The sequence below is a fragment of the Cheilinus undulatus genome, linkage group 4 (assembly GCF_018320785.1).
Source record: "Cheilinus undulatus linkage group 4, ASM1832078v1, whole genome shotgun sequence".
Classification (NCBI taxonomy): Eukaryota; Metazoa; Chordata; class Actinopteri; order Labriformes; family Labridae; genus Cheilinus; species Cheilinus undulatus.
In genome coordinates, this window is record NC_054868.1 from 9,298,183 (window position 1) to 9,842,903 (window position 544,721).

Sequence of the window (544,721 nt, forward strand, 5' to 3'; positions counted from 1 at the left end):
CATAGCAGCCAATGACAGAGAGGGATTCTTTGCAGCATGAGATGGTGCATTGTCATGCATGAAGGAAATTTTGCTACAGAAGGCACTGCTCTTTTTTTTGTACAGTGGAAGAAAGTGGTCAGTCAGAAACTCTATATACTTTGCTGAGGTCATTTTCACACCTTCAGGGACCCTAAAGGGGCCTACCCTCATGAGCTCTCTCCTCATGAATCCGGCCCAGAACATGACTACGCCACCCCCTTGCTGAAGTCACAGCATTATTGGGACATGGTGGCCATCCACCAACCATCCTCTACTCCTCCATCTGGACCATCCAGGGTTGCACTGCACTCATCAGTAAAAAAGACAGTTTGAAAAGGAGTCTTCATGTTATTCTGGGCCCACTGCAACCGTTTGACACCTGTGGACTAGAGGATCTCTTCATTCAATTATTGAAAATAATCTGTTAAAGGCCTCTGTTCTGTACCATACAGTGTTATAAGAGCATTGTAAGGTTTATACTGTACTTAGGTAACAATGCCGCTTACCGCTTCTTTAGTCTCCTGAGAACTGAGCTCTGGTTTGAATGCATTTTTACTTTCTCCCACGTAGTTGGGATCAGTAGGACCTGATAAGTGTGCAAGCTCAATCCTGTCTTCGAACAGGAATTCGTTTTTACTAAAAATGATATGCACAAATCTCCTGAAGGTCCTGTAAGCAACTAGGTCACATTTAGAGGATATGCTTTAGCTGTGTGTTGGTCAGGTGATCAGTTGTTGGGGGTCCTCAATCAGTAAGGTGTCAGTCACTGAAAAAGTATGGTAGAGGGATTTTTACAACAAGGACTTGTTAAGGCCAGGCATCAACAATATTTCCACAGTCAATTTTGAAAAACTGTTGAAAAGTCCCTTTTCTAAATCCACACATGCCATAACATTTCAAAGAGAATTCTTAAATATAGCTTTAATTTATCCCATAAAAAGTTCCCCAGTTTTTTTTCACATATTCCCCGAATGACACAGGGAAACTTTATCATAAAGCCTAAACATCCTAAAAATAGTTATCAAAAACTCCACCAAGATTATTCCCCCATAAATTTCAGATTCCCCAAAATTTAAAAATACATTCTACAAATATTCTGTGAAACTGACAGAAAATGACCATTAACAACCCTCAACTTTCAACTTTTTTAAGCATGAATATTTGAAACCTTTCAGCAGATTTGGACTCACTACATATGTAGCACGTCAAAGTAAATGTATTCACTGAAGAGTGAAGCTATTTGGTAGAATTCACTCAGATTTCCCAGTCAATACTGCAAGTAAGGACAAATGAGTTAATGATATCAGCTTGAAATTCAATGAACATTTGTAAGTTTGTATGTTGTGAAGTTTCATACCTTGCACTGAAGTCGCTGCACTGCTTTGTCCTCACTGCTGCTGTTTTCCAGCTCCTCAACACCAACAACAGAGAAGTTGAAAATGAGAAAAACAAGTTAAAACAAAATTAACACAAGAAAATATATATTCAGCTGGCATTCACTATACTCATTGGGAGGACAAAACAGAAAGGGATATTTGGGCAAATGTAAATTTGCAAAGAAGTATGAAAATAAGCAACAAATAATACGAAACTCACTGTCAGAAAGAGATCCAGCCAAAATACTGGACTCTGCTGGTTCTGGCAATCCAGAATATTTTCCCTTGTGCGGTGTCGATGAAACAGTGTTCTCGTCATAGCTGCAAGACACAGATATACAATGCAGTTATAGCTTTCCCAACACAAACATCACTGCAAATAAACAGAGTTACTGTATGTCTGTGATGGTTACCCTCGGCCAACCCCAACAGTGAACATTTGGCTGTATTTTGCATGCAGTAAAACTATGCTCAGCACTGCCACAAATCATCGGCTTTCACATCAAAAATTCTTACATAAAAATGCAAAGAAAATATCAGGACAATACAATTCCATAAAATAAATGCAAGAGTGAAAAGAAAAACACACGCTGGCTGGGTGACGATCAACCATGCCACAGCTTTTATGCCAAACAACTTCGAACAACAGCACAGTCACACACCGCCGACTTACATGCTTCAATCTCTTGACAAACCTGAACATCTTTGGTTTGGAGGCGCGGCATCTGCCAGAAAAGCCACACCTCTGCACGGTTCATGAATGTTTATATTCTTGCAGCACTTATTCTCTGGAAGTAAAACCCTAAAACAAAGATAGATTAAATAATGAATATGTTTTGTTTTAACTTTATACAGGATGATATAATCTTACAGAATTTCAGCCTCACTAAGGCAGAAGTTTGTTTATTGTTCCTATTTAACTGAAAAAATCAACAAACTCACAGAGCTCTGTGGTGGATTATTGATCAGATTACAGATTATGTGAAAGAGAGCCTCAGTCATCAGCTAATGAAAATGGATCTGTAGGCTAGATAGATGAGGATGTTAACAATGATTCAATGGTTGAGTTTATAAACCAAAAACATTCTACTGATAATCAGATATGTAATATAAAGATTGCTTTTCTTAATACATTTTATTGCTGATTTTTTCCATTTTATGGTGAGTCATCGAAAAAGTTTCTGAAATTATGAGTCTGCTAATGTTCGGGCTATGAGGGTGAATCAGCTGATCATCCCATCATCAGTAGCTGACGTCGCTCAGACTGACGCTGTGAAGTGAAGGACTTCTCATTCACCAAGTTGTGCCTCCTCTCTCCTCCTCTCCCTTCCTCGCATCTCTCTTTCAATTCCTCGCTGGGTGGAGCTAAGACGCGAGGAAACGACGCGGAGGAAGGAAGGAAGGATACCAAAATATGAAATGAGAAGCACCCTGTGTAGATGGATGATAGTTCAGCTGTACCACCCAGCTTAAAAGAAAAAAAAGTTTTTTTAAGAAATCTATTTTAAAAAATCAATGTTTGAATTGTAAATGTTTCAAAATTAAGAACACTCAATTCTCAAACCATGTGGAAACAATGTATAATTAAAATTAAAATTTGCAATTTGCATTGAGTTCCTGAAAGTCATCTGAACAGAAACATGATGTATTTCTCCGAATTGGTGAGATGCATTAGTTTCATGAAAACGTTCAGTGGTCAACAGATCTATATATATATATATATATATATATATATATATATATATATATATATATATATATATAAAACCTCCATGTAACTCATAGTTCAGAAAAAAAACAAGGCAAATATCATTTGCTAAAATAAACAAAACAAACAAGGTGAGAACTGGGCAAACGAAGCTCGCTGGTTTGCACGACATCACTCTGCCTTTTACATTTAGAAAAAACAAAACAAAACAAAAAAAACATTGTATTGCCAATCCCAAAGTGGCCTGGCGGAGGCTGCTCACAACTCAGCTTCACACTTTTCACCAAACAAGGCTACACTGTCACTGAGCACACATTAAAGGCGTTTCAACAATCCTACTCAGTCTCACTCATTCTCTTTTGGGTTTTTTAATCAGTGGCCACTCTCAGAACTACCTGAGAACACAGCATGGCTATTTTACAATTCTCTCAGACATATCTTCACATTGAATTTGAACACATCTATGTAGAGCAGTGTTACACAACCCTACTCAACCAAAGAGCCAAACTGTTGAAAAATACCCTCAAATAGCCACAATTTGAGTGATGAAACGTGGCAACAAGGGATGTAAGTGGCAATAAAAATAAGTTCAAGGTGGCAAAATGGCCAAAAATGGGGGGAAAGGGGAAAAATAGGCATAAAAAGGCAACAACGACAAGAAAACCTGGAAAAAATGGCTAAGAAGTGACAGCAAATGAGTTACAGGTGACAAAAATGGTCAAAAAGCAGCAAAAATGAGTGAAAAGTGGCCACACTGTGGAGGACCAAAAATGACAAAAGTGAAAATCAATCAATCAGTGTTGAAATAAATACACAGTAATTATGGATAGAAATAAATGAATGAATGAATAAATGCAGGAATGTCGAAATATTTATCTATTTGTCTTTTTTGACCTTTCATGACTCATTTATTTATTCATATGCTTATACATTAGTTTATTTTCATATTTCCCTATTTATTTTTTCATTTTTACTTTTAAGTCTATGTATTTATTTACATATGTGTACATCTCTTGAAACTGCACTTTATTTAAATTAACAAGTTTGTTAAAAAGTCTTTGAACATGTTAAAGTTGTTTTTTGTGTAAATTCATGTGTATTTTATAAAAGGAAAAGTCAGTGAATGAAGCAATGTGTTGAGCTAATATGTTATACTCAGTTTGTCCAGGAGATGGTGCTCTGCACACACAGTGACAAGAAGTCTTGCTCTGGCTGAGGGGAAAAGAGCCAGGAAGCGATGAAAACGTCAGAACAATTTTGATTTTGTTTTTTTTAAACCTTATTTGTGAATACAAATCTTACAAGCAGATTAATTTCCAAAGACAATCACTTTTGAGACTGAGCAGAACAATTTAGTGAACAAACATCAAAAGGAAAAAAAAACAAAACAAAACAAAAAACAACCATAGATGGTCAGTTAAAGGGAGAAAGAAAAAAGCTAATCCCTGAAGAAAAAAAAAAAAACCTATTCTAATTTCAGTTTCCTGAGGTCTGATCAAAGGAGAAGACTAACAGATGCTCAAAAAGACACTGTGCATTTTTAGCTTTGATACCTTTTAAAGTATTTTAAAAAATAGAAAGCCCTTTCAAAAAGGCCAGGAAGTATAAATCAACATTCATAAACTTACATTTATGAATAAAATGTTTTGCAAGAATTAATAGTTTATTTAACAGAAGTTCCAACTTGGAATCCTCCAAAAGTACACCAAGTCTTACATTATTATGTTGACAAAGGCAAGTTATGGTTAGAAAGCCATTTCTGAAACTTTTTCAAAAATAAATCAGAAGGATTACAAGAAAAGAAAAGGTGTTCCTGAGTTTCAATACCATTTTTGCAGAATGTACATTCATTTGAATGGATATTAAACTTAAAGTGCATAAAATCTCTACATGGATACATCTCATTCATTGTTTTAAAGTGCACTACTTTGGCTTTAGGTGGAATAGAAATTTTTAAATAGTTACATCTGATTTTTCTAGAGGTGAAAACAAAATTTGAGTATGCTTCTAACAAAAACCTCCTTTTTAAGGGTGAGGGGAAACTCTCTTGAAGGTAATGATCTTAGAAATGTGTTTTAGCTCCATTTTTCATCTGAAAAAAGACTGTCTCGAATAAACAGAGGGTGCAGATGGGGAACTGTTGATCCATAAAATAAGTATCCTTTGACTGTAGTTACAAGAGCTCTTGGAACTGCATTAACTACAACATTATATTGTTTTTGGGTGCAGTTGAAGTTGTATTTATTACAGAATTCTGTAAAATCTAAAATATTGCCTCTGTCATCCATTAAATGTAAAATAGACCAAATTCCTTGATCAAACCACTCTTTAAAATAGAAAGATTTTTTTTTTTGGGGGGGGGGGGGGGGGGTTAATTTACATCTATTGTTCCAAATTGGTGTGTTGTGGGGAGAGAAATGATGTTTAAATATGAGTTTCCAGTAATGGAGGACCTGTTGGTGGAATTTTAAAAGTTTGACTGGCTGTTTACAAATTTCAAAATCACATTTAATCAAATTTCTATACCCCCAAAATCCCCCCAAAAAATTGTAGTGGAAAGTTTAAAGCAAAAATTTGTTGTGTGCTTTTCCAAAACTGTCACTGAACACCCTGAAGATGTGAGGAAAGTACTTTGTAGAATGCGTGAACATGGAATTGAACTAAGGAGTGTGAACTATTCAAAGGTCAAATCAGACATGTTGGCACAGTGGTGTCTGGAGATGGCATTGGTGTTGATCCAAAAGATCTTGAAGCTGTTGTGAAACTGAAAGAGAGAGAACCAAAAACAGTGAGAACCCTACTGGACTTTCTAAGCTACTACAGGTCTTTCATTTAGGACTTTTCACACTTAGCAAGACCCTTGTTTGAACTATTGCAGAGTCCAACATCATGCACTGAAACATCTTCAGCTAAACACACAAAAAAGGACAAGATCAGGAAAAAAGTGGACCAAGGGCAGTTGTCATCAGAAACAGCGATAAAGTGGACCTCAGAACACCAGGCCATCGTTTGGAGGTTTGTGGACATGCTCACTAATCCACCATTCCTGGCATACCCAGACTTGGACCTCCCCTTTGTGTTACATACAGATGCTTTCAGTGAAGGTCTTGGTGCTGTACTGTATCACCATCAGGGTGGGAAGTTGCGTGTCATAGCTTACAGATCCAGAACTCTTACTCCAGCAGAGCATGATTACCACCTGCACTCTGGGAATCTTGAGTTTCTTGCACTCATGGGCAATCTGTGATAAGTTCAGGGACTACGTTTACTATGCACCAACATCCACAGTATTTACCCACAGCAACCCACTTACTTGCATCTTAAGTACAGCCAGACTGAATGCAGCTGGACATGGCTGGGTGGGGGAATTGTCAGATTTTTATTTTGGCATCTGTTTCAGGCCAGGTAAACCTAACGCAGACGCAGACACCCTGTCCAGGTATCCCGTTGACATTGCAGATGGCCTAGATCAGGGGTGTCAAACTCAATCACAGCAGGGGCCGGATTCTGGATTCAGGACTAACCTGAGGGCCTAACAGGGTCACCCTTTTAACCATAAACTATCAACCTTGTTTCACTGGTAATAAAATATGAAAAAAAGGTAGCACTGATGATAAACGATTTGACATTTGAAAAGGTAAAAAGATAAGTTTAAAGGCTCACCATCTGAGAAAAGTCAATTTATTAGTTCAAAAAGGTCAAAACATGACACTGAAATTGAAAAATAATGTTTATTTGAAAGGCATATATATTAGAAGGAAAGTCAAAATCATGAAATTAAAAGTCAAAATATGATTCAAAATTTTAAATTGTGAGCAAGGTCACACTATGGGATTATGAGGTCAAAGTCTGGAGTTGAAAATATGAGGTAAAATACAAAATAATTTGTCAAAAAGGTCCAAATATCACTTAAACATTAGAATAATGAATCTTAAAGCTCAAAATATTATATGAGATGTGAAAAGTGTGCTCAAAGTATGAAAATAAAAATAAAAATCTTAAGTTTGAGTCCTAATTGTGAGATGCTAAATTGAAAATGCGCAATTAAAAGACAAATGATTTTCTTTTCCCACATTCCTGACTTCTTATCTAAATATTTTTACTCCTTACTTTTTCAGATTTTATGACTTAACAAGGATTCTTAAATCATCAAGGATAAGTTCACATATTTATACTTTAATCTGCAGACCTCATACTGATGGGCCAGTTATAACAGAAATATGAGATCATCTTGCAGGCTGGATTTGGCCCCCTTGTGAGCATTGGATAGGGCGGCTGAATAGTAGGTTTATGCACGACTGCAAGCCTCTGGAGGATCCTACACCTTGAGGTTGGTGGGACCAGCAGCTTCAAATATCTGTTTGCTGCTTTCTAATGACATTTTAGCATCTGCTCTCTTAATCTGATGAATTTGTCTGGCAGAAACCTTCTCATTATGCCTTTATCTGCATGAACCCGTCTGTGCTCTGAATCAGCCACAGATTTCTTCTGTTAACATGTAACTTTGCCTGTTAAGATGTGTTTGATTAAAATAGCTTTTGATTTCAATAAATATGACCTCCAAATTCAGTGAATGACCATTTTCAATTCTTTACAACCTATAAAATCTTTTAAAACTCTGTTTTGCATAATAATGTGGACCAGTGCATTTCGAGGTTTTTATTTAAAAAATAAAAAATAAAATAATGGTTATCATTATGAAGTTTGTTCAAAACATTTGAATTATGCTCAAATGGCTGATGACTTGAAAAATATTCTATCATTTGCATTATTATTTAGGAAAATAAGAGAAAAATGTCCTTTGCATAATAATGTGGAAAGCGGTGTAGAACCACTAGGAACTTTCACAGCCAATCAGTGGAGATCAGTCAACAAAATGAAAAAGTGACATCACAGCTTCTGACCAATGAGTAATGGCCGAGAGCGTCTCTCACTTCCTGTTTCCTCATTGGTGAGAAACACATGAAGTGAAAAGATATTCAGTTTTAATTATCAGGCAGTGAAAAATAAACTCTCAGCCCACCAGAGCCGTGAAATTCACGCTGAAATCTGCTCCTTCAATCAAGAATGGAGTTTGTCATACATCTAATTTGCTAATAATGCTTAATAATAGTTGGATTTTTGAAAAACTGATCAAACAATAAACTGATCTTTTAAAAAATGTTTCAGTGTCACCCATTTTTGGAGTTACTTAAACATCTGTAGGGATCATAAAAGAAAGATACCAAAACACAGATAGATATTTATTTTTCCCCAATCCTTTTTCTGAATGAAATCAAGCTTCTGGGGCTGGATGGGAAGCTTTGGGGGCCTCTAGTTGATGATCAGTGCTCTATAGTGTAGGTCAATGTTAAAAAATTAGAGTTGTATGTTAAATTTTGTTCTTTTTAGAAATTTTCAAGATATAAATAGTTAAACTGGTGTGATTTTTGGTCACTTTCATAACCTTATTCTTGTCATGCTTATGTTGTTTTTTTTAAATAAGTTTTTATTTCTACAGTGCATCTTATTACACTGCTGGAATTCATGTAGTAATTCAATACTCGTGATTTTTTGATTTTCTGATGGAATTCAAAGAACAATTAAATATAAATACTGAAATATGTTTAATTATAGGAAGTTTTTCAACAGTGTAACAGTTTCATTATTCTTAAATGGCATACATTAGTTGTTCTTTTTACTGTGAGCCTTCATACTGCTTAAATGCCTGCATGTCTGCTTAGACATTCAATATTTGTGATTTTTGTCAAGGTTTCCTGTTGGATTTGTGAGGAAAAATAAATTTTATAAATAGTAAAATAAATGTAATTTAAATCAGTTGTAAAACAACTTAACAGCTTTATTAAATTTAAATTGCATAAATCTGTGTAAAGTTTAACTGCAGCTCCATTACTGCTTAATTTCACTAAGTAATTCAAGGTTTGTGATTTTTGTTAAGGTTTTCTGTTGGATTTATAAGGAAAAATAAAGTATAAATAGTGAAATAAATGTAATTTAAATCTATTGTACAACAGCATAACAGTTTTATGCTACTTAAACTGCATAAATCTGATTTAATTATTACCGAAGCTGCTAAATTTCCCTTATTAATTCAAGATTTGGGATTTTTAAAGGTCTCCAGTTAGTTAAGAGACAAATTTACAGATGCCCGTGGCCGGTGAGGAGACTCTGCAGCCCTGTCAGACAGGGACGTGCACAGACATTTTGAGGGGCAGGGGCTCAAGTGAGAAAAATGACACTTATCTTCATAAAAATGTTCAAAGAAAGTAAAATATATTAGCTCACCTCTGACTAAACCAATCAACAATTTATTTTAATACCCTTATATTAAGTTGATGACTACTCAACAGATTTGTAGAAAATAAATCAATCACACAAAGACAATGTCTTCTTTAGTTTTCACAAGAGTAAGCAAGAACACAATAAGCTGTGACACCATGTTCATGTAGTCTATGCTGCTAGTCTCTACTAAATATTTAGAATAACTGACTGTAGCCACTATGGAGAGGGACATGGTGAAGTAAGATTTTTCAAGAAAAGAAAAAAAAATGCACTAATAATTTGTTAATTTTTGCACAAGATAATACATTATTTGAATTATTTAGGTTTCATTCAAATTAAAAAGTACTTCAAAATAAACATAATCTTCACAGTGAACTGAAAAAGATTGTTTTCTACATAGATGAGCAAACCAAACTACCCTCTAATCTGCAATCAGGCCAATGATTAGTTGCAACAATAAGGCTTAGTGCATTTGCACTCCTCTGCTGCTCACTAACGATCCATTATCACTATTTATGTCATTATCATTGTTATTATTACTATTACTATCATTATTATTAATATTATCATTATCATTCCCTCTACAAACAAGCACATACTAACTGGGGTTAGTATGTGTTTCAGTTATATGGGTTATATGGTTATATGGGTTTCAGTGACGTCACATGAAACCCATGAATACAAGAAATATTTGGTATCTAAATGTGAAACCACATGCTCATTTGACGTTATATGTGTTGATTTTTCCATAATTTGCATTTCATTTTATTCTGCATACACCCTTTGAGTTTTTTCTTTTTAATTTTATCCATAAACGGACAAGGAACCATGTATGTTCATTTTATTTAACCTTAAATTTTCACCATAAAAATTAAAAAGAAAAACAAACAAACAAAAAAACAGGTGCATCTAAATAATTAAAATATCATGATAAAGTTTTTTTCTGTGATTTAATTCAACAAGAGAAACTTCCGTATATTCTAGATTTATATTATATTCTCATACATTGTGAAATATGTTCATTAATGATATTTCCAAGTTGTTCAACGAGTGCCCTATAAAGGATTAACGGGGCCAAACGTTTTAAATGAACGTTTTGTTTAACAGCATTAGGTTATTCGTGACATTTACAACAGCATAAAAACTGAAGTTGAAGATCTCCACCACTCCCCCCGCTGAACAGACAGAGGCGTCAGATTACCCCAAGCTCTCCTCCTCCTCCTCTTTTCCTTCCTCCTCCTCCTCCTCCTGGTCTCAAACACCTCTGTGCTGGGATTCAAATCTCTGCCGGACTTTAAACCATGTAACCGGCCGAGCTCGGGGACAATGAGGATCCTCGGTGTCACTCAAGAATCAACAAAACAAACGACAAAGCAATGCAGCGGCCATGACTTCACTTCATGATGGAGAACAAGGGGAGAGAAAGAGCGCGTGAGCTGGAAACGTCTTTGAGGTGAGAAACTTGTTTTCTTTCAGCAGCAGAAGACCCAGAGACTGTAGCTCCAGGATTCTATAAGCTGCAGCTCTCCAACTTTTATAGCAGGAAATGTCGACTACTTTTAGACATACCGGTTATTGCTCGAAGTTTCCTACATGAACTAGACTGAGGGGGTTTTCGTCTAGCATGTTGTGTCATGTAAGACAGCTATAACCTGTTCAAAGAGAAAATATAAAACTAATAACACATGCTCAGGAGGCAAATAGGTTGCAACACCTTTTAAGGCAACATTGAACTACATAGAATTAAATTTTAAAATGTCCTCTAAATGTGTTGTTTTACACGTTAAACGGCTTTTCATACTGCTAAAACACTGAAAAAGTTGTATTTTGTGTGCTGGGATGTATATTTAGAGTTTCTAGGTGAAGCTCTGTGCATAGATGCTGTGGTGATGAACCTCCTTAGTGTTTGACAGTCTTGTACATGCACTTGGCTTGAAAATGCCCCACATTTTTTAAGGTTGAAAAGGTCAAGGTGGCCCAAATACCACAAGGATTAACTGATAATTGTAAGCTGCAAAAAAAGAGCAAGTAGAGGTTCACTGCTGTAAACTGCAAACTTTTTGACAGGAGCTTCGTAAAATCCTCAGATAGAAAAAACTCCAGGCCTAATGGCGTTCTTTCTTACCTCAGAGACTCATCTGTGCCTGGGGTTTACTCTTTCAGAGCAGAAAGACTACATTCATGTACTTCACGCTGCTCCAGGGCTTTCCACTGACATTTGGAGCAGTCAGCCTGTTCTCCATACAGAGAGTGACACAAGTCATAGAAAGGTGTTTGGGTGTCAGGAACTCTTGAGCTTAGTGGAGGTGTTACACCTAAAGATGTCCTGAAAAACACCTCTCCACAACTGGTCTTTGCAATCAGCTAAATTGGTGATTTTAAGCATGGGTATCAGCCCTCAACTCTGTGCATCTTTAGTTCAGTGCTAATGTCAATGCCATGAAAGAATCGTGTTTATTGCTCTAAATTAGCTCTAAATGTAGACTTTAAATCTTAAAACCTGTCACAAACCTTACATAGAGCCAAACACAAAATATAAAAAGAGCAAATTAATCTTTATTTTATTTTGAGATTTAATTGCTCAAATTATAAATCCTTTCTTTCCTTATGGAACGATAGTTTTCACTTATTGAATGACTTTTATTTGTTGAATGTATCCTAATATTTGGACTCACAATAAAATAAAAATTTCAAAAAATCTTTATTTTATTTTGAAGCAGGAAAGAAAAATGTTAGATCCAAAATAATTTCTACACTGTTGAAATGGATCAAACATGTACCAGAAATCCAGTCAGAACTAGTTCAATCAGGAAAGACATATTGTATAGAAAAAAGAATTGTTTAATAATGAGTGACATGGAAATGAAATTAACTTGACAGAATTTCTTTGGTGCATAGACTCTATGGGGAGTTTCTGAGACCGAGGACTGACTGGTCCGAGCAGCAGCGGAATAAATCCCCCCATGGAGTCCGGATACTGGTGGTGGAAGCTTGAGGGATTGCAGATGTTTAGGACTTGATGGCTCTTGATTCTGCAGACTGGCGATGATTGGGGTGGTGGAGGGTCAAGCCAAACGTCAGCATGAGAGAACTAGGGGAGAGAGAGAGGCATATTTAAAAAGGAGAGCAGAGCGATGATTGGCTAACGATGAGGGAGAGGTGTCATGCAATTGGCTAGATAAGACTGTGTGATGAGACAGCTGATTTCCCGTGACATCCCACAGACAATTAAAACCCACAATGACATCCCCTTGCGAGGCAGATTCAGCAATTAATAGCAGACAATAAATAGTGGCGTGAGAGTGTAATTATTAAAGAGAACTTTGACTGAAAATGTGAATCCATAGTCTTCCTGACTGAACTTACACTAGAGCTTCATTTAGTGAAATTATTTCATTCTGTCAGCAGTAGAAGAAAAGTATCTGCTGTAATGAAGTGAGTAGTCAGCTGTTTGGCAGACAGCTGGGGCTTATGGAAAACCCCACTTTTCTTTTTTTAAACCCATCTTTATTTGTTCTGTTTTTCATTACTAAAGAAGTTTATTGTTGTTATTTATAACATTATTACTTCCCAGGTTACTACATAGTATTTGAAATTATTACTAGTTTTGCTAGTACTTTTATAACATTTTAGAACATAATAGAAATGTGTGGAAAGTCATTTTGAATGTAAAGGAAGCGTTTCTCCTTTGATAACATAGCTGGATTTACATTTTCAACTACTGCTTTGACTCACTTGGTGTACGAGCAATGAAAAAAAATTATGTAATTTAAAAAAAAAATCTATGATTAACAAATACCAATCAACTCTAGTTAGAACATGTGTGAGAGAAAGCACATGTGGGTGTGGGTGTGCAGGTGTCTTTCTCATGTGCAGCCAACAGTGTTGGTTTTACACTCATTTTAGGGGCAGAACTGAAATCTCCTCGTTCATGCCCCAACTTGAGCAGCTGCACCCTTAAGGCTTTTGATTTGCACACCAGACGTGCTTTATTTGTGTGATTAATTCATACGTAATAATTGCTTGTTAGAACCTGTGGCCAGTCAGCCACTCACTGCAGAATGAAAGAAAACCAAATTATGGCACTTATCTTTGTTGGACCATGAATGATTTTTCCAGAGTTTTGCCTTTAATGAGCAGACAATTAAAATGCTCATTGTTTCCCCACAGTAGAAGGAGGCAGAAGTAAAAGAGGGGAAAAGACCTCCTCCTTGCTATAACACTTACCTTAATGTTTATAACCAGGCCTTTTCACCCATGGTAATATGCCCTGTGACCACCAGCTGTTCTAGGATAACCACAGTACATCCAGGGGCTTATGCCAACCCTACTACCAGCCCAGACATTACACTAGGCTGTGCTTACTTGTAAAGTTGTTCCAGCTCCAACACCGGCATCAGAAGTACTTCTGATACTGCCTAAAATACAGGTATTGGTATCATCCAGTACACAAGTTCATGCACCGATGCAATTTACTTTATATTTTCCTTCATTTAGCCATGGTAAATGTTAGTATTTAAACCAGAAATAAATTCTTCTTCACTGCTAGAAAACACTGCATCCACGAGCAGCAAAGAGGAACCAAAGGATCCACTGCAGCAGCAAAGTTTGGAGGCTGTGTGAGATTTATTCTCTGTAGGTGTTTGTTAAAAAAAACCTTCCAGACCAGCGTTGTTGTAAGCAACAAGAAGTGACACAGTTTATTAAAAGTTAAATAACTTTTGAACCGTGAATCGTAGCCTCTTGCATGTTTTTCCTCTTGAAACTAGCTATTGTGTCATCCCATTGGCATTATCCATGCCTTTTAATCCCTTACAGAATTGTCCTAATGAGCCTGAACTCGGGTGACTTTTCGGGACTAAGATTAAATCCACACCAAAAAAAAAAAAAAACCCTAACAATATTCAGTGTGTTTTTTTATCCATTTTAATTCATTTTCAGTCATTAGTACCATTCCCTTTGTGATGGCAGGTCAGCTGTTCCATCATCATGTCATGCTGCCTGGATAGAGCATAATGGAGAGAAAGAGAGATAGATCCTGTGATCCTGTGTTTTTATTTAAGTATTTAGCAGTAAAACTCACAATACTCAGCAGGAAAACAACTTTAATGGTCACAGATAGGCTGTAAATTCTGAGTCTATGTGTTTGAGCCATGTTCTGAGTCAAATTTAGGCCAAAAATTCTTTGTTAGTCTTCACAGTACAGCCAGTCCATAAAGTTTACCCTTGTATTAGATTGGTACTCGGTGTTGGTTGATACCCAATGCTCTGGTATCTGAACCAGTTTCGGAAGGAAAAAATGGTATTGGAGAATCTCTTCTTATTTGCCACATCCACCCTTTAGTCTACCCTTAAGGTGTGGACTTTGTCATCCTAAAGTCCTGCAAAGAACTGTATATCCAGAAAGTTGAATCATTTATTTATTTGCTGCTGTTAAAAATGGAAATGGGTCACATTTGATCCTCAAGGGTGTTAAAGAACAGTAACATGTCTCACGAAAAACATGAAGTAAATTAAAATAACTACTTCTGCCAGTGAAGTGCACATTAAAAGCATCATTTTAATGTAGCAGTCTATTTATGCAAGACTCTTTTACCAAGATTGAACTAAAACTGCTGCTCATTTTCTGAGAAATTAATTTTAGATAAATGCAGAACTGCTGCAGATGGCCTGGAGCAATGAAATACCAGAAAACAATCCAGTTTAAATTTGACCTGCACCAAAGACGAGATTAGTCTAATGTAGGTTGTTAGTTCAATTCATTAGTAGATCAAGTAATAAACATGGTTTATTTATTTTTCTTACGTTCATTTCTTATAGTGGGGGTATTATGCCTTTTTTCAAGGCTTTACACCATCTTTCTGATACCCACGTAGTAGCTTTACATGGTTTACAGCTCAAAAAACTCCTCATGTTTCTCACACTGGCGTCCTGAAAAACTTTTATTTTAACCTCCATCTGAAACGCTTTGTTTTCGTTGCTGTCTCTTTAACACCCCTGCTCCACGGACCTGCTTTCCTCCGATTGGCCAATTTTCTGGAGGCTGGCCGGTGGCAGGACTCAATGTTTTGTGCCCGCCCCCTCTAATGTGGCTAATGTTGTTATGCTAGTACTTGTAAACTTTGAATGAACCGGTCTGACTAAGTAAAATATGGCGAATTTTGATATATGTCGGTACATGTTAGACCCGGAGTCTGATCCTGATAGTTTGGAGAGAGAGGGGAAGAAAACCAGCAGCAGTGAAGGATAGAGCAGGACGTATCTGTTTGGTAAGTGTTTACTTACTGTGTTTCAATGGCTAAATGGCTAAGAGGCCTTGTGGGGGTGGTCTGTTCTCAGTAGATAATATTGTGATGACCTCATCAGTTTGCTCCCTGTTCGCTCCATCGAAATCTCGTCTCGGGAGAATCTCAGAGAGATTTTCAACAATTCTGAACTACTATTCAAAGACACTTACTTTCAAACTACGCAGTCATTCATTTTCATAACATTTAGTATTTTAAGTAAAGCAGAGAGCTGAGCTGCAGATGTCAAACAGTTGTAGGAATTTTTTATTGGACCAACCAAAGAAGTCTTGGTCCACAAAGACCTTTCTTGTCTTCCAAAGGTTCATCAACTTATTTCCAGGCTCTTACTTTGAAATTCACCTGGTATGACATTATGCAGCAGCAGCATGTTCCAGCTTCTCCCCCTTACCTGGCTGTAGGATCTTTTTCGTCAAAAGCATGTAAGGCCTGTCTGAACCTGACTACATGACTTAAATCGCCCTCTTCTGCAGCCTCATTCTAATTTTCCCAACAGATTGATTTAAACTACCAATTAGCTGATGTTTATTAGTTTAATGAAAGGGACCGATTTCCTTATTTAAGCTTCTTTGGAATCTGTCAGACAGATTAACTTCACTGCCAAACTGAGGGTTTTTGGCACTAAGAGCCGTAGTTAGGCTTCATACTGCTGTGGGGAAATGAATAAGCAGAAAGGTATTTCAATGAAAAATAACTTGAAGCTTGTCAGAGCCTGATCTGGGTTGAGATGATTATGTCTCTATAAACAAAAACCTTAAGAAGATGGCACTGCAGCAATCTGTTTTTGTGGCTGTGGGGTAGGATCGTCTTTTGAGACTTTCTTGTCTCTTATTTGTCTCTAACCTTTCTCATTCTAGATTTCTCAGTAAATTCACAACAATCTGGGTCTCTTTGAGCACAAGGCATGACCAGAGACTCCAAATGTGAATAACATGTGAGATCATCTTTGCTGGACATGGAGGAAGCTGCTCAAGTTACCTGTGTGAGAATAAACCGTCCCTGTGGGGGAAGTTGACTCTGAGCTCCTGCAGAAGAACTTCTGATGTCTACTGCAGGTGTAGTAAATGAAGTCAAACACAGTGATGTCAGATTTTGTGAGTTTACAGTGCTGTGAAGAAGTATTTGCCCCCTCCTGATTTCTTGTTTTTGCATATTATTACTGTTAATGTTTCAGATCATCAAACAATTGTTGCTATCAGCCAGGGGTAACCTGAGTTGATACAAAATGCAGTTTTTAAATGATGATTTCATTTATTAAGGGGAGTAAGCCAGTAAGCCCTACTGTATGTGACACGTAATTTCCCCCTGAACATAATAACTGGTTGTGCCACAACCGCAAAAAAGTGTTGGGAGAACTTGCAGTGAGTCTTTTACATTGCTGTGGAGGAATTTTGGCCCACTCTTTGCAGAATTGTTTTAATTCATCCACATTTGAGGGTTGTCCAGCATGAACTGCCTTTTTAAAGTCATACCACAGCATCTCAATCGAATGCAAAAAGTCAGGGCGTTGACTAGGCCACTCCAAAACCTCCATCTTTCTTTCAAGCCATTCAGAGGTGGACTTGCTGGTGTGTTTCACATCACTGTCCTGCTGCAGATACGGTAATTCACTTTTTAAGCTAATGTCTGCCAATAAGGATATCATACCAATGACATTGAGCATCCTTGGTTAAAGGTGTGTTTTAACTGTTTACTTCCTTGTTTAAAGTCAAAAATAATTGAAGGTCACATATTTTACCCCTTTAAAGGCAAGTTTATATTGGTCTCAGAGGTCCCCAAAACATGCCTGTGAAGCTTGTTGCTTGAAAAAAAAACACTCCAGTACTGAACCCTCTGCTTCAGCCCTGGTTAGAACGAGCTGTGTCTGTAGCTTTAATTGTTACTGAGCTGCCTGACTCCGCCCCTCTCAGGAAATGGATGTGGCTTAATCATCGACTGTAGAAAGAATTGGACAAAGCCTGTGTGACGTCAGCCGTCTGCTTACAATAGGTGGACTCAAACTGCTTTTGAAGTCCATCCGCGGCAGCTTCCATATTGAAATCGCGGTCTCAACTGAACTTTGGATCAACCTTACTGCCCGCCCACTGAGCTTGACTTCCTGTCAGCTAGCATTCTGGTTGATAGAAACGTAGCTTCTGCCTGTCAATCAAGTGAGACGTGCCAATCAGTGCGCAGTGAGGTTCTTCCTGAATATTATCTAAACCATTGTGGTACAATGAATGTGAATTGTGTATACACACTGTCCCTTATTTAATTATTTTGAGCTTTTATTTAGTTACTGTTAAGGTTGGTGTGTGGTGGACCTAGAATGCAGACCAAAGTTGCAAAAGGTTTAACAGATTTATTGATAGTAGTGCAGTAGAGGAGGGGGGAATACACTGGTCCAGGGGGGAGGAGATCCACTAGAGGAGTGAGAGTCAGTGAGAGGCTTCCTGAGAGAGTGTTGGGTTTTAGGGCTGACGTGAGATGTGGAGGGAGGCACTGGAAGAAAAGGAGGGACAAAAATGGTCAAAAGCGAGTTCAAAGGCACAGGAGAATTTGCGATCTTATGAAAGGGTTTCCCTGGAAAATCTCTGGAGAGCCGTAGTACCGCTGAGCGAGGCAAACAATACTCTGGCGCTGAGGCATCAGTCTGCTGCAGTGAAGTAGTGTGCTTGATTGTGGAGCAGCTACAGGTGCGGTCAATCAGCCTCAGTGCCGTGGGGGAAGGGGAAGCCTCTGGGAAAAGCAAAGTGAACACAAAGCAGCAAAAACCGGAAACAAGTTTGCAAAATCCTCACAGTTATATTGTTCAGTTCTTTTGTATTTTTACCACCTGTGTTGCTGCATACCAGAATTTCCCCTCTGGGGATCAATAAACTCTTATCTTATCTTATCTTACAAAAAATTAACCCCCGTACAGTGAGAGCATATGAAGACATTAGCTAATGAGATGCGTTTGTTTTTTTTGAACCAGGCTGTAAACCAGTTTATTTAATTTAGTTCACTTAATTCGATGATAACACATTATCTCTGACAAGTTCTCCACAATAAAAGTCCATGCTTGCTTTAATATGGTATTTGATTGGACTCTGCTTGGAAACTTGGATATGGCAGTTTTTGAGGTGATAGGAGACGTTTATTGCCTTGCAACTCATCTTGCTGAGTCCAACTTATGGTCATCCGTAAGGCATGCCATTGCAGACTATTTGTTGACTTGATTCTAAAGATTTCCACCATTTATTGGGAAAAAATGTTAATCTAGGACTAGGCTCCCAGTGTGAAAGTCATCTGAGACTGAGGTCATGTGTGCTTCCAGTGTAAAGGAAGAAAAAGGATGTGAACTGATGGTTCTGTTTATTTTAACGCCATGTCAGGCATGTTCCAAAGAAATGTTTCTATTTTCTTCAGAAAAAGAGCTTGAATTGATCCCCCACATGGGAGAAATAATCTTCTACCCTAAACTGTGTCTTCTACCAGTATGGCTGAAGTGCCTGGCCATCAGCTTTTTTGTTATGAGTGGCTTATTTTTAATTCCACAAATGTATTGCTGTAGCACCATGATTGCATGCAACCTTAGGACTGTGGATTAATCAGCCTGCTTGTTAATTTAGTCAAAGTCACTTAAGAGCTGAAGTAATTTCTCTTTCCTGTGTTTGTTTATGCTCCACTCGTCCTCCATATTTCCTCCATGACTCAAAATGGTAATTAGAATCTTTTCTGCTTGTGGTCCCGCCCTGTGTCCTCCTTCCTCCCTCTCTAGATTCTAAATCTGAAGAAGTGGAGAGTAGACATCCCCCACCTTTATCAGATCTCTGACTTGGTTTGATCCAGCTCTCCTGGTACCAATTTAAAGGGGAGTATCCCAGAGGAAACAGTCCAGACTTTTCTCGACTGACCTTAAGTATGGAAAGTTGTGACTGGGTGGTGCTGGTGTCTGACACAGTTTCTCTCCATGATTCAGTCCTGTTGTCCTGTTATTTTGAGTGAAGTTTGATTTGTTGATGGTTATTTTCAGCTTTTGCATGTTGTTATTGGGAGACAGTAAAAGCTGTGATTAGAGGTCAGGTTGGTGTTTTACTGGCTGATTAAACATTTAGAGGAAAAACTGAGAAGAACTGAGCCTTCTCTCCTTGAGTGAAGAGTGGAAGGATTCCTGCGTATTATAAAAGACTGAGACTTCACTCTCTAACAAGCATGGCACGGGCCAGTCGGTTCAGCTGAGCTCACACTGACCTCGATTCTGCTCTGTGGCTGTATACTCACAAATACACAAACATAAATATGCACACGGACACACTTGTTTTGAAGAAATTGCCAGCAGGTCCCATTTATTCTAAGCCAGATATCAAAGACACATGCAAATGTGCTGATTTTTTTTTTTTTTTCATTATTTTTCAGTCAGGTTGAGACTTTTTACCTCTTTAACCTCTGAAATTAAAAAAAAAATCCCCAGAGCTACATTTTTTGTCTGAAAACAGGTCACAATCACAGCTTTTACTACACTTAATGCTTTGTACCACCATGTTGTATCTTTGAGGTTGGGGTACTATTTGAAAGAACGAGTTTACAATGACGCAAGGAACACAGCATTAATGCCTTGAGAAAAACTAAAAGACTAAATTATGAGGAGTTTTTATGGCCCAAATCTGGACAAAAAAAGTTTTGGAGTTTACCTCAACTAAACTATAAAGAGTAGAAATGAATAAACATGACTAAAACATAGAGGCAAATGATCTAAAGACTAAGACTGAAACTCAAATTAAAAATAGCTGTCAAAATTGACACTGCCTCTGCTACAGGAAATACCATGCCGCAAACAGAGAAGTGGCTCTTTGCTGCTATTTACTGCAGTGAAGGTGCAGAAGTCGTATTTTATTTACAACCTGACTACAATACGAATTACAAAACAAATCAGTGTTAGGAGTTGAAAAATACAGATCATATCAGGGATCAAAGTATCTCGATATATTGCTGTATCAATACTTTTTCACACTGCTAGTGTGTTTTAAGGACTTTGAAATGTAGCTTTTTGAAAACTCCTTCCAGGGAGAAGACTTTTAGAAACTCTATTTTCAGCATTGGAAAAACAAAGTTTTGTTATTGTATTGCTGGTTTCATGTCAGTGATGTAAGCACAAAAACAGTGCAGCGCAATGTTAATTTCGGCGACTTAAACTATGACTAAAACTATTTGTCGACACCCTTTTTTTCCATGACAAAAACTAGACTAAGACTTACAAAAATAGATCTGTGATGACTAAAACTGACAAAAGGTAAGTTAAGTTTTTGTCAAAATGACTAAAACTAGACTAAAATGTAATTTAGTTTTGGTTGGACATTCAAAACCTGTGATATTTCTCCACTGTGGGTAAATCTGTCAAAGTGCAATGCAACTAGCTATTCTGCCTCCCAGCTGTAGAAAGCAGGGACCCCAGGTTTAGCAGGCTGCAGAGAACACACTATCATGATTTGGTACCAGATTTAGGCAAGAAAATAAATGATTGGACGAAAAGTAAAGACTAAAGTGTGAGGACATTTTATGACATTTTAAAACTATACTAAAATGTTTTGGGTTTTCGTCAACTAAACCTAGACTTAAACTAAAATGCATTTCATTTGAAAACTAAACTTAAACTAAAATAAAAAATAGCTGCCAAAATTAACACTGGTGCAGCGGGAGCTTCATAGAATGGGTGTCCATGGCTGAGCAGCTGCATGCAAGTCCACTGTGGAGTGTCTGATGAAGTGATGTAAATTAGAGCTGGGCAATTAATCACAAATAAGATTAAATCGCAATATGGCATGCTGCAATTTGCAAATCGCAGACATTGATATAGGTCAAATTACCAGTTTAATAAATGCATTTTTTGTAGCTGCATTGATTTTATGCACATTTTGCAAACATTCAACTAGGGCTACAACTAATTATTATTTTTTATGTCGACTGATCTATCAATAAATTTCCCAATTAGTTGACTAATCGTGGCCATTTTGCATGCTGTTTTGGGTCCTCATTTTATATAAATAGTAGCAATTTAAATAGTAGCAGTTCACCTGCCTTGCAGGTTACAATAACTAAAGGATGGCTTTCTTTAAAGTGACTGGTATGTCCATAAAAGTAAATAAAGCAAGTAGCCCATCCAAAGTCCAGAAGTACAAATAAAGCTTAATGTAAACAAATCAAACTTCCAGCCCAAGTGACTGAACAATAGATTAGAATTTCTTTAAACTGCAGTGCAGGAACAACATGTCACCATGTTCTGGTGTGAGGCTGGCTCTCTTCTTTGAGTAGTGAACTGCAAGTCCAGATTAGATTTTACAGGCCGATATTTGATTTTACTAATATCAAAAACAATAATATTTTTATAGTCGACATAATCGATTATGGTGACTAATCGTTGCAGCCCTACATTCAACTGTCATTCTTTATAAAATGATTGACAAAATGATTGCCAAAAATTGTTCATTTTGTGTTTTATGTACATCTGTCTTAATTAAAACAAGTGACATAAAAACAATAATCCCCATTCAATAAAGCAATTTCTGTCAAATTTGCAACAACAATTGCAATTAGATATATTTTTTAATCATTATGCCCTAGTTCAATTTATCAAATATTGATAAAGCTTAGCGTTAGTTCACATAAGTCATATACCTAGTTGCAATTGGCTGATTACCAGCTGACATGGATTATTGCCTCCCAGCTCCCACAGCCAATCACAGCGCTTTCTCTCAATGCAGCAGTCCATTTAAAGATGACATGCTGCTCACTAATCCCTGCCTGCATTAATGCTGATGCTCCACACTGCTGCTGGCAAAGCTTCACCTCCTCCACCCCAGCCTCCTCCTTTACAGCTTAAAGCTTGTTGCACCCTCTTATTCAGATTCTGCTACTATTAATTAATTGCTTCTGAATAATTTCATTGTATTCAACGCACATAATCATAAATGCATCTATCCATATTGGGGTTTGTCTGCATGCACTCCCTGAAAAGTCAAAACATAGTCCTTGACTAAGTGTCGGTTATAATATAGAATGATCTGTTGCTTGAAATTGTTGAAAATACACAAGATGAGGTACCTAGTAACAATCGCATATCAAATAGCAATTACAATACTGGGGAAAAAATTGCAATTAGACTATTTTTGTGAATCACTGGACTGTGGAGCAGTGGAAAGGTGGAGTGATGAATCACACTTCTCTGTTTGGCAGTTAGATGGGTGAGTCTAGGTTTGGCGGGAGAATGTTACCTGCCTGACTGCACTATACCAGCTGTGAAGTTAGATTGAGGAGAGATAACAGTATTCTTTATGGCTTGGAACGCTAAGCACAATCTTAATGCTTCAGCATACTAAGACATTTTTGCTATGTTTCCAACTTTGTGGCAACAGTTTGGGGAAGACCCTGTTCAGTTCCAACTGCACACCAGAGCACAAAGCAATGACTGTAAAGGAACTACTATTAAAGTGCATGAAACAATGACATTATAATCCCTGTTAGTGTAATAGTCAGGTGGCCAAATACTTTTGTCCTTATAGGGTAGAACTTACTGACCATCTGCTAAAGCAAAGAGATCATACTTTTTCTTTTCCATAAATTTACACTTGATTCTCCTATTACAGGTTCAGTTCAGTGGCTTAAACAATGACCTCCATCCATCTCAATAAGTACACAGTTAGATTTCACCATCAACATACTTCGCTTTTATCCCTTATCCTTCTGTCCTACTGACACACACACTATATTTACACACTCACATAGCATCATCTGGTTTGTCTCAGGGCAATAACATGGGCCATGTGTGGGAGTTTGTTTTCTCCGTTGGGTCTATGCAGCTGCTTTTAGCCCCCTCCTCATGCTCTGCTGCCCTGGACTAATTTCAGATAAGCAGTGAAATAGTTTCCTTTCCTTTGTGCTGTTTAAAAAAATAATCAAGAAAATTATCATGCATTTTAAATAATCATTTCCTGAAGTGCAAGGGCTGTCAACATTTTTGTTACTTGGACGCATTTCATTTGCACATTTAAAAATGGCTTAATGTCTTATTTTAATCAATGTTGATTAATGATACGGAACTGTAGCAAACTTCACATCTGCTTCATAAAATGGATGCTCAGGAAAGAACTGAATCCATCAAATTTGCAGAAAAACCCTGCCTGCACACTGCATGAAAATATTGGCAACATTTCTGTACCGAAACCGGGCCAACATATTTTTAGGATTTAGAGTTGGTCCGCAACTTTTGGTAATTAAAAACAAACATTGCCTTAGAGGCCTTGGATTTCTATATTTGCTGCTATTATATTGTGAAGAATATCAGTGTTGTCTGATTTTACTAGAATCATATCAAAGTTTAAAGTAATGAAATGTAACTTTTTCAACTTAAAAAGTAGTTTTGAGGCTGTCTAAAAGTACAATGACTTTCAACAAAGAGAATGGCATCTATATAACACTGGGCTGCAGAAAATATACTAACCCAAGTTACACTATATGGACAAAAGTATTTGGCTGCCTGACTATTACACCAACAGAGACTGTGATGAACTTTATTATAGAGTTGGCCTCCCTTTTACAGCTATAACAGCCTCCACTCTTCTTGGAAGGCTTTCCACAAGATTTTGGAGTGCTTTTGTAGGAATTTTTGCTCATTCATTTTGTAGAGTATGAGGTCAGGCACTATTGTTGGTTGAGAAGGTCTGGGTCACAATCTCCGTTCCAGTTCATTCCAAAGGGTTATGATGAGGTTGAGGTCAGGGCTCTGGGATGGTGTTCAAGTTCTTCCCCACTGAACTCATCAAACCATGTCTTCATAGTCCTTACTTTGTGCACAGGGGCACAGTCATGTTGGAATAGAAAAGGGACTTCCCCTGAACTGTTACCAACCAGTTGGAAGTAGGGCTGAATGATTTGGGAAAATACTCTAACTGCGATTTTTTTTTAACATATATTGCGATTGCGATTTGCTATGTGATCATTTCTTACACTCCTCATCTCATGCATTTTTCTTACAAAAACAAGCAATATTTCATTCTAAACTATAACCAACACATATAAGATTAAACTAGGGCTGAACAGTTTTGAAAAAATATCTACTTGTGATGATTTTAATTCATTTTGCAAATTGGATATGAATGGTTGTAATAAAGGAATGAGATTTTTTATGTAATTCTCATATCTAACACGAAAAAAAATTTAAAAAATGAAGAAAATGGGATTTTTTTGGTAGACTATTCTAAAAACATGCCTGTAGCGCCGCATTGTGTAATAACACCGCATTATGTAATAAGGTAATACATTTTCCATCCATCATGTAACGCTGCATTTTCTAAGCCACTAAGCAGTTAGGGTTAGGGCAGGGTAGTAGGATAGGTGTTTAGTCTAGAGCCCTGAAGGGGGGTTAGGTTTAGGCATAAGTCACTAAGCAGTTAGAGTTAGGGCAAGGTAGTTGGGTAGGGCATACCTTGGAGCCCACACTAAGTCCTATGGTAAGGGTTATTACATAATGCGGTGTTATTACATAATGTGGCTTTACAATGCCACTAGAATGTTTGCATGATATGTAATGCATAACATCTCTGCTGCAAAAAAGTCTTAAACTAGTATTTTCACACAAATTTCAGGTTAAAGAAATATTGCACCTGCTGCAATTTTCAAATTGCAGCAGGTCATATTGTGATTTAATCTAATTTGCGATTAATTTCCCAGCCCTAGTTGGAAGCATAGCATTGTCCAAAACGTCTTGGTATGCTGAAGTATTAAGATTAGCCTTCTCTGGAGATAAGGGGCCTAGCCCAGACCCTGAAAAACAGCCTTACATCATTATCCCTCTTCCACCAAATCTCACAGTTGCACAATGCAGTCAGGGAGCTAACGCATCTGCCAAACCCAGACTCTTGCCATCGGACTTGGTGATGTGAGGCTTGCATGCAGCTGCTCGGCCGTTGAAACCCATTCCATCGAGCTCCTGCTGACAGATTTTATGCTAACATTAATGCCAGTGGAAGTTCTGGGCTCTCCAACCATAGAATCAGCAGAGCGGTGGTGACTTTTATGCACCATGCGCTTTAGCAGTTGTGAGCCTGCTCTGTTTATGTGGTCTTCTGCTTCATGGCTGAGCTGCTGTTGTCCTGGGATGTTTACACTTTCTAATGAAAAAGGTGGCATCAATCACTGAGCTCTTCAGAATGACCCATTTTGTATCACAAGTGTTTACAAATGGAGACTGCATGGCTAGGTGCTTGATTTCATACACCTGTGACATTGGGTCTGATTGAAACACCTGAATTCAATGATTAACAGGTGTGGCCAAATACTTTTGTCAACAATGATATAGCCAGTTAACCCCAGCTAAGCGCCAAATGCAGGCAAACTTTTCCATTCACAGAGTAAGAGTATCAAAATAATCTGACATGAGTTTAAAGAGGGTTTAACCTTACTGGCCATTGTCATCTAACGTGATAAATAATGTAGCCATTTTGTCATGGACAAGACATAAAAAATTGACTTAACTGTGTGCAAATACTAACTCCAGAATGAATGCAAAACAAGGGGCTAGAAACATTAGCAGAGTCATATTTAGTGATACTCTATCTCATCAGTCAGTATGGTTCTTTGGATTCTTTGCCTGCTTCTCTCTCCTCAGTTTATCAACAAATGCTTGTTTTCTATGAGGTAGGGTATCAGCGCTGTGGTTTTTTTTATGACAGAACAGTTGCCATCAAAGACCTTCAGTGGGAAACAAAGCACTCCAGACCAATCTCCTACATATTGTTGCCTTAAAAGTCTGGTTTGTGACAGCCCTGAAACCACAAATACCACAAGTCTGTATTCACCATCAAATACTGGAGCTATTCATTAATGGTGATACAGCACAGCCTCGCAGCTAACATGACACCCACTGAGAGGAAATTAGGGTCCTGCCACCAGAATGGGTGTACAAACAAAAACCCCACAGAGCATAATTTACTTCTTCTGCTGTTGTTTTTATGTTGCTTTAAGTTTTATTATGTTAAGCTAAACATACTCCGCATACTGGGGTTTCCACATAAAGCAGAGAATTTGTGAATGCTTGAGGGGATATTTAACTTAGTCTATAAATAATAACGCTATTTTCTTCTGTGTATTTACCTTCTGAACAGAGCCTCTATATGCTGCAGAGCTGGGGGGATGCACTGTTAAAATAGTAGAGGCACACACTCCATACAGCTGGTGCAGATGGTACTAAAAGAGCAACACAGCTGCACAGAACCTGCATGTTGTGGACTTAGCTGAACGAAATGGAAACTGTCACGCAAGAGGACAGGTATTTTATAAACCTGCTGTGGCTTATATACCAGGGTGACTTGTATTCTAAATTTTTGGGGTGCATCTGGATTTGCCCAACATTTCTGGCTTTTGGTTGTCCCATTTTACACTCAAAATGCACAAATGGGAAACAGGTCTGGACTGCATGCACATCAGTCTAGTACCTGCACTCTTTTACTGTGAAGCCATGCTGTTGTAATTCATGCAGAATGTGGCTTGCCATTGTGTCGCTGAAATCAGCAGGGACATCCCTGTAGAAGACATCACCTGCATAGAAGCATAAGTTGCTCCTAAATCAGTATCTCAGTATTAATGTTGCCTTTACATATGTGCAAGTTATCCATTACATTGTGCACTAATACACCCCCATACCATCACAGATGCTGGCTTTTGAACTCTGCATTGATAATCTAAATGGTTCTTTTTCCTTTTTAGCCCAGGCTGAGCAGACATTTTTTCCAAAAACAATTTGAAATGTGGCACATTTTTTTCACTTTAGGTCAGTCCATCACAGACGAGCTCAGGCCCAGAGAAGCTGGCAGCTCTTCTGGTTGTTATTGATACATGGCTTTGGCTTTACAAGATAGATTCATAAATGAAGCTGAGCATTAGTTCATGCAGGACATGGAAGTCATACGCCCAGCCATGATCAGCTGATGGCCAGCTGATTCCAATTATTGCCTTTCAGCTCCCACAGCCAATCACATCAATCTCTCTCAACAAGGCGATCCATTTCATAAGACGTCCTTCTCACTTATCCCTGCTTACATCAGTGCTGATGCACCACACTGCTGCTGCTGGCAAAGCTTCACCTCCTCCACCCCAGCCACCTCCTTTATAGCATAAAGCCTGTTCCACCCTCATATTCAGTTCATGCTACTGCTGATTCATTGCTTCTGAACTAATTTGTTTGTATTCAGCATGAACTGCCATAAACATATCTATCTTCTGGGGGTTTGTAGCTACGTGCTTCATGGAAAGTCAAAGCATGCTGCTTGACTAACTGAGGGGAGCATCCATGAGCAGAACATTCTCTGCCAAGTAAGACTGTAGATCAATTTTGCAATAAAGTCATTTAATGTATGACAAGAGTGTCCCTGATTGAACTTACATTTGCAGATAGAGAGAGACATATTGTCAGTTGGACAATGGTTTCCAAAGTGTTCCTGAGCCTACATGGTCATATTCATCACAAAATGAAGCACGGTTTTAATGCAGTGCCACTTGAGAGGTCAAAGGTCACAAGGGCTCAGTGTTGGTTCTCAGCCATGCCCCTTACTTATTGAGATTTTTCTGGATTCTCTGATATTTTTAATGATCTGTCTATTGAACATGTCTTATTTATTGTGACATGCACTGCTGACCTGTTGGCCAGGTCACCCCTGTGAAACAGATCTCGATCTCAGTGGGTCCTCATCTGGTTGAATAAGGTTGAACAAATGAAAAAAAAGTTTATGGGCTGCAGATGGAGAAATCTCTAAATTCATTGAAGCTGCATGTTAAGGAACATTCATACCAGTTTATACCCAATCATTGTAATCTCACCTGTTAACAGTTAACATGCTTACCTGTAGAATCTTACTGGTGTTTTTGGGATTGCCACTACTTTTCTAGACTCCTCTTATCCCGTTTTTTGAAATGTTTTGCAGGCATCAAATTCAGAATGTTTGTATATTAAAAAAGAAGGTTGTGAGTTAAAATATCTTATCTTTGTGCTATCTTCAACTGAATAAAGGTCATATGATCAAAGATCATACCATCTTTTTTGGAACTAGGGTTTGCACATGCACAGTTCATGAACTGAGTAGAAACTTGTTGCACTAGTTGAGGGTTTGATCTGAGTGTTTTGGTTGTGGTGGGATGATTCAGAACATTCTCACAGATGGTTTTGCCTTAAAAAGCTGAAAATAGTCATCTTGATACCTTTAATACCCAGCATGCTCTCTGGTTCATTGTAGGTTCAGCAGTTTGTGCATGGTGAAACAGAGCTTTCCTTGGCACCGTTACAGTTTCAGATCTTGTTTTGATAAACAGAAGAAGAATCATCACAAACTGATTTCCAGGAAATTTCCACAGCAGGAATTTTAAGTGATTTTTTTCCCATTCCCCTCCCTGTTGTTGTTGTTGGGGATTTGGTCAGTTTTCCCTGTATGTGGAAATGAAACCACCAGACTATCAGCTCTTGTTTGAGACAGCTGGGTAACGGTTCAGTGTTTGTTTAACTGAAGCCTGGCACACTAAAAGACAATTCAAATCACAGCCAGTTTTTTGATGTGAGAGACCCTACACATGGCAACATAGCCTTATGACAGATAAAACTGTTCCGTTATTACAGTGCGAGCAGAGGCTTTACAGTCACACAAGTTAATACAGGTGTGCATTTATAATATGCATATCTGTATGTGAAAAGTTTCCCTCTGACTTGTGTCAACATGGAGGTAAACTTAATGGCCCAAAGCTGTCAGAGGCTTGTCAATAAAAAGAACCACTCTCAGTTTGTCTGCATTCAAACTAACATTGTTAGATGTCATTTTTTAAGAGGAGCCAGTAATTCACTGATCTGGACGGTCAGCTGCAGGGTTTGCGCTGCAAAAACTGTCAGACCGCTGTCTATCATTGCTTTTGTCATATTTTAGCATTTTCTCTAACAGCACCATCCACTTCAGACTTGTCTATTTTCCATGTTTGACAAACATTGGTAACTGTTATCAACATGTATGACTTTTTGTAGAAGTGATTTTTTTGCCAGTGGGTTGATGGTGGCCTCACAGAGCCACCATTGACTGATGTTCCACCGATGCATTGGTGCATTACTAGTAGGGATGTTCTGATACCATTTTTCCTTCCCGATACGATTCTGATAGCAAGGTGTTCGGTATCGGCTGATACCGAGTAGGCTACTGATCCGATACCGGTGTGAACTTTCTAGTCTGACTGTGCAGATTAGCAAATTATTTTAGACCTATATTTGACTCAGAACATGGCTCAACGAATGCAATCATAATGTACAGCATCTCTGAGACCCTAAAGTTGTTTTCCTGCTGATTGAGTTTTCCTCTTAAAATAACAGCAGGGAGCTGCATCAGAGGTTCTCTCTTTCTCTCTCCATTATGCTCTATTCAGTCAGCATGACGTGATTACGGTACCAGCCTGCCTTTAGCTGACACACCCTCACAAAGGGTAAACAATATAGCGGTTGGCATTCAAGCTAGGGTAATAAATAAATTGGATTAATTTGGTGTGAATTTAATCATTAAAGTCCCAAAAAGTCGGATTCAAAAGGCATCAATAGCGTCAATGGGAAGACACAACGGCTAGCTTCAACAGGAAAAACAAGAAAGAGGCAGCGATGTTTGGTTCTAAAGTTGAAGTTATTTAACTTTTGAGAAACTGTGTCACTTGTCGTGCACGACAGCGCTGGTGTGGAAGGCATTTTAACGATCACATTCAGAGAAAAAATGTCACACAGCCACAATTTTTTACTGCTGCAGTGGATGCTTTGCTTCTAAAGCAGTAGCTCGTGCATGCAGTGTTTTCCGGCAGTGAAGAAGAATAGATTTCCGGTTTATAGCGCTAACATTTAGCATAGCTAAACGAAGCAAAATAAGAAGTTAAACCAAACCGTATTGGATCGGTGCATAAACTCGTGTACTCGCCAATCTAATACCTGCATTTCAGGCAGTATTGGATGTATTTCTGATACTGGTATTGGAATCTGAACAACTCTAATCACTAGTATTGACACTCCATTTGTTATGATTTTGCCAGCTTCAACTTGCTTAAGGTAGCTTATAGGAAGTCATGTTCTAGTAGATGGCATGCTAAAACCAGCAGACATGGCCTCAATATGCTCTTTATTCTGTCCTTCTAACACCTCCTGTGATGGGCAGTTTTGAAGTTTTCTTGTTTTCACGTTAATGTTTAGAAACAGTTTCACATTCATTTGTCTGGAAGTACATTACCCTGACCTGACCCTCTGGCCCCCCTGGACCCCCCCCCCCCGTTCAGTGCAAGGGAGTGGATAGCTTCCTTCCTCTCTGTGAGATAAAAGTGTGATAAATGTGGGGACTGGCAGACAAACAGAGCTTCTTGTTCTGTGGGAAACGTGGCTGAAAAAAATGAAGGGAAGGGACTGAAAAATCACAAGATGACAAAATAGAAGCTGCGGTAGATTTAGGAGACAGAAACAAAAAAAAAGAACAGGGAAAATTTGGCCTACATAAATTTAGCAAAGATGTCAGATTGTTCAGGTTGTTTTTATACCACCACACTTGTACTAGAAAGTTTATTACTGAAATAGCACAACTAAAACTGTCGGCTGTGATGGATGTAAACGAGGGCAGCTGTGCTGGAACGGAGGCCCTCCACAAAGGAAAAATTAATTGTGTATGTATGAGGACATGGGAACAAGATAGAGAGGAAAAGCAGAGGTAAAACAGAAGAAACAGAAGAAACAGGTAATAAGAGGACAGCAGTCCAGGCCAGAAATAAGCCGGGGTTTGGAACGAGATGAAAAGGCCTGAGCAATTATCTGAGGGGATGTGGAGAAAACAGGCAGGGAAGTGAAAGGAGAAAAAAGGTGAATGTGTCCAAGGATGAAGAGAGGAGACAGACCGAGAGTCACAATGAGCCTCGTTCCAGTCAACCAGCACCTCTGTAATACTGCTTGTGGCCAAAGCAGGAATTTCCTCTGGCTGCAGCTGCACCACAGTAAAAGTGTGTTTTTGACCCACAGAGCTTTGGCCCTCAGAGACGCCGTCCCAGACGTAACGACACACCCAGACGTGAGAGTTAACCAGTCCTGTGGTCAGGGGGAAAACATGGCTGCCAGCCCACTGCCAGGGACTCCCCCCAGTGGTCTCACAAACAGGAGTGGGAGCTTCTTTAAAGTAAGGAGTGATTCATGCATGGACTTTCTCCTAAATTATGTAATTAAAAATGATGGATGTTATTTCCAAACCCACTCAAAAGGGTCACAATAAAAATAAAGACAATGTAGCAGAATTAGAGGTGTCTTGTGGGCACATCTACCCTTTGTATGCATTTTCTTATTTATATGTGTCGCTTAAGGATGTCACATTAGTTGGATACATTTCATAGACTCCAGCTTAGAGACTGTTTTGTTGTTTCTGCATGCTTTTGTCATATTTTGTCATATTTTTATCTGTGTACATGTTAAGTATGATGATCGCACTTTTAACCAATAGATAGAATATATGGACAAAAGTATTCAGTCGCCTTATCATTACACTAACAGGGACTGTTATGGCGTTATATTCAAATACATGTACCTTAGTATAGTGTTAGCCCCTTTTGCAGCTATAACAGCCTCCACTCTTCTTGAAAGGCTTTCCACAAGATTTGGAATGTTTTTGTGGGAATTTGAGCCCATTCATTCTGTGGAGCATTTATGAGGTCAGGCTCTGATGTTGGATGAGGAGGTCTGGCTCACAATCTCCATCTCAGTTCATCCCACTTTCCCAGTTACTCTAGTTAAAAATGACTAAAGTGAAAGTAAAAGTACAGGTAATTTAACGATTACTTAAAATTCTGAGTAGCTACTGAGGAGTTTTACAGTAAAATATGATATCTCCTTATTGGCAGGAACAACAAGAGAATAGATCTCCAACCAGGTTGTTAAGGTAAAGCCACCCCTCTTTAACAAGGTATAATACAACTGTGGCAATAGGTCTGATTGAAGCACCTGAAATCAGTTTTTAACAGGTGTGGCCAAATACTTTTGTTCATATAATGTAATTTCTGTCACTATCTGAATGACAATACATTTTCTTGGATATTGAAATATCTATAGGTATGAGAAAGTTTCAGAGTTTGGTCATTTAAGAGCCTTTTAGATGTATGATATTGTAGGATGAATGAAGGATATGTTCACTGGCCACTTCTTTATTGTTCTCTGCTAAGTGGGTTCAAATTCCTCACAAATGGACTATGAGTTACATCTTGGTTAGTTAGCTTGACATGTTATAAAAATGGCCTAAACAGGCTGAGGCCGGAGATATACTTGCTGTAAACAATGTGGACACATGATGGCTGCCATGTGTCCCCAGCGAGTCCACGATTCTGTACTTCAGGATGAACACATCTGTCAGACTAGCCTAGACGGATGGACTGTTATAGAAAGTGTTACTGTACTGTCCCATGTACAGAGGTAAGACTTCTAGGCCTGAGGCCCAAAAATAAATCCTGCAAAGGAGGGAGGGAGTACTGCAGCAGTTGTAGCTTTATTAATGAAATTATTTCATTAAAAACAGTTTCGCATTATTACAGTCACCTGTTTTGACATTGATAAAAACAGCCAAGTCCTGTCTGTCAAATCTCATTCATTCATAAGAGACTTTATAGAATCATGCTTTATTTATATCACGTCAAGTTTCACATTTGCCACAAATCTTAATCCTGAACTTTTTCTCAGGCACTGTAAAGGATAATTGATCGATGAAACATAAAAGTAGAGTTGTCTTTGTACAGTCCCCCTCTCTCTCCTCCATGTATCGATGGAAAGCTGGAAGTGAAGAATGCCAGCTGCACATGTTGGCGAGATGACAAACACTCAGAAGAGTAATAAAACTCTCTCTCTGAGTATCACTCTATCCATTTGCACTTTACTTTTCATCTTTCAGTCCGTTGTTCTGGAATAACTCTCTCCAGCACTTCTTTTCGTGCTGTCTCAGATGTAATATTCTTGTCTTATTCAAACAATCTGTCAGCTTTATCCTGGAAGGCTCTCTGTTTCTGTGGAAATAACAGGCTAAATCTGTTTCCCTTCTGCTGCTGCTGTCTAAAATATCCTTATTAAAAATTTTATTCAGTGTTTTTCAAATGCAATACCTTGACTCTGAACATAATCGCTTAATGTATGATTGGATGGACAGTATTTGCATGCACACTGGAAACTGAAATAATGTAAGTCAGCATAAACAGTCACCAACAAAAATATGATGCACAGTTTTGGCGTATGAAAAAGTTTCAGGGTTAATAATGTGAAAGAAGCTTTGTAAAATTTCATTGCTTATTTAATAAGGCCCCATTTGTTAAATAATAAAACTTTTATTTTCAGACTGTAAAACTAAAAACTTCTCGTGACTGTATTTCATTATGATTTTACAGAAGTGAAGAGCTACTGGTCAGGGAAGTTTTTAAGATATATTGATATATATTCAAACAAGATAAAGGGTAAAAGTTTAATTCATATCAGTGTACACTATATGGACAAAAATATGTGGTCACACCTGTTAACTATTGAATTCAGGTGGTTCAATCAGACTGTATTCATATGATACATGGACAAAAGCTTGCATTATGTGGACAATATTTCTTTCATTTTTTTGTCATCTTAGCAAACAAGCAAACATGAGCTGCATGCTATGTCCAGGTTCACAGTTTTACCCTGGCAGCTTCTTCAGACAGTTTCCTATAGCTAAAAACAAGAAAAAAAAGACCAGGATCAATGATGTAATCATGAGCAAACTCTTAAAACCACTGGCAGTTTTTCCTCGCTCACCCTGTGAAAGAGCCTGCTGTACGTGTTAAGACATAGTTTCCCATTGACTGCATGCATGACTTTAGTAGCAGTCCATGCAGAGAATCACTTACCTCCAGACGCATGAAAAAAAACACACAAAATGTAAAAGCAACTAAAGAGAAAAAACTGTGCTTCAGTTTGTAGTCTGTAGTCCATGTGCTGTGCAGAGTAGGGTTAGGTCAGTATAAAAGGGAAAATAAAACAATGTGGACAAACTTGAGAGGATTATAAAGTGAAGCAGACTTTAGTTTTTGTTGAGCGCTCTGTCTGGATGCTATTCCTTTTCCCCAGAAACCATCCGTCTGAAATAATCACCACTGAAGCTCCATGCACAGGCACATTGCCAAAGCACAATCACTCAGTAACCCTCATGTTCACTGACCTTCATTTCATGGCTCAGGAATTTCCCATGTCTTCTTCTCTGCTCCATTCCCCAGTTTCATTTCACTCAGTACCTACTACTAACTTAAAAAAGTTTTTAATAGGACTAAAATGAGCCTCTTCCTTCTTTAATTCAGTAGGCTGTAGAAAAGAGTAGACTTCACTTTAAGACCTTCAAACTAAAAGCAAATGTAATTCTACCAAGAGCTTGCATTTTTAATAGTCTGCAGGACTTCATTTTTACAGTTAAGACTGCAGATTGTTAACCTTGCAAAGCAGATGGATCGGCCAGATTCCCCGTCCGTCATCAGGCAAATTCATCTTGCAAAGCTCCACTCTGAAATGATCGTGCCAGGTCTGAGAACAGATCCGACCAACTGGTGTCATTTGAGGAGAAAGAGGCGGCAACTACGTGTGATTTTTAGTTGTACTGGAAACCAAGAGTAATGGCTGCTACCAGTGTAGCATTTAGCTTGGATGTAGCTATGGTATGGGGGTAGTTTTATTGGAACTGGACCACAATTCTTTATTAAAAGAGCAGAAAACCCCACCAAATGTCTACTATGTCTTCTACTTTATTTTGCCTTGTCTCTCTGATTGGCCAGAATAAATGTGACCGGCAAAACATTCCTCCAATAACCTGATGAGAATTTTTTCAAAAGTCCTGTCCTTCCCATCTGGGAGGTTTCCCAGATGAATGTGAAATATATCTGTGCAATGGATGTATGAAACAGTCTATAAGGCATGTCAGGTTACAAAGCAAGAGGAAGGATGGATTTAAACCAAACCAAGCAACAATTTCTGTGCAGACACACCAACATGATTTAAAAAAGAAAATACTTTTTTGGTCCACAAACTTAGGTGCCACCCACTGTTTCACGGTAGTATAACATTGATGTAGAAAAACATTCTGCTCCAACATGCAAAGTCAGCTGCTGGGACACAGCCTAGTGGTTAGGTTGCACCTCATGTATGCATGTTAATGCATCTGTTGTACAATATTACAAACATAAAACACACCAATGTACACTATACCTGCGCAAAAAGACATGCATAAACACATCTGTACTGTATATATGCAAGCTATGTGCCATCAACCTGCTGGGGACTACGGATGGAAATTAGCCTTTGGCTACAATCTGGCATATTCTCATCAATGTGCACTGTACCTGTAAATTAATAAATACATGTAAGTCAAGTATGTGGCTCCTTTAACTGCTTGCCATTTCCCACTCTCTCTCTTCCCTGTTTCTGACACTGCTCTGTCATTGAAGGCATTGAGAAGGGAATAAGACAGCTCTTAGCATATAACCTTGGGCATTTGGACTCACTTTGTTTTGAGGAGTCAAAACTACTTCTGTAAGTTGTTTAATGGTCATGGCCCTTTAAGGCAACATAACAGAGTTTTTCAATTATTTGAAATAGGGCTGAATGATTTGGGAAAATAATCTAATTGCGAATTTTTTCCTCCAACATTGCGAATGGGATTTCAAATGCAATTATTTCTAAAGTTCCTCATCCTATGTATTTTTTAACAAACGCAATAAATCACTCTGTTATAACCAACACAATATAAGATAAACAAGGGCTAAATAATTTTGATCCAATTTTATATCAAATTGTCATCATTTTGACTCATATTGCAAATCAGACATGAATTATTGTATTGAAGGGGGTGATAATTTTGATGTCATTCTCATTTTCAGTTAGAAAAACTTAAAAAATGAAAAATGTAGGATTTTTTTGTAGACTATTCTTTAGAAAATGGCACTTGAATGATTGCATGACATGTAATGCATAACATCTTTGCTGCAAAAAAAATGTGTTAAATTGGTATTTCGACACAAATTTCAGGTTAAAGAAATATTCCACCTTCTGCAATCTGAAAATTGCAGAGGTCAATATTGTGATTTAATCTAATTTGTGATTAAATGCCCAGCCCTAATTTGAAATAGTGCACAAAGTAATATATATCCCAATATCAGTAAAAAAAAAAATTCATGATTATGAATCTGTAGAGATTTTAGGGGCTTTTATTGAGACAGGACAGCTGAAAAGAGATAGGAAATATGGGGGGGGGGAGAGCAGGGGAGAAGACATGCTCCAAACAGCCCTGAGACTGGGATTTAATGCTGTGAAGAGTGCGTTGAGGACTGCAGCCTCTGTAGATGGGCACCTGCTGTACTCAAGAGTTAAACTGGTGCCCTTGACTAAGATTTTTATCACAACCAAGCAGCCCTTACGGTGGCCCATCTAAATTATTTTATTATGCTAACGGTAATTAGACAGGATTGTTCTGTTGGCCAGCATGGCTGATAGAAGTCAGCATGCTTAAGTCTGACACACTGAGCACTGTGTAAAATTGTACTGAAATAAAATCAAATAAGCTATGTATAAACCAAAACACAATGGTCATCATCTTCTCAGCTGTTTTTTTTTTTGTTTGTTTTTTTGTGGGTTAAAACCACTGAACTGATTCTGGAGTTGAAATGAAGACTTTGGCTGTGAGCAGTGTCTGCTTTTACACTTCTCACTGCTTTGGCAGTTTTAATGACACATTACTGAGTGAGAGCTGCTCTCTCTCCAGCTCTCCTCATCTGTCCACACACAAACAGCTCTCTCTGTCTACATAAGGGTCCAAACAGAGAGTCCTCGGTCTGTGTTAACCAACAGTTTAGATTGCTCCAGAAACACTGCCTCAAACTCTTGGACTCATGTTGTAAGCTAAAGTTTAGACCTGACACAAAACCCAGGGGAGTATGAGGCTCTAGCAGAGCTGGCTCCACTCGGTCCTGTGAGGGGGGAATTAGAGAGGCCTGTGGTGTCTGCGGTCTGGACTCAAGCCCAGCTGCCATAGGAAAGATTGGAACAGAGCGCCCTCTACTGGTTAAAATTTATGATGTCAGCAGAGAGTCTTATTAAAGACGATATATCTGTGGTATTCTTCTTGTTTACACTGCATGGGTGGAGTTACAAAATTGCACTTTCATATTTTGATGGCAAGCGCATTTTTTGAATTAGATCAAATTTCTGTGTTGAAGAAATCAGGCTCAGTGGCCTGCAGATGCGTCATAAAAAAAGGCCTAAAAAAAGCCATCTTACTTGCACTATTTGACCCAGTTTGTTGGTTTACAGCATCCAGATTTGAAAATTGGCTCAATATGTCTGAGGAGGCTCTGGAGGGATAGAAACAAGCAAAACAACATGAAAGTTATTAGATTTTCTTTTTATGAAGCGGAGCTGTTTACATCCTTATATTAAGTTGATCTTTTATGGTGGATTAATTGCATGTAACCGCTGATTTTAGGATAAATTCAGCTTCTTATGTAGAATCATTTTTCTTTAATTTAGACAAAAATTCTTCAATTTGAAGGGTTGTCTTTAAGGAGTGATGAGAGGCAAAGATGTTCCATGGGGTGCACTCTTTTAAACAGAGATTTGTGAGCAAGTGGGCTCTTATTCATTTCACACTAAGGAGAGGCTTCTATCTACCTGCTCTGCCATAAAGCCCAGATCTGTGGAGGGATGCAGTGATAGTTGTCCTTCTGGAACTTTGTCCCGTCTCCACACAGGATCTCTGGAGCTCAGAATGACCGTCAGGTTCTTGGCCACCTCTCTTCTCCCCTTGCTCAGTTTGGTTGGGTGGCCAGCTCTTGGAAGAGTCCTGATCGTGCTAGACCTCTTCCATTTGAGAACTATGGAGGCCGCTGTGCTCTTGGGAGCCTTTTTGTAGTCCTCCCCAGATATGTGCCTTCCATTGATCCTGTTTCTGAGCTCTGCAGGTAGTTCCTTTGACCTCGTGGCTTGGTGTTTGCTCTGATATGCATTGTCAGCTGTGAGGCCATCTATAGAGAGGTGTGTGCCTTTCCAAATCATGTCTAATCAGTTTAATTTACCTAATGTGGACTCCAGTGAAGGTATAGAAACCTCTCTGCAATGATCAAGAGAAATGAGAGGAACCTGAGCTGATGGAGTCCTGAGTGTACATAAATGAGAATAAAAATGAATGTTTTAAACTGTCACATCAGGCTGCAATATGACAAAATTGCAAAAATTGAAGAGAGTCTGAATACGCTGACACACATAACAGACAATATCATTACCTATCATGTACATTGTCAACAACTATTTATTTTTCTTTTCAATATCAAAGGAAAATTAAACTTGAAACTATGGAGAGAATATGTCACAAAAATCATTAAGTCTACTGTAGTCTAAAAATTACGTAGTGATCCAGTGAGTGTTTCAAACAGGAACTAGTAAATGTTAACTCAGCAAAAAGTTTAGTTTTACGTCTACTTCCTTTTTAAATGGAAAGAAGAGGGGCCTTTGGATTTGTTTTGTAAGAAAAGAAAGTAAATGTCTTCTAACAGGGTGAAATGGGGTTTCTTCTATCGAAATGTTTTCTTTACAGGAAGAATCTTCTTCGGACAACGTTTCTCTGGGTAACTATTTCAGATATTCTTTATATGCTGCATCTTCCTCATTCAAAATGTTGTAGTCATTGAACCGTGTAACCGCACAGTCTGTGTCTGGTCTGGGTTTTTGCAAACATCATTGTATATCTTATATGAGACAGTTGGTTGATCTTGCTTTTACAGCAGAAGGAAGGAATCTCTGGTATATTATTTTCTGTAAGATGGTGAACCGCCTTCTCATTTGTCTTCTCTACTGGCTCTAAAAACTGTCGGTGGCTGTAACCGTCATAGATTCATCATATGTGAAACTCCTGGAACTCACACTGTCTTTGGTAAAATAGCTTTTAATCTTTTTGCTCATTATGTTTCACTCCTGGATGCTGCTGATTTGTTAATTGAGGCAGTCTTTTGTATAACAGTCTGTTTTTTATTATGTGTGGAACTTCTTATGCTGCTGCTATGCTGGGTCTTCTGTAAGAGTAGTTTGACTAGAAATTAAACTAATTCCTTTGCTTGAATTGATGTTTTTGCAGTACATGCCATAAAAGCTTGTCTACAATATTATACTGTATGTACTCCATATTGCCAAGACCAGATTCATTCATTCATTTTCATTTAACCTTTATTTAAATCTTAAGCAATCATTGAGAGCAGCCCTCATTGAGCTCTCACAGGTTGAGAGCACAAAAGCAAGATAAACTGCACATTATGCTCTTACGAAGTACAAGACAACAGTCACAACACAGTTAAAAGAACTCACACACAAAGGAAGAATAATTTAAAAATCATTGTTACAAGTTGTATGTTTACAAGATAAACATACAATATTTCTCAAAAGATTTTAAGTTGGGAAAACACACTTTAGAGGAGACTCCAGCTAAACTATATAATTTACATTGCAATCCCTAGAGCTAACTTTAAACTACATTATGAAAACTTCCCTACATTTAAAAATCTTGTTCAATCCTACTCAAAACATGTTAAGGTACCTTTATAAAACATCTTCCCATGTTTTTATCACTTTAATCTTGAACATTTATGCCAAACAATGTACGCAAACTTTAGTGATTACAAGTGTCAATTACCAAATGATGCACACTGTACCAGAAATTCCCCTTCTATCCGTGTACCACCCATTGTGTACTGTGGTTCCTCCCCCCACGTGAGACTTCTCTAACCTGGTGGATTTGTTTCACACATTCATCTGGAGAAACTCCCATAGACAGCGTTTGGGAAAGGGCAGAGCCTTTGAAGAGAAACTCAGAGAGTGACTGGATGAACGTTCTGTCTCATCTTTACGGGCCAATCAGAGCAACATGTGACGTCGTAGCCCCTGCCGAGTTGTAAATTCCATAAAGAGCGGCATAACGTGAACCATGGCGACTGTAGACATGTCAGTACATCACTTTTGTCGTTTTTGAAAAGAACTCAATGCTTTTCTTTGTTATTTTAAAAAAGAAATGTCATCAAGTTCTGATAAAACTGATGCTTTTGCCGCATCTCGCTAATCTCTCTCCAATTGCGGGTCCAAACAGTTCAGAAGGAAGCTTTGCAAGATAGATTCACCAGTGAGAAACGGGAGTATCCATCTGCTTTGAGAGGTTAGGGCTTCTCTAACTAAGTCAATCATGGTGCAAAAGTGTCAAATGCCCAAAGGCATTCTGGGAAAACTCTGGAGATTAAGGAATGATTGACAAATAATTTGAGTACATGTACAAAAAATACTTCAAACGATTGGGTCCTGTTTACTCAAGCTGAAAAATATGTTCTATAAATAAGGAATGTTCTATAAATAAGGAATTAATTTTTGAAAAAAATCTTCCACATAGTTTAGTTATTCATCCTGTCCTGTTAAGGACGGACCCCACAGTCAGGACTTCTGCAACTGAGTCAGTAACACTCATGGTTCAACAGTGTTTAATGCCCAAAGGCATTCTGGGAAAACTGCAGATTAAAGGATGGCTGTCAAATAATTTTAGTACTATGACAAAAAATACTGCAAGTGATTGAGAACTGTTTACTTAAAACTAAATATGTGATCAATAAACTCAGAAAATTAGTGCTGAAATAGCTGTTTTTGATTTTTTCAATTTTCTAAACAACCTTTAACTCTTTAGTCTTAAAATGTGTGTGAAGTTTGAATGTTCGTTGTAAAGTGCTCCATGTGAACACAGCAGAAAAGCTAAAGCAGTTTTTCCAAATGAAGTGCTGGACTGATTTAACAAAGATGTGATATTTATTGGCATTTTGCCAATCAGATCTTTTTGAATACATTAAGGTCAGTGCCTGTCTCATATTACAGCTAGCAGTGCCCAGCACACCTTTTCATATAAAATGTAGTAGAGTAACTGTCACTAGTAATAATAGGGCCAAGGCATTCCTGTGAATAATGTCAGCACAGTCTTGGGTGGATAAAAAGACAGCTTCAATTATGCATTTTCCGTTGAGCATCAGGAAATGAGAATAGTTTCTGTGAAGGAATTTGATTTTTTTATGCAGCTTGTTGGCGAGTGTATCACTGTGGAATATGAGTTTTTGTTCAAGCCAGATACAAACATATCTGTACTCAGAAACTCTTTTCCTGTCAAAGTGGTGATGTGAAAGTTATGTAGGTTGACAGCAAGGTCTCTGGTTCTGTATGACATATTTTTGGATTTGTTAGGGTTGAGGACCAGGTTCAAATTAAACAGAGCACGTTGCAGGGACTTGCTGGAGGTTGAATGTTCTCTGTTACTGAAGCTATATAAAACTGTGTTGTCTGCATAAAGATGGATGTTACAATTTGTAATAGCTGATATATAATGTAAATAAAACAGGACCCAGTATTGAACCTTGTGGGACTCCCTTTGACAGCGGTAGAAACACAGAACGCTCTTTTTTTTCTGAGTCCTCATGGATTTGTCAGACTGTGCTCCATTGTGTGAAGATAGATATAGATAAAAGATTTTTCATTCACCTTTTCTTGTCACCTGTCTCTACATTTAGGTTCTTGATCCCTGATCCCTTGCATTTCTTAAAGAAGGGTCTTAAGCAAGTCTCCTATCAGTAACAAAGACTCTATGTACAAACCCCCTCATCTCTGATGTGGGAGATAAAGTCTTTCAAGCCCCCTGCACAGATGTTTACCCACAGCTGTAGAAATGACATTTTCAGTTAGAGAACACTGGGAAAGCTCTGTGTGTTGCTGTTTGTCTCACGGAAGTCTTCAGGCACACTCTGGATTTTAATGTGATTTTTTTTTTAAATGCTTTGTTTCCACGTTTCCTGTGTGTAGGAAATAAGGTCCACAGGAAAAATGACTAACAGCTTCCCTGCTTTTTGTTTTGACGTGAACTGGGCAAACCCCTCGTCTCAGTTTCATGCTTCCTTACTAATGTTTAAGGATTACTATTGGTTTTGTTTACACTTTGCCTCCTCCTCTTCTCCTTTGTGGTTCCCTCATCAGTCAAAACCTCTCTCTCTGTCTCCCTCCAGCTGATTGACACTTTTGCGTTGGAGATCGGGGAGCTGAAGAAGGAAATGGTCCAGATCTCTCCAACAGCTGATAAGGAGGCCGTGGACCTACAGGGGTAAGACTGTTTTCCTCAAATTTTCTAAAAAACCTCAACAACCTGACTAGTCCTTTTTAGGTTCCAGGAATTACATTGAAATACAGAATTGATCAGTAGTGATTTGGCATTTTTATTGTGATTTAAACCTCCCATTATCATAGAATCAGGACACTGAAGATCAAACTATTGCATGATGCATTTGTTTTGTCCAAAGGTTTTTGCCATGTGTGGTTTTACAGTGCAGCACGTGCCCCTCCTACCAAACAGCTCTTGCTTTTAGTGAGGAGCAGAGAGTCACAGCACACACTATGGTTAAAGGAGAGAGCAAAACTTGATGACAGAAAGGCCATTGGTTCACAAAATTCAAACAACCAAGGCCACATGAACTACTTTGGTTTAAGTGAGTTAGACCTAAAATAATGCAAAAAAAACTTTCAGAATTTGTTTCACAATTATGGCCACCCCTCAAGCTAGATAATAAGGTCATTTAAAACTCATGTTGTAAAAATCTACGAGTAATCAAGTTTAAAACTCTGAAATCTGGATTGTAAGTCATCCTGGTATGTAAGCAGCGGTATGTTTTTTGGGATCTTCCAAAGGGATAAAATGTTTAAACTTTCCTCTGTTTCATTTAGTAAAGTCCATGACATACAGTTTCTGAGCAGCTGTCTCATGATTGCAACATCTTTTGTTTTTGATGTTCAGAGTTTGCACATCAACTAGTTAAATTGTGGTAGTTGACCTCTCAGCCTGAGGTCTGCGTTCAGTCAAACCAGCACTCCACAAAGTTTATTTACTTACTAGTTTACTCCCTGCTTTCTTTATATGCAGGATTATAATAACCTGGCATGCCAGGCTCTAAAACAGCTCCATCTCATAATGTTCCATGGTTATTTCATAGTGTGGTGAATGTGCAGGTCACAACTTGTCCACAAGAGCGTTTTGGAGTTGTTGGGTTGTGTATTTGATGAGTTTGATGAGGGAAAGCCAGAAATACCATATGTCTCTGTAGCATTGGCAGAGCAGCTGGCATCTCAGCCCCGCAGATCTAAAAATAGCTTGCACCAACAACTAAAGGTAACGAACCTATTAGTAAGACTATAGGGATTATGGCAATGGGCGAATTTGCCAAAATTGTTGAAGTATCCCTTTCAGGAATTCATTACAACCACGCATGCATTAAACAGCACTGTTGTCATGGCTGTAATTAAAGAAATGCCGTGGCTAACCGGGGATACGGTTTTACCAAATTACCACTCAGTCCTACTTGCAGCTGCTAGCAATCCACATCGAATGTGGTAAGTTTTTAATTGCTCAGGACTTGTGTGGTGTGCAGCAGTGACAGCTGCATGCATTTAACGCTAAAGATGACTTGTATCTCAGCACCTTGTACTGGCATTCTGGTCTTGTTGATTTAGGATGCAGCCATCCTTCATTTCTAGGTGAAAAATTGGTATTAAAAGTGCACCTTATAGATCTGATTTTGCAGTAATTCTGATTTCAGTATCAAGCAAAATAATTGCTGTTTTGCAAAAGCAAACAACACATCTTCCTCAGTATTTTTGGTACCATTATACTTTTTATTATCATGTTCTGAAATGCCACAATCTCAATTATTATAATGATCAGTATGATAGAAGTAGTGAAGCTTTTAATAAACAATCCAATTCATATAATAAGGGATGCACAGATGCATCTGTTTCACATCCTTTTGGCCGGTATCAGCCCTTTTGACAAACACCAGCCATTGGCAAATAGTTTTGGCAGGAACTCATGTTCAGTAGCTTTTTTGTGTCAGATAAATTAAATGTTTGCAATTAGCACACCAAATAACTGATCTGGGGAAAAGATTTATTAGTGGGCAGAAGAAGTGACCTTTCAGTCAGACTCTGACCTGTTTTTCTGGTCAAACATGAGAGGAAATGTTGGCATAGTAGAAGTCTTACACCAGAAGAAGTAATGAAACAAGCATTGGCCCTGATTTTTACAAAATCAGCATCTCTGATTTCAATATGTTGGCAAATGTTTAGTTTTAAGACAGTGAGCAGTCATTTTTCTTTGACAACAAGGGATTATCAAATAATTTGTATCCATGTATCAAAACAGGTTTCAGTAGTGTTTGTTTGTTATCAGTTTCATAAGTTTAAATTTTCTTTTACTGAGACAACACTCTGTCATATTGTTCTGCATTGTTCTACATTCTGGTTGTCTCTTCCAATATGTCGGTACTCATCCACACCAGCAGATGGCAGAAGCGTTTAACTCTTTGTCTCTCTGTCTCTCAGGATGGAGAGTGAATTGAGTGGCGCTTACCTGCAGTCCCCACCTTTTGATGGTGTTGGGGGTGAAAGGGATTCTGGGTACGACTCCTTACGGAGGAGGATGAGCGTGTTGGATCGGCTGACTCAGACCCATCAAGTTTGGCTTCTGCTGGCAGTCAGTGAGGAGGAGGCTGATCGCATACTTCACAACCAGCCTCCAGGGGTGAGCGGGTGGGGGTGGGAGTTACCCACCTGGGTAATCTACCTTAAACTGAGTCACTTTTACTTTAGTGCGTTACATTGCGTGATTTCTGTGTTGTAGGTGTTCCTGGTCAGGAGGTCAGCCCCTCTGCAGAGAAAAGTGCTGTCTGTGCGCATAAAAGAGGATCAGTCAGGATCTCCCATCAGCCATTTCTCTGTCAGAGAAAGCCAGTACAGTAAGTGTCATGTTTAAGCTAAGCCTCAGGTCTCTGAGGCTGTAGCCCCCCAGTGCGTAATATGTATCAAGGTTATATAGTTAAACAAAACTAACTAAATAAATAAAACAAACAAGTAAAAATGATTTTAGTTAAGTGAAACTAAAGAAAAACTAAACTTTACAAGAAAAACGAAAACTAACTAAATCTTGATTCTGTGCTGACAAAACTAACCATATTCAACAAAATTAGAGGCAAACTCTGCTTTGTTTTAGTCTTGAGACATGAGCACCCAGGTCAGAAGAGAGTAAAGCGGCCTAATTCATTGGTTCCCAACCTGGGGTCCGGGACCCCACAGGGGGGCACCAAAGGCTTTGGCTGCTCTGAGGCTGCCAAAAATAAATGTGCAAATATTGACTAAAACCATGATACAGCATTTATAAAGTAGTTTATACAAAGGTCTTTTGCTGAGAAAAGCATGCATAGGCCTTTTCTAGGGTTTTATCAGTGACACGTTTAAAATCCATGGTAGTGTATCACTTTTTCTTCTCTTTTGGGTCCTGGGGGTCCCTGCTTTTGTTAGGTACTTAAAGGGAGGGCTCCAAGGAAAAATGGTTGGGAAACACTGGCCTAATTCATTCATTCACACAATGTTTAATTTTAGGTCTTGAGTTTTTCTAACATAAAAATTGAAGAAATAAAAGTAAAAAGGAAGAGCCCTTGATGATGTCACTTAAATGTTTAAAAAAAACAGAAGAACAACCATAAATCATTTCGGCTACTAAAATTTGTTAGACTGCTAAACAATCCAGCCCTGAGCCGACCATGTCGTGCAAAATTTTCATTTTATACTGTTTTAAAATAACTTTTTAAGGTAACTTGTCATTTACTCAGAAGTTAAACTGACCTGAGAGCTCACTTTGTGATCTTTCGTTTTTTTTTCAGTTTCTTCTGAGTATGTCGTGTCAAACCTTAGAGGGTCACACAGTTAAAGATATCATTTCCTGTCTAGCTCCGCACATTGTGTTTAAAGATAAACCATGACGCAATGACAAATGAGAGTGTGTGGCCAGCAGTGTGGTTAAAGTAGTTAAAGCTATCTTTTGAAATCGCTGCTGTAAAGCAATAAAGCATGAGATGAGGCTGCAGTTACATTTATTTTATTATTTTATTCAACCTCTATTTAACCAGGCATATTCCCATTGAGATACAAATATCTCTTTTACAAGGGAGTCCTGGCCACCACAGCAGCATGAGTTTCACATATATGACATTAAACAAGACATAAAAACAAGGTTACATCAATCAAACAATCATAACATATCACACAATTCCTTCTGTTTATTTGCTCTGAAAGTATGAAAGTGTTAATGGTGATTAGGGTCTCATCAACATGTCCACCACCAATCATGAACTGTAGAGTCAGGATGCTTGTTCTCACAGCCTGAACAGGGACATAGGCGAGGTAGCATGCAGCAGGTTGGTCTGAGTGTAGGTGAGTATAGCTTATATAACTTTTTATTTAGAATGAGGATAAAAAAAATCTAGACATTTAGAGTTTTACAGTAACTTCTATTACTACAATAAAAGGTCCCATGTTGAAGCCCAGTGGCTGAGTCATAGAGCTGGGACAGCACCAAAGTGTGTTGACATACCATCTGTGGATTTTCCCGGCACACATGGGAAGGAGGGGGGCACCTTTGGCCTGGTTTGTCTCAATGTGGGTCAGCTGCTCTCAACATTGGCCTCTTCTCCTACCAGTGCTGCTTTACCTTTGTGCATAACTGTTTGGACTCGGCTTTAAAACAACACCTGCAGTGCATTTTAAAGGTTAATCCAGGAATGGCTTCCAGGGTCATAGTTTTCCATGGTTTAAACTCTGAATGAATACTTATAGAGAGAGTTGTATTAGACTGCTTCAGCCTGCAGCCATCAGAAAGGCTCTAGTGTTTGTCATTTAATCCTTGGGGCAAAAGCAGCCTATGAAAGTAAATCCTGTAATAGAGTCTGTTAATATACTGACAGGCTCATATTGCTCTTCCAGGCATCAACATGATTATCACAATGAAATACAGTTTAAAAAGAAATAAGTGTAAAATGTTCACTTAATATTTGTCTGTAGTGTAGTAATTACATTAAAAAAACAACATAAAAGACACCTCATCTCATGGAATATGGCCATCATCATAAGCCCCCACAAATGTCAAATATTTACTCCATTTTCTCATGTACACCTCTAGCTTTGAACATGTTAACATGTTTTAAAACTGAGTCGTCACCTAATACAAATATTCTGGGACAAAAAGGGATTTGAGTCCTTGTAACCTCACTAGTATTATCATGTATTCTGTCCCAAAACTCCTGTCTTTTTTGATGAAAGAGGGGGACTCAATGATGCACATGGACCCTAAAATGAATTATTCCATACCCCCTCAATACCACAACAATATAAAAGCACTTAGCACCAAGTCTTCACACAGTTTGATTGCTGATGTATGTGCCGTCATTGGAAATATACAGCCAACCAAATGCTGCCAGCCATGGTTGCAGATGGGTTTTTACTTCTTCATCTCCCACACCGTTGTGTCAGGGTGCAGGCTATGCACTGGAGAGATTGTGTGGGTGAACCCAGCACAGCAGGAAATAACATTTTATCCTGCTGAAAGTGTGTTTAAACCAATTTCTCGGTTTTCTGAAGTCTGATGAAAAGAAGCAGGCTGTGCCTGTGGGTCTTTCAAAGCATCTTCTTGGTTTTTGTTCACACTCAATCTGCCAATTCCTATTTGTAATGTCAGACTGAAATGGTGATTAAAGATTTTACAAAAAAGGGGTGGAAAATGTCCTCCTGTGAATCTTTGGATATGTAGAACCATGGAGGATCCTCTGTTGGACCTGGCTAGAATTCTGGGTTTGTCAGCTGCAATTTTCAGGAGCTGACCATCAAAATGGGACGGCCTCTGACATTATCAGCTTTTAACTGCTTCAGACCCTTAAATGGGACATACATGTCATCACAGGAACAAAAATCATAGAAAGTTATAGCATTTTATAAACTTACTACATAAGTACTTTTCCTCAGTACCCTCAGTACAAACCATTTTGCTCACGTAGACCTGATATTTAAAATAAATGTGAACATCTTTCACCTTATAATAATTATGTGTATCCTTCCAATATCTTTATCTGTATTTATATATCTCTTGATTGTATAAGATATAATTCCTCCCTTTTTTGTTTGGATATAATCACACATAAGGATGCAAACAATTTTGATGTGGAACAGAATTGCTCCATATAAAAATACTCAAAATAAACATAAAGTATTACATAGATTTTGAGGACTGCTCCAGTTAGATACAGCAATGAACCTGGGACTCAATCCTGCAACCAGTGCTTTGAGGACTATAGCCTCAGTACATGGGCTCCTGCCCTACCAACTGAGCCAATCTGGCTCCCAAGCATCTAAGATTTATTTCATGAACTGTAGTTTAATAATGTATTTCATTTCTTTCAGCCTTTTCTCTTGAAGGATCTGGGATCAGCTTTGCAGACCTGTTCCGCCTGGTGGCTTTCTACTGTATTAGCAGGTAAACCACTAACTTTCTTTCTCTCTACCACTTCCACAGCTTCTCTTTATTTTGCTCTGTGATGATTAGAGGGTGATCTGATGATGGAAACTCCATGGATGTTGATAATTTTGTCGAGTAAGCAGCAGTCAGCTCAGCATGCCCAGCGCTCTCACTTCTTGTTTTAGCTCGTGCCAGCTCTGGAGACACAGATGGACGCAGGGGTTGAAAAAAAAAACACAAACAGGAAATTGTACTGTGTGCAATAAAAGCCGTGGATCTACCTGGAAAAAAATCCTCACATCAGACAGGCCTCCTACCCCAACAAATGCATTCATGTTTTTAGCTGAACATCAATGCAGTTAAAATCCCAGATTCTATGTTTAATACTATTTACTGTATTTCCACATCAACAGATGAACTGTAGTTGAGCTTGTAATGGAAACAAAGCACCTGTCAGCAAGTTTTTAATATGATGATTAAATGTGTTTTCACTTCTCCGTATGCCAGTGTGTCCATTTGTGTTGCCATCTAAAGTTGTAGCTTCATCATTTTTTTGAGAATATCGCTGTCCAGCTAAGGACAACTCACTTTGAAAGCCTGAACATGTAGCTTTAAAAGAAGCAGGAAAGTTCTGACTCTATTCATTACATAACTCAGCTAACATTGGCGATATCATTTGATTTCTGCAGTGTTTCCCATTGTTTGAAGCATCTTCATGTAGATCAGTGTTTCTCAACTGGTGGGTCGGGACCCAAAAGTGAGTCACGAAGCCCTTTTCAGTGGGTCACGGATGTGTGTCTGGGAAAAACATTGTGCCAAATTGTCCATGACTCTTTAAAACATGCATGTTTCGTCCTGTTTCATTGTTTTGTTACACCTTTTGTACTGTCTTAGGCCTGAGCTCTGTTTGTTGTATGTATGTATGTATGTTTTTGCTGCTCAGCATAGAATAGGCAAGCTGCTTGCAAACTTTAAAGCAAAATCAACTGCTGTAAGTTCCAGTAGTAAGTAGCTGTAAGAGAATGTATCTAGCCCAGTGGAGTAAGATATACTTCCCTCAGTAAATCGTTTTGCTCTCTGTGCTTGTATGGTGGGACGAGGAAGTCTATTAAATGTCCCAAAGTACGTGTAAAAGCAGCTCAACTTAACTGTGCATGTACTGAATGTCTAGTTCTGTTGCATATATTAATTGTGTCCATCTTTCACTTAGGGATGTCCTGCCTTTCACACTTAAACTCCCAGAAGCCATTGCATCTGCAAAGACTCAGAAAGAACTGGAGGAGGTGGCTCAGCTTGGAGCAGGTAGCCCTCATGTATTCTCTGGTTTCTAACAATGGCAGAACTGCTGGTTTGGCAAGTCATGGGGAAAAAAGTAGTTAACAACAATGTTTTTAGTTCTCACACTACTGTAGATTCTGTATCTATTTTTCCTTCAAGGGCTGAGCAGTCTTTAGGGGAATTAAGAAAATGATGTCTTTTTAATTTTTGTTTTCTCCTGTAAGACTTTGTTTTCAAGCATACTAGTTTTTTTCAAGATTTCTTTTTGGGCATTTTTGTGCCTTTATTTGATAGATGAGGATAGTGCATAGAGTCAGAAACAGGGACGAGACCAGGGGAGAGACGTGCAGTAAAGGGCCTCAGGACAGATTCAAACCCGAGCCATCTGCATACATGGGGCACGCCTTAACCTCTAGGCCACCTGCACCCCAAGCATACTAGTTTGAAAAAAAAAAAAAAAAAAAAAAAAAAAAAGGATGGTGAAGTATTTTCATCCCTGTGTCATCAAAAAATTTTTTAGAGTCCAACCCAACCCTGGAAAGTTCATTTTATTAGTATTTTTTAATGATAATTGAGGGCTGTTAGCATTAATCACCATTTGAGTAAGATCTAAAATAGGGCATTAATTCCTTTTAATTGTATTTATCCAGCTTTATTTTCCCTTTCAGCACACTTTGGTTAAGCCACTGCAGCATCTCCCTGCAGCCAGAGTGAAGTAAAATACACTATGTGGGCAAAAGTATTCAGCCACCTGACCATTACATGACATTGTTTTCAAATTCATGTATTTTTATACAGAGTTGGCTGCCCTTTTGCAGCTATAACATCCTCCACTTATCTTGAAAGGCTTTCCACAAGATTTTGGAGCATTTCTCTGGGAATTGGTGCCCATTCATTCCATAGAGCATTTATGAGGTCAGGAAATGATGATGGACGAGAAGGCCTGCCTGCAATCTCTGTTCAAGTTCATCCTAAAGGTGCTAGATGGGGTTGAGGTCAGTCAAGTTCTTCCACACTGAACTTATCAAACCGTGTCTGTATAGGCCTTGGTTTGTGCGCTGGGGCACAGTCAGATTGGAATAGAAACAAGCTTTCCCCTAACTGTTGCCACAAACTTGGAAGCATTCATTCAAAATGTCTTGGTATGCTGAAGCATTAAGATTGGCCTTCACTGGAGATAAGGGGCCTAGCCCAAATCCTGAAAAACAGCCCCACGCTTTTATCCCTCCTCCACCAAACTTCATAATAGGCACAATGCAGAGAGCCACATTTAACTCACAGAACACATTTCAGCTCCTACACAGTCCAGCGTTGGTGTGCTTTACATCCCCCATCTGATTCTTGGGATTGGACTTGGTGATGTGAGGCTTGCATTCAACTGCTCAGCCATGGAAGCCCGTTCCAGCTCTGTTTTTGTGATACATTAATTCCAGTTGGAGTTCAGAATTCTTCAGCTATGGAATCAGCTGAGCACTGGCGACTTTTACTCACCATGCAGCTTAGCAATCATTGACCCCGCTCTGTGATTTTACATGGTCTTCATCTTTGTGGCTGAGTTGCTGTTGTTCCTAAATGCCTCCATTTTCTAATAACAGTTGACTGTGGAATATCCAGCAGGAATGAAACTTCACAAACCTTCCTATTACAAAGGTGGAATCCATCACAGCACATGCTTAAAGTCACTGAGTTCTTTAGAATGAACCATACTGTATGAAAAATGTTTGCAAATGGAGACTGCATGGCATGGTACTTGATGTTACACACTTGTGGCATTGGTTTTAATTAAACACCTGAATTCAAGGTGCTTGATTTTATATATTATACAATTCAATAATCAACAGGTCAAATACTTTTGTCCACATAGTGCAAGTCTGCCTCTGCTCCTTAATGTCTCATTTCCCTTTAGAAAACTCACAGACAGCTCAGTGGACAAGTCAAAATTCATCTACACCTTGTCTTATCAAGCATTACCTTTTTACTGCTCCCTTATTTCCGTTTTCAGTCCATAGCAAGTTCCTTTTCCATGTTTTTCATGCCATAATCTTCCATCTGTGTGAAGTTCCTTATTTTCTTTCAAAATAAAACATTGTCAGCCCTAAGATTATTCTGAAACTAGTTTGTACATTTGGTATGTATTGGAAAAAGTAAAGAAGTGTCAAGCTATAGGGCTCCAGAGTTATAAAAGCACTATTTTACATTAATATTCCACTTTCACCTCTAGTGGAGCCAGGTTTCCTCCCTGAAAGTGTAATACCAACTGTAATACCTCATTAACTTAAACAGCCAGCCTTTTGTGTGCAGAGAATTCTATTTATTTCTTTTTTAATTCACCCTGAATGCTGGAAGGGTTTCACAGCAGCTTCAGTCACTTCATCTCTGTGGAGTTATTTAAGGCTCAGCTGCTGTGAAACTGCAGTGAGTCAGCGTCCTACAGTAGAAGTAGACGACATAACTCAGAGCTTAGTGTGGGGAGGGAAGGGAGTGGTGAGTGGAAAGCTTTAGTGCTGTCTAAACACACACATACCATCACACCACATTCAAATATGTATGAAAACACACAAGGCTCGCAAGCATTAGTGCTAACGTAACGTAGCAGCAAACTGTGTCATAACTTCTACAAACATGAAAAACTGCTTTTGTATTTGAGTGTTGGAATTCCTGTGAATGGACGTGGGTGTAAGCCTGCGCTGAAATGCTTTCTGCGTGGCCGTTTTTGTATTTGATGTGAAGTGGGAGAGGTTGAAAGGCCTTTTTAAGTGTGGGCCAGCTTCAGCTTTTCTTAGCCAGCCCATATGGTCATTAAGGGAAACTCCCCCTCTACACTGTGAAGCTATTTAAAGATAAAAAGCAAGCTGCCATATTTCATGTTGTGGAAACTGAGCGTGCACATGTGAAGCACAAACACAGAGTCAAACCCTCAACTACTGCAGTATTTCAATGACTGATTATTACCAGAGGGCATGGAAGTTGAAGCTACAAAGTCAGGTAAAGTAAGTCAGTACTGTGATGGATGCCACCTTTGCAATAAGATGGTTCATAAATTTCATCACTGCTGGATATTCCACAGTCAGCTGTAAGTGGTGTTATTAGAAAGTTGACACGTTTAGGAACAACAGCAACTCAGCCATGAACGGAGGACTGCTAAAAACACAGATTCGTCAACTGCTAAGGCACATGGTGCAAAGGACTCACTAACGCTCTGCTGTTTCCTTTTTCCTTTTTCTGATTTCCTTTTTCCTTTGCGGAAGAGTTCCAGGAGAACGTTACCTGCCTGACTGCATTGTGCCAACTGTGGAGTTTGGTGGAAGAGGGATAATGGTATTGGGCTGTTTTTCAGGGTTTGGGCTAAGCCCCTTAACTCCAGTGAAGGCCAATCTTAATGCTTCAGCATACCAAGACATTTTGAATGAATGCTTCCAAGTTTGTGGCAACAGTTTGGGGAAAGCTTGTTTCTATTCCAACATGACTATGCCTGAGTACACAGAGCAAGTCCTATAAAGACATGGGCTGTGTCCGAAACCACTCACTCATTCCCTACTTCCTATCCACTATATAGTGAACAGCGTAAAGTGAACTTTATAGTGGACTCAACTGCAAAACACAAAAATGATTTCGGACACTACTCTAGCCACAGGCAATGACGTCATCACCGTCTCAAAATTCAATTGTTTAGCAACAACAGCTCGTAGATTTCCATGACAACGGCTGAGGATTGAAATTAATAGTAAAATTTCAATGAAACTGATACTGAATGTAATACATTTTCACAAAGAAATAAAAATAGTAAGACATAAAAAAGTTCCATGTCTTAAATGTGAAAATACTAAACATTTTTGTGTGTATTAAAACTTATTTTTATATTAAGATGATGGTCTCATGTCTTGTAACCCTTATAGGTGGAAAAAAGTTACTAATTTTGAACATTTTGAATCCTTAACATTTTCTGACATATACTTTGGTTAAAACCACCAAACAGAGAAGCATTTTAAAAAGTTTTTAAATGTGTTCCTGTGCTCCTCTCGTTCGTCTGTCATATTTGAGAGCAGCAGCTGCGATGCATGATGGTAAATATTGTTGGGCTAGTGACCATCAGTCGTTCACTACTTTTCACAGTGCATTGTTGGATAAAATGGGTGCACTATATAGTAAATAACAGTACTCACTCAGAATTTTGACACCACTACAAAATGGCGTATTCACTATATAGTGCACTATATAGTGAATATGGTGTGATTTTGGACACAGCCATTGTTTTATGAGTTCATTGGGGAGCTTGACTGGTCCAAACAGAACCCTGACCTTAACCTTATTGAGCATGTTTGGGATCAGCATGAACTCATTGGGTCAGTGACTCGCGGACCAGGGTGATCTTGGTCCAACAAAAGCTTTTTGACCAAATAAGTGACCAATCAAATGGACGCTGTCAGCCCTAATACATACTATTGCATAAGATGAAGGTAAAAACTATTTCATGAAACACAAAAACATTTAATGTAACACAAACCACCTAGAGTAATAGACTGTGTTAGATTAAGATTTTTTTCTGTTTCATAAAATATTTTTGCTTTTATTAAAAAGGTTTTTGCTTCTTTAAACATTTTGGGTATCTTCGCAGCATTTTATGAACATTTTTGCAACATTTTTGCCTTTCATTACATCAGTGAAATGTTTTCTGTGTTAAATGGAATGATTGCACAGTTGACCCTCAGGGCCACCGTAGGGGCAGGCCGTAGCGGCTGAGGTTCAAAAGCAGAGGTGTCAATCTTGAGCCAATCCAAAAGCAGCAATACTGTTTGAATCTGCCAATCAGGAGCAACACCTTCATGTGTGTATGATTTACAGACACACACCTTCAGACACTTTCTCCCAGATACACACCCACACAGCGCAGGGGAGGAGAATAAGCGGCGCATATCACAGTAAACATGATCAAAACAAGCATGACCCAAGGTTAAGTTGAATAAATATTCTCATAGACGGGCTCTAGCATTGACGAAATTAGAGGTGTATTCCTGTTTTATTCCCCCTTATTTTTGTTTACACTGTTGGCTTGTATTCATGGCAAGCAAGATTTGATCTCATCAGAGACTCATTCTTTTCTTTTCACTCATTGCAGATATAAAAAACAATATCTTGGAAAAGATAAAGTGGGCTTAAATGTGTTATCTGGAGTGGGCTGCCTGTTGCTGCCTTGCCCTGCAGACAGACTCAGCTGTGTCCCATAGTCATTGCTCACATGGACAAGTGAGAATTCCATAATCAGATTTCAGTCTCCAGACACTGAGGTAATAAAGGACATATGAAGCTGCTCCATCAGCTGTGGCATGCTTCTTTGCTGCTCCAGGAAAGGCAGAGTTAACATTTCCATTTTTAGCCCGCAGGAACTATCACTGCTTGACTTTTGCTGCTGTCACTGCAGAGATATTTTTAAGTAGCTTGTGTCCTCTTCAGTGTGGCTACATGAATGTTTCAGCCATGTGTTTTAGGCTAAGATTGGTTCTTTCTTTTCATGCTGTTTTGAAAGCTGAGTGTGTTTGCATGAGAATTGTCTAGGGGTGAATAGCTAAAAACAAAGGGATGATTCATTTGAAAGGCACACATGACATCCATAAGGAAGCATGTGTTCCCCACTGTCACCGGAAACTTGTTAATAAAGAAAAGAGGCAGAACATCACACGAATAAGGTTTGTTCACAGTAAAAGATTCATTAGAGAACAGAAAAGCAGTTTAAAACCACTCTCTGAGTGCAGCAGAAGACTTTAAAGAGAGGAAAAGAGAGCAAGAGGAAGGAGGAACTTGAACTGTGTGTTGGGTTTTGAGCCCTCCTACTCTGTCATTAGCATGGGCGACTCCCTCTCTGTGTGTTTGCTGGTTGTGTATCGACACCGAGGGAATCAGAGCTGAGAGACACGGGGGTGAACACTCAAGACGGGAAAGTTACAACCAGGCTGAGAGAAATGCAGAAAGAAAGCGTAGGGGGACCCTGAGGATAAATTTCACTGATAGGTAAGGATTAAATGCTGTATTTCTTTTTTTCATTGTCTTATTTCCCTTACATATTTTTTCTGTATCTTACATTTTAGTGACGATCCCAGTTACTGTCACAGAATTTTTCCCTCACGAGAACTTGGGCTCGAGTTTCAAGATTCATTGGTATATTTAAAACAAAAAATAGGGCAGGACAATGTTGTTAAATGGATATAGTTGATGTTGGTTTAAAAAATTCCCAGTAATACTCAGTGGAAAGATCGTCAACTATAAGATCCTCTGACAGTAACATGCTTCTTGATCAAAAGACTATCTACTGAAATGTTGCGTCTAAATGGGGAATTATTTAATTGAGTGTATTTTATTTAGCAGCATTTATATTTCTGAAAAAAATAGTGATACCTGTTTGATACAGGGTCAACAAAAAGAGAAGTCCTAGACACCCTTTGGGTAATTTATTTATCATTTTAATGATCAAAAGTTGATGGCAAATTCCTGCACACTGTCTAAAAAGCGACATCTGAAAAAGCAGGTGGAAGTGGCAAGGAATGAGGGAAATCCTCACTCCTCGCCGCTTCCACCCACTCTACCAAACTTTGCCAACATATTTATGCAAGTACACAGAGCTCTTTCTCTTTTGGTTAAAATGGGACTGAATATCATTAAGATTCTAACATTTTTTATACAACAGATAGTTAAAATGATGATGGAGATTTGATCATTCTAAGAGTACTGAAAATTTTGACAACTTCAGTTTAGGTTGCTTTCATGTTAGGGAACTTGGCAAGGATCTGAGTACACTTGAGCCAAGAGTCTGGTTTAGTTTGGTCAGTGTGAAGTAGGGCTGGGCAGTTAATCGGAAATTACATTAAATTGCAATATGACCTGCTTCAATTTTCAAGTTGCAGACAGTGCAATATTTTTTATCCTGGAATGTGTCCAAAACACCAATTTGATATCTTTTTTTGCAGCAGAGATTTCATGCTCTACACATTGTGCATATGTACAAGTGTCTTTTTCGAAATACTTACTGAAATCCAACTTCTCCCGATCATGTATATGATTGTCTTAATCAAAATGAGAATAGCATAAAAACTTATTATCCCTTCAGTATAGCACTTGATGTCAAATTTGCCAAATGAGCCAAAATCCCAATTAGATATTTTTTTTCAAGTCTTTTATCCCTAGTTTAATTTATGTAATATTGTATTGGTTATAATATAGAATGATTTATTGCTTATGTTTCTCTAATGATACATAAGATGAGGAACCTAAAAATAATTGCATATTAAATCGCAATCACAATATTGGGGGGGGGGAACGCAATTAGATTATTTTCTCAAATTGTTCAGCCCTAGTGTGAAGAAAAACACACTTGCACCCCTGCATGGAGTAAGGTTACATTTGGGGAGGTGATTCATATGGACTGCATCATGGTATACAAGACCATGTAAATGAAACCATGCCCCAACAAGAGACAGAGAGTTGCAGCAGCTATATGACATCATTACAGCAGCAAATCTTCATTCACCAGTTCAGCAGTTTGTCCACACTTTTCTGAGTGCTCTGTGAGAATCATTAGAATCTAGACAAAGATGGTCTGATATGACTTAACTTACAGATGACCACATGTTGTAGCCAGCAAGGAGAGTTGTTGTCTCCTGTCTCTTCAAAAACTTTCATATCCACGCAGCAAAGACCCATTTAGATGTGGGAAGAGTATCATTGTTACATTCTTAAATTTAATCCAAAAAACATCCATAGTAGCAGATTGGACTCCATTGCCAGCATAAAATATAAACAATAGTCGCTTAGGCCGGCCACACACCACAGGATTTTAAGCAAGATTTGACCCCCCTGACGATCGTGGGGGCGTATACCGACTGGAGCCTTGTCGCAAACGATTGTTTGTCTGAGTAGTCTGCATGTGTGTGGTGTCAACACGACTAATTTACTGCTCCAAATCGCGTTGTAGCCTCCCAGACCCTGAATCATAAGTAATAAACATGTTTGATATTTACGATTCTAGGTCGTAGTGCCGCTGACAAAGTACCCACAACAACCAATGAGAGCGAGCACACTGGGTAGTGTCACCAGAAGGATCATACTTACTTTCACTGCTCACAACCATAAACACAACTTTCCTGTCCTGAGTCTTTCCCTTGTTGTATGCTTTTTGCTGCACCTATAGCGCATGCAGGACAGCCTGTTGTGGAGAGACAGCAAGACGATATCGACAGACATCCATGTTTGTTTTTTCTGAAGTCACGTGATCACGCAAGGTTGTAGGCAAGTCAGCAGGTGTGTGGTCTCCAGTGATCTGACAATCTGGCTGAGTCGTCTTGTGTGTGCGTTCAGAGGATTAAAGATGAAAAATCTTTGGAAATTGTCCTGAAGTCTGTGGTCTCCCACATTTTTAAAATCGTTTCAGATCAAAAAGTCGTCTAGTGTGTGGCCGGCCTTAGTTGATGACGCAAGTGGTTGTGATAGTTGCTTCTTCTTTCTTCTTCTTGGTGGATTTGCAAAGCAGCTCCATGCATACTGCCAACTGCTGTATCAGACTGTGTACAGACACAAGTGTGCCTGGGCACAGAGCCATGTTACTATTATGAAAGCAGGCCTGCGGGGTGAGGGTTGGCAATCGCACCAGGGTGGGGTGCGAAACAATCATGTTTAATGTGAAAGTAGAAAGTTGTTGAAAGTCGTCAGCGTTTTTTTATAGATGGGTGTAGAAGTTTTTCTGCAATTGTTGATTACAGACAATCAAAAATACCCTATATTAAGTGTCTTAGGGGCAGATCCACTTAAGAATGCTGCAGCTTTTTGCACATTTTTTTGCTGTGCAAATAGCAAAGTAGATAGGGTTGGATCCATGGAACAAGTGTAAAGGGGAAATCCATGCTAGCTGCACAAAAACAAATGCACAAAAACTGCTCAGCCACGAAAACAGCACCCTGTCCAATTTACACTTACAGCATTCAAACAAGGGAATATTCAAAATTTTTGTGCAAATTTTCATCATATGCAACATGTGAACATAAGCCTTATTATATACAGCAACTAATCAACAAAGGCCAGCACAAGTTTATAACTGTGAGAACAATTTGTTTGTCTTTACAGAAAAAAAAAATCAAAATAAATATTAATGAAGTACTGCAATTTGGTAAAAAATCTCAGTAAATGATGTTTGGTCCATATCGCCCAGCCCTAGCAAGAACTTTTAATTACCCAAGAAGAAGAGTGTGCCAGGTGTAAGGATAGTTAAAGTTTGCCTCTGAGAGCTTTTGTGTCTGTGTTTTTACAGGCTTCTGGGACTCTGCTCTGGGAAGCCAGCATCGCAGTCCTCCTCGTCCCCGTCGTCCTCTGAGCCGAACCCTTAGCCCCCAGCGGACCAACAAGAACAAGGAGGGAGAGCAAGGAGGGAGAACAGGGTCACAGCAGAGAAATACTGGGGGTCAGTGTGACAGTGCTCCACCAACACTGCGCTCCTGTGCCTCTCCACCTTCCCTTTATCTGGAGAGAAGACATTCCAGTGGTCCTCTGTGCTTCGTCACGCCTTTGTTCCTCCAGACTCACCAGCACCGTCACAGCCGTGGCGACGGTCATCCACCTCCAAATGCTGTGAAGTCCAAAAACCTGGAGAATGCAGAGAAAGCGTCCATGAAGTCACTAGGTAGCAGTAATCAAGTCAGTGAGCAGAACAACATCAAACTGAACGGTAAATCCAAGCAAGCTCCCCCTCGTCCCCCTCCTCCCCGCTCCATGTCACGCCGACGGCCTGCTCCACCCCCACCTGGACCTCCAGCAAATACCACCAGACCAAAGAGCATGCCAGTGGCTGTTTCTTTGTCCGCAAGGCATCAGCAGGCCCCCAGCAAGCGCCCAGCTCCCCCACCACCACAGATGGGTGCCAAGCACAGCAGCCTGTCCAAAACCACCAGCTCACCAACCCGTGTGCCTTCAAACCCACCGCCGCCAAGACCTAAGAAACCTGATCTGGAGGCTCACCGCTGCCACATTGCCTTGGACGATGAGACCATCGCTAAGGCTCTGTCCCGTGCCAAGCTTCCCTCCCCGTGCCAGTCTCCTACTGCTGCTCCTGCTGATGAGAACAACACAGGCAGCCCGTCTACTCAAAATAAAAGAGAACGCCAACGTCTGAGTGACATGAGCATGTCAACTTCCTCCTCTGACTCACTGGAATACTCACAGGCTCCTGGATTCTCCCTTGGTCTATCCCCCAGCCCTAGACACCTGAATCATCAAGACCCAGTGGAGGACAGCAGTGACGAAGATGAAGACGGGGAAGAAGAAGAGGAGGAGGATTATGGGGTAAGCCTGGAGACTGACCTGGAAATGCGCCTCCGTCCATCCTTCAAAGCCCGGCGACCGAGGGTTGGCGTGAGCCTGAGCGGTGGTTCTTTTGTCATCCCTCGGGCCTTAAAGGGACGTTTCCGTAAGGTGAGTGGCATGCTCAGCTCTCTCATGACCCCAGAGAGACGGGCGGTGAAAAAGATCGCTGAGCTGTCCAGAGACAAGAGTTCCTATTTTGGCTCCCTGGTTCAGGACTATATCAGCTTTGTTCAGGAGAACCGTGGCTGTCACACTTCAGGGATGGATTTTCTGCAGACTCTCAGACAGTTTATGACACAAATGAAGGCTTACCTACGGCAGAGCTCTGAGCTGGACCCCCCTCTAGAGTCTCTCATACCTGAGGAGCAGATCGGTAAGTCACTGAACAGCTTTAAGACCATCATGTTTGATGTACGTACTTAGATTTGTTGTTGGCATCATTAATTGTATCTTTGTGGAACACTTCCTCGTGCAAGTGTGGGCACAATTGTGTGATATTTAGTCATATCCCATTTTGACGACAGTGTTTCCCATGTTTTCCATCCGGCATACTGTGGGAAGTAAAACCTCTTTTAGTGCTTTTTTCATTCAAAATGTAAAATGAACAGCCAGGCTTTTACAGATTTTCTCAGTTGCTTTGGTACATTTCTCAGATCAGAATAAAAATTCTCAAAACTACTTGTTCAATCTTCACATCATTGTGTCACTTGTGCACATCAAAAAAGCAGTTTCTCATTTCTTTGATCAAGTTGCAAATGCTTTGGTACATCCATGCAAATGATTCTGTACAATTCTCTGCGGTTTCCTACATTATCAGTTGCTCATGTCATGTTGATCAAAATGTATTATAATGGGTCTCTGTTGAATAGTCTCACCCCCTACAACATTTAGGCATTAGTTCATCGCATAAGTCTTTACATGCCAAATGGTTGAACATCTTGTCATGAAATGTCAAGCATATTTCTATGCTTTTCCAATAGACTTCTTTTTTTCCTAAATCTGTCCTGAATTTGTAAATTGCACCCAGGTGAATCTTGACTTTCTCTAACGAAGGGAAATGTGTGAAGCATTTGATCAACCAATGATCAAGGAATTTGATTGAGGAGAAGTTGATGATTGAGGAATTTTCTCAGCATGGAGATGGAAAGTATATGATCGGGTTAGGGTTAGCCACATACACAGACGACCCTTCTGGCTGCCATGGATGCAGCGTGTGGTGACATCACAGCAGATACCTGCAGAGGCTGGATAAGACACTCTAAAAGATTCTTTCCATGCTGCATCACAAAAGAGAAGACATTCGTTGTGATGTGGATGAGATTTTGTGGCCCAACAGACAGGAACATCAGGAGGTGTAGGAAGACGGCACTGTAATTCCTACAGCACTGCATGTACAGTTTTTCCTAAGAATACTGTCCTATGTTCACATTTCTACTTTTGGTTTTTTGGTTTCTTTGTGCTATGCAGTGCTGTCTTTTCTTTTCTGTATTGCAATGACATGGTCTGTCAACAAATTACAGTACAAACCGTAATAGCAGAAATATGAATCTTGTCCAGTCTCTTGCAATCAATATCCCACTTACACTAAGGTGTAATTTACAATTTACAATAATTGTCATCAAAACTTTATCCATAGTTTACATCAGAACGTTCCTCCAGAGTACACTCTTATACTGACAACATGACTAAGCAATTTGACTGTCTTATCCGTACACAATGACACAAGGACTTATCATTCTGATGGCACTGACTCGTTCATTGACACAGATATGTACTTTTGAGAGATGAACTAAGGATTTTGAGCAAGAGACCGGCTTTTGCAGGTAATCCATGGTATTTTGCTATTTGTACGAATTATTTGAGCAACGCACTTACTGTTTTGCAAATGTCGAGGATGATTTGAGAAATGTACCAAAGCAACTGAGAAAAACTGTAAATCAGACATCCTAGGTGAAATACTCCATATTAGTCTGCTTTATTTCAGGTGTTGTGTTACAGAAATGCCAGCTGCTGTGGCCTAATGAGTTATTCTTGGTTGATGTTTGTTGGTTTGAGTTCACAGAGCATTCAGGCTCCTTTAAAATTAGAGCCAGACTGATATCCAGGTCAGTCAGTATATTTTAGATCCCATATGTATATCTAATGAGAATCAATCATATTATCTGTTATATATGAAAGACATAAAAAAGGCAGAGCAGTTCAGGCTGTCTGTGGCACCTTAAATAGACTGTTTTACATATCCTATATCATAGCCTGTGTTTGGAAAGGTCACAAGCTTTTAAAACATTCTCAGAGGCTGAATGGATGAATGTCTGCCTGTCACATTCATCACAGGCCAATCAGAGCAACAAAATATCTGACTTTCAGACTGGGCCTACGGTGGTTGCTTCTTGGCATGGTCTAAGCATGATTTTCATTTCAGCTGCATGTTTACAAGTGATGGCTTTCAGACTGCCAGCATGAGCGCCGCGTCTTACGTTACGTGCGTCTCACACGTGGAGAATCTAGAAATAGAAGGCTTGTCTATCTTTCTGCAAGCTGCACGTGTCTCTCAGCTGAAATAGGGACAAATTATAAATACAGATCCATATTTACCTTGTTTACAGTTTTTCTCAGTCGCTTTGGTACATTTCTTAGATCAGAATTAAAATTCTCATAACTACTTGTTCAATCTTCGCATCATTGTGTCACTTGTGCACGCACAAAAAAGCAGTTTCTCATTTTTTTGAACAAGTTGCAAATGTTTTGGTACATCCATGTAAATGATTCTGTACAATGTTCTGCGGTTTCCTACATTATCAGTTGCTCATTTTATGTTGATCAAAATGTATTATAATGGGTCTCTGTTGAATAGTCTCCCCCCCCACAACATTTAGGCATTAGTTCATTGCATAAGTCTTTACATGCCAAATGGTTGAACATCTTGTCATGAAATGTCAAGCATATTTCTATGCTTTTCCAATAGACTTCTTTTTTTCCTAAATCTGTCCTGAATTTGTAAATTGCACCCAGGTGAATCTTGACTTTCTCTAACGAAGGGAAATGTGTGAAGCATTTGATCAACCAATGATCAAGGAATTTGATTGAGGAGAAGTTGATGATTGAGGAATTTTCTCAGCATGAAGATGGAAAGTAGGTAGCTATATGATCGCCAGCCACATACACAGATGACCCTTCTGGCTGCCATGGATACAGCATGTGATGACATCACAGCAGATACCTGCAGAGGTTGGATAAGACACTCCAAAAGATTCTCTCCATGCTGCATCACAAGAGAAGACATTCGTTGTGATGTGGATGAGAATTTGTGGCCCAACAGACAGGAACATCAGGAGGTGTAGGAAGACGACACTGTAATTCCTACAGCACTGCATGTACAGTTTTTCCTAAGAATACTGTCCTATGTTCACATTTCTCCTTTTTTTTTTTTTTTTGTTTCTTTGTGCTATGCAGTGCTGTCTTCTTTTCTGTATTGCAATGACATGGTCTGTCAACAAATTACAGTACAAACAGTAATAGCAGAAATGTGAATCTTGTCCAGTCTCTTGCAATCAATATCCCACTTACACTAAGGTGTAATTTACAATTTACAATAATTGTCATCAAAACTTTATCCATAGTTTACATCAGAACGTTCCTCCAGAGTACACTGTTATATTGACAACATGACTAAGCAATTTGACTGTCTTATCCCTACACAATGACACAAGGACTTATCTTTCTGATGGCACTGACTCGTTCATTGACACAGATATGTACTTTTGAGAGATGAACTAAGGATTTTGAGCAAGAGACCGGCTTTTGCAGGTAATCCATGGTGTTTTGCTATTTGTATGAATTGTTTGAGAAACGCACTTACTGTTTTGCAAATGTGATGATTCAAGAAATATACCAAAGCGACTGAGAAAAAATGTAAACATATATGAATGTCAACAGTGGTAGAATATATTTACTGTGTCTGTCTTGATGACCCAGATGAAGGCAACAGGCTGTTCACTAGCTTCAGCTATTGTTGAAGCTTTCTTTTTCCATGTCAGTGAAATACAACACAGGATCAACACAGAAGGATCCATCCATCTATAACTGTTACTAGTGTCAAACACCTCTGAGCAGTTAGGCACTATGTTTAATAGCAGAAATTCTATTTAACTTTATTCCTGTCTGGAGCCTCAGTTTGGTATCTACAGAAAATCAACATTCAAAAGCAGTGTATCCTGTATTAAATAAGATGAAGGGGGTTATGTTGGGAAAAAAAAATACATTTTTGTACTGAAATTTGCACCTTTTGAGGTCATGGTGATTGTTAAAGCAATGTTTTAGGCTTTAGCAGCTCCATCAAAAAGCTGCTTTATTCCAGCCTGATTATTGTGAACTTGACTTTTTGCATGAATATGTTAGTATGTCCGTCTGCACTCGTCTGACGTCCCTTGTTCATTGTAAACAACAACAGCGAAGCTTTGTTCAGAGACAGAGAAGTGATCCACTCTGGTTGTGCTAACAGACCACAGATACGCACATAAGGACTTTCTCTAATGTTCCCTTTGAGAGGGTAAATGTGAGGAAATATTTTCTGTTTTAGCCACAAAAATAAGCAGGAGTTAAAAAGCTTTATCCTAATTATAGCAGAAGTTATTTTAGAGACTCTCTAAGTGAGGGATATATTTGATTGTAATAGATGGGTCAAAACTGCTTATCATTTTACTCTGAAATACCAACAAAGCTTCCAGAGAGCGTCGTTTGGGTTTCTGGTAGATTTACCAGCTATCTAGTGTTTGTCCAGGGAGGTTGTATGACATATAACACACCCAGCTTAAAGCGTACAAAGACGGTCATAAATAAGAAGGAAGGGCCATTATCTATGGGTTGTAAACCAGAAATCAACAAAACTTGTAAATCTATGATTTTACTTGAAAGTTCTAGTACTTGTCAGTGTTTATGTTTTAAGTTTCTCTGTAAACTTTTGAAATAAACTGTCTTTTAGTTGTGCCTGAGCACAGGAAATAGCCACAGGCACAGTTGTAACCTTGCAAAGCAGGTGGAATGGCCAGATTCCATGTCTGCCATCAGAAAAATCCATCTTGCAAAGCTTCAGTTTGAAACGATTGTTCTAAGTCTGCAAATGGACCAAACCAGTCAGCATCTGTTGAGGAGAATGAGCTCTGACTGGCCCATCATAAATGTGACAGATCATTTGCCCAAACACCATCTGTGAGTTTTTGGAAAAGTCCTGCCCTTCCCAAAAGCTTTGTAAGAAAGGTTTCCCAGATGAATGTGAAATTTAGCTACCATTGTATGAAACAGTTGATCTGGTGTGTCAGGTTAGCATACATCAGGGATTTTCACCAAATTTGTCAACTCTGATTCAAAGTTTTTGAGTTTGGAGGTCATAGGTCAAAGGCAATTGACATTGTCATTTTCTTCAAACCTTGCACAAACTTAGTCCACTTTGACTTAAAGATAAACTGAACACATGGTCAAGATTGAAAGCCACCCAGTCCTTCTTACTGACCCATCACTGTACTTTCACTATCCTGCATTTGTAAACCTCAAAGGGGCCAATAACCACCAGGAGGAAGTTCTGTTTCACTGATATTTGGGGGAAACCTTTGAACAGGTTGTAGTCCAGATAAGGCCCAGTAACAAACATTACTCAGTAAACAAAGGAAACGCGCCTTCCTGAAGGGAACCAGGAAGCTTTCAGTGACAAATCTATGTGGGTGTGTGCCTGCTTAATCTAACTACAGTGAGTCCTATAATATCGTCCAGTAGTAATCTCTGTACCTCTCCTTGTGTACACACGGTGATTTGACAGACTTATCAAGCCTTAGTGAACACCCCTGACCGCTGTTGTTCATAACTTTAGATTTATTTGACTTAGAGCTGCTAAATTCTTACCTCAAGCACGTGACTTTTGACAGTTTTCAGGTGTGCGTTGCAGTGAGGGGAGTGGTGTAAACCCATGCAATTCAGGTCACTTGACACAAAGGCAGACAATTCTCCGTAAACACTCATTTCTGCTTACCTGTTTATGTGAGCTACAAAACTGAAATCCATGATTTGCCTCATTTCTAGTCAGAAATGTCTGAAAAGCAAATTCACTCAACAAGTTCAGATAAACGTCCTATTTGAAGATATCAAAAGCCAAAAGGCCTGCATTGCTAGTTAAAAATTTTTTAAAAATCAAGAAAATTTTACTCAAGTGTCCGTAAATGATATGTAATATCTAATTAAGAAAGTACATTTTATTGTAAGACACTCAAGTAAAATTTTCTTAGTGCTTTGATAGATTTTTCTTAATATTTTATTTAAGTTGGTCTTATTTATTACATTTATATGGACTTTTTAATTGAATGTGACTTTAAATGTGTAATGACATATTTTGACAAGAAATTTGGAAACCGTTGCTTAGTTTTGAGCTTTTCTGCACTAAAACAAGCTTTGGCTTCATGCAGCAGTAAACCCTCAGAACTGTCCCAGTTTAAAAGTTGTTTTATATTTTTAGTTTTTATATCTGTGCCTGCTGGTGCAAGTTTTCTGTGTGTTACAGTCAGTGTTGGTGGTAAAGTGTTGTACTCAAAGTCGTCCATTAGAGTACTCAGTACTCAGATTCTTTTGTAGTTAGGTGTAAAACGCAGTAGTTTTGCAATGCATGTAATCTGTAAGTCACTTTAATATAAATGTAAGTTGTTATTATAAAGACTATTCGCCATGCTTCCCTTACCTTGTGTTGCAAAAACAAAATTGAAAGGAAGAGACTCGAGCATCATTTTATTACAATGTGAAACACCTTAGTCTAAGAACATTTTCACATTGTTCAAAATTGTTTTGCTATCCTGCTTTTCTGCTTTTACAGTAGTAAAAACACTCCATTCCCAAGGACAGCTGCCTTTTAGCTCAACCAGGAAGATGGCCAACAGTCAGGTCAACATTTATTCTCTGTGTTGACAATGGTGTCCATCCTCCAGGTTGCTATAAAAGTTTTTGTTTATTGCTTTTAAGACACCAACAACAACCGTTTTTCTCCTTCCACATCTGCCATCACAGTTCAAAGAATTAAATGAGTCTGTTTTGTACAGATATGACTTTTATGAGGAGACAGGAGAATCAGTGTTGGGATAGTTATTCAAAAAAGTAATCCATTACACCTAACTAGTTCATGGTTTAGAAAAGTAACAAGTTGCATTACTTAGTTATTCACAGCTAAAAGTAACTAGTTACATTAGAACTAGTGTAACTAGTTACACTAGTTAGAAAAAAAGATCTAAAACTAACATATTCCCACATTGGTGTAATGTAATGTAATGGCACTACTTAATGCAGTAAAAAGTGTAAGTGATGTCAGCACAAGAAGTGATGTTAAATGGCAGGACTTTGTGTATATTTGACCTACGAGAGGTTAGTCAGCAGTCGAGTCCATCTGTCATGTGTTATGTTCAGTAAAGTCATGTTAAAAAAGTCAATAAAAGACTGTCACTGCCTCCTGATAATTCTACATAGCACTAGAATTAGCACAAATCTTTCTTCTAACAAGGACATTAACAAGATATTTCCTTCCTGCTCTTGAATACATAAAAAGTGACAGCAAAGCTGTGAAAATCAGACCAGAACAGCACCTCGCAGAAGAATAGGAAGACAGACAAAGCCACAGAAGATAACGGACTTGCTGCCACAAGTCTGTTTATCTCAGCTTTTGTGGTTACCTGTTGCTGAAGTTAAAAATTGACCTCTGGTATAGTGCTGGGTTACGTCATGCTTATTGTCACACTGATCAAATGAATTGGACTTTGGGGTCAGTTGCACTCAGGGCGCTTGTCCCTAACTGTGTGCTTCTGCATAGTTCATTGTAAGATTGTGAGCATCATAGTTACAGATTATGTGCCATAAACCAAGCTGTTGACTGACAGTAGAGTTCAGAGGCAGATACAGTAGGCTATATGCCACTGAGATGAGGGGGTTTTATACTTTTCAGACTGCAACCCCCAAAATAAGAGACTTATAGATGAAAAACTTTCTCAATCTCCAAAGGATATGAGCTCTTTTACAGGAAACCAGGAAGCTTTTGGGGAGGTGGGAGTGTGCACATTCATTGTTTAACTATATGGATTCCAGTAATACTACGATAACATAATAATGCCTTTAATGGGGTCTGTTCCCCTCCTTGTGTACACATGATTTTCTGATGGACTTATCCAGTCTGAACAAACACATCTGGTGCCTTGGTGTTTATTCCTTTTAGATTTATTTGACGGTGTTCAATAAATAAATGCTTGAGCCTAACCTCAAGTGACCGTCAACATCTTAACAACATCTCCTCATAATCGCCTCTTTATGTAAGTTGAAAAACATGAGTTTGGCTCTGTGCAGCAGCTACATAAGCATGCTGTAAACACTGACTGAAGGCTGGACATGCTTATGCATGAATCAGTAGTCAGTACTACCAGAGGACAATAAGACACAATTGTTTAAATGTGACATGCTGTACATAGCTGGGGTAGGCAGGGAGTTCTTCGAAGCCTATGTACGTAGGTCTGAGGTACAGACGGAGCCATTGTAGACGTTCAAGAGCGGCTGAATGAATGATATAATTATGATGAGTGTTGAGTTTCATGTAGGGGTTTTAAGGGTCATATTTATAACTGAAGCTTCTACAAACTGCTGCTATCAAAGTCTTGAAAGAGAAACCATGTTCTCCTTTTTTATCAGACTTCATCTACTTTCAGTCCTTCCAGTCTTTCGAGTGTCAACATTCGAGTTAAGAGATGGAACAGCTTTGTCACTGTGATAAGAAAAGATTTCAGTTTATATTTCTCGTAAAATGCTGTAGCATTAAAGTATCTAGGACATAGTACACATTCCCAGAAAAAAAAATAGATAATACTGTCAATATTTATTTCAAAGGGTTAAACTGACCCATTTTCAAAAATATACTACTGCAGTATTAATGAATGGGGCTGGCTGTGATCAATTATGATGTCGCTAGCTAACTAGGGCTGTACAATTAATCCCAAATTTATTAGTATCCTATTATAAACATTTACACCAAACACATTGCCATAAATACAAAAAAGTTCTTTTAAAGTGAATGTCTAATCATTTTAAGTTCAAGGTAGCTCTCAGCTACCTCTCAGATAAATTTCTGCCAATTTAGAGGTTAAAATAGTTTGTTTATCGTCATTGTTTTGATCATGCGATTTTACTTTTGCCACATTAAGTACAAAAAACAGCTACTAGTACTACCAGTTAGATTAAAACAACTACTAGTACCACTAGTAGACTGTTACTTCCAGTAATTGTACTCAAAATTTGAGTACTAGTAGCGCTATACAATGGTTGATTTCACTGATATCAAATATATGATGAAATGGCTTTCCATATAAGCAAGAGTTAAAACCATCATCACAGCTAACAGAAGCTACTAAAGTGGAACAGATGTATTGGAAAAAGCACAGAATTTAACGCAAGTGTTGATAATGTTAATGTTACTAAAAACTTGCATGTAGTAGTATATTACTGTTAATTTTTTGTGTCAGAGCAGCAACTTTTATTATTATTCTCTTGAGGAGTTGGCAGCAATAATTGAAAGTTTGGACCATCTCATTCAAACTACAGAGCTAAGTGTTTTCTTTAAATTTTCATGGTTTAGGCACAACTAAAACCCCTCAGTTACAATTTCATGTCTTTGTTATTTAATTCAGAACTGGGATTTGAAGTACTCATAAGCTGAACACCAAAGAAAACATATTCAGTCAGCGGCAGGTCTGTTACTGAGGTGTTTGTTTTTATGGTAAATTCAAATTAGCGAGAACTCAAGCATTTGTTCATAAGGTGGTGCGAGTGTTCGACTATTGAAATGACTATGAAGTCCCATCCCTAGCCGACATGAGTGGTGTTATTGTACATCAGAATTCTTTCTTATATCATGCAGGCAGAAGAAAATAGACTTAAAGTCCAAAATATTTTACATTTTGATTATGACTCAAAGGTTAATTTAAGCCTACATAAAGTCACTATTTCCTGTATTTTTTCATATTGCACTATATCTATTGCAGAAAGTACAGACATCCCAGTTTTTAAAATCATTCAGCCCAAATAGCTGCCATTTAAGTAAAGGAGGTCTTTTAACAAGGCCTTTTAGTCCTTAGATGCAAAGAAGGCCTTTGACTTGAGCTGAGTGGGAGCGTCTGTTTGAAGTGTTGAAAAGGTCTGGAAAACTGAATCCTCTCTTTAATGGACCAGGATAAAATTTAGGAGCCTGACAGCCGAAGAAGAGCCACATATTTCATCTGCAGCCTGAACATGAAGCCAGCTTATGAACATGACTGGAGAAGAGCAGACAAAATGATCTCATGAGTGCAAAGAAAAGGCCCTGTCTCTGAGCTGTAAGACCTTTATTACTACTCCAACTCATTTTGGACTTTTTGTCTTTGCTGGTACATATCCTCTGTGCGTATTTCTGAGACATAAACTGAATATTAACAGACTTTCATTCTGTTTCCTCCTGATGTTCATGTAGATTTCAGTTTCAGTTAAGAATACAAAGGAAATGAGGCTTTCTGAAGGGAACTAGGAAACTTTCCATGCAGTGATGCAGGTTTGTACCTGTACTGTCACGCTATTTCCTTAATAAGCCATGTAACCCTGTTGTGTACAGATAAGAATCTGATGGATTTATCCAGTCTTAATGAACAACTCAGGGCCCCTGCTGTTTATTGTAAGACTCAAGGGACCCCCATGGCCTAGCTCCTACAGTGTTCAGGCTTGTGTTGAAGAGAAATGTTTTCACTCCACTCCTCAGGTGACTTGGCTTCAATACAGAAACTTCTCCCAAGGAAAAGAGCAGCTTATGTCCCACTGAAGCCATGAGAGTATCCACAAACACAGCATACACTTGTACTGCATAGTGCTTGTGTTAAGGACTTTAATATAGATTAAGAGCCTTATCCTGGATTTGATTTTATTTAGGATTAACCCTGCTAATGAATACATATGATAAATACTCCTATTCCTGTATCTTATTTTTTAGTTTAATTTCTATTTTTTGCAAGACACATCACTGTAATTTTACAATCTAAGAAAAAGGAAATCACTGTGGCTTATTGTAGGCTTTAAAACTAATATGGGGAAGAGGTGGCAGTAATTATTATACACGCCTTCACCTAGACAAAGCATTTAAATACTTTCTCCCATTTGAATTTACAATTATATTTATATCATTATCAAAGGAAAAAATATTTTATTTGTCACTCATTAAATACAAGGCACTAAGGTCGCCTTATGTTCACTGTCTTGTGCTGTTGATTGTTTATGAAAAGAGGCTGACTCTTTCACCCTAAACTAAATCTGCCTATGGGGATAAATGACCTTATCTTACCTAGTGTTTATTGCCCGTTGAGTTTGTATGATTAGAAAAAAATCTAGTTTCAGCATGCCGTTAATCTATGTTATGTCCTTCTGCTTAAGTATGGTTTTACAGTCAGATTACATAGTTGATTTGAAATACATCATAATTTATCAGTCCATCTGTCAGTAGTGTTTAAATATACAATACATGAACAAAATTATCCAGCCATCCAGCCATTACACCAATAGGGGCTGCTTTAATATGGAGTTGGTCCCTCTTTTGCAGCTATAACAGCCTGCACTCTTCCTGGAAGGCTTTTCACAAATGTTGGAGTGTTTCTGTGGGAATTTGTGGCCATTCACTCTGTAGAGCATTTATGAGGTCAGGCACTGATGTTGGACAAGAAGGCCTGGCTCGCAATCTCTGTTTCAGTTCATCCAAAAGGTGCTCGATGGGGTTGAGGTCAGGGCTCTGTCTGGGCCCGTCAAGTTCTTCCACACTGAACTCATCAAACCATGTCTTAATAGTCTTGCTTTGTGCACTAGGACACTGTCATGTTGGAATTAGAAAAAGGCCTTTCCCAAACTGTTGCCACACAGTTGGAAGCATAGCATTGTTTAAAATGTCTTGGTATGCTGAAGCATTAAGACTGACCTTCACTGGAGATAAGAGGACTAGCCCAGACCCTGAAAAACAGCCCCATACCATTATCCCTCTGCATCCGCCAAACCTAGACTCACCCATCAGACTGCCAAACAGAAGCCAAATTCATCACTCCAGAGAGCAAGTTTCCACTACTCAAAAGTCCAGTGTTTGTGTTCTTTACAGCTCTCCATCCAAAGCATGGCATTGGACTTGGTGATGTGAGGCTTGCATGCAGTTGCTTGGTTATGGAAACCCATTCATGAAGCTCCTGCAGTTTTTGTGCTTACATCAATGCCAGTGGCAACAGGTCTGATCCAGCAGCTGACTTTAATCATTTGCAGCTCTGGCCATATACTTTTGTCCATATTGTGTATTTATACACTTAAACAGAAAATTTAGAAGGCATAGTTAGTTAACATACAAACGTATGAATGGCCAAATAAGGTAGCTTATCTTATCTTAGCTTGTTCAGTCACTCATACATCTTTTAAATGAAGCATTTCACACAAAAAAATGCCACCTTCCCAGCAGGCCAACTCCTTCAATTATTTCTTGACATGTAGTTTTTGTCTTTGTAATTCTCCAAACACACATTCCAACTACTTAATGGTAAAAATAAATAAATAAATAACCCAGACGAAACCATCCTCTCCCTCATGGCTACAGGTAGTTTCTATCAGGTCTCTATCTATCTGCACTCTCTCAGATTTTTGAGGTATCATCTGTAGATTTATGGATATCATTCACATTCATAAGTGGAAATGAGGTGTTCAGTCTAATGAGGCATGAAATCATGTTTCATAGAGAGAGAGAGAGAGATCTCATAGAGATGTTTACATGCCCAAATACAAAACAAATACTTGAAACACCCAATCAAACCTGGATACTCAGGTTCTAAACACATTTATTGCCTTACATGTAGGACCTCTTCTAGTGTTCTTCTTCTACCTGTCTGCAGAAATCCATAGCTAACTTTCAGTTAAGAAACTTTGACCTACTTCTCCACACAGGGGGCATGCTGCCTGATATCAGTACACTTAGTCATTGTCGAGTAACCCTACCTCACACAATCCCACACTCAATAATCCACGGTATTCCCTTTGCCTCACCAAGGGTTTCTGATTTTGCCTGCCTCTAGGACCTTCTTACCTTTTCTCCCATGTACTCTCTTGACCTCTTCTTATTTTCCAGGTTCAGTTTGTTCTGAATAAATCTGGACAGTTGTGTTTCCAGAGTTAAATGCTGTTTTCTTTTCATTACATAAAGCTTTCAGGGATTTTGTGATCTAGAACTTGTTGTTCTAAAATACCTTGAATGATTTGATGGGAACAATATCTCCATGCAAAAAGGGGATGGTGTGAGCCAGCGTCAGTGGCCTGCACTGATCCGCTCCCATGAGTTTGAACCTTCCACTCTATACCGGCAAAGCAGCCTTGTTATATCTGGCTTTGCATTATTGAACAAAGCTTTGACAGAGAAATTCTTTTATCCTCCCTGCTTGTCCATCTCACATTCTGCTGGTACTTTAAGAGCATCTTGTACAGCCTACAGAAATTAAAATGGGATACACCTTGACCTCAGCTCACTTCTGAAGTTTAAATTACTGGCTTGTTAAGTTAAGCTTCTCAATACTGAATCTTATTGTAGGTTTTTTCAGCCTTATGGTTTGGGTTTTATGTCATTTTTTGTGTCTTAAAGTGGTTGCAGAGTACTATCCAGAGAAGCACATGATCCATAGTTAAAAGCAAAGTTAGGCCCTTAGAGCTGAGCTTACTGAACAGTTTTGGCTTAGTGAGGTGAATCCTCATTGAGTTACACAACAGGCAATGATGCGCTTCCAGTTGTAAAATATGACTCATTTGTTTGCTTTAGGATTGGGTTTTACTAGTGATGTGTAAATTGTCAAAAAAAAAAGTGCAGTCTCTATTTACTGAAGACTTGTTTAAATGTCTGTGTGTTGTTGTCGTCCTCTACAGACCAGGTGCTGGAGAAGGCCATGCACAAGTGTGTCCTGAAGCCTCTGAAGAGCGTGATCGAGGTGGCTCTACACGACTTCCAGGTAAGGCAAAAGTGAATTCTGTAAAGCCAGATGGACTGGTTTGCCAATATTATTGGCTGATACTATCCTATCACTGATGTTGGTATCAACTTGAATTATATTTTTGGTTTTTATAGAATCTGATATGGATTATTTTTGTGCAAAATAAATCATGATTTTGGGTAATTAGACAATGTTTAGAAATTAAGATATGACTGAACTTTAAATGTTACTCAATATTAAAGACAACAATGTGTGTGTTGTGTCATGCTGTGCCATGTAAATCCTCCGCTCAATGCTAGACTATGGTCCCCCTGCCACATTTCCTGCTTGTTTGTGTGTAAGGAACCATAGAAAGCGAATCAGAGCTTCATATGTTTGGCGTCTGGGTTCGAATTCCACCTGTGGCACTTTCCCGCATGTCTCGCCCCTGTTTCTGATTCTGTCCACTGTCCTCCTCTTTCAATAAAGGCATAGAAAGCCCAAAAATAACTCTTTAGAATGCCTGTACAGATAACTTAATGATTGGTGTGACTCCTTGCTTCCCAGTAAATCAATCATAGTGCTTGTCAGTCTGCATCATTTCAACAAGTAGTGACATTTTAGAGGAGGTGCACACTAGTTACAGCACATGCTTTGGTATTGCTTTGAAGCAGAAGCATGAATCAGGCTTAAAGGCTGTCAAAAAATTGTGGTTTTTTAATATCTGGTATTCCTTGGCATCGTGACAGTCCTTTAACCTGTGGATTGTGTATTGTTCCCCCAAATATTGATATCATCACATCGGTATTACATCCTATTGTGTTGGGTCACACCGTCCCTTTCCTATTCCTTTGCATCATATATCACAGCTTTATCATGAGTTGAAGGAAGTAGATGTAACACTGGAACCAAATACTGTTACATGCTGTTGCACAATATCATAAGAATGATTTAGAGGAAAAAAAAAACTACACCAACAAAGCAGTCGAGTAGAGACCATTACCATAATACCAAGTGTTTATGTACACATTACAAAAATGATCCTTAATCAATCTTTGTTGGCTGTGCGAGTTAAAATTCCCCTTTGCTGTGTTTTTCATCCTCTTCAGGTTAGTAGTGGATCTTGGCAGCAGCTAAAGGAGAACCTGGCCCTGGCCAAGGCAAAGAAACCCCACGAGCTTGGGGTGGACGGAGCCGTTCCCCCTGACGCCATGGCTATTGAGAAAATCCGCCACAAGCTCCTCAACATGAGGAAAATGTACTCTCCGGAGAAAAAGGTGTCACTGCTGCTGCGTGTGTGTAAACTCATTTACACCATCATGCAAGATAACTCAGGTATGGAGAAGGTTCCACAACTTTGTTTTTTAAAGAGTGAGGCCGATGTGTAGGAACAGAACGAGTAAGAATAACAGAATGCAATGGTCAGAGAAATTTCTCTTTTGACTGTTCATTTCATTTTGTGTTACTTTCAGATAGCAGTTTAGTGTTTTGCAATTGGCTCTTTAATTTATTTAAATGGTGTTCCAACTTCTTTGGAAAATGGGATGTTCACATTAAAATTATTGGACCAATAAATTACCTTCAGGCTGATTTCTCTCTCAGTGATGTCCAGTCTTTGGGTTTATATGAAATGTTGAAACTTCAGTCTGTCTGTACCTTTGTCCTCTGTCCGACCTGTGCGACCACCACACCTACCTGAGTCTTTGCTTCCTTTCAGGGAGGATGTACGGTGCCGATGACTTCCTGCCCATGCTGACTTATGTGGTAGCTCAGTGTGACATGCCTCAGCTGGACACGGAGATCCAGTACATGATGGAGCTGCTGGACCCTTCTCTGCTGCAAGGAGAGGGTACGTCATGCTGTTTCACTCCCTTACAGTGATAAATGAACACAAAACAGTGAAGTGAAAAAGGTAAAAAGAAATGGATATTATGCTTTACTAACCTGACATGCCAGATAGACTGTTTCATATCTATTGCATGGATATATTTCACATTCATCTGGGAAACTTCAAAAAGCTATGCTTTTCCTTTACCTTGTGTAAATTCTTGGTGTGACTTCCAGTGACTACTGTCACTGACTAAGGAGTCCTGGTGTCTTGCATGGTGAGTGAGGCGCTAATCCTGATATGCAATTCAGGGATATAAAATTGTATAAATGTTATCTGTTACACCTAAAACAGGACATGTGATTATTCATTTGCTTTCTACTATGAAGAAATGAGAGGACAATATGAAGAAATGGCCACAAATACCTTATCAAGCTCATTTTATTAAGTCTGTGTCAGTATTTACACAGTAATAAGTTTGCATTTTTTTAAACTAGCTGTAATTCGACCTTGTTTACTATAAAAGGAGATATAGAGCCCAGTCAGAGCCTTTACATCTCACATCATAAAAGTACCACTTTAGAAGCAATCAAACAAAATCAGTCTCCTTCCTGTAAGTTTGTGCAGAAGTGTCAACTTGTTTCTAAGTGTACAACTGCTGTGAAACAATCAGAAAATAACATTTTATTTGTCATTATCATCAGTTGTTTGTAACGCCTCTTACAGCAACTTTGTAGATCAGTGTTCTTCTGGATGGTTGAATAACTGTTTTTGTTAATGGAGTCTGGTAGCTTTGAAAGAGTGATGTTAAAAAAAGTATCATATAAAATCTCTTTCTTTACTGATCTTTGATGTAATGTTTGCCTGCAAGTGGCAAAACATGCCCCTACTTTAAGCTAATGAAAAATCCCTTTGACCACTTTGTTGCAGCTTTTATAGCTCATGCAACAGCTGGCTGGCTCAACCTACTGAGGCATCTAGGTATCAAAACATTGAAAAGGGGGCTCCAATTAAAAAAGGTATAGATGTTTGATCTTCTGTATGAAAAGGGGATTAAGTCATATCACTTAAGTTTTGTTGTTCTTTTTGTTAACACTCTTTAACCCAGGTATTTTAGCTGGACCTTCCCCACTTGGTAGAGTTTATCAGGAAGGTCCATTGATAAGACTTCAGAAACATGAGTTTAGGAAGGAAAGTCCTTACAACATTAAGAGGAAATTCCAGTTGATGTTTGATCTGAATGGAACAGGTTCCAGGAGGGAAAAGAAAGCCTGACCCTCCCTCAATGAAATATTTTCCTGTGAACGTCAACCTGTCTGGAACGTAAGCTTATTGTAGAACAGTTAAGTGTTGGTGGTGTATGTTCTCATGCTTTGATTTATTCTTTAGACCAAAAACGCTGTTCTTATTCAACCACAAAGAAGAAAGTGTTTGCCTCTTTTCCTTTTGTTTCACATGACTTAATGATCTCAGAAAGTTTTGTGTCTTTCGCTCTGTATTTATTTCTTTTACAAGGCTAGATGTGTGTCACTTCTGTTTTTTTTTATCCTCCATAAATCCTCCAACAACTTCTCTGTCTCTTTCTCTGTACCCATAGGTGGTTACTATCTGACCAGTGCATATGGAGCCATGTCGCTCATCAAGAACTTCCAGGAGGAGCAGGCAGCCCGGGTGCTGAGCTCAGAGACCAAGACCACTCTGCACCAGTGGCACCGACGTCGCACTGCTCAGCGTTCAGTGCCGTCTGTGGACGACTTTCAGGTATCACGCCTGACCTGAACCCACCTTGAACATCCAGGCAGTGAGTCTAAGTTGTACCAATTCCAAATTACATCCAAACTCAACTTTGGAAAGGTGCATGAAAGGTGTTCATTCACGGAAAGGAATACACTCACATTTTCTTCTAACATCACAGCATGTGGATCTTGGGGTCTGTTCGATTAGTCCTTCTTGGTTAGGAAGGCTCCTAACTGAGTGAAATGATCCTCAAGTATTGAAGTGTCAGCCATGATGGAGTTGTTTCACTGAAAGAAGCATCTTGCTTTTGTGTTGGTTCCTTCCGCCTAGCATGCACTGGACCAGGGGGACAAGGAGAAATGAAAATATGACTCCCATTTCTTGCCTAACCTTTATTTAAATGACTGCCACCCACCTGTTCATGACAGTAGGTGATCTGCATGATCATAATAGACTTAAATGAGGACTTCACTGAATTATGAAATAAGGACCACTATTTATTTACATCACTTTTCTGCCCTGAAACTGGCCACAACTTTCAGTTAGCATTTACTGCTGCTAGGTCACAAAAGTCGGCTTGTTTTTTCCTTGATAGTGACCATTAGGTCTGCTTTAAATACGCTAACCCAGTAGGCTTAATATTTTTTGTTCTTCAAAGAAAATATTCTAAAGAGTACTGAAAATTTTACCCATGAAAGTCAGGTCCACTTTTGTTGTTGACAAAGTTGATATCAGAAGTCCCGTCCCCTTGATTTTGATTGGTAGGTGAGAGAGAAGTCACATTGATAAGCATGATAGTGTTCCCCAAAAAATTGGGTGAGTTTTAGCTCAGGACATTGAGCCCTTAAAATTCAGTGCTGTAGTGGTTTTGTTTAGAAATGGATGCTGCTAATACAGAATGTTTTTGGACATTAGACCTAATTCCCATTCAGTCAAACTGCTTTTTTATACATTAAGTTAACAGGGTTTTATACCTGTTAGGGGCATTTGAATGCTATGTGTTAATCCTTAAACCTTTGTATGCACTTTCCTCAGTGTGCATATGATCTGGGATGCCTTCATCCAGACAGGGTCGAAGACCACCCCCGTCGACTGACGTCATCTAAATGAAGCAAAATGTAAAGTTAAATAAAACTGTATCAGTTGTGCATAAGCGCGTGTACTGGCCAATACCAATACCTGCATTTTCAGCAGTATCAGAAGATTTGCATTACTGGCACTATCACTTGGTATCCTAATGCTGAAATGCATTGTTAATGTAAAATGTAGAAGAGGTAAAACTATTCATTTATGTTACTATTTTTAGATCATAGAGATAGGTATGTGTAGTACACCCAAATCACATCTGTAACATTCTCCCAGTGTAAATGCGGTCGCATTCTCTTTATCATTGCAGTTTCAGGGGTTAATTTTTAGACTTTTTTAGCTGACCCTGGATCCGTGCATTATTTTTTTTTGGTAGAGAGCGCCCTCTTGTGGTTCTTTTAACATCTGCATGTCAGTTCTCCCTGCAGCTATAACCTGCCTGCTTGACTCATAATTCTCAAATACTTCCATCATTTTCTGTGGAGATTTATGTCTACACTGAGTGTTAACACGCCTTTTTCTGTCTCCCTCTGTAGAACTATCTCCGTGTAGCCCTGCAGGAAATAGACACAGGTTGCACAGCCAAAACCCTTCTTGTTCAACCGTACACGACCACGGAGGAGGTCTGCTCGCTCTGCGCTTACAAGTTCAAGATCCTTGACCCTGAGAACTATGCACTGTTTCTGGTCACTGAGGAAACGAGTCAGCAGCTCGCCCCGGATACACACCCACAGCGGATCAAAGCCGAGCTCCACAGCCGGCCTCGGACACAGATCTTCCACTTTGTCTACAGGAAGGTGCCCAGCCTGAACCTCTGTATCCCTGCCGTCATGCACAATGGAAACTGCCTTCAAGTAGAATAGTGGAGAATGCAACAGCTTCCTGCACTTGATCACTGTTAATAATTCTGATGTGTTGTATTCTGGTGCTTGTAGATGTTTGTTTCTGTAGATGGATTAGAGGATGTCTGAATAGAAAGCAGCCTGTATGTTGGCATATTGTTGCAGATATAAAGAGTCTTGGGTGAAATATGATGCCATGACAAGGAAAACCAAGGGGAATTATTTTTAGGATTAAACCACCTTGAAATAGAATGGACATGGAAAGTGTTTCACTTTGACACTCAACACTTTAAATTTTATTTAAAGTTGATTTTTGTACTTTTTTTTTTTTTGCAGGTTTAGTTTTGGTTATAAAGAATAGTTTTGCAAGCCCTTCTAATGTTTATTGAACAGATCATTAGTTGCAGTTCAGTTCTCACTTTGGAAATAACATTACAACATGTCAATATATCATTTTTGACCAGTGATGGTGTAATATAGGACATCTTTTAAAATGTTTTGACATGTTACTAAAATATCTTTAATTCTATGAATTAAATTACAACCTCAAAAAAATTATGACAACTTCCCTTGCTCTCCCAAAGCCACTATTTGCAGTAATGTGCAACTGAATTTAAAATGTTAAAATAGGATTACAACTATGGGGATTATAACTACACAATTTAGATATAAACAGCAATTCTGATATGTCTGACTTTTAACAAAACATGCATCCAGAAAAAAACAAACATAGACAACATTATTGTCTGGAAGTGTGCAAAAGTCATTTAAAAGCACTATCATCCTTGTTTTGACATCTGTCAACATAAAAATATATACTTGCCAACCACTTTATTAAGTATACCTGTTAAGCTGCTCGTTAATGCAAAGTACAGCTAATGAGGCTACATATCGGGAGTATACCCACTTATTTTTTTAGTTCCTTTAGAGTTTATATACTTCTAAATATCCCTTTAATTCTCATAGTTCAGAAGTATGCTGCCGTTTTTTTCCTGGGATGGCAAACACATGACCCATCTAAGTCTCACTCACATTGGCTCATAGTTCCCTGCGTGCATTGGTTGGGTAAGAGCAGATCATGCTTAATGTTTTTTTTTGGAATATCTAGGAACTAAAATGGAGCTGGCCGCTCTTCTTTCTATCATCTTGTTTCCCTCATCATAATTTCATAATGAACCTCACCAGGTGAAGTCAAGCAGCAGAAGTTGGTGATCAATGTTCCAATACAAAAGGCCTATTCAAAAAGGCAGGCTATAACACAGGCTGTTCATACCTTGCTGAATTGGTTGCTAAAGAAATGTTAGGTAAAGACCCTCTTCTGCAAGTACCACTACACTACTGCTTGGGGCCACACAGGTGCAAGGGCCCAGAAAAATTGCTAATTAAAATTTACTTCCAAGGGAAAAAGGTTTTGACTCCTATCTGCCCATATAAAAAATGTATTTATTACATCAGCACCTGATTGGTTAGATATAATATACCATATTTAGCCTACTAAACAGCAACTGGCCTCTTGCCCCCATGTTCATTCAGTCAGTTCTGTTTTCTGATTTCACTGCTTCCACAGTGGCAAAATTTCAGAGAAAGAAATTGAAAATGCTGAAAGGTGTTACCAGCAAATGGAATATGAATGGCTTTTCCCCTGTAGCTGTGCTGTTTATAATAAAGGTTACTATGATAAATATGCAGTGTATGCCAGTGCACCCCAGAGTGTGATGCCATGTAATGTACCAAGTAGGATTTTATGTACAGTGATCTTTTCTTGGTAAAGCATGATGAGCAAGGTGGGCCCCACAAAAGGACTAATGGCCACTGACCATCTTAACTTCAAACCATTTTGAAATGCAAAACAATGACATTGTAAACATGTTTCATAATGATATTTATTGATATAAACTACTGGAATTAAAAATGAATAATCTAAAAGCCCATTTTAAAGTGTGACTAGAGAGAAAAGATCTCTTCACATTTATTTAGATCTACCAGTCAAAATTCAGTGTTTTCATGTTGGCTTATCAGTCAAATAAGCCAAAAATCAATCATTGACATCAAAAGTTGCTTCTGCTGTTCATGAATATCAAAAGGGCTTGCTGAACTCTTAACCATTTATAGTCCGTTTGAGCCTGCTGAACTGAGCAGAAGTCGATTGTGATGTTTGTGAAAGCTGGTTTATAGAATTGTCTGCATTTAAGAAGGGAGTTGAGAAGTTTTTCAGACTATTTTACACATATCTGTAAATTAAAGGGCATACAGCTGAAAACTTGCCTTTAATGTTACTAACATTTGCCTTAACTACTGTTATCCTAAGTGCCTTTATGAGAAATTAAACATGATGTTTATTAGCAAGAGCTTTAAGCTTTTTAAGCAGCAATTAGCTAGCTTCATGTTAAAGTTCTGATTTAATAGGTAAGAATTTTAAAGTAATAATTGCTCTTATTTTTATTTCTACAGTTGCTGGTCAACTGTAGCCTGTATGTCTGTGTAGAAATAGTTTTATATCCAAATGTTCCTTTTTTGTTTCATAAGAGATCAAAATTTGTCATGGAAATGGATTCTATGCCAGTTATTTCTCAACTGTCTATTTCACACAACACTGTTTTTACTGTTATGGAAACTTAGAGATGACTGTGGAAATATATAAAATTTTCTTCCAAGTGAGGCTCTTTGTTGACTCTATTGTTTTTTTAACAAGTGAATTTGGCTTCATTAATTTGAGAAAAAGTGTCATTTATTCAGTATGATGTCGTTGTGGTACATGATTACCTGAAAGCACAAAACTAGATATAAGCCAGGTTATGAATATGTCTCAGCTAGATTAAAAAAACACTGCCGGACAGTACAGTGGTGTGTCAGGAAGAAAGTCTGATGGTAGTGGGATTTTTAGCAATCTAATAAGGAAGGGATGAACATGAGGTCCCATAACCTTGACTTGTGACCTGTGAACTACATCTGCTAACGTGCATACAGTCATCTATTTGCCCATAACCATAGAGCAGCCCTCATTTATCTATTTCTGGTGAATCTCTGATCAACAGTAAAGCACATGTTACACTGCAACTGTCTTTGGACTCACTCCAGTGGTATGAGCCTGAAAAAGAAAATTATTTTATTGTGATTTATTCAAACATACAAAAGTCAATTTTGTCACTGTGCAGGTGTGAAAAGTAAATAGCCAAGTGTTGTCAGATATATTTTGTAGAGAATAAAATACATTTCCAAATGTTTGTTGAATCTGATAGATCACTTCTGATAAACTTCAAGAAACGGATCCAACTTAGACGTAACTGAAAGGGATCAGTGGCTTAAAATGAGAGTCCCAATTCCAAAAAAGTTGGGACACTGTGAAAGTGTAAATAAAAGCACAATGAAATGATTTGCTTATGTCAAACCTATATTGTATTCACAATATTCTCAAAGAACAAAACAGATGTTGAAACTGAGACATTTAACCAATTCCTGAAAAATATTAGCACAACTTGAATTTGATGGCAGCAACACATTTTTTAAGAATTAGGGGCAGGGCAACAAAAGGCTGGAAAAGGAAGTGATACTTATGAAAACCAGCTGGAGGAGCATTTTGCAACTTTAGTTAATCAGCAACAAGTTAGTGACATGACTGGTTATAAGAGGACCATTTTAGCGAGGCAGAGTACCTCCAGATAAATCAGTTTCAGAAAAATGTTCCTCAAAGGTATCTCGATCTTCAGGGCCTCAGGCAGCCCTGAAGCAAAAACAGGCATAATTCTGTATGGGAGATCATTACATGGGATCAGGAATACTTAAAGAAATTATTGTCTGTCAGCACAGTTGGCCATGGCATGCACAAATGAATATTAAAGCTGTATCATGTAACAAAGAAACCATATGTGAACACATTGCTGTATTCTCAGTGTGTCCTTCCAAAAGAGGTGAGGGACCATCATTTTGCTCTCAGCGCACAGTTCAAAAGCCTGCATCTCTGATGATATGGGGTTGCACTGAAATTCACATATCTTGAGATTTGCTGAGGGTAATGTTTGTGATTTTTGCACGTAGTCAGAAGATGCCATAATCCACTTATTCTATGAATGTCCCGTGACAAAAAATATTCAGGAGAACTGTTGAAAGTTAAATTGCTTATTATTTGAAATGCTTAAGAAATTTCATAATTAAAGATATCATTTTACAACATGAAAACAACAACAATAAGTACAACAAACAACATCCTGGTACTACTTGGTAATTTTGATATCCACAAGTCAAAATCCCAAACTAAACCCACACCATTACTTTCACCCTTAAATGTAAACCCTTAATTGAGACCATTAAAATGATTATAGGAAAGCTATATATACTTTAAACCTGATTAAAGTGTTATTTAAATATTAGAAACAATAATTACCCCTTACTCTTTGGTAAATTTTGATATGTTTGATTTTTTACTTCTTCTTCTTTGCTCTTTATTTTCTAACAGTGTGTTTTGTAAATACGTTCGATGAGATTAACTTTATACATCTGTGTGAAATATAATTTGAACTGCGTTGCCAAGTTTAATTGTTAGTCTTGATATCTTTTGGAATAAAGTTCTGAAAAAAAATCTGACCATTAGGGGGAAGCACTCAGAAAAGTGCATGGACGTTTTTATTTGAATGTATGTCGACGCACTCATTCCTCTTCCGGGGTCAGGTCGTAGATATGTTCAGCCTATTCGAACTGCATAGACTGTGGAGTTTAAAATATTGTTTTTACCCGCACTAAACCAGCGAACTTAATGGGTCAGACATTTTCCTATTATTATTTGTGTTGATATTTCGCTACACTCCCTCGTCTCAAACTCTGCACAGGAAGGACTGGAGTGTTAATAAATACTACTGTGTTTTGGTAAGCTGCCTTCTGGATGTGAGTGAATGAATGAATACATAAATAAAAGGAAATGCTTTCCTATCTATTAACAACACCTACAGGTACGTTAGCTTACCTGTTTTGAAAACCGTTCAGTTCGTGTAGCTTTAGCGTCAGCCGTTGGCTGTCTTTGCAGCGTAACTTTTCAAGAACGATGCTTTAGCCTCACTGTTGCTAAAGCTCAGTTTTATTCCCTGAAATAAAGAAAAATCTGTCTAGTACACTGGTACGTTTCAACCAAGTATCTAAATAAAGATTAAACGTGTATAACTGTTTTGTCCAAGCAGAGCTACTATCCTCGTCCCTGTAAACATAAGCTTAAACGTAACGGCTGTATGGCACAGGAAACGGAGTTAGTATTTCTTGTCATAATTTCTCTATTTTCAAACAGAGCTCGACACAAATCACGTAGTTTGTTGTTAAACATACGGTTATTGCTGCTCTTTTCTAATTCCAAGCTTAAACGCCTTACAAAACGTAAAAAAAACGAGCTACACGTGTTTACTTGATGAAGCTTCATTATCCAGAAACTTCGAGAAAGAGCGGGCGTGGTGGCCTAAAACTAATATCGCGATGTTTTGTAACCTCCTGTTAAATGTTAAATCCGGCAATTTGATGCTTAAAACAACACCTGAATGATGATTAAGTAGACCCTCATATTTGATTTTTCTTTTAAATTTGTAAGCAAGAAGTGATGAAATTGGTATCAAGTTAGATTTAACTCTTTTTAAAGACCTTCACAAGCTTTTATGAATACAGGTGAATAATGTTGTAACAGGCTATCAGCTAAAAACATGAAATATTTTCAGTCTTTTATTGTGTATGGAAAGTTATGAAATGTATGTTTGTTGATATTGATTATAAAATTTCTGTTTTCCTTATTAAGGGTGAAGCAAACTTAGATTTAAACTCACCAGCCACAAGATGCACCCGATGGCCAAACCACTGCAGTCTAAGTCCACCCATTCAGATGCACAACTTTGATTACATTGGTCCTTTATCAGGGCTGATGCACACTGGAGGTTTCATGACATTAGAGAATCCCTCAGACCTTGAGCAAGAAATTCACCTGTGTGATGAGGAGAAAAGCTTGTTTGGAGGCACAGACTTTATAACTCTTAGTTGTCCATACAATGTACTGTTAGGCTGTGACCACAGATCCGTAATTGTGGAGAAATGGTCACATTTGTTAGCTGCTGGGCCACCTTTTCTTTTACTGACATGGACAACTCTGGCAGAGAGGTTTTTGGTCTGATTTGTAGACCACAGGAAAAAATTAAGCTTATTTTGCATTTTTTTTGTATATAATTTATATACAAACTGGGAACCTTACTGGTTACTTACTAAGTGCCACAAATTGATTTTTTTCTTTCTAATGCTGTTCTCTGATGAAGTAAGCCCCCACATCAAAAAAAACTTTTATATTTATATCTAACCACTAAGTTGTGAACTCAGTACTTACATTCATAATCTTTCTTTATTTTTCAGAAGCAACTGCCTCTGAGATGGAACTCCAAACATGTCTGAAAACAACACTGAAGAACAAATATCAGAAACTGAACAAAGCTTATGCTGACAAGTCCTTACTTCCTCCAAATCTTGGTTATCGGGATATACAGAATAACTACCCCTTGCCTAATTTGCTCCAGCATGAATTGAGATTTGTTGACAGATCTGACCAAAATCTTGGAGATACTTTTGAAACTGAGCCGCTTTCTAATATTTTAAAATGTGACTGCAAACACAACAGCAGCAAGAGAACGGTCATCTCCATAGGAGTTTGTGGAGTTGGGAAAACAACAACAGTGCAGACTTGTGCCTTGGCATGGGCTGAAGGGAAAGGGTACCAAAACATCCGCCTCCTGTTCCCTCTTTCATTCTGGGAGTTGGATTTAATCAAACGTAAAGTGAGCCTAATTGAACTGCTCCAGACTTTTTACCCTGAGCTGAAGGAGCTTGATTCTTCCAACCTGAATGAAAACAACGTGTGGTTTGTCCTTGACGGACTTGATGAGTTTCGTCACCAGCTTAACTTCAGCTGTCCAACTGTGAGTGATGTTTCTGAGGCATTCAAAGTCGATATTTTAGTGACCAACCTGATCAGGGGAAGTCTACTTCCCAATGCTCATGTGTGGATAACAACCCGTTATTCAGCAGCTATACAAATCCCTGTTTGTCACTTGCTGAAAGAGACTGAGGTTAAAGGATTCAGCGATAGACAAAAGGAGCAGCACTTCAGAAATATAATTGGTCATGGAGCTCTTGCCAACAAAGCCATGGACCATGTGAAAATATCAAGAAGTCTGGGTTACCTCTGCCAGATACCTCCTATCTGCACTGTCATGGCAAATGTTTTGAAGAATCATGTAAAAGCAGTTGATGAGTTTAAAATCAACCGTTTGAATCTGACCCAAATTTACTTGAAGTTGCTTGAAAGTTCAGACTCAGATTTTATCGCCAAGCTGAAGCAGCTTGCACTGCATCGGTTGGGGGAGAATAACGTGATCTATGAAGCTGAGCTTACACAGAAGGACATAAGTGTTAGGGAAGCCTCTGCTTTCTCTAAAAGGAACCCACTTGTTTTGAGAGAAGAGAAGGGACTGCACAACACCACAGTGTTTCGCTTCAACCACTCAACCATTCAGGACTTCTTGGCTGCATCAGCTAAATTGGACAACATCCAGGCAAGTCATACGGTGTCTGACCAGGTCCAGAGTCTTGTGGACTGGCAGATGCACCTCAGGGATGGAAACTTTGATATCTTGCACCGCTTTATCTTTGGGCTCATAAAGGAACGTGATGTATTGCCACCAAACGATCCGCTGTTTGACTACACCAAGCAGAAAATCCTGCTGGAAATTGTGTCTTACAACGCCATCGGTCTGTTCCACGCTCTGCGAGAGTACGACAGCCAGGCCTTTCTGAATGAAGTCAGGTTCTTTCTGAAGGTCGGCTTCTCTCCAGTCCAGGGTATCACACCTATGCAATGGACATTCATGATCCAACGGGCCAAAAATTTTGAAGGGATGAGAGAGATCTTTGAGTTGCAATTGGGTGAGAGAAGTGATGAAAATCTCCTCAAGCAGTTGACAGTTATTTTGAAATCCAGGAGGGCCTTGTAAGTATATGCTCAGTGTTCACGCTATCATTGATGCACACACCAAGGGATGTTAGATCCTTCTTTTTTGTTTTAGCTTAATGTTCAGGCAAATAAATTTAAAGTATTTACTAGTTAGGGTGGACTTGTCCAAATCAAAAAGAGCAAAAGATTTTGGTAATCAGTTTAGTATGCATGTCAAGACAGATGTCTGGCAATAATACTACTGCCAAATTTTCACTTTTTTCTGTGTTGTTTAGTTGCAGCCTGATGCTTACAGTCTTTTAAAATTTTCCCCCATATAATGACAATGTGAAAACATAATTTCAGAACCTTTGTACATTTATGGAAAATAAAAACTGAAATATCTCGCTGACAGGAATATTCAGACCCTTTGCAAGAACAGTTGAAATGTCGCTCAGGTTCCTCCTGTTTCTGAGATTTTGCTGAGATGTTTCTACATCTTGATTGGAGTCCAAATGTGGTAAATTAAGTTGATTGGACATGATTTGGAAAGGCACACACCTCTCTTTAGAAGGCCTCACAGCTGACAATGCTGACAATCTGGGAAGGCTACAGAAAAATATGCTTAGCACTGAAGGTTCCCAAGAGCACAGTGGCCTCCATAAATCTCAAATGGAAGATGTTTGGCACAACTGAGACTCTTCCAAAAGCTGTTCACCCAGCCAAACTGAGCAATCAGGGGAGAAGGGCCTTAGTAAGAGAGGTGACCAAGAACCCAATGGTCACTGACTAGGCTCCAAAGATCCTGTGTGGAGATGGAATTTAGGGCCAATCCCATTTCTACCCCTTAACCCTTACCGTTCATCTACCCCTTCCCCTAGCCACTCAAAACAGAGTGGTAAGGGGTAGCGATGAAAACCTCCCCTTAAGAAATGAGACGCCACTTGATTGCTGTTCATCATGACACATTGCTGATAAACAGTGTATTCAGAGGTGACAATAAAGGTTTGACCATCTCGTTCAAACTACGTATCTCTGTTGATCTTCTCCATAAGTTAATAGCCCTTGTTTACACGTGTACATACCAAAAATGCAATAAACTCCCATACCTAGTAGCTAAAGATTGAATATATGAGAAAACACCAACTGTTGTATTTTCAATAATCAATACTGAAAATATTTATATTTAAGTGCCGTCAGTTGTGCCATTTTGCAAGTGAACGTAGTGTATGGTGGGAAAGTCATCATACCCCTTAATTCCTTAAGCCATTGATTCAAAAGAGAATTTGGATACCCCTTCACTTGACGTGAATGCACAAAATCAGGGGGGCGGGGGAAGATACGGGCTAAGGGGTAGAAATGGGATTGACCCTAAGCTTCAGAAGAACAACCATCATTGCTGCCCTCCACTGAGCTCTGCTTTATAGCAGAAAGCAAACTTTGCTTCATGCGTTTTGCACTGTGGAGAGAAATCTGTGGCTTCCAACTAGCCACTTTGCTGTAAAGCCCAGATCGGTGGGGGGCTACAGAGATGGTTGTCCTCCTGGAACATAATCCCATTGCCACATAGGGGCCACTATGCTCTTGGGAACCTTCAGTGCAGCAGAAATAGTTTTGTAGCCTTCCCAAGAACTGTGCCTTGACAAAAACCTGCCTCTGAGCTCTGCAGGCAGTTCCTCTGACCATAGTGCTCGTTTCTTTTTTATTGTTTTGTTTTTGTTTTTGCAATGTCAGCTGTGAGGCCTTCAATAGAGAGGTGTGTGCCTTTCCAAATCATGCCCAATTTATTTAACACAGTTGGGCTCCAATCAAGGTGTAGAAACATCTCAGCAATGATCCAGAAAACAGGAAGGCTAAATATAAAGTGTTTCTGGAAAGGGGTCTGAATACTTACGTCAATGGCCCAGTCTCAATGTCCACACTCGCAAACTCACTGACTTTGAGGTGCCTGAGAGCTTAGGACTGTCCTACTGTTATATTGTTAAATGCATGAGGGATCGTTGGCAGACTTTTTTAGTCTTTTAAGCATCCTTTCCATGAGTGGGCATATCTGCAGACTTAGTGTGAGGGAATTACCCATAGTTCATTGCATTGTGGAGTATGACGGATTCCCTGGGGAAGCCCACTAGTGAATGTTATTAAAGCAAAGGAAAAGGACTGAAATGGTAAATAAAAAACATGGGCGGTGCAATCAGTGTTGATGCCACAAGAAGTTTCCTTGTATATTATGTAAAACAGCCTTTGTCTATGGAAGAAATAGGCCTATAGGTGAGGCACGCTTGTTTTTATCTCTGTGGGAAAAGCAATAAATAACAATTAATTAATCGAAATCAATATTTTTAATTAAGGAAATATTTTGCCTCTTAAATATGGTGGACTAAAGTTATATGCAAGTGTTTATAAAGTACCGGTCAAGTACCTTACCTTTAAGCAGTTTACATCAGCTCTATAATGTTATGTCAACAATGAAAAACAAAAAACACCAGTCTGAAATTGTTTATTCATCAGGTTAAATCATGAACCAGCTCAAGACGTTTTCTAACACACTCAACACATTATAAGAGACTCAACAGTAGAAACCAGACAACATTAGCTGTGTCCTAATAAATTGTTGCAAAACCCACTGATTTACACCACAGGCTGACGTTGGCGGTGAAACACAGTTCACTATTGGTGCATTTTCTACGACTAAATGTGAGACTGGACAGACTTGTTATTGTAGAAACTGTGCAGACGATTGTGGTGTTTTTGGAACTTTAGCATGGAGGATTGTAATTTTTTTTAACTTAAGAAAAAAAACACTATATTTCTTTGTGTGCATGACACAACAAAGACTTGGCTTGGTTTTTCAGTGTGCTCGTATTACATGCCAGGTGTGTGGGTGGGACACGGGTGAGAGTGTGAGTGAAGAAGTGAACCAGAGGAAAATACACTGATGCAGAAGAGCCAAAGTACCAAAGTCTTAAATTTACTGATAATATTGATTATTAGTAGAATAAAAGCCAATAATGATTGTCTGCAAAAATCAAATATTAGTGGCATTTAATGGCCAGACCGATTATTGGTCAACTCTTAGTCTGAATACTTTCTGATACACTGTACTTCAATGAAAATGTGGTGTTATGGTTCCAAAGGCATGATTTTGGCATATTTACTGCTATATCCTTGATTTTTTTAAGTTGTAGGAGACTGTATTTGGTTGACAGGGTAGTAACACATAGCTCTGACAAACTGATTTAGATAGCCCTTCAAATTTCAGACACTTCAGTAAACGTTTCTCTCCTCATTAGCAGTTCAGGGCTTACCATATGGTTTTTTGTGTGTTTTGAAAATCTGTGTTTTAACTAGACTCGTCAGTTAAATTTGGCTGAAAATAAGTGTAATGAAATAGATTTGACTAGCAATGAGACAAGTGTACTTGCTAAGATTTGACTTTTGCAGTGTATTAGAAAGAATTGTCTTAAATTATGATTTTCATAACTGAAAGAAGTGATGTGTTTTTCTCCTGATGACAAAAAAGTCATATCGCAGTCATGTTTAATGTTGACAAAAAACTTCCAAGTTGTGACACTGCAAATTTGTAACATGTTGTGAATTTCCTTGTCCTTGCAGGCTGCGCTTCTGTCACCTGACTGATAAGAGTTGTCCATTCTTAACAGCAGTCCTCAGCACAAGAGAGTCGTATGTCCGGGAGTTGGACCTGGGATACAACTGCTTCACACACACTGGTGTCGAAAGGCTGGTGGAGGGGTTGAGTGATGAGAACTGCAGGCTGAAAAAGCTCAGGCTGCAGAGCTGTGGTTTGAGCGCTCAGTCATGTAAACACCTGACCAAAGCCCTGAAAGAGGCCCCAAAACTGACAGAGTTGGATCTCAGCATGAATGAAATAGGAAATGAAGGAGCACAGCATCTTGCAGGTGGTTTGAGATCTTGTCAATGCCTGCTAGAAACACTTCGGTAAGTTTGTGGTACTACACTATAACAACTTCTTGATACTTTTCAGAGATTTACCAGTTAACCAAAACTTGAAATTACTTCTGATTGGCACCTCAAATTAGCTTCATAAACTTTATAAACTTGTCTCCTGTCAGCATATTTTAGACCTGATACCAAGAACCTTGAGGGGATTTTTAAATCTCCGTTTTAACTTTTAAAGCAAATAAAGCCTTTAGTTTGGGTTTCTACTCTCTCAGACTAAGGTCCCTGACAAAGTAAAGCAAATTTTAACATCACAAGATGCTGAAAAGCATTCTTTCATTCTTTCCATTCTTTCATCACATATCAACTGGACTACCGTAATTTCCTCATAGGGTAGTTAGTCCATCCGTGCACAATGCTACTGCCAGACTCTGTGGAGCACACCACCCCTGGACATGCCTCCCTCTCATAGTTCCTTGGATTAATTTTTTAAAGAATTATTTACTTTTTAGTAGCAATGCAGATCGGCTCCTTTCTATTTATCCTTCAATTCTTTGATGATAAGAGCAGTAAAATGTCACTTCTTGCTTCCAGACTGACCACGCCCATGTCTGGGTGAAAACAAGCCCATAGACTGAGGGTGCACTGACACAAGGCCATCCGTACTGTGCTGTATTCTAACCATGCTGAAGCCCATTTGACCCCCTCCCCTGTCCCCCTTTTGGCCTGCACTCACACTACTCAATGCATCCAGGTCTGAGCATGGATACGTCACACGCCAGCGTCATCACACGAAGCATCCACTGTTGATGAATTTGTACATGTTGATGACTCAGTATACATAAGTGTAGTTTTTAGGCTGTAAAATAGCAACAGATTTAAACGAAATCTGATCTGACATCGGAGTTATTCCAGCAGATCTAGGATCAGTAAGTGACGTTAACAATACAGAGCCCAGTAAGGAGAGAGAAAGCGGTTCATAGCAGAGTTATTGCTCACAGCATATAATCTGGAGCCTGATCAGAGTTCCAAGCACTTCTGCTGAATGAAACCTGGACTTTTCAACTCGTATGTGCCCCTACAGCAGGGGTCATCAAGTACATTTGCACAAGGGCCAGATTTAGTCTCGACAGAAACTCTGGGGGCCAGACTTTCAAATACACAAAAATTAAATAAATATTTTGGTCTGATTTAAATATTATTGTAGTAGTATATGTATTTTCTTTCAAAACGCAGGACATTTTTAGGCATTACCAGTGAGATCTATCCCTAGTATCTATAATGCAGCAGGCTACAAGGAGAGAGGTCCCGGCCCCTGAAAATCTCAGAGAATGGGCCCTCCACAATTGTGATTTAGCACCAGTATTAACCCATTTTTGACACGTTTAACCTCTTTTTGATACTTTTTGCCCCTTTAAAACATTTTTTGCAAGATTTTAACCCCTTTTAACCCACTTTTGCTGCATGTTTCATCCGCTTTGTGCCACTCTTATCCATTTTTGCTACTTTTCTTCTATTTTTAAACCCCTTTTCATTACATTTTTTCAGCAATTTTTGCAAATTTAAAACCAGTTTTTGCCACTTTTAACCCATTTTTAAAACTTTTTGCCTCTGTAACACAATTTTTGACATTCTTAACCCATTTAAACCACATTCCTGTATGTTTGGTCGCCTTTGTGCCACTCTTTTATCCATTTTTGCCACTTTTCTTCTATTTTTGCCACTCTTTAACCCCTTTTCATCACTTTTTTTGCACTATTTTTTTGTCATTTGTATCCAATTTTTGATACTTTTTGCCCCTTTTTTCCTCTGTTACCATTTTTTTTCCACATTGTAACCTCTTTTCACAACGTATTCTACCAATTTTTGTCCCTTTGTGCCACTCCACAACCCATTTTGGCACTTAGCACCCAATTTTGCTACTCTTTAACCCCTTTTTACCATTTTATCTGGTCATTTTTGCTGCACTTCTGCTAACTTTAACCCTTTTTTAAATATCTACTAATTATGACAGTAAATTTCTGTAAAAACAGATCAAATGTTAAGACATTCCACAACTATTTCAATATTAATTCTTTTGTTGGTGGATTTAACAGCTGCGGACATTTAATGTCAAAGGATACTCTTAAAACCACAACATCATCTTTTCCTTCTTTTCTGAATTGAATGATCTTTCGGGGGCTGCACAGGAAGCTTTGGGGGGCCTAATATGGCTGCCAGTTGATTATCAGTGCCTTACAGTCATTACTCTGCATGTTCGTGTACTATCTGAATCCCCCTGGCATTCCTTTATGCGTCATAAACTGTGCCATCCCTCTGCATAATTTTGGATGACTTTCAGTGCTGCACCAATCAAGCTCTCAAGCCATAGGACAGCCTGTGTCTGGAGCAGGATTGAATGTTCAGTTAAAATATTTTTTACCGTGGCGAGAGCAGTTTTTACCATCTGACTAGAGCTGGAACTGAATACGCCACAGGAGTAATAAACAATGTTCCGTTCAAACGTCAGCAATCAAGATCACAATTTCACTGCTTGATAACATGAAATAGAATTAAAAGGTAAATTGACTCAGTGAATAATAGTATGGCATTATAATTTTAAAATAAGAGATGTTAAATCAGCCATGTGATTAACCCTGGCACACACTTGTCCGCATATTTGGCCGACTCTCCTTTACGCACGGAGGATGAAAGGTGTTTGTTATCCTGTGAGCCACTGTTTGTGGCTAAAAACAAGGGAAGAAACTTTATTTCACAAACCAAAAACAACTTACAGTACTTAAAGCCTGACTTTGCAAGAAACTGGTCAGAAATATGGCCAGGACTGGGACCAATTAGAACGAGGAGCCCTACACATTCCTGTGTGGGCCTCCTTCATTTGCATGCGTTCAATGCCTAGCCCCACCTCGTCCTTCCATGCCAGGCCGAAGCACGGAACAATTGCACTCACACTGGCCAAACGTACCAGACTTTAAGCTGAAACAGGCCCAGGCACAGTATGGATGGCCTAGTGAGAGTGTGCCCTGAATGACAGTAGAATAGTGCTTCAGACAATTGAAAAGTCGTAATGTACTACATGTTTTTATCCTCTAGTTACAAAGGAGTTTAAAAGAAGAGCTCTGTGGGGTGTGCCAGTAGTCAAGTGGTTAAGGTGCACGCCATGTATGCAGGCGACCCGGGTTCAAATCCACCTCATGGCACCGTTTCCTGCATGTCTCTCCCCGACTCTAGCCACTGTCCTATTGTGAAAAGGCCAAAAATAAATTTAAAACAAAAAAGAAGAGCTCTGTGACTTTTGGTCTAAACTGGAGGAGTAAAGTGGTCAAATGTGGGACCAGTGTTGAGTTCCTACCAACTTTAAACCGGTGATAACTCTGACAGCAGGAGCTGTAGTCTGCCTGTCTCTTAACAGATTTTTCACACATTTGCTAACGTATCAACAGCATTTTAAAAGTCAAGCTCAAACACATTCAACATGATTGAATTACACACATAAGATATGTGGTGTCAGTTTGTGACTTCTCTGATCATAGTCTCAACAGACATCCATATTCTATTCTATTATATATTCTATTATATATGTATTATTCTATTCTATTATTTGACAGTTACTGCGATAAAGATTTACATACCCTAATAGAGCTCATCTTGTCCACATTTTAATGTTCATTGCAAGATGAAGCATATTTGATTGTTGTCAAAATATTTTTGTAAATATCTCTCTGTTTTTCGTAGGCTTTCACAGTGCAACATTGAGCAGTCAGGCTGCTCTTATCTGGCTGCAGCCTTGCAGAAGAACTCTGAACACCTCAAAGAGTTGGATCTGAGCATCAACAAGATTGGAGACGATGGGGCCAATGAGCTTTTTAGAAAAGTTGATATAACAAAGCTGACAAAGCTAGAGTGAGTATGACTTGGGTCAAACATTTTTTACATGGCATGTGCTGTGAAAAGTATTTGCCCCCTTTCTGATTCCTGATTTTTTTGGGATATTTATCACGCTTAAATGTTTCAGTTCATCAAACCACTTTTTATATCTCACAGAGACAAGCCAAGTAAATACAAAATGCAGTTTCTAAATGATGATTTTATTCATTAAGGGAAAAAATGCTAAACCTATCTGGCCCCTTTATGAAAAAGTAATTATCCCCCTTGTTAAATCATGAGTTAACTGTGATTCTTGGAAAGCTGAGTTCAGTTTCACTGGCCACACCCAGGCCTGATCACCTCTGAATGGGTTGGAAAAAAACAAACAAAATTAAGGTTTTGGAGTGGCCAAGTCAAAGTCCAGACTTAAATCTGATGAGATGCTGTGGTGTGATCTTAAACGGGCACTTCATGTTGGAAAACCCTCCAGTATGACTGAGTTAAAACAGTTCTACGAAGAAGAGTGGATCAAAATTCCTCCACAGCGAAACGAAATACTCATCACCAGTTATCACAAACGCTTCATTTCAGTTATTGCTGCCAAAGAAGGCACAACCAGTTATAAGGTTCAGGGGGCAATTACTTTTTCACATAGGGCCAGGTAGGTTTGGCAGGTTTTTTTCACTTAAAAAATAAAATCGTCATTTAGAAACTGCATTTTGTATTTCCTTGGCTTGTCTTTGTGAGATATTAAAATTGGTTTGATGATCCAAAACATTTAAGTGTGATAAATTTGCAAAAGAATCAGGAATCAAAAAGGAGGCAAATACTTTTCACGTCACTGTAGGTATGTGTAGATATTCTTTAAAGGGATACTTCAACATTTTGGCAAATTCCCCCATTGCCATAATTCCTATAGTCTTAGTAATAGGTTCGTTACCTTCAGTTGTCAGTGCAAGCTATTTTTAGATCACCGCTGCCGAGTTCGGACCTGCTGTGCCAACTCAATTTAAGCAGACATTATTCCAGCTTTCCCTCATCAAACTCATCACATACACAATCCAGCAACTCCAAAACGCTCTCGTGGACACGTTGTGACCTGCACATTCACCACGCTATGAAATAATCATGGAATATTACGAGACGAAGATGTTTTTAAGCTAAATGCAAAGCCGGAACTACACTCCAGACATGGCTGCTGCACTGTGTCACTCCGCCCAGTGGTTTACTCAAGAAATAGTCCCGAGTATTTGCTACATGTGTCGTAATGTTACGTAAGTATACGTTATTATTTCATAGCGTGGTGAATGTGCAGGTCACAACGTGTCAACGAGAGCGTTTTTGAGTTGTTGGATTTGTGTATTTGATGAGTTTGATGAGGGAAAGCTGGAATACTGTCTGCTTAAATTGAGTTGGCACAGCAGGTCCGAACTCGACAGCAATGATCTAAAAACAGTTTGCACCGACAACTGAAGGTAAGGAACCTATTATTAAGACCATAGGAACTATGGCAATGGGCAAATTTGCCAAAATGTTGAAGTATCCCTTTAACCAGGAGTCTGCTTCCATTTTGCAGAATGTATCACTGTGGCCTCACCATGTTAAGCTGTGCAAAGATTGGAGATGCTCTGAAGTCTGAGGCTAGTTCTCTGGTTGAACTTAATCTCAGCAGCAACAACTTGGAGGATGCAGGATTTGCTCTCCTCTGTGACGGCATGTATGCATGGTGTGCTCTGGAAAAACTCAAGTAAGAGAGCCTTGGTCTTGAATGTTTTCTCCCTTTGCCAACTGGCTAAATTATGAATGAGTGAGGAGAGAAATTTAGTTTCAATGCTTTTTTTTGCTTTTTTATCATATTTTCTTACATGCATGAATTTTGCATGTGTACTCTGCAAAATTACAGCACACAGAAATAAGAAAGAAAAGTCATACAATTCGAAATATAACGTAAAACAAATCAGATGATCTGCTAACAGAACATAAAGAATGGCCTGATGTGATTTTTTTGTTTGTTTGTTTGTAAATATCTTTTGAAAGAAACACAGAAACAATGCATTCAGGAAGTATTCAGGCCCCCCTCACATTTTTCAATTTGTCACTGCATTCCTCCACCACTCTGGGCTCTACAGCAGAGTGGAAAGCCCACTTGACTTTATTTGGAGTATTTTGCAAACTGCAAGTGGTGGAGGGCTGCAGTGATGTTTGCCCCTCTGGAATTTTTTTTGTTGCATCTCCACACAGGATCTCAGGAGCTCAGTTATGTTCATTGAGTTCACCTCTCTTACTAAGGCCCTTGTCCCCCAATCGCTCAGTTTCGCCGGGCAATCATCTGTTAGAAGATTCTTGGTTGCGCTGAACTTCTTCTGTTTAAGAAATATAGAGGCCACTGTGCTCTAGGGAACCTTCAGTGTAGCAGAAAATTTTTGTAGCCAGTTGTCATTAATAAAAACACAAATGCCACTGCCCTTACCTTTACCCGACGCTTCAGTTCTGTCCGAGCAGATTAAAGAAAACTCATCCACCTCCCACAAAGAATCCAGAATATCTCTGTCAAGCCAAGTCTCCATGAACACCAAAATTGAAGAGTCATGGTACTCCTGGCAGGCCCTGGCGTTGATCCGCAGCTTGTCCATTTTATTCCTTAGTGATCTGACATTGCTGAGGATCACTGATGGCAATGGTGGCCTGTTACCTCGCTGTCGCTGTCTCTTTCCCCTTATCCTGAGGTGTCTCCTCAGGTTTGCAGGTTGCCGTATATCCTCAGGTAAGCCCGGGGGTGGCGAGGCTCCCATAGCTCAGAGAGAAAATAGCGCGTCTCTCGTATACGGGGACGCCAGGTTGTTTCCCTCCTGTGCAGGTAGGGTTTGGCACTGTAAAAGCAACGTGAGGATAAAAGGTGCCAATAAAAGTTTGCCAATGGTTGCCGTCATGCTGTACAGTTCAGAGTCAACTTAAAATCAAGTAAAACTAGTAAAAACTAATAAAACAACTTAAACACACAAACAAGCACAGGACAGAGTCCGTGTCACAGCAGTACCCCGCAATAAACCCAGCAGATCAAGAGAAATGGAAGGAACCTGAGCTAAATTTCAAGTGTTGTTGCAAAGGGTTTGAATTTTAATGTCAATGTATGCCTCAGTTTTTTATTTTTAACAAATTTGCCAATAAATAAATAAAACTCTGTTTTCACTTAGCCATGATGGGGTACTGAATGTAGAAAAATGAAAATAAAAATGATATATTTTTGGATTGTAGCATCAGGCTGCAACACAACAAAACTGAAAAAAGTCAAGGGGTCTGAATACTTTCTGAATGTACTGTATATCAGCACTTGTGAGACAACAAATGAGATTCTATGATACATGAATGGAATTGCAAGATACTTCTCTATTTAAGACCTATGGTTATGGTCTTTGAATAAGCATATTTTTGGGGGGGAGAACTATATATCTTGTTTTTATAAAGCTACACATATGCATACTTAAACATGAATACAGTTGTGTTTTTGTGGAACAAAAGATTTGACCATTAATTTCTCAATATGTGAGAAAATGCAGCAGCCTTTGCCATCTAATGCTCCGTCAAGGTTAATGAACTCAGACCACATGCCTTGTAATACAGAGGCAGCATTTTGTGTTTAAAACAAGGACAGCTGTTAATGAATTACTCTGAATCTAGTGTGATCCTTATCCATTTGTAGAAAGTGATGACAATACAAGTATTGTAAATGAAACAGCTTTCTGGCTGTTTATTGTTATTTCAGGCTATAAATTAATCTGAACTCAGAATAAAATCTTAGCAACAGATGTATGAACATAAGTAAGTCTTTTTTCTTTTCATCATTTCATAAAAAAGCATATTTTGACTACTGAAAATATTTTATTTTGCTTGGATAAACACTTTGCTAAACATTTCCTGTTCATTGATTAGTCCTTTTTTGTTCGTTTGTCATCAGTGTTTCAAGATGTGGAATCACGAGCGTCGGCTGCAGTTATATGGCGAAAGTGCTGTGTTCAGTCTCGCAGCTGTACAGCGGGTGGCTGCAGAAATCCAACTGGCAGGCCGTTGAGCTGAAAGAGCTTGACCTCAGCATGAACTGGCTCAGAGACCAGGGAGTCAAAGAAATTTCAATTGGACTGAAAAACCCCTGCACCCATCTGAGAGCCCTCAAGTAGATCAATTTCAAATCATCATTTTTCATCATACAAATGTAGCTATGTCAGCGGTAATATGCTCTAACATGATTGTATAAATTCTTTTAGCCTCAGTCACTGTGGCCTGACTGATGCCTGCTGTTCAGAGCTGGCAATTGGTTTGGCATCAAGTGAGAATGTTGTCAGTGAGATTGACCTGTCGGGCAATGAACTTCAAGACAGAGGAGTGAAGAAACTCTGCATGGGAATCAAGAGTACCCACTGCAAACTGGAGAAAATATCGTAAGTGCTTGTTTCTTCCTTATTTCTTTATTATACAGCTGAATTTACCAGTTATGCATAGGACTGATCTGTTATTCTTTAGTAGAAAATCTTTACTATGAAAAACAGACCAAGCTAAGGATGCAGCTCCAATCACAGACATCAGAGGACCAACTTATCAACCTGCAGAAAGTGGTCATGTTGATTTGACACTGATCTTTGTACAGTAAAAAATAGGGTGGAAATGAATTGGAAAAAGATAAAGATGCATAAAAACTGTAATCCAGCATGTAATTGAGGATGGCAAATGAAGTTAATGTATTATTGAACATGCTTTGGGATAGAGCAGGGGTCTTAAATGTGCAGTATGTTAATTTTGCTGCCAGGTATCCCTACATAACATCAATGCACTGGTCACAGGATTGAAACCTGATCCTGGCACGTGTTTAGTGCATGTCTTTCCCCACTCTCTTCCCATATTACCTTTCTTTCTTCAGCCATATTGTAAACTTTGAATCGAGTGGTTTAACTCTCACATCATTAACAACAACATGAGGGTAGCTCATGCTAGAGACAGAGCAGAACCAAGGTGTGCCATCTCTCTCAGACTTATCCATGCATCCATTACCTTCTGTTTGGACTACTGCAATGGAGTCCTGTCTAGGATACCCTGCAAAGCCTTGAACAATCTCAAGTATGTCTAAAATTCCACTGCCAGGGTTCTCACATGCACAAGACCCTGGCAGTACATCACAGCAGCCCTTTTTCACCTTTAGTGGCTCCCGATTAAATTCCACATCAAGTAAGATGCTCTTTCTCACCGAAAAATCTCTCCATGCTTTGCTTCTCAGTATCGCTAAAACTCCTTCCCCCTTACCCCCCTGCTCTGGAACCTCTGGTGTTTAGATACACTGACCTGCTCTCTATTCCCATGATCAGACCTCGTACCCACAGAAACAGAGCCATCAGCTCTCTCTTTCATGAATGCCCTGCTAAACTGTCTGTCCAACAAAAAGATCTCATAGGTATTTGTACACACAGTTTTGAGTATTTAAAATATCAGATTTCAATCCAATATTAATTTAAGATCTCCCTCTTTTTCTTTGAATTTTTCTTCTTTTTTGTTTTTTGTTCAATAATTAACCCCTGACAAAACATCCACCCATCCATACACTCACTGGCCACTTTATTAGGTACACCTGTACAGTGGCTTAACATAAATGGCTAATCAGCCAATCATGTGGCAGCAACTCAATGCATTCAGGCATGTAGACATGGTCAAGACAACTTGCTTATGTTCAAACTGAGCATCAGAAGGGGGGGGAGAAAGGGGATTTAAGTGACTTTGAATATGGCGTGGCTGTTGGTGTCAGACGAGCTGGTTTGAGTATTTCAGAAACTGCTCATCCAGGATTTTCAAGCACAGACATGTCTAGGGCTTACAAAGACTGGGCCGAAAAAGGGAAAATATCCAGTGAGCAGTTGTATGGATAAAAATGCCTTGTTGATGTCAGAGGTGAATAGGCAGACTGGTTCAAGATGACAGAAAGGCATCAGTAACTCAAATAACCACTCGTTACAACCAAGGTATGCAGAATACCATCTCTGTACACACAGCACGTCAAACTTTGAAGCAGATTGGCTACATTAGCAGAAGACCACAATGAGTAACACTCCGGTTCAGAACAGGAAATTGGGGCCACAGTTTGCACAAGCTTACCAAAATTGGACAATAGAAGACTGGGAAAATGTTGCCTGGTCTGATAAATCCAGATTTCAGCTGCAATTTCTTGGTACACTTTGGGCCCCTTAGTACCAATGAGTACGTTTAAACGACACAGCCTACCTGAGTATTGTTGCTGACCATATCCATCCCTTTATGATCACAGTGTACTCATTTTCTGATGGCTTAATGCACCATGTCGCAAAGCTCAGATAATCTCAAACTGATTTCTTGAATATGACAATGAGCTAACTATACTCAAGTGTAATCCAGTGGCCTCCACAGTCACCAGATTTAAATCCAGTAGAGCATCTTTGGGATGTGGTGGAATGGGAGGTTCACATTATGGATGTGCAGCCAACAAACCTGCAGTAACTGTGATGCTATCATGTCAAAATGGACCAAAATCTGAGTTTTTCCAACACCTCGTTGAAACTATACCACAAAGAATCAAGGCAGGTCTGAAGGCAAAAGAGGGTCCAACCCAGTACTAATAAGGTGTACCTAATAAAGTGACCAGTGAGTGTATATGTATGTGTATCTGGGGTTAAATGGTGTGTTTCTGTTCCTCTCCAGGCTGAAGAGCTGTGGTCTGAGCTCCAAGAGCGTTCAGTTTCTGATGACTGCCCTGAAGTCAAACCCTCAACATCTGGCAGAGCTGCTCCTGATGGGCAACAACTTGGAAGACTCATCAATCCGAGTGCTCTGTGAACTCACAAAGAACCACAAATACACCTTACGGACACTGGAGTGAGTGCTGCTTTCATTTCCGTTTAGTTATGCTCACCCCTTCTCCTTTATCCTAGTCATTATAATACAGTAAACAAACTGATTTTCCCACTCATTTTAAATTACCATAATAACCCTGCCTGCTATTAAATGTTACCCATTTTAAACAGAATTTTAAAGGCATTCATGTGTCCTCTGCTTTATTTTATCTTTCAGTATCTCGCTAAACTGAGGAAAAAGACTGGAAATCCACCCAATGAAAAAATAGTGCCTGAAGGAGCTCACATTATTTTGGTATACAAGTGATGTTGAGTCCAATTTGACTTCACTTATTCAGCTTTAGCTTCACAGTTATGAGATTATTTTACAAACTATGTTGAATTACTGCAAGAAGTGATTAAGTATGGAATTGTTGCTCATTAGAAATTACTGTAAGCTTTCTTTTTCTACTTTTATATGATTTTATGTAGTGCCTTAGTTTTACAGTACATGTTTTCAAATGTTTGCATTGCACAGATGCTTGTATGTAGTTTTGTCTTTCTTATAAACTATGCTCCTACAGCATAAGTAAACATGTACAGTCATTAACATTTGCTTTGTAAGTGACAAACAGCAGGTTTGTTCGTCAGGATTTTCTTTATAACCCCTGTCCTTTTAATCCTTTCACTGCTGAACACTCGGGGAATCATCTCATAGAGCCTATAAGATATAAGGCCTCTTATTTTGAATTGAACCCAGGACTGATTAGACTGATTTTTGCATGTGTCCCTGACTCTCTTTTTCCCCTGGATTCCTTTTCCATCATTAGCCATCTTTCAATGAAGGCAAACTATATCCTTTAAAAAAGCTTACCGTATCCTCTCTGTGTAAGTGTATGGACTTAAAGGTTCATGAACTGTCTAACAATCTGAATGGTCTAAGGTCTAATTTGATTTACTCTTGCAGTATAAGGCATCCTCACCACTCAGCTGATGAGCAAAGGGATTTTAGGTTACTTTGAAATTAGCTTTTTTAATTTCATTTGCCTTTTTTATTAAACACTTAAGTTTTATATCTTTTCATCATTCTGATTAAACTGCTTATAGTCTTGTTCTAAAAGTATTTTGATGCCTCTGTAAAATAAACCAAATGCCTTGTCTCTGTTTTATTCATGCAAACCTGCCTATTCATCTTTGTTTTGCACCTACGTTAGAATCTAGAGCAGCATTTAAATTAAATGTCTTTACTGTGAACGGTCTTTTAAGTGCAGATTGCTGTTAATTTCATGTTTTGTTTATTGTAGACTATAATAAAGCAGCATAGAAACCAAACATAAAGGAACAAAGTTGTCAGATATCTGTTCAGTGTCAAAACAAATGTAAGCTGTGCCTTGTCAGTAAGAATAGGAAAAAAATTATGATTTAAAAATATTTTTTGTCTAGAAAAACATTTAGAAGTCGGTATTTGCAGCTATCTTGGCTGTACTAAGGATTATTGTTTAGATGCTGATTATTTAAAAGTTATTTAATAAATCTGTTAAGTCATTCATTAAAACCAGTCCAAACTAAAAGGGTCTAGTGTTAAATCCTTAGAGTGCTAACTTTGTCAAAACAACAATTCATAACTGGAGACTGAATGTTGCAAAATCTTAGAATAGATGATCTGATACCAGTCAGTTAATGGCTTTTTTGCATCTGCAATTGTTCATCAAGGTATTAAGCATTTTTCTTTTATTAATTGTGTGGTTGCTGCTCTAGCAACTGTGTGATTATGTGTTATTTGATTATATGCATGTGAATTTTCCAACACTCTTATTTCTGGGTTATTATCAGGCAGCATGTTATGCTTGATCACCTTCTCAAAAGTTTATTTTTTTGTGTGTGATCATTCGGCTCACAGAAACATAAATGGAGTAGAAAGCCTGTCAAAACAAATATTGATTGATTGATTGATTTATATATTTGGCTTTCTGAGTCTATATGGCAGGAGCCCTGTTGTCATTTAATGTGCCCTGAGAGTCATTTTCAGTTATGGGTAAATAACAGGATGGGAAACTTGTCAGCCGCCACCAGCCAAATGTGGATTTTTTTCAGAAAGTATCTGGTGATTTTTTCTCAACCTACCAGCCACTGGGGGAGGTAAACGGAAATAACTGGACAGAGTGATTTTGTGACAGTAAACGGCATAAACGAAATCCTGTCTTATGCTTATTACTACTGGCTTTATGAGCAGAGCCAAGCAGACTTACATACTCTCTGACCAAAGAGCCCTATCTATTGTTAACATTACTGTGAGAAACTATTATTTAGTGTTGACTTTAGTTAGCCCTGTAAATAAAATGGTACATCTATTTTCTCTCTGATGTTGTTTGGCAAGTAGGACTAAGATCGCCTGCTGTCTTTAGACAGGGAACATAAGGAAATATTCTATGTGACAGCAAAATAATACACTTTCTAGCATAACCTTTATCATTATAGTAACTCACCTGAAATAATTACTTTATATTTCAAAATAACATAAAAAGTCAACTGTTTAAGAACAAAACAAGGAGGTTGACAGTATTTTCTTTGAGTTGAAAGGTTTCCATATATTAACCTAGAACTTGAGTACTTCAGGCCTTTTCTATCATTCTACGTCTCATTTCTTTATGCTGTTTTTACAGAATAAAGTAGTGGACAAAAATGTACAAATAAAATTATAAGTAGTGCTGTCACAAAGGAACTTTTTCCTCTCTTGCTAAAAAACAAGAAACCTTGTACAAAAGTTCTCAGAGGGTCAGTTTAGAAGAATTAGAACTAGATACCTTTCTCTCCCAGTTTCTCTTAAAGCTAAATAAACTCATATTAAGACAATAAATGACATTTACCCCTGCAATGATTTTCTTGGACAAAGATTTAATGTTGAAAAAAAACTATTGTACATTTTGTGAATCTCAAATTGAAACCTTAGAACATCTATTTTTTTGATTGTGAATACATGAGATCCTTCTGGGGGTGTTTTCAAAACTGGGTATCTGAAAGAGACTCAGATTCACCCTATCTAATTTATGATATAATTAAGTTCGGTGTTTTAATGGAGGATGGATAAAGGGAAAACATTTATAATACCATTATTATTCTGGCCAAACAATACATACACAAATGTTGTTTTATAAAAATGAGACCTTTATTTTGTGTCTTCATAAATGAGTTCACAAGCTTCAAAAAAATCACTGAAATTTATTAAAACTACACAAGCACTGGATGTAGATGATTCTATAGATGCTTTAACCCAGGACTAGACCTCTGTTTTTTGTTTATTTTTATTTTTTCTCCTTCTCTTCTTTCGTGTGTTTTCTGTTCTGTGTATGAAATGTTTGCAATGTGTTTTGTCATCTGAGTGGCTGGTAGATTTTTGAATCCACCAGCCATTGGGGAAGGCAGGTGAAAAAAATTATTTCCAACCCGGGTAGGTGTAAGGAATAAGAAAAAGATGACAAAATCTGCAGAGAAGCATTTCAACTGGTTTTGCCAAAACAACATAATGCAAAAAGACTAAACTATCAGAACATGAAAACATACTGTATCTCCATATTGACTACTTGTATATTCTCTGTTCTTTGAAAGAAAGTATAAATGTAATTGGCTGTATTGATAAAATGAATCATTACTAAAGGCATTGGAAATAATAGTAAATACCATGCCCATCACAATAAGACGACCCTAAACTGGCTTTAACTTTGTATTCAGTTAAAGTGAGCTTCATATTTAACCCCTGTGCTATCTTAGGGTCAAAAATGACCCATCTCAGTCATAATGTTCTCCATGGTTTTGTCTGGAATCTTTTATCTTATTTGTTCTTATCTACTGTATTTTTGTTGCTTCTCAAAGGTTGGGTTCTGAAATGGGAGAAGACTAGTGTTTTAATTGTTGTACACTTAATATGAATACACAGTACCACTATGTTTACACAAAAAGCTTGTGTTCCCTTTTGTAAAATGGATTCAAAGCTAAGTCTGTTATTTTTTTGGGCTGCGCAAGTAGAAAAAACCCCACATAGTTAAGTTTACACTTATACAATAACCTAAACAATAACAATGACAATCATAAAGCCACTGATTTAGTAAAGAGATGCCTGTGAATGTGTTACCACAAAAAACAAATGATGTCCAGTGATTAAAAGCAGTCTTTCTGCACTGTGAAGAGGGACTCCCCCCATACTATGTAAGTTTGTGATGAGAGACAGGCTATTTCTTCATAAAAATAGACAGAATAAGTGGCTTTCTTTCACAACTTAGGGAAGGTAGGGTATTTTTGAGGGGGTTAAACTGGAGTTTCAAATAAAAATATTGGTATGAAAATTTCTGATGAAAGTTATATTCAGTATGTACAACAAAGTACCCTTGTAACGTGGGTGAAATTAACCAAAAGTGCCCATCTCAGCTCTGCATTTCCGTCTCTGCCTGTGATGTCCTCTGTGAGCAGCACTCCACCAAGTGGTCAAACCTTGTAACTTCAGGCAATGACGCGTTTGACGCCAGTTGACACAGCGTTATCTGCTGCTGCGTCTGTCAGTGCAGCACAGCAGGCAGCATCTCCTGTGTCATCGCCGTGAACACACGAGTGAATAAAAGGTAAGTTACGGGACATTTTACAGTGTAATAACAATAACATCCAGCATGCTTCCTGGCAGTGCGCTGGAGTAACTCTGTTGTAAAGGTGTGTTTATCCCAGGCACGTTTGTTACCGCTGTTATGTAAGCTCATCATAGTGTGGATGGAAATTGATAGTTGAGTGCTGTGTGGTTTTGATGTCATGATAATTTGATTAATGCCGGCGGTGCCAAAGAAACGAGGAGGGGTGGGGATTGGCATCGTAGCTGACTGTTGGCTGGCAAGGCCTGTATGGCGCAGTTTCTGCGGATAAATATTCAACCTGAAAGTCAAGGGGATTCTTCCCGTCGATCATTGTGCTGCTGCTGCTGCGGCCACAGGAAGATAAATAGTACTTTCATCAGCCTGCAAGGTGGATGCTGAGGCATGCAGACATTTTAAAAACGCCCTCGGCTCTGCAGTGTATGCCTATTGCGGCACTGTGTCATGTAAATACCTATTCCAGACAGTTTTGAGACATGCAGACATATTCTAAAAAGATATTTATAAGAACTAACATAATTCATTATGTACTGAACAGTCATTCATTTTGTGCTGACATGCGTTATTAAAACCCACTGCCATTAAGAGAATAGCAGGTGAATGGGCTATTGTCTTGATATGTTAATTATTGTGAACAGTTGTTGACGACAATACAGCAAATTTGCTGTATTGTCTTTTTGATTGACACATGGTGACTTTTTCGGTTAAAATCATGGAGCCTTAGTGTACTGACTAAGATAAAATACTGTCTACACAGTTTGATAAAGTTCAGCATGTTTAAAATGCTGACCAAGCAGACAGCGCGTGCACGCGCTGTGCACGCGCGCCACTGTGGGCGGGTGACGACTGACGTCGGTTGATTCAACCGGCATAAAAACTCTAACAGCTAGCTAACTTTATCATCCAGTTGTCTTCGAAAGCAAGTAGACGGTAAGAAGGAATTGATTCAACTAATACAATGCATGATTTTAAAACTGCTGGGCTTTCTCTTAAGTGAAATTTGTATTTTGATTTCCTTGTTTTTTTAAATCGACATTTAGGGTCTTAAAAATGAAGTGCAAAATAATAGGCTTAACGTTAGCTTTGACTAGAATAGCACAACACAAAATCAAAGGCATACTTATCGTAAATTATGTTTTTGAACTTCTTTTAATAACTTTAGTTTACATATTACAAACCTTACTCTGCTGCCTTTTCTAGGCCTTTCTGTCTTGCACTGTCATTTTGCATTAGCTTCTGTATGTCAGAGTCTATGGTCTAAATCAGCGGTTCTAAAATGGTGTGGTAAGGCACACCAGGCAAGTTTGGGTGTGGGCTTGGAATTTGTACAACCATATGTTATTACTACAGCTGAAAACAAACTTAAGATGATTTAACACATGTTAAAGAGGCTATTTTGCATAGATATGAGCATGGTGTCCCTCCAGATTTTGGCTTGATCTTAGGTGTGCCATTGTAAAATAAAATGTGAAAACCACTGGTCTGGATTGTGGCGCAGGTGTCAATTAACAGATCTGGAAAATTAAATTCAGTTCAGCTTTATTTGTAAAGCACATTTCATACAAATATAGACTCAATGTGCTTTACACAAGATAAAAACAAACAGTAAAAGCAATAAAAACCATGATTTAACTATGGAAAATGGTTTGATACAGTGGTTCGCAACCTTTTTTTCCCCCACCTGCTCATATCTATAAAAAGCTTAGCCCTCCTAGGACCCACATGGAAAATTAAACAATTGTTTCTTTGACAAAATCCTAACATTAAAGGCCTACACACACTTGAGATCTATGTATAAATCATCTATAACAATGACGATGTAGGTTGCCACTCTAGAAAAAAAAACGCTATGTTAATTTGCAGGAAGGATCTGTTAGTTTTCAAGATAAAACTCAAAATTCTTGGGTTAAAAGAAAGTTGTTAATCTACAAGAAAATTTTAAAAAGATTATTTACTTTAAAGGTCATTTTTGCACATGAACCAAAAGTCCAAAGGCTGAAAATCCAACCACTGTTTTTGTTAGATTACTGTTTTTTTTAGACTGTTATAAATGTATGACTTTAAAAACGTACAAATAACTTATAAATAACTTAGAATCTCACCCCCCTACACACACACACCCACACACACACACACATATTTTGACTTTTTTTTCTTAAAAATAAACAGATTATCTTTTTTCACCTAATGCCCTTGTATATTATATTATTAATAATGTTCGTCCTCTGCAACTATGGCAGCTAGCTCTAAGGTGTTGATGGATAGATTATTGTTTAAATATATAAATTGGAAATCGTGTAAATTTTTTTAATGGCTGACAGGGCTCTGTACTGATCTTACTTAATGCATACTTTTTATTTTCTCTGCTGCTACCTTCTAGAATCCTCCAGGGCGGGCCAATATGGGGAAGGAGAAACTCCACATAAACATTGTGGTAATAGGACATGTCGACTCAGGCAAGTCCACCACTACAGGCCACCTCATCTACAAGTGTGGGGGCATTGATAAGAGAACTATTGAGAAGTTTGAGAAGGAGGCTGCTGAGGTATGTGACTCATGCTGTTCTTACTTGAGTTTATAACACGATTTGTCATGCTTGTCTGTGTAGGTGAAGTTTGTTATAGCAAAACTGTGTTTGTTCTATTGAAATGGACTTCTTGTCTTAGACATATTGTGTCTATTCCTGTCAGTGCCCTACTTTTATTTACTGAAGCTTACACAGCCTGTAGCTACATTGTCCTTATAAGAAAAATTCATACTATAGGAAGTAATTCACCAATTATAAGGCTGGAAATCAGTCACTTTGACTCAGTGTGTGTTCCATAAAATCAAGTTCATAAAAAGTGCTTACAATAACTTTGTTTTTCATCTGAAATGTTGGCTGTATCTTACTGTATATACCAGGCGACCTATATAACAATATAAAACAGTGCCAGATTTCGTCAAATATCAGTACAAGTGACTATCTGCTCTTGTAAGGCCATCCAGTGGGAGTATTTCTACAAGAAGAGATGGTTTTTAAAAAAGGAGTTGATGCAAGCAGTTAGTTGGATTTAAGTTGTGGTACATTTTCCCCCTCTGGTGTTTAAAAGCAGCAGGTTTGCACTCTGTTGCTGCAGAAGGTTTGCAATTACTACGGTAGTTATAAATACATAGAATTATTGGGGATTATTTAAAATTAGCTAATATTGTAACAGTAGACGTAATGCATCAGTGACACAGGGATGTAAAGTTCATGTTATGTTTCTTTTTCTTTCCTCCCTTTCATATCGTCTAGATGGGGAAAGGTTCCTTCAAATACGCATGGGTTTTGGACAAGCTAAAAGCAGAGCGTGAGCGCGGCATCACTATTGACATCTCTCTTTGGAAGTTTGAGACCAGCAAGTACTACGTTACCATCATTGATGCTCCTGGACACAGGGACTTCATTAAGAACATGATCACTGGGACTTCTCAGGTAAATGAGAAGAGTGTGAAAAAAATGCATAGTAGAAATTTTAAAATTCGTTAGGAGACTATTTCATCTCTGTTTTTCTTCCTTCATCAGGCCGACTGTGCCGTACTGATCGTAGCTGCAGGTGTTGGTGAGTTTGAAGCTGGCATCTCTAAAAACGGGCAGACTCGTGAACACGCCCTTCTTGCCTACACCCTGGGAGTGAAGCAGCTCATTGTGGGCATTAACAAGATGGATTCCACTGAGCCTAACTATAGCCAGAAGCGCTATGAGGAGATTGTGAAGGAAGTCAGCACTTACATCAAGAAGATTGGCTATAACCCTGACACTGTGGCTTTTGTGCCCATCTCTGGCTGGAATGGAGACAACATGCTGGAGCCCAGCCCTAATGTGAGTATTTACAGACAAGTCAGGGACAAGGAAAGTTTGTCTTGAAGTAAACCCACATATTAAGGAAAAAAAAAACTTTGATAAAACAGGGTGAAACCTCATGGAGATATCTGTCTTCTTTTGCTTTTTTTGCACAAATTCACTTGTACTCAAATAAGGCAGAATACAATTTGTGCAAGAAGCCCACTTGTAAATGGGTTTGGGCATTGTATAGTTCTTACAAGATGATACAGTACTCAGTTTGCCAGCTTCTTTGGCCAGTTTCTTCCTTTTCTCATTACCATTAATTATTTCATAACTCCCACTGTGAGATATCAGGATGAAGTGACATTGTGAGTTTAATTCACAGGGGATTTAGAGCACCACGCTATTCTTTCTCTTTTATTAAATAATTTATTTTCCTTTATTGCTGTATCAGTTTTCGACCCTCTTAAGCTGTCACTCTCCTCTCCTCTGCTCTGTGCGTGCGAAATACACAAAGGAATACCCAAAAAGCAGTGTAACTGGATGACTCAGGAGCTTGAGCATTCTGCTGTGTCATGGGTAGTTCGGCAGATGACACAGCAGAAAGGATTTACAAACAAAAAAGTTAACGTAGCTGTAGATACAGTCAAATACGTTTGAGCACCTTCCTGCAAACTTGTGAATTGTTTTGGATATGTTTGGGCTTTGAGTGTATGAAATTTAAGATTAATTAGGATTTTACCTCTTTTATGAATCACTTGCCAGTTCTATGCCTTTCATCAGGCAAATCCATCTGTCAAAACTCTGAAACAATTATGCCATCAGCAACATTTGAGGAGAACAAGGTGGTAGCTTAGGGTGAGTTTTAGTTGTACCGGAAGGTGGTAGCAGTGGCTGCCACCAGTGTATATACTAGCTTTTAACATAGGTGTTACTTTCATAAAGTGGCAGTTCTATCAGAACTCGAGCACATTTATTTATAAGATTAAGAGCAAGAAGAGCACTAAAGGATTTCCATGAAAGGAAGGATATTTTTGCTCTTTACCTAACCTGCTTTGGCATGAGTTTGCTATAGTCACAGGCAGGGTTTAGTTGTACTGTAAGTTGGTATATACACTGTCTGCACTGGTGTAGTGCTTAGCTCAGATGTAGCTATAGAATATGGCATTTTTTTATCAGAACTGGGCCACATTTCTTTATTAAAACAAGAGCAAAGAGCCACACTGAAAACTTCATCTTGGTGAAGAAGATGTTTTTGCACATCTTCCGACCGGCCTCAGCATGAGTTTCATCCACCAACAGTCTCCTCTGTTCTTACATTGCCACCCTGCCGAGTTCAGATTACTACAAGAACTGCACAGGCCTACTGTGTGATTGGCCCATAATGAATTTGAAAGCTAAAATGTTTGACAATCACCTGTTGAGAACTTCTTGAAACCTCCTTCCCTTCCAAAGGGCTTTGTCTGGGAGGTTTACCATTTAAATGTGAAATATATCCATGCACTGGATAATTGAAACAGTCTATGCGGCATGTTCTACCTAATTATTTATTTTATGTATCTTTATTTAGACTCAAAAATCATTGAAGGAGAGCCCTTATTTACACTGACTTCGAGCATATAAAGAATGAAAATGCATAAAATCAAACATATTAATAATATAAGATATATATGATAATATAAAGATATAAAGTACATTAACAACTGAAAAAACAACATATGCTTCAAATTTTCTGAGGACAACAAAGTTACTAAGTTGTTAAATATACAGCTGAAAAACTGACATTGCAATTATTTTCTGTGCTTTTTACCTTTATTGGATAGGACAGCTGAAGAGAGACAGGAAAAATAGGGAAAAAGAGTGGGGGAAGACATGTCCCAACATGCACTGAGACCAGGAATCATGCCTGTGACCAGTGTCGAGGACTATAGCTTCAGCATATGGGCGCCTACTCAACCAACTGAGCTAAACTGCACCCTGCACCCTGTAGTACGGTTTTATTTAAATAAAAAAGGAATCTATCACAGACTAGATCAGCCCTCAGACATGTTTCTGACACACATGTAGGAGGGGGTAAAATCAGAGAGGAGGAAAAGATGGGAGCAACACACTTCTACATAAACTTTACAAATAAAACTGTTACTTGATGTGTTACTTAAACGATGATATTCAAAGCTACGTTTAGTCTACCTCATCAGTTCTGTTAGTGTTACTGTTGTTTAAAGTCTCAGTAAGCAGCTGAGACTGTCACATACTGTGGTGCACATCTAGAGCTTTAAAGTAAACTATTAGCAGGTGTGTGCCATTACCTGTCTGTGTATAAGAAAGAACTGGGACAAGATAATGGGGAGATTCTCACTTTAGATTGGCCTGGTTTACTTCAGCATTCGCCTGTGTAATTCCAGTGTATCTGTAACGGCAGCAGCATCAGCATCCCCTGTAGTCAAGACATGAAGGTGACACAGACTCTGCGTGCACAGTTCTCAGTTCTTTAACTGCTGATGGTCATATCAGATGGCCTTTTATTGTATATTTATCATACATCTCACATCCTGGGACGTGACTATTATGCATGCACACATCGCCATTGTGGTTGTAAAAACAATATAAGGCCCAAAGACAATGATAGTTTTGGACATTTACACTTTTGTTTTTTAATTTAAGTTTAGATTTAATTAGTTTTTCATGCTGGTTTGTTACTTTAGTCTTAATTTTGCAAAAATTGCTTTGTTTTAGTATAGTTTAAGTAGTTTTAGTCTTAATTTTTTTCCAGTAAAATGGGGAACTTTTCAGGGGTGAGACCCAAAAAGGGCCAGAAAAAGTAAACATACAGTTTTGAAAATATTTTTTAATAGGTTACACTTCACTTTTTATTTATTTATCCAACTTCCAATACAACTCAGGACCTAAACTGACATTTTGTGAAGTCTTGACCAATCAGACAATTTTACACCCCCCAGGCTTGGGTGTTTTGACTGTGAGGCTTTGAGAAGCCCAGGCAGCCTGTCCTGCTGCTACCTATGCAAAATACACTCTATCCACACTCACTCCGTACTCCATTTACAGGATGTATGCAGGATCTTCAAGTATTAGAACTTGATAAATTAATTTAGCATTAAAAAGTATCAAAACCTCTTATATACAGAGCATAAGGTCTTAGTTTTTCTGCTTTGGTTTTTACATTTAGTTTTAATCATAAGTTAGATTCTGATGGAACTCTACCAGATCTAACGTCAGTCTGCATGCTTTTTCTAGCCTGTTGAGCCTTCAGTGCATCCTTAAAGCTCAGCTGTGTCTCTCTAGTTAGCAAGTTACCTATGTGATTGAGTGATGTGTGCATGCTGGGGATGGGAACAATTAATCGATGATCGATTAATTGGTCGTTAAGAATTTGGTCGCTCACGGGGAATTTAGTCGATCTGATGTTGGCATTTAATAAACAGACTAAACACGTCTTACCCTGCACTGCAGAACAGTATCTACTGTCATGACATTGTGAGTGGGACCATGCCTTGTTTATGTTTAAGAGCCCTAGGCTTTCGAAGGGTGAAAATAAATAAATAATTGAGAAACACATTCATTAGTTACCTGTTTTTGTTATATAGGGCAATATATATATATATATATATATATGCCCATGTATGTATGTTTTTAAACATACATAACGATTAATGAAATAATTGATCATTAACATTATAGATGCTCAAGTTGGCAGGTTTCTTCCAAACGCCCATTCCTAGTGCATGCTGATGAGGGGTAAATGCAAGTTCTCTGTTGGATGTTGAATGTTGGAGCTGAGGCTGGGGTTGATACTTGTTAACAAATTTCAGGATTTTGCAAGTCAAAAGCAGCTTTTTACTAGTGTAATTCCATCAGAGTCTAGCAATGTTAATCTTTCAGGTGTCTCAGAGAAGGCGCTATTTGCATACTACTGTATCAAATAGTATCTGCATTTTCTTGACCGTGTTGTACCATTTTTATCTTACAATCTGCACAAAGCAGGTATAGAACTGCGTCACTAATGTAACTGTTCATCCATCCATTTTCTATACTGCTTATCCCGTTGGGGGTCGCAGGGGGCTGGGGCCTATTCCATCTGTCATTGGGCAAGAGGCAGGGTACATCCTGGACTGATTGCCATTCAATTACAGGGCTGACATATAGAGACAGACGACCAGGCACTCTCACATTCACACCTACGGCCAATTAAGAGTCGCCAATTAACCTAATGAGCATGTTTTTTGGTGGTGGGAGGAAGCCGGAGTATTCGGAGAGAACCCATGCATGCACAGGTAGAATATGCAAACTGCTGACTAGGAAGCAAACCAGGAACCTTCTTGCTGTGAGGCAACAGCGCTAACCCCTACACTGCCATGTAGGCCCCAGTGTACCTAGTAAAAATGAAAAATGCTGTGAGGTCTTAAAATAAATTGATTGAGTCTTGAAAATGGTCTTAAAAAGCATGAAATTTAATGTAATGTTTAAAAATATACTCAGATTAATGCTGGGGGTTTCCAGCGATGACAGCAACTTCTCACTGGCTGATGTCAGCTCTAAAGAAAAGAGTGATTATTTTGAAACTTAAATATACTGTACATGTGCACATCTTGTTCTCTCTAATCATTGACTTAAACTTTAAGCTGTCACAGTAAACCTTTCTCTCCACAGATGACCTGGTTCAAAGGCTGGAAGATCAACCGTAAAGATGGTAATGCCTCAGGCACCACGCTGCTGGAGGCTTTGGATGCCATCCAGCCTCCTACCCGCCCCACTGACAAGCCTCTCCGTCTGCCTCTACAGGACGTCTACAAAATTGGAGGTGAGACCGTGTTGGTGTGGGTGTCTTTCATGTTTAATTTGTCTTTGGTTGTGGGTAGATCAATCAACTGGCTGTTTATATTCTGATGTTGGCCATACCTTTATCAGAGAACTTTTAAATGAAGATGGGATTAATATTAACAACACAAAAGTTTTAGAGTTGATCATCTTTCTGTCAGGCATTGGGACCGTACCTGTCGGCCGAGTGGAGACGGGGATCTTAAAACCTGGAATGGTGGTGACCTTTGCCCCAGTCAACGTGACCACTGAAGTCAAGTCTGTGGAAATGCACCATGAGGCCCTGACTGAAGCACTACCTGGTGACAATGTGGGTTTTAATGTCAAGAATGTGTCCGTTAAGGATATCCGCCGTGGCAATGTGGCCGGTGACAGCAGGAACGATCCACCACAGGAGGCAGCTGGTTTCACCTCTCAGGTCTGACAGAGTTAGCTTCAATTCTTGCTGCAATGTCTCTGTGTTTAGTATCTACATGCTTATCTGCCTTTGATTCATGTCCAGGTGATTATCCTGAACCACCCTGGCCAGATCAGTGCTGGTTATGCCCCGGTGCTGGACTGCCACACTGCGCACATCGCATGTAAGTTTGCAGAGCTTAAGGAAAAGATCGACCGTCGCTCTGGCAAGAAGCTTGAAGACAATCCCAAATTTCTGAAATCTGGAGATGCCGCCATTGTAGACATGATCCCTGGCAAGCCCATGTGTGTGGAGAGCTTCTCCGAGTACCCACCACTGGGTAAGCTATCTGCCCTGAGAGGTGTTTCTGCATGTGGCTCAAGAAGTAATGTTTGTATGAAGCCGAGGTCAGACTACACACTTCTTTTTCAGTTACAATGGTCACAGTATCAGAGTAGGTGATCAAAGAGCCATAAATTCATGCTGTGATATGACGGACAGACTTGACAGACTACATGGAGGGACGCGATCAGTCTTTGCGGCCAATGTTATGGCATTGAAGAGAAGAGAGGCTTCATTACACTGGGGAATGGGACTGTAAAAATACCTGTTAAAAATTGTGATGAATGATACTAGCTTGATGCTAATGCTAATGGGAGTGTCTAACTGAGTTGCTGAAGTCTACTGTAGTCGTTCCTCTACAACACATCATAAAGGCAGTAATGTTGTTTCAAGAGCTTGACATTCTGTTTCCCCATATGCCATTTGTTTTGTTTACATTTGTGACTGCTGTGCGTGCAGAGCATTCTGTGCTCTCATTGGACAGCATTGCTGACATCACAGAACAAATCATAGAAGGCAGGACTAAAAGCAAACATGCTAGACTTTCTGTTGGGAGGTCATGAGGTGTCTCAGGTGCATTTTTGTTTGTTCACTGTGAAAGACTACATGACAGATATTCACAGCCAGAGGACCTGAAACACTTTTGATCGTTGAGCTGGGCTATAATCCTCCTGAAATCTTGTAGTCTGACCTCAGCTTTACTACTTGTCATGTTTTTGTCTTCTTTTATTACTTATCTCAAGATAAATGAGGGTGAAAACAATCTGAATGCAGTTTGGAAGAAGCAGAAAACTTTGGTCAATCCTCCACTCAAGTAAAAGCACTCTAGAAAAATAACAACTAATGACTTTTATAGTGAAGGGTTTTAATGGCAAAAGAGACCTGTTACTCATTTAATGCTAGTACTAAATAACTACTGCTCTTGACTAGTTTCCCTGTGGTAATGTTTGTCAAGCACATTTTATATATCAGAAACCTGCCGATCATTTTATGACTCATAATGCAGCTTTTTCAATTGCAACATCTCATCTGCAACAGAGGCACTGAATGGGATAGCACTAACATTAGCAAGCACCAGTATTAACACTGCTTTCACTACACGTGCACGAGACACACATTTTGGCTGCAACAAGGCTTGATTTTCATTTTGTTTGAATGTTAACAAGTCAGGGTTTTCAGATTGCCTTGGTGAGACCTGCACCGTCTCATGCACCTAATATGCATGTCTCACATGTGGAGAATCTAGAGAGTAGATGGTTTGCCTAATTTTTCTGCATGCGGTTCCTAACCAAAATAGTTAAATGGTAGACAGAGAGCCATTTTTAACTTGTTGTAGCAAATATGTATGTCAAAATTGGCAGACTATCAGGGTCTTGAAAATTATTAAAAGTTGATAAATCAATTCAGCCAAAATTAAGGCTTTTAAATTGTTGTTTAAAAGTCTCAAATGCATGAATTTAAGGCCTTAAATTTTGTGTGTTTTTTTAAATTATTTTTATAGCCTATTCATCTGAAGAGGCAAGTTTTTTGCTTTAGTTTTTTATATTTAGATTTAATCACATGAAACAAAGCTTGCGAGTTCTGTCAATAATCGAGGGCAATTATTTGCACCTGGCATGCATCTTAATCAAACTACATGACTCACGTCCTCCTAAATTAGTGGACTATTTAAGCTGCAAGATTTCCGGTCTCTTCCTCTGCTTCAATCTCTGCACCTGGATCAACTCTGTGCTCTCGCCTTCAGCCCACCTCCACCCCATCATCCACCTGTTGGCTCTGAATGGGGGTTTAAGCTGTTATCACTCCTCAAATTCTGTATGTAAAATCTGTGAGGAATGATTAAGTCGGAGCCTTTCGCCACACATATTATGTTACATGATAAATGCTTAAACAAACTACAACGTGAGAGTATTGGCTGAAATGTGGGTTTCTGAAACTCTGCCAGGTCTGACCTGAATTCTTCTCAGACATATGGAGATAAATAATTAAAAAAGTACAAGCCAGATATAATGAGCTATGGCTGATCAGCTGCAACAGTAAAGTGATTACTGACTCATCAATGCTTTCAAATCAGAATGAATAATTATAAGCATCCTGAATGATAATTACACCTTCCTTGTTTCTTAATACCTAATTGTAGGCTTTTATTTTTTGGTTTTAAAGGCAGTGCATTTAAATAGGTACTTCCATACCTCATAATTACAATGAGACCTCCCATTCAGCTACCTTATGGTATGTTGTTCTTTTTTTCCCCCTCTAATCTCAAAATGCTCCAAGAAAGCGTAATTTCCATACTAGAATGAAAAATGCGACTGGCATTTTCTTTCTTTTATTTACATTCTTGTCTTACTATCGGCACAAAACATATATGCCTATATGACTATGACTTTAATGCAACTGGTTAGAAACTGAAGATGCAGATTTATTTGTGTGGATAGAAGTAAGGCGCTAATATGCTCTAAGGTCCCCCGCCTGTGTTCGAAGAAACTTTTTCAGTCCACTCTTCATCACTTTCTTTGATGATGTGAATTACTTATGTCTGGGAGTTACTGAAATTTGTGTAAAGTAGGCTTAGTTATTTTTTATTACTTTCTCTTACTTTTATTTCTCTCAGATACACCTGGTATGTAATTTTTAGCTAAAATGCGTAGTAGCCTCAGGTAACACACCGGCACTTCCATCGTCCACTGTGGTGAGTGACGTCGTAGAAGTGATATGTCTGCAAAAGTCTATAGCAGGGCTATTCTATTAGTTTGGACAGGGAGCCACTTCCTAAAAAAGGATCCCATATGAAGGTAGAGGCATTGCTTGGCTCACAGCATCTGTGAGCTAATTTTTATTGCTTCCAGCAAGCAATCAGTTTTGGATTTTCTCATCTGTAACAATCTCTTCAGTTGACACAAGCATACATGCCTCGACAGTTTTTGCTGTAGGAAGACATTTTCTTTTTGCCTAAAATCCATACCACTAGTCGTGATACTGAATTAACTCAATCTTGAGTAAGCCCAGAGGCCTTGCATAAACGCATTACAACACATTCTTCTCTGCATTCACAGCTAAACTGTCTGCTCTCTGCATCTGTTTTTGTTTTTAAGTAAAATGGGACATGTTGTCTGGCTTACTGGCACCTTAATGTGTGCATTGAGACTGTGGAGAGGAGAGCAGTGCATGTGTTGGCAGGAATGAGAAAACATGGTATAACGACAACAGCAGCATCATAAGGTGGAACAAACAAACTTGGAAATAATGTTATGATGATCATACAAATATAACAAACTAACATTTTTTTTTTTTTTTAAACTTGTGTGGATCAGCCAGCAAGAAATCAATAACAAGGAAATGGCTTAAGAGGGAACCACCGACAGTGAGAGAGTGGACAGCCACTGTAAAAGAAATATACGAAATGGAAATGCTGACCTTCTCCCTAAGATTCTATGGTCATAAAGCCCAGAAGTATTGGTCGAAGTGGTTATCATATGTAAAGGAGAAAATGGTATAGAATAAGGCCTTTTTTGTTTTTCATGTATCTACTCTCTATGCTATGACTGAAGTTTAATGCCAACTAGTGTTTTAAGACTGACAATAAGTCACTCTGGCACTGGGAACTCCCTTTTTGATACCATTGTTCACAAACCTTTCAACAATTTTCGTTCCTCTATCATATTTGTGCCTTATGGTCCTGTCCGAAAAGACAACTTCCCCATTCCCTTAAGTGGACTGGATGGACTTTCACTGGAGAGACTCCCACTCAGGCCTGGCCGGCTCACAAAACTTGTGTGGATCATCTTAAAGTATTAGTAGTTCACTAAAAGGGACGCTAAAAATGACCTCCAGTCAAATAGCCTGGGTCTACAGTCAGTAAAATCTTGAGCCAAAACAAGACTTTTTTCGATGTAATCATACTGACAATAAAGAAAAAAAATGTTTTGTCCCTTTTCCCTCCACAGGGAGATTTGCAGTCCGTGACATGCGTCAGACGGTGGCGGTGGGAGTGATCAAAGGCGTGGAAAAGAAGGCCCCCACCAGCGGTAAGATCACCAAGTCTGCACAGAAGGCACAGAAGACCAAATGAACGTTGTGCTGGGCTGCTGCCCCGAACGCTCACCGTGGCCGAAGACGCACTCGCACCCTGCACCTTCTGCACACCATCGTCAGCGTCTGGTCTATTATCACAATGCATCGCAAAAGCAGACGTAGGAAAAAAAATAACTTGCACACTGTTAGTGATTAACATGTTATCACTGTTCAATGTAGGTTTTATTGTCACACAGTCTGTGGCGAAACACATTTGCATCGTTGCTCTCTTGTTGTGTGCTAATGTAGTTTGAATTTTGCTGCTCATTGATCTGTCCAAACTTCCTGCTTAGCTCAAGTAACAAGACAGAAATGTTTGTTCAAGTAATGCTCTGTGTTCTAGCGTTAAAGAGATATGCTAACTAGCCAGAGGTAGATTGGCTTCTTGCATGTTTGCACCTTAGAGGAACAAGCTTCTGAGATCCTGAGATCTTCATGCCTAGCACTTTGCTTGACTTAAACTTCCTTGCAGTAGCACTGTTAATGTTACTGTTAAGTTCATGCACCTTACTCATTAATTGTAAGCATATGTTCAAACAAGTAAAAAAGTTGAAACTGTACGACTTTGTTGCTGGAATTATTGCCAAGCAAAACCACCAATTAAACCCACAGCTTGATTGAACAAAAACAAACTCTTCATAGAATTTCCTTTATTGATGAATGAGAATAAAAGTTCACTTGCATTTTCATAACATTACAGGCTTCATAAATCTAACTGAGATTATTACTAGTGTGTAAATATGTGCACATAATTTAAATAAATTAAATGAGACAATGTTAACACGTCAAAGGCCCATTTATGCCCTGTAGAAAAACATCACTGAATCAAAGAAAAACAAACAAAAAAAATCAAGTCAGATCTACGTTTAAAAGACAAACGAAAGACAGTGCAACCGTTTCTGTTCAGATGATTCTAATGCACTTCTCAGGAAATTGTTGATATGGAGATGATTATGTACCACAAGAGCAAGGCACCAATATAATGTACGTACTAGGTATTTCATAGACTTCATATCAAAGCTGAGGTTTTTTTCTCCACTTTTGATGCATCAGTTTAAACCATAAAGAACTGTTTGCCTCAGTGACATGGCTTTCATTCTTAGTTATTGATAGATTTGGATATGGAAACCTCTTCATGCAAAATATGTTTAAATAACTTGTTGACTTCAAAATGACCCCAAGCTTCCTTCAGGTTTATTCTCAATATTGAAATGGGTTTTCAGATTGCATTGAGGTACTGCAAGCTAAAAATGATTCCTTACCACTGAGGCTTCAGGTGATTTTTGTGTAATATCTACCTTCAGCTAGAGAAGCTGATCCCCTTTATCTGTACCATGCAACAGGAATACATTCTGCATAAAGTCCTCTTCAACGGAGGAAACATAATCCCACGTTACATTGAATGAATACAGCAAAAGTTGCCCGAGATTAAAACAAAACAATTTTCCTTTCATGTAAAAACAGAGCAGCAAAATGCCAAATACAATACAAAGTAAGATTTATCTCAGTGTATCTGTTCTGAATCAAAACAAAGTGCTTTGCTAAAACACAAATTTTGACATCACAACAAACCTAGAAATGACATTCAAGATGAGTTTAAATGCACGGCTAATATCAGGTAAGAAAACCATTTGACTTGTGCATTATTGATCTGAAAATTAGCAGTGGTTTGTTTCTTCTCTCTAGACTGTCCCATTGACCCCTCCCTAATAAACAGGTTGCAGCTGGCTGTTTATGTAAATCAGCATTGTTGTGTGCGTATACAGGCATGCCAATGAGCAAAAGTGCATCTTGTACTATAGATATCTGTGACATTGATAAGTGTTCTTTTCCATTTTTTTAAAACAACATTGACATTTCGCTCTTCTGCCAGGCTTACCCGCGGCACTTCTTTGTGAAAGGTCCTGTTTTTTAAAGAGTTTTGAGGTAATACAAGTGTATCTCAAAAAATTAGAATATCAAGTAAAAGTTTGTCTTGTCCCGTGATTTACTTAATAAAAGTAAATTTCCATATATTCTAGATTCATCTCAAACAAAGTGAAACATTTGAAGACATTTTTGTTTTAATAATGATGACTCTAGTGTAAAGCTCATGAAAATCAAAAATCCACTTTCTCAAAATGCTTGAATATTGTGAAAAAGTCCATTTTGCAAAGGTTTCCTGAGCTGTAATTCTCTCATTCTGGTTCAGTGCACACAACCACAATCATGTGGAAGACTGCTGACTTGACTCTTGTCCAGAGGACAATCATTGCATTCCTCCACATGTAGGGTAAGCCACAGAAAGTCACTGCTGAAAGCGAGGCTGTTATCAGAGGCTGTATCAAAGCATATTCATGGAAAGTTGACTGGAAGGGAAAGTGTGGGGATGAGTGCAGCCTTAAGAGGATTGTCAAACAAAGCAGATTCAAGAACTTATAGGAGCTTCACAAGGAGTAGACTGAGGCTGAGGTCAGTGGATCAAGAGCTGCCACACACAGATGGGTCCAGGAAATTGGCCACAAGCATTGTGTCCCAAGTGTTGAGCCACTCTTGAACCACAGACGTCATCAGCGTCTCACCTGGGTTAAGGAGAAAAAGAACTGGACCATTGCTCAGTGGTCCAAAGTCCTGTTTTAGATGAAAGTAAAGAGTCTGGAGGAAGATCAGAGAGGAATCCAACAGAATCCAAGGTTCTTGAAGTCCAGTGTTTTCAGTCCAGAGTCAACGCTGTCAGCAGTCTACCAGGAAATTTTAGAGCTCTTCATGCTTCCATCTAATAAGAATCTTTATGGAGAGAACTGATTTCCCTTTCCAGCAGGACCTGACACCTGTCCACAGTGAAGCCAGAACCACTAGAAACTGGTTTGCTGACCATGGTGTTACTGTGTTTGACTGACCAGTCAACAGGCCTGACCTGTAGCGTGGAGGGAATCTCTGAGGAAACGTCAAGAGGAAGATGAGAGACACCAGACTCAACAATACAGATAAGATGAAGGCTGCTATCAGAGCAACCTGGGCTTCGTAACACCCCAACAGTGCCATGGACTGATTGGCTCCGGGCCATGTGGCATAGAAGCAGTAATTTGTGTTAAAGGAGCTCCAACTAAGTACTGTGTGCATACATTCGCGTAATTTTCCAAAAGGTCAGCGTTACTCTTTTTCTTTGAGAGAGTGGATTTTTGATTTTCATGAGCTGTAAGCTGTAATCGTCAAGATTTAAACAAAAAATGTCTTGAAATATTGCACTTTGTTTTTAGTTGAACCTGAATTAAATCACAGCGAAAAAAATGAACTTTCTCATGGTATTCTTTCTTTTCAGATGGACCTGTACAACATTTAATCAAGACTATTTTAGGAACTGAAATATATTATGTCTTGATTTGTTAGCAGCACAGTATGGACATCGTTTTGTGACTTTCTTACTTATTTATGTCATATAATGCTAGTCATTTTTAGACCTTAACTGACATATTGCTTTTCTATTAATGTGTAAGATATGGGCCAATATTGCCGAAAAGCAATTTATTTTGATTTTGAATGGGTCTTAATCCACTTAAAGTGTTCTATTTTGAACTTGGGCCCAGATATTCACTTTTTGACTGCCTTGTAGGGTAGGTAATCAGTAAATGACAGTGCATTTTTGTCCTATAAAACCATTAGGGACGCACAGATGCATCTGTATAACATCAGTACTGGGCGATATCAGCCCTGTTGACAAACACCAGCCATAATAAAATAATGTGGCATGAACAGATATCAGTAGCCAATGTTTATCTGTTGTGTCCAATCACTTTAATACTGCCATGATGCAAAACACACGGTTGAATCAAATCAAGCCGAGGTCAGACTACATTATTCTTTTTTAAAAATCTGTTACCACAATGGTCACTGACAAACATGACAGACTACATGGAGGGACGTAGTCATTGTTAACAATGGTATTACTATGATTGTGCTGAAACATGCAATCTTGGCTCAGTTTAACAAATTTTTATTGAGTAGGAGAAGTCACCTATTGGGCAAACTCTGAATGCTTTCCATGGTCAAATGCAAGAGAAAACTTTAGCATTATTGGAATCTTACACCAAAAGAAGTGCTTATGAATCAATGACATTGGTCCCTGTAATCTCATAAATGTAGGATCTGATATTTTATTTATTTATTTATTTAGCAGTAAATGCATCAGAAAGGTGGCTTTTCAGAGTTCCAAAGTTTTTTTTAGTTATATGGGGCAAACTGTAACAGATTTCATTTTAAGTGATTCTGTAAATCAATCACAATTCAAGTCTGCTAACTGAATTTGTATAACTATAGAAAAAAACATGCAGAGAATTTGTATTGGCCACAATGACAGCAATCATCAAAAAGGTAAGCATTGGAGTCCTGCAGCTAAGTTGCATATTAACTGTAATTATACTTGTGTGTGGTATATTTGACAAGATTTTGGAAAGCCAAACTAACAAGTAGAGGATTGCAATCATTCACATAATTAAGGATCCAAGCTTCAAGCTTTTCAAGTTTCCTATTATGAACAGAACATCCTGGGTCTAAAATTAAAATGATGGCACAAAAAGAGAATGTAAAGTCTGGCATCTGTGGAGTAACATTCACTTCATTATAGAAGCCAGTCAGGTGGCTGGATTATTATATTATGATGCTACACTGCCCAGCCTTGTCAGTTTTGCCCTGGAGTAATTTATAGTAAACATAACTATGGCTGCAGATTTTGTCTGGCTTTTGTTGTTATAAGTAGAACAGACCTTGTCAGGCAAAAAGAGGAATTAGCAGTTTGCCATGATGCAATCCCAGACTTTATATTAATCTCTTTAAACCGAAATCTTCATTTGAATGCGATCTGGTTGTGCAACTATGTATATGTTTAACTCCTTTATCATTCTCATGTATCTATTTTCCGGTCAAACCGTTTCAAGTGTCTTGATATGGCTTATCAATTTTTCGGTATTTCACAAGTTTCACTGGACGCCTTGACGTATCAAACATTAGCCCAAAGGGCTTTAATATCCATGGTTGCAGAGATTGCCTGCAGCCTAAAAACAATGTCTTTGATATTTAGCATTTTTAAGAGTCCTTGGTAAAACTACAGACAGGAAAATTTTCTAGTTAGAATCTTTATTCCATTAAGGTTTTATATTTGTAAAACTTTAAGCTGAGCGAAGCCTTTTAATTAACCATCATGCAATCAGAAAGTAGAGCCAGTTGACCAAGCATGAACGCTAAGCCTGGGCTGGTGGGAGTAGCTCTACTCTGAATAATTAATAGGCACCATAGTTAGGAAGCTAATCCAGGAACTAGAGAGTTGATTTCTGCCAATAAGCAAGCAGATCAACTCTTTGACAGATGCCTTTTTTGGGCCTGATACTGAAGTCTTAATGCATCCATTGTGACCACATCAGAATATTCTATCCACCCTAAACAAAAGATGCAATCATATGGTCAGAGTGTCCATGCCTTTAATTTAGTCAAGTGTAAACTTTCTTGCTTAAATCAGTACCTTTGACTGAAAACATGCAATGCTCATGCTGCGTCTCGATCTCACACAACCAACCGTCTCTACGGCCAAAATATCTTTGGCAGCCAGGTTTGGGTTTTCTGTGTTCATTATAAAAGCCTTCATCTTTTATTTTGGATTCGTCAATCATACTTCGAAACAAAGAGTAACTCATGCAACGATATGCCACATATGATCAGCCTGTATGAAAATACTGTGATTTTTATCAAATGGATCAACATAAAAGTAAACAAAATAAGCCCCCCTGTGAAACACCCGTCCTCCCGCTCCCCTCCAAAAAGGATAAAAATTGTCTTTCTGAGGTGAGATATCCGTGCCTTCTTAACTTGTAGGCAAGTTTATTTTAGCCGCACATGCGGCATGTTCAGCAATTCGGTGCTGCCAGCAGAAGGTGGAGATGCATGGCCACTGGCCAGGCTACTGTTAGAACCTCGGGACCCTGCCCCTGATCTGCTCCCTGTCCTCTGGAGCTCTAAGGAGTAGGAGGGGGTCTCAGCAGCCCCCAACGACAGGAAGTCAAATCCCTGCGTCTCTATCTCCCTGTCACTGATAAAGAGGTCCTCCTCACCCCATCCAACTCCACCGCTCCTGCTTACATTACTCCCACCACCCCCTCCTCCCCCGGGGTCTTGGCTGCCGCTGTGGAAGCCAACAGGGGAGTCACTGCTTGTACTTGGGCTTGGAGATGACAGACTGTGGCTGTGGTGGGTGTCCTGGACAGTTCCTGGAGCTGTCTTCATCAGGTCCTGCACTGACATGGACTTGCCCATGCCACAGTCCATCTTGTTGGGGCCAGAGCAGCAGCCCAGGACTGGTGGCACCAGGGGCTGCCCACTACGGTTGGGAGGGGGTGGTGGTGGAAGTCTCGCTAGAAGAGGAAATCCTCCATCGGCAACTCCACCGCCGCCACTGCTAACGCTGTTTGGAGTGAGGAGCGGTGAAGCGCTACCCACAGCCTCATCAGTACCGCTTTCAGGTGTGGTGGCTTGAGCCTGGCTGTGATGATGGCGAGGATAATGTGGATGATGGTGGTGGTGATGATGGTGAGGCAGCGGTGATGGGCTGAAAGAAGAGGATGCAAGGTTGGAGGGAGGCGTTGAGGAAGAGGCATTGAGATTGAGGTTGAGCTCATTTGGCGGTGCAAGGATTAGATGAAGTCCTCCCTTGGAGAGATGGGAGTTGGTAGAGGAGCGTGAGACACAGCCACTAGGGGGAGGCACTCCACTGCTGCTAACCTGGGTGGAGCAGGACAGGTCCTTGCTAAAGACGGGGGAGTGGTAGTCAGAAGTCTGTTCCAGCTCGAAAAGGGGCAGAGAGGAGAGCGTGAGGGCTGAAGATGAACCTTTACGTAAAACCTGACGGTAAATGTCGAGCAGGGAGTCCAGCTTTGACTCAATCGACTGGACCTGTTCGGAGAGAAAGGAAGGAGTGAAGACAAATGAGGGTTTGAAATGTTGGTTAGTAATTCCTTTATTAGCTACTAAATGTAGAAGTTTTTTGTGGAATGACGTTAACGACCACCTCAAGCTGAGCTGCAACTAACTGTAACTCGATCTGATTTACATTTGTGATCCTGACATTAAAAACAGGCTGCAAAAACATCTTAAGCTGCAGATGTGCTTTCGGCCCTACTTACTGTAGATTCCTTGGAGTCGAGAAAATGTGGCAACTTCTTCTACGAAAAATTTTCCTTGTTTTGGTGCATTTGTGTGAAGATTTACAATAACTTTCTTCCAGGAGACCAAGGAGTCTTCCATATGTCTTTAGGGGATTTCTGATCAAGATTTGAAAGAGATTTTTTCAACAGTGGCTTTCTCTCCGCAACTCTTCCGTAAAGCTTTGACTAATGAAAAACTGGGCCACAGTTGTTTGCAGTATTTCCCATCTCAGCTGCTGAAGCTTGTAAGTCCTTCAGAGTCATAGGAGTTTGGTGGCCTCTCTCACACGTCTCCTTCATGCATGGTCACTCAGTTTGTGAGGACGGCCTGATCTAGATCTAGGCAGATTTACACATGTACAATATTCCTTCCATTTCCTGATGATGGATTTCACTGAGCTCTGAGGGATGTTTAGTGCCTTGGGCATTTTTTTGTATACATCTCCTGACATACTTTTCAATAACCATTTGTCTGAGTTGCATTGGGTGTTCTTTTGTCTTCACGATGTAATGGTAGCCAGGAATACTGATTATCCAGTGACTGGACCTTCCAGACACAGGTGTCTTTATACTGCAATCATCCGAGACACATTCACTGCACTCAGGTGGTCCGCATTTAACTAATTACGAGACTACTAGCACAAATTGGCTGGACCTCTGTTGAATTAGGTCAGTCACTTATTTTACCTTAAAAATTTTTGTAGAAATCTGTTTTCAGCCTTTAAAAGCAGGTGAACACTTTTTATAGGCACTGTATCAACTGCTTGATGTTTTGCATTCGTAGGACAAGTTGGTATGCTAGAATCAGGTTTTTTTTATGAGATTTCTACAGCTTCTCACTGACAAAGAAATGATTAAGACATTCCAAGAATATAACAAAACATAAAAAAAATTGGAGCACAGACCTGCCGTTCCACTTTACAGACACGACCCAGCATGCTCATATCCTCCAAAATATCTCCATCAGACAGCAGCTTCTCTCGAATCTTCTTATCCAGAGGGATCTGGCCTCTCCCGAGGATTTGGTCCACCCTGCAGAACACACACCATACAAGCATACGAGAGCACACACAAGCACATGCAAACAAAAGAAGACATTAATGAACGGTCGAAGAGAAAGCATCAAAGAAGAGATCGACCTGGCAGCCCACGGAAAGGAGGAAAGCTTCAAACTGAAACAGAATAATAGATCACGAAAAGAAGCAAGAGGTTATTCTTTCTAACTGGATTTTTAAAAGTGTACCATAAGTAGGGATGGGTACCAAATTTGGTACTTTTATAGGTACCAACCGAATTCCATCAGTACTCCCGAATACCAACTAACGTAAAATCAAAGGCTACCATGTTTTGGTACCTAAACAAATCCTTCTGACTGCAAGAGAGTGGAAGAGTAGTCAATTTTCCTTGCAAACGCAGCATTGTACGCACTAGAGTAAAGTGATTTTATTGATTAAAGATCAAATATGTAGAATGGGATTCCTACATTAATCTAAAATAAATAAACCTATGTTAAATGTAGTTTCTATGGTACAGTGATAGAATGAGAGTATTACAGTTCGGAATTATTTAAAAAAGGCCAGCTGATATTAAAAAAAGATTTTAAAAGGTTTGATATAGCGTTTCTATCAAATCCCCATATCTGATCTTTTGTGTACTGCAGTTCTATCATCAGTCCCTGCAGCAGAGGTCAGTATAACTGCAGCACTCACTGGTGCTATCATCTAAGTGTGTTAGTAGAAGTTAGTGCTACATGACATATTTCTAATTGATTATTGAGCCTAAATGATTTCAATGAAGATCCCAAAATTGTTAAAATAGACTGTATGTAAGAAGTGGACCAAGTCTGTGACACTGTCATTGGTCTGTGAACGATTACAGCTATGACTTTATCACTTTGCTGTTAAAACTTTGGTTTTGTAGAGGAAAAAGAGACTCTTGGTTGGAAGGATGCATCTCCACTTTGGAGCAAATATAGGCTTATGAGAAACAAGCTGTATAAATATTTTTAACCAAAAATAACACTGTCCTTAGTGCATTCGATATTTGTCAGGTTGTTATGTCTAATCAAAATTATGAGCTCATTATAAAATTGATTCTAGTGAGAAGAAGGGTCATTTTCTTACAGATTTTGTCCAAATTAGCTTTCTAAGTGCACTTGTGGTCCCCTGCTATAAATCAGAGAGAATGATGGTTTAGCTTCTTTGTTTTTAAGTTTTCGACTCAAAGGATAAGTCAACTTCTTATATACAGTCTAAGATTTTTCACCTGATAAAAACAGCACATACCAAAACCAAAGTCAGGATATTGAAGAGCTTTGTTAGTCTTTGGTTAAGGATGAATGTTACCCGGAGAGAAGCAAGTTATAACACAGCAATGCATGACAGACATGCTTAAATTAAGGTTTCATTTCACTTTCAGATCAGTCGATTCAAAGAAGTTTGAATTTAACTTGTTTATCTTTGCTTTGTTATTTGCATGACAGCCAGCCTCTGAATCAACTGAAAGACAAAGCAAACTGAAGCCTCTTATGTAGTTAAAGACATGGGGGCTATTCTGACCCCTGTGTGGAGTTCTTTCTGCCCTGGTTGTAATAAACAGGCAGGGAGGGGGTAGAGAACGTCTTGGCTCGGCTGCTCAGGGTCTGTGGGCCTACTATCATGTCCAGTCTGTGAGGGAAGAAAGGAAACACGCACACAGATGCAAGTGCATGGGCATACACATACATCAATACATAATCACAAAATGTAAAAGATATACACATGTTTTAAAAACACACACAAATACACCCATACAGTACATGCACAAGGTTTGCACACACACAAACACATAAGCAGATAAGCTACAGTGTGGTCAAACAGCGCTCATCCAGTTACACATTGATAAATACCACTATATAATTACCATCATTAATAAACAGTACAATAATTGTTAATTTGTTTTAATTAAAGCTTAAGCCCTCAACAGAATGACTGTCTACATATTACTGGTTATGAAACAGATTATCTTTTTTTTTTTGTTTTAGTAGAGACAGAAAAATTTGTATAGCACTTGGAGTTTAAGACAAATTTCCCTATGGCAATACTGATGTGAATCCAGCTGAACCGTGCCATAACCTATCATGGTGGATTGTATGAAACGTGTCTAAAAATAATCAATGTATAAATTTTACTTGGTTGCATGACAGACTGTAAAGGTCACGTTCTGAGTATTGTCAAAGCACCTGCCATTCTTAGTCACTTCTTGCAGTTTGTAACTGAACGAAACAGGCAAGAATGAACCTATGTAGATTGAACATGCACTGTAAGATGATATGGACTGTATTGTCAAAAAGTATTGGGACACCTGACCATTACACCAAGGGGGACTGCAATGACTTCTTGGAAGACTTTCCATCTGAGCATTTTTTGTGGAAATTTGAGCTCATTTCTTCTGTAGAGCATTTATGAGGTCAGGCACTGATGTTGGACAAAAGGCCTGACTCGCAACCTCCCTTCCGGTTAATCCCAAAGGTGCTTGATGGGGTTGAAGTCAGGGCTCTGTGTCAAGTTCTCCCACACCAAAGTCAAACCATGCCTCTCTATCAGACGGGGAAAGGGTCAAACTTTTGTTATTAATAGGTGCAATCCTTGATCTGCGCCTAGTCCTTTCTAGATCTAATTTGTCAGTATGAGCACAAAAATCTCAAGTTTTGGTTTTGTTTCATAAATGTTTAAGTCATGCAGCGAATGCTGACATTAGAACACCACTGTAACAGAGTTATGGACAGCAGAAGCAGAGGCAGGCATGAAACATATCTCCCTGTCTATATATTTATCCATATTGTGTTACTTCACATATTCTATATATATTTTTTGCTAATATTTTATGAAGAATATAAGAATTTGATTTATCAATATATATGAATATTCTATCAATATTCATCGTTGGTACACTAGTTGGTAAACTGCTTTTTCAAAGGTCATATATTGTGCAAAATACGCTTCTGCAGGCTTTTCTAATAAAAATATGTGCCCCTGGCCTGTCCAGAATCCCCCCAAGATTCAGAAAGGTTTGGTTGACCCTCCCCACTTGGAAGTAAGTTCCACCCTCCTCTCCTGAGCTGAGAGGAGGATCAAGAGAGCCACATCCATTAAGCCACATCCATTTCCTGGGAAGGGTGTGGTCAGGGGCGGAGTCAGACAGCACATTTACATTTACAGCCACAGACACAGAAACAGCTTGTTCTGAGCAGGCTGAAACAGAGGATTTTTAGACATACAAAAATCCAATACTGGAGTGTTTTTTCACCAACAGACTTCACAGGCATGATTTGGGAACCTCTGAGACCAATATAAACTTGTCTTAAAAGGGTAAATTATGTGACCTTTAAGATATTAGAGCAACATTATGGAAAATCTGTTTGGTGTGCTGAAGTGCCCGTAGAAGGTTTCTAAATGCAACTGCACTGTTATAAAGCACATAGTGCTGTTACTGATTTAACCAGAATGCTGTTTTAATTGTCTGTTATCGACCATGACACAACATATGCATAAACCACTAACTAATAAAAAATATAACTTGTAAAGCACGTTGAATGAATCTTTAAGTTAAGTAAACAGTCCTCTTTTATTAATGATGGTCATTATTATTAAGTAATCCCAACATTGTTAGCTGATGTTATCATGCACTGTGTTGTCATGCTGACCTGGTCTGAAGGCTCTTGATTCGACACAGCATGTCCAGGTGACCGGCAGAGTACTGCTCGATCACGTCTTTGACATCATAAGGACGCAGCGTCTCCTTAAACTTCTTCTTGGCCACATGAAACTTCATTATCCTGCACAAAAAATGCAAAAGTTGTTCATAAATCCGGCACAAGGGGGAGCCCTTACACAGCCGTGCTCATCATCAACACCCAGTAGCAGTCATTTTTCATAGAAAGCATCAAGTGAAAACAAACATTCCCTGTATTTCCTGTGTTTTAAATGCACTTGAAGTGGGACATTTTGTTCCAGTGACCTTTCCTCTCCAAACCAAAGAAGCACTTGAGAATGTCTGTATGATCTCTTCTTTGCCAGTTACAAAAACTTCCAAAGAGCTTGGGGCTTCTTATTCAAACAATGTCTGTGTAAAGGAATCACTTCAGCTCTTTGAATGTCCCACCTGTACAACTTCAAAGAGCTGAAGTGTCAGAGCTGGCAGAAAGTGTGAGTTTTTGAGATGAGAAGAAAGGATCATCAAGGATTAACAATAAAACTTTAGGTGGAGGTGAAACAGTGAAGCTAAAGGATTGTATCGCTCTCTTAGGTAGCCTCTTAGATCTGAGATAAATTAAACAACACTGGAAACCAGAATTGAATAAGTATCTCCAGTCTTGTACAGCACTGGTTGTCAAATGGAGGGGCAAGGCACACCAGTGTGCCTTGAGGCATGCCTTTGTGTGCCCTGGGAATTTGTACAACCATGCTTGATTACTACAATTAATACAAAAACTTAAGATTCTATTACATGTGTTTTCATGGGTGTTTTTGATAATATAATACTGCAATATCACATAATATCAATATATAAAAAACTTGACCAACCTCTTTCAATTTTTTTCTTGCTTGATTTCTGGTATTCTCTAACTATGCTTTTGATTCATAAGTACATATTAAAGATAATTTAGTGTGAAAATGAAAAATAACAGGTACAAAAAGTTTTGAATTTGCTACGGCAGTTTTCTTTAATCAGTAACTGTATATAGGCCGACACAGCTGAAATGTATGCTGAAAAAACTGAAATTTTAGCATGTATTTATGTAAATCTGTTGTTCCCAAATGGGATTAGGCATGTCCAAATGTGCATTTTTTAATTTGATCAAGGATGCATTATTACTACAACTAAACACCAGGTAAATATGATACGTTAAAGAGGTGATTTTCCATGGATTTAAGCATGGTGTGTGTGCCTTGACTAAAAAAGTTTGAAACTCACTACACAGTATATGAGCTGCTGTGCTCTGCTAGACATTTCAATGACTTAATCTGTCACTTCTTTGGCATTTTTTCTTTATTAGGTTATTTAGTAAAGACTTCCATTTTGCTGCCTCTTGAAAGTAGCAGGAAATCTAGACCAACAACAGAAGAGGCTTGTGAACTGGTTCACATTATCTGCTGCTATTAAGTCCTAAATGTGGCAGAATAATCACTATGACTTAGAGGGCTGCAAGACATTATATATAAATATAATATTTTAATCCAAACCTCAGCCTTTGCTTGTTTAAAAGAATATAAGCCTCTCAGTAACACAGTGTGCTGACATCAAGTTCATGCTTCCTCTGAATCCTGGGAGACAGCACTTATTAGCTGTTGATAATTTATGCAATGAGATTCCTGTCTGCATGACTAAGGTGAGAAAACCACCACTGAAAGCTTAGTTTTCACCAAACATCAGGTTGAGAAAGGACAACAAAAATTCAAGTTTTACCAAGTGTTTCACTCTGACGTTTTTTTTATAGCACATTCACCCAAAAAAGTCAAAATAAATATCTAATTTCAAGATAAAAAAGCAAAAACAAAAAATGAAGGCCTGCATTGAAAGCTGTGGGAAAAAACTGCCAAAGATAAAGACAAAATTGACTTAAGAGTCTAGAAAGTGAAGCCTTACCTAGACTAGAGAAGGATGGATTTCCAGATGGATTTGTTTCACTCATCCATCTGGAAAACCTCCCATAGACTTCATTCGGGAAAGGGCAGAGCCTTTGAAAAAAACTTGAAGGGTGATTGGATGAACGTTCTGTCTGTCACATCTTTACAGCCTAACCAGAGCAACAAAATGTGATGTAGCCGCTACCGGGAAGTAATTTTAGAGAGCAGCATAAAGTGAACCATGGTGACTGTAGACATGTCAATACATGACTTTTGTTGTTTTTGAAAAGAAAACAACTCACTGCTGTTCTTTGTTCTTCTTTTAACGAAGAAATGTCATCAAGTTCTGATAAAACTTCTGCTTTAGCAGCATCGACGCTAATCTCTTCTTCCATTAATTGCACCGGCCTCTTGTTGCTGCTTGTTTACATCACTACTCTTCCGCGCCCAAAGATATTACCTCTTACTCCTGATTGGTCCTTTTACTTCTAACAGGACCAAACATTTCAGATGGGAGCTTTGCAGGATGGATTCGCCAGTAAGAAACATGGAAATGGGCATATCCATCTGCTTTGCAAGGTTGAGAGTATGCAGTTTCTGAAGAGATTGCGCTGAGAATGCTGAAAGTTAAATGGCAGACAGCCAACTGCTAATGCTGTGTCTGAAAAAATCTGGGTGATTTAATGTTATTTAAGAAGCTAAACCTTTTATTAAATGTAAGTATTGTCTGACTGCTAATACTGTGTCTAAAAAATCTAAATGATGCTATCTGTGTAAGAAGCCCAACTGCAATTGCTGCAACTGAAAATAGTTTAATACATTTTCTCTTGATTATAAAGCTGATGCTAAACTTGCTGCTATTTTTAGGTCATCTTTGGTTCATGATTGGAGTTGTGCAGAGCCGTGTAGCATGATTATGTTACAACAATACACTTTATGTCAAATCCTAAGTTGTTATTGAGCAATGTCACCACAGAATTCAAGGGTTTAAGATCTGCACCAGGGGTCATCAACTCCAGTCACACAAGGGCCTGCTTCTTCCTGACAGACACTTTGGGGGCCGGATATTGAAATACACTACATCAAAATCAATCTTTTGGTCAAATTAACATATTCTTATCAAAATATTTCTGTCTTTTAGCATCACACAGCCAGACTAAATAATGAAAAATCTTATGGTCATTTGAACAAACAGGACCAATCAGCAGAGGTATTAAGGCAGGGCTGTAATCAGAAGTAGTTTGCATGCAGCCACAGCACAGGAAAAACATACTTTGATTAAAGGAGGAAGTCTCATTTCCTCTGCCTCACCTGACGGCTCTAATGACAGATTTGACTGATGGCAGCAGGTCCTCCACTGAGATCTCACAGTGACATCCCTTCTCATCAAAAGCATCATCATTGGCCATGTTGGAGTCTGCTGCTGGGGACAAAGGACAAAGACATATTAACAATTTAGACGCTGTTTATTTACACGTGTTGCAATTGTTTTATCAATCTACTCACAGTGATATTTTTCATTTGTAATATCATTATTACACATACAAATTACAACCCCAGCCCAAGTTTTAGTACTACAGTCAAGCAACAACCTACAACATTAAAAAAAGGTGACAGTGTGCAAGTGCAAAAACTGTAGTTCCTCAAGTGTCCACTTGAGGCTGGCTCCAAAAGCCTTGGAAGACCCATACCTACCCATTCTGAAACTCCCAACAGCAGAAATAAACATGTTCATAACCTGGTACAAAATGATTGTGGTCTAAATAGTTCATGTCTTTACTGGCACGCAATATGCAGAGAATGAATTTATTATGACTCATCCATTTTTATTTAATGAAGAATTAAAGTTATGCATAGTTGGGGATGTGACTGTTAGCTGGCTCTCTGTAGCCGTTTGCCTGCACCAGCTGGTTGTATGCCTGGGGGTAGTGTTATGTCTGACTCAGAGCTGAAAGTTACAACTGATTTAAGAAGAAAGTCAAATTTAAACAATGTGATATAAATGGCAAAGGAAAGCTGGTAAACCTAAAAGGAAAACCTGATGGCAGTGCATCTTGCTTGCAGACTGATCAAGGAAAAGGCTAACCTTGCAAAGCAGATGTATACGCCCCTTTACATGTTTCTCACTGGCGAATCCATCTTGCAAAGCTCCCGTCTCAACCATTTCGGGCACGGCAGAGTAGTGATGTAAACAAGCAGCAACAAGAGACCAGTGCAATTATGGTGGAAGACACTTGTGTGGATGCTGCTAAAGCGTGAGTTTTATCAGAACTTGACGAAATTTCTTCGTTAAAAGAAGAACAAAGAACAGCAGTGAGTTGTTTTCTTTTCAAGAACGACAAAAGTCGTGTACTGACATGTCTACAGTCGCCATGGTTCGCGTTATGCAGCTCTAATGGAGTTTACTCCTTCGGTAGGGGCACAACCCGCTGGCGGCTACATCACGTGTTTTGTTGCACTGACTGGCCCATAAAGATGTGACCAACAGAACGTTCATCCAATCACCCTTCAAGTTTTTTTCAAAGGCTCTGCCCTTTCCCAAACGCTGTGTATGAGTGATTTCCCAGATGGATGTGGGAATACATCCATCTGGTGTACCAGGTCATGAAAAGGCATGGTTATCATGCATAACTAAAATGAAATACATGGATGTATTTTCGCTTGGTGATGGTGTTCATTTCAAATTCATTAATTTTGCAGGAGAAATAAGTGCCATCCTCTAACAGTTCAGCTAGCCAACATGGCAGTGACAGGGAACAATCAGATGGAGCAGAGCTTAAAATTCAGTCAAGTTTTGGAAGGCTTGGCTATTAAATCCTCTCCTCCAGCAGGCCTTGGCCAGCATACCCAATCTCACCACCCCCACCTTCCATTAATCTATCAGTCCCACCACAAACGCTACCTGGCTGCTACCCAGGAGGGCCTGCCATGACAGTAATTCTAGGCCAAAGGCAGAAAGTGAAAATGACCAAAAATATTAAAGTCCTCAGTTATCTAAATAAATGGGACAAAACAATTCTGGTAAGTGGGCTTGGCGACTGCAAGTAAGAAAGGATACAAAGGACAGCAGCAGAAATGTATAACATTCTTCCTGCTGAAGGCATTGAGCAATTACATCTACTTTGAAACTAGTATTTACTAGAAGGAAAGTTAAATGCTGATACTTTAAAGGTCATATAAAAATACACATTTTCATGATTTTTCTAAAATAAATACGTGCAAAGTGGTCAGAAAAAAACTAATGCTCTTATACACAATAGAAAATACAATGCAATACAAATGTCACATGCAACAGTCTCATTTACATATCCAAAAAGGAGTGGGACAAAGTGCACACTTATTTAATCCCCCACCTCCCGATAGGATTTTGCAGTTAACAATCAAATTTCAAGGTTGGCAGCGCTCTTCCCCAGTAAAGAGAAGTCTTTTAGTGATAACTTATCATGGGTCACTTTAAGTGAAGGTCTGAGCCTGTCGATGTCTCACTCGCTTTTTTATATTATATATTTTCATGCAATACTTTTGCAACCTGAGTTATCAAACAGGAATTTAAAGTTTTGCTGTTATCAACATATACAGGAGTGATTCCAAAACTTTTTTCATTTTTAGAAATATATCCTGAAATACATCCATTGCATGAATTATCTGGGAAACCTCCATTACAAATTGTTTGGGAAGAACAGGATTTTAAAAAAAAATCTTGGAAGGAGATTGGACAAACATTCTGCCTGTCATACTCATTAAAAAATTAGCTAGTAGACATCCAGCACTAACCTGTGCTTGATGGGCAAACGCTGCAGTAGTATATGAACAGAGGAGCTTGATGTGGATAAAACTCAGGAGAAGAGCAAAAACGTCACGAAAGTGAGAAAATCTTTCAGAGTGGTTCTTTGCTCTTGTTTTAACAAAGAAATGTGGCACAATTCTGTTAAAACTACTACGATACTGCAGCTACATCCAATCAAATTCACTTCACTAGCAGTTTTTGTGTATATAGGCTTACAAATAAACCTGCCTGTAACTACCACAAACTCATGCCAAAGCAGCTCAGGAACAGAGCAGAAACATCTACTCTGTCATGAAAAGCTTTCAGCACTCTTCTTTGCCCTTTGATAAGAAAAGTGGTCCATTTCTGATAAAAAAAATGCCACTATACAATAGCTACACCCAAGCTGGTGGCAGCTATTGCCATCGTCTTCCAGAACAACTAAACCCCTCCTGTAACTACCTTGTTCTCCTTAAATGACACTGATAGGTTTGGTCCGTTATTCAGATACGGCACAAATGTTTCAGATTTGAACTTTGCAAGATGGATTTGCCTGATGACAGACATGGAAACTCTCCAATCCATCTGCTTTGAAAGGTTAGTAAAACAGACTCTTTGTAAAAGTTATAATTGTGTGGTTTACCTTTAAAACATACTGTGTGATGAAGTTACCAATGGGGCAACACCACAAGACAAATGTATGTTTGAGAGGTGCTGTTGCTATGGATGTTTGCCTGTAACTGAGCTCAAGTTTTCTTTTTTTGACTTTCAACTCAACAGTAATGTGAAGATTCTCATGACTGCTGCTTTGCTTGTGCATGTTAAAACAGTGGACCCAAACTGTTCCACTTTGCTTTATATAAAATTAGAAAGGTAAGTCTAACAAGGTCAGAAGGTCTTATAACAAGACAGAATCACTCACCATCAGTTGTGGAGCGCGACTGGCTCTTAAGGCGGAGTGAGGGTCTGAAGCGCGTGCGGTCATTGAAGCTCCAACTCTTCTGTACCTTGGCAGGACTGGTTCCCTCCGTCCCACCCTCAGCCACAGGAGAGCGCCGGTCATTCACAGAGGCTGTCTGCCTGTTCTTGATGCTCTGACCCCTTGGGCTTGCCAACCTCACCCGCTCCTTGAAGCTCAACTTCTGACTGTGCGTTAAAACAGAGATGAACAGTGACACAGAGTAGAAGGAAGAAGAGGGAAAAGATGGTGTGAGGTGGAATGACACACAGAAAAGACACGTCAACTATGAGTGGACATAAGGACATCATCACTTATCCAAGACCCAAAATGCTGTTCCTTTTCACAGTCCTTTGGCAGTCATCATTCACAGCTTCATTGACTATTTCAACTGTAAACAACTGTAGGAGAAGATGAAGAAAGCGGGCATGCATTGCAGCATTGCATCAGGTGCCTCACACAAAATGCCAAGTCAGGTTAGACGTAATCCCTTAACTTTGCATTATTTGAGCCTTGATTTGTTAATGTTACATTAAATCCAAACCCCTGCGTCAGCCTTATTATAGTATAATTCATGACCAATCACCATGCACCATGTGGTGGATTAGACATAATATAAGGTAACGTTGATATAACATTAAAAAGTTTGTTCTTATGGAAGAAAGTTAATGAAAGGTACTTGTGGGAAATGAATGAAAACGGACAATGACACAGAGAAAAGGTAATGGAATAACATGGGTAAGGTAAGTAGAATGGCTAACTTGGAATTTGTGAACTTATAGATAATGACTTCATGCAAAGGCAGTGCACAAGCGTCAGGCATTGAGCATTGGGAAGTTACTGTTGTGTAGTTGTGGATCAAAGGCTAAGACTTGTATCATAATCTTTATGTCAGGAGTTAAACTAAAAAAATGTAACTATATAGTTTTTGGCAGGATCAAGTCTATTTTTTTGGTAATTATTCAACTGACTTTGACTAAAGCATGAATATACACGGCCTTAAATGTGTTACACAAAAATTGGCATAGTATCAAATAAGTAACTTACTGTTAGATAACCAAGGAATGAATGCTCAAGTGCTGAATACAGACTCAGTATGGCTGTCCACTTTTCAATAGGGTGGGACTAAAATATGCAAAATGAATAACTAATTGATCAGCAGTGAATCCTTACTGAGTGCTAACCCAGTATGATGATCAGCTTAAAGTAAGAAGTAACTTTATAATATTTGAGGAATCACTTTCTACCTGTCAATGAATGCTTAACAAGCAGTTTGTTTCTTAATAATTACACAAGAGTATCTTTCACATCCTCACCTCCTTCATCCCAGTCTAGTACGCTGCAGCCACAATGCAGGACAGGAACAGGCTGCAGCATATCATCTAGTCTGCAGAGAGGGTGGTTGGCCGCAATCTACCATCTCTCCATGACCTGTTCGCCTCCAGGACGATGAAGCGTGCAGGCTAAATCGCGGCCGACCCCTCTCACCCTAGACATGAACTTTTTGAGGCCCTCCACTCTAGCAGGAGTCTGAGGTCAATCAGGACCAAAACTTCCACGAGAACAGTTCCTTCCCCTCTGCTGTCAGTCTCATGAACAGTACTCTGGACCTCCCCCTCCCCCTAAAAACTCTCAATGAACCCCAGAACCAGCAGAGAGAATAATGCATGTTTATACAGACTTACTGTATGTGTTACATTAATACTCACTGGATTTATCGCTGCTGTCTATAACTGCACACTGTGAGTGCTCTACTCATTAAAAAAATGCACTATAAGCTATTCACCAGTAAACTTGTTCATCTGTACGGTCTCTCCTTTTTGAACCTTTGTACGTACATACTTTGTGCTGTTTAGATTGTATTTTAGATTTTTACATTGCCACTATATTTATATATTTTTTTCTGTAACAATCTATATTAGTCTAGCCCTTTATATATTCAGCCTCCTAATATTCTTCTTCTTCTTCTAAGTCTTAGTCCTTGTAGGTGAAAATGTTCTTGGGAATATACTCATTCTGATTCTGATTGTTGTCTATTTCAGAATCATTAAGTACACAATAAATTTGAAGAGGAGCTACTCATCTACAGCAATACCTGTGGTTTCAATTAACTATATCAGTTAATTGCACATTTGGTGTGTTCTTAATTGCATACTTCTGTACTAAATACTTAATAGTTTGAGTACATAAGTGTGCAAAATGCAGAAAGTATACTTAAAAATAGTGTACTATTGGCACACTCAAACCATTCAAAAATTGAGTTTGAAAAGATGGACACAACACACCCTTAATAACCGCCATATTGGTGATGTAGCTGATATTGTAATGTTAGCAAGCCAGCACGCTAGCCAATGTAAGCATCTGCTTGCTAATGTGTTATTAGCAATCGCAGCATATTTAAACCAGAAAAAGGCATTCAGGGCAAAATAAATAAATTTTCTTTAAGGGAATAATTTTATATGAAAAACAATTTACATGAATAAAATAGTGAGTGACTATAGCCACAAATTTTTTATTTTGATTGCCTAATGTGTGATCACAACTTGCTGTTACAAAAGACGTAGAAGCAGGAAACAGGCAGTTAAACCATCGTCACTTCCTGTATGAACAAAATAACAGTGTGGGATATGGGACACTGTTGAGCCTGTTTCAGACTGGGAGCGTGTTTTGCTGCTTGCATGTGTCTCGTGTGTCTGCTCTGGCTCCTGCCGCATCTCCCTGCTCTCAAAGCCCTGTCCTTCTTCATAAGTTTTACCTGAATATCCCCCTACAAGCTACTTGATTCAGTGTATAGAGCAAGTATATCAGGAACTACTGAAAACAAAAGCATTCTGTACAAGTGAAAGGAGTTTCCCTACAGAAATGCTAAAGCGGGCTTTTAATTTGAAAAGCACAAACCAGAAAAGCAGTGTATCTTTCCTGTGACATATTTTACCAGTGTGGAGACAGAAGGTTTCACTAATAGTAGATCTTTAGAGACCAACTTTATTAAAAAGGCGCATTTAGGCGCCTGTGGCCTTCCTCAGGGTTATAAGGAAACACACTGTAAACATATTTTATGTGCATATTTGCCATAACAATGTAAATATGGCTCTTCATTTATTATTTTCCTGTCTAATATGGTCCATAGCTGTACGCAGTGCGCGGAGAAAATAGGCCAGACTTAGAATCTCTAAACTCTTGTGCGCCTGAGCCGCGCATATCAGGCGTGCCAGACGTGGCGCATGCAGGCAGTCTGAAAGCCCTGACTTGTTGACATGCAATCAATCTGAAAATCCAGGAGTGTTGCAGTCGAGACACGTGTGTCATGCTCCCAGTCTGAAACGGGCTTTAGCCCTCTGTGATTACATGCTCTGTACTGAATTTAAGTATACTGAAATAAAACCCTAAAAACATACTAACAGTATGCAATCTGGAACACAGTGATTTGCTCGCCTTTAGCCAAACATTTTTCCCTGGTTGGCGTGCAGTTATCTAAACATTTGATTCCTGATTAACTAGCAGTTAGCAACACATTTGTTACCCTGTTAGCTATCAGCAACTGTTCGCTAGCAGTGAGCTAAACATTTCCTTCACATTTAGTTGGCAGTGTAAACATTTCTTACCTTAGCAGTCAGTTAAATGTTCATTCCCTGGTTAACTAACAGTTAGTTGGCTGCATATTTTTGTCCCTAATTGGGTAGAAGTCACACATTTTTTCCCTGGTTAACTAGCAGTTTACATATTTGTTTTCAAGTTTACCAGCAGTCAGTTACAATTTTTTATCTTGTTTAGTTGCAGTTATTTACTCTAACTATGCCAATTCTTGTGTACCGTACTTTAGAGAGTTACTGTATTCATTTTGTTGTTAATAAAAGTTGTGAAGTGTTTATTATGGTTCTTAACAGCTTCAATCAAACTAACGGTTCAAAATCCAATATTTTTTCTTTTTAGAAAAAAACTCTACAAAAACATTTACAGATTAATCAGTATTTCAGGTTATTAATTGATTAATTTGTGTTTATGTAAATGTCTGACCTTTTGCATGGCTAATTGTCTCATACTTCAGAGCTTGGCCTTTAAGGACTCGGTGCAAATACAGCTGTTATTGTCTTAAAGGGCAAATGTTTTTCTTGATGAGGTGAACACTACATTTTATAAAATAATTCTCGAATGATAAAAAGGGGCACCTCTATGGGACTATTTTCATCTGTGGATTAATGGAAAATTGGGTTACTTTACTCAGAAATACAATGTTCTTATTTCTGTAATTATTATCTAAAAGAACTTTGATGTGTGTGGTCATGGAAATGAAGGAAAAAGTGTTGCTCACTGATGCTTTTTATAGTCTGGACAATGTTGGAGGAAGAGGAAGATGATACATCAGGGTTTTCCTGCACTATGAGATCAGGGAAAAGGAGCATTATATGTAGTTTAGAAGCAACACCAGGAGCTCCACATGAGGAAAAATTATGATGGAAATAAACTCAGGATAAGGCTCACTAATCATGTCACAGGATATTCTGCAGAGACTATGACTTGTTTTAAATAATCTAAACAAATGCAGTCAAACCCAGAGTCACAACAGGCAGAAGTATTGCGCATTGCTCAGGCAAAGATCAAACAAATGCAGACAGTGTTTCACTATAAAGGCGACTGATTTCTCCCTGCAACATCTCTGCACTCTCTCTGCCTCCTACAGACCCATGCACCAAGAATTAGTCAGCATTCCCAAATAAAAACGTCACGTAACCGGAGCAGAAATGCCGTGTACCTATGTTTCCGAGTTGTACGCCTCCTCAGTAGCTTCTGTTTATTACTAAGAATTTTACTAAAAAACCAAAAGGAGATAGACAAACGGTGATGTGTTACATGATGCAGAACTGGAGGAGGGAAAATATTTACCTCTGAATGTCTTACAAGGTGAAACATGCTGCAGCTTAACCTTTTGTTTCCTTCTTCTTCTTTCTACTTTGGTTTTCAACTTGATGGCTTTGAGCATCACAATAAATTCATGAAGCCCTTGAAGGTTCACCTGAGAAATAAAGCTGTGTGTAAATCTGAACTCATGCACCTAAAATCTGTGGTCATGCTTCGGTGAAGCGTATATTGGATACTTGTTTTTTGAGGTTATGGGTTGAGCTTCTATTGTCTTGTAGAAAATGTATTTCTTGCTGAGTGTTGGAGGTAAATAATACTGTACGTTAGCGTACTCAGATTAATTTTTTGTTGTAATGACAATATAGTTTGTTGTTTTTGCAATTCAAGTAATCCAGTAGAGGGTACCTTTTCATGAAAGTGATTTGTTCCTGAAAAAGCTGCCCTATTGTCCATTATCTTTTGTGGCCTGAAAAAAGTGTTCACTTTTTGGTTCGAAACTCAGTTTTGGGGTCATGGTTTGTTTCACTGGGACAGCAGCTACAGATGCAACAGTTTCCCTCATTCATTCATTTCTACAGATAGAAGTGAAGCGTACAGTTTATTCTGTTATTCAGAACTAGATGTGATAGCTGGTAAAGCCTGTGGTGTTAAACACAAACCAAAATGAGGAAAGCTAGAAAAAGAAAAGAAAAAGACAGAAAATGCAAATTTAAATAATAACACATAAATGGAGAGCCTCACATCTCCTGATTTGAATAGATAAATAAAATTAAAAAAGCAAATGAAATATGGGCATCTTAGAACAAACATTGTATCTATGATATATGACGTGTACTGCAATATCATTATAGTTGGTAGTAAATGGCCGGTGCAAAATCACCACTCATGTAAAGTGCTGTGCAGAACTCTGCAAAACTGCATCATAATCTGCCTAACCCTGGGTGTCTGTATGCCCTTTTGTGGGCACCATGGGTTGGGAAGGAAGATTGACACAAACTCTGTAGTTCTCTGGATTTCTTTGCATAATACCAGAGGCATGGGAAAAAAGATATGTTGAAAGTCAAGTCAGGCTTGACCTTGGCAGCCAGGTTACACATATATGTCGACATGTGTGGAGCTTGACTCTGCCCCCCACCCCTCCTCTCTTGTGCCACATCAGGTGAATCCTTAGCACCCCACATATCTAAATCTTATGCACATGACTGTACGTCAGTGAAGGACCCCAGACCAGCTTATGTAAACATGGGATAAGATGTCATATATGTAATGGGGCCTGAGTGGAGCACCCAAATACCAGTTTGTAGCTGGTGTTCGCTACTTCTGCATATTTGCATCAAGCCTTCAAGATTATTCAGCATCTGCTTTCATGTTCAGAAGCACTTTAAAAATATCCAGGAGTTGAGGAAAGAGATAAAAAGCTGTTAGGTTTTGTAGCTCTGCTCTACCTTTACTTCTTCCTGTATTTTGTTGTGCTTACTTCTTCCTCTTCTTAGTTAGTTTTTTAACAGTTGTGAACATTACAGCCACAGGGTTTTGCATGTAAATAGTTGCCTTTTTCCAATCGGACGTATTCACAATGTGACTACATGCACTGAACTGTGACCAAAGTACAAATATCATTAAACCCCTTAAAGCATCTGCCTTATTTTAGTCTCAGTCCTATTAGCTCACTGGTGCATAGCTACATGCCAGTGGAGGATAAACAGCTGTGTCAGTGCTCGTGGCTAGTTTATTGAGAAATTAAGATGGCAGAGAGCACGTCATTACACAGTGGAATTATTCCCATCATATTTACTCATAAAGATGAGAAGGATAAGAGATTCTTCATGGTGAAACAAACGTTCTAAAGCTCATGTTGAATGTTTTTTTTTGCAGCTATGCAGCCATTCTAATGTGGCATACAGTATTACGCACAGCCTGTTTGGAACACTGTATGCCTCTTGCCCAGGTGTCTGTTTGTGAGCATATTAAAGAACTGCAAAGGTTTCAACATCTGTTAATGATGTTACAAGGCTGCAGAGTTACATACTATGGGCCATAAGCTAAGCTGTAGTTTAAGTATGTTCCCACACATTAAAGTCAGATTGCCAGTTACCTTTATGTCATTTTTATAACTGACAAGTGGAATTAGAAGTGAACTGATTTAGATTTTGGTAACATTAAAGTACTCTAACATGGTACTTTTCTCAGTAAGTTATGCAGTCATGTAACCAGTTCATATTAAAAGTAGTGCTACCCAACTCTGGTTACCAGGTTGGAAGTGAGCCAACTTCATAACAAAAAACTCTGATTTTAGGGTCAACAGGCAAGGATGTAATTCTGTGATCTCACTTCAAACGTCACACCACATGCAAGGAAAGAAAATTTGTAATCAATATACTGTATGTACAAAGAAGAAAGCTTTAACTGTGACACTCCTTGATAAAGTGAATAATGAAAACAGTAAGGTTTAAATGCCAGCAAATGCAGAGATCCTCTGTGAGGCTGTGTGCAGGCTGTGGAGTATAAAAGCAGCACAGTTTCTGTCGCACTTCAAACTGTCGACCACTGACATTTAGAAGCGGCAGAACAGAGGCAATTGAGCTTAGGAGAGGAAAATGAACAACAGCAGCAGCATCTGAAAAAGGCAGCAATTTGGTGACTCAGTACTTTCTGTCGATATCCTTCATTTAACTATGTGGATTCAGCTCAACCATGGCAACAAGTGACTGAGTCACAGTGAAGCTGGCCTTCAGACAGACACTGGACGGTTCACAGAGGGCATCATGATGGACACCTTTCCTCATTTGTTTCACTATCTGCAACTTTGCATATATGTTACTTCCAACATTAATAATAAATCTTGCTTATCAATTAAGTTAAGCCATCACATTAGATACTGTGTGATTTTTGGGGGGACTCCCAGAATCCCAAAAAGTTTATACTGTCTTCCAGCATAAAGGCTTCTATTGAATTCTGCAGAGTTCACAACATGCAGTTTCTGTGCAGCTACTGTAGCATGACATTTTACCATGTTGTCTTTGCAAGCCTGCTAGCTAAAAGTAGTTTAGCTCTCAGCCTATGATGCAAGACAAGAGTAATTTCCTGCAAAGGATTAATAAAGTTTATATTTATCTATCTAAGTTGTGAAGTACAGACCCATAGCTTCAATTGGGTTGAGCTGGCTGCCCAACTCCTTTTGTAACTTGTAAATCAAACTGACCCCCCATGATGTTTAATCACTACCAGTTTAACCCCATATTCTTTAAAAAGCCCAATGATGGGAAAAAATACATAAAAAGTAAAACTGGCTGCAAGGCTGGCATTTTTAAAGTGCCTATAAAAAGTGTTCTCCCCTTTGGATGTTTTACCCTTCATTTGATTTTAGGAATCAGTCATGGGTGATACAATTTGGCATATAAAAACCCCTATAACCTCTTAAATTTCAAAGTGAGACCAGATTGCTACAAAGTGATGTCAATTAAATAAAATATCTCTGGTGACTGCTTTAATATTCACCCCTTCAAATCAGTATTTAGTAGATGCACCTTCTGCTGCAATCACAGCACTGAGTCTGTGTGGATAAGTCTCAGTCAGACTTGCACATCAGGACACTACAATTTTACTCCTTTCTTCTTTGCAAAACTGCTCAACCCCTGACAGGTTGTAAAGGTTTGGGTGTGAACAGCCTTTTCAAGTCCAGCCACAAATTCTCTGTTGGACTGAGGTCTGGAATTTGACTCAGCCACTCCAGAACATTCACCTTATTGTAATTAAAATATTTCAGTGTAACTTTCGCTGTATCATACAGGTCACTGTCTTTCTGGAAAATAAATCTTCTCCCAAGCTGTAGTTCTCTTACAGATTGAATAAGATTGTCCTCTAGGATTTTCCTTTATTTCGCCGCATTTATTTTACCCTCTACGTTAGCAGGCTTTACACGGCCGGCTGCTGAGAAGGATTCCCACAGCATGATGCTGCCACCACTGTGCTTTACAGTGAGGTTGATGTGTTTGTGGTGATGTGTGTCTTGTCTGTTGGCTTTTTAAAAAGCACTATTTTGGTCTCATCAGACCAAAGAACTTTCTTCCACTTGATCATGGAGTCTCCAACAAGCCTTTTGTTGAACTCTACCTGAGTCTACCTCTAATCTGAGTTTTCTTCAACAGTGTATTTCTCTTTGCCACTCTCCCATTTAGCTTTGACTGGTGAAAACCCGGGCAACAGTTGTTGAATGCAATCTCTCCCATCTCAGGTAGTGAAGCTTGTAACTCCTTCAGAGCAGTCATACATGTCTTAGTGGCCTCTCTCACTAGTCTCTTTCTTACACAGTCACTCAGTTTGTGAGGATGGCCTGATCTAGGCAGACTTACACATGTGCCTTTATAATGATGGATTTCACTGAACTCCAGGGGATGTTAAGTGCCATGGAGATTTTTTGTTCTCTTATACTCTTAACAACCACTTTTACGAGTTGCTTGGAGTGTTCTTTTGTCTTCATGGTCTAATGGTTGCGTGGCATACTGATTAACCAGGGACTGGACCTTCTAGACACAAGCGACACATTTAATGTACTCCCCAGCTCAGGAATTGTGAGACTACTAGCACCAGTTGGGTGGACAAATGTTGAATAAGAGGATGAATATCTATGCAGTCATTTATTTTACCTTACATATTTTGGTTTAATTGGCATTACTTTATAGAAATTTGTTTGTACTGTGACATTAAAGAGTTGTGGGTTTTTCCCTCTAAAAGCCAAATTATCTTCAACATCATTGATGCATAAAATCAATAAAAGGGTCAAACACCCAAGGGGTGAATACTTTTTTAACAGGCACTGTATATCTCAACATGAAACGTAGTTGTACGAAAAACACAAAAATTCGGGGAAATTTCATCAGGTTACATGCAGTGCATGATAGTGGACGCTACACTTGTAATAAGATGACCCATCTTAGCATTTTATACTGGTATATTGGTTGCACTGGTATTAAGGACAGCCAACTGTGTATCAACACTGTATCTAATAGACAGGATTTTGTGGTGAGTAAGCTAGAGTTGCACCACAGCAGTCTTAACCTCCTTTAGCCTCTGCAGCAGAAATGTGTAGAAATGTAAATTTAGAAGTTGGGGGTTTGAAAAATAAAACACCACCCCCATAGGTTGAGCCTCACCTCTCTAGCTGATAAGAGATGCTTTAGACTGTGTGGGATGACTTTTGTTGTTGCAGGCAGGCTGGCTGTCTATATTTCCATCTGCTTGAGATGGATACTTCACTGACTTCACTTTCTTTTGCTTACTTTGCATTATGGATAAGTTTTAGTGTGGTTTCACAACAAATTCTGCTTTAAAACTTCAGTTTTACTATCAAGCAAAGATAGGCAACTGCCCTGGGCCTGATGCTCTTTGTGGCCTTAAGATATAATCATCATAAGTGTACAAATAGCCTACAATTACTTTTAATGATTAAGACATGTATTTGAAGAGTAAATAAGGGGGTGAGAGTGAATAAAATAGTATCAAATACATTTTGATTATCCAAATGGGTGGACTCTTGGTCCAAGTACCCAGTCCAAGCCCCTTAAAAAGCCAAAAAAAAAAAAAGTCTTTATATCAAGCTAATTATTATAAGGTAAATCCCTACAGACATCATGAAACAAGGAATAGGTGGGTAATTGTGTGGTAAACTCACATGCCATAAATAAAAATGTATGATTTGGGGCGGTAAAAAGATTATTGTGGTGTTTGATTTGTGATGCTCTGATGGAATACTGTTTGCTATTTGAGTATCTACAGTTTACCTTTGGGTATGTCGAATAGTTCTCTGGCTTTGTTGTTAGTTTGAAAATATTTTGCTCAGCTGCTGTGACTGCTTTTAGCTAAATGAAGAAGGGTCTTTGCTTGGGCCTCATTATTTCTAGAAACACCCCTGTACCCACTGCCAAAAGAGTCAGCTAGGAGAGGCTTCAAAGTTCTTATTACCTCCGCCAAGGAGGTTATGTGATTGGGTGGGTTTGTTCATTGGTTAGTGTGTTAGTTAGTTAGTTTGTTTGTTAGCAACATAACTCAAAAAGTTGTGGATGGACTTTGATGAAATTTTCAGGAAATGTCAGAAATGGCATAAGGAAGAACTGATTAGATTTTGGGAGTGATCCGGATCACCGTCTGGATCCAGGAATTTTTTAAAGGATTCTGTACCATTGGGAGATAGGGCTAATGGTGGAGGTCTGTGCTGCCACCACTTCACACCAGGAGATGGCAGACATGAGTAACTTCAATCACAGCAGCATTTTTGGCGGTGTTTCTATTCAAAGTTTTGGAGTTTATAGAGTTTGAAAGACGCACGCCCGGTCAAGGAGACGAGTCATAGCGTAACAGAGAGAAAGACAGCGAATTGTAGCCAGAAATACTCACAATGCTGGGAGGAATAGAGGAATATTCACCCTCTGCCATGACTTCCAGTCATCTGGTGAGACCATGGGTGCATCTGTTGGCACCCATGGTGAAGCCAATGCTTTGCCTCACCGTGTTTCCATGGTGTAATCACGAATGCCGTGGTGAGGGGCACATGGGGATGGATGCAGGAATTTTTGAAAGAATTCTTCACTACTGGGAGATAGGGCTAATGGCGGAGGTCTGCGCTCACCGAGTGCTTTTCTAGTTCTGAACTGCATGGGGGCACATGTACACAATGACTCACTGAAGTCCAATAATCCTTGGTTAATGTGAAAGAATTTACAATTTACAGGAGTTCCAGTTAAGTAGCTTCTTCTGAGTAAGTAACCAGGTTAAGGTAAACATTCAGTTGTTATTTGTTATGCTTTTACTTTACGGTTTGTTCAGTTTTCTGGTACAGCCCTTTTGAAAGTGTCCAAACTGGGCAGCGACCATTCATTATGTCCTGTACACCTCCGGTGCTTTTTATTAAATTAAGGAATCTTTTAACAAATGTTCACTCTGTTTATTTACTGATAAATAAATTTCACACACTGAAAGAAAGAAGCTGTTTTAGAGTTGCTGACATCTTGCAGCATGGTGCCGCAAACAGATATCTGCTATAGGGAAAGCATTCTGGAAGCATGCGGCAACACGCTGAAATCTTTTCTCCCTCAATTTGAAAATGAATCTGTGAAACAGAAATGTTGGTTTACTGTTCAATATGGGCGTAATAGTATTTGTAACCATCACTGTTGGGGAGTCGCAGTTCGGTGCAAACAAATGTGACAGTATGTACCTGCCAATCAAGGCCCACTGGCCTCTTCTCCCTCTCCTCATCCATGCACTGTCTTTAAAAGGCCTCGGATGTAAAAGGAGAGGTGTAACTGAAACCACCACTACTGCTACAACTTATGGAGGTCAGTTTTTATTGAAAAGCTTTCTCAATTAAAAAGCAAGAAAGCAACAGAGGTGGACCAACCTGAAGGCTTTGTCATTGTGTGGCTTGGATGCTTTCAGTTGGAAAGTATCAATAAGCTAAAAGTACTTAAATTCCTGGTCAATTAAAAACTGCTTTAAAAAAAAAAAGAAAATAAGGAACTTACAAATGCAGGCATTGGCATTGCCTCAAACATGTTAAAAGACCTTACAGTGTATAGAAAAATCAATTAAAGCTAGTAAAGAGATGAGGGAAAATGCATACTACTTTTGACCTGTCCACTGATCTGTCTGTGATTATTTTAAAAACAAAATATGAAATTCAAAGAAGTGGTTGTGTTGTCATTTTAACAGAGAGATGATAGTGAATGTCATCCAGCAGCTGCAACATTGGGTAGTTTAACTACCATGCAGCTAAAATGACAAAATATTCCACAATCAGTGCTTTAAAACTGAATTTGTTAATATTTGGCCTTAATCTCATTGTGATAAATGTGTTCATGGCAACAGCCCTACATCCTTCTTAAAGATTAAAGAAAAAAGATCCAAACTGACTTTCATTTGTCATTGCTGCTGTGGTCGTGTTGTATCATTTCAAACAATTCTGATTCACCACCACTGAACAGGGTGTAGAGAGGTTGAGAACATTTCAGGTATTTCTGTAAAACCAGGTTACATAATTTAACTTCTCCACCAGGAACCAGGCAGAAACAGAGTGTCAGTGTTCAGGTTTGCAGCGGCGTTTTGAAGACAAACATTTACTCAGTTTCATAACTGCAAACACAACATCTTACATCACTCATCTCTCACTGCCCCGCATGCTGTCCTCCTTTAGTGATTTGAAAAAGTGTTAGCAAACAAAACAACATGAGGAAAAGTGATAGCATAAGAAAATAAAACTAAAATGCCATCTCTCATAACAGAAGAAAGTATACGTGATGCAAGAGGATGGGTAGAAATAGCATGTTTATATGCATGTGCACTGACTGCTTGCATCTGAGTGCATAAGAATGTGCATGTTAATGCAGGTCAAAAGAAAATGTTATAAAAACAAGGTAGAGAATTATGACAAACATAAAGATGCAACAGTGAATGTAGAGTTACTTTTAGTTTTGTGTCTAAATTTAACTTCAAATGGCCTCAAAACCTTGACTGTGCAATTCAAACTGAAGTGGAAAAAAACCTTACCCTCAAGGTATTTTTTATCAATAAAGCGAGTGAATGTTTGCTTTAGTTAGAACATGCAGTCTATTTATGTCAGAGATGGTAAAAAAGGCAATGTGTGATACGAAAGCCAAACCCCTCAGACAGTTATCATGACCTGTGCTCTGTATAGTTCAGCGGATCGGCCTCTTCTGAACTGAAGTGAGCTGTGGTCCAATCTGAGATCTGAAAACTTTTTGGGGCCCGACAAAAGCTTCCTTCAACCAAAAAAATGAGACTCAGAGTCTTTAACTTCATATTTCTGTTTCACAAACAGAAAGTCTTGTGTTTAGGTTAATGCCTGGTTTGGTCTAGTTATTGAAATAACTTTAAACACCTTTTTTGACACTCATTTACCGATGTTAAGAATTTATCACTGCCTTCACAGACATTTGTAGAATCACAGTGTACAATTAAGGAGCCAACACAGCTTCTATATTTTTGGTCAGTAATCTGCAAAGTCAGTGATATTTTCTCCAATAATTGTCTGTAAAAAAAACGTTATGAGTCCATAACTTCTTTCCTTTATGCCGGCCTTACACCAGAGGACTTTGCTAAAACTCTTGAAAAACTCTAAAAGACATCCGAGACCCTCTCACATCTAAAGACAATTTGTCAGCAAGCTGTTGAGTTTTTAGTATCAGACTAAGATTTTGCAGACTGTCGGTCACTAACTACAAGAATATTCCTTTTGAGAGTATATCCCATCATGCATCGGGTGAAAATTCACAACATTTTTTTTGGCAGAGAACAAGATATAGAAGAAGATGTAGAGTGACTTATTATCTCTTGTAATCCGAAGTTTTTGAATAATTTACATCGAGTAGTAATCAATGGAAAGTTAAACACTGAAGCAACTTTGCATGTTACTGCAACAACGGGGGAGCTTTCCCAGAAACACTTCAGAAAAAAAGCACCGTGTGAAAACGCGAGTCCTCCCACCACAGAAACAAACTGATCAGGCGTTTACTTTGAAAATCCCAGTGGCACTTTACTGTGCCTGTCAGGTTACCTGGAATGAACTGATCCACAAAACACACAAACACACAGGAGCAGAGATCTGACTGCAGCTCTGAGCGGAAACGTTTTTCAATGTCTTGAATTCTGAGTGGACATTCAGGGCTCTAGATTGATCTACGCGCATGTTTGTATTTTGAAGAATGAAGTGAATTAATGTGCTTAAGCACAACACCGGCTCCCATAGGTTGTAGACAACGGTTGTGTCACTGAGAAAAACAATTCACATACGACCAAACCGAAGACTTAACGATAATATCAAACACGTTTGATTTTATCGCAATGCAAAGACTGAAGAAAGACCACCTTAAAACGGCTAAAATCGAGTCCTATGATCACATTACACCTGACGACTGAGACAAATCGAGCTGTGCACTGCGACTTTAGCAAGACTCCCATGATTTTACTTGGACTTTGGAATTTTGTCTGTGACTTTGAAATTGGAGGCAAAGTCATTTGGTGTAAGGCTTCCTTTGATTGTTAAAGTCCCCAAGAGAAATAATAAATCCTTACAGTTATGAAAAGTGTGGCACCGTAGAATTTTAAACAGGGTCACCAGTGTATTCAACACCAGTTAAACAATGACTCTGGTTCTGAAGATAAGACCAAAAAAATGATAAAAAGGTGACATGTATTTTCAGAGGTCCAAGGTAAGACTCCACAATTATTCGGCTGTCACACTGGTCGCTGTGTCAGATCAGGCGATCACAGAGCCATAACCTCCTGCCAGACAGGTCAGACTACACAAAGGTGTGCCATCCATCATTGTGAGCGATGTGTAACAAATACTGTAAATCCTCAAATAAAGACTGACGGGTAGGAAGAACCTAAGGAAAAAAGGTTCGGAACTACTGCCCTAAGTCATAAATCCACTCTGTTACCTTGATGAGCACAAAACAGCAGAAATACAAAATCTGAAACTAAAGGAAACTCTCCAGTTAAGAATGCATTTTAAAGAGAAAATGAAACAATTAAAATTTATATTTCTTCTTTTCTGCAAGCAGATATTCAGAAAAAAACCCCACAGGATTAACATATGACATCATTCAATGACTATATTATAAGCTTTGTACTCCATATCAGGACAAAAACACATTAAAGCATTATTACTTTTTCATACACTGCTCTATAATTAAACTACTTGAAGACAACATGAAGGTGCGTGTGTGTGTGTGTGTGTGTGAAAGATGAATGTCACAAACCTGGTGGTGGACTCTCCCTGCTCCTTCCTAAAGTTGACAGATGAGGAGGAGAAAAGAGAAATGTTTGAGAAACAAATCAATATTAGCACTATTTAATCAGTTTTTCTGCTTGCTTAAGCCCATTTATGATCACAGAGACTTCTAATCACAGTTTTCAATGCATTTTTATCTAAATCAAAAAATCACTTGCTAAATTTGAGGCAAGTCAAGTTTAGTGAGAGATGACCCTGGCATTAGGTTAAGCTAAAACAAACTTTGTGTTATATGTTTACAGTGCAGATATCTTACACATACAGTATAACTGACAGATTTGTCCAGAATGCCCTTTCATTTCTTTTTATACTCAGACAAACTAGTTAAGAATGCTGCAGGAGTGATATTTTACAACAAGGTCATCAATCATGTCAGGTTAATTCAGCTTTAAAAAAAAAAGAATTCAAATAACTAATTACAAATAAATACTAATAAATCAAAGTGATTGTTGTATGAGACCTATACTGTAGCCAATCAACAGAGGGAATGCGGAATATTCTCTAGACATTTGATGCTCTGTCCATCTTAATATATAATAATCAAAACAAATAGTTAACATTAATAAAATAAAAGTCTTAGAGGTAAAAGGGCTTAAACAAGCACATCAAACATGCATGTCTACGCAGACTAAAAAGGCAAACTAAAGAAGCAACTTGCAACAAGAAGGAAGGTGAAGTGGCTGACTGATCTGTTTATTTAATGGGTAAGCAGTTAATTATGACTGTTTAACTGTACAGCTATGCTTTGGTTTTTTTCTAATAGTCTATTTCCAGGCTCCAAAGATGAGATTATGTGTGATATTATAGTTACATAAACATACACAATGGCAGGGCTGAGCAATTAATTGCAAATTACATTAAATTGCAATATGGCCTGCTGCAATTTTCAAATTGCAGAATGTGCAATATTTCTTTTACCTGAAATTTGTATCAAAGTATCAGTTTAAAACTTTTTTTGCAGCAGAGACGTTGTGCATTATTTATCATGCAATCATTCTAGTGGCATATTTTTAGAATAGTGAAAAAAAAAATCCTATTTTCTGCATTTTTGTATGTTTTACTTGTTAAATATGAGAAATATATTAAAAAAATCATTCCCTTTAATACAAAAGTTCATAACAAATTGGCAAAATGAGTCAAAATCATCATGGATATTTTTATAAATTTGTTCAGCCCTATTTTAATTGAATATTGTGCTGGCTATGGTAGAATGAATTATTGTTCATTTTTTTCAAAAAAATACATGAGATGAGGAACTTAAAAAATAATTGCATACTAATTAACAATTGCAATACTGTGAAAAAAAAAATCGCAATTCAATTATTTTCCCAAATTGTTCAGCCCTACACAGTGGTGATGTAGAAAACACAAGCCAAATTAATGCTTATTGGGAAAAGAGATGGCGTCTCCTCTTTGTCCCTTTCTAGGTTGATCTAAAGTTATGTTAAGACTACATTTTCAACATGGCCACTACAGTAGATCGGCTTCAAACGCCTCCCTCAGTAACCAAATGGCTGGCATCACTGCAGGTAATAACCCAGTGGACCATGAAGTGGTCACTTGGTGGTTCAGTTAGTAAAGTCTCAGCCTGCCATGCTTCTCTGTGTTTGACTCAAACACCAAATGACTCAGAACTTCATTCTCCAGTAGTCACAGTTTCAGTGACTGCAAAAGTAGTTCTGCAGATCTGATTGGCTCATCAGGGCCAAAATTGTCATCATGAATATAACAGCCAAAAACAGTGAATGATGAAAATGCTGCATCAATGTCTCTTTGCAGTGAAAGTCTCTGAACCACTGAGCACAGTGCTCTATCTCAGAGTGAAGAGTTACATTTTCATTTAGTTTACAGGAGCAAGAAACTAGAATGGTTTATAAGCTATGCTATATGGACAAAAGTATTTGGCCACCTGACCATTACACCAACAGGGACTGTAATGACATTGTATTCATATACAGTGCTTAACAAATGTATTAGGCCACCCTAACCCTAACCAAAGAAAGGTTTATGCCACAGCTGCCCTAAATTAACAACATTGGTAATTACCAAAATCCTTTATGTTTCTGCAATGGTTAATAAACCAATATGTCGAAGCTCTTTAACCCAAATCATATTTTTAATGCTGAAATAAAATTACTATTGTTATCCATGAATTTTCAAATTCACTGATTTACAAAAAAACTGAAAAAATAGTAAAGCACATTAATATTTCTTGGTGAATATGTCAAATTATAGTTTATTATAGCAATCCCCGTTCCAGTTCATCCCAAAGGTGCTCGATAGGGATGAGGTCAGGGCTCTGTGTGGGCTAGTCAAGTTCTTCCATACCAAACTCATCAAACCATGTCTTTATAGTCCTTGCTTTGTGCACTGGGGCACAGTCATGCTGGAAGAGAAAAAGGCCTTCCACAAACTGTTGCCACAAAGGTGGAAGCATAGCATTGTCCAAGATGTCTTGGTATGCTGAAGCATTTAGATTAGCCTTAACTGGAGATAAGGGGCCTAGCCCAGACCCTGAAAAACAAGCCCCATACCATTATCCCTGCTCCAAACTTCACAGTTGGCACAATGCAGTCAGGCAGGTAACGTTCTCCCGGCATCTGTCTGCCAAACAGAGAATTGGGATTTGCCCACAGAACACGTTTCCACAGCTCCATGGTCAGTGTCAGTGTGCTTTACACCTCTCCATCTGACACTTGGCATTGGACTTGGTGATGTCAGGCTTGCATGCAGTTGCTCGTCCATGGAAACCCATTCCATGAACCTTAGCAGTTGTTAATCCCACTGTGATTTTATGTGGACTTCCCCTTTGCAGTGAGTTGCTGCTGCTCCTAAATGCTTCCGCTTTCTAATAACATCACTTACAGTTGATTGTGGAATAATCCAGCCGGGATGTAATGTCATGAACCGTCTTGTTGCAAAGGTGGCATCCCTCACGGTACCATGCTTGAAGTCATTGAGCTATTCAGAACGACCTATTTTGTATCACAAATGTTTGCAAATTGAGACTGTATGGCTACGTGGTTGTTTTTTATACACCTGTGGCAATGAGTCAGACTCAAACAGCTGAATTTAGTAATATACAGGTATTGAAAAATACTTTTGTCCATGTAGTGTAGTTCGTTGAGTCAGGTTTTTCTGTTTATTTTGTTCTATCAAGCTGAAATCGAAGTAGCCTGGAAACTTTGTTATTTAAAGGGTTGGGAGGTTATTTTCTTAAAAGACGGAGCTAAATAAATGAGTTTCTTCATCATTGATTTATCAGAGAAGGCAAGTTATATAACCGTAAGATAGACAAGAAAAGCAAAAAACACAAAAAAGATACAAAGTAAAAAAGTACATTACTGAGAAACAGAAAAGATGGCTAGTGAGTTGCACAGACACTGAGTACAGACACCAGCTGCCATAGTTGTACCTACTTTGTAGGGCTGCAGGTATGCAACGCCTTCAAGTGAGGCTTCCAGGTAGCAATGGAAACCGAGTTCTCATCAGCCGCATAACTACGCCAAACACACTGCATGCAGAATACACAAAACCAGGAGGAAGAAAAAGAAAAAAGAGGATAACCCCCCCACCCAAAAGAAAAAACAATGCAGGGGAGGGAGTCAGAAGGGGATAGGGGAGTAAAAAAAAAAAGAACACAAATCAAAAAGCAGATTAGTGAAACAAAAACAGGTGTGTCACACGTCTGTGGTTGGGCGGAGGTCAGGCATGGATACATGCCTGTGGGAAGGCAGGAGGCTCTCATAGTGCCGCCACGTGGCGTCCAGGTAGGGCCTGGAGCTGTCAGTGGAGTAATAACGCCACGCAGCCTGGTACAACATGGGGACGTAGAGGATGAAAAGGAGGAAGACATAAGATGGATGGAAGTCAGGAAGTGGGGAGATTGAAGCAAGAATAAGAATAGAAGAGGTAAGAGGATGAGGAAGAAGAAGAAAGGAAGAAGAAAATGAAGATGTATGTGGGAGAATGCAGGTAAAAAGCAGGAGAAAAAGGGGAGTATAGGTGTAGAAATACAGGAGAAGGACAGAGAGGAACTCTAGAGTGAGCTTCAGGCCACGCTTACATTAAAATGATTCACTTTCAATAGAACCTTTTTTGTTTTGTTTAAAAAAAAACTTCACATTTAAATGACATTTTGATAATAACTGCTGTGCATAAAGATCCTCAAAATGACAGAAAAGGCTCTAATGCACATGCCAGGTCTATAGGTTACAACGTGACTTTGAAATTAAGTGACATGCACATGTACTCTCCTTTCTACAGAGCAGTCAGATGTAAGTGTACAAAAATGGCTACAGCATAAATGCATTCATGGGGTATGGGTCGATCCAATCCTAGTTTAAGATATTGGTGTAATCCAGACTCATTCAGCTTCAACAGGTTTGTACTGATCCATGGGGCTGACACTTCTGGCAGATCTATTCATCTCATTATTATGTCGCTGCCGAGTTCTCAAGTCGGCCAGTACCCAGCATGTCAGAAAAAAACAACAAAGGATAACTAATTTGAATGTTTGTTTTTTTTTTTTTTTTACAATACAAGTTGGGGGCACTCCAAGGAAAAGGTTGCCTTAATTCAGCCTAAATTTTTGGCCCCAACATGCCCAAAAGTCCTCCACAGTACTGTACGTCTATAATTATTTTCAATGATTAAGATGTGTAATTTGGAGGTCAATAAGGGGCCAAAAGGGACACAAATCTTCATATCAAGCAAATTATAGTTAGGTAGATCCCTACAGACATACTGAAAACAGGAACTGGCAGATAACACTGTGGTAAAATCACATGCAGTAAGTAAGAGTGTCTGATTTGAGGCAGTAGAACAAGTTTTGCATGTAAGATGTAAGATCCACGTGGCCTAGACATGTGACAATGTGGTAAGTTGGAGCTATAATGCTCTTCTAAAAGCTGATAAAAGAACTGTTGGATATTTGTATTTTAAATTTGGGTAGACCTGTAGTTCTTTGGCTTTGTTACTAAAAGCGAGACGTATCATAATACTTGCTATGATTTCATTTAGCTAAATAGAGAAGGAAGTGTGGAGCCTCCACACTGCTAAAATCACTCCTGACCTGGCCTCTAGAAGAACGAATGAGAACGTTATTGGCAGATATAATGAAAGTAAAAGCAATTAGCTTTTACATCAGATATCTGGAGCTTTGACATTATTGTATAGAGTGGTGCTAAAGGCTGAAAACTTCCACATATAGCACACAAGCAACTTAACTCCTATCAAGAAAAAATGCTTGGTCAGTTTGCATGACTTTTATTTGTTTGGTTCATCCAGACAAGCTCAGTGAGGGTTTACTTTGACAGCAGAGGGTGAGTGATGACTATTAAGTTAGGAAAACCTTAATTCTGATCATAAATTATTGACAGTCTCTTCCCACAATAAGAAAAATTGGTTGTCATTTTAACACTGGTAGTGAATGAGTATCAGTAGACACCCAAAACCAGGCATCAGACTGGTATCTGAGCTTCAAAGCTGGATTGGTACAACAGTAGTTTCTGTGGACAGATGATAAGGTGGAGTAGAAACTCCAAGTGATACCTAACATACAAAATGAGTAAAATGCAGGAAATGTCAACTAGGAGTACGCAGCAACAAAACCCCGGAGTCCTCCATTGTTGTTGTAGTCCACCTACTACTACTAGTGAACATGTTTAGAAGGTCTCCATTTTCAGGGGACAACTGAATATTACAAGTTTATAAGAGGACAGAGATGAAGATATTTAAGAGTTTGCACTCTGGAACCTGTTTTAAAAACTTTACATTGTCAGGCATCCAACTGCTGTGTAAACTAACAACCATGTGTAGCATAAGGCTACTGTTTTGGGCTGAAACTGTTTTCGCGTAAATGTGGCCTCAGAATGAAACAAAGGTGTAAAGATCAGGCTGGAAGAGGGGGAAGTTGTGAAGATGAAGAAATGGGGAGGTAGGGACGGCTTTTCCTTTTGTTTTTCTGACCTGAAACATTGTACAAGTAGCAAAAAACCTTCTAAGTATTAGAGAGCTTTTCTGCAGAGTGTGGGGCACAGAGAAGCTACATGCTATGAGCTTCTTATCAGGTAGTCACAGGGATTTAGCAAAGTCCATGGAGGAACAAAGGAGAAACTGGAGAATAATAAATCCATAAACATTTAAACAATGTTACATACGGCAGACAATCAGTTTATCTCTCTTTAAGATGAGGACGAAATTTATACCTGCCCCCCCATGAAAATTTAATTCTTTTAAGCAAGTGCCACCAAACAGAGCAAAGCATTTTTAGCGCAGCTTTCCAACCATCATAGTTTTATTTTGGATGCTTACATGATTTTACTTTGGACACAGAAACAAAATTATTTCAGAAAAAAACAAAAACTACCAGGGTCTGAATTATTAGCCTCCCTTATACTAATAGTCAGTTGTGTCTCCTTTTTCCTTTCTTTTGTAATGGTTCTCAACAAGTCTGACACATCTCCTGAGGAATCCCAGCCCATTCTTCTGTGGCCAATCTCTCAAGCTCCTCCACATCTGATGGTCTTCTGGCATGGACCTTCATCTTCACCCCTCAGATTTTAAATGGGATTTAAGTCAGGGCTTTGTTCAGGCCAGTCAATGAAGTTCACGTTGGTCGTCTGGAGGTAGTTCTTCACCAGGAGCCATGTATATTTTGGGTAGTTGTTTTGTTGGAAGACAAAGCAAAACCAAGATCTAGTTTGCAGGCTGCTTGAGGTTTTCTTTCAAAATCTTCACATATCTTTTTTTCTTCATGGTTGCTTCCACCTGTACAAAATTCCCAGTTCCTGACACAATGGAGAGTTCCGGAAACACAATACCCTACTGCCATGTTTTACTGTGAGGATGGCGTTCTCCTGGTTATACTTCTCTCCTTTGCTTCTCCAAACACAAGATTCATCTCTATGGCTAAAGAGCCCTAGTTTGGTCTCTTTGACCAAAGGATATACTTCCAGTATGCAGAACCTTTTCCAGCTTGTCTTTAGCATATTTCCCCCTGTCTTGAAGGTGTCTCTTCTGAAGTAGAAGTGGACTTTGTCTTGGTCTGTACCCTTTCAGTCCATTCCTGTGCAGGGCTCTAGTGATGGTCTTCTTTGAGACGACAGTTCCTGACTTGGTTAAGTCCTTCACAAGTGTCTTGGCAGTTGTTCTGGGGTCTTTAAACACATCTCTCACTAGTTTTATACTGTGTGGCTCTCTTTTAATTTCTTGATGATCCTTCTCATTCAAGTTCTTGACACTTGGAAAGGCTGTTATAACTTTGTAAATCCTTCTGCTTTGTGAGCATCAACAATTCTTTAGTCTAAACTGATTTCTTTTGTTTTTGCCATGATGCTTTCTCAGTGACAGCTCAAACCCTTACTGGAGTTTTTATAAAGTGTGGAAAATAACCCTAAAATTTATGTGCTATTTGTGCTATTGCTCATCAAAAAGATCAGTTCTAAAGGGGGCTGCTAGTTTAGATCCTGGTAGTTTTTTTGTGAAACAATTTTGTTTATGTTTGTAATTTTTTTTTTTTGTAAACTAGTACATTTACAAAAGCTGCATTAGACATTCCTTGGGAAAAAAATGCCATTTTCACAGGGGGTAATCATTCCATCCTCATCTGTATGTGTCATATTTTTGAAATAAAAACAACACAGTCATTATCATAAACATTTAATTTGAAGCCCAAACACAGCGGGAGAAGAGACATTCTGTCTTACCTGGATGAGGTAGGCTGCTGGGTTTCTTCTTTTCTCAAAGTGCTTCTGTCTGTGCTGCTCCTGAACCTTCAGGGCAAAACCTGAGCCCAGAATACCCTGGTGTGATATAAATGGAAATAAGCACTGGATGCATGTGCACAGATAAGACTCTAATGTAGCATTACACACAAAAACACTGGGAAACTGGCTCAATGCAAAGTGACATGACATGTAAAATAAAAACATCCATTCTTTTAACTTTTTTTTTTAGGAAATTCTGCAAACTTAAAGAGGCAACCCCTCAAAAAACATTCTTGTTTTGTTTTTTGTCAGTCTGATCCTGATAGACTGCTTTAAGGCATGATAGCCACAGAACTTTATTTTAACCTTACTGAAACAAAATACCAAATGAAAAATTTGTGGGGTAATATCTCTTCAAATTCAGTACAACAGTTTTAGGAGCTGTCCGTGTAGGCCCTGGTCATCTTAGAGCTGAAAGAGCCTTTAGGAGGAGAGGCAAAATTTCTTCAAGAACCTGTAATCAAGTCCAGGGGACAACTGGACTTGATTGAGGGAGATTTGGATGTTAGGTTGGAGATCTTCTTCCTGTTAACTTGTATGAGTGCACACAATGGCTGCCACGTGCCTCCTGCATTGGTCTGGTGTGTTGGCTATGCATACACTCTAAAGTTAATGCAAGCAAATCCTAGATGTGGTACTACACACATGTCTGGTCAGAGGAGTGGGTTGACAGGGATTTAGATGCGAAAATCACAGTGGAAGTAACAATAGCAGATAGTTGTAAGGAGCTGAAAGACCAGTCACCCTCATGTGAACAATGTGTTCTTGTTCCCGCACAGCCATAAATACTTTTCTCAAACAGGGCAGGACAGATCAATTCTGATTTAAAGGTCGAGATCTTGAATTTCTGACTTACTGCTGGCAAGGCAAAGAAGGAGATGCCCAGGAGAGCAAACCCTGCAGAGAGCATCCGTCCTGTCCATGTCTTTGGTGTTTTGTCTCCGTAGCCAATCGTTGTCAGAGTGATCTGTGGAGAAAGTACTGTATGCTTTAGTCCAGAGGTCCTCAATTCCTTCTTCCTGGGGGCCAACATTTTTCAAGGACAGAAAGCTGAGGGCCAGACATGATTTCTTGGATGTTCATATATATATATATATATATACATATATATATAGATATATATATATATATATATATATATATATACACATACCCTCACACAGAGTATGGCTTAGACAGAGGATTTATTTGCAAGTAATCTAAACAGGTCAGTCATGCTGTCCTTGTATCAGGTGGCATTTTTTTTCACATTTTTTATATTTTTAAAACCCACTGATGCTAAATTTACAAGACTGGAATATTCATTTTAAACATTCATTCAGCATGACTGTTCATGGCTTTAAAATGGCAACCTGTTGTCCACAATATCTGATCAGACCCTGAGATTATTTCAGCCAACCTGGGATCAGTGCAGAGTCCAGAGAGAGTGTAAATAACCAAACTTAGTGCAAATGTTGAACCTTAAGCATTTCTACAGATATAGCCTTTTGTAATGGTTTATTTTGTAAGTTTTGTATTGATTTAAGCTGAGGTAACTTTACTTCCTGTTTAACAGTAGCAGACTTTTATTCTAAAAGCGCCAGAAAGGAATTGACTGAAGTAATACATGGTAACTTGATTACGATGAGAAAAGTTAGTGGAGCAACGTAAACAAAGAGAGCTACAGTAGAAAGTGAAAACTTAGCACCCCCTTAAGCTCTTATGGTGAATTTTTATGCTTTTGGGACCTCTGCAACTACAGTTTGTTGACTTTGTCCAGTGAAAATAAACTGCGAAAACCATCAGTACGAGAGTCAACCGTCATTCAGTCAGGAGGGATGCTACAAAGAGAGTGAGAGTAGGATCCTGCTGAGATGTTTCCCTGACTGCTGCTCTATTACTGCTCAAAGAGCTATAAACCCTCACCTACTGAGTGATTATTTTACCCAACCTAGGATGAGTGCAGAGTCCAGAAAGAGAGTCCTCACTTCACCTGCTGAGTGAAAACTTCACTTATAAGTACACGTCTGAGCCACGACAGTCGTTCTTCTGCATGTCCGTTCTCTCTGAGTCCCCCTGACTTCCCTGCGTGCATCATGAAGTGGCGCATCTCCATGCGTAATTATGTCAAAAATGCCGATCTCTCATGTCATAGGACAGCCTGTGTCCAGGTTAGGAATACATTTTCAGTTATAAACAATTTGTTTTATTATTTTGAGAGTAAGTTTTACAATTTTTTGTTTGCATGAGTTGAGGTGAGGAAGCAGTCTGTCGTGCATGACGCACGGTGCTTTTTTTTACGATGCTCCTCCCTGCTCTAAAGAGAGTTCAATGTATCTAACTCATTTATTGCATAGTAGTATGACCTTTCCTTGTTATAACTATAGAAAAATCATGATAAATGAGTGAAAAATTGTATTTTAAACACCTAAGAGGGTAAAAATTAAAAATTAATATATCTTTTAAAATTTCAATCTTTTTTCCCAAATGTCTCATGGGCCAGATGACACCTGCAGGCGGGCCGGAAGTGGCCCACGGGCTGCCATTTGAGGACCCCTGCTTTAGTCCTTTATAAGGCTCATTTTAAGACTCACAATGCAACAAGATTATAAGAGCATTGCAGAGGACATTTGCAGCTTTGTGAAATGAGCTACTGCAGGCCTACTGACTTTTTTTTTTGGATGCAAAGGTACGTTATGTGTTTGAACAGACAGCAAGTCCTTCAGAGCCCCAAGGAAATTGGCTGATCACACCAGTGTCAAAGTGGCAAACATTATCATCAGCTGTTCCCCTGGTGAAATACAGTTTCTGTAGTAAGCATTTACTCTGCTCATTAGAGCTGACACCTTACCTCTAAACGATGAAACTGCTTCAGGGGAGAAATTGAGAGAAGATGAGACATCTTCAGCCTTAATCTCACGGCCTCATTAGTTAAAACTGTCAGGGTCCCTTAAAGCACCCATGGCTGGCTCAAAAGTCTGAATCTGTTTGTTTTATGCTTTTGGTTTGTTTTTTTTTTCCCAAGAAATCATTGTGAGTAAGTCACTATCATTGTCCTCCATCATATCTTTTGCTGCAGTTTAATTCAGCTGCAAGACAGATATAAAAAGTGGGAGTGTAAACTGAAACACAGAGAGCCGTTGCAAAGGAAACAAAACATCGTTCCTCCAGTTGCAGCAGTGTAAACTGATATGCTTTCAAACTAATGCAGAGTAGCCCATTGCAAGCATTTGCAAGTTTCAACCATAGACTGTAGAAAGAATTGGACAAAGCCTGTGTGACGTCAGCCGTCTGCTTACAATAGGTGGACTTAAACAGCTTTTGAAGCTGTTTAAGTCGAACTTTGAACTTTGGATCAACCCAACAACCCGCCTACTAACTCAACTTCCTGTCAGCTAGCCAGCTAGCATTCTGGTTAAAAGACAGGTAGCTTCTGCCTGTCAAGCTATCTGTCAATAAATGAGATGCACCAATCAGTGCGCAGTGAGGATTTTCCTCGATATAACAGAAATGATTGTGGTACAAAAAAATTCACCCCTGTACAGTGAGCGTACATGAAGACATTAGCTAATGAGAAACATTTGTTTGTTTTTTTTCTGTATACTGATGCACTTGAGAAAACATTAAGAGGAAATATTTAAGTTACTTGCAAATATTTAAGTTACTTGTAGAGTTCACTAAAACATGTCTGCTGGTCACTCAGAAGCTGGTTTGATGTGTCAGGATTTTTAATGAATGGAACAAATAACTGCTATAGCTAATCTAATATTCTCAGGATTTATTTTTATTCCTTTTAACAGCTCTGAGTTGATGGCAGCTTGGTGTAACACTGCATTGAGTTAAGCCACACAAAGTCATTTGAAAAGATGCCTTTAGGGAGAGCGATCATCAGAGAGATCAGATCTGTGTGAGGGTTTCACATGAACGAGTCTGTGTGGCCTTGGTTTTAAACACATCGATGAACGCCTTTGGCTTTAGTTAGTATTTCAGTTAGAGTAAAGGTATTTTGAAGCACAGTGATGTTTTTGTAATCTTCTTTATATAACAAGTCCCAAGACATATGTGGTTTAAGACCCATTTTGGGAGAGCCAGAGCATCCCTACATGTCATCTTAGCACCCCTAAAAAATGCTAATAAGAGCAAGTGTCCCATCACCAGTCAATTTAATGTAAGAGGAATACTGCAAATACTGAGCATATTGCATTAGTCAAGGAAGGTCAGGGTGTTAAGCACTGCCATTTTATTGAGATCAGTTGATCTCAACCTCGTCAGCCGACTGCCAGCTGATTCATACTAGGCTTTCTATTGGCTAAATACACTCATGCTGCCATTATTAAGCTGCTCCAGCCTACCTACTCTTTGCTAGTCCCTCTGGAAGCTGCTTTTGAAACCCTCCTCCACCCCAGCTCCTCCATTAAATTACATCTGATTTAATCATGCCATGCTGTTGTCAATGATGCCTGTCCTACTCTGGGTTTTTTGCTGCTTCTCTCCCTGCCTCAGACTTTCCTTGTACGTGCAGGAAAGGCAGGAGTGTGTGCTGTTCCTGCTTGATGCTTTCCACATAAGCTTGTGGAAAGGTAGAGGATCCCAGAACAGCCATACCACCAAATATAAATAATGGCATTAAATGAGTGTTATAATGAGTGCTGCTGTTGTTGTAAAAGGTGTTCCTAATATTTGGACCCTCTGGTGTGTGAGTGGGGATGGAAAAATATCAAAGATTCCTCAATATGATGCTCCTTACACCAGCACCCACTACTACCTCAAAAAGAAGCAAACAGAAGAATTGTAAGCCTTCTGACAGTCAAGTTGTTTGTTTAATTATATGTAAAAACTTTATCGGCTGATATTTTGGTTATCAGAATTTTGTATTCCCTAAAATCGGTATCAACCCCAAAAAATCCTTATCAATTGAGCCCTGCCAATGACGTCTGTTACTATAGCCACAGTATCAAATCAGGTATTGATACTGTTTGATTTTCACCAGAATAATACCATAGTAAAAAAAAAAATCTGGCACTGACAACCCTAGAGCCTATCACATCTAAATATAACCAATAAATGGAGCTTCTCATGTTCTTATTAGAAGCCTAAAAAAGAAGCATCAGTGGAGGGTATTCCGATTTATTATACAAACAAATTAATTTGTGTAAAATGAAATCAACACTGCTGACTGTTGTTTTTTTTTGTCTGTCTTTCTCCATCCATCTTTCTCTGTGTGTGTTTTCTGCAGACTGATCTCTGTGCATTCTGTTTCATCCATACTCTGATCGAGTTGCTCGACAAAGCTGGCTGCAGCCGAGTGGTATGATTATGATTTTTGAGCTGGTATGAAAATGATGTTTAATGAACCCTAATGTTTATGGATGAGCTGTCAAAGCTCAGAGGCAATAACAAACTGATGTGTGCAAAGATGCAAAGTGTTCTTTTTTTAATGCAGGAGAGAAGAGGGATCAGCCAGGTGAAAATCTTCATCTGATGCAAAGATTGCAAGTTTGTGGGGTTTTTTTCACCTTAAAGCAAACTATGGTCAAGTCAATATACTGGACAGGTAGCTACAGACAACAAAAGAAATAAACTGTGGGGCAAGCTATCATTTACATTCAGGTATTTATTTTACCATAAACTGTATATAAGAAGCTGATGTAGCTCCTAGGACCTCATCGTTCGTAGACAACAGTTTAGAAACAGGGACGTTATTTTGGGGGGGGAACAGGGGGGACATGTCCCCTGCACTTTTTAAAAAGGCAGTTTTGGTCCCCTGCAGTTTTTACCATCCAAAAACAATGTTACACTATATTAAATGGAGACAGATTGAGCACTGGGACCAAGCGGAAAACGGCTGCTCAAGCTGAAGCCTGTTTCTCTTTAGACCGCCCACTGGCCCACAAGCTCATCGATTGGCTGTGCCGTTTCTTGCTAACGTGTGATTGGCCGTCCCTGCTGTCACTCCATCTGGTTGTAAACAGCGCCTGGACTATAGCACATGAGCACACCGGTGTTTAGCTAGTTGGACATGAGTCCACGTTCATCTGTAAGTTGTTAACATGTTGGGCGTTTGTTCTGCCTGTGTCACGTCAGCTAGACGGATTTTAATATCAGAGGTTTCGTTTACATTAACATTGAATGTGTGTCTGTGTGTGTGCGTGCATGTGAATGTGTGTTTGCTAATTAGGCGCAGCCAGGTGGCAAGATGTCGAAAAAAGAGAACTGGATACAAGAGACTTCTTTAGAAGTGAAAGTGTAAGTTACTCAGAGGAACACATTACACCACAAACTCCTCCCCCTCATCCATCAGAAACTCAGGCTCTCTCCCCTCCTATTATTATTATTATTATTATTATTATTATTACTGTAGAGCCTCAACAACACAGAGATTTTTAAAAAGCGTATATTTAAAGCCAAAGAGATACACTTTTTGATTTTTTTTCATGTATTATTTGTGTTTTGAAAGGCAGCCACTGTTTAAAAACACTAACAATGAAAGTTTGTGGGAAAAATAAAATAAAACCTTGGATTATAAATGTGATTTTATACATCCATATTGTTTGTGAATAAATTAGACATAATAACTGAGAAACTGAGTTTTTTCTTCAGACTATACCATCAAAATCAATGATTGTTGCATACCAAATTGTCCCACTGTTCATATGTCATCCAGCAATATATTTTTGTCAGGTGACAGATAATAGAAATCCAGAAGAAGATACAGGAGGAGGTAGAGCAAGAGAGGCTGGAGGAGGTAGAGGAGGAGAGACTGGAGGAGGTAGAGGAGGAGAGACTGGAGGCTCACAGGTGAGGCTGAAAGAATAAAGATATGTTATTCATGAGATTGAGCATTGTGACAAATGTTAGAGTGATGATAATCTTATTTTTATATCTTACTATAGCTTATTATAGCTTATTTTTACTCAAAAATTAGGTATAATTTTATGTAAATGAGGCCTATTGACCATACCCCCCGTACTCAAACCAGTTGTATCCTCCCTACCTCTGAAATCAAAATTTCGTCCATGTTTAGAAACCTAAGAGTTTAGCACTTTGGCTGTCTGCATCTGTCTACATCTGTTGTGGCAGTTTGCATAACTTTCAGTTAGATTTATTTTAAAGACACATAATGCACATTATGCATATTACACTGAAATATCTACGTACATTAATTTCAAATGAAACCATCCCTGTGTATACATTTCTTTAAAGTGTTTATGACAGTTTCCAAAAATTATTCCTAAAGTTTACGAAGACAGAGCCATTTTATAACTGTAAGGAGACATTTCTTTTTCAAGTTCAATTGCCGAAATTCACCTCTGTAACACGAAACACGCCAAACTTGGCATTTCCAGCAAGTCAAGAACAGAACCACTCAGCATTGCCCACCTATGTGGCCTCCTTCTCAACACTACAGCTTGATTTAAATTGAAGACTCAGTTAAATAAAAATAGCATATAATAAGAAAACCAACATTTTATTTTCATGAATAAATTTCTAGAGGAATCTTGAGAGGAATGAGGAGAAATGCATTCAAAAGTGCACTTCTGTATTCACATTGGAAGTGGTCCCAGTATGTGCCTGGCTCTAGCATCGCTCCCAGAGCAGCCTGTGGTGAGCTAATACATATCCTAATACCTCTGAAATATGTTTTCACTAAAACTACCACCATCCCCGGCACTCTAAAGAAATCAAATGCCTCCAGATCAGACTATTAGGTACTGACCCTAACACATTTGCTAGATCAAAAATATCACATTTAAATCCCTATTCTCTTCCTTAGCTGCCTGAATCTGGTGCCAAATCATGTTTGGGATCCCTGCTTTCTGCACTGAAGTATCTATAAACCCATTAATTGTAAGTAACTAGATAACTTCACTGTCATGATATTTAAGAAAAATTTCCCCTCCACATTAAGGGGTGAAATAATTCAGAGCTGCCTTAGATAAGTGGACTCCTTCTCCTTGGGAATCAGTATTCCCACCACACTACACCACGCTCCTGGGATAGACTGTTTCTCCCATATTAACCTCAGTAACCACCACAGAAATCTAAGGACGTATGGTGCGCTTTTATAAACCTGGCTCATTTCATAACTTTCGTATTTTAAACTTATTTTTTTAAGGAGAAATCGCCCTCTGTTGTAAACAACGAAGATGCATTTTAATAGCATATCAGCATCAGATAGTCTTTGTTTTTTCTTAATCTTGTAAATCTAAGCAGCAGATATTTTTCTTCACTCACCGTGCCCCACCACAAGGCATCAGCGTAGGTTGCAAAGTCCTTGTTGAACTTGTTCTCCACAAGGTAGACAAGGAACGAAGAGAAGATGAGGACCAAAAAGCCGATGTACCAGGCGGTCACCAGCTCCTGCAGGCAGAGGTCAAATATTACTGTCAGAATGTAATCATGACGAAGGAGAATTCATGTGATGCAAAACCACTTTAGTGAATTAATATTCACTTAATCCGCTTATCCATAAACTCTTAGGGTATATGAAAACTTTCAATGAAATCACAGACCATGTGGTACATTTTACTAAGCCTGTCATTAAATCAACTTTGGCCTTTTTCAGGTTAATTTATAAAATGACAATATAGAACAAAGTGCAGACAGGCAGGTGTAAATATTGTAAAGGTTATTAGGCTGGTATTTAAACCATTTTTACTCTTGTTAATGTCATCTTCTAAGAAAAATCATTCTGGTTCTTCAGTATCACAGAGAGTTTGGGGGAGGCAATGAAGGAAGTTGATCCGAGTGACCATTTATGGTTCCTTGCCCCATAAAGGGTTAACAATTAAGCTAAGAGACTCTCTGCATTTATACTGTCTTAAGCTAAGGGTAATTTTCTTTTATTTGTAGAGTGTAAAAGGAGGTTCTGATCACAAATTAAAAAAAACATGGTTAGTATTGTTAACAAAGCAGATCTTTTTATGTCTTTGCTTTTTCCCTCTGTACCTGTGCAGGTTGTGTTTTTAACAGTGAAATGTATGAAATGCTCTGAATATTTGGAGTTGAAAATGCTTAAAAAAATTAAAACATGATAAATCCCTGATTGTCAGATTTGCTTTTTTCTGTCAAAGACTCATCACCATGAATTTCTGTGTTGTACTCCTCACAGGGGTTTTAAGAGACAGCAGAGTATTTACAGTATAAACTCTACAGCTTGGAGGAGCAGGTCACACTGTGTATACTTATCTTCCGCTCACCTTGCTATGTGCGTAGACCACCGAGCCCAGCAGCTTCCAGGTTCCTCCTCTTCGGTCCATCCGCACCATGCGGAGGATCTGCAGGAAACGAAGGCTCCGCAGGACTGAGGTGGCGAAGATGTTGCCCTGGCTACCAGCTGACACCACGGCAACTGACGCTATCAGCACAATGATGTCTGAGGGGCAGAGATACAAGGACTCCATATCAAAAATATGCACCAAAATAATTCAGTCTAACAACCCTAAAGACAGAGAACCAAACGTCATCTCTTTATTCTTAAGCTTTAACCAATGCAGAAATATCTTTATTTATATTCACTGAATTTAATCATTAACTCTGAACATGGTTTTCATGCCTTTCAAAGTTGTTTTTATTTTTTAAAATAAGATAGACTGGGCATTCTGTTGTTTTAAACCCCACATTTTTTAAACATAATCTCTCTGTTTAAAATAATAGTTAATTCTAATGGGAAATGTGTGAATTAATAATTGCCATCCAAAAAAGTTTAGAATATATCATCATTCTACTACCAACTTAACACACAGAAAACATACAATAGTATGTTCTGTAATAAAAAATCGGTGCGCACATAAAAGTAAGATACATTTGTTTTCTCTCTTTTTCATGACATTTGATTAAATCTGATCATAGAATTCAGGAAAAACTCTGCAAAGCTATTGTGATGCATTTTATTTTGACTGGATCATTAAAGATGAAAATACATTTAAAAAAACTGTTTCCTTACTAATTTAAGTTCTTATCTTTTCAGATCCACCACCCTGAAAAATCCAGACTAAAAACTATCAATCTTTTATTTGTTATATTAACATTTATAAGAAATTCAACATCTTGTATTTCCTTTTAACAAAGTTCAAACATCAATTATGAAGACTAAGGATATTATTAATGGATGAAATGTTCCTCCTCTGTCTTCTTTACAAAACAGTCAGTGCTGAACATGATAAAAAAAAAATCTTTTACTGCAGTCTATTGTGAATCCAGTGGAACAATCTGATCATCTTTTAAAAAAATCAAATACAATGAGAGTTTGCAGATTTGATAAGTCAGAAAACAGTTCTCAAGGATTCTCACTGATCTCCTGAACATCCTGCATGTTCATGATCATGGCCTGAAACGAGAGGACATTCAACATAAATAAAAATATTAGTGCTGCCAAATCACTAAAAAACTAGTTTAATTTTTAATTGATACAGGCATTGTGATGAATTACTCATAATGAATCACTGCATATAGAAAGAAAGAGAGGAAGTGGCACCCTTACTGCATTATACACTATAATAAATAGCTCATTTTAACTTCTACATCTTACCCTATTTGTCACCTTAACCACAAAGATACAGCCCACTTTAACCTGAACTTGCTGCTTGCCTTAATAATATTGATCTCTTGGATAGATAAAATAGAAGAAAATTAAAAGCCAATGAGATTTGGGCATTTTCCCCGCTATGTTACCATAGCTGCTGCGGATGGTTAAATATATATATATATATATATATATATATATATATATATATATATATATATATATATGAGTTATATATATGAGTTAAATAAGTATATATATATATATATATATATATACTTATTTAACTCATATATATATATGAGTTAAATAAGTGTAAATAAATGTTTCAGGATGTGGGTGATGTGTTCAGACCTTGTCAGTGTTCTGTTATGTAGAGGTCTCTTTGTTTGTTTGTGTGTTTTATGTTTATCTAGTTGTATGTATTGTCAAATTGGGATGGAGTGGAGTCCTGGAAGAATAGCCGCTGCTATGCAAAAGCCAATGGGGATCTAGATAAATTAAACTTAACAGAGCAGGGTCAATGACTGCTAAAGCGCATGGTGCATAAAAGCTGCCAATGCTCTGCTGATTCCACAGCTGAAGAGTTCTGAACTTCCACTGAAATTAAGGTAAACATAAAAACTGTGCAGTGGGAGCTTTATGGAATGAGTTTCCATTGCCAAGCATCTGCATGTAAGCCTCACATCACCAAGTCCAATACCAAATGCTTGATGGAGTGGTGTGAAGCATGCCGACACTGGGCTGTGGAGCAGTGGAATTGTGTTTCTGTGGCAGTTAGATGGGCGAGTCTGGGTTTGGCGGATCCCAGGAGAAGGTTACCTGACTGCATTGTGCCAGCTATGAAGTTTGGTGGAGGAAGAATAATAGTAATGGGCTATTTTTTCAGGGTTTGAACTAGGCTCCTTACCTCCAGTGAAGGTCAGTCTTAATGCTCCAGCACACAAAGACCTTTAGGACAATGCTATGCTTCCAATGTTGTGGCAACAGTTTGGGGGAGGCCTTTTTCTATTCCAACATGACTGTGCCCCAGTGCACAAAACAAGGACTACTAGACACTAGGGCTGGGAATCACTACAATATTATCATGATACTTGGGTCACGATTCGATATTATTATGATTTTAAACATTTTGCAGTACAGTGAGTATTGCATTACCTTATATTGTGATATATTGCGATCTGTACCATTTTTTCAACTGTTTAGCTGATTTTATTTTCATGTAGCACTTCTTGAAAACCTTTGTGACCATCACCTCTTCTGACCTCATTGGACAAACAATTGTCCAAATAATTGATTTTGTTTTTCCATTATCATAGACTTCAGTCCATATTACCAATTAATTTGAAAAAATGGATACTTGGTAGAAGAGTCGATACGGTATATCACCACACAAGATATCGCGATACTATGCTATATTGAGTTTTTCTCCTACCCCTAACAGACATGGTTTGATGAGTTTGGTGTGGAAGAACTTGACTGGCCTGCAGAACCCTGACCCATCAAGCACCTTTGGGGTGAACTGGAATGGGGATTGCGAGCCAAGCCTTTTTGTTAAACATCAGTGCCTGGCCTCAAAAATGCTCTACAGATTGAATGGGCACAAATTCCCACAGAAACACTCCAAAATCTTGTGGAAACCCTTCCAATCATAGTGAAGGCTGTTTTAATTGCAAAAGGGGGGCAACTCCATATTAAAGTATGCATTAATTTGAATATGCCATTGCAGTCCCAGTTGGTGTAATGGGTAGCTGGCCAAATACTTTTGTCCATATATTGTAAGCGCTTCCTGTACATGCATGGATTCTCTCCATGTTATCGTTTCCTCCCACAGACTAAAAGATGCTTGCCCAAGACAGCTGAGTTTAGCTCCAAACAGGATAAGCCATGAAGATAATGGAGAAATTATTTTGGTTAGTGCTGATGTAGCAGAAGTTTTTTGGTCAGATCAAATTAAAAAAAATGAGAAATAATGATGCCAAAATGGCCTACTAAAGACACACTACTGAAGACATCCAGTAAAACCTAAAAACATCAGTGTGTTGGTCACCGTGACATTTACTTCACATTTTCAATTTACTTCATTTCATCCTGAAACTACAAAATGATCAGACCTACTGGGTCTCAGGAGAAAAAAACACTACAGCCCCTCGAACACACTGAAAAATGCTTAACTGCTATGATCATAAAGGTTTCCAGTCTCCTGATATAAAAGCATGTAAAAGAAAAGATGCATTACCCTGATTTAAAGGTCTAAAGGTAACATGTTTTCACCTCTCTTCAGCTAAGTCTAAATATGACTGCAGCAGATGTAGTGTGTCATGGACATGAACAGAACAATAATGTAGTGTTTACTCTCCTATATACTCTATGTTTGTACATCGATCTGCTGGAATCAATGCTGCACGAAGGAGACTGCACACAGTCGATGTGAAATGATCAAAATCTCTGTGCTGCATGTCACTGAGCATCTCTGAGCATGCTCTGTGGGCTTCACTTTGTTTTACTCTTTATTTTCCAGTGAGCACATTTAAGTGCAGGCCAGCTTTATTATGGCATAGGCTGCAAATCATGATGGACAGAAACACAAATATCAACAAACAGAGGCAGATGTGCAGAAGCCTGCTCAGAGCAAGTTCACACAGAAACTACTCTGAACAACTGAATAACATCAAACCCACAAAGTAATAAGCTCCTTTGACAACAGAAATAACAAACTTCCTCTTCTTTCCCCGATCAATCCTCTCTCAAAGATCTTCCACCTCAGTGACGCACCATGTGAAACTCTAGCCTTATTTAGTTCTCTCTGTGCGGGAGGTTTTCCCTCATAATTAGCCACCACTTCCACTCCTGTCCTCATGCCGAACCCACTTCTTTAGAGAAAACGCTGACCAAGATGTGGCTAATGGCTCCTGTTCTCAACCACAGACCAGTTGACCCATACTGGGAATGGAGAGACGGGGAAAAGTCAGGAGCAGCATGAAATATACATAAATGACACCCAGGAGAGGAGAGTCTCAGAGGGGTGACAGCAGGTTTACTCCACCTGTGAAGGTGCAGAGAGGAAAATGTGTTCAGAGTGAATGACAGGAGGATTGTGTGGTTGTGATATGTTGCTATGTCAGTGAGAGTGCACATACAGGCCAACAAGCTAGCAGTCAAAATGTGAAAATAGGGCTGCTTTCATGTAGATGTGACATCAAATCAGGCCCATATCAAATAATCAGATTATAGAAATGTTAAAACATGCTTTTTTTATGGGATGTATGGATAGAGCCTCGAGATCAAGTCTGAAAATTCTAGCCTGATCTTACCTAAGCCAGTGCACATCCTCTCAGAGCCCAGCCTGCCTCATTTACCATCTTTACTACAATTCAATTGTTTTAATGACAGAAATCTGTTCAGATGAGATAATAATGAGTGCAACACAGAAGCATGATTACAGATGTGGCCTATTCATTGTTTATAATAAACAAAGCAGTGAGGATAAAGAGCAGACACAGACACATCAATGTGTACTGAGCATGCTCCTCCTTCCTCTACCTGTGTGTAAATTTTGCTCCGTGCTCTTTCTCTTCTTTGCTTGCCTTCCACTTCGCTTTGTCACTGTGTTTGCAGAGACGATCAGGCTGGCAGCGCTACTGAAAGCCTTGACTTTAGTCAACAGGCCGTGTCGTGCCAAGGATATGTGTCAAGTCTTATACAGGCTTTAGGCTAAGACAAGAAAAGATGGGCCTCACCAATATCTTCTTAAGATTTGTCATAAATGTTTTCTTAAGAAAGTTTCTAAGAGAATGTTAAGTGAGATTCATGATGTCTTCTTAAATTGCTAAATTATGCTCCTGTGGTCTAAAATCAGTGAATGCCAGATGTTCATCAGCTGGAGGCTTGTGCACATTTCTCTTCATCAGCATGGACTAGGGCTGAATGATTTGGGAAAATAATCTAATTGCAATTTTTTTCCCAGATTATTGTCATTGCGATTTCATATGCGATTATTCTTTAAGTTCCTTATCTTATGTATTGTAGCCACCTGTTATAATGTTTGTGTCGTAATATGTTCAGTAATGTACAAGTTCTGTGAATCCTCCTTTTCTGTTATGTTTCTAATGCTGTTTATTGTTATGTGCAGCCAGGTCTGGTGGAAAAAGGCTGGGGGGGCTGGCCTGAGGGGGAGTGGCAACTGGGGCCTAGCTGGACTGTGGGTAGCTGCAGAGTGGTAAGGACTGAGAAGTGAACAAGAGCACAAGAGCTAGCAGTTAGCGTTGATTGTTTTGATGTGGTCACGGCCGACAGTGATCATTTGTGCAGTTGTTTAATAAATGCACGGTTTGAAAACTTCTTTTCCCCTATCCTTCAAGCACCCATCTTGCTGGGATGTTACAGTATTTTCCAGCAAACTCAAGCAACAAATCTTTTTCTATCATAATCAACACATTATTAGATAAAACTAGGGCTTAACCATTTTAAAAAATATCCTATTGTGATGATTTTGACTCGTTTTGCAAACTAGATATGAATTTTTGTATTGAAGGGAATGATCATTTTTATGTAATCCTCATATTTAATCAGAAAAATTTGCAAAAATGAAGAAAGTGTGATTTTTTTTGTAGACTTGCGTGATATGTTATGCATAACATCTTGGCTGCAAAAAAAAGACAAATGCCTATTTTATGCTCATAAAAGGGCATGAAACTGCACTCTGTAAAGACAAGCAAGATGTCAGTAATGTCAAAACTAAAATATACCATAAAAACAATCGCACACTGGACTAAAAAAACTTCCATAGTTCCAAATGGATGGGCTGCTGCTTGGGACGAAAAGGGAAAATGCCAATTTAAATATATATTTAGTGGATATTTATTAATGCAGGAGGAAAAATTTTGTCAAAGTGAGTGTAATTTCCTTAAAACCTACACTTATTTAAAAAAACCAAAGCTGTCCAATGATGGAACGTTATTAAAACACATTTGAATTCCTGCAAATAAAGATAGATTTTTATCATTTTAATTGCATGTTTAATGAAAAAAATCCAACTAATAAGTTTAGAGTCATATTTTAAATTTTTCAGTAAAGAAAGAAAAAGAAAGAAAGAAAAGTTGACTTTATTAAAGTAATGGTGTTGTGCATATTATAAAATAATGTAAATCTACTAAATCGATTTTTAAAAAAGGGCAGTAATATTTAATATAAAATGATATGATATTGAGTCGTTAGGCCTGATTAGCACAAAATTAATCATTTTAACCTGTCATATCACTGCTAAAATGTATGTTAAAGTGTTCTGGAGTTCTCTTAGAGTTTGTTCTTTGAAAAGAACAAATCACAGACAGCCAAACTTTGTTGAATATCACAATCTTAAGAACTGTTTGGGTAGGTTTTCAAAAGAAAGGTCTTCTCAAGAACAGTTGGTGAATGAGGCCCTGTGTTCTCATCATCCCCACCATGGTTACCAGCTCCACACATCTGGATGAAGTGTGGAGCTGCTGCCAGCCCCTGGCTGATTTGACCCCTGGATATATTAAAAATAGAATAACTACATTAATATTACTTTTATTGACAGAAATGTCAGTGTTTGCAGAATGTTCACACATCAGTCATTTCTAAGTCATACAGACCTGAGAATGTTTTCTAGATCAACACATTAGAGTTTGAATGTCATCTCTTGTATTTCTGTCACCTGCAACACTGTGATATTTTCACTCTATTACCACTGATAACTGCTAATTAGATGTCTTTGCAACTGGCTAATTTGCATATCAAGGGGACAATTTTATTTTGAACAAAAAGCCAGTCTAGCAGGTTCGGCAAGCTTAAAGGGATACTTCAATATTTTGGCAAATTCGCCCATTACCATAATTGCTATAGTCTATATAGGACCTGCTGTGCCAACTCAATGTAAGCAGACGATATTTCCGGCTTTCCCACATCAAACTCATCAAATACACAATCCAACAACTCCAAAACGCTCATGTGGACAAGTTGTGACCTGTACATTCACCACGCTATGAAATAATAACGTATAATTATGTAACATTATGACAAATGAAGCAAATACTCTGAACTATTTCTTGAGTAAACCACTGGGCGGAGTGACACAGTGCAGCAGCCATGTCTGGAGTGTAGTTCCGGCTTTGCATTTAGCTTTAAAACATCTCCGTCTCGTAATGTTCCATAATTATTTCATAGCATGGTGAATGTACAGGTCATGACTTGTCCATGAGAACGTTTTGGAGTTGTTGGATTGTGTATTTGATGAGTTTGATGAGGGAAAGCCTGAAATAATGTCTGCTTACATTGAGTTGGCACAGTAGCTCCGAACTCGGCAGTGCCGATCTAAACATAGCTTGCACCGACAACTAAAGGTAACGAACCTATTACTAAGACTATAGGAAATATGACAATGGGCGAGTTTGCCAAAATGTTGAAGTATCCCTTTAATTGTCAAGCTTTTTGATTTGTTGGAAATCTTTCAACCCCTGTTACTTTAACTACAGAACCATGATTCAGATGAATATTTGTCTGTTTATAAAATGACATGATTTTACTCTGCCATCTGGGCTTTATTAAACATCCAATAAAATCCTGTGTCTACATAGTTTCATGTCTCATAAGATATTTCAGACCAGAAAGTAGGGCTGTTAGCATTAATGCATTAATCATGATGCATTAAGGTTGATAACCAGTGCATTCATTTGTATTTATTTCATTAATCACACACTTTACTGTCCCTTTCAACGAACTTCTGTAAAGCCACGGCAACATCTCCCTGCAGCCACGGTGATGTCCACCACTGCTCCATAACAAAAGCCCAGCTGTAGTTACCACCTCATTCTACTCAAATAAAGCTGATTGGTCCATACTAGACAAAACATGTCCATGAGACAATCTGACCGATCCATCAACGCTGCAAGGTTAGGTCACTGATTAGTGGCTTTTCCTCACTTTGGCTAACCTCCTTGACCAATCATTTCCCTGCTGTCATAATTCAATATCCATTCTTCTCTCATTTCAGTAAATTGTTGTTGGCTGCTGCAACCCTTCGCCCCAGCTAGCTCCATCCCATGTCATCAGTGTCAACGCCTACTTCATCACAAAAACAGCTCATCTCAACCTGCATCCCTTCAGCACCACAGTTAGTGTCTAACCAATCCTATCTCATAACACAAAAGCTATTTGATTCTTGTGAAATGATCAGGTTTTATCAGTCAAAGCATGATGTGAACCTCATCACCATCACCTATTGTTAAACCTTTCCCCTTTATTCTTCTTAATTCAATTATCTTTCTTACTTCTTCCCCATCTCTTTAAGCTCTCTACCCACTTTATTTTCACCCTGTAAATTTTCTCATATTTCCTCCGTGCAAACACCAGCACCCTACAACAAACGGTGATGATGGCAGCTCACGGCACCCTGCATGACCTCCCAGCTCTGCTCTCCCTCCCTCCAGCGTCCTGCTGTACTTTATTCCAACTCATGTCTAAACAGTGGAAAGAATAAAGGCATTTAATGCAACCTCATTACGTAAACGCTGTGTACTCATATGAGTTCTGACCACAACTGAAAATGACACCAGCACACGATGGTCAGTAGCGTGCTGTGGGACTCTGCTTATGTCTGAAATGAAACTGCATTCACGAAGAGGGTGACCAGAACCACCAGAGGGTGAGAAGGAGGCAGAAAAAGAGAACAAAATTCATGAACTACTGTTAAACTAAGGAAGGAAATAAGTGATAAAATAACAGCCAGTGATTTATTTTCTGATAACAATTGACCTTTTCTTGTCTTTTCAATATTGTCTTTCAACACTTGTCTATTGTTTGTCTTTAAAAAAGGTCATAAAGAATAACTTTTTTTCTGAGAAAAAAGTAAGATACAAGTGTTTGCATGTTTCAAATTCTTTATTATTTTTAAGAACTTCTTCTGGCCACATAAAGGATTAGATTTACAAAAGAGATCTAAACATTTTTTTCCAGAGTTACATTCAGTATTGAAGTTCTAAAAACCTGCTTACAATGCTTTCAGTAGAAAAACAAGGAAATATAAAAAATAAAGTCTATAAATTTGTTTTCACATTTATTGGCTCTGGTTAGAATAAATAAAGCCATTCAGACTTCTTTGCCCATGACATTCTAATCCATGGAGACTACATCCAAAACTGTGAGCATGGTTGATAGATTATTGATTTAAAAAAATCATTCATGGCTGATTTGGCTTCTTTTGACAAAAAATATTACAAAAAAAATATTTAAAGTCAAAGTGAAAACAGATGTCTACAAAGTAATGTGATTAAACAAAAATATGTAAGGTAAAAATTAGTGACTGCACAAATTTTTACCCACTTTAAAGTTACTGACCCAATTCAACATTGGTCCAGACAATTAGTGCTAGTCTCTCAATTAATGATCATCTGAAAGCAGTGAATGTGTCTCAAGTGATTGTAGCATAAAGACACCTGTGTCTGGAAGGTCCAGTCACTGGTTAATCAGTATTCATGGCTACCATTACACCATGAAGACAAAAGAACACTCCAAGCGACTCAGAGAAAAGATTATTCAAAAGTATAAGGGGATGGATTGTGGTTGTATTTGTTTTTGTTTTTATGGACTTCTATGTCTGCTAATAAAGATGATCATGATAATGATGATAACACAAAAACCATCTCAACACTAAAAAACCCCCAGAGTTCAGTAAAATCCATCACCAAGAAATGGAAGGAACATGGCACATGTGCAAACGGAGTGACTGTGCAAGAAGGAGACTAGTGAGCGAGGCCACCAAGACAATTATGTCTACTCTGAAGGAGTTACAAAATCAGCAGGTGATCCACTGTTGAAGACACCTCATATTAAATATCAACTAGAGTTCACCAAAAGCATGTGGGAGACTCCATGGTCATGTGGAGGAACACTGCACATCACCACAAACACACACCATCCCCACTGGGATGCATGGTGGTGGCAGCATCATGCTATGGGGATGCTTCTTTGCAGTCAGCCCTGGAGGGCTTGTATTTACTCTTAATACCAAGTATTTTATCTAAAAAGCTGGCTGTGACCTATTTACAAGTGTGATGGTTAAAAGCAGTGTAAAATGCTCAGACATGTACTGTCACGACCACACAAGCAGCTGGCAATATTGTCCATCATATGTGACCTAACACTATAGAAAATCTGCCTCTTTATTGTGCACTACAAGCAGCCCCTTCACTGCCTACCATTTGCTGTGACACATAGCCATGCAGACCAGGCCAGTAGGGTCTGGCACCACTTTTTACCATCCCTTCTCCCTCATTAGATCATAATACTGCATTTAAGTAAAGCTGCACACTGTGGTCCTTGCCCGAATCAGTCTGCAGCTAATATACTGGTGTGAGCTATGAACCAGGTTTTATGGTAACACTATTTGCAAAAGCACATTTTAATTTGTAGATTTTTTTAACAATCACTGCATAATAAAATCTTTTTTATGGTTGTGTATTTTTCCTTCAATTTAAAAAGACACACCGCTCAAGCCAATCAAAATCAAGCAGCTGCTGTGAGTCACATGGATACATCATAAAGTTAAAGTACCACTGAGCACTAGCAACCTACCTACTCTAAAAATGGAAACTTTTCTAGAAAGAGAAAGACCAGCAGGCGACCAGACTGAATGTGACTCAGCTGCAAAAAGCAGCATCCACAGAAAACTACTTCAGCATCTAAAACTAGTCAGTATGAGCCTGCATGGCTTTACTGCAGCAGGCAACCAGGCTGTGATTTGACAGATGAAGAAGTACTTTTGCTATTACTGGTGATTGACATACAACCCCAATTTCAAAAAAGTTGGGTCACTGCGTAAAATGTAAATAAAGACAGAATGCACTGATTTGCAAATCTCATAAACCCATATTTTATTCTCATTAGAACATAGACATCATATAAGAAGTTTAAACTGAGACAATTTACCATTTCATGAAAAAATACGAGCTCATTTTGAATTTAATGGCAGCAACAAAACTCAAAAAAGTAGGGACAGTGCCATGTTTACAAATGTTTAGCATCTCCTCTTCTTTAAATCAGTCTTTAAATTTCTGGGAAGTGAGGAGACCAATTGTTGGAGTGTTAAGAGAGGAATGTTGTCCCTTTCTTGTCTGATGTTGGATTCTAGCTGCTCAACAGTCCTAGGTCTTCTTTGCCAGAATTTTCTTCACTATGCACCAAATGGTCTGGACTAAGTCAGGCCAGTTCAGCACCCAGACTCTTCTACTTTGAAGCCATGTTGTAGTGATGGATGTGGCATAATGGTTTAGCTTTGTTTTGCTGAAATATGCAAGGCCATCCCTGACAGAGACGTTTTATTTTAAAGGGAGCATATGTTGCTTTCAAACTTTGTATAATTTTCATCATTGATAGAGCCTTTCTAGATGTGTAAGCTGACCATGCCATAGGGCCTAATGCGACACCATACATCAGAGATGCAGGCTTTTAAACTGTTTGAACAAGCTGGAATGCTCTCGCCTCTTTAGCCCACCGGACATGGCATCTGTGTATCCCAAAAAAAATTCACATTTTAAATCAGCTGACCACAGAACAGTTTTCCATTTTGCATTGGTCCATTTTAAAAGAGTTTTGGCCCAGAGAAGACAGCAGCGTTTCTGATTTATGTTTTTTTATAAATTAAATGGCTTCTTCTTTGCATGATTCAGCTTTAGCTTTCTTAATTTGCATTTTTGGATGGTACGGCAAACTGTGGTGACAGACAATCATTTCTGGAAGTGTTCCTGAGCCCATGCAGGGATTTCCATTACAGAATCATGCCTTTTTTTTTAAATTTAGTGCCTCCTAGGGACCCAAAGATCACAAGCATCTAATATTGACCTTTGACCTTTCCCTTGCATACAGAGATTTCTTCAGATTCTCTGAATCTTTTGACGATATTATGGATATGGACAGTAGATGTTGGGATATTCAAAGTCTTTGCAAATTTATTCTGAGAAGCATTTTTTTCTGAAATCAATCGACAATTTTAGACAGTGTTCTGCAGATTGGTGATCCGCTTCCTATCTTTACTTCTAAGTGACTCTGCCTCTCTAAAATGCTCCTTCTGTACCCAGTCATGTCCATGAACTGTGGCTAATAAACAGAATTAGTTGCAAAATGCTCCTCCAGCTGTTTTTCATTGGCACCACATAGTACTCTTCAAGCTTTTTGTGGCCCCGTCTATACTGTTTTGAGATGTGTTGCTGCCGTCAAATTCAAAATGAGCAAATATTATCATGAAATGGTTAAATGTCTCATTTTTACATTCTGATATGTTGTTTGTGTTCTGGTGTGAATCAAATATGGGTTTATGAGATTTGAAAATCATTAAATTCATTTTTTGTTTACCTTTAACACAGTGCCCTTATCTTTTTGAGAACTGGCATACATTCATATACATTTGGATGAAGAATGTTAATTTTTTTATATTTGCTATTACTATTTGCTAACACTGTTTAGAAAATACTATTAATATACATGAATTAAAGACATTTTATAAGAAGGGGGTCACTGCATAGCAAAGTTAGGGAATCCCTGGTTCAAGAAACCATGGGTACAGATTTACGAACTGCAGATACAGATTTTCAAATAAAGATTTTTTTTTCTTCTTGAGCCTCTGGATTGAATTCACATATAATATATTTGTAAAAACAATTCTGGTCATTCATATATAGAAGAAAACTACAGAGCATTAAATCAACCCTAAAGGATTAGTAACCTATTTTTTTCACCCACATTCCCCTGGGCCTCCATAGTTTCCACAAAAGAGACTCGTCATAAGCGCTGTTCAACTCACCTATGACGCAGAAAGGCTTCCGGGCAAAGCGGAGGCGTCCCTGCCACCCTCTGTAGCGACAGCAGCATCCCGCCGACCAGATCCTGATGATGTACTCCAACCCGAACACCACGATCATCACAAACTCCTGTCCAAACACACACAGGCAGGAGTTTGTGTTATTGTATTTATGATAATAACTAAGGCATTATAGAATAATTATCATAAGTACGTCATCACAGGTGATCAAATATTATTAATGCAAGGGCTGTTCATGAAAATAGATGCAGGATAATCATATTTTGGTATCTGATAATGTCTCTGACAGCTTATCTGATTCAGTTAGCTGTGCTAAAAAGGTTTCAGCAGCGTCCTTCATGCAGAAACTGCTTGACTGAATAAAAAATATGACCTCCTCTTTAGAGGAGTTTGAGAATAAAAACAGGTTGAGTCATACAATGACACTCTTGTTGTTTTGTACTTCATCGCCTGCTCTCTGAGGGAAATTTAACATTCACTTTGTATAATTCATACTCTCAGTTAGCCCATTTCTAGTGATGTGCAGTTCCTATCTTTCTAAAATTACTTGTACTGCAGAAAACAGAGTGCACTTCAGGAGGTGAGTGATCAAATTTCTAAAGATACAAAGCTGGATGTTTTTTAATTGTGCCTTAACCCTTTTAACATTTAAATTTCATAGGTGTGTGAAGCTTTACAAAGTTTATATTTTATCCCAGTTTTTGATGGGGGCTATTGAAGTTGACTGCTTCCACAGTCAGAGAGAAGGGATTAAGGTGAGAGGAAAACTACTGAGTGTCAGATCAGACTTAAAAAACGCATAATTCCACGCTTCTCGTGTCACAGCGTTCTGTCCACACCATGCAATCTGCAGCAAAACGTGCCCTTTTATATTTCTAAGCCACTGTGTGGTCTGTCTTCAGCATGTGCTATAAGTGCCACTGAGCTCTGCTTCACTAGAGACGTGCATTGAGTCTATTTCTAGCCAGCACACATCAGACTGAACACAGCAGACTGACCTGAACAGGGCCAGGAAAACAGAGCATTCAGTCAGTTTTTAATAAGACACCAGATACAAACTTCTGAAGTTTTGAACATTAAGTCAAAACAGGCACCAAATGACCAGCTAATCAACCCTGAGCAGGCAGTAATGCTGCTATCTCTATTCCTGCGTGAACTGGTGATCTTGTGAATTGGCTGCTCTTGGCTGTGAAGCAAACAAAGGTGCAAACAGTTGTTCAGAGAAAAATCATGGCAAAGATGGAAGCTGCAGGTAAGGAAATAAAACCTACACTAAAAAAAACCCCTGAATGTCTTCATAACTCCAGCTTAAACTGAACACTTCTGCATATGAGCTGTTCCTACTCAATTGTATTAAACAAGTCTCATATAGAAAGGTAATGTTATTAAAATTTTAAAAGACAGGGCTTGTACAACTTAATTGCTTCACAGAAAAAAGGCGATTTCATTGATCCAACTAAAGGAAGGTACTTTAGATCAACATAAAATATTCAGAATGACCTAAAACAATTCAGTTATGTTCCATGGGCTTGAGAAACATACTTTAAGTCATTGGTTCCCAACCTGGGGTCCAGGGCCCCTGGGGGGGGGGGCACCAAAGATCTTAGGGGGAGGGGGGCGCATGGCTTTGTGTGCTCTGAGGCTGCCAAACTTAGATTTGCAAATATTGACTAAAACCATGATAAAGCAGTTATTAAGTAGTTTATACAAATGTCTTACTGTCGACAGTGATAGGATGCCACCTGTGCAACAAGTCCAGTCGTGAAATTTCCTTGCTCCTTAATATTCCACAGTCAACTGTCAGTGGTATTATAACAAAGTGGAAGTGATTGGGAACAACGGCAACTCAGTCATGAGGCCATGTAAAATGATAGAGTGAGGTCAGCGGATGCTGAGGCGCATAGTGGGCAGAGGTTGCCAACTTTCTGCAGAGTCAATCTCTACAGACCAGTTTGGTGTGGATGAACTTGACTGGCCTGCACAGAGTCCTGACCTCAATCTAATAGAACACCTTCGGGATGAATTACAGCGGAGACTGAGAGCCAGGCGTTCTCGTCCAACATCAGTGTGTGACCTCACAAATGCGCTCCTGGAAGAATGGTCAAAAATTCCCATAAACACACTCCTAAACCTTGTGGAAAGCCTTCCCAGAAGAGTTGAAGCTGTTACAGCTGCAAAGGGTGGACAGACGTCATATTAAACCCATGGATTAAGAATGGGATGTCACTTAAGTTCCAATGTGAGTCAAAGCAGGTGAGCGAATACTTTTGGCAATATAGTGTATATGACTGTGTTTTGAGACTGACATGAGCAAAGGCAACCAGAGATTCAGCCATCATTCCCTTTGAGAACTACGTTTTTGTGTTAGCTCAGTTAGAGCAGGCGCCGGTATGCAGAGGCTGTAGTCCTTGACGCACTGGCATGTGATTACTTCCAGGTCTCTGCGTTGTTTGGTGCATGACTTCCTCCACTCTCTCTCTACATAATTCCTGTCTGTCTTGAGCTGTTCTATCTAAATAAAGGCAAAAGCCCAAAATAATCTTAAAAAAAAAGAACTGAGTGCACATGTCAGCTGGGGTATTTTTATTTTCACAATAGGATTTAGCTTTTATTCTTGGGTAGAGTGAACTCCAGCCAGCTCTTTAAACTTCTCTCCTTTATTGTAGAGAAGAAGACAAAGAACACACACAGGACACTGTGTCAGATATACTGATGGAGGATTTTAAATTGTATTTTAATGAAGCATTCCCACAACATCTAACAATAAAAAAGATGTGCTAAAAACGTCTGCATGGGGAACGAAATCAGCACCCTCATTAGTTATTAAATCTTCAGACACACCGACAAGATCAGACAGAAATGATGTTGATTAATCTCAACATCACACAGAGGGTGGCTGTAAATATGTAAACACTGATTTTCTCTGCTGGAATCCTTGGCTGTATTCTGTAATGTGTGCCTAAAGGATGCTGTGCTGTTTGTTGTAATATCTAAGAGCGGCATGTATATGTGAATGATGGTTGTGTATAAGATTTATCATCAATCTAGTCTTCAGATGCACAAGATTGAGTATGTTTGCTTCTGTGTGCTGTTTTAGCAGTCATGCACAGAGGAGCATTTGTAAACAAACACACAACTACTGCAATTCACTTTATTTTGGCATCAATCAGTCTGCTATTCACCGCTTACAACTTGTCCAAAATTCTGCTGCACGACCTCTGTAGATGTAAAAAAACGAGATCATATCACACCCACATTAGAATCCCTACATTGGATACCAGTTCAGCATAGAATCCCATACAAAATTCTCCTGTTTGTGTTTAAAGCCCTCCATGACCTCATTTGGAGCTACATCAAAGAACTCTTAACACCCTACAGTACAGCTAGACCCCTCAGATCATCAGATCAAGGACTATTAACCATCCCACAATCACACCGTAAACTTGGCGACAGAGCTTTTTCAGGAGCAGCTCCAACACTCTGAAACAACCTACCATCACATATATGATCAGCTGATTCTGTGGATTGCTTCAAAAAACACTTAAAGACACTTTTATTCTCTTGCTTTTTCTGATAATTCCCCCTGGCTTTGTGTCCTTGTTTCCTCCTTGTTTTATGTTCGACCCATTTCGTGTGTGTCCATGTGCATGTGTGTTTTTCTGTCTGAGATTGCTATTGTCCCCCTGACCTATCACACTGTAAATTGGTGTGCATGTGGTATGCCCCAATGCACTTCCACACTTATGGGTATGTCACTATTATGTTGTCCATGTTATATCTAAAACGCACTTGCAATGTCATGATGTTTTACTTGCTGTTTTTAAATATACTCTGTTCAAATTTTCCTGTACAGCACTTCGGTACAAACTCTGTTTGTTTTAAAAAGTGCTCTATAAATAGAGTTGACCTTGACCTTGACCCTTGTGTCAAGGTCAATTCTTCCTCTCTCTCTGTCCTGTTAAAACTTTTACCAGAAAATAAACTCATATGAAACTGTGGAGAAGGTGTGCTGCTGTGAATCCAATGTGGGTGGAACAAGCATCACAATGTTTGTAGATAGGGATGTTCTGATACCATTTTTTCCTTCCTGATTCAGATACAAAGGTGTTGGGTATCGGCAGATACCAGTGTGAACTTTCTAGACTAACTGTGCAGAGTAGCAAATTATTTCAGACCTATATTTGACTCAACAAATAGAATCATCATGTACAGCATCTCTCTAACCCTAAAGTTGTTTTCTGCTGATTATTGAGTTTTACTCCTAAATATCAAAATCACAGGGGGCTGCATCACTGGCTCTCTTTATCTCTCTCTAAGTTATGCTCTATCTGGGCAGCATGACATGATTATAGAACAGCCTGATCTTCACAAAGAGTTCACAGTATGGCTGTTAGCATTAAATAGCAACAGTGGGACAGTGGGACAGCACAACGGCAGACACCATTCTTTGTAGCGGGCCCTTTGGCTTTTCTTCTGCTCTAAAACAGTAGCCTGCATGACGTGCTTTTCGGCAGCAAAGAAGAATTGATTTCCAGTCTAGAGCACTAACAATTAGTATGGCTAAACAAAACGAAATACAAAGCTTAACCAAACAGTATCGGATCAGTGCATAAACTCATGTACTCGCCAACACCAATACCTGCATTTTGAGCAGTATCTGATACTGGTATTGGAATCGGAACAACCCTAGGTGTAGAAACGTCAAAATATGCCCATCATTCTAATGCATTATTCTAACATGATATTGCATCACAGGCTTCGTACTGTACGTAACACCAGTTTTTTGGTGGTTTAAGGCAGTCGTCTCCTGTGTCTTTTAGCTTTGTGCCTCACCCTTTCTTGTTGTAAGACAAACATGACATGGGACAAACGTGAGTTTAAGTTCATGTGCTATTTAAACAAGGGAGTGCATGGCATCTTATGACAACTGCATCAGGTGGGAAATAGGAAAGAAATCAGCAATGCACTCCACAATACATTTATGATGGGGCCACATATGTGACCAAAGCTGGTAAAAACTCCTGCAAGTCGTCCAAGGACATTTTTAAGTTTTTTACACATTATGAAAGTGTAGATTTCAAGCTTTCAAATGCTGTATCATATACCTTAACCTGAGCATATTTTACAAAAATATGCTCATTTGAATGCTAACTTCAAGTTTCTGTTTGTTTTGTGAAAACCAGGCTCAAAGTTTCAGAACTTTTCATACCTTCAGGTTGGCCAGCTAATGGGCATGAACAATAGGGCCACATTTACATAAAGTCCACCCAAACCAAGCTTCTGAATCGGACTGGTGACGCTCATCAAAATATTTCCATAGGAAATCCACCTTCATCAAACTTTCACTGTCTAGTGATCCTGAAGTTGTCCCAAGTCTGTTGATAATTCTTCTACTTTTCATTGCTGCAGGGTGCATCTTGAGGCTTGTTAGTAAAAGGTGATAACTAGAAACAGCTGTATTTATGTGCCAGGGAGGGCTGGCGTTTGAGCCATGCAGTGTTTGTTACTGTCCATCTCAGTGGGCGAAACAAGGAACAATGGCAGACTGAGCGGCCAATTATCACCCAGCAGTTTCGCCTCTCCCCTCCCCTCAGTCTCCCCGCAGAAACTCAGAAAACAGGGCATTTTAAAACACAAAATTAACGCTTTTAAATATCCATTTGTGTCACTTTTTTCATCGGATGAGTAGTTTAAATGTTGGACTTGCAAAAAATGAGAAAAATGAAAAATGATTATTTTGAAGAAAACTACTTTGTATCCATTTTTCTCAACCACTGGAATGCTGACTTGCAGGAACTTTATCTGGCTTCAGTCACATATGTCACTTAAAGAGACTCATAATGATACAAATTATTCCACAGTCAACTGTAAGGGATATTATTAGAAAGTGGAAGTGTTTAGGAACACCAGTAACTCAAAGTAACTCTGCAACAAAGCGGCAGACCACATCAAATCACAGAACAAGGTTAATAGCTAAAGAGTTCTGAGCTTCCACTGGCATTAATGTAAATGCCAGCAGAAGGTGCGATGGGCAGGTGGCCGGATACTTTTGTCCACATGGTGTAAGTTTGACTAGAAAGTAAAGCAGTGGTTGCGAAAAGCTGAAGTGCGGTGCTTGTTAGTCTATGATATAGTGTTGTTGTTTTTTAATTGCTCCATGATGAGTTTCTCACCAGGATGAGGAGACAGTAGGAGGAGAATTCCTGATGAGCAGGGATGGTGGAGAACACAGAAAGGACAAGGCAGCTGAAAACCAGGATGAACCTAGAAAGAAACAACAGAAAAAACAAAGAACAGAGTCAGAAATACAACAAACACACGCACAACTGGAATCAAACCGAATGACATCAATGGTGGAAACGATTGAAAACCACCATAGTGACCAGCAGATCAAATCTCAGTTTCCACTGGTCACAAATATGCTCTTCGTCAAAACCTTTTTCCTCTGTGACAGACTCTTGAACTCGTTCTGGCACCAAACAGGGAGCAGAACACGACACAACCTGGCAGCACAATCACAGAACTTATTTCCTCTCTGCAGTGAACCATGAGCCCGTCTATTATTCAATTTCCTCAGATATCGAGTTAATCATGCTTGTTTGTGTAACATCATTTGTGAGAAACAAGCAGTGAAACTGCGGCTGTCGGAAAACAAGCAACATCCGCGTGTTTCCACACTCTGACTGTTTCTTCTTTGCCAGGAAACCATATCATCCATGGTTTTTTTTTCCATCACGTAAAGTCATCAGGGCCTTCTGCTGAACACTGAGCACATCTGTGTTTTATCAGCTAACATCTTGTCTTCAGCCTGCTCTGTGCACCCTCTCTCTTTGATGATGTCCAACGAGAGACTTTCACACAGCAGACAGCTTTTTTAAGTAGCGTCCTGCTTTAAATTTGCACAGGTGCACATCAATAATTCACAGCGGAGACCTTTAGCCAGCCTGTGACCTTTAGGCCTTTAAATTTGTGACAACTTCCATTTCAAAAGGGGAGACGGAGGGTAGAGCACAGTGAGTTTTTTTACTAAATATAGCTGCTGTGTGCAGTTGAAAATAATTTTATGAGAGGGATGAAAGTGAATCAGAACAGAAACACTATAGAGGCAAGTTGTTATTTAAAAAGACTGTACAGCGGTTTTCAAAGTGGGCTGTGGGACCTCCAGAAGGGCACGCATCAAGGCAAGGCTAAGCAACACAAGCTGATGACTTCAGCACTGCAGAATAGGAGCAGTTCTTTGATGTCCCCTCAGATTCAACAGTGCCATTGACAGCCTTGGCCACACTCTTTCCTTTTGCAACATCCTACCTGTGTGAGATAGTTGTTTTTTTTCTGCTGTTGATACAATTAAGACAAAAAACAAATCAAACCAAGGCGTGTATGGTCCAGTGTCTTAAAGCACGCCCCATGTACACAGTAGGACCGGGTTCAAATCTGGCCTGAGGCACTTTCCCGCATGTCTCTCCCCAGCTCTCTCATCCCTGTTTCTGATTCTATCTACTGTCCTCCTCAATCAACAAAGGCAAAAAAGCCCCCAAAAAAAACCAGAAAAAAAAAAAATCGATGTGTATAGTGCGGGTTGGGGGGGCCCAGAAATATTTCGATCTGCTAAAGGGAGACCAGACAAAAAAAGTTTGAGAACCATTGATATATGGTATTTTGACATTTGATTTACCGACTGTCAGAACTTTGGGGAATGCTTAATTTGATTTTGCTTGAACTTTGTGGGACATTTGAATCTACAAAACTGTTTTGGGACATTTGAGCCTTCAGATACTTGGACAAATATTGGCCCTGATAACTGGCCAGGCTGCTAATTCGCTGGCCCGTACTTCAGCGAACAAATAAACCTGACTACAGCTCTGTAGAAAATTACAAAGTATTGGAACAGAATTATATCATATCTATAGAATCATTACACATGACTTAAAATAAGTGTAATGAGATGTCTTTTTTTTTTTACTAGAAATTGGACAAATACACATGCTTAGATTACAGTGAGGCTCCCGTTGGTATTTTTAGTGTCTGTAATCATTAGAAAACAAGGATCCCTGCAGACAAAGACCTTCTTGTAAAGGGCAAGATGCTTCATCAAAACCAAAAAAAAAAAAACATTTATTTAACTTCTCTCTATTCAGCCATTGATCAAAATAGGGTTTTTATTTCCTAAATTGCTGATCTGTGTCTGCTATGACTGGTTGGTTATAGTTATAATAGTTGTTGTACAGCAGCTACATCATTTCCTCTAATAAGAATTAACACGATGGAGATGGAGACAGATTGCTTTCTCAACTACTCCTCATAAGAGGAGTCATGCATGCAAAAACTATGAAGGGGGGGCTAAGTTAAAAAGGGGTCTAGAGCAGGGGTGTCAAATTTAATCACAGCAGGGACCTGATTCTGAATTTAGGTCTAACCTGAGGACCTAACATTGTCAACAGTCAACTCATAAACTGTAAATTTCATTTTTACCAGTGATAAATTATGGGCAAAAAACCCTTTTTGAGATTAAAAAAGTCAAATTGATAAGTTTAAGAGCTCAAACTCTGAAATAAAAAAAATGTATGTCTTCAAAAGGTCAAAATACATGAGTAAAAGTCAAAAAAATGTTTTTAAAAAGCAAATATATGAGATCAAAACTCTAAATCATGAGTTTAAAATGTCAAAATATCATTTCAAATTATACATTTTGAGTCTAAAAGGTAAAAATATGAGATTAAAAGTCAAGTAAGGAGTTGGAAGGTCAAAACATGAGAATTTAAATTTGAACTGTTTAGTTAAAAAAGGTCAAAATATGATATAAAATGTAACATTTTGAACCCAAAAAGGTTGAAATATGTGATAAAAGTCAAAAATATGAATTGAAAAGGTTAAGATATGAAATAAAAAGTCAAAATCATGGGTTTAAGTCATAATTCTGTGATGCAAAATTGAAAATATGAAATGAAAACACAAATAATTTTTTGCCCCACATTCCTGACTTTTTATCTGATAATTTTTACTCTTTACCTTTTCAGTTTTTTATGATTTAACAAGAATTCTTTAACTCATCAGGGTTAAATTTACATTTTATTGTGGAGGGAATCTGCAGAGCTCATACCGGTGGGCCAGTTATAATAAAAATAAGACATGATCATGTGGGCTGGGTATAACTGTACCACGGGCCACGAGTTTGAGACCCCTGGTCTGGAGGGTCCTTCTCTGAAAATAAGGAAAGAATGATGCTATTTTCTACATTTTCAAACGTGTACACAATGGCAAAAGAGGAATTACTTGTTCAAAGAACTCATATATCTGATGTCTCAGTGTCTCCATAAATAGTCTAAGGATGGTTAAATAATGCAAAAATTCTCTGCACTTATCAGACCAGTTCCACATGATCAATTACTTAAGTCAAACTGACTACAGCTGACACAGCGGCCTGACAAGTTACAGTTAAAACAACAGCTCTTTTCATTAAAATCATCATCATGCTGTCATCATTATTAAAAGAAACTTCTTGACTCTCAGTTTCAACTTGATATTTTCCTGCTAAAATGTGAAGGCAGCTTCTGGTTCTAAACATATTATTTGACACTTGGGCTGAATATGGCCCTTTAATTAATGTGGTGAGTGATTTGTTTTTAGAAACAGGATCAGGAAATGTTCTTTAAACAGCTCTTTGGTCAGGAAGGAAGAGGAAGATATTCATTTATGAATCTGTTTGCATAAGACTGATTTATCGGGCTGATATTCGTATGTTTCCTCTAAAAAAGTCACAGCTGTTAAGATCTCAGTGGTTGCATCATGACATGACAAATGAACATGAAGCTCTGGTTTGTTTGTGTGTGGTCTGATAACGTATGAGCATGTGCCAGAGCAGATGAAGCAAACTGCAACACTTACAATCGAGGAGTGAAAAAATACAAATTTGGTTTTAAAATGGGTACAGTATGGTAGAATATGGTATATAAAACATGCACAAATAATACGTGAGCTGACAATGCTTGAGGACTCGTGATAGCTGTGATAATTTGGGGAAATGTTGCACTCTCTGATCTGCTGGGAAGACGATTTGAGCCGCTCCAACTTTAATTTTCATGATCAGTGATGTGAAAAAGTATTTTCTCCCTTCCTGATGTCTTGTTGTTTTCCATAGTTGTCCCACTTAAATGTTTCAGATCATCAAACAAATTTTAATATTGGACAAAGATAACATCAGTTAATAAAAAATGCAGTTTTTAAATTATGTTTTTATTTATTGAGGGGAAAAGCTATCCAAAGCTACCTCCCCTTATGTGAAAAATTAATTGTCCCCCCTTGTTAAATCATGAATAAACTGTTTTTATTAACCATATTTTAGCCACACTCAGGCCTGATAACTGCCAGACCTGTTGAATCAAGACATCCCTTTGCATGTCAGACAAAGTGACGTAGACTAAAAGGTCTTAAAACTGGTAAAGAGATCCTCAGATGACTATAAAAAAGAAAATGATCAAATAAAGAGGGGAAATTCATGAAAAGGCTTTCTTGTTGTTTTTTCTCTTCATATCTTATAATATCTAGCTCTTATGAGAGCATCTGCCTACTTGAATGCACTTCTGTCTGAAAAAAACATAATTATTGGCTAAATTAAATCCACTCTACTCACAATGCAGTTTGCTCTGAATGAATAATGGACTGGGGACTCCTTACTGTCAGCCCCTCGATGCCAGATTTGACCCCCGATTATCACAGAAAGGAAGTCTTTTAAGTCGAAGGGTCAGGGGTCCATCAGGATAACACTCAGAGTCTTAATGGAGCCTGTGTGAAAATGGTGGGTGTGCAGAGGGGGTCAGGGTCCCATAGCCTGCAGTGCAGTACAGGACTGTGCTGTTCTGACCCCTGTGGAGCCCTCTTTGACATCTAAAGAGTCAAAACGGAGGTCAGAACTTTCCAGAAGCCATTAGGACGGTTATGTAATTAACTCTCGGCCCATGCTCCTGCTCCGTCACACAGCTGACAGAGCTGCTGGAGGCTCTCAGAAACATACAAAATAAAGTATCAGAAGTTTGAGGTTTGCTCTGCTGACATTTCCAAAAGATTTGAATAATGAGAATGTGATTGGAGGAAAACATCGAGTGACAAGCATTGTGGTGCTGACAGCTGAAAAGCAAGCTAGCCGTCACCGGCACACCTACGCTTCTCGCTCTTACAAGGTTGTCAGACCGAAAATTACAGAGTGACAATCAACAACCCTCATCCATAGCCAAACTCATGTTTTCTGTCTTGCATATTAGCTTCAAAAGGAAATATGGAACAGCACATTGACAGCATCATTAAGCTCTTAATCAAGTTCACTCATTTACCCCACAAACCAGTGTCTCAGCTGACTTCAGCGCCTCTCAGTAGGATTAATGTTGAGTGTCGCTCTGCACTTCCTGCAGAATGCACACAGACACACTTACACATGCTCATACAAACCCACAATCTGAAAATAGAGACATCTGTCCTTCCACCCACTCAGCCATTTACCTTTTCTAAAGCCTCCACACCTCCTTCTCTGACATATCAACAGAGACAAAAACAGCCTCACATTATGGGAGGTAATGAGCTATCATTTCCATGGTGTTGTTGTTTCAGCAGGAAATTGAGTTGCAACACTAAAGACTGATGTTTACACACTGCAGCATGTGCATATAAATAAATACATCACAAATACATACAGTAAGGAAGTTTTGGGGAAAAAATTTGGGTTGAATTTTTTTTTTACATTTTCATGGAAATTAAAAAAAAGGATTGGGGGGGGTTTCTTTCAGAGCATTTGCACATTTTAATGGAAATTTTGAAAATTTCACCTTTGAAATTTGAGGGAATTTGGATGAACCTGGGAATTTCCCTCATATTCATGGAATTTGCGGAAAATGTGTTTTTAATTTTGAATTTTATAAGAAATTTTAGGGAGAATTTGCTTGAAAATTTTCAGTAATTTACATAGATTTAAAGCAATTTGGGGCAAATTTTTAATAGGATACTTTTATTTATATTCTCTCTTCACTTGCCATTCTTCGTCTGAGTGAAGCATCCGATTGGCTGATCAGCATCATGTGCAACTACAGAGAGAAGCTGAGCAGGTGACAATAGATCATTGTAAATGTAAATACAACTGTACAGGAAGAGATAGGAGCGCTCATCAGAATGATAGAATAGGTATGGGTGCATGGGTCTGAGGCCAGATTCAGAATCCTGCTAATTAGTGACCTCAGCTAAATACAGTATACAGACAGAAATACTGCTTCAACGGGACATGTTTATTGTGTCCTGTAAAATGTACTACAATTGACAGAGAGAGGATTTTGACTGATTTTTGTTTTACTGCAATGCATGTAGCAGGTAGCTAACAGCTAGCCACATTTAGCCTGTTAACTGTGAAGTGGCATTTGACCATGCAAGATTTTCAGTTTTGAGTCTTTGACAAGCGGATACAAAACACCCTCAGCGAGGCACAAACAACCATAAAGACACACAAAACAACCACAAAGAGACAGACAAAAAACATTAAAATGATGTAAAATTACTATAATGGCAGAAAAATGACCACAAAATAATGCAAAACAACAAAAAGAATGTTGAAGCTTCACAGACAGATGCAAATAACCACAAAGAGATACAAACCCCCCCCCCAACAAACAAACAAACAAACAAAAACAATGGAGAGAAAATCTCAGCCGGGTGGTGAATGAAAAATCAAAAGATTCAAAACAAAGAAGGAGCAAAAAAACAAGGAAAAAATTTAAACGAAGAGATACATGAGAAAAACACATGGTAACAAAACCAAAAGATTACCACAAAGAAAGAAAGACGACCACAACGAAAGAGAATCTTAAAACAAAAGAGACTAAATTGATATGCAAATTGCCAAAATTATGATGCAAAACAAACCTGAGTGTTGAAAACAGCCACACAGTTGCACCAAACCATACACCAATTCATGATCATTTGCATTATGAGTATAACACTAAAAACCCCAGATACAGTTGAGATTGACATCCATTGCAATATGAACACAAAATACTGCAAGTACTGCAAAACAACCGTAACCATCATGTAGCTATTCCAATCATACACCAAATATTACAAATGCCACTACAGTGATGTAAGATGACAGGATATATTTAACAATTCAAACAAAAAGGACACAAAGTCACCATAAGAAGCAAAACAGCTACAATAAGGTGTGAAACTAGTGATATTAAATTTCTACAGTGATGTCAAAGTTATATACTAGTCTGTCTGGTGCACAGACAGACTAGTATTGCAGTAATATTGCTGACAGACTCATATTGCTGTAATATTGTTGACTGATTCATATTTCTGTAATACTGCTGACAGACTCATATTAGAGTAATTACAACTAGGTTTTCTTTTGACAGATAAACTGAGAAACTCACGTAGATTTGTCCTCTGATGCTGTCCATGGTCCTGAACCTGTTCCTGCTGCTTTCTTTTGATCACTGATTCATCATTTGTTTTCTCCCTCGGAGTAAATCATCAGACTATTTGACTTTAGATTTGATCAAAGCAGACATCTTGAATATGTCTTTGCAGTTAGTTATCTTTCCCTCATCCTCTGCCACATAAACTGAGCCAAGCTCTAAACCACAAAATGTTCTCCTTGCCAGTTAGTACCAGAGACAAATGCACTTTTCCATCTTGTACAAACAGAAGAGAACAAACAGATGGTAATCAAACTTTCAAATACTACTGCCAATAAAGAAGAATGATTTCCTGCCAAAGATTTAGGATTTAGTGTTGCTGTTGGAGATGTTCGTGGAGCTTTTTAATCCCACAACAATGGGTTTTTTTCAAGCTGTGTCCACAATCTGTAACAAAAGTATCCTTTAAAAATCCCTTAATCCCTCAGAAAATCAGCAAACTTAATGTTTTTAACAGATATCATAAACCATCACAGCTTGTAGAGTTTGTGAGCAGAGTACTTTCATATTCCAACTGAAGATACCCTTTTCAAAATTGCAGCGCTGGGGTTGCCTGCATTTTGGCGCATTCTGAAGCAAAGTCTGGGTGGACACACAAGGGCCACACCGGACAAGTTTCTGACTAAAAAGCTTCTGACAAAAAAATGTGACCATCAGCAACTTTTTAAATAAGAGACCAAAGGGATTTTGAATGATAAACTCTGCAAACATGCTGGTTCTTTCAGTTAATAGATAGTATTAGGAGCAGTAGTAACTGATGTCTAGTCACCATGCCTCATGCCTGTTGTTAAAAAAAAGGATTTCTTCTTTCATTCTTAAAAACAATCCCATCCATGCATGCAATGTTCTCAATAACATCCTAGTCAATAAGACATAAAACACTACAGGTGTAAAAATTCAAGCACCTAGCTATGCAGTCTCCATTTACAAACATTTGTGATACAAAATGGGTCGTTCTGAAGAGCTCAGTCATTTCAAGCATAGTACTGCAATGGATGCCAACTTGGCAGTAAGGTAAGGCACATGGTGTGCTTTAAAGTCGCCAACGCTCTGCTGATTCCACAGCTGAAGAGCTCGGATCTTTCACTGGCATTAATGTAAGCAAAAATTGTGCAGCAGGAGCTTCATGGATTTCCATGACTGAGCACCTCCAGAGAATCACCATGTCCAATTCCACAGTAGACTGTGGAAATGTGTTCTTTGTAGTGACAGCTCATACCTCTCTGTTAGCAAGGAAAATTTGTTTTCAATTTTTTTTATATCCATTGCATAGATGTTTTTATCATTTACCTGGGAACACAAAATCTCTGGAAAGGACTGGACTTTTCAAAAACTATAGAGCGTTGATTTGATGAACACATGCATTACAGGCCAGTCAGAGCAAAAAGACAAAATGAGATAGTCGTAGCTCCAGTTGTAACCTGAGCTCAACAGACAGGTGCTGCCATAGTTCATGAACAGTGGAGATTGTTGGTGGATAAAGATCATGATGACGCAGGAAGGGAGCAAGGTTATTGTAGTTAACTAAAATTAACTAAATCAGTGGTTTTGAACTGGTGGATTGGGACCCGAAGATAGGTCACAGAACAGTTTTCAGTGGGTCATGACTAGGTGTCTGAAAAAAAAATGGTGGCAAAAGTCCTGAAGTTCTTATTGGACATGCATCGACTCCTTTTATTTTACCCTGTTTTACTGTGAAATTGGGTCGATGTAAATGTTTGATCAATATTTCAACTAATTTATCTCTTGTTTTTGCAATAAATGGCTAATTTTCCCATAATAATGAAGTAATTTCACTAGTTTTTCTGGAAAATTGACAACAATTCACACATAATGATGGGGAAAGAGGGTATAAAATGTGTCAGTTTTGTCCCTTTTCTTGTTTATATCATGCTCTAAACTGCAACATATTCAACTAACTAAACATGCGTTGTTTCAAATTGTTTGGAAACTTGGGTCGCGATCTGTCGTAAGACAGGCTGGTGGGTCCTGAAGCCGGATCAGTTGAGAACCACAGAACTAAATAACTAAAACTCAGATTTGAAAATCATTTCAGTCACCTGGAACTAAAGAAAAACTAAACTTTATCAAAAAAACACTGGGGTCAAATGATGACAAATGTAATGGTGTATGTTTTAAAATCACACCCCTAACCACTTCCTCCCATAGTTTTCTTCCTCTGTAGCAGTGTCAGTAGAAATTCTCTGTTATAACAAAGAGAACTGGCAACAGTAGTGTTATATATCTTTGACCTTATTAAACATACTTGGTGTTTAACAAGAGCATAACTGTGTTTGTTAGCTGTCTAATGTCGAACACATTATTTCTCTTGTTGTCAAATTCAATTCACAGTACGGTTTGTTCTGTTTTATAATTGGACCATAAAATTTAAAACGAGCAAAATATGAGAGTTATGAGAGCTGTTAGGACTTAAATTTGTGTAATTTCTATGTTTTATAGCTTCGGGTATCATGTCTGACGCCTTAAGACCTTTAAAATGCTTTTACGAGCTTCAGATAACCACAGAAATACAGTGTTTGACTTTAGGCTGTAACCAGTTGTCATCAGGCGCAGAATAACACATCAACCATAAAAACTTCATCACCAACAGCGTCTCGGAGTAATGTGTGTCTTCTTTTATGACTGAGGCATGTTCTTTGACTCTGACCTTCACTGTAGATCCACTTAGTCCCCCATGAATGAATGTCTCAAAATGTTAACATTGCACTGGTCAGTCCCAGTGGTGAGAGACCCCCATGTTGACACTGTTTCATAGTTATCACTTGTTTGACTACCGCAGTTACATGCTGCTGCTTCCACACTCTTTCAGCGAAGTCTTACATATACAGTGACTATAGGATGTATTCACCCCTTGAATGTTTTACTCTTTTATTGGGTTTATAAATCAATCATAGTCAATATAATTTGGCTTTTTTTGCCCCAAAAAAACCCCAAACATATTATTACAACTTCAATGTCAGTTGAAAACAGATTCCTACAAGGAACATCAATAAAAATATGTAATGTAAAATAAGAGACTGCATAAATATTCATCCCCTCTAAAGTGACTGTCCTAATTCAACAGAGGTCTTCCAGACACCTGTGTCTGGTTAATCAGTATTCCTGGCTACTACTACACCATGAAGACAACAAACACTCCAAGCAACTCAGACGAAAGGTTATTGAAAAGTATAAGTCTGGGGATGGATACAGAACGAATACCAAGGCACTGAATATCCCCAAGAGTTCAGTTAACTCCATCATCAAGAAATGGCACATGTCTAAATCTGCCCAGCTCAAGCTGTCCTCACAAACTGAGTGAGCATGCAAGAAGCAGACTAGTGAGAGAGGGCACCAAGACACCTATGAAGGAGTTACAAGTTTTAACAGCTGAGGTGGGAGAGACTCTGCATTCAGCAACTGTTTCTTCTTCACCAGTCAAAGCTTTATGGGAGAGTGGCAAAGAGAAAGCCACTGTTGAAGAACACTGATTAAATACGGACTAGAGTTCACCAAAAGGCATGTGGGAGACTCCATAATTAAGTGGAAGAGAAAATTCTTTGGGCTGATGAGACCAAAATGGAGCTTTTTGGCCATGAAACAGAACTCTATGTTTGGTGGACACAACAAACACACCATCCCACTAGTGTTGTAGTCGAGTGATCAAACCTCGAGTCCGAGTTGAGAGCTCTCACTAAAAAGTAAAACTCGAATTTTTTCGAGTAAGGTCTTAACTTTGTACCCCCTTCGATGTTGTGAAGTCTGAGGTGTCACTAAACACATCATAGTTTTACCATATGCCACCTCATTAGCTCACTAATCAGCGTTATCTCGCACTACACACTACAAGGTTTGAGAGTTTTTATCACCCTGTCCAAGACTGAGGAGAATTACTGCATAGCAGCAACAGCAGCTAATATAGCGAGTCTGAGCAGCTGATGAAGATTTTCAACATTCAAAGGTAGGCTGGCTGCATTTTAGTTTAATTTCTTAAAGATTACCACAGTAATACAAAGAAGAGCCAAAGGTTTAAGCCTTCTATCAACCTATCGGCTCCTCTCTCTGTCACCCAGGCTCCCCCGCTCCTCCCATTCTCTTTCCTCTGGTTGTTTTAACAGACAGCAGGTTAGACACACGTGGACACACTTGCAGGTGAACGCACACACCAGGTGCTGCATAAACACTGAGCACTTATGCTGGGTTTTCTCACACAAAAACAACAAATACTACAGAATAAAACAGTCTTCAGAAAAAAAGGTTTGCGTCCTCCTGTTCTTCATCAAGTCCTGGCGCAGTTAAAGCTCAAGTCCAAGTCCAAGTCCGAGTCATCAGCGCTTGAGTCCAAGTCGACGCACGAGTCCTCGGAATCAGGACATGAGTCGGACTCGAGTCCAACTCGAGACGGCCCTGGAAGGCTTGCAAAGGTAGTGGGTAAAATGAATGTGGCAAAATACACTGCCTGGCCAAAAAAAAAGTCGCCGCCTGGATTTAACTAAGGAAATAGGTACGAGCCTCCTATTGGATAATTACTGCATGGGTGATTATCTTTCAGCTCGCAACAAGTTATTTAACCCCAGCTGATGCAATGAGTAACTTCTCATTTCTTAAACAATGGATTTTTTCTACCCTAATGGCACGGGCATATTCCAAGATGACAATGCCAGGATTCATCGGGCTCAAATTGTGAAAGAGTGGTTCAGGGAGCATGAGACATCATTTTCACACATGGATTGGCCACCACAGAGTCCAGACCTTAACCCTATTGAGAATCTTTGGGATGTGCTGGAGAAGGCTTTGTGCAGTGGTCAGACTCTCCCTTCATCAATATTAAAATTAATGCAACACTGGATGGAAATAAATCTTGTGACATTGCAGAAGCTTATCGAAACAATGCCACAGTGAATGCGTGCTGTAATCAAAGCTAAAGGTGGTCCAACGAAATATTAGAGTGTGTGACCTTTTTTTGGTGGCGACTTATTTTTTGGCCAGGCAGTGTATATCCTATATTTCTTATTCAGTCTGCAGGAGAACAACGGCTTGGGAAAGGATTTATTTTCCGGCAGAGACAATGACCTGAAGCATACAGCGACAGCTACACAGAAATGGTTTAAAGACAACAAGGTGAAAGTTCTGGAGTGGCCGAGTCAAAACCCAGACCTCAATCCAATAGAGAATTTGTGGCTGGACTTTAAAAGGGCTATTCATGCTTGATCCTGGTGTGACCTGGTCATGAAGCATGGAGTAAAACTGCAGTGTCCAGATGTGCAAGCCTGACTTAGACCTATCCACACAGACTGAGTGCTGTGACTATAGCTAAAGGTGACTCTACTAAACACTGTCTTGAAAGGGGGTGAATATTTATGCTATCATGTATTTTACATGTAGAAATCAGTTTTCACTTTGACTTTAAAGAGGGTTTTTTTTAGTCAATAAAGCCAAAATACAGTACATTGTCCATGACTAGTTTGTTATATCAATAAAATGGTAAAACACCCCAGGGGGAGAATATTTTTCTAGGCACTTTATGCACAAACACTTGGAGGGCTGTGTGTTATAAGCCACAGTGCTGACAGAGAGTGGGAGAGACGAGTGTGACACAAGCGTGCGTGAAGACGACCAAATAAATTCCATAATGCACCTGGGATTTTTACAAAAGGCTGAGCCAGGGATGCACCCTGTATTTTGTCAAGTGGTAGCAGGTCAGGGGGAGGAAAACCTTGTATTGTGTGTATCTTCACCCATTACGCTGATGTTATGCATCTCAGTGTGCAGAATGGGCAGAGTGTGTTCAGGAGATTAACTGAGTGCATATTAACCTGCAAACGCCGGCTCAAAGATGGAACGGGGATTTTCATAGCGTCTACTGACACAGTGAAGTTTTTAAGGAGGAGTCCTCCTGGTTCATTTGTTGGTCTGTGAGGCTTGCTGCTGTGTGAAATAATCACAACAACACAGGAGGACACACACAAAGAAATACACACAGAGCTGGAGCTGTTGTATGGAAACCTGAGCAAAATAACAAATACAATGAGTTCTGTGGTGGAGCTGTCATTATGATTATAATTTCTGTTAGGGAAAGGAAGTCCTCTGCACCACAATGGAAGGTTTTAAGTTTTTGGGAAAAACTGTAAAGTGGAGCCATGGCAGGGATCTAGAATTGCCAGAAACTACAAATGTTTGCTTTTCTTCTACTTCATAGAAAACCCTTCTTTTCACATCATGTTTTTAATCTGTGATAAGTAAATGAACACATGTACAATGAAAAGACATTCAAGAGAAGCATTACGTTCACAGAGAAGGTCAAACAATTTTAAAGATACAGTACATGGAACACGGGGTATATTTCACATCCATCTGGAAAACAGTCTAAAGTCGTTGTTGGGGGGGCAGAAGCTTTTCTTGGAGGCACCAATCAGAGCAATGGAACATTTGACCTTGGAGGAGTGCACCACTTCATTATCAGTATCATTGTGCACTAACAGTGGAGCCAGTTGTATAACAATCTCATGCTTAAGTCAGTTGGGAAAGAAAGGCTTTCGGCATAATTCTTTGTTCATTTTCTAAATAAAGAAATGTTGTACAGTTCTGATAATACTGCTTTATCTACATCTGAGCTTATCGCTTCATCTAACACCATTATTTATAGGCCTACAGTACAAGCCTGTAGCTACTGCCTCAATCTCCACAAATGACGCTGATTGGTTCAGTCATCCTCAGACAGGACATAATTGTACCAGCTAGAAGCACTGCAAGATGGATGTACCTGATGATGGACATGGAACCTGGACATCCACTTGCTTAGCTAGCCTTGCAAAGCAGCTGGATTGTCCAGATTCTATGTCTGTCATCAGGCAAATCCATCTTGCAAAGCTCCAAAGCTTCAATCTGAAACGATTGTGCCAAGTCTGAAAACAGATCTGACTAATCAGCATCATTTTATGAGAACGAGGCGGTAGCTACAAGCGTGGTTTAGTTGTACTAGGAAAGGGTAGCAATGGCTGCCGCTGGTGTAGCGATTAGCTTGGATTAAGCCACAGTAGATCAGAACTGGACCGCATTTCTTTATTTTAAAGAGAGCAGAAGGCAACATCGAAAGCTTCTTTTGGCAGATAATGTGTTTTCGCATTTCTCTCACCCAACCTTTGGTTTTATCCACCAACAAGCTCCAGTGTTCACAAACTAGGGCTGTCTGTTGAGCTCAGGTTACTAATGGAGCTGCACATGCCTACCTCATTTTTTGTTGTTGCTCTGATTGGCCCATAATGATGTAACAGACAGAGCATTCATCCAATCACCTTCCAAGAATTTTCTAAAAGTCCTGTCCTTCTCAGACTGTAGGTTTCCCAGATGAATATATCCAATATATTCATCCAATGAAGATATGAAACAGACTAACTGGGGTGTCAGGTTTTGGCTTAACAAGGTCATGAAACAAAAATATAGGTAGAAAAAATGCCACCAGAACATTCTGTAAAAAAAAACAAAACAAAACAATAAAGAGTCAAAAACAAGCTGCAATCTATGAGCCGTAAAATGAATCTAATGTTGACATTCAAAAAATCTGTCTCTGGGCGCACAGATGGCCTAGCAGTCTAAGGCGCTATCCATGTACGTGGGCGGCCCAGGTTCGAATCTGGCCTGTGGCCCTTTGCAGCATGTCTATCCTGTTTCCAGCTTTAAAAAAAAGAAAAAATTAAATAATCTGTCTCTGAATTGTGAAAAAGTTTGTCTGAGACAGTGTCTCGAAGATGGCAACCATCAAAGTCTGGCTGAAAAGGTAACCAAAGTCAGGAACCAAATTATCACTCAGTCTTTGTCCGAAGTCTATACAGAAAACACATGCAAAACAACTAGAGAGGAACTGAAAAAAATGTCTTCAGTTAGACATTCATTGTGTTTTTTTTTTTGCTTAGATCTTAAACTGCCAGTCGTTGCTCTCCTTTTACTTGAAGGAAAAACAACATTTGTACATTACAGGCTGACAGTTTTCAGCAGAGGTTATCATGGATCTCACCACAGTCAAATCCCTTCACTGTAGGTATTTCGATCCATGTTTTATTACTTTGAGCTGGGGTCAGGATCAGGTCCTGTTCTTTTATTTCAGGTCCCAGTGCTGTTCATGACATTTAATGCCTTAGTCAACCCCAGAAAACCACTATTAAACACTGATCATGAAGGAAGCCCATGCTGTGACTGTAACTTAATTTGACTGATTTAGAATCGGTCTAGAAGAGGTCAGCGCCAGGATCAGAAAGCTGGAGGCAGCAGCAGAGGGCAGATGGATAACTAAGTATGTAGATATTAATCTACAATGAGTACTGAAGGTCAGCTGTGCTATCACTGCTAACATTAGCCACACTCTGCAAAATAATTTGACATTGTTAACATGCAAAGATGTGCATGTGGAAGAGCACCAGTCTAAATTTAAGAGTGTTTTCTGACCCTTACAAAGGTAAACTGAACATTAGGGAAGATCAGTCAGTCAAAACAGTCAGCCTTTTTCAGTAGTCAGGATTCCACCTGCTGGACATTCCACGGTTAACTTCAAGTGACACTATTAGAAAGTGGAAGCATTTAGGAACAACAGCAACTCAGAAGGCAGAAGGCCATGTAAAATCTGATCCTGGTCTTAAATGTTACGTTTTAAACGGTGCCAGTGCCTAACTGGTGCCTGAATCGATACTTTCATTACAAAGAACGTGTTGAGAATCAGCGGGACAATAAAAGCTGCCTGGAAGTCATAAATGATTTGAAGAAATATCTTCATAAGGTGCCAGTGGAACATGGGTAAAAGGAACCATGTGTAACTTGTTACATAAATCACACAAATTCTGTAACGTCTCTTGCCTTTCATTGGGGTTGGCAGGGAATCAAAATTAAGTACCGATATCTGTGTTGCTTTGTGCTCCAGTGCACAAAGCAAGGACTTTAAAGACATGGCTTGATGAGTTTGGTGTGGAACTACTTGAGTGGCTGGCAACGAGCCCTGACCTCAACCCCATCCAGCACCTTGATGACCTGGAACAGAGATTGCGAACCAGGCCTTCTTGTTCAACATCGTATCTGACCTCATAAATGCTCTACAGAATGAATGGGCACAAAAACACTCCAAAATCTTGTGGAAAACCTTCTAAGAAGAATGGGGGCTGTTTTAACTGCAAAAGGGGGAACAACTACGTATAAAATACATGTCCCTGGGGCGCGCCGGTAGTCGAGTGGTTGAGGCGTGCACCATGTACGCGGGCAGCCAGAGTTCGAATCCAACCCGAGGCCCTTTGCTGCATGTCTCTCCCCTACTCTCGTCCCTGTTTCCAAGTCTATCCACTGTCCTCCTCTATCCAATAAAGGCACAAAAAGGCACAAAAACAAATCTTAAAAAAAAAAGAAAAACACATATCCCTGCTGACGTAATGGTCAGGTGGCTGAATACTTTTGTGTTCATGAATAATATATGTGTTGATAAGTGTATTACTAGTGCTAAAGATTAAATCATTAACAGCTGTAATGCTTGTTGTATGGTTGTCTCTTCCTGCTCTGGAAATGGTGCAGAGATGCAGCTGAGTTTGTGACAGCAGGACTAGAGTTTGTTCTTTCCTTTGATCAAATATGTAAAACGTTCTTGCTCATGCTCTGCTTGACATGACAAAAAGGTTTCACAGTGATGATGTGAAACACTTTAAATAAATCTGGCAGAACCCTATGTTCTTTTGTTCACACCAGATCAGACATATGCTGATAAAACAACATGCACTCTGCTCTCTGAGATCTCATTACACACAGTTTGACATTTAAAAAAAAAGGGAGGAAAATTGCAACAGTAGGTATCCAGTTCACACTTCACTGAGAGGTCTTACAGTGTGTTTTGCTGCAATGTTGATCATCTGATGCCTGTGCTACAGAGGGGGAGAAACATACCCATAAAAACACCACAAAGTCTTCTGGGACTGATTGCATCCTAAACCAAGAAGGGCTCTTTTGACAGCTTTTTCCTTCATTATCAGAAATTCATCCACAAAAATCATAACATTGCTCTACTGTGTAATAAAAACACCATATGAATTCTTGTTTTTAATGAACAGAATCCTCAATTATAAAGCTAAAACTATGAAATGACCCCCTGATGTGTCAAAAATAATACAGCAGCTGGACAAGTTTCACCCTGCTGTCATGTTTCCTCCTCACAACAGCAGTAGATACACTTAGTTTCACATGGAGGAAGAGATATCACAGCATAAAAGAATCACATAAGGGAAACAAGAGGTGGCTGTTAAAAGAATCACACACATTGTAATCCTCAGAATTGGGGCTCCATCACAAAAGCAGAATATGAACATGCTACAAGGAGATAAAGCCGTGGAGACCACCCACAGTGCAACACAATCTCACGCTCGTCCTTCATTTAAACACATCTGAGAGAGCATAATGAACACCAGAAAAAGACAGCCACGGTTTATAATGAAAAATAAAAAGCCTTTTACATGCTTCATGGAAAAGAAAGAACGATACATCTGGATAAAACCACAAGCAGCCTCACTCTGGTTTAATGTGTCCTGTTCTCTCATGTCGAGGCACGTAAAGTCGCTGTGCAAATTAAAACTCCATTAGCAGAACTACAGGAGCACTTGTAATGGAAAGTAAAAGAAGGAACTGAACGATTCAAACTTCATAAATGTTTCAGGCTGTTTGTGAAGCTTTCCTGTGTGTAGGGGAGGTGTTGCACTAAAATTTGCAGTGGCCTTCATACTGTGCTAGTGAAACCGGCTTCATGATCAAATGTTTTCATATCGTAAACAAAATATTCACAAAATCAAACTCCAGATTAAACTGTTAACATGAATTCTGTTAATACAATAGCTTTGGGTTTCAAACTCCAGAGTAGCGTAAATACAGCTCAAACAACAGTTTAGAGTCTAGTTGTGGATGGGGAAGAAATTAACTTGCTTCACCAGATAGACTTGTTTCATAGATTCTGTTGCCATAAAGATGGAATCAAAGCATTGTCCAAAATGTCTTGGTATGCTGAAGCATTGAGATTGTCCTACAATGGAGAAAAAGGCCTAGCCCAAACCCTGAAAAACAACCCCATACCATCACCCCTCCTCCACAATGCAAACCCAAACTCGCCAATCTGAATCCTAAACAGAGAAGCAGGATTCATCACTCCACAGAGCATGTTTCCACTGCTCCACAGTCCAGTGTTGGCGTGCTTTCCATCACTCCATCTAATGCTCAGTGGTGTTTATTTCGTCAATTAAAACTATGACAAAAAAATGTGTCAATAGCCTTTTTCCAAGAGAAAGACTAGACCAAAAGTAACCAAAAAATAGATCTTTGATGACTAAAACTAGACTAAAATGTCATTTGTCAGACATTCAACATCCATGATATTTCTCCCCTGTGGGTAAATTTGTCAGAATAAAATGCATGTAGCTATTCTGCCTCTCAGCTGTAGAAAGCAGGGACCCCAGGTTTGGCATAGAACACGCTACCATGATTTGGTACCAGATAGGGTTGTTCCGATTCTGATACCAGTATCGGTAATATGTCCAATACTGCTTAAAATGCAGGTATTGGCAGTGGTGAGTACATGAGTTTATGCACCGGTCCGATACCGTTTGGTTTGGCTTCATATGTTGCTTTGTTTAGCCATGCTAAATGTTAGCGCTGTAAACCGGAAATCAGTTCACTTTGCTGCAAAGAAGGACCAAACTGCAGCAGCAGAGTGGTGTCTGCAAGAAAAGTTTTTCTCTGAATGTGATAGTTAAAATGCATTCCAGACGCTGTCATACACAAGATGTGACACAGTTTATCAAAAGTTCAATAACTTTTAAACATAAATCACTGGCTCTTACTTGTTTTTCCTCTTGAAGCCAGCCACTGTGCTTTCCCATTGATGCTACTGATGCCTTTGAATCCTTTGTGGCAGCATTTCAGTGAGCCTGGAGTTCGTGTGACTTTTGGGTACTTTAGTTATTTGATCCACACCAATAACGCAACATATTTTTTTTCAATCCATTTTAATCAAATTCCGATCGTTTATAACCGCTAGCTCAAATGCTAACGCAAATGCAAACCAATTTTGTGAGGGTCTGTCAGCCAGTTGCAAGCTGTTCTATAATCATGTCATGCTGCCCAGATAGAGCCTGATATATAGAGAGATAAAGAGAGCCTGTGATGAAGCCACCTGTATTACTGTTATTTTAATATTTAGGAGTAAGACTCAATAATCAACATAAAAACAACTCAACAGAGATGCTGTACATTATGATTTTATTTGTTGAGTCAAATTTAGGTCTAAAACAATTTGCTACTTTGCCCAGTTAGTCCAGAAAGTTCACACTGGTATCGGATCAATACTTGGTATCGGCCGATACCCAACACCTTTGTATCGGAATCGTATTGGGAAGGAAAAAATGGTATCAGAACATCCCTGGTACCAGATTCAGGCAAGAGAATAAATGCTTGGAATAAAAGTAAAGACTAAAACTTAAGGACTTTTTAGGGACTAATACCAGATTAAAATGTTTAGTGTTAAAACTATAAAGGGTAGAAATGACCAAAATATGACTAAAACTAGAAGGCATTTAATCTAAAGATTAAGATTAAAATTAAAAATAGCTGTCAAAATGAACACTGATGCTCGGCATTGTACTTGGGGATTTGAGGCTTGCAGCTGCTAAAGTAAGGAAACACATTCCAGCTCCCATTAATGCCAGTGGAAGTGTAAAACTCTTCAGCTGTGGAATCAGAATGTCAACTTGTGAATAGCCTCAGCAGTCTGCCTGCTCTGTGATTTTACATGGTCCTCTGCTTCATGGCTGAGTTGCTGTTGTTACTAAATGCTTCCACTTTCTAATAATATCACTCCCAGTTGAACGTGGAATATCCAGCAGGAATGAAATTTCATGAACAATCTTATTGCAAAGGTGGCATCCGTCACAGTACCACAGTTGTGTACTTTTCTACACCCGTGAGAATGGGTCTGGAAACACTTGAATTTGATATTTAACAGGTGTGGTTAAATACTTTTGTCCATACATAACAGTGTATCTTTGTTGTGCCATCTTTTGTTGAACATCAACTGTTCCCTCCTGGCATTAGAAACAGTAAGACTGTCATGAGAAGTTTGATGCATAAAAACAGGATTAGCCAATCTTTAACACTCTAGGATTGTGAAAAATGTAGAGCTGCTGAGCAAAATTTCCATCCAAATGTCTGATGACCAATGAAATTGTTTGTTCTGACTTCCCCCAAAATTTGTTTTAGTGTGACTTTCATGGTAGTATTAATCAAATCTTCTGTTTCTGTTAATGATGTGACTGATTACAGAATCATCATGTGCTGATAGTGACACTGTGAGTCTAAACATCTGTTTAAATGTGACTCCTGTGGTTGTTTACAGCCTCTTCATAGGAACCACCTGTTTCCCACCAACACTTTCACATCTGGGGCCCAAACGGAGCAGATTTCAGAGTCACAGACCTCCTCCTACCTCGCAGATCACCCATCTGTTCAACCAGCCAAAACAAATTACTGTGAATATTTTAAGTGAGTCGTGTGCCGGGCTCGAACTGAAATATCACCCATCTTCGTGATCAGTGTGTTGGAAAAAGAGCACTCCAGTGTTTGACAATAGGCTGGAATTGATCCAATTATCTTGTGAGAAGTTCTTCTACAGATGCCTTCAGCGTTTAATGGTGTGAGGGAGTGTGTCAGTGTTATATCCCACATTAGGAGCACCTGTGGATCAGATAGAACAAGTTACCCTCTAATTGGAAGATCAGCTAATTTATCCCCAGCTTCCTCTGCACCCAATCCAAAATTCCTCCTGAAGCCTCAAACAAGCTGTAGCCATCTGTGTTTAGAAATGATACTGTAGGGCACTGATCATCAACTGTACGGCCCCTTAGATCATTAAATTCAGAAAAGGAGGAAAAGACAATGTTGTGGTTTTAAGAGGATCCTTAAGTAAAATGTGTTGTTTTTACAGGAATTCACTGTCATAATTAGTAGATGTTTAAAAAAGGGTAAAGGTTGGCAGAAGTGCTGCAAAAATGGCCAGATAAAGTGGTGAAAACGGGTTAGAGAGTAGCAAAAATCGGTGACAAGTAGCAAAATGTGTTGTGAAGTGGCACAAGGGGACAAAAATTTGCAGAAAATGTGAAAAGAGGTCAAAATATGGCAAAATTTGTAAAAGAGGGGAAAAAAGGTGCAAAAGTATCAAAAATTGGTTACAAATGACAAAAAATAGTGCAAAAAAGTGATGAAAAGGGTTAAAAAGGGGCAAAAATAGAAGAAAAGTGGCAAAAATGGATAAAAGATTGGCACAAAAGGGATAAAGCATGCACTAAAGTGATTTAAATGGGTTAAAGAATGGCAAAAATTTGGTTAAAGAGGCAAAAAGTATCAAAAATGTGTTTCAAAATTGCAAAAATTGTTGAAGAACATGTAATAAAAAGGGGTTAAAAAGTGTCAAAAGTAGAAGAAAAGTGTCAAAAATGAGCTAATAGTGGTACTAAATCACAATTGTGGAGGGCCCATTCTCTGTGATTTTCGGGGGCCCAGCCAACTCTGCTGACAGGCCTGTCGCTATGTGGCCTGCTGTAATAGATAATAGGGATAGCTCTTAATGGTAATGCCTAAAAATCTCTATTACTACAATAATATTTTAATCAGACCAAAAATATTTATTTAACTGAAGTGTATTTGAAAGTCCAGCCTCCAGAGTTTCTGTCAAGACTTCATCTGGCCCTTGTGCGAATGCACTCGATGACCCCTGCTGTAGGATGACAAACGTGTCAGCACTCGATATGTGACTCAACATTTCTCCTGCATATCTTTCAAATACCTACTTATTCTAATTTTGGTCATTTACTACAGTCATTTTGCAGGATGGCTGCCGCTGGATAGCCTAGTGGTTTACATCTGTGTTTCACACCCAGGGATGGAAAGTTACTAATTACATCTACTCACATTACTGTGATTGAGTATTTTTGTGTAATCATTTAAGAACATTTTGAAATCAATACTTTTACTTCTACATTAAGTGGTAGTGAAAACTTCACATTTTTTTCAGCTATACACTGGAGTATCTGACTGAACTATGATAAAACACATCAGTAATGGTGTTATTTCTGACATTTGACCCAGACTGATAAAAACCTGCATTTTATGGCTTTTAATTAGCTCAAACGGATATCTGGTTTGAAAAATCTTTTTGAAAAGGTGTCTTATTTGACGTAGAATCCTACCATCAATGGGTTTCTACATCACAAACTTTATAAAAGGTAGATTATAAAAGGTAGAACATTACCACCTCTATCCATCTTTACCATTCAGAGACCACTACCATCCTCTCCTGCACCTGCACTGCTTTGGCTCCGAGATCTCCGGCTTTAGTATCGCTGGTGTTGGAGCCAACGGCTCAAACAGGTAGAGCTCAGGACCACCATGGTCAAACACCACACTACAGCCTGCTCTAGGGGACTCTGGAAAAATCCTCCACCTCTAAAGATCACTCTGAGGCAGCAGTGCTGTGTGACTCTGTGTCACTTTCTAGAAAGAGGACGTCACTGTCACTCACATTTCTTCTGGAAAACTCCGTCCTTTTCCCCTCCCTCCTCTCAGTACCAAACTGCACATTTTTTGTGCATTTTTCAAAAGTCTGAAGTGGGCGGAGTTAACTCTAAGATGGGTGTTTACTTTTTAAGAGTCACTGCAGCTCTGTCATACTAAAAAACATTTAAGGCTTTCAAAAGTGTAGTTTGAGCTGTGACTTTATCTGTAACTTTGTTGGAGATGTATTCTTTTGATGTTACTGCCCATGAGGAAAGATCATATTTTACTCCTCAGTATCTCCTCAGTACTGAAAGTGAACTTTAAATTGAATACTTTATACTTTTAATTGAGTAGATTTATGGACCAGTGGTTTTACTTAAATTTTACGTAAATTTTAACCAGAGTAACTGTACTTTTACGTGAGTAAGAGAGTCAAGTACTTTTTCCACCTCTGCCCAAACCTGTTTTTTAACCTGCAGTGTTTAATGGTTCACACAACTGTGAGGAAATGAGGATAACGAGGCTTTAATGCTGTTTGCTCAACTTAACCCCGACATTTCTGATTGTCAGAGACATGTTCAGGTTGTTTTCTTGACTGACTTGATGATTATTAAATAACTCTTTTGCTAATATCCTTTAACTTTTGTGTGTTGGTGTGTGGCATTGAGTGGGTGTGACACTTTAACTTGAACATTTCTCCATCCAGTTTAGCATACGGAGGCTCTGTCATCTTAAATGAGCTTCTCTGTGGTTGGTGTGCCTGTTATGTTTTTTTCAGTGGATACAAAAGTCCCCTGCTCTGTTCCTCTGCCATAGTAAAGATAATGTAGTATAGCCTTAGGAGCTATGCTGCTAACAGGTTGCCGTGCTGCTAAAGCACCACAGCTGGTGTCATATTGTTTTGGCTTTTTTCAGGTTGCATTGAAAATAACATTTTACCCTTTTACTAGTGAGTAAGAACAGAAACATAGTGTTGCAGAGCCTCAAGGATTTATCAACTTTGACATTCACTGTTAATTGTGACATAGCAACATTGCCTCATCTCTAACACTGAATGTCTGTTTTCCTGCCAGTCAACACTAGTTAAATTTGGTAAATGTAAAAGTAACCTTTAGAGCCTTATTTTCTTATTTCTGTCCAACAGTTCTGTTTCTTTCAGGCTTTTTCTTCTACACACAAGTAAAAGATTGTTCGAATTATGGAGAAGCAAAGGGGAGCTAACCTGACACGCCAGATGGATGTGTTTCACACATCCATCTGGTAAACCTCCCATAGACGGTGTTTGGGAAAGGACAGATCCTTTGAAGAAAACACTCAGAGTGTGACTGGATAAATGTTCTGTCTGTCACATCTTTACAGGCCAATCAGAGCAACAAAACACGTGACGTAACTGCTACCGAGGAGTTAACTCCATACAGAGCTGCATAATGCAAACCATGGCAAGTGTAGACTTTTGTCATTTTTGAAATGAAAACAACTCACTGCTGTTATTTGTTCTTTTTTTAATGAAGAAATGTCCTAAAGTTTGAATAAAATGGATGCTATAGCAGCATCGCTAATGTCTTCTGCCATAATTGCAACAGCCTCTAGTTGCTGGTTCAGACGGGAGCTTTGCAAGATGGATTCCCCAGTGAAAAACATGGAAACGGGCATATCCATCTGCTTTGCAAGGTTATGGTAAATTGTCCCTGATAGATAAACTCAGCCTGTTTAAATGATCTTGATTCCCCCCTGTTCTCAGCTCTAAAAAGCAAAAAGTTACTGGGATTCCACACTCGATTTGCATCATATAGAATCAGATCAGATCAAATCAGATCATTTTCTATTTGTACAGACCATCAGTAAACCAAATCGTAACCTGTGAGATTCAAAATGAATCATTTTGAGAAACAGAGATTCACCACCTATCCTGTTATGTCGCTTCTTCTTTTTTTTTAACATTACTTTGGTCTCTTTTGCAACCCTGAAGCATCCATTTTATTTTACCTTTGTTTGTTTGGTTATGTTTCTTTTAGGGCATACTTAAAGGGCCTTTATTCTGCTTTCGGCATCGTCTCCCTGCATATGAATATTTATATAATTTTTTTTTTTTTTGTGATCCATCTTAAAATCAACCAAACCTGAAGATTAGGACTGATTTTAAATGAGGAGGCCCTCCAGAACAGGACAGCCATGCTTGCTTTGAGTATGTCTCATACACAGCTCCCATTATCCCTGTTATAGAAGAGGATATTGTCCAGAGCAATCACTGTCAGGGATTGATCTGTGTCATTTGCAAACTTATCGATCCCACTCCACAGTTGAAAACGTCCTCAGTGACTTTTGGGTACAGTGATGCGCTCACTGTGATGGTGTCCCACTTTTTAGCGACGTCCTCCATCGATCAACACTATTTGTCTGCATTCTCCATTCAGTGACGGGTCAATACTTGGACCTCTGAGCACCGCCCCATTTCCACCTCCAATCTTCCTCTAGGCAAACAAGTATTAATGGAGCCAGGTGAGGAGATAATGAGGCACCCAGACATGGATGGACTGAGTTTAAGGAGTGGCACAGTTTCATTGTTACATCCAAATGAGAATGAAGAGTGCAGTGAGTCGTAGACTGACCTCAGAGAGTTGGAAACCTTTATGTGTTGCATAAAGGCATCACCTGGCTCCATGGTGATCAGAGCAGATACCACTATGCAAACAATCCCCTGTGGGGGGCACATTTGCTTCCACAGAGGTCGGATTCATAGAGAAATAAATGGAGGATGACTCAGCAGAGACCGGGAATTTAACTTAGGAGTTTCAATTTTATTTACAACAGCAGGAGCAGAAAATCTCAAAGGCAGCAGAGTTTAGATCAAAAGAGTTTCAGCAGACGTGATCAGAACTGAAAATGAAGGCTAACGTCTGACCCTGAGCTTCTACTTCATCTTTAAACTAAATCAAAATCCACTCTGGCTGAAAAACTTCCTCTCAGGACAGTTAAAATGCCCGATAGAGTGCTGTGCAGTACAACGGTATCAACATTGTCACCGGTGTTACTCCTGGATTTTTTTTTTTTTTTTTAGACATTTTCAAACACGTGCTCGGTTGTTGTGCACATGTGAGGCAAAAATAATCCCACCAATAGGTCAACCATTCAGCAAAAGTGGCAGGTAAAGAAATGTGGCATCGAAGAGTGATTTGTGATACACAACGTCTCAAACTGAATTTTGGGTTCCTGCAGATTTCAGAATTAGGCTCAGGAACCAAATGGCAACGCTTCATCATGTCAAAGTAGTGTCAGTGTAAAATTAACATGCAGCACAGCAATCAGGAAAAAGCGTAACCCCCCTGCAGGTTTAATGTCTGTAACCATGGCAACATAGAGTGAGTTTGCTCCTTTTGCAGGGTGCCAATCTCAAAATTGTTGGTACCCTTCTCTTAAAGAAAGAAAAACCCAAATTGGTCACTGAAATAACATGAAACTGATGAAAGTAAAAATAAATACAAATTATCTGAAAATGAACTAATTAAAATCAAAGATTGCATTTGAATTGTGCTTCAGAATCATAAAAAAACAAACTAATTAAACTGGCTCGGACAAAAATGATGGTTCCCTTAACTTCATATTTTGTTGCACATCCTTTTTAGGCAATCACAGCAACCAAGCAATTTCTGTAACTCCTAGAAAAGATAGAAAATAATGTGACCATAGGGGCATGTTAAACTAAGGTGTGTCCGGTAGTTAGCATCACAGGTGTCTTCAAACTTGTAATCAGTCGGTCTGCCTGTTTAAAGGATGAAAAGTAGTCAGTATGCTGTTTGGTATCATGGTGTGTACCACACTGAACATGGACCACAGAAACCTAAGGAGATGGTTGTCCCAGGATATCAGAAAGATAATGATAGACAAGTATGTTAAAGGGAAAGTCTATAAGACCATCTCCAAGCTGCTTGATGTTCCTGTGACTACAGCTGGCCATATTATTCAGGAGTTTAAGGTCCACGAGACTGTAGCCAACCTCCCTAGACATGGCTGTGAGAGGAAAATTGATGACATATTTAAAAGATGGATAATAAGAATAGTAACCAAAGAGCCCAGAACAAATTCCAAAGAGGTTAGAGGTGAACTCCAAGGTCAAGGTGCATCAGAGTCAAAACATCACATCCTTTGCTGTCTGAGCCAAAGTGGACTTATTGGAAGACGACTGAGGAAGACTCCACTGATGAAAGCAAATCATAAAAAGAGAGACTAAAATTTGCCAAAATGCATATTGACAAGCCTCAAAGATTCTGGAAGAATGTCCCTTGGACAGATGAGACAAAACTGGAGCTTTTTGGTGAGTCATGACAGTTCTATGTTCACAGACACAAAAATGGAGCATCCAAAGAAAAGAAGACTGTAGCTACTGTGAAACATTAAGGAGGCTCGGTTATATTCTGGGGCTGCTTTGCTGCATCTGGCGCAGGCTGTCTTGAATCTGTGCAGGGTGCAATGAAACCTTAAGGCTATCAAAGCATTCTGGAGCCAAATTTGCTGCACAGTGTCAGACAGCTTGGTCTCAGCCACAAGTCATTTATCCTCCAACAGGATTATGATCCAAAAGACACAGAGCTAAAAAACAGGCAAGAATGGCTAAGGGCAAAATATTGGACTGTTCTGGAGTTTCCTTCTATGAGCCCTGATCTAAATCCTATTGAGCATCTGTGGAAGGAGCTGAAACATGCAGTCTGGAGAAGGAAGCCTTCAAACCTTACACAGCTGGAGGAGTGGGTCAAAATACCTGTGGACAGGTGCAGAAGTCTCACTGAGAGCTACAGAAATCGCTTGGTTGCAGTGATTGCCTCAAAATGTTAAAATATGAAGTTAAGGGTACCATCATTTTTGTCCTGGCCAGTTTCATTATTTTGTTTTTAAAAATGATTCTACTGAACCACAATTTAAAAGCAATGTCTGATTTTCATCAGTTCATTTTCAGTACATTTTCATGTATTATTACTTTTGTAAGTTATTTCAGTGATCATTTTGGGTTTTTCTGAATCTGAATGTTTAACAGAAGGGAACCAACAACGTTGTCCATGTGAGTATGTGCTGGAATTGATCAACCCTATCTTGAGCCCAGTGGTAATTCCATCACCTAAAATGTTTGTGACTTCCTTTTTCCAAGATAAAGACTAGACTAGATCTTTGATGATGAAAAACCGAGGGGGCCGGGTGGTCCAGTGGTTTCAGGCACACCCAATGTATGTGGTTGGCACAGGTTCGAATCTGGCATGTGGCACTTTCCCACGTGTCTCTGACCAACTCTCATCCCTGTTTCTGATTCTATCCACTGTCAATAAAGCCGTAAAAAGCCCACAAATAAATTACAAATAATCAAATCAAATCAAATCATTAATAAAAAGAAAATAAGCTGAGTAAGTAAGCTCAGTTTTCATCACAGGGACTAAAAATAGACAAAAATGTTAGTTATAGACTGTTGGTCATTCAAAATCTGTGATATTTCTCCACTGTGCATATATTGTATTCTAGTTTATTCATCAGTGTACTTTAAATTTAAAAATCTAAAAAGTATTGACAGTGCATTAATAAGAGTGTTTTGTATTCATTAGGGGTGTAACGATTCATCGATCTGGATTGATATATCGATTGTTTGAGCACTGATTCAGTCAAATCGATTGAAAGTATAAACATCGGTATTAATCGCCAATTTTACCTTACGCTTTTAATTTGAAAGTCCCCCAAGTGCTTGGTTATGACAGTTTCCTGTTTCACTGTTTCTCTGTACAGTTGCTGCTAATTGTAGCTCTGCTAAAGCTACGTTTATTTAATGATTAACACATAGTTTCCGACAAGTTCTTCAGAATAAAAGTCTCCACTTATTATCTTGTATGAATGCTTTTATTGTGAACAGCCATATCAGGAAATACGCTGTTTAACGCAAGTTAGCAGGAGAAACAAAAACTACAGATTCGGCTATAACGATCTACAACAATCTGATATCTGAACACAACAGAGGCATCTCTCTGGGTTCTCATGCATGAGTCTAGTGTGGCATCACTGGCTTGTTTAAGGGGGAGAAAGGGGGGTGTAGTGCCTGAGCATGCTTTTAAAAGTCCAATCCCTTTTACTTTCACAATACCGTAACCATAAAGAGCAGAAAAAGAACATGTTGTACCTAGATAAAAATTTAAAGTCCCCTATCTCAGCTCTACTGTGCCGTAAACTCGTCCATGTGATCCCTGCCCAGGCAAACCCCCTACAAACCCAAAATAACAAAGACTCCTTTAATTGGAAATGTAGGAGTGGGCTGATTGATGAGCTGACGTGGAGCATCCATCTCCATGTGGTCTAAATTTGGGTGATAAGAAAGGATGAAGCTGATGGCTGAGAGCGTTAAAAATGTGCTGTGCTGCTGTGTCGGAGCTGAATAATTTATCAAACCCAGATATACGCCGTGACGACAGCTTTTCAATCAGCAGACAAACAATATCTTTGGTGGATGCTGGAGGATGGGATTCAAATGTAATCCATTCTGTCTGCTACAAACCAAAAAATAATTGTCTAAAGCTTGACGTCAGAAGTCTGCAACAGTCAAACCCTCAACTGGGCTGAGTTTGTTAGAGAAGAAGCATTCTATTTCAAAATAGGAATGTATGCTAACACTCACATTAATAACAGTCAGAGGTGACATGGTGTTACAGCACCAATATGGCAGATAAACAGACTACCTCTAATTATACCAATATAGAGCAGTAGAATGGAGTTTTTTGATATTGTGAAGAATCTGGAATGATATAAACCCATCAGGTGTATCAAATCAAGCACCTAGCCATGTAGTCTCCACATTTGTGGCACAAAATGGGTTGAACTGAAGTGCTCAGTGATTTCAAACATGCTACTGTGATGGATGCCACTTTTGCAATAAAAGTGTTTGTGAAATTTCAGCCCAGCTGATGGTCAGCTGTCAGTAGCTGCATTTACATTACCCTTAGAAATGCACAAAATCTAAATAGCACAATAAAAACTGGTTATGGAAACCAGACGTTTTGACATAAAAGTATATCACAGAAATGTAATGGAAACACTTTCCTGCATTTACAAGTCACAGGACATGACGTACGGTGTCACATGACCAGTCACTCTGAGACAACATGGCGCGGTACGTGAGGACAGAAGTGGAGACGAGATTTTTCTTAACAACCACTTACACCCTTATACGTGGCTTTTGCCATGCATAGGGACTTTTCTTCTGAACTATCATCCGTTGCCTTTGTCTTTTGTTCAAAATTATCAAGGCAACCACAGTAGATGTAACCATAACTGTACCAACACACAACAGGTTTTGAACGTCCAGCTTCCTTGCAGCGGAGTCACGCAAACTGAGATTTAACAAGAATTGTGAGGCTCAATGCCCAAGACTGCCTTCAATGGAAACACATTCAAAGCACAATTGTACTTAGTCAAAATTTAAGAAATATCACTTTTATTTTGCGAAAAAACTGTAATGGAAACCCAGCTACTTATATGAGAAAGTGGAAGTGTTTAGTTACAACAGCAGTGCAGCCATGAAGCAAAGGACCACGTAAATCACAGAGCAGGGTCAACAACTGTTAAGGTGCATGGTGCATTAAGGTCGCTCTGCTGATTCTATAGCTAAGGGTTTCTGCACTTGCACTGGCAATAATCTAAGCACAAAAACTGTGAGGTAGGAGCTTCATGGAATGGGTTTCCATGGCTGAGCAGCTGCCTGCAAGCCTCACATCACCAAGTCCAATGCCAAGTGTTGGATGGAGTGGTGTAAAACACATTGACACTAGACTGTGGAGCAGTGGAAACGTGCTCTGTGGCGTGATGAATTAACCCTCTCTGTTTGACAGATGAGTGAGTCTGGGTTTGACGGATACTGGGAGAACGATACCTCCCTGACTGCATTGTGCCAACTGTGAAGTTTTGTGGAGGAGGGATAATGGTATGCAGCTGTTTTTCAGGGTTTGGGCTTGGCCCCTTAACTCCAGTGACCTTAATGCTTTGGTATACCGAGAAATTTTTGGACAATGCTACACTTCTGACTTTTTTTGCAACAGTTTGGGGAAGGCCCTTTTCTATCCCAACATGACTGTGCCCCAGTGCAAAAGCAAGAACTATAAAGACATGATTTCATGACTTTGGTGTGGAAGAAGTTGATTTTCCCACACATAGCCCTACCTCAACCTCATCAGGCCCCTTTGGGAGGACTTGAGATTGTTAGCCAGGCCTTCTCTGACATCAATGCCTGACCTCATATGAACAGGCACAGAAACACTCCCAACATGTTGTGAAAAGCCTTCCAAGAACAAACGGAAGCTTTGATAGCTGAAGAATTGATTTCCAGTTTGTAACGCTAACATTTAGCATGACTGGGGCAAAATATAAAGTTAAACAAGACAATATTGGATAGGTGAACAAAAACATGTACTCGCTGATACCAGTATCTGCATTTGAAGCAGTATCTGAAACACTGTTATCAGAATCTGATCAACTATAGTTATGTGGAGGAGCGCATGTACAAAATGACTCACTGGCATCCACCGATCCCCGTTATTTGACAGCATTGACACTTTTTAGAGGTTTCATTGCTTTCTCTGTGTACGTTTTTACTTTTCTATTTGGATCATCACTTGCTTTTATTTGAAAGAAAACAAGAAAGTTCTGGCATGTATACATTAGCTTAACCACAGGAAAGAGAACTTACTGGGGATGTAAAAGTAAATGGAAATACTTAAAGGAACAGTAGAAAAGTGAAATGTTTGTTATTATATTACTTTTGAGTTGCCCTCTGTAGCACTGCTATTGTACTCCAGTTTTACAGTTTCAGAGTCCTCTATATGTATCCACTGACTTCTACAAGGACTAAAGTGCATTCAAAATAAAAATTTCAGCATGTATCTTTGCTTAAATCAATGCCCACAATAGATCCATATCCATTTGCATTTAATGTGCATAACCACAAATCCAAGGAAGGGAAAAACAGCTTGGAGGCCTAAACCTTTTATTGCGAACATCTCATGATCTACCACAAGGCTAAACACTGTCCAGAGTTTCCCAGAGGAGCAGGGAGCCTTCAGCAAGGCCACAACTAAACAGAAATCAGAAAAATAAACAACAAATGAGCAGTGAGAAGGACAACAAACAAGACGGTTATCAGAGCAGAAGGAGTCAAAGTAAGATTTCTGTGGTTAAACTGGATAATTTACAGAAGTGAGGGGGAGAGAGGATAAGGAAAGACACATCCACTCACCAGAAATTTTTCCTGCATTCACACTGGAGTAGTGTCATGTGCCTAATTAATGCATACGCTGAAAAACATTTCTCCTCTTTGGAGGCCCAATCATCCCTGTCTGGAGCCAAATCTGATTTTTTCAAGTGATGGTAAAATGCCTCCTAACTTACACGTGGATGCAGCATATATTTCAGCTATTAAACCCTGCTTTGAAGAAATAGTACCTTTTAAAATCCATTCAGTTCTTTAGCGGTAGACTGGGAGTAAGATCATCGGAAATGTGATAAAGCTGTGATGAACAGCCACTGGACGACGTGACAAATGACCGACGAGGGAACTCTAAAGGCTTCAGAGAAGCTCCGTGACTCAAACACTGATAAGAAATCATAAAAAAAAAACATAGAGGACTGCAACCCCTGTGATAAGGCCTTAATGATTCTCAGCAGATATTTGATGTAAAACGGAGAATGACTGAGTGTCAGCTTCTCTAATGGCAGCCACCATAAAGCACAGAGATTCCTACAAAATGAAAGATCATTAATCACCTTAGATCACATAATCTGCCTCTTGCTGTATGCATAGAACAACATGTTTCATACTTTTATATTTCCAGCCAAGAAGTCCAGTATATTCTTCTGAGAACTAAAAGCTCTGCTTTTTCTCCTTGACTCACCTGTCCTAATCTAATCCAAAGGTTTTAAAGTTTTTCGGCCCGCAACCCCCAAAGTAAAGGTGCCAGACACTAGGGACCCCCACTGTCCCTGAAGTTGATTGGTCATGGGCAGGCAAGGCTGCCCATAAAGGGGGTAGCTTTCTGGGGCCAAGCCAAACCGGGGGCCCATGGAGCCAGCAAAATCATGGTCCATTGTACAGATAATCTGTGAAAAAAATTATTTTTTTACAGAAATAACAAAAATCTTATCAAAGTGACAATTTTTTGGATTTCTTTGTGCTCTAGTATATAGACATCTTTAATTGTAAAGCCTTTTTCTTAAGAACAGAATTGAAACGGGTTAAAAATGACTTAAATTGGCAGAAAATGTGGTGAAATTGTATTTTAAAATAGGAGGAAATTGAATAAAAGGGGCAAAAATTAGATAACAGTGGTAAAACACAGGCAAAATGTGGCAAAAATTGGTTAGTCACAAATACAAGCAGAAAAGGTGGTCAAAGGGGTTAAAGGGGCATTACTGGCTAAGAGATGCAGAAATGGGCAAAAGAAATATGGTGAATTTAGATTAAAAAGTGGCAAAAAATTGTTTTAAAAGGGCAACAATGTGTGAAAAGGTGAAATGAGATTTAAACGGGGTAAAAATTGGTTTTAACCAGCAAAAATGGGTTATCTTAAGGCAGAGAAGTAGGAATAAAATGGCAGAAATTGTTTAAAACTAGAAAAAAGTGGCATAACAAATAGTGAAACGTGGTTAAAATGGCCAAAAAATGGGCTGAAAAAAATGGGGTAAAGGGGTTAATAGAGGTTATCATGGGTCAACAGAGGCAACAGTAGACAGAAGGTTGTAAGAACTGATTTAGAAGTGTCAAAAATGGCTTAAAAGCAGAAAAAAATTGCAAAAAATGTGGGTATATTGATAAGAAAGAGGCAGTAATTGCTTAAAGTGTCAAACATCTGTTTTAAGTGGCAAAAATTTGTGGGGAAAAAAAGATGAAAATTTTTAAAATGTAAAATGTGGCAAACATAGTTAAAAAGAGGCAAAAATACAAAATGTGAAATGTGTCAAATAATAGTGGCAAAATTCAGTAGGAAAATAAATAAATAGCCTACTTTAAACATTTTTCAACTGTTAGCTAGGACGCTAGCACCAATGCTACTTATACAACTCAGATGCATTGATACTACTGCATTGATCTGTGGGCAGGCCTGTGTGCAGATTCACTTTCTATGGATTACATTACTTAAATATAGCATAAATCTCACCAAATGACCATATGTTTATTTTTAAATTAGCACAATATTATACATCTGTTTTCATAAAAATAGGTTAAATATACAAATTTAAAACATTTAAAATTACAGTATTTGTTTTTTAAGGCATCTGTTAACCCCCTCTCAGTGGCTTGTGACCCCCAAGAGGGTTGTGACCCCCATATTGAGAACCACTGATCTAATCAGGGATGGTGCTGACAGAGCCACTTCTCTTTTCTGAGTATAAACACACAGAAGCAGATCAGAGGCATGCTGACTATGGAAACTGTAACAAAGGTCTGTCTATGGCCATCAGCTGAGTGTAAAAATGTTCAAACCAGAACTGGTAGAAGATGATGTACAATGCTAATGCTCCCACTAAAACAACAGTAAAGCTTAGTCTGCATGTAGGTGGATATATGTATATATATATATTAAAAAAAGTTTTTTCTTTGTGTTGTGGCCTTTTGTACTCATGCAAAGTGTTTTAGGTCATCGTAAACACACCTTTAGAGAAACTCCCTTCTTAAAGAGGAGACTTAAAGAAACTCAGTTTACAGCCTTTAGGTTCCGACAGTGACAAATGAGATTTGAGCTTTTGACGACACACTCCACACTGATTTCTCTACTGGTTTGATGTCACTCATGTGCAAGGATGTCACTTTCATTTACATGGCAGTGATGTAGATAACGTTACTAGCTACTTACACAGACACATACAGTTGATCTTAGATAGAAATGCCTGAATGGACTCTATTGCCAGCATTAGCAGTTTTGGTCAAGAGATGGAGCGACAACTTTTAGAAAGAGATGGCCATTGCAGAGGAATGGGGGGGGGGGGGGGGGGGGCAGCAAATATCAAGGACAGTGTTGCTGTCTGAGTGAACTGCTTCACCTGCATGGTGAAGGACAAACCACTGTTGGCTGGGGGAGTAATGATCAAATGATGTATATCGATACATCCATTGGTTGATTGATTATCAAATCAGATCGATAGAAAGTCAAAACATTGATCTACACCGCCATCTTCAAGTTACGCTTTTATTTTGAAATTTCTCCCACATGCCTGTTGACAGTTTCCTCTCCACAGCACGTTTTCAACAAGCTAGCGCAGCTCTCAGTGAGTAGCTGAGATAAAGAGGATATCTACTTCTCTCTCTGCTTTATGGACATATTTCAGAAAGACTTTCCAACATTTTAGAACCCTTTGAGTGAATTTGTAATAATTGGTCCATTTATTCGGAGCATTTAATCCTAATGTTAAAAATGGCTTTTTTGTATTCTGTTTGTTGAACTCTCCATTTGTCCCTGTAATTTCCCACTCGGTACTGCCTTTTATTCATTACTTTACACTGCTGACAAAATGTGATTCAGTCACTGCTGTTACTCATCAGACACAGTTTGTGTGGTAGAATCTTCTGTCGTAAACACACAACACAGGAGATAACAAACTGCATGCTGAGGAAGTGTCAGAGGCTTCTAGCTTAAAAGTGTTGACAGATTAACACACAAACCCTTTTAAACTGCTGTCAGTGTGCAGGAAGATCACAAGTACAGGAAGTCTTTTTTTCAAAGTGCTGCTGCGGTAAAACAGCAGAGATCCACCAGCTGATAGCAGACAGCTGACAAAATGATCAAGCCTTTACTATCACCTCACATTCATCTTTGTGTCATCATCAGCAATGTCAGCCCACTGTGTTTTCTGAAATAACAATTTACACTTCATTTTCCTTTCAATTTACACAGCACTGTATGCGCTGTTTATTAAAAGAGAGTTAACTACATACCGTTAAACAACTTCTCCTCTAATACAGCTGCCTGTTCTGTGTCCTGGTGCTTCACAATGACAAGATTCAGCTGTCAGTTTTACTAGGTACAGCATTTATAAAAAAACAATGTGAGCAGGAAAGAGTGGATGAAAATACCGAGTTTTTAAGATGCATAGATATACTACAGAGTCTACAGAGTATAAATCCCCACACCACTGTGGTCGGCTTCATTCAGAGATAATAGAACCCAATTACTGAACAAACCTCACATCAAGTAACCTGTATGCATCCTATATTCTGTACTGTACTCTCATCATTTCCTTGCATTGTCTGGGCCATGGTAAATTGAGTGCCAAAGCCTGTTCATTATGGCTCACTGCAATAGAAGGAACACATTTACACAATGACCATTTTGAAACGTATTCAGCACAGAGCTGTAATATCAGGCAGCAGATTTACATTATTATGAGGCAAAATGAAAGAGTGCCCCTGCCGGGCTCATCACTTTGCTTCTGCTCTATGACAATAAATGCAGACAATTAAAAACAATGGCATCAAACAAGGTGGACAAAAGACAAATAAGCAGACAAAATGATGAGGTCATGAAAATTACGTCTTTCTCTTTCTATGCGGCACATAAAGTTGGAGGGCAGCCTTTGTTAAGACTTCAGGCCTTATGTACCAAGAAAGGATCTTGACTGCTAATGGCACATCATTTGATCCCTACCCTCTGTCTCAAAGTCCAATTAACAAAGCATGTACAGCCAATGATGTTGACTTGTTTTGCATCTGATTGTGGAGAGGATATCTGCACATTTGTTATATGTACAGCTGCATTAAATTTCTCCAAAGTAGGCGCAGGCAAAGGCAAATGAAATAAAAAAGATGTGTCATAGTCTGGCTCCTGTCGTCTCCACCATAGTCTGTATATCACGAGGGCAGTGCTTCTTGGTCTCCTTTCTTGCAACTGAATTAAAACAAGAAAAAAAAAAAAGCCCGGCATTTAAGTAGCCTTGAAGCGGAAGACCATGCAATATTACAGAGCGGAGTTGACAGGTGTTAAAGCACATGGTGCTTTAAAGTTGCCAAGGCTCTGCTGATTCCAGAGCTGTAGAGTTTGAATCTTCCACTGGCATTAATGTAAGTAAAAAACCTGTGCAGCGGGAGCTTCATGGAATGGATTTCCATGGCCTAGCAGCTCCAAGCTCCAGCTAACAAGACATTTTGGACAATGCTATGTGTGACACACAGTAACGTTAAGTCAAGCTGTTAGTGACAACAAAATCTTAATCACTTGTTGCTCTGTCAGTTAGAATGAGTTTTCTCATTAGAAATACTGCTTGTTAGCAAATGTTAAACTGGGATATTTTAGTGGGATGAGTTTAGGTTGACACTGATGTGTTAAGGCATAATAAAAGGAAGAATTTAAAGAATGTGTTTTTTCTATAGCAATGTGACTGATATGCACATGTAAAACAACATTTCATATGTTTTGTGAAATGTAAACAATTGTTTATTAAAGTCTGGCAGAAGCCAGAGAAAGGTTAACAACTACAGCCGACTCAGTCTGCTGTATTTGGCCGTATCTCAAGTCGTTTATTTGTCAGTCCTCGGTCTTTGGTCAAACCGGAACTAGCTTCAGATCCGCCATCTTAAGGACCATCCCAAAGACCCTTAGCTGGTCTAAAGACAGAACACCAAAGACAGAAAACCGAGATTTTAAGACGGATGAGCAGAGACACATGAGAGCAGCCTTCTGGAACTCTTTTTACTCAAAGACACGCCCCCTTATTGGATTTCACTCTCTGATTGGATGCTGCTACACAGTGGACGTCAATGCAACTTCACAGCACCTACAGAGATTAATTATAGAGGAAAAAAATGAGTTTATAACAGACGATTAACAGATGTAAAAGACTCTAAACAAAACAGAAACACCAGCAGTTTTAAAAGACTCAATAACTGATGGGCTATGATTTAAAAAGTGTTTGAAATAAGTATTTATAGGGAAATACTGAGAATAAATTCAATAAAATAAATATTAAAGAGTGAATTAGTATGGAGTTTAATATTTGATTTCTTTTCTGGTCTGTCTTCAGACATGAAACATGTTAAAGCTCATAAAATCAAAAGAATCAGATATAAATCTATCCTTTAGTATTAAGTTATTTCTGTTTATTAGATTATGAAGAGAATTAAAGTCAGACAGAGCCACAGTCTGTCTGTCATTAAGAAATGTTTTTAATCCATCTTGGGGTCAATAAAGTTTTTCTCAGCCTGATCATTAGTGAGCGTCAGGTTTGATCATTAGCCTTCCCACTGAATAATTAGGCTAATAAATAATTTTATAACAAAGCATTTATTTGTAGAAAGAGTCGACTCGTTTTTTGATAGACTGCAGGTTTCTTTTCATGTTCAGGTTTTTGTGATACAACACTGAGACCAAACACTGTAAATGTTGATAGTTGATTAGATTAAATACAGTACAAATGTACGCAGACACAATAAGCTGTTTTTGCCTCCTGACAGCTGACTGAGTGATGATCAGCCGGTACCGTCATCATAAACTGACATCGCTTCATATGGCGTTACTGAGGGAAGGATGCCTCATGGGCCGTTAAACATCAGTCTTCTTGCTTCAATCCTCCGCTTCGATTCCTCCAGTCTCTCCATGAGTCTCCGGTGGGACGGACTAAGACCCAAGCAAAGGACCCAAGCCATATAGTTTGAAAAGTGAGACACAGCCTTGGTCCTTACAGGCCATCTTTAAACTTTTAACAGGTTTCATCCCATGCCTGTTACATATGCTTCCAGCTTGGTGGCAACAGTTTGGTGAAGGCCTTTTTCTATTCCAGCATGACTGTGCCCCAGTGCACAAAGAAAGGACTATAAAGACATGGTTTAATGAGTTCAGTCTGGAGGAATTAGTCTGCTCCCTGACCTCAACCCAAATCGAGCACCTTTAGGACAAACTGGAAATGAGGCCTTCTCCTCCAACATCAGTGCCTGACCTCTAAATGCTCTATGGAATGACTGGGAACAAATTCCCACAGAACCACTCCAACATCTTGTGGAAAGCCTTCCAAGAAGAGTGGAGACTGTTACAGCTGCAACTCCTAATGGCTGTTAGAGTTGTTTGTGAATACGATTTTTACAATGAGGCTGATTTGCATAGACAGGGGTCAGTTTTTCCCTAATGACTGCCCGGTGGCTCATTCACATTCCTGCAAACAGCTACAGCACACACAGAAGAGTTGCATGGTCATTTGCATGCATTTTATCAATAAGGTAGTGTTTTGTTCTTTTTCCCTCATTTGCATGGGTGAAGGAGGCGTGAAAGCCCCGCAGTGCTTTTGTTCATCAGGCTCTGAGTTTTTAGCTAATTTTTCTACAACAACATTTAGTTTCCAGCACCTCTTTTGCTCTTGCAACATTGAGACGATGAGAACAGTCATGGCCGTCTGACTCCTCTCTGACTCCGCTCTATTGATCGCTTTGGCTTGACTGACAGGCAGATATTAACAGAAAAGACAGCACATGCACCTGATCGCATGCCACCACTCATGGGAAAACCATTTTCTGCACAGTCCTGTGGAAAAGCAGCTCACTTCCCGTTCAGTCTCAGAGTGGTGAACAGCACATTCTTTGGCCAGCCCTCAGTGTCTCTGTTAAAAGGATTTGTTCTGACGTTTTTACAGAGCTGGTACTGATGCGTGCAGCTAAAAGAGCTGAACAGTTCTTGTGGAAACAACAACTGAGGTGCCAGATAATCGCGGCTGATGTTTTCTGGAAAAACTGTTGCCTTTTCTCTTTAAGGTAATTTGAACTTCAAGCCACCATGGTGTAACACAGAAATCTGAAACAGAAAGCAGGAAACACATAAAAAGGCTTTCCAATATTTCAGAATGACAGAAAAATGTTGCGGTGAAAGGTTACACTGTCAGACATTTTATGGTGTAAGATTGGTTTTTAATAACCAGGCACATTTTTCAAATGAGGGGCATTCATTGGGTCAGGATGATAAAACACATTAATACAGGAGCCAAGCGGCTGTTTTTGTTACAGTAACGATAACAACCTTGCAGTAAATTACAACCGGGCTCAAGCCACGGTGGCGATGACAGACAGCCCGAGAGAGCCAAATGGAAAGATGATATAAATCTGAGATGCTAAATCTGTTCATTTCAGAGTGCACGATGCTGGAAATTATGAGAAGTTTTTTGGTTTAAGGGTGTGGGGAGGATGAGGTTGGAGGTATTTTCCATCCATTAGTGGTGTTGCATGAGATACGCACATAATTCACTTTCCACATCTTCACCCAATTAACTAATCGCATCATAATCGAGTGAGCTCTGGCTGGATGTTTCACGTCAGCGAGAAGTTAAAGGGTCCTGAAAGCCACGCAGAGCTTCTGTCATTCACACACACACACAGACACACACACATTTAACAGAGTAGGAGCAGCATATTGTGCTCCAAAGTGATACAAATGAACACAGCTGCTGATGCAACTGCTTCCAAACACATTCTGGCAGATGTTAGCTTCTCAGCACATGCATTGTTAAATCAGTTGATGAAAAATGTTTGGCAAGGTTGTTACCACTTCGACAGCTGCTGTGCCCAGCATTGCAAATTCTCTTGAACATTGAGTTGTCCATAAAATACCCAAAATAAGAACAAAAACACTCAAATGAATAGGATTACCCCCAAAGAGTTACAACAGCCAGACAGTGAAACTGCACTGGGGTCAAGCGGAAGAGCTAAGGTTGTGAACTCTTCAAATATTGTGCTCAAAAGATTTGTGAGCTTAACCTTGTACTTGGACAAGGTAACATGGTAACACAGGTGTAGCACAGGGAGGGGATAAGGGTACTGATTATACAGTCTGGCTAACCTGCACATTTGGGGCAAGAGTGCTGTTCCAACATGTCCTCTTTGCCCTGGAAAGGGGACGCTGGAGCACATCCTCAGCAGCTGCCCAACAGCCCTGGGAGAGGGTTGCTACTGCTGGCAACATGACCAGGTTTTGAAGCCAGTGGCTGAGGCCATCTCCAGTATAGTGGCCAACAACAACAACAATCTGCAGCACTGGCAAAGCCGCCACCAACAGCTAGCCTGCTTTCTTTGGCAACAGACTGGGAACTGCAGGTGGACAGCTTTGAGTTGTTTCCTTTTCAAAAACAACAAAAGTCATGTACTGACATGTCTGTGTTACGCATGGTTTGTGTTACGCAGCTCTCAATGGAGTTTACTCCTTGGTAGCGGTGCACCTCGATTTGGGGGTACGACATCACATGTTTTGTTGCTCTGATTGGCCCATAAAGATGTGACAGACAGATCATCCAATCAGTCTTTTTTCAAAGGCTCTGCCCTTTCCCAAACGCCATCTATGGAAGGTTTACCAGGTGGATGTGTGAAACAAATCCATCTGGCATGTCAGGCTACTCTGAAATATCTTGTTTAATTGTTGTAATTGTTCTGGCCGGACGGCCAACCTGAAAACATAATGCCTCCTGTCCTGGCTGTAGCAGGCATGGGGGCATAATGACAGTGTGTATATGCAGAAGGATTCAAAATATGTACAGACAAGAAGCAGACATGTTCATATTCAGGAATTTATATTCTGAAAGGATGTTTTAAAACTGTAATTTTGAAGATTAAAGTCATGTGAAATAATGCAGCGCTTCTGTTGTACCTCTGGAGTGTCAATATCTAGTGCCATGGAGTAATCTGATAAAGAAAGTCACAAAGCCCTGAAGTGATAAAGAAATCGTTCTGCTGGCTTTAAAGGATTTTAAGAGTCCCCTCACAGATTTATTATTATTGGGGAGGCATAAGTCCTCTTCTTCCATCATTTGAGGTTTTATCAGATCAGTTACAGATGGGTGACTAAGTAAAACCATCAAGTGTTTCAGAAAGGTCTGTGTTCTTAGTTAAATCCCTAAGGTGCTATATCTCTCGGAGGGATGAGCGTAATTTTTAAAAAGAGCAAGAGGTGTAATAAGAAGCAATATACTGCAGGGAAAACATGTTTGTGGCAGCAGAGTGTTTACAGCGACATTCAGTTCTTTATAGTCAGCTCTGTCGCTGTGAATCAACCAAGCAGTGAAATATGAACTAGGTTTAGATGTTATTAACAGCTATTTTGAAAACTGAGCAGTCATGGATTAATATATCAATTACTCACATGACTTTTTGTGCAATATTTTTGGATAATAAGCTCTTATTTTTTTATTTGCTATGAAATAACACATTGCTTTTTCAAACTCAAAATACATAATAAAAAAATCTGAACTAAAAACCATATTTCTTTCTTTGCTTTAAACATAACTAGTGTTAATGTAAGATGCACCGCTGGCGCATCCATATAGGCGAATTACACATTTTCCAAGAGCGGCACTGTGGCATCATCTGCAAAATATGCATGAGAATATACTGTTGTGAAAAAGCATGTGCGCCCCTCCTGATATCTTTTTTTTTTTTTTTTTTTTTTTTTTTGCACATTGGTCAGATTTGAATGTTTCCAATCATGAAACAAATCTCAGTATTAGACAAAGATGACCCAGGTCAGGTCAGGTGTGGGAGCATATGCCTGTTCGGCACTTCGCCACACCAACCTTGGTGCTGTACTGCTCTGGCCCCCTGATGGCCATCCTCCAGGCCTGCACCAGGCCAATGCCCAATCTCTCCAGGTATCCTCCCAGCTGCTCCCTCCCCAAACTATGAGGTTGGCCCTGACGTGCGGACCGGCCCACACGAAGGGCCCTGGGGTCACAGGTTGAGGTGAGCTGGATCACGCCCAGGAAGTCAAGCCCATCAGAGCGCAACTGTCGTTCCCATATCAAGCAGCTTACCCTTCCCATCCTTGCTCTCCTGAGCATGTCAGCATTAGACACACGGTCTTGCCTATGATACTCAAAGATGCGCCGAAGTTGTCACAAAGGAGTCCAGTTAGCACCCCTGGCCATCAGTCAACGTCCAGGCCTCACAAGAGTTTAGTAAGATGGGAAAGACCAAGGACCCAAAGACTCTGACTTTCATCAGCATGCTCAGATACCAGGAACGCCACACTGTCTTGCTCACTGAACCCATCGCCGCCTGCACGACTCCAAGTCTGTGGTTGATCTCAGTCTCGTAGTCTGCGGATCCATGGATTACACTGCCAAGGTAGATGAACTGCTCTACAACTTCCACACACTCTTCATTTACAGCACAGATAACCCAAGTAAATACAAAATGCAGTTCTTAAATGATGATTTCATTTATTGAGGGGAAAAGCCCCCCAAACCTTCCTGGCCCTATATGAAAATATAATTGCCCCCCTAAATCTAGCAACTGCTAAGCATTTGCGATGGCTAGCAATGAATCATTTAAAATAGCTGTGGAGAGATTTCAGCCCTCTCTGCTTACAGAGTTTTTATTCAGCCCCACTGGAGAGGTTTTGAGCAAGAATGGTCTGTTTAAGGTCATGCCATGGCATCTCTATTGGATTAAAGTCCGGACCTAGGCCACTCCAAAACCTTCATTTGGGTAGGCCAGCCGCTCCTGGGAAGGTTCACCACTGTTCCAAGTTTTCTCCATTTGTGGATAAAGGCTCTCATCATTTTTGGCTGGGGTCTCAAAGCCTTAGCAATGGCTTTGTAACTCTTTCCAGACTGATAGATGTCAATGACTTAGTCCCTCATCTTCTGTTTTTGAATTTATTTAGATGGCAGCATGATATGTTGCCCACTTCACTTTGTCAGACAGGGGTTTCTTGATTCAATGGGTCTGGCAGTAATCAGGCCTGAGTGTGGCTAGTAAAATTGAATTCAGCCTTCATTCATTCAAAAGAAATCAGGAAAGGGAAAATACTTTTTCACAGCACTATATTTAAATAGCAACCAATTGCAATTCTGCTCACTCCACACTTGCAGCTATCTAGTCCCCACCTTCAGCTCAAACTCTCACAAGCCAATGACAACTCAGTATACATACACAAACTGTTTGCATGCAACATGAAGATACACTAGAACAGCATAAATGACCAGAATGATCCACATGTGAACACAAAAAAAGGATAAAACTAAAGCAGAGAGAACTTCTAAAACCGAGAGATATATTTTTATGATTTATTTGTCCCAAGTATGACTCCTGATACCTCATTCCCTGGTGTTGCATAGGCAGCACATGCATCATTGGAGCAGGTAACTCTGTCAAGCCCATCTTCATTGTCACAGATTGATAGTACATCACTAACAGCATCATCAGACCAAACGCTAGCCTACCTTTAGACCGCCGTCTGTAATCTTGAGCATAATAGTAGCAACAGCGTCGCTGATCAAGAAACAAAGAAACAAATGAAAACAGCAGCAGCAACATCATCCCTGTTTCTAAAGGGTGCAGTTTTTCATGTCTCAAACTGATTTACATTCATATATATATCTCAGTAATACATAAAGATAAGAAAGACTTAAGGCTTGCAACAATCTGAAGAAAGAACTACTTGCACAGAAAAATCTAACTAGATGCTGTGTGAGGGAATATAAATAAGGTGGATATCTGTAACTTTCATATTTGTTTTCTTGTGCAGCTGAAAAAGGCCCAATTTTGATTCACACAGGCAATTACAGCACGCTTACGCAGTGAAACCCCTTTTCCATTTTGCTTTTCACATGCTGTCATTGATATGTTGTTTCTTGTGTGCCACTTTGTAACAGAGAGATGGCATAATTACCTCTCCCCTTAAGCAGCACAATTAGTCACACTGAGCCTGGTAAGAAGGATGACTTTGTTTTTATGTGTAGCCTGTTTACCATAGAAGTACTCCACTGTTTAGAGGTAGGAGCAGGGGAAGAAAATGCAGAAAAGAAATAGATGAAGACTTCTAGGGGAATGGTTTTGATGTTAGAGTGACAATGTAAATTAGACAAAAAAGTCAATGCTTGGCTCTACCTTTGGACTATGAAATTGAATGACATGACTTTTCATGAAGAGATGAGAGATGTCCAACATGACTTCTCTCCCAATGCTCTATTAATGATTTGCTCCCATGAAAAGCAAGGACCCCTTGACAAATCTCATTAGTTATTCTTTTATTACATGAGTAGCATGGTTCTATTTGTGAATAGTTGAGTAAACATGAGTGACAAGAGAGAGCAGAGGACTGAGTTTGTTTCATTCTGTGTCTGCCATGACCAAAAAAGAGGAGAGAGAGCGAGCCGTAGCTGTACCCATCCCCCCAATAGAATGGTTAGTTCAAGCAACAACAGTTGCCCCCAACACCCTAACTCGCAATTTCTACATAGGATGACTGCACTGCGCACCGAAGTGCCCTGGGTTCGCTCCCACAAAAGGCGAGTGACCTCGCCCACTGGAAATGTGTCTAGAGTGTTGATCAGCGGGCAGAGATCACAGGAGAACTGCGAGTAGTATGTCAACAGCGGACTATTTTACCTTTTGGGGTTAATTTATCATTCTTTCCAGTATAAGTCCATGACATTATTGCTTCTGCCATTGGGTGAGTACATTTGGAAGTTTAAAGGTTAACGTTTGCTTAAAGGATATGTGGTTTTATGTAAAATTCTTTGGCTAAATGTCCTCAAATCTTAACTTTTCTTCTCCAATGGCGCCATTGTAACTCTGTGAACCACTGACCTCTCTGTGACTCTTTGCTCTCGCTGCAGGATGAGACGTAATGTTGATATAGTAATGATTTGTGATCAGGAGTCCTTGCATTGTGCTGTATTTTGAAAGAACCAGATATTCTTCGGCTGTGACTTCCTTTTTGGAGCTTTCTGATTGACAGGTATTAATACGGTTTGGCAGAGGCCAGTGCTGCAAATAGACCTGCAGCGCATCTCGAACAAAGCAGAGCAGAGTGGCGCTCAAGGCATGCGCTGTGGAAATGCTCTAACAGACTAGAGATGGAGTGATGTACTCCGCTGTATGATTCACCAGCGGATTGTGGTACGGTCGCTGTATGTGGAAATTGGAGGTAAGACTCAAGCAGGTCTTACTTTCCACTGACAGATTCAAGTGACGGGAGCAAGCCATAAAGGAGGCTCAACTTTTACACTGGAGCAGACAGATAGGCCTCCTCTGTGCTTTCCAACTAATTTAAAAGGGTTTTTCTGGATAAAGTTGGGTTGTATAAGGTACTTGGCAATGGTGCTGGCATTAGCAAGGGAGGCTAAGCTAAACTATACAGCACTATGGATGGGTACACTTATTGCACATAACTTAGAGATTATAAGGTAAAAATGGCCCAAAAACAAACCAAGGTTGGCTCAACTGTTTGCTATATCAAACATTTTTAAGTATATTATATTTCACCCAGAAAGCCACAGTGTTTGGCATTATTTTGCAATGCAAGCTTTGACTCCTGGCTTCATGCTCTTCAACCTCAGCGTATCCTGGGGCCTTCTCAGACACAACAACAAACCAAGCTAAAACAGAACTATAATGAGCAGATGTGCCATTAGCTGTGGATATGAGAGGTTACTATTATGAACAGAGGAACAACTTCTGCAGATGGAAACTCAGTTGAAAGGTCGGAGAGAAACTTAAGTGGAGCGTTACCTGGTGGTGTAGGTCCATAGGTCCATGTCCATAAGAGCTACAGTCCAGGTCTAAAGGCTCACAGACGCCTGCAGCCTGCATCATTCCCCATCCAGAGTTCCCTGCCTTACTCAATGCTGGTTTTCTTATGGCCTTCTTCAACTTTCTGAAGATAAATTGGAGAAACCACCCAGACCAGAAGAGCTGAACAGAAATTTGTCTTCAAGTAAGTTTATGGCTTTCGCTTTATTCTTCTATTAGCTAATAATTAGACTAGCTACAGTTGGCACAATATGTTTACCTTATTAAAATAATGTGTTAGCTGTTGTAATGTAAAACTGAGCTGAAATAACTAGTTTTAGTTTAGTTTGTTGTTGTTATCTCTGATGAAGCCCACGGACTCAAACAGCTGCTCAGATGCACTGAGGTGGAAGAGCATGTAGCTGAAGCTTGCACTGCAAAATAGTACCAAACACAGAGGCTTTCTGGGTGGTAAAAAAAACACTTCAAAATGTATCAGTACAGTGACAATTGAGCCAACATTGTTTTTGGGCCCATTTTACCTTAATCTTGCTAAATTTTGCAGATCAGCTGTACCTTTCTGTAGCGTTGTAACATCCCATGTGTGAAGAGGTAACACCCACTGAAATCACTGGAGGTCAATGCCACTATTATTACCAAGTACAGTACACAACCCAACTTAATTATTTTAATCATTTGAATTTTGATCAACTATGCTGAGATTTAATGGATTAAAAGACCACAGAGTATGATTTACAATATTTACTTATCAAACCACACAGTGAGCCAAACACTGCTACCTGATTCTGATATCTCTGCTGCTTTGCATACTAACAGAGAATTGGGATATCATCTTTCTGTGTTCAAGCCAGAAAAACACATCTATAAAAAACAAGACAGTAACCCTAAGCAGGTGTAGATAAAGTTTGCACGGTCCTCTTTGTGCCAATAGTAAAGTCTAAAATGCAGATTCATAACATTATTTTTCTCAAGACACCTGCTAAAAGATCAGGGCTAAACCACACTCTTTGGTGTATCATTTACAAAGACCCAGCACTAATCCACCATGAACACAGATCTAGGGAACATTTAGCAGAGTAACAGTGGCAATAAAAGCAGAAATGCACTAAACCCAGAACAAATGCATCATCTCTTCATCTGTGCTGACTACTCCTCCGCCTCTGCAGCACAAGCTGACTTCATGGTGACCTGGACAGACTGGCTTTACAAATCATGTTTACACTTTATGTAGAATCTGTCTTCTTCATTTGCCAAAATAGTACCATCTTCAGCTGCTCCTGAAAAATATCTAACACAGCAGAGAAGACTTTAGAAGTTGCCTTTGCATGCTTCCAGCCTTCAGTGATGAACCAAGGGTGCAGGATTACCATCTACATGCATACTGCTAGGCCAGGGCTATTCAATTACAAATTCAATGGGGCCAAATTTTAAAATCAAGAAATGTAGCCGGGCCAGACATGTTGGGCACCCAGTAAATAGCTGCTAATGTCAAAATTGGAAACTAAACAGATCAATTTGATGAAAAATATGCACTTTTTCTTCATAGTCTCCCTTTTAAATTTGCTAAAGCCCAACAGAAAGTACATAAAAACACAAGAGAGCTGCATTTGAACATAACGTGAGGTAGTAGAAATGTTTTTTTCACTTAGAAGGGCTACATCTGTCAGCATTGCTAGCCATGCTTCAAAACAATGCAGTGCATTGTAGGTAGAGTATCTTTGGCTGGGAGACGTGTGACTTACGGCAGAGGTCAGGAACCTTTGCTGTTGAAGGTGCCATTTTTGCCCATACCCCCTTCCAGAAAACACATTTAAAACCTTTCAATGAAGGTGAAGCAGCCAATTAAGTCTTTGCCAATCAACATAACTGACTGAGCAAAGGTATGAAACCACCACTGACATGTTTGATCACATTGATAACTCTCATTTCATGTTAGTAATGTTGTTTTTCTCTTAATTGGCTTTCTAATCATAATCTTTATTTTGATGCATTTATGGATCTAGAACTTTCATAGAAACAACTGTGCACATATAACATTATCTGTAAGTATTATCAGCCAGCAATTATTTATTTTATCCTTAATGATACTGATATAAACATTATCATTATTTCTTTATTCACTCATACATACTAGTTCCACTTACTGTCAGACAGAGTTAATGAAGGATATTGTAGCAGTCTACTGTTTACCTACAGATGAAATCTTCTCTACTTCATCTCCTCTCTCTATGCTGCTGTCTGTCTGTTTACAGGAATGCAGTGGAAAAGACTCATTTTGGCCTGTTCAATAAACAACAGCATCCATGATCACTGGGTCACAGACTGCATCAACAAAATAATCTGAAGGACAAAGCTGAGCAATCAAGTTAATCTTTCTAAATATCCATGTGAGTGTAGAATTAGCTGTTTACAGTCTGTCTCCCTCATTCACTCTCTGTAAGTAACAGATGTCAGTCAGCACCATGGACAGTGCCAATTAACACACATGCCATTATCAATCATTATACAATCGTCTGATATTAATCATAGGCTCCTATAGCTAATCAAATTGAAATCATACCATGGCAGATCTTATGATATTGTAATATATCCTATTGTCAAAAATATCGATATTATATCATGTTGTTATGAAAATGGTGATATGCAGTGAAAGTACCCCCTATGGGCAAAATTACAGGGCCATATCTGACCAAAATGACTCAAAGTAAGCCACAAAGTGAGTAAAGTTACAGACATGCTGTTGCTTTTCCTCACTGTGCCGACTCTATGAGAGCGTGGGTATGAAAAACCCAGTGTGTCATAAGTGATGACGTATCAGTGTTCAGGCCTAGTTGGGCTTGGAGCAATTTGAGCGCAGGTCAGCGAGGGACTGGGGAGGGGAGACAAGCCTGCTTTAGCAGTACTGGGCAGTCTGGTCTGGAATGAATTGGTATTAAACTACAGTGTGTTTAACTGGACAACTTCATGAACAAAGAAGTGAAGAAATTTCTAGTAAGGAATTACTTCTCAGATTTCTATAATAGTCACAAAAACACCTCACTTCATGGGCAGTTTTTTCACTGATTAATCAACTAACCATAGAAATTCCAAAAAAAAAGTTGGTAAAATGCATCAAATCAATTGTACATTTGCATTTATTAATCTAGTTAACTTTCAAACTACTAATAGCTATTTTAATCTATTTAACTAGGTCAGATGCTGCATTTAATTAATCTATTCACTGTAACTCAAATGCTATGAGGAGGCTCTCTGCGGTAAAATACCTCAAATGCACATTTGCTCTAATTAACCTACTTACCATACCTACTGCTAATAACTATTTCACTTTATTTACAGTGCATATTTACACTAATTATTCAACTTATTACACTAATTACTAACTAATTTAGTCTTTTTACCTTACTCAAATGCTGCAAGTAATTGATCGATTTGCTGTAACTCAAATGCTATAAGGAGGCTCTCTGTGGTAAAATACCTCAAATGCACATTTGCACTTACTACTTTACTTACCATACTTACTGCTAATCACTATTTTATTTTACCGTGCTCAAATACTGCAAGTAATTCATCTATTGAATGATACTCAAATGCTTCAAGAATGCTCTCTGTGGTAAAATATATCACTTATATGTACATTTACACTGATTATTTAACTGACCATACCAATTACAAATGGATTCAGTTTTTTTACCGTACTCAAATGCTGCAAGTAATTAATCAATTTAATATTACTTAAATGCTATAAGGAGGCTCTCTGTGGTAAAGTGTCTCACTTCAAATGCATATTTACGCTAATTATTTAACTTACCATACTAAATACTCACTGATTCAGTCTTTTTTCCATACTGAAATGCTGCAAGTAATTGATTGATTTGATGTAACTCAAATGCTATAAGGAGGCTCTCTGTGGTAAAATGCCTAAAATAATATGCACATTTATACTTATTACTTTACTTACCATACTTATTGCTAATAACTGTCTTATTTTATTTAACTGTGTTCAAATGCTGCAAATGACTGGTCTATTGAATGTCACTCAAATGCTGTAAGAGGGCTCTCTGTGGTAAAATGCCTCACATTGTATGCATATTTACACTAATTAATCCCCTTACTATACTAATTACTAACTGATTCAGTCTTTTTAGTGTACTTAAATGCTGCAAGTAATTAATCTACTGAATGTCACTCAAATGCTGTAAGAAGACTCCCTGTGGTAAAATGTCTCAAATCAAATATTTACAGTAACTCATCTACTTACCATACTAATTACTCACTAATTTAATCTCAAATGCTGGGGCTTGTTTTCATGGCTGTCCCATGTTCTGTAATGCTCCTGTTTTCCATACCTTGGGTTATATCTAAAGCTTTTTCAGCCTGTGTCTCTGGTTGCTTCAGAATCGTATTAGTTTGGCCTGTTCCCTCCTGTGCAGCTCAGCAAAGAGCTCTCAAAATCATGACAGCAAATGTCCATAGAGTAGTTTTTGATCAAATTAATCAGCATCAAAGAAAGTAAGAAGTGCAGAAGAAGGAAATCAGAGATTTGGGATTACTTTATTGCAGGCTGCGTTGGGTAAATTGCAGCCCTGCGGAGAGACATTTGGAAGAGAAAGAGAGAGGCTGAGTGTTTGGTAATGCTACATTTTGAAACGACACTCAGTGATACAGATTGGCCTCCGGTTCTCTCTTTTGTCCTGCTCACAAGCACATTCTCATCCCCATCTCCTGTATCATTGACCTTGAATTAACAATCAGACATCCATTCAGCTGGCCCAGCCAGTCTCAGGTTCAAAGCCAAATAGCCCTCAGAGCAGACATTTAACAACAATGTTCACTAATACTCATATTTGCAGAGGGACAATAACAAATCAGAAACCTTTTTTCCATGTCTACATTGATAATTCTGCAAACAGCTGCTAGAAAAGCTGCAAACAGATTTTTTTTTTGTCTTCAGCTTCTCTTTTAGAGGTAAAACAATTATCTGTTTGTGTGTAAAACAATTAGCAGTTGCTTTAAGCAAACACTGTGTCAGTGCAAAGTGGGCATCAATAATAATGGAGCGGACAGTATAAATGGATTTGTCCACAGTGCTTTGACAGATGTAAAAGGTCTCTAGTCAGAAGAGACTGGCTCTCTTCCATCACGCTTAATGCCTCTATTAGAAAGATAACTCCGCCAGTATGTCTGTGCAGAGTCACAGTATCACAGACTCCTACACGTGTTTTTCTTTCCCTTTTTGTCTGCTGTTTCCATGCTGCAGTTTAATGCTGAATCATAGCAGCCAAGATTTCAAATCATCCAAAGAGTGCTTATTATGCTTAATTACTCCCACTGCTAGCTGTCGTCCCCTGAGAGCTGCATGTTTGTTGGTGCTACTATCAGCAAACATTACATAACCGAACGCTGAATGTAAAGATTTAAGTTTATGTATTTATGGTACCGCAATATTCACACACACACCCACACACACACACACCCACACACACACACACACACACAGCCCATACGGGTGTAGGGTTATTCAACTCACACATTTAGAGCTTGGATATTGATTTTCACAACAACAGAGTGCCAACACAAACTGTTTGGAGGGGTGTGAAATATCCTCATCCCTAAAATAAAATCCTATCTAGCTGCCTGTGAGCTGGATTTCATCCCACATTCCCCTCCAGTGTCATTCTATTTTTACTTTAACTCCATATAGGACGTTCAGATTTAATAGTTGCTAATGAAATCTACTGTTCTTATCTTGTAAACACTGTATCTGATTCCTCTCTGTGCCCCTTTTCCCTATTCCAGCACCTGTATCCAAACAGCAGCTCCTGCATACCGGCCCCAGCTGCTCAGCTATGTTGCACACCATTGCAAGTGCAGCACAGTTTACATCTGGAAGCAATTCTTCCACAATCTCATTATCAAATTACAACAGGGGGGAAAAGAACTGGAGTTAGCCTACTAACAAGCTTCTGTGACAGGCTGGAGAACGATAAGATGTCAGTTCTACAACGGCATCCTCCAGATAAATGTTGGTTTCCATGAAAACAATGCTTAAAAACATGACTGTGACCAGAGTTTCTGAGAGGAAAATTATGTTTCATTTCAGGGTGGGAAATTAGCTCCTGCTACCAGCAAAATGAGGGTATTTTTGAGCAGGTTCTGGAAAATTGGCTCAACATACCAGCCACTGGAGCATGCAAATAAAGGTAGCATAACAGAATGATTTTGTGGCGGTGCATGAAATTCATAGAGTCCTGTTTTTTATTTGTTTCTACTACCTTTATGACCAGATAAAGGTCTTTAAACTAATGTTTCACACATTTTATGTCCAAGGTAGTTAGACAAGGCCTGAAAAACGGTGCACTATTGTAGTTATAGTGCAGAGAAAAAAGTCAGACACTCAAAATACAGGGAAACAGCAGGTGAATTTAGAGTGGCCTCATACTTCACACAGCAGGGACAGGTAAGACAAACTGGTCATAACAAAGTTTAAACTGAATGTCAGATTAGATCATTTGTGCACAAACTTTTGCTTGATTTATTCATCTTGATTGAGAAACAAGATCTTTAATAGCATTCAGTAGGGCTGAAAGTTTTTGAAAAATAACTTATTGCGATTTTTTTTCTCCTATATTGCGATTAGGATTTGATATGGGATTATTCCTTAACTTTTATTTCTAAACAAAGGCTGAACAGTTATTTAAAAATATCTAAATCTGACGATTGTGACTCATATTAAAATTGGATATGAATTGTTGCATTGACAGGTTTTTTTGTCATTCTCATATTTAATAAGAAAAAAGAACAAAAATGAAGGTTGAAAATTGCCGCAGGCCATATTGTGATTTAATTTTTTTTACACCGCTTATCCCGTTTGGGGTCATGGAGGCTGGAGCCTATCCCAGCTGTCATTGGACAAGAGGCAGGGTACACACAGTCAATTGCAGGCTGACAAACAAACTAACAAGAATAATTTGGTGGTGGGAGGTTCCCGAATTCCCAGAGCACTCAGAGGGAACATGCAAACTCCACTCAGAAAGGCCCCAGCATGGAAGCAAACCAGAAACCTTCTTGCTGTGAGGCAAAGGCACTAACCACCACGCCACCGTGCAGCCCATAATGCTAAATGCTAATACTGAATACAATAATTCTTCATTTTCATTGTATACAACAACTTATTTTGATGCCTGTTAAAGTAAAGTGACAGGTAAAACTGTGAGTAGCTTGTAGGCAAAATTTTAAACCCTGTTTAATTTTTATTTTTGAACAGAAAACATGGACAAACTTCACATCATGCAGAGTAACTGAAAGATGCACATTGTTCAGGTGCTATGAACTTCTGGCTAACATGACCTACAGCTGACATGGAGCTTCTAGCTTAGGAATTGCATTTATCTTTAAATAAAAGCTGGAATGACTCATCTTTATTATATCCAGCCGTGGCATGTAAAAATACTTTGTGGGGATGACTGGATGGGAATTTGGCCATGGATTTTTTTATGTTTAACTTTGCATGCTCTTTCACATACCTGTAGCAGGAGATGTTTTTGCGTATTTGGAAAGGTAAGAACTTTTCAAAACAAACTCAGAGGTCGACTGGATGAATGCTCCTTTCGTCACATTTATTACAAGCCAATCAGCACAACAACACAATGGCATAGTAGCCTAACAGACGCCCCAGGGAGTAAATTACATAATGGAAGCTCAACAGGAGCAACAGAAGATCAACAATTTTTCCACCGAGATAATCTTTCATTGTGGTTCTCTGCTCCTCTTTTAATAAGAAATGTCCAGTTCTCTTAAAACTATAAGGTGCATTCAGAAAGCTTTCAGACCCCCTTCACTTTTTTTCTTATGTTTAAGCCTAATTCTACAGTTGAAAAAAAAAAAAAAATTTATTTCCATAAATCTCCACTCGATACTCAATCGTAACAAAGTGAAAAACAAATTTCAATTTTTTTTTCAAATTAATTAAAAATAAAACACTGAAAAATCACAGTCACATAAGTATTTAGAGCCTTTGCAAAAGACTTGAAATGAAGCTCAGGTCATTCTCATTTCTCTAGATCTTTGCTGAGATGTTTCAGGCTAAAAATAAATTCTGCTGCACTGAAGGTTCCCAAGAGCACAGTGGCCTCTCTAATTCTCAAATGGAAGAAGTTTGGCACAACCAGGACTCCTCCAATACTTGTCACCTGGCCACACTGAGCAATCAGGGGAGGAGGGCCTTAAAAGAAGAGGTGAACCATAACCTGATGGTCACTCAGTCTGAGCTCCAGAGATTCTGTGTTGAGATGTTCCAGAAGAATAACCATCACTGCAGCCCCCTCCCCTTAGTTTTCACATTGAGTACTTTGCTCCAAACATGCTTAATGCATAAAATGTCCTTGCTTATGTTGTACATTTGGTAAAAATGAACATAAAATCTGAAATATTTAAAATTATTTTTCTTGTTTATTGTGTTAACAAGTGTCAGCACCTGCTTTGAACCCTCTGGCCTCCATCTTCCTAATCTAATCCATTTTCTCCGTCGTTGTTTGTAGTACAACTGTGATCAAGCTCTATTGTCAGAAAATATTCAAGGATTTAGGAAGTGCTCACACCCAGAAATGCCCACCACCCAAAAACTAGAGATTTATTTTCAAAAAATTGTGTTTTTTCAACTTGGTGAGCAATCATTTTCTCTGAGCTGACAGCAGAGGAGTCTGTGAGTCTGCAAGGGAAAAATAAAAACCTTCCTGCTTTAAGACTCCACTTGATCCTCTCTTGTTGAAATGCCGGCAGTGAGGACTCACTCTAGCCTTCTCTGATCTCTTTCTCCTCGCATCAATGCTAGAAATTGCCGGCTTTCAGACTCAGACGGACACCCCTGTGGCTAAACAATGGCTAAAACCTTCTCTTGGTGCTGTCAAACCTCTCCGTCTGTTTGTAAAACTAGAGAGGAAGACATTGAAAATTGACAAACAGCATGCTGGAGTGTAAGGGAGAATGCTTACAGAGACATCCAGACTCATGGTTATTCACTGACAAGGCAGTTTGGAAGCGTGTAAGCAATCACTGGTCTCTTGTTGGGACTGTCAACACAAAAGAAATGATACAGAACACTGTGTAAGTCTGACTCCTGGAGACAGGGTTCAACAAGTACTTCATTGTGTCTTTGTCTACAGATGCTGAGTCTGAAAATATGAAACTTTTTTTTTCTTACCTCAAATTGTAGTTTTAAAGTCAATCAAATAGTATAATGACTTTTAACATGGAGAACAGTGTCAATTCTGTATAGTAGAGAGCTCCACCTGTCTGCTTTCAGCGCTGTGTAACTTTGGCAGTGGGCCACCTTAATTCACTTCATTTAGGCAAAATGAATGTAAGTTTACTTGGGAAAGAAGGATTTGCTCAAAAGATGCTCACTGGGTTAGTCAAGCAACATGCTTTGACTCTCCATGGAGCTCATAGCTAGAAATACCCATATGGATGGATACATTTATGACAATACTCACTGAATACAATATAATTAGTTCAACAGCAATTAATCCATAGTACCATGAATCTGAGTATGCGGGTAGAACAAGTTTTATACTTTAAAGGAGGAGGCTGGGGCGGAGGAGGTTAAGCTTTGTCAGCAGCAGTGTGGTGTATCAGTATTAATGCAAGCAGGGATTACCCGCAATTTCCACATACGACGACTGCCCCGCACCAAAGCACCATGGGTTTGCTCTGACCAGAGTCAAGCGACCTTACCCACTGGAAGTGTGTAATGAGCGCTGACCAGTGGGCAGAGATAACGGGAGAACTGCGAGTTCACACAGTGGCCTCTTGATCTACGATCGAGGGTCTGTGCATTGTGTTGTATTTTGAAAGAACCAGATATTCTATGCTTGTGACTTCGTGGTTGGGGCTTTCTGATCGATGGGAATTGACACGGTTTGGCAGCAGCCGGCACTGAAAATAGACCTGCAGCATATCCTAAACGAAGCGGATGCTGCCAGACTGGAATGCTCTGGAGACTAGAGAGGGAGCGATTTGCTCCACAGTACAATTTGCCTGCAGATCGCAGTGCGGTTGCTGTATGTGGAAATTGGAGGTAAGTGAGAGAGACGTCATATTTGAATACATCGCTGTTTAAAGAAAAAGAGCTGTGATTGGCTGTGGGGGCTGGGAGGCGATTAAAGCTGGCTATCAGCTGATCAAGGCTGGGTGTATGACTACAGTGTCCTGCAGGAACAAATGCTGAGCTTCATTTTTAATTTCTCGAATTGGCTGCTTTACCCCAAAAAAAAATAAATAAATAAATTCATCTCACACCTAAAGTCATCTCCTTCTTGGTTGAAATTTCAAATTAGCTTTTAAATTTAGCATCTTACAAACCTATCCCAACACACGTTATAAATACTATCTAGCAGGTGGTTAATATGAGTAGTCACATTTGTCCATAATATTGTAATGTTACTGTACCTTTTATGGAAGGCTTTGCTTGTTTCACTACCTTCTGTTTGTCAATAAATGCACATTGCTTTTAAGGAAGAGGTAACACTATGTGTATTCTTTAACAGTGCAGCTTCATTCAGAGATCCATTAAGAAAGAAGAGACAAGGCCACCAAACCGCACCAAACTGAATTCCTACATCTTTTCTATGCATGAACTGGTATGTTTGACATCAAAATTCTTTGAAAAGAAAATGTATTGAGAAGTGCTGCAAATAGCTGAATTAGACTCTCCAAGGACTGTCTTTGTAGTCTTGGAGGAGTGAATTGTAAACCGATGTTAAGGTCACCCACTTTAGTCAGCCTCTCCTTTGACGCGCTCATGCTGTTGCTTTGAGTTTTACACATTAAGATGTGTGGGGGGCAGTCTGAGCTAGTCATTCAAACCCTGCCAACTCTAACACCTCCACAGATTATATCACATCATAAAGTGGGCATGCCAGTTAGATGATCAGTTTCAAAAAGTCATAAAAACCTTTAAAATCAATACAAGGGTTGACACAGAATAGTCCGTGACTCCAGACACTGGTCGGGGCCATCTGAGTCATCTTCTATTTATGGCTATTAAATGTATTTCTCTTCGTTAGCCTTGTTATCGCACAAGAAGCATGCAGGAGTGGCGGAATCACAGGCTGTGAACTCCACCAACCAAGTCTCAGAGGGACGCGTGATTGTCAGTAAGATTTAATCATCACCTGTTGGGGTTTCATCCTATTGAAAATAAAGGAAGCTTTTATTGAAACTAGTTAAAAGCAACAGCAATGGAACACTTAAGCATGAAAGTTGTGGAGTGAATCCAGAAAGCATTCAGACCATCTTCATTTTTTCCGTTTTGTTATGTTTCAGCATGATGTTACAGTGGAATTTATTTTTTATTTTTACTCCCATTGATCTACACTCCTTACACCTTACCACACATTGACTGAAGCATCCAGACTCTTTGCAAAACACTTGAAATTTACCTCGGGTTTCTCCCATTTCTCTTGATCATAAGATGTTTCTACACCTTGATTGGAATCTTTTTTCTGGTGAAATACATTGATTGGACGTGATTTGGAAAAGCACACACCTCTCTACAGAAAGCCTCACAGCTGAAAATGCATATCAGAGTAAAAACCAAGCCATGAGGTCAAAGAACTGCCTGCAGAGCTCAGAGACAGGATTGCTACAAAGCTTAGATCTGGAGAAGGCTAGCACAGTGGCCTCCATAATTCTCAAATTCAAGAAGTTTGGAACAACCAGGATTCTTCCAAGAACTGGTTACCTGGCTAAACTGAACACATGGGGATAAAAGAGCCTTGGTAAGAGATGTGACCAAGAGCCTGATGGACCCTCTGAATGAGCTTCAGAGATCCTGTGTGGAGATGAGACAAAGTTCCGCTCGGAGTTTGCAAAGAACTCGCCAAGCAAGCTTTCATGCATTTTGCACTGAGGAGATGCTTCTGTCTAGACTCTGCCCAGCGCAGGAGTGACATTTGTCCTTCTAACTTAGTCCCATTTCCATGCAGGATCTCTGGAGCTCAGAGTGACCATCAGGTTCTTGGTGACCAAAGCTCTCGGAAGAGATTTGGGTGTAGGGATAGAGGTCATTCATTTGTATTGATACTGATACCTGTATTGATACTCCTTATCAATCTGATTGGTGGAAAGACAGAACGATGACAAATATTTCAAAGTGGTCTAAACTGAGTAGTGCTTGAGTTGAAACGTTATGATTCTGTCTGTTGTGTCTATTTTATATCCTCCAAATAAAACTGTATTCCTCATATTCACAACTGTATTTATTGAAGTTTCTTGTCAAAAACTACATTTTACTTTTTTATGTGACATTTGAACATATGACATGCAGGATGCAAACATCTAATTTACTGAGGTCACTTGAATGCATCTTATAAACCCGTCTTTCAGCTGGTTAAATCTGCTGATTAACTTCAATCCTGCCGATCCCTCCACAGATTTCTGGATTAATATTAGTTCTAACTAGCAGGACTTGCCACAAAGTTTAGGAGCATTTTTCAGCATTCATGAAGAAGAATGATGGTCTGAGCAGCTGAAGCTAGTGTGTATGTCCCAGCACAGGTGGCTATGATTGCATGCTACTAGCAGGCTGAGCCTGTCTTTTCTCAAAGCTGACATTTGAGAGTACCACATTTTTGTTTGATTTGATGCACAGTGCTGATGTGCATTCAATATATGTTCCCCCTGTAGGAAATGATGTCATTTTCACCAGTAATATCATAAAGTGACGTTACGTCACAGAGCCTGTCAGACTCCATAGCAGTATGGATAAGCTAATATGTTACTGATTTTCGGGTATTTGACAAATACAGAACCAGATTGGATTGACATCATTTATGATATTTTTAAGATGGAAAGGATTACTTTCCCCCTCAGACTGCAACAGGGAGCTTTATTGAAAAGATGGATTTATTACATCGGTGCGACTATTATTTATTTAAACTGAGTTTTGGTGTCCCCTTCCCCTTCTTTATTCTTATTCTTATTTTTATTCTTATAATTATTTGATTCCTTGAATTTGATCCCATTTACTGTGTTTCCCTTTGCCAAGGGTTTTTAGAATATCACCAGTTATGTTCCAGAGCATTTGGATGTTCTTATTAAGTTATCTATTTCTGTCTATTTTTGGATTCTTATTTTGTATTTGGCAAAAGTCCAGTGAGTTTCTTTGGATATAAAACTCTTTGTGCAAGATTTTTGTATCTCACAAACAGATGGCAGTGAGTATGATGTAAAGAGATCTTTTTGTATGTGTGGATTAAAAATTACAATAAAAAGAGAATTGGAAAAAAAAAGAAGAAGAAAAATACAGAACCAGGTCTTTAAGGACCAGGGTTTGAATGTCCTTTACTAACTGGTTGTGCCAAACTTCTGTGCTCTTGGAAACTTTCTGTGCAACAGATTTTTTTGCAGCCTTCTCCAGGTCTGTGCTTTGCTGGTCTCTGAGCTCTGCAAGCAGTTCCTTTGACCCCATGGCTTGGTTTTTGCTCTGATATGCACTGTCAGCTGTGAGGCCTTCTATAGACAGTGTGTGCCTTTCCAGATAATGTCCAGTCGACTTAATTTACCACAGGCAGACTCCAATCCAGGTGTAGAAACACCTCACACTGATCAAGAGAACTGGTCTAGATTCAATGTTTTTCATCGGGCAGATCCATCTTGCAAAACTGTCTGCAAATCTGAGAACGGACCTGACCAATCAGGCTTGTTTTAGGAGGAGGCAGTAGCTACAGGCAGGGTGCCACCAGTGTAGCGAGTATGAGGCTATAGCAGCATAAAAAAAAGGTAAATTGAGAAGCAGGAGTCATTCCTCTATGGTTAAAAACATAGCCCTCTATGTCTGCTTCCTCTGAATAACCTTTAACCAATGAATAAGTGGTGTCTGAGGAAGTGAAGCTGTGCTAAAGAGTTTTTCACCAAACCAAAAACAAAGTGACAAATAGCTCTGTGGGTGCTGAAGATGGATGAATACAGTCCCAGCCTTTAGTTAGGCTCAGCTAGTCAGCTAACAAACAAATGTGTTTTAATGCTTTGCTACAACAATAATGAGCATTTGTCTGCTTATTAAGACTCTTTTCTTAGACAAAGATGTTTGTGTATCTGTCTGCCTCCTTAAAGCAAGCACTGATACAATCTCCCTCTGCTCTGCAGGCAGACAGGTCAAACAAACAAATATCTGTTTGTCTGTGACCTCTGAGCCATTAGACACACAAACCTCCGAATGGCTTCAGCAAAAACTCAACGTGAGGCATCAAAATGGAAACAAACAACAACAATGGCAAGAGGGTGAAATCCAGCAACTAAATCCCTCAACAAACACTAGCTGTGGAAATGAATCTGGGTGAAAAAGCGCCTCTAGTCAGAGACCAAGCGCAGAAAGACATCTGGTTCTGATTCCTGCACTCGCTGACAGAAGGATGTTTCCTCTCCTTTTTTTTTGTCTCGGCTTCATCATTCCTCCTTTATCTCCATCAGCAAGCCCTCCACTTTTCACAGCATCTCTCTGTCGCCGTCTTTTCTGTCTCTTCCCTCTCATTTTCTGTGTCAGTTTTCTCTGGCTCAGGTCCAGGGGTTTGGTTAATCCCTCAGTGTTGCCCACAGCAGCACTTTAAACAGGGCGGTAAAAACAGAGGGGTCTATAATGAGCCAGACAAAGCCCATGGTGGTCCTGCCGCTAGGGAGACATGATGACATCACTGTCACCTAGACTCACCCTGATACACTCTCCCATCACTGCTTTAGGTGTTTACAGCTAAAGGTTACAAAGAGTCAGAGTAGTCATGGTGACTTCGCCTGAAGTCTCTCCATCACTAAAGCAGGAGTCAAGTTGGCTCTTTATCTGGTTTTTATAACTTTATAATTTATAGAAAACTTTTTGATGGTTGGATTAACAGTTCAGAATGGCAGTTAAAATAATAAATTATTATATATATTATATTATACAATCATAATATTAGGACGGTTTAACTCTTTACATTTGACAGCTAGATTCTAGATTGCAATGCTCACTTCTGGTGGTAACCATGGTGACCAGTGGAATTTAAAAAAATGGCCTCATCTGTTATTTGGTTCCTTCTGTGGTACTGTAGAAACAAGCAAGATAAAAATCCAAGATGGCAGATCCCTTGAAAGGATCATTCTATATTAGTCAAAATAAAACAATTTATACATCAGATAATAATTTTTTGGCACTGCGCTGAATCTGCTCAGTGTGCTGCAGTAGACGACGGGCTGTTTTGTGGTATGATAACTAGGGATGCAAATCTTAAAGTATTACTTGATTGGATTCTGATTCTGGGGGTTACAGTTCAGTTCAGGATCAACTTTTGTCTAGCACCAATTCTTCACACATTCTTTTATTCTTAGAAAGAGGTGATAAACTCATCTGCCAACATCTGCTCCAGTCTGCTGTGCATTAATAGGCTGTTATTTATTATTCAACAGTAGCTCTTAGGGGTCCACAATCACGCCAGTGTGATTTCATCATACATTACTTCTGTCACTTGACAGCATGAAATCAAAGCCACATTTTGCATTGCAATCACTTCATGTGGAAAACATGATCTTGAAGCTTTCTCTCAGTTTTTGTTTCAAGTCAAAAGTCCATGCAAAACAGGAAATATGATCATTTTAATTTGATATAAAATTTATGTTACACATAGGGAGCAGTGGACCATGCTGTACAGGATTGGCAAAAAAAAAACCTTTTTTTTAGAGTGCTGTGTTTTTTGGAGGCCCTATATCTGAAACAGTAAATTAACTTTTAAAAAATATAGTTTTCACATTATAAAGCTGCCAAAAAAGATTATACCAAACATTTTTTGAGTGGTTTATTTTGTCAAAAGAAAATGAACAAAATGGCAAAATAGCCAGTCGACCTTTAAGGGTTAAAACGCTTCGTAAAATGTGCTCAAAATAATAAATTTTCTTAGCATATTTGTATTTTTTTTAATCAGCTAATTTCAATAATAACAATGAAAACAGTCATTTGTGCTAAAATTGCTAAATATTTTAATATGAATAAAATGTGTGGGCTTGGGCAGGAAATCAGAAACTCCTCAGTGAAAAAAAAAAAAAAACAGGATCCAGCCTTCCCTGGAAATGATGCAGTTGTAAAGCAGGTGTTATGTTTTGACAAGTGCCCGTTGAACTGGTGACTTATTAAACTATTGTTGAAACCTTGAGTTTTCTGGCACCTCAAATTCTAACTCTGTTTTACAACGGACACATTTCACCACATTTTCATGTGTTAAAAGAAACGAGTGATCCCACACTCCTGACATTTTCTGTCTTTTCCATTGGGGTTTCAGATTTTCTTAGCCATCTGTATTTTCTTCTGTGAGCTTCACACAGCTTTAATGCACGTTACATTACAGCGACAGTTGGAGGAAGCATTAGCCCACATAAAAAACCATCAATACGAAACACAGTACGCCATGTGACACAAAACATTCAGTCCAGCCGTCCGTGTTTACACCCTCAACAGTCCTGATAAAAAAGATTTATCCTGCTATAACTCCTGTTTTTTGCATATTTGACACATTTAAATGTTTAAGATCATCAAACGAAATGTAGCATTAGACAAAGACAACTCAAGTACATAGAAAATACAGATTTTAAATGATGATTTCATTATTAAGGGAAAAAAAAACATCCAAACCTACCTGGCCCTGTGTGAAAAGTAATTGCCCCTTAAACCTAATGACTGGTCGTGCCATTCTTGGTGGCAACAACTGCATCAGTGGACAACCGACACAGCACTGGGAGCAAGTTGGTGTTAAGTGTTTAAGGAGAGGTTGTAGGTAGGACTGAAAACTCTTCTATGCAGTCCATGTATGAATAGTCTGTTCTCAGGCAAGTGCAGCGAGCTTTATCCGATCCTTCTCACATCCTTTACCCTGAGTATGGACTCTTACTGTCTGGTAGGCGATACAGAGTCCCAAAATGTAAACTGAAATGCTTTAAAAACTTGCTCGCGCCCACCTCAATTAGGGTTTTGAATAATGTTTCTTGAAGATGTAGCTGGATTGTGCAATAATGTCATGGTGTTATCTTTTTTACCTTTTCTTATCTTGCTGTATTTTATTCTTTGTCATTGTTATTTATTGCCAGCATGTTTCTTTTTAACTATTTCTATGAGAGTCTTGTGCAATGTAGGTATGTGCAGGTTATGTGATTACATCTTTGTTCTTGTCTGTTACTTCTGTATTATTAATTGGCAGCTTCATCTGTGCAGCTCTTGGAGTCCAAGACAAATTTCCCTAAGGGGACAATAAAGTGTACCGTATCGTATCGTATTGTATCGTTTTGTCAAAGGACACACCATCATGTAACGGCAGCTGGGAATCAAATCCTCAGTCTTCCAGTTGAGAGATTGTTGAGACCGACTCTACTGAGGCACAGTTGTCCCAGTGTAACAAAAGAGTTAATAAAAAGAAAGAGTTAAAATTAAAGAGTTTATAATAAAACACTGGAGGTACAAAAATGGAAGTATGGTGGAACTTCAGTATCAACAGTTTAGATCAGTGGTTCTCACCTTTTCAGCCCGTGACCCCAAAATCAAGGTGCCAGAGACCGGAGACCGCCACTGTACCTTAATGTTGTTGACCACAGCCATGCACAATCAAGAAAAGTCACACGCAGACAAGGCTGCCTATGGTCCATTGTAAAGTTCAGCTGTGATAACCATATTTTATTTTTAAAGTGAATAACAACCACTCTTATCAAATAAACAAATATTTTTGTTATTCTTCAGTGCCGTAGTAAAAAGCCTTCTTAAAAATATAAATTGTTATTTTTAAAAAAGAAAATAAAATGGGTTAAAATGGCAAAAACTGGTAGAAAAGGTGGTGAAATGGGGTATTGAAAGTTGCAAAAATAGGTTTAAAGTAGCAAAAATTAGTTAACTTGGGTAAAAAATAGGCAGAAACTGTCATAAATGTGTTAAACTGACAAAAATGGGCATAAAAAATAGTGAAATGTGGTTAAATGGGCAAAAATGGGCATAAAGAAGCAGTAAAAAGTGGTAAATAGAGGCATTAATGATTCAACAGAGGCAAGAGGGTGGCAAAAATGTGTTTAGAAGTGGCAAAAGCAGGCAGAAAAAAAGTGGTGGAAAGGATTTTAAATGGACAAAAATGGGTTTTAAGTGGCAAAAATGTGTTAAAATTTGTTTAAAAGTTTGGGAAAAAGTTATGAAAACAGGTTAAAATTTGGCAGAATTGGTCAAAAGTTTTTCTAAGGCATCTGGAGACCCCCTCTGAGTGTCTCGCGTCCTCCAAGAACCATTGGTCTAGAGGATAGAAAAGCCATCCAATAAACTGGAATGTGAACTAAGCAGCAAAGTCTCCCCAACATAACTGTACCGTCTAAACACACACACACACACACACACCCACAAACACTGCATAAACACAAACTGACCAGTGTGGGTGACAAACTGAGCCTTTTGAGAGCAAACATTCTAAATAATTCAGCAGCAGTAAAAATATCTGCAAACATTGAACTGCTTTATTTTGCTATATGACACAAGGTTTTCAGTTTAAAAGTGCCTCTGTGCTACAGAGACACTGGGGAGGGTTTCTATGAGGGTAAAGGTGTTACATTTTTAATGAACGTCTGACATAGTGATTGTATAACAGGTGAAAAAGGTTGGAGGTACCTGCATTTGTTTCCTGTTAAAGTGTTGGTTGATTGGCCAAAGTGCTTTCTGCTGTAAACACAATTCCTGCTGTCATTCATCATTCACAGACTCTAGTCAGAGGAGGGTTGTTTTAAAATGAACAAAAGGCACTATGGAGGAAATCCCTGCAGTCAAATGTCGACTTAAATGAAGAAACAGAAATCACACTAACGCCAGCAAGCCTGAGGGCTTGTTTTTATGCTTAAAACACTTTGCTTTTTCCAGGTTTCACTGTCCAGCATCATTAAGCTACTATACTGTTGTCTCTCACAGAATACCAAACAAAGCTCCTCTTATTGTTGGAGTTTGGATGTTTCATTTCTGCACTCTACAAGTTGTAGTAAAATTACTTGAGTTTATATTAAAGGATTATTGCAACATGTTTTTAAGTGACACGGTATATAATATCTAATAATACTCTACCTATTTGGTAACTGGGATATTTTTCAGTTGTTTATTTTGGCTGTTAATATCACTATCTGCAGGACAACTATCTTTAAACCAGGGGTGAGGAATAAGGTGGATTGAACAGGCAAAACTGTCTTAAACAAATAAATGAAGGCCATCAAGTCTCAGAACTATGTTACATTATGCAACTGTGGCAATCATTTTATAGTGCTAAAACAGAGTAAGCAAATGATCCCCATCAAAGAACTGTTTCAAGTTTCTCAATAAAACCTAATAGTCATATTACCAGACTGACCCTAAACACATCAAAATGTAACCTTATATCACAGTTATCAGTTAGCTAAACAGCTAACTCAGCACAGTGTGTCTTTCACACACAATACTAATAAGGCTTCATTCTTTTGTGGCAACTGCATTTTTGGGTAACAGCTAATGCCGGACAATATGGGACAAGCCCTCCACCATGATTGGAAAGCCGTGCCGAAACAGACTGGGAGTAGAGTGAGAACATTTTTCTGTCAACGGAAAGCTTTCAGTGTTTGGATTTAGACATGTTGTCCAGTTCAGACAGAAGTGCCGCTGTGGCTCAGTCCAAGCTAATGACTGGCAGGTCAGTCATTAGCTGGGACACCACAACTTATTAGCTGTAAACAACAACTAACCCTTTCCCCATAACTATCCTATAATCATGCCAAAGTGGGGCGGCAGAAGAGAGACAACATCGTTTTCTGTTGCAGAAAGCTTTACGTGTTGCTCTCAGTGCTAACTGTTATGAGGAAATTCTGGACATTTCTAACAAAAGTGCTTGTCTGGCTAAGGCCGAGCTCACCACTAAGCTAACAGTTATTGTATACAAGCATTTACACCACAAGGAACCCTTTCCCCCTTTAACTATCACATACTCACGCTGAAGCAGGTTAGCAGAAGAGCAAAAACACCCTCTTTGTTACAGAAAGTTTTTAGTGTTGCTGTCTTCTCTTGTTGTAATACAGAAATATCCAGTTTTGACTAAGTGCTGCTGTGACTAATTCAGAGCTAATCGCTCCACTAGAAGACATTATCCTCAAGCATTCACAAAAGAAGGTACCTTTCCCCCCTTAACTATCACATAGTCATGCCAAAGCAGGCCAGCAGAAGAGTGAAAACATCTTTCCCAACATGAAAAGCTTATAGGGTTGTTGTTATTCTTTATGTCATACAGAAATATGGCCCAGTTCTGGTTAAACAGAGGTCATGCTAAAGCTATATCTGAGGTCTTTTGAGAAGTGGAGGCAGCCATTAGAGGGCTTCAGCACAAGTAAACCCCACCCACAGCGCAACTCTGTACGTATGGCTCTCGTTAACACAGTGGAGGCAGCCATTACCGTCAGCATTCAGTACAAGAAAACCCAACTCTGTATGGTAGGGCCCTGAAAGTAGAATCATTCAGTCACTCACTCAGTTACGTACTTACTCAGACACAGACAGAGGCATCTGTAGGGCTGACCTCAGTGGTCAGCCTAAAAGCCCATCATCTTAAAACTAAGATAAGAGTCAGACAGTGTGTTGTAAAGTGGATGTGGGCATTCTGAGGTCCTGTCCCCTCAAGTGGCGCTCAGCGCTGCAGCTCCAGACGGCATGAACTCACCAGAACAGCATGGTAAGCTCATGAAACTCAGGCCACAGCAGCTTTCCTATTCCTTGACATTTTCCATTCATAAAATTCCTGGAATTGAGATGGAGGGAAAATAAATCAGCCTGGTGTCTGTTTTTTTTCTGCTTCATACATGTGTGTGTTTTTTTCATGCTACTGTGACTGGCAGTGTGAGCGCTTGGCCATATGTTTCCCTCCTGCCACTCTTTGCTTCTTTTGTTTTTCCTATTGATATTAAATAGATGTAGAGGGGGGATTGGCTGAGTGTGCCTTCTAAATGAAGTGGTTAGAAACGAGAGATTTTACGACATGGAAAGGTCTTCATTACCCTGTATATTACCGAGAACCATGTATCAGTGGAAATTTCTGCATCCTTCACTTCAGCCCACCAAAAAAACATGATTATGATTTCAAAAATGCCTCTTTAATCTCCTCCAAAAAAGCTCTTTTAGTCATCTAACACTCAAGTTTTATGATGTACAGTATACACCACGCTACAGCTTCTTTGTAATTCACGTTTATTGAAGTAAACTGGCGTGTTTTATTGAATTAGGCAATTCTCTTTTCTGATCTGTAATTCTTTGAGGTGGTTTCTCATTCAGTAATTAAAGGCCCTCCCGCCAACACCCCACCCATGCTGCACACTATAAAGAGAAGAGGATCAACTTTGATGTAAATGTGAAAAAGAATGTAGTTGTTCTATCAAGTAATCCTCTCCTCTGATCCTTTACAAAGCAGATCAATCGCTGATGAAATCCACTGTTGTGACCAGGGTTCAGGTTGTAAAACAGGACAGGAGGACTTGTTTAATGCCACTGCATCCCTTTTGAAAGCAAAAACATCCAGCTCACTGAGGTACGGTCTGCTGTGCTTCCCTTTAACAGCTGATTGTGCATGGAGCGCAGTCATCAAGTGCAGCCTGTCATTACCGTACCTCAGGAGAAAGCCAATTAATCACCTTGTTCATTCGTTTATTCATCACTTTGTACGAGAGCTGTGCTTCATAACGTCCCTCCTCATCGCTCTACTCCTTTATTTTTGGCACATTACTGATGCAGTGCCAAAAGGTGGGCCGCTCCAGCTCCCGGGAGGGAAATGACATGCAAATGGAAATGCAAAAATCAAAGCTGCACATAAAAATCTGCATGCCCACATGTGTGTGCTGACACAAAAGAACACACAAATATTCACACAAACAAAAATAAATGCGTCTGAGGTTAAAAAAAATGCTGTGCCTGTAATTGAAGGAATACACTGAGTTCATTTAAGGCACACAACAGAGTGAAGCTATAAATAACCTCATCATGAATAGAGCTGAGGGAGCTGTCAGTTTTAAACCACAAAGAAATCAAATCAAATTATTTTACAGGAAGTTTGGTCAAAGTACTCTGCAGGGAACATTAAAATTAAATCAACTCGAAATGCTTTAAAACCGTGCCCTGAATTCAAAAGTGCCATTTGGAGGTATTAGTGTTTTGTTATGTAGTTACATTTATTCTCAAGGCTGTGGGTAAAATTAGGTTTTATTTTAATTAGACTGTTATTATTGAGTTCTATGAAGCAGCTAAATGGTCTCCGCTGCATCGAAGAACAAATAATAAGAAAAAGCATCTAAGCATTGAGTGTACTGGCCATTAGTTTGGTTAAATCCTGACAAAAATTCTGCTTATTTGTCCAGATGACATTAATGTTTTATTGAATTTCCTATTTCTTTTTTTCAAAATTTTGAGGCAGGCTTTTGAAAGAGAGCATGTTCATTCTGAGCACATATAGGTTCATAGAGGGAGTTTTTTGTCTTTTTCCCTGACTGTTTTATCTTCTGCTATAAAGCCACAATGGCCTAGAAGAACAGCTAGCAGTCTAGAGTGACAGAGAAAATGACGTTCTGCATGTGCTATTCTTGAGCTGACAGGCTACCGTAGATTAATGGTGGAGCTTCTCTGTCAATAAAATTAATGCCAAGGCCGGTCAGGAGACATGCAAAAACATCTCCTCTGCCAAGACAAGCTTTCAGTGTGGCTCTATGCTCTTGTTTTAAAACGAAATGCAGTCCAGTTCTGCTTAAACTGCTGCTTTCCTACAGCTAACAGCTACCATGGCAGCAGCCACTGGAGATTAGGGGTTGCATGACAGGTAAACTTTTAAAGTCAACTCGAGTCCAATGTACAGTACTGCGCAGAAGTTTTAGGCATGTAGAGCGCTAACGGTTCTTCACAGGTCCTGATGTTCCACAACCCCGGGCTGAAGAGAGGAGGGAGAGCGGTCAGAGTCAGAGTCAGAGTCACACGACAACCAGGGGGTTGTGGCAACCCTCCTATCCGCCCTAACAGTGACCTAGGCTATGTTTCAGCGCCATATCTACCCATATCTCTGCCCTAAAGCTGTGGTTTTTGTTTTGTTTTCATCAGATTATTTTCCCATGCCCTTGGTAAAGTACAAAGACATCCAGAGCATTCTTGGTTGTGTCAATCCTCCTTCCCACTCGATGGGGCCCTCAGGTGGGCGTACTCGCCATTACACGCCTTGCTTCAGCCTCAAAATTCGTCCCGAACACGCCTAACACTTCTGCACAGCACTGTATATATTTTGCAAATTATAATCCATACACTCCTAACACAGGCAGCCTACAAACATTTTTTGGTGTGTGTAAAAAAACAAAAGGCAAACCCTTTCCCCCCTAACCATCACACACTCATGACGAAGCAGGTCGGCAGAAAATTAAAGTGGGGGGGCTCAAAGGAAAAAGGTTGGGATCCACTGCACTAATATGACATTAAAATAACTTACTATGATAAATAGCATTGTGTTCATATCAGTGACAAAGAAAATGTTAAACTTCCATGTTAAAGAGCTGCAGGGTTGATAGGTTGAGATGCTCAGACTACATGCTTGGATTCAGAAAAAAAAAGGTGTCATAATAGGCTTATCGCAACTCTAAGAAACAACAAGAGGAAGAGCTGAAGACGTATTAATTATACAGCTTAACTGATGTTGATTAGCTCAGCTTTACTGTGACTTTGGTCTCACACAGTCTCAGTCTCCTGTGTAGAAGCGTTGTGTTTGTATGACCCCGTCATCCTCTGAAACCACTCCTGGCCAGATTTTCTCACCCTATAATTAAAGTCACCTGACTTCCTCTCTGCTTTCCCTTGTCATTTTAATTCTGACCAGCAGGCGTCACAGCTTCAGAAAACATCAAACCAGCCTTTAAACTGGAGAAGGAAGTACAGTAAAGCCTTAAAACCTCACATCTATGATCTCAAGGACAGCTGATAAAATCCATTTAATGGGCTGGTAACACCTGAATCTGCTGGATAAAGACTTACTGTTCGGCTCTTTTTAGTCGTCCTAAAAGGTGTTGGTATTTTGGAAAAAGTGAGACCAGAGAACTCTCGCAGCTATTGGAAAGTTTGCTGTAACAGCCTGTTTTCTCTTTGATTTACTATTTCCACACACTCTCTCCTCTGTGATTCGTAGACTTGTGGTATGAGACGTCCCCTTGCTGCACACTGCTTCTAATTGGGATTAGCATATTTACCAACCAAAACAATGCTGCGGTGATATGAGGCTGCTGTGTCCGGTGGCCTTTATTCACCACAGACTTAATAATCCCTCTGTCTCTGGGAGCAAAGCTCATTAAATCTTGAGGATTGTGGCCCATTATGAGCGCCTACTGGCTCTGGCACCTCCTGCAAATCCTATCAGGGCACAGAAATGGAGCTGTGGCTAGTGTGAAGGCTAGCGACGGCTAATCACAGCCCCAGTGTTTGGACTAGCTGATTAGCACTCCTCACTGATCCCTGATCCCCCAGGATTAAACCCAAACAGCAGCAGAGCTCGACTGTACCAGACAAAATAGAAACACACGTATGCGTAAGTATGTCTGCGCTCACACTCAAACACACACACACACACACACACACGCACACCCCCACACACAATATTAAACACAAGCTTGTGTAAGCAAGGGTGACATTTGGAGAATTTGGTCTGGATCTAAGAGGGAGTCTAACAAGAAACAAGACACAGCAACTGCTACTTTAGCTACATGGCAGAAGCAGCTGCATTATACACTATGTGGACAAAAGTATTTGGTCACACCTGTTAATTATAGATTTCAGGTGCTTCAATCAGACCCTTTGCCACAGGTGTTTAAAATCCAGCACCTAGTCTCGTTTGAAAACATTTGCGATACCAAATGGGTCGTTCTGAAGAGCTCAGCGTCCTCCAGTGTGGTACTTTGATGGATGTCACCTCTGCAGTAAGACAGTTTATGGAATGTCATCCCTGCTGGATATTCCACAGTCAGCTGTAAGTGATACTATTAGGAAGTGGGAGTGTTTAGGAACAACGGCAACTCAGCCATAAAGTGAAAGACCGAGTAAAATCACAGGGTGGGGTTAACGGCTTCTAAAGCACATGGTGCATAAATGTCACCAATGCCTGCCGAAGAGTCTTGTGTTTCCACTGGCATTAATGTTAGCTTGGTGGAGGAGGGATAGTGCTATGAGGTTGCTATGGGTTCTAGGCCCCTTATATCCAGTGAAGGCCAACCTTAATGCTTCAGCATAACAAGACATTTTGGACAATGCAATGCTTCCAGCTTTGTATAAGTCTGAGGAAGGCCATTTTCAACTCTAACATGACTCCACCAGTGCACAAAGCAAAACTATAAAGACATGGTTTGGTGAGTTTGCTGTTGAAGAACTTGACTGGCTTGTACAGAGCCCTGACCTGAACCCCATTAAGCACCTTTTTAGATGAACTGGAATGGAGATTGTGAGCCACTGTGAGCTGCCTGACCACACAAATGCTCAACAGAATGAACGGGCACACATTTCCCACAGAAACACTTAAAAATCTTTGTGGAAAGCCTTCCAAGAAGAGTGGAAGCTGTTATAGCTGCAAAAGGGGGGGTCACTCTAGTCATCGCAGTCCCTGCTGGTGTAACAGTCAGGTGGCCAAATACTTTTGTCCACATAGTGCATCTGGAGAGACTCATATTTGACACAAGCTAATACAACAAGAGGCTGCTTGGGCTCAGGGGTTAGCGCTCACAGCAAAAAGGTTCCTGGTCAGGGCCTTTGTAAATGGTAACGTGGACTTGAGTGCTTTTATATCGTGTGATTACTCAAAGCAACTTTACACCCTTTCACTCCACATTCATACACTGAGGACAAAGGTTGCTATGGAGAATTGGCGATTAGTATAAGCTAATCCCATTTATATGTATCCATACCCATTTACATGTCAAAGACAAAGCAGTGGATGCAAGTTGAGGTCAAGTGTCTTGGTCTTGCCCAAGGACACATTAGACTGTAGGAGAACACATGACCTTGCGATTGCAGGACGACCAACTCTACCTACTGAGCCGCAGTCACTCCAAGGCCTTTCTGAATGTTCTCCCTGTGCATGCACGGGTTCTCTCTGGGTACTCTGGCTCATTTCTTTGCTGAAAGAGGAGAAAAGAGGCACACAGACAGCTTTTTTTGATGAAGAGGATGTTTTTGCACCTCTTCCTACCTGCCTGATTGTGAGCTTTATCTGATAGCAAGCTTCATGGTTGGTAAAGTATGACAGCGCCTTATCACTGCTGAGCTTGTTACCTACCAGCACTGTGCCTGCCTACTAACTCATTGTGTCTTGTCACTCTGATTGGCCTGTATTGAATGTAGCAGACAGAACATTCGTGAGCTGAAGTGGGTAACTCTGGCAAAACTTCACCAACTTCCAAGGTGCATAGAGGGTGAAGAAAGTCTTGAAGAGAACAGAAATCTCCAGCAACACTTGCAGTTTCGAGAACTTTATTAGACCAACGCGTTTCAGCATGTAGCCTTGATCATGGTCATCAAGAGCCCATTAGTCACTCCCTGGGCCTCTTTGGAAGTGTCTATTGGTCATAAACCCCATAATCACTTAAACAACCCATTGGTGTTGTTACCCTACAGAGTGGCTGTTTCTGATTGGTAACATGTATGTAATTATTTTGAATTTTTTCACATTTTTTCTGCTTTTATACTACCCTTTTTAAATGTTGCTAACAATGTGGTTCTTGATGACCCTGATGATGGCTACAGACAGAACATTCATCTAATCACCTTCCAAGAACTTTTTGAAAAGTCCTTGCCTTTCCAAACACTTTGTTTGGGAGGTTCCCAGATAACTGTGGAATATATCTATGCAATGGATATATGTAATAGTCAATCTGGCATGTCAGGCTAACACCTGTACAGTCTGAACTATTGGACAGCACCACTTGGTATCTAAATGCCCAAATCATTCAAACACCTATTAATGCATTATCTGAATATGGCCCTAGTGAGGATGGTGGGGAATCATTAACACAAAGTTTAATACAGCCTTTTAGATTTTACAGATATTTGCTGAGAATCAGATGTGCATGTTTCTAAGTCAGGCCATACATGTCATAATAAAATAAATGCCGTGATGTTACTGGCTTGTTGCCCTCTATAAATCAAAAGCCCTCACACATGCACTGATAGAAGCTTCATGATTTGGCTATTTCTGGATGTTCCTATAGGACACAATCACAGACTAATAACACTGTAAAAGCAAAAGTGCTTTAACACATCTTAGAGCAACCCTAGCACAAGAGTTGATGCCTTCCTTTTCATCACTGTCAAAGAAAGTCAACATGTACTTTCAGTCCTCCACCATATGATTCATACTGCATGTGCAAATGTATAACATATCTGTGAGGGAGGACTGCATATTTATGTGCATGAGTGCTTATTCTTACACATGCCCCAATATGGAAATTAACAGTTCAGGCACCCAAACACTGCAGGCGTCAGCTGATACTCCAGATGGAATAAAGACATGATATTTATTGCTGGATCTTTATGGTCCACTTCTTAAAAGCAGCAAGGATGTTAAATGCTGGGCAGATTCAGAGAACATGTGTTTATGTTCCTCAGCAATGCTGGAAAAAAGGACAGCTGTGCATCGCTTCTCATGTGATGTGCCTTTGCATGTTCTAATGAGCTGTTCAATAGCGTGTGCTACATGCAAGTCAGTAAATACCTTAAGGCAATATGGCCTGCTAAGGTATCAGGTAATATGCATAATCGATCAGACTCCAGGCTCCTGTAGTATCGATGGGTGGATGAAACCCAACAGGTCCCAACCGTCAGAGAGGAAGCAGCAGGGACAAAGAAAGAAATCTCCTCAGATAAAGGCGAGTAAAGGCGAGTGTTAAGAGAACTCTTTAAAGGTGCTGTGACCCCCACTTTAGGCTGCATGTCCATAGCAGCCTTTTTTTCTGGCGCTGGCAGCGCTCAGGGCTTGAATTCTCTCCAGAATCCACTCTAACACACAAATATGCAACAGTACTGTATCCACTGCTACGTACCCGGGTTTGTGCCGAAGAGTAGATATGGCCGGCAAAACAACTTGTTCTGCTCAACCACTCATAGCAGTCGGCATAAATGGTGCACAAAGTATTTGTTGGCTTTGGTCTTCCTGTAGCTAAGCTAGGCTATGATTAAGTTTAGCTTATCTCCCTTTAATTGACAACCGAGCGCCTTGAAAAGGCACCTAAAGCAGGTCTGAAATGAATCCACACTTGCTGTCAAATGCATCGCCATTACCATAATATCTATCCAACATCACGTTGCACCTGCTCATGGGCCAAACACCTCAACTGATTTGAATGACAACACCCAGACCAGAATAAGAAACTCAGCTGGCCCTAGGGTGGTCTGTCAATAACACATCCAAGTTTGATTGGCTGATGATACTCTCACTCAATGTTGTAACCCCAATAGTAATGCCCAGCGTCAATTAAAGGCTTGCAATGCAACGACCTCTGGCCCCAGCAGAGGAAAAGAGTTTTGATACATTTAGGTCAGAGGAAATTTCACCACATAATATAACCATTCATTTGCTGGATAGAGTTGCATACTGGACAAGTAACTGATTCCACACAAATTTCAGAATAACTATTCAATTATGATTAAAAAAAAAAAAGTATAATTTACATTTTTAACAGGGCTAGCAGAGCTAGTCTTGCTGCCCCTGACTGCACACCTCTGTTGCTATGTAACAAAAAAAGAATCCTGCTTTCCTTGGTAGAATCTTGACTGGACTGCTTATAGTCCATGTTTTAAAATAAATATATTGATGTGTAAAATTGTGCCTAATAAACCTTAAAATGGATTTTAAATGCAAAGGAGAACACATAATCCATCATAATCCTAATTCTATGGCCATGAAAACAGGGAGTTAAAAAATATTAAGTGCATAAAAAATTAGTGAGAAGACCTTCAGACCCCCTTACCTGTTGGCGCTAACTATAAAATGTCAAATATGGAAATGTTTAATGCGCTGACTGACAGGAAGTTGCTGAATAAATAAGTAAAAAAAATATATATTGCAATAGTGAGCCATCTGACATGGTTCAGGCATCTGATCCTGTGAAGATCTTATAGGCACATTCTACTAGGAGGAGACCCTGGGGCAGAGCCAGTACTCACTGGAGGGATTATTAATCCCATCTTTCTGGAAAATATCCCAGAATCCTTTGGGAGAAGCTAGAAAATATTGTAGGGGAGAGGAATGCCTGGGTTGATTTCTTTGCCTGCATCCATCACAAGCAGGCCCCAGATAAGCAGTAAAAGATGGTAGGAAAGATTGAGGGTGGGATGGTTAGCTATTTTTGAGAGTAATTTCCCGGTGTGATTCTGTTTGTATGTGCCTCTTCCTTATCTTTCTGGTAACTGTATTTTTGATTTGATTGGGCCTTTGCCCTCTCCTTGTCTGTATGGTTTTAACATCGACTGATTGCTAATCTGTCTACAGAATCTGATTTGGCATGCACACCCCTATTTACCGCATTAGCTTTGTCCTTTTCTGATGTCATAACAAGGATTAGTTGTGACATTATGCCAGTGAAGTTCATTTAAATTCCTCAGTAAAATCAGTGGCATTAGAATGTTTGCCTCTTGTTAAAAGGCCTCAAATGGTCATTGCCTTTGTGGCCTACAGCAACAACTTAAAACACTCAATAAGAAGCTTAACAGAAGTGAAGGCTGGGAATGACTGAAAGGAATGCAACAAGTAAGGCTACCTTATTTAACACTCAGTAGAGACCTCAGATCACTCTCATCAAGGCCTGGACAACCCTGAGTTATTGATTGACTGATGTCCTACACCATTTTACATTGCAGAGCATCTCAACTATGCCATAAGGGCATCTTCTTGATCCAGGGCATCTCTCAGCCATGCCGTACTGCCAACAGCTGGTTCAGTTGGAAAACCATCTGAAACCCCTGAGCCTCCTCAGATCAGAAAATGGAAACCTACCACATAGCAACACGAAAAAAATAAACTGTTGGGCTTTGGTTCAGCTCCAAGCTAGTCTTGTAAACGGTTTGTGAGTCATGAGTCAGGAGGAAACACTACGTGGTGATACGTGGGCAAGAACCATCTGTCAACGTCCATCCATTTTTAACAGTTTCTCCGTTTTTCATCCAACAGGGTTTATGGCTCTCCTGTCTGTCATGGTGAGCAGACTGTCAAGTATAAGGAAAGTTTGCTAGCCTGAGATTTCTCCAATTTAACATGATCAATCAGTGTGCACAGCCAATGTTCATCACTGTAGTGCTCTACAAAGATGCTTGGCTTGTCAAAAACACCCAAAACAAGGACCGAAGGTGGGTGAACCAAATATTTTTAATCATTGACAGTGTTTTTATTTCACAGTGACAATATTCATAAGCCTGTCAGTTATTCTCACTGACCACACTGAGATGATTTACAGCAGCCTTATTCTTAAAACCACTAGTAAACCTGCAAAGCTCAATCTGAAAGAAAGAGCCAGTGGTTAAGGACATGGTTTTGTTAAAGTGACTAAACCAGGGGTTCCCAACCTTTTCAGCCTGTGACCCCCAAAATAAAGGTGCCAGAGACTGGGGACCCCCACTGTTCTTGAAGGTGGTTGAACAAAGTCGTGAACTTTCAAAAACAGTCACATGCAGACAAGGCCGCCCATAATAGGGGATAAAGGGGAGGGTTTTTTGGGACCCAGGCAAACTGGGGGCCCATGGAATCAGCAAATCATGATCCATTGTAAAGTTAAGCTGTGATATCAATATTTTATATTCAACCTGAATAATAAACACCCTTAACAAAGCAACAAATATCTTTTGTTAGTCATTTGTGCCATAGTATATACCTGTCTTAAAAATCTCTTTTCTCAAAAACAGAACTAAAATTGGTTAAAATTGACAAAAAGGGTGGTGGAGAAGGTGGTGAAACGGGATTTCAAAATTAGCAGAAACGGGTTAGAATTGACAAAAATTAGATAAAAGAGGCAAAAATTAAGCAAAAAGTGGCAAAACGTGCCCAAAAAAATGGAAAAAGGATGGTTGGTTAAATAGAATCCAAAAGTGGGAAAAAAGTAGTTCAAACTGACAAAACAAGGGTTAACTGGGCAGAAAATGGCAGAAATTGGTTAAACTTGCAAAAAATGTTCATAGAATGAGTAAAATTAGCCTAAAAAGTTGTAAAAATGGATTAATAGTGGCAATAATAAGTCAACAGAGGCAAAAATAGATGGAGAATGGCAAGAACTGGTTTTGAAGTGAAAAAAAATTGGTGGAAAAAAGTGATGAAGATGGGTTAAAATGCTGCAAAATTGGTGCAAAGTGGCAAAAGTGGGTAAAAAAAGAGGAAAAAATTGGTCCAAATTGTGCAAAATTAATGAACAGTGGCAATAATAGTAAAAAAAAAAAATTGGGTGGGAAAAAATGATTTTAAAAATATTATTTTAATTAAGGCATCTGGCGACCCCCTCTAAACGTCTTCCTGACCCCCATGTGAGAGCCACTGCTGTAAACAATGGTGGAGAGTTTTATCAGGACTGGTCAACGTTGAAAGAAAAGAACCACACTAAAAGCTTTTCTTGTTGGAGAAATGCTTTGCTTATCCTCCAACCAGCTTCAGCGAGAGTTCTATCTAACAACGGTCTCCACTGATAGTATCCACTGATATGTTGTAGGAAACAACAACATGCTAACTCTAGAACATGAAAATAGAGTTCTTTATAGGCTGTTGAGGGTTACACTCACATGTAACTCAAGAACAGTGATGACTGACCACAGTAAGAACTAGAAAAGCACTCGGGGAGAGCAGACCTCCGCCATTAGCCCTACCTCCCAATAGTGAAGAATCTTTTATAAAATTCCTGGATACATCCCCATGTGCCCCCCACCACGGCTTTCGCTGATAACTCCCTCCCCGGTGAGGTGGACACAGAGTGAGGCAAAGCATTGGCTTCTCTACGGGTGGACTGTCATGGTGGAAGCATTGCCTGCTGGGGCCAACAGATGCATTGACAGCCTCACCAATGGTCTCACTGGACGACTGGAAGTCATGGCAGAGAGTGAATATTCCTCTATTCCTCCCAGCATTGTGAGTATTCTCGCCACTATTTGCTGTCTTTCTCTCTGTTACGCTCCGACTCATCTCCTCGACCGAACGTGCGTCTTTCAAAATGCTGCTGGGATTGAAGTTGCTCATGTCCGCCATCTCCTGGTGTAAAGCGGTAACAGTGCAGACCTCCACCATTAGCCCTATCTCCCATTAGTACAGATTCCTTAAAAATAATTCCTGGATCCAGACGGTGATCCGGATCACTCCCAAAATCTAATCAGTTTTTCCTTATGCCATTTCTGACATTTCCTGAAAATTTCATCAAAATCCGTCCATGACTTTTTGAGTTATGTTACTAACAAACTAACAAACTAACAAACCCACCCGATCACATAACCTTCTTGGTGGAGGTAATGATAGTAATGTGCAAGAGGAGCTAAGGCTGGCGGAGCTACCTGCTAACTTTAGCAGCGTTCGACTCAGTGTACCAGACTTACATCATACACCCATTGACACAATGTGATGAATTTGACTGTTTTCTAAGAATTCTCCCCTCTTTAGACTGGTCAGTCAAACTTTATTTAAATGGGCGTCTCCTAGTAGGGAAATAGACGCCCAGGAACATCATTATTAAAAAAATTGGCATGTTTTATATATGCCATCTGGAGCAGATTGGCTTCAAAGATGCTTCAGTAACCACTGAGTGTCGTCACTCAGGCCCAGTCCAATACTTTACAGTCCATGGTTGCATCCACAGAGGAGACTCCGTGTGTATGGGGAAACTATAAGATTAAGAGACCAAACCTGTTGTGTTCAACATGTGATAGCATTGAACATTTCTAATTTTAAAACAAATTACATCACAGTAATGTCCTCATCATTCACTTAAGAACTGTTTTCTATCTAATTAATTAATGTGGTCACTTCCACTTTTCCAGGCTACTCTGGCTAAAGACTGGTCTCCTAATAGCACCACAAAGAATTACACCCTGGTGTCTATGATGGACGAGGAAGGCTAGAGGAAGGAGCCAAGGAAATGAGGCCAATTTCCCCACAGGGCCCCTCTGACCAGGAGCAGCCAAACAGGTTCCACATAGAGGATTCATTAGACTACAACCTAATGGACACTCAGACACTCCCACTTCCTGCCAGGTGTCCTCCAAGGGTTTCTTTACCTCTAAGCCATGAGGTCCAAGTTGGTGTCTTTCTCTTGGTTCTCCTGTCTTTCTGCACTTTGTCACATTTAGTTGCAATGCTTTGGCCCTACATATCAGTGTGTTCCTGAGTGACCTCATGCTGCTGCTGCTGCTTGGATTAAAGAGGCTAAACAAACAGTATACTTTGTAACAGACAAGAGTTCAAGTTGAAGTAATGACCCCAGACTGGGGGGAAAAAACTCCACTGGAAGTCACAATCTACAGAGTGGCTATCTTGAAGGAAGAGAGGATGCTTTGGCCTGGGGACAGGGCCCACTCAGGGAGGCTCACTGTGTTTCCACTGGCAGTTACAGAGAGCAGACCCAAGCAGTATGCACTGAGTGTGCAGGCCAGACTGGAAGTTAAAGAATTTCCGTCCCAGCATGAGTGTGAGAGAAACAGAGAGTGGCATAGTGTCTGCCAACAGGAGAAGCACTCTCTTTTTCCACAAGAGAGGAGTTATGGCGTGATTTGAAAGTCTTCCAAACCGCTCCATTTGGCGGGAAATTAGTGCGTGTGTGTGTCCACATACATGTGTGGGTCAGTCTAGTTAGCACACAGCCGCACACATCATTCAATTCCTCACCTCGACAAGTGTGCCATCATGTTTGGAATGGTTAAAGGATGGCTTGGTGCACTGATGCACTGCAATTCAAAAACCAGCACTTGACATATTCAACCGCAGAGTCCAGAGTGCTGCGGAAATCATGCACATACCACGGCCAATCAAACACTAATAACAGCCTTGCCTCAGCTCAGAATTACAGTTGGTTAGGGTCATTTTGTGTCCGTCAGCTCTGATGTCTTTATTTCATATCTGCACGGCTGACCACTGAAGATAATTGGAAGCTCACAAGTGCATCTGCCATGTCACTGGAAATGTTTCAATTTCAGGAATGACCAAGTGTAGCTTATTCAAGATGAGCCGTTGAACTAATGCGAAAGAGATTCTTTTATCAGTAGAACAGATTCAACTGTACTGAAGCAAAAGAGAAAGAGTATATAATTCGAAATGTATTCAAAGCATGAAAGCTAAAGTACTAGAGGACATTTCTTCTGGATGTTTCCTCACATATTCTTTATTCTATGTGAACAATAACTTTGCTTCAACATGCAAATCAGTTGGATGATAAAAATGCTGCTGCTCTTTGAAACTGCTTTATTTTCACAGATTTCTACTGATAACGGACATGAGGATCCAGCTATTTTGCTGTTGCTAACATATCTTTCACAGTATATTTGTCATGTAACATCGTTTGTGATATGAACTAATTAATGCACAAAGAAACTGTACAACTATATATTACTGTTCTGTTCATTTATGCTGGAAACAGTCTGGAAGATTTGCACACAGAGAACTAAGCATTTAATCTCATCTCTAACCTGACACACCACTTAGACTCTCAATACATCCAATGCATGGCGAGATTTCACATTAGTTTGGGAAACCTCCTCCCAAAGAGCATGTCTGCCACATACATCATAGGCCAATCAGTGTCAGGCATGTGCAGCTCTGGTGGTAACCTGAGCTTGACAGGCAGTCGCTGCTGTTGTTTATGATCCGTGGAGCTTGTTGGAGGATAAAACTCATGCAAACACCAGTCCATAGAAGTGCAAAAACATTTTCTCTGACAAGAGAAACTTTAGATGCGACTCTGCTCTTGTTTAAAAAAAAGTCGCCCACTTCTGATTAAACTGCCATTATACTTTGGCTACATCACAGCTGTTACACCAGCAGTCATGGTTTATACAGGCTTATAGTACAACTACACCCCTCCAGTAACAATCACACACTCATGCTGTTCCAGGCAGCATTCTCCTCAAGTAATATTGATTGCTTAGGTATGTTTTCAGACCTTGCAAAATTGTTAAAGATTGGATTTACAAGATGGATTTGCCATCAAACCCCGAAATGAGCCTTCTAGCTCCGCAAAACAAATCAACACATCATCTGCAATTAGCGTCAACTTCTGTTCAATCCCTGCCACCTAATACCTTTACCTACCTCCATCTCTCATCAATTTGCAATGCAAAGATGAGAGGAAAAGTTGGGCAGCTCTGTCGAGTACCGTTCTCTGAGAATTTAACATCAATTTCAAATTTTCCCAACACTATACAAAAATACCTACCCAACCGAATCAAAGGCTTTCTCTGTGTGTAATCCCACTTTCATTGATTAGGTTTTGTCTTTTGTTGTCTGCTGAAGTACATATAATGTCCATCTTATATTCTCCTGGGTTTGCCTTTGTTTAATAAATCCAGTTTTATCTAAATAAGTACGTTAAGGTCGGATTTTTTAATGTCTAGTGGGGCCACACCATTAAAGGGGTTAGGGGGTGCAGTGGTGGAGTTATGTGTTACATGGAAACCTGGGAGACAGAACATGCAGCCACTGGCAGAGAAAACCATGGTCTATCACAAGTAAGCATCAAAAATCATCCAAGAGATACAGCATCACAATGGCAGATTTCAGTAGCAGTTCGTGTCCCCTAAGGAAGCAGTCTAAGAAGTAACATCCATTGTTTCCATGGCAATGAAACACTGAATACTTCATACCTGACAGCCAGCAAGGCTGATGCATGATACAGGACTGACCAGCATAAACCCTCTCCAAATAAACAGACATTTATTGATGGGTTAAGACCTATCTGTCTGTTGACACACATGAATCTTACAGCAGGAGATTATCAATGCCAGATGCACTCTCACATCTCAAAATACCGTGGACTTATGGCTGGGAAGAGTTTGCAGAAGTAGAAGAGTCAAACACAGTGGAACAGTGGAAAATATACAGCCTGCAGTACAGGTGCACCAACTGTAAAAGCTGGGTACCAATGTTTAAGACAGCAATTTAGCTAGCTACTGACTACCAATATCAATGTCTTCTTTTGGTATAACACAATTCCTTTGCAGTTTCATCTGCCTTTATTTGATAGGACAGCTGAAGAAAGACAGGAAATAAGGGGAGAAAGAATGGGGGAGACATGCACTAAACATACTAGTGCATCTAAAAAAATTAGAATATCATGAAAAAGTGCAATATTTTTTGTCACTCTTTCCTGAAAGTGAAACCCATATATTATATAGACTTTTTACACATAGAGTGAAATTTTTCAAGCCTTTATTTCTTGAAATGTGTATGATGATGGCTTACAGATAAGAAAACCCAAAATTCAGTGTCTCAAAAAATTAGAATATTACATAAGATCAATAAAATAGGATAATTTAAACAGAAATGTCAGGCTGCTGAAGAGTATGTTCATTTCTATGCACTCAATACTTGGTTTGGCCTCCTTTTGCATGAATTACTGCATCAATGCGGCGTGGCATGGAGGCGATCAGCCTGTGGCACTGCTCAGGTGTAATGGAAGCCCAGGTTGCTTTGATAGCGGCCTTCAGGTCATATGCATTGTTGGGTCTGGTGTCTCTCATCTTCCTCTTAACAATACCCCATAGATTCTCTATGGGTTTCAGGTCAGGGCAGATTGCTGGCCAATCAAGCACAGTGACACCATGCTCATTGGACCAGCTTTTGGCACCTTTGGCAGGTGCCAAGTCCTGCTGGAAAATGAAATCAGCATCTTCATGTTGCTTGTCAGCAGAAGGAATCATGAAGTGCTCTAAAATGTCCTGGTAGATGGCTGCACTGACTGTGGACTTCAGAAAACATAGTAGACCAACACCAGCAGATGCCATGGCAGCCCAAATCATCACTGACTGTGGAAACTTCACACTGGACTTCAAGCAATGTAGATTCTGTGCCTCTCCACTCTTCAAGGTCCCAGATGCACTAGTACAAATAGACTGGGAATCTATCCCATGAGCCTCTGCTTATAGGTGTCTGCTCTACCCACTGAGCTACTGTACATCGGCACCCTGAATTATAGTTTTTGAAGGATACTTAGTCATCGTTTTCTGTCAGTTGACTATTCCACTGTTTAAGGATCCTCAAAATTCTTCAAAGGACCAAGTCCTTTGAACAGAGAATTTTAAAGGATGCACGCATGTATCCTCCGCCTGCAGGAATTACCCATAAACACCATTTTCCTTCAGGAGCAATATCAGGAGGAAGCCGAGTCCTGGACCACTCAGAACACCTTTAAATGTAAGTATTGTCCTGTTTCTACTGTGAATATATAGTCAACATAATTTTAAGACATCAAATTAAGCTGGACAAGAAAGTTGTACAATGCTGTTGTCAGTACTGTCTCCATTTTGATTTCTACCATTGCCAGTGTATATGCGCAACAATTCAAATGACGTAATCAGGCACTTAGGCCCCGTCCTCCAGTCAACGGAGCAGGGTTTTAGTGTAAAGGCCTTCTCATAGATTTAGCGAATCTATTTTCTATTTATAGAATTATACAAGCACTGTGCATGGCATGACTAAAATATATCATTTTTATGTAGAATAACATTTGATTCAAATAAAATCTAGCAGCAGATTCACTACTATAGCTTTGATGTATATGAAATTAATTTTCAAAGATATCTTTAAAAAAACTTTGTAAACTCAATGAGTCTCATAGTTTTCCATAAGCACATGGTAATTTATTTTTAACTCTTGAAGTTGTTCATAAACTTTTATTTACAAAATGTGACCATCCCTTGTTAACATCTTGCTTCTGATCCGTCAGGTATTGAGAATCAAACTCAAATCGATTCAAGTTTCAGGTATTGTTTTAGTGTCGAGTATTAAAATACTTAACTTGGTATCGCTATCAAAAGTAAAATTTCGGTATCAGGACCACATTGGATTGAGTCACCTGCATTTACGCATGCAGTCCACCCCGATAATGTCTGGAAATTTTCTCAATCGCTGTGAATATGTGAAAGAAGCTCTAGCCTGATAAAGGAGCTTAGTTTGGCACTAACCTTTAAAAAACATCACAGTGTAGCCAAAATTATTTAGACTGACCAAATCCAAGTGGAGTTGAGCCCCTGTCATAATAATAAGAGGGACATGAGATATGAGGGGAAAGAGAGACAAAAAAGGCTCGAGTCACGAGATATGAGGGAGTATGAAAAAAGTGAAAGAAAGCAGAGGGGGAGGTAAAAGAGAGGGTAACTGAGATGGGGGCCAAGAGAGAGTGAGGGGGAGCAAGAGTTCGTGGACGATTGTGGCAATGTTTCTCTTTTTCCTCCCCCTCCTTATTTTCCGTCTGAGTTACACGGTCATTTGGCTGCACTGACTGGGACCACCGGCGTGTTTCCACTCAGCCGTCTGGCTGTCTGCTCGCCTGTTTCTCTGTCTGTCTGTCTGCCTGCAGGTTCTCACTGTCCTCCTGTTCGTCCACTCAGTTTCTCTTCCTGTCTGTCTTTCATCTGCGCTGACTGTTAGTCTGTCTGTCTGACAGCTTCTCACTGCGACCTACGTGAGAAAGCAGAGCTCTCATTTCCCTCTTCACCACAGAGTCAGCAGCACTTCTCAGGGGCTAAACACACACTCACACACACAGGTCATATAGAACAGCCTCACACAGGAAATATATATGGAATACTTCTGTGCATTTTCATTTGATTTCCTGACATGCAGACAGAGTCTGTCTGCATGTCTAGGTTTGCCGCTGTGGGCTTTCAAAAGGAAAAAACTGAAGTTATTTGAGGTTCAGTGTCATTTAAAACAATCAAAACAAAGAGTTGCACTAAGCCTGTAGTCTAATTCATTTTAAATCTCTTATATAGTTAAGGATAATACTTTCAGTGTTTTGTATGGGGAAAAAAACACTCAAATTCAAGGACTGAACTGAGATCGGTGATCACATTTTGCTCTCGGAGAAGACAGAAAGATCAAAACTTTTCATGAAAAATTCATTTTAGATCATTATTGGATTTGTTTCTTAAGCCCAGCCTAGAAAGCTGCAATGAGACAAAGAAAACTTTTATCTGCAGCAGTCTGCATCTGCAACATCCTGAGATGTTCACACCATTGCAGCTGAGCGAGACAATATGTCATTACCAGTAGGGCTAGGCAGTAAATCACAATTTAGACTAAATCGCAATATGGCCTGCTGCAATTTTTAAATTGCAAAAGCTGCAATATTTCTTTAACTTGAAATGTGTCAAAATACCAGTTTGATATATTCATTTTTGCAGCAGCGGAGATTTTATGCACATGATGCAAATTTTCACGTGTCAACAAAGCAGTGTATTTAAATATGACGTCCTTCTCACTAATCCCTGCTTGCTTCAATGCTGATGCACCACGCTGCTGCTGGCAAGGCTTAACCTTCTCCACCCCAGCCTCCTCCTTTACAGCTTAAAGCTTATTGCACCCTCTTATTCAGATTTATGCTGCCATGGATTAATTGCTTCTGAAATAATTTCATTGTTTTCATGACACATTGTCATGAATGTATCTATCCATATGGGAGTTTCTAGTCATGCACTCCCTGTAAACTCAAAGCATGCTACTTGACTAACCCAGAGAGCATCTTTTAAGCAGATTCTTCTCTGCCAAGTAAAACTGTAAATCCATTTTGCAATGAAATGGCTAAATGTATTATGAGCATTTTTCTGACTGAATGTAGGTTATAATAAACAATGATTTATTGCTTGAATATTGAAAAATACAATCAGGAACCTAATAATAATTGCACATTGGGGAAAAAAATGAAATTCGATTATTTTTGCAAATTGTTCAGCCCTAACTGCCAGTGTTCATTTTAGCAACTATTTAAATCTAGCCTTTGTCTTTGTCTTTGTCTTTAGATCAAAATTGTTGTTAGTTGTAGTCACATTTCAGTCCTTTTTAACCTTTTAGTCCAGATTAACTTGACAAAAATTTAACATTTCCGGTCATTTTTAGTCATTAAAAAGTTTTCGTTGCTTTTAGTCAGTACTTTTATTTTCCTTCTCAATTTTAGCAGCTCAACTGTAAACTTCTTATAAAAGTAAAACACTCTTTAATGCATCACCAACAATTAATTCAACCAACCTTGAATGTCCCTTCTGATATAGTATCCTGCTGGATTCTGCACAGATTTTTAAGCTGGATTTATATTTTCAACTAATGTGACTTACCACAACCACGGTTCTAAAAAAGTTGGGGCGCTGTGCAAAACATCAAATCAAACCTGATAAACCCATATTTTATTCACAATAGAACATAAATAACACATCAGATGTTGAAACTGAGACATTTTACCATTTCACGAAAAATATCAGCTCATTTTGAATTTGATGGCAGCAACACCTTAAAAATGTAGGGGTGGGGTAACAGAAGGCTGGAAAAGTAGGTGGTACTAATGAAAAACAGCACTGTCAATGCTGACAGGTATAAAGAGGTTTAAGAGTAACATGCAAGGAAGTCTGTGTATAAATCCACAAGACAATGCTAAACCACATCCATCACAACACCATGGCTTCACAGTAGAGGGTTCTGAACTGGCCTGTCTGCAGTCAAGACTTTTTAACAACAGAAAACATTTGGAAATCATTAAATAAAAAATCTGACAGGGGAGACCCCAGACTGTTGAGCAGCTGGAATCCTACATCAGACAAGAATGGGACAACATCCCACTATCAAAACTCAAACAACTGATCTCTTCACTTCCCAGACATTTACAGACTGTTGTTAAAAAAGGGGGGATGCTACACAATGGTAAACATGACCCTTTTTTATGGTGTGTTGCTGCCATCAAATTCAGAATCAACATCTGATATGTTGTTTATGTTCTATTGTGAATAAAGCCAGCCTCGCAGCTTAAGTCTTGTTTTGAATTGAGGACTCTGTGCATTTCTGCCTCAATGAACAGAATCCTTAATTAAACAAGAAGTAGTACTGAGAAGAAGGCTATAGAGGTGGATGGCACAAGACCCCAATTAAAAAAATATATGTGATATAGGAATGCTCACTTTGAAAATGAATAGAGCTATTTCAGTGCAGAAGTTCTGTTATCTTTGATAGAGATTTTTGAAGTGCCTGTCTTTTTACTGTTGTATCACACCAACACGAGATTTCCTCCTGTCTAATTTAGCCTTGAGAGTTTATGCCAACAATATACTGAGCTCTATATTTCATGCAGCGCTGCTGATATTGAAATGTTCAGAGATGACTGAGTCACTCTTTGTTTTTGCGAGGAAATTGGAAGAGAGGAGCTGGGTGAATTTGGTACATTTCATTAAATGGAAAGTGATTTATAAACAAATACTCAGATCATTTTACAGACTTACGTTTAAAGTGTTTTAAAAACTCCTGATGATGAAGGCTGATGTTTCATGGTTTCTTGGTTTGCAGACTGACAAATAAACAGAGGGCCTTCAGCTTCTCTCTGTGAGCCTTATGTCACTTCTGTGTGACTATGCTGTGTGCATATTTCATCTGTGTTAGAAAACTGTGAAAGAGATCCTACATACTACAAAACCTCAAATCTAACTAAGTGTATTTGTCTAATTTCAAGTCAAAAATCTCTGGTTTTACACTCATTTTAAGCAAGACTGCCCAAAAAAACTCCAGGAAAAAGTCTTTCTACTGTCTAAAGCTTAAAATTGCAGCTTTGAGCATTTCTAATGGAAGGTGTTTGGTTTATTCATTTGAAGAGACACCTTAAATAGCAGCTAAATGAAGAAAACAACCCACAAACCTCTGAGTTATGATGGAAAAAGTGTCTAAAAGCTGCTATCTGCCTGGAGCCAGCTTTGCTGCGTCTCCATTAAAAGTTATATTTTGGATTTTGGAAAGGACTGATGCCAGGGACTGTGCACGTGTTTCCACACCTAGCATTCAACACCTCGAACTCTAAGGCCTCTGGAAACACCGCTTAACTTCCAGATTTTAGTTCATTATGGTCTCATTACCATGACAAACGGAGGAAATGAAAAGTCCAGTCGGAAACGCTGGATATTGTGAGAACTTAACCATGCATTAAATTAGTTTCACATAACCAGGATTCCATTTAACCAGAATCGCCTCTCTTTATGTGCAATTCAATGGAAAAATACCTCATCATGCCAGCTTGATCTAACAGTTTCCATTGGTAGGGTCTTTATAGGCTTGATTATAAAAAAACTAGATGTTTTATTTACATGTTAGTGATACATCCTGTGTGCACTGGTTTGATTCCAATTCAGGCCAAAATCCGGCACAACTGAGGCCCAAATAGCAAAAAATTCAGATGAGGGCCTTCATGAGGCCTATCTCCATAAAAACACTAGCATGCACTCTGATGCTTTTGACCTTTAACCTCTATAGAAGTAGAAAAGAAAGAAAAATACTCAAAATTGTCATACAAATAACACACAAGTGCAAGTCATAAACTGGACACAGACACTGTGAGGGCCAGACAGTGAAACAAACTAAACTAAAATCAGTATTTCAGTCTATTTAATATATTCTTGCAAAAATATTATTTAAAAAAATGAATGGAACTTTAAACTTTTAACAGTGAGATAATATACTTATCACTTCTTATATCACCTATATGAAGCCAGCCACAAGGGGGCGATGGACATATTTTAACTTCATATTTCTGGAGCCCCCTTGATGTCTATCACTGAGTTTGATGCTAATAAGCTGTGTGGTTTGGTCAAGTTTATGTTGATTCTTTGTGCAGCTGCACATAATATCAATGCAACCCTAGATCAGTCTGGATTCACCTGCAAGCCATCTTAACTAGTGGGCCAGCAGGCAACTTAAATTACTTCTTACAGCAGCAAAAAAGAGGAGTTTTTTTCTGATGAAAAGGGGGGAAACAACAGAAAGACAGGGACTCAACTTCTACCCAGGTGAAAGTCAGACAACTTCTACAGGATGTGAATATTTCCTTCATAGATCTGACTGACCGACTGCTTCAGCCAAAGCAGGGTGTACTTTTTAACAGTTGTGGTGAAATGTCAGTTCACAGTGTGTGACTGATAAATTTAAGGTGTACAGCCACCACGCATGGTTTTCGATCACACATGAACAGTTTGATGGTTGGCCGACCTGAGTGCAGTCAGGACGAACTGTAAGAAATGTTAATGGAGTTTCCTTTGAAAAGTCCCACAGACAGAGGCTGAAGTCAGATCTATTGTCTCTGCCCCAAACACATAAACATCACTGCCAGCAAACACAACCAGCAGCAAAATGATAACAAATATTCCACGTCAGCTGGAGGTCAGCAGGTAGGCAAATCTCCTGCTTATTTAAAGTCAGGGAAAGCACATCAAACAGACATTCCTGATGTTTTATGGTGATTTCAAAGAGAAAAAATGCCCAAAAGTTAACTTAAGAGCCCTTCTGAAGGCATTTTTGCAAACCTTTCAAATAGGGCTGGGAAATTAATAGAAATTTTAATGAAATTGTTACATGTCTCACTATAATTTCCAAATCTCAGAAGGTGAAATATTTCTTTAACATGAAATGTGTGTCAAAATACCAGTGTATTAATGTTGTTTTCTGCACAGCTTTTCACCTTACACATCATGCAATCATTCAAGTGTCAGTTTTCCCAAAACAATATGCAAAAGCCTTACTTTCCTTGTTTTTCTGTTTGTCTTGTTAAAAATGTGAGAAATAAAATCATCCTTTCTTTCAATACATTTTATGTCAAATTTTGCAAATATTGTTTGTTATAATTTAGAAAGATTTATTGCATGTTTGTTGAGAAATACATAAGCTGAGGAACATAAAACATAATTGCATATTAAATCACATTACTGGGGAAAAATTACAATGACATTATTTTCCCAGATTGTTCTGCCCTTCTTTCAAGTTCTACTAAATAAAAAGAAAACTGCCACCTTTTATGCAATTCTGTGATTGCACAGCCTGACATTGCAATTGTAAATGTGACTGTAAATAAGATTAATCATTCAGCACGATTCATAGCAATAAAAACGTTTCCTACTGAGACTGACAACCCCTAGGAACACTATAGAAAATACAGGTGGTGCTTCTGAAAGCCTTGTCTGAACGTTTTTAAATTGACTTTTGATAGGCCCACTAACAGACCATGCAGTGCACTGCTCTCATCAGAAGTGAAGGTCGATTGGCCATCAGGGATTTTCTCCTGCCTTCCGCTGCTATAAACAAAAACTAGAGGGGGTCAAACAATTAAAAGATATGGCAAATCATATTTGAATTTCTATAGTTATTTTTCTTTTATGTGAACTTTGAAATTCCACTAAGTTGCCTTCAAGACAGGTTTTTTTTTTTTTGTTTGTTTTGTTTTGTATTTTATACTGGATTAAATGAACATTAATTGAATTCCTGTTTAAATATAGACATGCTTTTTAAGGAGCTGAGATCGAAGATTATTACTTTACTTAGAAAGAAAATAAGGGATCACTAAAGTTTTTGACAACAGAAGGTGCAAATGCCCCCTGACTTGTCCACCGAGCTATCAAGTGAAATGAGACATTAAGGAGCAGTGGTGGATTTATTTCACATCACTGTGGCTGCAGGGAGACACTGACGTAGCTTAACCAAAGTGTGCTCAAAGGGTAAATAAAACATCTAGTTAATGCAATTACAATCAATGCACTATAACTATGAAGCTTACAGCATGCACAACTGGGAATATCAGCAGATTCTAGACTTCTGGTGGTAACTGTGGCAAACAGTTGAATTTTGAAAAACGTGCACGTTATCGGAGTTTTCTGTTTAGTTAAGTTTCACTAAATGCAATGTGACATCACTCTGGACTGTAATAAACAACAATAACAGACTGCATCGTTGCATGTGTGCATTACATTTGGCATCATCTTTGCTATAATGTGACTTTCTGTTCCCATTTGCAAACACTTTGTCTGAGTGGAAATGGAGAGGCAGAGTAGGAAAGGCAAAAACAAAATCTGCAGCTGTTTTTGTGTGATTTTTATAGCGGAAAACAGCAAAAGCACCCAAAAAATCAGCCACATGCAGGGCTGAAATTTTACAACCATCAGGGAGGTGTGAAAGGAGGGTGAAAAGGGCAACAAGGAGAAGGTCAAAAGCTCTCTGTGTATAGTCGTGATCTGCAGGGCTTATACACGCTTTGCTTCAGTTCTGTTTGAAAAAAGTTCAAGATGCATAACTTATGCTCATATTTTTTTATTTTTTCCCATTTTCAAACAGGAGGAAACAGGATTTATGATCACAAGAAACTTGTCTCTTCTTCTGAGCCTTCTCTCCTCCAAGACTCATTCCCCTCTTCTTCTATTTCACTTTAAGTTTTTATTTCACTCTCCTCACTGTTAAATGGATTGCAGTGGATGATGGAGGGAACATAATGAGAAGAAAATAGAGGCCTAAGTGAAGAAAATGACAGTGATTGGAGCAAATGGTGGTTAATAGTAGCCATGAAGCTTCCAGGTGTCATTAGAGCTGACAGCTCACCTGTCTGCTTAGGTTCTTCGCTGTTAGCCAAAGTCAAATACTCCAATACTGCAATCAAAGTTTAATATTGCAAAAATATGTTCATCTGGCTCACCAGCTGTTCAAATGTTGTATTTCTGTTTCAAGGTTATAAGCACTGATTGCAGTATAAATTTAAGATGTAAGGGGGAAAAGGCCATCCAAACCTACCTAGCTCTGTATGAAAAAGTAGCCCACCCCTTGTTAAATCATGAATAAACTACAACTAACCACATTTTGTTGGACAGCTGAGTTCAATTTCACAAGCCACACCCTGGCCTGATTGCTGCTGGACCTGTTAAATCAAGAAATCCCTTAAATAGAGCCTCTCTGGCAAAGTGAAGTTGGCCAAAAGATTTCAAGAGGCATGGTGCCATCTAAAGAAATCCACGAACAGATGAGAAACAAAGTCACTGACATCTATCAGTCTGGAAAGGGTTATAAAGTCAATTCTAAGCCTTTGGGACTCCAGTGAAATATGGTGAGAGCCATTATCCACCAAGGGAGAAAACTTGGAACAGTGCTGAAACTTCCCAGTAATGGCAGGCTTACCAAGATTACTCAAAGAGTGCATCGATGGCACATCTAGGAGGTCACAAAAGAACCCAGAAGGACATCTAAAGATCTGCAGACCTCACTTGACACAGTTAAAGTCAGAGTTCATGATTCAGCAATAAGAAAAAGACTAGACAAAATGGCATTCATGGGAGAGCTTCATAACAAAAAACATGAACCATCAAAACCAAAGCTCGTCTCACATTTGACTGAAAACATCTTGATGATCCCCAAGACAAGTTAGGAGGTCAAAAGGCAAAAATTGAACGTTTTGGAAGGTGTGTGTCCCATTACAGCCGGCATAAAACTAACACACTATTCCATAAAAACATCATACCAACACTCAAACATGGCGGTGGTAGTGTGATGATCTGGGAAACGTTGCTGCTTCAGGACCTGGACCACTTGCCACAGCAGATAGAACCATGAATTCTGCTCTATGCTAGAAAACCCAGAAGGATTGTCTAGCCATCAGTTTGTGACCTCAAGGTCAAGCATATTTGGTTTGTGCAGCAGGAAAAAAACATTTAAAAATAACACAAAAATGAAAGTTTTGGAGTGGTCTAGTCAAATGTTGGACTTAAATCTGATTGAGATGCTGTGGCATGACCTTAAACAGGCAGTTCATGCTCGAAAACCCTCCAAATATGGCTCGATTAAACAATTCTGCAAAGAAGAGTGGGCCAAAATTCTCCACAGAAAGGCTCACTGCCAGTTATCTCTTGCTTGCAGTTGTAACCACCAGGGGTGGCACAACCAGTTTTTAGGTTTAGGGGGCTTCTTAAATGAAATCATCATTTAAAAACTGCCTTTTGTATTTACTCAGGTTATCTTCGTCTAATATCAAAATTTGTTTGAGGATCTGAATTATTTAAGTGTGACAAATACACTTAAAAGAGAGATCCGTACAGAACTGTATACGTACGAAAACTTTTTGTGCATCGGTGCCCTTTTTATTATTTTTACCCCTGCCCCTCAAACGTCCTGAGTCCACCACTGTCATGCTGTGCTGCACAGATTGATGAGAAAGGCTGTAATTTTCTCAAGAGTGCACAACACGGATTGAACGCTGCATAGACCCTACTGAGGGTTTACAAGTTGGCACACTTTTCAAATATTACTCTAGGTAATCTCAGAGCCAGTACGTACAGTATAAATAATCACATCCAGAATAATTTCTATAATGCCTCCAGGAGATTTCTACAAAGGTCACCACAGACTCATGCTGACCTCAGAAAGCCTGTGACATTTAGTATGTCTCCAACAGTTCCAGTTAAGGTGTTTTCACTCTTAAACTCAGTGTTTGCTTGTGTCACACAGTGATTTTTCAGTGACCCTTCAAGCTCTTCATGGTGTCAAACCACCTTGGGTCAATAGAGCTGCAGCCTTAAATGCAAGAGAAGAAAAGTGGACATATAAGAGAAACTGTGGGGGAAAAAAGAAGAGAAATCAAACCACAAGAATAACCTTAAAAGGAGAGTCAGGATGGGTTAAAAGTGCAGCTGGGTTAATTTCGTCTTAAGAGGAGAATGAGATCAGTGATCAGCTGCTCCAGGAAACGGATCACTGAGCTGTTTTGGTTTGGAGTTAAAACAGATATGGTACTGAAATGACAGCAACAGCGGTAGCAGAGAACAGCTTGTTTTAATTGTCTCTGAAGTGGAACAGCTGGCTGCGACTGCTGGGCCTCACAGCATAACACACACTCACTTACACATACATACACAGACGGAGAGACAGAGAGTTGGCGTCCATGACCGGGGCTTGAGGTTCGAGCCAAAACTTTCATGGTGCTGTTCAAACCTTAAGAGTTTGTCCTCGCTGACATTAAGATGACGGAGGCCTCTACAGCAAACACAGTCCACTGGATGAGTGAGTCAGTGGAAAATACAGCTGAAAACACTTAAGCTAAACATAACAACCACTTAGAGTGGAGGATCATCTACAGATCTGCTAAAACAATACAATTAAATGTGTTTACCAGTTTAAAGTGAGAGCGGGCGTCATACTTTAATACTGTCGGCACAGCCCACTGCTACTGGAAAACAGACCAATGGAACCGAGGACAGACATCCTGCTCATTTTGGAAAGCATCTAGTGGAAACAATATGCTTTCAACAAGACTAATTTGAGGGTCGAGGTAACCCTCAAGTGTCTAGTGATGCAGTCAGATGATTCACTGTAGCTTACAATAGACAGTAGCACCGACAGCTCTACTAATCCTTCCACAATATACAGGACTGTGGCCATTGATCAAAATATGACTGCCTTTTCAGTAACACTGCAGCTCCAGCAGACTGATGTGAAGTGAAAGCTGACAGTGATTCTCAAATTATTGTAAGGAAATGTAAACATGAGCAGTTTAAGTTGGGCCCCACGATGGATCCTTAGCACGCTTCATTCCTAAAACGTATGCACATGACTGTACCCACGGTTTATATCAGTGATGCTCAACGTGCAGCTCTTGAGTCACATGTGGCTCTTTTTGTGATGATCTGTGGCTCTTTTACATCTGAATTTGAAATATTATTACCCCAGAAAGTCTTAATAAAGGGAAACTTTGACCTTTGAAATTATCTACTGAAAGTCGCATTAATCAGTTTTTTTCTCATACTAATACAAAAGGCTTTAATCATCAGACTTAATTGTCAACCTTTATTTTTACCTGTATATTTCCATTGCCTTTACTTGCAATTGTTTTCCCATTTTTCCATTTTTTGCCACTTTTTCTTCAATTTGTGCTGCTTTTAACCCAATTTTTTGCAACTTCTTTTTGCCACGTCCCACAATTTTGCTACTTACGTCACATTGTTGCCCTTTTTCACCAGTTTTTGCCACTTTAATTCTGCTTTTTAAAATTTGCATTTTTTTCCCCTTTATTGAATTTTTTGCCAATTTTTTTGCCCATTTAAAGCTGCGATTTGCCATTAAATGCCACCTTTTCTCATTTTTGTCACTCTTTGCTGCTTTTTGCCCATTTTAGTCACTATTTATTCTTTTTTTTGCCACATTTTAAGCAGTTTTTTGACCATTTTTGCCACCTGTAACTCATTTTTGTCACTTCTCACCCATTTTTGCCACTTTTTCTCCCCATTTTTATCACTTTCCACCCAGTTTTTGTTCTTTAATGCCTATTTTGCCCATATTCACCCATGTTTTTGCCACTTTTTAACAGTTTTTTGACCATTTTTGCCAGCTTTAACTTATTTCAATTGCCACTTTAACCCATCTTTTTCACCACTTTTTCACCATGTGTCAGCCCTTAGATTGTGGCTCTTGCAAAGGTATTTTTCAGCAATTTGGCTCTTTGGTTGAGCAGGGTTGGGAAACACTTGTTTATATTGATTTCCAGTGCTGACTTTGGTGCATGAGATTGGGGGTTCGAATCCCAGTCTAGGCAGCAACCACATCTTAGATGTAAATTTGGATAAAAAAGTTTGCTGAATGACATTTTAACAGTTGATAACACTCCTGGCATGCTTTTCAAAGTTACAGGCCTGTTTAGCATTTCTGTGGAGAAACTCTTAATTGGTACAGAATGTTTTTATTCTTATGTAGGCTGGTTCAATCAAGGTCAGCAATTAGTGTCCTAATTTTTTTAATCACGATTGATGGCATAAATTATTGTCCCTTTCAACACACTTTGGTTCAGCCACATCAGTGTCTCTCTGCATCCACAATAGCTGGGTTTCCATTAAAGTTTTTCGCAAAATAAAAGTGATATTTCTTAAATTTCCACTAAGTACAATTGCGCTTTGAATGCGTTTCCATGGAAGGCAGTTTTGGGCATGAGCTTTGCAATTCTCGTAAAATCTCATCTCACATAAATCCACTGCAGGGAAGTTGGATGCTCAAAACCTGTTGTGTGTTGGTACGGTTATGATTACATCTACAGCAGTTGCCTTGATAATTTTGCTGCTTACTTGGACTAATGTGTGGCCAGCTAAAGACAGAAGAAAAATAAAAAATGACAAAAACAGTTCTGAATGCAAAATAGTGCTGTTTTAAAATGCAATATCATGATGCAATTAATCAAGATTAACTATAGAAATTCTGAGATTTATCAAGAATGAAATATTTGGAAATTAAAAATTCTAATCAAAGTTTTTTTGCTAAGTTTAATGATAAATTAAGTCACCTGTAGGAGGTTTGTTGAGGTAAAACTTATGAAGAAAGAGAGGGATGAAACAGCAGGGAGAGGCAGCTAACACGCAGCAAACATGTGCCTAGTATGAAAACTGTGACGTTGCAGTCAGGAGTGGAAACACACCGCAGATGCAAACATGCACCCAATACCAAAAGTGTTACTCTGGAGGAAATGTGGGAGATTTTTAACAGATTTTCTGGGACTTTCTAGTACTCAATAAAGGAGGTGGTGGAGGAATGAGTGAAAATTAGTATACAGCTGGATCCACTGGTGTTTTTACTGGACACACTCAGAAGTGTAACATAACAGACGCCGACACTGATCACGAGTAAAATGTTTCACTTCAGTGAACTCAGAGACTGAAACACATCTACACAATGGAGCATAAGACAGCAATATTGCAACTGAGGATGCATGTATTCTCACAGAGATGGAGTCCAGTGATTACTTATATGAACGTCTGAATGCATGGATGGGCAGGCCTTTTGTCAAAACAGATTCTATGATGTTTTGTCAATGCTCTTGTTGAAGTTTGAAGGGGGTTGACATAAATGAGAAGGAATTGGATGGAGCATAGAGGGGGTACACAAGGAGTAGGATATCTGGGGCCTATCCCAGCTGTAATTGGGGCACAGGCGGGGTGCATATTAGACTAGTCACCAGTCAATCCAAGGGCTGACATATAGAGACAAACAATCAGGCATGCTCACACTCACATTTATGGGCAATTTAGAGTCACTATTTCAACTAACGAGCATGTTTTTAGTCTGCGGGAGGAAGCTGGGTACCCGGACAGAACACACGCAGGCACGCGGAGAGCATGCAAACTCCCCACAGAAAGGCCCTGACTGGGATTCAAACCTTCTTGCTGTGAGGCAACAGCCCTGAGTTGCCATGTAGCCCGAATTCTCCAAATAGTTTCACATTATCAGCTATAATACAGTCCAATCTTCCTGCTGTTTTGAGCCTGACAGATTTTGAAGGGTACTTCTGATTGGCCTAATTTTTTTCAGTTTCCCTCTAAAGCTTGAACATAAAATCGTTTGCCTATTTTTGCAATTAGGGTCGTCTTTTGTGATGTGTTTATTTATAACAGGAACAATGAATTGCCGTGCATTGTGCAGCCCAACAAAGAGCCATATTTTAAGCACATGGCTGCTGACAAAGCTGCTGTATTTGACAAGCACGGAGTAAAAGCAGGCTGACGGTGGAGAGGCTAACCTTATTTACTATCATGCTGTCATCCTGCACTGCAGCTACAGCATGGTCCCTCTTTTTAATGGATAGAAATGTTAAGGAATAGTCACAGCTGTGCCTTTGATAAATGTTGTCTCTGTGAAAGTGCTGCATCGGCTATAATGGTGTTAATAAACTCCAAACTAATCGAGTGTGTTTTTTCAAGGCCACTGAGTCGAGGTTCTTGTAAAGGTCAAACTCATCACATACTCTTCAAACCACAGAGCCAAAGATTTGCCTTCTTCTCCTCGACGTCTCTGTTATCAGGGCCGAGCAGAGAGCTGCACGGCTCATTCCACATGTAGAGTCTCACATGTGTTATTAATTTGTCACTCAAATGGCCCTTTTGAGAGGATGTACTGTGATTTGGTTCCTTTCATGATGCAGATAAAGAGCTTTTTTCTTCCCTAAGTGTCAGAGCAGGTATACATAGACGAAATTACAGCATTCATGTCTTCTGCTGGCTGTGGAAAGCCATTTGTCATGATGTTTACGCATGTACAGTCAGCACAGGATGACAGGGGTGATCGTGACAGCATTACCTGAAAGAGCAACAGTGTTTTGTCTTTGAACCAGTGTGTATGTCAAAGCTGAACATTCATCTCCACTGAACTGTTCCTGTAAAGGGGAAGCACCTGCCTGTCATTTTGATGTTTATAAAAAGATACAAGAAACCAACCTTCCTATGTGTGCTAAAAACTAGAAGAAAGTTGGAAGTGTTTCTCAGAGTGTCCGGTAAATATCTTAATGTACTAATTCCAAACAGATTTCAAGGGACTTTTATGTGATATTGCAGACTTGAATGCCTGATTTTTTTCAGCAGCTTTCTTCAAAACTGACGTTTTTTTTATTAGGGCCATCAACATTAACACATTAACGCTTGTGATTAATCTTGAAACTTTAATGTGTTAAAAAAATATTAACACAATTTAATCATATGATTAAGTTTGACCACAACTTGCTTCCGTAGTCCTCCAGCATGGATGTTTATGTGCCTGGGGGTAAAGAGGTGAGAGGGTCAGACACAGCCAGCAGTGATGAGTGAGGAGGCAGACCCAAGTCTGCTTAATGGCAATTTTCTTTTTAAAAAGCTGGTGAATGTTACTTAAGATATAACCAAAATTGTGGGTACATGCTGCAGTGATGAATTGTCTTTACACTGAAGCACGAGTCTTAAGTACCACCTTAAGGCAAAGCATATCTTTGCTAATGTTAGCAAAGACACTAACAACAATGCATGATCAATCAGAATCAGAATCAGTATCAGATTTATTGCCAAGTAGGTTTTTTTACACTTACAAGGAATTTGTTCTGGTGTTCTTTGGTGCAAAATACGCTTACATGGTAGATAAAAACAGGAGAAAAATAGATAAATAGGTAAAAGATAAAAATAATAATAATAATAAAAATAAGGTAAGGTGCATGCTTTAATAATCAGAATAAAATAAAATACAATAAGATATATACAGTTATTTACATAGTCACACTGTGGGTTAATGTAACCCAACTTGAACTGGGCAGAGTTGTGCATCACTGGGATGTCAATGACTGAGGGGCTGCATAGAGTTAGTGTCAGGTGGAGGGTGGAGGTAGGGGTAGATCAGGAGCAGTGTTCATGAGTGTCGTAGCAGAGGGAAAGAAACTGTTATTGTGGTGTGAAGTTTTAGTCCTGATGGACTGAAGCCTCTTGCCTGAGGGAAGGGGCTCGAAAAGTTTGTGTCCGGGGTTAGAGGGGTCAGCCAAGATCTTGGATGCATGCCTCAAGCCATGGTCATACCACTCTGTTCAGCTGCTTCAGGACAGTTTTCTTCTTCAGCAGAAAAATGCTAGTCCATGTAATATGTTCCCAGAAGTCTTGGGGATCATCAATATGTTTTTAGTCAAATGTGAGATGAGCGTTGGTGTTGATGGTTGTTTTGTTTTGTTTTTTTTTTTGCTATGGAACTCTCCAATGGATGCCATTTTTGAATCAGTCTTGGAGTCATTTTGGTAGGACTGCCACTCCTGGGAAGGTTCACCACTGTTCCAAGTTTTCTCCATTTGTAGATAATGGCTCTCAGAGCCCCTAAGGCTTTGAAATGACTTCATAACCCTTTCCAGACTGATAGATGTCAATGACTTTGTTTCTCATCTGTTTTAATTTGTTTAGATAGCAGCATGATGTGCTGCTTTTTGAGATCTTTTAGCCTATTTCACTTTTTCAGACAGATTCTATTTAAGGGATACAACAGGTCTGGCAGTAATCACTCCTGGATGTGGCTAGTGACATTAAACTTTCCAAAAACTGTGGTTAATCACAGTTAATTCATGATTTAACAAGGGGAACAAACACCTTTTCACATAGGGCCAGGTAGGTTTGGATTGCTTTTTTCCTTAATAAAATAAATTCTCATTTAAAAACTGCATTTTGCTGAAATTTGTTTGATGATGTGAACCGTTTAAGTGTGACTAATATGCAAGGTAGTGTGTCATAGCATAGGAGCAGAGCTGTATCATGAAGGCTGTGGTTTTGATTTGTAAAAAAACATTTCTAGTGAACTAGCAGAATGTTCCAGTGTGTATGAAATGAAATTAAAAAGTGCACAATTTAATAAGCTATCTATGAAAATGTTTTCAGTTCTGAATGGGTGTTGTTTGATTACTCTGAATGCTAAAGAAATACAGTAAGACAGTGAAACAGGCCCACACAGACAGTTGGATACTGTATGTGAGAAAGAGAGAGAGCTTTGCTGTAAATAGAAATGACTGCTGGAGGCAACTGAACTTGACATGCAACTGACAATCACAGAGAATGCAAAACAAATGACACATCATCATGAGTGAAGGACCAGCAGCAGCCAATGAGAAGCCTGGAAGAATCTCCACCCTCATTCCTGGATGACCAGCTGTGGGTCATGATGAGGAGGAAAGATCATGACAGCAGAGTCTGAAGCATGTCAACAGTTACTGGTCTCACAACGAAGCACTGAATCATCAATGAATCAACGCTTTCCAACATTTTGGTAACTAATGTGTGTTATGTTCCTCCAAATGATACAAAGCATTAAAGGAGAAAATCAACATATAAAACTCAAGTTGGCTTGCATCCTGCTCCATTTGAAATTCATCTTCATTGCCTCTAAACCCATGCAATACCCCGTTGGACACAAACCAGCAGAAAACAAATTATATTCTTGCAATGAGGCACTTCTACTCAGTGTTTAACCTGATTTATTGCACCAAGATGCTGCAGAGACCAAAGGCCTCTCCGCTCCCCAGTCATGAATATTCAAATGAGATCTTCAATCTGTGTTGAAGAGATTATTGGAAAGCAAGTGAAGGATGCAGGGCTCTCCCTAATGCCTGCTTGTAACCATGTTATGCACTACACTGAATGACTTGCTGAGATACCAAGTCTTAAATTAAAGTGGGATCCCCTCCCTGCTCCCCCCCAGAATTTTTTTTTTTTGAGTCAGCCCATTGGCATTTTAAGCCTCTGGCAAAATCCAATATGTCTGCTGAGCAAGACTTTCTGTATTTTGCTCAGCATGACAGAGCTGAAAGCAGGTGCTGAAGTCTGAACTTTCTGGAAGAAAAACCCGAGGAGAAGAACCAGAGGGGAAGTTTAAGAAAGTCAACATTTCGTTTTCAGAGGTTTGCTTTAAGTAGTTAGGGAATTAGATATAAAAATCTTTATTTTCTACATAGCTTCAAACTGTTTTTGCAGTAATGTCATGAACAGGCACATGTAGAGACCTTAAAAGGGGCATATGGGAGCATATAAGCACTTTAAAACTATATAGGATGATTTGGCTGTACTCCATTAGCTTAGCTCCATTAGCTTGCTGTTAACACAGACATGTCATGCTGCCACTTGTCCACTGTGTTGGGCTTGACACATTGGCTGTGCATGTCCTCAAAAGTGAATGAAACGCTTTCGCAAGATGCAGTACACACATGAGGCACAGACAGTGTTGAGTCAGAGTGAACATTTATGCAGTTTGAAGAAGATCCCACAAAGTGTTCTTGATGAAATACATTTACATAACCTAGCAAAACAGCTGGATTGGCTAGATTCCATGTCTGCCATCAGGCAGATCTACCTTGCAAAGTTCCAGTCTCTAATGATTGTGCTGGGTCTAAAACCGGATCAGCATCATTCAAGGAGACTGAGGGGGTAGCTACCGGCAGGGTTTAGTTGTACTGGAAGCTGATAGCAATACCTGCCTCAGATGTTGCTGTAGCATAGCAGCAGTTTTTTAGAACCGGGCAACAATTCTCTATCAGAGGAAAGAGCCACACTGAAAGCTTTTCATGACAGAGATGTTTTTGAACTTCTCCCAGCAGGCCTCAGCATGACTTTTATCCACCAACAAACTCCACAATCTATGGCAGTGTTTGTCTGTTGAGCTCAGATCACTACCGTAGTTGTGCATGTCTACTCGCTCATTTTTTCTTGTCGCTCTGATTGGCCCTTAATGAATGTGAAAGATAGCCCTATCCTTATGGGACATTTCTCAGATAAATGTGAAATGTGTCCATGCAATGGATATATAAAACAGTCAATCTGGTGTGTCAGGATATGTTAGGTTTGACTCAAATACAAATCTTTGTAACCTCCTCAAGTGTGTCCATGTTTGTAGTTTACATCCCACACATCAGATAGTTGTTTACAGCCTGGACTCTCTCATTTAACCTCTAAGGGCAGTTAAACGTTTTGCACACAGGCCCGTTTATTTACAGAGTTATTTCAGAGCCATTGTGAGTTTAGTCTCAGTCTTTGGAGCAAATTGACTTTTAGTCTTTGTCACATTAAAGCAATTTTTAACCTCTAAAGTGTTAGTCCACTTTTAGTCTTCTACATTCTGGTCTTTTTGGTTGAGGCATTTATTAAGTTTGAACAGATCTAATCAGAAAAAAATGTTTAATATTAAATGTAAAACACATTTAGAAACTGTGTGTACATCGTGAAATTCAGTCTTGTGCTTAAGTTTTAGGCATAAAGGACGCTAAGGATTTACCACAGGTACCAAAATGCCACAACGTGGCTTGAGAGAGTGTGTACATGCCAATCTAATTTTGACTACCTTAGAGCCAGCAGATCTCTGGGACCCCCCTCTAGGGGGTCCTGGGCCCCAGGTTGGGCACCAATGCCCTAGGCCTGAGGTCATCAACTCCATTTTCACAAGGGACAGCTTTTTCTTGTCCAGTGCTATGGGGGACAGACACTAAAATAAACTGAAATAAAATACAAATTTTTGTGTAATTAACATATTATTGTAAAGATACCATTTGCTTCCAAAATGTATGGAACTTTAAGCCTTTTAACAGTGTTTCCCCTCTGCATGTAAATAAGAAAAGCAGCACCCCCCAGAACCCAAGAGAGAGAAGGAAAGTGACACCCTGCCTCCAAAAATCAACATAGATTTTTTTTTTTTTTTAAAGATTTATTTTTGGCCTTTTTTGCCTTTATTAGATAGGACAGTGGATAGAGTTGGAAACAGGGAGGAGAGCGGGGAGAGACATGCAGGAAATAGTGCCACGGGCCGGATTCGAACCCGGGTCACCTGCGCACATGGTGTGCGCCTCAACCACTCGACTACCGGCGCGCCAATCAACATAGATTTTAATTGTTTCACTGATAAAACCCTAAAAAAGGCCTATGCATGCTTTTTTATCTAAAGACATTCATATAAACAACTTAATAACTGCGTTATCATGGTTTAAGTCAACATTTGCTAATCTAATTTTGGCAGCTTCTGAGCAGTCAAAGCCTCGCACACCTTTTAAGATCTTTGGCGCCCCCCGAGGGGTCCCAGACCCCAGGCTGGGAACCAATGCCTTTAAACAGTGAGATCACTCCCTAGATCAGTCAGGTCAGGTCAGTCAAAGTAAGGCCACTAATCAGCATCAATCATCTTCATACAGTGACGTTGCACACATGATCTGCATCACAGCATGTAGCTGTCAGAGAGGTCAGGGCTGAAATTATCTGGATAAATCTGGATTTTCTCCTCTGAAAATTTCACTCATCAAATTCGTGACACACACACACAACAGTATTCCCAGATTCCCCTGCAGATGCACACATACACTGAGATGTGAGCCGTAATAACCCATGCTTGTGACTCACCAGCACCTAGACATGCTGTGTTTCAATATGCAAGACCATTAGAAGGCAGCAACAACAGCCATTCCCTGAACCCTGGAGGACCTGTGGTTTATTCTCCCATCTTATGTGAGGCTGCTGTGAGTGTCTGTAGATTTGTGCTTGTGTACAATAGCTGGCTGTTTTGTGCGTCCTCATGTATGTCAAAGTCTGTTAGATGCCAGTCACTTAGAAAATCTCCACTCCTGCCTCACATCCCTGCAGACACGGCTTCGTACAGAGCGCTACTGAAGGGTCACACACATCCATCTCGCTCGCAGCCCTTGTGTGACTCACAGCAAGCCGGCCAAAGAAAAGGGTCTTGAGCATTTATTACGGGTTGTACAGTACGCCTACACTCTGACTGAAGAGTAGGAGGGAGAGCAAGACGTGGAGACAGTGAGAGATAGAGAGGGGGAGAAGTAGAGTCTAAAAAATATGGAGAAAGAGGAATGGTGGTGAGTGAAGATCACATGTTAAGTTCTATTGGAAGTTAAAGGAAGGTAATGGGAACAAATCTACAACTGCATAAAAGATATGACAGGAGGCATTGTTGATTTTTCACAGAGATGACATGTTCTGGGAGGTCCTTCAATAGTGAAAAGCTGTGATTGTGAAGAACTGATCCAGACTTCCTTAATCGTGGACAAACAGACTGTATTAAGGAACTGGAGCAAGAATGAAAACCCTTCATATAGGGAGAGGATAATTTAACTCGTAAAGGTGGCCTCATATGAACAACTTTTCTATAGCTAGACAAACAGAAGATTACCTACAAATGCAAGAAAATACCAGATCAACATTTTTAAGAATGAATATAATAGACAGAAAGTAGAAAGTATGACACAATCGAATTAAAAATACAACATGCTAATATATAAAATTAAATATATACAATATTTAATTACATATTATGTCATTGTATATTATATTATTATGTAATGTAATTCAATATGGTACAGAATATTGAACATTATATAATATTTTAACATTGTATTGCATTATATTTTATTATAAAGCTATACTGAATTGCATTATGCTATAATACAGTATAATAGCATACACTCTATACAAACAAAAGTATTCAGCCGCCTGACCATTACACATACATGAACTTTATTTTGGAAGTTAGGACTGGGCAATTAATCGCGAATTAGATTAAATCGCGATATGACCCGCTGCAATTTTCAAATTGCAGAAGTTTTATTATTTCTTTATCTTGAAATGTGTCAAAATATCAGTTTAATAAATCAATTTTTTTGCAGCAGCAGAGATTTTATGCACATTATGCAAACATTCAAGTGTCAATTTTTTTTTATAATGGTATAAAAAAAAACATCCGTTTTGTGTTTTATGTATGTTTCTCCCTAACCAAAATGAGTGACATAAAAATGATTATCCCTGTAAACAAAGCAAATGACATCACATTTGCAATACAATCAAAAATAGTTATCTCATTCTAAAACTGATGAATCCTAGTGTTACGAAAGTCATACCCCAGCTGTGATCAGCTGGTAGCCAGCCTCATCTCCCCCACCCCAGCCACCTCTTTTATAGCTTAAAGCTTGTTGCACCCTCATATTCAGATTCATGCTACTATTGATTAATTGCTTATTTATAGAATTATTTATTGCTTGAATTTGTTGAAAAATACATAAGATTAACCCAAGAATAACCGCATATTAAAACCATCAAACCATGTCTTATAGTCCTTGCTTTTTGCACAGGGGCACAGTCATGTTGGAATTAAAAAAGGCTTGCCCCAAACTTTGCTTCCACAAAGCTGGAAGCATGGCATTATCCGAAATGTCTGAATGAAGCATTAAGATTTTCTTTCACTGGAGATAAGAGGCCTAGCCCAAACCCTGGACTTGGCGATGTGATGCTTACATGCAGCTTCTTGGCCATGGGAACCCATTCCATGAAGCTCCCAATGCAAAGTCTTTGTGCTTGTATTAATGCCAGTGGAAGTCCAGAACTCTTCAGAATCAACAGAGCGTTGACGACTTTTATGCACCATGCATCAGCCGTCGTTGACCACGCTCTGTGATTTTGTGACCTTCCACCTCATGGCTGAGTTGCTGTTGTTTCTAAACTCTTCCACTCTCTAATATCACTTACAGTTGGCTGTGGAATATCCAGCAGGGTTGAAATTTGCCAAACTGTCTATTTGCAATCTAGTGGCATCCATCACAGTACCATGCCTGAAGTCACTGATCTCTTAAGGACGGCCTATGCAGGATCACAAATGTTTGCAGATTGAGACTGCATGGATAGATGCTTGATTTTAAAACAACTGTGGCAACTGGTCTGATTCAAACACCTGAATTCAATAATTAACAGGTGTGACCAAACACTTTTGGCCATATGATATGTTTATATAATGTAGTACAATACAATGATGTGTATGATTTAGCAGATTTAATAAAAGTAACATGAGAGCACCTGGATGCAAAGCTACTTGACCTTTTACATTTTTCCCTTTTTTTAAAGTTTCTTTGTTAGCATTTCATCATTTATTTCCCTCTCTTCATGTAATTCAGTGCTTTACAGCTGTATTTCATTTATGTTTGATTGTAAAATGTAAAAAAAAGCAATAGAAAACTGGAAATGGTTGAAAAAAGAAGTTAAACCTGGAGAGTAAAAAAGAAAGAGTTTATCAGTATCCCTGAAGGCAAAGCAACGAACACAACAAATACAATGAATGCTGTGTTCAAATGTTTAATGTAAACAGCAACGGCAGCGGTTCAGCTGAGGTGAAGCTTGTTCCTCAGAAAAAAACAGCAGAAACAAGGAAAAGGCTCAGAGGCAGCTTGCAGAAATGATGCATGTTGAGGCAACGCGGTGAGGCTCATTGGCTGAAACAGAGCAATGCCTCAGAGATCAACCATTAACCCCAGCAATGCTGCTGTGCCTGTCACAGAAAGGAACAAGGACCAACCTGACATATCTACTGTTATACATGTAGAATTGGGAACTGTAATGTGTGAGAGAAAGACTCATTTAGGGTTGCAAAAAAACTTGAGCTCAATGCCTAAATAGCTCAAATCCAAAGAAAAATTACCTGAGCAGTGGTGCAATTTAGAAACTGTTAGGTCACAGTTGCTTTCTCCTCTCACAGCAGATTTTGATAAAAGTCTTTTTTATTTTTTAAAGCTTTGGTACGTCTCATTATATCCACTATCTAGTGGAGATTGCATTATTTTAAAAACACATCAGAAAATGTAGAAAAACTTCAGACTCAATGTAATTCAGTGCTGATGAGATTTGCTGTTCTTTTTCCTGTCAAGTAGAAGATGAAGGGTTATGAGGCAGCAGAGGCTGTGACAGCATGACTGCATTATAATGATCTCCTTTTCCTAAAACTATAAAACACTGACCATGCATACACTTTTAATGTCTTTGGCTCATTTTCTTAATATCACAGAAGTTTTATAAGTAGTAGTTTAATTAAAGGGGACAAATTTTACCCTTTAAAGACAAGTTATATTGGTTTCGGAGGTCCCTTAAACATGCCTGTGAAGTTTGTTGCTGAAAAACACTCCAGTGTAGGACGTTTGCATGTCTAAAAACCCCTCTGTTTCAGCCTCAGAACAAGCTTGTCTCTGTGTCTGTGTCTTTAAATGATAATGAGCTGTCTGACTTCTCCCCTGACCACGCCCCCCTCAGGAAATGTGGATGTGGCACTCCTGATGTTGTTTAAATTGATTCAATTTTATTTTTAATAAGGATTGGGGTCAATGCAAAAAAAATATTTTCTCTCAGAGGAGGCTAACTCCCCCACACATTGAAAATGTCTGCTCTAATACATGTTTAAATGAAACTTGTGGGCTCCATTTTTATTGCCGCTCATGATAAAGAATTATCATAAATTCAACTCTCTGTTGCATGACAGCTTGAGGCTTGGTCTTCAACGAATGCAAGATTTTTTTTTTCCAAAAACAAAGAACGAGGGGAGGAAGACAAATACAAGGAAGGCATGTTCATGCTTCAGTCTCTGTTAAAAAAATTCAGCAGCAGCCTTCTGCACATTCTGCAGACATGAGGGATGTCTCATTGACCCATGCAGAGAGTTAAAATAGTCCACATTAAAGGAATTAAAAACATGGGTCTGGAAGAGCAAAAAAAAAAAAAAAAAAAAAAAGCAGCTGAGGCTCACAGCTGGAGTTAGCAGCTTTTTCTCATTCCTGTCATGCATTCTTCCACTTTGTTTGTCGGACCATACTCTCGACCGTCAGTTTCCATCCATGTCATATCGTCCACCTGTTCTTCTCAGCTCTGGCTTAGTCCCTCTCTGTGTCTCTGTTCAGTCTATTCACTGAACTCTGCTCCCAGTAGCTTGGCCCCACAGGCAGCAGGGTACCAGTGATGCTGTAAGGACATGTCCTCACCGTGCCCCCCTCTACATACTGGGCCTTGTTTACCTTCAGTTACACACTGACCTCTTTATCACTGAACAACACTGTTGTTGTTTTTACTTCACTGATCATTTCTCAGTCAAACAGAATTTAATGAAAAAGGGAAAATCTTACGACTTTAGTAAAAATACTTACAATACACTACAATACGAGGTATGGCTATTAAAAATGCTGTGATAATATTTAAAGAATATAAACATTTTCAGTGTTGTTCTTAAATATACTCCTCTTCTGCATCAACAGACTGGTGCATTCAGATATTCCACTGTCTCAGAACCTCTGTGGTTTTTTTCTGACACAGACTCAAAACGTGTTTCTTTGAGCACAGATTTGATCTCAGAAAAAGGAAAAAAATCACATGGTGCTAGATCAGGTGAAATGGGAGGGTGATCAAGAACTGTGATTTGTTTTTGGGTCAGAAACTGCTTTACTACTAGGGCAGTGTGAGCTGGCACATTATCTTGATGAAAAGTGAAACCATTTTTCCACAATTTTGGTCTCTTTCTCCTACTTTCTAACAGTTTTTCTAGAACCTGCTTGCAGTAGTGTTGATTCACCATTGACCCTTCTCGGACCCTTTTTTTATTTATTTATTTTGAGCATTTTTGTGCCTTTATTTGATAGAGGAGGACAGTGGATAGAGTCAAAAACAGGGATGAGAACGGGGGAGAGACATGCGGTAAAGGGCGTCAGACTGGATTTGAACCCGGATTTGGGTTTGGCTTAAACCACTAGGTCACCTGCGCCCCCAAAATCATAACCTTACTGTCAAAGAAAACCATCAACATGGCCTTGAATTTGGACTTGCTTTGCCATATTCTTCATCCTTGGTGACGATGGTGTTTTCCAATGCACTGACTGCTGTTTTGTCTCAGGTACATGCATGAAGATCAAAGTTTCATCACATGTAATCACTCTTTCTTAAAAATGTGGGTTTCCTTCAGTTAGTTTCAGAATGTCTCCACGTATTTCCTTGTGTTTATCCTTTAGATCAGGAGTTAGATATTTTACGAAAACTGTGGCACACACTTTTGTCATGTTCAGATTTTCATTCCAAATTTGCCGAACTGTCTCTTTATCAACGTAAACCATTTCTGCTATCATTCTTACACCGCGTCATCCATCATTTTGAATGATTTGTTCAATTTGTTAAATGTTTTCAGAAGTTTTTGATGTGCATGGGAACCCACAATGTTCATGGTCTCTGCCTTCACAAAATCTTAAAGGTCACATATTTTTACCCCTTTAAGACAAGTTTATATTGATCTCAGAGGTCCCCAAAACATGCCTGTGACGTTTGTTGCTGAAAAAACACTCCAGTTTCTGTGTCTGTGGCTTTAAATGTTAATGTGCTGTCGACTCCGCCCCTGACCACACCCCTCCCAGGAAATGGATGGATGTGGCTCTCCTGATTTTACTCTCAAGCTGGCAGCTGACAGGAGGATCAGAAGAGGAGGGCTGGACTTTATTCCAAGCGAGGAGGGCCAACCGAAGCTGGGGGCGGGGCTAACTCCCCACATGACATCATGAGGGGAAAATCTGTCACAGCTTGTTTCAGCCAGCATTTTCTGAAAGGTGGAGAAAGAGAGGGGAGTAGGGAATGGATTTTTCTGATTCTTGGGGGGATTGTGGACAGGCCAGGGGCACATATTTCTGTTAGAAATACCTAAAAATTGTATTTTGCATAACATGTGACCTTTAATGCCTTTCAACAGATATCCATGTGACACGCAATGTTCCCTATACACCTCAGGTAATGTACTAAAAGATACGGCTGCTGTTTTGTACAATTTCACCCAAAATTTCAAGTTAATGCATTGGTCAACTTTTAAGCTAATGGTTTTTCGACACCCTAGCAAAAACACATGCACTTCAATCAGCAGCTAACAGTGAACTAAAGACGTCACTTAGAGAAACTTAGAGCAGTTGCAAATATCCAACCTCGTACTACAACACCACTGCTCAACACTCATGAGAAAACCTTTGGATACTATTGCAACATGGCATGCCCCACAGGAATTCTTTCATCTTTTCTCATTTTTCATAATTGTGGTAAGCCTAAATCAGAGTTGCAACTGAAACTGGATCCAATGCCAAGCTTTACACTTTTCCCTGACGTGTGAGTGCAGTAAGATCTTGAACATTCAACACAAACATCTTCTTAAAGGTAAGAAACAGTATTTCAGGAAGCTATCATGTCAGCATTGCACCTGTCAGTGAATTCTATATTATTCCCTCTATAATGCTGTCTTAGCTGCTGAATGTGCAGCAGTGAGGCTATCAGTAAGTGAGGATAGAGGAAATAAAAATAAACTGAGTTTTAAAATTCAATAAAAATGTGAAAGAGCTGAGATCAGCAAAGCATCCATTTGCTGCCTGTTTGACAAGTGAAGCAGAAAACCTCCGACCTGAGGTCTGACAGCTCCTCAGACTGTGAAAAGGCCGGCTAAGTAGCTCAGATGTTGTGCGTCAGATAGCGGCATCCATCCTCATACAGAATTTCAAAAGCTATTCAACAGTGCTGCTCTCTCAGGTCCAATCAGCAAGCTCAGACGCTGCACGGGCTGCACTTAAGCAAATCCACATGTTTGCTGAGTGGCACACACAATGTATTTATTTTGGTCTCGGTCACACTTTCACAGACGCCTTCCATTTTTCTGCCTCATCTTCATGAATAATACCAATTACTGAGAGAGCAGAGAGACCAGCGCTCTCACAGTGAGGAGGTTGAAAAGAAAAAAATCCAAGCAGGAGGACTGAATTATTTACATGCTTATTTGTATGTTGGTCATGCCTCCATGTACATCTCTGCTGTTGGGGTTTAAAAGATTTGCCTACAGGTTGACACTGTTGATCAGAATCAGTTGCCTCCTGGTAAACAGCAGCTGTCATTATAACTGAGACTTTAAGCCTCTAGAGCTGCTCTCAAACATTTCTCTGGTGTCTTGCAGTGGGATGCAGATGGTTGTTTGTGAAACAGGCAGACAGTGACATCATCACTGCAGGACAAGAGAGGCCTCAGTGTTTTTCACTGCCAATGGCATGTGATGTTTAACCTCACTTATGTCTCAGGCAGAGATAACATCAACATGAAACTGCAAAAATATACCAGTAGAATTAACAACCATATGATCAGCCCCCTACCTACATCTCACTAGCCACACCAAGGCCTGATTACTCCCAGACCTGTTGAATCAAGAAATCCCTTACATAGAACCTGTCTGACAAAGTGAATTAGGCTGAAAGATCTCAAAAATCAACACATCAGGGTGACATCTACAGAAATTCCAGACAGATCAGAAACAAAGTCACTGACATCTATCAGTGTGTAAATAGTTACAAAGCCATTTGTGAGGCTTTGGAACTCCAGCAAACCATAGTTAGCACCATTATCCACAAATGGAGAAAACTTCTCCAACGGTGATGAACCTTCCCAGGAGTGGTGGAACTATCAAAACTACTCCCAGAAAACTCATCCAGGAGGTCATCAAAAACCCAGAACAACATCTACAGATGTGCAGGCCTCACTTGACTCAGTTAAGGTCAGTGTTCATGATCCAACAATACCAACAAGAGATTGAGAAAAAAATGGCATCCATGAGAGAGTTCCAAGGCCAAAATCACTGCTGACCAAAAATGAGCACGAAGGCTTGTCTCTTTTATTTGATCAAAAACATCTTGATGCCTCAAGACTTTTGGGAAAATATATATTTCTTTCCACTTCGGGTGTAAAGCTTTATAAAAATCTTAATCACTGACACACTGCAATGCACGTTTCCTACTTGATACAAATTGACACAGTGAATCAATTACCTGTTACACAGTCAGGTATCTCTTCAGAAGGATGGAGCAAAGATACAAAAGCAGAGCTAGGAAACGTGAAGACAATACCCCATCCTTTACTGTAGACCATCTCTGGCACAGCTAAAAGGTGACTAACTCTATGGATAACTTCAGTTATGGTGCAGAAGACTGTAATAACAAAAACAACAACAATTCACCAGAAACATCTTCCAACATGACAAGGACCCAAAACATACGTGGCTCCTCGTGAACAACTACCTTCAGAAGACCAAAGTGAGCATTATTGAGTGGCCTGCACAAAGCTCTGACTTAAATCCCACTGAAAGTCTACGGGGTAAACTGAAGACAAAGGCAATCAAATCTGGAGGAGCGTGAGAGATTTGCCAAAGAAGAACAGACTGGGATTCCTCAAAAGACATGTCTGAGACAGCAAAAAGGAGACACTTTTGTCTATTAGAACCAAGGGGGGCTAATAATTTTGACCCTGGTAGTTTTTATTTTTATATTATTATTATTATTTTTAACCTTTCAAAGCAGATGGATTTGCCCATTTCTGTGTTACTTATTGGCGAATCCATCTTGCAAAGCTCCCATCTGAACCATTTGGGCCCAGTTAGAAAGTGACAGGACCAGTCAGCGTCGAGAGGAAGTACTTTCGGGCCCGGCGGAGTCAGGATGTAAGCAAGCAGTGACAAGAGACCGGTGCAATTATGATGGGAGACATTAGGATGCTGCTAGTGTCAGTTTTATCAGAACTTGACATTTCTTCATTGAAATAACAACAAAGAACAGCATTGAGTTTTTTTTTTTTTTTTTTTTTCAAAAATGACAAAAGTCATGTACTGACATGTCTACAGTCGCCATGGTTCCACGGATGCAGGCCTGGACATCACTGACCCATTCTATACGGTCTGTGATTGTAACATAATTTACTCTTCTGTCTGTAGATCCATGAGTAACAGCCCATTATTAAACTGGAACCCTCATAGATTGTAATGTGATGGTCACCACCACACTAACTAAGTCCTGACTTGGCCTCTTCTTTCAGTCTATTTATGGGAATCTCTGTACAGGATGAACTAGAACAGGAAAGCTTTATGCTGTGTAATTCCCTGTGAAACATTAGCAATGCCCAGAGCATACAGGGCAAAGAATGCAAAGAATGCTGTTAAACAAACAGCATGGACCAGAGATCTGTGTCACCAAATTACATTAAAGAGCAAAATATTGATCTAGCTGACAGGACCAAAATATTTTTCCAGTGTTCTTTTGTGTTTAGAAAAAAGCAACCGTTAATACCTCAAAAACATATTTTCCTCTTTCTCAAAGTGCACAGGAACAATGGAAATGCTGTCATCAATCTCTGCTAAGTGCACCTGAGCTGTTCATTTTAGGGAATAGAACAGACAGTTAAAGCATGCTGTGCAAAATCAAACATCTCTAATACTTTCTTCCAAATGCACTTCCTGTTTTGGAGCTGTGTGTGTTGTGCTCCTTTTAGCAGAGTTATTCAGGCTGTCAGACACAGCAGCACACCGACAGGAGGGGGTTCTCACTCAACACCTCGTTAGACACTAATGGAAATACATTTCTGTTGTTGTGCTCTTATGCAGAGGTTATTTTTGGCATTCCATTACATCTTGTGAGTCAGAGTTAAAAAAAGTGTAGGGGTGTTAACTTTATGTCAGTAAATGAGTCTAATATTCAAATGGATGGTTATGTGCCATAACTGTCCAAAAAAGACAAATAAAGGTACCTCTATTTTGAGGCATGTTTGTTTAGATGCACTGAAAACTATTTCATCCACAAATTACAAGCTTTAACTGTCTCCAAGACAGTCTAGCTGCAGATCTTCTCTCCTGGACACCCGCTCTGCAGACACCAGCACTGTCTGGACAAAAATACACACTAAAACTCACAAGACAAAATCAGGTTAAACCTCAGGTTAGAGTTAGTGTTAGGACACTAAAGGTTAAAAACATGACCTGAAAAACACATTTGCGAAACATTTAGGCTACTATAGCCAGATAAAGTCTGCTTACAGAAGAAAGCTTGCCCTCCATGAAAACACTGACATAGCTAAAGCTAAGAAAGCTACTTTAGCTTGCATAGCTAAAGCCACCATTGCTATGGTTAACACAGCTACAAAGCTACATTACCTTCACTGCTATGTAGCTAAGTTAGTTTTAGCTACATTTGCTTAAGCTAACATTGCTAAAGCTAGCTTTGCAACTTTAGCTTGTTTGTGCATAAAAATAAATGACGTCACATACTCTTCAGGGCTACAACCACCAAGAATAAGGTGACAGTTCTACTACTTCAATAACTACTCTTTGTACTAAAATTGAGTAGCTTTTTTGTAGGCCTTCTTGTACTTTATAATAACCACATAATTTTTGAAGGAATTATTGTACTTTTTATCATGTTACAACTTGAAACATATCACTCCCAGCCAGCATGTCCTTGTAGGCCTTACATGGGTACCTACAGTATGGGGCCTATGTGGGTTTGTCTATGGGTTCCATGGTGGCCACCTACGATTGTCCATGTGAACTGCAAGTGTGGATCAGCCCATTAGAGACCCATGTAGGCCCCATCTCTGGAGATCCAAGATAGAGCCTACTTTTAGTAAACATGGGCAATTGCAAGAATCTCTAGATGGGGCCTATATGGATCTCTTATGGGCTGATCCACACTTGCACACACACTTCACATGGGCAGTTACAAGTGGGGCCACCATGGAACCCATGGACAAACCCACAAGGGACCCATATTGTAGCCCATATGGGGTCCACATGGACATGCTGGTTGGGCTGCTGTTTTCCTCTCTTGGCACATGCCACTCGAAGCCGCACACCCACTGCTGTGTTGCTGTGTTTGTCAAGATTCATCACGCCCCATGAATAGGACTCCCATCAATAAACAGCTGTTATTACTGTATCAGTCTCAGGAGATGTTTGGGAATAAAGAGCTGTGACACCACACGTTGGGATCATGTGACTACCAACTTATTTATAAATCAAACATTCTAATGTGAACTCTTGCCCCCAAGGTTTATGTAAAAATGATGGCCCTAGAAACTTGTTCTTGCTTGCTGACAGTGTCTTTGGTTAGCACTGGATGGTAACAGTAAGTACTCAGTGCATACCCTCATTTAGAGCAGTTACATCAGCCCTACTATAGCATTCTCATTAATGTTGCAGCCTCAGACAGATCAGCATGTTCATAGAGCTAAAAGAATGAGACAGCCAGCAGGGACCAGAAACATGTTAGGAGCTTCAGCTGACTGTGCAGATTGTGCACAGAGGACACACATGGTGAGCCATATACACTGAAGGATGATGATATGTCAGGCTTTTTAGGATTAAGACCCATGGCTGCCATCAACGTCCATGTTAATAATTAAGAGATGAGCGCTTTGGGAAAACAGCTTGGCTTGCAGCAGACAGGAGAGTGGATGGATGAGGAAAACTGAAAACCTGCAGTGGTGACAAGGTTGAGAAAAGGGTGAGAAAGTGAGAAAGGACCAAGAGAGAGCAGAGATACTGTGTGAAGAGATTCGTGTCACAGAGATAATGAATGACTGAGGGCTGTGCAGGCTAAAGCTGCAGTGGACACCATCAATCAAGCATGCATGTTGTTAATCTAACATTTGAATTACTGAAACTTACTAATGGCTCATTTCTACTGCAAATGCATATTGACTAAGAATATCAGTTATAGGTTTCATAACTTGTTGAAAATCGGTATCAGACCTAAAAAAAATATATATATGTCTATCCCTACTTTTAGTTTATATTTAAAAAGGGATATTTTTATATTTTCTCTTTCCTCTTTTTGTATTATATTTAAATGAACACACACCAAATTGGTTTTAACATCAGAGAGTTTTGGGAAGGAAAGGAAATTTCCATACTACAGCAGTTAGCACATTGTGCAGATAAAGATGTCCAATCATCATAAAATTTAAAGGTCACATATTATGCAAAATACTCTGTTTTAGGCTTTTCTAGCAAAAAATATGTGTCTCCATCCACAAGCCCACCAAAAATCAGAAACATTGAAAGCACAGAATTGTCCAAAATGTCTTGGTATGCTGAAGCATTAAGACTGACCTTCACTGGAGATAAGGGGCCTAGCCTCAACCCTGAAAAACAGCTCCATTCCATTATCCTTCCTCCACTAAACTTTAAAACTGCCACAATGGAGTCAGGCAGGTCACATTCTCCAGGCATCCACCAAGCCCAGACTCACCCGTATGACTGCCAAACAGCAAAGTAATTTGTCACTGCACAGGACATATTTCCACTCCTCCACAGTCCAGTGTCAGATTGCTTTACACTACTCCATCCGACGGTTGGCGTGGGACTTGGTGATGTGAGGCTTGCATGCAGCTACTTGGCCATGGAAACTCATTCGATGAAGCTCCCACTGCACAGTTTTTGTGCTTCAGCAGAGGGTTGGAGACTTTCACGCACAATGAGTCTTAGCAGTCGTTGACCCAGCTCTGTGATTTTATGTGGTCTTCTGCTCCATGACTGAGTTGCTGTTTTCCCTAAACACTTCAACTTTCTAAAACGCTTACTTACAGTTGACTGTGGAATATCCAGCAGGGACGAAATTTAACAAACCTGCTAAGTCTTATTGCGAAGGTGGAATCCATCACAGTACCATGCTTGAAGTCACTGAGCTCATCAAAACGCCCCATTTTGTATCACAAATATTGCATGGCGAGGTTCTTGATTTTATACTCATGTTTGAACAGGTTTGATTGCAACACCTCAATTCAATAATTAACAGGTGTGGCCAAATATTTTTGTCCATATGGTGTAACTTAAACATGCACTCATTACATAGCATCTTCTCTCATAACAGTAACTAGCAATACAGTGGCTATTTTAAATACCCCAGGATACAGTAATACCACTTAACCACCCAACAATAATGACAACTGCTTCTTTGTGGCACTGAAACAAATAGTAACGAAGTTTCATTTACATAGCCCTTCAACTGAGGATTTATCTCACTCTGTTTTAAATACACTACATTGCCAAAAGTATTCACTCACCCATCCAAATAATTGAAATCAGGTGTTCTAATCACTTCCATGGCCACAGGTGTCTGCAGAGTCAATCGCTACAGACCAACATCCAAGCCATACATCACCAAGTGCAATGCAAAGCGTCGGTGCAGTGGTGTAAAGCACAGTGTAAAGGACAGGAGAGTGGGGCAGGGGTCTGAGGAGGCAGCGTATGGCATAGACAGAATGATAAGAAAGGTTGCAGATGAAGCAACAGGCCGGCCGTACCATGTGGATACTAATAAAATGAAAATACCATAAAACAGCAGAGAACATACTGGCAAATAGAAAACAATGAAACAGTTTCATTACTTGCACCGCAGTCATCTTGGTCCAACGTCTCTGGTCTTTCATGAATTAAACTTGTACTAATATTTCCTGCTGCACTTACACCTTGGCTTCACATAAAGACATACGAGGGTGCTGGCAGGATGATATGTTTGCATTTGCACACACAGCTCAATCAGAAAGAGTTTTGTGCATATGTAGAATCTGTGTTGACTTGTCAGATCTACTGTTCTTTGTAATTTAAATGCCTGAATGGAGTTATCCTCGTACCAAGTTAGGTTTGCGGCAGCATATTTTGTGATCTAGCCAGGCTGAGGAAGGTTCAGTTCCAGGACAAGAAAAGAAACCCTAAGCTTTAGGGCTAACAAGACCTCACATGTGTGTTTTGGCTGGTCCCTAACATTGTCTGGCTGCTACAGTATTACAGCATTTTCACTGATAACCACTGCCTGCTGCTTTGTTCTGGGGTAAACCAAAACAGTAGAGGCTGATCATTGAAACAATGAGCCAAAATCTTGGAGTCAACCTGAGTCCAAACTCAGGCAGGGAGGGGGTACTTCAGCAGCTGCAGCGTTTTAGTCGCTTGGCAGGTCACATGGTGCGGATGACAAGCTGTGTGGTGCTGGTGGCAGTTGTGTGTGGGGGGGGCTAGAAGGCAGGGGACTATTTTTGAGCACTGCCATTCTAAAGACCAAATCCCCCACCTCCTCACCACCTCTCTGCCTTTTGCCTCTGCCATTCCTCCCTCTTTTCTCCCTTGGCATCCCATTTCCCTGTGTAATTAGGCTTCTAATTAAGGCTGTGGATGTTGAGAGGATGAATGCCCACTGTCGGCCCTGCCTTTCTCCCCCTTTCTCTCTCACTGTGTGGAGCCTTAGAGTTGCACTGTAACTCTGCAAAACAAAGACGCGTCGCTGGCTTTTCTGGCAAATTCTGTTTTTGTATATCTAATACTTTTGTGCAGACTGGAATTTTCAGCCTGCTCATGCTAATTAGCATAATGTTGCACAAAGGAAATACATGCTCTAGCAAAAAAGGAAAGAAACGTAGAATATTTCCCCATCACCACCAGAGGATTAATTGGAGGAAGCATGACTGCAGGCAGGCAGCAGTGGTATTAAAGGAACAACAATGAGGAGTGTATAGAGGTCACGGTGGCGGATACATGCTTTGAATTTTAGTCCAGCAGCCTGCAGCTCAAATTATTCAGAGAAGCTCTATATAGTGCATTATTTCCAGAGAAATATTGTTTAATCATAATGCAAAGGATAAAAACTCTTTCAGCAGCCTCTAAACCTTTTTTCTTTCTGTCTTTTTACACAACAATTACTAGGCTATTTCCCATTACAAATCAGTGTTGCATCTCTTATTTAATTTACCTTTTACATGATAAGATAAACTAGTGATGCACGTTATTATCAGCCTAATCGGGAGTGGCAGATAACTAAATTTCTGCAGATATTTACATTTTATATTTTGGCTTTGAATTTCAGCAGTTATTGATTATAAAATTCGGCCATATATACTAATAAATTGGTGGAATTTTAGGCTGAACCAAGACCTATGTAAGTTGAGATCTTTGTCTTTATTCATTCTCTTTCTTTAAACCTTAGTGTGTTTTAAGAAAAAAAGTTTGTTTCTTTTTTCATCCTCAAACCTTAAATTGTGTTAAAAGGACTGAAATTCTAGTTATGTGAAACATATCTAAATATCAGTATCAATATCAGTATCGGCTAAAATGAATCTGTAAATATCGGCATATCGGATATCGGCAAAAATCCAATATCATGCATCTCTATGATATATATGGCATCTGCAGGTTATGCCTTTGGTGAACTGTTGACACATTTCCTCACATTACTCATGTCAAGCATATAAAAACAGTAAAATGTTTATGATAAATATATTCCGAACCAGCAGGAAGTTGCACTTGCACATATTTGACTTGCCAACACAATATGGAGGACACCATGGATTGGCTTCAAAAGCTGATTCAGTCCACCTCTTGTAAGCAGATGGCTGACGTCACAAAGGCTTTATCCAGTTCTTTCTACAGACTTTGATTTTTATTTGAGTACCATAGCCTGGAACTTTTCCACCTCTGGTAATACCTCATCCTGGGGTTTTGAAAAAATAGGTCCCCTTTATTTCTGTATTTTTGTTCATGATCTTAACTCTCAAATTCACCTCTATGCAGATGACACCATTATTTACACTTCCAAGTCCAAAATTTCTCAAATTCAGACAACCTTACAGAACAACTTCAATAACACCCAAAACTGGTTTTACTCTAATAAGCTCCTACTCATTCAACATGTTGTTTGGCACCATCATTGTTCCACCTTAGAAATCAATTGTTTAGTCCAATTTATATCTGGGAACCTTTTGGAAAGAAGATGATTCATCTTAAGGGGCTCTAAATAAAATTTCTAATATAGCTGTGAACTCTGGGCTCCTAATCCTGGGTCTGTCACGGCTGACATGTCCTTAAGCAGAACGCTGTGTCTGCCAGCTCCAGCAGCAGTGTTCGGTGGCTGACGCGCCACTCTGACCCCAGGACACCAAAAACAGAGCTCCTCATTCTGCACCAGAAAGAATTATCAAAGCACTGAAAGTCTTCTTTGAACCGCTTAACACTTTTCTAATTATTAATCAGTCATTGTAAAAGAAGAGTGTGGTTTGTTTTCAACACGCTCACACTTCACACTCAGACTGTGAATAGCCCTAACAAGCAGCTGGAAACATGAATTAGCTCACATTTGCCCTGTTTTCTGTAGCTTGATTTCTCCCAGCCATCCCACTCCTCTAAACCCACGAGAACAGGAGGCTAATCAGGCTGCGGCGGAGTATGCTCAGTATGCAGACTCCCAGGTGGAGGTTGTCCATCCATCATATGGATATTTTTACTCCCGTCCCACCCAACCTCCCACACGCTCAATTAGCCCAAAGGCTTCTATGCACAAAGTGTCCGTCAGTCATGTGGCAGTCAGAGTGACCAGTGACTGCACACACAGAGAATGTGCATGGATGCACGCGTAGATGCATGTGTGCAAACTGTAGGTGGATGTGCTGAGTGTGAACGGATGAATGGATCATGGATGTGTGTGTATGGACTGGATGATGTGTGGGCTTTAAGTGAGTGAGTGAGTGTTTGTGGGCCTGGTGGGTGTAGTCATGAGTGGTCACTGGGTGAGTATTTGTTTATGTATTCATGTATTTAGGTAATCCATTTGTGCGAGTGTGTGCGTATGTGTATTATTGCGGCACAGGGAAGGAAACAGCTGATGGGTTCATATTTAAAGCATGACAGTGAGAGCGTGGGCGAAGCCATGAAAGCCAAGTGGCCTGCCAACACAGGCAGCTGCCTTTCACATTCAAATCACATTAATCACTCTCTTTACATGATCCACTCCTTCATCCTGTACCAACACAAAAATGGGCATTTTGATGAACCAATATGTACCAATCAGATTTTTCCACATCCATTTTTACACTTTACAGAAACACAAAACAGAAATACCACATGAAAGATGGTTTTTCAAGTCTGATTTCTCTGAGCTGAGCCCTCCAGTTAACGCTCAAAGCACAGTTATGTCCCTCTTTATGCCAAACATACACTTGGTAAATTTTACCTGATCAAACATAAATTTGGAAGTTGTGCTGACTTCCAATCTCAACTTGCGTCCTTGGGTATTGGGGGGGGGGGGGGGGGGCAAGGTCCAACTACTGACCAACCAGCTACCCCCGACTCGTCGATTTCTGGTTTGTTTGGGGCTGGTAGGCTGATGTGCTTCAGGGCAGGTATGATTTATCTAGGCCTGTTTTTCTTTCTAATCACCAGTGATGTCACATTTGACCCGTTGTGAGGGGCTGCTTCAATCCAAAAAAGCCAGGGCCAAATTTTCTTCTCAGCCCAGTCCTGGGCAGGTTTGATACTTTGGAAGTAGGACTGAACACTGCCAATCATCCTAAAAACAACAGGAAATAAATGAGCTGGAAATATGCCTTCGCAGATGGTGATGCTGTTTATGTGTGAGAGATATATAGAGAGGTATGGCTGGATATGACTTCAACCTCAGTATATGAGACTTTTTCAAAACTTTGGTCACAGTCCATCCTGACTTTACTTGTACAGTGTGAGCAAATAAATCGGGCACGATGGTCAAGCATCATAAGCAATTCAGTCGCATAGTATGAGCTGACATTCCCCCACGACTCTAATAGAGTCAGCTAGAATTTACACAGTGCATGTCTAGATTAGTTAACATAAGGTTAAGATTAATGTTTGCATGAGAAAATATCTCAAAGCAGTATGAAGAAAGGCAGGATCTGCATACAGTGCCGTGAAAAAGTATTCCCTTTCTGATTCCTGAGTTTTTTGCATATTTATCACACTTAAATGTTTCAGATCATCAAACTAATTTTCATATTTCAAAAAGACAACCCAAGTAAATAATTTGGTTTCAAAAAAGGATTTTATTTATTAAGGGAAATAAAAATCCAGACCTATCTGGCTCTATGTGAAAAAGTAATTGCCCCCTGAACCTAATAACTGGTTGTGCCACCCTTGGCAGCAATAACTGAAATCAAGTGTTTGGAATAACTGATGATGAGTCTTTCACATCGTTGTGGAGGAATGACCTGCTCATTTAAGGTCACATCAAAGCCACTCAATTGGATTTAAGTCTGGACTTTGACTTGGCCACTCCAAAACCTTCATTTTGTTTTGTTTGAGCCATTCAGAGGTGGTCTTGCTGGTATTTTTAGGTCATTGTCCTGCTGCATAACCCAAGAGCGCTTGAGCTTGAGGGCATGAACTGATGACCGGACAGTGGCCTTCAGGATCTTCTGGTAGACAGCATTGTTCCATCAATTACAGCAAGGGGTCCAGGTCCTGAAGCAGCAAAGCAGCCCCAGACCATCACACTGCCACCACCATGTTTGACTGTTGGCATGATGTTCTTTTTATCAAATGCCGTTATGCTTTTGTAATGCTTATGTAATGCTTATTTTCACTCCAGATGTAACGAGCAGCACACCTTAAAGAAAGTTCAATTTTTGTTTCATCAGTCCACAGAATATTTCTCAAAAGTCTTGGGAATGATTGAGATGTTTTTTGGCAAATGTGAGACAAGCCTTTGTGTTCTTTTTTGCCAGCAGTGGTTTTGGCCTTAGAACTCTCCCATGGATGCCGTTTTTGCCCAGTGTCTTTCTTATGCTTGAGTCATCACTTCTGACCCTAAATGAGGCCAGTGTGGCCTACGGGTCTTCGGATGCCGTTCGGGGTTTTTTGATGACCTCCCGGATGAGTTGTCATTGCAATCTTGGCGTAATTTTGGTTGGCCGACCACTTTTAGGAAGGATCACGACTGTTCCCAGTTTTCTCCATTTGTGGATAATGGCTCTGACTGTGGTTAGCTGGAGTCCCAAAGCCTTGGAAATGGCTTTGTAACCTTTTCCAGACTGATACATTTCAATCACTTTGTTTCTCATTTGATCGTGGCATGATGCGAGATCTTGTAGCCTACTTCATTTTGTCTGACAGATTCTTTTCAAGTAATTTCCTGATTCAACAAATCTGGCTGTAATCAGGCCTGGGTGTGGCCAGTGAAACTGAACTCAGCTTTCCAAGAACTGTGGTTAATCACAGGAAACCCACGATTTAACAAGGGAGGCAATTACTTTTCCACAGCGGGCCAAATAGGTTTGGATTTTTCCCCCCTTAAAAAATTAAATAGTAATTCAAACACTGCATTTTGTATTTACCTGGGCTGTCTTTGTGAAATATTAAAATTGGTTTGATGATCCGAAACATTTAAGTGTGATAAATATGCGAAAACATCAGGAATCAGAGAGGGCAAATACGTTTTCACGGCACTGTAGAGGCTGAATGACACTGGAAAGAAATGGCATTTAGAATTTCTTATTTTTAGGAAGAGACCTCCCAGAGAAGCAGAGGATGGTTAACCTTTTAAACTAAGATAATCTGTACAAGATGCTCTGGATCTAGGTGGAGGTTTATTTGTGAGTATGTTAAGAGTTTCTTACAATAAGGCCATACCAGAAGGAAAGTTGACCCCTTTGCTGTGGTTTGAGCTGGCCCTGCACTAAAGCTGGTCAGTTAATCAAAATGTAGATTAAATGGCTACATGGGCTACAGCAGTTTCTAAAAGCAGAGATGCTGCATTATTTCTTCTGCTTAAAATGTGTCGAAATACCAGTTTAATACATTTTTGCAGCAGAGATGTTTTGCTCTGTACATCATGCAAACATCCACCCATTGATATCCTTATTTTTGAATGTTTTTCTAATTAAATGTAGGATTGAGATTAAATGATCATTCTCTTCAATACAACTTACACTGCATTTGCAATATTAGTTGAAATAATTGCAATGAGATGGGGTTTTTTTTAATTGTTCGACCTTAGTTGTGAGGATGACGAGCCAATTTGCTAATGCAATTTAAGGAGATGAATAGAAATATGTCATTTATATAAATTCCTGCATAATCTAACTTCATCCTAACATATTGTGCAGTTCTGGCATACAGGAAAGAACAGTTTATGTTTAGCCTTTCTAATATTGTGCTGGTTGAAAATTACATAAGACGAGGAACTTCAAAAAATAAATAATTATATCGCAATCACTACCATGAGGGTGTTCGAATTAAAAAAGACACAAATACAAAACCACACGAAGAGGCATTGAAGAGAAGTCTTTCTGTTTTCAATTCCTGTTCTGCCTTTATTTAAGAGGACAGGGTACAGAGTGGGCAGAGTGGAGTAGTTTGAAATTAGGAGAAAAGATATTTGCAAATCATTGCATTCTGTTTTTATCTACATTTTAAACTATTTTTGGAATTGGGGTTGTGCAAAAGGTGCAGCACAGAGATCATAATGAGGTATTCATGAACCTGATTTTTTACTCTGCTCTTGTATTCATTCATTAACATGTCTCTTTTGCCATTCAGGCTGCAGGACAGACATTTAGACATCAGATGCAAAAAGTCCACAGCTTCATAAAGTGGATACAGGTTCTATTTATTCTTCACTTGGCTCTTCAACAAAAATTTTAAAGCTTCTTCTCAGTTAATTGAAATCTGAGCAGCTATTACTCCAGCTCAGTAGCTGTCCTACATCCTCCATCATATTTACGTTGAAACATTTCTTTCAAATTAAAACAAAATAGGATATTTGGTGAGGGGGTAACATGGGGAAAGTAAGCTATTGCTGGTTTAAGTTTCATATTAAATAACCCTGAGTGGGAACAATCCTGATTCCTTTACTGCAACAATCAAACACATCTAAGCGTCTGTCTCCGGTATCTTTCAGCCCATAATAACACCATGGAGCATGCAGAGAGAATGAAATGAGTTTGCTGCTGTGTGTCTCAGGGCATAAGTGGCAGTGGAGCTTCTGCCGCCCTCTATGATTCAACTTGAGCCTCCATAATGATCATGTGGAGCAGATGTGAGCCGGGTCCAGCTGAGCCTCTGGATGTTCTGATGATGAGACTCACTCTGCAGGTGGGTGAGGTAAACTTCTGCTCCCAGCCTTTTAAACTCCCACATTACACTCACAGCTACTCAACTTCTCTTATTTTTGCTGCCGGGCTTGAACCAATACGCTATTAAATCTATTATGAGGTGTATCCTGTTGACTCATATTCATATTTAAATTCACTTACTTTTGCAAGCTGGAAAAATTGAGGTTTTAAATTGAAATAGGAAAATGAGTCAAAAAATACACCTCAGAATCGAGTGTATACAATAATGTCAATAATAGTGCTTAACAATGAGGAGTTCTTTGGTTCAAAACCAGATTTGGATAGGAAGGAAGCCTGTTTCCGTGTTTCAAACTGGCAAACCCATCTTGCAAAGTTCCCATCTGAACAGTTTGGGCCCGGTTAGAAAGTGACAGGACCAATCAGAAGTAAGAGGCAGTGCTTTTGGGCCCGGCAGTCATGACATAAGCAAGCAGCGACAAGAGGCCCATGCAATGATGGCGAAAGAGATAAGCGTGGATGCTACTATAGTGCCAGTTTTATCAGAACTTGACGACATTGCTTTGTTAAAAGAAGAACAAAGAACAGCAGTGAGTTGTTTTCTTTTCAAAAACGACAAAAGTTGTGTACTGACACGTCTACAGTCGCCATGGTTTCTGCATCAGTGTTAATTTCGTTGACTAAAACTATGACTAAAACTATTCGTCGATAGCCTTTTTTCCATGACAAAAACTAGACTAAGACTAACAGATATAGAGTTGTGATGACTAAAACTGACTAAAAGTAAGTTTAGTTTTTGCCAAGATGACTAAAACAAGGCTAAAATGTAATTTAGTTTTCGTCGGACATTCAAAATCCTTGATATTTCTCCACTGTGGGTAAATCTGTCAAAAAACAATGTAGCTGTAACAATTCTGACTCTCAGAATTAGAAAGCTGGGCCCCCAGGTTTGGTAGGGTTAATAGAACACACTAACATGATTTGGTACCAGATTAAGGCAAGAAAATAAATTCTTAAACTAAAAGTAAAGACTAAAACGTGAGGACTTTTTATGGACTAAAACTAGACTCAAATGTTTTGAGTTTTTGTCAACTGAAACTAGACTAAAACTGAAAAGGGTAGAAATGACTAAAATCAAAAGACATTTCATCTAAAGACTACAACTAAGACTAAAATCAAAAACAGCTGCCAAAATTAACACATTTTTTCATCACTGATCTACACATAGAAAAAGAGCTGATGTGTTCTTTAACTGAAGTAAACCACATTACGGCCAGCAGTGCGTGGTTAATAGTTTGACTTTAGAGAGGACCAACACAGTGCCATGCCATGGCATGCTAGTATACGAATGAATTTGTGATATAGGCCCGAAATCTTTAACAGGAGTTCTGTCAATACTTCATCACGGTTATTACCTGGGGTATTTCTTAATACCCTTGAATATGGTATTAACATATTACCGCCCATTCCTAAATGGTGGCATCAGTTTTTCCACGTTTCTGCAGCTGCAGCTTGTGTTGAAACTAGTAATGACAGTAATGGTGATGGTCAGATGGTGGGCAACTGAAACACCTGAACTGAAGGAGTCAGTAAGCAACAGGTGTGACCAAATACTTTTGTCCATATAGTGCATAACAGTTAAACATTTAAAAAATCCTCCCCCAAAAACTATTCATTCTCGTCCCAGATGATCTGGTTCCTTTTTGTGAGTCATATAGAGACATCGGTTTTATTCCAGTCATGGCAAAAAATAAAAAAAAGCTTTAAAATCCATACGACATCATTTATGACCCCCTTTACCTCATATTCTGAATATCTGAATGGCATCCTTTGAGGGTGCTGTCAAACTGAAAAACCTAAGTTCTAAATTGTACAGTTAGTGACGTTAGTGGCACAATAACATGGCTTTTGTCTTTGGAGCCTGCGGGAACACATATGAAGGCTGTTTTTAACAAGTCCTCTGTGTTCCAGTTTAATTAGAGAGAGGCAAATAAGCACGCAACTTCACACTGTGTTTACAGCACCGTAAAAGACAAAGCTTTGCTATCTATTGCTGATAGCTTCAGCTGTGATGAGTCTGGCTTCATACTCGTCCTCAGATGGAGGGATTCAAACTCTCATCTGACCATTTTATCTGCCCCCAAACTCTGGAGCTAGCACAGACAGCAGACACCATAACAATGTCAGTTTACAGTAGCAAATGAGTTAAGTGTAGGAAAAGCCAGTCTGGAGGTCTTAAATACACAGAAGAAGAAGAGTGCGTAAAATTGTGTGTTTAACGGCTCTCAGCGGTACTTTTACAGCTTGGCTCGCCCGTGACAGACAAGTCTACTAGACGCTCAGCCGCAAACACGCTGGGTGCTTCAGTGCTTGTAAACGCCTGTGAGGACAGTGGGTGGGCCCAATTAAAAGAGCTACAATGAGAGCATGTTCAAGAGTATGGAGCATCATTAAGTGACAGAAGGGGAGGGCTAGATATGATGCAATTTTATTCATTAGTGGTCTTACGGATGTTCAGCTGCCTGCGATTAGGAGGGGTAAACAGCAGCTGTTCACTCGAGTGAAAGTTGTTCCACTGGGGAAGGTCATAACTCTGTTGTCATGGGGGGGAAAATAGAGGCAGCAGCTCAGGACAGGATACAGCTGATTCATGGACACAAAGACAAGTCCAAGAGCCTGACCCTGCAACATTCATTGATGCTGTAGATCATCAACCACAGGCAGGGTTATGAACCTCACTGGATGCTTCTGTTCTTAAAAGGAGGCTGCAAAATGAATGATAAATGCATTTCTAACACACTTGAAAAGTATTTGTTGGGTCTGAAACAGAATGTAGACCCTTATTTTCTTACACTGTTATTCTAATGATAGTAAAAAAAAAAAAAAAAAAAAAAAAAAAGGCAAAGAGGCTTAAACAATCTTTAAATTGAAAGTCACATTTTTACCCAAAGCTGCTGTATGAAAAAGACAGGCTCACTGTCTGTCAGCAACAATTCTTTGTCAAAACATTGCAAGTGTTTATGTGCAGTTTAGACAGTGTGCAGGAGTTTGTTTGCAATTTCTGCTAAATAAAATCATGATAGAACCCACTTTTGGGTTATGTCTGAAATCACTCATTCCCTACTCCCTGTTCCTAATATTGTGAGCTCTCTTTAGTGGACTTTACAGTGCACCCATCTGCTGCGCCAGGCTACAGCGCGCCAGGATATATGCACGAGTATACTACATTGCTGAAAGTATTCACTCACCCATCTAAATAATTGAAATCAGGTGTTCCAATCACTTCCATGGCCACAGGTGTATAAAATCAAGCACCTAGGCATGCAGACTGTTTCTACAAACATTTGTGAAACAGTGGGTCGCTCTCAGGAGCTCAGTGAATTCCAGCATGGTACTGTGATAGGATGCCACCTGTGCAACAAGTCCAGTCGTGAAATTTCCTCACTCATAAATATCCCACAGTCAACTGTCAGTGGTATTATAACAAAGTGGAAGCGATTGGGAACGACAGCAACTCAGCCACGAAGTGGTAGGCCACGTAAAATGACGGAGCAGGGTCAGTAAATGCTGAGGTGCAAAGTGCGCAGAGGTTGCCAACTTTCTGCAGAGTCAATCGCTACAGACCTCCAAACTTCATGTGGCCTTCAGATTAGCTCAAGAACAGTGCGTAGAGAGCTTCATGGAACGGGTTTCCAGCTGCATCCAAGCCATACATCACCAAGTGCAATGCAAAGCGTCAGATGCAGTGGTGTATAGAGCGCCACTACTGGACTCTAGAGCAGTGGAGACGCGTTCTCTGGAGTGATGAATCGCGGTGCTACATCTGGAAATCTGATGGATGAGTCTGGGTTTGGCGGTTACCAGGAGAACGGTACTTGTCATACTGCATTGTGCCAAGTGTAAAGTTTGGTGGAGAGGCGATTATGGTGTGGGGATGTTTTTCAGAAGCTGGGCTTGGCCCCTTAGTTCAAGTGAAAGGAACTCTGAATGCTTCAGCATACCAAGAGATTTTGGACAATTCCATGCTCCCAACTTTGTGGGAACAGTTGGGGATGGCCCCTTCCTGTACCAACATGACTGTGCACCAGTGCACAAAGCAAGGTCCATAAAGACATGGATGAGAGTTTGGTGTGGATGAACTTGACTGGCCTGCACAGAGTCCTGACCTCAACCTGATAGAACACCTTTGGGTTGAATTAGAGCGGAGACTGAGAGCCAGGCCTTCTCGTCCAACATCAGTGTGTGACCTCATACACTGAGCGAATACTTTTGGCAACATAGTATTTCTATCTATCTATCTATCTATCTATCTATCTATCTATCTATCTATCTATCTACCTGCCTGTCTGTCTGTCTGCCTGTCTATCTATGTAGATAAATAGATCCAGCCATAAAAAAAATTGTAATATGATTTTTTTTTTCATATTTCCTACCCCTAGGTCCATCATGAGAATTTGTCTGATATCATTGCAGGCAAAAATAGTTTTTTCATATTCATGCTCAGGCAAATTGATGTGTATAAATAAAAATCCCCCCAAAGAAACCTGTGAAGGCACCTGAGCACAAAGTCTGTAAGCACAAACAGAAAAAAGCGTATGAGTAAAACCAAAAAATGGGGTGATGAAATCATTTAAACACAATTAGTAACTAGATATAAACATTTTATGGCCAGGGTGTACTGTGTTTGTTAATAATTTAGCGGTTTTATTTATTAGACTGGAATTTTTTTCTGCAGTTGCATAATGACTTTAGATTGACTGTGGTCATAAAAGGCCTGTCTTCTTACTAAACAGTCCATGCATGTTGAAGTAAGCGTACAGAGGAAAGTTCATTGACTGAACCCCTGCAGGGCAGAGAGAGGTCAGCAGAAGGCTGAGGATCAGAGGCCTTTGAGCATAAAGCAGCAGATGGTTGATGAGGAAGCTGCTTGTCATGCATTAACGTTTGAGCAGGTGAACAGAGAAGAACAAGAGAGACTTCTTTCATTTCTTCTGCTGAGGGAGCCTAATATATGCATGAGCAGTGCAATCTGTTCAGAAGTCATTATATTTTTGTATTCATGAGAATCCAGCCAGAAGCTGAGATACAGGATTACAGACACTCAGGTTTAAAGAATACTCAGTCTGGCAGACAGTGGGATTTACTGTGTGAAATGACAAGTAAAAACAGAAGCCTCTTTTCTTTAGTATCCATCCATCCATCCATCCATCCATACAGGCCAGATCAGGGTGGCAGCATGATGAGCAAATCCACCCATACACCCCTGTCCACAGAAACATGTTCCAGTTCCTTCTAGGGAATTCTGTCATTCCTAGACTAGGTAGGCTATATAATCCCTGGAGCAAGTCCACCCCTTGGTCTGAGCTCCTTCTGGATGTCTAAGCTCCCCCCTATGAGTCCAGGCACTCTCCTGAAAGAGCCCCATTCCGAATCCATGGGGGTCAGGTGGGAAGCAAGCTGGACAGCAGGTGATGTTGGTGAACTCTGAACTCTGGCAGCGCAGACTGGCTTCTAAATATCGTACAATTAAATCAGCCTGTTTGGGTTTCTAGCAGCATTACACCCATGTTTAACTACTACAGTATTTCTGAATTCTATCCAGTGAATAAATGTTAGAATATTTTTATTAGACATCTCTTCTGATGTCTTTTTAATTCTCTTTTCGATCAACAGAGTCAAAAATCACATCCTGCATTCTAAAGTGACCAAGACCCATTTGGGTGAAAACACGCCCCAAGACTGAATGGCAGTAGATTAGAAAACAGCTCTAGCAACATGATTCAAGGACCTTGGGCTGCATTTTGTGCTTCACACAATTTAAACCCACAATTTATGATATGTTTTTCATCCTTGGATGATGAAGGAGTGTGAAAGAAGAGCTCTGGGGCTTTTGGATGAAACTAGAGAGGAGTAAAGTGGTCACATGTGGGACGGGTGCTGAGTTCCTACTGACTTTAAGCCAGAGTCTGGAGAAACTCTCATAAACACTGATAACTTTGTTTATTTTAAATGTGACAATGCCAATAATTCTGAAAAATCTTCATTTTAATGCATAACTCACTGGCCCCTAGGTTTTTGGGCTCCATTTAACGGTACAGTTTCCATATTTAAAGATTTTTGAAGCCCTTAATTTATACTGCAAGGGCAAAAGTATTACACCATTACACCAACAACAATGTAATCACATTGTATTCAAATACGTGTACTTTAATAGGGAGTCGCCCACCTTTTACAGCTATAACAGCTTCCACTCTTTGAAGGCTTTCCACCAGATTTTGGAGCATTGCTGTGGGCCCTTTCATTCTGTAGCACATTAATGAGGTCAGGCACTGATGTTGGAGGAGAAGGCCTGGCTCACAGTCTCTGTTCCGGTTCATCCCAAAGGTGCTTGATGGAGTTGAGGGGTTGGGATCAGGGCTCTGTGTGGTTCCAGTCAAGTTCTTCCACACTGCACTCCTCAATCCATGTCTTTATAGTCCTTGCTTTGTGCACTGGGTCAAAGACATGTTGGAATAGAAAAGGGTCTTCCCCAAACTTGCCATAGAGTTGGAAGCATGGCATTGCCTTAACTAAAGCACTAAGATAGAGGGGCCTAGCCCTGGGGGCGCAGATGGCCTAGTGGTTTAAGGCACATCCCATGTATGCATTTGGCCCGGGTTTGAATCCGGCCTGTGGCCCTTTCCTGCATGTCTCTCCCCAGCTCTCCTATCCCTGTTTCTGATTCTCTCCACTGTCCTCCTCTGTCAGTAAAGGCATATTAATCTTTGAAAAACTAAAGGGGGTCTTAGCACACATCCTGATACAGCTCCACACCATTATCCCTCCTTCACCAAACTTCACAGCTTGCACAATTGCAGTCAGGCAGGTAATCCACCAAACTCGGTTTCAACACTTAACTGCCGAACACGTTACCCCTGCTCCACCGGTCACGTGTCTGTGTGTTTTACATCACTCTATCCAACACTTGGCATTGGACTTTGTGAGGCTTGCATGCAGCTGCTCAGGCATTCCATGAAGCTCCCTCTGCACAGTTTTTGTCCTTACATCAATGCCAGCGGAAGTTCAGAACTCTTCACCTACGGAATCAGTGCTTTAGCAGTCGCTGACCCTGCTCTGTGATTTTTCATGGTCTTCTGCTTCTTGTCTGAATTGCTGTTGTTCCTGAACACTTCCACTTTCCAATAATATCACTTACAGTTGACTGTGGAATAGTCAGCAGGGAGGACATTTCACAAAGTCTTTTTTGCAAAGGTGGCATCCATCACAGTACCATGCTTGAAGTCACTGAGCTCTTCAGAACAACCCATTCAGTATCACAGATATTTGCAGGTGGAGACTGTATGACTGGGTGCTTGATTTTATACATCTGCGGCAATCAGTCTGATTAAAACACCTGAATTTAATAATTTACAGGTGTGGCCAAATACTTTTGTCCATATAGTGTATGCTTAGCTTAAACAAATAGTTGACTTATTCTTAAATACACCTATTTGCAAGAGAGAGGATTGATGCTCATGGGTCATGTAGCTGCAGACAGCAGCTCTAATGATCATTGAGCTTTTAAGGTTAGTTCAGCTATTAAGGCTTTTTGCTGGGCTAAGTTAACTTACTTTATGCTCATGTTAATAATAGAATGACGATTCATCTTTCCTGGGAGCTTAAAACATTTTCACATCATTGTACAAGGCATTTAATTAGTGTAGATCTAACAGTATTCAGTGATGGAAAATATAAAAAGGATTTTAGAAAGGCATGGTGCCAAATGTTGAAGAATGAATCAATGCAGGCTTACATGAACAGAGCCAACAGAAAATCAATGTCATATCTGTGCCAAAAAGTGCTATGCCAGCCATGAATTATTGAAACTCAGAGCAGGATCTGAGTTCATGAATGAAAGGAGATTTTTTTTTTTTCTGAACGGCACATTTTTATCATCAGCATGTAAGGAGACAGAAGCAAAACAAGTTGAGCCAGACTCAGAAAGTTCACTTTCCAAAGTCACAAAGGAACAGAATTGGTCAAAACAAGTAAAGAAGTCTGCCGTAATCCCACGTCAAAACAAGGCTGAGGAAAAATCGACTAAATTAGCAATGAAAACAACAAAATATAAAGTTCAAGAAGAAAAAAAACGAGGACACTGTGGGATTTTAATACATGCCAGCTGGGAGGGAACTTGTTCTTAAAACTTTCCACTGTGTTAAAGATTCGTTTGGTTTAAGGAGACATTCTGAAACCAAAAAAGGAAGATGTAAAGATCCAGAGTTTTGGCTTTAAACAAGACTTGACAGTTACACTTCCCATCTGACAACATACCTTCCAGACTAAATGTTACCTAAAGACGTCTAACCACACTGAACACATTTGTTACACAACATAAACATCAAACGGATTCCTGGAGGTAGGATGACACAAAATGAAGCCTGCTTTGAAATTGTTTTTTATCAGTGTGATATTTCAGGTTTTCTTTTTAAGGATTTTCAAAAGAAAAAAACATTCTAATAGTAGCATCAGGCAGCAACATAACAAAACTGAAGAAAGTGAAGACAGTGTGAATCCTGTCTGCATAAACTGTACATCCTGACTTGCAGACTTATTTTCAGTGCAGCTCTGCATGCTATCTAAGGATGAGTATCAAATATGGACACCGACATAGTACCTGTACCAACACATCTGATACCTACCGGACTGAATTACAACACAGATATTGATACTTCATTTTGATACCCTGCCACCTAATGAAATGCAAGAAATACTTTATGGTATTTCTGTGATTTCTGTGTTAGGTTTCCTTTTACAGCCCACGCTTGACTGGCACCTTATAAACACATTTCTGCAATCATCTATGATACCCAGGCAACTTTTATTCTTCCGCTGACTTTAAACACACATTTTTCTCCTCAGAAGTGTTGATTTAGCACCGGTATTGGAAAAAAACAGATGATGCCCAACCCTATTGACCACTACCCAGAGCTTCAGCATCAGGCATTTTTACTCTCTCTTCAAAATGACCACAGCAAAACTGACATATTATTTTAAACTGTTTTTGTTATCATACGTCTTTGAAAAGTTTTTATTTCCAAATATATTGTGGTGCTTTGTGTTGACCATCACCAAACATCCATGGAAAAATTTCTCCTGATCTTTGCAGATATGTTTCCACACCTTTAAAAGGTACTCACCTCTGTATGAAAGGCCTCGATGCTGACAGAGCAAAAACCAAAGCCATGAAGTCAAAGGAACTGCCTGCAGAGCTTAGAGAGGTTTGTTGCAAGGCACAGATCTGTGGAGGGCTACAAAAAAACTGCTTAACTGAAGGTCCCCAAAAGCACAGTGGCCTCCATAATTCTCAAATGTAAGAAGTTTGGCACGAACAGGACTCTTCCAGGAGCTGGTCACCCAGCCAAACTGTGCAATCTGGGGAGAAGGACCTTAATGAAGAATCCAACGGTCACTTTGACTGAGTTCCCAAGATCCTGTGTGGAGATAGGACAAAGCTCCAGAAAGACAACCATCACTGCAGCTCTCTGGACTTTATAGAAGAGGGGCTGGACGGGTGCCTCTCCTCAGTGCAAAACACATGAAAGAATTCACAAAAAAGCACCTAAAGGAATCTCAGACTGTGAGAAACAACATGCTCTAGTCTGGTGAAACCAAGATTGAACTGTTAGGCCTAAGCTCTCAACGTTATGTCTGGAGGAAACCAGGTACCGTTCATCACCGGCCCAATACCATCCCAACAGTGAAGCATGGCAGTGGCAGCATCATGCTGTGGGGGTGTTTCTCAGCAGCAGGGACTAGGAGAAAGGGTCAGGTTTGAGGGAAAGCTGAATGGTTCTAGAGAAAAACTGAAATCTGAAAATGAAAATATGTTCCACAGCACTCTGTACCTCAGACTTGACCGAGGTTCATCTTCAAACATGACAATGGCACTAAGCAGACAGCCAAAACAACACAGGAGTGACTTAGAGACAACTCTGTAAGTGTCCTTGAGTGGCCTAGCCAGAGCCCTGACTTGAACCCTATCGAACACCTCTGGAGAGATCTGAAAACGGCTGTGCATGGACAGTCCCCATCCAACCTGACTGAGCGCAATCCAGGTGTGCAAAGCTTGTTGCGTCATTAGATGTAATCGTGCACCTAAGTACTAAGTAAAGGGTCTGAATATTTAAGTCAATGTGATATTTCAGTTCTTTACTTGTAAAGGAAGGAGGGTAGACACTCACAGTAACTTTCTGCATGATTGTGCTGTTTTAAGGATCTTTGGAGTGTAACTGAAGTGAAACAATCACAAAATAACATCATTTTTCTCTGAATCACTGCTTTAGTTTTATCTTCTTCCTCACTCTTTTCCAACCAATGAGATTTTGGTCGGACTAGAGCTCAACATGTCAGCCCTAGCGTTTAAAGTGCTTGTCCAATGATAAGTCTTAAGCACAGTGTTTACCACATTCAAGTAAATACTCTCATAAATAAAAAGCTATTATGAAAAAGTTGGTACTTTTTCTTGAAAAATAACTGAAATGATGACTATCATTAAAAAAGCCAGGACTTCATTTTCTTTCCACGCACTGTTCAATTTTATTGTCTAATCCTTGCAGTTCTTTGGGGCTTAATTATAAGATTTATACAGAGAAATAGTGAATAGAGACATTTAGCACTCTTACACTAACATTTAAACCTACTTCGGCAGTTTAAAGTGAAATAAATAGTAATGTCTGACTTGACTGTTGCCCTACTAATAGACTGGAGGTATTATAAATTTCACTGCCTCTTAATAATGACAGTAAATTGGTTTGAGCAGACTGTATTTAACAACTGGCTTTGATTTCAATTTTCCGCCAGAAAGAAAATGGATTTAGCTTTGCAGAGAGCTGCAAAAGCACTTGGGAGCTGAGAAGAACAAATATGCAGATCTTAAAGTTTGGGGATTAGATCTAAATATAAATTACGAATAAAATCTCTCATTAAAACATATTTAATTCTCCTATAAAAACCAATAACGACAGTTGGTTTTCCATCTCCCTCGACACTGCCAAAAGCTATAATTCTCCCTCACAATCCTCACCAGCCCAACCAGACTGAAATATAAATTACTTTGACAAATATTTTTCCAAAAACCTCAGTCGTCATATGTAGAATCCAGCAGGAGCATGACTTAATCATTGTGACAAGCCAGTCTGAGCAGAAACCCAGAGGATTTCATCAAACATACGAAAGTGAAGGAAAACAAATCAAAGTCTGAAATAAATGAAACTTTTAGAGACTGGGAAAGTGCTTCATCAAAAGCCTCTCGGCTTACAATGTACCTTCACAAAGCGCATGGCGATATATTCCTCAACACACCTTTCATCTCTGACATGTGATCAGGCTACTGTACTTCATACTAATCTTTTCTCTCTGCAGTCAAGCTTGCCTAATAAAAGCCTGTGTGGGTAATATGACCCATGTGGTGCGGTCACTTCAGCCTCACTGTTATTCCAACAAGCAGCTGTTGTGTGTTCCTGCTCAGCATGATTCCTAAAATCCAACTCCCCCGCCCACTTCTCCTCCCCCTCCTCCCGCTGGCATGCTGCGGGGTCAAGCTTATTTTGTAAAGACAAACACTTATGAGTTGATTTGTCGAGTGACGGGGAGACATGAGTTGGCGGAGAAAAGCTTTGGGCAGCAGCACAGAGTCCACTCAGCAGACTTGTGTCAGGATGTTTGCTGACACTGAGGCTGCTGTCTGGGACTTCTCCTGATTTAAAGGCTTGATAAAAGTGTCTCACACACAGGTTAGAACGCAGTCAGCATCGGTTATGGCTGATCTAAAGTGGACATGATTTGACCCAGGCGTCCAGAACGTTAAGTACAGTACATTAAATATATTATAATGTATGCAAAATACTAATGTTGCGCCCCTGTGGCCTTCCTCACAGGCCATTAGACGCTGATTGATTGTGACACAACAGCTGGGCACCAACGCTCAACACACACTCATTACCATCATCGATGATTGAACAGTGCCTGTGATACCCAACGTTAATTCAATGCAAAATGTGAAAAACCAAATGGACTCCACTATTGTGAAGCCATGCTGTTGTGATGGATGCAGTATGTGGTTTATCTTGCTGAAATATGCAAGGCCTTCTCTGAAAGAAATGTTGTCTGGATGGGAGCATATGTTGTTGTAAAATTCTCCATATACTTTTCAGCATTGATAGAGCCTTTCCAGATGTGTAAGCTGCCCACATAACTACTGCAACCCCATACCACCAGAGATGCAGGCTTTTATACTGTGCACTGATTTAAAGCTGAATTGTCCCTCTCCTCTTTAGTCTGCAGGACTCAACGTCTGTGGTTTCCAAACAGGATTCTAAGTTTGATACATCTGACCACAGAACAGTTTTCCATTTTGCCTCAGTCCGTATAAAATGAGCTTTGGCCCACAGAAGATGGCAGCGTTTCTGGATTGTGTTCACATATGATATGACACAGCTTTAGATGCATTTATGGGTGGTCTGGGAAACAGTGTTGACAGACGAAGATTTCAGGAAATGTTCCTGAGTCCATGCAGTGATTTCCAGAATAGAATCTGTTTTTCATGCGGGGCCGCCTGAGGGTCCCAAGATCACAAGAGTAAAAAAATGATGTCACACATTTCTCCTGATTCTTTGAATCTTTTCCTGACATTATGGGCTGTAGATGGAGGGATATTCAAAGTCTTTACAATTTACATTTAAACATTTTTCTGAAAATGTTCCTCAATTTCTTAGATGCATTTTTTTTGGTCAACCTCTACCCATCTTGACTTCTGAGAGACTCTGCCCTCTCTTAAATGCTCCTTTTACACTCACTCATTTTACTGAATTGTTGCCATCTGAGAATTACACAAACATTTGTCTATCAGGCATGCATCCCGATCAAAATACAGTAAACAAAAAAGAGCCTCAATCTTAAATTTCAGCCTGTTACTTTTTTGTTTGCAGATAAAAAACATTAACGTAAATGATAACATGCTGTCATGTTTATTTAGTGGAGAGGTTTAGGGACAGCAGTGTTATTTTTAGTCAGAACTTAAAAAGAGCTGATGTTTTAAAAAAAAAAAATTAAATATGTACTGACATACAGTTAAGGGCTGCACGGCAGCGCAGGGGTTAGCACTGTTGCCTCACAGCAAGAAGGTCCCTGGTTTGCTTCGTGGTCAGGGCCTTTCTGTGTGGAGTTTGCATGTTCTCCCCGTGCATGCGTTGGTTCTCTCCGGGTTCTCTGCCTTCCTCCCACCACCAAAAACATGCTCTACAGGTTAACTGGTGACTCTAGCGTGCCTGGTTGTCTGTCTATATGGATATGTATATGTCAGCCCTGCGATTGACTTGTGACCAGTCCAGGGTGTACCCCGCCTCTCGCCTGCTGACAGCTAGGAAAAGGCTCCAGCCCCCCTGTGACCCCTAACAGGAAAAGCGGTGTAGAAAATGGATGGACTGACATACAGTTGAAACAAGAGGTTTACATACACTCTATAAAAAGACATAACTTTTTTTCCTCACTGTCTGACATGAAATCAGACTAAACTTTTCCTGTTGTAGGTCAGTTAAGGCAGTGGGGGGGTCCTGGACCCCAGGTTGGGAACCGAGGAGTTAGGGCTGCCAAAATTATTTCTATTTGGTAAATGCCAGAATAATGAGAGAGAGAATTTTTATTACTTTCTTCAAAGTCAGAAGTTTACTTATACTAGGACTACTGTGCCTTTAAAAATAACTGGGAAAATCCAGATGATGGTGTCATGGCTTTGGAAGCTTCTGATTGGTTAATTGACAACAGTGCTGAGGCTGGGCCACAACAGAGTTAATTAGAGGCACACCTGTGGATGTATTTTAAGGCACAACTCAAACACACTGCTTTCTTGTTCAGAATCATAGGAAAAATCTAAAGAAGGTGAATGTGCCATTTTCATCTATTCAAACAACTATACACAAATATAAACACCATGGGAATGTCCGGCCATCACACCGCCCAGGAAGGAGACGAGATCTGTGTCCCAGAGATGAACGTGCTTTGGCTTCAGCACCTTCTAGTGCTGTTTAAAACAGCATTACAGACCTGGATTTCAAGCCTGTGTTATTAAATTTAGGTAAAATTAGGTTAGTTTAACTGACTCGTATATCTTGTGCCAGCTAATTTGATAAACATATAAGTGTTTGACTGTTAAACTGTGGACAACCCTACCCCAAACTATTTGTTGTGATGTCATCTGACTTTGTGCAGACTGTGTGCATCACTTCATGAGAACTCTTTCTAGTTTTAAGAAAAACTAAGCAGTTCACCCATAGAGTTTTTTTTTAAGGTCTAGATCTGAAATTTCTCTTTCCTTTTCAACCATAAATCTCTGCACGGTTGAGAGGAGGAACGGGGGGGGGGGGGGGGGAATGAGCATAGAACTACAACATATAGAGCAGGGTGCTATAGTCTGATAATACCATCTCTATCGTCAGCACATTTCATATCTTCACAATCTAAGATCATGCTATCAAACACCCCTACAATGTCTCTTCTTTCCAATGCTTTTGACTGATCTTTCCTTGTTAAAGAGGAATAATAACCCAAATGTTAAAAGCAGCCTTTGGGACACAGCTTTTCTTATGTTTATTATTCTGCACTGAAACTTTCAACCACATTTATTCATGGATCGGTCTAAAAATTTACTAAGACAGCTTCACATGGAGGATGACTGTTGTACCACAACATCACTGTTCCTCTTTGTCATAACAGTGTTTGGATTAATGGCCATCATTATTGCAGGGAACATACTGTGTGTGTGTGATTTTATATAAATTCCCCTTTGTCTCTTATTGTTATTGAATCTGGGTTTGTCAGCACTCCGCTCTAGCTGTAGGACATTATGCTCTTTTATTATGTTCCACCATTGTGATGTCTCTGTGTGTAATTTACGTCACAGTTTACTTCCTCTTAGAAAAGATGCTAACATAATTAGCACTCACTCAGTAAACTGAACATTCAACATGTTATGAAAGGCAGCTGCAGGAGCTGACATAAGAGCGCCAGTGGCCAGGAGAAAAAAATGAAGACGCATAGAGGCCGCTTCACGACGACAGCATGTGTGTGATCACTTCTTCCTTCAACCCCCCTCCTCAAACACACACACGTTACACACACACACATTCATAACGCTCTCTGTATCTGGGGGACAGAGGACGTTGCCTGAGGTGACCTCAGAAGCAAACGCACCTCTAATGTGTTCTGACAAGTCCACTACAAGAAAGTGCGAACAGAGCAATGTAATGGTTAAAATGATTTTATAGCTCACAATAAGCTGAACCTCAGTCCTAGCGCCCAGTTTTCCACTGAATGTTGTCTCATTTTGTGGGACCGGGCCGTGGCTGTGTGGGACCGTTAGTCCTGGAATAGCTCTGAGGGTTCTTAGTGGTTCAGTGCGCCTCAGGGTGGGAGTGGGGGTGGGGGGGCAGAGTGGTGGGAAAAACTGTGGTTGAAGAGAAAATATGTCTCCCTCTCACAATATTGAGACTCAGAAATGAGTTGACCTCTGACCGCTCTGACTTGCAGTCATAAAACTCTAACCTAAGAAAGCAGAAGCTGCAGGAGAAATTTCATTCATTCAGAGTAAATCCTCACCAACTTTGAGAAATGTGTTTCTCTTCTGACGTAGTGATAGACTTCAGTATTCTTCATTACTTTGACATTGTGACGAACTCTCTATGTAGCGGTTTTTGCCTCCGAGCTGGCCGTTAGTGTTGGATCTGAGCGAGGCTGCCCTTCGCAGAAGTTCCCACACTGAGCTTTCTGTGTTCCCATACAGAGGGGCTGTGTGCATGCTCACTGCTACATGGACAAGCAGAGGGAAAGAGCTTACAGCACAATTTTTCTGATTTTTACTGATTTTCTTGCTATATCAGTCCTGAAATAAAGATTTGTGAAAATTGAAATGTGTCTCCAGTATATTGACAGGTCGCTATGTTAGTGCCATGAATTTCTATTTTCCTGTATCTTGATCATTAGGGATGCACAACATCTGCATTTTTGGCAGATGATAGCTTTGAAATGTATTTATCAGAAACAGCATTCAGGAAAATTTCTGCCAATATGAACAGACCATAAATGGGCTGTCATATGTAGAAACCTTGGAGAATGTACTAGGAATCTAAGGGGTTCTTGTTTAGAATTGTTTAAAAAGGATGCTTTAGAGATGTATTTCATTAATTCTACAATGACTCTGCAGTCATAGGGATGTAGAATGTTATTTTCCTTCATAAGGACATTTTGACTTGAGAGACTTGGGATTTTTCAACATGTTAAGATTTCCTCAACAGAGAAAAGGGTTGAGAAATGCTGGTCTAGATGTAGTCTGATGTTGTTAAAAAGCACTTTTAAAATGAAAGCCAAATAGTGAGGTGCAGCTTAAATTTCCAAGTTTGGCACAGCTTTGAAATCAACACATATTTGGGTCAGCAACGCCTTTATTTGAGCTGGTAGTCAGGAGGAGAGCTACAGGCTAATTCAGCTCTTTTTTTGTCTCTACTTTCCTCTTTATGGCAAATGTTTATAAAAGTAAAGGATGTTATAGATGAGGATGTATTATACAGTGTTTAGGCTGACTCAGATTTTTGTATCAAACAGACTTTGTGTCTAAAGGACTGCAGAGGAGCGAGGCTGAGGTCAGCACATTTACACAACCAGGAGCATTTCTCCTGGCTGTGAAATTTAGTTCTTCAACTGACACCATGCACAGTGCCAATGAAAAGTATTCACCCCCTTGGATGTTTTACCCTTTTACTGATTTTATTATTCTGCAACGGTCAATATAATCAGGCTTTTTCGAAAAAAATAAAAAAAGTAACAACCCCCCCCCCCCCAAAATTAAAGTGAAAACAGATTTCTACAAAGTAATGTCAAGTAAATTTTAAAAAAATGTAAGATGAAATAAATGGCTGCATGATATTTACCTCTTGAAGTCAGTTTTTAGTTTAGTCACCTTTGGCTGCAATCACAGCACTGAGTCTGTGTGGATAGACCTTAGTCAGGCTTTTACACCTGGACACTGAAATTTTACTCCTTTCTTCTTTGCACAACAGCTCAAGCTCTGCCAGGTTGCATGGTGATCTGGCGTGAACAGCCCATTTCAAGTCCAGCCACAAATTCTCTATTGGATTGACGTCTAGTCTTTGACTCATCCACTCCAGAAGATTCATCTTTGTTATCTTTAAATAATTTTTATGTCGCTTTCTCTGTATGCTTCGGGTTGTTGTCTAGCTGGAGACGTAATTCATCTCCCAAGCTGTAGTTTTCTTGCAAACTGAATCAGATTGGCCTCCAGAATTTTCCTTAATTTTGCCACATTCATTTTACCCTCTACCAATACAAGCCTTCCAGGGCCAGCTGCTAAGAAGCTTTTCCACAGCATGATGCTGCCAGCACTGTGCTTAACAGTCAGGGTGGTATATTTGTGGTGATGTTCATTGTTTGGTGTCCGCTAAGCATAGTGTCTTGTCTGATTGCCAAAAAGCACCATTTTGGTCTCATCAGACCTTTCTTCCTTAACCATGGAGTCTCCCTCATGCCTTTTGGTGAACTCTAGTCAAGACTGAATATGAGTTTTCTTCAACAGTGAATTTCTCGTTGCCACTCTCCCATAAAACTTTGACTGGTGAAGAACCCAGACAACAGTTGTATGTAGAGATTCTTCCATTTCAGCTGCTGAAGCTTGTAACTCCTTCAGAGGAGTCATAGGTGTCTTGGTACTCTCTCACTAGTCTCCTCAGTTTGTGAGGACAGCCTGAGCCAGGCAGATTTACACATGTGCCTTCTTGATGATGGATTTCACTGAACTCTGGGGGATGTTCAGTGCCTTGGAAACTTTTGTATCTATCCCCTGAATTATACTTGTAATAACCTTTTCTCTAGGTTGCTTTGAGTGTTCTTTTGTCGTCACGATGTAATGGTAGCCATGAATACTGATTAATCAGTGGCTGAACCTTCCAGACACAGGTTTCTTTATACTACAATCACTTGAGACTTGAGATGTCACTTGTCGTGAAACTACTAGAACAAATCAGTTGGACCTCTAAAGGGGGTGAATATTAATGTAGTTGCTTATTTTACCTTACTTTGTAGAAATTTGTTTTCACTTGAGATAAAACATCTTTTTTTTAAATGTTTTTGTCTAAAAAGCCAAATTATATTGACTATGATGATGATAAAATAAATAAAAGGGTAGGACGTCCAAAGGGTTGAATAATTTTTACAGAAATACCAAAATTGATAGAAAATCCACAACACAGCCCATTTTACGAAGGAAAAAGAAACAGAATGTGAAACACACACACACACACACACACACACACACACACACACACACAGAGCTGTCCTGTTTGTGAAGAAGAGTCCAGAAGAGGAGACGAAGATGGAGATGATAGTTTTTTATTTTCTTACAGTGTAAACAAGCCTCCCAGTTTTACACTGCATGCACTGTTTGACCCCACACAACACACAGAAACAGTCAAGTTTGTCATCACGCAGTGGAGGAGAAGCCAATTCTGGTGTGCATTTAAGGTTAAATCCATCAGGGGCTGGGATGGGGTGGGGGTGGAGGACTGCTGAGGGACAGGCTGACTCTCCAGCTGCAGTGCTGCCCCTGTGGGTAAGTCAAAGAGGTCAGGGGGCCTCTGGCTCATTACCAACTACACTGCAGTGTTACCAGGCTCGTGCCAAGCAGTATGCCCGGGAGCATCGCCCAGTGCTGTATCTCCCTGATGTGCTGCCATCACCCCCCAACCCCAGGACCATCTTCAGCATGTACGCTCACTGCAGCTGTGATTGTAGATGGTGGAACATCCTTTGTCCTTGTACAGAACTCCCCCCCAACCCCTAGCATGATGAGTACTGTAGTGTGTAGCCTACGTCACACTTGAACCAGGAACAGTGGTGCTATTTTTGGAGCTAGGGTGCTGTTCCTGAGGCGTTTTGACACTAGTGGCTTATTGAAGTTTGCTGCAATATCAGGGGATGTTAAAGATTCTTTGTCAAAGCACTCAGTGAAAAATATGAAACTTTTTCAGATAAAATCCTGAAGAAATTTATTCGATCAAGGTAGAGGAGATGCACAGGGATAGCTGAGGGACACAGCAGGCCCCATGCAGCCTGGACAAGCTGCTTGATGCTTAAATATAGAACGGTAGCAGTGGCGAGGGAACGGCTTGTATGAGCCGTGACTAACTGCTGGCCATTGTGGCACAGCAGTGACAGCATGGCCGGTAGGGGTGACGCCAGCAGTGACTGACAGAAAAGCACACGCAGGCAGGAGCTCTCACTTTGATTTATTTCTGTTGGCTTATTGAAATCCATCCAAGGCGCCTCTTTTTGGTCTTGAAGGCAACATCAAGAAGGAAGCATCAATCGCTACGGCAACACGAAATTGCTGGAAATTAGCCTTTTCACTTAGGGAATTCTCCAGCGCTTTAAGAGGTTGCTGCTTGTGTAAAAATGTATCTGGTTGTTTGCACGAGGCTCGCTCTGACGCACCACGGCAGTCTGCGGATAAACTCAGTTATTAGGCTTCAATCTGCCTGTGCAACACTCCATATCAGATTACAGTCAGATCTTCAAACTAGTGGAGCGGCCTCCCTCCCCCCGATGTCAGTTCCCCTTCAGGCAAGCATCTGCCAGCACATTCGTGATAAAGACTCCAGGATCAGTATGAAAAACAATGAAAACAGGCTAAGAAAAGAGGCAGAGCTAGGAGAGGTCATAGTGTTTGTTGTAGAGCCTGGCCTCGGCACAGTGCTCATACAGGCACCGCGATGACGGAAATGCAAACAAGCAGCACAGTCTGCTTAGGCCACAGGGGAGAGACATGAAAGGAGGATAAGAGGGAAGAGGCGATGAAGAGATGTACATCCAACACTTCTACACCACTCACATCTGATGGTGTAGGTCATTCTGATGTAATGCCTCTATAATTATGTGAGATGAGGTTTTTCTAGGAAGAGGGAGATGAGAGGACAGTAAAAATAACATGAAATCACTGGAGGCATCGCAGTAAATACAATGACATGAAACGCAACGAGGAGAAACGGCACAAGCAGATGAGAAAAGGGTGATTTTATCACACTGAAGATGATGCAGAGAATACAACCTGATGGGGCAATCATCCTAAAAGAGCTCAAAGAAAGGGGCAGGGAGGCAAAAGAACCGTCGCCTGTAGCTGAACGCTCAGTTCATGTGAAGCCTCAAATACCTCCAAGAGTGGAAGCTAGATATAACAGTGCTCACACTGTATATAGGAGGTGGATGACTCTTAGTTACATAACTGCAGCCAATGCAGAGGTACTTAAAGTCTATAAAGCATGGACATAGTCTCAGTGAAGTCAGCCATTGATTTCTACAGAGGTGTATGAAGCCCAACAACTGTGGCTGCATATTGGAAATGCTCTGACTCTAACTTTAGTTGATCCACAGGCAAAGAGGTGAAGACACCCAGCTGTCATTGAGATGCTCCTATAAAACTCTTATCTAACACCATCTACTAATTTTAAAAAGTTCATCCCTATAATGCAGACTAAAACACTTTATTTAAACATGTTTTTTCTCCCCTAAAATTGGAATTTTATCATGGGTATTAATGGGACATTTGTAGTTAGCCTTAAGTGTACACTCAAGGAATTGTATGTTTTTAGACTTCTACATTACCTACACTTTTTAACACTGGAGGCCACCTCTTGTTTCCAACCCTAATTTACCTCCACTTGTCACAGAAGAAATACTTTAGATTGTATGCCATTACCACCAAAATAGAGCTCAGCAGTGTGGTTACAGAAGTAAAAATCACAATCTTTTATTTTTTGAAGACAAATTTGATTGTAAGTCATGCCATCAATGTTAGAAGCCATAAGTGTGAAAAGACTGTATTGAGAACATAAGTTTGTGTGATGTCAAACTCCTTTTCAAGAAAGTCATGTTTTTTCGTAATTGTTGGAAACGATTAACACTAAAAAGGAGAATTGGGCAGTAGTAAATTTTTAATATCGTTAAACCTTCCCAGAATGTAACCGTGGTTAGGTATTCCCACCAGATGTTAGCCCTAAGCTATCTTTTAACCATTTTGTCTCACCTGCATTTATTGTGTTAAAAAGCTTGTAAAACATCACCCCTGTGGTACACAGTCAAGCTCTAAATATCCTCTTTTTTTTCAGGACAACCTGGGCTTTTAGAACATGTGTGATGAGTAATGTCGCCTGAATTTAAGAAGAGTTAAGGGACTATAAAGACAAAAGAAAAAACTAAAAGGAAATTAAAACTTTAAGATTTTCAAAAAAAAAAAAAAAAAAAAAAATTCTATGACAGAAAGTCCCCACAACATTCACATATCTACAAAAAAAGTCCTTGTGCTTCTTTGAACTTGCTGAATTTCCAAAGAAGTTCCTGTCTGCAGTGACACAGAGGGACACATCACAGGCTCTCTTTCTTTCACTTATGTGCTATTCATGCCGTCTATTGAACAGCTCTGAGAACAAAGTAATACGCAGCTTTGCAACGCATAATGGGATGACGGAAGAGACAGCCATTGATTATCACAGCCCATGTGACAAAACATGGCTTGTCGCATTAGCCGCTGGCATCAAAAAGGATAGAAACTTTATTTTAAAGGATAAAAAGACGTTCAATATCGGCGTTACTGGTGTGGATTTGATGTAAAATACCTGGGTAAGTCACCCAAATTCCAGGGGGAAAAAAGTAAATGGCTACGATCTATGGCTCAAAAGAAATATAATTTTTTTAACCTGTTATATACAACAATGTTGGTCTCAGAGGGTTAAAAACCAGGTTGTACAGGACAGCAGAGCACCTGCAGGCATGCACATGCAAGCAAAGCGATCAGAGCACACGCCTCTACTAATATACTACTCCTTTTACAAAATGCTTCAAGTCTTCTTCAAAGTTTATCGAGGTGTAAGTATACATGTCAGATACACTGTTTCATAAATCCATTGCATATGTTTCATATTCATCTGGAAACCCTCCTATTCAAATGTTGAATGAGGCAGTAGGCATGCGCAGTAGTAACCTGAACACAACAGGCTGAAGCTATCATAGTTTTTAAATGGCGGAGCTTGTTGGTGGATCAAACCCCATGCCTCGGCCCATTGGGAGAAGTGCAAAAACATCTCCACCGAGAAAAGCTTCAGCGTGGCTCTTTGCTCTTGTTATAATTTAAAAATGTGGCCCAGTTCTGATAAAACTGCCGCTATGCATTAGATTATAAGCTGATTGCTGCAGGTACAACCCACAATGCCTATAGCTACTGCCATGCTCTCCTGAAATGATTGGTCAGATCTGTTCACAGACCTGGCAGAACTGTTTCAGACAGGAGCTTTGCAAGATGGATTTGCCTGATGACAGACATTGGAGTCTGGTCAATCCATCTGCTTTGCAAGGTTATCAAAACTGTAGACCACAAACCAGCTGATGACACCCAGGCAATGGCATGGACTTCTCAATCTGTCAGAAAGAAAATATTTAGAGACATTTTAAGGGCAGTTGCAACCATTAGTTGAACAGTAGTATGTTAGGTAAGTGAAAGATTTGGCTAAGAAAGAATGTTTAAAAAAACAGCTACATTAACTTAATTGTTAAACATAAGGTCAGTATGTGTTTGACTGCTCACTGTGGGAAACACTGAAGCAAGGCCACCCTTCAAGAAGGCAACCCAGTGCTGTTAATGTGAACGATGTCCACACAATCTGTTATCTGAAGAACAAAACACCACGATGCATGAGGGTGTGCCTGCTAACAACGCCTCGTCTTTGTGTTTACAGACAGGACATGAAGAGAGGGGAGCTCCCTCTGAGTGAATGCAACATGAAACATGAAACCTACACTCAGGTATCCTGATCGACTGTGACTGTCCTCTGATTGGTTTCAATGGGGAGCAGGGATTTAAAGACATATGCTTTGCTAAAATCATAAATTTAATTTAATTAAACTGGCCTTATTGGGAAACATTCATATTTCAGAAAATTATCAAACAAGTTTCTGTTCTGTTTACGTATTACAGAGGATTTTACAGTTAGTGGAGGAAGTTCTGGAGACTGTGAATTGAAAAGGAACAAACAAAAAAGAAAAAAAACAACTAAATCTTTCCATCTTCTAGAACTACATCAGAGTCAAAACAAGCAAACGAGCCAAACTTTTACAGAGAGAGACATTATGGTTAACATGGACTCAATTCCAGATATACAGCACTCCAGTGACAGGTACTCCAGTCACATTTTTCAATGCTTAGAAAATACTTTAGAACTTTGTATTGTTAAAATAAAGTCCCAGAATAAACTAAACACAGGAGATTCCACCTACATGTCAGCTTTTTATCATTCATTTTTTTTTTTTAAAAAAGGTTTATTTTTGGGCATTTGTGCCTTTATTTGATGGGGGAGGGGACGGTGGATGGGGTCGGGGGCGGGGCATGCGGTGGGGGGCCTCGGACCAGATTCGGGCCCGTGCCGCCCGCGTACATGGGGTGCGCGCCTTATCCATTCTGCCACCTGCGCCCCTTTTTATCATTCATTTTGTCTGATCAACAGAACCAGTGTCACCCTTTAACATGCAAAATCAACACAGTCCATGCGTGCTGCATGCACACCATGATATTGCTCCAACAAACAGCATAAACATTTAACACCAGAGCTGCTCCATTATGTATGCTTTCTGGAATTTATGTTTAGTGTCACATTAAATCCTGTTGTGCCTCCTCAAAAAGAATAACTTTTCATCATCCATGGTGTTGTGTTTAGACACAAGGCCCGCTAACCCACTGACCTGATGTTGAGATGGACTGAGATTTACTGTGCATTAAGTTGTATTTTGAAATTAACAGACAGGAGTTCCAGGAATTAAAGTCCTTGCCCAAGGCCCAAAAATGGATACTGATGTCCCGACTAGGATGTGAACCTTGGTTGCCTATATCAAAGTCAGCGCCAGTTTGAAAGTTCAGGATGACATGCAACTAGGTGGAAACTATCAAACTAGCATGCAGTAGGGATTTCAGAATAAAGGTGTGTCCTGAAGGTTATGATTTTTTATTTCTATCTATTTGACAGACTACTGGATCAACAAATTGATGTACTGATCCATGTGGATTGTTGCAACCCCATATTTTTGTTTGAGTTATTTGTATACCTGCCCAATGACAGCTGGGATAGGCTCCAGTAGGGCTGGGAAATTAATCGCAAATGAGATTACATAGCAATATGACCTGCTGTAATTTTCAAATCGCACAAGTTTTAATATTTCTTTAACTTGAAATGTGTCAAAATATCAGTTGAATAAATCTTTTTTTGCAGCGGCAGAGATTTTATGCACATTATGCAAACATCCAAGTGTCATTTTTTTACAATGGTTTACAAAAATCCTCCATTTTGTGTTTTATCTATGTTTTTCTTAATCAAAATCAGTGACATAAAAATGATAATCCCCTTAAACAAAAAAAATGACATCACAGTAGCAATATGAGCAAAAATAGTTAGCTCATTCTATCAAAAGCTGACGAATCCTAGCGTTACTTCACAAAAGTCATACCCCAGCTGTGATCAGCTGGTAGCCAGCCTCACATCCTCCACCCCAGCCACCTCTTTTATACCTTAAAGCTTGTTGCACCTTCATATTCAGATTCATGCTACTATGGATTAATTGCTTCAGAAATAATTTCATTATTTGCAATACACATGGTCTTATTTATGGAAATACTTATTGCTTGAATTTGTCTAAAAATACACAAGATTAACCCAAGAATAGTCACATATTAAAGTTACAATCACAATATTAAGGGAAAAAAATCGCAATTACATTATTTTTGCAAATCATTCAGCCCTAGGCTCCAGCACCCCACAACCCTGAATGATAAGCGTTGTAGAAAATGGATGGATGAGACCATTAGGTCTTACATACTCTATAAAACCATCAGCAGGAACTTGATTCTTTGCCTGAGATAGACATGTATCAAAGAAAATAATTATGTAGGCTACCATAATGAATATATTGTGTACAGTTTTATCACTCTGAATGTAGATGCACTCTTGGATGAGAGTTGTCAAAGAAACAAAGCCTAGTGTTCGATCATGCAGGACAAGGTGGTCATACCCACAGCCGTGATCAGCGGACAGCCAGCTGATCCCACTAATCACCCCCCAAGTCCCTAGCCAATCACAGCTCTTTCTCTCGATGCAGTGGTGTATTTACAATGACTTAGTTCTCACTAATCCCTGCTTTCATTAATGCTGATGCATCACACTGCTGCTGCTGCTGGCAAAGCTTACCCTCCTCCACCCCAGCCTCCTCCTTTATAGCATAAAGCTTGTTGATTCCTCATTGAGATTCATGCCACTATGGATTAATTGCTTTTGAACAAATTTTATTGTATTCAGTACGCATTGTCATTAATGTCCATCTATATGGGGGTTTCTAGCTATGCACTCCCTGTAAAATCAAAGCATGCTGCCTGACTAACATTTGCGCATTGCGCAATAAATGGTAAAATGTATGATGAGAGTGTTCCTCAATGAAGTGTGTACGTATAAATCTAACTAGTTTTTGGAAGTCAATTGTGGTTATTTGTTACAGTGAAAGCAGCAATAGATATGTCAAAAGTTATAGGGAACATGCTAAAATATGTGAAATCACAGTCATCTAAAACATGCCTTAAAACCTAATGACTCAAGTACGATGGAACTACAGTAAAATGCATGCAATCCCACTGACACCATTTCAATCACATCCTCTTCCATCCTTCCACACTGAATCAGACTTTCACTTCTTCTTGTCTAGCTGTCAGAGACAAATTTGCCTTGCAACCATCTTGACACAGCTTCCGCTCCTCGCCCTCGCACTGACACAGTAACCACCATCTGGACAGAGACATCACACCTCTGCTTGATGCCGTGGAGCTTATCAAACCAGCAGGTTTTTTCTCTTCCACTCTTCACGTCTCTGCTCGTGCTGATTATAAGAAGCTTCTCTCAGAGTCATGACCCCGACCATGAGCTGGCACAAATTATCCCAAATGTCCTTAAGGTTCACCTCAGATAAATAGAAAACAGGAGTTTATAAGAACAGCAGCATCTACAGAGTATTTTCTGAGCAGAAACTCTGCTCAAGGGCTGCCTCCCCCAAGGATGGATGAGTTGGCAGATCTTCTGTTAAATATTTACACTTTTTAGTAATTTGCACAAAAAGCATTGCAGGGGGACACAACAACACAGCAGGCTGTAAGCTTTATAAAACAAATTATTTTAATGCCGAGCAGAATAATACAGAGGTCTCCCCCTCAAAAAAAAAAAAAAAACATGATTTAAAATAAAATCCTCTCAATAAAGCAGGTATGCCTGCTTGCTGCCACTACACCTTTCTTCTCTTTCTTCTTTATACCCTAATATCAGCCTGTATAAGCTGCAAATATTTGCCTATATCACTGATATTTATCAGACAATACTGTCTGTAATTATTGGCCTACATTGGCTGTTATTATCGTCCTACACTGATTATAAATATTTGACATATCAACCGTAAATGTTGGCCAATTTGTTTGTAATTATCAGTCAATATCATCTGTAAATATAAGCCTATATAAGCCTATGCCAATATTGGCTGTAATTATTGGCCTGTACTGGCTGTAAATATTGGTCTATATCACTGATATTTATCAGCCAGTACTGGTTACAAGTTTTGGTCTGTATTAGCATTAAATGTTGGTCAAGAACAGTCCTATCACCTTGCAATAATGTGTCTGTAACTACTGGCCTATATCCTAAGTTAATATATGCCTATAACATCTTTTAATATTGCCCTATATTGGCTGTAAATTAAAGCCAATATTGTCTTTAATTATCAGGCTATATTGGCAATAAATATCAGCATTTATCAGCTGCAATTATCAGCCTATATGGTCTGTAAATATTGGCTGTATGAATGAATAAGTTTGAGAGGTTTTAGTCAGGACCAACGGACCTTTGTCAAAGGTTTTTTGGATGACTGATGTTTGTTTACTCTTTGCATCCTTAAATTTTGAAGTGTGTTTTAGGAGCTGGGTATCGATGTCATTTGCAAATATCTGCTTATCGGTTATCTGCAAAAATCCAATACTGTGCATTCTTACAAACTGAGCAGATAGATAATGTACTGAAGGAAAAGTCTGGAGTCTAAAGGCAGTTTTTCTTTGACACTCTTTGGATAGCTTGGCTGCTGGATTTGATGGGACTCATTTTAAAAATCACAATGAATCAACCCAAAGCTAAAAAAAAAAAAGTAGTCAGCTGATTGAACATGAGGCTTAGACTGATGCAGGTTTTCAGCTGGTGCAGAACTAAGACAAAAAGAACCAAATAGTCTTAGCTTTGTCTTCGTGAAGCCAAATCTGATTCCACTGTTTGGTATGAACCTCCAAACTGCAGCACTGTGACTTATTCCACACCAGAGAGCATAAACCTCTGAATGAGAGTATAAAGCCAGGATTAACAGAAAAAGCACAGATATTTCTTAGTGACAGAGTGTCAATGTCTAGACTATAAACGTTAGCTCATAGCATGTAGCTCTGGGATTCAGAGCAGTGCCTGATTATTCATTCAGATGTCTACTAAACATTTTATTGTGTCTGTTGGCCCCAAATAGCCAATAATCTCTATCAAACACAGCTTTCAGGATGAGCCAGCAGCCTTTACTGCAGTCTATAAATCCAAGTATTCCTCACAATAAAGCCACTGATAGACATTTAACAAGAGAGAGCAGTGAGTTCATGTCACCACTCCAGCTCAGAAAGCCGAGTTGGAGAAACACTGGATCCCTTTCCCCCACACTTTCCTGCCGCTGAACATACTTGTGAGGATAAGAGCTTGTTAATCCAGAGGTGAGATGAATGGCAGCACTGTATGTGTATGTCTGCATGCAGGAAGGAGGGCAGGCTGGGACCCGGGGCGCAGCTCAACTCAGCACAAAGACTGGCTCAGTGCTGCTGCTGTCACACATAGGGAAAGGATAAAAATATACATGTATGCAGTACTCATACAGCGTACAGGAAAATGCAACCGCAGAGGAGTAAAAGGGCACATGTGAGTAAGATATTAGCCTTAAGTTAGCTATAAACACAGACACTTGCACTGTATGTGTGTCACCTTTGAAATTTAACAGAAATGATTCTGCTTAAAAAAAAACAAAATAAAGAGTGACCCAGCACCCTAGTGTGGTTCGATCTTTAATTTTCAAGATCTGACATCCAACTGGAGTTTGAAAGTGGGGCAGAGCTGAAGGTGAAATATTCCTTAAAGCGTCCAAGCCAATGAGGATGTGCTGTGTGGGCATGTCGGACAGAGGATAAGTGAACACAGCGAGGGCAGGCTGCTGAGCGTATCCGCTCCTCTGACCTGTTCCTAATGTGTCGCCTCAGATGACGCGGAAGAGGAAGGAACGCTTTGTTAACCTCCACCTGAGAGCAACGGATGGTGAAATTGAACCTCTGCGAGTTATCCAAACTGTACTTTGACTGCTCAAGCAGAGCAGCTGCATCAAATTAGTATCAAACACACCAACACTCATGAGGAAGCAGGTACACACTGGCACATGAGAGCAAAATGGCACAATATTGTATTTTCATGCGATTCTTCAGAGAGAGGAGTAATATATCCTTATCTGCATAAGAGTGCAGACACAGGAAGCAACCAGTTGGCAAAAAAAAAAGGAATTTAGCTTGAAAATATATACATATTTTTTTGATCATCTGCCAAACATAAGGGCTGGGCAATTAATCTAAATTTAGATTAAATTTTAATATGACGTACTGCAATTTTCAAATTACAACAGCTGCGATACTTGTTTAACCCGAATTGTGTGACAAAATAGCAGTTTAGCACAATTTTTAACAGCAAAAATGTCATGCTCTACACATTGGGCAAACATTCAAGTTTCAATTTCTTAGAATAAGTAGCAAAAAATTCTACTTTCCTTGTTTTTGTATTTTTTGCTCCATCAAAACGAGAATGGCATGAAAATGATCATTCCCTTTGTTACAAAAATTAAAATCCATTCTGCAATATGAATAAAATAATCCCCATTAAATATTTTTCAGAATCGTTTAGCCCTAGTTTAATCTATCTAATATTGTGTTGGTCATACCATAGAATGTTTGCACTTTTTTGCTGAAAAATACATTATGCAAGGAACCTAGAAACGACTGTATGTATTGGAAAAATAATTGCCATTAAATTATTTTCCCAAATCGTTCAGCCCTACTTAACATCACAGTAAAGACTACGACAGAGTAAAGAAAAAGTAAACTAGAGCTTCTGCCTGGAGTTTACAGTCCTTGGCAACTTTGGTAACTATTGTTGGTGTCTTGTTATTTGTCTTTTTATATCTACCTTTGTCAAGAACAGAAAAAATGACTGAAATTTTCTTGTATTTTCTCACATTTATACAGAATGTATAGCTCCTAAGAGGCTACTCCGAGGTTTACTGGGACATTAAAAGGTCACAGTGACCAATGACCTTCAAAATTGATTGCCTCGATGCACTGTGTGCACAAGATTTGAGGTCCACTTGATATTTTACCACTAAAGTCCAATCAGTTCATCCTTGAGTCTGGGGAATTTTCTGCAAATTTGCACTAGACTGCAATCTGACCTCCAATTTCCACATACAGCGGCTGCACTGTAACCTGGGTGTTTCACATATCTATCTGGAAAACCACTCATAGACAGCGTTTGGGAAAGGGCAGAGCCTTTGAAAAAACTCGGAGGGTGATTGGATAAACGTTCTGTCTGTCACATCTTTACAGGCCAATCAGAGCAATAAAACACGTGACGTAGCTGCTACAGCGATGTGCAGCTACCAAGCTGCACGCCTACCAAAGGAGTAAACACCATACAGAACTGCATAACGCAAATAATGGCAACTGTATGACTCAGTGCTGTTCTATATTCTTCTTTTAACAAAGAAATGTCATCAAGTTCTGATAAAACTAATGATTTAGCAGCATCAACACTAATGTCTTCTGACATAATTGCACCGGCCTCTTGTTGCTGCTTACGTCACAAAGTACTGCCCCTCAACACTGATTGGACCTGTCACTTTTTCACCGGGCCCAAACGGTTCAGAAAAGAGCTTTGCAAGATGGATTCAGCAGTGAGAAACACAGAAACGGGAGTATCCATCTGCTTTACAAGGTTATCTGCACTGCACTAGACTCCTGAAGTGCATGCTCAGTGCATCGCTCTTGCTTTCTGGCCAATGTTAGCAATTCCACATCCAGTCTTCAGCAAGCCAGAAGAGCTACCTTGCTCCGCTTTGCTGAATACTCACAGCAGGTCCATTTTCAGCACCAGCCACTGTCAAACTGCATCAATATAGTGCAGATGTTTGATTAATGTCAACTTCAAAATACAACATAATGCACAGACTCCTGATCACTATATCAACATCACATCTCATTCTGTGGTACAAACTAAAGGTCATCAAGAGGTCAGTGGGTCACAGAGCTACTACAGTCTTATTGACAGAATTTTGGTTCAGAGAATTTTACATGAAACCACACACCCTTTGTAGTAAATATAAACCTTTTTACTTCATAATGCACTCACCTGCAGTAGAAGCAATAAAATCATAGGAAATTGGACTTAGAAGTGGTGGGTGGTAAACTGGTATCATTACTGTCACCAGTAGAATGTCTTCCACAGAAGATTTTTGCTACACTGTAATAACCGGTTTAAATGCATGCACTGCACTGTAGTGCACACACAGACATAACAGATGCCACAATAGCATAGCAGTCTGAGTCCAGCCATCAGCATGTTTCCCGCTAGCATTAAGAGCAGCCAGGTTGTCACCCAGTGTAATTAACATGCAGCTCAGTGAACAGGAGTTTGAGGTCTGTAATAACAGCAACATACCGTGAGTGTTCTCGCTTTGCAAAGCGTCTCTGTTGGCCTGTCTGAAGCTTTAACATACACTGCGCGCTGCATTGGATCTACTTGGTTTCTCTTTAGCCCAGAGCTGCAGTGATTCAACACCTAATAACACCTTTAAACATCTGATTAAAGGTTTTTACTTGATGACTCGTTGCTTTTAAGTCCATGATGACTCAAAAGCAGCAGACTGTGCCAGTATGCTAATGCTTACATGTTATTTCCTTCAAGTTCTTCACAATGGCAGTCCATAGATGTTGCTTAAGTACTTTTCTTGTGAAGGCCCACCTCAGCAGGAGAGAAACTAAACTTTGCAGTTGCAAAGACATGAACACACAGACTTATAAAAACATTTGTTTTGGGGGGAGAAGAGAGGCTGTACTACCTGAATACACATTTGATACATTAGCACTTTTAATTTTGTAACACTGTGATATAATAGCGTTACTGCAAAGAGCAAAAAAGAAAAAAATACTGTAATGTAAGTTTTAGACCGTACCTCCCAGCCCTAACTCAAAGCAACCTTGATATCCCATTCAGAAACAAGGGATGAACATAAGCCTAAATGACCTTGACCTTTGACCTCCAAATTCAATCAGGCCATCCTTGAATCAAAGTGGATTTTTGATAAACCTCAAAATGTTTACGAGATAACATGTTTACAAGAATGTGCCAGAAGAGCAGGTACAATATGTACCCATAAATAAATAAATGATGGATCGATTAAAGTCAGCTATTTAGTCACCTTTTGAAGAAAACTCCAGTCCAGACGGTTCAGTTAGGAACACTCTGATCATAGATTTTACCATTTATAAAATAGCTCTTTTGCTTTTAGAGGGCTCTGCTGATAAATGTTCTCATATGTTTTTGTAGAGTCATAGAAAGGTGCCTTTAGAGAATATTCACATGCTGTGAAGCTGAACTGTTGTTCCTAGAGTTTGGTTACTGCTAAGCCATCATTGGATGTTTCTCCTGTATTAACAAAGCAGCTTCACTTTGATTTGTTTTGTTTTCTCTGCCTTCTTTGTTTGATTAAGCCACCTCTATAAGACTCAATGTAAAATAGCTGCCAAATATCATAACTATAACTCATAAAACTATTGAACATAACACACTGAAAACAAGAGAAATCAGCAACAAAATCTAAAGATACTTTTTCAGTGTTTCATGTTCTGCAGACAAACCACAAACTTAGTCTGAGGGTTGTGTTCCTACAGCAACATGAGATTTGGCATAGTGTAATGTAAAAGCATGCTGTTCTTGTGGAGATGTTCAGAGTCAAGATGAGTGTTAAAATATGATGCAACAGTATTCTGGTGGTTAGGGCAGAACCTATATATGGAGGCTGTAAAATCTGCTGTCAAACAATGCAACTGTTTGCACAAATAAAAGGTTTTAATGTTTTGGTCAAAGTCAGTTCAGCTTCCTCCAAGTGGACGAGGGAGTCCATTCCTGCTGGAGACTAAACAATACAACAAAGAAAAATAAAGGACTGCTCTTCAGCATACATTCATAGCTATCTATTGTTCCCATGCACAAAAGCAATAATAGAGTAGGAGTGTTTTGCAGGTGGCCCAGGAAAAGCAAACAGAATATATCTAAAGAATGTCGAGGTACAGAAACATTTAGAGAGACAGCAAACAATAAGATAATCCAACTGTTAGAAAACAAGAAAACAAACCTTACATAACCTGAAAACAATCATCTAAATGCTTTCTTTTTAACTGTCAGGTATATGAGAGCTTCTATCATTTATTTTCCTGTTCTGACTTTATATAAAGTTGTCGAATTTTAAATTAATTGAAACATCAAAATTACAGCAACGCCAAGTTCAATATCCAAAGTACAGAAGCTGCTGAGTCATTATCAACTCATGATACAATCATTTTATAATCATTAGTAATCGTTTCAAGATATGCCTCAAGGTTTTTGAATGATAAAGCAGTCCTATCATTTTACTTCAAAGAGCAGCACAGGAAAAACAGCCATCACTTCTTAACTCTGATGATAATGAAGACTTTGTTTTCCTCAGGGTCATGTTGTTTACTATCTGACACTAATACTTGTGCAGATTTTCAGCTTCCAACCATATTCAACAAAGCCCTGCTTATCGGATGGTTCTATAGTCTGTCTCGCCATATTCTCCTGTGGTGTGTTAAGATTGATCTTTCTCTCTCAGAAGTCTATCAAAGATCTGACTTGAGACCATAAATATGTTCAATATTTACAAGTACAAATCCTGATTTGTTTGGGGGAAACACTGAGAACAGCTGAGAAAGCATGAGCAGAGTTGTTATGTGGAGCAGGGCAGAAAGCTGACTGACAAACACAGACATGGCAACAATACTAAATGTGAAGTATAAAGTGAGATAAACGTCAGAAATGGAGGGCCCACAAGTGGGTCCCAGGAGATTTTTTTTTTTTGGTGTTGCCAATTGAGTTTTCAGAATTTCTTTGCTACAGTATTTAATGGGACATTTGCATCTGCAGTACACATTATAGTCCCAATAGGGAGCTTTATCCTATCGCACTGAACTTCTCCACCAAAATAAAAGACAAAACAAGGCTCTAGCAGCCACTAGGTGGCAAATGAGCTGAAGTCCCAGTCATGGATGCTTGGCTAATAATAAAGGGACACATTGTTCCAGACCAGAAACTACTGATGGCCCAAGGGCATGCATGAAAGCCTATGAAGATTAAGATGAAAAGTGACAGGTCAGGACTAACCTGACACACCAGATAGATTTGTATCACACGTCCATCTGGAAAACCTCCTATAGACAGTGTTTGGGAAAGGACAGAGCCTTTGAAAAAAACTCGGAGGGTGCTTGCATGAACGTTCTGTCTGCCGAGGAGTAAACTCCATAGAAAAGTTCAGGACAGTACACGACTTTTGTCGTTTTTGACAAAAACACAGCTCCACTGCAGCTCCATCATGCCTTAAAGTACTCCCCCCCCCGTTGCTGATTGGCCCTGTCACTTTGCCCAAACTGTTCAGACAGGAGCTTTGTAGGATGGATTCACCAATGAGAAACGGGCAAATCCATCTGCTTTGCAAGGTTAGGTCAGGACCACATTGAGTCCAGAATTAACAATATCCAAGCTAGCAGTGGCGTATGGAAAACTAAGTTGTTTAGTCACAGTGGCTTGCACCTTCCTCAGACCAACACGCTACTCTGAGAGGAAATAGCTGACAGTAACACATGACTCCATGGAGAGACCTGTCTACGAGTCTGTCGTACTCATCTGTTCCACCCTTGTAGCTGTTGTTAGCCATGATGGAGGCTTTTTCTGGCTTGACAAACACCATTAGCACGCTGAAGTTTTCTCAGTCCACGGATCTTAATGTGAGTTTATCTCCTGTCACAAGTTTTGTTTTTAATCAGCTAATCTTCTCCTCTCTGGTGTCATTACAAACAGCATGTGTTAACCTACGCTAATGGCTAATGTTATTTTGACTTGCATGTCCCTAGAGAGTTACCATAGCTGTTAAAGCAGTTGTTGATGTTTATTATTTTCATTTTCTTTCTCATTTTTTGCAGAGTACGCTCAGTTTAGACAAACCCGGAGAGATCTAGATAAAATACCAAAAATACTGCTCCTTAAAATAGCTCACGCATCGAATAATGAAACATTAGTCAAGTAATAACGACCACTGCAGCCATTAGTAGTTACTAATAAAGCTGCCAACAGGTAGCCACAATTAGCTTCTTTACTCTTGTTGGTGAATGATTCTGTTAGTGTCTAATGTGCTGTATTGGTTGTTTTGTTGTAAACCACACACTAGAACAGTGGTTCCAAACCTCGGGTCTGGGCACCCCTGGGGGGACATGGGACCCTGTCTGCTCTGATGTCAAAATTAGAGGGATATATATATTTTTTAATTCATGATTAGCAGCATAATGTACGACAGTGGATTAGGGTCTACCTAAAAGATGAGGCAATATCAAGAGGATCCATTCATTTTTGGGCAAAAAAGTGGAATATGGGGGGGGGGGATCTAGACATTTTTCAGATTATGAAGTCTATATTCCCCAGAAGACAAACACAGAATTTCAAAGTTTAAAAAGTCATAAATTTATGAGGAAAATAGAAAATACCCAAAATGTCAGAGTTTAAACATGCAATTCCCTGCACCAGGGAATTATCTTTCTTTATTTGTCTTTCTTTGGTGAAAAAGTAACTTCAGCCGGCTGCAACCCCTCTAAAAAGAATGTAATCTGATTTTTTTGCCCGTTTCTTTCTTCTCAGCACAGCCCGAGTCCCTTTAAACCTCCAACACTTAAATGTCTTTCTCCATCATCTTTAAACTGAAAATGTCAAATTCCCACACAGCTAAAGAGCACAAGTGTGACCTGTGGTGTAACAGCTGATGCTTTCTGTAAGTACCAGCAATCAAGCAGCCAACTTTTAGTAGGTCCTTTACAGATGATGTCAAGCAGCAGTGGAGTCAAAAACTCCAGATGGGAGGAAAGAAGAGATTTCTGTATAGAGAAACAGGCCGTGTTTTGTGCTGTTTACGACTATGCCGAGGGTTCAAAGTGCAAAATTAAAAAAAAAAAATCTTTATTCTTAAGCTACTTTTGTATCTTGAAAGTAGTGAAATATTCAGGCAGAGAAAACAGTTGTAAAAAGCTCACAGAGAAACGGCAGCAGGCAGGGACTCAAAAGCCTCCATCTGAATCCTGGATGAGCGGTGTCACACAACTCTCATGTGTGGACCATCTCAGCAAAGCAGTCCAGTTTGATTCAGTACAGTTGTGTTATGGTTTCACCAATTAAACTCTGATCTTGCCCACGTTTTCTCAGCTATCTGTACAGTCTCACTTGTTGTGATGGGAAATCTTTTTCTTTAAAGAGATCCAGATCATCAGGCTCAGCTCAGCTTGTTGTTAGGCAGGTAACAGTTTGGCTTTTTAAATGTGGATTAAGTAACAATGAAGGATTTAGGAATGGAAACTGGCAATCAAACAGGAGCTTGTGGTTCTTGCTCATTGTTAATTTTGTCAACTAAAACTATGACTAAAATGTTTGTCGACAGCCTTTTTTCCATGACAAAAACTAGACTAAGAATAACAAAAATTGCATAGAACACCCTACCATGACTTGGTACCAGATTTAGGCAAGAGAATAAATGTTTGGACCAAAAATTAAGACTTAAATGCGTGGACTTTTTATGGACAAAAACTAGACTAAAATATTTTGAGTTTTCGTCAACTAAAACTAGACTAAAACTAAAAGGATAGAAATGACTTAAATGTGACTAAAACTAAAATGCATTTCATTTAAAGACTAAAACTGAGACTAAAATTAAAAATTGCTGCCAAAATTAACACTGTTGCTCACATAAAAGAACCATTTCATTTAACAGGCTCGTCCGAGAATTGCACATCATTACTCAGTTGCTTACCCCACAAAAGGTTTATTCAGTTGATAATGCATCGCTGTTTCAATTAAAAGCATGTTCGTGGTAAAATGAGAATTTTTTACATGTTGGGATTCAGCTAGCCTCTTAGCCCAGTACAAGACTCCACCAGATTCTTGACTCCCTTCTTTTGGCTAGATGACACTAGGTCTCCAGGACTGTGATATTTGTAGTCACACTATTTTAACAACTGTCTCTGAAGCAGCAGTGAAAGAGTTAAAGAAATGCATCAATCAAACAAGCTCCCCAGGCTTTAAATAACAGTAAATATGAACCAAAGCCGGCTTCATCATCAGCTGGACATCCATTTCATCTTCATTTGCAGATACAGAGCTGTGACAGCGAGGCCCTCAACTGCAACATTTTTCATACCGGCAGACCAGTGTAACTTTCAAGGCCACTAAGCATCAAAGCAGCATTCATCACAGGAGAGGGAACAAAGGGCTGAGTGGGAGTTCAGACCATCTACTTCTCCGGTTCCAGCTCACTGCCACAGGGATACTGAAAATCATTTACCAACGTCTTAGCCAACCACCCATGTGTCCTTAACCTTTATGAGCTCTCAGAGGGACAAGAGCGTGATTCCAAGGATCCCCATGGGTGAGAGTGAGTCAACTTTTCCATACAGTATGTAAATAAGCACTTGAACAGCCATATGTTAGCAAAAGTTGGCAACTTGAGATTCAATATGGTCTCACTAGAGATTTAAGGGCAAATAAAACCAAGTGAGCAAAGTTCAGCATAGTAACATCTTTACTCTTTGACCCCACAAAGTCTTAACAAACCTCATTAAGACAGACAGCATACAGCAGATAGGAGAAACTCTGATTCTCATGGTCACATGAAGGCTTCTGACAGAGGCTACTGAGGAGAAAATATTGCCCATGATGCACAGCAGCTTCGAGAAAGGGGGTTTTATCAGATGGATATCTTCAGTGAAAAGAAACTCCTCCAGGGTACATGCTGAATCCTGATAGGCTCGTCTGATTCAGCAGAAGTTATCTTAATTTAGGATGTCTAGCTCCAGCCTGGCTGGTAGAAAACTGGTTCACTTAAGTTCATGTTTGTTTAAAACAATTTATGGCCAGATTAATTGTTATAACTGCAATCAGAGGGTTTATGAGCAGAGAATAAATCTTTCAGTGGAATTCAACTTCAGTGAACTTTGACAGGCAAATCTGCACTGTTGTCTAATAACAAACTACTAACAGTATTCACCTTTTAGATAACAGCTTAGGAATGTCCATATGAAAGCTGACCATGCAATTGTACGTTCACACTGCAGTTAAAAGTGGCTGAATCAGATTTTTTTTTCTTGCTCATATGTGACTCAGATCTGATTTTTTTTTCAGACAGTGTGAACACCGCAAGTCACACTGAATCTGACATTTTCAGATTCGATTCAGGCCACTTTCATCTGTGGGACTAAATCAGACACATATCTGATTGTTAGGAATTTGATGGTAGTGTGAACAGCCGCACAAAAGCTCACATCTGAGGAGAAGACCAGAACTGAGCATTAAGGCTTGCAGTGTGAGCGTAGACTTTAATATGTGGACAGTATGTTTTTCTTTTAATACCCTAGAATTTTACTGGGGTATACGGTATTACCACCAGGTCTTCAAAAATAACATGAAACAATCACTTGTCAAGCAGAGCGTGCTCCTCCACCTGTATTTCATGATGAGTACGCTTTGAGTCTAAAAATAAAGACGTTAATGCACGGCTTAAAGGAGCACTGGAAGTGATTTATAATTAAAGAATTGTTTTTCATGAGTAAACAAACTATTCCTGGACAGTGGAGCGAACTAAGTTCCTCTCTTTTCCCTCCCCATCTATGACACATACATGCACTCCTTTCCTCTTTCTTCCCTCTTCCCTGATTTAATATGAGAAATTATAATCAGCTAACCTTGCATAGCAGAAGTATACACCCGTTTCCATGTTTCTCACTGGCGAATCCATCTTGCAAAGGTCCTGTCTGAACCATTTGGGCCCAGTTAGAAAGTGACAGGACCAATCAGCGACGAGGGGCAGTGCTTTCTGGCGCAACAGAGTCGTGACGTATGCAAGCAACAACAAGAGGCCGGTGCAATTATGGTGGAAGAGATTATCGTGGATGCTGCTAAAGCGCCAGTTTTATCAGAACTTGATGACATTTCTTCATTAAAAGAAGAACAAAGAACAGCATTGAGTTGTTTTCTTTTCAATAAAACAAAATTCGTGTACTGACATGTCTACAAATCGGCCCGTAAAGATGTGACAGACAGAACATTCATCCAATCACCCTCCAAGTTATTTTTAAATGCTCTGTCCTTTCCCAAAGGCCATCTATGAGTGGTTTACCAGATGGATGTATGAAACGAATTCATCTGGCATGCCAGGTTAATAATCAGCTATATCACCATATATGATCTGGGAATGTGAATTAATGTTCCATGTGCTTTTAACAGATGAAGATAGGCCTTTATTGTTATTTATTACTGTGTTGTGCTTGCACAGTTTCACTTCACAGGAAACTTTAAAAAAAAATTACAGACAACTTCTGAACCTAAAATAAACACCAAGAACCGATGAACTTTAAATACTTCACATATAAAAGGAATAAAGTTTAAACATTCTTAAAAACATTTGATGCTTTTAAATCTGTCTGGCATTACTACTGCAGGACATAGGATGATTAATAAACTTGGGATGGACAATATTATCAGCCTGTTACTTTAGCAGCAGATATAAAATTTCTGCTGATATTGTGACTAACAGTAAATTTTGGCTGGACCAACAGATCTATCAGTTGAGGTGTTCTTCTTTATATATCCTCATTCTTTAAACCTTCAAGTGTTCAAAGGACCAATGCTTTAGGTCTGAAAAACATTATGAATATCGGTTTCAATATAAGCTAAAATTAATCTGTAAATTTTGGCATATTGGATATCAGCAAAAATCCAAATCATGCATCCCTATAACAAACTTTATGGTTTCTCATCACTGATCTACACTGGAATTCAACCAGAGCAGCCAAACAAAAAAAATCAAATCTGAGCAAAAGCTCAGAATTGAGCATTAAAGCCTGCAGTATGAACTGACTGATGATTGAAATTAGCTCAGATAGGGGAAAGTTTCATGAAGGCTTCTCTAATCTGGATTTTTTTTCTTTAAAAATCTGAAAATTTGCTGAGTCCACGTAATATTATCGCCACAATTTCAAAAGAGTTGGGTGTTGTGTGCACATTAGAATATAAACAACATATCAGAGGTTGAAACAGAAACATTTGACCATTTCATGAGAAATATTCGCTCCTTTTGAATGTGGTAGCAGCATATTAGGATACATATTTAAAGATATTTCCCTGAATGATTTAGTATTTCACATTTCTGATCGAGCATAGCGTCTCACAGACGCCTGCAGCCTGCATCACTCCCCATCCAGAGTTCCCCTGCCTTACTGAATGCTGGTGTTTTACAGACCTTCTTCACCTTTCTTGAAATAGATTGGCTGATAGTTATTAGACAAGCTACAGTGAGCATGACATGTTAACTTTATGAAAACATTATGTCAGCTGTTGAAGCCCAAAGACCCAAACAGCTGTTCAGATTCTCTGAGGTGGAAGAACACGTAGTTGAAGCTTGCATTGCAAAATAGTGTCAAATACAGAAGCTTTCTGGGAGAACAATTAAGCACAATTTTTGCTACAGTGTACAATTGAGGCAAAATTGTTTTTTGACCCATTTGCACCTAAAATTCACAAAATTAGATGGATAAACTACACACATCTGCTACGCTGTATAGTCCTCCCTAAGCACACTCTGTTTGAAGGGGCGATGTTCGCTGAACTCTCTGGAAGCTAACGCCACTACCATTGCCAAGTATCTTATACAACCCAACTTCAAAAATACCAAAATATACTTTTAAGGCTCATGAACACAGAGAAGTTGTTAAAATGACCTTTGTTGTAAAATGGATTTATCTGAGGAGCATGTGGATGCAGAAGTGAGGGTCAGATTGTAGACATTGATCTTTTATATCCTTTTATAGCCATCTTCAGGGAAGAAGGTCAATAAAATAAAATAAAAAATCTAAAGTGTAGTAGAAATGAAGAGCATATTCATTGCAGGTGCACATATGAGCCACTAGCTTGTTTGCTCCAACATTAAATAAGAAATGGTAAAAAAGTGTGGTTAGTCCAACTTATATTGAAATAAACCTCTTAGCTATCAACAGTGCTATATTGAATAAAGTAGTCCCTTCCTCTTATTTCACCTGTAACCACTCAATGTGCATGCTGCCTCACACTTTAAAAACAAAAGTCATTATTTTGGGAACAGTTTGAGCTGAAGGATCAAACCGGCCCCCTCTCTATTTCATCCTTGAGTTGAGTTCAGAGTACAAACAAACCAAGCAGCCACACACTAAAAAAAGATGGTGCTCTACAGTCTGCATGTGCTTCAACTTCCTTCCTCTGTGTAAAAAACGGCAACAGTGCCACAGCAACAGTCGCACACGGGAAATCAAATGCAGCTGGTTTAGAAAGACAGACAGCAGACAGGAAGGCTGAAGATGTTCCTAATTCTTGACCTCAGGACAACCACCAAGTTTTTATCAGTGAAAAGGCTCCAGCACTGAAGGCCTTGGAAACAGCTGATTTAACTTCAGTGGTCAAACTTCAATTTAGCTCCACAAAACAAAACCTGCAGAACTGTCACCAGGGTGAGAGGTTTACACTAAGCCTCATGTTGCACCATACAGCTCCACATTGACTGTATTTGGTTGATTCAACCAGCAGAGGAGATTTCCTTCGTCAGCTCTGGCTAAAAAATGTCCAAACTGTTTAAATGGAAGCTCTCCAGTCAAGACTCCCATTGGTTTTTAACATTTCATACTCTAAGGAATTAGAGTGAATTCAGGGAATTCTGGATGACTGGGACAGGGCTGAAAGCTTTACACCGCATTCCACATTATTATGCAAATGATATTTTTCTCTGATTTTCCTAAATATCAATGCAAATGACAGTCAGAATATTTTTCAAGTCATCAGCCATTAGAGCATAATTCAAATGTTTTTGAACAAATTCCATAATGACAAAAATTATTTAAAAAAAAACTCAAAATGCACTGTTCCACATTATTAAGCACAACAGCTTTTTAAAACATTTTATAGGTTTTAAAGAATTGAAAATGGTCATTTGTAGAAATTGCAGCATCAGGGGGTCATATTTACTGAAATAATAGCTATTTCAATCAAAAACATCTTAACAGGACAAGTTCCATGTTAACATAGGAGCCCTTCTTTGATATCACCTTCACTTTTCTTGCATCCATTGAACTTGTGAGTTTTTGGAGAGTTTCTGCTAGAATTTTTTTTGCAGGATGTCAGAATATCCTCCCAGAGCGGCTGTTTTGATGTGACCTGCCTCCCACCCTCATAGATCTTTAGCTTGAGGATGCTCCAAAGGTTCTCAGTAGGGTTGAGGTCAGGGGAGGATGGGGCCACACCATGAGTTTCTCTCCTTTTATGCCCATAGCAGCCAATGACACAGAGCTATTCTTTGCAGCATGAGATGGAGCATTGTCATGCTTGAAGAAAATTTTGCTGCAGAAGGCACGATTCTCTTTTGGAAGAAAGTGGTCAGTCAGGAACTCTATATACTTTGCCGAGGTCATTTTCACACCTTCAGGGACCCTAAAGGGGCCTATCAGCTCTCTCCTCATGATTCCAGCCCAAACATGACTCCGCCCCCTCCTTGTTGACGTCCCGGCTTCATTGGGACATGGCTGGACCATCCAGGGTTGCACGGCACTCATCAGTCAACAAGACTGTTTGAAAATGAGTCTTCATGTATTTCTGGGCCCACTGCAACCATTTCTGCTTGTGAGCATTGGTTAGGGGTGGAGTGAATAGTAGGTTAATACATGACTGCAAGCCTCTGGAGGATCCTACACCTTGAGGTTGGTGGGACTCCAGAGGCACCAGCAGCTTCAAATACTTGTTTGCTGCTTTGTAATGGCATTTTAGCATCTGCTCTCTTAATCTGATGTATTTGTCCGTCAGAAACCTTCCTCATTATGTCTTTATCTGCACAAACCCGTCTGTGCTCTGAATCAGCCACAAATTTCTTCACAGTACGATGATCATGCTTAATTTTTTCCTGAAATATTGAATCTTTTCATTCCTTGTCCAAGGCATTACACTATTTGACACTTTTCAGCAGCAGATAGATCCTTTTTCTTTCCCATATTGCTGAAACCTGTGGCCTGCTTAATAATGTGGAACATGTGGAAAAGTGCATTTTGAGGTTTTTATTTTTTTTTTTAAAAGTTATCATTATGAAGTTTGTTCAAAAACATTTGAATTATACTCTAACTGTTGATGACTTGAAAAATATTATGACTGTCATTTGCATTGATACTTAGAAAATCAGAGAAAAACGTTGTTTGCGTAATAATGTGGAACGTGGTGTAAATATGAAGAAAATACTCAGTCTTGATAGAAAACCTTCATGTAATGTGTGCAGACTCCTAATCAACCTCAAAACAGCTTAACAGATATGCTGGATTATGCTATGTTTGGTGATTTTGCTTGCTGCTTTGAAAATCCTATCTGTAAAGTAACTTAGCCTTACCCTGAGAAAAAGTGTTCAAATTATATTTTAATAAGTTCAGGCACTACTTCAGCTCAGATAAAGAAAAGATGTTTTTAAAACCTGCTCACAGTGGCCTTAATCAGTGGTTAAATGTTTTGTCCCAAGCGCCTGCATGTTACAAGGAACCATTTTTCCTCTTTGGAACATGATCAAACCTTTCTCCTGAAACAGATCAGAAACATTTTGACTGTTACAGAAATGGGCTGGGCAATTTTTGAGATTTTAAGATACAATGTTGTTTATGTCAGTATGGTTTATGTTAGGGCTGCTGGATTATGGCAAAAGTCATAATCACCATTTTGATTGGTGGATCACGATTATTCAACACAGTTAAGTCCATATCAGACCGAAGATTCACGACCAGATGAGTTGAAACTCATAACTTTTTCCAACGGGCCACTCTGAGGTTCGAAACATTGCAGATCACAACTGAAGGGGACAATGCACCATTTCAAGGTAACAACTCTCAGTCACGCGGTTTAAAGTGATTTATTTTGTAAGTTACTAAATCTATCTTTACAACAGGAAAAGTACTGTCCATTAACTGTATTTTAATCAACAGGATAATGCAGGCTGTTTGACTCCCAATCATCAACAATTGATTTATCATCACCATCAGCATGGAAGAGAAAATTCAAGGTACATATAACCACAAAAATGTGGCGCTAAGACTTATCAGTCTTGTTTTAAATTTCTGCCGAGAATCATTACATTACGTTCAAAATGATATTCCTATTTCCCTTTTCACATTTATCTGCTTCTTTGATTGTTTTTTGTCCCAGGGAAACCTCATATATATAGTGCTCAACAAATTTATTAGACCACCCTATCCCTAACCAAAGTAAGATTTATGCCACAGCTGCCCTAAATTAACAGCATTGGTAATTACCAAAAATCCTTTTTTATGTTTCTGCAGTGGTTAATACACCAATATGTAGAAGCTCTTTAACCCAAATGATATTTTTAATGCTAAAATATAATTATTATTGTTATCCATGAATTTTCAAACTGACTGATTTAGAAAAAAAACTGAAAAAAATAGTAAAGCACATTAATATTTCTTGATTAATGTGTCAAATTATAGTTATTTACTTGCATTCCTGAAGAGAAAAATGAGTTTTAGTGGTTGAATGTTATGCTTGATTCATTTCTGACTTCTCAGAGAAGCCCAGTGAGCCGGCTCAAATTTGGATGAATTCAGTTTGAAATTCCTCATTCCTGTTCAAAATGGTAAAACATGAAGAGCTCACTGAAAATGAAAGAGTCCACATTAAAGCACTTCATGATGCTGGATGGTCTGTGAGACAAATATGACAGGTGGTCTAATAAATTTGTTAAGCACTGTACATACCCTATTATAACAGACCAGTGCTAATCATAATTGTATCATAATAAAGACTATACCCTATTATAACAGACCAGTGCTAATCATAATATCATAATAAAGACTATACCCTATTATAATAGACCAGTGCTAATCATAATAATATCATAATAAAGACTATACCCTATTATAATAGACCAGTGCTAATCATAATAATATCATAATAAAGACTACACTCTATTATAATAGACCAGTGCTAATCATAATATCATAATAAAGACTATACCCTATTATAATAGACCAGTGCTAATCATAATAATATCATAATAAAGACTACACTCTATTATAATAGACCAGTGCTAATCATAATATCATAATAAAGACTATACCCTATTATAATAGACCAGTGCTTAAGTTCTTATTAATATATATAGCAGCTATCTAGTATTGTTCTTGATTTCATTGAAACTGTTCTAGTCATGATTCTAGAAATAAGAATGTTTAAAGATGAAGGAATAATCACTCTCATGCTGGCAAGAGCAAAAATAACGGCAGTGAAGAGAAAGATGTATTAAATATATAAAAGTGATAATAAACAATGCAGTTTGAACTGTTCTCAAGTTCACTTAAAGATAAGAAATAATTTGAGTAATTTTAATACTAAAAATTCATGCGAACATCGACGAATAAGCAAAAATCAAATATGGGCCATCCCTACCAGTGATTATTAAAATAATAATACGATTATTTGAAACACAACAAGAATATGTACAGAAATGTTTACCATGTCTTTGCTGTTGTTGATGTTTGTTTGTTTACCACGTAGACAGTTCAGGAGTTTGTGAGCAACTTCTGAGTATTAAACAAAGAGTTGACCAATATCTGGTGTCTAGGACTGTTAACATTTTAATTTTGACTAGAACCATCAAAGTTTATTATTGTGATCATCATTTGTTATTTTCTTAAATGAATAGAAACCGTCAGATATGTGAATTGTTATTCCTCTGAAACATATTGAGATATGATTTCTGGTCCATACTGCCCAGCCCTATCAGAGAAATGAATCATGTGTTGCAGCTTTTCTTTAAATGTATGGCCAACAGAAGACACGTTCAGCATGGTACCAATATCCCTGATTCACCCTAAAATATGAGTGAAGCAGCAGGAAGTGTGTATGCCTCTGTTAGATAACACCAGAGTGCACCATCACGCTTTAGAGCAGAAATATGTGAGTTTCCCGCCGTGATGGTGAAACAGCATCAACAGGTGTTCAACTTCCTGACAACAGACATGCAAATGATGGAAACCAACTTACACAAACGCATGGTAGATGAACGCCCAGGCTCTCGGTCTCTCCAGCACGTTGTACAGGTAGTTTTGGAGGCGCCGGTAGCGCACGTTCCTCCGGCCGCTCTGTGCGCTGTAAATGAGCGGCTTCCCCAGCAGGCTGAGCCGGGCTCCCTGCTTCCCCCGCAGGCTGTCGGACCCGGCAGCACCTGCTGCCGCGGAGGCTGACAACAAACCGTCTCCCGCGTTGTTCATCATCTTCCGACCGGATTCCACATCTTTCAAGCCGTAGCCTTCGGTACGGTGCCCCGGTGAAGTCCTCATCCAGAGCCCGGTGCCGCCTTCGTCTCCGCTGTGGTTCCGGGGCATGGCATCACCAAAGCGGGCATCAAGTGCGCGGAGGTCTTTTCAAGCATGCGGGAGCTGCGCTAAGTCACACGTGCAGGACTCAGAAGAGCTGAGTATTAAGAGTGAAACGGTCGCTGTTTACCGTCACACTTTGACCGCCCTATTTCCTCCAACGTCTAGAGCCATTTACACAACAGCGCGTAAAACGGTGTCCAGCGCGCGCGCCCTGCACTCGGTACAGTCTAATACGAGCAACATATGAGTTATCTATACACTGTGTAGCCGCATGAGCTGGGGAGAAGATATTTTACGCATCCAGGCTTCCCTCTCCGTGCGCTTTACCGCCTGTTGCTTCATGAAGCGCTGCGCGTCCACAGCAGACGCGCATCTGTGCTGGCTGCTGCCGCGTGCCACTTTATCTTGATCCTTCTCACAGTAACAGGCTAACTTTGAATAGATCACATCACTTTGCTTTAAAGCGTACAGTCTCACGGAGATGTGTTTTTTTGTTTTTATTTTGGTGGCGGTAAAAACTGCACACGAACAACCCTCGCTCCCTGTGTAATCTAATTTCCCCCAAAAGTTCCAAATTACACCACGTCTGCGAAAAGCCGATCAGGTAACATGGGTTCAGATGAGTTTTCCACTTGGTCGGCTGGAAAAGTAACCACTGCGGACGGCTAACTGAACATCTGCAGAAAATATCTCACTGTAACCAAAATTACCTCCAATTCCAAGGAGCGTCCTTAAAACTGGCTGATATGGGCTCTGTTAGTGTGATTTTAGCCAATAAAGGTTTACTATTCGATCACATTTGCATGAAAAGAGTCTCGTGTTGTGACTTTAAGAGGTCTCACATCTGTTATCCTGCTGTCACTGCAACCACGTGGCAAAGAGACGCAGTTCTCTGATAGAAGTTCACTCGGAGGGTCTCTGGCCGCTGAGCTCTCTGATGCGTTTGTATCACTTTAATAGTATCAAAGTGTGTTTAAGTCTTTGCCATGTAAAGCCTTTTACATTTTCAGCGCACACACTGAGCCGAATGAAGATAAAATGCAGCTTCCTTTATGTCACTGTCGCCTGAAGTGAAAAAGTGATGTAGCCCTGGTGACGCCTCAGCGTGGACTTCCCCTTCTCAGACGCAGAAGACGCGCTCTCTTCTTGAAACCAACCCACTCCTCTTCTTCAAGAGAGTACAGTTTCTTCACCATCAGCTTGAATGCACTTGAAGCTCTTTATTTTCAGAGTGGAGCTGAAGTGTACGGGAAAAAAGTAAGCACACTGACACACATTACCAGCGTGTGCGTGACGCACAGTGCGCGTGCGTTCTCCCGTTTAATTAGTGGAAGCAGAGTGCAGGAGCTGCATCCGCCTCAGTGCACTGACTAGTCCATTCCTCCAGTCTTCAACCAAAACTACGCCATCTAGTGGTGGCTGCAGCAACCGACAAACCTCTGCTCAGCACAGGCTCACTCAGTTTAACCTCCTCAGTCTCTGCATGTATGGGGACAGAATATCTTAGCTTTTCCACGACATAGTTTTCATTTCTGCTATTTAAAGTGTGAGAAAATTGTCTAAAATGTCCATTAGATTTAACTGATTTACTCAAAATACTGGAAGATTTTTTTACTGAAAGATTTAGGAATTTTCATGGATTTTGGGGGGAATTCTTTGACAGTTTTAGGAGAAATTTCCTTTTCATAATAATTTGTGGGAGAAATTAGGATTTCGTGGAAATTTTCAGGTGTTTTCATGTCATTTTTGGGAAATGTATTTGTCATTTTTGGGGCAATGTTTTGAAATATTTAATTTTTTTAATGAAACCTTTGATTTGATTTCCCCCTAATTTATTTATCTATTATTGCTAAATTTTTTGTACTTTATTTTTATTTTAGAGGGAATATGCTTTCAACTTTTGACTGATTCATCTGAAAATTTTCAGGAATTTTCTCAGATATTTCTGGGAATATATCTTGAAAATTTTTTTTGGTATTTTCATGTAAATGTCTGGATATATTTGCATATTTTTTACATTAAAATTTTTTTGGGAAAATTTGCTGTGAAATATTTTGTTATTTTCATAAAAAATGGGAAGAAATTAGGATATCGGTGGACATTTTCAGGAGTTTTCATATTAATTTTGGAAATGTACAGTGCTTAACTAATGTATTAGACCACCCTAACCCTAACCAAAGTAAGATTTATGCCACAGCTGCCCTAAATTAACAGCATTGGTAATTACCAAACTCATTGTTTCTGCAGTGGTTAATACACCAATGTGTAGAAGATCTTTAACCCAAATGATATTTTTAATGCTAAAATATAGTTATTATTGTTATCCATGAATTTTTAAATTGAATGATTTACAAATAAACTGAAAAAAATAGTAAAGCACATTAATATTTCTTGGTTAATATGTCACATTCTAGTTATTTACTTGAAGAAATTTGGGTCTTTTTTTATGGGATACTTTAAAAATATGGTTTAAAATTTTACAGAAATTTGGATGGAAGGAAAATTTTCCAACAAATTCACCATCTTTACTGTAAATTTTGTCAATGCTTGGCCTTAACCAGTCCAACTTGACCTCTTCCAATGACTGACAACATTTCTGACTGACTGAGTGAAGACCCCCATAACTGGCTGACACTCAGTTAAAACAGATGCTCTATAACCGATCCAGTGCTGTGATTCCTGCAGAGACAGGAAAACTAATTCCCTTTGAAAGACAAGGCTGAGCTTTTGAACTTATCAAGTCCTGCTGATTCCAAAGAAGAACTAAAATGTATGTCAAACAAAGCTCAGGTCTCTGGAGGTTGAATGAGGAAGTTCTTATTCTTGCAGTGTGCTCTTAAAATAAGTCACATCATGATGACTGGATAATTATCTGTGACGTTTGAGGGCGAGATAATCATGGCTGCTGTTGTGTTCACTGACTTCTCTCTTGACTGCCTGCTTTGCTCCCCCACCAGAGGACCATCAGGACATCAGTGCAGCTGTGTGGCAGCCCGCTAAAACCGCTGCTTCTTCCTCTTTTTGTGCACAACACTACTGATCAACGGTTTCTGTTCTGTTTTCACTCTAATCGCTGTAAACTCTGCATGCCCTGTTCATTCTTTTGGGACACAGTGCTGACTTGCTTACATTCGTCTCAGTCTGACATGTGGGTTGTAAAATCTGATTAGTGCTGAAAACGGTTGACTTGGAGAAACAAAATGTCATTCTGCAGAGTCAAAACAGATCTTAATGCTGACACTCTCTGACTCAAAGCTTATAAGAGGTTTTCTGCTTATGATGTGCTCAGGGCTTTTGCAGTGGTTAATTTTTCAGTTTGCGATGGCTCTGATGAAGAATCTTTAAAGTTGAACAAGTTCAGTGTGGCTGTGATTCTGACGGCCTCTCTGAGCTTCTCCGTGCATCTTTGAGTCACTGGATCTGTGGTTCTGATGTTAGATCATGAAAAATGAGAGACTGTTTGATTTTTGTTCAAATCGCAATAGAAATACAAGGTAATTTTCTTCTTATGGAAAGAGAAAAGCTTTATTTGAAAGGGTTTGCTCTCCATTTAGTAAAAGAAAAAATAAATTAAATAGAAGACAGGAATGAACAAAGAGCAAGGATATTCTTTTTCTACGTCAGGATGTTGTCATCAATGGGAGCACCAGACTGATTTCGGCCAGTTCTGTATCCTTTTATTTTCCTAAACAAGCCATCAGAACGACATGGAAGACACAAACCATCTTATTGTAAAGGTGTACATCTTCAGAACGACACATGAATCAGAAATGTTTGCAAATGAGACTGCATGGTTAGGTGCTTGGTTTTATACACCTCAACACTCTTGATTGAAACACCTGAATTCAGTTATTAACAGGTATGGCCAAATACTTTTGTCCATATAGTGTATGTATATTGAACTGAAACACGCACTAGATCAGGGGTTCTCAACCTTTTCAGCCTGTGACCCCCAAAATAAAGGTGCCAGAGACCGGGGACCCCCCACTGTATCTGAAGATGGATGAACACAGCCATGAACATTCAAGAATAGCCATGTGGAGACAAGGTCACCCATTAGGGGGGAAGATAGGAGAGCTTTCTGGGGCACAGCCAAACTGGAGGCCAGTAAAATCATGGTCCATTGTAAAGTTAAGCCGTGGTATTTTATATTTAGCCTGAATAATAGCCATGCTTATTAAAGAAATACATTGTAATTCAATTGTGTAGTAAGTAGTCCTCTACTAATGTTAATCCTTTTATTTAAAGCAGAATTAAAATATGTTAAAAATTAGATTTAAATAAATTAGATTTCTAAAGTAGCAGAAATGGGTTAGAAATGCCAAAAGTTAGATAGGAGTGGCAGAAAATGACCAAAAAATGGCAAAAATGGGTTTAAGTGGCAAAAATGGGCATGTTGAGTGGTAAAAGGGGATTCAGAAGTGGCTGTGATGGCATTAAAGTGGCAAAAATAGGTAGAAATTTGGTGAAATGAGATGAAAATTGATATAAACTGGCAAGAAGAGGGTTAGCTGAGGCAGGAAGTCAGAAACTGGAAAAAATGGGCATATCAAATTGTGAAATGTGGCTTCAAAAGTGTTAAAAGAAATTAACAGTGGCAATAATGTGCCAACAGAGCCAACAATAGGCAGAGAGTTACAAGATTTGGTTTAAGGGGCAAAAACAGGCAGAAAAAAAGTGGTTGAAAGGGTCAAAAATTGACCAAAAAAATGGTGTTAAGTTGCAAAATTTGTTAAAATTGGTGGGGAAACGTGATAAAATGGGTAAAAATTAGGCAAAACTGGTGTAAAGTGGCAACAATGTAATTCAAAAATGTTGTTAGTTTTGTTGCATTCCTCATATCAAGCCACTCCTGAACCAGAGACAATGTCAGAAGCGTCTCACCTGGGCTGTGAATAAAAACAGCTGGACTGTTGCTCAGTGGTCCAAAGCCCTCTTTTCAGATGAAAGTACATTTTGCATGTTATTTGGAACTCAAGGTCCCAGAGTCTGGAGGAAGAGTGGAGAGGCACAGAATCCACTTTGCTTGAAGTCCAGTGTGAAGTTTCCACAGTCAGTGATGATTTGGGCTGCCATGGCATCTGCTGGTGTTGGTCCACTGTGTTTTCTGAAGTCCACAGTCAGCGCAGCCATCTACCAGGACATTTTAGAGCACTTCATGATTCCTTCTGCTGAAAAGCTTTATGGAGATGCTGATTTCATTTCCAGCAGGACTTGGCACCTGCCCACAATGCCAAAGGTACCAAAAGCTGGTTCAATGACCATGGTGTTACTGTGCTTGATTGGCCAGCAAACTGGCCGGACCTGAACCCCACAGAGAATCTATGAGGTATTGTCAAGAGGAAGATGAGAGACACCCAACCCAACAATGAGGATGACCTGAAGGCCACTATCAAAGCAGCCTGGGCTTCCATTACACCTGAGCAGTGCCACAGGCTGATCGCCTCCATGCCACGCCGCATTGATGCAGTAATTCATGCAAAAGGAGGCCCAACCAAGTATTGAGTGCATAGAAATGAACATACTTGTCAGAAGCCTGACATTTCTGTTTAAATTATCCTTTTTTTATTGATCTTATGTAATATTCTAACTTTCTGAGACACTGAATTTTGGTTTTTCATTATCTGTAAGCCATAATCATCAATATTTCAAGAAATAAAGGCCTGAAATACTTCACTCTGTGTAATGAGTCTACATAATACATGGGTTTCACACCCTGAGTGAAAAAATATTAAACTTTTTCAAAATGCACATTAAATAATCATGGGGTGTTAGCACCACCCCCAGGTTCGGTTGACCCTCCCCGCTTGGAATAAAGTTCTGCCCTCCACTCCTGATCTTCCTCTCAGCTGGCAGCTAAGAGGAGGATCAGGAAAGCCACATCCATTAAGCTACATCCATTTTCTGAGAGGGGCGGAGTCAGACAGCTTATTAGCATTTAAAGCCACAGACAAAGAATTAGCTCATTCTGAGCAGGGCTGAAACAGAGAGGTTTCTAGACATGCAAACCTCTGAGACTGATCTGAACTTGTCTTAAAGGGGTAAATTATGGGACCTTTAACTTCTGGTCTATAGATCCACTTAAGTAAGACCAAAAAGGATTTAATTTAAAGGTTGGTTTGTTTTTTTGTTTGTTAGTTTGTTTGCATTTGGGATTTTTCCTGCCTTTTTTTTCATCTTATGTATTTGAGGCACATTTTGACAGGGTGTCAGATCAGTTTGCCACAAGGTAGATATGCATGGAGACGAACAGGGTCTTGAAAACTTTAGCATCAGGAATTGAAAACAGAAGGTGACAGGTGAACGCAGGGTGTAATCAGGCAGAGAGGGCTGTTGGTCAGAGAGATTTAAGGAGGCAGGTTTTTAGGTAGGCACCAGCTAAAGGGTGCTAAGGACTGGGAGATGCAGGAAGATTTGGGAGAGAAACTTGTTGTGCCACAGGAATAGTCTAAGGCCTGACATAGTGCTATGATCTGCCAGCCAGTGTTTAGTTTATTTTATAGAGCTGATGGTACCATGGAAGATTAGCTATAGTGGAGGAGATAACCACAACAATTGTTCACTTTGTGATACAAGCATGAAATTTGGTACAGTTAGCCAAAGGCATTCTAAAGAAAACTGGATATGGAGGCATCCTGAATTTTCAGCATGGTGCCCATGGCAGCCATTTTTCAAAATGGCCACCGATGATAACTGTTTTCTTATCAATTTTCCTATCAGGGATGATAATAAAGGATGATGAAGAATAAAAAAAAAATGAAGAATAATTATTGTGACAGTAGTCATGTGTTACAGACTATGCAATAGAGTGGATGTCAAAGCACAGCCAGGGCACACTGGTGACACCACTGCTGTGAAACTCAGCATGGGGTTTAGTGTCAGCTAAATACATTAGCCATTAACATCACTATTTCTGTAGTCAGTATCAATCTACTCCTTTTAGTCATAGTTTGGTGATGGTGTGTGATCAAAAACATGGATCTGAAATTCAACTCAAGATTCAAGTTTATATAAAACTTAGTGTAAATTGTAAGTAGTTCTTTTACTCTTGTGATCAAAAACATTGATAGGACACTCCAAGTTTATATAAAACTTAGTGTAAAATGTAAATAGTTCTTTTAGTCTAATTTTCTAATAAACAAAATATAGCAGGTAGCAACTTTTGTTTAAACTGTATCATTTTCAGGCTTAAAAAAAACAACCTCAAGCTAAATTTCCATTCCATCTTTTCAATTTCTACACATAGCACAAAAAGTAAGGAAATTTGTGTTTGGCAGATTATTTCGTTGTTGTAACAATGCTTCTTGGCAATAAATTTTAAACGATTGGAAAGCCTGTTTATTACCCTTTGAAATGGTGCCACATTTGTAAGGAACATGCATTTGGGGGATGAGCAGCAGAGCTGAGTATGTGGGTTGTGCCCATGAAAAATGTGTCAAATCTTCTCTGCCATTGCCAAACAGCTGATTCTGCCATTGACTCTTGTTTGGTGTTTGGTGGACTGGATGATTGAAATTTGAAGAAACAAGACATACTGGCAACTTAACAGTTTTTTCTTCGAACAAACAGGAGCCTCAGTAGTGAGTGGAAGAACCATATACAGCCAGAAACAGCCTGGCTCCTCCTCCTCATGATGGTCACACACTGCTGTGGGATGGCATCCCATTCTTCAACCAGCATGTGTCTCAAGTCAGCCAACGCTGTGATGGTCACTCTGGCACCAACAGCACACCCAAGCTGATCCCACAAGTGTTCAGTGGGGTTAAGGTCAGGACTACTGGCGGGCCATTCCATCCTCTCCACTCCCAAATTCTGGAGGTAGTCTCTGATAAACCCCACTCTGTGGGGGCGAGTGTTGTCATCTTGGAGGATAGAGTTCTTGCTGTCAGGGTGTGAAAACAATATCCTCTGGGTGTCGTCTTCTTGGGATGCCCACTTCGCAGCCTGTCTCTGACATTAAGTTGCCCTATTGCATGGGCCCTATCCAGATCAGTCAAACGTGGCATGCCGATTCTTAAAGCATACATCTACTGCTTCTACATCTTCTACATCATCTACTGACATCTACAATATTTAGTTGTACACCTGGATAATAAGTTGGACTGGTATAAAAACGTAGACTTCATCTACAAAAAAGGCAATGGCAGAGAAGATTTGACACATTTTTCATGGGTGCAGCCCACATACTCAGCTCTGCTGCTCATCCCACAAATGCATGTTCCTTACAAATATGGCATCATTTCAAAGGGAGATAAACCGGTTTTCCAATGGTATAAAATTTATTGCCAAGAAGCATTGTTACAACAATGAAATAATCTACCAAACACAAATTTCCTTACTTTTTGTGCTATGTAAAAATAAAACAACCCCTGTTTAAGCTACACCCATTTCTGATCTAAGCCCCGCCAATTTCTTACCTAACCTCCACCCTCTCCAATGGTATGGCAAATTAAACTATTTAGGTCCTTAATATCAGTAAATATCCATTCCTGATAAGAAAATTGGTGGCCATTTTGAAAAATGGCTGCCATGGGCACCATGTTGAAAATTCAGGATGCCTCCATATCCACATCTTTTGGGAATGCCTTTGGCTATAACTGTACCAAATTTCATGCTTGTATCACAAAATGAACAATTGCTTTGGAATTTCTAGTTAAGCTGCCCCACTACTATGCAGATTTAGGAGCAGAAGCTGAACAGTGAGGATGGAAAGTTGGGGTATGTCCAGGAGAAGTGGGGTGTAGAGGTAAGCAGTTTCTTTACTTAGAGAGTTGGAAATGCAGGGACAGAGTTTGCAAAAGACAGTAAAAGAGATGTCAGTGAAGCAGTTCAAGCCAGGTTGAATAGTGCTGGCTGGGGGCCAAATAATGAGTCATAAATATGAGCCATGATATGGTAGGTAGAAGAGGGAGGTAGAGCATCAGTCTAGTCCAGCAGGGGTGAGTGCTGTCCCCAGTCAGGACACCTCACCCTACCCCTGCCTCCTCCACCCTCTTGCTAAACTCTCACTTTCTCCTCTTTAGCTTTTACAGTTTCATGTGTCATGTTGGTGATAGGAATAGTAGTCATGTTCTGGTTGGAGTCCTGGCAGAATGGGTAGAAGGGGGAGGTAGAGCATGAGCCTAGTCAGGCAGGGGTGGTGGTGCTTGACCCAGTCAGGACACCTAACCCTAGCTCTGCTTCCCCCAACCTCCCACTAACCCTGGGTCTGTTGAAGGTGGCTATGCTGTTTAACCATCAGGATAGGTAAGAAAGAGAGCGTCTGTGTTGGCATGAGAGCGAGCATGGAGGGGTTTAGGCTCTGGGACCCTGGAGATCACTGTTCAGCCTTCAAAGTGTGGAACCGACTGGACAAAACAATAGCAAAGGGGGTTTCCACTTAACCCTGGTGAAGTTTTAGCTTCTTGCAGCCCACCTGTTGCCTTGTGGAGGCAAATGGTAAGGATTTAACTGGGTTTAGAGACCTCTTCTCTGAGCTCTTATCCTTTCTGTAGAGCACAAGTATTTTGATTCTTCAACCACATGGAGTTCGCTCTGAAAACGCACTGAGCAATAACTTTCCTTCTTGCTGCCAAAAAGAATGACTCCAGTTTTTTTTCATGACTTTTGACTTGAATGAAAGTAAAACAGCCCCAGGTAAATGTTCTACTTTCTTCTCATATCAGGAGAGACTTCAGCCTGAAGTACTTTTACCTAAAGTCTTTTATTTATTTCAATTTAGAATGCCATCTTAGGAGATATGAACAAAAATGCCATAACTTCATGTCATTTTTCTTCTTTCAGTCGTGGACAGTTTCCACTGATGTTTGGCCTTTGACCTGATTATACAGATTAATCCATTTCCTGGGAGCAGGATGGAAACTTCATCTTGCCCCGTGACTTGTGTGAACTACGGTTCTTCTTTACACCACGACCTGTGTGCACGCTTTGAAAGAGGGAGACCCTGACCTTTAATGCTGTGACGAGGAGGACCGGGGGCCCGGCTGGCACTGGGGGCCTGCTGAGAAGGAGATTCGGACAGATTGCCTGCAGATGTTTTTGCAGGGGTCCCTCCACTTATTTGACAAGAGGATGTGGAGCAAAAATCTCCCAAGCCCTCACTGCACTGTATCATATGTGAGGTCACACATGAGGCCATTATGGCCCAACTTCCTCTCCACTGAGGCGATCTGTGGCACCAAAGTCAGAGTTACTGTGTGATATTTTAGCTGTTGAGTGCTTTTATTAGCTAAGACATGATCAAACAACCTCTGCTCTCCAGATAAATATCCCTTACAGAAACTTCACAGAGAGAGAGGAAACTTTGTGGAAGACTAAAATTGAAAATGCTGAGATTGTAGAAGAGATGAGGAAGAGAAGTATAACCTCAAAAATTAGAACTTTTTTTAACACGACTTTTAACCAATCAGATGCGATAACAGAAAAGCTGGAGGGGAGGGGGAGGATGTTGCTCAGTGCTCCGTTACCATTCAGTCTCCACTCACGGAGAGAAAATGTAGCTATGTAAATTTCAGCTAACAGTAACAATACATTGCCTAAAATTAAGGACGTGCTAGGTTGTGTAACTTTTTTTTTAAATACAAAACATAATATATAATTTAAACATTCTTTGAGTTTTATGGGTTTATTTTTTGTCCCCATGCGCCATTTATAGTATGATTTATTTGGGATTTTTTTTAACAAAGAAGTGTTATATTTTTTGTATTATTTGTTATATTTAAATGGAAATCACAGAAGGCTACTCACACTGTGTTTTATGATTGATGTAAAAACATAAAAACTTACAGCTTTCAGCATATTAAAAAGTTTTAGAAGTGGTGGTTGATTATCTACAAAAATATAGTTTTGGATCAAGCGTCATGTGTCATGTCACACACGTCATGTCATGTGGGCTATTCTAAGAATGAAAGGATTTAATCCAATAATTTTTTGAAAAATCCACCAGTTATACACACACACACACACACACACACACACATATATATATATATACACATAAGGGTCAAACTCCCCGTTTGGGAGCCAAAAGAGCCGGCTCTTCTTGCTGAACTTAGCTGAATGATCCGGATCTCTGAAAAGAAACAGAATTCCCATCACTAGTAGTGAGAAAATTATTAGACATTTGACTTTTGATTTATATTTTGACTTTTTTAACTTATGCTTTTGACTTTTATTGTCATATTTTAACCTTTAAATCTTGTGATTTTTACTTTTTTATCTCATAAATATGCCTTTCAAAAACTTTAGATTGACTTTTTATTTCATGTTTTGACCTTTTTAACTGTGTTTTTTTAATCTCAAATTTCAGTCTTTAATCTTTTCATTTGTACTTGTTAAAAGTATTTTTTTCCCCCATAATTCATTACTGGTTAAAATGAGGCTGGCAACCCTGTTAGGCTTTCAGGTTAGACCTTAATTCAGAATCCGGCCCCTGCTGTAACTGAGTTCGACATCCCTGCCCTTATCAATGCAAAAGCTCATTTTTTTCAAACTGACCCACTGTTTTAAGCCCAAACTGGTGCATTCAGCTCTCTGCATTTATGTGATTCTTTAATCTACACACTGGTGAGGATTGTTTCACGTTGTGGGTGTTGGAACAACTTACTTTTAAACCTTCGTTTAGGGATTTGATCAATCAAATCAATCATTTGACAGCCAAAATAAAAATCTTCACAAGAAGACACTGAAATGAAAGCAGGCTTCTTCCACACATTCTTTTTATTTGTAAATAATAAAAATGAACTTTTTTTTAAATATAAAACATACACATCATTTGAGCCACATCTGTTATACAAACAAGAAATGTTGCAGTGAATGCTTTACTTTTTTCTAATTTTCTTTTTGTTTCGGTGGAACACAGAAGTTGTAAACAATCAGCAGTTTTTTTCCTGTTAATACTGACCAGAAAACAAAAAAGAAAGAAAAGAAAAGCCAGCTTTACCGGACAATGAAAAGAAAAGTCAACTCCTCTTAGGTGGGACTGATGGTTCAGACGTTGGGAGTGTTTAGGTGATGACTTTTAGCGCAGTGGAACACCGGTAGATTTTGCAGCCCTGCGTTTTTGTGACCCAAGTCCATCGCCTTTTATCGTCCCACTGTGTGGTCCCTTATAGCACACTATTCTGTCCATATTATAAGACTCTGCCTGTTTGAAAATGATCACTGAACCCATTTGAAAACCCAGTGAATGGCTTTTGAGTATTTACAGTTTATGACTCTGTGCATCTGCTTTTATTCTTTATATTATAACTCAACAGTTTATTTCTTATATCATCTGAAATCATTATGTTGAAACATAAGTCATATTTCCATATAGCTGGATCTGAATTGTACATATTTATTCATACATTAGGTCAGCCCCTTGGAGGTATACTATGAGGTGGATTAACAGTAGAGGGCTGTGAGGTCTGCTCAGTATCACTGACCAGTACAGTACATCTTCCAGAGGGTCGAGGAAAGACATCAACGTAATCTTGGGATTAAGTTTGAGCGACATTCAGCACCGGACCGAGGAACGTGGAATAGACTGCAGTTGAGTTTCGGATATCTTTGCGTAATGGGAATGGCTTCAGTTTCTTGGTTTTATCTCTTTAATATTCAAGTACGAGCAAACTGTACAACTGCATGCAACATACAAGCGGCCCTACAGTATGTGGAACTAACACATGTATCTAGATCAGTTTCTTTTTTTTCTGTATCTGCTTCGTTTTACAAAAAAAAATGTGCATGCAGCTTTGAACAGGTTCCAAAGTCATGCTGGCTCCGCCAACTTTTCCCTGTGGGCGGAGCCTGCGGGCCAAACAGAGGATGAGCATTGGTGTTGGTGTCGCGACTGATCAGTCTGGTTGGTTACTTTCACATTCACAGAGATGCACATTGGAAACTGTGAGCGACTCTTTTTTTGTTTCCTAACACCTAAACAAATTGATGAACAGAACCAGTGACGGGATTGCTGCTTTTTTTTCTTTTTTTTTTTTTACTTCATATTTTCATTTTTTCAAAAAGTTAGACTTTTTGTCGTAAAAAAATCAAGCTCTTGTGCTTGTGTTTAAATTTCAAAAGAAGGTAAAGTAAGGGCTGGATAGAAACCTGAAACGTGCTGGGGTGGAAAATTAGACGCTCCCATCTTTCTCTTGCGTTGATGAATAAAGATTTTTTTTTTTTTTACAGTGATGTTGATCCCTATTTCAAAGTGACATAAATTTCATTTATTGGTCAACCTCCTGGGAGGCCTAATATACATCTATACAAAGACAACTGGCTTTGACATTTGCCAGCGGTGGAACAAGGAAAACAACGCTGCACGCTAATCTCACCGTCAAGTGTAAAAATCTAAGATGTGTCTTCTTTATCAGCCCCCCTCCCTCCCCCTGCATAACACTTGCAGACATTTAATAGATTTTATTTCCATTTTCATCTTTGTTTAGTTTTTTTCTCTCCATGCACACACCAGACTGACAACATTATCATGAGCATTTCACACACTGTAAAAACATTTTGTGCCAGTAGTAACAAAGGGAAAGAAAATGAACAACAACGCAAACACCCTAAAACAGTGTGGCCACGAGCAGCCATGGTAAACATATTGAAAAGAGGATTTTTTGACAGAGAGGGACCAGTGATGCGGCTCCAAGGTCTAGGCACCAGAAGAAGGCCCTGTGCTTCCAGACTGAATACCCACGGAGGAGCACCCTGCCTGGGGGCAGGATGCCGGCAGTCTGTTGGGTCCTGGAGGAGGCCACTGCAGAGAGGACTGCACCCCCTGCAGGAATGGAGGGGGAATACCTCTGTCTGGAGTCCATACATTCCAATGCTTACATACATTTCTTTGCTATTGTTGATTCGGTGAAAAGCCATCCTGCATTTGATTCTGACACTTTTTACTATTTGTCTCTTATCTCGAGAGCTGCTGCTCACCAGCTCTACTTCTTCAGCACATGGAGAAAAACTATGAGTCTTTTTCTTTGAATGGATATGAAACACTGAAATGTGGCGCTCTCTACAACAAACAAAATTAACCACGACAGAAGTGATTGTCAGATTTCAACAAAGCTTTCTCATTGTGACTGTTTCTGATTGTTGTTGTTCTACTTCTCCGCCATCTTTTTATGTGTTTGTTTCTCTCTACAGTACTTTTCATAGTTCGTTTAATCGTCCAGTGGTGTTGAGCAGTTGGTCCACTAGGATCGGACTCCTGGAGGTCCGGAGGAGCTGTCAAGTGATGACTGCGAAGCCCGCCGTGTTAGGGAGGCAAGTGTCGGATCCACCAAGGAGGATGGTGGGAATAATTTGTACCAACCAATGACTGTGCTTGATAAGTCCAGTTCCTCCAACAGAATTTGTGCAACACCCATGAAGCTCTTATGGTCCATACGACCATAGTCCCCCCATACAATCACCTGAAAGGAGAACATGTTTTTGTCAAAGCACAGTACCCAATTCCCCCAAATTAAAAGGATTTTATTTTTCATAAGTTGCATAAGTTTTGGCCCTGAGAGCTCAGAACTAAAGTATAGTGGCCCGCATGTATCAAACATGCATACAACAGAAATCTGGATGTACAGTCATTACCATGAACAGATCAGCATTCATCAATCTGGACATGAGAGGAGGACACGCTCAAATCCCTACCAGGTCTCAGCTAGAGTGCGCACACTTTTAAGTCAGTGTGGAATTGTGGTGCAGTGTAAATCTGGCAGTGTTAGATTAGATAAAGCTTTTAAAATTAACTTAACATTACACAAAACTTCTGACAATCCCTGTAAGTAGTATTTTAAAATGATTTGATGATTTAATGCTTTTAAAATGAAGTCGAGCTTTCACCTGATTTTGTTGTCTATTATTCTTGATGAATTTAGTTCCTTTATTGGTTTACTTAAAAAGAACAGAGAGAGACTACTTTCTGTAAGTCTTTAAGTTCTGTTGTACAAAGTCACATCACTTTGCTAAATATCAGGGAAGATTGAAGCAGATTAACTGCAGTTATTCAGAAAAAAAGATGGAACTCTAGATCTGTACATAGCAAATAGTTTTGCTTCATTTGACCAGCCAGCTTAGAGTTCAATTCAATTTACCAAAATAACATTTTTAAGATACTATTTACAGGTCTGTGAATGAGTTTGCAACCATACTGGTTCATTTCCAGTTATTCCTGAGCAGCAGCCTTTTAACACTTTGTTTCCGACTGATCTATCCTAAACAGGCATAATATCTGTCTTGTCTTATCTTAATTCAGTCATTATCTTATCTAAAGAAATAGAACGCATTAAACAAATATTGTTTCCTTTAATAGCCTACAAAAGCATTTTCATCTCACATTTATCTGCTAGCAACATCTAAAAATCAGCTCTGGACTTTACTTAGAGGTCTCAAAGATGAAATCAATGCACAAGGCTTATAGAATATAAAACTAAATTAGGGACTGGCTATTTTAGTGTTGTTTTTGATATATTTGAGCTCTCAAGGCCACTGTAAATTTTCACAGAGAAAGTGTAACAAACAAACAAACAAACAGATGAAGAGAGAGGCATCTTGGGCTCACCTGTAAGACTTTACCCTGTGGGCTCTCCTCAAATAGCAGTGCTTGCTGGTACAATGGGTCAAGTGTTTTCCGTGCAATCTTGGTTTTCTTTTTGGCTACGTATGCTCCGTTATTCAGCAGATAGACCTTGACATATGGAGCTGCAAGGCAGAGGAGAAACAATAAAAAGGCCTCAAGTGAGGACCACATCAACTCTCCAATATGATGAAGATCGATCTCACTCATATCTTTACTTGAAGGATAAGCCTCGGCAGAGAATATCTGCTGGATCTAACTGGATATCTAATATTATGACGCATAAAACTGTGACTGGAACAAAGAGACTGATGTTCTTTCATTATCAAAGGCATCTCTAGCTCTCACCAGGGAGGGATTTGGATCCTGGCTTTTGTACGAGGCCTCGAGCTCTGATGACTTCCACCTCCAGCTGACCCTTCTTCTCCATCATACCGATCTGAATGTCTCCTGAGAACACAGAGGAGTGAAAATATGTTTGGTTTAATACATCAGGAGGAGAACAATGACTGTAGGGGCTGCAGAGCTCAAGATGCTGACGGCTGCAGGGAGAAGCGGACAGAAAATAAAAAGCTTAAGGGTGTTTGGTTGTGACTGCAGCCTGTACCAATAAAAGTTCATGATCAAAATTACATGCAATCTACTTTTTCTATAGCTGCTGAGAAAAGGAGGCCCTGCTCAGAGTGCTTTAAGGCTGTAGAGGAGGTGATTTTTACTCCCACTCCCATTCATTTTTTTGGCAGTAGACATGCACTGATGTGCATGAAAATTGGGGATTTTTTTTTTTTGCATAACAAAGAATAGAAGAATTTTGAACAAATGAACAAAAATAGGGATGTTTTGGGGCATCCTCGGGGGTCATACATAGATGAACTATATCAAATAGTATTCTACTGTTATACAACAACAATATATCTTCAAAAATACTCTGACACTAAAAATAATTACATTGCAATGTTAAATTTCATTGTTTTCTTTTAGATCCTGTTTAAGTTGTTTGTACATATTACTCTAACAATTCCACATAATTAAAATAATACATCAGATAAGAACAGAAATACCTGATTGTGAAAACTAGGGTCAAAATCAATCAAAAAGAATTCAGATCAATATCTCAATAGATGGGCTTAGCTAAGTTCTCAGAAGAGGATGATAATCTTACCTATCGCAGGTGTAGCCAGTGTTTGCCTTCCCACTAACTGAGCTGGTCCAAGGCCGTCCAGGAAGTCACTGAACTGACTGCTGGCCCCCAGATTCACGCCAGAGAAGATCAAACTAAAACAGGCAGCACACAAACACATGAATAATTATCATAAAACTGCTGATTTTTAATTTTAGTCAGGGTACTCTGAGACCTCAGAGCTCATTTTTGTGCCTGAAAGGAGCCAATTAGCCTCAAGTCATTATTTATAGCAAAAACAGCTAATCCATGTCAGACACCAGCAGCACTGTTTCAGTCACACTTTGTGTCTTATCCACACCTCTCTGAGCCTGCTTTGTGTACAAAAGTGGTCGCAAATGTGTGGCAGGAATAAATGTGGTGTAAAGTTTATGTATGGGAGCCCTAAGTGGACACACAGTAAATGTATAAGGTTTTTAAGTTTTCCTATAATGATGAGTAAATTTCAGGATTTGTCTCGATTTATTTATCTCCCATAGCTAGTTTTCACAAATCTGACACTCCAGATGGATGTGTTTCACACATCCATCTGTTAAAGCTCTCATAGACAGTGTTTGGGAAGGGCAGAGCCTTTGAAAAAAAAAACTCAGAGGATGATTGGTTTAACGTTCTGTCTGTAACATCTTTACGGGCCAATCAGAGCAACAAAACACGTGACGTAGCCCAAACCAAGGTGTGCGGCTACCGAGGAGTAAACTTCATAGAGAAATGCATAACGCAAACCATGGTGACTGTAGACATGTCAGTACACAACTTTTGTCGTTTCTGAAAAGAAAACAACTCACTGCTGTTCTTTGTTCTTCTTTTAATGAAGAAACGACATCAAGTTCTGATAAAACTGGCGCTTTAGCAGCATCCACACTAATGTCTTCTGCCATAATTGAACTGGCCTCTTGTTGCTCCTTGCTTACATCATGACTCTGCCCTGCCCAAAGTACTGCTCCTCGACGCTGATTGGTCCTGTCACTTTCTAACCGGGCTCAAACTGTTCAAATGAAAGCTTTGCAAGATGGATTTGCCAGTGAGAAACACATTAATGGGCAAATACATCTGCTTTGCAAGGTTAAGTTTTCACAAAATGATGAGGAAACTCCTTGAGAAATATCCATGGTGTCTTAAAATGGGATGTATGCATGCTTGTCCTTCTGTGGTGATGTGCTTTTAAAACATGTTTGGTTTGTACCGTCTCTTTTTCCAGTTATGTTTGATTCCGTTTAGGGTCAAATTGCATCATTTTCACTGAATAAAAACTTGGGTTTGGAGGAGGAAGTGGATCTTGATGCTAAAACAGTTGACAACCACTGCATTTACCATTAGTCATCAGACATTTACTGTAAGAGTCAAACCCTAACCCTTACCCTTAGGGGCTGTCCACACAGAGACCGGTTTAGGAGTATCTGCAAAATGGTCTCATCCTATCAGCCTTTCATCCACACGGAAATGGTATTTAAGAGCCCAAAAATACTACTTTTTGAAATCGGGCTCCAGAATGAACAAATCTGTAGACGCTAACTGTTTCGTCTACATGTTTACCACGGTCGCCAAGCTCATCTTTCCTTAAACGATTACATCGTAGTCAACTTAACCTGCATGCACGAGCCCGGCTAACAACAACATGGCAGATTACATGACTGTGTTCGTGTCTTCTGCTCCTCTACTACCACTTTGAGCAACATAGGGTCAAGAAGAACAGCACACTCCACGTGTTTTTAGATCCATTACAGAGCGCAACCAGAACAGCAGCCAGGAGACAGTTCTGTGCAAGAGAAAAGTTTTGCCTGTGCTTGCTTCATAATCTTTTTCTCTGTTTCTGGTGCATTTCTATGGCAGCGTTACAGTCTAGCTCAGTTTGGTTGGATTGAGATGTACATGTATAAGAAAATCAATGAACTACATTATCAAGGTGTCTAGGTCTGACATGTCTGCCATGCATCTTAAAAGTTCAGTTTTAGTTACAAAATAATTTGAGTTTTTCTCACTGGTAATTCAACTATAGATATATTCCTTTCTCATTCTAACTCAAAACAGATCAAAGATAATATAAACTTTGCAGCTTGAAAGCCTGTGTGGGAATGTGAACTAGATAGTAATCCAAGAATTATCCCTTGGTTTTTCCCTTTGACAGAGAAATCTGATAAAAGAGGGAGCTAAAGCCAGGAAAGAAGAACAGAAAGAGTGCTGTTTACTCACTTTCCCTCTGAGTTGCAGCTGTTCATGCTGCCGTTGTTGGACTCTCTGCTTGGCTGCCGGCTCATGTTGCGGGTCAGCTCCACTGCCATGCCGGTCTCTGTGCTCCTCTGGATGGGTGCACCTTTCTCCTTTTTACTCTTCCCTTCTGGATAAAAGAGGACACAGGGTAATATTATTACACTAAGGAATGCTGGCTAGCATGTTTTAAACCCATATATCTAACTAAAAGTGCATTTTCCTCACATTTCCTCTATCACATTCTGATTAAGATTACCAAAGCCCAAATCTAATGCTGAAATACAATAAATTGTAATCCAAGTCAGATCTCTGACAGAGAACCTACAGCCATTAGAGTGGTAGTTTCTTCAAAAGCTACTTTTTTTGTAGCTCGCATAGCAGTATTAGTCATCTCATTGCCATTGCTTGCCACGATTTGCGTGTTTGGTTGTTTGGGTACTGCCTGTAGTTTTTCAAGTATGTTTCCACTGGGACAGGTAATCCGTTTAACATGTACACCCTCTATTGTCTCTGCAGACCTTTGTGTTGAACCCTGTGGCCAACCTGCAGCATGCTGTCCTGGTGGTATGCTGGTTTGTGATAAGCTCCCACTACATTTTTTCAGCATCTGTGGTGAGCGTCATCTCCGACATGCACCATCATGGCTTTCAAAACAGACGTGTGAGAGGCCCTTAAAACCATCCAGTCTAAACAAAAACAAAGCAAACTGGAATGCTATTTGTCCCTGAATAGGGAATATGCAGATGCAGGATACTTAAGCACTGTGACTGACAGATGGCTGAGGAAATGTCTGACTATGAACAGACTCAGTGAGAACAACCTTGTTTAAAAGAAAGAGGACGCCACAGACAAAGCAAGAGCTCTTAAGAAAAAAGACTGTGCACCCACCGCAGCCAGCAAGAGGTGAAGCAGAGCTGCCCTTCTTAACCTGTCTAGTTTTTAATGGCAAAATCCCAACATACCAGGCCTTCATACAAATGTTCTTGCAAAAAGATCTATGTATAAACTAGCAAATATTAGAACAGCGTATTAACACTAGTGATGCACGATAACTATTTTTTTGAACAGATAGCGATAACCGATAATTTCTTACTCCTGATGGCCGATAACCAATAATAACCGATAAATTTTTTTTCAATTGTTGATTTAACAAAATAAGTTTATTTGTTGTGTATATGCACATCTGAGGGTTAGAAGGGGTTACTATGTAGTGAGCAAAGATATTTATAACTAATTTTAACTAATATCACTCGTGTTTTTCAAAAAACGAACTATTCTGACATTATACTGTTATTATAGTTAACTTTTTTTAGTTAAACATTTGTGTACCAAGTACAACACACACAAACAACTGACAGACGGTTTTTCCCCATAAAACCAAATGATAACAGGCTGTTATGCTTAGCAAATGGAGAAATTTGGGGTCTGGGATTTTTTTTTTTTGTTTTGTTTTGTTTGGTTTTTTTTTTTTTTTTTTTTTTTTTTAAACCAGAATTAAAGCGATTGATGTTTTACATAAAGATTAAAAATATGCACTGACGTAAGTCTTATCAGAGATAGGTTGAGAATGTAAAGTCCACCGTGGTCTAACTGAATGAAACCACGTCAAACAGAGCAGGCAGGTATACGTCTATGAAAGTAGCGATGGATCAGGAGACTGATTTTTGTTATTAGAACGTTGCGCCTTTTGGCTCTGGCAAGCTTTCTGCAGTTTTCAATGCCTGCTTATATCCGCGGCTGAGGCTAGTGGCTGCTGCCGCTTCGTTTTAACGTCGTTAGGATGATGACTATAAGTGACTTAGAAGATCCGTCGAGGACTCCTTTCTACTCTTTGCGACCTTTGCAGGGCAAATTCTACACACACGGTCGTGTTATCCTCCCCGTAAATACTGAATAACGCCACCGTGTTATTAGCATTTTAGCACAGAGGCTGCTACTTCCTCTTCTTCTCTGGTGCTTTAAAAGCAGGTCATGTACTGCGGCGCCACCTGCTGTTTCGGAATGTGTAGTCTCCTGAGAAAGAAAACAAACGCCAGCACTGCCGTACTGACAAAAATATATATGTTATCGGGCCTCGTCGTCATGTTATCAGACGATAAGTATGACGTAAACTATTGGCCCGATAGTTATCGTGCACCCCTAATTAACACAACTGTAAAAAATTAAAACAATAAGAAGGATCTGTCATGTACAACAGTAAACTAAGCTTTAAGTTTAAAAAGTCATAAATTTTCAACAAAGTTTGACTTTAAAAGTTGTAAATATACATGAACAAAAACCTAAGAGTTTTTAAGATAATAAAGCCAAAAATAGAACCAGTTTTTAGTTTAAAATCTTTAACATTTTTGCCATTAAAAACTTGACATTTTTGAGTTTCTACTGTTAAAGTTTATGACTTTTTTAACTCAGAAGTTGAAGATTTTTTTCTTATAAATGTGCAGCTTTTGTAGCTGTATTAATTTTGGCAGCTATTTTTAATTTTAGTCTTAGTTTTAGTCTTTAAATGAAATGCATTTTAGTTTTAGTAACATTTTAGTCTTTTCTATCCTGTGTTAGTCTAGTTTTAGTTGATGAAAACTCAAAAATATTTTAGTCCATAAAAAGTCCTCACATTTTGGTCTTAACTTTTAGTCCAAGCATATATATTCATGCCTAAACCTGGTACCGTCTGGTATGTGGTCATGGTAGTGTGTTCTCTGCACTCTGCCAAACCTGGGGTCCCTGCTTTCTACAGCTGAGAGGCAGAATAGCTACAGATGCATTGTATTTTTACAGATTTACCCACAGTGGAGAAATATCACTGATTATGGATGCCTGACGAAAACTACATTACATTTTAGTCTAGTTTCAGTTATCTTGACATAAACTAAACTTAGTTTTTACCAGTTTAACTCATTACAGATCTATTTTTGTTAGTCTTAGTCTAGTTTTTGTCATGGAAAAAAGGCTGTCAACGAATAGTTTTAGTCATAGTTTTAGTCGATGAAATTAACACTGTTTTCTAGTTAAGGTTTCTCATAAATATAAAATTGTGCCTTTGTCTTAAAAATTTCCTGATCTTCGTACATTTTTTTAATCTTTTGGCATGGCTCTAATACACTATCGCAGATTATGTTCCTATTATGATTTATATTAAAATAATTGCACATTTAATTTTTGACAACATCAGAGTAGACAGAGCCCCCGAGATCTTTGGTGTCCCGCCTAAGGGTGCCTAGACCCCAATTTGGGACCTAATGCATTAGAGTCTGGACAAGCCTAGTCCTGGCAATAATTAACATCCAAATAACATCACAGTTACCAAGAATTACAAGGCACTCCGACATTTCAAGCATTTCTAACCCCTGTCTGCTCCTCATTTCCACCGTCACCTCCAGAATAGTTTCTTCAGTCTTCTAAAACCGGGCTGCAGAGGTCAAAAATATCAAAGCAGTGGCTTTAAATGACATCATCAGGATGATTTTTTTTAAATCTTGAGAGCCACTGTTGTTTTCATGGGTTGAACAGTACTAAATGTCTTACACAGTCAACAACATATTATTATAAAGAAAAATATTCCCTTAAAGCCATGCTGTTGCTGGGACACAAAAACAAAACACAGAAAGAAATAGACCAGCTTCCAAACATATTTATCAATGGAGCTAAATCCTCACATCCAGTTCAGGACTCTGAAGTTCGGCCAAAGTCACACCCACACCCTGCTGAATCCAGTCATCAGCAGTAAACAGGAAATATTTGGGCACAGAATAAACCAAAAAAAGCTCTGTGACATCTTTGACTGGGATGTGTCCCCTCTCTGACTCACTGTGTTGGTATATGGAGCAGAGTGAAAATATAACTGTTTCACTGAGTGTCTCATCATATGTTATGTACTAATCAGTAGAGAAATCATTACAGCAGGTGAAATATGACCAAATATTACATGGAATATAATAATTAACCTGTGATCATCTAAAATGCTCAAACAGGCTCCCTTACCTGCTGCTGCTCTCCTCCATCATGAACAGGAAATGTTTTCTAAATTAAGTCTGATGGTCGCACTATCTGTCTACATCAGGGGGGAGGGAGGGAGACCCCCTCAGGCTCAGAGTTCTCTAATAGCGTTTTATGTCCACTACAAAGAGGGAAGAGCATTGTTTGGCTTTCATCTTGAGTCTTACACCCCTTTTCTTGGTAGAAGTGCATTCTGGTCCCTGTTGTGTGACTGGAAGCTGAGCCAGAAGGCCTCTCAGCCGGCTACCGTGGGACTCTAAAACATAATTTGGCTGATGGTTTTGCAGCAACAACTTGTGTAGCAGAGGTTTTAGAGAACAGGGAGACGATGCACTTTGATTCTTTTCTGTGAATCAGTGCAGTTTCTATAGCATGTATTTCATGTAGGAGGCTTAGAAATCTTTGTCTTTAAATTTGATTGAAGCACAGTGTGTGATTGATGGACCTTTACTTCTACATATGCAGACAAAGTTTGGTAAAGGTTAGTATGGAGGCCTTAAGGGACATAACATTTGAGAGAGAGTGGCAGAAGTTTTCTGGTGTACCTGCAGTTCTAAGACATGCCGTATTTTCTGACGAGTACCAGGAACTATTGTGTGTGCATGCAATAATTTCTCATGACTGAAAGAAACTTTGTCTGAATGTGATAGTTTTCAGTAAACACCTGACGACTTTACATTATTTTCTAACCATGTCCCATCAGGGCTTTAAGTAGGAATTATTGAGTGTTTGTCTGCTGTTTGTTTCTGTTTATATCTTGATAAAAAGTGATGCTGTTTGTTGTTGTATTGGTTGTGCTATCTGTAATCACCCCATGTTACATTAGGCTCCGCCTCTAAAGCAAAGAAGCAAAAAGGAGAATAAAAGAATAACTGAACAAATTACATTTTAGAAAGAAGGGGAAAGCAGGGAAGAAGGAAAATATCCTATATATTATTAGATTAAATTGCAATATGGCCTGCTGCAATTTACAAATTGGAGAAGCTGCAATATTTCTTTAACTTAGAATGTTTAAGAATACCAGCTTAATACATTCATTTTTGCAGCAGCAGCAGAGATTTTATGCACAGAGTGGTTTACAAAACTCCTCCTTTTTGTGTTTTATGTATGTTTTTCTTAATCAAAACAAGAGACATAAAAATGATAATCTCCTTCAATAAAGTAATTGATAACAAATTTGCAATATGAGCAAAAATAACTGCAATCACATATTTTTTTAATCGTTCTGCCCTAGTTCATTCTATCTTATATTGATGAAGTTTAGGATTAGTTCACAGAAATCATAGACCCAGCCACAATCAGCTGCAAACCAACTGATCCCAATTATTGCCTCCCAGCACCCAGAGCCAATCACAGCTCTTTCTCTCAACGCAGCAGTGCATTTAAATATGACATACTTCTCACTAATCCCTGCTTGCATTACTGTTGCTGCACTGCGCTGCTGCTGTTGCTGCTGGCAAAGCTTAACCTCCTCCATCCCAGCTGCCTCTTTTATAGCTTAAAGCTTGTTGCACCCTCATATTTGTGCTACTATGGATTAAATTCTTTAAAAAATAATATAATTGTTTTCAATATCCATTGTCATAAATGTATCTGCTTGACAAACGCAAGAAGCTTCTTTCGAGCAGAGCCTTCACTGGCAAGTAAAACTGTATAATATAGAATGATTTATTGCTTGAATTTGTTGAGAAATATATAAGATGAGGAATCCAATAATAGTCACATATTAAATCGCAATCATTATATTGGAAAAAAACAATCGCAATTAGATAATTTTTGCAAATCGTTCAGCCCTAGTCCGAGCCGGCCTTACTTCTTCATACAAAGCAAACATTTGTACTACAGAGGTAGTGTGCAAACAAAATTAGAAGTAATCATCCAGCACCCTGACCATGCATTTACTTACAGTCTATTTACATCAAGAGATAATTTTACAAACATCAGATTGAAATTGTGAAATGTTAAAAAAACCACCACATATGTTGTTTTTCTCTCATGTTGTGGAGTGATTTTAAAGACTCTGCCTATTGTCATTCATGTGGACAACTGATTATTGCAGTGATGTGAAACCATGCTACACAAAGTTCCAGTTTCTGTGTCAGTAATGGGAGTTGGTCCCAAAGCTTCTGCTGTATTTAAACCCCTCCAGCTTAATCGAGAGAGCTTTATTGATGCTGGATAGAGTTCTATCAGTACCAGAGTGGGAGAGGTACTCATTTTTTGTTGTTTTTCTTTTCCTTTCATTACGGAATAACTCTCAGAAACTGCAACTGTACCCCAGTTTCATTGACTGAGGTATAAAGTATGAATTAACGTCATATTTTGGTGCGCTCACTGCTAACAGTGGAGTTCAATGCAACAGTTTAACCTCTTTGGGGTTGTCATCACCACTCACCAGGGCCGCTGATCTGGGAGGTGCTTCTGCTGCGGCGGTTGCCGACGATGGCCACTACCCGCGCACTGAGGCTGGAACGTCTCTTCTTGCTGCCACCACCCACTGTACCCAGTGCTGTGTCTGATTGGCTGCCATCAGTGCGCTCCTGCGTGTAGATCTCTCCGCTTACACTGGAGCTCTTCAGCATGCTGCGGCCCACTGATCGTAAATGCCGACTACAGAGAGAAAGCACTGAGTGAAATCATTTGAGGTGATGGAGAGGGTGTTATCAAATTGTCTTTGACATCCTTTATACTGTACTTTTATTTATAAATGACACAAAAACAACATGGCCAACAAGAGGTGCAGCAGAATGATATATTTAACTGACTGTGGTACAGAAATTATGTTCTAGAAGAAAATCATAACGGCAAACATTATTTTCTTAAACAAAGCATTCGAATTTGGTGCTTTGATGATTTCAAAAAATAGCAGTAAATCAGACACTGAAAAGAAAACTATAAGAATTAGATTAAGTATTTAAATTGATTCTTCTCAGCCGAGCAACTATATTTGGGCATAAGCCAACAAGTCCTCTCTGCTGCCCCCTAGGGGCTCGGAGGAGACGCCGCATGTCAACCCCCTCAGAGGTTGTTAAAGTGCTGCAGGAGAGCCCAGCTATGCTGCCTCTTTCACCAGCAGTCTCCACTCCTTGTTGGCCCCTCACAGCCACAGACCAGTGTCCCAGTGGAGCCAGGGAAACAGTAGGGAGGGGGAGGGTGGTTTGAGGCCTTTCCTCTGCCCCCTGCAGGGGCATGAGGGAAGGGCGTGCAGCAGAGGGAGGAGAGAGTTGGAGGGGAGGGTCCAGGTCTGGAGGATGAACAGGGTCCAGGTAGTCACAGCACAGGATGCATGCAAGGAGGGATCTGGGACATGCAGAGGGGAATGCACGAACATTCACAGATACACAAAAACAGATACAAAAATACAAAAGTAGAACAAATGCAAAATTAAAATGAATCATATTAAAAATTCCATTCTTTTTCTGTGTAAATTGTTTAAATGTTGTGACTTTCTATTAGATGAGCAGTAACAAAATACTATTGGTCAATTTTTAATTTACAGATAAATCTAAAATAGAACGAGTAAAAATTCTTTCACAGTGCATTTGAGATTTTAAGACTTATTGGCCAACTTTACTGGGATATAAAATTTTCATTTAGCAGCAATTTATACCAGTCATGGGTGAATAAATGCATGAAAGGACTTTTGATAGAGAATTATTTGAGATAAGACAGCAGCCAAGAGTTATTAAAATTGGAGAGGAGCAGTTTTAGTAAATACTGGCATTTCAAGAAGGGACAAATGATTGAAGAGCATAAAGGAGGTAGAAAGAGAAGACAAATGAAGATAAAACCCGTGCCATCTTTATTTCTTGTCCTTGGTATGCTGTTTCCTTCGGAAATGATCACCTAACAGGCCTTTAGAAGATGTGAGATTATTCACACTATTTTAATATCCGACTCTGAATGAAAACTGACTTAAGACTGGTTGATCTCCTACACTGGATAACTAATTTGCACTAATTTTCCCCATTAGGTTCCATCTCCTGCATCCATCATCTCTAAACTATGTGATCTTTGAGCATACTGTTTTCACATTTGCACAAGTGTGTTTTAATGAATCGTGTCGCAGTTCATCAAGTGTTGAAAAAAGTGTTGCACAGACTTAAAGGTCTTAAAGGTAGAAGCATGACAGCGTCTCAGATTTTAAAGGTACATACCAACAAACGTTGCACCAGGTCTTAAAGGGTTAAAGCAACCAAACCACGTTGAGGTACTTTTAGCTCAGTGGGAAATATTCTAGGTTTTAAAAACTAGTGACAGGCAGATGGAGCTTGGCTATTGACTGAAGCATTGTTTTTTTTAAGTGACTTTATAGCCAAGTTCTAATCTCACACTTTATTTAAGCCAACAGAATAATTGGCAATATTTATGCAGTAGTGATTTTTTTTTTAAAACATCAAAGATTTTCTAAAATGTAAAGTGAGGAAAAATCTAAAAATGATTCTTTTTTTCTCTATTTCGCATCCATGTTGATAAAAAGTGTGTCGGAGGCCGTGGGGTTGTGCTTTTATAACGCTATGTTTGGATTGATCCGTGGTAAGGCCATAAAGGAGCCTGCTCTTTCTTTCCTCCTCCAGACCTCGATGCATTAGCGGCTAATAAGCTGCACTTCATCATCACCAGCTGGCCGACTGAGGACCACTGGGATTGGGTCGTTTGTCCCTGTCAGCACATGCCTACTGTGTGTGTGTGTGTCTGTTTGAGTGCACATATAGAGAACCATGGAATCTTAGAATTTATTTATTGTATCAACTCAGCTCAGTTTGAGGGTTTTTTTTTTTTGTTTTTTTTTGCATTTTAATTTTGATGTAATATAATTTGAAATGTGGTTAATATGTCATCTATGTTGCTGGCCATCAATTTTTCAAAGGTGTGTTTTCTAAACATATTCTGAATTAATGCAATTTCTACAAAGATACTTGTGCTGGACACACCACAACACCCCCCATAACTATTTCAATTCATGCCAAAGCAGGCTAGCAAAGGGGTGAAAACATCTTTCCATCTTGAAAAGCTTTCAGTGCTTTGTTGCTCTACAGTTCATAAAGAAATGTGGTCTACTTCTGACAAAAATGCCCCTATACTAAAGCTACATCTAAGCTAATGGCTACTCTGGTGGCAGCCATTGTTGTCAGCTTACAGTACAACTAAACTGCGCCTGTCGCAAACCCATGCTGAAGCAGACCAAAAGAAAAATTGTCCAGTTTTGACAAAACTGCAGCTGTGGCTAAGTCCGAGCTAATCACTGCACTTGTAGCCATTGTATACAACCACTAACCATGCGCAGTAACTCTCATATACTCATGCTGAAGAGGGTGATCCAGGCAAAAGAGCAAAAACATCTTTTCCATCATGAAAAGCTTTAAGTGTTGTTTTATTTTTTCTTTCATACAGAATTCTGGTCCAGAACTGATAAAACAGTCGTCATGTTGTAGCTACATCTGTGCGAATTACCGTAAGGGAGGCAGCTATTGTAAACGTCTTGTACAACTAAGTCCCACCCATAACTACTGCTTCGATCTCCTTAAATCATGCTGATTGGCTGAAGACAGATGAAGTCTAGCAAATTCATCTGCTTTGCATGGTTATTTAAACCACCTTTCCTACTGCCTAAATCCGTGGACTCATTATACAACATTACACTTTCTATTTCTTAAGACCAAATTCGGATTACCCTAAAGCTTCTGTCAGTTATTTTCTCAAACCTGATTTATCAACACTTTTAGCCAACTATAATTCTCATAATGTTTAAAATCTTAAAGTGTCCCTAAGCACAAAATAATACACTGGGTCTGTAGAGTTATCAGCTGATTTGACTCAACATGACAATTTCGCTTAACCTTGCAAAGCAGATGGATTCTCCCGTTTCTGTATTTCTTTCTGGCAAATCTTGCAAAGCTCCCATCTGAAACGTTTGGCCCCGTTAAAACGTGACAGGACCAATCAGCGTCGAGGGGCAGTACTTTCAGGCACTGCAGAGTCATGACGTAAGCAAGCAGCGAGAAGAGGCTGTTTGTGCTGCCCACAATTACTCTGCTATCAGATGTGCATTTAAAAGGTCCCCCAATTTATCTAGACCAGGTTCAGATTCAGAGAACTTTATTTATCCAGGGCAATTTAGTTTTTGCAGTCTACCCTGTCTAAATTTATAAACAGCAAACAGGAAATGCCAGAGACAGTAATAAATAGTCAGTACATAGACCGAGGCCCTCTTTAACACGTTGGCCCCTTTAGTAATGACACACCCCGGGTCATGCAGGTTATAAATGGACTATGGTGTATCTGGAGTTTGTTTTTATTGAAGTGTAGGGGGTTTAGAAAGAAGGAATCACTACCATGAGTTGTTGTTTAGACTGAGAACCACCTGGTGCTGGAATTTACATACTCAAGTGTCCCTGACCAAGAATCTTTACATCTACAAGCTAGAGCTGACCTTTGACCTCCCTTTGGTCAAGTCAAGCTAAGGAAACAAACTTCTCCTCAGAGATCAATATGGAATAGTCTATAATTGCTCCGATTAAAAGTTTTCCATTGAGTGCTGTTGTCTTAAACAGGTTGGGATTTGGGGATTCTCTCTCTTGGTTGTACGGTGAGAAGATGGATGGTCTGCCATCGTCAGTGAATTCACTATTCTGGCTTTATTGATCTTTACCTGGAGTCCCTCGTGTCCCCGGCTACAGTGTGTCTTCTTCGTTTCAACTCTGCAGAGAACCTTCTCTTCCCTGCTGCCTTCCTTCTCTCCTCCTCTCCATCCACCCCCCATGAAATCCTCCTGTCTTTCTTCTCCTCCTCTAATGACTTGGATCTGAGTCCAGTCCAGTTTGAATTCCCAGTGTTTTGTGTTTGAGTGTTAGAGAGGATAGAGGAGAGAGCATGCAGCAGGACAGAAGCATGCAGGCATTGGCATGCAGAAATAAACAGAAACACAAACACAGATCAGCATGCATATTAAAACTATAACCTCCATCCAAACCACCCTGAACATTTCACTTAAACACATCAAAATCGCCAGTAAGGACTGACCTGAGTCGTGACACGGGTCGTTCTGATTGGATGGACATGTAGCTGGTGCTACTGAGTCGGGAGGCACTGCTGGCACGGGAGAGGGCTGACATATCACTCCTATCACTGTCTGATGACCTGGCCGACATGTTGTCGCTGCTACGCCGCTGTTCTGCGTACATCTACGGACACAAACAGGAGGGGGAAGGAGAGATTATGACAGATTTCATTATCATGTCGTGGAGTTTCAGGAAAGACTGTGAATGATTTCTGGAGGGTACAGACGCTGACCTCCCGTTTGGTCTTGAGGTCCATCTCAGGGTCGTGGGAGGCTGAAGGCCGGTAGGGATGTACTTTCATCTGCAGCTGTCGGGCTCGCTCCTCTACAGCAAGAGCTGAGAGAAACAGAGATATGAGCACGGTGTGACAAAGAAGGGACATGGACAACAAAAAGAGGCAAATAAAGTCAGAATAACAAGAGAAACTGATGTGGTTGCAGCAAGAGAGATTATGAGTACTCTGAAGTTGCAGGTTTTGGTTTCTGACACTAGATGGAGCAGGATGTACACTTATAGTACATTCAGTGCTTTCATGAAGGATGCTGGGAGAGTCAGACAGAATTTTCCACAGTCAGCCCTGCCAAATCTAAGTTTCTCATGAGTGAACAAATAACCACAAAAAACCTACATTTGTGCAGCAGAAAAAAACACAACAGAAGAATAAATCAGATAAATATTCAGGGGCCAGACCATGAATAACAAGTAAAATCTTAAAATCAATCCTTAAAGAAATGGGGAGCTAGTGGAGGGTCAGAAGTAATATGCTCTCCAATCTTGATTTTTAACAGTCTTTCTGCTGAGTTTTGCACTTCCAGGAGGCGATCTACTAAAACCTGTTTATAGGCCATTAAAGTAATCCAGTCATGAAGAGATAAAAGCATAAATATCTGCAGCTTTCTGTAAGTATTTATAATAGTTCGTGTCATCAATTGTTAGTACTGATCTTATTCTGGTGATATTTCTAATGTGATAACAGGACAGGATGTTTTTGGATGTTACTATTTATTGTCAAGGAACCAAGGGAGGACTTTATTCCAGGGTGAAATTTATCTGAACTGATGATTAAAATGTCTATTTGGTGGACAGTGGTTTTGAAATATGTTTAAGACAGATTGTGAGGTCTGAAGGTTTGTATTATGTGGTTTCACTGGTAGATATAGCTGTGTGTCATCAGCATAACTGTGGATGAAATCTTGTGTACTGTGGAGGTTGCGATCTTTTTTGTGTTCAAGCGAGTCCTCTCTGTGTGTTTGGAGTTTTGTTCAGTCTGTGTATTTGGGAGTATGTGGTCTGTCATCTGAGTGGATCTTTGTTGGTCCCCAGGTGGAGTGCAGTGGCTGGTGGATTGGGTCCAACAGGAGGGTGGAGTGAGCATCGGATTGGCCCCCTGGCAGCATCACAGCTTTTAAATGCAGCAGTCTGCAGACATTGTTAACTCTCAGCCTCCAAACCTTTTCATCTGATTTTGAACTTTTTTTTTTTTTACTTTTGTGAGTTGTCATAGAGTCTATTTCTATTATTGGTAACTTGCATTTCTGGGTAATAACTTTGTTTGAGAGCAGTAAGACTGAACTGCCACTTTATCTCATTTTATCAAATTTTTGATTAAAGTTGTTAGTGTAAACTTTGAGTGACAGAAATAGAAATGTTTGTTAATTGGTAAACATTTGATCCAGCCTTTTTGGAGGGATCATCTTTATTATTGTGCTGCACACCTACCCCCCCTAAACATGTGCATAACACTCCCTCTGTCCTTGGTAAAAGAGACTTTGACATTTTTGCTTCATCATCATGGTCTGAGCTGCCAGGTCACCTCAGACTAGAGTGATCTATCAGATTAGAAGATTTAAAAACTAGAATTAAGGATCGTTTGACCAGAGCATGCTCATGTTTTACTGTTGCACGCTGCTGATTTGTTGACGGATGTTATCTTTATTTGTTTTGGTCTTCTGTTTGTTTGCTGCAGTCTTGGCCAGAATTTCCTTCTAAAAGAGATGTATTTATCCCAATGAGAAAAGGCCTGTTTAAATAAAACACCAATGAAAAAACCCCAAATAATAATTCCTTTGTTGGTCTTGTTTACATGCTGTAACGACCGATCTATCAGCTATTAGCCAGGAAAACTTAACCATTTTCTACTCTAACATATTAAAGATAGAATTTTCTCATATTAAAACATAATGAGAATTACTAAGACCTAGTAAAAGAAGTGAAAATGGCTTCTTGTTTCAAAAATAAAAGAAAATGTCTATGTCTTATGCCTCTATTATTTTGGCCAGCAGGGGGTGACTCCATTTCCTGCAAACAATTGTATTCATATAAAATCTGCCTTTTCCAAATTAATCTAAACATAACTACTTATTTCTAAACATTTCTGGGCAATGTTGCTAGTTTCAAGGGCTCTCTAATAATGGGAAATTGTTGCCTCATTTAGAGCAAAACACAAATATAAACTAATTCATAAAAATAAACTAAGTTCTGACCAAAAAGAAAGAAAAAAAAAACACAGCTTCTTTTAAAGACTTTCCAAGCTTTAAAATACTAGTTCACAAATGCACTTGCAATATTGTATTTGCTATGAGCATTAACACTCTGGAGAGCCCTAAACTTCTTAGAATAATCTTTGTAAACGCCTCACCTTGCTCTATGCTGCTGCTTTTTGCAGGAAGCTGAGGCAGCTGCCGGCCCCTGCGACCTGAGGAGGGAGTCCCCGTTGGAGAAGGGCTGCCATGAAGGTGTCTGACAGACAGGAACATGAATACACAAGGAGATGGAAAAAAAAAAGGAGAAAAAACATAATTACAGCAGTATTCATCACTGATTAATGCAAAACCCAAACTGAACCACCCAGACAAAACACTGCTGATTTATTTGTGAGGGTCAGAAGTCATGTTTGAAGAGGAAAATGTTCAGGAAAAAGAGCAGGAGGAGTCAAGGAGGAGGCACCAGACAGTATGCACAGTACAGCCCTATGTATCTGTTAATATGTTACAATAAAAAACATGTGTACCATAAACTATTTTTCAGTGGTACTTGTGCATACATTATTTCACCACACACATTAACACAGAGGAAATGAGCACACAGGAGAGCAGAGGCTTGTTTTATGGCTGTAGCATGCACCTGTCTACACGTGGTGAATTTGGGCAGGGCCCGGCCAGGGCTGTCTGCCCAAACGGCCTCAGCGGGCCCCCTCTCCCCCTACTGCCCCTCAGGATAGAGGTGGGCTGGATTCGACTGCCATCAGCAAATAAAACATAAACAAAACATAGAAAAAAATGCATGTAACTCAGTTTGGTGTCTGCTTTTTAGATTGAGGTCCATTATGATAAGAATATGCAGACAGTGCATATAAATCTTTATTCTAATAAATCTTGTTCACCCTACATCAACATAAACAAACATCTTTATCAATGCAGTGGCCAGGCTGCATAAAATGAACTAGATATTACTTCTTTTTTTTTATCATTCTTGATATGACACAATAAAAGTTTTACTGGAGCAAAAGAGTAACTTTTATTCACACAGACTTGTTGGGTTTCCTGCAGTGAGTTAGGACCGACTCTCGTGTCTTTATGATAACACAAAGGACAACCAGCTGTCTGCTAACTTAGCCTAACAAACTCAGAGGGAAACAGCCAGCATTGCTCTGTACGATAGGGTAAAAAAAGCTCCTTAAGATCACTGTTAACTGTTGAATACAGATTTTTACACAACCAAAGTGAGCAAGATTCAAGTTGTGAAGCAGCTTATAGAACCCCTAAGCCCATAAATAATAATTTCAGTGGTTTTCTCCTAATCTTGACAAATTGATCTCATTATTCCATGAAAAAAAATGCCGGTTTCCCCGATAAATGTGGGACTGTTCCTAGATCATTAGAAAACTAGTGACATTAGGTTGTAACTATGGGAAAAATAAGTTGTTTTCCCATGATAATGTGATAAATAAGTTGAGATCTTGAGAAAACAACTGCAGTCCAACAGAGTAAAATAAAATGTATGGACGCATCGGCGCTTCTGTAGTTAATTAATGTGGTATTTGGACCAATCAAGTCTGTTCTTGGAGAGGGTTCTGTCTAATCAGATCAACACTATTAATTACTTTTTTTCTTTAACCCTTTAAAGCCTATTGTATCATATTTGAAACACACTTTTATGAGATCTCTATCTAATCAACGCGATCAATAAATTACATAAAAAAGCTTCTGAATACAATCAGAAAAATGATAAAAATTTCCTTCCACTGCATTATCAGTTGACAAAAATGCCTGATGTATTAAATGTGATACAAAAAAGAAATATGTGAAATTTCATTGCATTTTTTCTTTTTGGGATTTTGGTAGAAGGTTAAATAAACATTTCAGTTCCAAAAAATGGGAATTCTCTGGCTAATATTTGAGTTATCAGGCTTTAAGGGGTTTACTGTTTGTGACAAACTGTTTTTTACTGAAGTTACAAGTGTACATCTGGTCATTTTAATCAGTACAATTGCATAAATCTGCACCATTATACTTCCTTTAATGTTCTAACTTTGTAAACTTCTTCTTTCAAATTCTACAATACTTCAGAATTTTCTTAGTGGTATTAGTGACAGCCTCTGGTTCAACATTAGTCACACTGGCCTGGCTCTGATTGGCTTTTGGAGCCAACTTACTACTACTACTGTGCAGAACTTTTGGCCTTTTGGCTTTTTTGTTTGGGCCATAAATTGAGGCTGAAGTAAAGCATGTAATGTAAGTAGTACTGAGTAGCCAAATAAGCTTGGCCGAGGACAACAGGAGGATTCACACAACCCAGGTGTGTTCTGGATGCCCTTTAATATTACCAGAGGCATGGCTGAATAATAAGTTAGAAAAAGTAACAATGTCATGAAGCGGTTTAGCTCAGTTGGTAGAGTAATCGCCCATAAACTGAGGCTGTAGTCTTCAATGCACTAGTTGTGGGATCTAATCGCATGTTTGGTAACACCCCCCCCACCCACCAATTTTCTCTCTCTCCATGTTTCCTGTCTCTATTTCTGGCAGCACTGAGGGCTTCCAATCTGATTTTCACCATAACCTAGCCCATCCTGTAGAGAACTTTGATCATTTGATATTAACAGAATAGCTGTATCTAATCACCATATCTTTACTAATTTTTTTTAAATGAAAGAAAACTTGTGAACAACTCCTGACACATTCAAGCCACGAGGAGCATCTATAGAATCAGCAAACAACTGCTTACACTGAAAATCTGCACAGGATTGGTCCTGTTCTCTTGTAGTCTTTTTTGTAGGTTGCTTTACATAATATTCCAGTAATGTTAAGTGTAATATGAGGGGTTTTTTTTTAATTTGAACTCACATTCAGGCACTCAACAAGCCTTTTTAAAAAGACAAAACAAAAAAATCAATATTTCAGCTTTGACCATCAGTCACTGACAGTCAGGTATCATCCCCCAGACTGAAAAAAGATGAAACATTAAAAGAAGAGATCAAAAACAAAATGAATGAGTAAATGAACGAAGGAATGAATGAACCAGCTTACCTATCTCCTTCCAGACTTTTTCTGCTGCCCCTGTGACAGTTTGGACTTGATGAATTGCTACACTGCCTGTTTTGGTAAACAGCAGACACAAAGAGAAGGAAAAAAAAAACACGAAATGGAGAATGACGACCCACAGAATGAAAAAAACTGAACAAGGACTGATGGGATAAAAGGTAAAACACTTAGATTTTGGTGAGGTTTTGTGTTTTTTAAAGCAATGTACCTGAGAAGTGCATATTGTTTTTTTCACACTAGCATCAGTGTTAGAAAAAGTAGTTCAAAGACAGAGACGTTAGAAAATCAGAGCTGGCACTCAGCAGAAAGAGCAGGTGGAGGAGAATAAAGGAGGGATTACACAGCATTAGACCACAAATATTTACAGGAAAGAAAGGGAAAGAGACACTGATCACAAGATCTGTGCAACAGCGTCATCTACACTACTGAAGGAGCTCTGAGCTGCAGAAGGTCTAACTTAGGGCTGGACAATATGTGGACTTCATTCAGGAATACGTTTTAAAGTGATACACAGTGAAGACATTATACTTTATCTATATAGTCTATAAAGATGCCAGGATTAATGCTCAGTAAAAGTGTTTATGGTAAGAACCACACACAGTGACATGCTTATTAATTACAAGATAATCTATTGTCTTTAGGATAAATGAGGAGGGATAACTTTATTTTTTTACTTCATATGCGCATTTACATCATAAGAAAAAATCAAAGGATTTTAATTCCTGTTTGATACCACAGCAATAAAAAAAGAAGTCCAAGACACCCAATATTGAACCATTGATTGATTCAAATGATCACAAATTTACTCTAAATCGCACAAATACTTTGGCAGCTTTTGGGGTTTTCCCCGCTTCTCCCTAGCTGCACCAATTTCTCCAAATTTTGCTGACATGTTTGTGTAATTTTGCTAGTGCTCTCTCTATTTTGGTTGAAAGTATGACTACAGAAACCGATCGCAAAATAGTTTAGGTTTTTATCATTTTGAAACTCATGGCATGTGAGACTACTGCAAATTTTTCTTTTCCTCACTGTTACTTATTCGCATTTTTCTTTACTATTTCTATGAGAATAAGGGTATGTGCAATATATGTGGGTTGTGTGTTGCCTCTTTTACTGATACGTGAAATTCTGTTTACACATTGATTGTCATTGCTATTGATATAATTTATTACTTAAATGGCAGGAGTCCAAGACAAATTTCCCTAGGGCAAAGTTGCTCTACCCCACTAAAGCAAAGAGCCAAATTCTTGCAAGAGCCACAATGTAAGCGGTGAAAAATGGCAAAAAACTATAAAGTGGCAATAAAAATAAGTTAAAGATGGCAAATAATGGTCAAACAGTGGCAAAAAGGGGTGAAAAGGAGGCATAAGATGGCAAAAATTGGGTGAGAAGTGAAAAAACGGGGAAAAAAGAGACAAAATAGGGTAGAAAGTGGTAAAAATGGGTGAGAAGTTAACAAAAATGAGTTACAGGTGGCAAAAATGGCCAAAAAACATGGCAAAAAATGTGTGTAAAAGTGAATAAAATAGCCATTAATGTGGGAAAATGGTCAAAAAGCAGAAAAGAATGGCAAGAATGATGAAAACAGTGGCATTTAATGGCAAAACGCAGCTTAAATGCTCGAAAAGTGTCAAAAAATGGCAAAAAAGGGAAAAAATTGCAATAAGCGAAAAGCAGGATTTAGAGGCAAAAACTGGTGGCAAAAGTGGGATAGATATAGTAAAACTGGGCAAAAAGTGTCAAAAAATGCAAAAGTGGGCTTAAAGTAGTGAAAATAGACTAAAAGCGGCGAAAAAAATGTAAAAAATGGCAAAAAAAAAATGCAAATTAGGGCAATGGAAACATACAGACAAAAAATAAAAGTTGACAATTAAATCCAGCTGTATAAATGTTGAGATTAAAATTGATTGATGGGACTTGCAATGGCTAATTTCTGAGGTCATAGTTTCCCTTATTAAAGGGTTCGTGAGGGAATAATATTTCAAATGAAGACATAATAGAGCCACATGTGGTTCAAGAGCCACACGTTGACTATCACTGTCCTAGGGGGACTATGAAGTGTATCATATCGTACTGTATTGTATTTTGACAACCTCAGTATAATGTTACCTTGTGGAGCGCTGACTTGATGGAATGGGCTTCTCAGTTAAAGACAACATGTGGCAGGTGGAGGAGAGTGGAGCGACTCACAGACTGTAAATCTGAGCTACAACAATCACCACCAGCAGTATGCACTACTACCATACTAGACTATATGGACAAAAGTCATGGCTGTTAATTACTGAATTCAGATGTTTTAGTCAGACCTGCTGCCACAGTGTATAAAATCAAGCACTTAGCCATGCAGTCTCTATTTGCAAACATATGTGTTACTAAACCTGTCATTCTGAAGAGCTCAGTGACTTTCAGTGTGATGCTGTGATGGATGCAATAAAACAGTCAAATTTCATCCCTGCTGGATGTTCCACTGTCAACTGAACGTGATATTATGGAAGCATTCAGGAACAACAGCAACTAAGCAACAAAGCGGAAGTCCCCAACACTCTGCTGACTCCATAGCTGAAGAGTTCTGAGCTTCCACTGGTATTAATGTTAGCAAAAAACTATGCACCTGGCTGAGCAGCTGCATGCAAGCCTCACATCACCAAGTGCATAGCCAAGTGTTGGATGGAGTGGTGTAAAGCAAACTCACACTGGACTGTGGAGCAGTTGAAATGTGTTCTGTAGAGTGATGAATCACGCCTCCCTGATTGGCAGTCAGATGGGCGAGTCTGGGATTGGCAGATGCCAGGAGAACGTTACCTGTCTGACTGCACTGTGCCAAACGTGAAGTTTGGTGGAGGAGGGATAATGGTTTGGGGCTGTTTTTCCGGGTTTGGGCTAAGCCCTTTGTCTCCAGTGAATGCTTCAGCATACCAAGACATTTTGATGATGCTATGCTTCCAGCTTTGTGGCAACAGTTTGGGGAAGGCCCTTTTCTATTCCAACATGATTTTACCCCAGTGCACATAGCGAGGACCATAAAGGCATGGTTTGATGAGTTTGGTGGGAAAGAACTTAACTAACTTGCAGAACCCTGACCTCAAACCTATCAAGCACTCTTGGGATGAACTCAAATGGAAATGCGAGCCAGGTCCTCTCGTCCAACATCAGTGCCTGACCTCATAAATGCTCTACACAATAAATGGGCACAGATTTACTTTTCACTTTTGTCCATAAAGTGTATATCTAGTAGGCGCAAACTCCTTACAGTGAACACAGATTTTACTGAAAGAGCAACTCAGCTGCACAGAAATTATACATGGTTGACTTTGCTGAAAGAAATGGATATCATCACACAGTAAAGATGAAAACTTTCCCATTATTGGGGGTCTGGGACAACTATTTTTGATGCTGTTATCAAACAGGTTCAAATATGGTTTGACTTCTACTAAAATCATATTACATTTTGTCATTCTGGTGTCATGAAAACCTTTTTTTTAAACAGAAAAAAATTGAGATTTTTGTATTTCGTATCACTGTGTAGCTAAAACAATACTGAGATAAGACTTTTGGTCCATACTGCCCAGCCCTAGTTCAACACTTAAAGCAGGAGGGCAAAGGTTTAAAAGGAGGGGACAGCAGAAGAGGCAGGTCTGGTATACCTGTCTTCATCAGTGGTCACATGTTCTACTAAGATCCTGGGGCTGGGGGGAGTCTTGTGGGGTAAAGAGATGGAGCACCTAGAGGGGAGGATGGGGAGGGTGAGGGAGGAGCATTCCAAGGCAGGAATACCAGGAGAAGATGTCAGAGAGAAATTATTTGGGGATCCTGTGTATACAGCAGAAGCTAAAGTTGACCTTTAGCCTCCATGCATTGCATTGTTAACAGCTAAATAAGCAACATGTGTGCAGATTAAGAGAAGAGAAATTCACTCCAGCCCCCCATCGAGAGGAATATCTTCAAATTAACAGTGTCAGCTCTTGGGTCAACACATCCCCCAGGAGTCCTTAGTGCATCTGTTTCAGATGAGTCTAGTGTAATTATAAATACTAAGTTACACTAAGGCCTCAGTAAAATGAGCCCAGGAATTAATCAGATTTTCTTCTACACTACGAGAAATTTATTTGCAAAAATTCAAGCTTTGCCATTCTTTCTTCAAGAGCAGAAAAAACAACTTCATTTTTTTTTTATTGCGCTTGAATGCTTATTTTTGACTATTTTATAGAAGTCAAAAAATCTATAGCCTGACAGGCTCTTGCATCAAGCAGATATGTTGCACAAGTTAAAATTTGTCTTTGAGAAGGTTTTGTTAGCAACATGTTTATTCAGCTCTCCATACGGACTGATTCTGCTGCATACACAAAAACCTGACTATCAAGGAGCTGCCATCATTTTCTATATTTCTATTCAAAATCTGAAACTGGAGACTGAACAGCTCTGCTTAGTCTATGTGCCAAACCCCTCAGGATTGTTTTTGTCTCACAGCTTTTATTAATTTTAAAGATTTAAAATTCAAACCAAAGGTAGATGCTTCAACGTGTACAATGGCAAATTCATTCATGTATGAGAGGGACACATGGCATGAGCTGGAGTGAGAGCATGCAACAAATGTTGGATGATTCAGGCTTGCAACTGATTTCAAAGCTGCTACTGAGAATTTAGAATATTCCTTGTTACTACAATAAAATTTAAAAAGTATGTGCATCATAGTGTTTAATTTAATACCTGTCTCTGTCAGAGGGGTGAAAGTTGGTGTCTGGTCTGAGACAGGTGGTGCTGGCACTCCTCACTCTGTCCAACGACGGCTGCAGGTCGCTGCATCGCCACAACATGGCAGCAGAGAGAAAGAGACAGAGGAGAGGAAAATAGAGATGGAGACAAGATGTACAAGGACAGAGGATCCAGGCATGAAAGGAAGAGATTGAGAATAAAGTGTGATGAGTAGGAGGTAGACAAAAGAAAATGGGAGGAAAGTGAGAGAGAGGAGGATAATGTGTGGTTAAGAAAAAGGACAGAGAGAGGAGACGAAGAAAATGCATCAGACGGTGCAGAAACATGTAATGGCTCTGATTCTGTATCTCCATTTATCATAGGCAGTCATTCCTCGCGGCCATACACTGCGAGACCACTCAGATGGGAGGTTGGTGGGTTGCCATGGGAACCAGGTCTAAGTGGGAGCGGGGACTGCTTGTGAGTGTGTTGGGGGGGGGGTGAATGGGTGAGGAGGAGGAGGCTCACAGCTGCATGTCTGTCACGTCACGCTGCTCTGTGACAACAGTTTCTTTCAACAGATGGTTGGCTCTGTGCCATCGCATGACACTGCACTTAATATTTCCAGGACAAAAAGCCTCACATGGACGACAACAAGGGCTTAGAGAGCAGTGTTGATTTAATGCTCTGCCAGGACGGAATCATATGGGCTCCAAAATAAAACAATAGGAAAGGAAGGTTTGCCATGTGAAAACAAATTAAAAGAGCAAATTTTAAAAAAGAATAAGTAAGTTAAAATGAGAGAATGGAGACATAAATTAAAAGTAGAAAATGTGGAATAAACAAAATATAAAACAACTGCAAGCATTCTCTTTTTTATTATTTATGCTTAGGTTTCCATATATAATGATTATGATGTTTTTTTTTGGAACGCATAATACTCAGGTGCTTTCCTTTTCTTTATAAAAGAAGTAAAAAAATCGGAACCGTAAAAGAACAACAACAACAACAACAAACAAAATAGCTGAAATATCCACCTTATTCCTGGGAGTCTACTGTAGCTATGACCATGGGTGGATCTTCAGGTACAGCAACAATAACAGCAACAAGAATTTGTCCCAGTGACTTACTAATGTGAATTTAATCAAACATCTAGATAAATGTTGTAATAAACTCAAAGTTATGAGTAAAATTTTCTGAAATGCCTGGTACCTGTCACTCTGGTTGCGGTATTAACAACTAGGCAAAGTTAAATACGTGTCTCTTATAATGGTGTTTTAACATAACATTACCATCTGAATGCGTCAAGGGTTTTATTCTTTAAATAAGAATATAATATTAACTCTGGAATATCATTTTATGTAGTTCATGTATGTATTTAAAGAGGGACTAGTTGGTGTAATAATTATTTCAGCAAAACTAAAAAGAGAAATGTTAAAGCTCCAACTGGGCTTGACATTTTGTTTGGAGTTTATAAAGTCGTGTCCCTCCTCCTTTAGTGGAGCATGTTTGTCCTTATTACTATGTAAATACTGATATGAAGCTAATAAACTTAGCTAAAGTAACCAGTGTACCTTATTTGAGGCAATTTCTTCATTTTTTTCCTCTCCAGTGGATGGCAGAGGAATAATGATAATATTCCATTTCAGGCATAACAGGTGGGAGTTTACATATTTTAATCTCCAAATCGCTCAAATAATCAAGATTAGCAGATTGTCACTGTGCAAAGTCCCAGTTAGAAAGAAGGAACGAGAAACCATGCCCACATGTCATGCAAAGTAACATGGGGGCAAGGTTAAGGTGGCTAAAGAATTACAATAATCAATAGATATATAAATAAATAAATCGATTAATTCTGAAAACGATGAAGTAAACATCTTCAAAGGATGTAGTCAAACAAAACTGAAAAAGAAAGAAAGTAACGTTACATATATTACAAATGGTTTCAACATTTGTTTTTGGATTTCTGTATATATTGATTTTATTCTATTTCTTTAAAAAATACACTCTTCTACTCCTTTTCACATGGTCTACATTTATTAAAACTAAATTAATATTGCCGTATAGATATTTTTGGTTCAGAATTAACCTCTATTATCTATTACTATTTCAAAGACAGTGAAATCCTTCATTTATATACTTCTAACAGTCATTGTCTTGTTATGGCTGCGACGGAGCTGCTATGACAATACACTCAATGTTTACTGTTGCAGTGGAAACACTGAATATTTCCATTAGACTAGCGCCTACATAGCTATTGGGAATATTACAAATTAAATGGGAACTGCTGCTGGGAGCTGCTGTTCTGCTGCTGTATATCATTCATGTTTTGTTCTGCTTTCTTGTTTCAGACCACAATTATTGTCTGCCATCGTCTGTGCTTTATGTCATGCAGGCGCCCTTATGTACACTCCTGATTTTCTCATAATTAGTGAGAAAAGCTGTTAAAAGTGGCCGTCCTGGTTGATGCTGCAAATGACCCCAGAATGTATTGTGGGTCGCTACAATGAGAACCAGGAAGTTGGCGGTGGAGGGTGAGGGTAGGTAGAGACATGCAGAGCTAAGCAGGCATCTCTACACATTATTGTCCTGTTTGCAAGCCTCCGCAGCAGCAGAATCCACAGACTGGAAGTTTAAATACTTAATATAAGAAAAGAAAAGATTTGAGAATAATTTAAAAGTTAAAAAAAAAAATGAGAAGAGTAAAATCAAGAAATAACAAATAAACCAAATCAATAAAAAAGGGGAGAAAAAAGATAAATAAATGCTGACATTAAAAAAATACTGTAAATTATTTACACATTTACTAGTTGTATTTTTATATCTATAAATATTTATATTTCTAATAGCTACATCTGTATATTCATTTATTTTGTGTGTATATGTTATCTTCTCTTTCGTTTCACATTTTTCATTATTATTATTATTACCTTTTAAAAAATGGTTAACTTACAAGGGTTAAAAGTGATAGATTTAAAATAATATAAACAAAAATAAAAATGAAATTAAAAAAACATGCACTGTGTGCAGAAGCATATAACTCACAACTAAAATAAACAAAATCATAAAAAATTTTAATTTGAAAACATGAAAATTCTAAAATAATTGAAGAATTAAAGAAAAATAAAAACATATATGTTGTATAATATATAAAATATTTTTTAAAAATGATATCATAAAGAGCCCTAGTAGTGTTTCAACATCATTTTACTCTTCATATTTTAACAGTTAATTCCTAAGTCTGTCATTTATATCTTTTATGTATTTCTTTTAAAAAATGCACTTGTTTGTTATCTAACTCTGATTATTCCCATGTATATTTTATATTTATGCTCCTTATCTTTCACAGATTCATCCCACATCACGGCTCTCTTCAACTCCTCACACAAGTGAATGTTTTAGCCTCTGTGCGTCACCCAAAGTTAGGAAGAAAAAAACGGCGGGTCTGGGAGGAGGGAGGGCAGGGGAGGAAGGCACTGCACGTTGTGTTCTTACCTAACTGTGACCTCATCAGTGAACCTGAGCACACGGTGTGTAAGGATGCTACGAGGCATGGTACCGCCCCCTTCCTGCCTGGGGGGAGGATTGCCCTTTAGGCATGCAGGGAGGGTGGAGCTGTGTGCCAGAACCCCACCCATGACAGTCAGAGGAAAGCCCCATGTGCAAGAGAAGGCAAAGGAAAACAAACATGACACATGCGACTGACAGAAATAAGCAGAAATCAAATATGTGAAAAGGGGGGGAAACATGAGCGTGAAGCGAGCTTGCAAAGGAGCAGGAGACACAAAGAAGCCAAATTCACATCGTCACATTATGGAGCAACACAAAGTTGGGTTTTCTTGATGATGGTGGCTGCTGGAAACAGATGGAGTGCATGCTGTCTGCGACCTCAGAGTGAGAAAGTCATTATGTAAGAGTAGAGATGGTTCCTCCTGCCCTCCCTGTGGACCGACCCCACACACATATATGGGGGAGATTACATGTAATGCTGATTATATAACACAATCTACAGATGTAAAGCCATCCAGGCGGCACGTGTCGAGGAAACCAAGCTACTATACATCTGCTGAATGTATAGCAGAGCCATGAGTAGGATTAGAACAGCAATGGAGGAAATGTTTAAACTGGAAATAGAGACTGATGATTATGTGATTTTTTTATTAGGGGTCACAGGAAAAAAAAGGAAAGAGTATAGAATATGCACTGATGTGCAAATAAAGATGCTTGAATCAACATCAGATATAGACTTTAGAGTGAAGTATGATTTTTGCATGGTTTGGATAATTTTACACCCATTAACTTTAACTCACATATCCTTTACATCATTCTGACCATTAATACGTTTACATTTATAACTTTTCCAGTGGGTTTCTGTGTTTTATATGCTGCTCTCTTTGATTTGCATTACTATAAATTTAGGGAAACTTGCAAGAGCCAACAAAACCAACATTTTAGCAACTTCACTGCAATCACAGCATCTAACCAAGCATGTATTCATCTAACTCATAGTCAAAATAATCCTATCAAAACTATTTAGACCAGCATTTACCAAAAAACTCAGTTAACTCCTTATTTCAAGATATAAAAGGCAAAAATATAAAGCCTACATTGCTTGTAATGAGAAAAATATCATTTGAATGTGTCTTGAGTGTTGTTAAATGTGTGAAATGTACCATAAATATCCAAATATATTATGTAGTACACAGCTTTGCTTGTTCCATTAGCATGTATGCTTACTTAATACTAGTAAAAGGCTTGTCAGGTAAATGTGCTATAGATAAATATATAAGATAATCAAATATATATACTTGGATTTGACTTGTTGAGGTTTTCTTTAGGTCAAAATTTCAAAATGTTCTGTACTTCACTCAGCATTATTTTCTAAAAAACCACATGCTTTTCTTCTGCAGTTATTTTATTTCCATCTTATTGATTATCACAGTCTGAAAGATGTTTTATTTTGAAAAATGACTCGATTCTCTTTTATATCCATACCTTTTGACCTCTTGACACATGTCATGATGTTTGTCTCAGTCACCCAAAACTCACCAACAAGCTAGCTAAAATGAGTATAAAAGGGAGAAAAGACGTAGTGACAGAAGTGGAGCCAAGAAAATGAAAAGCTGCACTTAAACAACAATACCGGGAGTCCTACTTTAATTATGGGTTTATTATGACAGGTGACTGTAACGAACCCACTGATTCTGCATTATGGTGAGGTGTACTGTTTCTGCACTTTCCTTGCTTTTATGCCATTTGTATGATTTTGGTGTATTTATCCCTCACATATTGATGGCCGTCCCATGAAAATGTTGTCTTTCCTTAAACTGGTCCGTGACTCAAAAAAGGACGGAGACTACTGTCTTCAAAGACTAAATCTACATGCAGTTAATCTACAAACAGCAAAAAAAGAAAAGTTAAAGAAAAGGAAAAATATGCTGATGGTGTTATTATAATTAGGTGATTATTGGGTGTTATTATGATTAGGTGATAGCTAAAGCCTACACTCTAAAGCTACAGGCAGTGTAACAAAACAAGAGTGACTGTAAGTGGTGAAATCATCAATCACATGAGGTAATTTAACGGTTCTTCATTGACTGAAATTATCTTCACTCATGGAAAACCAAAGCCCCAGTATCAAGAAAGTCATCTTACATTTCTGAGGGGTGTAATCTATCACAGAGAACCCTCTGCTGACACCAAACAGCAAGTAAAACCCTCTGCTCCAAGTCATCCTTCAAACTATTCAATTTTTTAAAACATTAAACCATGACAGCAAGATTTTACGGAGGACTTTACACCTAAAAGGAGGTAGAGCTGTGTATTTCCTACATCCTCATGTTACGATATGTATCAGTGTACCTGATGTTTGGGGTAGTGCTAGTGAACATAGAAACATTGAGGACATATAAGGCATAGAGACATAGTCCGAAAATTACTACAGCAGCTGTTGTTTAAGTGTAACAGCAAATAGCTGCATGGTTTTAAGAATCCTTGGCTTTGAAACACTAATTTAAGATCCTCAGGGATCCAAGAAGTAAATAAAATGTACTTTGCATGATCACTGAGCAAGTACAAAAATATTTATCTCTTAGAACTTGAGTGGCATCTTTTTTGTCTCTTGCTGTTGTAACTTCTACTACTATACTATAAAAGCAGCTTCCTGAAGCCTCAACTACGCTGCACAGTGTAAATCTTTCCAATTGAGCATAAAAGTACTCCTTGTGAACTCTTGATCCCATTCAGAAGTTGAGGGAAATTTTAACTTACAGTATCATTCAGTGGTAGTGCAGGATGTGATGGCACACAACGCCAAACCTCACTGTTGTTGCTAACTGCTAATTAGCTTGGTGTTGTGTGTAGTTGAAGATTAGTATTGCTACAGAGTTTTACCTTGTTTTTTGCAGCGCTTGCATATTGCATGACTAGTGTTCAACTCAGACTCTCTGATGTTTGAAGAAACAAAAAATAGTCCAGTTGTTTTGCTTTTAGTTTTGCTGGCTGCTGATAGATGTTCTATTAATGTTAACGGTAGTCTTGTTTTAGATCTGAATGTGCACTGCATCATGCAGTGTAGCATCTGCTGCCATCTGCTGGCTTAATGTTCACTGCACCATGGGGAATATGCATTTTAAAACTGCTGTCACATCATTTACAGCCATATTGATTCTGCAAAACCTGTATTGATACATGTATCAGCAAGGAGCATGTGATGATACATTGCCATATTGATTTTTTGGAGACAGGCCTATTAGAAGGCCGGTGTAAGACTGACATTATAACTTAGGCCTACACTGCTGAAACACCTTCAATGTTAGTAGTTCATCCATCATGAGTTACTCACATTCAGACCAGACTTTGTTTGGTCTTACTCAAAAGTTGTGCAAGCCATAGGACTGTTGGGTTTTGATGCAATTTAGCCACTGCACAGTACACTGATAAACTCAAATCTAGTTTAAAAAAATAAAAAATATATCTTATTATGCATAATAAAAGCCACAGCATTTGCTTTACTTATTAAGATGAGATGCACTATCTTAAAAAAAATAATGTACCTCCTTTCAAGGCTACATGTGAAGGAAAGAGACTCAAATTTCAACAGGTAAAAGTCAGAAAACTTCTCAAGGGTCTATAAGAAGGGTAAATGGTCTCAACTTTGGTATTTATAGGCCCAGCATAAATATGAAGTATGTGGGCCCATCCAAGGCTGTAATCCTGATGCCGCTCTGCTTGCCCCGGCAGATTTCTACTTATTACAAGAAATGCAGTTCTTATTCTTTTGCTTTGTAAATCTTGATCTTTATAAATCTAAGGTGTTTATCTGGACATGTCATGTTATTATTGGGGTTTTGTAATATTGCTCTGGACCCCTGGAGGAGTGGCTGCAACCATGTGCCAGGTCTAATGGGGATCCTAATAAACATCCATCCATCCATCCATTTTCAATACCACTTATCGTGGGGGGGGCAGCAAACTCTGCACAGAAAGGCCCTGACTGGGAAGGGAACCAGGGACCTTCTTGCTGTGAGGCATCAGTGCCAACCCCTGCAGCCCCTCCTAATAAACAATACAACAATAATAATTTGAGTTTTTGGGACACATACTTCTGTCCCTAAATGGGATGAATGCACATGCTTATGTTTGAGTTTTTGCAGTGCAGTGGCTTGTAAATTTTACAGTTGTTTATATTATACCCTCATGTTATCTTCAAGCTGGAGGAAAAATTAGAAGGATTTCATGTGTCAACATAGAGCCACATGCTATTGAGTAGCCAGCTGCACGTGACATTTAAAGGTGTGTGTTAAAAACAAAGATTGGTTGACATCATAGAATTGAAATGTTAAGATGGCAATGAAAGAGAGCATACTGTGATGAAAAGCTGACCAAATTTGAGTTCTTGCTTCATTAGCTTGCAGGTTAAATTATCTAATTGCATGGCATGCAAACCACCATCATATAGGAACCCATCCATCAAAAGAAGCATCATACATAATTTGGAAAATGGTCAAAAGTAATGAAAAGAATGTATGGTTTATGGTAACTGGGCTGTTTTTTAAATGATTGCATAATACAGAGGGGGAAAAGCAACACAAACCACATAGTTAGCTTAAGCAGCACCATGACAAAGCAGCTCTGCACACACTCCCATTAACGCAAGCACAAGCAGCACAGTGGTCTGAGAGAAATCAGGGCATTTGTTGCACTGAGAGGACACTGTTGCAACTAAATGACCCTCCAACTCCACAAATGAGTCCAGGAAAGCTGCACAGGCACAGTGAAGGGAAATGCTACTCTGTGTTTCAAGCTAAACGCTTACCTGTAAATGTCTTTATGGATACCGTTTACTAACAGGGGCATTTTGGGGGGCAGTGTGTTGCTGTATCTACCTACGCCCCTGCTTGTATGAGTAGAGATCATGCACATAAAGCAGGACAAGAAAAAAGGTGGGGAAAAAAGTAAACAAGCGCTGTGAGTGAGCACATCAAATGAAAAAAAAAAAAGAGAAATTAATCAAAAGAGCTTTGCCTTCTTTGAGATCAGCCACCGAGCAGGTCACTAATCCCCTCACACAGCAATCAGAGTGCTGTGTGTTTGTATTTGACAGTTGTGATAGAAACAATACTCAGACATGAATTTATGAGCTTGCTACAGCTACTAAGCCCCAATGTGACACTAATTTTTGACTCATGCAGTTGCAAAAAAGCAGACATTGACTCTACAGCATCTACAGTACATTCAAGAGTAAAACACCTTGTTTGCTTTGAAAATGTGAACATTAGGTGTGTTAAGATGAATTGTTAAAGTATAATGGGGATGTAAATGATGGTGAGATGGCACATTTTATCAAACAAAAAGCTGAATGGTGGTTGTTGTCTTTTTTTCATTTTACCTGTTTGTGTGCAGGCACTCGGCACTCCCGCCTCGGATAGACCTGTGCATCTCCAGGACCTCACTGTCATTGCCATGACGATGGGTGAACAAATGAGAAACAACCAGGGGAAAAAAAAACACAAACAGAAAAGGATGGCAGCTCAGACAGGCAAAGTGAATTTATGAATGAGAGAAACCAGGAAATCATAAATCTGGGATTTCAGTAAAGTCTGCATTGACTAAACAAAAGCAGTGTTGCAATGATTGCTTCCCTTTTGTTAGTAGTATTAGTAAGAATTAGTTTGGGAAAAAGGACATTAAGCATATAAAAAGACAAATTATTAACCATTGATTAAACCCTTATAGATATAAGAAAGTGGTAGCATTCTAAAGGCAGGGTATGTGATTCTAATTCAGCTTATTTCTGAGGAAATTTGCACATAACTCAAAACGACGTGCTCTTCATTCAATTTTATAATTTGAAAAATTAATTTAGCAGACACTTTTTCCAACGCAACATACCTCTGAGAGTAAGTACAAGACACGCAAACAGGTCATTAGTCAGAGGCAGACTTAGCGGGCATGAGTTTGTATGACAGAAGCTGGATATTCATCTGTGGTTGTATGGAGAGACTGGTTAGGATGACAAGCTCAGTCTTGCACAGGTTGAGCTGAAGGTAGCGTTTCTTTATCCATTCAGAAATATCAGCGAGGTATGATAAGATCTGAGCCGACACAGTTTTGTCATCGGTCGGAATGATAGGAAGAGCTGGGCATCATCTGCTTAGCAGTGATATAAAAAACTATGTGAACGCTTCATTGCACCTAGTGAGGGGGTTTATGTCGAGAAAAGGAGGGGACCAAGCACTGACCCATGAGGCACCCCTGTTGATATGCCATGTGGAGTTTGGACACTCCAGTCTTTCACAATTTGATAAAAGATCTTCCTGTGAGGAGCGCTTATAAGCAGATCCTGAGTTCTGGAGCTGAGGATTTGGTGGTTCACTGTCTGAAGCAGCAAACGGATCCAACAGCAATAGCACTGAAAAGGGTCTGACAGCAGACCACAGATTTCAGACACCCCCCTTGTAGACCACTGCTGTGAGACACCACCTCTGTCAGAATGGAAGTGACGTAATTTGCCCGTACAACGTATTCATGTTCATGAGCAAATGTAGACCATATGCTTGCTTTACTTTTAGCAATGTAAGCTTTAGCATCAGAGCTAAAGCTAACTAGATATGTAGGTAATGTAGCTGCTAAACTAAAGTTAAAAAACATCACTTTGTCCATTTTAGATTTAGCTACATTTGCTACTTTATCTGCTTACATAGCTAACATAGCTTTGTTTGCTTTAGATTAGCTATGTTAGCTATATAGCTGCACTATCTACAGAGGTAGTGTAATTTTGTTAGCTTCAGCCTAGCTACATCTGCAGTGTTTCATGGAGGACAAGCCTTTTCCTGTGAGCAGACTGTTTAGTTAGCATTATTACACTTTTTGAAAACAGGTCTTGCAGGTCAGGATTTTGACTTGTAACTTCTGGAATCCTGCCCCTTGCTTTAAACCTAACTAGAAGTTTAACCTGATTTTATTTTGAAAGTTTTAGCTTGTGTTTCTGTTCTAAGGTGGTGTCTCACAGTAGTGGTCTGCAAAGGGGGCATCTGAGAACCGTATTCTGAAGCCAGATTGTTTGACAGAAGTGAAGACTAACAAGCTGGTCTAGCCCATTGCATTGATTCCATTACCACAGGAGGCACTTTCAGAAGAGTTTCAGAAGAGTGGCCTGCCTAAAGCCATACTGATCAAACAGGTTGTTATTGTGCGTGACAGTGTTCATTTCGTCGACCAAAACTATGACTAAAACTATTCTTTCACAGGATTTTTTTCCATGACAAAAACTAGACTAAGACTAACAAAAATAGTTTTGTGATGGCTAAAACTGACAAAAAGTGAGTTTAGTTTAATCAAGATAACTAAAACTACACTAAAATGTAATGTAGTTTTCGTCAGACATTCAAAATCCGTAATATTTCTGCACTGTAGATAAATCTGCCAAAAAACAATAAAACTGTAGCAGAGAACACACTAGCATGATTTGGTACCAGAAACAGGAAAGAAAATAAATGATTGAACTAAAAGTAAAGACTAAAATGTGAGGACTTTTCATCGACTAAAACTAGACTAAAACTAAAAAGGGTACAAATGACTAAAATGGGACTAAAACTAAAAGACATTTCATCAAAAGACTAAAACTAAGACTAAAATTAAAAAATAGTGCCAAAATTAACACTGGTGAATGAACTCAGAGGCCTTGTTCAAGACTGCGCAGTCAAATATTTTTGACAGGTAAGGCAGAAGTGAAGCTGGCCTGTAATCCATTCTGTGTGGGCCCCAAAAAAAAGGTATAGCTGCCTTGTTGCTGTAGTTTTTCCCCTACAGATGAGTGGTTTTCAAACTGTTTTGCCCAAGGCACACCTAAAATCAAGCAAAAATCTCAATTCACACCATTCCTTATCCATTACAAATTGCCTCTTTGAAACGTGTTATAATAACTTCAGTTGATGAATAGCTGCAGTGATGATGCATGGTTGTACAAATTCCAGAACACCAGTGTGCCTTGCCACACCATTTGATAACCCAGCAGCCAGGGCACCAAATCAACAGGCTTGTTTAGCACTGAATCCATCAGCTGCTCTTCCTCCCTCACATTCCCACTGCTCAGAAACTGATTTACACCGTGATAACAAGCGCTTCTCATGTAGCATACCTGCTAATGTTGACCTGTCATCCAGCCTCTTTTTGTAAAAGCTCATTAATCAATTTTGGAAGATGGGGCTTTCGAAGAACCACAGATGACAGTAGTGAATTTGTTTGCCTGCTTTTCTCAGTATCAGGAATCACAAACCTCACCTTTAAATGCTAAATCAATGCATTTTGAAACACATCTGCATGATGATGATCAGGCTGCTTTCAACCATCATTGCTTTCAGTATGTGCCAGCTCGTTCTTAAAGCATTTTTTATCATTAGTTGTACATTTTATCTATCACTGGGTACATGATTTTACTAGAATACACTTCCTAACTCTGTCCCAAACTGTTGATCCCCACAGGTTCAAGAACAAGTTTACCTGTCCTCGGAGTACTCGTAGTCTGAGTCACCGGAGCGCTGGTGCTCCAGGTGTGCATCGTGGTAGCGGGAGGGGGATGGGGAGTGGTTGCGGTTCTGGTGGATCTCATCTAGACTCCTGACAAAACAGGTGAATAAAACGTGAGTTAATGGTTATTTCTAGATTAACATTGTAAGGCAGATGGATTGTCCAGACTCCATGTCTGTCATCTGACAAAGCTCCAGTCGGAAATGTTTGTGCTATGTCTGATAATGGACGTGACCAATCAGCCTCATTTGTGAAGAATGAGGTGTAGCTACAGGCAGGGTTTAGTTGTACTGGAAGCCGATAGCAATGGCCGCCACCAGTGTAGCGTTCAGCTCATATGTTACCATTGCAAAGCAGCACTTTTATCAGAACTGGGTGACATTTATTAATGAAATTAAGAGCAAGAAGAGCACTAAAAGCTTTTCATAATGAAAAGATGTTTTTGCTCTTCACCCAACCTGAGATTATTTGTGAGAGGGGTTAGTTGTAGCGTAAGCTGGTATAAACAATGGCTGCCACCAGTGTAGTGATTAGCTTGGATGTAGCATTAGTATAGCCGCAGTTTTATCAGAACTGGGCAACATTTCTTTGTGAAAACAAGCACAAAGACCACACTGAAAGCTTTTCTTGGCAGAGAAGATGTTTACTTTACTTCTTCCGACTGGCCTAGGCCTAAGTTTTACCCGCAAAAAAACTCCATTGTTCATAAACTATGGCAGTGCCAGCATGTTGAGCTAAGAGCTAGGCATGCCTACTACCTCATTTTGACCTGTGACAGACAGAATCATCTTCTATGGATTTTTTGAGGGCCTGCCCTTCCCAAACGTTTTGTGTTTGAGGTTTCCCAGATGAATGTGAAATATGTCACATTTAACAGTTTGTATTGGTCAAATCCAAACAACATAGCCCCACACAAAAGTTTTCTCACCTAGAGACTTTTGTATGAACTATTCATTAGTGTTTTATCATGATTTAAGTTAGTATGAGTAAACCTTGTTTTGACAATGTCAAAGCAGAGAGAGCCTTGCACCCCTCTGAAATCCCTGTTGCCCCCCAAGGGGGTCCCAGAGATTTCAGGGGGGAACCAATGTTCAACAGTACCCCCTTTCCCGAAGGTCGTAAACATGGGCGCAAAAAAATTATGGCAAACATGTAGAATGTGAAGAAGCCCTAGGCAGACGTATCCATGTATTTTGTTTTAATCAGTTTTGCTGGACAAGGAGTACATTCTGGTTGGATTCTTGAGATCTTGTCTGATTTATCCTGTTAACTTACATAGAAATATCTTGTTTTTTTGAAAATAAGAAAAGAAAAATCACAACAGCAAAATAGAGTGAAATAAAGTATTATGACTGCCTTTTTTGGCCAGTCTCTTTGTTCATTGATGATTTGTTCCCTTTAAGGACCATACTGCAACATTTGTCATCTAATTTTTGACATTAAAATTTTCAGAAATTTCTTTCTTTGTTTTGTCCTTTACCCCTTATTTTTTCTTCTTGAATATTAGAACCTCTTTTCGTTTTTTGTTTTTTTAGATTTTCTAATGTACATTTTGTCTTTCCTTTCATCTTGTATACATGTTCAAAATGACTGATATTGTTAATCCAAAAAACAAAACAAAAACAGTCCTTAGAGTTTTTAAGAAGTGATTGAACAGGTGATGCTGACCTCTGCATGGGGACGTGTGCAGGCCGTGAGCGAGCCCTGCAGGAGTCTTCTCTGTGAGGCGACACGGAGCGAGAGCGGTGCTGGACAGGCCGCTGCTGCTCAGGAACAGCCAACGTACTGCCGCGCTCTCTGTCCCTGGAGTTACGCTCTGAACCTACACATTCACACACGTCCAGAAAACACACACAGCAACAACAGAAGGCAACCATTCACACATTCATACAAAAATGTTTGTTGATTCATGGAAACAACACACAAGCATGGATAGAGACACACAGACACACACAATCAAACATTAGTGTTGTGTCCTTTGAGAAGAATCCACCAGTTATGTGTACCAGTGTTATTCTACCATCTACTAATACAGATGCCATTCTCTTTCAGATTGTAGAACATCACATCAGGATGTTTTACAGGAAAATGAGCAGCTAGCAAACATGTTAGCTGGTCATGTTAACTAGCCAGAGTAACAGACTGTTTCTGCAATGACTCTGTCAGATTTAAAACCAGTGACATTCTCTCAGTTGTCTGCATATCTAAATGCTAATTCATAAGAGCGGGAGGATCGGTTTATGGGAGGATCTGCATATCCACTTAAGTTAATATTTTAATTTGAAATACTAATTTCATCAGATGAACCTTCACAAAAGACCTCCTGGTTATATTCACAAAAGTTGATACAAATACATACATGATAGAGCTGCACATTCCCAGCAGAGGTTGCACAGCCTCTGCACTGAAGAGAGACAGTGGCCCTTACACTATGATACAGATCTTGCTCTTGTCCTTCATGCCTGTAAGCAACCAGCTGAAGTCTGCTAAATATTCAGGCGTATCTTAAAAGGTTAGAATATCATGTTGAAGTTAATTTTTTCCCATGATTTACCTCATGAAGTTGAGTTTCCATATATTCTAGATTCATGACATATAGCGGCAAACATTACATGACTTTTTTTTTTAATCTTGATGATTACAGCATACAGTTCACAAATATCAAAAATCTATCTCAGAATCTTATAATACTGTGTAAAGTCCAATTTGCAAAGGTTTCCTGAGCTGTCATTCTCTCACCCTGGTTCAGTACACACAACCATCATGTAGAAGACTGCTGACTTGACTCTTGTCTTGACACCCTTCAAATTGAGGGTAAGCCACAGAAGGTCACTGCTGGAAGTTACTTTTCAGTGGTAGTAATATTGTTACTGAACAATTTACTCTGAAAAGCAACATTACCCAGCGCTGACATCAACTAAACTAATTTCAGAACCAAGGTTGTGCAAAGAATGCATCAGAATAACACATAGAACCTGTATGAATTCTATTATTTTGATGCATTCACATTAAGCCCATAATAGATGTGTTTTCAGAATACAGACGCCCTTGTTTGGGTGTTCTTTTATTGTTATTATTGTTGGAATAATTAAGTTACGCTTTCTGGTACTTTGAAACTATTCATCTACAAATATCCTTTGATTAGTTTTTCATCTATTTAATGGATCGGGTAAGTTAAACATGTAACAAAGGCTAGTAGAGAGAAGGATCACTGTCTGGGCTCAGCACTGTGAACAAGCAAAGTATTGTTTCTATTAAATATTTTCTCAAACCATTTTAAAATACACACTCTTTTGACTTTTTTGAACACCAGTGTGAGCCAAAATGTCATGAATTTAAAACACATAAATAAAAGGTTAATATTAATCTGACAGGAGAGGAAGGCCAAAGCAGGAACAGCCTAACAACAAAGCAGTTGTGAGCTTGTTTTTGCTTATTCTGTGCATGTTCAGTGTCCTCTCTGAAGCAGGACTCATGCAGGAGAATGGCAGTGAACAACAGTAGCTCTAAAGTCTAACATGCACTCGGTGCTTCAGTGTTTCTACGGCCCAGCAGAGGAGGAGAAACTCTTCACTACAGCCTCAGTGAAGTACAGAATGCTGCTAAACTGCAGCATTACAGAGGCTGTGTGTGCAGTCCACTAGCATTATGATGAATAGCCAATGTCTTTGTAGTGCTGTTTTTTGCTGATGAAGCAAGGATTATTTATTTCAATTTGAGAGCAATTACTAATTAAAAAGGTGCCTGAGGAGGCTCAAAATGTTTGGAGGGGGGATGCAAAGAGAAAGCTCTCTCACCCAGTGCTGGACGCCTACAGGCTAATACAAAGTAACACTCAGTAACCATGCCCCCCACCCACCTTTATTCACTACCATCAAACCATCATCAAACTCTGTATCAATGATGCGATGCGACCCTGCATACACACATACACAGTACACACACATACAGGACAGGGTTGAGAGGTTCTGTTGTCAGACAAAGAGGAAAAATCTGAATAAAGGAAGAGTTAGAAACCGCAATCATACACACTATAATCAGACGAAACAGGGATTAAATCCTGATATACATGTATATCAACAAAGCCTGTAAATACATTAACATAGCAGCACATACTCTGTAGTTTCTTGCTTGGGCTGTCTCCGTGGACATGTCTGCGTGGGAGGTACGGGGAAGGCTGGGGCAGAGGTATAGAGGACACGTCATGTGTCTGGAGTTTATACCAGTGAGGAATATCGTCCAGCAAGGCGGTTTCCAACTCGATCAGGATCTGAGCGAGATGAGGGGGAAAGCGTGGAAGAGTCAGAGGGTTGAGTAAAAAAGAGTCAGACATGTAGATACACAGAGGAACCACTAACGCAGCAGGTCAAAGAGCTCCAACGAAAATAAAGAAACTACTGAGTGGATATCATGTTGCTCTCACCTCTCCCAGGAATTCACTCTCCTCCTCCTGGACTCTGGGTTGGTCCCACACAGTGATCTCCAGCATTCGTTCTCTGAAATCTCGCCGATGGACGTGGGAATATAAAAATGTCTGGTTCCACTTGGGCTCAGCGCTCTTCTTCACTGTTTTGGTCCGCCGTTTACTCTTATCACTAGAAGAGAGGCAGAAATGGTTCAGAGGGTCAGGGAAATTAATTCTCCTGCATATAAACACATTTTTTAAGTTGGCTTTAAATGTTTTGATGTTCTCTCTTAAAATCGTGTTTATTTCATCTGTTATCCTTAATTGACTCCTATTGGAAAACTCTTTGGATTTTAAGCCAGACGTACTCTTTGCGATTTTTAGCAGATTTAGACGAGAAATCCGAAGTCACTAACCTGGCACGCCAGATGGATTTGTTTCACACAACCATCTGGTAAACCATTCATAGACAGTATCTGGGAAGGGGCAGAGCCTTTCAAAAAAAATCTGAGGGTGATTGGATGAACGTTCTGTCTGTCACATCTTTACAAGCCAATCAGAGCAATCAAACATGTGACGTCGTAGCCCCAAACCAAGGTGCGCCACTACGGACAAGCAAACTCCACAGAGAGCTGCATAACGTGAACCATGTCGACTGCCAGTACGTGACTTTTGCCATTTTTGAAAAGAAAACAAATCAATGCTGTTCTTTGTTCTTCTTGTAATGAAGAAATGTCATTAAGTTCTGATAAAACCGGTGCTTTAGCAGCATCCACGCTAATGTTTTCTGCCATAATTCAAACCAGCCTCTTGTTGCTGCTTGCTTATATCAGGACTCCGCTGCGAGCAAAAGTACTGTGCCTCGACGCTTATTGGTCCTGTCACTTTCTAGCTGGGCCCAAACTGTTCACATGGGAGCTTTGCAAGATGGATTTGCCAGTGAGAAACACAGAAACGGGCGAATCAATCTGCTTTGCAAGGTTTCAAAGTCATACCACTCACCTCAAAGTCAGGTCATTTAAAGCTTTAAGGTTCTAACTTTCTCTGTTCCCATTCATTCCTTACGGCTGTCCCCCCACTTCCTGCCCCACATTCAGCATTCACACATCACCTGGATCACGTGACTACAACCAACCTAATACATGAAACAAATAACACTTCATTACCTCCTATCAGGGAGGAAGTACATTTTGACATAGGGGTTCCGAGGTCGTCCGTCTGGACGGGTTGGCAGATCTATGGCTTGAAGGACGTTGACGATCAACTGATGACCCACTTTGTCGTACCACAATTTCACCTGTAAAAGTGCATAAAGACAATGAACCTGCATCCAATCCAAATTAGTACACGCACCTCCTTTGTCTGTCCCCTCTTTTTCAGATACTCACAGAGAGCTGTCCAGGAAGTACCAGAGGGAGGTCTCGGAGGGTTCCGGGGCTGGTTGGGGACATCACCGAAATAGAAGGACGGTCCATCTTTTGTGACTCGAAGGAACTGGAGCCAGCTGTTGGAGAGAACATTTGTTATCATAAAACCATTTAATTCCCATCCAGTTCCACCATCCATCCATTTTCGGTGTTATCTGAGGCTGCTGTGACGGCAGGTAGGGTCAAGATGCAACACATCCATGCTGTTTTTCCAGCTCGTCTTAGGGGACTTCCTTAAGTGTTCCCAGGCATGATGCAATATTTAATTGCCCCCAGATCTGTGCCATGGTTTCCAGTCAGTTGGCCCTGCCGTAATATCTCCAAATTAAGGCACCCAGAAGGCATCCTGATCAGATCCACTAAGTTAAATGCAGAGAGCAGCAGGTCTACTCCAAGCTTCCTCTGGATGTCTGATCTCCTAACCCTATCACTGAGGCCAAGCCCAGCAAGTCTTCAGACCACAATCATTCCCAGTCACTCATTTTTACAATCTACAAAGTGCCTCTCTCTCTCTTTCTTTTACTGCTACCAGAAACGTATGGCCATATACAATGACTGGAAAGTAGATCAATTAGTCATTCGAAAGCCTTGTCTTTATACTTAGCTTAGTTTTAACCTCTACAGATCACTATAACATCTGCATAACTGCTGACACTGCACCGATCCCTCTTTTGATCTGATGATTAATGTTACTCAGAATCATCAAAGGATTGCCTCTTTAAAGAGGTGCAGAGGTTGCATGCTCCTGTGACCTTTGGATCACTCCTGCTAGAGTCAATACTCTATCAGGCTCTCTCAAGGCAAGTAAGCCAAGGGCACAGTCTAAGAATGATTATTGGAACTTAAATGAAAATTGGGAACTTGGACTGCCTCTGAGAGCCATAGACAGTAAGGAAGCTCTCTTTTGAGTATCTAGTGTCCAGGCCTTTGCCTGACCCATGAGTGTAAACTGGACATGAAGCACTGAGATATGGCTTGGTTCTGTCACCCTCAGGACACTCAGGAGGCCTCCCAATGCAGGCAAAATCCTTGTCTTACAAATCTGGAATTAGATAAAGTTGCTCATTTAAAAACTTACTAGATTCTAGAGGTGGGTGGGATGACTCTGGGATTCTTGGGATGTCTCTGTAGAAAAGGAAAGAGAGTCAGAGTCAGAATTCCTCAACTTCCAAGTCGATAAACCTACTGTACATCAAGATACTTCCAATGTAAAGAGAGGCATACATAGGGATGGAGATCGTTCATTTTTATTGATATTGATACTCTTATCGATACTCCTTATCGATCCAAGTTTTTATTGGTAGTTGTATTCATACTTTTCTATGTTTGTTGGATCGACAAAATGATGACAGTGAATTTTTAACAGTAGTAGTATAAGCTGAGTAGAGCCTTTTTTAAAAAGTGAAACTCGGTGTGCCAGATGTTCAGCTTTTCCCCGTCCTCTTTTACCAACAATGGTGAGTGTATTTATTTGTAGCTCTGGTGGACGGGGTAACGCTTTAAGAAATGCTGCTCCACACCACTGAATCCAAAACTTCATTTTCAGCTCTTGCAAGGCAGCCCCCTGTAGCCAGGGACACCAAACTAGTGTTGCCCCCCTCCTCCCTGCCCGTCCCGAGCTGCTGGGAGAGTGGATGTGTGACTACAGGGACAGTAAAACCGTAAGCCAAACACCCACTCGGATCACCACCAACCGCTTCACGTTTCCAACTGATTTTCCCCACTCAGCAAAACAACCGTTGAGAATTAAACTGATAGACAGACGGATAGATAGACCAATAGATAGATCCAGATAGAAAAGCAAGGCATCTAGTTTTATTAAGTCCCAGCACAGAAAAGAGAGACAGCTGACTAAGTTTTAAAGATCAAAATTATAAAGGTAATGTGACCAGCATACGAACAGCAGTGGTCATAATGGTATAAGCTCTTAAATTAGATAGCATTGGCTTGACAAGTGGTCCTGTAAGAGTACAAATAAGACAAAAAATGATCTCATATTATTTATATTTAATCTAAAATAGTTAGAGAGCATTTAAACATGGTCAGGTGCATGCAGGTCATTCTGAATCAACTATTATTTTAGTACAACAGAATGATGTTAAAATAATTAAAAATGCTCTAAAAATGTACATTTTTAGCTTATCTTTACTATGAGGAGGGTGCAATAAGGAACCTGACAGTGATTAGAAGGATCCTGAGATAACGTTCAGTTTTTCTTTCTTCTTTCTGTCATTTTTTTATAACCCCAATGATCAATCAACTGGCTGGTGTTTGAGTGGAATTTCAGTCGACGGGCCTAAATAATGGCGTTACATCAGAGTGCCTGCGAGCCTCGATAGCAGTATCGATAAGCTAAAACATTTTTGGGTTTTTGAAAAATACAGACCCGGGATTTCGATCTCCATCCCTAGGCGTACATTCATCTTTAAAAATGAATGAGTTGAAGGCTCATGTCAACCAAAGGTTGAGTGGAGGAAGAAGAGCAAGCAGTCTCTCAATACACATCTACATCTTAAAGATGGTGGGTCATAGGAGAGAGGAGGACATTTTTCTCTTGGATTTTAGGATTTCAGGGAGACATGACATGAAGGGGCTCCACCCATCAATTCAACTCTACTTACTGATATGCTCTATACACTTTTCTCAAGAAGTTTTTGGACATAATTCGGTGGATAGAGCTTTTAGATAAAGGAAGGAGACATACCAAAAGCTTCTGTCAGAAAAAAAATCAAAGCCATTACTCATGCACTTTAGTAAAATATATCCAATAATAACAACTTTAGGCTTACCCTATAGGTCGTGATACAACTATTTCCACTTGAGGTTCTGCCTTGGATTCAAGGATGATGTTGTACACTTCTTTCTTTGTTAGTCCAGGCAGAGACTTCCCATTCCACTGCAGCACTTCATCGCCTGAAACCAGAATGTGTTACACATTTATTGAAGACTATGATGAATGACTCTAAGAACTCATCTATCGGCCCATCTTTTCCGGGCATGACTGCTAACTCATTTTTTTTAAAGAAGGAATGAATGAAGTTGAGAGACAGACAATCTGTCCAATCACCTTCTGAGAAATATCTGAAAACTCCTGCCCTTCCCAAACACTTAGTATGGGAGGTTTCCAAGATGAATGTAAGATATGTCCCATGAAATTGTTATATGAAACAGTCTAGTGCTTCAGGTCAATAGATATTACTCCAGTTTAAAGAGAGAAGTGACTTTCTATGTCGACCAAAAAAAAAACTAAAGTTTTTGAAAATATATCAACCGTGCTGTAAGCAATGAGTCTGAGCTAAAAATCTTTCTTTTCAATCAAGCCAAGTTTAGATGAAAGTTTAGTCGCTCCTGCAGAGGATGTCATATTGGACTCATACCTGCTCGTAGGTGTCCCACGACATCTGCCAGGCTGCCTTTCTTAACTTTGGTGATAAAGGCCCCGAGTCTCCCCATCTCTGTCATCTTCCCTCCTACCACCTGCACACCAAGGAGAGAAACCATAACGGAAAGAATGTGAGGTTCATGCTGGGTTCAGTAATGGCTCAACAGACACTGACCATCCATGTAGTTCACGCCACTAAAGTCAAAACAAACACAAACAAGTTATTTAAAAGCCAAGAGAGATCCAGGTCTGACATACAGTGAGTGATTCCCTGCTTACTTTTAGGCCGAGGAGTGAGCCAGCCTCCCGGGGCATGGCTGACCTCTTACTGAGTGTGATTCGTCCGATTAAGTGGTCACCCTCCTTGGACGGCTGCCACGTAACTGGATGCTGCAGAAAAGTTGTGAGACAGTGTAAAAATGGATTAAAAACAGAAGAAGGAACAAGACATGTAGAAAAAAAAGATATGCATATTTATATGAGCAACTCTAAGGCCAAAATAACAGTCTGTTGTAAATCTTTTGGGTGGTGCTTAAACTTACATGCCACACTGTAGGATCAAGAGAATGACAATCCCAGTCACCTGTAAGAATATACGAAATAGGAAGTCAAAAACTCAGGTGTTTCTGTCAATACACTGTTTATCACATTTTGTAGTTTAAAGTCCTGGAATGAATAACAAGAATATTCTTTTTAATAAAATACAAAATAATAATAGAAAGAAAAGAAAAAGGCCCAAACTTCTCTCAGAAAACATTTTTTGATAAAGTTACAATCTCAGTCCCTACATTCAAGTCTTCTCCATGAAAGCATGATGTGTATTCAGGGATTTTTTTGTCAACATTAAAGTGAAAAAGATTTAAAAGTGCGGCAGTCTTCAAGTTTGGCTTATTTGTAAATGATGAATTGCCACTCCAATGAAGTGAAGCAGTCGGTTGTGTTAAAACAACTGACAGTCGAACAGCTTTTGTGTTAATTTGATAAATTACCATTAACTGTCAGTCACTACTTCTCTATAACTTTGTCCTCAGGACTCAAGCTACGACAAACACTAATGAATGACACCATACTGGCCGTTTCTATTCTAACATACAATCCAAGGGTAAGACCTCTGACAGGATGGCTGCTCCACTATGGCAAACATCCTCATCACTATTATTTTGACTGATAATGACACTGACAAATTGAAAACATTGATTTTAAACTGTATTTGTGCCCAAATTCAAAATGCTTAAACAAGGCTGTCAAGATTAATCAATTTAATTGTGATTAATCAAGGTCCACAATTAGTGCAATAAATGCTTTAAGTTGCAATTAACTGCAGGATTTATCGTCCCTTTCAACACACTATGTTTATGCCACATCAGCATCTCACTCCAGCAACAGTGATATAAAATAAATCCACCACTACTCTTTAATGCCTCCCTTAATAACTCAAAAACAACTCAGTGGAAAACTCTTAACTGTTTCCTCATTTCCTTTTCAATCCATAACAAGTTTGTTTTTCTGTGGTTAAGTTGCTGTCATAATCCTCTACACCATAGCGGACAGCCTGAGGCTGATGTAACTTCTATGTTAATAATTAGGGATGGAGGAAAAAAAATCATTGAAAGTCAGTGGGAGACTAAAAGCTATCTGGGTATCCTAAATGATTAACAGAAATACATTAACAAGACAGCAGTCGAATATGCCTGCCATACATTTCGGGTGGCAGGGTATCAAAATGAAACCACTGCATCATTGCTCAGCATCTGTTTGCCGATGACTTTTTTGTAGCACCCAAAAATGAAAAATAATTCATAAAAACAAACGTTTTTGTTGATCTGAAATTAAAGCGACCATTTACGAGACTGTGTGTACAGTTTTTGCAGCGTGCTCACCACTCTGCACAAAGTTTGAAGCATGCTGACCTGCTGCACCACAACAGCAGATGCAACCCTCTGTGATTGACGGAAGCCTGACAGAAAAATTAGTTTTAGTGGTTGAATGATATGCTTGATTAATTTCTGACTCCTCAGAGAAGCCCAGTGAGCCGGCTCTAACTTGGGTGAATTCAGTTTGAAATCCCTCATTCCTGTTCAAAATGGTAAAATGTGGAGAGCTCACTGAAAATGAAAGAGTCCGCATTAAAACACTTGATGATGCTGGATGGTCTTTGAGACAAATATGACAGGTGGTCTAATAAATTTGCTAAGCACTGTACATTTGTATATTTTGGGGAATTTGTTTTGAGAGATTGTTTTTTTTTAATAATAAAATTTAGACTCCATGATAAAATATTGGAGGAATATGAAATCTGAAAAAATCTGTGTTACTTTTTATGCGAAATTTTAAAGATATCTTTAAGAACTTTGCACAGAAATTTCAGCTCTTTTTTGTTAATTTTAGAGCATTTGTGTTGTTATTGGACATGATTTTTGGTCAAATTTAATTCCTTTTTAATGTCAAGACTGAGCTTGAAATGATCAATTCCTGCTTATCCCCAATAAAGGAAAAAAGCTAAGGTCTCAGGAGGTTAAAAAATCCTGTCAAAGATGGAGAATTTTTGGTAAATGCGACCTCTGCTCTGGGATGATATCCAAATTCATTATCAAAACTACTAAAAAGAAGGTTCCCGTGATATTTTTCAATGAAACTGTCACCCTTGAGGGGCATTCAAAATAATGAACAAATTCTTCAAATTCATCTGCATTGTTCCAGGCACAACTCCTCAAAATCAAGTTTTCTGTTAAACAACAGCTTCCTTTCAATCAGCTTTCCTGTGAGTGTGGTGGGGCTCCTTCTGCTCCTCAATTAAATTAGAGAGCTGTTTGGGTGGGAGGGGTAAGCACATGCTGTGATGTGAAGGTGTGTTTTATTTATCACACATGACAAAACTTATGGGCAAAACAAGAAAAACAATGTAGCACAATAATCGTTTAATCTTGATAATCTTGCTTTCTTGATCAGGAAAAGCTAAAATCATCATTGAAACTGATGAATCTCCCAGCACTATTAATAAATCTACTAAGATAAAGCCTGTTTGATTTCCCTGGTTCTGCATATACCAGCTTATGTTGTTTGAGCTTTTTTCAAGCATGACCTTTAGAAGGGAAAAAGAATCAAAAAGAAATTAAAAATATATTTAAGGCAATGGTACAGAGATAAGCCGTGTCATTACGGGACCACAGCTGAAAAACTTCATTCACAATCAAAGTGATTTACTTTGCTGCATGTTGGCATGTCCAAAATCTCCTGCCCGAGCCTGGCAGGGACAAAGACAGCAGTCACTGTCAGAGTTTCCCAGCTCTCATTAACACTGACAGATGGTCGGCTCGAGTAGAAGAACTAACTGGCCCAGCATCAGACCAGAGCAGCCTGCGATGTTCACGGCCACTTTCCCACCACAGGAATCAAACAACAGCGAGACAACGTCAGGCAGGCAGGATCCTCCGCTTCAAGGTAAGGGAAACGTTTGAATCTGATGAGCTAAATGAATGATTCAGCGGGATTTTTTGGGCAAAACGGAGTCCGAAATGTAAAAGAGAGAAAACTTTCTTGGATAAATATGAAAAACATGCACGGCTGTTTATTAAAAACATCTTTACAGACTTCCTGTGGAAGCTTAATGGAAAACGACTGCTCTGACAGGTCAACAGCATGTGTGATGGAGATAAAAAAAAAAAAAGGTGGAGCAGACATGACTGGAGTGCTGCTAATCTCAAATCTAAATGTCCACTGAGGATGCTTGAGAGAATAAATGCTGACTCTACAATCTGAACCTGCTGACTCAGGGTTTTTGGTTTTGGAGGCTGAGCGGGCAGATTATAAAATCTGTGCTGCTCTTCTAACAGATGATACGTCAAAGGATCAGCTCTCAGCAGGTATTAACATACTATTGTTCTTGGTAAACAGTGATTGAGTGTGTGTGGCTGTATGCATCAGAGCGCTCAATCTGCTATTACTACAATTTAAGTCTCTAAAATAGATAAGCTTAACAAAATCCCTTCAATATTGTGTTTAAAAAACATAAACTGCAGAAAATATTAGACAAAGCTTGAGTGACGTCAACATTTGATTACTGATGGCGACCTTTAATTCCAATCTACAGCAGCTGCCACGCTGGAAACAGTCTAGAACTAACTTTAGACCAGTAGGAACCCAAAAGTGGGTTGCAGAAGGGTGTCAAAACTGTTTTACTCTGATGAAGACGCAGTGTAAAATGTTAGTCCTGCACCTGATTAAATTGCAAGAAGTGAATCATGTGCTCCAGTTTCTTCTGTGAATATGAATCCATTGAAACACTTTGACACGTTACTGGTCCTTTCTGTGAGCACCAAGCTCCACCAGAGGAGGGGCTGAAGCGCAGGAGACTTCTTCTTCTCTGGTTAGAAATAGGACTTTTTAAGGCTTATGGCCTCAAATTCAAATGTTGAATCTAAGACCTTTTAAGAGTTTCACAGGAACTTATGACTATACTTCACGTCAGGCTGATAAATATACGACTGTGTGGAATGCATAACCGGTTTCTCACAAACTTTAGAAAATTAAATTCAAGACTTTTCAAGGCCTGAACTGAGAAAAAGTAAAACCACAGCAAACAGTCAAATGAAAGACATACTGTAAGATTTCTGAGTGCACCAGACCAAGGCTGAATTCTTAGGGTTAAGAATTTTACTTTGACCATAAATACTCAACTATGATAATGTCTTGCACATTTAATGCCTCTATTCTATATATAAGCTATATATGCATGTATATACACAGGCTGCCCCGGAGTAAATGACATTTATTGCTACTAATGCCGGCCTTACACCAGGGGACTTCGCTAAAACTCCTTAAAGACTCTAAAAAGACTGACATTCAAGACACTCTCACATCTAAAGACTGTATTTGTCAGCAAGCCGTTGAGGTTTTAGTCACAGACTAAGATTTTGCAAAGACTGTGGGTCACTAATTACAAGACTACTATACGATTCCTTTTGAGATTATTTCCCATCATGCATCTGGTGGAAATTCACATTTTTTGAGCAGAGAACAAGATGTAAAAGGAGATGGAGATCACATCTGAGTTTATATCGCTAATAATCTGATGTTTTTAAATCATTTACATGGAGTAGAACTGAAAGAAAAGTTAAATACCGGAGCAACTTTGCATGTTACTGCAACACCCAGGGAACTATTCCGGAAACACTTCATAATAAAAGTACCACATGAAAAGGCGAGTAGTCTCACCAAAGAAACAAACTGATCGGGCTTTTACTTTGAAAATCCCAGTGGCAATTTACCATACCTGTCATGTCAGCCTGGAATGAATTGACAGGCAAGGCACACAAACACATAGGCAGAGATGGGAATCTTCAGGCACCTCACGATTTGATTCAATTACGATCCATGGGGATACTATTCGAATCTTAATTGATTCATTTTGCTGCACTTGGGTTTTTTTACATTTCTGTTGTTCTCATTGTGTCGAACATAACAAAAACATTCCATTTGTATTTAGAAAAATAGAGATAAATTAAATGTGCACTATTCTCTAATGGGAGATGTGTGTAAACTAGAAATTTACAATTGCACTGAACCAAAGGTAGCAGCACCCTTTCCTTGTAACATTTCTGAAATTACAGACATAAAAGTGTCCTCTTTCACATATGAACAACCGGTAATCTAAATCTCGCTGAGTTCCACATTATTGTTTCTGCTATTCCACAGTATCAAATATTTGAATTACTAACAATTATAGATTATTGGACATTTATAAATCGATTCAGAATCTTCCACCTCTACATCACGATGCATATAAGAATCGTTTTTTTCTCCCACCTCTACACATGAAAGCAAAGATCTGGCTGCAGCTCTGAACAGAATGGACATTCAGCAAGCTCCATATTAATTTAAGCTCACATTAAAGCTTTGGAAAATGAAGTGAATTATCGTCCTTACACACAACACCAGCTCCCGTTGGTCATGGACGACGGTCATGTCACCGAGAAACACAATTTGCATAGACCAGACTTAAGACTTACAACAATATCAAACACATTTGATGTTATCATAACCTCAAGACTGAAGAAAGACTGCCTTAAAACTGCTAAAACCGAGTCTTATGACCACCTTACACCTAACAACTGAGACTACAGGAGCGAGCTGCAACTTAAACAAAACTCCCATGATTTTACTCCGACTTTGGAATTTTGTCAGCGACTTTGAAATCAGAGGAAAAGTTGTTAGGTGTAAGGCTGCCTTTAGGTCAGCATATACGCCAAGTAAGAATGATCAGAATCGTATAACAGCTAGAAAACAAAGAATGCAAAAAGACAAGTCAATGTGCCTTCTAAAATGTAAAACCTCTCACTGGTAAAGATAAGACTTTTAAAGACTTTTTAAGGACCCGAGGGAACCCTGGTATAACCATATTTTAGCATAATAACATGACACAGATTCACGGTGTGGTAAAACTGGATCTAACATTTTTTTTAAAAGATACAAACTCACTGGATGATTAAAATCTACAACTCAATCAAAGGATATATCCTGTTAGCTAGTTAGCACGCTTCATGTGTTGCATCACTTCTGTGATCAAACATAAGTGAAGACTCTGGGCTAATCTGAGCACGTGTGCATCACCAATCACTGTTGACCCTGTTTTCATTTACCTGCCACAGCTGTCAGTACTATTATACTCAAGTAAAAGTAGAGTTACTCTGGTTAAAATGTACTTATGTAAAAGCACTGGCCATAAATCTTCTCAAGTAAAACAAAAAAGTATTTAATTTAAAGTTTACTTTAAGTACTGAGTAGCTACTGAGGAGTTGAACAGTAAAATATGATCTTTACTTAGTGGCAAGAACAAAAAGAGAACAGATTCATTAAAATACAGATAGTGTTAAATATTTTACCATTTGACAGAGCTGCTCTGGAAAATCTGTGGCAAAGTGAGCCTCCTTTGGTAGGAACAAAACAGAGTCAACCTCATTGCAAGGCAATGATGCACTCCTGTAGAAGCACAAAAAGTCCCAGGCAGGAACTCTAACTCAGTGGATAACTTCACCCATGGTGCAAATGTGTATAAAAACAAAAACAGCAGGTATCACTGTACAACAGGAAACATCTAAGCATAACTAAACACATCAAAAAACATCTAAACACTCCACCCAAGGGCATGATGGGAAACTTCCCCTACACATCCCTCCAGATTTGAAATCACAGTGGCCTGAGTTTAGATCAGCTGACTCTTTGCAGAGTTATACTAACATTGGTGGATCAACACCATCAAATGAAGACTATTTCTCTCAGAATGGAGTTAAAATTATGCTTTGGGGTTAAAATCAACTCAAAGATGTTTGACACTGAGGTATCAACACTCCAGTTTTTACTGTTTTGGGATGTGATGTAACCTGACACGCCAGATGGATGTGAAACACATCCATCTGGAAAACCTTCAATACTAAGCGTTTGGGAAAGGGCAGAGGATTTGAAAAAACTAGGAGTGTGATTGGATGAACGTTCTGTCTGTCACATCTTTACGGGCCAATCAGAGCAACAAAACATGTGACGTAGCCAAGGTGCACATGAGCAGCTACCGAGGAATGACGCAAACCACGGCAGCTGCAGACATGTTAGTCTAACACGACTTTTGTCATTTTTGAAAAGAAAACAACTCACTGCTGTTCTTTGTTCTTCTTTTAATGAAGAAATGCCATCAAGTTCTGATAAAACCGGTGTTCTAGCAGCAACCACACTAAGCTCTTCCGGCATAACTGCACCAGTGTCTTGTTGCTGCTTGCTTACGTCACGACGCCGCCATGCCTAAAACTACTGCCCCTCATCGCTGATTGGTCCTGTCACTTTCTAACCAGGCCCAAACTGTTCAGATGGCAGCTTTGCAAGATGGATTCGCCAGTGAGAAACACAGAAACCGGCGTATCCCTCTGCTTTGCAAGGTTAGATGTGATGTGGATTCATTGTCTTAGGTGCAGCTGTGTAGTCAATAGAAGTTTAAAACTTACAAGAGTATTGTGTTACTCTAGTTAAAGTGTACTTAAGTAGAAGTAAAAGTACTGTTTCCACAATGTACTCAAAAAAGTACAAGTAGATGAAAAAACTACTCAGCTACAGTAATCTGAGTCATTTGTTACTCTCCAACCCTTCATCCAAACATGTTTAAACCAGATGATGGAATTAAAATCCATTTTATAGCAATGATATTATCAGTGTTATTGAATACTGAAAGAACAACTGATAATTGATAAAAAAGTTCACCAGTTTCACAAAAAAATTCTGCCACTTAAGCATACAAATATCTAAATAGTCCCTGAGAGGTAACTGCTGCGAGAGCAACATCATGTTATAGGTCTACAAGTTTATTAATAACGTGGTTGAAATAAGAGGAGCTCCACCTGTGTGATGGAATATGCTCAGCAAAAGACGTGTTTTTTCAAATGTCCAAAGGTTCCTGTTAGGGCTGAACCATTTGCAAAAATGATGTAAGTGCGATTATTTTCCCAATATTGCGAGTTTAATTTGCAATTCTTATGAGCTTCCTCAACTTCAAGCAATAAATCATTCTTTACCATAACCTACAATCATTCAGGAACACTCATCGTACATTTAACCATTGTATTGCAAAATGATACACATTTTAACTTGTCAGAGAAGGCTCTGCTGTAAAGATGCTCCCTGGGTTAGTCAATCAGCATGCTTTCACTTTTCAGCGAGTGCATGGCTGAAAAGCCCCATATGGATACATAAATGACAATATGCATTGAAAACAAAGAAATTATTTTAGAATCAATTAATCCATGGTGGCATGAATCTAAATATGAGGGTGCAACAAGCTTTAAGCCATAAAGGAGGCAACTGGGGTGGGGGAGGTGAAGGTGGCTATAAGCTGGCCACAGCTGATGGTGTGCACTACTGGCAAGTTTCATCAATATTAGATAGAATGGACTAGTTATTTGTGCTCATACTGCAAATTTGAGACCCATTTCTGATACCTATTTTGAATGGGATTGTCATTTTTATGTCACTCACTTTCACTAAACAAACCATACATAAAACATGGAAAGGAGGATTCTTGTAAACTATTTTTAAAAAATCGACACTTGAATTATTGCATAATGTGCATAAAATCTCTGCTGCAAAAAGAAATGAATGTATTGAACTACTATTTTGACAAATTTTAAGTTTAAGAAATACCGCAACATCTGTGATTTGAAAATTGCAGCAGGCCATGTTGCAATTTAATCTAATTTGCGATTAATTTCCCAGCCCCAGTTCCTGTTATGAAACATACAGTCCTTAAAAGTTGGTCCTTTGCTGGTCCTTAAAAGTTGAAGTTAGTGCAGGGTAAAATTTTTAAGAGGAATTTGTCAACGTTAAAGCAACTTCTCCAGAGTAATCTGATTGCACATTTTTATAAGGATCACTCTAACAGTCAGAGAAATCCGTTGGCTATATGAGAGTAAAAAGAGAAGCATCTGTAAGTTGGCCTGCAAGAGGCTGACTGCAGCCAGCTGACTGGTCAGCTTTTGGCAGTGAGCCTTTCTGGTCTCTGTTTTTATCACCCAGGGATATCCCGGCCTCTCTGCTCTACCATCGACATATTCTCTTGTCGCAGTACATTTTCCAGCCTGTCACACTGAATATTCCCTCAGAGAGAGCAGGGTGAAGAGGATTTGGTCTCAATGAATATGGAGGAAAAGGCTATTTTTATTACACTTCCAGGTATTTGTATATTTGAACAGTGCTTAGGTTGTTTTCTATTTTGAAGATCTGGCCACTTTTATTTTAAAACAGCAGGTGCATCTGCCTGAATCCAATCCAGTCCACTACCATCTCATACAGTCCTCTTCATGTTTCTGTCCCCATCACTGCTCTCTGCAACAAAACATTTAGACCAGTAAAGCTGAAAAGTTAGTTTCATGTGGATTCTGTGAGGTCTTCTGAGGTTATTAATGTAAATGTGGGAATGTCTTCCACAGACTCACTCACTAGCCAATCTGCAGCACACTGGGACGCAGTGTTTCCCAACACCAGACTTCCCCTTTCCATTTCCTCTGCCCATTATCACCTTTGTGTTCTTCTATACACCAAGGAGGTAACCCAATTACATCGAATCACTCCCTGCTTCCTTTTTACTCCAAATCTGCAGCATCATTAAAACCTCAATCTGTGAGATACGCTCACATATCTGCTGGGATGCACTCTAAGTAAATACTACCTACATCATCCTGCTGTGAGGATTCTTCGACACATAATCTACTCTTTTTTTTAATTACATAATAAGATACTTGCATCCATCATATCTGCTTTGTGTTGATTGGGATCATATTTCCATATTTACTTTTTAATTCTAAAAAAAGAAACACAACATGCCACGATCCAAAGATACTCAAGAACAAATGAGAAACAAAGTGATTGAAATCTATCAGTCTGGAAAAGGCTACAAAGCCATTTCCAAGGCTTTGGACTCCAGTGAACCATGGTCAGAGCCATTATCCACAAATAGAGAAAACTGGGAACAGTGGTGAACCTTCCCAGGAGTGGTCGGCCAACCAAAATGACTCCAAGAGTGAAACGATGACTCATCCAGGAGGTCTCAAAAGAACCCAGAAGACCTGCAGGCCTCACTGACCTCACTGGGCAAAAATGGCATCATGGGAGAGTTTCAAGGCCAAAACCACTGCTGACAAAAAAGAACACAAAGGCTCATCTCACATTTGTTAAGAAACATCTTGATGATCCCCAAAACTTTTGGAGAAATATTCTGTGGACTGACTAGACAAAAGTTGAACTTTTGGAAGGCGTGCGGCCCGTTACCTCTGGAGTGAAAATAACACAACATTTGATTAAAAAAAAACATCATGCCAACAGTCAAATATGGTGGTGGCAGTGCGATGGTCTGGGGCTGCTTTGCTGCTTCAGGACCTGGACCCCTTGCTGTGATTGATGGAACAATGAATTCTGCTGTCTACCAGAAAAACCTGAAGGCCAACGTCTGGTCATGAGTTCATGCCCTAAAGCTCAAGCGCTCTTGGGTTAGCAGGACAACGACCTGAAACACACCAGCAAGTCCACCTCTGAATGGCTCAAAATAAACAAAATGAAGGTTTTGGAGTGGCCAAGTCAAAGTCCAGACTTAAATCCAATTGAGGTGCTGTGGTGTGACCTTAAATAGGCAGTTCATTCCTCCACAGGGATGTGAAAGACTCAACAGTTATTGCAAATGCTTGATTTCAGTTATTGCTGCCAAGGGTGGCACAACAGCTTATTAGGTTCAGGGGGCAATTACTTTTTCACATAGGGCCAGATAGGTCTGGATTTTATTTCCCTTAATAAATAAAATCCTTTTTTCAAACCAAATTTTGTATTTACTTGGGTTGTCTTTGTGAGTTGAAAATTGGTCTGATGATCTCAAAAATTTAAATGTGGCAAATATGCAAGAAATTCAGGAGTCAATACTTTTTCACAGCACTGTATGTCCCCTATCACCTTGGGTCCCAACCTGAGGTCCTGGACCCTTAGGGGGATGCCCAAGATCTAGATTTGCACATATGAACTAAAGTCATAATGTAACACTAATTAAACCGTTCATTAAAAGGCCTTTTGGTAGGGATAACTTCCATCCATTATCTACACCGTTGGTTTTCAACTGGTGGGTCAGGACCCAAAACTGGGTTGCAAAGCCATTTTCAGTGGGTCTTGGATGTGCCTGGTAAAAAAAAAACACGCTTGACACGCTTTTATTTTGAAGGATATGTATTTATCTCTTATTCCATTCAAGCCTAGGCTGTGTCATATTTCATCAACAACATTTTCAACAAGTTTTTGAGGAGACTTATCCTGCTTGTTCTGCAAGAAGCACCATGAGAGCGCTGAATTGGGAGCAGGTCTCAACATAAATCTTGGTCGCACTGAAACAGTGTAACTTCACCAAAATGGCACTGTTGGGTGCCAGTTTAGCTCAGTGGGTAGAGCATATACAGAGAGGCTATCTAAGTAAGGACAAATGCCCCAAAATTAATCTTTGAGAGTGGTACTGTCTAATTCATAAAATGCAAACAAAAGCATTAATGCTCCCCACATAGCATTGCAGGCCTCTGAGTCATATAATCTTAGGCTATGATTCAATATTATTGGGTTTTTAAACATTTTGCAATACAACAGGTATTGCAATACCATTTATTCTATATTTCTATTGATACCATTTTTCCAACGTTTTCACTGATTTAGCATTAGCCTTGCCCTCCCGTGTCATCTTGTTCACGCTCAGCTCGCATTCCTTGTGTCCTTGTTGCTGCCATATTTGCTATATTAACTTTCTCCTATTCTATGACCGTCACCTCTGCTGACCTAACTGGACAAAGGGTGCCACAGCAACATCAAGTAGACAGAAAAAGCTATTGATGTTTTTTTTTCTAGTATCATAGACTTCAGTTCACATTAGCAATTAATTAGAAAAAATCAATACTTGGACATGAATCAATGCAATATCGCCATGTAAAATATTGTGGTACTTTGCTGTATCGATATTTTCCTTCACCCCTAGTGGGAGTGCGATTAACAGTCCCACAGAGGGGTCTATCCCAGAGTCCGGTCCCTTCAGCTTCTTACAAGTGGGCAATTGGGTAATCCAGACCAGGTCCTGTTTGTTAAAACATTAATCCAATGTTGAAATCTGTGCTGAAACCAGCAGGTTAAATGTTAGTCAACTACAGCACCTCATATGCGCTAACATTGTGATGTGTTCAAGGACAGTTCACTTAAATCACTCCTCAGCATGCTTAAAAAACATCATCATGTATTCAGATGTCACATGAAGAAAATGCAGGTTTGGACAGGAAGCTTGAATAAAAACTACACTACAGGAGAAAGATGGTGGTGTTCTCAGCAAAAAAAATATATATATGAGCTCTGTTAAAAACATTTTGTCTCAACTTTCCTTGAAATAATAGAAAAGTATTTACAGTATTGCGGAATAAATATATAAATTTCTTTCATGTCTAACAAAGTATCCATCAAAATAATAAGACTGCCTATATGGTATCTGTTGCCTGTTAAACTGACAACATATGTTGAAATCTATGACAACAAGAAGATGGATAGTCCAGGACACCTTTGGGAGAAAGAATGGGAAATTTTCATTAAGAAAAACACAAAAAGGACAAAAAAGAAGACCTCAGTCTCAGCTACGACTCCTGGCTAGCTTGAAAGCTAACAGCAACTGAGAGTAACTGCCACAGAACACTGCCTGATCAACAGGAGACTACTGAATGCTACCTGCTGAGATAGCATGGGGCGGCGCGTACAAACGCAGCGGCCCAGCGCTCCATCACTAGCAGCAAACCAAAGCCTTACACTTACACCAGAACTGACATTCTGTGCATACGAGACTGATTCTTTGACTTCTAAGGAAATATGCCCATGGGGTTTACATTTTTCCCGACAGAAATTATCTGGAGAACGGGCGCTTGGAGACTGAGAGGAGGAGGATGCAGAGCAGCACGACACCTACAGCTGGTGGGGAGGAGGCAGAAATGGCATTGTGTGAGCGGGTGGAAACGGGGCAATCAAGCCGGGCTGCAGGCTAGGCTAAGAGCAGCCCCACACTAACCTGACGTACCAGCGGGTGCCCGCTCCCTCACTAGCAGGATGGACGACGGGAGGCTGCAGATTTCTAACCACCACTTGGACGACTGTGTTTGCTACTAATGAAATGACAATAAACAACTATTTATGTATTTATAAGGGTATCTACAAAAACTCTGCAAGTTAAAGTCCTTCGTTCTAGATAAATCAAGTACTGGTGGAGCATTAAAATGAGTGTTTTTCATTTTCATTGTATCTTAAAAATTGGGTTAAAGAATAAACAAGTTTGGCTAAAAGTAAAGACAACATTGCAAAGACATGTTTTAACTAAAAGTGGACTAAATTTTTTAACTTTTAATGACTAAAATGTGATCTCTGCTTCTCGCCCAATGACTGCGGGGATAGCTCCAGCTCCCCCGCGACCCCTAATGGGATAAGCAGTATAGAAAATGGGTGGATGTCAAGCTGTGAATTGTTTTTAGAGGTTCATAGGATCCTCACAGTCTCTCTATAGCTGCATTTCCATTACCCTTAAAAATGTGCTAAAATCTAAATAATGCAATAAAAAGTGGTAATGGAAACACCTGAATTTTGAAAAACCTCTCAGATATTGCTAAAAAGTTTTTACGCTCTCATGAGGAGGTTTTTTCAGGCGTTTCAATATAGAAGTGTTTCGCAAAAGTGTAATGGAAATACTTTTCCCGCCTTTACAAGTCACAGAACGTGACGTACAGTTTCACATGACCAGTCACTCCAAGACAACATGGCACGGTAGGTGAGGACAGAAGTGGAGACGAGACTTTTCTTAACATCATACTTACACCCTTATAAGTGGCTTTTGCCGTACATACGGACTCTGCCTCTGAACAGACATCCATTGCTTTCGTCTTCTGTTCAAAATGATCAAGGCAACCGCTGTAGATGTTATCATAACCGTACCAACACGCAACAGGTTTTAAGCGTCCAATTTCCCTGCAGCGGATTCACGGAGATAAGATTTTACGAGCATTGCAAGGCTCATGCCAAAAACTGCCTTCAATGGAAACACATTCGAAATTGAAGAAGTATCGCTTTCATTTTGTGAAAAACTGTAATGGAAACCCAGCTACTGTCTCATTATTTTTTCCTTTGGAGATGACAATGAAACATTACCAACATATCTGCTTTATGTCTCAAATAAGACTCCTTTGGCTATAGTCTCAACCATTGCTCCTAGTGAATTCAATGAGAAACAAAAAAGAAACTAATTAGAAAAATCTGAAACTTTAAAGAGGCTGGGATGAGAGTCAAGACTTTGTGTTTTATAGTCTCTGGTTCACATTAAGTTAAGCGCCTTGTGCCATTTAACTACTACAGAAACAGCCAAGTATGGTAAAATTACAATAAAAGCACCAGGAAAACCTCAAACTTGTGAATACAATCTGGAAAAACATGATGGAATCTGCCACTTGTGCTTCTGAAACTGAATAATTTAAGCTCCAGTAAAAGTTGAAAGAGCTCCTCTAATGGTGAGTCCATTAAACTTCGATTATCAGCCGCTTTGATTGCAGACACATAAGTTTATCACATCTCATAAACCTGCACTAACACCCGGACCATCTCTTGAACCAAGAGTCATATCCACTTTATAACATACTCAGCTTACAGCCATCTTAGCAACATCAAATAAAAAGCACTATTTTCTAAAAACAGCGTGGATACCTGACCTTGTGTTACCACTTAACCTAATGCTTCTATAAACAGAAGCTTGTAATCCTGCAAAACTTGCATCACACCATAGATGAGAGCTAACAAGACATCCTGTTTAAAGCCCAGCAAGCCAAAGAGTGTTTAAAACAGCTAATAATCTCAATCCACACCATCTACCCATTACCAGTCCCTGAGTTATAGTAATCTGGATTAAAACATCTGGAACAGGTCCTTCATAAGCTGTTAGAGCAGGGCTAACTCTGCCTCTCAAACTAACACACTCCTTTGCTATAAGGATTGTCATAAATTTCTTCTCTAAGAGCTGCAGAAATATGGTGGTAACAAGGAGACAGCTTTAACTCTGCAGTTTGCAAACAGAGTCATGCTCAGTTGAAGCTAGTGGTCCATGGTTGGCTGTCACAGCTGGATGATTGCTAAGTATTACGTAGCATGCGAGCCACTGGCCTAATTCCACAAATCTGTTGGCCTAAATCACAGGGACTCTCCAAATAAATGAGAGCTGTCCTGAGAGCAGCGGGGTTTAGCTACAGCACAGAGGTGTAGATGACACACAGGGATAGTGATGCACTGTGTGCTGGGCGGCAGCTTCATCCTGTCACTTGACGTATAGTCTGTAGGTCCAAAATTAGAATGTGCTGGTATTAAGAATAATCCCTGGTGCAAAAAATATCTCTGCCTTTTTTGCACATTATCATAAATCTTCTATGTGGGCTATTTTTCATGCCAGTTCAGTGAGGTGTGGGAGAAGAAAAGCAACTAATTGGAGGATTATGGCATTCCTATTTCACTCAGATTTTTCACTAGTCTTTAAAACAATCTTTTTATCCAAACTACCTTAACAATTCAGCATCTGGTCATTTATGTATTCATTCAATCAGGATCTTTCTTTCGCAGGATAAGCTGCCACAATTAGCCATCAAACTAAAGCTGCCCATGCTTTACTGAAAACACTGTGGCTGCTACAGGTAAAGGCTAAGTCTTTATGACTCACAACAAATACTGATAGAATGAGGACAGGTTGTTAACTTTTGATGGGTAGAAAAGACAAGAACTGTAAGCTAGCTTTAGCAGTCACTTTAAGGAGCAGTGTCTTATGTAGGAAATGGATGACAGCAGCCAGTGCGAGGTTTGCAACTTTGGCTATATTTAGCTAAGTAAGCTAGTGGAGTGAGCACATCTGTCTGACTGACCTTTCTCACTGACGCTTTCCATGTCCACGTCCTCACAGCTGGTGTACTCGGGCGTGGAGCCGCCCTCCTCCTCTGAGCTGCTGATGGACATCTGCCTCTTGTTGACGCCGCGCTTGCTCTTGTATGTCCGTGGAGGGGGCGGCCGCAAAGACTCCGACTGGTCCGAGCTCTGAGAGTCTTTCCTTATCAGGTTGTCCCCACCTTTGTCCTTTGGTGTCCGCATTGTGCCGGGCTCTAGACGGCCTTTATTTGGACCCCAGTCTGAAGGCACCTGTCCTCCTGGTTGAGGTCCTGATCTCACTCCGCCCCCAGGCGGAGCTCCCCCTCCACCCCCCACGGTCCTATCCACAGAGTAGGCTCGGTGGTTCTCCAAGCCGGCTTTGCCCTCTCCACCTCCACCCCTCCTCGCCAGGCGGTTTTCAGGCACATCCCCTGCACCACCTCCTCCTCCTTCAGGTCCCAGCCCCACCTCATTGATTGCAAGATCACTGTGTCGTCTTTCATGGCGGACCTTGGACACCTTAGCATGCATCCGCATCTCCTGCTCCTCCTTCTGTGGTTTCACTGGATACCGTGCCAGGTTGGGGTCACTACGATAACGATTCTGAAACTCCTCCTCACGGCGCTGGCGTTCCCTCTGCTCTTCATCCTCTGGGCGTCTCCGGTGGGTTTCTGAAAGATTGTAGTTCTCCTGGCCATCCTCGTAGTCCTGAGAATGGATCTTCTCCAGCCTCCGCCCGTCTCCTATCCGTCTCTCTCCTCTGTCCCCAGACATCACTCGCTCATCAAGAGACGACTGAGACGGCAGCTTCCCAGAAGCTCTGCGACCACTTCCACGTCCCATTCCTCCTCTGCCATTTTGTTCATGTAGGGAAACTGGCCTTTTCCTGTAAGAGAGGGGGATTGATTTAAGAATTTATCATATAATCTACAGACTTCTGCTCAATCCCAAGACACCCCTCCCTTGCCCCTACCACTCAAGATAGTCTGGCTGCAGGCCGCAGCTCTCAGACGCCCCCTCTTGCGATCACTGCTGTGAGACACTGCCTCTGTCTGGACAGAAATACACACTAAACTTTCAAAATAGGATAAACCTCAGTTAGCCTCAGGGAAAAGGTTGAGGTTAGAGTTAGGGTACCAAAAGTTAAAAGTAAAAAACCTGACCTGCAGAACCTGATAACAGAATGTTCAAATAAGCCAATTATACAGCGTGCTTAGGGAAGCTTGTCCTCCACAAAAACACTCAAACACAGCTAACATAGCTAAGGCTAAGGCCAACAAAGCTACATAAGCTATATAGATAGCTGAAGTCTCAACACCTTTTACAGTTTTACAAATCTCATAAAGCCGTATTTTACTCCTGTAAAATAGCTACATACAGTGCCTATAAATAGTATTCACCCCCTTGGATGTTCTTCCCTTTTATTGATTTTTTAAATCAATCATGGTCAATTTAATTTGGCATTTTTGACAAGAAAAATTATATAAATCCCTCCATCACATCAAAGTGAAAATGGATGTCTACAAAGTAATTTCAATTAGATAAAAATATGTCATGTAAAAAGAGTGATTTCATAAATATTCTTGCCCTTTAAAGTGGCACACCTAATTAAACAGAGGTCAGGCCAATTGGTGCTAGCGGTCTTACAGATAGTAAAATGGGGATCCCCTGAGTATAGTGAGTGTGTCTCAAGTGACTATTGCACCATGAAGACAAAAGAACACTCCAAGAATCTCAGAGAAAAGGTTATTGAAAAGTATAAGTCATCAGATGGATACAAAAAGAATACAGAGGCACTAACCATCCCCTGGAGTTCAGTTAAACCCGTCATCAAGAAATGGAAAGAATATGGTAAATCTCCTTAGATCAGGCCGTCCTCACAAACTGAGTGACCGTGCAAGGAGACTAGTGAGAGAGTCCACCAAGACACCTATGACTACTCTGAAGCAGTTCCAAGCTTCAGCAGCTGAGATGGGAGAGACTCTGTAAGACTCTGCAACAAATGTTGCCTGGGTTCTTCCCCACCAAAGCTTTATGGGAGAGAAAGACACTGTGGAATAAATCTCCAAAGGCATGTGGGAGACTCTGGGGTCAAGTGGATGAAAGTTCTTTGGTCTGATGAGACCAAAATGGTATTTTCTGGCCATCAGAAAAGATGTTATGTTTGGTGGAAATCACCACAAACACACCATCCTCGCTGTGATGCACAGTGGTACCAGCATCATGCTGTGGGGATGCTTCTCAGCAGCTGGCCCTGGAAGACTTTTAGAAGGTAAAATGAATGCAACAAAATATCGGAAAATCCTGGAGAGCAACAGCTTTGGAGAAGATTATTTTTACAGCAAGAAAACGACCTGAAGCATACAGCAAAAGCTACTTAGGAATGATTTAAAGACAACAAGCTGAATGTTCTGGAGTGGCTGAGTCAAAGCCCAGACCTGTATCCTGTAGAGAATTTTTGACTAAACTTGAAAAGGGCTGTTCATGCCCAACCTCATGCAACCTGGCAGAGCTTAAACAGTTTTGCAATAAAGAATGGAATAAAATTGCAGTGTCCAGATGTGGAAACCTGATTTAGACCTATCGGCACAGACTCAGTGCTGTGATTGCAGCCAAAGGTGATTCTACTAAATACTGACTTGAAGGAGGTGAGTATTTATCCAGTCACTGGTTTTACGTTACATATCTATTTAACTGGCATAACTTTGTAGAAATCAGTGACAATGTCAATAACTGACAATATTTTCACTTCAACATCAGAGATTTCTGTAAAAAAGAAAAAAAAAAGGAAAAGAAAAAGAAAGACAAAACAGCCAAATTATATTGACCATGATTCATTTCTTATATCAATAAAGGGTAAAACATCCAAAGGGGTGAATACTTTTATGGGCACTAAAGCTAATGTAGGTAAAGCTCACAAAGCTGCATTGGCTTATGCTGTTTGCCAATGGTAACTTAGCTACTTTAGCTATGCTAGCTACGCAACTACGTTACCTACATAGCTACCTTAGTTATGTTAGCATTAGCTACATTTGCTAAAGCTCACATTGCTGAAGCTAAAGCTAACATAGCTACATGCCTTATGTAGTAATGTGTGACTACACATAGCTAGAGCATGCCACTGTTATGGTAACTACTTATAAAATGGGTCTACACATCATTTAATCCCGGGCAAGACCTCTGACCTTTATTCTGTTATTGTTTTTTTATGAAATGTTGCTTATTCTGTAATGTTAGCAATATGGTTATTTCATAAATGAGATGTCCAGATGTTGTTTATATATTAAGTTGAATTTAAAAAAAAAAAAAACTTTTAAACTGGAAATTTGTTGTACTGTGAAATTACATCACTTCCCTGCTGACAGATGCGGTGTCCCATAGTTGTGACCTGCAAGAGGGGAGTCTGAGATCTGCAGCCAGACTCCTCTCCTACCACTTAGGCCTACCTCTAAGTTTTGCATGTTCCCAATTAGAGGTGGGGTGCCCCAGTTCTTTTGAGGTACTTTGGGTACAAGGCTCTTTAAATTGAGACTTCCAGAAGCAAATTACGTCAACAGCGTAACGTAATGGTTTAAGGTTGTTTCAATGCTCAGTGTTCTTTTGATTTGAAACAAGACTTTTAAGATATCACTCATAGTAGAAATGTCTGGCATTATTGTTGTGCCTGTTTACATAAATGTTGTTTATAACTACTGATAATGAATCAGGAATGTGAAGGGTCGGCCCGTTTCATGGGGGAAAATTCATATATTTTCAAAATCATATATTTTTGTTTCCTTTATAACATGAAAAAAAATTCAAAAGAAGAATTTTCCTGATCAAATGTCCTGTCATAACAGATTGTTTATGAGATGCAAAGCCATTGTCATACTAATCCTATTAAAGCATGTGATGAACCTACTGCAAAGGGATTGAATCAAAGATCTCCCAAGACAAATATCTGTGACCTAGCTTCTCCATTGGTTTAACTAGAACAGATACAAATCTATTTTTTTACCAGAAGGATTAAAAACAACAGGAGCTCTAGCCTGTGAGCGGTTCTAGTTCTCTCAGATTTGAATAAATATTGTTCTTAATCTTGATTTCTCCGATTCATCAGGCTAATGAAAAAATGATTAATAACCGACATGTAAAACACAGCAGGTTTTTAGGGTGTGTATCTTAACACTTACTTTTCTTTAGGTGGCTCACTTTGGGAGCGTGTACCAGGCATGCTGTCAGCACCCTTGGCTGCTGTGACACCAGTGGGTGGCTTCGTCCCGTCCGCTATGTTGCCGGAGGTCGGGGCTTGGGATCTGGAGCGGAGAAGCTTCCTGTCCCGTTGAGCCTCACCTCCCGTGGCTAGGTTGTTCAAGGAGGTGCCCAGGCTCCCAGGCCGCACCCCTGACCCCGAAAACCATTCTCCTGATTTGGTAAGGATCTCCTGCTGCTTACGGCACAGGTTGCATACCCACATCACCTACAGAGGAGGAGAAGAGACAAGCGTTTGCACGTTTGGCTTTGAGTACAAAAAAAAAAATCAGTAAAAAAAAAAAAAAAAAAAAAGAGATTGTGCATGCTTGGACACAAATTCTGCAGGATTGTGGACAGTCATACAACATGAATATCTGGTGAGCATTGCATCGTGTCTTTTATCTCTCACAAAAGCATTTAACTCTGTAATAATACCCTACTTGGTTTCCTCTAATCTTTGCTACAGCTTTGACGGTATTTCAGAGATTTTTCCAATATTAAATGAATATTTCACTTGTTTAATCTGAGAAAACAAAGGCAAAAGTAGGTTTAATGATCTTGACATCATGGATCATCTCCACTGTGATGCTCACAGCTTTGGTTTTTACTCCCACTGCCTTGAAACCTGTAATTTATTAAACTTTGAAGGCTTCCACTACACTGTATATTATAGAGAAAAGGGTGGATATAATATTCTACTGTATGCATTGCTTCCATTCAAAAGCCAAAGGCTAATGAGTGCATCACTCCTCTCCATGCCGGCAATGATTTTCTGTCATTTAGCTCTTAAATTCCATGAAATGCACCATTGTAAAGTAAGATTGATGGCCACAGGCATGTACAGAAGCCATAATTAAATTTGATTCCTTTGACCAAATCCATAGAAGACATCAGATACTCACATACAGCCATGGCTACTGAATATCACCTCACTTCGTCCATACAAAACAGGATTTATCTCCCTCTGTATATAATCCCAGTGGTTTATTTTCAGAGAATAAATCCAGAGCAAAGAGGAAAAATACAATCTTCTCTTGTATTCCACGGCGTACAACCTTGGCTCAAGTTAAAAGCAGAAACACCTCCAGGACCTCTAGAAACCCCAAAATTGTAACTCCCTGCCGGCCGGTGGGGTGGACTGTTAGCACTCAGTTAGCAGTTAGCCTTCAGAGCGCCAAAGCACATTCATCACGGCCTGATTGAATCCCAGTTGGCGCATGTCCAGACTAATCTAAAGTAAATCAGCTGCCCGCACGGCCCACAGCTGTCGGGCAGCCGCCCAGCAGTAGCACACTACTGTCTCTCTCTATCTACCCCCTCTCTCTGACTTTCTCCACCTCTTTACCTCAACGGAGGGGCAACAGATTAGCAGTGTGCAGTAATCCCTTCAGCTCCTCACCATTATTCAACTCATCATCAGCTGACAATACAAGCTCACAAATCAGAATTTCTAGCCTACAACTCCCTCTTCCTCTGGAATCTCACCCTACACGCTGAATACAGGTTAGAAAATAAGAACTGGAACCCAAACCCTGTTCTTCTTTCTTTCCCAGGGCATGATGGGATGTGAACCTTCATGTGCAGGACCTGCTTCCTCACATAAACTGTACAACTCAAATCAAGGCTATTTTTCTGATAAACAGTGTTGTGAAAAGTATTTCCCCTTTCTGATTTCTATTTCTTGCACATTTGTCACTCTTAAATGTTTCAGATCATCAAACAAATTCAAGAAAGATAACCCAGGTAAATACAAAATGAATTATTTAAACAAGAATTTCATTTATTAAGGGATGAGAGCCATCCAAACCTACCTGGCCCTATGTGGAAAAGTAATATTCCTCCTTGTTAGATTATGAATTGACTGCAATTAACCACATTTTTTGGAGGGGTAGGTTTAATTTCACAAATCACAGTCAAGAAACCACTTAAATAGAACCTGTCTGGCAAAGTGAAGTTGTCTAAAAGATCTTAAAATTTTTTTAAAAAAATCATGCCGCCATCTGAACAAACTCAAACTCATTGACACCCATAAGTCTGGAAATGGTTACAAAGCCATTTTTGATTTTTTTGGGAGCCATTATCCACAAATGGAGAAAATTTGGAACAGCAGTGAACCTTCCCAGGAGTTGTCGGCCAACCAAAATGACTCCAAGAGTGCGACGACGACTCATCCAGGAGGTCACAAAAGAACCCAGAACTATATCCAAAGAACTGCAGGCCTCACTGGCCTCAGTTAAAGTCAGTGTTTATGATTCAACGATCAGAAAGACACTGGTCAAAATAGCCTTCATGAGAGAGTTACAATGCCAAAACCACTGCTGACCAAATATAACACAAAGGCCGTCTCACATCTTGATGATTCCTGAGACTTTTGGGAAAATATTATGTGGACTGACGAGACAAAAGGTTGAACTTTCTGGAAGGTGTGTGTCACGTTACACCTGGAGTAAAACTAACACATCATTTCATAAAAAGAACATCATGCCAGCAGTCAAACATGGTGGTGGCAGTGTGATGGTCTTGGGCTGCTTTGCTGCTCCAGGACCAGGACGCCTTGCTGTAATTGATGGAACAATGAATTCTGCAGTCTACCAGAAAATCCTGAAGCAGAATGTCCGGCCATCAGTTTATGGCCTCAAGCTCAAGCATACTTGGGTTATGCAGCAGGACAAACACACCAGCAAGTCCTCCTCTGAATGGCTTAAGAAAAGTATTGATTTGGAGTAGCCTCGTCAAAGTCTGGACTGAAATTGGATTGAGATACTGTGACGTGACCTTAAACAGGCTGTTCATGCTCCAAACCTCTCTTTTTTGATTAAATTTTTGATTTTTGATTTTGATTAAACAGTTTTTTTCCACTTAGGATGGGACAATCAGCTAAGAGGTTTAGGGGGCGATTACTTTTTCACATTGGTGTCAGGTAGGTTTGGATGCTTTTTTCCCCTTGATGAAAGAAATCATCATTTTAAAAAGTGCATTTCGTGATTACTTGGGTTATCTTTGTCTAATAGTAAAAATTTTTTGATGATCTGAAACATTTAAGCGTGATAAATATGCAAAAAGAAATAGAAATAAGGAAGAGGGCTAATACTTTTTCACAGCACTGTAACACTGTTTATCTTCTGCATGTTTTTAATCATATCTAAAATGTGTGAGCCATAGTGAGGCCCAGAACATTCCCCCATCCCAACCCTAATGCACCCTATTGACCTGGCAAATTTTCTTTCCATGACTCCTACTAAATGAGAGTATAACTTCAACAAGGATAACATGCAAAATACTATTACTACTGATCCATGAGTTGTTCAATAAAAGTAACTTAAACCTGAAATAAATGCATCACAAAATGTTTGTTGAGATTTAATGCTTGTTGCAAAAATTAAATTGAAATTTTTAGTTTTCATATGTATTTCATTTGTTTTTAATCAAAGCAAAACTACAAAAAAAAATTATAATAATAAAAATAATAATTACACTGAGCTTTAATTTACTGAAATGTGATGCCCAGGTTGAGTTTAGACATGGGAAAAGTTGTTTGTTCTGTACCTTGGTAAAAGTTATCGCATAAAAGACAGTCCAATGAGTAGAGAAAAACTCGCCTTAAGTGAGTTCCACTACAGGAAGCAGGAGGCCTGAAAATGTACCTTTTCAACTGGATTTCTCCGTGCAGATAAGAACAAAAATTGTATTTTTTTTAAGCAAACTGTGCCCAAAAAAATGGAATCTTAATCCATGTTTCCAAAGTTTCCAACCTAATTATCTTGTTAGACATATTCTTTGTCTTATTTCAAGAGGAAAAAAAAAAAGGAAAAATTCCACCTGAACTGCTTGTAAAAAGTAAAAATTTTGCCAAAAATCAGGGGGAAAAAATTTCTTATTGAGGGTCTTACAATAAAATGTATATCTAAATTCTTGGTTCCCAACCTGGGGTCTGGGACCCCTTTGGGGAGGGGGGTGCCAGAGGTCTTGGGGGGGGCTAGGCTCTGTCTGCCCTGAAGTTGTTAAAATTAGATTTGCACATATTACCAGAAATCACAGAATAACACACAAATAATTCAAACATTGGGTTTATGGGTCAAATAATTTGTGTTAAGGGGTACTTTGTTTGGATTTACACAAAAAATAATTACAGTTAATGTTAATTTTGGCCACAAAGTATCACTATTTTATTTTCGTGTCAGTCCTAGGGGGACTTAACCTTGCAAAGCAGATGGATTCGCCTGTTTCTGTGTTTCTCACTGGCGAATCCAGCTTGCAAAGCTCCCATCTGAACTGTTTGGCTTGTTTAGAAAGTGACAGGACCAATGAGAGACGAGGGGCAGTATTTTCGGGCGTGGCAGAGTCGTGACGTAAGCAATCAGCTGCGAGAGGTCGGTGCCGTCATGGCAGAAGACATTAGCGTGGATGCTGCTTAAGCGCCAGTTTTATCAGAACTTGATGCCATTGCTTCGTTAAAAGACGAACAAGGAACTGCAGTTTTCTAAGAGTAAGACTAAAATGTAAGGACTTATCATTGATTAAAGCTGGACAAAAATTAGTTTTCATTGACTAAAGCTGGACTAAAACTTAAAAGAGTAAATGTGACTCAAACTTAAATTCAAAGTTGAACCCTACATTTAAAAGAGCTCCTAAAATTAACACTGATTCACAACCTTCTTTCTGACAGATGGGAGTTTCTATAGGTTGCTTTTCTGTGGCTGCCAACAAAGAGGAGAAAATGCTGTAATCCACAAGCTTAATCCTTGAATTAGAACATCATATGAAGAACAAACATCACAGGATGACGGGTTGAGTGTGTTTTTAAACAAAACAAAGATCTGATTTCATAATGGCATTGCTCCATGTGTTTGTTATGTGATTTAGAGCATGCAGCACAGATGGGGGAAGGTAGTAAACAATGACCAACTTAGATATCACATGGACACACAAACATGAGGATATTATGCATATAATCCTTCACTGGAGTGATTGTGTTCTGTTTCCTGGATCGCCTCAAAGATATCACAGGGGAATTAATTGTGTGTGAACTGATCGTGCACGCATGTGTGTTTATGAACATAACATGTGAAGGCTCCACCCTATAGTGTGTGTGGCACATGTATTTGCGGTGGTGCTCACTGCCGGACAAGCCGGAGCATGATGTCAGAGCCTCAGCCAGCCAAGCTGACCAATCAGCTTGCTCCGTCCAGAGGCAGCCCACTCCGGTGTCAGCTTGAGTTCATCTCGCTGCCTCACTGCACGCTGTGGAGCGCTGTGTGTCATGAGTGTGTGCAGATATGTGTACAGTATGTATATAGGACATCTCTGAAACCTTCTGCCTGGAAGAGTGCAGCGTGGGCGAGCGCCTGTAGGCGAGGTGTGTGTCTGTGTGCATGTGTGTTGAGTATATGCAGTGCCATCGTTCTCATGAAATAATGTCAGCCTCCTCCTGCCTAAAAATGTGCTTCTCCATGGTAACCAAATCACAGAAAAGAGCCAGAGAACAGGGGACAAAGCAGTGTGTGTGAGTGTGACAAAGCAAGAGAGGAAGAGTGTGTGTTGCCAGTGACGGAAAATGACAGGAGAGGAAACTAAAAAAAAAAAAAAAAACGCACTGATGCATTTTGGGCAGCCTCAACTTAGCCTCTTCTTTCTTCTACAAACAAGAGCGTAAACAATGATATCGAATGGTGTATGAAAAGGTCCATTAAATTGACTGCCAGTTTATATGCATTCTCAAAGACATAACATACACTACATGGACAAAAGTATTTGGCCACAACTTTAAAGTATTGACTTCAGGTGTTTCAATCAGACCCCTTGTCACAGGTGTATAAAAAATGGTATAGATGTTCCAAAGTCAACTGTAAGTGATATCAGAAAGTGGAAGTGTTTAAGAACAACAGCAACTCAGCCATGAAGCGGAAGACCATGCAAACTCAGTCAACGACTACTGAGGCTCATGGTGCGTAAAAGTCACCAATGCTCTGCTGATTCCATAGCTGAAGAGTTCCAAGCTTCCACTGGCTTTAATGTAAGCACAAACACTGTGCAGTGGTCAGTGAATGGGTTTTTATGGGTGAGCAGCTGCATGCAAGCTTCCCATTACAAAGCCCAGACACTGTGAAGCGGTGGAAATGTGTTCTGTGGAGTGACAAATCTCGCTTCTCTGTTTGGCAGTCAGATGGGCAGTCTAAGATTGTCAGATGTCAGGAGAGCATTACCTGACTGAGTATATTGTGCTGATGGGAAATTTTGGTGGAGGAGGGATATGGGCTGTTTTTAAGGGTTTGACCTAGGCCCCTTATCTCCAGTGAAGGCCAGTCTCAGCAAACAAAGACAATGATATGATTCCATAACCTTGCAAAGCAGATGGATTTGTTTTTGAAAAGAAAACAACTCAATGTTGTTCTTTGTTCCTTTAATGAAGAAATGTCATCATGTTCTGATAAAACTGGTGCTTTAGCAGCACCCACGCTAATGTCTTCCGCCATAATTCAAATCGGCCTCTTGTTGCTGCTCGCTTACGTCACGACTCTGCCGCTCCCAAAAGTAGCACCACTTACTCCTGATTGGTCCTGTCACTTTCTAACCGGGCCCAAACGGTTCAGACGGGAGCTTTGCAAGATGGATTCACCAGTGAGAAACACGGAAACGGGCGTATCCATCTGCTTTACAAGGTTACTAGATATCTGCATTTTGAGTAAATATGAGTTCATAAACTCACCAGGAGGCCACCATGTTTTTGTCCACGCTGGTTATGAGACGTCATGTAGCCAGAGCACTCTTCACCGATGCTATGCAGTAACCGGTTTTCCAGACTGGCAGTGGGGCTGAACGATTATTTTGAAAAAATAATCTAATAGCGATATTTCCCCCAAATATTACGATTTAATATGCAATTATTATCAGGTGCCTCATTATGTATTTTTCAACAAATTCAAGCAATAAGTCATTCAATATTATAACCTATATTCAGTCAGGAATGCTCTCATCATTTATTTAAATATTTTATTAACCTGGCGGTTAATTGGGACCCGGCAACTAAAGGGAACCCATCTATTATTTGGTATTTTATGTTAGCTAGAATCCCCCATATGGATAGATATATTTCTGACAATGTGTATTGAAAATAATGAAATAATATCAGAAGCAACTGATTCATAGTAGCATGAATGTGAATATGAAAGTGCAACAAGCTTTAAGCTATAAAGGAGGTGGCTGGGGTGGGGGAGGTTTAGCTAACTATCAGCTGATTGCAGTTGGGGGTATGACTTTAATGAACTAACTAAGCTTAATCAATTTTAGATGTAATGAACTAATATTTTTTGCTCTTATTGCAAATTTGATTCAATTTCTTTATTGAAGGGCATTATCATTTTTAGGTCACTTGTTTTGATTAAGAAAAACATATAAAACATGAAAAGGAGGATTTTTGTTAACCCTTTCAACAATGTTTGCATAATATGCAAAAACTCTCTGCAGCTGCAACATTAAAGATATATTTAACTGGTATTTTGACACATTTCAAGTTAAGTAAATATTGCAACTTGTGAGATTTGTATATTTCATCAGGCTATATTGCAATTTAATCTAATTTGCGATTAATTGCCCAGCCCTAACTTGGTGCGTGTTGGCTTTGTCTCCCTGCTGTTAAAGTTCTATCATTCCTCCTACATTTTACCTTGATAAACCTCCTGACAAGTGACTGGATTCAATGTTTAGTGGAAGCAGTAGCTTTTCAAAATAAAAGCATTATGTACAATGGAAGGGAGTTTCTCCAAAGAAATGCTAAAGTGGGCTTTCATTTTAAAAGGCACAAATTGGAAGTGTTTTGGTACTGTGTTTAACTTTACCTGCAACATTTTTGAACCACGTGAAAACAGACAGTTTCATAAAAAGTAGAAGTTTGGGGAACAACTTTATTAAACAGACGCATTTTAACTCACGGCCTTTATCTGGATCCTCAAGAAACAGATTTCAAACAAATTCTACCCATGTGAACATAAATATTTACTACAACATGGTAAATATGGCTCTGTATTTATCATTTTCCTGTCTAGCTAGACCAACAACTGCTCATGTTGCAAGGAAAAAATAGAAGAGACCTCAAATCTTAAAATTCTTTGTGCGTGAGACATGCAGCATCTCTGAGATGAAGCCCTACCACTGGCTGCCAGTCTGAAACAGCAGTGACTGCCATGAACGGCTATGGAACAGGTTCCTTTTAAAAGGGGCCTTTGCATTGTGAACCCAGAATGCCACTATTTACGGCTTTTCTGCCTCTTTATGAAATCAATCAATGAAATCAAAATGTTGGTTTACTGTTTGGTGAATACACCAGGTGTCCTTTTCAACCCGCCCATCCTTCTTTTCCTTTCATCCTATTCCCATCACTCTATTTTTCATTTCCTCTTTTATTTCCTGTAATTTCTCCTCACCCTCTGGCTCAGCTGACACACCTGGCTGACTTGACAAATGAAGACACTGCACACCTGTCACTCATACTTCTCCATCTCACACCTCTCTCCCTTCATCTCTCCCGCCCCCGGCGCTGCTCCATCCATCTGCTGACAAAATGGTGAAGACGTTTGCCACTGCACCAGCTCAGCCGACAGGGGTGGTGTTCAACAGCCGCTCACAGCGAAAACAGCATTCATTTAGCTCTGGATTGTGTGTACATCAGCTTTTTCCTTAAATGGGCAGAATAGATGGGGGGCGACGGGGGAGGGGCGGGGCTGTGGTGAAGGTGTGGTGGGTTTTCAGCGAGCGTGTGCAGTGACCCTGCCTTTTACACACATACACACCCCGACAGGATGACATATGAGGCAGCGCCGGGTGTAAACTGCCATCGTTAAGAGAATGGTAAATCCTGAATGGAGGGAAGAAGAAAGACAGCCGCAAAAGACATAATGCTCCATTTCCTCTAATAAGGTAGTAGATCAACTCTGCAAGCAGGCCGAACACATTCAGCGGAAAGCAAAGCAGAGCTGCTGTGGCTGTAAATCCATGCTGGTTTTACATTTCTGATCTCAGATCATGGAGAAGATCACGCTGCTCTCTACATCACTGAACAAGTACAACAAACAAATACTACAGCCTACGTTATATGATGGATATTACTGCCCTCCACAAACACTGAGGATTTTAACATACAACCACCAACATCTAACCCAGCAGCCTGATGATATTATTTACAGTTGCAATTAAAATTATTCAACCCCATTGCAAATCAGGTTTGTTGTGAAAATTTAAAGACTTTCTGCTATTTGCAATGAACAAATCAAACAAAAGCAATTGAAATAGCTTGACACAACTAACACTTCAAGCGGTTTCCTATTTTCAACTGAAAATGTGACTTATAATGACTCCTCCAGTCTCAACATTATTCAACCCCATCATGGCAAGCATCTTTAGTACTTAGTAGAGCACCCTTTTGCTTCTTACCTCCTGCTGGACATGAGATGCATAGCCCATTCCTCATGTGCAATGGCCTCTAGATCAGTAATATTCTTGGGTCTGCATGCTGCAGATGCCTTCTTCAAATCCAACCAGAGAGTTTCTTTGGGGTTCAAGTTAGGCAACTGTGATGTCTATTGTAGAATCTTCCAGGACTTCTTCTGCAACCAAGCCTTGATGGAATTTGAGGTGTGCTTGAGATCATTGTGCTGTTGGAAGGCCCAGGGATGCCCAAGCTTCAGTTCCCTCACAGACGGCATGATGTTTCCATCTTGTCTTCCACACGCTGCAGGTTTCCAGAGGATGCAAAGCAACCCTAGAGCATCACATAGCCACCACCATGCTTAACTGAAGGCACAGTGTTCTTTCAGGGTATGCTTCATTCTTCTTCCTCCAGACATACCACTGATCCATCATGCCAAAATGTTCCAGTTTTATTTCATCGCTCCACAGAACAGAATTTCAAAACCTCTGTGGCTTATTCATATGATTTTGAGCGTATTTAAACTGACTTGTCTTGTGCTTTTGGTTCAGTAGTGCAGTTAAGGTCTTTACACACTGGGTCTGTTAGTTTCGGATGCGTTTTTTTCGGATCCATAATCCAAAAAAAACGACATGTACTTGGATCTTGCACACTGGACCCGATGCATTTTTATTTGCCTTCACTGTGAAAATTTGTAGAATGTGCCATAAAAGTTGTGCATTTTTCAGAAAGTACATGAACCATATGATCCCCCTTTTTGTTTTACTATCACTCTAAAACCCGTTACAGTTTTACTAATCACACAGATGTTAAAGCAGACACTGCAGGGTAAACAAAGATGCTTTTCAGTGGTCAGAAAAAGGAGAAAAGAGAGTTACAGAGCCTCCGAGAAGCTCTATGTGAGGAGGAGACGATGGTCATCTAGCAATGAGAAACATGACTGAGATTATGCAGTGCATCCTCCCTTCCTGTAAGAAGATGCAGAGTCAGTTTGATGCAAAAAGAGAGTAATGGTGTTTTCCACTGTGTGCTACCAGCTTGGCTTATCTCTACACTACGCTTGTTTTCCCATCAGGGCTCATATCTGGTGCCTGGTCCTGTTTTTGTCACACCCCTGGTGAGGTTTAAGTAAGCTTAGCCATGATCAAAATGTGAGGTTAGGATACTGAGTGGTTGGAGAGTATCGACACCAGTGTTGGGGGTCACAAGTGATTAAGTAATCTGTCAGAATACTCAGATTACTTTTTTGAATAAGTAACCTTAAATATCAGTTTTATAGTTCAAGTCGTCTGTATTTTTTTAATCAGTTACTTTTTTATAAAAGTAATCTGTTATTGAAAGAAATGTCTTCACTCTTTTAAAGAAAACCCTGAAGCATCTAACCTTAAAAGCACATAGATACGCCCGTTTCCTTGTTTCTCACTGGCAAATCCATCTTGCAAAGCTCCCATCTGAGCCGTCTCAGCCCGGTTAGAAAGTGACAGGACCAATCAGTGACGAGGGCCAGTACTTTCAGGCGCAGCAGAGTCGTGACGTAAACAAGCAGCAGCAAGAGGCCGGTGCAATTATGGCAGAAGAGACTAGCGTGGATGCTGTTAAAGAACTTGTTGACATTTAAAGAAGAAAAAAGAACAACACTGAGTTGTTTTCTTTTCAAAAACAACAAAAGCCGAGTACTTACATGTCTATAGTCGCCATGTTTTGCATTATTTCTCGGTAGCTGCACACATGCAGCTTGATATGGCTTGAAATGGCTTGTAAAGATGTGACAGACAGAACGTTCATCCAATCACACTATGATTTTTATTCAAAGCCTCTGCCTTTTCCCAAACGTTTCCTATTGAAGCTTTCCCAGATGGATGCGTGAAACAAATCCAACTGGCATGTCAGGTTATGAAGCATCTACACTGTTTCTGTTTCTCTCCTTTCTGCAGGTTGGTACACAGTCAAGTCGTGGTTATTGTCATGATTATTGTGAGGAAAATAGTCATGGTTTCATGATTATAACATTCATTATGCATTTCTTTCTGAAATCAATAAAATCACACGAATATGATATACATCGAAATGTAAACATGCTATCATCCATCTTTCATATTTCTAATAGTTAATTTATTCTCACAAAAAAAATCTTACATGAGAAAATCCTTTCAATTATCATTATTGTTGGTATTGCAGCATTTGATCAGTATTCTTAAGCTTAAGTATGTAGTATTAGGGACAACAGTCCATACCCATATGAGTTTAAAAGAGCTAAATTTTCTTTCTTAGTATAAAATGCATTCAAGTAGGCTAACTCTTGAAAGTAACACTACCTAACACTGATCATCACTAGGAGTGTCACAGGTAGGATGTCTGACAAACATTTCATTGTTGGCTTCATTCTGCTTTTAATCTTGCAAAGTAGATGGATTTGCCACACTGTGTCTGTCATCGGGAAAACCAATCTTGAATTTACAATGTTTGTGCCAAACCAAAACACTGTTTGGACCAATCAGTGTCATTTAAGGAGAAGGAGGAGGTAGCTATGGGCGGGGTTTAGTTTTACAAGCTGTTTGCAATGGCTGCCTCCAGTGCTGTGATTAGCTCTGATGTAGCTCTAGCAATGCGTAAGTTTTACCAGAACTTGAGCACGTTTCTGCAGGAAATTAAGAATTAAAACAACACTAAAAGCTTTATATGATGGCAAAGATGTTTTTGCTCCTCTGCCTACCTTCTTCAGCATGAGTTTGTGATCACTACGGGCTGGTGGTTACTACTACGGAAAAAATGCTTTCGTTCTTTCTCTGGCCTGATTCGGCATAGTTTAGCAATCGTTATGGCTTGGATCTGCTGTTGTTTCTAATGGCTGCTGCTGCGGTAGCTATTAGCTGGGATGCAGCTGTAGGAGTGTGGCAGTATAATCAGGACTGGACCACATTTCCTTTTAAAACAAGTACTAAGAGTCCCACTGACAGCTTGTCTCGGCCGAGATATGTTTTTGCACGTCTCCTGATTGGCCTTGGCATGAATTTTATTCACTGAGGAGTTCCACATTTCACAACTAGGCAGTGGTAGCCTGTCAGCTCAGGAGAAGCGCATGCGTACAACCTCATTTTGTTTTGTCGCTCTGAATGGCCTGTCATGAATGTGACAGACAGAATGTTCCTCCAATTACCTTCTGAAAAGTCCTGCCTGACCCAAACGCTTTCTATGGGAGCTTTCCCAGATGAATGTTAAATACATCCATGCAGTACACACATGAAACAGTCGATCTGGCGCGTCAGGTTTTTCTGCTTTATGACTCCATAAACTCTCTGGTATTTTTCAGGAGTATTCTGTCTCACTTCTGTCATCTCTGGAAAAAACTTGAACCCTCACTGAGACAAAAGCCACAGAGCAAGAACAAGGAACACTGTCACTCAGTGGCCTCTGGTTCTTGTATTGAATGTTTTCTTTTAAATGTCACATCTTGGATTATGGACTCAAATGCATCACAGTTTGAGTGTGAGTTCTGCAACACATAAATCTTCTCTACTGGCTTTAAATGCAACATTTTCGGAGTATTTGAAGGCCTAAAATCAGGATCTTGTAGTATTTGTCTTAACACTTGAGAACATTTGGGCTCAAATGACCATTCAGCATCTAAATAATTGCTTTTTAACATCAAAATGATCTGAGAAGAGTGTTTGTGTAACTTGTGCCTTTACTGGGAGGCAGAGCTCGGTTACACAGGAGACAGCTTGTCAGAGGTTTGTTCAGTTTCTGGGAGACATCTGGAGCTGACATTAAACACACATAAACAAACACTCAGCCATTAACAAGCTATAGCTCCAGCTATAGCGGGGTAGCTTGACAGAAAGGACTATGAAACACACATCAACTACTTCACAGAGTTATAGATCAGCCTTTTATCACACACTGAAGTTTATTTACACTCAGAACTGCAGATAATGATTTCTGTTTAGCCACCTCCATAGTTCCCTGGGTATAAAGTTCACTTACATCATTTAAGCATTTAAGTAATATAGTATAAATGTTCTGTTTCAGCAGCAAGAATACTCACTTCAGGGCTGCAAACATGAGGCCCATGTGCATCCTTTTTTACTTCAAGCTGATTCTGTTGTGTTGGTTTGTCCTGTGACTGAAACTGGTTTTGTCTGAGCCAGGAAAAGTGCTAAGTTAAGAAACCATTAAATCCATTAATATTGGACCCCATAGGTCAACTGTGCAGACTGATGGGCAGCCAAAGCAGCACTTTACCAGGCATGTCAAGTAGGAATCCCTTTAATTCAGTTAGTTTCAACTCCAGAGGTGAACGGTGAACTCTAGGGTCCAGAGCCACTCCCTACATGCTAGTTCTCATTAACCACCATGCTAACACAGAGAAATTTTTATCCTACCACATGACCATTACAGCCTCAACAGCATCACCACCTGCAGCAGACCCAGGCTCTGCACATGCAAGCTCCAGGAAGTGACAATGCTGATACAACATGCCCTAGCACAAGGTTCATAATTTCACCTCAAAAAGACAACTACTCCTGGTTACATATGAAAAAGAAGTGCTAAGAGAACACAAGAGAAAATAGAAAGGTGAGATATAGAAGGAGGATGGGGAGAGCAGTGATTGGTCAGTCATATGTAAGAGGAGACATCATTTCTAACTCTAAGGCTACATTCACACTGCAGTTAAAAGTGACCTGAATCTGATTTTTTTTTGCTCACATGTGACTTGTATCTGATTTTTTCTGACAGTGTGAACAGCGCAGGTCACATTGAATCCGAACATTTTGATTCAATTTCAGGCCACTATCATATGTGGTTCTAAATCAGATACATATCTGATATTTTGGAAGTTGACTACAGTGTGAACAGGCAAACAAAAAAATTAAATCTGAGAAGAGATCAGAATTGAGCATTAAGGCCTGCAGTGTGAACGTAGCTTATTGTAACTCTCTGACTTGTAGCAATGGCTGCCGCCAGCGTTGCGATTGGCTCAGATGTAGCTACTGTGTAGTGTGCCCCCCCGATGACTTCAGCCCTGTAGAAGAAGAGAAGTTTATTGAAGTCTCCTCAGATTCAAAGATATTACAAAAGTTCAAGTCCAAGACATTACCAGCATTTTGGATTGGAGTGGAAAAGGATTAGTAGTTTGTCACACTTTTCCCTTTGCATCATCATACCTGTGTGAGGATTTTGCAAAAGGCTGCTGCATCTACAATACAAAATCAAATCATAGCTGGACATTGAAAATTAACTGACAGTGCCAGTCTCACAGCTGCACCCAAGAGATCTGTAGCATCAAATAAGGCCACAATTGTCAATGAAATTATTGCAGGACTGGGTGTATAAATCTGAACCCTTAGAGCTCACAGCTATTTCTTTCATCATCATGTCACATTTGGACTTTTTGTCTTAATAAGCTTTTAAAACATCAACGCTGTGGTGCACAGTCAACCTCCATACACCCTTTTTCAGGACAACTTGGGCATTAAGAATATATCTACTACAGTAATGTCACTTGATCTTCAAAAAAAAGTTATAGGACTCTAAAGACAAAAGAAAAAACAAACCGGAATTTGAAACTCATAGTTTCTTACTGATAACTCACAGTAAACAATAGTGACTAAGCCTTTCTTTGCACAGACTTGTTCGTCCATCTCTTGGGGACAAAACAGTGAAAAAAATAAACATTCTGTGAGAAACGGTTTTCAAAATATCTACATGTATTCAAAGAAAAAGTCCATGCGCTTTTTTGCAGTTAGATTCATTTGTGCCACTCCTCAAAGCAGTAGCAGTGGTCGACTATAACTCCCACAATGCATTGCATGTCAACAAACATGGTGCTGCCCACTGAAGTAAGTCAAAGTAGGCTACATGATCAAAAATGGATTAAAAATGGATTAAAAGATGCTTATTACCAGATGTAACGCTGTGGATTTAATCTCAAAAGACCCACAAAATTCACCAAAGTTCTGGCTCGCTACAACGGCGTCCTTTAAAGCTACAGAGACATCGATGGTAGCAAACCAATGGCAAAATGGTAAGCTTTAAGAGGAAAAAAAAGAGTAAATTTCTATGACTTATAGTTCAAAAGTTATTAACGTTTTTATAAACTGTGTCACGTATTGTTGTATATTACAAGGCTGTCCTCTGAGACTCCGGAAAGTCAGCCAAGTTCCGGGCTCACTAGAGAATGTCCTGTAAGAGCTATGAATGCATGGAAGATATGTTTAGAAAGGCACAATGGAGAGCTTTCATGGGAAAAACAAGTTAGTGCCTATGACTTACAGTTCAAAAGTTACCAAGTGTTTTATAAAGGGATGTCCCTGTGGCATGGATCCATGCTGCATGAGCTCTAAGGGTTAAAGATGTTTATTTAGTTTTTATTTTACAGGAATTGTTCACCTTCAGAGGGTCAGATTTTTAAAACTCAAAATGTTTAGCTTTTATCTTGTGGTAAATTCTAAAAAAATAAAACGATAAATTGTTTGCAGAAAAACTGTGAATGACGGTGTGTTTGTCAAACATTTACATGCTTTTACATGTGGATACATAGGGTGAAGGGTAGGGGGGACTGAAAATATTTACATCTGCCAAAGGGGGGCCTGATAGAAAAAGTTTGGGAACAACTGGTGTAGTGGAAATTTCATCAAGAAGAGCAAAGAACCACACTGAAAGCTTTTTGCGGCAGAAAAGATGATTTCTCGCTTCTCCTAACAGGATGATGCCGGCTTTGCAGAGTGGTGCAGTTTGCATCAGTTTCTCTTTCGCATATCCTCTGGATAAGATACTATCCCATTCTCTCATTTGCACAAGGTTAGCATGTGCAAAAGCATAACCTTTTGTGAATCTGGGCCTGGGCCTGAATCCGGGTCGCTTAAAAGAACGTTATATTATGTCAGGTGAAATAATATTTTCTGACTGCCAGCTGTGGTCCTTATGGTGTGTTCAAATGTAAACACTGTGCTCAGAGGTTTTAAGCTTTTCATTTGATTGCAGCTCACAATGCTATAGACAAACACTGTTAATAAATGGGCCGAAGCTTTAATTAAAACAACAAGAACATCTCTCTAACTTTGGCCAACAAACAATCTCAACAAAGCAAGAACAAAAAGTCTTGACCATGCCAAAAACAGATGTGAGCAGTTGTTCACAAATTCTATCAGCAGATACTGCTTAGTCTTAACATTTCCCTTTTCCTTGCTTTCTCTCCAGAATCCTCTTTCTGACTCAGCGATGGTTATTATAGCTTTGATGGAGCTCATCAATAACAACACTTTGGTGACATTTTGCAGTGACCAAGCATTGAGGGGACGTGGTAAGTGGACAAAGTGGAACATATACCTGGGCCCCTCCCGTCTCCCCATGGCAGGCTGGTCTGGCCTCAAACAGACAGGCAGGGAAAGCATGCACAGGCATGAGTGTGCATCCAGATAAACTACTGGTAGGGTAGTGCACTTTATTGTATGCATGCCAGAAAAATTCCAATCAGCCACCCCCATTAAGAATTTTAACCATTATTCTAGTCCCCTTTCAGCACAGCCATGCCTACAGCCAAAGGAAGAGGGTCAGGACGGGTCAGAGGGGTCAAACTAGGGCTGTACGAGACTCAGAATTTTGTCAGTTGAAACAGATTGGCTGTTAAAACAATTAAGCTTGGACTTTTTAGTCTTACTTTCTTTTACTTAAACCTTATTTTTACCAGTTCTAAGGACTAGGTTTGTTTTAGAGATCTGTGAATGATCCATCCGCTGGTAAAAGTCTTGTTAGCAGTGAACACTGAGGGTATCTAACCCTTAAAGCAAATTAAGCATGTAAACAAAAAAGCAACTTAGCAGTGCCTCATTTTCCTCTGTATGCACCAAGAAAAGCTTTAAAGAGACTGGGATTTTAAATATGCCACTGCTTCATTTTGTCTCTGAATCTGCTTTTTGTTGGCAAACAATACCTAACAGTGGAAACGGCATACTGTACATTAAGAAAAATTGTTCCGTTAATCAGAACAGATGTCCAAATGCAATGACATCAAGCGCAAATGGAAGAAACGCGCTGAAAACTGAGCAAACTCCTAAACTCAAAACCATGAACAATACAGAGTCAAAAGCATGCAAACTCAACAGCATCTGCCTAAGAGAAGTGCTGTAAAATCTGAAAGTCCTCCAGGTCTTTCTGAGATCATTAATTGATGAAGTAGTGTGAGCAGAGTTAGGGTTTGCCACTATTTATCTGCACAGTTTACCAACGTACACACAAAGCTGCAGCCATGAGCCTAACCAACAATTTCCACATGCAGCGTCTGTGCCGCGATCCGCCAGCGAATTGTACTGCGGAGTAAATTACTCCCTCTCTAGTCAATCATAGCAGTTCCTCTGCCAACACTCTAGTCGGGCACCGGCACGTACCTAAAGTGCTCTTCGCTGTGCTTTGTTGGAGATGGGCTGGTCTATTTACAGCACTGGCCGCTGTCAGGCAGCGTCAATTCCAGTTAACAGAAAGCTCCAAACAGAAGGTCAAAAGCATAGTGTATCCAGTACTTTCAAAATACAACCAAATGCACATACTTCTGATCGTAAACCATCTCTATATCAACATTACGTCTCATCCTGCAGTGAGAGCAAAGGGTCGCCAAGAGGTCAGTGGGTCACAGAGCTACAATGGCACCATTGAAGAGGAAACCTTAATTTTAAGGAAATTTAGCCAAAGAATTTGACATAAAACCACACATCCTTTAAGCAAACACTAACCTTTTAACTTCCTAATTTACATATTCACCATGGCAGAAGCAATAATATCATGGACTCATGCCACAATGGATGATAACCCCGAAAAGATCAAATAATCCGCTGTTAACATAATATTCCTGATCTCACAGTTCTCTTGTGATGGCTGCCATCTGATCAGGGTAGCTGCGCAGTGGCAGCGCAGCGCTCTTGACACGCCTCTAGTGGGTGAGATCGCTCGCCTTCAGTCACAGCAAAGCTGTAGCGCTGCGGAGCATGGCGCAACCGTTGTATGTGGAAATTGCGGGTAACTTCAGCTGCAGGAAGATCCATTGGGCAGAGGACAGCACCGAAATATCCTCAGTGGTAAGTTTTCTGCCTCTTCCTCTGCTCCAAATAAAGCACAGTGGTTGGATTTTATAGTTTGAGGTGAGCAATGGCTGCAGTTGAGTTCAGCTTGTGAGACTTTAGTTTGATCTATTATGCTGAGTTTTAATAGTATATCTAGCATTAACTGACTGCTGGTTTGCTATTTGTCAGAATTCTGAGATTAAAGTCAGAATTCTGACTTTAATCTCAGAACTCTGACTTTTTTCTCAGAATTCTGACTTTAATCTCAGAATTCTGACTTTAATCTCACAATTGAAAAAAAAAAAAAAAAGTCTCAAATTAATTTTTTTTCAGTGGCCCTATTACTCTTCCGTACTATTTTGGTTAGTTTTAGTCTAGTTTTTGTCATGGAAAAAAGGCTGTCGAACATTTTTAGTCATAGTTTTAGTCGACAAAATTGAGACTGCTTTGAGGTAATATTTAGCCTGGTTTTGAGTTTGTTGAGTGCTGAAACAGGGTTTGTGTGTTTGATTGCTTTCATATAATTTCTGAAAAGGAAAGAGACGTGAAGAGAGATAACATTTACACTGTGTTAAACAGGAGCAAATCAATGTGCTTGTAAATTTGAGGTGTTGTCCTTCTCTCTTGGCTTCCTCAAAAATGTCCCAACACCACGCTATTGGTTCTACAGGCGCCGCCCTGGAACTAGCTTGGTGGAATAGAGGTGATCAAACCCATCAGCCTGTTGATGTTTAGATCCCTTTTTCATGAGCTAGGTTAAAACATAGGACTATTAAACTTTAGTGGCACTAGAGTGTGCATGCTAGTCATTTTTATCCTGCTGCTGTTTCTTAAATCCTCATGTTAAAAAAGTGCACTGATTCAACTGACAAAATCTATCTGGGCTCTCCAGGTCTTAGATTGAAATGGTTGCCTTTTTGGGGGCAGCCCTGAGTCAAACGCCCTGCTGACAGCCCTAAGAATGGCTCATGCTTGCTCTGCCCGTAGTTTCAGTTTTTCAAGGGTCTGTATTCATTCTCAGAATTAGAGAATCACACATCCACAATGATCGGTGAGGTAAAAACTGAGAGTGGGTCTGAATTCCTGTTCTGATGCTGTGAATGAACACAGACCCAAGTATGAAGGGGAGACATTAGTGGTGACCCATGCAGTAAAATCCATCAGCCAGCAGGCCTTACCCTGTCCTTCACTATGACACACTTTGCAAAAGGAGGAGACAGACATGGACACAGAGTTAGTTTGGGTTACACTGGAGAAAAAATCCTCTGACGACACATGAGTTCAGCGTGGATCTGTCTCAAACAGTACAGTAGAAATCAAAGCGAGCAAAACATTTGAGCTGCAAGGGACTCCCTTGGTTCACTGTAATCTGTGAGTGGATTTGTACACACACACTGGCTCCCCTCAGATCTGCAGCTGTTGGTTTTTCCTTTCAGCTGGGATTTTATAAAAGAAACTAAACATAGAAATACTTTTTTATCATCTCTCCAGGGTAGAAAACCACAGAAGATCAGAACACATCAAGGGTTTTTTGGTCATTTTTTACCTTTGTTGGCACAAACATCACAATCACAGCACAGAGAGAACACAAAAAAGATGCTAACCACTTTGTCCTCCTTTGTGGCATGCAGTCCAGGTAGCAGGTAGAAAGAGTGAAGGTGGAAGTGATGCAAGAGAGGAAAAGAGAGGAAGAAATGGAGGAATAAAAAAAGATGCAGAAAGGTGTGATTAGTGAAGCGGGAGATTAGGACAGATTGTGGGAAAAGAGGAGAAAAAAACAAAGGAGAAAAGTGGGGAAAAGAGGACGTGGTGCAAACATTTGTTAATCACATTCTGCAGAATTGACACACATACTTCATATTTAGTGACAGAGAGTGTGAGGCGGCCACAGTATGTGAATGTATGTGACGTATTCGGCTACAGCGACATGCATGACCCAGCCTAGCATGACCTTGTTGTGACGCATGACCTGTGACATCATCAAGATGCGTCACAGCTGCTCAGCACAGAGAGAAAACTGGGACAAAAGCAACATGAGAAACATTTCTCAATGACGCAGATATCTTTGAGGGATAGTCCGGGGTTTTGAAGTGGGGTTATATGTGGTCCTTTACAATGAAAAGAATACTGGCCTCAGCTACTTTCAAAGGAACGTATAATGAAAAAACACGTTTTTTACACATACACTATAGTGCCAAAAGTATTCACTCACCCATCCAACTAATTGAAATCAGGTGTTCCAATCACTTCCATGTCCACAGGTGTATAAAATCAAGCACCTAGGCATGCAGACTGTTTCTACAAACATTTGTGAAAGAATGGGTCGCTCTCAGGAGCTCAGTGAATTCCAGCATGGTACTGTGATAGGATGCCACCTGTGCAACAAGTCCAGTCATGAAATTTCCTCTCTCATAAATATTCCACAGTCAACTGTCAGTGGTACTATAACAAAGTGGAAGCAATTGGGAATGACAGCAACTCAGCCACCAAGTGGTAGGCCACGTAAAATGACGGAGCAGGGTCAGCGGATGCTGAGGCGCATAGTGCGCAGAGGTCGCCAACTTTCTGCAGGGTCAATCACTACAGACCTCCAAACTTCATGTGGCCTTCAGATTAGCTCAAGAACAGTGCGTAGAGAGCTTCATGGAATGGGTTTCCATGGCCGAGCAGCTGCATACAAACTTAAGTTTGAGTTATGCGAGTCAAGGCAGGTGAGCCAATACTTTTGGCAATATAGTGTATATTTGGGGTTCCAGAGTATCTACTGACCCACGTAAAGTGAAACAAGCCAATTTTAGTCCTTATTTGTCTGTAAATAAAAAATCTGGTAGTCTATTAAGAATCTTAACATAATACCCTTCACTTGGTATCCCCACCCACAGCCATGAAAGCACACAGCTGTAGTAGTGTTGGCACCTGACCACACCTCGAAATGGTTCTCCCTTAAAGATTACTCAGGGTGGATTCTCTGCTGCCATTGTTGTTGATGAACCTGGTGTAATAAGTCCTGTGACAGGACATTGATGAGTGCGGCACTCGAAATATTAGATATTTTCAGCTGAGAGCACAGAAAGAGCAGCAACAAATTAAAACTGAGGCCAAGATTTTTGTTCCTGGGGCGCTGATGGCTGAAAACACTCAACTCTACTGATTTTATATTGAAAATGAGCACTGCAAGAGCAAAAACTGTCTGTGTTCATACTAAGTTTAACTATTTAAAGGGGACATATCATGCAAAAATCACTTTTTCAGGCTTTTCTAACAAACAGATGTGCCCCTTGGCCTGTCTACAATTCCCTCAAGTACCAGAAAATCCATTCACTCCCCCACTCCCTTTTACCACCTTTCAAAAAATGTGTGCTAAAACAAGTCGGTCTCAGATTTTCCCCTCATGACATCATGCTGGGAGTTTGCACCGCCCCCAGGTACAGTTGGCCCTCCCCGCTTGGAAGAAAGTTCCTCCCTCTCATCTGCCAACTGAGAGGAGGATCAGGAGGGCTACATCCATTAAGCTGAATCCATTTCCTGAGAGGGGCGGAGTTAGGGGCAGAGTCAGACAGCTAATTTACATTTAGATGTGCAAGGTTTTAGACATGCAAAAATCCAATACTAGAGTGTTTTTTTCAGCTACAAACTTCCCAGGCATGTTTTGGGGAACACTGAGACCAATATAAACTTGTCTTAAAAGGGTAAAATCTGTCCCCTTTTACTTCAGGTAGATGGTGTTAAGTATCACCATGTAAGATTAATTCTGACAAAAGCATGCTGTTGAATGTTATGTTCATTAATATGACTGACTTTGTGTTGGCTATTAATGCTATTTACATCATCTTTATTACTCTTTCTTTCCATCCTGCCTGCTGTGAACATTGCATTCATGTCTTCACCAACAGGGATACTATCTTTATCTCCTACACTGACAGGCCGCTGAGCTCTACGTACGTGTGATGCCAGTGTGAGTTCAGGTCCAGCTGGTCAGGGCGGATACAGAACAGATTGGGGACCAGCAGGCTGAGGGTGGAGGGCCCATAGTCAGGTAAGAAACCCAGGAGGAGGTGCTCTCTGTGGGTTGGAGGAAAGCCCAGAGAGTGCTCGAATGGAAGAGGGCAGTGTCTTAAAATAGAGCAAACATGTTGGGCTATGGATGGATGCCTCATTGAGACAAAGCTGGACTAAATTAATGCTCATGAAATAATTATGGTGTTTTCGACAGCCTGTAATGAGAAGTAGCCCTCCTTCTCCTAGAAGGTGCTCATTCTGGGAGCAGAACTAACAAAATAAACATCCATAATTAATTTAACATCAGATCAACTTGGGATTTTCATACGACTATGTTCATTGATTTATTCAAATCATTTTCTATTTACTTTAAAGATTTAAAGGGCGACTCTTGAAACAGAATTTGTCGCCATATATTTGTCGAGTTTTACAGTTATGTTTATCTCTGTGCAGAGTCAACAACATTTCCTAGATATGAATAGACGTGGGCTTGGTTTATCAGATTGTCTTTGAAACTTTGCACCAAATTTCTCTGTCAAATACCCTCTGCCTCTACCTTACCGCTACCAGTCATGTGTTTACTGCATCTCCCATCTCCATTGTGTATGTTTTTGGGGATGTGCACTACAGGCATGTCAAACAGATGCAGGGGACATGTGAGAGCAACAATATGTGCATGATTAGAGGGCAAAACGGTTAACTGCGGATCCCTTTGTTGTCAACCCAGTTGGTTAAAAGAATTCTTGTGATTTTTTATCAGTTCAGCCCCACAGTCCTGGTCTAAACTCTGTCATAACACTGTAACGCAGTCATCCATCGCTAGTAGCCACTGTAGATTTTCTTAATGACAACTGCCTTGTTGCCACAAAGCTCTTTAATCTGATATCAACAACAGCTAACTGCTAAGCAATGATAGCATCCAGGAACAGCATGGTTTAATTTGATCTATTTTCATCTAGAAAATGGGCATAAAGTTGTCCAGAGGTTGTGTGGGGTTATGCTCACACATAACCGAAGCATTTAGAGACAATTTTCAGTGTATGAATGTGGACGTTGACCTCCTAAGAGGGGCAATAGCCTGTTGAGCTAGCACTGCTAACATTAGCCACATTCTACAAATCAACTTCACTTCATGGCAGCGTGAAGCTGGTTTACACTAGTCGGCCTAATGCAATTATAGTTTGAGTTTGAACAGACGGGAGATTATAGCACTAACATCACTAGTTAACAGAAAATACATTTCTGACAGGTACGAATGGGCGGTAATAGGATAATACCATATCTATATTTTAAAAAAAGCCACTGTATTGCTTTAATTACCATCTTGAAGACAGAGCGGTTTAATATTGCATGTTTAGAATAAATACCTGAGGATTATGTTCCATATCCACCAGCAGCACCACTGTCTGTCTGTGAAGATCCTTTAAATGTGATAAATAAAACCCTGCTTATGTTGTTGGTCCAATTTGGCAAATGACAAAGTGTACACTCACCGGCCACTTTATTAGGTACACCTTGCTAGTACCAGGTTGGACCCTCTTTTGCCTTAAGAACTGCCTTAATTCTTCATAGCATAGTTTTAACAAGGTATTGGAAATAGATTTGCTGCTCATTTTCCTCAGAGATTTTGGTCCATATTGACATGATAACAGGTGCTACAAGTTTGTCGGCTGCACATCCTTAGTGCAAATGTCCCGTTCCACCACATCCCAAAGGTGCTCTGTTGGATTGAGGTCTGGTGACTGCAGAGGCCACTGGAGTACAGTGAACTCATCGTCATGTTCAAGAATCCAGTTTGAGATGATTTGAGCTTTGTGACATGATACATTATCCTGCTGGAAGCAGCCATCAGAGGATGGGTACACTGTGGTCACAAAGGGATGAACATGGGATTCCTTTTTCATGTTTCTGGTGAATTATTTTTGATGTTCTGCACCATAAGTGTAGTTGTCTACTGAGTTGGTCACTTCCTGACTGTGGTAGTAGGTGATCTCCCATGAAGAATATAATGTAGACTTTGAACTCAGGGCATATTCTAGCTCTGTGTCTGTTTCATTGCTCTATGGTTGCTGTAAGGCACCTCTCATTACCATTATTGTTTTATGTGAGATGGCAATCCATATTTATTATAAATGTGCATCACTTTGCACTGTGTAAATAACAGAAGTTAAAATACCTCAGATTTACACCCAATGTGTCACACTGTGAAAGTAAAAATCTATTACTATGAAAGAGTTAAATTTTAGCAATTTCCCAAGTGTTTATTTGACTCAAAACCCAGGGGAATTATGTAAACTCAGGAAAAGTGTTGAATTTAACACCATGGGGGTTAACAAACTTTGTTATGATATTGTTAATATTTTACATTTTCAGAATAGTTAGCTAAAACTTTTTTAGTGTTGAAATCTTAACACTTTATCAGTGGTTCTCATATAATTCTGGAGGAGTGTTAATTTGAACTCTCAGGGTGTTAAAGTTACAGTTTCAAATTTACAGTGTACAAGCACTATAAAGCAGCACTATTGGCAAAACTGACTTGTCTCTTTTCATAATCATCTGATTTAATCATCAATTTCAGTCAAACATTTTCACCATGACTCTTTAAAATCAGTGCAGCCCTTGAACTTTTAGTTGCACAAACACAACCAGAATCAACCTCTAGCTTCTGCCTGGCAAAGTGTTAAGATATTATTCTAAACACCTCAAATTCTGCATTCTGCTGCTCCTCTAGAGGACATTTCAGTTGTCTGACTGAGCTTCATATACCAGCACGACCTTTACTCAGCTAAGCGAATCTATTGTTGGGGTTATTTTAGAAACTCTAGGTTTGTCAACCTCTTTGTAGTCTGTGTTCATGCATTTTGCTTAAGAAGGTCAGCTTTGTCGCTGTTGACATGCTAGCTTGTGATGGCTGCAGTGCATTCACAGGAGACATGGGACAACACAGATGCTGCTACTGGAGAGTTTTTACATCCAGGTGAGCTACGGCGCTTCAGTTTATAACCATTTAATGACAGAACAGCCTGAGACTTAACATGAACCACACAGAGCCTGTGACTGACGCCAAGCCATTCTTCCAATACACTTTAGAGTCACCAAAGTGTAACCAGGAAGCATCAAAGCAGACGAAACAAACACAGAAGCAGAAGAACCCCATTAACTTCAGCCTGCAGCGGAAATGAGATGAGCGTGAGAGGAAGAAAGAAAAGGTGGGAGGTCAAAGGTCAGGCTTCTCACATTGTTGGATCGCAGAGAGACCCGCCCTCCACAGCGAGCGCAGAATTTGGTCTGGCAGTAGGAGCAGAGGTGGCCGCAGCCGTCTGCAAACTTGGTCTTGCGGCAGATACCGCAGGTGGGTGCGTCGTCCTTCAGCTGGGTCTGCTGACGCCGCGTCTCGGCCCCGATGCGCCGCACCTCCTGTTTGTAGCTCTCAAACTGCTGGTGCAGTGTTCTGAAAAGAAAGGAGAGAAAAGTTTGAATTCTAAGACCTTTTGTACTTGACAAACTTTTCACTTCAGTGCTTTATAAACATCTTCTCCATATAAATATCCTTTGAATGCAAAAACAAGACAGGCCATGGGCGAGTTTCTCAATTGCTGAATAATTTTTTAAATAAATAAATGTTAGAGAAACAAAATTGGTGTTATTCATGCGCATGTTTGAGAACAACCTTTCAGTTCCAGCAAAATAACTGGCAATTACAGCCTTACTTTGAAAGGTGCCTTTCAGGGAGGAAAAAAAATCATCCACGCAATTAAATCTAACTTCAGCTCAGTTTTGCTCTCTGCAGCTCACAGCCGGTCCCCTTCCTCCTCCATCTTCCCAGGATGCCGGCAATGGAAATAACCCGAGTGTGAATTGCAAATCAGACCATGTGAAAACACCCACAATGTTGTCTCAACAGAAGTGTCAAAGGAATACTGCATTAGCATAGCATGGCTCTCGTATAGGGGACCCAGACCGGCACTTTAATTACTTCGCTGAGTGAGACAGATAATAGAGAGGAAGGAGATGGCTTCATTCACAGCTTTGCAGCCAATTTAACTTTTCATGGAAAGAGACAAACTGTAGTTAAGTTTTCTGGCAGCACGCTGACTTCACAGTTGTGGCTGCAAGTTTTTAGAAAAATGGACTGAGACAATGCAGAGCTCTGGGTGTTCACATATTCTTCAAATTTGCAGAGAAAATGAAGGTAAATGAATACCCAAGAAGATATGAATAATATAAATCAAACTGAAAGGCAAGACAGTGATGCTAAACCCAATCACCTGGGTGTGTTAAAAGCAGACATGTCCTCCTGCCTGTACAGATCAGCTGAAGAGGTAACAGATAGAAAACATATCCTCTGATCTGGCAGCAGCTTTTGGTTGCAGAGGAAATCAAACAGATGACAGTCCTCCACCATGACCCATCCAAAGTCCACGAATGATTCTTTACAGTCTTTAGAGAAAAAAAGTTGGGAGGAAAAAATCTCTTGTAAAGTTTTGCTAAAAAACAAGCTGTCCAAACAAAAAAGTTACATAATTCCCACAAAATGTACAGATGCAATGAAATCTCTCATAAGTTGCCAAACAGAAAAACTTTCCAGGAAATGAGCTGACAGAAGACAGGTGTACATCCTCCTCACTGCTGCCTCTCTTCCTCTCTCTGTGTTTTTCTGGTTAATGTCGGAGCAGAGACAGCAGACTGTCAGCGCTCTGAGCTCACACAGGGAGGTGACTCTGATAGAGAAACGTCTGTCCAATCAGCTGGCTGACACAGGTAGTGGTTGGAAAGACGGGCACAGATTTAATGACGGTGAATGTCAAAATGAAATAGAAAAATGAGTCAACATGAGAAAAAGTTTTCCCAGAAATAAACATTGATGTAGAGGCAGTAAAATGAATTATCTGTGCAAATATGTTCTTTTATTAATATGTTTATTATTTTCTAAACTATGGCTAAAATGGGGCTTTTTCTAGCCAAACAAACTCTGCTTTTTTGCTGCAAGGAAGAAACTTTTTCAAATAATGTTTTTGTCAGTAATCAATGTGATAAATTAGCTGTCTAAATGGTTAAAGTCAGTTCCTTCCATAATAGGCGAAAGAATTACAAGTCAGTTTAACTAATTCTTAATATATATTGTATCATTTTAGGCCCATTTTAGCAGCTGCCCACCACTAGTTGCCTCAGTAGCTTTACTTAAAGGTCACATATTTCACCCCTTTAAGGTAAGTTTATATTGGTCTCAGGGGTCCCCAAAACATCCCTGTGAAGTTTGTTGCTGAATAAACACTCTAGTATAGGATTTTTGCATGTCTAAACCCCCTCTGTTTGAGCCCACGCTGATTTGTCTGACTCCGTCCCTGACTCCGCCCCTCTCAGGAAATGGATGTGGCTTGATGGTTGTGGCTCTCCTGGTCCTAGGATCAGGAGAAGAAGGCAGAACTTTCTTCCAAGTGGGGAGGGCCAACCAAACATGGGGGCGGAGCTAACTCCCCACATGACATCATGAGGGGAAAATCTGAGAACAGCTTGTTTCAGCACACATTTTCTGAAAGCTGGGGGGGGGGGGGGGGGGGGGGTTGTTTTTTTTTTTTGGAAAAAAACGAAAAGTGTAATTTGCATAAAATTTAACCTTTAAAAGCTGCAGTCTTTTTAATAACTACAGTGTGACAATGTTCACCGTGGTCAGTCCAAATCCTCAACTGATGAAATGTATTTACATAAATGTTTGGAGCCGTAACAAGACGTAAATAAAGACACAACACAAAGCTGGGCTGTTACAGCTGACACCACAGTTAGTGATGAATATAACCTAAATGGAAAATAAAGACCTGAAATTTCAGCAGATCAGCAATATGGTGAAATACTATCTAAGGTGACAAGACATTTAATGATATCTGTTATAGCTGGAGTCCCAGGATGTCAAATTATTACGGCGTTTTTTTTTTAGAGAGGAAGATCAAAGAAATCAAGCTCATCAGCTTTTATCACATATTAAATAAAGTTGCCTTTTAAAATTACCATGATTTCTATTTGGTTAAATACTGAAGTTTACTGTTATCTGATGCTTTAACAGTTTATACGACATAATATGAAAGATGAGAGTTGTACTGTGTGAATTTGTCACATTAAAAAAAAGAGAATGAGGATTTAACTGGTGTTAAAATTGAACTAGAAAGACAGCCAAGATGAGTATGTTGGTCTGGTTTTGAAATACACCCCAAAATTTTACAAACTGATCTAACAACTACAGATCGATCTTTAAACAGATAAGCTAAAGAAAGAAGCAGAAAATGAATAACTAAAATACGTGGAAACAACTGATGTAAAGCTTCGTATAAACAAAACCCAAAACCTTTGGAAGTTTACTCAGTTTCACATTGATGACTGCAGAATCGGGCTGATGTGAGCCTTCATGCTCTGCTTTGTGTACTGAAATCAGATCCATTATAAATGTCAGGAAACTCAGTTTATAACTGCATGTAATTACCCACAGTTCACCTTGTCTTTAGAAAATGGTATGGCTCTCTGTCTAGTCTAAATATTCCCAATTTAAGCGATATTAGTCTGTTTTTCTCCTGTTCTCATCCCCAACAAAGAGGGTTGAATGCTAGGGTTGCTAGCACTGCTAATGTTAGCACCAACTGCTGCTGTCTTAAATAAAAACACTGTGATTTTGACTTTTTTCTTGACTTCGGAGTAGTTGTCAAAATAAAATCAGAACTTGTGTTTAATTGATGTGAAGTTATTCGTTTTGGAGTATCACTGTTCTTTTATTTTATCATAGTGCCAAGGTGCCAGGGAGTGATGTAGTGGGTATACACAGCCTGGCTTATAGACTGCTCTTGCATATTTAGTTCACCTAAAAATAGACTTTTCTATGTCCACATTACAGCAAACATCTCCTGCTTGATTTCAGGTACATAAGATCTTTATGAAAATATCATTAGGCGAGGAAGCTGACAGAAAGTGGCGCCATCAGCTCTCTTTATGTCACAAGTTATCTCAGCGAGCCACAAAGTATGACCCGCCTTTCTCTTTCCCCAATAAACTTTCCCTAATATTCCTACCCAGCTAAACAACCAAGGCAATATTAAGTACTAGCCAGTTAGAGGAGGAGTAAAGTGGGTTATACTTACAACAGTGACTTTTTAAAAGCAGCAAGCTGCTGAATGATGTGCATTGGAGGTGAGAAGAGGGCATACTCTATATAGCTACTAGGAATGGGTGGTATAAAAGTAATACTGTGTGTCTGATTCTGGTGGATGCAGCACTGTCTGTGTGTGAAGATGCTCCAGATAATGATGTCAGGTTAATTTGCCTAACAACAAACTATAATGAAAAGGCTCATATACACTCACTGCCACAACATGGTACAGCCTACAGCACCATGCTCTGGTCTTCTCTTCCTGTGAACCTACAGGAAGTACACCGGTACAATAAATGGATGAGAAAAATGAATTAATAAAAAAAGTAAAATGTCTGTATTTGACACAAACATCAGCTAAACTGCTCCATAAGTATCTGAAATGGAAAAAACAACACTACACCCCCACGGCAGTGACATCACAAACATGACCTCTGACCGTGAGGAGCCATCCATCCTGCCAAAGTGAGTCCAGGGGCAGAGCCAAGCCCAGGCACCATGGGAACAGCTGTCAGAAGCAGAGGGTGCACAGCCGGTTGTCATGGTTACGTGGTGGCGTCAAGCACTGGGTGTCAGCGATGTCTGTGCACCAGCTGTTCCTGTTCTTAGAGCTGCCGTTTCATCAGTCTCCTCCACCGATTTCACACATTTAAGCCGACGTGCACCGTTAAAGCTGCAGCAGGAGATTTTTTTAAATCTGGAAAATATTCAGTGATCTGACTACAGACACACGAAGAATCTCATCACCTACAACTGAACATATCATCAGTTTTACCATCCACATTTGACACAAAATGTCAATCATTCAAATGAAATCATTCTGTAAAATGTTTTATAATGATACATGGATGTATGTTTTTTTTAATCTCTGAAAGTGTCACCTCCTCCAAAAAAAACTACAGCACAAACATCTTTGTTGTTCCTGTATTTCTATCTTTTTCTTAAAAGCTCGATCTATTGATCGTAAGAGAGCAGCTCTATGGAGGACAAAAGCTGCCAACACTGAGGTTAGATAATCCTTTATTGATTCATTCTTTGATTAACTGAGGGAGAAGGTACTCGCTAAATTAGAAAAGAATTAGAGAAAAACATATTCAAATATATGGATTTTCCATCAAAGGCTCCAAAAACTGAATTAAAAATGTTGTTTTTAATTATTTGATGGAATGTGACACAAATTAAAACTTCAATTTTACATAGCTTCCTTTATTATCATAATTTTTCTACATATATTAAAGGTCACATATTTGACACTCTTAAGACAAGTTTATATTGGTCTCAGAGGTCCCTGAAACATGTCTGTGAAGTTTGTTGCTGAAAAAATGCTCCAGTATTTGATTTTTGCATGTCTAAAAAGCCCTCTGTTTCAGCTCAGAACGAGCTCTTTCTGTGTCTGTGGCTTTAAATGTTACTGAGCAGTCTGACTCCGCCCCTCTCAGGAAATGGATGTGGCTTTCCTGATCCTCCTGATCAGGAGAGGAGGGCAAACTTTCTTTCAAGCGGGGAGGACCAACCGAACCTGGGGGCGGAGCTAACTCCCCTCATGACATCATGAGCAGAAAATCTGAGAACGGTGTATTTTTCTTATTCTTGGGGGCATTGTCGACTGGCCAGGGGCACATATTTTTGTTAGAAAAGCATGAAAAGTGTATTTTGAGTAATATGTGGCCTTTAAATGAATAAAACTTAAATATTTTTTTTCTCTGAACACATTGATTGGCTGGTAGTCAGACAGTGCTGTGAGCAGGACATAAGGTGAGACTATAGAGTGAAAACAAAACCAGAGGGGAAGACACACCTTGCAGTGGAGCCATAGCAGCACACCTTTGAATTAATTGATTATTGCCAGTTATCAGTAAATAAAACGCTGATATCGATAATCTACTTAAGGCCAAATATATATCAATAATCAGCCAGAGTGAAATCCATGTACCCCTACAAAGTATTCACCTACAGTGTTGATTAAATATGTGCAATCTGTCAATCACAAAGATACCAGTGAATATTTTAACTTAACAATCTAATAAGTGAGAGAAAGAGACTGATTCATGCACTGTGAGTCAGCACACAGCCCCATATGGAGCATCACTTCTACCATACTGCATCTTATTAACACTTCCTTTATGTAAATCTAAAATTCTCTGAGGTGTGACCCCCATAGACAAGATAGCAATCACAGGTGTCCTGTCAGGTAAGAACATGCTCCATGTGATCTCTGACTGCAGGCCTGAGCCCCTCCTGCCTCCTCACAGTCTGCCACTATGGCTGATCACAGGGGGATCACACTCTTTCTTCAGTTTATTTACATTTACACTAACACTCTTATGACTTTATGAAAACTATTTTTACTTTTCATTTTTTTCACTAAACCTTCACTAGTCCTGTATGAATCATTAGTGTATAGACAACAAGGCCTTAGGGTAGAAACTACAGTATAACATTCCCAAAAAACATATATTAGACACTCCCTACCTTAAAATATGGTGTAGAAGTGGCACTTTTAACACTTGCACATCTTTAAAGTTGGATATTGATGAGACAAATATGTCAGCGTTATATGATGAGACAAGCACTGTCATTACCATGAGTTAAGCCATGACCATCACCCACTGTACACAGTATGAGTGAAAATGCACCATTCATTATGTATTCCCAGTGGCCACTTCACTGTGCAAAGCATGCTGGGATTAAGTAGTAAAAAAACCTTGTGGATCGCTGATAACAACTACTGTACTGGTAGTTTACAAGTGCAAACTCCACAACAGTAGCAGCTGGTCAACAGGGGGCGCTAGGGCGCCAACCCCCCCCATCACTCTCTCGACATAAAGAGGACAGATCTTAATTTAACTGAAAACATTTTTTAAACATTTGCTTTGAATATCAATAAATGTATATAAATATAGATAAACGATATCATGCACTGTTTAAATATGATTTATTAAGAGATTAAAATGTGTAATGTGCAATAAATCCGTAGATCACAAATGTTCTATGTGTTTGCTTTTACTTCCTGTTCACTCATTTCCTCCCTGGGGTGCTTGGTTCGAGCGCCCATCATCTTCCATAGACCGCCATGTCCATTCACTCCTCTTCAGTACAAAAGATAGGAGCTCTGTTGGCGCTACACTTGGGCGCCCCGAAGGAGTTACCACGAACCACTCGCCAGACACCAACAGGTGGCAGCAGAGAAATACACTCTGTTATTTGAGATACACAGAGTAAGTCATGCACTGTAGCGGTAAGTCCCTGTGAGAGTTGTTATCTCAAGATAATGAAAAAAAATAAGTCGAGATCACCAGAGACAGACAGAAATTATTTATTATGACAGGTAAACTGAGTAAATTATGTGAATATAAGAGCCTTTAAGGCTTCCATACATCTCATATACCAGTGCGGCTTTTAGTCTGGATTTTATGTTCATAATCCCTGAGCTGCATCTTTGCTATTAAAAACATTTATAATGGATAATGGAGACATTTGGCCTTTTTGGAGGCAGCTCTACTAACCTTGCAAAGCAGATGGATTCAACCGGTTCTATGTTTCTCACTGGTGAATCCATCTTGCAAAGCTCCCATCTAAACGGTTTGGGCCCAGTTAGAAAGTGAAAGAACCAATCAGCGACGAGGGGCAGTATTTTTCGGCGCGGCAGAGTCATGACGTAAGCAAGCAGCAACAAGAGGCTGGTGGAAATTATGGCGGAAGAGATTAGCATGGATGCTGCCATTGCCGAGGCCAGATTTATCAGAACTTGACGACATATCTTTGTTAAAAGAAGAACAAAGAACAGCATTGAGTTGTTTTCTTTTCAAAACGACAAAAGTCGTGTACTGACATGTCTACAGTCACCGTGGTTCACAGTTGCAGTTCTCTATGGAGTTTACTGCTCAGTAGCAGCGCACCTCGGTAGCAGCTACGTCACGTGTTTTGTTGCTCTGATTGGCCTGTAAAGATGTGACAGACAGAACGTTCATTGTTTTTTCAAAGCCTCTGCCTTCTCCCAAACACCGTCTATGGAAGGGTTTCCAGATGGATGTGTGAAACAAATCCATCTGACGTGTCAGGCTACAGCTCTACACTATCAACCTCAAACACATGCTAGCTTAGCACACATATCGGAGCCTAGCTTAAATACACAAAACTTTAATCAAATGTAGCTAAAACCATTTTATTTGTTGTATATAGAGCTATGGAGACAATAAATATAGAAAAACTTGTAATCAACCTAAAGGTTTTGACTTTAGAAGTTAGCCACTGACACTAGTACCAATCCTAACTGGTGACCAGGTGTTAAACTGAAAATTCTTAGTGCTCTCTGCTCGTGACTGACCAAAGCCTGATTCGTACAGAACAGAGGGGAGTAAGATGGGGGATAATTCCATGTCCCCCTGTCTTATTCCATGCAATTAAGGCTCAAGTTACTTGTTGAAGCTAGTCATGTGTCTCTTTTAAGTTTAGTGTTAGCATGTTTCTGTGGCAGACTGTTACCGGCGGGGTCTAAGTGGTGTGAACCGGCTGAACAGTGGCTCATCTGTAGGTCAAAGCAATATGAGCCAGCAGGGACAGACAGATGTGCCAGCTGTGAGATGTTTTGGTCTTGTCAAAACATGAGTTAGCATGTGCATGCATGCAACAAACCCATATCTAGACAAACATAAACAATGACGCAGACAGAAATCCACACATATGGGTTTGCCTTTGCCTTGAGGCCTCACTTTTTCAGCTCAGCTCATCCAAGGACTCCCTCTCTCTCTCTCTCTCTGTTTCCTTTTTATCTCTCTCCCTCTTGTGTCTCCACTCTTCCCCAGTTGTTGGTGTAGAGTTGTTAATTAGCACTGCTATGAATATATTGCCAAAGGATGGGGGGGGGGGGGGCTGTGTGTTAAGTTGTGTGTGGGTGTGTGTTCAGTACTATTTCTGTCCCATCAGCTGATTCCCAGTAATGCATTGCATGGGTTTTTTCACTGTTTGAGTCCAAAAAGTTGGAAAAGAAGTAGTGTGTTTGGCATTGATAGAGCAGAGGTAGCTGTGATGAACTGAACAAATATCTATCTTAGTTAACACACAAATAAGCCAATATCTCCTCTTGAAACTTTGGGTTTTGTTTTCTGAAATAAAAGCCCATGGTGAATTTTTTGGGTAAAAACTCTGGCACAATTTACAGGCAGTTGCATGTTCCTCTTTTACATTTTAATTTAAGTGTGATGATTAATCATGACTTTAGACAGCAAAAATCTATGTACACTATATGGACAGAAGTATTTGGATGCCTGCCCATTACACCAACAGAGACTGTGATGACATAATATTCAAACACATGTACCTTCATATAAAGCCCTCCATTTCCATTGCAGCTATAACAGGAGATTCCTTCACACAAGAGTTCTGAACTTTCACTGGCATTAATGTTAGCTCAAAAACTGTGCAGCAAGAGCTTCATGAATGGAGTTCCATGGCTGAGCAGCTGAATGCAAGCCTCACATCACCAAGTCCAATGCCAAGCATTGGATGGAGTGGTGTAAAGCACACAAACACTGGACTGTGGAGCAGTGGAAACATGTTCTGTGGAGTGAAGAATCACACTTCTCTGTTTGGCAGTCAGATGGGTAAGACTAGGTTTGGCAAATGCCGGGAGAACATTACCTGCCTGACTGCAATCTTTTTAAGGTTTGGTCTTTGTCCCTTATCTCGAGTGCTTCAGCATACCAGGATGTTTTGGACAATGCTATGCTTCCAACTCTGTGGCAACAGTTTGGGGAAGGCCCTTTTTTTACTCCAACATGGCTGTGCCCCAGTGCACAAAGCAAGGACTATAAAGACATGGATTGATGAGGTAGGTGTGGAAGAACTTGACCGGATCATGCACAGAGATTGCGAGCCAGGCTTTCTCGTCCAACAATCCATCAGTGCCTGACTTCATAAATGCTTTTGGAAAGCCTTCCAAGAAGAGTGGAAGCTGTTATAGCTGTTAAAGGAGGAGGGGGGAATGAGGCCATATAAAGTACTAGTATATGTTTTTGAACTTCACAACAGTCCCCACTGGTGTCATGGTCAGACAGCAAAGTACTTTGTCCATAGTGTATCATGTGTTTATTTAAATTTTAGAATATGGCCTAATTTCACCCTTAGCTTTCAACGTTCAGTTGTATTTTTTGCCTGAGAAATATAAAAGTGACTAAACAATAACTATTTGGCCATTTAACGCAGTCTTTCCCACACATGGACAATACTTACAGTAGATGGGCCACCCAGGTATATTTGCAGACACCCCAAGTTTGTTTGCTGACCATTTTTCTTCTGTTTTAAAATTTTGTGTATAACTACCATCCATGGACTAGACTGAGGCGTCCACTAGTATGTCCCATGGAACTGCAACATTTAAAAGATGACTGTTGCAATATGACTGTTGCAATATGACTGTTGCAATATGCTATCTCATCAACGATAATCCTTCACACATGCAGCACACCTAGTGATTACAGAATATCAAGAAAAGCATGTCAGTGCTATTTGAGTGTCTTAACACAAAGTACTGCTGATGAATACTGTCAAATAGCAGCCACACAAAAAATATACAGAGGCAATCCTACAACCCAAGAAAAGTATTATTTTGTGGGAAACACTGAAGATGACAGAGTTGGTTTAGGATATGCACACCAAGGCTAGTTAGCTTAGCATGCTGACCTCTGCTGCCCGAGCAGCACAGCAAATGAAACACATTTCATCCTTTGCTCACTCTTTTGCCTTTCTTTGAGATTTTGAAATACCCTCCAAATTATTGCGAGTATTGCCTTAAATGTAGCCTCACTCACAATGTTTTGACATGTGAAGAAAGAGGAAAAAACCTCAGCCTGACAGATCCATGGTGCCTCAGGGTTTCTGAGGTATTATTGTACAATAACGGCTTTGAATTTGTTACAGTTATAGTTGAGACAACACAAAGTGGCCTCTTTTTGAGGTCTGAAGTTTTAATAAAGAGGCAGGCTAAAATAAAAGCCCCTGCACTCCATGACAGCACACACTGTGGGTGTTGAAAGGAAAATGTGTCTGGTTCTGATGGAGCTAGAGACTGGGACTGGCATGTTGAAGCATGCTGTGAAAAGAAGAGAGGAGGAGGTGGAGAAATCAGAGGGAGCAAATGAAAGGGAGCTGAGACAGACAGGGAGCAGACCTCAGTGGGGTAAAAAGGAAACCGGAGGACAGGAAGAACAGGTAAGGAGTGGCTCTGAAGTTTTTCCATCTATGAAAGAGATGGACAGACAAACTGCTGTCTGCAGGGAGGAGGAGTGGTGGTGGTAGGAGAACAAGTGAAAAGGCAAAGAATGAACAAAGAGAGCCAAGACGGAAATAAGCGTGGGCCAGAGACCAGCAGAGGAGAAAAGCCAACGCATCCGGAGCCACTCTATAAATACCACTGGAGAAGAGGAGCGGATGATGGAAAGAGGATGAAGACAGAATGATGGAAAGAGGAAGAGAAGGTAAAAAAGAAGAAGAACATCAGTAATACGCTTATAAAAAAAGAGAACATTAGTCATTTATTGGGAATGAGGATTGAAGTGTAAAAATCCTGGCAAACCTTCAACACCCCACTGGAGTGGGAAGTGAGAAAAGAAGAAAGGGAAGGGAAAAAGAAGAGCAACAGATGGGCGCTTCAGCCAAATGCAAATATCTTCTCTGTTTTCTTATTTGCCTGCCATGATGATATCCTTGATGACTTTTACACATTTGGCTCCTTTCAAAGTCTAAAGGCTATAAAATGGTACTAACGTCATAGCGCTTGCAGAAATAAAGCCCCCAGATGGCCGGTGTGTATCTATCAATGGGGCTGCAGTTTCTCAAACAATCTGGTCAATCCTTACTGGCTTGATGGGGTCTGATACCCTGCTGTCATTCTTTCCAGGATCCAGCAGTACAGCCACATGTCCACCCACTGCTCCAGTCAAATACCAGCTCGATTCGATGTAGAAAAGTGTAGTTTAAAATTGGGACTTCTATGTCTACGAGTTACCACCAGAACTTTTTTTATGCCAATCCTCCATCAATCTTTTAAAAGACATGCAACATGCTGTAAAAATGCGTAGTTCTAAATTTTATGTTGATACCGGTGTTTGCTCCTCTGTTTACATGTTGCTTATTTTGTTGTTTTGTTTTAACTTCTACTGTTAATGCTGCTAAATGTTTCACACTGGAGTCCTGGAAAAAATCCCCTTAAGGACAATAAAGATGGTATCAATAAAGATTGTATCCTGATGTAATGTAATATTAAATCAGGTCATAACTTAGTGCAAAGTTATGACCTCCCAGGGGTGTGCGACATAATGACAGGGGGGCACGGCAAGACTAAGCAACAACACCTCAAAATCAGCAATGCACACGAGAGAACACTCTTCCCTTGCAACATCTTATCTGTGTGAGATAGGTTTTTACTGCTGTTGCCTCAACCAAGACAAAGAGAAAATCAAAGTAGTAAAACAAAATTTAACTGAGATTCAAGAAGATCTGTACCACCAAATAAGCCCATGATAGGCAGAGGAATTATGTAGGATTGGGAGTATAAATCTTAAAGATGTTGTATGTCTTTGGAGAGTCAGAACTTTAACTGAGATTCAGGGGAGATTGTTGTTATTGCTACAAAGGAAGTAAATTCTGGAAAAAAGGTATTTGTTAGCAAATATTATGACTGATGGACATATGTTTACATGTTTATAAATGTTGATATGTACGGTGAGGGCTAGGAAGGGCCAGAAAATATTTTCATCTGCCAAAGTGGGCCCGACAGAAAAGGTTTGAGAACCACTGCTATCCAATATATCTTATGTTGTATCGCATCTTGTCATATCATGCTGTATCATTTTGTATTTTCATATTGTTTGTATCCTTTTGTATCGTATCTTATCAGATCGTATCGTATCAGATCATACCATACCGTATTGTATTGTACCGTACCGTACCAGACCGTACCATACCGTATTGTATCGTACTGTACCATATCATACCGTATCGTATCGTATCACATCGTATCGTATCGTATCGTACCATACCATACCATATCATACCGTATCGTACCGTATCGTATCGTATCGTATCGTATCACATAGTATCATATCATACCATACCATACCATATCATATCATACCGTATCGTAATGTACCGTATCATATTGTATCATTTCATACCGTATTGTATCATACCGTACCGTATCGTATTGTAAAGTGGTGATGTCTGCAGAAGTGGATTTATACTTTTAATTTATACCCAACATTTTGTTAGCAGCCAATTTAGTAAAGGAAAACCAGCCTGTATAACGCAGGTCTAATTTTTAGACTGCACGTAAAAGTAGACCTTTTGTATTTGCTTATTGACAACACACTTCTGCTGCTATTCTTATCCAACCGACGTACGTAGCAAGTAACAAATGATGAGTCAATTAGAGGAAGAGTAAGGCAGGTCAAACAACAAAATGCAGCATATTACTAAATGTTGAGTATCAAAAGGGTCTACTCTATGGAGACTTAAAAAAAGGTGGGTATATATCTGCCTATACCCTGCACTATGCTGCTGAGCCTACCTCTCATATTGTATGATTTCCTATCCTAAGGCACTGTATAATGTCATATTGTAATATATCATATCAAACCAACCTGTGGTATTATAATTGATCGTATGCTTTTTTTTCTCTTTTGCTTTCAATTCAATGATGATATAACGTATCACTTTGTATCAGACTGTTTTGTATCCTACTGTGCTGTAATGTAAATTGTTAAATCTTAACATTTCACTTGGTCTAATACCCGATCATATCTGCAGTTTTCTTAATGTCACATCTGAACAAAGAAATGATCTGCTGGAAACAAAATGACACCAAAACGGAAAGTTATCATGAACTTAGTTTTAAATTCTGTTACCATAATAGTCCAAGCAGCTGTTCTTAGAGTTAAACTACTGATCAAGTGTTTGAAGCTAAGGCAGTAAAATGTACCTGCTAAACATGAGTGTTATTTGACTAGAATAAAAATACTCATGCTGTCCAACAATTTTTCAATTCCAATTATTAATCAAATGTTAAATTTTTAATAAAGCAAACTAATCACACTGACATCATATGTCAATATTTGACAGCACTTTTTAATTTAGTTTTAGTTATAGTCTTTTGCCAAAAATATATTTTAGTTTTAGTCATAATTTAGTCATCTAAATTGTTCTAGTTTTAGTCTAGTTTTAGTTGATGAAACTTCACAACATTTTAGTCAATGAAATTTACAGTAAATTTAGTCGACTGATTGGCTCTCTCCCCAACTTACCCTGCCACCACGCAGCAAAAGCAGTTGTGATTGGATCTCCCCTGTATCTCATCCCACCTTTCCACACAGCCAAAGTAGCTGTGATTGGATATGTGCCTAAGTTGCCCCTGCTTTCTACATGACGAAATTAGGTCTGATTGGATAAAGTCTCTGTCAACATTTTCGCCTCGTTTTTATTTGTTGACTAAAATGTCAATTAATTCAGTTTTAGTTTTTGTCTATGTGCACTTGTTTTTATTAGTTATTGTCTATTTTTCTTCAGGGGGAAAAAAGGCTATTAATGAAAACGATAACGAAAAATATTAGTCAACAAAATTAACACTGTTTGGTCCACCACAGTGCTGTAAACTGGATGAGAAAACAAGTCTTACATGTCGTAGTCTTTTGATAATTATCATTCTATACATTTTAAGGATGCATACTAGGGCTGGAGAAATTAATTGAAAACTAGATTAAATTGCAATATGGCCTGCTGTAATTTTCAAATCACAGAAGGTCAATAATATTTCCTTACCCTGAAATTTGCGTCAGAATACCAGATTAAAACTTTTTGCAGCAGCAGCAGCAGCAGAGACATCACGCATCATGCAGTTATTCAAGTGCCATTTTTTAGAAAAGTCTACAAAAAAGCCAACTTTCATTTTTGTTCTTTTTTCTTATGAATGAAATAAAAAATCACTCCCTTTAAGACAATTCATATCCAATTTGCAAAATGTGTCAAAATCATCATAATTAGATCTTTTTATTCAAAATTGATCAGCCCTTGTTTAATCTAATACTGTGTTTGTTATAATATAGTTTTTTATTGTTTTTGTATAGTAGAAAACATAAAATGAGGAACTTGAGAATTAATTGCAAATCAGATCACAATCACAATATTTGGGGAAAAAAATCACAATTAGATTGATTTCCCAAATCATTCAGCCCTAATGCACACCTAGCATCTCGATCTCATCCTCCTCCTGCCTGTGTTGGTGAGCGCTCCTCCAAAATATACTGAACTCATCTACTGATGCAGACTTCCCTGTTTAAAAGTTTACTCCTGTGTCGCCACTTTAAACCCCCAATGAAGAGACAGGAGACAGAAACAGGAAGCAGAGAACCAATCAGAGTGGGAGCAGAGGTAGACCTAAATCTAAATCTACTGTACAGCCAGTGAGCGTCCGTAGAGAGGATGAGGAGGAAGTTAAATGTCAATAATCAGACACAGAAAACTGTGAATTCACTGTTAATAATGTGGAGACCAGAGCCAAATTTTGGCTACAAATGTATAACCAGTTACAAACAGGATCATAAAGTAAAACAACCTGTAATATAGTCCTGCTCATATTGTCAATTTTTATGATTTAATTGTGATTAATTAATTGCAAATCCTTAATCAATAAGATTTCAAGACAAATCATGGATGTACTCAACATCATGCTATTTACATAAACATTTCATGAAGTGGGATCTTCAGTAGACGTTACTGTATGTAGATTGGATTTGAAAATGTGTGGTATTTGAGGTATTTGTAAAGGGTCAAACAGGTTAAATAGAGTCCTTTATCTACACAGCTCTAGTTGTCTCCAGTATGAAGCATTAGACTAAGCAGCGCCTCCCTTAGCCGCTACTCAGATGTTGATAACTCTCTGTATTGATGTTGTGAGTGTTTTACCCGTATTTATGGAGCAGAGTGCCTTTTTGGCATGGACTCCACGGTGTGTATCTATGTGTGTCCATCACTCAGCGTCTCTCCAGCTCATGCATTTATTTTTTCCTTTCTTTTCCCCTTATATCCCTCTAAATCTTCCTCCATTTCCTTTATTCCTTCGCCTCTCATGTGCCCGTCATATCTTAGATCTATTGAACAGTACTCTGTTCTCCTCCTCAACATTCTGAATCCCCTACTCTCTCTCTTTTTCTTAAATACTCAGAGCACTGAGAAAAAATACACACCAAGACACACACACACACACATCACAGATCAAAAGCGTCTGACCTCACACAGACGGCTAGGTGACGTATAAGCCAAGGCTCTAGTTTGTGGAGTAGCTGTAGAGTAATTATGGGCAACCTCTAATCCCCTCACTCTGTCCCAGCAGCCTCAGCAAGCAGCCTGCCCTGCTACCCCTTCCTTTTGCTTTTTCTTCACTTCATTTTCAGTAAGACTCACAAATCTCCACATACAGTGAGCTATAGTAAAATCATTCATGTATTGGATTTATTTCCCCCACAAGCTGGTGAAATGCTTAATTTACATCCAGAATGTTGTGAGCGGTACATGCTATTGTTTGGCTCCTGCAAGGTCGATACAGTGGCACTTTAAACTCCAGGCTGCTGAGAAAACATCAATAAAAAGACAGTTTATAGTTGTGTACTTGTTTACTAGTCCTGTCATGCACACGCAGCATTCAGCAGGAAATTAAATCTGAAATGCATCAAGCGTTACTGAGACACTCCAACTCTGCTGCTGTGTCCTGACTTCCTCATCATTTTTAATATTTCCTGCACAGCTTAGCTTTAATACAGTAATAGAAAATGAAGCCTTTTATAGGAGTTATTTCTTGTTCGATTATATTTTTAACCTTACAAAGCAGATGGATTGGCCAGACTCCATGTCTGTCATCAGGCAAATGCATTCTGCAGAGCTTCAGTGTATAATGTCTGTGCCAGGTCTGAAAACAGACCTGACCATAGTGTTATTTGAGGAGAATGAGGCGGTAGATTAGGTTGGACTGGAAGCCATTAGCAATGGCTGCTGTCGATGCAGCATCAGCTCAGATGTGGCTAAAGTATAGCAACAGTTTTATCAGAGCTGCCCTTACTTTATAAATGCAACAGCAAAGAACAGCACCGAAAGCTTTTCATGACAGAAAATGTGTTTTGCTCTTCTTTCGCCTCAGTTTGCCCCCCTCCCCACTTACACTTACTCCATCACAATGCCAAAGAAGACACAGCCTTCTCTCTCAGACTCACACTAGAAGACAGAAACACTGGGTTCACAAGTCTGGGTTTTCTTTATAACTAAGGGAGAAAGTGACAAAGCTGGAAAACAATTTGACTTCTCCATGCTCATATTAAACACGCACGCAGACACTGAGCCATTATGCAGTTATTTATATTAATAATATATAAATAATATTTATGTATTATAATCCACTCAGAAAATGTTTATCATGCTCATGTTTGGTATCATTTTTTTCTGCACTACCTCAACTTTATGAAATAAAAACCATATTTTTTAAGTTTCATTTAGTGTATTAGACATAGGACCTCCAAAAACACAAACCCCCCAAAAAGTGATTTTTAAAAACTGTTATTTAAAATAATATATTGTCTTTTTTTAATTTACAAAATGCTGAAACTATGGAAAATGCCAGTGCCAGTCCTGTACAGTATAGTCCACTGCCCCCTATGTGTAAAATGACTTTAATATCAAATTCAAATGATCACATTCACTGTTTTACTTGGCCTATTGACATCAAACAAAAACATCGAGAAAGCTTAAAAATCATGCTTTCCACACTAAGTGATTGCTATGCAAAATGTGGTTTTGCTTTCATGCTATCATGTGACAAAAATAGACGATGCTGCTGTGATCATTGACCCCTAAGGGTTAAGCATGTAATGACGACGTCAGTAACAGTCTGCATGTATAAAGATGGGCCTACAGTCTGTTAGAGCTGATGGAAGTGCTCTGCAGTTTTTATGATGCACAAACTTTCCAGAGATCAGGAAACAATTCCACCTTTGTTTGACTGTGAAATAAATGATGTGCAAATAAGGTTGGTACTGTATATATTACTTTGACATTGCTACAACTTATCCATGTGTGGCACTGTTCTGCATGCTGATGATGTCACTGTTGTGGTTGTTCTCTTAGAATTGTCCTTCAGTCACAGAGGAAACTTTTTCAAAGTGGTGCTAATATTAGTAATATTAACATGGAATTTCCGAGTGGAAAATCCATGCCGTCAGGATTGGACACACCTGTTGCGGGTTTAGGCAGGATTGGACAACACACTGTGCAGGAGTGGGCAGTAATGGTCAGAAATCCAGGGACCGGAATGGGTCTAAGAAAAGAGTTCCATACAGGGCTCTAGTCTTACTAAATCTAAAACTAAGTTTAGTCAAAACTCGATCACTCTACTCTTGCACCAGTCTGCTTTATTTGAACCCAAACTGAACAGTCCTTATGTGCTTGTATAAGTGAATGGAGTTTGGAACATCATTCCATCACCTAAGGACTACTCAGTAGATCCCCAACTGAGGAAGCCAACAGAACCACATCATCTGGACGCCCCCCCATGAAAATCATACACAGAATCAGTGACCAGGGGCAGCCCTAGCATCAGCCAAAAGGCACCGGGAATGTGACACTCACTGTGGTTTTAAGGGATTGCTCATAGCAACAGCCCTGGGTAAAGTGTTTTTTAAAAGTACAAAATTTACTTATTTAGTCATTTTCATGTTTTGTAATTGTGAATTTCAAACAAATTGATTGTGTTTAAATTGTGCTTTTCTGGGGATTTTTTCCTGGCTAAAATGATGAAAAATCAAGGTGTGTCCCTATCCCTTTAACACTTGAATATTCCTAAATTGGGTACAAATTGGACTCTCATACAACACTGTGTGTGGCTGCCCCTGATATAATCCTACTGCTTCCTCTGACCACAAAGAGAGAGAGAGAGAGAGGTAGAGAGCCTGGTCAGCGTGAGGAGAATGCATTCTCATTAAACTTTAATGCTGGGGAGGTCTGGGAGCACTAAAGAGGCCACTCACTGAGGCTCACTCAGGTCTCTGTCTCTCTGCACACTCACTCAGTCCCACCCAGCCATAACACACACCCCCCATCCTGTGAGGGTGTGAAAGGCTGTATCCTGGTTCTCTGTCACATTCTGTCCCCATGTGTCTCTGCTGCTGTAGCTAATGATTAACTCGATTGCTTATTAGTCCAGCTGTATCAACTCACAATAACAAGGCTGTTTCCCACAACACACTAAAAGGTGGGATGGGTTTGGTAGAATATTTGAAGAAAAAAGTTGGAAACAAACACAGTCACAGAAATGCAGTCGGAAAAGTAGCACTCAATTAAAATACAAATACATAAAGTTATGTAGGAAATGTTTTAAAATAGACTTTTCTTGACTCAGTTGTAAGGTTCCTACTTCTTTTTTAATTATGCGATGCAAAACAACACATGATAAGTGAGAGACCTCACAGGGGGAGTTTACCCCCCTTCCTGATTTCGTTTTTTCATTTTTTGCATACATCACACTTGAACGTTTTAGATCAACAAATTTTAATATTAGAAAAAGATAACCTAAGTACAAAATTGTTTGAAAACAAAATTGTATTTTGTACAAGAATACAAAATACAACTTAGAAATGATGATTTCATTTGTTAAGGGAAAAAAGGCATCCAAAACTACCTGGCCCTGTGTGAAAAAGTAATAGCTGCCCTTGTGAAATTATGAATTAACTGGTTAACCACAGAAAGCTGTGTTCAGTTTCACTGGACACACCCAGGCCTGATTACTGCCAGACCTGTTAAATCAAGAAATCCCTTAACGACCCTGTAAAGCAAAATCTAAAACTTGTCTTTTAACACACTATATATGTTGGAATATGGTTGCTGTAAACATGTGAAAACACTGAGGTCTACATGTGACTGAATTTTAGATTTAGGCCATTTCCGAATCAGCCTACTGCATACTCCTGCCAAAACGCAGTATGCAGTATGTATTGCACACTGCACACTGTGTTTGATAGTAGTATGCAGTATGACTGCCAGTCGGACATTATTGTGTAGTATGCTTGGCTCAGTTTAGCTGGTTTCCGGTATACAGAAGTACATCATACCCTGGTCAATTGCAAACGACACTACAGTGTTTTCCATCCATTTACTTACAGAAAAACTCTGATTTTTCGTGATTTTTATAGCGTTTATTTTTAGATTAGCACGTATAGTGCAGTGAAAAGACACACTTGACAGCACCTTTCCGGCCGTTACGAGCCTTAACGGCAAAAAAACCAACAGTGACCCTTTTACAACTTATTTTGCTATAGTACATGTTAAAAAGGTAAAGATAAAAAGTAACGACACCTCCATTTGTAACCGTCAGCCACTCCGGTGAAAGTTTCGCCGCTCTCCGCCATTACAAACTCTGACCCGGCACTTTGAATTGTGGCTAACAGTAGGCGAAGCAGACTGGTCCGATGCATACTGTGAATTTTTCCCTGAATCAGTACGTCATCCGGGTATTTTTGGCATACTGCAACTTTCGCATTTGTTCGCATAATGCATACTTTATACTACATTTTGGGCAAAATTACGCACTGCTAGTATAGTAGGCAAATTCGAAAATGGCCATAGACCATCAGAAAGTTTTCACCTTTTTCCTGACTGGGTTTAATGTGGGCGGGGCAAATATGTGGGATGGTGATGTCACCAGCCCACAGTGGAAAATGACCCCACCCCTCTAACACTACAATATAAACTCACAGAGCAGGTCGTCTCAGTACAGTCTGTTATTAGCTGATGTCACTGCCTTTATTGAAAGTTAAGTCAGTTAAATTGTGTTTTCTTGATCACCGTGAGGTAAATTTGCCAAATCTATCAGCCACGGTGGTCTATGGATCATTTAAGGCATCGTAACAGAGATTTGAGCCAGAAAATGGACTTTGTCTCCTCTAAGACACAGAGCCAGGCAACTGAGCTCTGCTCATAAGGTCAATGGGCAGGCTAATGGCGTGAGTGCAGATTGTAGAATTTTTTTTTAAATCCGAGAGGATTGCATTTCTCCTGAGTGGGCATGGCTTTATCTCATTCAACAGACACACCCACACCATCCTAGAGCAGATTTTACTGCCTCATTTATTAGGATTTTGAAGCTTAATTTTATAAACCTAAAGATGTTTTATTTGACAAAAAACAGTCAAGTCAAAAAAAAGTTGATGTCTATCACTCTGAAAAGGCTTTCAAAGCTATTTCTGAGGCTTTGGGACTCCTGCAAATCATGGTGAGGGCCATTATCCACAGATGGAGAAAACTTGCAACAGTAGTGAACCTTCCTAGGAGTGGTTGGCCTACCAAAATGAATCCAAGAGCACATAGAAAACTCATCCAGGAGATCACAGAAGAACCCAGAACAATATCTAAAGACCTGCAAGCCTCACTGGACTCAGTTAAGGTCAGTGTTCATGATTTTAAAAATTAGAAAGAGACTGGGCAAAAATGGCATCAATGGAAGAGTTCCAAGGCAAAAACCACTGCTGACTAAAAGGAATCCTGTCCCACATTTACCCACTGCAAATTCAGTATGAATTATTGTATTGAGGGCATTTATTTTATGTCTTTCTCAATCAGACAAACATTACAAAAACAAGTAATGTAGAATTTTCCTTGCAAAACATTCTAGCAAGAATTGTCCCATGAATTTCTGCATGGTGTGTAAAGCATAACATCTCTGCCTCCAAAAATACGTTAAACCGATATTTTGAAAGCCACTTCAGGTTAAAGGAATATTGCACCTTTTGTGATTTGAAAATTGCAGTAGGACATCTTGCGATTTATTTAAATTTTACCCAGCATTAGTGTAAGCGTTGTTTAGTATCACAAGCCCATGCCTTCTAACTTTTTGATGGCACATTGATAGTAAACTTAAGCAATGATAGACCCAATGATCAGTACCAAGCTGTTTTTTGTTTGGTCATTTTGCACATAAGTATTTGTGCAATATTCCTTTATCCTCCATGGTTGCTGAAAAGTCTTGCTCTAAAACTATCTGGCCTAGTTTAAATCAGTTGAGTTCTTCCTAAAACATGCTTACACACAAACACACAGATAAACATGCATGCTGACTCATATCCAAAAGTGCACCAACAGTTTTCTTTTCATTTGACAAAGAAAACTGAAAAGCAGGCATAAGATGCAGCTTTATGAGACATCACGTTGCAAAGATGACAGATGTGAAAAACTCCCACATGGACAAGAAAACACTCCAAAACAGTAACCACCACCCGCCCTCCGCTGGTCTCCATTCCTCCAGGTGTTGCAGACACACCCGACTGCCTCTGAGTTCCTTTAATTAAGAGTAAAGTGTGACGATCCAATCCAGCACACTCTAAATACACACATATATACACACACATATGGGGCCCATGGCTTCACACTCTCTCCAGCTGTCTGGAAGAAGAGTGGAGGCTACAAAGCAACAGGACAAACTGTACAGTGACAAAGGCGTTCTGTCTCTGCGAGAGCGTACCTTCCATCTGCAAGCTTTCATCCACAGACTGAGAAAACAGCAACACCATCTGGGTTTGTGCGGCATTTTGTGTGCTGCCTCTCACAAGTGCTAAAACACACACTGTGTAGATAATGTGTGAAGGGCTGGGCAGTTCATCTGTTTTCAAGACATATCCATTTATTTTCAAGCATGACAATGGGTAAGAAATGTCCTCTGACTTCATCTGACCGTTGGTGAGGGCAAAATTGAACCAACTGATTCAAAACCAGTTGTTATTTTTAATAAGGATGTTCCTAGGCGTCTATTCCCAGCAAAATCACCATTTAAAATACATTTAATCAATGACAATAAAGAGAAGGCAATACTTAAAAAACAGTTAAACTTGTGTGTCATTGTGGATGTGATGTGAGCTCAGTATGCTAAGACAAGTGTGGTTAAAGTTAGCAGCTAGCTCCGCCAGCCTTCCTCTTTGCAGACTAATATCGTGCTTAAAGAGGTTGCTAATCACTTCATTTGAGTAGATATACTGGAGTATAACCATCAACAGCCTATATACAACTTTATTTTCATTTTCTTGTATGCTGCGCTGTTCTTACATCATGCTAACCTTCTCATGTTACATCGGTGGTCCAGGGAAAGCTCTGGCAGGAAGCTAGCAGCGATTAACAGAAGCCACAGCGACTACTAGTGGCAGGGGGCTTCATTACAGTTTCAAACAAGCATTTAACAGATATTTCATGCCCTTGTGTAATCAGTTTTCCAAATTTGTACATCTTGCGCCGGTTGCACCTAAGCTATTCCTGTTAAATTAATGTTAACCTAAAACAGCTGCCGTTAGGCCACCGATTGTTCTGCCTCCTTGGAAATCTGTTCAAGTGCCTCGTGTCAGACACCTCCAAAAAGTCAGATCTCAATAAACCAGTCCGTCTCATCTCTAGTCAAAAATACGTCTTAACCACAGACTGTAGAAAGAATTGGACAAACCCCATGTGACGTCAGTCGTCTGCTTACAATAGGCGGACTCAAACGGCTCTTGAAGCCAATCCGCAGAGGCTTCCATATTGAAATTGCGTCCTCAACTGAACTTTGGATCGATCTAACAGCCCGCCCACTAAGCGTGACTTCCTGTCAGCCTGCTAGCTAGTATTCTGGTTGATAGAAACGGAGCCTCTGCCTGCCGAGCTATCAAATGAGACGCGCCAATCAGCTTTCATTCTAAATATAATCCAAACGATCTCGGTACAAAAAAATTCACCCTCCGTACAGTGGGAGCAAAATAAGACACTAGCTAATGAGACACGTTTGGTGTTTTAAACCAGGATGTAAACCAGTTTATTTACAGTGTCAAAACCGGCTGTTTAACAGGTGTCCAGATGGGACTCCCGATGTTCTTGCAGCCAGCCTCATGTGGACATTCGTGGTAATTTTTTTGCACTTCTGCATTGGCTTCATTGTTCAGGACCGGAGGTTGCCGCTTGCTCTTAACACTTATTAATGGCCTCATTCACCTGATAAAATCTAGATAAATGTCTCATATTCAGATATTTAAAACTACTCTATACTTTTCAGGAGTTTTTAGTACATGCAAGGATTTATTTATGATAAGAAGTTTTTTTAACAAATTTGCTAAGATTTGATATTTTCACATTGTGGAGCTTTGAAAACAGAGTTAAAGACACTTTGTTTGCTGTCAAACTTATGTCAAAGCAAACTAAAATTAATGACAGTGTTTGTACTGTTCAACCTTGAAATGGTTTTGTCTCGGTCTTGGCTTGGTCTCAACCTCCAAAAGTCTTGGTCTTGGTCTTGGATACATGTTCTTAACTACAACACTACCAAATACGTCATTCAAAACATCTGCAGCCAGATGTTTCTGCCTCCAAGTCAGTGCACTTCTTCTCAAAGCATCCAATGAGACCAGCTCACTAAGTTTGAGGTCTTTCTGTAAATCATTCCAGGCAGACCGAGCAAATTTAAACGCCTTTTTTCCCAGCTCACCTCTGACCTTCGGAACAAACAATAAGATCCTGTAATTGGAGATTATATGTTCAGAGTTCTTTGGACTGATGCAGGTCAGAGGGTAGGAAGAAGACCGAGAAGAGGCTTGTAGATAAGAATACTCTGGTGTTCTAGTGTATCTGAAGACCATTCATTAACTGAAGATCATTCAGTTTCTGTACTTTATAATGTCAGTGATCCTTCAAATGATTGATATTCATCATTTTGATGCACATTCTACATATAAAGTTCGGACTAACTCAATGTTGCCAGTGTTTTGTACAGTTAAGACTATTCAGGAGTTTGCAATTTTAATTGGCTAAATTTGGGTGTCTAAGACTCCTTTTTTATTGCAGAGGTATGAAACAGGTTTCAATGTGGTCTTACTTTTAATAGAATTACATCAGAGTTTATCATTCTTGTATTGTGGCAATAATTTTTTACTTCTTAACTGAAAAAAATGTCAAGATATATATTGTGTATTGCTATAGAGTTAAAACTGTATGTAATTTTTCATCTGCCCTCACTGTGTATAAGTGAAAGTAAATATTCAGTATGTGCCTCTATGAGTGCATGCTTCATCTATAGAACCCAAGATAAACGCTGTTTCCCCATTAAAATATGTGATCAGATATATTAAAAAAGCCACAGACTAGTCAGTGCACATGTTAAGTTCAACACTCCCTCTATTAGTGGAATTCAACAGTCGTCAAAAAGCTGGAACAGGTTGACTAGAAAAAGGTTGAGTACATCGACATCAGCCAGTGAACTGAATATTTAAATATTTCAGGAACTGCTTCCATGTGTGTGCTATTTTCAGACCTGATCCATAATTCAACATTAGCATTTTTCTCACAGAAACCTTGAAACTCTTAAGTCTGCTCAGGCAAATGTTCCATTTTATCTTAACTGAAAGATTACAACCACGGCTTAGAGGGGATGCTGTTTTTCTCCAGAGACAACATTTGGTAACCTGACACGATGTTAGATCCTTAAACAGCTGTTTCACAACAGCAAACAAAACTTTTAGCACACAAAGTTTGATAAAGGAAATCAGTGATGCAAGTGTGTAAATGGTCCAGATTAGAAAGAAGCTCTGAGGAAGCTAAAGTCACCCAGGGGCTAAAATCTTGTCTGCTAAAACACGGAGGATGCTTTAGTCAAATCATCTCAAATTTAATGAAACTACTTAATCTGAGGAAAAGTGTTTCAACTGTCTGGTTCATACAATTCAATGCTATTATCATTTAAACTCTTTAAGGATTTGGTAATGCAAAATTTCATGAACTTGCAAACATGATTTTCATTCTATAAAAAGTCTCTAATATTAAAACGGTTTCGCATATCTATTACCTTGAAAAAAAAAGTCAAAATGTGAATGTCTCTTTTGGAATTACCTATAAAATAGAAAAAAATGTCAATATAAAATAAGGTCATTTCCTTTTAATTTAATAGCAACAGTGGATCTTATTTTCCTGGCTTGGAATTGGCATGTTTTTCTAAAGGATATCAGCATATCTACATTCTCAGGCAGAAGCTGAGACCTTTCAGTGTCCTCTGCAGTTGAACAATCTCTGTCACTTGGGACAAGAGTGGCTGTATGGAGAAACGTGCTATGCTAGAAAGCAGAGTTTTCTTTCCATCACAGTGTAAAACTGCAGACGAGAAGCTGTTAACACACCACTGACACATTAGCACCTTGTTACCTGTTACCTCAAACAAAGCCTCTCACTTCTCTATTAAATATGAGTTATTAGCATCCATTTTTATTTGTGTGATTTGCCACCTAATCAGGAGCATTCACAAGGTTTTTGGTTTGTTTGGTCTCTGAATCTCTAACTCTTCAGCAGCTAAATGCTCTTTCTGAGCTCATGATCTAAATGCTAACAGTGTCAGTTTTTTTTTTTATCATAACTCAGACATATGGGCTAAAAGACCGTTTCCAACCACAGGTACGTGTCCCCCTTTTCCTTATTTCCCTACTTTCTGGTGCAGTTTTTGCTCTTCGGCAACACTACAAAGAGTACAGAGAGATATATTTCTACTTTCCTAGCCACGTCAGTTTCTGTGTAAAATGCAGTCCTCCTTTAGCTTTAATTCTTCTGTGTTTCTGTTTTTTTTAAAGGGATCTCCAAATGCTTTGTAACCTGGCATGCCAGATGGATTTGATTCACACATCCATCTGGTAAACCACTCATAGACAGTTTTGGAAAGGGCAGAGCTTTTAAAAAAGATGGATTTGCCAGTGAGAAACACGGAAACAGGGGAATCCATCTGCTTTGCAAGGTTAAATGTTTTGCACTTTAAGTTGTTTAATTGTGTTGTACATTGTTTTGTGTAATGACAATAAACGGTTAAATGTTAAAGATAAGATGTTATTTATTATTTACTATGACCATTTTCAGTATCAACCCTGATTATATTCTCTATGTGAGCTCCTAATTATCCATTATTTATTGGATAGTATCTTTAATTGCAAGGAAGTTTGATCAAATTCCCCCTTACAAGAGCAAAAAGTGTCTGATTTATTAGTTGGGACAATACTTTGCAACACAAAAATTTTGACAATTAAAATTGATTTGTGAAAAATATACAATATCAACTTTCATCGTGTAATAAAAAAAAAAGGGTATTTTTTAAGCTATGATGCATGTAATTTTTAAAAGAAAATGTATTAGTTATTTCATTCTAAAATTTTACATTTTTAAGTATTACATTTATTTCTAAAGAAAAGTAAAGAAATAGATGTTTTGCACAGTAAGGCACAATATGAGATTTTTCCCAATATCTGATATCCTGATATTTCCAAACTGTTTCAGCCGAGACAGATAGCAATATATTCACACCTTTTATACTGTAAAGAACACCAAGTGTCTCCAGAGAGGCTGAGATCTGAGAAAGGAGTGAGGAAGTAGACTGTCAGGTAGTTGTTTTAATTCTATTCAAATGTTCCCGGCTCACAGTGAGCCTCTCCGAGTGTCTATATCTGATGGTACAACTGTACATGTTCATATATGATTTATGCTGCCGATGTTTGTATTGGCTATAAATATCAGCAGAAATATTCACATATGCCAAAACAGATTCTTAACTTTTTAAGCTGATATCTGCTGATATTGATATCATGTTGATTATAGTGTGCAACCCTAATTTTTCATTATTTGTTGCCAGAGAATTGAAATATCAAAAACCATAGTTTCTCACAAAGTGACTTCAGTCTCATGCCTTAAAAGAATTAGATAACTGTAAAGAAATGTGATAAAAGCACAATGTGACTCCAGTGTTGACAAGCGTATCATATTGTGAGCTCAGAGTATCATTGAACATATAAATGCACAGTATCTAAATTCCACCACTAGGGGGCTCTCAATCAAAACAATAACAAAAGATGACTTATCATGGGAGTGATTCCCTGCCACCCCCCAGAATAAAAAAAAAAAAAAAAAAAAAAAAACTCTATTAATTCCCAGACTTTTTTTCCAATGGCTCATTTTTTTGGAGGGACAAGGCAATCCAAACCTGGCCTGATCCATAAATCATCAGACAGGAAAACTGTATATAAATAAATGTTTTTGAACATTTTAATACTGTTTTTACACCACTGTAGAGATATTAAGACAAGCCAATTTGACATGTTTGACTAAAGCATCACAAATTTGATTTCAGCCTGTTATTGCTAATACAGCCTGCTCTCTGTGCTGTTCTTGGCTCATTTACTGTAGGTCTTCTCATCTTAAACATTTAAAATGGTAAAGTTTAAAATAGTTATGCTGATATAATGCTCCCTATGAGAAGTACAGAGTCAGCTACAGATCTCTGTGGGGTCATGATTGCTGTCCTGTCACATTGCATGTAATAATTTGATTCGTTGTTGATCGTGAACTTTAAGGGATGAAAAGCAGCTCCTGACCTTGGCCTGAAGTCTACAGACGACCTCTTGGTGGACAGCAGCAGCCATATCAGACAGCACACAGGGACAGGGGCTTCGCTGCCCTCTAGATGCACCCTATAGCCTGCACCCTTGGGGAGCCCTGGTAAAGAGATTAACTGTGTGTGTGACTGTGTGCGCATATGTGTGTGTGTTTCTGTCTCCCCTTTTTTCCCCATCTTTCCTTCACTCTAATCCTTAAAACCTCTAAATCCTCCCTCCTCTTCCTCCCTCTGTGCCCCAGGTCCTGATTTTTTCTTCTGTCCATCTGGTATCAAGCAACAAACTCCAGCCAATCACAATGCACCTTTCATCAAAAATAGGGTTGTTACTACTCCTCTTCAATACCAGTAAAAGCCAGCAATAGTCAAACCTGCTTCCATACCACAGCAAGAAAAATAGAAGTCCTGGGCTCCTCAGGGAGGAGTTACTCCTACTTTTCAGTTATCAATACTTGCAAGAAAACTAACTTTCATAAAGACTCAGGCAACATTAGCAGGATTTTATTGCAGTTTTTGATGGGACTCATTCCTCTCCTACACATCTGTATTATTAAATAGATGATTTGGTTTTAATAAGAAACTTCAACTCTGCTTTAAAATGCAAACCCATTTTTGTATCTTTATGAGATTCCAAATGTCTTGGCAAATTTCATGACTTGTAGATGTGAATTTGAGTGAACCACCACTTCTCTCTCCTTCTTTTCTCTATTAGTACACAGTACTGCAAAGTATTGAAGCACTGAAAGTTTAAACTTACCCTGAAATCAATTTTCCATAGCTTGCATTGTAATGAAAAACAAGTACAAAAGAAATGTAAAAAAAATCGACATACCGCACCTTTAAATTTCCATAGTGAAACCAAACAACTGCACAACTGACGTAACAACCTTGCTGGTTTTAATGTAAGGTTTAGTGTGACGTTTATAACATACTAGTTTAAGATAGAACTCAGATGTAGCTGCTGTGATTGGCAGAAGTTTAGGTGGATTCATTATGATTGAGACATTAGCTCTAATGTAAGTCCATCAGGTCCCTACAGCTGCAACAATCCACCTGGTCTAAGGTTGTCAAACCCTTCAGTACTTTGATACTTTTAGATAACCTTGCAAAGAAGATGGATTGGCCAGATTCTATTTCAGGCAGATTCATCCTGCATCCTCCAATCCAAAATGACTGTACATGGTCCGAAAATGGACAGACCAATCAGCAGCAATGAGGAGAACATTCATTTGAGAGTAATAGTAGGGATTTAGTTGTACTGCAAGCCAGTAAATGATGGCAACTGGGGAAGTGATTAGTTAGCATGTATCTAAAGTGGCATTTTTCATCAGAATTGGGCATTTCTTTATTATAGGAAGAGCAAAAAACAGCACTGAAAGCCTTCAATGGTGGAAAATACATTTAAGCTCTTCTTCTGACCAGCTCGGCATGCGTTTGCTTCACCAAATGGCTTCACTGATTGTTCACAGTAATAAGAAGCTTCCACTGCGTCAGTTTTCAGCTCTGATTGGCCTACAGGGAATAAGACAAACAGAATGTTTGTCCAATCACCTTCTGAGACTTTTTTCAAAGGTTCTGCCCTTCCAAAACTCAGACTACGGGCGGCTGCCCGCATGGATGTGAGAGATATCCTATGCAGTGGGTATGTGAAACAGTCAATATGGCGTGTTAGGATAACTTTTGATACAGTTTAGGGGTAGACAGTTATCAGCCAGGATGATTATAGAGGCTGATATTTGGCCAATTATCAGTATCGGCACTTTATAATCATATTATTATATTAATCAGTCAAAAAGTGCACTACTTTGGCGCCCCCTGGTTTGATTTTTACTCTCTATAGTGGTGTTACTCAGCCCAGCTCAACTGAAGGGACAGATTGTGGAAAAAATACCTTTGCCAGAGCCGCAAGCCAAAGCTGGGGTGGTGGGGGTTGGGTAAATTTAAAATAGTAGTAAATTTTAAAAATATCAGAGCATGCAGAGAGCTTGGTTCCACCTTTCATTTTCATTATTTTTCTTCATTGGCAACTCCCTGAGATGATGATTTTGTTCATTTGACAAAAAATGCATTATTGTCTACTGATTTTATTCTGTTTACTTGTTTAAATACCAGCTAATCTATATGCAATGATAACTTATTCATTTTAAAAAATTAGTTTAATATGGTTAATGTTAAAGATTTAGTTCAAAAGTCACGAAATTCAGAGATGAGATACTTCAGATGAGAGAAAATGAGTGAAAATAATTTATTCCATTACTAAATATCATTACAATACCAGTATTTAATAACTGAAAACTTGATATTCATCCTGAATAAATAAAATAAATTTAAATATGTTTTAGGCAAAAAAATAATATCTTTTTAAAAAATGTTGAATTGAAAATCTGCTCCTACACACAACTGCTAGCTTAGATCTCAACCCATACAAATATACACTTTAAATTACTGAAGTAAAATAAAAGGACAAAGTCAAGTTTCTAACATGTTTGGCCCATTTTCTCAAGAATCACTTATAAATATATTTCATGTTCTTTCTTGCACACAACCAATGGAAATATACAGGCAAAAATAAACAGATTTGGCTATTAAAGCCTACTATTAAGGTTCGGGAAACAAACTGATCAATGTGATTTGCAATGGATCATTTATGAGGTCAAAATTTCCTGTTTTTAAGGTTTTTGGGGGGATTATTTTTACAAGTAAGACCTAAAAGAGCCACAAGTCATGAAAAAGAGCCACGTGTATCACTGATTTGTAGTCTCACCAAATTTCCTGAATGCAACACAATCTGATTGGCTAGATGTCACATGAGTACCGACCAATCAGCAGTTCAGCCTGGGTGCCACTAACACCGCGAGTATGGCATCACTTCCTGTTTTCTTGCTGCAACTGAGTTGCCATGTGCAATTTCTCATGCTGATAGATTCACTGTAGATTTTCCTTCATTTTTTGATCTTGCAATTTTACTTTTGCCACATTAAGTACATTTTGTAAGTCATAATAAATGCATGTCAGTTCCAAGTAATGGTTATAGGTTACACAAACTATTAATAATCTGTATGTATAATGGCCTAATATTGGTCGACCCTAAAATCACGTGTTACTGATAATGTAAAAAAAAAAAAAACAAAGTTTAAAGAAATGACCAATGTCTTTATTTAAAATTGTGGCACAGATAGATAAAATACTGTCCACATTGTGCAAATATACTGGTAATGTTTCAGTATCATAATTCTTGCTGGTATGGTATTAATTCAGGTATGAATCTTTTTTTTAATTTTACATGTTTTGCATCAAAGTTTAAAACTCTGGCATCATGACAGCTGAAATCTGTGCAATTCCAAAACTTTTTAATGTCATTTGTTATTTAGACCGATAACATGTATAAACTGGGGCTCAAGTTCTGAAGAACAGGAGTTGTCTTCTAAAGAATGTAATAATAGTTGCAATAACCCGATGAGAGTTCCAGTAAGAACGGGGAGTAGTACTACTAAAAGCTCTGCACACCAACACAAGAAGCAGCGTCCATTAACCACACCCCCACTCCAACCCTAACGCTCTGTGTTGTGCCTCAGCCCCCGTCTCAAATGTCTACAACCTCTCTGCTGAGCACATCAATATTTTACATGTTATTTCTATATTTACATTTTAGGAACCTCAGAAGCTCGGGGGGTGGACTGAAGTGCAGAGAAAAACGATTTCCTGCTGTTCAAGGAGGAGGATTTTAACGTCACAGCGTTGGGGAGGCTGGTCACTGCTGTGCTCAGCACTTCACTCACTCCCCACACGGTGACAGATCCACACTCACATCCTCTGGATTAGGAAGTCAATGGAGGTTTAGCAAGTCAATGGATGGAGTGTGTGAAGTCTATAGTGTATCAGACATGGACAAAGTGGTCATTAGTGGAGTGAATGAGTGAGGAAGAGCCCAGGTGCTGACCTCTCACAGCCCAAGAGCACGTGGTCTGGTTCAGCCACAGACCAGGACCTTTCTCCTGCTCAAGGTTAAACTCAGCACAGATAAAGTCCAGTATCAGTACGGCCTTATCGCTGCCAGCTGCCAAGGTCTCAGACAACTCTGTAACCTGATTGGACAAGGTAAATGGTCCTGATACAAGGTACAGAACGTGCCTTTTGGTTTTGTTTTCTCTGTCAGGGGTAGACTCATCTCTGCCCCCCTTTTAGCCTCAAAGACTTACTTGTTTAACAGGTTTCATAGATGGGATATTTCAGAATACGGCAGTGTTGTAACAGTCTGCCTGAAGTCAGTAGTGTGATAGAGAGACTGGATTTCAGATTGATTTCACTAAATTCACGTTGTTAGTCTTTGCATTCATTTTTTTCATACTTTATTTTTTCGGAAATTTTCATACTCGGATATTTTCCAATTTCCAATTTTCCAATAAAAAATGGATTTAAAAGTGAATAAGCTTTTTAAAAAACATCCATTTCATCTAAAAGATGCACAGGGGAGAAAAAAAAGAAATCAAACTGCAAAACAAGAATGTGCCCGGGGCTTCTATTCTTGTTGCTTTGGTATCAAATCAGATAACTATATCATTTGATTTTTGCAAGAGTGATATACAAGTTTAAATAAGTGGAATCATAACAACTAAATTCATAAACTAATACTGCTGGAGACAGGGTGGAAATTAGCAGCTGCCACCAGCCAAATCAGGGTATTCTGTGTGAATTAGCTCAACTTTCCAGCCACGGGGGCGTTTAAATAGAAGTAGCATAACAGAATGATTTTGTGGTGGAGAATGACATGAGAAAAGTCCTGTTTTTTGCTCATTCCTCCCAAATTCATGACCAGAACTGATTACTATCCATTGCCAGAACCTAGCAGGCCTAATCACTGACGACTAATCGCTGACCTCCTCCCTTTTGTCAAAGCTAGAAGGGTTTGACTCAGTGTCATATGAGTACTGTCCTACCTGCTAAAGGTGTCTTTAAACCAATGTCTCGCTTGTTTTCAGTCCAAGATAGTTAAACAAGGCCTGGATACCAATGAGAGATTGCACAAAATATTAACTTCTCTTAAGTCTGACACTCATTATGCAGGAAAATGACACTTGAATGTATGGTGCCCCCATATCTCATGCAGCCCAGACGGGTATGGGACAGACTGGTCAAAAACATGGTTTAAAATTAAAATAAGCAACAGTTTGGGTCATTGGTGCAATAATGCCTACTTAATTTACTGATCTTGATTGTGGAAGAAGATCTTGAACACTACACTGTAAGACTAAATTCTTTAATTCTGGATTTTCACATTATACCTCATGTGATTATGCTGCTTGTTAAAATAAAGCAGCTGGTAAAAGTGAGTACATTTTTTAACCAACCAGCCAAAGTGGCAGGTTAATGGAAAAGTTCATTTCAAACCCTGGCTGGAGCACAACAAAGCTCAAAACATAATGAAAACTAACTGTTCCCTAAAGGTCAGAGGTTTGCTGATGGTTTTAATCTGTCACTATTAGATAACACTAACCAAACTGTAGTTTAACTAATTACCCATGACACTGTAAACAACAACGATGAATAAGTGGAATAGCTGTCACAGAAATCTAGACCACACCAGCTGTTTTTATTTGATAAGCACAACTATCAAAGTCTTATAAAATGAAAGCCTTAAAACTCCATATTAAGGGGTCTATTAAGTCATTTATCCACAAAAACTGACAGCCTCTGACTGTGGTCAAAATGTCTGGCATTATATTCAGGATAACAAGGTTAAGTACACAATCCCTTAGAAAAGATGCAACATGACACTCTCTTCTTGTTCACATGCTAATTTGGGTTTTTTTCCTGAGATTCAGACTCATTTATATTTTAATCAAAATGTTTTTTTAATAATGAGAACTTCATTTCAATAGTTTTCCTGAGATCTCAAGTAATTCACTGATACTGATGGGAAAACCTACCCTGACACACCAGATAAACTATTTATCTAAAATTCACATTCATCTGGGAAAACTCCCATTCAAAGCTTTTGGGAAGGACAACACTTCTTAAAAACTTTTAAGAAGGTGACCGGCCAACACTGCCTTTCACATTCAACCCACCCATAACGATCACAAACTCACACCGAGGCAGGTCGAGAGAAGATTGAAAACATCTTTTCCATCGGGAAAACTTTCAGCGTGGTTCTTTGCTCTTGTTTTGATAAAGAAATGTAGTCCAGTTCCGATAAAACTACTGCTACATGATAGCTACATCAGAGTTAACTGCGACCCTGGGAAAAGTGACTGCTAATGTCTTCGAGTACAACTACACCCCGCCCTCAGCTACAGCCTTGTTCTCCTCTGATGATGACGATTGGTCTGACAGTGTTCGGTTCGGTGCAAACAGTGTGGATTGGAGCTTTTCAAAGTGGGTTTGCCTTATGACAGAGAGGGAGGCTGGTAAATTAATTTTTGCAAGATTAAGGAAAACCAGTGAGATAACAAGATGAGCACGTTGAGATCTGCAGAAAAACAAGTATATTTCACTCATGATCATTGGAAAACGCAGTAAAACTAAATTCATGGAAGTATTGTTGCTTCAGACTTCCATCGATGGACCTCATGATTAAGTCTGAGCCTTTATAGCGTTTGCTCTCTTCAAATCTGCAAGAATCTGTTAACAAAATATGTCATTTTAACTAGCAGACCACTAGTGTTGCTGTCTCTCCTGAAGCCATGAATGCATGTTTTTCAACCACTAGACTGGCACTGGTTAAACCAATATATTACAGTGTGGCCTCGATCTAACGGGTGAAATGAGCACATAATTAGTGAGAAATACTTTGTCCATAAAATGTTATTTTTAGGGGTGCAGGCCTTGGGGTTAAAGGCGTGCCCCATGTACGGATTCAAATCCGGCCTGTGGCCCTTTCCTGCATGTCTCTCCCCAGCTTTCTCATCCCTGGTTCTGATTCTGTCCACTTTCCTCCTCTATCAATAAAGGCATAAAAAAAGCCCAAAATATCATTTCTATCATTCACCGTGAAAAATTCATACTTTTGTGGTAAATCTATTTCAAATGCTACTGTTCTAGCTGTGATTGGCTACACCTCAGATGGTTTTCAAATTTTAACCAATTTAAAATGTGTGACCACAGATAACAGGGCAGCTGTAACTATTCATAACATTATTCTCCTACAAATGCACACACCTGTTGTTTTTAGATTTCACAGTGGTGATTCCACAGACATCAGATCTCACAGAGACTTGCATGATCAAACTAGACCGGTATCACTGGCGTTTGCAGGTACTCGGTTGGAGGCAGCCTGGCCTGATAGTTGCAAAATCAGGGAGGTTCCAAGCAGTAATCATCCTGGCAACACACATTTGAGGATTATTGGACAAATAACTGGTTGTGCATGGCTCAATCAGGCCAATCCCATCAGATTGTCTAATGTATTACAAGCCTAAAACAGTTGATCTTGCAGAAAACAGGAGATACTTTTAATCCAGAGCTGAACATCACTCAGTAACTTCTGCCTCCATTCAGCATCTCCCTTCAAAATCTTGAAAAAAAAAAAAACAACAATATGAAACAGTGAAGACTTCCTCACTACTGCTCACAAGCCATTCTTGCATATTTCTGTCCATGACGTGCCGCTCCCATCAATGATTAGCCAGATGATGAAGCCATTATTGACTGAACCTGAGCCTGTGCCTCATGGAACATTAAATAAATCACTTCCTCTCAAGGGGCCTCAACGCAGCTCTCACCCAGCTTCCCCCTTCAGGCTACAGGCAGGAAATGAAAAAAGCCATTAGAATAAAAAAAACCCAGGGAGTTGATGCTTTAGGATGCTGCACACCTGCTACAGCCAGACAACATCCCTTATTATGAAGCCAGAAACAGGTCTCACATGCTCCGCAGCAGGTGTGGATACACGGTCTGTGTACAGGCTCCAGGGCCATTGCTTGTGATGAAAACCCCCCGAGGCATCAAAGTGCTCTGTAACCAAGGCTTTTGTGTGAGGCAGCTGTAGTAGTCACAGCCTGGCCTCATTACAGAACATCATTGTTCCTGTCTAACATATCATAGTGTGTTTTAAGATTTGATGAAATCATCTCAAAATTACTCCTGTTATTTCCCATGATGATCATTTACCATTTGTTTCCCTTTTAAGAACCAACAATCCCATGTAAATACATATTTCTTCTTTAAAAAAGTGGTAGTCAAAACACAAGAATCACAAAACTGATGCTAGTACAATTCAAACACAATAAACAAACAAAAAAAAAACAGAGGTCCTAAAACCACAATATTAGTCTTTTTTTTCATTTTAATTATCAAAAATTGCTGACAGACTCCTACATATTTTCTAAATAATATGAAAAACAATGGCAGTGTTGAACAGTTTTCTGTACCCTTTAAAGGGATATTTCAGTGTTTTTTAATTTGAGTCATATGAGGTACATAGCAATGGCATTAGCCTCCAGTGATTTTTCGTGAGCATTTCTCTTTAAGATGGACTTGCTGGTTGTACTGGTCAGGACACTACAGTGTAATAGATGGGTTCAGTTTCTCTGTGGAATTTATTGAGTTTTTGGTAAAATTGTACTTTATCTTATACCCACGAAATTTCTGTGTTTTTGTCACTATTTCTCAGTGCTAGAGCATGTAACTGGTAGCCAAAGCCTGCGTTGCAGAATAGTGGCAAAAACACAGAGGCTTTCTGGGTAAAAAAAATTAAATGCCTCAAAAGTTTTAAACTGTGAACCCTGGGCCCCAGTCTACAGAATTTCTGGATCCACTATTGATTATCTTTGGAGTAGCGAAAGAACCAAAAAGTTTGCAAGTTGCTCAACAACACCTTCTATCTTATGGGCAAGAAACTCATTCTTTTATTTTGGAAGAAGAAAGAAATGCCTGCTATCAAATTGTGGTTGACTGAACTGATGAAAACGCTGCATTTAGAAAGAATTTGATTCATTCTTAAAGACAAACTGGATAAATCTGAGAAGATTTGGCACCCATTGGCCTCCTAACCTTGCAAAGCAGCTGGATACTCCGTGTTTCTCACTGGCAAATCCGTCTTGCAAAAGCTCCCATCTGAACAGTTTGGCCTAGTTAGAAAGTGAAAGGACCAATCAGTGTGGAGGGGCAGCACTTTCAGGCGTGGCAGAGTCGTGACGTAAGCAAGCAGCAACAAGAGGCTGGTGCAATTATGGCGGAAGAGATTAGCTTGGATGCTGCTAGAGTGTAACCTGACACACCAGATGGAATTGTTCCACACATCCATCTGGGAAAGCTTCAATAGGAAACGTTTGAGAAAAGGTGGAGGCTTTGAAAAAAACTCCAAGGGTGATTGGGTGAACATTCTGTCTGTCACATCTCCACAGGCCAATCAGAGCAACAAAACACGTGACGTAGCCGCTATCAAGCTGCGCATGTGCAGCTATTGAGGAATAACACGAAACGTGGCAACTATAGACATGTACAGTAAGTACTTGACTTTTGTCGTTTTTGAAAAGAAAACAACCCACTGCTGTTCTGAGTTCTTCATTTAACAAAGAAATGTCGTCAAGTTCTGATAAAACTGGCGCTTTAGCAGCATCCATGCTAAGCGCTTTCTCCATAACTGCACCAGCTCTTGCTGCTGCTTGTTAACGTTACGACCCTGCTGCACCTGAAAGTACTGCCCCTCTTCACTGATTGGTCCTGTCACTTTCTAACCGGGCCCAAATGGTTCAGATGGGAGCTTTGCAAGATGGATTTGCAAGTGAAAAACAAGGAAACAGGCGTATCCATCTGCTTTGCAAGTTTAGCTAGAGTGTCAGTTTTATCAGAACTTGATGACATTTCTTTTTTTAAAGGAGAACTAAGAACAGCAGTGAGTTTTTTTCTTTTCAAAAACGACAAAATTCGTGTACTGACATGTCTAAAATTGCCATGGTTTGCATTATGCAGCTCTCTATAAAGTCAACTCATCATAGCAGCTCGGTTTGGGTCTACGACTTCACGTGTTTTGTTGCTCTGATTGGCCCGTAAAGATGTGACAGACAGAACATTCATCCAATCACCCTCCAAGTTTTTTTTTCAAAGGCTCTGCCCTTTCCCAAACACCGTGTATGAGAGGTTTTCGAGATGGATGTGTGAAACACATCCATCTGGCGTGTCAGTTTAGTTGAGGTTGGGGTTGGGATGGGAACTATTGGTTATTGTTATGTTGTTCATTGTGTACTTAGATGGAACGACATTTTTGCCAGCTATTAAGGATTATAAAGATTACTCACCTTACTGATACCACTGACTCTGATGTCAGGCCTTGACAGTTTTTGTTTGTGTAAAGGAAAAAAAAGCACATTTTTTTGCGGATGCTATGTGAGGATCCTGTTTTCTTTAATAAAAATACCTTAAACAAAAGTTTTCAACAGTGCGTACGTATGAGGCAACAATGTTTTGTGGCACATTTTTACCAAAAACTTGATAAATTCTGGAGACAATCTGTACCCATCTGTTACACTGAATAGCCTAGCTTCTTGACCGGTACAATCAGCGAATACTCAATAAAGGAGCAATGCTCACTAAAATCACTGGAGGCTAATGCCACTACTTCTGTTACACACCTCATTAGACTTATCTTCAAAAACACTGAAATACCCCTTTAATACCATGTGCTTCAGCATATTAAAATATCTATTATTTTAATGTTAAGTTTCATCAAAGAGTGCACAAACGTTTAATCTTCAGTCATATTTTGAACCAAAAGTGAAAACAAAACAAAGCTAACAGCAACATTTGGGGAAGCAGGTGGATTGGCGAGGACTGAGCACACCTGCTCCTACTTTTTTACACTAAATATTGCCAATGTATTTGTGCAGTTTTGATAGTGAGCTGGATGGAGTTTGCCGGCAAATTTTGACAAATCAGGAAAGCAATAAATTGGGTGTCTGTTTTCATTTTTGTGCAATTAAACAGGTATCAGTATCCTTTTATTTTACCAATGGCATAAATGCTCCAGATTGAATAAATAACATCAAACATTTGGACTAAAAGCTTTAAACACATTATCTTGTGGTGAGTAAGCATATAAATGAGAGCAGCTTTTGTTGTAAACAGTTGTATTACTGAGCATTAAGCCTGGCATCCATTTTTTAATCAACATCAATTATATCCATATAAACGATGTTCTCACCCTATCTCGTTAGAAAGATTTCATACATCTCAATGACTCGATATGATGACCAGCCCAGCCTTTGGCATCTTCCTGTGAAGCATCTCAGCTTTTTTTATTCCTACACAGTTTAGTATCTCTTTACACTGCGGTCAGCTGGCATTCATGAACATAAGGAGGGTTTTAATAGAAGTAGGGATAAATAAGGTGTATTTTCTAATCTGTATCGTTCTGTGCAGGCCTGCTAAGCTTTCTAACCACACCCCATCTCCCTCTTTTCGCCGGGGGGGAGCACAAATGATCGTACACACCGCCTCTACCACCGTCCGTCTGTCGGGGTTATAAAACGGTTTGTGTCGCTCCAGGCCTCTGAGCTATAATGTCATTGTTGTTGCCATTATTGCCATAGCGATCTCTCTCTCTCCTTCTCTCTCTCTCTCTTTCTCTTTTTCTCACACGCACACACCGCGATCGCAAAAAGCCACTCCATCCTGCGTGCGTGCGTAAAATCCAAGCGCAGTTGGCTGTGTACACTGAGGGATGGGGTGCAGTCCCCATTGATGAAAAACGAGTAGGTGAGGGATGGATAATGCTATGATTCATCACCAGCGCCCCCTCCCCTCCAATCCTCTCTCTCTCTCTCTCTCTCTCTCTCTCTCTCTCTCTCCTTCCCAACCAGCAGCACCGTCACACCCCATCCACTCGGTCCTAGCTACACCTGTAACACGTTTGACCCTGTTTCGGGTCATCTCCATTGGCTGTGATTGTTTATCGTTTTCAATTGCAGAATGAATCTAGTGGAATCAGAGCTAGAGAGACTACCAGCTACCTGTGACGGTGCTGAGACACATTTTTCCCTTTATACAGCCTTAAATTGGTTAGAACCTTTAGGAGGACCTAGGGCCGGGGAATACATCGAGTTTTCAACATTTGTTCCAAACAAGATATATATAAAGATATTATGTTGATACTGACTGGGGAAAACACCCGGTTAAAGACTGTTTACATAATGAACTACTGACACTACAATGCTTATTGAACATGCAACAGTCATGTGACTAGTTTAGTGCATTGGGAATGATCACTTTTTTATTCTATGGTGTTCAATTAGCATTTTTAAGTCATTTATTTTACGTCTGTTTTCATGTTTTAACTGTGCAGCTGGCTGTTAGTAAAAGTGCCTCTGTGGCATTAGATCTGTGTCCTTCCTGTTTCTTCTTATTTCTTTGTGGAAAACAAACATCTACCCTTACTCAGCGTATTGCCATTTAGCTAAAACATACAACGATATGATTTTTGGTCCATATTACCCAGCCCTAGGGGAACCCAACAAATCGTGTTGAAGGCGAGCCTGGAAGTGCAGAGTGATGGTGGAGCTGAAGAGATAATGGTTGCTAAGTGTAATGGGTGTGTGATGCTGGTAACACTGGTTATAATGGGTATAAAAAGGATGGTTTTCTAACCGGAATTGCGTTGTTTTACGCGCAACTTCCACGCAAAAGGAGTAGAATTGTTGCCCTTACTTTAGCATGGCTTGTTCTTTTTCCTCTTCCTCCTTTTGCCGAGCCATCACAGCCATGATGATCTTCCTCTCCTCCTCGGTGAGATGGCTCAGGTCCGGCAGATCCGGCATGGATGGCGGCGCGGTGGGTGGGCGAGGGCCACCCTGGGGCCCCACCGAGGCGGACATCTTTTCCACCACCACCCCACCTCCTCCTCGGCGAGTCGTTTCGGCTGACAGGTTCCCCGGAGCGTTTCCGAGCCACACCTCACGACCTGGTCCGCGGGCAGAGCGGCAGAGCTAGCGGCAGCTCCGGCGAATAGTGCAAGCCGCTCATGGTTGCAGGCACCCTCGGTTGTGCTTTTGTTTGTCCTCTCTGGGTGTTTCTCCCACCACTCTTTCGTCGTCGTACCCCCCCACCCCCCGGCTGCCCGCCTCTCCCCTCCACCTCCCGGGTTCACTGAGAGCCCATTTCCGCCTTTTTACGCCGGGTTTGAGTCGAGCTGAGGGGGATCACTGAGCTGGTCTGTGGAGCCTCCGCCGTTGTCGGACTGGAGCTGATGTTGGGGCGGTATAGGCGGAGTCCGTGCTGCTCTCTCCCCCTCTCTCTCTCTCTTTTTCTCTCAGTCAATGGGAATGCAGCCCTCCTCCTTCCTCTCCTCTTTTTGCGGAGGCGCGCTTACTCATGTGAGAATGGGCTCCTTACCATCATCACAAGCAAGCAAAGCTTTTTACTGGAGCCACACTTACTCACCCCTGTGTTTAATGCACCACAAACAAGGCACACAAAGTCCCGAAGAGCACAAGAGGGCTAGCCTTTAAGACAAACCTTCAGACCTAATCGCTCGCGATACTTGGCATTCTGGGGGATTTTCTCAAGTAAAAAGAAAATAACATAGAAAGCCTGATAAACAATAAAAAAGGAGAACAACTGAAACATGATGATGTTCTCTGTCCTGTAAATCTGAGCCAGTCAGTCGATTTCAGCACCATGGACAGCAGCTCCTCCAAACACAACACATGGTTTTTGCTATTTTCTTTGGCAAGTTTATCTATGAAGCAACATTTCTACGCAAAGCAAAAAAGGCAAAAACACATTTATAAAATAAGGTAATGAGAAATAAAGAAAACTGATTAAAACTTAAAGGTGCAATGTGGAAGTTAAGTAGCATTTAACAGAACAAACTTGGTAAAGGTGGAACAAAATTCAGTGTTTAATCACCTGAATATTATTCTATCTTTTAAATCATTTAAAATTCACAGCATATAGATGGAAAGTAGCTGGGGTTCCTCTGCAGTTCAGTTCTTTCTTTTTCTATTATATAGGAGAGGTAAAGCATGCATACAAGATCAGTCAAAAACAAATCAAAACAAGCAAAAATTACAATAATGATTTAGTTTCCCAAGATTAGATAGCACCCTAAGGTCCTTGGGTTGTCACCAAGTTTACTGTAGTGAACTAAAACAATTTTAAAAAACAATTTTAGTGAACTGAAACTAAATAAAAACTAAGCTCTACCAAAAAACTAAAACTAACTTTAACTGTATAGTGCGCTTACAAAACCAACTAAAATAAAGTAGAAATAGAGACAAAATATCCTTTTGTTTTGTCTTTGACACAACCATACTGGCACCAACATCCAAGTCTAGAGAGTGAAAATGGCCTGATTTGATTGGTTAAGACTTCACACAGGGGTACACTGAAAATAGTACAACAATGCTGTTGTTGGATTGATGTAATTTTTTGTTTTATATGTCCATTAAATCTAAATCTTCTAAATTATCTTAATGGTTTAACCTATATTTTTTATTTAAACTGGCAGCTGGACACCAAATTAAATTCTGTCATTGGATCAATGTATTTTTATTGCACTGAGCCTGCTGTGCGCATGCACATTCGTAACAACATCCCATAGGTCCCGAGTGGATTCAAAAAAAACATTTGATGCAACAGCAGCCGTCACTTTCTGGTTGGCTCTCCCTCTACACTCCAGCACAGGCATCCAGTGAACCGACTTCGTCTGAGAAGAAAGTGCCAGGTTGGTAACGGAAAGGAAAAACATAACCTTTGTGTACAGTTGAATTAATCCAAATACAATTTCTCCTTAGCCTTCATGGCTTCCTCTAAGAGACTGCTGTTATTGCTGAGGTTTATCTCCAGAGGTTACAAATATGTCAGCCCAAGTTCAGAAACTGTCAGCTTCTTGTTTTCTGAGATGTTCTTGTTCTTACATGGTTGCATTTTCACTGCAGTATTTAAAAGGGGACATGTTATGCAAAAATCACGTTTTCGGGTTTATCCAACAAAAATATGTGCCCCTGGCCCGTCCACAATCCCCTCAAATACCGGTAAAAATCCTACACTACTGGTTTTTCAGCAATAAACTTTACAGGCATGTTTTGGGAACCTCTGAGACCAATATAAACTTGTCTTAAAGGGTAAAATATGTCCCCTTTAATACATTTCTGCTCTCCCATTGGGCCAAAGTAGCAAGAGTTTTCAGGAAAAATGTGTTGAGTTGACTTTCAAGACTTGTGGAAGGCATGGCAGCTCAAAGGTTAGCGCTCTAAATTGGCTGGGATAGGCTCCAGCCCCCACCATCCGCAACCCCCAGTGGGATAAGCGGTATAGAAAAACCTAAAAAAAATTCTCCAATCTTTATAAAATGGTTGTATGAACTTAAACATTTTAAGTTCAAGTTCAAATGAGTGGAATATTTATATATATTTTGGACAATCTAAAATAATTAGGTTTGCTAAACCTTTAAACGTAGTTTCTATGAACTTAAAACATTTACATTTACCTAATTTAAAAAAAAATTTGATTGATTCAATTCAAAATGTTTTGTGTGATTGATTACTTTTTTAGTTCAACCAATGTTTTGCTTTTTTCAGTGTAGTTATATGTCTGGAGTTTTATTCAAACATCATCTTAAAATAGAGGAATAAAAAGTGAAGAGTACCCTGTTTTAATATGTTTTTAAAAAATGTGATTCAATGATGATGATGAAATGATTTTCACTCAGCACTGACATGCATTCCTAAAAGACTAAAACTAATAAAAACTAAACTAAAACAAAGCATTATCAGAAAATAAAAACTAAACTAAACTAAAAAACCAGCAGTAAAAAACAAATAAAAACTGAACTTAAATTGAGCACAGGAAGTGAACACGAAATGAAAACAAAAAATAATGAAAAATCCAAAACAATTGTAACCATGGTTGTCACCTCCACAAAATCTGTCTCAGCGGGTTTGTCATATTTAACCCAGTTGGTCCAAATTCTGACAAAGTTAAAAGTTGAGGTACATTTTTGCATGCATCTTTTTGAGTACTTCCACCTCCAGTGGGTATTGAATAAATCCTACAAAGCTTTGATTGCTTGGCTATCTCAATTAGTTGATTCCTTTCAAAAAGTTAAGTTGAACGAACTCAGTTTTAATTAGCTGAGAGTTTATCTTTTTTAAGTTATCCTAACTTCTTCATTTCATTTCTATCCTTCCTAATAAAATTAATGTAAATTTTTGCATTAACCTTTGTCAGTATTGGTGACTAAATTTACTCATGTCAGAACAAAGCACACATAGAATGTTTTTATAAAACCATTTATTTTAAAAGCTTAGTCCAGATTTCCCTCATCTTGATCACTATCTTTGGGCTGGCTGGTTCAGACATCATGACACCTCTAGAGCCAACTATCTTCATCAGGTCATCAGTGTCCCTTCTTCATCCTAGAATGAAGAATTCAAAGTTACATGTTAGTTTTCTAAAGTCATCTTTATTTTCAATAAGAGCATGATAAGTATACTATTTCTAAACTACTGTGTAATTTACATACCAAATGTTCTTTAATGAGGCCCTTATTCTGAGATACACCATCAGACTACAGATAGGCACCAGAACCAGAAGCAGGAAAAAAACACAAGAAGGTATAATGTAATTTTTGATTCTATGTACAGGCTAACCAAAGTTGTTTGAAAACAGCCATTTAAATGAGGCCAAAACATGTAATTGAGTTGGCATTTCCAAAACAAAGATTAAAAAAAGATAACAATGCTGCAAAACTAGACTAAATTAAAAAGTCAAAATCCTTACAGTATTAAACAAATAGCTCAAAATATCTCACTAAAAATAACTTAAATGTCCTGCATTGATAGCATCGATTTCAATATAAGGGTATCTTTAATAACTTACATTTGTCTCTCAGGCAGAGGTGGGTAGTAATGCATTACATTTACTCTGTTACATGAACTTAAGTAGTTTTTTTTTTTTAAATCGTACTTCTGAGAGTAGTTTTTGAGCAGAGTACTTTTTACTCCTATTCTGTTACATTTGTGATTAAAAAACTATACTTCTACTCCATTACATTGACCAATACACTGGTCGCTACTGTTACTTGTCTATAATTTATTTTCATTAAGTATGTTTTTACACTTAGCTGAGCTCTCAAGCAGCAACAAGAGGCCCGTTAAATTATGGCAGAAGACATTAGCCTGGATGTTGCTAAAGTGCCAGGTTTATCAGAACTTGACAACATTTCTTTGTTCGAAAAACAAAGAACAGCAATGAGTTGTTTCTTTTTAAAAAAGACAAAAGTCGTGTACTGATATGTCTGCAGTTGCCATGGTTCGCGTAATTCCTTGGCAGTTGTGCATGCGCACCTCCATAGCGGCGACGACGTCACGTGTTTTGTTGCTCTGACTGGCCCTTAAAGATGTGACAGTCAAACTCAGAAAACACCCGCAAACTCAGAAAACACCTGCAAACTCAGAAAAACACATGCAAACTCAGAAAACACATGCAAGCTCAGAAAAATCCTGCAAGCTCAGAAAACACATGCAAGCTCAGAAAAATCCTGCAAGCTCAGAAAAACACATGCAAACTCAGAAAAAAAACACATTTATTTATCACAGCCAGTTTTAAAATGTAAACTAAATCTACTTAAAATGAAATGAGCTGTTTTTAATAATATTATTATTGTGGATAGGCCCATTAGACATGGCTATTAATGTCAGCGTGTAAATCCATGCTAAGACCTACAACAATTGTTTTCAGTCCACGGCAAAGCTGACTCGAGCTCGGCCCAGAAGGCTAATATTAACCAGCCAACACTACGGATCAAATGTACATGTGCTGATGTTATTAAACAGCATCCGGACGGGCCCATTTACAGGGCCACTCAAGGGCCCAGTAAATGTGAGTGGGCCTGGCTCTGCACGCACACATGAATTCAATGCTCAGAGGTCAGTGACCAAAGTCTTAGCTATAAAAGCAGCTGTTTTTTTACACTTTTTCATTCATTTTGTTAAGCATTGTTAAGCGTATTTCAGTGCTGTTTTATATTAATAATTTGAACAGAAATTAGTCGTTTAGTGACTACTGTTAGAATGAGCTCCTTTTTAAATATTTTGTCCATGTTACTCATAACTCTTTGTTGGTGGGTTCTGTACCAGGTGAATAAAGTTCTACCAAGGATAATAAATCAATAGCTAAATGTAGGGATACCTGTACTGATACCAGTATCTGTGCCAATACCAAGCCTAAGACTCCTCCTTATAAAGTATAACAGAAACTGTACTCAGAATAGTACATGGACTAAATGGACTTGAGCTTATGTACTATTCTAGTCATCTGACTACTCAAAGCGATAAGGAACATCTATGACAATAAAACAAACTATTTAAATAATTGTAAGAACAGTTATGGTGTTAGTAAGACTCATATTTGTACTCTGTGTCAGTGAGTATGCATGTAAACATGTGGACAAAATTGATGGTACCTTTCTGTTAAAGACAGAAAAACCCACAATGGTTACTGAAATAACTTCAAACTTATAAAAGTTATTAATAATAAAAGAATTATCAATAAAAAAAATTCTTAAAATTGACTCATGAGAATTTTGAATTGTGGTTCAATGGAATCATAAAAAAAACTAATGAAACTGGCCTGAAGAAAATTGATGTTACCCTTAACTTCATATTTTGTTGGATAACCCTTTGAGGCAATCACTGCAATCAAGCAATTTCTGTAGCTCTCATTGAGACTTCTGCACCTGTCCACAGGTATTTTGGCCTGATCCTCCTGAGCAAAGTGCTCCAGCTGTGTCAGGTTTGAAGGCTTCCTTCTCCAGGCTGCATGTTTCAGCTCCTTCCACAGATGTTCAACAGGATTTAGATCAGGGCTCATAGAGGGACACTTCAGAATAGTCCAATGTTTTGTTCTTAGCCATTCTTCATTCTGCTGTTATAAGCTCTGTGTGTTTGACGTCATTATCCTGTTGGAGGATACATGACCAAGCTTTTTGACACTGGGTGGCAATTTCATCCCAGACTGCCTTGATAGTCTTGAGATTTGCACAGATTCAAGACCTCCTGTTTTAGCTGCAGCAAAGCAGCCCCAGAATATAACCGAGCCTCCTCCATGTTTCACAGTAGCTTCAGTCTTCTTTTCTTTGGATGCCTCAATTTTGCTTCTGTTACACATAGATGTGACTGACCAAAAAGCTCCAGTTCAGTCTCATCCATCCAAAGGACATTTTCCCAGAAGCTTTGTGTTTCCAGTCTCATTTTTTTTTTTATTTGCTTTCAACAGTTGAGTCTACCTTAGCCATCTTCCATTAAGCCCACTTTGGCTCAGCGATGGATTCTGACACTGATGCACCTTGACCTTGGAGTTCACCTCTTATCTCTTTGGAAGTTGTTCTGGACTCTTTGGTTACCATTCATGTTAACCATCTCCTTAATTTATCAGCAATATTCATCTTGCGCCCTCATCCAGGGAGGTTGGCTACCACCCCCTGGGCCTTAAACTCCTGAATAATATGGCCAACTGTAGTCACAGGAACATCAAGCTGCCAGGAGATGGTCTTGTAGACTTTCCCTTTAACATGCTTGTCTACAATAATCTTTCTAATCCCCTTGGACAACTGTCTCCTTAGCTTTTCAGTGTGGTACACACCATGATACCAAACAGCACACTGACTACTTTTCAGCCTTTAAACAGGCAGACTGACTGATTACAAGTTTGAAGACACCTGTGATGCTAACTACAGGACACACCTTAGTTTAACATGCCCCTATAGTCACATTATTTTACATCTTTTCTAGGGTACCATCATTTTTTCCAGGCCAGTTTTTTTTGTTTTGTTTTGTTTTGTTTTTATTTTTTCATTTTATTTATCAATACATCGTCAGTTTGAAGTTATTTCAGTAACCATTGTGGGTTTTTCTTTGTTTAACAGAAGGGTACCAACGATTTTTCTTGTCCATTTTTGTGTAAGTATACACATATTTGGTCTGGAAAAATGTGGTATCAGTGCATCCCAAGCTAAATGTAGACATTTTGTACCAAATATATTTTGTCGTGCTTTGCTTATTCTATTTTACAACAGGTTTACTTTCTATCTTATCTTCATATTTACATATGACATACAGAATGTCAACCATTTGGGTCATTTCAATTTCACACTATTATAGTACCGTTAAATGTCACCCATGACAGCAGCTATCCCTCATTTGAAAATCAAGCAGATGTAACAGGTGTGTGCTCTCTCTTGAGTTGTGTGAGAAACCAGGTTTAAACTCCAAAACAGCTTTTAAAGGGGCTTGGCCCTTGGTGTTGAGGCTAGGGGTTCTCCTCAGGAGTTGTTTTAGAAAAACAAGTGGATTTTTATGCTTTTTATTCATTATTTGTCCCTTATTCACATTTTGATGTGTTCCTTATATTTGATGCTTACCTTTAGGGACTAAATTTTGCAGGCCCTTGGTGCACAGGGCTCCAGGACATTGTGTCATGAGTTGGTTTTCTGTTGTAGTGTTTTGTTTTTTTTAATATTGTGGATGCTCTAAACAAACAAATAAAATATAAATAATGTCCAATAACTCCCCCTTTTGTTTTTAGATGCCTTTATCATTGAGTATGTCTTCTAATAGATTTTGTGTATGTCCTGATCAAACAGCTCATGCCCTCGATGGTTTCAGTTACTACTCTCTCTCTCTCTCTCTCTCGGCTCGTTTCGCATTCACATCACACTCCCAGGCTATACCGACCTGCAGCTGGCACCGGTTTCTCCCAGGATGACGTAATGCCGTGTGAGTGACTGAGTCCAACCAGCAGATGGCATTAACCCCAGCATCCGTCGAGCCTGTGACGTCACCGAGGAGGTGACTGTACAGTGGTGACGTCAGCTTCCCGTGGTGCAGAATTTTGTCATCATTTAGGTCGTGACTAGGGACCACCAGCTCTGAGTGACACAGTCGTGCTACAGCAGAGCGGATCTCTGCTGCAGACCTCCGACTATAAATAAACCCTGAGCGCTGTCTGAAGGAGGACACAGGCCCGGCTGTGTGCCTCTCTGTTTTTATTTAAGGCTACTTAAGCAATGCTTGCTTTTGATCAAACAGGGGTACATGCAATAGAAGTGATGTTTATGAGTATGAGATATTAATTTACGACACTTTAGTTTTTGGTGATTTTGTCGCAGTTAAGGAATAAGAAAGCCAAGTGTTTCAAAACTTCGCCCACATCCTTGTCTTCTCTGGTACAGACTTCATCAAAAAGACCCTACAGTTTATCAGACCATCAAATAAAAGCAGTATAAGTATTTTCATTACTTTGAATAAAGACAAAGGAAAAAATTTATTTGAGGTTTCTGTGATTAGCTTTTTCAAACACAATAAAAATCTCCATAAACGATCAGACATATTGTTATTTATGCACACATTGCAATACAATGTATTAAATTAAACCTTTTTTTTTACTTTTTTTTTTTTTTTGCCCACATCTTTGTCTTCTTTGGTACAGACTTCATCAAAATGTCCCTACAGTTTACCAAACCAACAAATAAAAGCAATACAAGTATTGTCATCACTTTGAATAAAGACAGAGGGAACATTTATTACAGAGGTTTTTGTGACTGGCTTTTGTAAACACATTTAAAATCTCCATAAACGATCGGACATGTTGTTATTTATGCACACACTGCAATACAATTTATTCTTTTGAACCTTTTTAAACTGATTTTTTTGTGTGTATTTTATTTTTGTCACAGTGAATGTAGTCTCAGTCTGTAATGAGATAAAAAGAACAGCAAAACAAAAATGTAGGAGAGAAATAATAAAAGAAAACTGAGAAATGGAAGAGGATCGTTTCTGATAAGACCGCCCCCTTCTGGATAGACGTGGCGTTGCACCTTTTCATTATGCCTGTAATTTTTCAAAATTACTCACGAATGGAATGTTCCTTAATTATCCTAAACTGGTGTAAAAGAAAATTTTACACGGTGTAAGAAGCCAAAAATGGCAGCCTAAGTAAAATGCAATTAAAAAAAATTAATTATTAGTATTTTTTCAAACAGCTTTTGCATTGATATTTTTTGTTAACAGGATCAGTCCTGATTATAAATATGAAATAATGATGAATTTCGGGGAATTTTACCCCTTTGCCAGTATGAGTGAAAAGACTTCTGATGTTTGTGATTTGAAAACCACAAAAAAAAAAAAAAAAAGATATTTTTCATGTACCAAATAAAAACTTGAATTTCCTTAAATATGTTAACGAGGGACAACTCAGTAGTCGGCGGGGGTAAACTATAAAGCAAATAAGTGAAAAATCAGTGGTCAGTCAGTATTTGAATATATAAATGGTAAATAAGTAGAAAAAAAATAAGTGATAATCACTGGTAGATAAGTGTTTATGTGCATAAGAAGTAACTAAGTGGGTTATAAGTGATCATTAAGAGGGAAATAAGGAGTCAATAGTCGCTCAAGTGATTTATGATTAATGTTTAAAGAAACAGCAAAGAAACTAAACATTAAAAAATGTGAGTAAAGTTAAAACATTCAAACATGTACTGTGTTTGTGTGTGTGTGTGTGTATACACTATATTGCCAGAAGAATTCGCTCAACTGCCTTGACTGGCATATGAACTTAAGTGACATCCCATTCTTAACCCATGGGGTTTAATATGATGTTGGTCCACCCTTTACAGCTGTAACAGCTTCAACTTTTTTGTGAAGGCTTTCCACAAGGTTTAGGAGTGTGTTTATGGGAATTTTTGACCATTCTTCCAGAACCGCATTTGTGAGGTCACACACTGATGTTGGACGAGGAGGCCTGGCTCTCAGTATCCACTCTAATTCATCCCAAAGGTGTTCTATTGGGTTGAGGTCAGGACTCTGTGCAGGCCAGTCAAGTTCATCCACACCAAACTCTCTCATCCATGTCTTTATGGACCTTTCTTTGTGCACTGGTGCACAGTCATGTTGGAACAGGAAGGGGCCATCCCCAAACTGTTCCCACAAAGTTGGGAGCATGGAATATTCCAAAATCTCTCGGTATGCTGAAGCATTCAGAGTTCCTTTCACTGGAACTAAGGGGCCAATCCCAGCTCCTGAAAAACAGCCTCCCACCATAATCCCCCCTCCACCAAACTTTACACTTGGCACAACGCAGTATGACAAGTACCGTTCTGCTGGCCATTGCCAAACCGACTCATCCATCAGATTGCCAGATGGAGAAGCGCGATTTGTCACTCCAGAGAATGTGTCTCCACTGCTCTAGAGTCCAGTGGCGGCATGCTTTACACCACTGCATCCAATGCTTTGCATTGCACTTGGTGATGTATGGCTTGGATACAACTGCTGGGCCATGGAAACCCATTCCACAAAGCTCTCTACGCACTGTTCTTGAGCTAATCTGAAGGCCAAATGAAGTTTGGAGGTCTGTAGCAATTGACACTGCAGAAAGTTAGCAACCTCTGCGCACTATGCACCTCAGCATCTGCTGACCCCGCTCCGTCATTTTACGTGGACTACCACTTCATGGCTAAGTTGCTGTCATTCCCAGTTACTTCCATTTTGTTATAATACCACTGACAGTTGACTGTGGAATATTTAGGAGTGAGGAAATTTCACGACTGGACTTGTTGCACAGGTGGCATCCTATCAGAGTACCACGCTGGAAATCACTGAGCTCCTGAGAGTGACCCATTCTTTCACAAATGTTTTTAGAAACAGTCTGCATGCCTAGGTGTTTGATTTTATACACCTGTGGCCATGGAAGTGATTGGAACACCTGATTTCAATTAATTATTTGGATGGGTGAGTGAATACTTTTGGCACTATAGTGTATATATATATATATATATATATATATATATGCAGTATATAAACTTAAAACAAAAAGTCAGGCAATTTGTGTTTGGTACATTATTTCTTTGTTGTAACAATGCTCCTTGGTAATAAATCTTACACCACTGGAAAGACTGTTTATTACCCTTTTAATTGGTGCCACATTTGTAAGGATCATGCATTTGTGGGATGAGTAGCAGAGCTGAGTATGTGGGTTGTGCCCATGAAAAATGTGCCAAATCTCTGCCAATGCCAAACAGCTGATTCTGTCATTGACTCTTGTTGGGTGTTTGGTGGATTGGATGATTTAAGTTTGAAGAAACAAGACATTTTGACAATTTAACAATTCATTCATTTAACAAGCAGGAGCCTCAGTAGCGTGTGGAAGCACCATACACAGCCACAACAGCCTGGCACCTCCTCATGCTGGTCACCAGCCTGGTCACACACTGCTGTGGGATGGCATCCCATTCTTCAACCAGCATTTGTCGCAAGTCAGCCAACGTGGTTGTGTTGGTCAGTCTGGCACGAACAGCACACCCAAGCTGATCCCACAAGTGTTCAATGGGGTTAAGGTCAGGACTGCTGGCAGGCCATTCCATCCTCTCCACTCCCAAATTCTGGAGGTAGTCTTCAAACCCCGCTCTGTGGGGGGCGAGTGTTGACAGGGTGAGAAAACAGTATTCTTGGGGTGTTGTCTTCTTAGGACGCCCACTTCGCGGCCTGTCTCTGACATTCCCTGTTATATGGAACTTGGCCTTCAGTTTGGAGATGGTACCAGGGTTCACTCCAAACAATGCCGCGACTTGGTGTTGCGGAACACCAGCTTGAAGTTGCCCAACCGATGGGCCCTATCCAGATCAGTCAAATGTGGCATGTCGATTCTCGAAGCAGACATCTGCTGACCACTGTAGTAGGGCCCATGCTCACAGGTATTGGCAGCACCTGGGGGTAACAGGAGCTCAAAACAAAAGTCAGTAGCAAGAGCAAAATAAGTTGTTTAGCATTGGCAGAGAAGATTTGGCACATCTTTCATGGGCACAACCCACATACTCAGCTCTGCTGCTCATCCCACAAATGCATGATCCTTACAAATGTGGCATCATTAAAAGGGTAATAAACAGGCTTTCCAACGGTATAAGATTTATTACCAAGAAGCATTGTTACAACAAAGAAATAATGTACCAAACACAAATTGCCTTACTTTTTGTTTTAAGTTTAGTTGACAGACTTGGATGTTTTCTTTATGTTCATTAAAGACATACCATCTTTTGTTTTACTTCTGAATGGTTAAGTACTGTCTTCAGCTGCCGCTAAGGAACTCCTGAAGCACTAAGAGCTGAATGAAGCACTTATGCTGACATCTAGTGGTCAAATTGAGCCATTGCAAGTGCAAGAAATACACCTTCAAAAGAGCTGCTAGATACAGTTTCATGTCAGTTTAGTCAGGACTGTGTGTCTTTGTTTTAAATCAGATAATACAATACAGGGATGATGGTTAAAAAACTAAAATGATTCTTGTGCAGCAGGAGAGCCTTAAAGCCTATAACCCTGGTCGCAAATGTCTCACAAAGGAATATTAACCTCAGGTGTGCTAACTTTAACATCTAGCATTTGTCTCTCAAGACGAAATAGGCAAAATAGAGCAAATACACAGAGTGTATGACTGCATTTTAAAACTGTTTCATCATCTGTGCATTGAATGCATTGTAGTTTTTCCTGATTTCATAATGTAAAAAAATTACAACTCAATGGAAGGTAGTGGAAGACGGATGTTTATTTTCTTGAGAAAACAGAAACCAAAGATGCAATGATCCTTTTGCAGCAGGACATGAGATGGTTTATGAGTTATGTGATTTAAGTTTCAAAAAATTGTAAAAGCAATACAATTGCTATCAAAATCCTGAAACACCTTTAAAAAAAAGAGGCAAACATCATTATTAACAGATACAAAAATATTTTCTGTGACCTCTGTACTGGATGTGAAAATATTTGAAGTTGACTAACAGCGCCAACCCATGTGCAAATGTGGTATTACATGAGGCAGTTAGGGGTGGAAAGAAATTGAATCAATTTAGTTTAGGCTCAGATTATTATCTTTTCATTTCAAAAGCACACATTAATTTTATTGTAAAAGAAAAAGCATCGAATTATCAGGACCTTTAAAATATTTGGAGACATAAATATTTGACTTGACTTGCATGGAATAACAAAAACACAGTTTCACTGGTTGGTTTAAAACTTTAGATTGGTATCACATCACATGAATGCCAAAAACAGAAAAAAATTGTAGGGCCCCTGAAGCTGGGAAAGGGGGGTGAATCTGTTGGGATTCAGTCCGTTTACTTTTGGATGACCTCCGTGTCCACGTCTTCTGTGCGGCTGACCACTACGCCGTCAACGATCTCCTCAATCACCACCTTCTTCCTCTGGGTTATGACCGGTTTAGCTGCAAGCAAATAAAAGTCAGTATCTCTTTTAACATGTGAATGAAAAGAGACAATAATCTACAAGTGCTGGCGGAAACTTACGCTTGACAACTTCTTTCACTTCTTTTTTGACGATGGTGGCAGTTGAAGTCACAGAAGATCTTTGTCTGGGGAAGATGAAGATTATATTTATTGCACAAAAAATAAAATGCAGATCTTCAAATGAAAGACTGGCTTTACGATGCTCTGATCTTTTTTTATGTGAACTGGTGGAGTAACAGTAAATATGAATGTATAGCTTACACTAGGTTAGATTAGCTTGCAAGAAATAACAAGCAATAATGCCCTGAAAAGTTTTAAATTTCAACCATTTCTCAAAGATGAGCTCATTTATCATGATTCAATCATCATTTTGATCAAAAAATGCTTGTTTTGTTACTTTTCCAGGGAGCCAAACTACCCGTTTGAACATTTTTTCAGTCTTGATGCTAAGCTAAGTTAATGGTCTTTTGTTTATCTTAATACTGGCAAGGGGAATGATTGACCTTTCTCATTCTAAACAACAGTATTCCATAAGATGGACCTCCAGTTGTTTCAAAGGCTCAATCTATTGATCTAAATAGGACATATCATAACAAATATCCCTCTTACTTAACATCCCCTCCATCCAGCAGCCTCCTGTACTCAGCGATCTCCATCTCCAGCCTGGTCTTGATGTCGAGGAGCATTTGGTATTCTTGGGACTGCCTTTCAATGTCCGCCCTCATTTTACAAAGCTCACTCTCCAGGCAGTTTACCATACTTTGGAGTTGGTTCAACTGCAGGCTGTAGCGGGACTCTGTCTCTGCGAGCGTGTCATCCAGGGAAGATTTCTTCACAGAGAGAAAAACGAAGGAGGTGTGAGGGTTAACTGGATGTTTATTACTTTTTTCCATCCCTTGCCTGAAGCTGCTTCAGGTTCAAAAAGTGCACAGACATTAGCATATCATGACTGACAGGCTTATGGCCAAAGAGCCTATTTATAGTGTGTACAGTCAAACATGTAGTCAGACATGTTACTATGGTGTGTGTGCTGTATCATCAGAAATGACAGGTTTAATTATGGGAAGTGCAACAAGTTTTAAACTGGAGGGACAGCTTCCTTCATTACCAGGCTGAGCTGAGACTGCAGCTCGATCTGCAGGGCCTGCAGGGTCCTCTTCAGCTCACTGATCTCACTTTTGGAGGTCTGCAGGGTCTCTGTGCTTGTTCCGATCTGCTTGTTCAAATCATCAAACTGGAGGGAAAGAAACGTGTTAGAAAAATGAATTACTTTATATTTAGAAAACAGTTACATGTAGGTATGAAGTCATCGTTTCATGGGGTTTAATGTTTGTGTTCCCCTCACCTTGCCCTTGTACCAACCCTCCATTTCACGGCGGTTCTTTTCAGCAATACCCTCGTACTGATATCTGATTTCATCCAGGGTCTTGGTCAAGTCATCCTGAGATGGGGCATCCACCTCCACGTTCACAGAGCTAGTATTGACATTGGCACGCAAGGCTGCAAGTTCCTATAGACACCACAAGAGGGTTATAGTCAGGCAATGTTAAGATAAAACCAACGTGAACGGACAAAAAGCAATGACACAGCTAATAGTTCTGATTTTTTTATTTCGGGGCTTTGTATGCCTTTATTGATAGCAGAGGACAGTGGATAGAATTGGAAAAAAGGTCGAGAGAGCTGGGGAGAGACATGCAGGAAAGCGCCAGAGGCTGGATCAAAACCCAGGCGGACCGCATACCACTCGGCAAGTGTTTCCCAACTATTTTATCTTGGCACCCCACACACATATGCACACACACACACACACACACACACATACCTAAGAGAAGCGGAGCCCCCCCCAGGACCCAAGAGAGAAGAAAAAGTGACACATACTGTCAAAAATCAACATAGATTTTAATTGTTTCACTGATAAAACCCTAAAAAGAGGCCTATGCATGCTTTTCTTACAAAAAGACCTTTGTATAAACTGCTCAATAACCGTTTAATCATGGTTTTAATCAGTATTTGCAAATCTAATTTTGGTAGCCTCAGAACAGACGAAGCCTCATGCCCCCCCTAAGATCTTTGGCGCCCCCCCCCGGGGGGTCCTGGACCCCAGGTTGAGAACCAATGCACTAGGCCATCTGCGACCCAACACAGCTAATAGTTTAAGCAAGAATATGTACAATTGAAAGATGGGGCTGCAGAGCTTCTGTTAGTATATTTTACATGGTTATTGTGATCTTGACATTACTGCATCACTTCACTGTCTTAAGCAGTCTTTTAAATTAGTTCTGCTGTTGCTCGAAGTTTTATAATCATCCTATCATTGTGGAATAAGTGGCATCTACTGACTTTAATTCATCTCAGAGCAACAGATGTTTTTATGTTGATAACCTTATTCAGCTTCTCATTGGGTAAAAAGACTATAAATCAACAGATAATCACATGAGATGTTGTATTATAAGATGAGCTCCTATGAGTAATCGTTTTTGGCAGAGCCCTGGGGTTGCCAGAGGCACCAGTTTTGAGATATACAACATAACGGCACAGCAGAAGATCGGTTCAAGTTTTGCAATACGTTTTGTTTGTATAAGCTTAAGTTGACATTTCTTTAAGGCCTTTTGCCAAATGTTTGACTAATTGTTCCAGAGAAACTATAAAACTTGTTTTAACTCTTAGTTCTCTGTAACCTCCTTGCAGGATATGTTCTTTAGTATTGTCTAAACATTAAATATTTTGATATCTTTAAATAGTATGTGCAATCTCAATTATTTTAATGACCTTTAATGTAAAAAAAGTACAGAAGCTTTAAAAACTCCACCTATTTCTTAAGCAAGGTGCCTTAAGATGAATGGCTGTCTCTTATACATTGCACAAATATGCTTGTAATGTTTAGGTACCAAATGATTGCCCATGTATTTGTGCATTAAGACAGTGTGCAGGAGTTTGCCTGCAGTTCAGCTGATGACAGAAAACAACAAATCACCCATAACTGGTGCCAAGGTATTCTATTTTTGTTGCTATGTATCAAAAAATGCAAAATATTGTTTGATTTTTACAAGTATTTTATCAAAAATTCTGGTTCATGCCAAGTCAGTATGATGGAAATAATAAAATGATTAACCTCGCTTTCTTTAAACTTTTTTGTTGCTATTTTTGACACTAAACTCTTGTTTTTAAATCTTTATGTACTTTGAATTAGACACAAGCCAGTTGATTTGCCATGATGCCTTATATATTCACCTCTTCATGATTCTTCTTCAGGTAGACCAGCTCCTCCTTCAGACCTTCCACCTGCATCTCCAGGTCAGACCGGGTCATGGTCAGGTCATCCAGAACCTTACGCAGTCCCAGGATGTCTCCCTCCACCGAAGTGCGCACTGCCAGCTCATTTTCAAACCTGTTGAGAAAAAAAGGCTTGGACATTTAAATGGTGGCATCTACACTTTGTGTAACCAACAACAACAACAAAACAAAAGAAAAAGATAAAGGCAAAACCAGTTCCACCAGTTTAATCGTTGTGTTGACCGTTACACCCCAGTGACAATGGCAGTATGTCAACGTAATCTGGAGCTACTGAACAAACCTTTATGGTATCAATGTTAATTATTTCTCTAAGCACACGGGGCTGACAACGTCTGATTAAACTGTTTCACTCACTTGATTTTGAAGTCCTCTGCTGCCAGTCTGGCGTTGTCGATTTGCAGCATCAGCCTGGCATTGTCCTGTGAGGCAACACTGATCTAAAAAAGGGAGAGAATTATTGTCAGTGCTTACTTCTCCACTTAATACAATCACATGGGTGCATTTGTGAGACCAGACCATGGGCTGGAAGGGTTTTTATCGTCAGTAGAATAGTGCTTTAATACCTGACTTTAAGTAATGATAACATAAATTTGCTCATCAAGGCTCATCCATTTGTTGGGTCTCATAAGTGCTTGAAAATAATATCCTATTCAAAGTTCTGTCTTATAAATGTCAATGTCTTTCTATGATGATAGTGTCACAGGATCTCTGATCCACACCCTGAGGGCACATGACTGTGTGAACCTACGAGTCTTTATAGGCTGAGTCAGCAGACTTTATGAGGACAAGAGCTCAGTGTAGTAGGAAATAGTAATAAAACACAAGCTGTTTACCATAGTTGGTTGTGCTAACCCCTCTATTCTTCAGTCTACCTCGTGCAGTTTAGGTCATCTGGGTCAAAGTTCAACTTCTAAACATGATGGAATTATCTGTTTCTACTTGTGGGATGTGGTGCTATTTAATTATAGGGTATTCCTATAATTTGTGATTGCTTTCATTATTATTTCATTAAGACCCGTTCACAGAAAATTGATTATTTGATTCATGTTAAAGATCATAAATTAATTTCAGTAGATCAAATAAAAAGCTTTGATGTAGGATTCCAATACTAGCACTCATGCTCATAAAACATTGTAATGTACTGCTAAATTGTAAGAGGAGGATGAGGAATAGCTGATTTAAAAAAAAATCAAACACCTTACAAATAAATTTAAGAATTTTTGTTATTATGAGTGAGTGAGTACCCAAATGTAATTATTTGGATTAATTAGCCTGCTTGTAAGCCTATCTGTACATCACTGATATTTCAAATTCACGTTTTCTGGATAAATCTAAGCATAGCATTGTTGGCGTAAGACTTACCTTCCTGCGCAGGTCGTCTATGATCGCCTCATACTTGCTGTAGTCCCTGACAGTGGGGGTCTGCCTGTCGTACCACTCGCGGATTTGACGCTCCAGAGTGGCATTAGCGGCCTCCAGAGAGCGCACCTTCTCCAGGTAAGCGGCCAACCGGTCATTGAGGTTCTGCATGGTCTGTTTCTCGCCGCCGGCAATGGAGAAGCTGTTGCTTCCAACCCCCATGTCAAACCCAGAGCCTATACCAGTGCCGTAGGAGGCGGTGGACACCCGGACGTTCATGCCACCGGCGCCGCCATAGACGCTTGATCCCCGTTTGAAGACCGATTGTGAGGGCAGAGAGTACAACGACCAAGCGGAGGAGCGGTTCACGGCCATGTCTTCTGACTCAGGTGCAGCGAGCTCTGAAACCTGCCAAATGTAGCGAGTGGTGCGGAGGAGATGGAGCTAAAGTGGCCTGTGGAATGGCCTTTATAGCCGCCTCCTCACGGGCGGTGGGAGCGGCCGAACAGGTAGGTGGAGGTGGAAAGATGCTGCTCGCCAGCATCACAGGTGTGACCATACAGGGCGTGGTATGCTGGCATTCAGGTTTACTGTCCGCCATGTTTCACTTAATGGCTGTTAGAGCACATTTCTGGTGAAGTTAGGTGGGTTGGTTTTGTTCGGTCAACAAGTCACTTTTAATTAAGACGCTATGCTGGAAATATGTCATGTTCCTTGAGGCAAACTGCTGGAATTTTTTGATACGTTTTTTTCTTCAAACTGAGCCAAACATTACATTAGTTTTACTGTATCAATGTAGGATAGTTATTTTCATAAAAATGAAGTCGTATTTTTCAAATATTTTCAGATTATTTTTTAATGTATAAATTTTTTAAAATAATGGTTAGTCTACTAATTAGGCATATTTGATTGGACTGAAATGGAAATGAAGTTGTAATCATGCTAAGCTAGGTGCTTTTTTTTTAAATTTAGCCAACATTAAGCTTGACAAGGCTGTTTAGCCTACAATGTTCAGAACTAACAGATATTCAGAACTCAGGCTTTTGTATTGTTTCTATGTTCATCATGAAGTTGGACAGATTTTTATTATTTTCCCCCAACAACATCAATCTCTCTAACACAAGGCTGTAGCTAAGGATATGCTGTTTGCATTTTAGTCTGTGCTAGCATCTGGATGCTGTAGCGTAATATTCGAGAGGGACCTGGATGCATCGGAGGATCTCCACTTCGGATGTTGGATGAGCGCCGCCATATCTTGTCCTCTAATACCGGAAGTCACTTGAGCTGAACGCTTTTTCGTTGTTTTCTTCGTGCATCGCCACCATATTAATATAGGCAAATTCATCACATAAGGAAATATAAGAAGGCAAAAATATGTGACTTTTCAGACTAACAAGCACAGCGATTACATAACATTAATTTTACTAAATCAATTTATGATCCAAATTCAAGTATCACTTTGCACAGACATAATATGTGACGGGAGTTTGGCTGGCTGACGCTGTTGTCACCACCATGATGCTAGAGGCAAGTCCACTACATCATTCAATACAGTAGACAAGGACTGTGCACATTCTCGCAATGAAAAGACTCAAACGACAAGATTACATGGACTTTAATAAATCATTTAGTAAATGACCCATATAAAAATAATAACTGATAGTGAAATATAAGAATATATAAATAAGTCATAAATCGTTTTTCGTGCAGACGGTCCATTTTGGCGGAAGTGGTCCAGCACAATAAACGCTGAACTGAAAGTGCTTGGTATACACCTGGAAAAGGCCTTGTTGTTCAAGTTATCAAAATAAAAAGGTCAAATGATCAGATCAATATATAAATATGTATATATAGATTCAAAATAAAAACCATCTATACATATATGAACCTGTAATATTTATAAAATTATTTTATTTTAAATCATGGAGTACATCTTTTCATTTAACTGAGAAAATACAAGAAAGCGGACTCTGCTTTTATGTTTCACTGTCAGTTAATTTTTTTAACATGGATCTTTTGTTATAAATGATTCATTAAAATCCTTGAAATCTTGTTGTTTGAGCTTTTCATTCCAAAAACTTGCACAGTCCTTATCTACTGTATTGAATGACATAGCAACTTGCCTCTGGCAACATGGCGCCAACATCCGTCCAGCCAGACTCCTGTCACTGTGCTCAGTGATACGTGAATTTGGATCATAAATCGATTCATTCATTTAGTATATGTAACATTATCGCTGTGCTTGTTCACCCGAAAACTCACAGATGTTTCGTCTACCTGTACTTGGCGGACTTGCCTCTATTAACATGGCAGCAACACGCAGAGAAAACAAAGAAGAAGACGCTCAGTTCAAGGGGCTTTTGGTATTAGAAGTCGAGGTATGTGATTTTCCGACTTCCGGTGTGACGTGGAGGTCCTTGGATGCATCCAGGTACTTGTATAATATTCACGCCACAACGTCAATGCTAACATACTGGTGGTATTATATTTTGTTTACCCTTTGTACTTTTTGTAATTTAAGTGTGCCAGTAAGCTAAGTTTATTGAAGTACCTTTTTGATTAACAGACCTGAAAGTTGACAGTACTAACATGCTAAAATTTAACAGCCACAATGCTAATACAACAGTAAATCATCAATAAATATTGGTGTTTCTCAAAGCAAGTCAACTTAAATTCACCCTCTTAAAATACTCAACTAAATCAGTGCATTTAAAATGATAATAATAAAAAATCAGCTATCTCAAATGCATACCTCTGTTAGTTAAGGTGTCCAGATTCCTGAAATCAAAACTTGAGATATTTCCAGTTTGGCAGACTAAGACCATTAAATACTGTCATGACGGCATACAAAATGTGGACACTCAAAGGGTGTTTCAAAACTATATTATGTTAACAACTGAGCAATAATTATTCCATGAGTCAAATGGGATAAGCTATTATCATAACTGCTACATAGCATAACTGTTCTCTGCCTCTTTCTTGTGTCAGTTTACAAATCTTCTGTATTTCTCCTCCACAAGACAATTGGAAATCTTATTTAGAAATTATAGAAATGATCAACACTCACAACTGGGTTGACTGTTGCTTAGTAGGAAGATTTGGTTGCCTTGTAATCGGAAAGTTGTGGATTCGATCCCCAGCTCCTGACATTTCTGGAGGCAGGCCACTGTAAAATGCATACTTTCCCCAGAAAGCAACTGGTTACCCTACTGCTAGTATACTTCATTGTATTACACTTTGATGCAGTACAGAGCACCTAATCACAGTGGGTTAGTGTGGTGTTGTTATTATTGTGCTTTTTAACTCAAATAAGAACTAATATGGTATGTCACTAAAAATGTATAATCAAAAACCAAGGTCTGCAGTTCTGTGACAAAGCCCACTATAAGCCTTATTGTTTGATGGTATCATTCAGGTCTGTGTTGGCTGGTCTGTCAGCATCTTTTAATTCAAGAGACATAATGTGAAGTAAAAAAAAACAGAGCACCCTTTTCAGCATGCATGGCCAAGATAAATGTTACAAAGACCAAAGATGAGCAATTGAACAGTGTCATTTACTTTCTGATAATATCTTAAAAAGCCAATCAACTCAGCACTTTCTCATAGCTGCTGCCAGGAGGCCTTGTTTAAATGCTGACTGTCACTTCTAAACTGAATGAAATCCAGCTCCCATGAAACTCCTCTGCTCTCATAATAACAGACATTAATGCAAATGTACCTACCACACATACAGTATTATTGAAGTATAATTTTACACTTGATCAATAAGAAGTGTGCAGTTTTTATACTGTAGTCAGTGGGTGGTGCTGCTTTAAATTGGGTGTTCTTAACCTATCAGGTTGTACTGTGTTAATTATCTGTTGTTTTTATGAGGTCTTATGTGGTTTTACAAAAGACATAAGCCAGGCTTCAAAGGCAGTAATTAGTCCTCAGGATAACAATTTTGAATAGTTTAGTAAGGACAGACCAAACTCCTGGCATGCAAATAATTCTGGAGGTAGATTAAAAGTCAATGGATAAACCTTTTCATCAGTAGCCAAGGATTCCATTATTCCAGCATTATGTGTCTGCAGTTATGGCACTGCTTGTGAAACCATTTTCGATTAGGCCACCAAATCGTATTTAAATCAACATTTCCAGACATAAAATGTGAACGAAGTACATACAGTTCATGTTCCTCACATCAAAAATGAAACAAAAGGTAAAAAATGCAATGTTGAATGCAATTTTAAGAAACATGGTCACCACTGTTGTCATAATCCCTAACATTGGTGTAAGAAATTATTTAAGTAAATGTCCATATGAGACATCATACTTTCACCAAGTCTGAGGTTCTGCCCTTACTTGTAAATATATACTGTACAGAATTTTGAGGAATGTTTGGGCCCAAAATGAAGGCTGAAGTAAGGCCTTGTGGGGATGTAAGCCGCCTGAGGGCACCATCAGTCAAATTGACACAACCCCGGTCATGCTCTGGATGTCCTCGCATATCAGAATCGGAATCTTTATTGTCATTTTACACAAGTACAATGAAATTGTGTGCAGTTCCATTCAATGCAAAAGAAATATATAAACAGAAACAAGGTATTCTAATTAATAATGTATAAAAAATGAAAAATATAAAAACATAAATACGTTTATGTAGATGTAAGTAAAAGAAACAAGAAAAAAACATTAAGCTGGTCAGGCATTGCACAGTTTTGTATTTGTTTTTGTTTGTTTTAATATAAATTGAATAAAACAGTTCTATGTTTGTTCAAAGTTAAACAGTTAAAGAGTTTTAGATATTGCACCGGGTATATTGCAAGTAACATAGTATTGCACAGGTTATATTAAATATATATATACAGTACTGTGCAGAAGTTTTAGGCATGTAGAGCGCTAACAGTTTTTCACAGGTTCTGATGTTCCACAACCCCAGGCTGAAGAGAGGAGGGAGGGCGGCCAGAGTCAGCGTCGACACATTTGACATGTACATGTGTCGCTCAGCAGCCAAGGTCAAGCTTAACCCCTGGTAATACACCCAGCAACCACCAACAGTTTTCAGGTGCTTAGAACCTACACACGACAACCAGGGGGTTGTGGCAACCCTCCTACCCACCCTAACAGTACTGTAGGCTTTGTTTCAGTGCCACATCTACCCATAACTCCGCAATAAAGCTGTGGTTTTTGTTTTGTTTTCATCAGATTATTTACCCATGCCGTTGGTAATGTACAAAGACATCCAGAGCATGACCTGGGTTGTGTCAATCCTCCTTCCTGCCTGATGGGGCCCTCAGGTGGGCGTACTCATCATTGCACGTCTTACTTCAGCCTCACAGTATTGTATATACATACATGCACAGCACTGTATATACATACATATAAACATTCAACTTTTTGTGAGGTTGAATGATTTACTGGTTAATGTTCATTTATTATTGCAACTGCTCTGGGATATGTGTTGTTTCTCAGTCTGTTACCAGGGGCATGGGGAAATAATATGTAAAAAAAATGACAAAGTCCTCACCTTTAGGGTGGATTAAGGGCTGGATGTGGTGTGCCATTATGGCAGAGGGTACAGTCCAGGTGGGTAGTATGGTTGCCACATGTGCCTGGTTGTGCTGTGGATGTCCAAAGGGCCAAAAAAAAACCCTGGTGGTCTTTGTCTGCATCTTTCTGTGAAATTAGGGATCATTCTCTTTGTACGATGTGTCAGTTTTATAAAATTCTTCCTAAAGGCTTCATTCAGAATCTACTGTCTTCAAGCACATATGCTTGTTTAGTTTAATTCAAAGCTGTGTCCTTATGCTAACCTTTGAGCCCTCTAACTCAGCTTAAGGCACTACAAATATTACCTGACTGATCTTTTGTGAGGTTAGAAGGATTAAGGGAAAGAGTTAACCAGGGTCAGGAAAGGTTTTTGTTTTTCTGTAGGTCTCTGGACAGATCCTTCAAAAACTCACATTGTTTGCTTTGCCAGTTCTCTTTCTTTAAACCCCATATTTGTTACACAGGGACATCTTAAAAACATCATGCAAAGAAGGAGTTCGTCTTTTCCTGTGATTCATTTCTCTAGATTTATATCATGTAAAGTGAAATATTTCAAAACTTTTTTTGTTTAAATGTTGATGATTATGGCTTACAGCTCACAAAAATATGAAATCCAATGTCTCAAAATATTAGAATATCACAAAACCTCAGTCCAAAAAAGGGTTCTATCAGTATGTTCAGTACACACAACCACAATCATAGGGAAGACTGCTGACTTAACTACTAGCTAGAGGACAGTCATTGCCATCCTCCACAAGGAGGCTAAGCCACAGAAGTTCACTGCTGAAAGAACAGGCTGTTCTTAGAGGCTATATCAGAGCATATTCATGGAAAGCTGACTGGAAGGGAAAAGTGTGGCAAGAAAAGGAGTTCAAGCAACAGGGATGAGCTCAGACTTCAGAGGATTCTTTTGGAAATCAAGGTCCCAGAGTCTAGAGGAAGAATCTAAGGTGGTTGAAGTCCAGTGTTTTCAGTTACCACAGTCAATGATGGTTTGAGGTGCTATGCCCGAGGGCCTAATGTGCTTTATCAAGTCCAAAGTTAACGCTGTCAGCAGTCGACCATCAGATTTTAAAGCATTTCATGCTTCCATCTACTGAGAAGCTTTATGGAGATACCGATTTCCTTTTGCAGCAGGACTTGGCACCTGCCCACAGTGAAGCCAAAACCAAAAACTGGTTTGCTGACCCTGGTGTTACTGTGTTTGATTGGCCAGTCAACTGGTCTGACATGAACCCTGTAGAGAATCCCTGGGGAAATATCAAGAGGAAGATGAGAGACACCAGACTCAACAATACAGACCAGCTGAAGGCTGCTATTAGAGCAACTGTGGCTTCATGAACCCCAACAGTGCCACGGACTAATCGACTCCATGACATGTCTCATTGATGCAGTAATTTGTGCAAAAAGAGCTCCAACCAAGTACTGAGTGCGTAAACGGACATATTTTCCAGAAGGTCCCCATTTATGAATGATTTACAAAGAAGCAGGGTTCCTTCTTTGTTGGCACATGATGCTTTGTTAGTGATGGGCTGGCATCATAATTTGGGCTCATCATGTTATCACATGATGTAAGTTAGATCAAAGAGTGATGTGCCTCTTCTCAGTTTACCCTGCCACTTTCCAGACAAAGCCCAACCCTGTCCTCAAGGCCTTCTGTCGACCCCACAAAGAACTACCAACAACAATTAAAGCACACAGCCCCAACTTGTTCGTCTGTTTGAGATAGTCACCTGTCCTTATTGAACACTGAGTGACAGCTGAATGTGCCACTCCTAGGGTAATTGTTTTGTGAGAATCAAGCTCAGTGTAACCCTGAGGTGCTCTCTAAAATGTCAGACAGGTTATGAGGAGGATAATAGCTTTTAAAGGCCTGGCACCTTACTGCTTTTTAACATGTTGATGATTTGTTAATGATGTTAATGATAATGTGTTTTTAGTTCCTTCAAGTGGTGAATCTTACAGGAAAGTGTAAAATCAACAAGTGAGACCAAATTTGAACCTTGAAATTTTCAAATAAACTCTATTCTTCTTTAACTGATAGAAATACACATTAAGACTTTGTTATAGCTGAATTAGAATCTGAGAAAGCAGTAATAATGATGGCATGATAGACCTTAATGACATACAGTAATTTAATCAATTATTCTTTGTTCTGCAACTAATTTTCAACCAACCTTCCCAGGCAATCCTTAAAGTCACCACCCTGCATGCTTCATGCATATGTGTCAGTCAATTAAGCCGTTCCCTTTAGTTTTCTCCTTTGTAAACTTCTTGAACATCTCCATCGGCATGCCTTTCATCCGTGTGCCACTTTTGTCTTCCAGACTAAAAACTATGTGGTGTATGTGGAATGTCGTGTGTCAGTGAGTCTAATGACAAGGCAACCACATACGCCTAACTGTTTGTCCACAATGGTATGATCAGTATTAAAATAGAAGGTGTGGTGGGTTTGTTCGCAAATGTGAAAGGGAAAGGTGAACAGTCTGGTTTTGATACTGCTTTAGCTGTAATGGCATGGGACAGGTTTTTCATGGAGTGGCTGTGAGAAATGTGAGACTCAGGTAAAAGTAGGTGATGAAAAAGACGTTGGATGATAGGACATAGAGCTCTGGCAGTCATGATGCACCCCAATTTCCCCAACGTTAACATGTACAAAGACATACACGCATGGTATGAAGCCTGAGAAAATGAAAACACAAAACATCCCTTCCATAATTACAGGCGTCAGTTTCTGACCAGGGTATACGAGGGATGGGTACAAGTATTGTTTCATTATTAGCACACTGTGCACACGCCGTTTAGGCAGCAGTATTTTAACTGAGTTAGCATGATGTTTGGCAGAATTCTCCAGGTCTAACTAAATTTTCTGTGTCTAAAGTCAAGTAAATACATTCTGTAAACCAGCTTCACACTGCAACAGTAAAACAATGTGAAGTTGATTTTCAGAACGTGGCTAATGTTAGCATAGCCTCTATGCAAGTTAACGTCCAGATTCCTGTGGCCACTTGATTCTTCGATTACAGTGCATATATCTGAGTGTAATATGGGCTAGCCTCAGACAAGACAAGCTTTCACAAAGTTACAGTTCTAATTAGGGATGTACATAGTAGGCCAGCTAAAGAGTTACAACTGTATATTAAATTTGCCGGTGTCAGATTTACAAGTCAGTTAAATTAATTATCTAACTTTTTTTTTTGTTAACATGGGCCTGACATCTCTGTGAAATACTCCTTTAAAACTGCCTCATACTAATAGTAACAGCTGTAGCTTCAATTAATGGCCACTGCCGTCCTGCTAGGGCTTTCCCTCAGTACTTCACAGCGCATAGACATGAGAAGCTTAGCATTTAGCATGATGTAAGATGAGCACAGTACACTCTTAGAAATTCCCCCTGTTAAAAAACAGTAAACAACTGACAGTAGGGTTGCCAGGAAGTTACTGTAAAATTAACGGTATGTTGCTGTGGCTGAAATTTACAGTTAGTTACTGTTTTTTACAAATACAGCAAAAAGCTGTTATTTTTAACCTTAACAGGAAAAAACAGTTGAAAGATTAGCAGTTTTTTTACCGTTTATTTACACTTTACCTTTAGAGGTATATTTACAGATTTTTACTGTAAGTTGTGGCAAAATACTACACCTTGACAGGAAGTGCAAGGATTCTGTAAAAATAAAAGCAAAAAAACATTAAATGAATTATCTGAATTCAGTTTTTAGCAACTGTTAATATCAAGCTAATGTTAGCTGGTAAAGAATTTACTCACTCTGTGTGCCTGTGGTGTTTGTGCATCATGTCAAACTCTAGCTAATGCTAATCTTACAAATGACCTCAAACTTAGTAAGTAGTGCTTTTTGCCTATTCTAACTAGCAAGCAGTAAGGCACTCACCTGTTTATTGTTATGATGGGGTTGGATAACAATGTGATTTCTAACTTCACTCTCCTTCCAAGCATGTGCTCTCACCTGCTTGTTCCCAAAATGCAATGCAAAAAATACAGAAATTACTGTTTTCTTTCCTTGAAGCAGTAATACAGTAAAATAATGTTCTAAACTGTTATTATACAGGGTTGTCCTGTATTTCAACATAACAGGATCTTACCGTTGAAATTTCCTCAAAAATTTACAGCAGTTCGTTAGAGTGTAGGGCAATAGTTTGAACTAAAAAAATAAAATAAAGTTGTACATAGGCTGTTGAAGGTAATACTTATGCATAGATACTCAACTCAAGTGACGAGTAACCACACTAAACACTGTATTAATCAGCAAAGAGGAATAAAGGCTGGCGGAGCTTACTGCTAAGTTTAGCCACTCTGTAATTAGCATATCAGCCTCACATCATATACCAACACAATATAATGGATCTATGATAAATCTGGCTCTTTTTTTGAGTCGTTTCTCCTCTTTTGACTTAATGCAGTTTAAATTTAATCTTGCAAAGCAGATGGGTATGCCCGTTTCTGCGTTTCTTACTGGCAAACCCAGCTTGCAAAGCTCCCATCTGAACAGTTTGGGCCCAGTTAGAACCCAAGAAAAACTCACCCACAACCCAAAATGTGTCCCTTAGTTTCAGAAAGTCTTGGTCATATGAAGGCTAACAGTTATGTGTAATCACAGCTGTGGCTGAGGCGACTTAAAGGCAGCGTGCGGTAGCTATTTGATGGGTTATCTGCTTCAGTGGGGGGACATCACTGAGTCTGAAACCGTCCATATTTACAGTTTATGCATGGGAGAAGCAAAACCGAAACAGCTCAAAGATTTAGCCTGACAATTTGTAACAACACGTTACACCTAATCTAAATAATACAAAGTCATCTAGTGGGTTGTTGAAGCATTTGTTATAGCATTTTTAAACAATGCATTGGTTGTAATGAGTGTTGTCAGTAGAAGCATCAGTTATGAACTCTTGACAGAAACAGACAGCCCCAAGGGTCGCGGGCAGAGTGATGTGGTAAGAACTATTGTTGTTGTTGTCTATCTTTCATCGCACACCACATCCAAAACACATGAAGCATGTTCTAGCTAAACATAGCCCCTAAAGCAAAGTCAGGTTAAGAGTTTATGTGCCTTAATCCCTCCTGGCGTTTCAGCTTTAAACCGCCACAATACCTTTCAATCCAGAACTTAGGCTTGGGTAATTATATCATGTTCAGACAAAATTCTCCAGGCATGGAGCCTAATTTATACATGTTAGATAATCAGATACTGTGTATCTGTATAGCTGTGTTTTTTAAATTGTCTGTCAAACACCTTTAGTAGAGGGCTCCTTTAACAGAAAATGAAAGATCACATGAGAAACGATCAAAGAGTTCCTCAGCGCCCACCCATGAGGGAGCAGAGGCAGAGGAATGTAAAGTCAGGTCAGGTATATGAGGGAGCTCTCACACCTCACTATTCAGCTTTAACCCTGTAATCTGAGGTTGCTTTGTTTTGTTTTCCTTAGTGTCCACCTCTGGGGCCTCCATCTCTGCTCCTGAAACTTCAGGAACAAGCCACCACCTGCTTTTCCCATAGCCCTGCTTTATGTGATTCCCCCGGCCAAACACTCCTGCGGATGTCGTGCGACGGAGGATCCTAGGATCTTTGTGGGAGCACATGACGCTACAAAACAGGCTGGATGACATTCCCTGTTTGTAGTCATAGCAGAAATCATCTGTCCCAGACAGTCAGAACAGAGCTTCCTGCAACGCCCTTACAGGTGTTGTTTATCCAGGATTTTAACGAACATTATTAATCGTTGTTATCATCAGCGGTGCTCTCAGCAGGAGGCCACCTTCCTGAGAGGGTGTGGTGTTGTGCTGGTAAGTTCCCTGTCAGTCCTGTCTGGCCCTGTCTGGTTAGTCAGCATGTTTTGTGTGTGTGTATGTGTGTGTGTGTGTTTAATTATTAAATGTGCATTAACATTTTTCCTCTTTACCACACCGTCTACACTGTCTTTTTCTTTCTCCTTTCTCTATTTCACAGTAACCCTGACTAGCTGTCTGTAAACCTTCATGAAAAAGTCAGCGGGTTGCTCCTCCTCTGCTGCTTCTCTACAGAAAAAAAAAAGTCCACAGTGAGAAAATATTTGTTCAATGATTGTAGCAGATACATCTGTGGGCTTTATTTGTCTGTATTAATAATCCCCACATCCTGCCTCTTTGTTTGCCCAACGGAAAAGCCACTGGATGTGCAAGCACTGGCAGATGTGTAAAAGTGGCAGCTCGGACAAAAAGTTCAGACATGCAAGTACATGAAATGAAAATAAGATTTTACAAGCAGTGGAAGTTAAATTTAAAAATGATCCAGATTCAAACATACCAGTCAGACTTAAAGGTGCAAGCAATTTCTTTATTATTATTATTATTAGTTGTTATGGCAGCACCAATTTTTGTGTCTTTTGCCAGCTGAAGGGAGACAGGAAGTAGGGGTGGGATCAATCAGTGGGACTCCAGCCTCTGTATATGGGTGCCTGCATTACCAACTGAGCTAAACTGGTGCCCATCTTTAAAAAAAATTATTTCGTTCACAAAAACAAACCAGATATTTCATAGTTCTTCATTTGAAAATGTTTTTACAAAAAGAAAACTTAAAATCAAACTTCACCATCAAGTGAAAAGTCAAAATGATGCAACTGCAGAAGCACAAATACCTGCAGTTCCCAGAGTGGCCACTTGAGAATGGCTGCCAAAAGCCCTCTAAGTTCCATACACACCCATGTTAAAATGCCCATTTTTACAGCTGGCATATACATGCTGGTTCAAAACACAAATCTGGTCTAAATGGCAAATTGCTTTATCAGCACACACCCTACAGGGGGCAGATTTCTGATAACTCATTTGTTTATTGTTTGTTTGTTATTCATAAGCTGTTTGCCAGGAATCTAAAGGCCCACCTCAACTTCACCTCTTTGTCAGCGGGCCACACACTACACAATTATTGGGCTGATCGTTGGACTAAATCTCCATTACCATCAAAATCAGCAAAGAACAGATTATCAGATGGTTCTTAAAGACTGTTAAGAGTAAAATTTAACTTGGTGGATGTCTCTGAATCAAAATTTGACTATTAAACGTTCAATATTCACAACCAGAAATCCTGTTGTGTGTGGTGGGCAGCCTAGCAGCTATGAGCAGAGCTGTAATGTGCAATGAAGCGATAGCCTATCAGAAAGAAAGCTGGCCAAATTGGGAAGCAAAATGAAAACACAGTCATGGGGATGATAGTAAATGGGAAGAACAAAGTTAAGTGGACGACAGAAATGGACAGGTAACTTGTTGGTGAGCAACAAAATGAGTGTGTACTGTAGAATGCGTATTTTAAAACATACCACAAATAAACTAAGGGAGGGAGCTTAATCAGAGCATGTGAGCACAATGAGCATGTAGCTAACAGGTAGCCACACCAGTGGTTTCACTCTGACGCCATGTTTGACCATAAAAAATTTGGTGTTTTGAGAGATGAATAGGCCTAGACTCTGGTAGTTGGTGAACCTTGCAACAGTAAATGCCGGTGAGAAGCTCTGGATCTGAGGTTATTAGCGTCAGCTGTGAACACAGGCCCTAATGCTACATTCTAGCATTTAGCCTGTGGTTTTCACTCATAAACATAATAGTTGGTCGTCTAGCATTCAGAAGGTTGTTGGTTTAATTCCCAGCGCCTGCAGCTACATGTGGATGTGTCCTACGGCAAGACACCCTGCCCCAGTTTGCTCCCACTGCTTCATCTGTGGCGTGTTAATGGGGATGGATGCATATGAATGGGATTAGCTAATACTGATGGACTAACCTGACATCTCAGATGGATGTGTTTCACACATCCATCTGGAAAACCTTCGGTATACAGCGTTTAGGAAAGAGTAGAGCCTTTGAAAAACACTCAGAGGGTAATTGGATGAACATTCTGTCTGTCACATCTTTATGGGCCAATCAGAGCAAAAAAAATATGTGACGTCATTGCCGCTACCGAGGTGCACGTGCGCAGCTACCGAGGAATAAACTCCATAGAGAACTGCATAACACGAACCATGGCGACTATAGACATGTCGGTACACAACTTTTGTTGTTTTTAAAAGGAAAACAACTCACTGCTGTTCTTTGTTCTTCTTTTAACAAAGAATTGTCATCGAGTTCTGATAAAACTGGCACTCTAGCAGCATCCGCGCTAATGTCTTCCACCATAACGGCACCGGCCTCTTGTTGCTGCTTGCCTACGTCACGTCTCCACTGGGCCAAAATGTACTGCCCCTCATCGCTGATTGGTCACTTTCTAACTGGGCTCAAACTGTTCAGATGGGAGCTTTGCAAGATGGATTCGCCAGTAAGAAACGCAGAAACGGGCATACCCATCTGCTTTGCAAGGTTACTGACGGACAATTCTACATAGCAATCTCTGCCATCAGTGTGAATGTGGAGTGAAAGAAGTGAAAGGGTGTGAATGGGTAGGTGTGACCTGTGTGTAAAAGTGCTTTGAGTAGTCAGATGATTATAAGCAATAAAAAATCTTCAGTCCAATAAAGTCCATTTAATTGCCAGTAAACTTGTTGTAAACTGGAGTCATCCCAAACTGTGTGATATTTTTTAATTTGAAAGTGCTCAGACACCTTTTTTGCAGCCTGTTTGATTGTATATTTGATAAATAACAATGATGCAGCACACAACTGGTTTTTTATGCGTTTTAACACTAGCAAATCTTTGTTATTTCGATTATGAATGGTGTCAGAGACTGCTGTACTATCTATTTCATCAAACAGGTGGATAGGAGAGGAATGAGTCCTTAAAAATACCAAGCAAACACCTGCATACTGTCTAAATTACACAAATACCTTGGCAACATTTCAGTACCAAAACATTGCGAAAATACTTGTGAAATGTAGACATTGTGCAAGTGTTCGTGGGCGATTATTGATGACTGAAAACAAAAAATGACCCAATGCTAGATTACTTGGAGTTCTGTTTTTGTTTCCATCGTAACAAATGCAGCAATACGCTGCAGGTATCATCAGAACATTTTTACCTACATTGGGTATGAGTCTTGACCAGTTTGCCTGGCATGAAGGTGATCAATATCAGAAATGACATTCCTGCTGACTTTCTACTCCACACCTAGCCAGATAAAAGGGGACTTGCAGAGTCTTGTATTGAGCTAACAGGCTAGCTGTGCCCTTCAACAGCTTTTCAGCCTTGTTTTGTCATAAAACATGCTTTTAATGGAAATGGCGTTATACTATTAGCTTAATAAACCTTGTGGGGAAAAAGAGTGAGAATTATGCGTTATCCACAAACAAGATAACTAAGGAGAAACAGCTGTTTTATGTGAACCAAAGGAGCTGGCTCCTGTTTCCTTTCTTCCATTTTATTCATTATTTAGCACACATTTAAAAAGCCAAACATGTACCAAGAACCATTTAGGAGTCAAAAACTTTCCCATTGCGACTAACAGGGCATGACAAACATCAACATTGAAAACACAAGCATGGGTTGAGGATTTACCAAGCCAAACTGTATTGGACCGAGCCGGACTGCTTGGTTGGTATGTCATGGACTGTATGTGGGCATTATCTGATCCTTACAACTTTAGATGGAGGTTTTAATCCATGTCTGCTGCTGTTTCTTCATG

General features: G+C 39.4%; 6 protein-coding genes across 23 annotated transcripts; 3 read left to right on the top strand and 3 right to left on the bottom strand.

Annotated features, from left to right (window-relative positions):
* Positions 1-10,646: 10,646 nt before the first annotated feature.
* LOC121508121 (ras and Rab interactor 2-like) lies at positions 10,647-83,399 on the top strand. Of its 4 annotated transcripts, XM_041784666.1 has the most exons (14): positions 10,647-10,840; positions 16,550-16,747; positions 31,714-31,867; positions 42,795-42,889; positions 45,157-45,355; positions 45,455-45,569; positions 49,063-49,135; positions 50,328-50,419; positions 59,688-61,109; positions 74,699-74,781; positions 75,852-76,077; positions 76,460-76,591; positions 78,168-78,331; positions 79,930-83,399. In XM_041784666.1, the coding sequence occupies exons 3-14, from the start codon at positions 31,799-31,801 to the stop codon at positions 80,254-80,256; spliced, it is 2,997 nt and encodes a 998-aa protein (XP_041640600.1). In that variant the 5' UTR covers positions 10,647-10,840; positions 16,550-16,747; positions 31,714-31,798; the 3' UTR covers positions 80,257-83,399. The 4 variants fall into 4 exon arrangements, with proteins under 4 accessions (XP_041640600.1, XP_041640599.1, XP_041640602.1 ...); XM_041784665.1 differs by lacking the exon at positions 16,550-16,747; XM_041784668.1 differs by lacking the exon at positions 16,550-16,747 and having other exon boundaries at positions 78,168-78,371; positions 79,930-80,065.
* A 1,507-nt stretch (positions 83,400-84,906) lies between these two features.
* LOC121509080 (NACHT, LRR and PYD domains-containing protein 3-like) lies at positions 84,907-104,140 on the top strand. Of its 2 annotated transcripts, XM_041786302.1 has the most exons (10): positions 84,907-85,095; positions 86,003-86,509; positions 86,605-88,234; positions 91,790-92,134; positions 95,831-95,998; positions 97,539-97,709; positions 99,918-100,133; positions 100,225-100,398; positions 102,677-102,850; positions 103,046-104,140. In XM_041786302.1, the coding sequence occupies exons 3-10, from the start codon at positions 86,622-86,624 to the stop codon at positions 103,059-103,061; spliced, it is 2,877 nt and encodes a 958-aa protein (XP_041642236.1). In that variant the 5' UTR covers positions 84,907-85,095; positions 86,003-86,509; positions 86,605-86,621; the 3' UTR covers positions 103,062-104,140. The 2 variants fall into 2 exon arrangements, with proteins under 2 accessions (XP_041642236.1, XP_041642237.1); XM_041786303.1 differs by lacking the exon at positions 86,003-86,509.
* Positions 104,141-107,299: 3,159 nt separating this feature from the next.
* Positions 107,300-121,458, top strand: LOC121508107 (elongation factor 1-alpha 1). Of its 2 annotated transcripts, none has more exons than XM_041784640.1 (8): positions 107,300-107,420; positions 109,822-109,986; positions 110,719-110,898; positions 110,989-111,285; positions 115,918-116,068; positions 116,247-116,503; positions 116,588-116,822; positions 120,772-121,458. In XM_041784640.1, exons 2-8 carry the CDS (start codon positions 109,843-109,845, stop codon positions 120,894-120,896), a joined length of 1,389 nt encoding a protein of 462 aa, XP_041640574.1. In that variant the 5' UTR covers positions 107,300-107,420; positions 109,822-109,842; the 3' UTR covers positions 120,897-121,458. The 2 variants fall into 2 exon arrangements, with proteins under 2 accessions (XP_041640574.1, XP_041640573.1); XM_041784639.1 differs by lacking the exon at positions 107,300-107,420 and adding an exon at positions 108,180-108,371.
* Positions 121,459-123,064: 1,606 nt separating this feature from the next.
* Positions 123,065-362,765, bottom strand: kcnq5b (potassium voltage-gated channel, KQT-like subfamily, member 5b). Of its 4 annotated transcripts, none has more exons than XM_041785897.1 (15): positions 362,140-362,765; positions 191,349-191,439; positions 185,158-185,284; positions 172,015-172,190; positions 171,050-171,175; positions 163,692-163,802; positions 162,776-162,871; positions 158,486-158,580; positions 155,035-155,061; positions 139,364-139,587; positions 135,987-136,095; positions 132,752-132,883; positions 130,626-130,733; positions 128,973-129,099; positions 123,065-127,816 (listed from the first exon to the last, which is right to left on the bottom strand). In XM_041785897.1, exons 1-15 carry the CDS (start codon positions 362,478-362,480, stop codon positions 126,749-126,751), a joined length of 2,958 nt encoding a protein of 985 aa, XP_041641831.1. In that variant the 5' UTR covers positions 362,481-362,765; the 3' UTR covers positions 123,065-126,748. The 4 variants fall into 4 exon arrangements, with proteins under 4 accessions (XP_041641831.1, XP_041641830.1, XP_041641833.1 ...); XM_041785896.1 differs by having other exon boundaries at positions 135,987-136,098; XM_041785899.1 differs by lacking the exon at positions 130,626-130,733.
* A 12,854-nt stretch (positions 362,766-375,619) lies between these two features.
* On the bottom strand, positions 375,620-511,716 carry rims1b (regulating synaptic membrane exocytosis 1b). 10 transcript variants are annotated; one of them, XM_041784903.1, is made up of 32 exons: positions 511,362-511,716; positions 470,368-470,581; positions 464,736-464,747; positions 464,310-464,330; positions 444,594-444,880; positions 440,421-441,307; positions 424,491-424,531; positions 424,228-424,338; positions 423,944-424,043; positions 423,356-423,479; positions 421,645-421,691; positions 420,528-420,643; positions 420,306-420,436; positions 419,158-419,329; positions 418,851-419,004; positions 418,594-418,650; positions 416,403-416,556; positions 414,708-414,824; positions 411,595-411,657; positions 402,720-402,809; positions 401,657-401,734; positions 397,998-398,063; positions 395,596-395,709; positions 395,111-395,211; positions 392,705-392,808; positions 392,435-392,595; positions 387,807-388,021; positions 381,401-381,545; positions 379,193-379,305; positions 378,379-378,480; positions 378,016-378,155; positions 375,620-376,873 (listed from the first exon to the last, which is right to left on the bottom strand). In XM_041784903.1, exons 1-32 carry the CDS (start codon positions 511,526-511,528, stop codon positions 376,655-376,657), a joined length of 4,623 nt encoding a protein of 1,540 aa, XP_041640837.1. In that variant the 5' UTR covers positions 511,529-511,716; the 3' UTR covers positions 375,620-376,654. The 10 variants fall into 10 exon arrangements, with proteins under 10 accessions (XP_041640837.1, XP_041640841.1, XP_041640838.1 ...); XM_041784907.1 differs by lacking the exon at positions 395,596-395,709; XM_041784904.1 differs by lacking the exons at positions 464,310-464,330; positions 464,736-464,747.
* Positions 511,717-524,227: 12,511 nt separating this feature from the next.
* krt97 (keratin 97) lies at positions 524,228-530,083 on the bottom strand. Its single transcript, XM_041785966.1, has 8 exons — positions 529,597-530,083; positions 528,589-528,671; positions 528,172-528,328; positions 526,286-526,450; positions 526,049-526,174; positions 525,550-525,770; positions 525,001-525,065; positions 524,228-524,918 (listed from the first exon to the last, which is right to left on the bottom strand). Exons 1-8 carry the CDS (start codon positions 529,966-529,968, stop codon positions 524,812-524,814), a joined length of 1,296 nt encoding a protein of 431 aa, XP_041641900.1. The 5' UTR covers positions 529,969-530,083; the 3' UTR covers positions 524,228-524,811.
* Between the last annotated feature and the right edge of the window lie 14,638 nt (positions 530,084-544,721).

Coding starts and splice junctions, on each gene's coding strand:
- krt97 (XM_041785966.1), bottom strand. CDS start 529,968: ATGGCCGTGAACCGCTCCTCCGCTTGGTCGTTGTACTCTCTGCCCTCA. Junction 528,329..528,588: donor GCAGAGGACTTCAAAATCAA/GTGAGTGAAACA, acceptor TTTTCTCAACAG/GTTTGAAAATGAGCTGGCAG. Junction 524,919..525,000: donor AGTGAAAGAAGTTGTCAAGC/GTAAGTTTCCGC, acceptor ATTTGCTTGCAG/CTAAACCGGTCATAACCCAG.
- kcnq5b (XM_041785896.1), bottom strand. CDS start 362,480: ATGCCCCGGAACCACAGCGGAGACGAAGGCGGCACCGGGCTCTGGATG. Junction 155,062..158,485: donor CATACCTGCAGCCCTACAAA/GTAGGTACAACT, acceptor TGTCAACTTTAG/GAAGGAGCAGGGAGAGTCCA. Junction 129,100..130,625: donor AGAAAGAACTCCACACAGGG/GTCAGAATAGCC, acceptor TGTGTTCTGCAG/GGTGGACCAAATCCTCGGGA.
- rims1b (XM_041784903.1), bottom strand. CDS start 511,528: ATGTCCGCCTCGGTGGGGCCCCAGGGTGGCCCTCGCCCACCCACCGCG. Junction 416,557..418,593: donor TTTGATGGTAGTGAATAAAG/GTGGGTGGGGGG, acceptor GTGAATGTGTAG/GTTCAGAGCGTAACTCCAGG. Junction 378,481..379,192: donor ACTGGCTACACCTGCGATAG/GTAAGATTATCA, acceptor CTGTGTTCTCAG/GAGACATTCAGATCGGTATG.
- LOC121508107 (XM_041784640.1), top strand. CDS start 109,843: ATGGGGAAGGAGAAACTCCACATAAACATTGTGGTAATAGGACATGTC. Junction 110,899..110,988: donor TGATCACTGGGACTTCTCAG/GTAAATGAGAAG, acceptor TTCCTTCATCAG/GCCGACTGTGCCGTACTGAT. Junction 116,823..120,771: donor CTCCGAGTACCCACCACTGG/GTAAGCTATCTG, acceptor TTCCCTCCACAG/GGAGATTTGCAGTCCGTGAC.
- LOC121508121 (XM_041784665.1), top strand. CDS start 10,788: ATGATGGAGAACAAGGGGAGAGAAAGAGCGCGTGAGCTGGAAACGTCT. Junction 45,356..45,454: donor TTCACAACCAGCCTCCAGGG/GTGAGCGGGTGG, acceptor TCTGTGTTGTAG/GTGTTCCTGGTCAGGAGGTC. Junction 50,420..59,687: donor GGTGGCTCAGCTTGGAGCAG/GTAGCCCTCATG, acceptor GTGTTTTTACAG/GCTTCTGGGACTCTGCTCTG.
- LOC121509080 (XM_041786302.1), top strand. CDS start 86,622: ATGGAACTCCAAACATGTCTGAAAACAACACTGAAGAACAAATATCAG. Junction 100,134..100,224: donor ACCCATCTGAGAGCCCTCAA/GTAGATCAATTT, acceptor AAATTCTTTTAG/CCTCAGTCACTGTGGCCTGA. Junction 100,399..102,676: donor TGCAAACTGGAGAAAATATC/GTAAGTGCTTGT, acceptor GTTCCTCTCCAG/GCTGAAGAGCTGTGGTCTGA.